Source organism: Trachurus japonicus, chromosome 21 (assembly GCF_045865225.1).
Source record: "Trachurus japonicus isolate A0001 chromosome 21, Traja_1.0".
Taxonomy (NCBI): Eukaryota; Metazoa; Chordata; class Actinopteri; order Carangiformes; family Carangidae; genus Trachurus; species Trachurus japonicus.
This window is the reverse complement of record NC_140927.1, coordinates 15,512,557-16,089,272: the sequence shown is the minus strand read 5'-3', so window position 1 is coordinate 16,089,272 and position 576,716 is coordinate 15,512,557. Positions and strand designations below refer to the sequence as shown.

Sequence of the window (576,716 nt, the reverse complement as noted above, 5' to 3'; positions counted from 1 at the left end):
ATGTTTGAGCTCAACGTCAGTCTGTGCTCATCAATAAAAAGGACATTAGAAACATTGCACATCCCCACACCATCTTGCATCTTTACATCTCACACACACACACATTACTGCGACCAAAGTGTTTCTGGCTCTCTTGGGGCAGTCGTGTGTTTTGAGCTGGACCACAGAGCGCACTGTGGTGTGAGGCCACTGAAGGTCACCATGGTGCACAAATAACACCGAAAAATTAATCACTATCCTTCCCATCATTTAGCACGGTAGTGAGTGAACTGCCATTTCTGGAAGTCACTGTTAGGTATACATGGTTTGAGGTGAAGGGTGTCACCCTGAGGCCCCGCCTCCAGGCACATGTGGTGGGAAACAAACTCTGATATGAGGTGCTCCGCCTTCAAAGACACAAAACAGGAAACTTAATTAGTGAACGACCCTTTCTACTTTGCTTTTACTGGATTTGATGAAGGAAAAATCCTGTTGTCTGATTACAGAGAGTATGAATTCCAAAAATGACGGAGTTGTAAAAGGGGAAAGAAAAACAAAGACAGCAGACAAAGCAAACGGCACACCCAAAGTCAACCTACCAGGGCTGAGTTGGAGGACTTGTGGAACCAGCGGAGCTCAGGCTTGCTGTTGTCGCAGGGTTGCAAACCAAAGCTTTGGCCTTTGGGAGCGACACACAGGTCCTGTTGGCGAACGTGCCTCATCCAGGTGTAATTAAAGTGCTGACTCTGTAAACAGAGAGAAAGAGGGGAGTGACAACGACATAATTACGCTCCATGAAAACTGAAAGATGTTGAAAGATGGCTTAGTAGGGCTGTTTTGAATCCAAGAAGACCGCACTGAGAGAGACTTGGTCTCATCTTGAGCTCCACCCTTGTTTATCGTGGCTTTGGTCCTTTGGTCTTGGGCTCCAACTTCACTTGTCCTGGTCTAAATCTGTTCTTGGATTGTTTTTTCTTTCTGTCATGCCCTCCCATAATTACCAAAAGTGCATAATGTGTGCATCCTATATAAAGGAACTTGTGAAACATTTGCAAGTATTTTGGTGTATTTTGGTTAATAGTAAATATTGGGTATTTGCTGTCAAATGTTGAATCAAATAAAGATGCCTACCTGCTTACTGAGGTCACATATCTCAAAGGACAGAGAGCCTTTCTGCAGGGAGAGGCATTTTCTTACACCACGATTGAAGACCTACAAAGAAACGTAAGATGGTGAAAACAACAGCGCTGAAAACATTTGGTTACTTGTTGCTACCTGAATACTGTCAAGGCTTTAACAGAAAGCTATTCTTTGTTCCAAATGAGCATAATCACTGTCTCTGTTCACTTGACTTTCGTTAAGGGCTTCCCAGCAGGGATAACGATGATTTCATGGAGGGCAAGTATGACAGGCTGTCTTTTTTTCACTGATCATTTAGGGAAATGTAAACAAAGTCTGAAGTGATCACAGAGCATCGTGATTACAAAAGACAACGACACAAAGGAATTCAAGCTGCTGTAGGGAATCTACATACCAGGCCTTCAGCTTTGACTAAAGGAGCTTCTAATTCTGGATACACGTTCTCCAGGTACCACTTGAAGCTCTTGCACTTGAGCCTCTTCCTCAGCTCGATCTGCTCGGTGAGGCTGCCCATGTTAACGGCGTTTTTGTTCAGCAGGTGGTGGTAGCCGTGACCGTAGAAGAGGTCTTTGTACTCGTCCAGCCACACCTCAGCCACCCTCACCAGGTTCCTCTCCACCGTCTTCTGCCTGTCTTTGGGGAACTTGTACGGGTTCTGTCCTCGGAAAATGTGTCCCACTCTGGAGCACGGGATGATCTCGATTTCCCCTCCACACATCCAAATCTGTTCAAATGTAAAACAAGGAGTCATGTGAGAGATGTTCTGTGGAGGTCTCAGGCAACTATATGGCCAGTACTCATAGTACTATACCGGTACCTTGAATGAAATTTCCATGTTCTCCCCACCCCACACATCCAGGCCAGGGTCATAGGAACCAAGCTCATAGAAGTAGTTTTTGTCTATGGAGAAGAGGCCTCCAGCCATAACTGGACACCTGTCAGATGGAAAACATGAATAAAATAAAAAAACGAATCATTAGTTTGAGTCAAGAAACAAAAATGTTGAAAAAAAAGGTAGAAAAAACACAGGCAATAAAACAGCATAGAAGAACCTGAGGTACCTGATTGGATCTGAGATGGTCATGTTGTTCTTCTTTATGTACTCGTCTGATAATGCACTCCAGCCAAACACAAGAGGCCACTTGAAAATACCTCTTTGGAAATTGTCAACCAGCATGTAACTGAAGAGAAAAACCCAGAACAGAAGCTCCAATGTCAGAACAACACTTCCTGATTTGACACAACACAACTCCATATTTGGCTAGTGTTTTACTCTGACATGGTTTCAGTCACCTCATGTCCTTATCACTGATGACTTCAATAACTGGACAGGGCACCTTCTTTCGATCCAGGTACACTCTCTCTAAGAGCGGCTCCAGCCAGCCCATGTTACACTCAACGTGGGAGTCAAGGAAGGTGAGGACCTCACCTACATGAGAGGGAAGCAAACATCCGGCTGCAGTTAAACAAACAGCCATATCTGCATTTAAACAACGAAACCCTACAACACTTGTCAAAGAGTTCTTTGAAAGGCAGGTAAATAATACAGTATGCAAAACGGTTTACACAAGAGAGCAGGTGTTGCTGCTCACTGGTATGTTTCAGTACTATATTATTACATAATCTGCGTTACTTTGTGCACAAATTTAGTTTAGAGTGTAATGAAGAAAATGTAGTCCCACAAAACTACTTTAAACTCTAAAGTCTGTAAATAGGTTGTGAGGTGCATTTACATACGTCTTTATCTCATAAACTAATTTACAAAACAAGGCCTGAGATCTGTACGTCTTGTTGTACCACATTTTTATTCAAATCATAATGACTACTTGTGAGATACATTTGTCCCTGCAGGTAACTACATTCAGTGCTGATATCTTGCACAGCTCACACACCATGATTAAACTTCACTGGATAATACGAGTAAATCACTCACTGGAAAATTTCATTACACATTAGACACATGAGAGAAGAAAACACTTACTTTATGCCTTTATGCCTTTATTTGATATACAGAGGTAAAAAATCATAAAGTGGCATTTTTTGATAGGGTAGCTTGAATCGATAGATATAGTTTATGCAGTGGTAGCAATTTTCGACAAAGCAGCAAAAATCGACAGAACACCGGTAAGTGTAAGTTTTCTCATGTTACGCTTTAAATGCTGTTAAATATGGCTGAAGGCACGAGTGGAAGTGTGCATGTGTTGATTGACATAGCAAAAAAAAAGATGAAGAATCGGCCAAAGTTCAGTCCAAACAAATATTATTTAGCTCCTAAAAATAATTTGGCATTGCTGAGCATCTGTGTCTGCAATAGTGACTGTCTGGCAGAGTTGGCAGTCACAGAGTTGCAGAAGCCTGCACAATGACGTTGCCTTAGCAATGTCCATTACTGAGTCAGAATAAACTAACTACACTGTAAGAGACAAAATGTGTATTATATTTGCTGTGTTAGGCTGCAATGTGTCATTTTGTATCATTTTTGGTTAGTGGTGTGCCGTGGGATTTTTTTAATGAACAAAATGTGCCGTGGCTCAAAAAAGGTTGAAAAACACTGGTGTATATGAACAAGGTATTTTTTCAAAATTTCAAAAATGAGTAATCCTAGCAGTGTTTACCTTTGGCGGCAGCTGCTCCGGCCAGCCTGGCCCTGATCAGACCCTGACGCTCCTTTAGACGAATGATTCGCACTTTGGGAAACTTGGCCATGTATTCATCCAGCGGTGCCTTCAAATGTTCTGTTGGAGCAAAAGTGATACAAGTTGTAACATGTAACATAACATAACACTGACAAAGTAACAAAGGAAACATACACAGCACTTACAAATACTGACATTAACCTAACCCACAACATATTTCAAATAATGGGTACCTGATAATAGGTGAGGACTGTTTTGTGTGTTATGTACAACTAACAACTCCATTTGTGAAAAAACAGGGTCAAAGGCAACTCTTCTCTGATGTAACAATAAAAAGCCTTTATTTGGCGGCTAGTTCATTATAGAACATTAAAAACAACCAACATGTTTTGACCCACAAGGCCTTCGTCAGGGTGTAGTGGCAGAAGAGTTGCCTTGGACCCTGTTTTTTTTAACAGTTTGACTGCAACCCAACCAAAGAGCACCTTCCTGATTACCACTACAGCAACCCACATGAGCGCTCAGACTGATCAAGTGCTAATAAACTCATGATAAAATACCAACTTCGCAAAAATACTGTAGTTTCGGCTTTCTCAAATATGTTAATGATGCCAATTTCCTCAGTTCCATAGAACATGAAAACAAAATTTTGTGCTAAAGCTGTGAATGAGTCTTGTGGTGTATGTATGTTGACCAGTCACAGTAATAATCACTACCTTTGGTGCTGAAATCATCCACCAGAATGATCTCCTTGAGGAGGTGTGGTGGAGATCTGTTGAGCACGCTGTGCACAGAGCGGAGGAGCGTGGACCACACCTCGTCTACGAAACAGAAAATCACACTGGTGGAAGGTAAGTCATCGTGGACCAGATTCTGTGCGCACCTGAAAAACACAACAAAAACAACAATTGAAGCTTTGCAATCACCTGCTGGAACAACTGAGAGGTCCAAAATGTGCAGGAAAAAGACAACTCACGTCTCCGGCCTGGTGTCTGGGACGGCGCGGTCCACTGGGATCTGGTCACTCAGGTAGACGTTGAAATGGCCTTCGTCCCATCTCCTCCTCACCTCGATGTCTTCGTTACTGCCAACAAGTGCTGCCTGTCCAAACTGACCCACAGCGTTGGGATCTCTGGGAGCGAGAGTCGCATCTAGAGAAAGCACTTTGTGGACACCTGGTTTTCTGACAGCGGTGGAGTTATCCTTTACGTCCCCTCCTGCTTGGAGCTTGATTACAGGTTTCAGGGTTTCCTTCGTTGCATTTAGATCACTCTTGTAAATGATCCCGACCTGTTGCTTCTCCTTCTTAGTGTTTATCTCCTTTCCCTTCACATCCTTGTGCAGAGGTTTGGATGTTGTTTTATCAGGGTGCGCCTCCTTGACCTGACGCTTGCTTTCTTTTGTTTCAGTCTTGTCAGGTTTGCCCTTGACTTTTTCTTTTGTCTTTGAGTCTGTCTTGTCCAGAGAGCTTTGTACAGCTTCTCCAGCTTTAACAGGCTCTTTCTTTGAGGTCGGTGCAGGAGGAGCATGTTTGTTTTTCTGAGCATCATGTGACTCCTGCATTACTGTAGGCACTGTCATTTGATTAGAGACATCTATTGTTTCACTTTTCTCTAACTTTGTCCCACTCAAATCCAAAACCACAGCTTTTTTCTTTGCAGAATCACTGTGTTTCGATGTGACATTTTTCAGGGCAGCTCCCTCTTGATGTTCAGACTTCTCTTTGGGAAGATGACCTCCCTGCTGCTGAAATGAGTCCCTCTCCTTGCCCCCCAACATTTGGTCACGCTTCCTGCCTCCCTGTCTGTACACTTGGGATAGTTTGATGTCTGAACTGAGTGGTCCTTGACCCGCACGTGTAACAACAGCCGAGTCCACCCTCTGCACCGGGTGTTTAAACCCCCTGTTGGTCAGCTGTGTGGCCCTGGCCTGCTTCTTGAGGACCTCCCTCTCCTTTATCACCCGCTCCTTCAGCAGCTGACTGTTCACATCGTTTATGGATATGCGGAGCGCAGCCATGTCAAACAGGAGCCAGATGACAGAGGCGACGAACACGAAGGCGAGGACCCTCCCACTCCCCCTCAAGTATCTCCTAACCTTCATCATCATTTTCCAGACTCGTACGAAAAAAAAGGAAAAGAAAAAAGAGGAAGAGGGTGAAATAAAGAAAATGTCACGGTGCTACTACAACAACACAGCGTGGGCCACGTCTGGGTTGAAGGCAAACTTTCCCTGGCTTTGGAGAAGTTAGCTGCCTGCGTGGCATGCTACAGACAGGACACGGAGCAGCAGCAGCAGTCAGTGGTGTCAGTCTGTCAGAGATACAGCAGCCCCTCACCACAACCCATGGTCCTGCGACAATAGTAGCCGACAATGTACGGTTGGTTGTGTGTCCGTACCGTGGTCGCTGCGGTCACGTCCAGCCGCCAGGAGACATTGTGTTTGCTTCGGTAGGAAAAAGGAAAAAAGAAAGAAAGAAAAAAAAAACACACAAAATCTTTCTCTCTCTTGCGATAAGGCACTTGGTTAAAGTTGTTAATGTCGTCGCTCAGGTGTCCACGCCACAACTTTCACTTGACAAGACTTTTGTATGAGGACGTAGCGACCCACTTCCACCCTGTCAGACAACTCTGATTGGACACTTTGACAGGAAAGTGTCGGTTCGCCACTGGCTGATGTCAAGCTGCCGAGAGAGGGACGAGGGCACAGGAAGTGCGTTGACTTACCTTCAAAATAAAACATTTAAAGTGCAGCTTGTATGTAGGCTATATCAATGTATCTCTACAGGTAAATAAAACAGATTATAAGAGCTGAAAAAACAAACAAACAAAAAACACTAAAGTAAACGCTCTTGAAGTAAATGTAAACAGCTGATAAGCGTATTATTTATCACATTTTGGTTGTTTTGCATGCTTTTATTTCACATTGTTTTTTTTTCCACTTTTGACTACTACTCCTTCTGGATTATTTTGCATCATTCTGGTCATTTTGTGACTTTCATTTTACCTCTATGACCAAGACTGAATATAGCTGGACTCTGTCCAGTAGGCCCAATCATGTGATGTTTTTTTTTGTCAGTTGATAATGTTTTCTCGCTTTTTCTATAGGCCACTAGGAGGAAAAAAGAAATTTGAAGCTAATTTCTGTGCAGCAAGTTGTCAGCAAAGAATGTAAATGATTTATACCTAAAGCAACTTTACATTTTAGATTCAGGGTTATGTTGTCAGTACGGTCATGGTGTGTGTTTGTGAATGTTTTGGTTTCCTTATAAACTTCCATATGGGCAGAAAATAGCTGTCTTCAATAGTCCCCAACCAATGGGCAAATTCTTTTCTTAACTGCTTTTTCAAAAGTAAAAAATGAATTTTGATGCTACATTAGGCTACACACAAATGATGACTAAACAATCTTGCAAACTCAGTGAATCTTTCCTTAATTGTATGGATATATGTAATGGACCTTGTTTTCATCTCCCATGATTAAGAATGAACCCCGAACCTCAGCTGGTAAATCAGCACAAATCACTGAATAGGCCAACCCCAAAACATATTTTACTGCAAATATTATGATGATCTTAGTTTGATCCATGAAATGTCTCAAAATATCATTGTATAGGCCTACAGATTAAAAGGTGGGGATGACTGATGTACCAGTCACAGAACCTTGAAAAAGAAGACAAGATGAGTTATTTGTATTATAGGCTATCTACATATATTTATCAGTGATATATTAACTTTTTTGCAATCACGATGTGAAAATCACTCAGTACGACTCTTTTCTCTGGAGTCCTTGTGGTAATGTTTAAAAATGTAGGCCTGGCCTATAGACAACCTGGACTGGTATCTGTAGTTTTAGGAACAACTGGGCAAACTCTAGAAAAAGCAGCCGAGGAGACCATGGTTTCATATTGTTTACTGCTGTGTCCACGTGTCAAAGTAAATGTAATGTTTCCCTTTAATGAGAACTTTATTTTGAAGTTGCTAACCGGAAGCGGGAAACAGTCCAGTAGCCTAGTATTACAGATTCACATCGACTGCTGTTAAAAAAGCTTGAAGTGTTGTCAAAGACAGAGCTGCTGGGCGAGACACCTGTGTCCACCCATCTAAAAATGTTACTTCACCTGAATTCCCCACTGTGGTTGTACTGGTGTAACCTCTACTGCCGTCAAACCTGTTTAACTCAGTGCAGGTGAGTTTCTGTGAACCACATGTTAACACAAACCCTGTTAGCACAATGAAAGTGGCTAAACTGAGGCTGAAGTTGAGCTAAATCTAAAGGCATCTTGTTACTTTTTTCAAATTATTTTTGGTCAATTGATCATTTATGTGGTTTATTTCAAGTATAACATTAGGCCTAATAATTGGAATATTAATAGGCTAATTGAACAAAAAAAAGTTTATTGGTTTCACAGCTGGTTAAATGCTATTCACTGCTGTTTTGTTAAAGGTATTATAAGCAAGGTTTCATCTGACAATTATTTTCATTATTGCTTGCCTAATCAATTGATTGAGAAAAATCAGTTTCCCAGGCCGTAGTGACATGATCAGAGGTGTTGTTTCATCAACAGCCCAAATTCTGAAACATCTTCACTTTAGGCCCTCATGTAGAATAAACTAGAATCATATTGCTTGGAATAAATATATACCCAAAATTAATGTAGGCTAATGATCAGCTAGTATAGTATCCACTCCATTCCTCAGTTCTTTGCTGCAGTATTCAGAGACAATTTAAGCAGTTAAAGAGTTATTGCAGGTTTCATTTGGATCTACATTCAGATTATGGAAAATATATTAATGACATGAAATGGCAAAAACAAAAACATAACAAAAGGCCTGGAAAAGGATGATGACCCTAGAGCAATCCCAAACTGCTGACAATTTATGCAATTGTTATGTAAATTGTAGTTTTTTCCCCAACACCTTTGGTAGCAAAATATGCACACTACTATGAATGGAAACACAATAGATTCCCCCGCGAACATTTTAGTGAGATTACCAATACTCTAAAATACACACACATGTACAGCCACACATGCACAATCACATTTGTAAAACCCGTGTTACTGTGACCATTAGGCAGTGATTAGTGAAGGCGGCGACAGGTTTTCCTCTTCATCAGCAGGCCTCTCCTGGGAGTCCCATTGGCTCCATCCAGCCTATTAACAGTCCCCAACATGAGGAGGGAGGGCAGTGGTACCTCCCATGGTGGCTGCCCTTAGCCCCACTACACACGCTTTCATTAGTGTGTTAGCTAAATGATTGGCCTCGGGATAGCCCCCGAGCTCTGCAATGCATGTGTTAGCTTATATGTTGCATCCATGGGGCAATTTATTAATTTATTCATCCATCTCTGCATTTACATTCAGTGATGCCATCATTTAGTAAATTTGATTTGTGTTTTCCCTAAACTGATGGGCCACAGGGTTAGAGCGAAACATAACAGAGGTGAAAGAGCAGAGAGAGTCAGTCACCAGTGTATACAGTGTCTTCCACAGCGGCAGTATTTATAAGAGAACTGCTCTTAGTTGAACTGAAATGACTTGCTTTAAAAATCAGTCAGCAACGGTTTTCATAATGTGAGCCACTGTTTAAATTTACAAACATTTTATTTTCATTTTTTAGCCTTTAAAACATGAGGATGTGCAGCTGCTTTCTGATCTATATTATTGTATATTCAACATGTTTTAGTCTTGAATTGCTGGTCAGACAAAACAAGCATTTTCAAGCAAGCAAAATATTTTAGACATTTGATTGACCAAATTACTGATTAAGAAAATAATCAGTAGATTATTGATATGAAAATAGCTGCAAGTTGTCGTTGAGCGGTGTATTGAGTTGATATATTGTAGTACCATCCAAATGCCGTCCCTGCCGCCTATTATGGTTCTCTGAGGGGAAACACAAACTGAAAAACAGTTTAGTTCACGACTAAAGATCATTACTGTAAATGTGTCCTATTGAACTATAGGGCATTCCTTCATTCTTTAATTGTAGGCTACCTATTGACCTCAATACAAAAGAGTAAGACGAGTATAAGAACATCTAAAATGCCTCCTTTATCAGAAATATTATTTTGTTATGTTGTGAATGAGATCAATCCAGTATTCAATTCAATTCAAATCACTTTACAACATAAGACATAAGATACATTATTTTAAGGCACTTTACGAGGTAAGGTCAAGACCTCACAATACTATAGAGAAAAACCTAGCATTTCTCATAACGAGTAAGCACTTGACAGTGAGAGGCAGAAGTCCCTTTTGCCAGGAAGAAACCTCCAACAGAACCAGAACCCACAGCCATCAGTTTTGAGAGTGGTGGGACTCACACTGGCAAGAAAGTTAAACACTTTATCCAACAAGCATGACAAAAAATAATAGCCTTTTTGTCACCAATGACATCTGTAACATAAACGAGGCGTTCCTCACCAAAGTGATTACACAGAAGGAAGGCAAATGGAAATCTTGTATTGACACTGGCATGTGTACAATGAGCTAAATGTACTTGTATGATATCTTTAGAACATGTTAATTAGACCCTGAAATTAAAATTACAACAGTTGGTCTGTGTAATTTACATAGAGGTCATGTTGTGCTAATATGGGACTCGTTGAAATAGACAGCCAGCAACAATATGGTTAAGTCTGACCCACTGACATTTCCAGCTCCAAATTATGCACATTGTGTGAATTAAATTAATTAGAGAATTCATTAAGAAATATGGCTTGCGGAAACGAGTATTATATTTAGTTATGTGATGTAATTTTCTTTCATTGTTAAAGCTAATTTGTTTCATAACAGTTCCTGCGGTAGTTTCCCCCCTGTACTAACTATGATATATGTAATTTGTTAGCCATTTAATTAATTATGATTAGAATTAGTGAATGTACAGCTTGTTTTGACAGATGGTTCCCATCAGGGAGACCTTTGCACAATTAACTTATAATCAATTACATCCCATTTTTTTCTGTTTGTTCCATCTTGAAGTTTGTGAGGAAAATATCCACAGCATATGCATCAAATGACTGCTTTACTGTGAATACATCAAATGAGCAATTATCTGTAATTTGCTCAATGGTACAAAGGAGACAAACAACTTTGATTCATTTCATGCTTTGTGAGATACCTGCGAGCTATAACGCGTGGACTGCTCACTCAGTGACCATTTCATCTGTGTTTAATTGTTCTGTCTAGCGACTTATCTCCTTCTGTTTGATGCATTCATGGGTTTCTCAAGTCGTGAATGTTTTTCCCACTGAACAAGAGCACTGTAAAATATTTATTGATTGCTTTATTGCATATTTGGCCTCACTGCAGATTTGACTCTTTTTTTTCAAACACATCCCGTGCAACGACACTCAAAGTGATTAAATGAATGCTTTGTTTTTCTCTGTGGATTTATTATCTGTTCTCACATATCTTATCATTTATCCTAGTGTATCAACACAGGATTTTAGGTTGCCAAACCTGTAAAAGTAAAACCTGGGTCTTGCTGAGCTGTACTCACTTTAGTCCACAAGATGGAGCTTTAGTTCTGCTCATGTCATCCTCCTGTGTGTCTGATGAGATGACGGTCCTCCTGGGTCCCCGGAAGAATCTGCTACAAAGACTCCTGTTGTTTTATTCCCCTTTGCAATTTCTATATATGTATATAAGTTGAAAACATAATAAATCAAGTTTACAAGGTATTGACCTGTACCAATTAAATATTATTTGTTTTTAATGGCCACAGAAAATTTGTGTAAATCTACCATAATCACAAGACATATCATCAATGTAATGACGCAGGTGTAGGCGCTTTCTTTTATATTACGGCACACGGCTCTCATGATTTATCTGATTATTTGGCATAAGCCCTGGTGTTTATAGCAAATTCAAGGCTATTTTCTTCACTAATTTTGTTCATTTCTTGCTTTTCTTCAGGCTTGGAGCAAAGGAAACCATTGACCTTCTGCAGAGTACAGGTAGAAAATCAGTTTTTTGACAATCTGCATTTCGCCAGGAAAAAGCGAGGGGATAGAAACAGCTAAATAAGAGTTTGATTTAGCGCTGATTGCTGTATGTTTTAGTGTTAAATGAATAATTTGAGAATTTTTAAGAAGAATTAAGCATCCAGAAAATAGTTCTGCTCATTTGCAGTTTACAAACTCATAAAACTTCATTGTTATTACTGTAGAAGTCTCTGCATTGTAGATCAGGCTCTGATTGAATCCAGCTTTGTTTTGTAAAGCCAAAATTACGCTCTTACTTAAATAGTCCACAGCCTTTATCATTTTTTTCCCCAGGTGACATGAAGGTGATACTGATTTGGCTCCCACTGGACATGACTTAATGTCTGACATAAAAAATAACTACATAATTTGTCTCAATCCAGAGGGCTGACTTGGCATGGGCAGCAGCAGTCCTAAATGTCACCCTATAATGAGTTCTGGCCAAAGGTACACAGTTAGGACAGTGCCCGCTGGCACCTGGGATGCCCACTGGCTAGCTTTTTACCCCACAGCCATTTGGACAACCCCAGTTTTCTTTGTGAACACTGCCGTACACGATTTGCATCCGAAAAAAAAGTTTTAGTATTGTGAAGTTTCATTTTACCCTGGCAGTGGAAGACAATAGAATATGTTTAGCTTATAGTGCTAAAAGAGTAAGAGCAAAAATAATATGATATCTTGATAAAATACAGTAGAAGTAAATAAATAAAAACCATAGACCACACAGATGTCATCATACCTGCTGGAAAATTTAGAAATCTATAGTGTCACATGCTGTAACTTTCGATGGCTCGCTGGTGCTAAGTGGTAAGTTTTATGTAGAGAATGCATGGAGGACTTGGGCTGAAATTATTGCAGTGATCATATAACGCTGTGAACGATCCAACAACTTGCCACATTCTCAAAATGAATGCAGGAAGACTTTCAGTTTTGAGGAACTTGACTTCTTTTGTTTGACTGGTATGAGACCTATTGGCAACACGCTGGGTTTATTATCTTACAAAGGCACAGGAGATGAGGGAACATTGTATCTAAATTAACTTTTTCTATTTCCCGGTGAATGAAATCAATTCCATCCTTTTATGTTACTTTTCATCTGCCTTTTGTCTTGTTGCGGAATCTTTTCTCTTTCTCTCTCATTCATCTGTTTTGCCCTTTCCTTGATCTGATAGCATTAAACATATAATTAAGTCATAAAGGAGGGGACTGATGAGTGTAGCAGATGGTAATTGCGTCCTACATTTGAATGAAATGATATGCATTGCTACAATTTACAGCCTTCGCCTCATATTTTATTCAGCAACCTTTTATCTCTTTTCCTGCAGAATTATTCTGCAATAAATTTAGACATCTTATCAATAGCTGGAGTGATAGTGGCAGAAACATGGAAAAAATGAGCCTCTGCCGTTTTATGCTGTTTAAAATAATTTTCCATAATAAAGGAGCTATCAGAGCTGCTCTATCACTGTAGAGGGGTGGATGTTCCTATTTCTAGTAAGGCTGCCCCTGGTTTGTGGACAGGCTGTCACTCTCCTGTATAGTCTGAAGACATGTGAAAGGAGAGAGGGAGATGGAATTAACCGAGTTCAGCTGAGGTTTCCGAACCTCACAGAGGCAAATTAGACAAGTGTAGTTAGTCCCAAGTTATTTTACGTTTTGCCTACCTGAAATACTGCTGTTTAATAAGATACTTGGGTGCAAGATATTGTCCAAAAAGGCCATTTTTGTGGTATTTTGTAAGGGAACACACCTACAGACCCCAAAATAAGAGTGTAACTTAGACATTTTGCCTGTTTTGAAGTCGTTATTCACAACTAGGTGTTTCTAATATTTCATCCTCCATGTTCATAATAGCACCATAAACCTCCCAAACTGCCTTAAAGTTAAGTCTAAGCCTCTCGAAAGCCCTCGAAAAACATTACAACTTCCATAATGGTAGGTCTATTGCATTACAGTGTTAGTTTTAGCTAAATGCACCTAATAGTGAGTGTATTTACCAGTATGTAGAGGAGTGAAGAGGAGTGAAGACGACTGTGCCAAGCTGGCTTTCTGCATTTCTCTTAGTCATAGAGACTTATAATTCAGCAGAAAAGCTTGATGCCAAAACAGCCAGTCAAATGGATTACGGTCGTTGCCCTATAATTACTCTACTTCATGCCCAGGTAAATTTTGTCCAGGAAAACAGCACATTAGATGAAGCGTAGATGCACCGCTTTGTCATCCAACACTCAGACGGGTCCCTCCTTCACAAGATCATTCGCACCTACTTCCACATGAAAACTTTGCTCCTGTAATGGCAGCAAGTAGAACAGTTTAGTGGAGACATGCCAGAAGGAGCTTTTTGTTCCACTGACATGCTTTCCTCTCACCAGTCCCCAGTGAAGTGCTGGACTCCGCTGATATTTGAGAACTGGTAGCTGGGGTGATATAGGTTTAATTCTCATGTTACCCCCGACCTGCCAAGTACAGGCGTCTGGTGCCAGCTGGAAGGCTTTCATATGTTGGTGAGCGAGGGTTGTGGGGGTATTAGCAGGGGCAGAAGAGAGGAGGGCAAGTATACAGTACATACACAAGTGTCTCTAGACCTTGAAGGTGCTGCAGAAGAGCTTTCCACATGTAGACACCCCAGGCACTTAGCGTTTAGTCATGATGCAGGTCCATTACCTTTAAGTACAAGTACTTATGTTTGGTCGCCTGTTTTTACAGCCCTTCTAGCTTGAAAGGAATCTACCCGGGGTGACCCAACTCTATTTATTGATGCTTCCTGAGTTTCCACTTGCTGGTAATAGACTGGAAAACACAGATAATGTGTTTGATCGATCAACGAGAACAAATTTCATTTGTTGGGATCAATAACAGTTTACAGTTGACAGAGCCTACATTTATTTGAGCTTTTTGATTGAAGCTGTCTTGGCAAGCCAGCAACGTGAGCCACTCCAGGCCGGGCCTATGTGGCAAGCATGGACTCTTCTGTTCCATTATTGCCAGCAATCTGTATTTAAAACTAATATCAGTGTGTGCTGCATGGCTTGGGGCAAAAGGCACCAAACCAATCTGATATACAGCATGTGTTTCTTTTCGGTTCCTTGTGATGTGAATTAGAATGTGAAAAATAACAATTCCCTAACATTTTTCACTGGTATCCATTTTTTCATTTGAGGGTGTAATGATTAGATTTTTTTTCCAGCAGCATGATTTGTATTATGTTTTCACTGTGTTCAAAACATAATAGAAAAGTGATGTGGAACCAAAGGGAAAAAGAGGAAATTAACTGACGTGCAGAAGAAAGACGTTTCCATGGCTCAACCTTTTGCAGTTTTCTTCATGTTTCTGCTTTTCATGATCATGCTCTGTGGAACGCCCTGAAGACATGAGAGCCCTTGCTCTGTGTCACACAGTTGCAGGCCAGGCCGCTACCTTCTGCACACACAGACAAAACAGCATGAGATGGGAAGTCCACATGGATAAACATTTACTATGGTAGGTGTTGCTTCAGGCAAGTGCTATTCAGGGGGAATTTACTGTGTATACCGGTGTTACGGCAATAATCTTCTTATAGAGGTGTGTTTGCAAAGGTTTTTACCGGTTCGTGTTGGGCTTAGCATGAAAGGCTACATGTGGATATATGTACATTTGTTGTATTTTTACCAAAATTAAAGATAAACCAGCCAACCCCTTTATGTTTGACTTATTCTAAAGAAATCTCAAGAAAAGACCCAACCATGAACTGGTATTTTGAGTCAGTCACGCATGCATTTAGTGTGGTATGAGTGAATCAACAAAGAAGCTGTAAAGTTGAGGGCATCTGCAAAGTTGGCTGATAGTTCTCTGTGGGTTTGTCACTGTAAACAATCGCTTTTCATTATGATCATTATAAAAATATGGAGTGTAGATTTTTCAGTGTTAACAAGCATGAAAAATATTAGATTAATCTGTCATTGTATTGAACGGTTCACATACATAGAATCGTAAGCATTTGCCTTTACTGTGTGACCCTATTCGTGACCCCGGCACTGTAGACTCAAAGTATAAGAAGTGGTGTTAATGTTGCTGGTGGTGAAGATGGCGCCTTTTTGCAGCCTGTCCTTACTGCAGGCTCTGTGTGTGACTGCTGTGTGGCTGTATTCACCGGGAAGGGCATGGACTTGGATTGGAGGACAATGCATCAAGACTGCTGGTCCCTATGCCTTAGATTTGGCACAGGTTAGGCAGAGGCATGAGATGCATATTGTTTGTGTTCATTTGAATAAGGACAAATGTCAGATTTCCATGGCTCCGGGCAGCTTGTATGTTAGATGATCAACTCTTTTGGGCCCCTGGATGTGGGGTCATCAGTAGCGCTTCCAGGTCACTGTCACTGCATGCCGGTTTGGGGCCATAATTGACCTTTTGACAGAGCGCAGGGAGACAGCCTTTCTCTGAGGGCAGGAATAATCACTTTAGATTTACTTGTGTGCTGTGCTCCTGTTGGCTAATTAAAATGTTTGTTCCATTAAAAATTTAATTTGTGATCTAATAAAATTATGTTATAGTTATTTCTTAATAGTTTTGTGGTTTAACAATTATGACTAGCTTTTAAAACAACAGCTTATTAAATATTGATATTAATCAATGACATGCCATTGATCTTTTTCTGCATATGAAAATAAACTTATTGCATAAAATTACATGTTTAATACCACAATGAAAGCTTCCTGTGGCTAAAAACATGTTACATGCGGCACGTCACTCATTTCCAGTGTTTTTCACAACTTAAAGTGAGTCAGTCGTCATTTACTTTCATATGTTTAGTTAACATTTCTGTTCTGTGCGAACAAATGAGTCAGTACTTCTCATGGCATACTGTAAAAGTGCCATCATTCCCTGTTGTTCTTCTGTGTGTGGCTGCAGAGAAAGGTTGAACACAGCCCATATCCCATAAGCCCTTGAGCTCCCTCAGGCTTCTTTCTGGTCCAGGATCTCCAAAGAAGCGTGCGTTTACCCTTCACTGTGCTTGTTATTCCTCACAACATAGCACCCACGGCCATGTCTCTGTCTTCATAGCCCTTAACACTAAGTTTCATTCACACCATGTACTCTGCTTACATAGGGAACATAATTTTTTACCCCCCCCCCCCCCCCATCTTGCTCATTCCTAGGCCTTTTAAATTAATTTTACTCTGCTACTCTTCCCTCTCTAGCTGCTTTGTGTCCTGAGCTCTATATTGCCAAAAAACTCCAGTCCCTGCTACAGAGTCTACAGCTCAAACATTATGTATCAAATCCAGTTGCATGAGTCTGAGTGTGGAAAAATGCTCCCAGCATCTTTGCTGGGATCTTGAGAGTATTTACAAAAAAAGCAGCAAGAATGCCAAGGGCCAAGCCTTTGAGACCAGGGTATTACATTATTAATTAAAATACAAGTCGCCTTGTTGCCCATGGGTATACAATGTAACACACTTGATTGAATCGGGTAGTGGCAACCTAGGCCTTTTGTATTTTGCGCTTGAAGGGACGAGAGAAATTTGAGCTCGGCTGTATTACTCTACACACAAAAACATGTTTTGAGAAACGGTTGTGAGCTGTCATTGAAAGCTATGGCAGATTTTAAATGTGGTTAAATTCCCAGGCAGGAGCTGGACTTGATCCATCAACTAACTTCATCCTTTTATAATGTAAAGAGTTTAAATAGCTGATTTAAAAGTGTTAACAGTGCATTTCTTTAGTTAGCAAATAACCACCCCTGTTCAGTACAACAAGAAACAGTGAAAAATTAAGAGTAAAAATGTCTAAAACAGTATTTTTGGAACATCTTCTCATCTATAGTTGGTTTGGCGGGTTAGTCAAAGATATGATTAGATTACCAACCTAAACTTTTTTTCATCAACCATTTTCCATGAATGTGATATTCTGTCATTAAATAGTTCAATATTTCTGAAAACAGAAACCAAACCAGTTAACATAATCCAAATAATTAAAATTTGATTATCAGGTTAGTTTCAGATTTTTTTCCCTCATTCTTTTTTGGTTATCAGGCTGTCTTGTCATGAAACCTTCTTATCACAGTTACACTTTACAGTTTTCTGTTGCTCTAGCAGCAAACACTGATTATTTTAATGGGCTGGTTCATAATTACAACGATTTTATATACAAACCAAATACACTGGGAATCATAAACTTTAAGAGCCTATTTTTTGCTGCTGCCACAAAGCGATGAGACCAGGGTTAGAAGGTTAACATGCTCATGTCAGTAGAGGAAAAGATGTGACAGAGAAAATAGTGAACATTAGTGTTGCTTTCCACTGGTACAGACAGTTCTTGGTGAGTGAAGGAATAAAACTTTATGCTAATTTTACAATGTTTATGCAAGACTGTTAATTAAGCTCTTAATGCTAATGTTGTTGGCTATGCAGCAATAGCAAAACTTCTCAGTTTTAAATGTTTTTTTTCCTTTTCTAAGGATCTACTCATCTAACGCTGGCTACATCAAGCTCAATATTTAGGGGTGTTAGTGTCCTCTCTGACCACCCCATGGGTCACCATATGCTAGTAGGTTTTGCTGTGGGGTCAATAATTAGATGATACCATCACTCCTCTTTGTGAATGAGCCTGAAGTTAAAATCCATGCATCACCAAAAAGACTTGCCAACCAAGACAAAAAGAGTGTATGAATACCATGCGCAAGCTACTATGTTTAAAATCCAATTTTCTTTGAATTATTTCTGTCCACATTTCTTCTTGAGTAAGGTGTCTATTTAGTTCATCCACACATTATTGGCTGTATTTGTCATGAAGTGAAGACAAACTGTATTGAGTCCCCTCTCATCCTCATTAAGGCTCTGCTCTACAGAAGTGTGAATATGTAATCTTTTAATAAGCGCCCTGACAGAATAAAGTTGGTTCCACTTCTTTTAGTGCTGGGGTGGGAGTGGTAATGGCAGCCAATACTGGACAAAAGGTAACCATAATGAGTGGTGGTGTGTGTGAGCGTGTGTATGTGTTAGATGGAGGAAGAGACAGGAAAAAGATTGTGTGTGTGTATGTGCCTGAGAAAAAGAGACTGAGAGAGAGAGAGAGAGAGAGAGAGAGAGAGAGAGAGAGAGAGAGAGAGAGAGAGACTGTATGTGCTTGGCTATTTCAAGAGTGAGCATCTGGAAAAAACAGGAAGTGGAAATGTTCAACTGTGCTCCTTTTCTAATTTGAATTTCTCCCCTCTTCTCCTATCCTCTCCTCTCCCTTGATTCCTACTGACCTCTAGTCTAGGTCTGTTAGATGTAGTCCAGGTCATAGCAGACAAACGAACAATGGAAATATCAAAGCCAGCCCAAGGCCTTTACATTCGGTTTTGTGCTCCAGGTAATCACAGTGTGTAGATCAGTGCAGAGCACAGCTGAGGCCTTGTCTTCTCCTTAGCCTCAGTCTTTTACTCCTGTGTCGTCTTTCATGCTGAATTCAACGTCTCCATTCCTTCTCACAAGCAAATCACAAGGTTAATTATGTCTTAATACAGTGTGGCTACTAATATCCAAAAGGCCTAATGAGATTTCATTAATTGAAATAGTGTTGTCAGTCTGATGATAATGTATATGAAGTGAATGGAGCGGCTGAGAGCCGTGTGATGATGTCTATCCATTAGACACAGACCTGGATCCACCTTGAAACAAAGTGTCTGTCAGTAAAGCAGCCCAATTGTGTGAGATCGTGGCTGGCTGTTGAGCGTGTGATGTTCTGAAGTGTATCGAGAGGCACAGCTGAGTGAGTCGAATAGTCTGTGGTCTATTGATAACTCGCGCCTGTTTTAAAATCCTGGCACAACAATGCAACTCGGGCCTTGTGTGCTCCACTGAGCAACAATACCTTCGCTCACTGGCAGCTTCAGCGTAACGATGACAAACAACAATAAAGGAGCTTTTTTTTTTTTCCATGGGCCTCTCATTCCTGGCACCTTTTGATAAGAATATTTTTTTTAAGTTTATCCAGAGATATACTTTATGTATTTATTGGAAATAATAATTATTTTTTGAATTGTTTGAGTTGTTATTTAGATAAACAAAGGCACATGGTCAATGGAGATCAATAGACAGCTGTTAAAAGAAAAGAGCACAAAGGCTCACTTTGCAGAGAGACACTATCTTTATTTCTATCTCTTCTTTTCTGCCTTCCCCACTGCTATCTGCCTACCTCCACACACGCATGCGGACACACTCGTGTTCACACACACTGGCTTTCTTCATTTCTCCGGCCTCGTTCCTCTCGCTGTCTGTCTCGGTGTGCGCATAGAGCTGGTTGGCTGGGCTGGTAGCTGGGAGGTATGGTGGAGTGTAAGCAGTGTTGATGTGGATGGCCCCTGGTCAGAGGCCAGGGCCTGGCTGTTAAAACGCAGCCTCTTTTGTGCGTCAGAGCCAGCATTGCCAGTCCTTTTCCACCCCTGTCGCTAGGGGTGGGGAGGCATTTACCCACCGCGTGCATTCATTCCATTGGCATTGCTTGATGCAGGGCTAAATGGCATTGTTACAACGCGTCTCTGAGAAGTGTTGACAGGTCCATATGCTAATTTTAATGAATACAAGGGAGCTGTGGTTTTATTCACCTCAACTCAGCTGCAGAATCCTATCTGCATCTAGTCTGGCAAATATAATTGCAGCAAACTCAAATGAGCTCATTAGGAAATGTATTGAATTTACACATTATTTCCAGTAGTTAAGCTGAGTTATTTTCCCTAAGGACTCAATTACATACTCATTTGTGACTCAGGTAAATGGCTTTCTGTGTGTGACTTTTTCAACTGCAAAATTGTAGTCACTGAATAATTTGTAAGAAAGCTGTTGTACAAGCACATCTATTGACATTCATTTGTGTGAGGATTTCAAAATGGGGGGAGAGGGGGGGAAAACTGCAGACAAGATAACTACTCGCTTTTGTTCCCTTATTCACTTCATTTGATTAACTCATAACGTTTTATTCACTCGTGAATTATTTGAACGTGCGCTCATTTGTCTTCAGTGGGTTTCTGTGTAATGTTTTTGTTCACAACAGCCCTGTTGTCTTTCCGCCACGTGATTTCGTCAGAGAGCTTGTAGCTGAACTTTATCTCATCAAAAGTGTGAGTGCAAGTCCTTTTTTTTCACAATGGGAGAGGGACAGAACGACACAATCTAAAAAAGACCTGGTGAGTCAGGGTTCAGTATCAGGGATTATGCCAGCCTACTGCACTCTGAAATGAAAGTGTACATTCATCGAGTGACTCACTTCTTGAACCATGTCCTCCCTGAGCCACAATGAGGAGATTGTTGGAGGAACGGACATGGCGTGGAAACTATGTGACAAAGAGGAGTGCCCAAAATTCAAATTGCTTGTCGAATTGCTGTTTGTTCTGTGTGAAAATGGCCTGACTCGCTGGAAAACAACAAAGAATTTTGGATGGGTAAGCATAAGCGTTTCCACAGAGCTTTGTATTGGCTTGTGCTGGATGAACTAAAGTGACTGGCTGTTGGCAGAGTTCCCAGGAGCACATTGAAGATGTGTTTCAGGCAGTTGTAGCGGACTTCAGTGATCGAAATGTGCTACTGATGTCTGGTATGCATGATATAATGATCCATAACTTAGCTGTGATCTCTTCATGATTGGAAGAGTGGTGTACTGCAGGGAAACAACTGGACCGTCCATACTAAAGGTCTCTGCTGCTTTATTGGATTGTTCGCTTTGGAGAGTGACAGAGGAAATTGTGGAGAGGATGACCTGTCATAAAGGTCATTCTCCAGATTCATACTCACAAGCACATGGCCTATTCTGCACACCGCTGAGCCAGCAAGCTTTTCCAGGCTATGTTAAATTTCTGTGCACCTCTGTATTGTGATGTTATGGCTGTGCGGCCGTCGCTGTAAGTGCTGGCTGTCTTCGCCCATGGAGTGGCCATGAGGGGAGTGGGACTGGGTCTAGTGCTGCCCCAGCCCCTGGAAGCCTGGGTCCAAACACATCTTCTGCACTCAGCTGTAAATATCACCAACAGCTGGTGGCACACAAGTTAGTCGTGCTTAACAAATTACTGGCCTACATGTGGAGGGGCAGTGGGCCTCCTTGCCAAACAAGTGGCTGCGCAAATACAGTCCGAGACAAACTGGTTTAGGGGGTTAAGTTAAAAGAAAATCATTCAAGCACATAGTGAGATTTTATTAGATAGACATCTATAGAGTTATATCTGGGCACTGTTGTCCCACATGGTAGATAAAGCACACAGCAGTGTTCTCTATTTGAAGACACTTTCCAGTTAAAAACAACAGAAGGTCAAACTTTTTGGAATCACAAACCTGTTTGATCCCGCCTCATCTCAGCTCCCACTCCTCATAGACACGGAGCTCTGTTTAGAGAGATAGGAATTATCAAAGTCACCTTTGAGCTCAGTAGCCCGTCTAGTGCTCGTGGTATCACACATAATGACATTCAGTGTAGCCCAGATCACGTTTATGATAGCATATTTGATACAGCTGTACACCAGCAAAGAATAACGCAGCCTAAAAGAATAAACCCCCTCTTTTTTCAGTTTAAACACAATCCATTTTCCAGTGTAAATCACTTGTCACTCTATTGCAAATGTAACTGCTCTGATCTGAAAGAGAGAGGTGGGGAGAGAGAAAGAGAGAGAGTAAAGATTATCTTTTGGGCCATTTCACTGGCACCGTAGCGTGACAGAGACTGACAGCTCTTTCAGATGACTGACAGGTGTCCTTTGAAATGCCGGTGAAGCAGCTTCTGTTCAGACTGTTGAAATGCATATTTGGAGCTCTTATCATAAAGGCATGGATGGCCCAGATAGGTGCCGTTAACATTGCAAATGGCTCCAGAATTATTCATTGTCAGTGCTGCGGGAAAGAATGGGTGGGTGAGTGGGTGGGTAGGTGGTGGGGGGAGTTTGATTATTCTGCTCACACAATGGCAGGGTGCTTAATGATTCCTCTCCACCTTGGCAGCAGCATGTGCCGACTTCAGGCGCTAGCGGCGGGTGACACAGGTCTGGCCAAGTGTTAGAGCAAGATCATACGTCCGGGCCCCATTTTAATTTCTAATACATTAATCTTTTCCTCACAGATCCTCCATGAATATTCCAGGGCTCCTTGTTTGTCAGGAAGGCTGTCTCGCTTTCATCTATTCAGGTGGTTTTATTCACTGTGAAAGCCAGCTAAATGGACCCGATCAGTCAATGACAACCGGGATACAATAGAGCCCAGTAACATGTCCCTTTTCTCCTTTCAGCCTTCTGATAGACAACCCTGACACCTGCTCCCGGGGGAGACCCTCCGCCAAGTCAGTGCACTGTTCCTTGAGAGACTTCCCTTACTTTATCAGCCCATAAAGGATTGTCACAGGTGACTATATCAGCTGAGGTATGGAGCTGCTCCCTCTGACCTGCCCCAGCGCTGTGCGGTCGAGGCACCGTGCTCCACATCAGAGGCGGATTAAGGTGGCTTAAACGCTGTCATACAAGCAGACTCAGTGCTTCACACTTTCTAAAAATGTTAAGCCTTTGTTCTCTTCCATTAATTAGCATTGTCTTAAGTTCATTAGACCACTGCTCGCGTTGTTACTAATGAGGCAACGTAGACCACCTACATCGGCCGTAGCTTTGTAGAGCCTGACCTGACAATGGCTCCTGTGCTTTCCCTGTCTGTGGTGTAATGATGTACACACAAAGAGGGATGCAGGAACGCTGACACAGCCCAGAGTGAGGCTCGCCCTCATTAATGGTTAAATTTCTAAACCTAAATGATATTAACAACACACTATAAGCTTGCATATATATATGTGTAAGTGCCCCCTGTAGCATAAAGGGGGATGTGTTGAGTTATACAGGGGGCTGGGTTTTTTTTGCTCTGTTGATAGTGGGGGTTGTGAGATTAACAGATTTTTAGTGGCTTCAAGAGTCATGTAAAAGTTTGTTCTCTTCTTTTTCCCAGGGACAGTGAGCTTGTGCTTAATCCAAATGAGCCCATCAGTCAAACCTCCCCTTTTCCACAGCTAAATGAGACTCACAGGGGCCCGTGCTCCAGAGCGGCGCCACACAGCTCTATAACTCAACACAGAGAACACCTTAGCCGTGGAAACTTAAATGTACATTTGGCACATATGGATATTAGAAGTGTCAAGCCGAATGATGTAAATTTGGTGCCATTCATAATTATGATATCTGATTTCGGCTCAAAAGGGTTCTCTACAGAGAAAGCGGGGGGAGAAGACCAATATTTTAATGGAGACGAGACAGCCTTCTCCCTCAAGGAACATCCTCACTGACACTGGCTGCTAGAAAATTGGGATTTATACTTCCTGTTTTCTATTAATATGGAGATGAATACAGGTGTTCCTGTGTCGTAAAATTAGTTTAGCTCTTGCAAATTGCAATTAGAAGCGTTGAGGAGAGAAAAGTGATGTCTATGCATTTTCACAGGGAAGTGAAAATGTTAGAAAATTAGGAAAAATATCTAGATTTAAAATGAACATAATAACATGTAATTCCATCCTCTCCAACCCCATCAGCCCAGTGCAGCAGATGCACCTATTTGTTCTGGTGGTGGGTTAACAGACTAGGACACTTCCCCATGCCGCTCATGCAAGGAAAAAAAATAAAAAAGAGGGGGAAAAAGCGCATCAAATAAGCTGTGAAACGTTTTCCTCTTCAAGTGTGAAGACTTGGGAAGGGCTTCAAACCCCAAGGAAGTCATCCAAAATTCCTCGCTGCCTTCCTAAGGGGCTTGTGGTGGGCATTGTTAAGCAGAGGGCACTGGTGAATGTACCAGCAAGGTGAAGGAGGCTGCACCACAGAAATAACCCTAGCTAGCAGAAGTGATCGGCTTATGGCTGGTGCGCCCTGGCACAGCGCAGCAGCCTGCCAGGACAAGTTACTTTCTTATCCACCGGTGATGATGTAGTAGTGCTCAGTCACACACATGAGCTAATGTTGCTGTCTGTTATGTATGTTTTGTTAGCGGTGAAAGAAAGCTTATTCACTTACTTACTGGGAAATAAAAGAGAAATCAATACTGAACTCATTAGCTTAGCATAGTAAAAACAACAACAACTACAAACAAGGAATAATGGAGGAGTTAGCTTGGCTCTAGTGAGCAAAACATCTAGCACCAATTAGTAGCCACTAATGTCCAGAGATTTTTTGCTGGTTTGTTTATGATTAAATAATATATCATTAGAATTAGATAAAAATATGTTGATTATTGAGTTTTTAATTGTGTAAAGAATTTGTTACTTAGCTGGATATCGTAACCTTTAGACAGAGCCAGGCTCACTGTTTCTTCTCGTTTCTTGTCTTTAACCTTAGCTAATATGAGTGCAGCTGCTGGCAACATATTTACAATATGGCATTCATTCTCTAAATCTCAACTATAAAGCGAGTAAGAGAAAAAAGAAATGGTCAAGAAATAGGATTGATACCCCAATGTAAAATAATTTCCATTTAATTTCCTTAAATTGAAAATCAGTTGCTATCCCTTGTGTTTTGTGCAACTGCTCTTCTTCAGCAGCACAGCGCCTTGGCTTAATCAGTATCAACGTATGTTCAGTGCCACAGTAATGGGAAACAAATGCACCACTGACTTATAACAAGACATGCAAGCAGCAGCATTCACCTGGCATTGGCGCTAACTTCCTCTCCACAGCCAATAGAGAGGCTCTGGTATTGAGGCGAGACATTAATTCATTGTGTCAACCTGTCCCCCTGGAATATTTATGATGCTAAATACATTTAATTAGGCACTGGGAGCTCTGATGGGAGATGGGAGGAAAATGCACTGTCAGTAAAAGAAAGAGGAAGAAGAAGAAGAAAAAAAACAAAAAGATTTTGTTACCTCTAATGCTGATAGGCTGCTAACTCTGCTTCCTCACTCCAAGTGACAGGTGGACCAAATGCACTGCAGAGGGAATTTGAATCAGTCAAAATCATATGTGGCATGTTCATTACAGTGTCATCATAGCACCTGAAGAGGATAACACAGATGCTTATTGAGAGGAGGACAGTTTCCTGAGTGGTATTTGGCAGGGCTCAACGACCAAACCAGAATATAAAACACATTCCCAAGTTAAAGAGACTGACAAGTATAGCAGCAAATGTTGTATGTGATGCTGATGGATGGTTTATTAATTTTAGTGTCTTTCTCCCAGAATAAAAATGGTACTGCCAGTGCTCACTATATCAGATAACCAGCATGCAGTTCCAGATTTAGTATTTAGTATTATGGATTTCCTGAGAAACATAATACCATAATTCATTCTAATAATAATAAAACACAATAATCTAAAATGATTGTATACTTTGTACAGCTGTACTCCAAATGCAACAAAAAAGACAAGTTTTGATGCATTGGCTTGACAGCCGGGTGTTAAGTGAGACATCATGTCTGTCTGTGATAAAAACATGGCTACAGTAAATAATAGCCAGTTTCCATCTTGACATCTGTCATCCGTTTGGAAATGGATGGGGAAATGACCAGCTCTCTATCGGCCGAGCTCTGGCTGTGTCACTGGCTGAATGATGCAAATAGAAGATAATATCAGTGCTATACTGAATGGCATTACTTCAAATCTAATGTCATTAAAAGGGTGGGTATTAGCTTTGCTGTCTGGAGGTGGTGGTGTGGGCTGCTCCGGCTTGACTGACACAACGATTAAGTGCAGTGACAGGGAGCACAATAAAGTCATCAGAGAATGTGACATGTCAGTTAGGAGGGATGAAGGGATGAATTGTCACTCTCTGTCAGAGCCCATCCTCTGCCTTATCCATGATGTCCCATACACCACCGTGGGAAAACAGGACAGCACAGGCGCCTCAGACAAATATTTATTCAGGTAGAGGACAAGTATACCCACTCAAGCTTTTCCTGTTTGCCACAGGTTTGTAAATTCACTCCCAGAAGAAGAGTAGATGATAGATGAAACGCCAAAGTGTGTCCATTTGTTTTCTCAAGCCACATTCTGACAGTGTGATATTTGTTTGTTTGGGAATTTACTGTTGTTGTATCCCGGCTTCAAGCTACTTTAATTCATAGGGTAATATCAAGACTGTGCTGTCTTGAAAGATAAAATTCGATTTAGTTTTACTAGAATATATATGTGATCAGGAATGACTTTATGAAACAGTAAGTAAAAAACAAGCAAACATATGAAGCAGATTTATTTATTGTATTACCACACTAGGTGTAACACCTTCTTTTTCTGCAATAAGAAAAAAATAAAAATGAAATAAAAGAATAAATCCATCACATACCTGCTTCTTAAGCTGCCTCAGGACCTCAGTGTGGTTTTGGAGCTGAAGTATCCCTGGGATTTTTAGAGTATACAGTCTGGCCAAAAGATGGCAATGTTGCAGTGCTGAATTCCAAATGAGTTTTCTACTGGTTACAGCCCCCCCCACCCACAACCACCACCCATCTACCTCCTCTATTCACCCCCACCCCCCCATTGCAGACTGGCCACTGCCTTCCCCTGCAGCACTCTTCTTTCCAAACTAGCCCAGAAATTTGTCATCCTCACAGGATAAATCTGAACTGAAGTGTAGGAATAATGTTAGAGTCGACCACTAAAGTACCACCAGAAAAGTTGATTACATAGAGGACGGATGAAAAGACAAAGTTTGGTGTGATAGGCTGAGGGGAACTGGGCCACGATGCATTGAATGCACTTTTCTCTTGTCATGTAGGATGCACTGCTTAGCATCTAATTGGTGCTTTGTCTCTGGGTCCAGTTTTCACTGGATGTGGATGCTCTTATTTTAGGTGCATGTTTTATCAGAGTTTACGTGTTATTTTTCACTATCATATTTTCTTCACTTTTTTTCTCTCAATTTGCAAGTATTATGTTCTATCACTGAACAGTTCCTGCAACTGTGAAAAAGCAATTATTTTGTCCTTTACAAACTCAGCTTTTAAATAAATTTTGATTTGCTAGGTTAAGTGCAACCTGCGCTCAGAAGATTTTCTTTTTGAGTGTTTCTGAGTAGTTACAGTCAGTAGGAAGGCATTTCAATGCATTTGGTGCATCCGAAGAGACACCCAGCAGGAGAGCAATTGGACACCTATTATAGCACTGAAATACTTGCAATGTGCCTTTGTAAATGTATCAGGAAGTTATGTTCTATATGGAAAGGGTTAATAGAGGAGGTCTGCTGGAGATGAATTGTCAGTTTGTCACTCAACTAAATGACGTAATATAGAAGAAAAAAAAACGGAGAAAAGACACATTATCATTAATTTAAGAAAGAAGATGCCAAAAAAAAAAAAAAGTCATCGGTGTAACATACCTGGCTGGGCTGCAGACTCTTGAGTGACACTTGTTTGCTCTGTTGTTTTGAGAGTAGCAGGAATAGAACTCTCTCCCATGGCCACTTTGCTGGTCTTTATTATTGGCTTATTGCCTTTAAGCTGTCACCACTAAGAGCATTTCTCCTCTCAGGGGATTGTCTTCTGGGACTCGAGAGAGCTCGTCTGGCCGGGACTACTCAGCTCTGTTGCACGCTGCTGCTACTGTGTCATGTTGGATACAGTGTACTCTCATACTGCTTAGTTTCCACTGATTTACACATGAAACGTCCCCTCTAATATCTGTGTGAGAACTGCTGAAGTCAATTTAAAATGTAATGATCAAAATTGGCTTAATAAGCTTTTATTTAAGAGTAATTATTGTAACATAATTATTGTTTCACTGTGCTTTCTGTGATTGTACATGTCAGCTATTCCCCTTTTTAAGACAGCTGTGTTCCTTTAGGACTGTACAATAGGCTGTGGATGTTCCACTGCATAAGGTCAATACATACAAGCAGCACAGGAGCTGGTGCCAGTTGTGGCTCAGTCAGCCTCTTTGCCTTGGGCAACTGTTGTTTATTGGCTATTGCATTAAAGAGAAAGAGTGCCAGGTAGATGCTCAAATAAAAATGCAGAGACACAGAAAACATAAATATTTGTAACTGGTGGAACAAAACAAAAAATGATTCCGTAATATATTTATTCATACACTATTTCAGGAACTATTAACTTAATATTCTATCGGTGGAATAAAATATATTTCCAATTTATATTTTGGAAATGTGACAAACGATGAGGCACCACGGGAAATAGTTGATTTGAAGTGTATAGAAATCCCAAGATTTAACAAGAGGGTGTGATTTTCTGTTCCCGAGCCTAATCCCACCATTCCTCCACCTCTCCTCTCTTATGCCAGTCACATTTTCTAATTAGCTTTCCCTGTGGAGGAAGAAGATGGATTATATTTTAATATCGGGGGCCTAAAATTAGTTTATATTTTAGCAAGTTAGCACTTCTTAGAAGTTGATTTACTCTTGAAGCTGTAAAACCCGTGAGCTTGCAATTAATCATTCTCTTTGGTCTTGTTCTCAGGGAAAAAGAGGCTGCAGTGTCACAGGCTGGATCACAATAGGTAAACACCTAATTTACACTATTTAGAAATCACCTCTCCAGTATTGTACAACACATGACACTCGCTCCCTCAATTGTTCTGTCCTGCTCCAGTTATTAATTAGCAGCACACTTTTAACAAAGCGACATTGTCTATGACTAATCATCGACACAGAATGATTAAAGATGTTCCTGGCTTTTTTGAATTACTTGCCTCTCCTTCGTCTGTGTTCATTCATGAGCTACATGTAGCTGCCCTTTCTCCCCCCCTTCCTGGTCAAGAATTCGGGTTGCTGTTACCGATTACCAGCGTCCTGAGAGGCTTTCACAGGCCCATCCATCAAGACTAAGGGGTTGAGGGAGAGCCTCCACAATGCTGCTGCAGTGATGTAAAGCACTGACGGATTCATGGTTATTAAAAGGTAAGCATGGTTTTATAGAAAAACGTTAGACTTGCCTTGTCATATGACATTCTGTGATACTCTCTTGTGTAACTTCATAAAAAAAGTGGCTCTTTTTTTCCCCATGTGTGACAAAAGTCGCCAGTTTCTGCAAAACTTCACTGGGTTCACATTATGAAAAAGCTTCATTCCTCTGAGATGAAATCTATGAAATCTCAGGTATTATTGAAATACAAAATCTGAATATAAAGCTGCTATAAAATTACACCTGCAGAGTTGTGAAGAAAAGTTGGTGGGGAAAAATAAAGCACAAAATGGACTGAGTGAAATGTGCTCGACAGAAAAGCAGGTGTATGGATGCAATTTTTCACAAAGCATCCCTCCCTCACAGCCACACAGAGAGAGGAGAGCATCTCCTAAGCCTGGATCTGGCACGGCTTTGGAGTACTGTTTGGTGACTGAAGGTACAGCGGTGTCGGGAGGATCATCAGTGGCTCTCTCCCAGGGAGATGAGCAGCATAGGCCAATTTCATATGCGGGGCTCGGCCCCTGGGTCTGAGTGGAGGTGGGCTGGGTCCACCCAGTATCCTGGCTTCATTAATCATCCCGCCAAGGCTTACCGGCAAACCCCCTCTCCGCCCTCTCCTAGACAACCCCTTGGATTACACAGAGCCAGCGAAATGTCAGCCCAAATCTGAGTCTTGATGCAGATAATCATTTCAATAATATTTCTCCATTTGTGCCCCCGATGCCAGGGGAATAAAGCTTTTCCACTGTCAGGTAGCATAAGACTACAGTTGGTGGGAATACTTGACTCTGAGCCAGATGGCTTAGCCATGCTCGCAGCATATGTTCAACAAGCAGTCCTGTGCCAAGCACGCATTAGGTTTTTATTAATTTGAAGCAGGCAGGAATGCATACGTATATATTTACCTGATCCCACCACTCCTCACCACCCCTCAACCCCTGTGCTCCCCGTAGAGAAGTTAACTCGACTCTACTGGTGTCTGCAGCAAGAGAATATATGATCATGGTTTTAAGCCTAACTTAGAATAATAAAATGTATATAGTCACCAATTCTGTTTAAATGCATATACAGTATATATAGCATGTTAAATATTACCCCAAAATGTGTTTTTGCTAATTATTATATTGAAGGAAGTTATATTATAATTAAATTTACAGTCTCCTCTGGTCCTCTTTCATATCCTTACTAATCAAGGGCAATTATAAAGTATATTTATGGCTCTGGCATCTGCCACAGTGGTGTTGGTAGTTAGAGAGCAAATGACCATTTAGATGCATGAATATGCTTGGTTCCAAGACAAAAGAAACAGTGCTGCATGGGAGGGCAAATTTTTTCATTACCACTAAGTTGAACTTCCCTTTTAACAGCCCTGTGCTCTGAAATCCTGGGAGTTCTCCTCCTCTCTCGGTGACTTATGGTTGTGCAGTGGGGGGAGGAGGGGGGTGCAGGAGGGGGGCGCCGAAAATGCCAATAGAAATAGTAAGTGTGAGAGGGAAGGCTTGCCTAATTAGTGCCCATTTAGATTTTATGACGGCTCTGAGATCTGCTCTTCCTGACAGAGAGCACTATAGTTGCATATTGTCCTAGCCTGAGGGAACCATAGGAAAATCCAGATTTATTGTACCTCTCATACCAGCATATTTCATTTGCCATTATGAGATGCCATCTTGCAATGATGCCAGATTATTTATTACAGATTAAATTGTGGGACCTGGGTGGTTGAGGAACATTTCAAAGTACCATTCCTCTTATTAACTTCTTCATTATCTGCCCCACTGTGATCTAAAAGCTCCCTCCTTCCTACCTGTGTTAACAAATACATTACTGATTGGACAATGCCAAACTGTTTTTTTTACTCTCTGCTGTTGTTTCCTAACATTAGCGCAGGTATGCACCACAACTCATCTGTTTCCCTACTTAGTGCAGGCTGTTATTTCATTAAGCCTAAACAGAGGAGTTCTGCTTCTTTTGTTCAGATTTTTAGTGTAAAACCAGCTATACAGACACAATTTTAAATGCAGGCGAATCACATAAGTGTGCTGGGTTTGGGGTTTTATTCACATGGAGAATTATGTTTATGTCATTTTTCCCGACATGCAGTATACTGAGTCTTGCACCTCTCCTCTCATTCATTCCCGTCTAGGGCTGCAGTTTCCCGATGCTCCAGTGGTTTTATATATTTTGTGTATTAGGTAGTGTTTATTTACTGTGTCCCTTAAACCCCAGGATGTTGGCATTTATCCTATTTACACATCAATATTACATCTCCACAAAGGCCTTGAGAGTTGCATTGAAGTCATAGTGCAGGGTGGTATTAAAATGTACTCCATACTGTGAGGGGAGCTCGTCAGGGAATAGCTGGGCCCTGGACTCCCATTACCCAGCATAAAAGTGTCAGCCACTTTAATTACATTCATGCCTTCCCCAGTCCATTTTACTGCAGCCGCTATCAGATTCCATGCACAGATCTCGTACCTCTGTCTCAGCCTTTTGGACATTGTCTGTGGTAAGATGAGGATCAAAAATGATTTTTTTAGACGTTTTCCCGTCTGTCGTCTGAACTCATGATATATGACTCAGAGCAGTGTTTAGACTTAAGAGATTGCAAGGGTTCCCAGCTGGTCATGGATCTTCACTCACAGTCTGAATGCTTTGTCTGTGGCTCGGTCCCTCAATGCGAATTTGAGTATCTGCCCCAGGAATTGTTGATTAAGTTGGCATATCCAGCCACTAAATATCAGTGCACCCCGCTGAGAGTGGAGGAATTGGTTGTACACAGGGCACCCTCACGGAGAAGTGTGACGGCGCAGGGTGGGGGTTGGGGGGTTGGGGGGGGTGGGGTTCAAGTTCCACCGGTCAGACTGTTAGCGAGCGCGGAAGAGGCAGTGTCACTTACTGTTTCACGGGGAAGCTTCCTGACCTTCTAGGAGTGAAAGCGAGATCCTCTCTTGTTTATACTCAGCCATGGATCAGTGCGTGGAATATGTCTACATCCTCTCAGCCAATTTCACACAGAGGAGGCGCAGTGTGGGCGGCTGACACAAGCCGTTTCCCCTGGACGATGAGTCCCATCCCTCACGCGTGTCCCCTGTCTGTGACTGGAGGTGTAGAAAGACAGACACAGACAGAGCACTCTACTGCTCCACTGGGCCACAGAACTGTCCTCTCCCTGGGGACCCTCATGGTGGGACCTGCCTCTGACTCTCTGTGCCTTATTTAAGAGACGAGGTACTTTCTCAGCCAAACACTAGTGACATAATTAAGAGATTTATTGCCTTGCTAGCATCTCCAGGATAATTATTTTTGTCTTTTTATTTTTTGTTTCCTACAACTGGAGTGCATTTGAATGCATGGCGCATTGTGGAGTTGTATCTCCCATTACTTAACGTTGAAATGGTGAAAAACATCTCGCAAAGGCCTGTTTTCAAATGACAAAGGAACAAGTCCTTCTGAAGGTAATTTATGGTGTGAATAAGTGGACATAAAGCACTCAGGTGAATTATCAGAGAAGCCGTTAATTACCTCTAATGATTTGAACGTGACGCGCACATTTGCTATAAAAACTATTTATGATGCACATTAAGGTCAAGTTTTCTTTAAAAATAAGATTCATGCATATGTCGGTAATTGAAAAAAATAAGCTCAAAACAATCCTCCAAACTCTTAATTAGAAAATAAGGGATTCGTACTGTTGTGGCTCAATCCAATTTTGCATTAACAATCAAAAGGTAATCAAACCTCAGTCAGTGATCCCACTTCACAACCACACACTGCTCTTGGATGAAGCCTCTTCACTTCATGCCCAATTGATCTAATTACATAAAGGGAATTCTCTCTCTCTGTCTCTCTGATATAGTGGTTCCTGTTAGATCCGGCTGCTCAGTTAATTAAGTCTTCATTCTTTATCACAGTGGTGGACCTGGGTAGACCATCCAATATTCTGTCTTTCCATAGAGCCTGTCGCTCTGTCTCGTTTTTCTGTACAGCCTGGGGTATGCACAGCTCCAATCGCTGTCCTGTGTTCCTGTATGCTGCTTGTAATCAGCGACCCCTGTTACTCAATTATGGGGTGTGAATTTGGGCTCTTTGGTGACCTTCTCCCAGTGATCCTACTACTGACCCTTCAATAAGAGCGCAGCCTTCTACCACCACTGCTTTGTGCGTTGCATCACATTTTTTTTTCATTTGTGGGATCTTTATGAAGAGGGAAATGAAAGGAAGCGGGTCACTCGTGTTGTGTTCTCACATCTACCCACTTCAGAGGCTCTGAACAGGGGCTCGGTGTTTACTTTGATTCTATGTAGGGTACACCTTAAGTTCAAAGGTTGGAGGGCAGGAAGCATCACTCTCTTGTAGGTAATCATATCTAGCTTTGTGCTCCCTGTACCCTGACACTGAGGGTGGCAGCTTAAAGGCTATCTGGAGCCTTGTACCACCACTGGACCATACTTTTGATATCCATAGCAGCAGCTGGAAACCTGCTTCTCTGGTCTTTGTGATCCTGGAGGATTCAGCTCAGCTCTGTGTACAACTCTTCTGTGTAGCAGACCAGTTTTTTTTTTTTTTTTTTAATGTACCGTACCTCATTTCTTGCGCTCCACAGTTTTAAGATGACATATTAGCCAGCTCCGGGGTGGTTAAAGGTGATGCAAAGATTACAGCTATTTACTGAATTATCTGTCTGTGAGACTACACTCATATCTCTGCATATATTACCTTGAGCTTGAGTTTAAAGAGCGATTGCTCAGAACAAGGAAGTTAAAGAGGCAATTACATAATGAAATGGGCCATCAATTCTGTTCGTGGCCTTTTTCTCTTTGAACAGAGATGGCCTAGATATCCCTGGTTTAGCTGACCCAGTAGAAGTACAACTGTTTGTATTAAATTCTCCTTTATCAAGGGACCAAGAAGCTGCATGAGTCTGTCTGGCTTTCTCTCTCTGTTCCGTAATTCATTTATTAATTACCCTTCCTCTCTGAGCAGCAGCGGCCATTGTATTTACAGTGTTTCCATGGTGACCCTAGCCCATTTATAAGGTTTGTGTCAGTCTTAAGACAAGACCTGTATTCAAATGGCCTCCATCTAAATATAGCAGTGTCTCATAATGTGAGGGTTATTATAGCGAAATTAACACTGCTCCATTGCAGGCTGGATTATATTAAAGACTGGTAATATTCAGCAGTGCTGCAGCTTGCAATGGAAATGTAGAAAAGAAAAGAGGATTTTAGGTTGTATTGCACTGTTTGTATTTAGATATTATTCATGTGTAATATTTATATCCTATATTAAATTCTACTCTGTGAAGAATAAATTATATTGTATGTACAAACACATAAGATACTGCATGGGAGAGCTTGAATTTTAGAGAAGGATAATTACGCAGTATTTACGAAGTAATTACGATAGATCATAGCTAATTAAAATCATGGATGTGTGTCATAAGTTCCGTTATGAATCAGTGTTTAGAAGTTATTCGCTGAGTAAATGAGCCTTTATTGAATAACGTTATATGGCTTGCTAATTATATTTAAAACCAAACATTTGCTTAGACATTATTCTTTAATAGTTCCACAAAAATGATCAATTATAACTGTTAACTGTAAAAAATTATGTATTTGCTTAATCACATGCACTCCACATTCTTTATGTCTAATTATCTCATTTGAGATTTAAAAAAAAATGCAACTATTAATCTATAATTAATTCAGGCAGAAGTAGCTAAAAATAAATACATTTTGGTCTGAGCATCACGTCATAATTACCATTTGAAACATTATTGTTGTAGTCTATGCTTAACCATCATACCTGAGATGTACCTGTACCTTAGCTGCAGTTTTTAAGAACTTCTATCAGTAGATTTGGTATGTGTCCTGCCAGCGGCCTCAGTGTCTCTTCAGTTCTAGTCAGTTTATGGCTTTAGTTTGTCCTTCTGGTGTGGAGAGTCAAAGAGTAAGATAGTCGGCAGCTCTTTTTCGGGCCCAAACAGGACCCACACCTTCTGTCACAGCCTCCAGCCCTGGGCCCGACGGCAACCTGCTGCCAGGCCTATGTGCACTGCCAGTTGTAGTTTTTAATTGGCCATCTGGGGAAAGCTGGATCTAGTGGCTGGATATTAATCAGTAAATTAACCTAGCCATAATACAGCTCCCTCCCAGTGGAAGCCCGGCAGCTGTGGGCAGAGAAAGAGAGAGCGAGAGCGCAAAAGAGAGATGAACCATAGGCTGGAGGAGCTGAAAAGGGAGGCTCCCGAATGGGCTGGCCCGTGATTGAACATTTCCTCCGTGTCCCTTGCCACATTCCCCTGTCTGCAGCGCCGCTGACCCCCAATTTGTCTGACAATCACATGGAGGATTATCTCCAGCATGTCAGTGCAGATGTCACAGGTACTTCCTCTCGCTAAGGACAAAGCTGCAAATTCAGAGTTAAAGCTTGCTTCTCTGGCCAAAACTGACAGCTGTATTGAAAGCTGGAGCGATTGCAGAGAGAGTGTTCTACAAAAGTTCAGGGGGAGGTTACTTCTGCAAGGTCTCTGTGTGGAGAACTGTTGTGTGCATTTGTGTGTGTGTGTGTGTGCATGCAAGCATGCGTGTGTGTATCATTAGTGTATTTCACTGACTGGAATTGCTGGTGCTCCCCAGAGTTAACCAATTAAAAGGCTAATGAATATACAACAGCTAATTATTATAAGTAAGCTAAATTATCATAATAGCCTGTGCTTACAGTTTCCACACTGAGTTTGGACATACTGAGAAACTAGAATTGGAGCGAGTGCGTGCACACACACACACACACACACACACACACACACACACACACACACACACACACACACACACACACACACACACACACACGCACACACACACACACACACACACACACACACACACACACACAAGGTGTTAATGAAATGATGTGTGCCATTTATTGTAAGATTAAAGAACAAGTAATTGTGTTTATAAAAGCATATAAACATAAACAAGGTGTTGCTTCTCTTGCATTGTTGTACGCTCTTAGGTGAGAGGTGTGGATAAGATTTCCTGTCATGATGTATACAGATTTATATCACAACAGCAATACTGTATATAACATGACATATTTTATTTTGTGTAGATTAAATTCAGAAACAACAACAATGGTGTTTGTTTTGGGCTAATCTATTAAATTAACCACTGAAAAAATAAAGGCAATTCATCACACTGATGAAAAAATTCTGTACATCCAGCATTGTCATCAAGTCCTGCTCGCTCATTTGCAACATTGCCCTCCACAGCCTGATGCAGGCAGAGACATTGAAGAGGTAGCTACTTCTGCAGAACCAGAAGAAGACTAATTTGAGGGATTTTTCTTTCAGCGTTTATCAAAAAACAGACACATCTAATAAATGATTTCTGTTATGAAATGGGACCATTATGAGAAGGAAGCATTCGTACTGTTTCTCCTCATGCTGGATTAACATCTCCAACTTCTATCATTCTGAACTGCAGTCGTTCACGTGGCCCGACAGCCTCGGCATTAAAAAAAAAGGGGGGAAAAAGCAGCATAGCAGCGGATGTCACAATACATCACAGGAAAGCAATGTCAACCACTGACCCACTCTACCTCTTATACTGTATATTCATGCATAGCAAACACAAAGGCTCAAACCCGTGTGGCAAATGTCACCTGACCCTGCAGAGGGTTTTTATGATGTGATGTCATCACGCCCCATTGTCATAAATGAACCACCTCACTCCTCCGCCCGCCTGTCAATAAATTTTCAAGGGGCCTCGGTCATATGTCTCTACTCTACTGTGCTCTGGATGGACATGAAATAATTGCCATGCAAAGAGTTGCACGTTTCCCTTTCTAATTTTAAGGGTCAACAGCATTTTAATACCATTTTAAACACACACACAGTGTTTTTTATGATGCATGTACAAGCGGCTTTTGATAGCTTAACCAGCCAAGCATGGTTAAAGAGAGAAACCATTGCAGCTGCTTCCAGGACCCACTTAATTTAGTCTCCTGACCCCGGTTCACCTGAGTCTGCATGGAAATCATAATGCAATTCAAGTGTGAAGTAAAATGATATACTGTGTATTTACCCCAAATATTTATGCAGGGCCTACTAACAGTCATGCTTACTCCTAATAAAGGGAAAGTGATGCCTTGTAACACTGGCAGTGCTGGGTTGCTGCTACATTGCCTGGGGCCATTGTTTCCTCCATTATCATTTTCATTGGATTCTATACAGGGCAATGTTTCTGGTGTTTACAATGCCTGCCTCATATACTGTAGGCCTGAGGTGTTTTACAGAGCCATTTTTGGATATTGAGAGATTTCTTTTAGAATTTTTTTTGTACTTTATTGTCAATAAAAAGTCCACAGTGTTGTATTATTTGTATTATTTAATCCAGGGGACACATGAGGCATATACACTGACCCACATTTACTGTCACCCTATTGGAAATATCTGCTATCCAGCCACAAGAGATGCAATAATGCCCCGTATGGCCCCCTGCTAAGGAAATAGAGATTTACTATGAGTGGATATGATCTTTAGGTGTCTTTTTTTTCCTTTTTCTATCATATTCCTCTGTCCGCTCAAGGTTGCAGTTCACTCAAACTGACAGCTGCTGCCGGGATCCAACAATGTGTCTATTGCTCAACATCCCTGCCACTATCTGCTGCACTGATGATACCATGTGCTACCTGAGGGATGAAAAAATAAAATAGGAAATCCTCTATACAGTAACACCCTTGAATTGGATTGTTATTCTGCAGTCCAGTTCCTTAAGAATGTGTCAATAGCTATTAGCTCCCTAACAAGGGGATCAGGTGAGCTCTGTAACAACGAAGCGAAGCTCCCTGAGGCACAATAATGTTCTATATTTCCAGAGGGGAGGACTGTACTGTACTCTGAGTAGCAATCTTCCAGAGGCCTATTAGACTTCTGTAGCTGTATAAAGAGTCAAGCAGAGAGGGTGTCTCATCAGTGCTGATAACAGGGTATCTGGTCAAGTCATTAGCTCTCCTCTTATTGAATTCCTCCAACCAAATAGACCAAATGAAGCTAAATAAAGCTATAGAGGGTGAGGAGCCCACAGCCCATTAATATGCTGCCACCTCGCTCTAGTCCTCCTGCCCCTCCTCCTCCTCCTCTCCCCCCTGAGCCACTGACACACACACACACACACACTAACTAACTACTGTAGCACACACTACTCCCCCATTTCTCTCTTATTCTCACATTCCCTCGCTTCTCTCCCTTTTTCCATCTCTTCTTCTCCACTCTTTCTCGTGGTCTTCTCTTTCCTGTCCTTTTGAGCTCTCCTCCCTCCTCAACTCTCCTTACCTCACCTCTCCTTCCTTCCCTCCTCTCTCCTCCCTCCCTCTCTCTCTCCCTCCCTCCTCTCCTTGTCTGGGGCCCTAATGGCGAGCATGTACAGCAGCTCTGACACCGTCACATCTGCTGGCAGAGAGGGTCTCTCCCTCACCACACAGCCTGCTAATGAGATCTTCCCCCATTTAATTAATACCATAAGAATTTTAATTCTGACTGAATCAATTTAATGTGATGTGATTTTGTCAGCTCTATTCCCCAAGTAAGGAAAAAAACAGAGCGGGCCCTGATGCTTATTACATACATCATTTCACGGGGCCTGCATTCCCTGCTGACTTAAACAAATTCTAATTAAGACTAATTAAAGCATCATTTATGAAAACGCTTGTGATAGTTATGCAAACATTCTGGGTGGGTATGCTCTGCATGATAATTACCCCCCGGTTTAAATTAAGACCTGTTCCCTGGCAATTATGCTAGCCACACACCAGCACCTCATGGAAAACATTCTTTATTCAGTTCCTACAATTAAATATGAGACCTGGCTGCTGAACTATCCGCTCAGGATGCATTTTATAAGAAGAAAAGGGTGATTATGCACTGTTGTTTTTACCCCCTCTCTCAGGTGGGGTAAATGGAGCCAATCCAGTGTTCTGTATCAGAGCTACATTGGGGTTAAAGTGATGATCATAAAGCAGCCAGTGGTGACTGATATCGGAGCCGACACCCGCTGCCTTTGGATGAGGTGATTAGTCACGTGTTTTCTAGGTGAGTTTTTGTCACATTAATGGTTAGGCAGCTGTGAGCAGATGTGCTGTCTTAGATCTCCACCTCCGATCACCAGTGACTTTCACTGTGTTATTCCAAATACACAACATGTCTACAACAGTACAGTATGTTTTTGTGATGGCTTCTTTCTTATACCAGCATAACAAAAAAATTGACTGTGATCTAAAAAGAGTATTTGAAGTTGACCGAACATTACATTTATCACAAAGACTCAAATTATCTTAGTACAAAGACTGGAAAAAATCACAGAGTCTTCCTAATCAATACACTGTTTCTTGTTTGTTTGTGCACAAAAATTAAAGTCATGATGAACAAATAATTTTATGCCAAGAACTAAATCTTGGCCTGAATCGGTTGCCAGACGGAGACTCCAGGAAGTGACTGGTCCCAGCCAAGAAAGAGTTAGGTACATAACTAACTTCTTTTGTCAATGTGACTGTTTTCGCACAAATTAAACAAATGAGAAACATGTTAATCAGTGAGATTTAGATGTACTGGTAGGCCCATTGTTCTCCTGTTTCCAGTCTTTACACTAAGCTAAGTTAACCAGCTGCTGGCAGTAGGTTCATACACTGTACACACATGACAGTGCTATTGATCCAACTCTTTGCCAAAATGCCAAACTATTCCTTTAAGCTCTTCAGGGAGGTTGCATAGGAGCATTTATCAAATATTGCCATGAACTGTATGGTCAGTCATTGGCCTCCACTGTATGGTAGTGCAGTATAAACACATGGTGGAGAAATGGTGAAAGCCTTTTATGAGAACAAGATTTCCCTCTTCAAATAAAGGTGCTGATCCAGTTGCTTATGTCAGCTGGCTGTTAATAGACATCCTGCACAACGCTGCCTCTTTATCAGGCCTCTAGCAGGAGTTTACAGTATGACGTCATTACACCTATCAGCTCTGTTGATTCGGTGGCACACTCCCAGCATACATTGTTTCACAGTGCTGAGGTCCGGGCTATTCTTACCTTACTGGCGCTATTTAAAGCACGTCAGACATATAAATGAACCCAAAACTTGCAAGTGTTGCAAAAGACTGGTTGTGTTTCTCATTTTATTTTATTGGCTTGACCAGGTACATTTACATTAAGTACATATACAGTATTAAGTGCTGTATAAAAGTACAATTTTAGGTTCTCATACTATATCCATTGTATTTTGTGACAGCTCTTTGTCCTCTACAGTACAACATTATCTGAAGAAGTTGAATTTGAACTTTTTAGATCAAGATTTTACAAAACACATGATCCGCATACAAAATATTATTACAAATTATCCTACACAACAGTAAATGAAAAAGTTCAAATTAGCCTCAGCTATTAACGTACATGCAAAAGCATCAATTAAAATATTATATTAATTTGAAAATACTTCAAATTCTGCAAAAAGTACAGTTTTGAATACAGGACTTTGCACTGCTCATACTTTATATTAGGCTTTTCATGTCATACACTCATTGCTTAACTGGCCAATCAATCACTGACATAAGTCCTTCATGTCCTAAAGCCACAGGATACTTTGTGTAGATTTCCACGTATAGTGATGAGCAGATGTGAGGCTCTACGTGGCGTGGTAATTCATCATACTTTTAAATGCTTTTAATAAAGTTACGGCTTTCCTGCGCTCAGATGGCTCGACACGGTGCTGTTGTTTATATGTTTGCACAACACTTATCACTTCTGTCATGTTTGTTTACTTTTCTCAGTGTGTTCGATTTTGGCAATGCCGCAGCATTATTGCGTTTTACTTCATGAGAGGCAGCTGGTTCAATAAGAAGGAAAAAAAAACAGGCCCTATTCCCAAATCGGTTGCTCATGAGGTTGAGGGAACTGGAGCGGCAGGGAGCAGACCCTGGTTCCACCCACGTCCTGTTTTACGTGCGCTGCCTTTCCCTCTACATGCAGATGGCACAGCGCTCCCAGATTTCATTTGAGGTAATCTAATCCCTCCACTGCTCCCTCTAGAAAGGAGGAGTATTAGCGGCCATATGTCAACCAGATTTGTCAGATTATTCATTACAATTAATTGCTGTTCCACTTAAGGCCTTTAAGGCTGTGAATTGCTCTGAAATCTATTGCAAACACAAAAATTATGAGTAAAAGACTTTGGCCCTGTCATTCAAATTTCAGGCTGACCTTTAGCGGAGCCTGGCTTTTCTGAGGGAGTGCAGGAGAAAGAGCCTTTCTAATTGGTGTTTCTTCAGTCTTTTTTTTTTTTTTTTTTTTTTACTTTCCATCGACAGGTAGAGCGTCTGTCTCTATTGACATGGAATACAGGGAAGACTGTTGTGCCAGTCCAGAGTGATTACACCTGCCGCCCACTGAAGTCCACTGTTCACGTTATGTGGCAGCACTCGCTCCAATAAATATACTTACATACTGGCTATATTCATATCTGCAATTTGTTTTGCTTATATTTGGGATGCAGTAGCACTGTAGTTAGCTTTCTGCACACTCTACACTGTCAACTGAATTTCAATGTGGACCTTTTTCGAAGGTTGGCTGCAAGGCAGCCTAATAGCCACCTGAATTAATGTGCTGTCCAAGGATATGAGCTATAATACTTTGGTGATTAATGTTACACTGGTGCTCTGCTTCCATAGTTAGGGCTCAGACCCCAGAGATAAACTATTCACTACACACTTAGATCACATTCAACCACAGCGTTGCATTCAACCCTAAATTATATTTCTTATTTGTGTAATTTTGATTTTTTAGATTTTTTTTCTTGACTAAAAAATATTGATTTTAAATCCTATTAGTCCAAATCACACCAAGTACTCCTTGAAAAAGGGTCACAGCAAATTACAACATTATGATTGACTGTGATTACGATTGAAATCCAAGGGGCTGATTCATTGCTGATGATGTATTTTGGTTAATTATGGAATTAAAGCACTAGAAGAGTGACTTTAAGCCCGTGTGATTGGCCCACTTAATTGTGCTTTATGAGACAGGGCTTACCAAGCAGGGCTTAGAGACTCAGTGTTAGGACAGAAGTAGGAGGAGAAAATCTCTCCCAGGTCATATTACCCAGTTCGGAGTTAATGAGAAGGTAGAGGTAAGAGGATCCATCACCATATCAATCTGCACCACCTCTCCTTTCACCTGCACACCAACAGTTTTTTATCTTTTCCACATTAATCATAATTAGTGGGATGCGATATTGTCATATTCCTTCCTATGCCTAATAATGAAATCTACAATACATATTTTATGTGCTTTTCTGAATAAACTGAGAAATAAAGAGGGTATTTTTAATGAAAGTAATTACTTTACAGTACACGCAGTTGATCTTAATGTAATTGCCGTTATTGGGTATGATTCAGGAAAAACAGGCAGATGTATTGCTCATCATTAATCACAGACAGGAGGGTCCATATACCTCTGTCTTGTTTCTCATTGCACTCGATAGCTGAGACTGTCTCAAGTGCCTGCGAGCAGCTCGATGAGATCTCATATCCACCTGTACACTGGGAGAAGAGGGCGTTGAAATATTTTAGATTCTCCACTATGCTCACGGTGCCGGTGGATCGATGCTCTAAACGCCGCTTGCCTGGACTCATCTCATCACTGTACTCCCGCCGACTGACACATCCTCATTATATTACAATACGGTTGCCACTAAAGGTCATTCTCCCAGAACATAATCACACACAATCAAAACCACAAACTTCATATATCAAGGAGACAGTAAATAGCCCGAGGGTTTATTTTCTACTGCCACAGAAATGCATTTGGTCTGTTCATAAGCTCAAGCTGTGGTGACTTGAATTAAGATGATGCCACATAAACATGACACATTCAAAAACAACTTTTTAGAGATGAGCAAACTTGTTTTTTTTTTTAACTGGCTCATTCAGAAGTCAAAGCAGATACACTACTCGATGTTGGTGCTTTTGTTATCTATTTGTAGCAACATCTTAAATCCGGTATTTACTTTAATAATCACAGATTTTAGCTGCCATTTATCAGATTATAGTTCTTGAAAAAGGTAGGCGTCGTGTCCAAGATCCTAATCTTTTTCTTCCTCCTCCATCAAGAGTAGGTTGTCATGAAAATAAGTGTCAAAGTAAAAAAAAAAAGAAAAAAAAAAAGAGCGGAAACACACCCCTCTCCTCCATATTACCATAATGAGGAAAACACACTTAGTGGGCCATGACCTGATGTCATCTGATTATACCCATGATTAATGATATCCTTTTACCAAAACATGCCACTACTGTAACTATCTGGGATTAAAAGCAGCAGATGGTAATGTATTCATGCTTTCAGTCTTCTCTTTCCACTGTTAACCAGAGTTGTTTTTTAATACTTGCCAAGAAGAATTGTTTTAATAGTTTTGTTTAGAAGGTCTTTTACTTTTTTTCTTTGGTATATAGTAGGTGTTTTTTTTATTAGCTGGATGTGTAGATGTCATGTCTCAGTGCTTGTTATGGTGCCGTTTTGTGAGCTATAAATGGCACAAACGGCACTAGCACCATCTGTTGTAGCATTAGACCAATTCACTTCTCATATTAAGTCCAACTGTGGATACATGTGTCAGTTGATATAAATGTGTTTTTCCTCTTGCCAATATAGAGAAAAACTGTTTGATGTACAGTCCATAATTGGTCAGTGGAGTACTGTAAAATAACAAACCGGAGTTGACACTTTCTGCTCCTTTTGGTGTGAGGATGATCTTAATAATGGTCAAGAGTGTCCACACAAGAGAGCGGAAAGCTGAAATGCTTGTATGGCTTTAAAGCGTCTTGTTTTGTACTCAGACTCCAGTCTCCAGATACCAATGTCCAGTCGATGACTCAGTTGAAAATATTTTCCTCTGGTTTTTCCTCTGTCCAGACGCCATGTCAACAAAGCCCCCAGTGTTGCGGTGATGTAGGAGCTACAATGTCAGTCTGTCTGCTTAATTGCGAGTGGGATGAATGTTAATTTACTCAGTCAAGAACCCTCTTTGTAGCACTTTTATAGCCCAGAGGTGTAGATTTACATCTTAGGAATACAATGAGTTTTAGCTTGTGCTAAAAGGGGGGGGTGATAGAGGCCCACATTCCTTGACCTCCCACTGTATATTGTTCTATTGTATATGAACACCTCTCTGCCACAGAACAGTCCTGGTGAGGGTAGGTGTAGAGGATGAGGGAAGGGGGGGGGGTCATCCTGCCCTACAGCTGAACTTGGGGGAAAAGGCAACCGTCTATATATTCTTGGTCAGTATGGTCGACATCACTGTGCCGAAGTGATGTAACTGAGCACAACACACCTGTCAACGCAGCACCGCTTGGTTCGTGCATGGTGCATTGTGGCGCGTGCATCGACAGCTCTGTGAGTTTTCTTCTCAATCGCCGAAACGTATCAGCAGTGCTCTACTGTAAATGGACAAATTGAATTCCCCTTTGAACAGTTGAGACGCCGTGTGACTCTCGGGGAGATTTACCTCACTAGTGCAAAGTGTACTGCTGTGTAATTATAAGAGAGGTGGTCCGGGCCTCAGGGGATTGCTGCTAGATTTCACCAGAAAGGTTCCTGTGCACTACATGAATATGCTCCAGAAATCCAGCCTGCATTTGTGTATTGGGCTGTCAAAAAATTAAATGAAAAGTCATTCTAATAGGCGACCCTTGGCCTGGTTCATATTTCCTGTCAATTATGAAAGTATGAAGTCATGCATAGTTATGAGGCATGGGCGGGCCTATTAAAATTCATAAATGATTTGTGTTTATACCAGGTTACTCTAAACCACTTAATTCCACGTGGTCATGTAGAACTAATGCCCCTCCCCACTGTATACCTTAAGAAGAGGCAGGGGCATTGTGTTCCTGGCAAATAGTAATAACTTGATTTGTAATATTACGTTTTTAAAAACAACTTAACAAGTCAGACTGGCTTTGTTCTTGCTTCACTATTGACAGCATGTGATTTAAGCAGCCGCCTTTTCATAATCATCTGTTTGTGTAAAGCCAGAAGCTGCACTGGAAGAACTCTCTTGCCAACTGCCATGACAATGGGCTAATTGTTTTCTGGTAATTATACCTTCTTCACCAGTAAACGTTTTGCGGACCTCTTGGGCTCTTGTGTAACTCAGGTGTGTGTGTAATTACATTTCTTAAGGTCAACCTTTCACCAGGATGAATTAGTGAAATTGCATAGTTGACCACTTCAGGGCACGGATCCAAATGCAATTATCTTTGTTAATAGATCTGCTCTTCAGTGGTAGATGATTCAGAAAGCAACCTGATTGACACAAAACATGTGCCACTTTTAAACTTGACTCACTCATTTCATGTAAAATCATGTTTAATTATTAGTTTTTTTGTTGTTTTTTTCATGTGTACAACATGGCACATGTTCATAATATGAACTGTCCTCTCATTACTACAAATTAATTTTGGTATTTAATCCCGAATGCAAGTGTGCACAGTGGAAATACACAAACACTTGATTTGTTTTCTCTCACCATGTGGGGCCTGGTGCAAGATATTGATCAGTGCATATCCTGGTCAATCAGACTAAATGATTGCCTATAACCCCCCCCGCCCCCCAAGCCTCTCCCGCTGGCTGGAAGGCATGAATGGGGATCCGGAGGAAACCGAATTATAGCAGCCCAGATATGAGCTGCCTGGCCACTGATAGTTCGCAGCAGCCTTGTGGAACTGAGCAATGCAAATGTACAATAAACAGGGTCTAAGCTGGTGGAGGTCTTTCAATCACACAGGGGCAATAGTTCAACCCCCGCTATGCATAATCCCAGCCTTGAAACCCCTGGGACTCCAGCCTCCAACCTGCTCAATGGCACAAAGATATTAGATAGCCATATGTAGATTCACTAGGTAAACAGACTCTCATGATAACACAATACGCTCTCTTTCCTACCAGGAGAATATTTTAAGCTAAGTTCTGCTTTCTTCTGAGAGAAGGCTCAAATTGAAGGCTTAGCTTTGCACCATCAGAATTCGATGCAGCTGTTTGCTTTGTTTAACGTCCTTGATATATCTCTTGCTGAGAAGAAATTGGTATCTCTTCCTTGTGAATTAAGTTGCCCGGGTGTTTGCATTATAGACCGGGTTGGACTGAGGAGTGGCTGATAGGGGGCCTGTTGAGGGCGCCTGAAGTGTGTTTAGATGAATGGTAGAAAAGATTTTCTTTTGCTTTAAAAAAAAAAAAAAAAAAAAGCACAAGAAACTGGTAAAATAAAATGATGCTGGTTGGAGAGTTGGAAACAGAAGACAGGTGGATGTGGGTTTTCAGAATCAAACGGCTTCAATACCACTGAAGTGGTTTTATTCTGAGAAGCTGGTGATTAAATTGACATCTGGTTAAAATTTACCACCAAGTATCTCCCGTGTGATTATCTTTGTGCTGTATTTGACATTTATTGTTGATGTCTTCCCCCGATGTTTCAGCTCATGAGGTTAATCCTTTCCTGGGACATGTTTACTCACTTTGTCATTCACTCACACACCCCCACACACACAGACACACAAAACATTCATACGCAACCACATGAACAGGCCTGTATGAAAACACACACATGCTCCCTCTCTCCCTCTGTTCCTCTATGTCACATACATCCACCGGAGAAGCCAATATGGAGACAAATGACATACGCACACACGTATACACACACATAGAGCCAGAAGAGTCTGTCTATATGTGGGGGAGGGTAAGCACGGGGAGTGGAGGGTGATGGGGGAGGTTGGGGGGCTGTTGACAATGTTCTCCAGGTCTGTGTAACCCCTCCTCCCTCCCTCCCTCCTTCCTCCCTCGCCAGCGGCTCAGCAGTCCCAGCAGGAGCCACTCCAGCCTGGGGAGAGGGTCCTTCCGGGCAGCGGGGGCTCCGGAGGGGAGGGGATGGGAGGTGGTGGTGGTGGGGGTGCCACAGAGAGAGAGAGTGAGAGAGAGAGACAGAGACACGGCCACTTTAGGCTTGCATCACATGATCCATGTGAAAGGAGTTGGCTGATGAGGAGCTGACACCGATCTGCCGTTCCGCCCGTCCATTATGTCAGATAGTGCAAAGTGACAGGAGGACGACGTCTTCAAAATCCTGAGCAGATCAGCCTCTTTTTGTTTGCGACAAATGTAGCAGAAATAGCCACAGGAGTCCCAGACAGGAAATGGCTAAGTTGTTCTGAAATAGCTCTTCTCCAATGTGATTGTCAGTTTCCTCACTTCTAATTGCTTTAAGAGCTGATTCTTTGACTTTCAAACCTATACCATTGATTTGTCCAAAGCAGTGTATTTTCTGCTAATGACGCCTCTGAGGTGCATTTTATTTTGTCATAGATACAGCATTGTAATTAAATGGCTCTCAGTCCTCCTCCTTAGTACCCATAGTGCCACTTGTTTTCACTTCTACTAGATACCTAATTTCATTCAGCTGGTGTTCGAGGTCTAAATCAGCCCCTGATTACATGACAAAAATGAAAACCAGCAGGGCTCTTGCATCTGAGAGGACCAGGAGTGAGAGCGACTGAAACTGGTGGCGCAGTACAAAGCGAAATGCAAATGAGATAATTTAAAAAGTAACGAAGTTTGTCAATTTAAAAAAAAAAAAACTTGTCCGTAGGTACGCTGAGGGCAGAGGAGACAAGCTGGAGGCTGTTTCACTCGGCGCTGAGCACATGTGAGCCTGTTCACAAATGTAAGCACTCGTGAGTAAGAGATGATAATGATGGGATAATAAGAATCTATTAGTCCTTCAGTTTTTGCATGCCTAATAATTAGATTAATTGAATGACACTCATTTAGAGAGAATGAGGGACCCAGTGGTGTTAATTCAACCTGTGTTTCCAGATGCTCATTTCTAAACAGCTAAGTGAACTACCTAATCATAGCCCACCATCTGGGAATTCCCCTCCGAGGCAGCAATAGGAGATGGCACCATAATACGTTTTAAAGACATCGACTTATGGCTGCCTACAACTAAACATATTGAAGCTGCCGTTTAGCCTCTCCAGCTAACAAAAAGGGGGTGAAAGTGAGTGCCTTGATTATTAACTCCCTGTTCATTTAGGGCACCTAATGCTAATTTCTGTCTTTTATATGAAGGTAAATAAGGTCATTATGGTTATGTTAATGATTAGCATATCTCACAGGTGTAATTCTCTGGGAGTATTGCTCTGAGACTCCTTCCCTTCAGTAAAAATCACTCAGTGCCACGCCAACAAAGATGGGAGACTGACTAATTTATCCCCAAATTTGCACTATGTACAAAAAATCATGCAAATGAACTGGGTTCTCAATTGGAAGACACAGCATTTGGGTGACATTAATCAAAGAAAAATATGCAGACAAAGGTGACAGTAATCCCAATACTCATGCATAAGTGGCACAGCTGTGATTTCACTCACTGTATAGTTGTACAGTACCTGCGTGGACTGGAGGGAAAAAAAGGAAATTCTATACGTTACGATGAAGCCACCTCTTCTCATTATTTTTTATTTTAGCTCACAATGATCATGTGGCAATGGCCTTCAAAAAAATCTTTTTTTTTTCACACTAAGGTGCTCACGCTTTCCAATTACAAAAATGCAATCACAAGAATCAGTTGGTTTTTCCATTATCACTTAAAGTTGGCAAGAAGCAAAAAAAAAAAAAAAATCATCTTGTCAAGTGCGAAGAAATTTTGTAACATGAAAAAGAGCACTTGCTTTTGTAGCTTAGATAAGATATAAGGTGGTCGACAAAAGTTCAAGTCAAATAAATGAAAAGCAGCAGACATCTGTCAGGATCAATTGTGCGGTTTCATATATGTTTTTCAGTGTGGTTAATGATGACTGATATAGACATGTGATAATTGTAATTATCTCCCGCTGCCTCTGGCTCTGTACACATGTGCAGCTTCATTAGCTTGGTGAGCCTATAGATATAGTACGGCCACATACAGTTCTGTGGAGTGTGAAATTTCCCAACAGTTGTCTATTCATCTGCTGGGTGCATGACTGTTGTGAGAGCAGTGCACCGCTGCTGAAGCCTGAGCTCACCTAAGCTCTTGACTGAGTTGTAGTGCAGCGCAGCCTAATCCCCCAACAGAGCCGTCAAGCCAGCCTGCAAACAGAGCTCACTGCTGGCTCTCTCTGCATGGAGGGAACAAACCAACATCATAACAAAGGGTGTTTATGGAAAAATAGATGCTGGCGCAGCCAACCAGAAAGGGCTTAGCAGTGATCAGACCCCACTCCCACCTTTATCCTTCACCGTTCACATTGAAATGCAAATATCAAGGCAGGGTTTCCACCCGCGTGCCACTCACAAATTGAAAAGCAGTTTTTATCTATGCAAATGCAAGCATGGTAATTGAAGTTAATCAATCAATGCTAGCTTTCACTAAAACCTTGAACATGATTGAATAAAGTAATTATCATTCAGGAGAAAATGATGAAGTTGTAGACAGCATGAACCTTATTAAAGGAGGATTTTGAGTCACAATGGCTTAATTTAGCCAGCAGCCCCCTCTGTGTCTTCTTCCTCTTCTCCCCTGTTTCTGCATCTCTTTCTCACTCCTCACCTCATCCCTCTTTTCTTCGCTCTGCGGTTCAATCTTGTGTGAAGCAGAATAGCTCACTGTTGCGAATATTTTAAGGCAGTGTGAAATATGCCCAAGTCAGACCACATGTGGCACGTGGCACAAGATAACTCCTGATAGAAGTATTTACAGTGGATTTCAAACTGCATGACTTTTTTCCACCATTATCACACAGAGAAAAAGTCACATTTTGTGCTCTTTTAAAGACACGACAATGTCTGTCAACCTCTGCAACCAGTGTATGAGTCTCATGTTTACCATTATCTTCAAATCACTGTGTGAACCTGACTTCCTCCCACCAAAAAACAAGGCCTTTAAGACTTAAACATGTAGTTGAACACTTGTTTTAAAGGTGTTTCCAGAAACTTTAAAGACTTTTGTGACCATCTGGATAAACAGATATTATATCTGCTGCATGATAGAAAGACTTTTAACTTATTTCCCCAAGTTGTGACTGGACTTTCAAAAACAGGAAGAAGGCATGACATGCCCTTTTAAAAAACACAATTCCATGACCTTGTATACTGTATTTGTATACATTTTTAAAATATCGTAAAGAAACATCAATATATAGCTATATAACTAATGAGATCATTTCAAATTTTGGTACATGATGTATATATATATAATGAGCAGGGACATTATCTTTGATTGGATCAGACAACCTAGCAAGGAATTCAAAATCATTTTCATCGTCTTTGAGAATTCAGTACGTTCATACATATAAAGAACTGGATTCCACTGTCTGGCATCTCTCAGACTAGATAATAAAAACAGAAGCATATATGAAAATAAAACGACAATAGACAAAGTCAAAAGCTGTGCTGACATGGTGAATGTGTGACCCCTGATGAGAAGCTCTGTCCCTTCAGAGCTCATCCCCACTGACCGAACCTGAACCCTATCAACTTCAGACTGGATGTTTCTGTTCTTTGAGGCTAAAATGACACTAATACATAATTGTTGAGGTTGGGAATAATGGTAAAAAAAAAAAGACAGACGTCAGTGTCAACCATTTTCAGACGAAGACTTTACCCCCCCTCCTTAGACACACACACACACACACACACACACACACAGACACACACACAGACACACACACACAGACACACACACACACAGACACACACACACACACTCCCTCTCACCCTCTCCACACCCCCAGCTTCCACCTGTCAGCCAAGATGGTGGTAATTGAGACTTCCAGAGTGCTGTGGCTGGCTACCTTACTGTGGCTCTCCTGGCTGCTCTCCTCATGGCAGGGCTAGTTAAAGGCCTCTTCGGTTTGTCACAGAGTTTAATATGCACCCTACATAATTATGCAGGATTCACAGTGCTATCAAACTGCAATTCAAATTAGTTCAGGATTAAAGGCACAGAACAGTACTGGTTCCTTAATTGCATTGTACTGTGCTGATCACATTCAAATACCCATTACTCATTCCCTCTGCGGAGCAATAAGTCAGAGGGATTAATACTGAGGCAGGTGACAGGGCCAAGCCATTAAAAGGCAGTTATGCAGAAAGCATGGCTGGTTTTATTCACGTTAATGAAATCAGCGAAATGAAACTGTAATAGATTTATCAAAGCTCAGATGGATTTGCAGTAAATCAGTTTGATTCAGGCAATCAAACTGGACAATGGAGATAGTTTTCAGCTACAGCAGTGGATATCAGGCAGCAGCATGTGAGAAGTGCTGATATTCTTCTTGTGAGGATTTGGTGAACACCCGGTGCCTAGGCCCTATTCCCAGAGCTGGGTCTGCTCATTTTTGTCAGCTAAATGGTGCCAGTGACTGATAAAACATACTGCCTTCCAGTTAAACACCATATTCTTCTACCCCCTTCTCTCATCCTACACTCTGTCTCTCCCTCTCTCTCTCTCTCTCTCCTCTTGAATTTATGGACCGTGTGTTGCTGATTCTGGCTTGTTATACAGTGCACAAGCCCATGAATTAGAACCTAAATTCACTTACATCAAACGGATTAGTGCTGAAATCCATCCGTCTGAGCTTGTCTCATGGCACGCGGCTCTAAGTAGTCGTCCAACACAGGATGCTAGCTGGACAGAAGTCTAGAAAGAATAAAAATACATAAATTCAACATAAAATGAACATAGTTTGGTGAGACTTTACTCTGAACCCCTCGATTTATCTATTCTGAGCACATAAACATGAAATAAATACAAAAGACATTTCCAATGTTTGTTTTTGAACAAAATATGCCAACAAATCATCAACAACTCATTGAATATTAATATTGTAACTGTATTTTATAATATTGGTGTTTACTCTCTGCAGCTTCCACTTATTGTTGCCTACAGGAAGCGCAATAGTTCTCAACAAACACTCACACCTCCTTACAACTATATTATACTGTGTTATAAACCATTGTAAGTGTTCCTGCTGCTTATAAAAGCCATAATGGCAACTTACAGTAAGTGTTATCTTATGAAAATGAATCAAATTGTTCTTCTATGTGAAACTGAAGTGAGGGAGGAACACCAGCTGACAAATCAATAAGTGACATTGTGCATTTAGCTGTACACAGTCTGTAAGCGTTCATGCTTAGAGAATTACACCAGCCGATTTTTTTTCTCCCCCAACTCCTGCTTCCTTAGTTTTTCAATGTAAAAATGGTTAAATGACCTGAGCTCAAATGACATTATTTTTTAAATGTGTTCTTAATGAGTCGTCCACTGTACAGTATAAATTCCAATTACATCCAATTAACCCCAATCAGAAGCACCTCATCTCTGGCCTCTTTTTTTATTTAATGGTTCGCTGCGGCTTCAACCATTGATTAGGCTGAATGAGCAGCACTACTAAATGACCGCCTTGAAGGAGACGGGAGCTGTTAGCCTTAATAGAGACAGCGTGGCCATTACACCTCTGTGCACACGGTCTCCCTCTTTTAACAGGCTAGATCAACTTTTATACTGGAGTCTGACGGGCCTCTGTCCAGGTTGATTTTGACTTTAGCCCATTTACTTTGAGAGAAAATGTTAAGTAGAAACCTCCCATCCATGAACACCGGCCCATTATTTTCTAATTATGATGCATTTACGTCCTCTAGCATGCATGATTATACACAGCGCCATTTCAACGTGTACACAACGGGGTTATTTTCAAAGCCAAATGACATTGTGTTATTAGCCTGGTGTCATTATGTGTTTCTACCCAAAATAGATAAAGAGATAGAGGGTGGAAAGTGGGAAACCAATAAACTAATAGTGTCGGTCACTAATAATTTCTTCCAAAGACAGTTGGAGGATAAAAGTGATCACAGCAGCTTACTTCATCTCTCTTTGCTTTGGTCAGGATCAAGACAAGACTCTGCCCAACTGCAAGAGAGAGACAATGAAGATTAGAAATAAAAGCATAAATCCATTCAACATGAAGTATCCTCTTGTGCTGAAACTGGCAGCAGACGCTCGGATAAGCCCTCCCACATACTCAGTCTTGAGAAATTTTCTGTTTGTGTTCTTTTGAGGAGTTCGCATTGCATAATTCCCACGTGGCTAGACACAACAATCTGTAGATTAAGCCCAACAAAACTGTGCATTAGAACTCCCTGGCTTTAACAGTTTCATGATTGCATTCAAAAATACAATTCCCTCATAATTTGAGCTTTGTAAAGACAAAAAGCAGCACTGGTGTCTTAATGAAAGCACCCATAGTCGACATTAGAAATGGATTAACCAGAGGAGAACTAGAGATGCACAATAAGTCTTTGAAAGAGCCTTCATATACAATTGTCACAGCCGAGCCAAACATATGAACGCTTCACTTTGACACTGTGCATAAGAAAATAATTGCTTTATTTATAGATGGTGTGAAATTAAGCACACTTAAAAGCCTAGGACAGTATGGTTTAATCAGCCCCTTTGATTCATGCTAACAATTCACACAGCAACTGAAAGCAGGGCGCATTAAACACATTCCCTTATTACTCTATAAATGCAAGTGGCCAAGCAGACAAAACCCAAGTAATAAATTAATAGTAATAAAAACACCAACTGCACGGACAGATACAGAAATTAAAAGCCAGCATCAAATACAACAAGCCATTCAGCTTAATAAAATGCAAGACAATAACATTTCCTGGAACCAATCACATGCACCTACTGTAGGATATTTAAACACATTTAATGTTGATTTGTATCCCATTCAGCACTGGCTAAATTAAGCTAATAAATACTAAGCATTTAAGGTCCTTTTGGGAAGGATGATGTACAGATTTTGATGCCAGTGAATGAAGAAAGCTATCATTTTGCAATTACACCTTAAAGGGACAACGAGGAGTTTCTATTCGGTTATAAAAAAGTCTCACGTTAATGTGGCTGAATCTACGTTACCCACACTTGTTAATGGGCCCATTTTCGATAAATATATCGTTCTGTCTCTATCGTTATTTTGTTATTATTAGTGGTGGCGGAAATGCTGGTCGAGCCGACCAGCGTTTCCTTAATGAGAATAACGCAGCTGAATGGCCGTTTATGGTCGGAACTACGACGGTAACTGAACGTCTTTGAACCTCTGACTTAAATTATTGATGAATGAAAACATGAGTCCGTCTTGCGCCGGTCAAAGAATTTTACGGTGCGCGCGGAGGCTCATAAATGTAGTGTGAAAACGCTTTGCTTTTCCAAAACTCCTCGTTGTCCCTTTAAAGGACGATTGCATTAAAGGGCCAGTTCACTCAAATAACAAGAAGGATATTACAATTTCTCACTCTGCTCCACGCAGAATTTAGCCATCCAGATGTTGTAGCTTTGTGTTCAGGTTTTGACATATTTGTCTCTGAAACATCTGCTATGACACGGCCCCACCACTGTGATGAGTGATATTTTGATTGTGCTGCCATGAACATGAAAAACTACTTCCTGCCAAAGTTATAATCTCATGTGTGTTGTGGAAAAGTTCCAGGGTTACACAGGAAAACTTGGCTAAACCCTGAAAATGACTGTAACTGTAGATAAACTAAAGCTGTAAATGTTATAAAAGTCACTACAGCCATGCTTCTTATTGATTTTAGACTGTAATTTAGATTCAGTCTGACATCATTGTTCATGCTCACAAATTTCTGCTTACCAATTTCTGTTTGGGATTATTTGACTTTTATCTTGCCCCAACCAATCAGCAGTATCAGTCTGTTGACATCATCTCCAGTTGATGGTTGATATGGAGTCGTAGTAAGAACAATATTTTGCCAACATTTCTTATGATAATCTGAAAGGTTTGTAGATTCAGTTGTGAGTCTGTTGACATGTGCAGCTACGTCACAATTTACATCAGTAATATTAATGAAAATACACCCACCAACTAATGGGAAACAAATGTAACAGTGCCCTGAGGTAATTAATGATTTGCTCACTCATAGGCAAATATAAGAAAACACATTATTGACTATAAAGAATGTATTTATGTTGTGTGTGTGTTTTAACAAAACTGCTCATTTACAGCTGCCAACACTTTAATGTTTGATGTAACTGTATTGATTTGTGATGATTGATCTGTGTGAAGCAGATGATCCACACAAATGATAGGTACCAAGTCCATAAATACAGTTCACCTGCTGGCCTCTGTGTTACACAATAACAAGTGTCATTGTAGGTCAGGGCCAAACAGACTCTTGAAAACGCTTTCATCTTTTCTATTGAAAAAAGAAACATGTTAAAAAAAAGGCTCACACTTTAGCACACACATTGGTCACACACTGAATTAAAGAAATGTTGGTCCCTGTTGTAGGAAAAAAAACAACAACTAAAGTCTACTGTATATTTGTCTGGCTATCTCCTTGTGCAGAACAAGAGTAGGAAAAAGGAGTAGAAAATGAAACTCAGTGATCTGTTGGCCTTGAATGCATCACTTTCACAATGAGGCAAACCTCCTCCACTTCTATCACACGCTCTCCCAATTATACAACATCAGCGTGATACTTTGTAACACTGAGGGACACACAGTAAGTATACAAGGTTCACCGTTTAAGACCAGGAGTTCAAAATCAAAAACTCCCCTAATTAGTTCGATTTCACCAGAATGTGTCATCAAAATGTCAGAAGCCTCCACACTTTAAACATGTCTCGCTATGGCTTTAGACGTCTCATACAAGTAGAATCCGCTTATTACAATGACAGGTTATTGCTGATGAAGCACTGTGCTGAGAAAGTATATAACACAGGGCGTCTTCTCAATATAATTCACCTCTGGAAAGGAGATGAGAAGCTTATAGCATTATATAAAAGTGTGACCATTTGGACAGCGCGTGGAGTGTATTTTTGAGTGTGTGTGTCCATCTCAGGTTTGACAGTGGCTTGAGATTTCCATGACCTCCTGCTTCAGTAGCAAGGGCCTTATCTCTGGAGGGTCAATTACCATTCGCTTTTGCTTGGTCTTGTTTGTTTAACTTGACACAGTGAAGAAAGGGCTGACATTGACCAGAATCTGCTGCATTAATGTGTTTCATGTTCTGCATTCATCATTGTCACCGGGCTGGAGAAGACTGCCAGCGTCACATGAGGACAGGAAAGAGGGTATGATTGTGTGTGTGTGTGTGGGTAGAATGGAGCGAAAGCAGGAAAAAAAGATGTGTGTGTGTGTGTGTGTGGAAGTGAGAAATAATTTGAATAATGATCATAAGGATAATTTGTAATCTTCCCCCATAAAATTGTACCACTTCTTTTTAATGTGCTGTGTTTTTCATCACTCTGAACACTGATGTTGTACTAAAAAATAATAAAAGATAGTTTTTAAGATTAGTCACAACTTTAATCCTGAGGAAAAAGAACAATGCAAAAAAAAAAAAAAAACTCAAAATGTTTCACCAGTGGTTTCACAGTTGTGCAGCTATTTTTACTCCTAACATGTTTTCAACATGAATTACTGCTTCCCAAAAATGCCTAAATAAAATGTGCAAACACTGTTCTAAAATTCAGTGTCTGCCACATTAAGGAAATTATATAACAAACCACATGGTTGTGTTGCACATGTTTAGCCAGGTGTGCAGCACGTGTGTATGTGCCTATAGCTATATGTTGTGCCTATATATAGTGTATTAAAGTAATTACAGTTTTACTGAAATTGTAAATGATTTTTGCAGGTTGGGAATAATAGCACATGTTGTTCAGGGTGTTCAAGCAGTGTACAACCCCGCTGTGCTGGTTTCTTGTACAACCTGTGTGATGCTGGGTGAAAACTTGTAAATGTAATTCTCACAGTGCTTAATATAGGATCTACTGTTCTGGCATGTGGACAGCTAATTCATGGTTAAGTTCACAGTGTGTCACATACCGGCCTCTTTCCTTTACATTAATCTTTATATAATTCCCTCTAGGACACTTCTGATCCAATCTGTCACCACCTTCACTTGAGTCAAGTGAATTTCATGAAATAATTTTTTATTTTACTTGAACACTTGAGCTATTGTATTTATGTGTTTTTATTATTGGCTAAATATGTTAATTGATATTTGAATTGAATAGTTTTCCACTTTTACACACTGTTGTGTTTCTATTGTTCTACGATTAACATGGTGTTGTTAAAAAACAGCATAGATCTCAGTAAAGTTTGACAATATAAAGTCAAACTAATAAAAGCTGGAATTACCGGCTCACGGTTGTCCATCTTCACCATTCTGACTACTTTAATGTTATAGCCATGTTTGTCCAGAAACACATTTTATATAAAATGTTTGCTGAGGTCACCATGACCTTTGACCACCACCATAGTCTAATAAGTTTTTACCTTGTGTTTTGTGAGGTCATCAATAGCTTGACCTTTGACCTTTGACCAAAATCTTCCAAATTTTTAGACGTTCTGTCAAGGCTTTACTGAGACATCCTGTCCACATGAATGGAATGGACAGCAACCTAAAATCAATATGTCTCCTGCTCTAGCTGTCACTTGCACAGAGGCATAAAAACCATAAAGCCTATGTCTGATCTTTTGCAGGAGTATGGGCCTTGTTTGTCTGTAAACCTGCACTAATAGACAGTGAAAACACACTGAAAACACATTGATGACATAAGGCATCTTGTGTTGATATGGCAAAGTTGTTAGCATACAGTTGTGAGAGTGAGCAAAACAACAGAGTTGGAGACAGAAAAAAAACTGTATACAGCCTCCTATAGACAGTAACCTATTGTAATCATCCTGGCCATTTTGAGGCTTCATTTATAACAAGCCAAGGTTTAGTATGAGTATGTAGGAAGTATTTACAGCTGCTACTGACTGTCATTTCACCATAACCCTGAAAACACCTCTCATCTAATGTCGTTTCAAAAGCTCAAATGATCCAAGTCTATAGTTTCAGGCAAAGAAATCATCCCCAGCTGGTTAAATGCAGAATAATATAGGCATTTCATATCAGAAATGATGAAATTTTTTTATGAATATGTCTCTTCAGTATTTGCTGTTACTGAAATGTGTTTAATTTAGAAATTGTGTTGACAGATACTCCCACACAAGCTCCTACAGCAAACTCCTGACTCAATTAGTCGTGCAGCAGGGTTCACTTTGAGAGACCTGTCACCAGCTGAATCTCTGTTTACAGCCAATCCATATGTTTTCTGTCAAACTGAGGTGAAGCGGCCAGGTCTTACAATAGCATACAATAACTGACTGGTTTCCACTTAACTTAGTTAATTTAAAGACACTCTACTACATAACAGTGCAGCACAAAGCAGACCTTTTAAACACATTTCAGGACAGGGTAATTTGAATGAACAGTGTTAATGTCAGCGTTTTATTCCCTTTAGTTGACTTTATTGCACCAGGTCTATGTAAACTTGTAGGTGGAAGAAATGTAACAGTGTTTTTGAAACATTTGTAACTTTTGGATTATGTATTTCAGTGTGTGTTTTATTCTTTCTATAACTTTTTACAGGTTTGGCCAAAGGCCAGTGTTGACCGTGTTCGACAGCTATACAGTATATGTGCACTGATGGTGGAGCTGAGGGATTTGGACCAGGAAAAGACAAAATAAAATGAAGCTATAGATTAAAAAAAAAAAAAGAGAACTATTTTCATGCTGTATAGTTGTATTTATTGAGATAAACGGCAGTGCAAAAGAATAATGAAAAATAACAGGAAGTTTTAGTTCTGCTAGTGTTTTGAAAACATTCACACAGTTTGCAACTGTTTGAAGTTGGAGTATTTGTGTAAACTAATAAAATGTCAGTGACTGCCATAGTAATAATAATGATATATAACGACCTAGCTAAGACAGGTTTGTAAGGATGCAGACTTTTAAAGGTGAGGTGGTGTGAGATTGACAAAGACTGACTGAAGTTTTTGGGCAGGGATGAGTTAATTTATTTAGATGAATTTTAGCATCCAAAAAAACTGCAAAACTCTGAGAAATGTGCAGGAGAAAAGGCCACAGATGATAATCACACACACGGATCTTTCCCTTGTTATAGTCTGTGATCATTCATGGTTGATCAAACCTTTGATTTATTGAAAAGAAAGTGTAGACCCTTTTGTATGTCCCTGTCAGAAGAGTAGAGAACACCTGTACAGCTGCCCTCAGAGACGATTACATGCTAACATGGTGTGTGATGGATGGTAGAGAGAGAGACTGTCAGACACTTATTATTTAACAGCAACTTTGATAGATTGGTATTTTACAAAAAAGTGTGGTTTTGAGACGTGTTTACAAATGGTAAACACTTGTCTCATACAAATAGATCCCGATCTTTAATTATTTATTTTCTTGCACAGGAAAAAAACATGTTTGGTAAGGAAACTTCAATTTGATTACGTATTAGAGCCTCATGTATGATATGAACTGAGAGCGACTTTTTGCACATGAAAAATAAGCTTGTGAGAACCTTCTGGTAAAAGATCTACATCACGTGACTGTTTCCTTGTTCTATTAAACATAGTGCATCGATATGAGTGTATGTGTGACTTACATGAGCCTTGCTGATTAATTGTTGGACTCTTTATATGACTATGACATCTTTATTTATGTCCAATCACGCTGATGTAACTTTGGTTTGATGTAACTTTAAACACCATTAACAGCAGTGTTAGTATTAATTAAGAGGATAAAGGCTGTGACCTGTGCACTCAGTGCATGAAAAGATTACCGTCGTGTGACAACGCTAATGACCTTCAGGACCTGAACACATATTATACAGCTAAAAATAAACAAGATACTTAATGAAGTTTTTCACAATGCATGGGAGCAGAGACCTTAATCTGACTGGTGTTAGTACCACGGCAGACATATAGGATTAATTTATTTAAATAATCTGGTACTTTATTATCTTTTATTTTAAATAAAGTGCTTGTGAAATATAATGGGAAAATCAATGGAATTTAAAAAAAATCTGACTGAAATAAATAAATCTGCAATTAAATAAATCTGTGTGAAAGTCTGATCCTAGAAATACCCAGAGCAGTGCATAGTTTAAAGTCAAAGAAAAGGTGCTGTGAGGAATGCACAGCCATCAGATCCATGTCTGGGCTGCACGTCCACTGACTTATTAAGGAGAGAATGACAGGAAGGGCAAGGTTTCAACTAAGCTCAGCAGAATCAAACTGTATCAAAAGTACTGCTAGTTATAGTGCTAATAATAGACCAATACAAACAAAACTCCCGACAGGAATAGAAAGATCAAAACAATGCCTATTTAGTGCTCATGCAGGCAGTGTGAATGCCTTTTGTGTGGTGCTTATTATTGCAATCTCAGTGTAGCAACGGTACAGAGCAAATCTCAGTAATTAACCTATGGTAATGACAAAAGCCAATTTATGGATCTTAAAGATCAAATGTATCTGGGTTAATGTGAGGTCAATCTAATGCATGTGCGGGAATACCAGAGCTGGAATTGAAGTAGCTGTTTGGGGAGAGGTGTACTGGGATTACTGCCAGTGTGAATGGTGCTGTCAAAAACATCCGCTCTAAATAGACAGTGGATCACAAGCTGGTGTCAGGCTTAATTTGACACAGTAACAGTGCATATTGTGAACACATTTGTACACTAAGTAATTGGTTTTTATAACCCGAGGTGCGCTAAACAGAACACAGACAGATAAAACAGACTCTGCCTGCCTTTTTCCTTTTGTTTCTGTGAGACCTAAGTCGTCTGCTCACTTCATTTTGTATGCCTTCCCATGAGCTCCACAATTCAAGGAAGAACCTCCTCTGCTGCCTGCATGCTCAGGAAGCTCAGCAGTGTCAGCCACAATGGCTGTGCGCAAATGACTGACTCACAACCTGGAGCTTCCCATAATCTGAACCTGTGAGGTTTCACTTCTGGGTTGTGCTCTGCATTTCAATGGTGTTTTACAAACCAAAACATCTTGTACATACAGTAACGGATGCACTTATATATGGACATAATACAGAGGAAGAGGCCCTAATATTTAAAAAAAATGAATTTCTTTCACATTTTACACATAATTTCTTCAAAGCATGTAGTGTCACTATAATAATAAAAAGGTGTATGTCTGTGATGCAATGAGGCCTCTTAAAGCAATATGGCTGTTTTTCTTCCCCACCTGTAGAGAGAGATCAGAATGGATCAGAGAGGTGGGGAGGGGAACCAAACCAGCCCTCCGCTGCCGTGTGTCCTGTGGGACAGGCCGGCTGCTGGGTCCGCCCTTTCCTACTCCATACTAACAAACAAAACTACTTATAAGTGGAAACATCTCATCATTTTAGAAAGTAATTACCTGGATGTTCCTGAGAACAGTAGCAGGTGAGGTGAACTTAAGAGTCAGACTCAACTGCACTGGTAGTTAGAGTTGCTGCTTAATCAATTACTGTACACATGCAAAGTTTAAAATGTCTATGCTTCACCAACCAAAAGTGATCAGGTACAGACATCTATTATGAAAATATATTATCAACATTTTCCTGTGGTGTTACTGTACCTGATTGGTGAATCATTAGCCAGAGTACTGCAGCTATATGTCACCAGTAGCAGTCTAATGTCTTCTGACATGTTCCTCCCTGAGTTTTTGATTGATTTGATTTTGGAGCTGAGTTTTTCTTTTATGACTGAGATTTTTACTCTGCTCATGTCTGCCCTGTATATCTGTTTAAGTTTTTTTTCTTTTTGTAAAGCTTTTTGCAATGTTGGCTCTTGCAAGATCCTGTTTAAATGAACTTACTTGCTCATCCTGATGTTACATGAGCCGTCCTGACCACTTGGTAGGCAGTGCCTCTGTAGGTAGGGACCAGATGTTGGGCCACCTGGACGCAGCGACATACAAAACAGGCATTAGTTATTCAGCCAGACTCCAAACAGAGCCTACTGACGGATCATGGTTCCTGGGGAGTTATGCTGCATTTAAATAGCACCTTTTGATATTAGATCAATACACTGGATTAACAGTCAAGTCACTCATGGGCAGATGCTGTGGGGAGACAGCATGCTTTGACTGTGATACATTATGTGCCAGAACTAAACAAAGAAGTTATTTCAATTCCAATGGTTTTGTTACTTTTTTCACAAAAGGTCAAGCGCTGTCAAAAATATCAGCATATTGACCTTTTTAAACATTCCAGAAACATTGGGATCATAGATTATGCTTTCTTCCCCTCTTTCTTGCTAACAAAGGGTTAAAACTCATTCACACTAAAGTCGCAGGGGGCTGCAACTCTCTGTGCTTGTCATTTGCAGGTCATTGTACAGTTCATTTGAAGTCTAACATGGCATGGACTGTCCTGGTGATATGGGTGTATTGTCAGGAGGACAGAGACACTGTGCAGGATGACAGCAGGCTCTGTTACTACTTCAGTAGATCTGTTCACCTCTCAGCCACCGGTGGCTCATTCATTCACAGTCCAACACCTACATCTAATCATCTATGTTTGCCGTCTACTCTAACTATATCACTTGCCAAATATTTTCACCTTATTGACCGCCCACCCCCAAATCTGTGCACAGACTGTTCCAGGACCCACAGCTGTGCATTTGAAAACACCTTTCTAAACTTAAACTCAATTGTTGTTGTTGTTTGTTTTTTTGGCATCACACTAATCCGACTCAGCGGGAGCTTTTGGTGTAAAAGGACAGGATCCCTCACTGGCTTCCCACACACAATCATTTACAAACATTAGCTGGGTCTGTGGTGGTGATTCACCTTGCACCACACAGGTGCCCCAACACTGACGCACTAAAACAAACTCATGGAAATGTCCAGTGCTGACAGGAGAGCCGAATAAGTGAATGTGTACGTTTTTGATGTGTAAGATTTTTTCTGAATTTACATACTCACTATATCTGCAAACTTCAGAATATATTGCATAAACAAATGCATTTAGTGAGTATGTGTCACTCTGGTCTCCTCGCCTCAGCCAGTTGGACATTTTCAAGGGTTATCAGTGAACATGGTTTCAGATCTCTAGAAATCAAACAGGCAAATGAATTTGACACAAACTCTTTTGTCAGTGTTGGACACAATCAGTGCAGGACTTGAAATGAATCATGGGTAACAGAAAACTTGAAAAGAAACCTTAAAATGTCATTTTCTTAGCCAGAAGTGGCATTTTCTTTTCTTTCTTTGAAATATCACCTGCCATGACACCCCTCATCATGGTCATACTGCAAACCAGATGTATATGCAGTACTTTTTATAATATACTACTATACTTTACTTGTAGGAAATAACTTTTGTGGTAGTTCCTGCTATAGTAGGCGTCTCCAGGACCACACTGTGCCATGAAGACACACAGACACACACATGGTGAGAGCACCACCAGTCCCATGCTGTCATACTTTGGCCCTGCATTAACAAACGATGTCCACTGTCACCAGTGTCATGTAAGGAGTTCCCTGCATATTGACAGAATGTCATTGGAGTTGAGGACAAGAAACACTACAGGGTACGCTGACGTCTCTTCTTCTGTCTCAGACAAAGACAGCACAAACAAGACTGTTGACAAACATGCATATTTGGACAACTAAGACACAAAAATGCTACACTGTGTGTGTCTGTGTGCACACACACACACCCCTGAAGTGAGTTGTGTACCCTGTCTTCTTTACTGCTACAGCAGGAAAATAAACGAGTTCCAGCTGCTGCTTCTCAACAATCTACTTTTTCTTATATTGTGGTGACATATAAGGAATTAAATATTAATATGCTATTGTGTATCGATTGAAAAAATACCTGCCACTGTAATGGGCCGGTTGATATTTCTGAATAAAACAATGACAAACTCGTTATCAAAGGGCATTTTTTAAACATTTATGACAGCTGAGTAGCTGTGGAGCAGAAGGCCTCACATGGGCAATAAAAAGCATGCAGATGAAGACAATACCCATTTATAGTTGTTCAAAATGAAACTTATGCATGATTAACAATGTCTCCTGAGCTGTATTAACCTGGATGATCTGGTACCATGGATTCAACAGACCAATTGATTATTTTAATGGGTGAAAAGGTTCGACTAACACATCTGCTGAATACTCACAAGTCAGTATGTTGTGTAGCTGCTGCTGGATGAAGACAATAAAACACATCTTGTAGGATTTTAATGTAAATTCTAACAGAAACCAAAAGGAGAGGTTGCTTTGAGTGTGAATACTGAAAGACTGGACTGGAAATATTCAGAGAAAAAAAACCTTTTTCATTTTTGAGTTCCAGAGGCAGAGCCAGTGACACTGATGCCTCCTTTGTTCGGCTGACTCATGGAAGGGGAATGGAACTGTTGTGTGGTGTGGAAAGATTTCACCACAAAAACAGAGAAGAGAGTCCACTTCAGGCAGCAGGAGCTGAACAAAGAGAGTCTTTAAATGTGCCAGTCCAGTCAGTCGAGAGCCCAGTAAGTCAAACTGAGTACAGTGGAGTAGAGATCTGCTGCTAGACATGCAGAGGCTCTGGCGTGACTGTGAGAAGCCATGGAGACCCCTCACTCCCTTAAGGGAAGGACTAAGGGAGACACGGGCTGTCCACTATGGAGGCCAGTAGGTCTTCTTAGGTGTCACCTCCACACAATGTGACAAACGCCCCTGGTATGACCCTTCTTCACACTCCCCCAACCCCTTCCTTCCATGTTCTTAGACAAATGAATGAAGACCCTGGACCAGGCACTACCACAGGCAAGGACGGAGACCGCATGGACTCCACCAGTCACAGCTTCTCGCTCCATCACTTCACACTTAAATCCCCCACACTCTCCTCCGTCCCCTTCCTTTATCTTTTTTTTCTCAGGCTCCAGGCTCTCTCTGTTCATTTTGTGACTACAGGACTTTTACCAGGGTCTCGCCCAGACATACGCCACATGTCACCCTGCCGTCCACAGCCACACTGCCTAAAGCTAGATGTAGTCTGAGGCTTGAACTGAAGAACTACTGTGACACATCCCCAACAACCAGTTCTCTGTCATATTCTGTGTCTCTTATATAGATAGAAGAAGTACTCAGATCATTGAGTACGCATCTAAATACAATACAAAAAAAAAAAAAAAACTCCAAGCAAATATCCTCCACTCAGAAATTCTGCATAAGTTCACACATACAATATTGGCTAAATATATTAAAAGAATCAAAAAATAAAGCAGTGCTGTGTTACCATATTACATAAAATATGAAGGAAGCATTTTAGTTGGTTGAGTTGTACCTTGTTTAACTTCCAATATACACAATACATCAAGTCATAGACTGGAAGAAGGACCTCTCCAAAGAATCACAGGATAACTCTGTGTGGTTTGAGGTAATTATTGAGGAAATGAGAAGACAGCAAAGCAATTAGCCTATAATGTCTGCCATGTTCATCTTGGATTAACATGCTATAATGTAATCTAATTCTGTATTTGCTCATAAACAAACATTTTTGCAAGCAAGCAAGGGGAATAGCCAAGGTCTTCCAAAATCATTACACTTCAACCTTAGAAGGACATGAGTGCACCAGATTGTTTCAGCCAAAACCATTAATGGCTAACAAGATGTGAGATCAAAACGTCAAAGGTCAAATTCTTAGGATTCATCCCCTGAGTACCAAGAATTTCTACACAAACTTTAAAAGAGATGCATCCTAGAGATAGTTCAGTCTTCTTTACTTAAGTTTTTATTCCATTTGCCCTTATCTCAAAATGTTGCTTTTATTTGTGAACCATTGCATACCTTCACCACTTGAGCAGTCATTTAAAAGAACCCATCTGAGACATTAAGAGGTCAACTCTCTCTTTGATGGAATGTGTAAATCATTTATATTACATTGTGTCCCAAATAGAGAATATACGCAATAGGGATAATGAGTTAAAAAAAAGGGTTGAGAACCGCTTTGCATATTTTGCAATGTGGAACCTGCGTGTAGCAGTAATGGCTGTTACAGAAACAGCATGCACTTAAGATGTTCTTCGAGTTTGTTCTTAATTGCAGTACTTGTGTAAGTGTACTTAGTTACTCCCCACTGCAGCTATGTTTCCCTCCTGCACACATCAATCTATAACTTGTGATTTCTCCTCCACATGCCCCAGTAGATCCAATTGATTGTATCAGAGATTGTACCACAGTTTTTTCCCTTTCCTTTAGCATATAGAAGGCAGAGCTAATATTGTGGAATGCAAAAAAAAAAAAAAAACCTTGTGGACTAATCTTGTGCTGAGTACAGCCATGATAATGATGATGGATTAGAAATACAGCAGCGTATTGGGATTACAGTGCTATTAACTGGCCAGAGGAGGAGGATGAGGAGGCAGACCAGTATCAAGCTAATCAATCAAATAATCGGGACATGCCCTTGTCTACTAGAAACAATTAGACCACTTCTCCAAAATCAATAGCCCTGCATTCTGTTTAGATACCCACTGGTCACTCATTCAATAAAGCCTCCGTGGGTTTTGATAAGCCTGCCAGTCGACAAGGGCCATTGGAGTCTCCGAGTGGGAACAAAACACATCAAACAGGCTCCAGGAAGGCCTCATAAAAATTGCAAATCGAAAACAATATAATTTAATGTGGCAAAGGTTATTTTTCCACTTGTTCATTATCAAATGTCTCATGTGAAAGCATTGCTATAAAGGGGAAGAAATCTATTTTGTCTTGAGTGTTTGGGGAAAACAGAAGGGACATGTATTATATCTAAAGGAAAACAAAATAACGATGGAAATCAAAGGGGTTCATAAAGTTGCTCTGAGAAATAGTCCTGGTAGTAGAGGTGTCTCCTGTTTCCAGCACAGCACCCATACATAATTAAAGCAGGAATTTGTATCTGTCTGCACTCTGTGGCCTCCTGATGAATTAATATCTGGTGGAAGTCCTACACGGCCATCAGATTAGCTCATTTATTTCTGTCAGCTGCTTGCTCTATCAGCTATTTGTAAATCAGAGAGGGTGGGTAGGTGGATTGGGGGGGTGTTGAGATTGTTGGACATGTATTTATTATCATAAATGGCTGTTATGAATTAGGTCTGATTCAAACATCCAGGCTATAGTGCCGCAAGTGTAAGTGCAGAGTGATGACTCATTTTTTTTTTTTTCTGGGAGAAATGTTATGTTGATGTTGTTGTGCTAGTTACACCTTAGCGTCACAGCTGTTCCTTGCATACTGTGGTATTGACTATAGACACACACAGTCATGTATGGGATAGGATAACGTCATGTCGATCTAAACATTAAAGCTGTACAGAAAATAAAATTGAACTTGAGCCCACTCTGGGTCATAAAATTAGTGTAATAACTCATCTATCAGACGATGTAGGCCAAACTTTGTGCAAAATTCTATTTTTGATTAAATTCGGGATGAAAGTGTGGTATTTTTTTTTCGCATTGGATAATGCAGACGCACGGATTATACGTCAGCCTGCTCACGATTCATCAGCCACTGATATTGGATCCGTCATCCGTCAATCAAACGTCTGAGACAACACACACACAAGGAGCTCGGTCTCGCCCCAAGCTTTGAATATCCTGCCCGCTCGATAACGACCAATCAAATTCGTTTTCCTTACTCTGGTAAACTCATGCGGCAACTCGTGACAACTCGGCGCGACAAACAGGACAAACGGCCATTTCTGTACACCTTTAAGTATTTTGACTGTAGTACAGTTCTGAGATTCTGGAGAACACCTGCAGAACAGTGCAGAGGTCACTTCCAGATAAGTTTGTGTGTGTATCAGTGTGATTATCACCTTCTCTGTCCTGGCTGTGGCAGCTCTGTAGTCATGGACTTGAGTCAGTATAAAGTACATGTCCTCCTCCTCCACAGGGACGGCTCTCGCTCTGTGTGTGGGTGTGTTGGGGCATCCTCTCCCAGGTCAGTGAGAAGATGACGTGACGGGACCGAGGAACTCCAGGAGTGAAGGTGTGTGTGTGTGTGTGTGTGTGTGAATGTGTGTCTGTGTGCGCCTTATGTGCATGCGGCGGGTGCAGGGGTAGGGAGGGGAACAAACAAGAAGACTGCATTAACCTTTGGTCTGCTGGGGAGGGGAGGGCACGAGCGGGCCGGGCTGGTTGAAGGGACACCCCATAATCAGGCTCCTGTCAGCGCTGTTTCCAGGAGATTAATTCAGCTGGTTTCAATTCCAGCCGCTGCTCCCCTAGCCTCAACCCAGGGTGCACATATTGTCCTGTTTAAAACACATGCACGTGGCTCTGACTCAATTTAACACAGGCATAGCTGAGGGGGAAGGCTGGGTCACGGGAGTAGCCTTCCTCCCTTGCAAACACAAATAACATGCATCAACAAGAAAGCAGAAATCCCAGCTCTGGTTGAGGCAGAAGGAGATCCAATCAACTGCAACCTCCACAAGACGAAATGATGTTTGATCAGGCTGGAATACTAAATTACACAGAAGATGTAAATCTTCTATTTCCACTTAACGAAATGATTTCATGACACTCCTCAGCTGTGGTTAAATTTCCACCAAACACCTGCTCTGAGCCAAAGGCACCGCAGAGCTGCCACGCAGAGCCCGGCTTTGGTGACCAGAGGCTGAGGAGTCTCTGCTGCTGCTGCTGGCTAATGAACTGATGAGACGGCAGTGCTAAGGTGCAGGTGATACAGTGACAAAGACGTAGGGGCCCACCGTTAGTTACCTGTAATAGCCCAGGATGACGATGTGCACCCCAGCACTGGGCTGACAGATGTCGGGGTTCTTCTGATCATCCATTTTCCGCGGCGCGTCCGTAAAAGGTCCCGTGGCATTGATAACACATTTGGCTCTGACATCAAATTCCTGCCCTATGAAAGAAAACAGCATCAATCACCAGGGGCTATTCATCTGTGGCTGGTGACAAGCCGGATTATTAATTTATCAGCGAACGCCCCCCTCTCCCTGTAATAGAGTGGCTCGAGTGTGTCCATGGGAGACTTCCCAGGATTGTAATTAATAGGAAACAGACATACCTAATTTCCCTCTTGCTTCTTTGTGTCACAGAGTAGCTCGGTGGCAGTGACTAAGAGAGCCTTTTGAAATCGTGGAAGGGAAATGTTTGTTACTGTGATGCTTGATGTTGACGAGCTAGAGTATATATAATGGAATGCATATCAAAAGATACCAGGAGGATAGCAAATGATTTGTTTTGACAACAGGGTGAATGACGGACTAATTTCTAATTTGACATGCGATTTTGCCACTGATACTGGAGAGGAAAAGGAGCGATGGAATCACAAGGTCCGTGAGAATGAAATTCATGTTTTTTTGCATGGAAGAGGAGAACAATAGAAAAAAAAGACAACGAAAAAAGAAGCGATGTCAAAACTGTTTCTATTATCCTTTCAGTCTAAATCCTCCCTATGTGAGGCCCTCCTCTCACATTATTAAAGGGAGACATCTCCTCCAAGAGCACACTTCCATCTTTTAAAACATCAGGGGGTGGTCATGTGTTGAGATCCTCAAATCTTGGTTATTCATGAAATGTTTCAGAAACCATCTTTTACCCTTAACTGCTTTATTCTTCCAAAGCTGGTCCTATGCATGACATTTAAAAGGTAAGTAAGGCCATTTGGAGTACGCTAATTCCATCTTATGTTCCTTCCTACAAGATCTGAAGCAGCCCTCTACACCATAAAATGCTTATAAAATATTAAAAGCCCCTGCATTAGATGTGCAATGACTATGTGCAAACTGGCACTGAGTAAGAGGTGCTGGGAGGGCCCCTGTTGTGAGGGATAGAGGGAGTGGGAATAGAGAGAGGCAGGCAGGAAGGAAGCGGCTTTTGTTGGATTTACCTGTGATCACATCCCTGCAGTGTGCTCGGCAGACCCTCTCCTTCCCCGTCTGAGGGTCTGCCCTCTTCAGTAGGTGCACCACTTCAGTGTAATTGGCTATGGCAGCCCCATACCTGGCAGCAGTGAGGGCGATGGCGAGGTTCATTCGAGCATCATTGTGTTGTCCTGCAGCGGGGGGACAGGACCAGAGCAGGGGGATGTGAGTCACCCCGAGCCTGTGACTGGTGGTATGGAAGTGTGTCGGAACCGATATGTCACATCTGTCCCTGTCACTTTGCATCAGTGCGATGGCTGCTCCGGCCACACAAGGAGCACACTTAAAGCCACAGTGGCCCTTTGGCCTGAGAGTGGGGGCCCCCCGACCACCTCGCCCCTCCCCTCTCCTGCACTGGGAAGGAGAACTGCTCCTCGGGAAAAGGCAGGGAATGTGGGGATAAGGAGTAAATGCATCAAAGCCTTAAATATACCAGGAGTGCAGGAGGTAGAAGCTGACAAACCGGTTGTTTGTTTTTTTGCCCTTGTGTGATGTGATGCGATTGTGTCTTATTCCTGCCTTAGGAGGATGCTCAGTCACATATTAATCCACATTCACTAATTCTTTCACAAATTTAAATGAGAATAAAATAAAATAAAATAGTGACGCTATATGTTTTAAAAAGCAAACCAAAACAGCGATCACTGAAAACAATCACTTCTTCTCCTGATACTTACATTTTTCAGTCTGTCAATATGACAGTAAACCACTCTTGACAGCAGCTGATCTGCTTTTCCAGCTGAAGATCCCTTGGCAGAATCCTCTTAATGAACACAGAAATCTAGTATCAAGATTTATGGATTAATCCCTCTTCAGCTCTAAAATACCAGAGATCTATATTCAGAGTCACAAGGTCACAAGTTTTGTAATTTAAATGAAAGAGTCTAAAAGGTGACAAATGAACAAAGCCGGGTTTCATTAGGAAGTGATTCTTATGTACATCTTTGAAGATTTATAGCTGGACAATCCCTTGGTTCAAAAGTAAAGAGAGAATAGAGATGATTAATCACTTTTAATGTTGGTGTCTCGGGTGACTTTCTTTCTATTTGTTATTGCCAGGGAAGTTCAAGTCCTCATTGTTGGCCGGGGAAAATGTTGCTACTTTGCAGGAATGAGCGGGGTCCTTTGTGCCCTGATTTATTTTACGTTTGAGCAACTTGAGGCTAGCTAGCTGGTGGGCTCTGCTTAATGCTACGACATGCTCCAAGCCATTCCCCCACTACGGGAAATAAATAAATAAATTGAAAGCAAAAACTAAGAAAAAAAACCCCAAGAAAACAACAGATTTAAAGGCCACATTTTAGAATGAATCACATACAAGAGTATGCACCCTGCCATGATGTATTAGGAAGACCATGGAATCCACTTCTTCATCTCTGTAGGGTGAATGTGACCATTACAGTATATGGTTAGCAAAGTTATGCCACTGGTGGTGTACGTGCACATGAATACACACACATGCAAGCACGCGCATGCAGCTCAGGCTTGATAGGGGCTCGGCACCAGTAGGCAGTGTCTGATCCTCAGTGATTGCTGAGCCTCCTAATGACCTCTGACCCTGTGATTCACAGCTCTCTGTTGTGAGCCTGTCACAGATTGGCACTGGGCAAAGAACAGGAGCATTAATACTACATTAAATGTCAGGAATTCAAGGATTAGTCAGATCGTGGGGACCAGGATTTATGAATGAACAGCATAGCACAGCTATAATAACCTGACACACTGATGAAGATAACAATAATGATGATGATAATTATCATCAGCAATTAAAAGCCAAAATGGCCCAATGACAGACCAGAGCTAAATGAGCATCAAAGCTCCCTGGAGAAACAGGACCCCCCCCCGCCAAACCCCCGCCACCCTCCTCCTCCTCCTCCCTCTCTCCTCTCCTCCCTCCTCTCTCCTCTCCTCCCCTCCCTCCCATCCAGCCCCTACCTCTACTCGGCTCACACCACGACTCGTTCCAGCCTCCTGGAGGTACAAAACTCAGTGGAGTGAGAGGAACTCTGCGGCTGGACAAAATGCTGCAAAATGACAGGGACAATAATGACAATGAATTTCATGTCTCCCAGTCATAGAGCCTGAGATGCTTGGCTGGGCTGACTTGTCCAATTAAATTGTTACAGGTACAGCGGGAGATGGAGTTATTATCCCAGATGCTTTTGTCAATTACTCCTCCAGCACGGAGACGAAGGGCACAGTTGAATTATATAAAGACAAAACAAGAGTAGATATTGCCTTAAAAGTATAAAAGTTGAAGTACAGAGCAGAACTGCAAAACTGATTAAGCTTAGCATTTATAACGTATATATACATACAAGACAACAGAATAAGTGTATCAGGTTGCTTTAAGAGAACATCTGTCTGCATGATTTATATGTATTGAGTCTGACAATCTGTTTGTCATTTCTCACTAAATTATATTTTTGCAAAGACTAGATTTTCTAAGGCTAAAGGATGTCTACACGCTGAAACTATCTGACCATGATGGCTTGAAAAATCCTGAGGAGATGAACCCAAGCAGTCAAAGCCCGATCCCCAGTAAAGAAGGTCAGGACAGAAAATGTCACTGCCATAATGTACCCAGTTGCGTATGGGAAAAGGGGTGGAAAAGACAGCTGGAGGAAATCTTAAATACATGTAAGTGGTCTAATGTTTTTAAATGTTTTTATCCTTTTGTTCTCTCTACACTAATTATGATGGAATTCATAATAAAATTCATAGGTTTTAAAGTCTTTTTTCAGATCAGATTTTGCTGCTTTCTAGAAGTAAAGAACAATAAGAGAAATTGTGCTGGTATAAAACTGAACAAATATAAATAGCTCATAAAAAATACCCCCCTCTCCTACTTACTTCTGCTAAATGAATAAGGTTGACAGATCACTGCTCAGATAGTGGCCGTATTCCCTCAGAAGTATGTTGCCTTTTTGCAGTGCATGGGAATCCACATATCCTCAAATGCTAAATGAAGGCTGACAGATAGCCTAGAGAAACAAAGTTGGGAGTTTGCAGCTACAAGGGAGACCTTGAGTGAACAGGACATGCTATGTACACCCTGGCTAACAATCAACATATGCTTTGTTTTTCTGATGCCAACACGAGGCACATACAGCCCCGAGATAAATGGATCCTGGGACCAGTTGGAACGCGATACCCACTGGCTGTTGTCTGGTTAAAAAAAAAAAGATGTTGTTTCTAATTTATTTACGCTCACATAGACAGCAATTACATGGCTGCGTGAGACACAAGATGCTTTCCTGAGAGAAGAGATATACCGTAACAAATAATGGAATGAAAAACCTGTATTTAATTATACATTTTTCTTATTGGTGCCAAACACACTGTAATCTGTTCTGTGGTGCTCTTTATTTAACACCTCGTGTATTTAAATTCAAAGGTGTGTATGGTCTGTTTGCATTATGAGTGTTAACGGCAACACACAGGCCTTCAAGTGAGCAATTCAGCTCCGTAGATGTGTTACATTTTGCACTGTGGTCTATGTGCGTAGTTCTGAAAGTTGAACCACTACGGATGTACTCTTCACACTTGTTGTTCAGATAAGACAAGAGAAAACAAGTTTTGCAATCACACGGCGCAGATAATAGGACAGATTTAGATTTCTACAATTTGCAGTCAGATTGCTGTTACCAGCATCTCCAGCTGTGATAAGTGCTATAATTTTTAACACAGCACAAAGTGATTCATACAGTATACTTTCATGCTGCATTATAAATGTGCACAGAACACCATATACTGTTAAAAAAAAAGGATTTTATGGCTTGAACATCACAATAAAACGTCAGCTCTCAACAGTTTGTCTTTCATCAGCGTGGTTAAAGTGCGTGAATCACCACCTTGCAATACCACGAAACGGAAAGACATCTGACGGGCTGGTAATATGTTCTGCGGATCATACAGTATGTTACCACAGTCACGCTCCTCTGTGCCTATGATTCTCTCTGCAGCTTCCTTCTCTATGCAAGAGTTTGCAGCTCTAAAAAAAAAGTGCCTATCATTTTATGAGAGGCTTGAACTCTGCTTTGACTGATGATAGTTGGGTCAGATATGGCTTTGTGTGAGTGAGGGAGGGGTTCTGGGATGGTGACAGGCAGCATGATGACTTAAGACGCTGCCACAGCTCAGCAATGAGAGAGAAATCAGAAAATCTCCTATCCCCCCTCTCAGTAATGAGCCACACCTGTACACTGCTTTAAATACCAGAGAGAAGCTTTAAATGTCAGGTGCAATTAAAGCTTATGATTCAAGGCTGCACCAATCAAATCAAGGCCCCTGAGTTCACCCATGTCTGAGAGAGCAAAGGCGAGATGGTGCAGAGATGCCATGGACCACTCTTCCTTTCCCTTACACTTCAATGGGCCTCTCAGCCTAAAGGTGATTGTAAAGTTTACTACCACTCGGCTGAACTTCTCCATCTTCCAAACTCCACGGCTTTATCAAAGGAAAGGTTTACTGCTTTGTCTGCTATATGAGGTGAAAAATGATCAGAAAGAAGGGAAATGAGGGGAAAACATAGGTTTTACTTGTACAACAAACTAGACTCAGGTTCCTTTCACTATACCAGAGAGAGAGAGGAGATGAAATGGATCATTTATCAGGAATAACATACTGTAGGCCTACATTTTAATTGCGGCTGAAATAACAATTATTTTCATTATTGAATAAATCTGTTGACTGTTTAGCCATAAAACCTCAGAAACCATGAAAACCCCAAAAAAGTGAGATCCACTTTTACAAAAATAGAGGAAGAATAAGAAAAAAGATCAATAATTCTAATTTCAGACGTAGGTGCAAGTGAATTTTGGCATTTTTGTCGATTTAATCGGCTAATTGTTTCAGCTTTGATTTTAATTCAGCCTTTATCTCTGTAGTTAGAGTAATAAATTAAAAATAATCTGTGTGCACATTTGAATGACAGCAGTGACCTATTACAGTTTACTTTGTCCCGCTGGTATCAGGACATTTTATTTAATTAGGAAAAAGCCTAAATTTAATTTCCCGATGTTTTATTAGTTATTAGTTGATTTTGAGACCTGGACGAGACTCTATAGGATTTGGGGGGCAAATATTATAGTGACAAGAAGTTTTCAGCCACAAACACTGTTGCTTTAATTTGCCCTCTGTTTCATCCAAGACATGTAGTGCAGCCTACATTTTACTGTCGAGCTGCTGACTAGGCAGTTGCGACTCCTGCAATCACACTAATTGGTCTCCTCTGCTGCTCACCTCCAGGACCCTCGTATGTTCATACAGATAGCAAAATAAGGCTCCTAAAGAAAACACAAGCTGAGAATAATGAGATTTCTCAAATACTGTGAAATGTAACAGAAGAGGGTGACATTTCAGTTTGAACCATGGTGACTCGTCTTAAACAATTCACAGACAAAGGAGGACACGTAGGCGTCATTCTACCTATTACTGCGTGATAATTCTATGAATTAATTCACAATATGATAACAGCAGAGGTCTGCTAAGTTGTAAGATTTCTTTAAAACAACTTCGGGAGAATTCCAGGCAGGCAGTCATTCAAGGCAAACATGTCACTGCTTTCCACGAATGAAAAATGAACATAGGAGGGTAAATAAAGCAATATGACCAGAGGGACCAGGAATTCTGCGGATAAGTGTCAGCTGCGGAGAAAAAATGAAGCATTTACCTGTTTGTAATCCAATTTCATGATGGCTTTCTGTAGATATCGGACTCCTCTGTGAATGAGCTTGGTGCTGCGGCTGCTGGTGCCTGATGAGAAATTGTCTTCCTGCACGGGGGCAGTTTTGAGATCTGACAATAGGAACCAAGGAAACACATCAACATTTGGATACTTATTGTCCCAAATCTTTAGAATGGATCAAGATACTATTCACATATGCACAACCTTCCACTGTAATATTCATGACCAGAACAATATTGTGAGGCCATACATATTCCATTGCTTAAAAACAACAATCATTTCCACTGGCATGACAGCATGAATCTCCAAAAGGACCTGCATGTTTAGAAAACACACTTAAACTAAACCAAACTACAAAAAAAGAAAAGAAAAAAAGATCTAGAAACCATCAGTGACTTGTGCACATTTTTAATAAATATATTTGAGATTAATCATATGACTTTCACAGCTTTTTTAACACTGAAATTGCTCTTTAGTTTGCCTATTAGAAGCTTCTTTGCTGTCCCAGATGGTCTGTAAATCCCAGTTTTGAAAAGAAGAAAGGAAGAATAAGCGAGGATTAGAAGAAAGGGTTTGAAAACCCCCTCTACACCACTATTAGACAACTCCAGTAAATAAAGGGGCGAAACACATTTAAGACGCCTCCAACCAGGCTGCATAGATAATTGATTTGGTATGTAATGGTAACCACTAGAGGATGCTCTCCCTCATTGGAGGAGAATAAAAGAGATATCAGGTTTTTTTTTGTTTGGATGATTGGACTAAAGCCCATAGACTTGTTAAGGAGAGAAATCCTCCCAGTTCAAACATGCTGCTGCTCTAGACTTACAGATCAAGCCCCAGAGAGACGGCTTGGAAGCAGTTCCATCACAATGGCAAGGAGGTTATGCAACATCAGGATGGAGAGTGCACATTTGTTGTTGCGAGCAGGAGCTGAACAAGAGTCTGCCGTGAAAAATCCTCTCAAAAAGCTGTTCATAAAAACCAATGGTGCTTGCGTTACAAAAAAAGCTGTAATTTATTTGTCTGCTCATGAAACCCAGATGTATTTATTTTACATGATGTGACAATCACATTTTTTGTCAGAATTGATAAGAATCAAAAAGAAATTGTGGCTGAAGGAATTAAACCAACCATCATTCTCTGTTTTTTTTTTCTCATCAACACATGACAAGATCAACCATCAGTTGCTGTCTAACTTTCATACCACATCTTTTACACCGAGTCCACTGAGCCCATGGCCATTCATCGCTACTGAGGATGAAAGTCTTTCCAAAGCGGTCACAAATATCGAAACTATTTTAAGTAATTTCAACACCACTCCATTTGTTGGGGGCCATTTTCAGGTGGATTAAGGTTTTTTTTGTCGCTCTAGTGAGTATTTACAGCAGGATGGTTTATATGACCCTACCCTCACCCAATGTCATCTAGCATTGGCCCCAGCTGCCTGAGACCTTGCATGAATGAGTGGTATAGCCAGTGGATTGATGGAATATATAGAGTCAATTAAAAAGAAACTACAGTGCCTATGTTTGAAGGTTTGATCATAATGAAGCATGAGCCTCTGGACACATATTATATATAAAAAAAACCCTATTGTATATGTATGCTACTGTTCATTCACAATCTCTGCAGTCCAAAGTTTGGATCAAAAAGAGACGTTGTTGTGCCTGTTAGTAGTATGAAGTTGTATTTAGCAGGACAGGCCCCAGAAATGACTAAATACCGTTAGAACTACTGCTCGTTTTGCTTTAACCAGTGGTCAAAAACAACTGACTGTGAGTGCATCTACCTATGACCCGACTCAGTGGCTCCTCACCCAACAATGAACCCATCAAACTCCTGTAAGCTTAAGACCACTGCCCCGTCTCGTCTGGATGAGAGCTCATCCAAGCAGACCGCTGTTACCTGTTCAGCTGCTTCCAAACATGCGATACACAGATCTATAGCATCCATGCAAAAGAAAACCAGTCATCCATTTCATTGTCATATGACTCCAGGGGACAGTACATATTAATAAATGTGTTTCATTATTATGCATATGTCTTTATATTCCTCATGATGGATTTAGGAAAAAAGAAGCCATGCATTTTCTGTGACAAAGCTGTCAGACACCATCAAGCAATAAAAAACAATACATCACATGCTTGTTTATATTCCACAACCAATAACATTTCAAAATATTGTCTTTCTAGATTAATCATGAAATCTGCATGTGGCACGCAGACAAACGACGCCCAGACATGTTAACAAGCAGAGTTGACTAATTACAAGCCTTGTAGTTAGTGAAGAAGATGATGGTACAGGATTATCTAAAATAAGCAAAGCAGAAAAAGACAAATGACGCCCATTCTCGAGTTCAGTGTGGTTGTTAGTCATATGCACATTACAGAGGCAACCCCACCATCTAATAGGAAGAAGAGGCAGTAGTAAATAGGATGAAGTACTTTCCTTATTTTCTCCCATTCATGGTTAAGGATCCGTATAATGAAACAAAGTTACAAATATCATCTATATCAATAGGCTTAGTCTAATTTACAAATGCTGATTAGGTAGGATTGAGTTGGATTAATATGGAAAATATTAGCCTGCTTTCAGTATCTTTTTTTTTTTTTTTTTTAATTTTACACACATAATATGAGGCCTCCTAATTATATTAATAAAGCCTTGTTGGATCACTGAGCATTCGTCTGCAACACTTAAGAGCATCGCATCTGATTTCTCTTGTGCTTTGCCAGTTGGGTTTGGCTATAAAGCACTAAATAAAAAGCTTCCTCTGGCATTGACAGCAGTTTCTATTACCTCCTTGTGGAATGCCATGCCTCCCACTGTAATGTGCAGATACAGCTCAGCTGGTGTTCAACAGAAAAAAAGAGGAAAAGCAACAGCAAAGATTTCAGTGTCCATTGCTGAAACAAACTGCACCTTGTGTGGCAAACCATTTGGCGTCAGAATTTATGAATTGTAGTATTCTTTGTTTCACTGAAGTTTGCAGGCCTTCACCAAGAAAGTGAGGTGGTGGAAATAGTAACAATGTTACACATGTACTGTACTTTAGTACAAATTTAAGGCTTTACTGCAGAGCAAGCATTTGATACTTTAAGTACATTTGCATTACAAATTTTAATGGAGGACTTATTTTAACGGACACATGACTAATTCTTATCAAATTCAGTTCATCAATCACCACATCACCATCTCAGTTCTCACTCTCCCACCGGTCTAGGACCAGGTCTACATCCGTACACCACAGCCTAGATGGTGGATCACTTTAAACTGAAGCCACAAAAACTGGAGACAAAAATCCTCCCATCCAGCCGCTTTGAGGAGAAAGCTTTGCAGCTTAGGCAAAGCTTCATCCAATTCCCTCATTATCCAGTCTAGGACACTTTAGCATGGCCGAAATGGATTCGCTGAAAATTCCAGTACAAAAAGAAATCTGCAACAATGTCTCTACTATCAGCAAACAGACTGCAAATCTACTCACACCTAAAACAACTTTGATAACAGACACACTGTATGATACAAATACCAAGCAGCACATTACTTTCTAACTATAACAATTAAATAATCCAAACCCGTTACTTTTTTTTAAAAGTAATCAATACATTTTAGCAGTGAAAGCCCACTAGCCAGTGGCAGTGACAGGGTACAGATGAGTCCTTAAGGTCCATATTCATAACTATTACAAAGAGATTCACTTTACACTATTGAGTCCTCTCAGCCTTTTATAATTCAGATATGTTATTAATCAAAGAGATTGACAAAGAAACTAATGGTTTGTCTGATTTTCACTGAGGCACAATCCAGCCAGCAATTGATTGTGGCACCAAGGACACCTGCAGCTTCAGAATACATTTTCACTTTCAAGAGGAGAGAAAAAAAACAGCACCTCGAGGAAATATTGCCCCACCGCATGAATATGCAGGAACTTGATACCAGCAGTGTCATTGCTAATGTTGCTGCCAATTACAGAGCATGTCATGACACTGTGATTCATGAATATTCATCGTTGACTGATATAGACAGCAGCAGTATGCAGAGGCCTCTATTCCCATTTTACTGTCTCATTGTGAATGGTGAACAGGTACCTCCATCATGCCATGGAGGCGCCTTCCAGCTGCAAGACAAGCTGTTCCATAAGGCATTGCTAGTTAACAGTGTGTTATATAAAGGTGTATAAAAGTGATGAAGTGCTCCCTGGCTCTAAAGAGCAGGCATTAAAGCATATTAAGTAGACATTTAAGCTTGTAAAGAGGGAATCTAGAAATGGAAAGAAGACACTGAGCAAAGGGATGCCTTCAGGGTTGGGCTGTTCAATTCTCAGAAAGTTTGATACCTGCTGGTGCTTAGAAATGAAATGAGGTTTGTGGGAGCATATTTTGCAAACTAGTTGGGCTACAATTTAAGGAGGATGGAACAACTCCCTATAGCTTTTATCCAGTTTCAGAAAAAAATGCCTAAATTAACCTAACAAAACTAATATAAAGCAACGCGTGGACTAATTAAATACAGACTAGGCCTATGTAATTTTTTCTAGGACTAGTGGGGCCTTAATCAGAACAATAACAAAAGATATGTGATGAATTTGGTGGCGTGAAGTTGCCTGGGAGAGGAGCCTTATGAGCCTGCCAGTCTGCTTCTCCCTGTTAGGATCAATTCAGTCGCAACTGTTCAGGAGGTTTTTACTGAGAGCTGAATTGTCCAGAGAGATCCCCTCCTCTCCAAAACTAACGCACCGGTGATAAAATCTGGTAAAACAAACAAACAACAAACAAAAACAAACAAACAACAACACTAAAAAAGAATGTTTAAACATCAGTGGGCTACGAGCCAAGCTGTTGCTAACAAGTGCAAAGCTTATTTCTCTGATAACTTAAAGATCCAGCTGCCCATGGCTAAAGTCCCACATCTGGTTAAAATATATAGTTGAAAATGGTTAGGATCTAAGACCTAGACCAAAGATCTAAAAATGTGTCTCACAGCTGGAGAAAAAGTGACCTTTGACCTCTTCTTGCACACAGTGCTGATGCAAGCACAAAGAGTGTGATGCAAATGCCAAAACAAACCATTACAATCAAGATCTCTTTGGGTTAGACAATTGCTGGAAACATTTTGGATAATATAAGTTTGAACTCAATTGAATATTAAGTCTGATTTACAACTTTAAAAGAAGTGGAGAACCTCTTTGTAAAACACACAACTGGAGTCTGACGTATTGCTGACATAAGCTGAACAGGCACGGTGTTGCAATGACGAAAAAAACAAAACAAAAAACACACATCTGGGTTGCCAAGTTACTCCTGCAGAGATGCTAATAATAACATCTGGATACAAATTAGAAAGTAGATGGTTCATGGGGGACAACCCCATGCTCTTCACCTGAGAACCAGAGGACAGCTGATCCACATACAAACTGACATGATGACGACATGGTGCCTCATGCACTGATGAAGTGCATTTCTCACAGATTCACGGATTGCACCTTAAGAGATATTATTGACAGACTCTCTCTCACACACACACACACACACACAAACACAAAGGCTGTCGGTCGGGCTCGCACACAACGCCAGTGGTAATGTCAGTATTTCCTCAAACAAAGTTAAAAAATATTAGCCGAGGAAATAACTTGTGTTGTGATTAAAACTAACTCCTCACTTTCAAACGACTGTCAATTAATTGTGCATATAAATGGGAAGTTAATTATTCTCCAGTAAAATGGCCAATTAAACTGCTAATTGTGTTTTCATTTTCATTCTAAATGGTAAATGGAGAACGGTAAATACGCGCAGTGTGACCATGCAGCGCCCTGACAGCGCTGTGTGCAGCCCAAATACTTTGCATTTTGTTCTGCCAGACGTGCGTGATACAGGCTGCACTGTGGTCACTGTAGGTTTCAGCACACATGCAAAGCCTACGGTAAAAGATGCAAGTGAAAGGTGCTGTTATAGCAGCAGCCATGGGAGCAGAAGGGGGGTGAAGGTGGGCTGTTCAGGGGGGGCAAATATAAGTTATCAAAAACTTGCACTACAATATCTTGCGTGTTAATATCCATGCACAGCCGCAGTGAATCCAGCCACACAGCCCACCTGGAAACGACTGGGCGGGACCACACAGCCTTAATGGGGGTTAGGTTAATTAAAAAGGTTAATTGTGAGAAACAGGCAATGTTTGATGTATGGCTGGTGAACAATAGTGTCCTCTAGAGGTGAGTGCAACCATGATATACAGTTCTCCCCCCACCACTCCCTCCTTGCACACTCTGTCCTTGTGTGCTCTGAGTGCAGGGCAGTGTGTGTGTGTGTGTGTGTGTGTGTGTGTGTGTGTGTGTGTGTGTGTGAGAGAGAGAGAGAGAGAGAGAGAGAGAGAGAGAGAGAGAGAGAGAGAGAGAGAGAGAGAGAGAGAACACTGCTCTGAGACTGATGGCTGTTCTGTGGTTCGTATAATAAAGCATCAGTCCTTTAGAAATAACACATGGCTCTGCGCGCAGGGAGACTGTGGCTGGCTCTCAGACGCATGTGGGGGCCACATCTCCACATACATGTATGCTGGTATATGCTCTCCTCCTCTTGGCTCTTTGCCCGGGCCAATATGAATTTAGAAAAAAAAATTTAGGCCGACGTGATTGGCTACAAGGTGTTGGTGTAAGATTAACACCGAGATCAGTAATTCCATCGCTGCAGAACAATAAGGCCAGAAGATTATTTTGGCGACTGCGTCAACTTGAGCGTTTTCTGCGTCACTCTCCATTCTGCCCGCTCCTATCACGTTTCCCTCTCTGGGGACTAAATTGGTTCCCCCATGACAACTGGCTACAGGCCCACTAATTATCCCCCCTTCCTCCTCCATCCAGCGGCTCTCACATACACTGTACCGGCTCTATGAATAGTCAGGCCACCCCGCAGACCCCACCCCATCTGAGGTCTAAATTTGGAACACAATTGAAATACAGAAATCCTGTCAGAAGATAACGAAGAATAATATTGACCCCCGTTTCATTAGGCCTATATCAGACAAGTGCAGTGTGTATGGCATATCAGCCTCATTGTGACAAAGCCTGTAACTCTAAGCCTGAGTGTGCCAATGTACACTGGATTTTACAGTAAAATAACCAGCGTCAGGGAATAAAGAAACTGGCACCTGTTATTAAAAAAAATACCTTCACAAATGCACCTGGATGAGAGAAGATTACTACATACAGTACTGACTGATGCAACCCATAGAAGTCACAATATCAGAAATATCTATATGTGCTTATATAGTGGGGGAAACAAAGGTGATGTCATGAGGAGAAATATCCCACAAATGAGCAGATCATCAGCAGCAGCATCATTGACTCTGCAGACATGTGTTAAAAATAAAGAAAACAGTGAAACCACATCACAGAGATTAATGTCAGCTTTAGAACAAGTCTGACTTAAGTCCCTGCAAACACAAAGGTGTCTGAACTGAGTTTAGGTGGGTTTACCCTCCACTACATCTCTGCTAATGTCCATGTGGGAAGCAACACAGAACACATACCACAAGCCAAACACACTCACCAGAAAAATTGGGGCTTGAGAAAGTTCCCACGCGGATTGGTCCGTGTCGGTGTCGACGCCGATGACGTCGCGCTGCGAAACACGTGGGCCACGGTATCCAGAGCTCACATAAACAAAGCCACATTGGCCAGACTGGCTAGTCGAAGCTCGTGTCGCTGTCAGTACGCGGAGTCACACGGTTTGCCTGCCTGGCATTGTTGGGGTACCGACGCTCATGATTTGGAGCTTTTACCGAAATTAATGAAGACCCCCTGCATGCTTATCGCATGGATTGAAAGCAACGACCCTGGTGTGATAGAGGTAAGGTCCACTCATCTTTTCTTTCTTTCCTCTTTTTGCAGAATAATCTTGCATTTGTGGTTCACTTACACGGACTTCTTCGAGGCACTGGACGCCTTTACTTTCCCTCATTCTTCTGCACTTTGATAGAATTTTATACAAAACTGAGTGCGAGTCAAGACTGTGCACATCTGAGTGAGCGACACTTCACCAGAATCTACAGCGTTACGCTTTGCAGATAAATAGTTAGGGATATCCAGTGCGCGAAGTTTGTCTGCTCATCCTGAACAATCCCACACTAACAGAAGAGCAGGATATATGTTATATATCTATATTGTGTATTTTCTCCGTAACAGTTTAACACATTTACATTTTTTTTTCAAACGGGTGTGCGTAATAAGGAAATGGTTACAACTTGTGCGCAATTGTACAGAATGATTCTGGCTTAACTTCGTCTTTTTTTTTAAAAAAAAAAGAAAAAAAAAGAAAAAGATACTTCATTTTATTTTATTTTATCATCCAGTAAATGTCAGAGTTTGTGTTTTATTAGGGGACCATCCAGAGCAGAGACGCCTTTTTGAATCCTGACAACCATACAACTCCTGACATCACCCATTTCAAGTGTCACCGAAAAACTGTCAGAAGACTTGAGGTATGATGATGGAAAATTATTTACAAATCAGTGTTATTTTATTTTTGAAATGACTTACTAATGTGAAGTACTGCTTATAAAGTAAAATGGGATTTAAGATGACTAAAGTGTAAAATTTTCTTGTCAATTTGGAGAAATTCTGATGTGTATCTTTTTCTTTTCTTTTCATTTCTTTTGCCGGTTTGGTTTTCAGCCATGCCCTGCGTTCAGGCTCAGTATGGATCATCACCTCAAGGAGCTAGTCCTGCTTCCCAGAGCTACAGCTACCACACCGCAGGAGAATACAGCTGCGACTTCTTAACACCCGAGTTTGTGAAGTTTAGCATGGACTTGACCAACACTGAGATCACAGCTACTACTTCCCTGCCGAGTTTCAGTACATTCATGGACAACTATAACACCGGTTACGACGTTAAACCGCCCTGTCTGTATCAGATGCCCCACTCTGGAGAACAGTCCTCCATCAAGGTGGAGGACGTCCAGATGCACAACTACCATCAGCAGAGTCACCTGCCACCTCAGTCAGAAGAAATGATGGCTCACTCTGGGCCTATGTACTTCAAACCCTCCTCGCCTCATACCCCGAGTACACCAAACTTCCAAGTTCAGCCTAATCACATGTGGGAGGACCCAGGCTCCCTCCACAGTTTCCACCAGAACTATGTTGCGGCCACGTCTCATATGATAGACCAGCGTAAAAATCCCGTGTCAAGGCTTTCGCTCTTCTCCTTCAAGCAGTCCCCGCCGGGTACTCCCGTTTCCAGCTGTCAGATGCGGTTCGACGGGCCGCTGCACGTCTCCATGAACCATGACAACCCGGGCGCGCACCGCGGCCTGGACGGTCAGAGCTTCGCGGTGCCCAGCGCCATCCGGAAACAGGCTGGTCTGGCCTTCCCCCACTCCCTGCAGCTCGGCCACGGGCACCAGCTGGTGGACAGCCAAGTGCCATCGCCCCCGTCCCGAGGATCTCCGTCAAACGAGGGTCTGTGTGCGGTGTGTGGAGACAACGCAGCCTGCCAGCATTATGGAGTGAGGACCTGCGAGGGCTGCAAAGGATTTTTCAAGGTGGGCTCACTTGGCAGTTCTCATCAATCAGTACTGTTTTTACATGAAACAAACGCTGTGCCCTTATCCTCTGCGCACCTTTTAACCGTTTAACTTCTGTCCAATTTAATATAAATAATAATGAACACACCCTGAATGTAAAAAATCAGGCTGCACGCCAGGCTAAACATCATTCATCTTATTTTACGTGCATGGAATAACTTCAGACGTACACACAGAGATCTCCAAGGAATAAGTAAAATATGAAAGATCACAAACGTTATTTGCGGACACTCTATTCCCTCTTGTTGCTTCATACACCAGAGTCCCAAACAGGAGTTGAAATAGATATATCGTTTTCATCTTTTCTTTTCTTTTTTTTGCACTGCGCAGCAATGCACAGCCTGTGTACTACATGTATGTTCCATAGCTTTTAGAGACAGGCCTGCAGAGTAACATGAACTTTCTTTTTTCCTCCAGCGCACCGTCCAGAAAAATGCAAAGTACGTGTGTTTAGCAAATAAAAACTGTCCTGTTGACAAACGCCGAAGAAATCGTTGCCAGTTCTGCCGTTTCCAGAAGTGCCTTGTCGTCGGAATGGTGAGAGAAGGTATGTTTAGGCCATGCATTAAATTATTTTAGACTAGAAGTTTGTATTTACACACTGATACACAGAGAAAACCATGTGCGTAATAGAGTGTTGGAATGTCACCCTCTCCATCTTTAAGCATTTACGCACGACAGCAGGGTATGTGTTGTTGATATATCGTTGACTAACGTGTGTCATATTTCTCCACACACAGTTGTCCGAACGGATAATCTCAAAGGTCGAAGAGGACGTCTACCATCCAAACCCAAAAGTCCCCAGGAGCCCTCCCCACCCTCGCCGCCGGTCAGCCTCATAAGCGCACTTGTTAGGGCCCATGTGGACTCCAACCCCTCAATGTCTGCTTTGGACTACTCTAGAGTAAGTAAAATACCACATTCCTAGAAATATAACACCCACACACACACGCACACAATACTTGGAAAGAGAAAAAAGGAGACAGCAAACTATTACTTTGGTTGAAAGCAGAAAGAACAACAAGATTGACGAGGTTTTAAATTTACCCTTGCTTATAGGTAACAATTTATTGCTTTAGAAGTTTTTTTAATGCGTCGCTGAATTCTCAACTTTGTCAGGCTTTTAATGTGGCAAAGGTTTTTTTTCCTGAGTAAATTGCAGTGAAATAGAGGACTTAATAAAAAGAAGACATGAATTTAACAGTAAAAATCACCTCTCTCTCTCCCTCTCTCCTGGAAATGCGCATTTGCAATTTCACGGATTATATATTTTAAAGGACCTCATTAAGGCGCTGTTTAAATTAAATTCCAGTTCCAGGCTAACCCTGACTACCAAATGACTGGAGACAACACTCATCACATCCAGCAGTTCTATGATCTCCTGACGGGCTCCATGGAGATCATCCGGGGCTGGGCGGAGAAGATCCCTGGCTTTTCTGATCTACCGAAGCAAGATCAAGATCTCCTCTTTGAATCCGCCTTCCTTGAACTTTTTGTCCTGCGGCTGGCGTACAGGTAAGCCGAGTAATTATTAAACAAAACTATCTGGAGCTTTATCAGCTCCTCCTTCAAGCTTCATCGCTTTGTGTTTTATTAGCTGCCCAATAATTAGATGACTCTTAAAATCCCATTTATTCCCCAAGCGTAATTAATGGCGTTTTCTTATTAATTGCAGGTCCAACCCGGTGGAAGGCAAACTTATTTTTTGTAATGGAGTGGTGTTACACAGGCTACAGTGCGTCCGCGGATTTGGCGAGTGGGTGGACGCAATCGTGGAGTTTTCCTCGAACTTGCAGAGCATGAACATAGACATCTCAGCTTTCTCCTGCATCGCAGCTCTGGCCATGGTAACAGGTGCGTAAAGGCGGCTGCTCTTTTTTTTTTTTTTTTGGAAACTCTCTATAGTTCATAAACGCATGAAAACCGATAAAAGCCCAATTCATTGGAAATAATTCCTCTATCTCTTTTCTTTCTTTTATTTCAGAACGACACGGGCTTAAGGAACCCAAAAGAGTCGAGGACCTCCAAAACAAGATAGTCAACTGCCTCAAAGATCAAGTGACATTCAATGGCGGTGGATTGAATCGTCCCAACTACTTGTCAAAACTCTTGGGAAAGCTCCCTGAACTGCGCACACTATGTACCCAAGGTCTGCAGCGTATCTTTTACCTAAAACTAGAAGATCTAGTCCCTCCACCAGCAATAATTGACAAACTTTTCCTCGACACCCTACCTTTCTGAGTCTGACTCCGCGGTGACACCTCAAAGAACTTCCAAAAAAAGACTGTTTGAGTCAGACCTGACAGATTTTTAAACGTTATGATTTCTGAATATTTGCAAGCTCCGTAGGCTCATAGAACAACAATACCCTATAATGATTCATAAAAAAAGATAAAGAGGATAAGAGACAGAAAGTGTGATTGCTGTGTAGGCCTTTTAATTCTGACTTTTTTTTTTCTTTGAGTGCCAAACAAGTGAATCATTGTTGGGAATTTCTCTCCAGTGGACAAATTGTCAACAGAGTTAATCCAGTCTTGCAATCACTTACTGTTTATTTAACATCGGCTCTACTGATTCAGCATACACAGATGTAATATATCCCATTAATATATATATATATAAATATATATATATATGACCACACACACACGCGCGCACACACACACTGTATATTATGATAGATTATGTGATGCCTCCAATGCATCGGTTTATAACGTGTATATAGTTTGTTATAATGAAAAAACAATTTCATTTTCCTTTTCTTTTCTGACTCGTGCCTATGTGTTTCTGACAGGATCCCAAAAAGTATCCAGAAAAGACAACGCATGTTCTAGTTTACTTTTCTTTTTCTTCTTATTTTTTCCTTTTCCTTTTATTTTATAGGCACTTGCTGAGGTGATGTCTATATATAATATATACCGGACACTATGTAGTCTGCTAGATTTGATACAGATTCGTAGTTATGGCACTCCTTTTATGTATAACGCATATGTGGAAAAATATCTCATCTGTATAGAAAATGAGGGACCCATGGTGTTTGTAAAACTGTCAGACATTCCTTGTTTGTATGTGCTGTAAGTATTGTTGCTGTTGAATATAAACGTTTCTATATATTTATTATTTCTATTGCCAAGAGCTACACTAAGCATGGTGCAATTTAAACGATTTCCAACCATCCAAGTTCATGCTGAGCACGTTGTCTATGTTTTATGTCTTATGAACGTCTAGATAGTTATGATTTTAACACAGTTTGGAAATGGAAAAATAAGCTCCATCTTATATCAAGAGGTTCATGAGTGTGTGATCTAGGCCCACATCTTTGACATCATGATGTACTTAACAACTTCTGTAACGCATTTGGTGCCGAATTCAAAAACTTTAGAGAGAAAGAAATATTTAATGTTTACAAATAAAACTTTTAAATCAATTCTTTGCTAAATAATTTCTCTGAAATGATTTTTACTTCTTAAATTAACCATCTGATTGAAATTAACAGCTTTAGTCCTAGATAATAATAAAAACATTACACACGAGCTCAAACTCGTCAGCGTGCAGGCCTGTGCGCAAAAACAAACATTTTAATAAGAACAGCTACGTCATTTTCTTTCTTTTAACTTACTAAAACTAAGTCTGAAATTACAGAGAGCTGTTAAAGTTCTAATAACTATACCCAAAGCACGTCACTGACTTTAAGGAGTTTAATATGGCGCAAATAGCAGGCAGGCCTATTCATGTTTATTTTTTTAAAGTTTGAATTCTCTTATTTTGTTTAGTGGAAAAGGTTGCTTTCTAAATGCACATTTTTATTATTTCACCATTTTAACTGTTTTATTTAAATCTATACTGGATGGATATTTCAGCCATCAAATGACATTTTTAATACACTGAAGAGCTGAAAGTTTCCACTTGCATGTGTGTGTCTATACTTCGAATATTTCAACACTGTAAAAAAGAAAAAAAGAAAAAAAAAAGTCGCTTTTTATGAGTCCATCCCTGGCTGTTAACACCTCTTCTCATTTTCTAACGTCTATTTGCATTTGACAAATGAAAAGGTTATAACGGATTAAATATAGTAATCTTCATTTTTCGTTTGGATCCCACACAGAGTAGATTTTCTATTATTATTATTATTCTGAGCGATCATTTGAAGGTGAACATCGGCTTTTATATAAATCAGAGTTTTCCACTAGATGTGATGCGAAGAAAAACGTTGTCTTTCTGGATATACAGTTGCTTGTTATTCATACGGATTAAAAAGGATGTAATGTTCATTTTTTTTCATTATTTCAATCTCTACATGCGATCATTGGCTGCTGCGCTCCTTCAAACCGCTTCATTTGCTTTCATTATGTGAACGCACTGTTAACCTAAGCTGCTTTTTACGCAACTCAACTATTGCACACCTCACCTGAAATGAAGAAGGCCGAATAGCTGGAGAAGAATAAGAAGTCGCATTCAGGGGAGCGCTTTCTAGTGAGACGAGAGAGCTGCCTGTGCTCAGCACAGTGTGTGTGTGTGTGTGTGTGTGTGTGTGTGTGTGTATAATATATGAGTGTGTAATGTTGAATTTCAGAGAACAAGAAAGATATGAGGATGGCACATTTTTCTCTTTCTCTACGGTTGCGTTTTTTTTATCCACCACAGCTGAGAAGTCAAAGTAACCTAGTTTGTTTTTATTGTAGTTTAATAGTAAATCTGTTATTACTGCCAGCCTCCCGCCCACGCACCCACACATCCACACACATCTCCCCGGGGGAGTCCAGCTCTGCAGATCTAATTCCCTGCACCTCCTGCTCACCGGGCCACTAAAAAAAATCACACAGGTTACAGTCAGGTAGAGAAAAGACTCCACTCCTGCTGCTGCTGCACGTCCTTTAATCCCGTTCACACTCGTACGTCGCCAAACCCCACTGCACTGCAAGCTGCTTTCGAGATGCTGCTGCGCATCACATCTGCATGTTGCAGTCCGCGTAATTGCAGAGATGAAAAGTCATTTAGAAACGTAAAGGAAGCGGCATGACTGGCCTGCACCAAGTGAAGCAGCGCCGCTGTCACAAAGCCTTTGCTTCTGTCTGTCAGAGGGGAGAAGCGACGCCAGGCTCTGAGGCATGTCTGGGACTTATCCTCACTGATTCCACATTTATCACATGATCAAGATGAAGGGAACAGCTTATTTTGAGAGATATTAGCGGCAGGCAATAAATTGTCTAAATAATTAGATCGTCACTGTAAAGTGCTAATTCCAAGGCAAATTGGGATTACATTCAGAACCAGTTTGCTGACATTTAGCAGATCTGTTGAAAGGGTGCATTACAATGTCACAAGTTCCCTCTATTGACTCAAAGTACAGTTAGCTTTTAAACATGTCTATTCTTGACACAATAAAACATGACACATGTAGCTAAGACTTCTGTCAGTGTTTGTGCATGATTATATATGCTGGAGGACTTTGAGTCTAAATTCATTAAGAGCCTGTGACTTAATTTCCCTCCCCACTCTTGACATCAGCGGAAGGTTAGACGCCAGCATAAGTAGGACTGGGAGAAAAAGAGAGGAAATCATTTTCCAGTTGTTCTGACTCTTCTCTGGCTCCTGCACTGAGAACAAACCGGAGCCTGCAGGTGAGGGTGGCCCTCCTCCAAGAGCAAGGGCCCGAGTGTCTGCTGCTATAAGTGCTCGAATGCACAGCGAGAAAGGCATCAAATTATAAGCCCTTTTGCTTCAGAGAGTGCTCCACCACATCCACAACAGTAGCACTATTAGACGCCCGCCGCATGCAGCGACTGTCGTGGATTGTGTTGCATGCACAGCTGCACATTTCTGCACTCCTGTCTAACTCTGTGATGCAATCTGACGGGTTCATGTGTGAGGCGCTTAGGTGAATTTGAGGTGAAGGGTGGCTGTAGGTGTGGTGACCGTCTGCAGGAGGACGTGTGAACTGGCCCTTAACATCAGCGGTTATGGACAGGAGCCAGTGTGTGTGTGTATATGTGTGCTTTATTTTTGTGAAAAAGATTTTGTTAATTTGATTTAGTCTGGACGTCTGATGCGCGAATGATCATATTGAGGAGATAGGATAGGCCTTTGCTTATTCTGATCCGTGTGGTGGGAGAGCAGTTGACCTTTCACCTTTGTGCTACATGAGAACAGCTGCTCAAACTGAAGTTGCATTTGGAAGTTTTTTTGTTTAACTGCAAAATCAAAGAGCGGAGTGCAGCAAGAAATAACTACAGGAATGGAAAATACACACTACAAACTTTTGTGTTGCTTTGTTCAAACATACGTGTGATGCTGCCTGGCGATGAGAATCAGTACAGTGCATCTGGTGTGTGTGGTGAAGGGTGTGTAGTTTCTGACGTGGATAGAATTAAGCCCAAGGTAAATTACAGTGAAATCTTATCTTGACATTAAATGTTATTTTAAGGTGAAGTGAGAATCTTTTTCAGACGGCTTATCGGCAAGACCTGAAATAGATCCATATGACTAAAACTCCAAACTGTGCTCTCGGTTACCTGGCTTTCATTAAAATGGAAGTGATTGAGAGAACTCATCTGACTCCTGAGTAGTTCTGGCTCTGGTCGTCACGTTGCTTTTCCCGGCACAGAGGTTACACTGCACTCGTCTCTCTTTTTACCTCTTTTCAATAATTCTGCTACTTTTATATTTATCTTGTGCATTTAGACCACACTCTAACATTTAGAGTCGCCTCCTCTCGTGTTACCTTTCCCCGGCAGCTCCGGCTCAGGCTGCTGTGTGAGGTTGCAGTAAAACATGTTGATTACACAACTTATGAATCCCACCGACTATCGCTCTAAACAAAATGAATGAATAATGAGCAGAATAATGGCCCTTTGGATACGACTGTCTATAGTTATATTACTGTGACTATTTGATTTACCATATTGAAATGCTGATGATTGTCCAATAAATAATGCAAAAAGCTGATTTCCGAGTGGCGGGGCAGGAAAAGAAAATCCACCTTGCATATAGATGGAAGTGAGCCGTGTCTGTCCCTCTCAGCCTGTGGCCCAGAGCAGCTTTATCATTCATAGGACTAAACAGACAATCAATTCAGCAGCCATGTATGAAGGATGAAGGGATGCGACAAGCTGTGAATGATGAGGAGCCAAAAATCAAAGGCCTCACTCCTTCTTAGCTCTAATGGCCATTACCAGCCCAGACAGCACCAGTAAAATGAGGTTAATCATTCGCACAGATCCTTTCAAAGAAGACTGACTGAACTTGATGCCCAGTCAGATCACTCATAAATATTTACTTCATATTAAACAGCTGTGTATGCTCTGTTATTGCACATTGATTTCTGACAGATGCCATCAAATTATTGTTTCAAGTGTGGTCAGTAAAAACCATTAATGCAATGCTTGTACCAAGACTCAATTATGCTAACCACAAGAAATTAATAATGCAATGAAATTGACAGGACATTATGCTGGACAGGGGTCTCTTCAGGTTTCTACACAAAAACAGGAATCTATATATTTGGAGAAGAAGCAGGGTGATTTTTTTTTTTAACACGTGATTAGTAAATATGAATAACCTCAGAAAGTACATTCAGTGCCTGACATAGAACTCTGTCCATCCAAATTAAATAGCCGTACAGTTTAAGTTTATGGCCATAGCATGTATCAGTATTGAACACACGGTTCAGTCCTTTGACCTTATTGACAAAATGAAATCGGAAATTTCCCTTATAGAAAGAGTTAATGTTTCCTCGGGCAGACGTGTTTCCGATTCAATTAGTTTTAATGAAGCTGGTGCTCAGTGGTCACTGAAGTAGAAAAAACAGGCATAAATGCCTGATGGTAATAGAGGACATATTAAGGAGGAAGGGATCGGACACACAGTGCGTGTTTCTAAGTGGCGAAAAATGCCTCTATCAGGCTGGTAGGAGTCAGTGGCTTGGGAAGCAATGAATTGTATGAGCCTCAAATGATGCATTAGGTCTCTGGGGCGAGGCTGGAGGAGACTGAGGAGCCAACTGTAAAAACACACGGGAGAGGAGCATAGTTTTGATGACGCACATGGGGGTATCACCAGCTAACAACACTGCTTGTCTAACTGTCTTATCTTGTGCTTGTCTAATTGTCTTTTTTTATCACAGCATACATTTTTTCTTAGAGGGGAATTACTTTGTGAAATGTCTACATTTGGAATTCCTACAATCTAAAAACAAAGCTGTCCGTCACCTGCTTTTTGTTTTCTCCCTCCCCCATTTACACCTCCCACAGTGACAGTGTGACTGAATGCAGGGATGCAAACTATCCCTTCCTCTGATGTCAGTGTGTAAAATGTCAACGTGGTCAGATGCACTGGCTCAGTTCCCACATGAATATGCCCTCATCCTGTGTTACGGTTTGTGGCGCTGCTCAATGTGAAGTGAAACATATAAAACACACCCATGCACATGTAATCTGTTCATGTCTTTAAGTCAAATCATGTGTGTGTGTGCCTGTTCCTCTATAATCTGCAGTCTGGATTTTAAAAAAAAGCAGGTACAGAGGTGCTCTGGCAGCCGAGTGGATTCCCTATACACAATCCTAACGTCCCTGGTTTGATTCCAATTGTGGAACCATGTTGCATGCCATTCACCCATCTCTCTACCTGCTCACCACATGTTTGCCTGATTTGTCTATTTCTAAAAACAGAGCCTGAATGGAACCAAAAAGCACACACATTATTCTCAAGAGAATTAAATTGATATTATTATAAAAGAACTCAGGAATAGCAGAAACTACAGTATATGCTTCATTTTGACAATCAAGAGATAAGCAGCAAAAACATGTCTATTGAAGGATGACTCAAAGTTCAACAATAAGCTCCAAGATCTCTGTAGTATCAGCCCTCCACTGAAGTGGTCGACTTGGAAAAAATGTTGCTTCAGCTCCAAAGTCCTCAGAGTGTTTTTGCCCCGAGCTAAATCTCAGAAGCGGTCGAATCGTCTTGAAAAAACAACAAAGAGATTTGTTCAATGTGACTTTTCAAACAAGTTCAGGCCAAACAACTCAACAACTTAACCACATCTTTTATCTCAATCTTCCGTTCATTGACTAACAAACACACTTTTCCGAGGCCTTTACTCTTGTTTGCATGGACACATGGAGCACAGGCGTGTTGGCCACCAACACAAGATGCATGTGGTGTTGGTTTTACAAATCTGCCACTGCACATATACAAGTACACATGTACAGCAAGAGGCTGCCAGTAGATAGAGTGGTGGCTTCTTGAAGGGTCAAGAGGGGAGCATGATGAGTGTGTGTGTGTGTTGGACAAAAGAGAAGGGGGGAGGGGGTGATGGTGTGTCTGTGTCACAACAGACAGAAGAGATCCAGCCCAGGCTCTCACACAGCTTTGTCATATCACTGGGAGATTAGGAACACACACATGTCAAGCTAGGCAGAGCCTGCTGCAATAATGCACCTGCCAGCTCTCAAGATCCACTCAACCCTTGTTCCTACGCGTTAACACAAAGTCATGCACACACAGACATGGCCATATTTCTAGATATTGATTAGTGGAAAATTAATTTTTCTTTTTTAAAAACTGGATGGACAATAGAAGAGTGAATGCAACACGATGTGAGTGTTGAAGTTTGTTAAAAGGAACATGTACCTAATATATATATATATACATATATATATATATATATATATATATATATAAAATATCAAAGATGTGAAAAGGTTGGGAGCTGAGAAAAGCGGATATTTTACATGAAAAGCCTGATGGGAGAAGGTCGTCGTCTTTCTTCATGACAAGAGTTCCCTGAGAAAAAGGACGGAGGAAGCTCAAAGAGATCCATCTCCACCAGGATTCAAGGTCATCCAACCTAGTCATCCTAGAAGCACTTGAAAAATATGGAGTGAAGACTCGAGATATTCTTCCCCCCCTCTCCAAAAAAAGGAGTGTGGAGGGAAGACTCTGACTGAAGAGAATCACTGACCTTCAAACAAGCTCTCTATCCATATAGAGTAGGGGAAGACATGCACAATCCATCAAAAATGCACATGAACTTTCCCTCTTCAAATAGTTCCCGCTTGAATTGCAGTCAATGGATCAACTATGAATATTGCATGTAGTGAATTGCAGGGGATCAGATTGAATTCACTGTGAAAAAAAAATGAAAATAAAAAAATAAATCAGTGATATAAGAAAATCATATTTCAAGGCTGCAACTCCAAAATTAGGTTTGGAGTGAAAACATTTTTGGTTGCGAAAATGAAGTGAATGACAGTCTGAAACTAAATTTTGTTATTCATCACACAAACCTGGTCCCCTTGGTGTAAACATTTAAATCATCTAAAATGTAGGAGAAGGGAAAAAAAGATACAAAATACAATTAATAAAAGAGTAAAAAAAAGAAAAAAGTCCATACTATGGTCATGAAATAGCCTTTTGCCACAGTCCCTCTTCAGGAATGGAAAGATCAGTATTAATTTTCAGCCAGTCTTTGATTGGATGAACCTGCCTCCCTCTTGCACGACATGGCTAGCACAGGTCAGTGGCTGGTGCAGTGTAGCATGAAACAAACAAATAGAAAAAGGCACCTTGTGTCACTTGACTCTCGCCAGAATGCTGCGACTGATGGCAAGCCTGCCAACGTCACATAATAACGACCAGCGCCTCCTATCCAAAGTATGAGAGAGGGGAAGAGAGAGATGAGAGGAGGGGTGGAGGGCAGAGGGGTGGGGGGCTGGGAAAAAAGCCGGGGAAGATGGATTAAGAGCTGGAGAAGGTTAGGAAAGAAGGTAGCATGTTAGTGCTCTGAAATCTGGGACGAGGTGACAACTGAGCCCACCTGCTGTGAAAAATAGATTTAATATTGAACAGTAAAAGTGTGTAAGAGAACAGAGAGAGGAGAAGTATGAATGATGAATTCCTGGCAGAGAAGACGTTTCCTAAAAATCTGGCATCTGCTAACAGTGTATTATCACTGCTGTGCTGTGGCACTGGCAGTGTGATGGCTTCTCTTTCAGGGCAACTTCACGATGTTGGTTGACTATGACCAGATTGAATAAAATTCAAACCACCGAATCTCACGGTTTTTCCTCTTACTGTGAGGCCACTCAGCCGCTGGATTATATGGTTCACTATGGTTTCATATTTATCAGTAGAAATACAAAGATTAAAACGCAGACACATACTGGGGATTTAAGACATTTAAAGGCAAAACCACTGACTTTACACAACAAGTCTGCGTCAACAAGTTCTCCAACTTAAAGCAGAAGTAAGCGGAATATTTGTGTTAATATAAGTCTTAAATAGTTCTATCTTCCGACGGCAATCACTTATATATAGTGTTTGGTCCGAAACACGGGTCTGTCAGTGACTTTGCTCTGCTGTAAGCCGAGGAGAAAACTTTCCTTGTATCCTACAACCTTTATCCAATGAGGAGATAGAACGGCATAAAGGGGCGGTCCTCTCTGTGTGTGCAGCCAAGGGATGCGCGTGAATGTGGTGACGTAGGGACGAGGGCGGGGACTGCTAACTCCATCGGCTGACAGGAAGTTAGCCAAAACGACCAGATCGCTTACTTCTGCTTTAAGCAAGTAAACATGTCACTTGCTGCTACACTTAGATATGATCCATAGGCCGTACCAGGAGCATGTGTAGTGGACCACTGTCATTGTTTTGACCATTTAACCATGTGACTCAAGTTGCAGATTGCTCACTGATAAAAGAATAATACTAACACTGACTTTGTTGCTCTGTGAACTACTGTACCTGAATTCCTCCTTTGCTATCGCTTTATTACTATGGCCACTAGAGGTCGCCTAACAATGAGGTCACTTAAAGGTTGAGTAGGAGATCCTCAAATTTTGTATTTTGAAAATACACAAGTCAAAAGTGCAAGCCCCTTTCCTCAGACTTCTTTGGCATTGTCTTTTCCATATCGTAAACCGTCGAAGACTCTGAGCACGCCTGAAATTAGTGCACCCAGAGGGGTACGTGGAGGGGGTGGAGGAATTGGGGCGGATGGCAGTTTGAGCCAATGAATTTATTCGTGGGGTTCAAAATGACTGAATGGTGTTTTTGCAGGATTGTCCGTTCCACAGGTGACTGACATTTTTCATTTTTGTGAAAAAGCATTACATTAATTGGTTGCAAGCGGGATGTGAAGACGATTTCAAGCAATACAGTAAAAAACGCTCCAGAAAAAAGATCTTCTCCCTTATCTTTAAGTTGAACGATTACAAATTTGAAACAGGGCAGAAACTGGGGTTGTAGAGTGAGAAAGAAGTGAGCTTTACCAAACCTCTGCAGCACATTCCTCACCTCTGTTTGAGACTATAGTGGCTCAAGTCGTAAAAACCTGCTCCTATCTAAACCTCAAACAGGACCCTCCAAAGTCAAGTTGTATCGTAGATACTGTAATGTAGGTAATACGCATGAGAAAGGAGAAAACACGGAACAAAAGAGGACACTATCTCTGATTCCCGACTGATCAGTTTTGACCATTTTATAGAATGGTCTGATAGTGATGTAGGAACAAAGTGCTAAATCAAAGGATTTAGGAGCTTTTCTGAAAAAAAAAATAATAATAATAATAATTTTGATTTGTTAGGGTTGGCTAACTATCCAAATACAATTGTTTTTCTAGACAGCCTTTTCTAACAATAAGCGAGACAGGAGCAGGTAAAGACAGTGAGATGGAGGAGGTGTGAGTGAGGGGAGGAGGCAGAGGGGAGAGGGGAACAGGAGAGCCAGGCCGATCATCCTGTGATAAGATGAGGAAAATAAGTCTGATTATCACAGAGGCTGGGAGCATTAGACAGACAGTTGGGAGTCATCTCAAAACTCAGGAGGGAAGAGGCAAGACAAGAGGTCACAATTATGCCCCACTAGCTGCACTCCCCTCCTCCTCATGAAGTCCTGTAATATATTCAGTTAGTTCCTGTATGGCGCAGAGGGGAAATTCTAATTAAAGGGTGGGGGGAATTTTGACACATGTGAGGCAGAGATCAATATTTAGTACCATAATCAGCCATTCCTGATGGCTTGACGGTATCACTGTGAGAAGGCTGCGGCTCTCCATTAGAGTGCCTAGGAAGGAACAGACGGGCAGGCGAGCAGGCAGACAGGCAGGCAGCCAGAAAAGCAGGCAGGGCTGCAGAGAAGCGCCAAACTCCCAGCCATCATGAATCAAAGAAAGTGATGCCTCTCGTGCTCCATTTTGCTTTGCTTTTTATCTTCATTCATCCTCTTAAAGGAGAAAAGTGAACTCTGTCAGACTGCTTTGTGATAAGGGTGCAGGGGAAGTGGAATAGAAAGGAAGAAAAATGCCAGACAGGGGATTCGGTAGATCAGGAGGGAGTGCAGCTGTCAGGACTTTGGACTGTAAGATGATTGTAAGGTACACAGATGGTCCCCTCCATTGAACGATTTCTTGTTTCGGTTTGACAAATATTTTATTTTAATTTCAAACAGAAAACACATTTGGATCCTTTACTAACAGTTGCAAAATCACACTAAGAGGTCAATGAAAAGTCCTGCACTAAAAAATAAGGGTGTATTATTATTATTTTTATTATAAAGTACTGTATGAAAAATACAAATGGTCCATGCGAGCGTTAAACTATTATACATGTTACTATTGGATGCATTAGTAGCACTTCACTTTGTCGTTGGTGAAGACGGAGCTAACTGTAATGATTTTTTTTAATACTGTTGTGTAGTTTAACCCACACCTGTGCATCATATCACATAAAAAACTAAGTGTTTTTTGTGTAAAATCTCAATCTGCAAAGCAACTTCCTACTATAACTCTCAAATAAATGTAGTGCAGCAAAAGATTTAAACAGAATGAAGTGAAAATACTCAAGAAGAGATACTGAAATTTGTACGTAAGTAGCCTACAGTACTTGAGTAAATGCACTGCAAACGTGACATTTCACCACTGATTTGATTCCACTGATTCACTCCATTTTTTTTAAAAGCCGTATACAGCTGGAAATCATAGTTAATCATCTAAACCACAATTACTGTTTTAATTTTCCAAACAGATACATAGTCACTCACACATTCACACAAATGCCCACACAACATTTGCGGCATGTGAACAAGGCTGCTCCGCTGACATGGATAGTGACCACCGACTCAGTATGAAGAACATGGTGTTGTTTCCAGAGGGCAAGGAGAGAGTGTGAGGGGTAAAGAGAGAGGGGGGGGGGGGGGGGGGCATGTGAAGGTGTGTCTGCGTGTGTGTGCGAGTGTGCGTGTGTGTAGGTGGGGTGAAGGGGGTGTGGGGGGAGCCCAACCCAGGGTGTCCCCTGTCTCCATGTGTCAGCCCATCTCCTTGTTCTTGCATGTCACTGACACACACGTGGGTACTTACCAACCCAAGTTGCTCCAATTAATGGCTGTCCCACTGCGCTGTCCATTGTGCGCTGTGCTAGCCTGGGTGACAAGATATGGTCTGGGATCTGTCTCTCCAGTGACATAAGGAAGGAATTTTAAGAGGGGAAAGTGATGCAAACCCACACCGCCTCATGCTGTGCACAGATAGGTAGATAACAGACTCTTGTAAATGAGTGGCAGCGAGGAAGGCATTGAGGATTCTCTAATTACTTGCTGCAATCTATCTAAGTCACTGGCCTTCTAATTTGATTTATCAGAATGCATGAAATCCCTTGGAATAATGCCCTTATTAGAAGGACAGAATTGACGGGGGGACAAGAGGTCTGCCGAGAGGAGGAGGGGAGCGGAGATTTAAGCATCAATTACAGTCAAAAGGAGAATTAATAGTTATTAATCCACAAACATAACCATCGTTCTCCCTGCTACCTCTCTGCCACTTGGAGACAATCTCCTTCACACTTGCCCTGCCACACATGCACATGGTGACATACACTTGTACTGCATGTACAGATATAAAAGAACACACAAATACGCAAAAATGCACACAAACACTCATATATGTACAATGCACATATATGTACACACATAGATACATGCACACACACACACACACACACACACACATGCCTACTGCAGAACTGAGTGAAAATGAGCGTTGAAAAAAATGATTCACATAAAAAGACAAAGCACAACCACAGACCACAGTGGAGAAGCCACGATGCAATAAATATCTCTTACTCTGGACGGTCATTTTGCCCACCGGTAGATCAAAGGTCTTTAACTCTTTAACTAAATTCTTGACTGACAAATTCAATTGCTGTCAGTCTTCCAGGACCGGGTCAATGTAATATGTGCATTTTGATTCAATTTGTCCTGCAAATACATACATATACATATTGTTTATCTGGTTATGGGTCCCAAAAAATCAATACTTATATCTGTGCTTTGTCATTCCTAAGTGCATCATGAAATAGCAAGATATCCCTCTAATTGAATCCAGAAAAACCATGTAGATTGTTAATTCTGTGCCATTAAGCTTTTGCAACATTTGCAATGTCTTCTTTTTGCCTGTTGATGACTCTTGTTTGTCCCCTTGTATGGGAAAAGAACATTTTATATATCTAAAAATTGAATTTACAAAGGTCAATCTCTAAACAAATAACAATAAATCAAAGATGAAGCTTGTATCATTTCTAGGGAGAGGAATTCAAAGTATAAAAGAATAGTTTTCAGAAGCTCATATCATTAGAAGGATGTAAAAAAAATCAGCATTTTACTCAGTGGCAGATGATTTTGTAATTACACAAGGTGGAAAAATCCTGATTATTCAAATCATCCTAATTAAGTCATGTTACACCGGCTCTTTTTTTTTTTCTTCTTCTTCTTTTTTTTAACTGACTGGGTCATATCACATGTACGACAATAACAACAAAAGGACAGCTTGTCATGTTAAATAATTTAAAGAGCTGTGAAGGCAGCAATGCTGCATTAGGTGACACTCCAGTCTGAGTTTTATGTTAAATCCTGTGGTTTCTGTTAAAGGGTTGCTGAGTGGCTGAAAGGAGAATGCCAGTGTGCTGTTGCTTTGCTGTCAGTCACACAGAGGCAGTATTTAGACAGGGAGCTGAGAGGTCTGCTCCACTGCCAGCTCCTGCCTTTTAAACAGCCCTTTCCTCAGAGAGACAGCTTAGCACTGAGTGCCAGTCAACATCGGCTGCCCGGCCATGCAGCTGCGCACCCCCCACCCCCGACACCCTCACACACCCTCACACCCCAGCCCACACACACACACGCACACATTTTGATAGCCTTTTTGCTAAAGAACTATTTGGCAGAAGGGGAGAAATGATTGTGCATGGTCAAAACCCAAAGGTACATTGTGATGGGTCTATCCCCCCCTGTATCAACAAAGTGGAGCGTGAGGCGTCTGGACAGCAGATTCATCAGCATTACTTGAATGGAAGAACAAGCTCATACAGCATTACATGGCTGACAGGGAAGATGAATCTAAGCAACTCGCCGCATCGAGGATCCTCACAGACCTTCAGTCATGGCCTGTGGTAAAGACTGAAGGATGGGAGAGAGGTTGTGGAGATAACACATCACACCCTGTCCACGTCCTGTATTATGGTGCTGTCCTGTAGCGTGTCTGGGACAATGCTGTGTTAGCTGCCAGAGTGCCGTTGACATCATTGACAAACCTCTATGGTGTCAGGCAGTCACTCACACTTCTACTGGGTGTCTGTCATCATGCTCAAACAGTCAGGCACTGACACCTTTTCACGTGAATGAAGATTCTCCTGTGACTGACAAAAAATAGTGGATGGCCTTTAAGGAGAGAGAGGGGAAAAAAACACAGCAAGCATCGCACCTCTCTTAGAGAGAGAGACTTATAATTTGCAATAATGGCACACCAATAGCTCTCGGAGAGAAAATTACAGGAAAAAGCCGATCTGAAATTTCCTTTTAACTGGCAGGAACACATCCATTGTAGACAGAAGTCTTGTTTACTTGGTAAAATGGCATCAATTAGGAGCGGATGGCAAAATTAGCATATTCTCTTAATGGACTGGCCTTTCTTGTGCGGCGCTCTCACACTGATTGTATGGAAGGGACATGTTAAGGGAGACTGAGAAAAGGTCAGGTGTCTGCACCATTCAGGTGATCATATTTTTCACCAAACAGTTGTGCATTCTCCATGGCTATTGTCATGTTATACTGCAGCTGAGAGCAACATTCCTGCATAGGTGGGAGATTTTATTCTAAATTATTGTGGAAAACACGTCACTCATTCTGACACTTTCAGAATACTAGATGGGTTGCACGTGCAAATTCTTGCAGTGTTTAAAATATCCTATATGCCTTTATGTTTCCTAATGCCAGGATGCTTTGAAATCTACACCAAAATGAATGTAGATATGTCACGAAACATAACAATTCAAAGGAAAATGCTACTGCGAACCCCTCCTCCTTTATCCCTTATCTCATCAAACGTTAACTACAGTCAGATCTACAGTGCATTTCCATTAGCACACTGCTGGGATTTAATCATAGCCTTTAAAAATGTAGAAAAAATAAATCCAGAAATTAGAGAAATTAACAGACAATTTAAAGAAGTGTTCAATATCCTGTTCCCCACACTGGGCTAATCAATTTGAAATGATTTGCCAGTTTATTTTCATTATTAACAGCCCCCCATCACTTTGGAAGCTAATTAATTCTAAAAATGATATTTCATCATCAGTGCTGCAGTATGTATCTCAAGGAGGGCCCAGCTCCTCCCAGCCAGACCAAAGCCGCAGACTGCAAATTCTCTCCTCTCGTCCTCCACCCCTCCTCCCCTGTGCCTCTGCTCCCACCACCCCAAATTGACTGGTCTTGCACAGTTGCAGCTGAACAAGAAAGGAATTGCTAGTGTCAAGACACAGTTTACAAATATGACATCTCCTCTGGCATGGCTGGAAATATGAAATATTGATTTATGTGCAGTAAAAGGTCTTATAAAAATGATCACATACACATGAGGGATTAATGCGCAGAAGATCAATAGAAATTTCATTCTTGACACTAGACTGTCACCTATGGTGAAATGCTAAAATAAAGAAATCAATATTATCTATGAAATGTCAAATTTATTATAATTATGTGGATGAAAGCTGGCCAAGTGGCTCCCAGGGGGCTGAGAGGGATAGGTTACCACTCTCAAGCATCCCTCATGTCCCTCCTTCTCATGCTGCCAATTTTGAGAGCAATATTGGTGTAAAGGGTTTTCACCCGTTATGTATGGCCTTGTTGTAACAAATTCCTCCTGGAATATTTAACTGTGGGAAGACTGACAATGGACAGAGCTGCAGTTCATAGCCTGCAGGTTGTGTGGTTAACAGCTGTTAGCTTTGGCACATATTGTATGACTCTGCCGTCTCGACTGAAACCTATTTGGCAGCTGCTGCTGACACCGACAAGTCACAGGCCACGAAAAAAAGTCGGACATCTCAGCGTGCGTCCTGGTTCAGAGATGACAGATTCAGTCCGGCTGTATTGATCTTAACATCACTGATCACACTGATTTGTTTGCTTTAAAGATTTCACAAAAAAGAAAAATTTGAATGAAGCGTAAAATGATCATATTAAATCGAAAGAGCAACGCAATTTTTTTTTTTTTTAAAGATTTATGATCAGTCCAACTAGCTTTTCAACATGCTGTGAAGTTTCTTCACACGCTTCACTATTTTTAACTGATATCACGAGACTTAAGATCTTTGTGTGTTACTGTCCTTTCTCACACTCCCCTCAATGTTTTATTTGCTATTGCATTTAAACTAAGAGCTATTTGTGTTCATTCACTTGTTTTCCATGTCTAATTAATATCCTCTGAATGTGTGGGGATCAATTCATTTAATCAATGTTGGGTAGTGCCTCTGGCCTTCTAAAGGTCACTTAGATATGGAATGGGATATCATCAGAGTCAGATCACAAAGGAGCGAACAGGTAATTTGAATGAGGCAGGAAAACTTTGCATGTATGATCACACATTTCTGAAAAACTACAGAAAATGATTTCCTCTTTTGTCTTTCCATTCCAGGCAATGGTCTTTCTTTTTTCCTCCGGAGGCCCACTGTACACACTAGAGTGTGGCAGCTGTGTAATCCCTTTAACAACCGACGGGGCTATTAAATGAACCGGCGGTGCAGCTGCAAATAGCCAATAAAGCCAGCACAATATCATCCCTATTAAACAGTAATCTCGGCAGGCTTAAGAAGTTCTCTGAAAAATGGGAGGAAAACCATAACAAAATGTAATCAAGCAAAACATGGGGATTTTCCTCAACAAAATAAGCCAAACAATTTTCACAGTGGCTTACATGAAAGGTGTTCAGTGAGCAGCACACAAGCCTCAGAGAACTCAGGTGACCACGGTTTGCTGCCTTATCACAAATACAGAAGCACACAACAAAAAAATGAGCCTGTCAATCGAAGCAATTTATCGCCACAGATATTAACAGAGAAATGGAAACAGGAGAAAATAACAAATTGTGCAGTTACATTTTAAAAGTGACCAAATCGAATTCATAAGATCACAGTTTGAGAGATAGAACCCAGTTTATTTTTCCTCCCTTTCAGCGGCTTATGTGCTCTGTCAGATGAAAGCAGAGCAGAGAGCCGCTGTTGATGGAGCCTTTGAGCTTGGAAGAGGAGGCAATGCAGCCTCTTGAAGGGGTGCCGGGGACAGCGATAACCGGGGAGGCCGCAGGAGCTCCCTCCGCTGCCGGGGGAAGGTGTTCCAACTTATCAGAGTCGGCACACGGGGAATGATTACCCCTCTGCCGGGCCGATTACTGCTGGCTCTCCGGGTCAAAAGCAGGCAAGGATGAAAGAGAGAACTGAAGCCTCCTATCCTGCCACCAATCATCCATTAGCGCTCAGAGGCGAGGGGCTTGTCTGTGCGACATAGGCTTGTCAGTCTGGTGCATAAGAAGGAGAGGGATGTAATCACAGGCAGGACTCTCACTCACACTGATGTCATGGAGGACAGTGTGGGGCCTGCGGAGGTAATTTATGGATCTGAGTATAAGCAGCACTTCTTGACATATTATTTATTCATTTGAGTTTGTTTTAGAACATTCATCGTCATCTGCAGGGTGAGGCGAAGTGTTGAGTGGTGTTTACACTATTGATGTATGGTATATATGCTGATCCACTCACATGAATAAAAATGGGGAGCGGGCCAGATAGCACGAAACATCACATCAGACACATCAAACAACAATGACTGACTGCAACACACACCATGCATACACCATTCCCCTTGCTTTTTGTTTGCAGTATTCTAATAACATATAGGATAAGCCATGAGAAATGTGTTTTCAGGATGGTCAGGCTATAATGTTGCTGCTTGTGCAATATCTGTCCTGTGTATTTTTTTAAATACCATTTTCATGCATCTCTCCATTAAAAACAAATGAAACCACTGTATTCTCTAGCTACCAATGACAAACTGTGATGCTAAAGTTGGGGAATATACGTTTAATGCCTCACTCTATGCATTTGCCAGCCATCATCTATGTTATGGATGTGGACAATGGGTTGGCATAGCACAGCTGACCAGACTCACCTCTGCTTATAACAGCACAACCCTTCAGATTAAGGTCAGCGCTCCAGCCTGCTACCTTTCACTCACTCGCTCTTTAATACCAGAAAAGGGACAGGAAAAAAACTCCAAGCCAATTGGTAGTGGCACCTCTGATGAACAGAGTGTAAAAATTCTTCTTCCTCTGCCTCCATGCACGGGTCAGTGTAGGGGTCCGTACAATACAACACGGCAACGCCTTGCTCAGAAACCTCAATCGTGTAATTCCAGTGACCAATCTATTTGGAGATATGGAGAGCTGGGTCTCAGGGGGGGGGGGGGGGGGGGGGGCAGATGAGTGGAAGGAAGCTGTGCAGCATCTCCCACAGGTAAGACAGGGAGAGGCTGCAGGTCAGTCCAAAGAAAGAAAGAGTGGGAGCTGCCATTTACGGGGCTCTAGTCATACGGACAGAGCTGCCACGAGATCTGGGCCACTGCTTTCAATTTAGCAAGCAATTTCAAAGTTTTAGGCTAACATACAAAAACTCTTTGGTGTGCTCAAAAAAAACAAACGGAAATGGGGACTCTTGCATTTCCGCGACAACTAGCAAAACTCCACCTGCTATGGAGGATCATGTGATGCGATCGTAAGCTCCAGAACAGCCACTAATGGAAACTGTATAGAGATTGCTTCTAACCATGTTAGTGGCGCAGCTTTATGGATGCTGTTATCAGTTTGTTGGTCAGTTAGAGCACCACTGTGCTGCACACAGAAATATCTCAACTTATATATATATATTGACATGAGATTTAGTTCAGACATTCGTGGTCCACAGAGGATAAACCTGCATGCTTTTGGTGAGCACCTGACTTCTCATCTGTCACCACAAGGTTGACATTTACACTTTTTTTTTTTTTTAATGAAATGACTCAACAACTATTGGATGGATTGAAGTGATATTTGGTGCAGACATTCATGTCACTCGCGTGATGAATTGTGATAACTTTTGAGATGTTCTGGATTTTTATCAAGCACATTTGATAGACAGACAAACAGACATCTTTCATTCCTAAGTGAAATTCAATTGTCCAACAATTCTATTTAAGTAATACTAATAACAAAAAATAATAGTTCAATAGTCCATATCATGAGCCACTGCCTTTGGCTGAGGTGTTACAGAGCCTGATGGGACTGGGGACAAAGGACATCTTGAACCACTCAGTCCTGCAGACGTTGGCTGTGTCTGCAGCCAGTGATTTGTTCCTGCCAGAATGTTGTGGAGAGGGTGGTTGATATCATCCAAGATGGCCTGCAACTTCAAGTGCAAAGTCTAGACTTCTGCCAAATACAGACCCAGCCTTTCTGACCAGCTTGTTTCCTTGTGTTCATGTCTGACATGTTGCTGCCACAGCAGACTGCAGCGAGAAAACCAAACTGGACATGAAATAAATGTAAAACAAATGACATTTTCATCAGACTCAGCTGTACATTGTGCTTTAATTAGCTAGCCAGTGTTAAGTGTGCCATCATGCTACACTAGGATGGTCATCATAGTAAACACTGTACATACTACATTTCAGCATGTTTGAGACCACTGTGCTGACTCTTACAAAACTGTTAACATGGTTGTGGACTCTTGTTGTCAACAGCTTAAAAAAGTTCAGCTACCAGTTTCTTGCCAAGAATCTCTGTTTGCTAAAGTTTCATTGACTAAGACAATGAATCAAGCATGAAGCATTCAAAAAAATCATCTTGGAGAATCTTAATGATCTAAATCACTTCCCAGAGGATTCAAGAGGCAAAAGGAAAAATTAGGCATCATATGATCAAAATGAGGGCACCGATCTCTTTCAAAAAATAACAATCCCACACGTCTGTTGACCTTTCGTAATAGAAAAACACAAGCAAAAAAGAGGTAATACAAGAAAGTTTGGAAATAGTACGGTTTAACATTTTAAGTCAATCCTTTCCAGAGAAATTGATTTCAAAAAGTTGGAAAAACTCAAACCAGCTCAGTACTTTTGGTGTAATCCTGCTGCCAAATAAACCAAGACGCGAGTGAACACATCAGCCAACAGCTGCATGAGTTATTAAGTCTCACTATAAAGTGATGTGCTGATTCAGATAACCCTATTACACTTATAAATTCAGATCATGATTCTGACTCCAGTTCAGGGAGACCATCTTCATTCTACGATACATATCTTATCAGAAAAAAGTGACATCCTCCAGGCTGACACTGAACCTATTAGCAGCCAGCCATCTGAATAGCAGGCCAATAATGCTTCCTACATGTCAAGGACATGATCCCCATTCTGCATTGAGATACTGAAAAGTGGAAGAGAGAATGTTTCCTATGCTGTAATAGCAATGACATGCCAAAATGATGACCGCAGATCAAGAGGAGTGTTGAGATTAGCTCTGACCTTGCCCCTCTAAAGATGAGGGGAACAAAAAACACTACAGACACTATCACTGAGTGAAATCTTTCTGCTGCCGTTCCTCCTATTTTATCCATTTCCCGTGTTAAATGAAAAATATTGACATTTGTTCTGGTCAAGTATCTTTTCATATTGATCAAATCTGATAATAAAATGCATAAGAACAAGGATGGACATTTATCATTCGGCATTATTCAGATGAGAGTGCAAGTTGACCATGGTAACAAATTCCAATACAAATAAAGAGGGAGATCTCACTGCATGGAAAGGCCTGTGGAAATGCTGTTTTCAATGATCCAAAGCATCTTGTCTTGTCCTTTTCACATGCTTCCAATGAATTATGTATCTGCAGTGATTTATGGTGCGCCATGCTCAACCCCGTCCCTCTCCTTCAATGTGGAATCCTGCATGGATTTTTCACAGGGAGCCAACTGGGAAAACCAAAATTGCTCAATTTAAAGAAGTAATTAAAACTGTCCGCAATCAATATTTATCTTTAGAAGGACCCTGGTGGGGGTTTAGTGACTTACCATCCCCCCATGCTGCCCCATGTCTAGCCCTATGTCCCCGTGCTCCTCTCATTGACAGCTGTTCACCTCCTTTAAACAAACCAGAGACAGGAGCAAGCTGTTCCCACTCAGGACTGAAATGACATGTGTTGAGAATAATCAAATGACCCTAATATGTAGCTCAGCACAGTACATGTTGAGCAAGTTCAGCAGATCAATTGAATAGGTCGTCCATCCAATTGTAATAATTAAGTGGTATACTAAAAAAAAAAGAGCCAACTCAAAATTTTGTCACAAACTAATACATTTGGATATTATGAAACTTCCAAAACGCATGAATAATCAAAAGCTGAGCACTCTCCTCTTTTGATACTCTGCACCCAGATAATTAGTTTGACATTATCCTCTCACCTGTGCACAAGTGGAAGACGCAGAGCAACATGTTCTCCTAGAATGGTATACATATATATATGAAATCTCAAGTTCTCCAGTTATTTGACATTACAGTACAGACACAAAAGATTTTAAGGTTTTCACCTTGGGATTCATTTCTGGGTGGCACCCAAATCTCCCCATTAATAATTTACTATTATTTATAGCACACTATAATATAGTTGTAAGCAGAACAATTTTAGATGTGTACATGCCTCCCTCTTGATTAGTTAATTAATAATTAATATAACTGTGTAACAAATCTCAGAAATAGCAGGTTTCCTAGAATAAAAAAAAAAAAAAGAACATCTTAGGTCAAGGTCTTTTTACTAGATTTTTTCCCCAGAGCTTTCTGTCAGCTCAGCAGAGGAACTTTATTCAGTTGCTCAATAACTAAGGTATTAAAAATAAATAAATAATAAGTATAATAAGTACTGGTATTAAATAAATATGAAATTTCATTTTCATATGATTTGTTTATATAAAAAATTACTACTATGTTCTATTTCAGTCATTTCAGTACATTTACACCCCAGTTACAAATGGCTTCTTCTACAATGTTGATTGAAATTTGTTGAAAGATGAATGAAGTGTTAATTCGCTGCTTTTTGGTGAATTTAAAATTAAGTGTACAATGGTAAACTGTTCAAACTAGAGGCTAAAATCAACAACGGTGCAAAAAAAAATCGCTCACATTACCCTAACTGTGATGAAGGGTCATGAAATGCTGTCAAAATACAGTAACCCTGAGTCCCCAGACTGATACATCACACTTTAATTCAATAGAGAGTATTTACTTGCGATCAATTTGGTAAGGTGAAACAGTCATGTAAAACAGAATAGTGGTGGCATGACAGTTTGGTTAGACTGTCTTCGGAGACCTCTTGCTGCAGGCAGAAATCATGTCTCTGTCATTCTATATCATCAATTTTAATTATCCTCACAAGTGCTCATTCTGCTTCAGGCAGCAGTGAGAAAGGCAGAATCTGGGAGAAATTCCTTTAATTTATTTGGGACGTGAAGTGTGAGGTGAGACCTCTGTCTGTCACAACCTACCCCCACTCCTCCGCCACACCATCTCACCAAAAAACCCACACACACACACACACTTGATGGGCTGCACATATTTGCAGTGGAAGGCTCATGTGCAAGTGTACATTCGTGTACAAAGATGCAGATGTGCTAAGAGAATAAATACATATGTTGATGTGTTTTGTCTTTAGATATATTTAACAAACTTCCTTGCTGTTTCCCCTCTTGAATGCTGTTTCTTGTATTGTTGCAGCACCCCACTAGGAGTCAACTAATAGGTCAATATAGCAAAGGTCATCCACCTCCTTACCAATCTCCTGCTGCAGCTGAACACCACACACATTTAGTGATCATTATGACACTTCCAGTTCCTTCTGTCCCCAATAACTTGGCAGGGGTCTCAATGGTCACTGCCTCCCTGCTGAGTAAGACCACCTTCTATCTACCAGCATACTGAAATCATACAGGCTGTACAGTCACGGTTTGTGTGGCTTTTGCAATTGCATTGCTTTGGGATGGTTATTGGATTTAGGACGATGCAGTGATACTAAGGTTTGGTTGAGGGGTACTGGGGTTCATATTGAAGATTAAGAAATGTTTGGTCCCTAAATCTTTACTTACGTGCCTGATTAACTGATTAGATGTCATTATGACTAATAGAACGATATGCAAGCCCTTATCCAACCATGGCTACACAGTCCTCCCAATTATGAAGGTGATTTAAACAATTTCAATGCAGATTTTAAAACTGAAATTTGGATAAGGGGTTGGATAAGGCAAAAAAAAGAAAAGCAACAAAACACCTAGAGTTAGGAAAGACCAATTATAGACATAATCTCTGTGATACTGGTCTGAGCAGATAAGAGGGCAAAGAGTGAGTCTTAATACCAGAATAACTGTTTTGAGATTTTGATGTTCAAAAGAGAATTACAATATCTTTATTTGACAACATAGCCTGAGAATCTTGCAGCACCAGTCCAACAAAGTTTGTCTTAAGTTTAACGAGCCCTTCTGTCACTTACAGCATCACTTTTATGACATATATTACCCCATTATAGAACAGCTGTGGTATTTCCATCCTTGATGCCTTTATTTTACCATACAATGTCTGACACTCAATCAGACCTTCAGTGATTGGAAATCTCTACCACATAAGTATACAATATGGTTAAATCCAATTGAGGCAAATTGCATGCATTTTTAGGGATCATTAAGTTATTAGCATCACTAGAGGGGGCAGAAAAACACTTGAAAAAATCTCTCTGCTAATTGCAATCAATTTGTTCCTTTCAGAGAAACTTCTGATGCCTCCCGGTATTCTGCTCTTCATGGATTTCACGTAGGGCTTCATGGATCTTATCCAAAAACCAGTGTTGTTGGCCACTAAGAGCAGTGATGTTGAAACATGTCAGAGGATGAATATTGTAGTTTACAGCAAGAGATACTAAAGTACAGCCTCACTTGTAAAAGTACAAGCAGGAAAAGAGTCATAAAAAGGACATGTTTAATAGAAAATTGGGTAGCCTGTGATTGGCAAGTGCTGAAAAGTGAAGCAGACAGAATGAGGAAGTGATAATGAGTTCTGGCTCTGGTGAAAAATTCCTCTTGCTCAAGGGTGAAAAGGAAAAGACCCCACTCTCATCTTCCATAAAAAAAAGGGATTAAAAAAAAAGTTACAGACAATCACTGACCAGCTTTTATGTTTCACTGTCAGCTGAGTGTCAGGGATTTGCTGTCATAAAGATAGTGAAAGCTCAAGAGCTGGTGCTTACCAAGAATTAATCAGTTTAGGTTTTGGTCCTGAACATAAAATGTCAGACATTGCCTCTCAACTCTTATAGGTGATTTCTTTAAGCCAAACAACACAATAATCCCAGTCTCACTTCTATTGAAGGTCAAAGTTGGTCAGTGAGCCAAGAAATACCATATCAGAGCTTCCTTCCTCCTCAATTGCTGCGAGTATAAATTATGGAATTAGTGTATTGATTGCTGACTATGGCTTCAAGCGATCACTTTTACAGTCATGACAAGATTATTTTATCCTACTTTTCCTGTACGACTATATGTTGAGTTTGAGTTATTCTAGCAGCATTGGAAATGACAGCTTGAATTTATTCAATAAAGCGAAGCGGTTAGGAAAGCCAGTGAGGCAAAAAACGGAAGACATGGCATGAGGGAGAGAGACAGCTTTCCTGCCTGCGAGCCTGCCAGCCCAAATAAAGAAAGATATCTGCCCAAATAGAGCGCTGATCAATACATTCATACAAACACAAGCACATCATTTGTTAGGTCTTGGGTGATAACCTCACACTCTTGCACATGGGAAACTGCAGCAGCAAGGAAAAAAAGACGCCATAAATTACAGATAATAGAGTGATTTGTAGTATATGAATGGGGAACTGAGATGTGTTTTATCTTTGTGAAATTAACTCTACATGGTATATTTAGATTGAAAACATGAGTTTGACCAGGAAACAGAGGTCCACAAAGTTCTGCAACTCCTTTTATCTTTGTTTATTACATCTTCCATCACAAAGTATTTAAGATTGGCAACTTGTGGAGTTTTTTACTAGAGGCAAAAAATTATCAAATTTGGGGAGTGGTACTGTATTTTGCTGAAGAAGTAGTAGTGTAGGGACTCGCATGAGCATAGAAATGATGCAACAAATCTTTCTGCTGAGTGCAGATGGTAAGACAACATAAAAAATTGTACAGTAGCCTACATTTAATTTTGGTCAGAGACACATGGCTGTTAACAAAATTCAACCAACAAACAATCATTACAACTAGTCTTTCCCATTGTTCCTATGGGCTTTAAAAACACTTATCTTTCCCTGGCACATCACTAAAATATGGGAAAACGGTGACACAGGAACAGTATAGTAATAAAAAAAACTTTTAAAAAACATGCAATCAGACACTTTATTGAACATGAAACCAAATAATCCCTTATCTCTCACTCAGTTGTGGAAAGTGCAAGACAAACCTGTAAGGACTTCATGGTACAGTTCTGGTAATAATTCTACTACCTTTGTTTCCTTTTTTGCATGTTTTTTTTTTTTAACTCGTGTAATTATTTGACTCTTTTTTTTGTAAATTTTCTATGCACTGCTACAGCTTTTACAGTCAACTTAGTGAGCGGCATTTTCGTGTGCCGCTGAGATAAAAAGATAAGGTGAAACTGAGAAGGGCAGAGAAGGCAACAGACTAAAAAATAATAGCACATATGATGCTGAATCATGCTGCATTACTCAGTCGCAGATATTAGCTGTGTAATCCTGCACTGTTGTGCAGCATGCACTGTATTTTTGCAACAAAAAAAATTTGTTGCACACATAAAAATTGATTCAAATTCAGCCGCAAGTCGAGTGAAAAGAAGCAATATTACATGTGTGCTGTGATTGATGTCCCTTCACATTTATAATCTACTTTGTATTGGCTTTCACTTATTCCCAAAGCACCTCAAAATGATAAAAGGTAAGGTGCATAACAGCTGGTGCAGCAATAAGACATACTGTGTGAACAAAGATAAACTACAGACATGAAAAACAAATGCAATTTTATACCCGCTACATTATATACGTCGTGAATTTCATCACCACAGTTTATACCATATAGTGCTGCTGCTTACATAAGATTGCTTTAGGACTTAAAGATGTGGGCAATTCTCAAAAACAAACACCTTTAAAGAGCTAGATCATAATAAGAGAGAGATTTAGTTTCTTCAAGGAACTCTGAGCAGTTAGACTATCTGCCGTCTTGAGTTAAATTGTTCTAACATCCTACGAGAAATATCTTGGAACTAATGTGTGAAAATAACATGAAAGACTAAGACAATGCCTCTTTGGTCGGCATCGCATCAAAATGACAGGACACAACACGAGTAATCTGACACATCTTGATCACAGCACAGTCCTGATCTTCCTGTCACACTGGGGATTAAAACAGAAACACAGGGCTAACAAGGGTCAGATATGAAATTTCAAGGAAGTGACAGATGACAGGACAAACAATTAAGTGTCAGTATGCTGACCTTGGGGCAACAGTTTTACACCATGACCCTCTGTGCATTAGTCATTCCACCGGCAGCATGGAAGGGGTGAAAAAACAGTGTGCCTCACTGCTCTTGTCCATCTGATGCCACATGCCCAGTGTTGTTCATTGTTTAGTCATTATGATTAAAAGATGTACAGCACTATGGAAATCGGAGAGGTTGTGATTTGTCTTTGTCTGGTCAACCTCCTACAGTATTCTGTGCCAGTTGTAGGAGTACAGCTCAAGGTAGTTGTGGTCTTTAGACAGCACATACACATATATATACACACACACTCACTTATAATTACATTTCAGAGGTTAAGAAATAATGTATAAGGTGTGATACCGTCCTTACTGATTGGGTTCCTGTTGTTCACACATTTTTGGCACGCAAACTAGTTGCTGGAGGAGCCTCTATCAGGGTTAGGGTTACGGTTCTTTCGATTTTTCTTCTGAGGAAACGGTACAACAGCGTGGATGTAATTACTCATGCAAGAGGCACAACATGAGCGTGGAAAAGCCGCGTTCTGCTGAGTATTGCTTTTACAGGAGGAAACCAAACAAGCAATGGTGGTGCTGTAATCAGTCAAAGCTGGACGACCGCTTCTTCAGGTGGTGCTGCACTATTTACCTCACAAGTGTCCCAAATGTCCTTTTCTTACACAAAGTAGAGTAAGAGAGCCTCTCATTCACATCGCTCATCCACCTCCATGACCCAAAAGTTACAAGACAACTTCAGTTATTGCTCCCTCAAATTTATAAATATAAATGTTATGGATTCAGATAATTCTCTATGTAAATGTCACATGTTAAAGAGAATGAAGTGACTCTGCTTCTGTAGAATAACAGTTATGGTGCATGAATGATGTTGAAGAAGTAATGTAAAGTTTATTTTGCTGTTTCGGCTAGTTCTATTTCCACCTGTTGAAAATAACTTTTTTTTTTTTTTTAAATATAACTGAATAATAACTACTGCCCTACATAGGAAAGGATAACAGCTAATTAATCATTAATTTCTGTGTTTTTAATCATCATAGACATTGGCCAGCATGGTCTCATTTCTCTGTGACAGCTGGTGATGCTTTCCTGTGATTCACAGTAATCCACTTTTTATTATGAAGAAAATACTGGTATTTTTTTATACAGTGGGGAATGAATAAATATTATAAGTGGCAGGGACATATGGTCTAAACAGAACAGAACTTACAAGCCACATTTCAGGCAGGAAATTCAACACTTCTTGTGCACTACCACACAAATGATTAAGTTAATACATCCAAAACTGTTTACAAGGATATTCATGGATATAAGAAAATTAAAGACTTTTTAATTATAAGTATCAAGATACTTGTTTCCTAAGAAAGACATTGTTGTATTGAGCTGAGATTCATATTTTTTTTAAGATCAATTCATTAATCATTTGACATCATTAACTTTAAAATATAATGATTTACTTAGATTTGAATGCAACAAATTAACCAAGGTCAACAACCACAGTTAAGTTTCATAGTGTGCAATGTCCCGTGTTAGCTGGCAGAGCAGAAAGGTATTTATACTGGAATTGATTCAAAAAACCCAGAGACATACATTAACTTTTCATGTAATAAGGTAACACAGGCCGATGATTAAGTGTAAGCACTTTGCCTCATACTGTAGTTTACCTGCTTTGATAATGCATACTATTATGTAAATGAACATGACATGACCCAAATCTGCTCCGTGTAAATTAATGTATTTTACCTTTAAGATAAGTGCATATCCACAAAGCTGTTTGTGTAATATGTTAAGAAGAAGGTAGAGCTGAGATTTAGTAGATAAAAAGTGGCATAAATTACAGTAAGATGAAGCTGAGCAATTTTCAGACTAAATGATTTCCATAAAAAAAAACATTCAGATTATTCTATTAGTAATAATAGTATTTTCAAGGTGCAAAACAAATGTCATTACTCATCTGTGGTGCCTATGCTACAATACTGGTGCAGTGTGCTTCACAAACCTGTTCAGTAATTTAGTTCTGGGTCAGTTAGACCTCCGTTAATGCTGCAATAATCTCAGTTCAAGTACAAACACACAGTGTAGCAAAAAGGGCCGTTTATATTTTCTATGGCTTTTTTTTAAATTTTATTTTGACTTATCTGTGGTAAAAATATTTTCTAATGTCATTTGTCTGATTACAGCTTTATGGGATAACATTTAAGAGAAATAGGATCTCAGTTCTTCAAAAATGTCAACTTGACAGAATTGCATAACTTAATGTGACTGAGATGCACGGTGTTAGGAAGAAAATGGCTAGTTCTTCTGCACACATTCACCAGTATAATCTGGAGGGCAAAACTTGCTAAGAGGAGATAAAGGAGGACAATACAGAGAAATCCTGACAAATGTAAACCTGAATGAAAACCATACAATGAAAGAATGCCAAGCTTTGCAAATGAAAACAAGCAAAACAAACACAAACAAACAAACACGCACAAGTTTAAGGAGCAGATAAGTGGGGTTATGACCGCTACAATATGAAGCAGGGAGGTTGACTGGATGGAAACGGGGGCTGGGGACACCTTTTTTTTTTAAACTACCTCTCCTGCAAACAGCATTATCTTGATTAAAGTTTAATTAAGGATCACATTTGGCTGTGCCTTTCATAGTGATCTACATGAGCAGATTTCCTAGGGCTTAACTTTATCGCTGGGAAAATCCTCCTTTATTACTTTCAACCTGTTGTAAAAGCTGTTGGCACGGAGGGACGGCTGCCTCATTCACTGGCCTTGTTTGCTGCTGGAAAAATCCAGAGTCTCAGGAGATCTCCCCACAGTGGTTCAATTTAATATCTGTCCTATCACTACAAGGCTCAGGCTCATTATTAATGATACTATTCATTAATTTCTTGTTGGGCTGATGTTATTTATTAAAATATTAAAGGAACCTCCAGAGACACTCTCACGTAATGAGGGATGTGTCCTCCTTCCACAGCCCCCCACCCCACCATACCCCCTTCTCTCTCCCTCTCCCTAGCCCCCCTCTGCTGGATGGATGGTGGGTGGAATTACCCCACTCGGACGCTGCTAGCCTGCACACCCTCATTAGTCGTTCTCCAGGGCTGAGTGACACCATAAATCCATTCTGCATGTCGACCAACGGCAGCCATATACAAACGCACACCACTCGCCTCGCCCCGTTAATGAGCCATTCCCATGCACAGGGAATTGACTAGTGTCCATCCGCCATAACTGGACAGTATTTTTTGGAAGAGCTAAATTGCAGCCGTGGTATAGATTGAGGTTGTCGACTAACAGCCTCACTTCTCATTAATAAACTATCATGTTATAAACTTGAAATTGAACTGATTGGTCGTGTCTGCAGCGGTAAACAGAGCGGTGCTGATTTTTAAAGTGACATTGCTATAATGCTCAGAGTCATGATAGGAAGACACAGTTTTATTTTTTATTTTTTTTATGGCAGGAAAATGTTTACAAAAAAACCCCCAGAAAATAAGTGATTGGGTTAAATTCACTAAAATGTATTGCAGTTATATAATATGTGTAGTGTAATAGTTGTGCAGTGCTTTAACACATTTAGAGTGTTATACAGATGCAGATGCAAGATAACTAAACAAAAGCACCGTTGCATGCCTCTAATGAAAACGTTGAGGCTCGGACTTAACAGCTTATTTTTGCTTTGGCACCTTAAAATTGTATGTGTTGCCTGCTTCAAACCCCCAGTATTCATGGTTACACATGGAAACCCAGGAATTCATTAATCATAATAATTAATCTGATCCAATTATATTGCAAAGAATATAACAAATTGCAGGGAAAAATAATGATCTATCACTGCCATGTCATAGGGATATGGGACTAAAGCAGTAATTAGACAGAGGGATTTTAAATAGTACCCGCAGTGCGAGCAGCTGATGGCTCTACTGTTTGAATCTGATGATGTAATTAGAGACGAAGTTGAACACAGTGTTTTTGCTGGTTCGACTAATGAAGGTCTAGCTTGAGGTTTAGCCGGCTTTTTAGAAGCAAGATGTAAAAGTAATTAATGTTTTTCTGACAGTAAGTGAAAAAAACAAAGAAACACTTGTGTTGTTTGTTGGGAGAGGTCTGGAACTATAGCACTGTAAGGAGCGGGACTTTTACGTCACTATTACATGATGCCTGCACAGTTAATTCATACACTCTGAAGTTACACTATTGAATACATATTTTTTTTCACACTGGATTTTATGTTTATTTCTGAAACAGTGACATGTGTGTGGTGTGATAGGAAAGCAACAACAAGCTGCAGTCTTGGACAACTTTGATCTCAGTGTTATGACAAGAGAAAAAAAGACATCTGGTGCTTATCACAGCTGCTCAAGAGCGTCTCCCACAACAAGGACTCAGTGATGCTCTGCAACATGTAAAGATGCAATAATTTTTTTCAGAGATTCACAGAGCAGGTAAATCCTCAGTCAGGCATAATAAAACATCTGTAAATCCACCGCTTGTTACTAGATAAAACACCGTATGCAAACCACCATGGCACATACAGCACTGTTCGTACTCTGCTTAACATTATCACTTAATCAGAAGTAAGCTATTTCTAATAGGGAACAATAAAAATTGGATATGAAAATAAACAGATGAGAAAACCATAAAGTAAAGAGACTGAATGTTCATTGCAAAAGCCCTATAGAAATCCTCCTCTGCCTCTTGTTGTGGCTTCTCATGAGCACAGAATTAATCACCTGCCTGCCTCCCTGGTCTCTGTGCTAGGACCTAAGGACGGAGGTAATAAGACAAGCCCTTCAGGGACGCACTGCCGAGTATAAATATCAGCTGCTGTGCATATGTAAATCACTCCCCTAGATTTATTTATTTTTTAATTCCTTCTCAAAGGCTCAAGTGTGCTAATATCAAATAGCAAGCTTTTAGGGAGTGTTTAATGGCTGTTGGTGGGTGGTAGGGAGCGGCGGACTCTGGAGCATGCGCCAGTTCATGAGTAATTAAGGGGTGTTTTGCCGAGCATAAATAATGCTGTTTGTATTGGCCAGATGCAGGAGTGCAGCGCGGAGAGAAGAGAGGAGAGGAGAGGAGGAGGTGGGGGTGGGGGTGGGGGTGGGGGGTGGAGGTGAGGCGGGTGGTGAGGAGGGAGGGTAGGTGGTGGTGGTGGTGGGGTGTTGGATGGACAGAAACAGTAGGGGTAAACCCCTCAGCACACACACACGTAGACCTCTTCACAGCAGTCTGCCCCTCTTAGCGCAACGTATGGGAGCTGGAAGGCTCATTTGTTAGTTCCATACCACTCAGCATTACTTAGAGAAAATTATTGTTCATGAAGATCACTGTGACGTGGGGAGAATTACAGTGTTTCTTTTCACTAACCTCCCTAATAGTGCTTTGATGAAGTAAATGTCATAACTGGGTACGAATACAGCAATAAGAGCTAAAACTGTGTCAATACACTGTTTGTGTTTATCTACAATATAGGAATATGTAATATATCCAATATCAATGGAAGAAAAAGGAAGAAAGTGGGATTGTATGTACAGTATATATCATTATTCCATTTCATTACATTTTGCACATACTGAAGACTTCATGTGAGTTTAATATTTTTACCTTTACATGCTTCTCTCCCTTTCATGTTATTGTTTCCAACAACAGGGACATTTGGAGGGGTGCTCTATGAAGAAGAACAACAAAAAATAATGATCATATTTATTTACATGGTATTTAAGCTTTGCATGTTGTTGTTTTTTAAGTGCATGCACCTGTACCACCATGTTAAACAGCATTTTCATGAAGCTTTTGTAACAAAAAAAAAAATCTTTTTGAACAATGTGTACTCCAAGTCACATCAGAGAAGATGATTTTCACTGGGGTAGGAAATAGAGTTATTTCCTCACACATTAGTAGAGGAGTTGACAGGCCATAGAATGTACTGCACTTGAGCGCACTAATGGTCAGTGAGTAGCCCCCACCCCCCCACCCCATCACCGCCCCCACCCCCTCCAACACCACCACTGCAGACACCAAAGGAGTCGGAGCAATTTATAGTAGACCCTTATTCCTCTTGTCTCCTCTTGCCAACATGTTCACCTGCACTTGAAAATGCTCAGGTAATGTTCAAAACTATCAAAGTCTAAGTGGTGATATTTTATCAAAAGAAAAGGGCATCAAGCCTTGTTATTCAGAATTAAATTAGGGCAAATTTTCTTTATTTTTGTCTTTGTCTTTTTTTTTTTTACTCATAATTACAAGAAAATCTGGGCTTTGTATTCCCCAGCACAAAGCATTCATCATGCACATGAAATTTGTTCCGTGTTCACTTCAATACAATCAACACAGCCAGCGCAGTAGATTTGCCATGAGAGGAAATCAAAGCTCTAGAGGAAATAAGTGACTCTAAACGGTGCTCTACTTTATGAAACCATGATCCAATATTGCCTCTAACAAAGAGGGAATACAGATCCTCCCCTCCTCCGCCTCAAAGTTTTAGGTGCCACAAAGGACCATGCTCTTGAAGAGAAACAGACTCACAATATGCTTACAAGTTCCTCTGGGTACAATTATACCATATCTCTCTTGTAACAAGTGGCTTAGGTAAGGGGGACAAGGGGACAACCTCTTGAGTATAACAATTTAGCTGTCATGACTGTGTGGCAGGACCCAGTCCTGTTTGGGAAGCAGTCTGATCCCCAGAGTCAGAAGATAATCGTGTCCAGCCCAAAGAACCAATAAATCAATCTGGTTTAACAACCACGTTTTACAGACCTCTCTTTAGCTCTATCAACAAAAAAAACTATCAGTATGTGCCTTCAAAACAAGCCTGTGTTATTTCTCACTATGCGATCTAATCGTAATATGTTTTCAACATTTCTCCGTCTTCAAGCCAATTAAAAATGATGAATTTGTCGTTACTGATGATGCCACAGAAGTGTTATTGCTGCTTGATAAAAATGATTAAAGACAGCTAAGAGAATACAAGTTTCCACTATCACCACCATGGTCATGCACACAAAAGACTTGTTTATTCATTAGACTTTTAATAAGCCGAGGTATCAGAGCAGACACATGCTGGGATTGTTTGTGACTCACCGGGAGGTACTGTAAAGCTAACAGGGACTGGCAGCACCTGTGCCCCCACGTTCCAGCTGCCAGCGCTGTGCTGCGGGGCCCAGGAGAGGCACATTAGCAGGGGCTGTGACTGCAGCTCCACTAGCCTGGTCATGCTGGGGAAATGTCAGCCGCGAAACCAGCCAGGTCCACTGAGCCCTGAGCCCGGCTCTGGCGCCCAGCATGACTCTGACATGATCATGGACGGCGGTTGTGACACATGTAAGCAATGACTCCACACAGCTATCTGATCAGCATTATGCCACTGTCAGAAGGCTCTGACTACAGGAGCGTGATGAGAGCTGTGATAGGGCTCCCTTCTCTCATATGGGTCAAAGATGGAGGTGGCCGGTCCACCTCCCCGAAAGAAGTCAGTGCAGCACACACACAAACACACACACACACACTGCCTTGCCTTCTCACTATTGAAAAACACTTGATATGTATGAAAAGACTAATGGGATAAGACAAAGGATTTCTTTTCAGAATTTCATTCATTCATTTATTTCCATTAATCTATTTATTTATTTCTCACTTGATGTATTTATTTTTTCACAAAACACACAAACAGGATTACACCGGGAGCAAAATAAGCATTATTTGTCATAAGCTCGTGTGAGCATCAACCATCAATCATTGCCATCAGAATTGCCACAGTCTGCTGTCAGGGCCTATTACCGCTGAATTCATTTCCCTCAATTAATTCAAAATCTAACCCCTTGGCAGCCACCAATGTATGTTTTTTTATATCCATCCACCCACCTATTTGTCAAAATGGACTCAGTGACAGTACAGTAATGCATTCATTATAAAACTGAGAAACAATAGTCCACACATACCATTAATTAATTCAGCATTTAGAAAAGACAAATACACAGCGACAGCATTTCTGCAAATACTATGGTCCCTAAGCCAATAAACAATAAACTACACATGGAGTCCTTTCATTGTTCAATATTATTTCTAAAGCAGGAGAAATGTGTTTCTGAAAATTACAAATATAGATTTCGGAGAGAAGAGCAGTCGTCTGATACTGAGGGTTTACTGACCCTGCTAGTCTTTGATTTAACATTTTTTTCTTATGGCAATGATCTTACCGTGCCAAAGCCCACACATGAGATCCCATCAGTTCAGGAAGAAAATGACAAAGAAATGTCATCAGTGTGTATTACCGTCTGATCATTTGTCTCATCTAAATCACCCCCCACCACAGATATGAGCATAACCAACTAAATAGAAAGAGTACATAATTAATAAACAGCATAAAGCGCAACTCTCCTTATCGTCGAGGCTACTGTATCCTATTAAACAACAGTTTTGTCTTGCGGAGGACAAGGAGACTTTCATGTCTAAAATCTAGGGTTAAAATTAATTAAGTGTGAACATGATCTAACTTCAGGATATCATTTGAAAGTATAATTGCCCATAGGGATTAAAATGAACTCGGTGGGCTGTGGTGTCACCCCACTGAGCTCCCCATGTTGGGAAATGTCCAGTTTTAAAGATTAATTTGCATCTTTGAGGGGAAAGTCTTAATCTCAATCTTAAGGAACATTAAAAGAGAGAAAGAAGAAGAAGAAAAAAAAAAGGAACTTGTTCGCAATCAGATGCCACTTGACTAAAATGTTCACCATGCAGAATTCACGATTACATTTTTTCCCGTGCATGATTCCAATCGCTTTAGTGGCCGTGCAGGGAGCATTTCACCGTGCATATTAATTACACATGGGCTTTGTTATGTGAGGGTCACAGCAGCCGTGCTAGCTAAGCTGGGTCATTTGAACTGGGAGAGCAGTTTTGTGAGCCTGCTGTGCACATCATGGTCTCAGTCAGAAGGCAAAGGGCTGCAGAGATGGGTTGCTGGTGTGATTGCCAGCTCAGTAATAAATACCAATTTTGCACCGGCACCTGCGGAACTCCTGTGTCTAAGCAGTTCACAATAGGATTAAAATATGCCTATTAGACTGTGTTTATTACAGATTAGAAAGTTAGACAAGCCAATTATTCTAACCACTTATAATATACACCTATCATTTTCTGAATTCAGTGGAAAGAATATAATAGAAAAAGATTTTTGCATCAGTGAGGGAGTGAAAATCTTTGAAAATTATACACTAGGGTCCATTTAGTACCACATGCTTCCACTTTTGTAACTCTGCAACCTGTTCAAAAAAAAAAAGAAATCACTGTGTTGTGAAAACCAATCAGTTTAATTTGTTTCCTGTGCAGTGCCTTTGCCACTAGTGCTGGTTTGACATGAGCTCATGTGACATTTGGGAGGAGGGACGGTCATGAGTCGTGGCTGGTTAGGCATACAGCAGTGACTCAGCTTGCCGATGTGTGGGACATTTCTCACATCTCTCTAGGCAACCCCCCACCCCCACCCCCACCCCCCAACACCACCACCCACACCACTACCACACACACACACACACACACTCACACCAAACAGCCAAATAGTGTTTAACTGCACAGGGCACAAGTTTTAGAACATTAATTTTATGTGATGCATTGTTGCTATGCTGCACTAAAAACAATCTGTTTGTTCGTGTAGCATGGCAACTCTTTCTGTACTGTATGTATAAATGAAATTATTCTGATAATTTAAATGAAAGTAAAAGTGCTCGCTTGTGGTTGATTGGTTTTCTTGTGTGACACACGGGTGATTTTATTATGATTCTAGTGTGAAGACCTAAGTTTATCCGTTGTAATTTCAAACTATAAAGAAAAACAACCGTAGGCTCAAAATATACAGTACAAATGATATGTTCTGTGATATTTCCATCAGAAAGCCACACCTGCAGCAACTCTGTGTCCTTGAAATAATTACACTTGTACTGCCATGGAGGTCATAATTCATCCTCATTGTCCTGAACTTTTGGTGTATGAAAAAAACAAACAAGAACAAAAAACCACAGCATTCTCATGCTAATGTCCATAAAGCATTCATTCCTAGTGGGAAGCATGCATTAGGCCCCTACTCAGTATGTAGAAGTGATATCCAAATCCTGTGATGTGTCCTTTTGAGGCACACCTAACAAGTTTGCCTATTTCTGATTAGCTCAGCAGAAACTGTGATAGTTTACCTTGATAAATTAGAGGAGGCAAGATTTAATGAACGGAACATGGGGGTCACCTTTGTTTCTTGGGGTGATACAATAAGAAAAAAACAAACAGATTTTTCTTACTGCCACATGCCTCTCCTTAATAATCAGATTTCTCATCCTCTTCGTAATAGAGGGTGCACAGAATCTCATTACCTTCTCTAGCTGAGGGGAGAGAGGCAACACTTCTTCTTTGACTTCCTCTGTAAACCGGGGAGGGCAGGGGAGGGGAGGGGAAGGAGAGGACGGGGGTGGCGGCAGAGAAAGCGCGGGACACACGGAGTTCTGCTTATTTGCACATACATCGACATCCCCTTACAGATATGTAAATGACTCAGGCAAAACCCAAATGCTAAAGTCTACACCATTAGTTTTCCACTTCATAATCTCCACATGGGGCCGTTAGAGGGATAATGTACCATACAATACATGGTTTACTTTTAATTAATAGGGAAAATGTATTTTGAAATTAATATCAAATCTAGATTAATGTGGAATACCTCCCAGCTCTTTGTAAATGTACAGGGAAAACAGCAAAAGCAGTGCACTTGAGAAGAAAAATGAAATAATGGGAGATCGCAAGTTTATTTTTTAGCAAAATAAATGGCCAGCACGGCTATCTGCCCACCAGAGAAAAGTAATTAGGTTTGAGGTAATAAGGTTTTACATATCAGTCAGCCTGCAAAGTTGTTGGGCAATACATTTTTTTGACAACTTTGATAATTAAGTGATTGTTTAAATCATTTAGCGGCTTGGTGAGGTTAGTGAGGCTGTAAGCACTGTAATACTTAGAGCTAACATGCTCACAGTAATGATTATTGAAACTGATTGGTGCAGCGCTGAAACAACTCAACCCAACAACAAAATGTTGAACTCGTTTTGTGACGAGCCACTAGCACCCACCACAAGTTGTGTGTTTTGAGTACAAAACATGTTTTAGACTATTGGTTGGGGTAGTTTTTATAGTGTTACCTTGAGATGATAAAGTTACGGCTAAAAAATAAACCACAGATAAATCAGTAATACAAGGATTCATAAACACAAACTAGACAAGACAATCCGTGACTCATAAGCACAACAAACTCTGACTATAATGCAACAACATGCATTAAAATCCCATTGACAACTGCCGTGAAGTCATGTAAGCTGGCTAACAGCCATCTTCTAAGGTTTTAAGTAAGATGTGTTTGATCTCCTTTGATCACCCTTCCATCTAACAGACCACAAAGTTAAAGCAAAAAAAAGGACGGCTCCTCCACCACCTAGAGTGCCACAGGACAGTATAACCCTCTGTGTGCTCTGCTCTCTCCAAATGCCAGCCTTTATTGCCAGGTTGAGCCCTGGTTAGACCAATCATCTGTACTTCTTGTATCTCCTGTCCCTATATCCTTTCTTAAAAATCCAGCATCCCAACATCACAAACTTCCTTGATCAATACGCTCCTCGGTTTCTCCTTTAACTCACAGGCATACATGGTCAGGGAAGCTTTACAGTTGAAGGGATATTTGTTTATGTATCTGTCACTGATGCTGCTTAAAAGTGGCTCTTTATTCCTGAACACGTGGGGTGTTCCCACACCCCTAAGCAGGAGGTGACAAAGCATTTAGCAGTTCCTCTACTGTAAGTGACACATTTGGCTTCAGTTTGCATTAAGCACAACAATTAATGCATGTTAATTCTTAATTATGCTAATTTCATTTGAAATGGGCTGTGAGGTTCTAACAGGGTGGCTGGGTGAGAGAGGATCCTTTGGCGACGTGGGGTTGTTGTTTTCTCTGGTAATGCTGCTAGCACGTTCACATGTCCTCTGGTGTTAGGGACCCTTAATGAGGATGGAAGTTCAAACATGACATGCTCTTGGCTCATAAAAATAATTGGGCTGCTTTTTTATCTGTCAAAAAAAAAAAAATCCAGAAAACAGTGCAATTCATTTGCATGCGTTCCCAACAAAATTTATAAAAGCATTTCATAACATTATATTATCAACATGATCAAGGCATTGGGAATATAAACAGTAAACTGCTAAGTGTAGCTCTAAGTGTGGAATAAAAATACAATATAACTGAATAACTTTTTATATTCTTTTGGACATAGGATGCAGTGGCTATTTTAACGACTCAATCACTGACACAGGGACAATAACACTACTATAGAACACTCTGCCCTTAGGATTTCAGTTTTTGATCCATCTTTCTACGTCTATTTTTAATGCCCTGCACCGTGTTCAAACTTAAGTCTCGTGTTAAACAAAGAGCAGATAAACTCTTCTCCGTCTCACACTGTATCACAATTCCACAGAGCTACATAACAAAACCAGCTGGCTGATGGGTAATGTACTGTACATATCTGCTAATGTAACACGATACAATTAAATCCAAGCAAACTGTGGAGGCAATTCAGTGTATCTAATTTTCTAATCTTTTTTGTTCTATGCAATTTTAAATAAAACTTTATAATATCAAGTGTGTGTCTGGAGCTACTCCTCTCCACAAGCCTGAAGAACATGCACTCTTGATTTCACAGTTCCATAAAATGCCTCTAATTCTCTTTATTCTCTTGTGTTTCAGGTATTCAAGGAAAATGAACAAGACATGTTTCGCACTGTTAAAGACTGTGGCAGTCGGAATATTTCACCTGACTTGAGCTGTGCAAGTCGCATGGCACAACCAGCCACAACTGGGCCATTAAATATATGTAAATGAAGAGAAACACAAGAGAGCCGGGTATAATGGCACGCACAAGGGAGAAATGGATCCTGGGTAGTGATTAATTTATTTGATGATGCCTCTAGTGAGGAATTTTAGGTCACAAATGAAGTGACAGGATGACAAATTACCATTTTAAGGAATTTACTGGGAATCATTAATGAACAATTGTCAGGTAGTTTACAGCAGGCAGAGGAGATGGAATAAATGTAGATCTCTCTCCTTTATCTGAGGTAAATGATTTTATTCTTTTTGAGCACATACTTTCAGAAGGGTCTTTGTATATAAACAGCAGCAAGCAATTCTAGAAAGAGACACAATTAAATATCAGTTAAGTGAAGCAGTCATCATAAGCTTGCTAATCTGGATAAACACTGTAGCTTCTTATCTATGGTGGCACTTTAGAACTGTGCTCTTGTCTACATGAAACATTCTCATTTGAGTTTCAGTCTTGCTAAGAATTTTTTTTAAAAATAAAATTATGTAATAAATGTCTATTAACAGCTCTGTCACAGTTTCACTGAATGCAGATATCAAGTAGCGTGGAATGAAGACAGTGATTTAGGATGTCCTGTGTATCATATTATATCTAACTACACTGTTACTTAATGCACCGTAGATCAGCACCTTTGTAATCTCAAAGCACACGTCTAATTAAGACAAGGATTATCCAGATTATCCTGGCATGTTCCTTACAGAGAGAAATATATAGATTGCTTCTGGCATCTTTTAAACAATTTGGCTTTGTCACTGACAAAATAAATCAATTCACTAATTAAAATTAAGCTCATATGTAAGAGACGGTATCATAGTTTATTTAAGTGTTAAAGGAGACAGATGCTCTTTCAAGAGTCGCTGTCAAGCTTGTCTGTCCCGTTCAGTTTGCTGCCTTTAAATGACTTTTAAAAGCCAGTGGTAAAAGAGAGCGGAGATGACAGGGGGAATCTTCACTGCATGTATTAATTCGACAGATTCCTTGATTCCCCTCCTGGGGCCCTCCAGAGGACCCAGTGCTTCAGCGTCTAGATGGTGCATTACAGTAGGTGTGACAAATATCTTTGGTTTGGAAGTGCTAGTGTATATGTTGGTTCACAGATGACATGTCACTGGGATGTCTGAAAACACTCATAATTGCACTTTCCAAAAGGGAAACAGTGTCCCAGTTTGGACCCTGCTGCAATGATGTGTCCCTAAGAGGAGGCTACTCTGTGTCTGATATTGTTATACTTGTGATATGAGAGGCATCACACCACTAGAACAGATTTGACAGACTGCGATGAAAGAAATTCAAATAGAGTGTTACTTTTGAAGCTATGCTGAAAATGTTGGATGTTGCCATTAAAGGCAATTTGGCCACAACCATTACATTTAGTGTGAGAAGCTCATTTATAAATAACATCAGACTGAAATGATCTATTACATAAATACACATACTCATGCACAGACTCGTGCAATCATTTCAATATAGGGGGCAGTGCATGAGAGATAACCAATGACTCAGCAGGTGTAGAAATAACATGTAGAAGTTAAAGTACTGTAACATCTAGTTAGGGAAAATCAGTGTTTCTTCCACTTTTCGAGTCCCACACAAACTTAAGTGTTTGAACTTTTGGTCTACAGGATATGACACTACATGACAAAAAAGGTGTCTGCTAACTGCTGCCATTACAAACACACAACCAGGGGCCTGACGCTCAGATGCTGTTTCAACAAATATGTTATCCTCATTAAAAATTTGATGCAATAATGTACAGATAAAACAATTAATCGACCAGTCAATCAACGGCACTTTTTCCAGAATCGGATAAAGCCCTCACACGACACCAGAACAGGCATCCTAGTTAATGTAACAGCCTATTGGCAAACAATGCAGAAATAGTGTTCAATAAATGTTCACTTCTGTTTAGCAATTTTGTGTCCTCATTTTTGTTATTAAATTATTGTGTGCATGAGATTAAAAGACAAAAAAATAACAGCTTTGCGCATATTGGCATCAGTCACTGGAAAAAAAAAAAATTAGCTGATTATTAATTATCATTACAGTTAATGATTTCAGACACAAATGTGAGGAAAATTCTAATTTCAGTTTGTTTAATGCAAGCCTCGTTAGCCAATAAACTGTGTCTTTAAATTCACTGACCACTGGAGACCACAGAGGGTTTAAATCGTCTATATGTCACAACGATCATCAATAGGACAATATCAGTAGCTCCAACTGCCAGTCAGCTCTCTTGTGCACAACATTTCCTTGAGGCACTACTCTTGATTTATGTGTAGCATAAAGAAGCAGCGTACCCATATCCCCCTCTCTGTCCCAGAATGCATTAAATCAAATATCACAGAGAAGCAACTTGGTGTTTCAACGATACATCTGGGTTATTTTGCTCTCTAGTTTCTTCTACATTAATTACATGAATGATTACCTTGTTCAGAACAGCAACACTCTCTCTGAACATAAGTCTGGCAGTAACACAACAGCCAATCGCAACTCACTGGTGCAGACACAGCCTATTTTTGCTCACTATGCAAGTATTGCATTAGAGAGTAACATGGAAATTTGATGGTGAAACAGAAGAGCTTTGAAGAGCTAGCTCTGCAGAAGAACGAGTCATTTCTCTTGTTCCCTTTCAGCAGTCCAAGTCCAATAACTGATTTATTGATTATTTAATAGGGTGGTCAATCACTTAAGAACTTAACTCTGAGGAAAACAATGCAAATTTCTCTTCAGTGTTTTGCTTAGTTTTGTTCAAGTCAGTTTTCAGTTGACAGGCAAGGCAAGGCATCTTCATTAGCGCATTTCATACCATGGCAACTCAATGTGCTTTACATGAAGACAAAACATTTAAAAAGAACAGCAGAAAACAGCAGAAAAACAAAAACACAGAGTTAAAAGCAGGAGCAAAGAAGAATAAAAAAGCAGAATAAAAGAAAATAGATAACATTTAAAAAGTTCTTAAGAAGAGCTCAGCTATAAGCACATGAAAAGAGAAATGTTTTTAACCTGGATTTAAAAGTGCTTACAGTTGTTGACAGGCGTTTAAAAATATCATTTCTTTTCAATTGCAGTGCAGCTACTCTGTTCATTTGCCCAATCGATACACATATATTTTACATAGTCCACACAGAGAATGATAACAGCATCTAGAGCCCTAACGCAAAGTCTTGCTTTTTCTTTATTTTTTATCTTTTTTTATTATTATTATTTTCGTTTTGTTTCTTTACCAAGACATGGGTACTCTACCTCTACATAACCTCTGACCAAACCTCTTTGGTGTCACGACTGAATGCATGAGTGACCAAGCTAATGTTCACACTTTGCATTGGATACACATTGCATGTACCATGAAAGTGACTATGAGCTTCTTTCCAGATTGTGCCCAATTTCATGGTGCTATACACACACAGCATCAGTTGATCACACTGATTTAGTAGATACCGAGTGTTTTCTGTTTTTCAAAGGACTGTCTATAGCGTTCCTTTACAATGGATAGCAATGCCAGCATGTTTTAAGCTAAACAGTGAGTTATAGGAGCAACCCTTCATTTTATGTACAGTCTTTAAAAGCAATATGAGACCTGAACCTGAGGAGCTTGTGAGTGAGATCCTCTCCATACAGAAAAAAGCACATATTCCCTCCCTTCACCCGTCTCTTGCTCTTGGCCTTTGTGGTGAGAATAATAAGCTGAATGCAAGTGATGTGTGTAGTTCTGGTTTGATTAACCTCTGCTCCAAGCTGTTGCACCACACAATATCATTGCCTATTGACCCGCAGGTACTCTGAGGTAGGGCCGGTGCAAAGGTCTGGAGATGTGGGACTAGCAGTGGTAACAGGCCCCGGCCTAATTGTCTGTTCTTTGTAAGCTGAAGTTATTGGCAGCTGCCACTGTCTCAACCACTCTGTCCTAGCTCTGGCAAAACGAAGCAGGGCCTGCTAATTGCAATGGCCTTTTCATCATCTCAAATCAAATGCTTTCATACAAGCAAGGAGAGGCAGCATCTTCTCAGACCATTAGTGAAGTACTGTAAGTACAACACAAAGCCCAGAGATGCACGGACGCATCACCACCACCATCACCAAAAGCTGATGGCAGGATGTTACGCACTCTCCCTCACTAGCTCACTGGAGCATCCTCTCCTTACCTGAATGCTATAACCCGATTTTACCAGTCATTTAAGAGGGTGGTTGGCAGGAGAGTGGATAGCAGCTCTGATGGCGGGTGTAAGTGGGGGTGTGATGGCGGGGCGGTTGGAAAGTTCAGCGGTGCTGGATTGTAAGGGAGGGCAACTGGTCCTCCTGACAAGAGATCAATACCGTCCTCAGAGTGGCTGGAGTCAAGCTGCTGGGTCTGACAGGGGGCCGTGTGGCGTAATTGGATCAGGGGGCGCAGCAAGTCGCCTGCCCACCCCCCCTTCAGTACTGTCACAGCTGTCACATGTCATCCCCCTGCACTGCTGTCACCCCAGGAGGCTAGCCGTTCTCTCCCTCTCCCCTTCCCCTCGCACCCATGCAAATGTCCACTTAGCAGATGAATGCCGCCGATATTAGGCACATTCTTCATGCTTTTATGCAAAAGTAAAATCTATGTCATTTGAGAATTTCATGGAAATAAAGTCACCATTTATTCAGAGCCGAAAGAGTGAAACCGCCTGTAAAAAGTGAAAATGGTTTGGTTCAGCTTATTAAAAATGGAAAGAAAATAAGGCTTTGGAAAAACAAACAATGAGGGAGTCGAGGATTAGAGAAAATAAAACGAAAAGCGAAAGAAAAAAAAACTTTATAGACAACATACAGTAATGAAAAGTCTCTCACCTCTATATTACCTCATATAACTCACCAATAACAGTTAATCCAAAACTATTGATTGACTGATGTGTAAGCTTGCAGAATATCCGTAAATTGAACTGTGCGCGGAGAGGTGTTGGTTGTTTTCCAATAAATATTGTAGCACCAATAGTCACACACGACTCAAGTCGATAGACCCTCAAGCAGAAATGGGCAAAAAAAGGATGTCCAGTATCTTAATTAACTTTATTTTACAATAAACTACATGATCATTTTAATCTGTCATTTTTCAGCACAGCACAAGGGACATGGCGATTGATTTCAATAGGGAAGAGTGCTGTAAAGAGACAATAATGGAGATAATGATTGTCTGCTGTTAATCTAGCCAGTGCGGATTCCAGCTGAAAGCCCTTTTAAAAGCAGGGCTCTATTCAATTCCTGGAGGAAACTGAGAATGTTTTGTCCACCATGACTAAAGCGTTTCCTAAAGCTAACTGTTAGAAAAGCCCCAGTAATTGTAAACCATCTCATCAAAAGCAAGCCCAAGTGTATTTTGGAATAATCACACATCATGTGACAGATGCGGATATTTCTGACCGCAGACATCACAGAGCTGGGTGGATTAAAGACTGGTTAAACATTAAACAGGAATCCATATGTAAATTTACAGCACCAATTAGGAGATGCTGTCTGTGATGTTATCCTCCAAGAGACTCTCTGCCCTCAATTTTCACGCACTTAATCAAATTAAAAGCTTAGGAGCAGCATGATTATCAGATTATCGCTGATACATGTACAATTCCTTTTAGTTTGGGCAAATAATGGGTGGATTCTGGTACAATCAATCCAGTGGCTAAACTCACTGTTGTTTGTTTTGAAAGTCTATGGCTTGGGGGAGAGAATCGCTTTTCTTGTGTCACATCAAATTATCCCAGTTTACATTCCATTTCTTAGAAACAAATCTGTCTCTCATATTTTACACACAACAGCTTGATTTTTTGTCTTTATCTTTATCTTTTTTTCCCCTTCTTGTCTCTAGTCATGATTTTATTTGATGCAGACATCCGATCATGCACAGTTCAGCACAGGAGAAGCAAGACCGTGTTTCATACATGTACAGGCACACACACGCACACACACGCACACACACGCACACACACAGACACACTGCAGAGGGTTTAATATACTAAAGGAAACCTGCACAAGTGAACTCACACAAACACACGGGTGAAGCTGAATCACTGTTTCACTGATCTATGACAGCACAGCCTCCTTCTGGGACCGCATGTTCACCTTGGCAGTCTCAACGGTTCAGCGGCCCCAAGGATGTGGTTAACAAATGGGGAGAGAGCTCGCCAACTTCAGGGCGGTCACAGGCTTGTGCTAAGTGATCTGTATTCCCTGTGAATCTGCTGTTCCTTAACCCTGTGAAATTAAGAACACTTCCTGAAACTCGGCCTCCCTGACCTCTAACATAATACAAAATTCAAAAAGGCACCATGCATCAGTGTGCTTGTGTAATGTAAGAAGGACAAACCGGCCAGGACAGAGCCAGGTTTTTCTTACTCAAACAACCAAGGAAAATTCTTATGACTATCTACATTATATAACACAGTACATCCCTCTTACTGGGTTAGCTGATGGCGAATAAGATGGATGTTTAATTTAGCTTCTTTTTTTCCCTCCCTTACAGTACGTCTCTCAATTTTGGAGGCTTTTCTCCACAGTAGGAATTCCACGAGGCTATGCTCAAGTTTTGTCGAAGTGTTTTGTGGACATAATTTACCAGATACCACCTGCTGTAAGACAGTTAACAGTATAAAGAAAAAGGCTTTCTGAGTATCGAGGAAAGTAAAGATTGGCAGGTGAAAGTGATGCTTACAGGCTGACCTACACACAAGACCTCTTCATCCGTGACTCATAATCACTACTCTGGGGGAGTCACATGGTCTGCTAAAAGGCAGCCAAAGCCATTATGGGGGTGCTTAAAACTCCACTTAAAGATCACTTTATAGCCTATTACTTTAACTATGGTTAGGTATTTACATGACACCTCCAGCAGCTTTTTGGTTTAATAATACATTTGCTTGTGGGTAGAGCTGTGACAAAAGTAGCCAACATCCATGCAATCACTATATAAAGGTGCAGTGTATTTCTGTTCACTTGCTGATGATCCTGATGCCATCATTTCAAAAGGATAAAATGATAAAGGGCCAAATATTCCCAAATACGTAGGGCGAGTATATTTAAAATATAATTTCATATTATAAATAAAGAACATCACCTTTTATATAGAGCACAAGCGCACAGCCTGAAATGCTACAGATTTATTAATTTCTTGGAGGACATCCTTATGGTGGCATGGAAAGCTGCTGCTGTTACATTGCAGTATTACATGACCGAGACCTGGTCCCCCAGCAGGCTAAGCTTGGATCAGTGGAGACAGCCCTTACCCTGGGGTCAGCCGCGACCGCGCAACCACACCATTCTGACGTGACGTGGAGCCGGGGCGATGGTGTGTAAATAAAGGGGGAGAATTGTGAATCCTGTCATGGCTGCGGCGAGCGGAGCAGCTCAAGCAAAGATGGTTGCCCGCAAACCTGACTGGGAGGTTGTTGGTGGCTCCGTGTGGAGGTGGCTGGGCTGGCCGGCCGGGGAGGAGAATGACTAGCATCACTACGTCCCTCTCTCTCGCGCAAGCCTCCCCCTGGCCTAACAGCCCAGGAGCAAATTCACCAAGCTGCTCACTGCTGACATGTGACTTAATCAACCACATGTGCTGTAATAAATGGCCATATGAAAACAATTATGGCTTTCAGAGTAGCTATGGCAGGTGTTCTGCCGTTAACAATTCAAGGCTTTTCCCAGCATGTCTGAGAAAGTATGACTACATATACAGTAGCTGACTCTGGCCATTGACAACTTCCACTTACAACATTCATTTCCCCTGCCACTTTAAATGTATGGTAGATAATCACGCTAAATAAAAGGCCATTATCAGGCGTTTTCTGACAATTAAGCCACAGATGGATCAAAATTATTATTTTACTTCAATATTTCAATATCCTGCTCTGTGTGAACCCCGTGCATTGTGCAAATGTCTCCTCAACAAAGGATTACAATCAATTAAACATTTATGGAAATGGCATCGTTTCCTCTAACACTGGGCCATTTCCCCTGACATTTTGCACCTATTATATTTTCAGACATTTGATGATGTTCCCGACTCATACTTGGACATTTTGATAAACACTGACATGGACAAGACTGAGACAAGGTAACCGAGTGACTGTCTCTACACGAGACACCTTGTATTTCCCCAGAGTTGAAGGCTTACAAATGAGACAATTATGAGTGAAACATATAATTAACCAATAAACTCTGAATCAATCACAGAGTGATTACAACCATTACGTCTTTACTCTTTACGCACCGTTAATGACTTTGGGTTCAACTTTTTTCAAGCCACAGGAACTTGTGGTGTACCAAAAGTTGGCTGAGTCCCCCCCCCCCCCCCCTCGAGATGAACAATTTATTCTCAATGAAGCTTGTAAAAAGCACATATGGAAGCAAAGGGAATTATTTTGAAGGCTACATTTTGCTATGAAATGATTAAGTGAGATTATTTGTTTTTCTATTCACACTGAATCATTGAGCATTTCTTTCAACCCAGCGTATGAAATATGCAAACACAGTAAACAAGAGATGTGAATTTATGTGGAAGTGCCTATATGGGTGGAACTGGCAGACACCTTTACCACTGATTCATATTCTCTGTTTATCATCCCTATCTGTGTTTATGCATAATACAATTTCACATCATATGACTCAGTTTAATCAACAGGACTTAAATGAGGCAGACTTCTCTGACACAGTTGGTCTAATATGAGTGAAGCCATGGGGAGAGGTTGTCAGTGTTTGCCGGTGGGTTTGCTGATGGATGAAACTGTGATGAACATTTCAATTCTCCATATGCATAAAAAGCAACACATGCCAGTCATGATTTGGAAATTTCACAACACTTTGACTTCTTTTATTTTGGCAAAGCTTTCAAAAATTTAAAATGTGACTATCATATTATAAATTGTTTATTATGTGGTGAGGGGTGGCAAACATTATTTTATATATTGATTCTACATCTGCCTTCAATAATGCATAATATCAAGAATAAAGTCTTGCTTGCCTTTATGCATTTGTACATTGACAAAAGGTCTATAATTCATGCTGTTATTCTGCAGGAAGAAGAGTTTAAATAAACAGCATGGTTCATTCCACTGTAATTCTTTATTCAACTGGCATATCATGGAAATTTCAACAGTCATAGCAGATTAACCTTGTGTGTGCTTTCTATGGGCCTCTCTTTGATACACTTACATGCATCCTGATCAGAACTCTGTTTGCCGAATTATTGCATTCCCATCTTTCTCTCACCATCTTGACCTTCTTGCAAAAATAATCACGACTGTTATGTTGGAATATTTAGTCATAGTAATTATATAAATAATGAATCCCTTAAGGGTGGGAGTATTCTCAGTGGTCCATGTTCAAGGAGCATGCCTGCCACCTGTCTAGTATAGTACAGGCTTCATATCCGCAGTGCTAGAGTGGTCATATTAGAGCACTAAATAAGAGGAATGGGTATTTTCAGCTTGAAATTGCTCCCACTGTGATGGGACGTGACAGGTTTGTTGCAGGGTTGTGGTGTGAAAATGTCATAACTTAAGTTGGTGAAACTCTTTTCACCAACAATTCAACAGTCTTCTCAACACATAGTGAATGTGTATTGTATAGACTTGCAACAATAATGTGATAATTACAATAACAAACTATTTTTTTTAAGTTAGAATGCACTCTATTGTAAATTATGTGTAATTGTACAGCTTTTCAGCGGATAGAGAAATGTAACGGTTGTGGAATTTCAACAGTCATTTATAAATATTCAAAAAATAGTGTTTCCTTCAGTGAGTAATGATGGCATCATATCTGGCATGTATGATTAACTGTGGGATCATAAACCATTGGAAAAATTCTAGTTGAAGCCATACTACCTGAGGTGGTGTCTTTTAACACTGCTTCACCTGTCTCCAACATTATTTTGACTTATTAATATTCACAATCAATGATGATCATCTTTTTCTTGTAACAAGATGTTTACACACCATTATAATACTTTATCCATACTTCCTGTCTCAATCAAAATAAATAAATAAATGGCATTAGCTGTTTTCCACGAGACTGCATCATGGGCAGCAGCAACAGGGTCTCTGAGAAGTGGATTTTGAAAAAGCTGTTTTATAAATATCAAAGCAATAACTGTGCTTCATGGTGGTCTCTCTTTCTCTAAAGTTTTCCTATTATTAAGAGAAAACTTGATGTACTGCTTACGTCAGAACTTTTTTTTTTTCTGGAGTGCAGCATGTAAACAGGAAACTCTAAAGGTTTCCACAGTAGAGTACTATTTTGATGATCGAATAATTGGTTTGGGTAGTTTAAGAAAAAAAGTCAAAATTCTCTGATTTCAGCTTCTTAAATGTGAATATTTCTGGTTTCTTTGTTCCTTTATGACAATAAACTGAGTATATCATCTTGTGATTTGGGAAACATTGATTTTTCAACTTTTTAAAAACATTTTATTGACCAAACAACTAATTGATTAGTCATTTAAATAATCGACTGGTCGCTTAAATAATCAACTAATCGATTAATCGCTTAAATAATTGACTAATCGATTAATCAATAATGGAAATAATCATTAGTTGCACCCCTATTCCACAGTAATCATCAAATATATGAATTTATATGGAGAGACGCTGACAAAATCAAAGACTTTCACAGGAATGTCAATACATTTTTTTGAACTATATGATTCACATTGACATTTAATTTAGACCTGAATGTGATGTCTCAAACAAATGCTTTATCTACAGTACTGTACACAAGGATAAATAGTCAATACACTAACTCCACATCACAATGTGTGATAGTATTATTATGGTGCTGATCAGCTAAAAGGTATTCATATACTGATCTCCAAAACAAGAAGCTTTGCCTTTAGACGGAACCAATGCTTGCTGTTTCTATTAAGTTTTTATGCTAAGCTAATTTGCTGTAGTTTTGTGTACAGCCTTGAAATAATTGTCAGTTTCCTCAAACTCACAGTAAGAAAAGGCCCAAATGTTACACTTTCTAAATGTTTGCCCTTCATCTTAAACAGAATTTGGAAGGAGAAAAAAAAGCTATACTACCATTGGTGCTAGGATACCTTTTAATATCCCACTGCACACACGCAGAAGTGTACAGCTATGACAAATTGCTTTTTCCTTGTATGGATGTCCACTTGAGACTTGACTTTGTGACAAACAATAAAAGCAACAACATAAGTAAACAAACCTGCAATCAGAATCCATTTTCAGTATCTTTTTTTTTTTGACCTGAGCCCTCACCAATTTTCTCTATGGAGTTGTGTTCATCCTATGATGCAACTGCTCAATCAGCTTTGAATACCAATGTTTGAAGACCAATTGAAGAGCACAGATGGATCCCCGACAGCAACATGTAGGACCTCTTCCTGTTACATGGTTTGTCCTCTAAAGCAAAGTTGCTGACATTGTTGAGGGATGAGTGAACACATAACCGACCAGTGCTTGTGATTTGCTTCACATCGGCCTCTATTCACACTACTTTAAAGCAATTAGTAATGGTATCCCCAGGTACAGCACACAATATACAACTGTGTGATTACAATATCCATATGCACTGTGGGACCCAAGGTATGTAGAGGAAGATAGGAATCCTTCATACAAATATGAAAATCAACAGTGTCCTCCTATTCCATATATAATCAGACAGCCCACTGCGGGAAGAGATATCAGCCAGGCTTTCCATTTGCTGATAGTGGCATGCGGCGGCATTAAGAAATCACCCTGAATGTGCCGTGGTAGATAACTGAACATGTTGGGTGTCTACAGGAGATATATTTACACAAAACAGGGAACAGACAGAGTAGATCTAATTGACTAGGTAGCAGTTTGCAGAGGTTGGTACGGCAGGTCTCAGAGTCGAGTGGATGAGGGGCTTACAGAGGGGCCGTCAGAGAGCAAAAGATTAGTGCTGACGTCTCTGCCACATCAATTACAACCCGCTGCTTGGCTGGGGAGAAATCCCCTCCACTGTCTCTTCAAGGCCACCAAGCACAAACTGGGTGTGTCAGAGGTCATCCAGGAGAGGAAGCGCAAGGCCCTGGCCCTCCCAGTGGGAGCCTCTCCTGTGGGCTGGTGGTTCAGAGTCCCCCGTGGAGGGAGGTGCCACAGAGAGTTTCAGAGCAAACACCAGACTTGTCATTCACCAGAGCCACATGGTCCTGCACAGTTGGGGGGTGGAGGGGAGTGGTAAGGATGGAGAGTATATATCAGGCTATTTTTCATTCCCTGTTTTCATGTTATTCAATAAATGTTCTGATATTATTATCGCAACAAAGTTCTGATGTTATAGCCATTTTTTTTATTACAAATCTAACAGTTCCAAGCACTATATTTTCTCAGGACACATAGTGTATGGTTGATAAAATATTTGTTATATGACAATTAGTTTAATAAGAAGAACATTGTCAAATTTGTGTTGCAGCTTATTTATTCTGCAGAAGTCTGATGTGAGACTTTTTAAGCACCCAACCTTGCAAAATGTAGTCATTGTTAATCCGTCTGTCATTGCCAAGCAGTATGACTTCAGGAGTACTCTGCTGTTAAACCTGCTGTATAACAGTCTCTTATTCTAAACACTACTGACTCCAAAACATATCCAAGTCCCGGTTAACACGAACGCAATGTCTTGGTGTGCTGGCCACTGGGCCAGAACGGCATGAAGCCATCACACAGAGTTAGCCTGCCCACTCTGCCTGCCTGTTGTTGTTGGACCAGTCAGAACCCCCCACCCCAATAGATACAGATCTGCATCTTTGTCAGTGGGGGGCTGACACCAGGCATTAGCCAGTGGGGCCTCTGATAGCCCCAACACACTTCACCTTCGGCCTGAAGTCCTATGATAAACATCCGTTGCCAGGATGAGCAGCACTGTGACTCATAGTCAAAATGCTAAATGCCGTTTTTATATATCAGCATTTTCAAATTGTGGTATTTGAAAATGATTTCTACCAAATACTTTGTTTTTTACTTACTTTATAAAATGTTTAGGACTTTGCTGACTTTATTGGTATTCTTTCTACTCTATTCAAACAGCTATAGAGCTAAGTGTATTATCTAATTCTAATAATATACACATTATTATCATTCAGCCAGTCAAGTCAAGCACAGAGATAAAACAGAGGAAAGATGCACTACAGAAGACAACCCCCTCAATTGTCTAAACAACTCTAAACTGGGACTTCAGAGACTCGGAGAATGGCATCATAATCCCATTAACTTTAATTAGATTTATGTAATGCTCACCTTTCTTCTGTGACAACAAATTAATGATAAGCCAAAGAGAATTAAAACAGTGGTAAGTGAAACCCTTTTCTTCCCCCCAAGGCTCTCCACTGGGTCTCAGTCTCACCTAAAAGCTCATGAGAATTTAGATCAAACCCCTCCTGCGTAGAGCTGAGTGAGACCAGCCATAAATTGCTAATAGACTAAATGAAACGAGGTAGGAGGCTCCTGCTCTGCAGCAATTACCCCTTAGATGTAGTCATTCATATCCCTGCATGTCTCGTTTCATCAGGGCAGCACTGGCACTTTGTCAGGCTGTCTTTGTTGCACAGCGCTGGGCTGGGGAGAGGACTGACCATGGTACTGATATGCAGGGGAGCATTTGAAACAACAAAGTGCCGTTTGAATGGCTGGCCGTTCACAAGAATGGCAGCTCTTCCTGCCTTTCATGTGGCCTGGGTTTATATAATCAATTATTAATCAAAGTCGCGTTTTGAAACTCAAACTCAAAGACACGCCTGCCACACTTAAGTATCTCCCTGTGTTTTTTATTTGCTTGGTCGCCTTTTCATGGCTTTATTTATGATGCTCTTATGTGTTTCTGATGAGTTGCTATTAGGCTACATATTCATGGAGTGGTGGGTTCATTTTTTGGGGGTAGTGATTTATACCAGACAAAGGACACACATTATGACCATGAATTACTGCTGCTTAAATTAATCTGTAGAGGGCGTCCAATCAGATTGTCGGACTAACAATAAAAGGTTCTTCTGGTTATTAATAAAATAAAGCTAATGTCTGCTGCTTACATTAAAGAAAATATGCTACATTTAGGAGGCAATATGGCAAATTAAAGTAAGACATACTTAAACTTCTATTTTGACTTTGTACCATCAGCCTGGTGACAGCAACATTACAAAGGCGTGGGAGAAGTTCTGGATTTCATACAACTTAGTCAAACTTTGCAACAATTGGGATCATCCGTAATTGATCATATCAGTAATTGAGCATACTTGTGAGACAATAAAAACAGAAAACAAACCTAGGCAAGGCCTGGAATATCTGATACAATCTATACATGTAACATTTTTCTGATACTGCCATAAGTGTAAAGATCCTCACTGAGCATATACTGTATGGCACATCCGAGGTGCAAATCGTAATTTATTAATTACCTTAGCTGAAATCTAAGGTAAAAGCTGATATAAACTCTATACTTGTTATACTGTTCACTTTTCAAAAGGAACACCTCTGAGTAAAGCACCTATGAATAAATATTGCGCCACTTGCAACTCAATTCAACCACTTGATAAAAAATGTATCCATTGTTTGGGAAACTCCAAATCTTCTGTCCACCTTTTATTATTAGACAAATTGAAGTGTGCACTGGGAGGCAGGCCAGCGGTAAACACAGAGAATCTATTTAGCCATCCCATTCCAGGGCCGAGAGAAGAGCTGGGCCCTTCAAAGGCAGAGGCAACAATGTGAGTGACATCAGGTCATCCTGCCTTCTCACAGCCACCAGGCTGATAGAATTGTTCTGGGGGAGATAGGAGGGACCTGTGAAGCACAGCTTTTTTGTCATTGCAACATCTTATGATTGATGGCTCCATGGCCGCAGTGAATCTGCCCTTTTTAAATAATTTATGTTGCCCACCGCTATGGACAAGTAGCTTATAACCAGGTTGTTATTTTTCCATTGACTGGAGAGATCAATACTTTAAAGACATGACATAGCCACTAATGAACTACTTAAATGGGTCTCTGGAGTGCAAAACAATTGCTGTGTTTACTCAAAGCAACGAGTGAAAACAGTTTTATTGCACTTCTGCTGCTGCTACTACTTCAATGGACACACAATAAACAAAAAAAGACACAAAAGGTGCAGAGTTGGGGTCTTTCAGTTCCCTTTGAGTTCAACAATGTCAGTAGAAAATGTCATTTTAACATAAATCATTGTGATAAAATATTTCTTGCATTAAATTCATCACGACAAGTGACCTGAATGCAATTCTGGTCGAAACTGTTGGGACGGGGGGGGTTGAATTAATTACAGGGCAGGCTGCTCTTGTGGACTCAAACAGCTTGTGTATAAACTTATAGTTATAACTAAATGTATCATCCAAGTCCTTTTAAATAAACTTCACAAATTCCCTAAAATGGTCCAGTAGAGTTATGTGTTATAGGCTCTTGTTCATTCTCCCTCCAACAAAGTGACAAATTAGCCGAACAATAGAGTTTGAATTCTTATTAAAGTTGATTAATTCATACCATTAGTTGATCACACAACAGCTCATAAAATATACTAAATTAATTTCTTTACTGTGATTAATACATGAAACACTTGAATTAACATCAATAAATCAATTTGTGAATCAATTACATTATCATGTTTAAATACAGAGCTAATAGTGTACATTAACTAGCGGTGTAGAAGTGGTCATATATCATTTGCCCTGCAAAGAGGAGCATCCTTAAATGATCAGCGATGAAAGAAATCCAACTCTGACCTTAATAGGTCCCAATACATTTTGCATGGCATTGTTAGTCTGAAACGAGGATAACTTATCTAGCACAGGGATTAAATGTAAACTAAGCTTCCTTTAATCTCAGATTTATTATATAACACTGATTATACTGTTCCGATCAAATTAGTTACAATTAGCTGCTGAAACGTGGTATAATATGATGATAGACAAAGCCTGGGCAAATAAGTCATGTCAAATGCAAACAATGTTTAAAAAAACAACAACAACAGGATTCAGGTCAAATAATTTTTGGAGCTACCGGAATTTGAATCGTAAACACAGATTAAAGCCCATCTTCAAGAAAATGCACACAGTTTTCCTGTATATTACAAGGTGAACTTTTTTTTTCTTACAGTACATACAGTATACATTAAACATACTGTCGGTGAAGTGGAGACACTTCAGACAAGACGTTTCATCCAATTTACCACTTGGAAATTGCCATGTATAAGTGACTGCCGGCTCCAATATGAACAAGCCAGCTATGAAAAGCATGTCAAGGCTTCTTTCTGGTTTCACTGCAGAGAGCTACAGACATCGCTGCTCCCTTACAGGGCTGCTGCACAGAGGTGTGAGAGGTCCTCTCAACCAGCTGTTGTGTGGATCAGTCAACAGAGTTAACGTGACACACTTTGTAGAGAATTACACCTCTACCACGATGAGCTTTGGGCCTATATGGTCTCGCTAATAAACCTGGACCTTGTAATGGCTGTCTGATCACTCAAACGTAGGAGCAGCAGCAACGGGAGGACAAGGAAATGTCATCCAACATGGATAGAAAATGTACCTCCACCTTTGTTTAAGGTTCGTGTGGGCTGAAGTTGATTGGTTTCTGTGTTTGTGCCAGGGTCTGGCTTGTTAGATGTTCTATGGGCACAAGACTTGACTGTTTTTTTTTTCAAAACCACTCAGCATACTGTAGGAAGCTGGCTCTCCAGTGTAGACTGAGATCATGAATGAAGCGATATAGTGCTGTACCTTGTGCTACTGCACCAGTAGCACATCAAGTTGCACAGAAATACTTATAACTACTCAAAAACAATGGAATATAAAAAAAAGACAGGAATGGATCAATAAAATAAGGCAGACTATGTATCTTGTCATCTGTCAATAAATATTGACCAAAATCAACAGTGCAGTCCGTCTTTCAGTTTTTCTTTCTAACCCTAAACCTACACTATCTGTGACACTGGGGCACATTACCTGCTATGGAAAAATACTATAACAATTTAAAAAAAAAAACTCCTGGTTGCTTTTGAGCATTATTACACAGACCCATAAACACAGCCACTGGCTATATCAGGCTTTACGTGTTGTTAGTAAGATCAATACATTGTTGTTTGTGGCTTTAAGAATTTGATTAATATAGCAAAAGTAATCAATATCATCAGACTTCCAACATGTCTTCATGTCCTCTTTTGCATAATGTTAAGTGCATGACACTGAGACACACTGCACTAGATTAAGTAAGTAATGTGCTGATTAATTTCATTTTCAGCCATTAGTGTGTTCCTTTTTGTTGAGAGGAGTTAAAAGTCTTAAAATCTCCAATGCCCTTAAACACAACAGCTGTCTGTGCTACAGAAAGCTGCTCCTATCAACTTAACTCATGTTTTGTGACATTGCTTAAAAACGCATTGTTGAATCAAAATGCTTACCAACTTGAAACAATCCATTATCATAGAGGGAGGTGAATTCATTCCTTTACTTGCACCCAATTGCTTGATGCCTCAGAAGATAATCTGCCATGTAATCCTTTTCACCTACAAAAATACACCGACATACAGCTTTTTTTTTTCTTTTTTAACCCTGGTAACGAACGTTAATACATCAAGAGTAAATAAAATGTTTAGTTGGGAAGGGACATTAATTATCACATTCATCTGCTTGCTGTTTCCAAACTGGGCTATAATGAAATGTGCTGTAATAGAGATTGCTCTTGGGGAGGCAAGCCGTTTATGAATTGCTAGAGGTGCAGCAGCTGCCTTCCCCCTTGAGAGATAGAAATTTATGCCGTATATCCCGCTGATTGTTGAGAAGGTAAAGAACCAATAGCAGCATGTTCAGAGGTTTAATTTAAAGTGTGTTTCTCACTAGGCTGCTCACAACACTTAATTAAACTCTGCTGTTTTGGCAATGACAAATGCTGTGGTGCAGGAGGAAGCTGGGCTGCTGTGACTGAGAGGCTTTTGTAATTTCTTTCATGTGCAGCGATGGCCAGATCCAGGTCAGAAACTGTAGAATTAAAGAACTAAACAAGATTTAGACATGGGGAATGGTGGGGCAAGGGGGTGTGGGCGGTTACAGTCATTTCTTTCACAGGAATACATCTATTTTTCTCTCTTTCTTTATGTCCTCCTTTCTCGTTTTTGGAAAGTTTTGTCATAGATTTATGAGGGTTGAGCTCCTGTGGCTGGTTTTCTGCGCTTATTGCCTTTCACACTGTCATTTCCTAAGGCAAGTGTCTGCCTGATAGAGACAGCGTTTTACTGAAAGGTATGATGAATAAAATGAATAGTAGGTTCCTGCACAGCATATTGTTCCTATTATTTTATAACGGCCTGATCTTTCTATGAAGTCTCTTAGCATGACTCTTGATTTGCCAAACATGTTTTCACCAAAGGGAGCATTAAGTTTAAAATATGCAACTAAGTGTGAAATTTAACTTCAGAGGGTCTAGCATACAACGTCAAACTCAGAGCAGTCAACAAACTGACAGGGAGTGACTAATAGCTTTTTTTCCTGGGTAGAAATCCAATTCATGCCAAACAAAAATCTTATTTTGTTTCTGTAATGGTATGACTGTATTACTGTGCATTTCATGAGATCCATTTAAAAGGTGGAGCCACTCTAGCACATAGTCACTGCAGATCCCTGCCTGCTGCTGTGTTATGAAGTCGCACAACTCTGGCTATACTACCAGGAAATAACCACAAAGATGCCTGCGAGGCACAAACAGGAGCTGGAGCATTTCATTCAATAATGTAATCCATACTTTTAAGTAAAAGACCTCAATTCTTATGTCCTTTTTTATTACTCGAGTGAATGGTACCACACATTTATTTTTCCGTCACATGCCAATCTTTTTTTTTTTTCTTTTTTTTTTGCACTGAGCTTTATCACAACTGTATAACTAAGCAGTGAATTTACTGGCGGTGTAACAACAACAACAACAAAAACACAGCTCAGTTTGCAAAGGCGCTTCCCACGACACAATTACTGCCACCCTTTAAACCTATTTTAAGGGTTGCGTTTGATGTAAGGGTTCAATTTGATCTAACCTTTTATCACACTTAAATATTTTCTCTTGTCATAAACACACCTTCTATATTAAACCGCATATCAACAAATCTGTATCTCATTAATAAATCTACATCCTGTCAGAGGATTGTGGATTTATTTATACCTCAATTACAGGGGGCACAGATGGCCATTTATATTGTACTCAGCCAAACAGTGAACACCAAGCAGTGAAATACATAGGTACATATTGAAAGGCTGCCTTCATTACCATGTAAAGAAATAATTACTGATATAATTTTTTTTAATAATATATATATATATATATATATATATAATATAATATAATATAATTATAAAAACAGGAGCATGTGCATGTAGAAATATAACATAGTATTTATCCTGGTTTATATAGGGGATGCAAACAGCTCCATATGTATTTTGGTGTTCTGTAAATGCCAGGGAAACACAGCAGCATCCATTGGAGTTAACGGTGCAGCACTTTTGTGTTCAGTAGCACAAATCATTAATCATGAGGCCGGCCATATTCTTGTAGTGCCTGTGCTTTCATTACTGGGCCTAATTAAACAGTTCTGTGAACTGGAATCTCAGATTCCTCTGTTACAGATTATCATTAATTATGGTGAAAGTGCTCAGAGATGTTGGACTCAATTATATTCTGCTCAACCCTGGCAGCGGGGTGATTCATTGTTCTGAGCACTCCACAGCCGTACTGTCTCTGCTTATCACCAACCTCCACTTTTGTAAATTGGGCTCTGCCAGCCAACAAACTAAGAATTATGTGCTGCTTTTTTCATTACAAACATGTTGGAGGAGCACAGACCAATTAAGGGTGGGATATTTTGTGTGGAGTGATGAGGCAGGCATTGGTGCAGGGAGATGGGGGGTTGGATGGGGGGGTACTACAGGAATGAGCTCACCATGCTGAAGTTGTGGCTTTCTTTTGCCACGTGTGGTGTAGCCCTCCACCAGGTCTGTTGACTGATTATGTTCAGCATATTTCCTCAATATTGTAAAGCTCTCAGTATTGTAATGGCAAAATTTGAATTTTGACTGGGTATTACATTTTCATCTCTGTGCCAGTACAGATTCCCATTGTCCTGGAGGAGGGTTTAAATGAAGATTTCTATTACACTGGGAGCTGTGAGGGTGTATGGCATTGGGTGTGGGTCCGTTAACTTTTCATAATGTTTGTGTATGACAACTTTTTATGCGGCTGAACAATGTCAATATTACTTCTATGGTCTTATGTAGGGTACTGGGGGTCTGTGATGGAAACAGTGTGTGAATGAGATTACTGGCCACCTTTTTTTAGGGTCAGAGAATCGAGAGGAAAATCTGAATCAAAGAGAAGCGGAAGTTTGAATGGTAAGCTTAGGCCTTAGCGGTTTGCACAATTTCATATGCCACAGTAGGTAGTGATTTTAATATATATGAAAATCAGCCAGAGCTGTGCGCAAGTGTCTCTTATAATATCACCAGTGGGAGATTTTCACTGCCTTACAAAGGAGGACTGTTTTCGTTTCCCCCTCACTACAGTGTTGTCTCAGTACGACTCAAAATAAAATATCTGTCTCGAGTCTCTCTCTCTCTCTCTACTGCTTGAAAGAATTAAAGCCTTGCAGTAAAATTGATACATACATCAGAGAGAAAAACAAAGGAAATCTGAGATGTCAAAATTTTACTTTACAATATATTTGTTCTCTCATAGTTCCTTAAACTACGGTTGGTCTAATCCCATAATTCCCTTGGCAAAGGAGCAAGAAATGGGATTTTTCCTTCTAGTGACATAGCACCAGCTCATTGAAAATGTAATACACTACTTCCAAGTCACAGGTCAGCTGGCAATCTGAATTTTAAAAGGACTGTGAATAATATTCTGTTTTATTTTGAAAATGAACTTTGTGGCCCCCATCATGAATCCAATATATGTCTTAATCTTCTGGGCTCTTGAAGCCCACAGCTCTGGAAGAAGGCCTTTGACTCCTGAACCTAATAAGGAAATCACTTGTTTTCTCATCCGTCTTCCTATTTTTATAGGGCTTGACGCAAAACAGTTCTTTATTTGAAAAGTAATTGATGAAGCATAAAATATGTGTTATATAATATTGAGGCTTTTCCTCATGAAATGATTGTATTACAGGAGGTCTGAATCGCTAATACAAGAGGATAAGTCTGATGAATATTATTGAATTATTATAATTATTATATAATGTATTTATTTACATAATGGTCCATAGTGCTTCCTAAAGTTGAAAAGATGAACATCTGAGCATCTATTGTTACTCTGAACTGAACATGGCTGACAGTGGCAGTGAATATAAGCGTTAATTACGTACTAACCTTTTCAGAATGGATATTCAGACGAGCTATGTCCTGCAACTCTGCATGTTCAGGAAATGAAAACATCCAACGACCAATCAGTATCTCCTCACATTAGCATAGTCTTTTAAAGCCCCAATGCCCCAAAACATGCCACGGAAATTCTCCCCTATAAATCTTAAAATAGCCACTTAACTTTGACTGACACTAATTCTTACTACATGAAACTGTAGAACCCCTTTCATTTCCCCCTTCTGTCTCTGTCAGAAAATTACAAAAGACAGAGTTTGTGATGTCCCCAGTGTGCAAATCCCTTTATTCTGTCAGATTACAGCATTTGATATGACGTAGTGCGGCATTCTGGCCTCACATGCCTGCCAGAGAGAAGGGACCTGTCAGCAGCAGAGGGGAGCAGTGCAGATCATCACTCTGACTGATCCACAGGCCCAGAGACTGTCATCTCCTCTGACTGTACAAGTCAACACAAATAAAAGTGAGGGAGCAAAAGCCATAATGGCTGGGAGAGATCCAGGCTCATTGTGGCCATTACTTTTATTCAAACCTTACAGATGACATGATGTGAAAAATGAGCCTGTGTCTAGTCGGCTGCCCATTAGTGAGTGAGCACATTATCTCCCCTTTTTCACATTGAATCTCCTCCCTGCATGCAGTGGCAGATGCTCCTGAGGAGTCACTCACTTTTATGGGCTTTTGACTGCTGTACTCTTTTAAATACAGGGGCCTGCACCAGGCAGAGATGACGTATGGCTGTCAGTGCTCTTTACCTCACTGACAGATGCCTTCAGTGGATCCCTCCTTAAACCTTCTCTCTAAAACTAAGGGGGACAGCTAACCTCTTCTCACAGAGCAGTCAAGCATGCATCAAACTGATTATTACAGCGAAGGGGGTGATTTCTAAAATTCTTTATTACCAGACAATTACAGTGCAATTTACTCAAGTATAGACTAAAGGCAATCATGAAATACAATTCCCCAAAACCCTTAAGAGTGATACTGCGTATGGGAAACTAAAAATTACAAAACACTTAATCTTATGAGAATTATTAGGGGAAGATAATTTCAAATTTGGTCAGTCACCAATGATTCACAAACCACAGTATATGTATTGTTTGGGGGTTTTTTTGCGTGTTGCTTTGATACAGAATCTGCAGCTCTTTCTAACGCCCCCAATAGGCTTTAAAACACCTTCCCCAGCTGATGAAGGAAAATCAATTACTTTGTCAAATCACTGTGTTCCTGTCACATTGTTGTGGCTGGAATTGACATGATGACTAAGTGCTTCCTCTGTGCCTTGTGAATAAATACATTGGATTTTTAGTCTTTCTGTGTTTTCATTGGTTGTTTGGAGTATTGGTTCAAAATTATCCAACAGATTGATCAGAAATGTGTGAGATAAGAAAATGTGGGAAAGTGGTGGCCAGTGATGCATCAGTGCACAGTGTGGTCTGGTGAAGCCTCTTCAAGGCTGCTCAAGTAAGACTGAGCCTATTTGAAAGTACAAAAATATACTCTATAATAAAAAATACATTTGGATGCTGTGCTACAGAGTAAAGCTCAGAGGTTGTGGTTACTGACAGGGAGTCTTGGCTTCTCTCAGGCATGAGAGTGAACCAAAGCCGCTTGGTTCAATCTAATCTCTGACAAGAAACAACAAGCCTTTGGGACACCCCTGCGGTCCACCTCTACACAGCACAACATCATAAGCAGCTGAACTCAGGGGGTTAAATCTACTGTAGCTGTCAGGAGAGAAATAGGTTTCCATTTTACAAACTCAGTGGCAGAGAAGACCATACAAACGCTCCTCTATTTCCCTCACTATTGCTCACTCGTTTGAATCTCTCTCCTCTCTCTTCTGCTCCTGTCAGTTTTCCCTCAGTACACACACACACACACACACACACACACACACACTCAAGGGGTTCCCTGGTGACTGCGTCCCATTACTACCCTGAGACGGCTGCACAACAGAGCTCAATGTCCCCAGTGATACCACTCAGTTCCCAACATTCCCCAGTCAAGTAGAGCGCAGGACAAACAGGGTATGGTGTTTGAAGTGCCAGCAGAGTTTCAACTACCTCTTCACTTAAAACTCCATCTAATTCAACCAATAAAAGAGCAACATAAGAGCATGACTACCTAATTGGCCTGAATGACTTTGAAATCTGGATGACAATTTAAGTGATAATTCAGTATAAAGCTACTGATTGGATGAGAAACCTTATAAAACTTGACTCAATCATGCAGATTAACATCCTCAGTTTTGTGAGAAAAGTCATCATGTTAGTCAACTTTCATTTTCAGCAGCAATTCTACAATATTCTCGCAGAGAAAAAGCTTACTGAAATACCAAGTGTGTTTATTTTTTCTCAATGTATTTAAGTTTCATACTTCAACAATTAGCAAAGCACTTGATCAGAGAAGCTTTTATTATTCCCTGGTTCATTAAACTTCAAAGTGGGGCCAATACTGATATGAGGATCACTATGCAGTATTACAATGTACAAATGCCAAAGCTTATGTCTGATGTACATCAGAGTCTCAGTTTGAGCACCAAATTTTAATATAAGCAACCATATACTTTTTGGCTGCACAAAAGTCATACTCAGTACACATCTTAATAATATGTGTGAAGAGGAAAAATAATTGACTATTGGAGTATATAAATTATCAATGCAACTTTGTAAACTGAAACAGTGGGGCTATTACGTGAACAAAAAACATCAAAGACCTATATTATAACTGGAAGTGGTGAGCCAGGTAAAGAATTAAATAGTCACAACAGATTACAGTCCTTAATCCATTTTATTTATATATGGCCACTGACTGGATATCGCACTACCCTGTAAAATTAATGATATCAGGGGAAAGCTTTGTCATGCACCACAGAGTAATAGTTCTATAACACTTGTTTGGTGTGTTTAAAGAGATACTGCAGTTCGTTCATATGCTTTCAGCTCTTGCCACAGTCTGTTTTGCTGTCAGTCTTTATCCAAATATACCAAGTTCCCATGATTCCACGAGGATCTTATGCATGATTGTGCTAATCACCTGACACACCTGATTTCCCGATTCATTTTCTCCATTCATCTTGTGCAAATGTAGCGACAGCTTGCAATCTGTTTGTTTTGAGTTGTCAAAAAGGAACCAAAGGCATGTATCAACATGGAATAAATGCTACTGCAAGATGTCACCAGCTGCACATGATATGATGAATTACAATCATATGTTAATCAGCCGGAGTTGCAGTAATGGGTTGTTTACACGGCGTTCCATCACAAACCTTCTTGGACTGTTTTCTCATATACAGATACAGATTCTTAAGCAGACAGGAGTTACACCACTGTTGAGAATGCTAATGAACAGATTCAACTTTTTCTTTTTGTTCTTTTTTATTATTTTGTTTGTTTTCCAGAAGCTAGGGACAACTAAAAATACATTCAGTGGACAAAATGAAATGAAATGAAATGTGTCACTACTGAAAAATTAGATGAGTTTATTCATGCGATTCTAATTACTTTGTTTAAATCTGCCTGCATGTTATTGTTGTTGTTATACAGTTTATGTAAGACTACTGCTGCTGCTGCTACTTCTGACAATATTGAAAACAAAGTGTTTTTCATCATTACTTCCTCTATTTCTCTCTGGCTATGATGCGTTTTGCATCACAGCCATGCAAAAATACAATGTACATGCACATGAATATGTGGGTGTGTGCGTCTGCGCTTGTGTGTTGCAGAAGGCTGGCCACAGAGCAAACAGCAGTAGGTCCAGCAACAAGGTCAATACTAGCGCAAGTACCTTTTTTATTTCCCCAGCCACCCACAGTGTTGGATCCTGCAGTTTGTCCAGCAAACTTACTAATGACAGGAATAGCCCTACTGCTTTGCTATTGTTTTCCTTACCCATAGGTGGGTGAAGGTGGAGGATCTGGGAGGTATTTAAAATAATTAATGGACACATACAGTATGTGATCAGTAGCCTGTTATCTAGATAAGAAAATCAATCAGATCTGTGTACCTTCCCTATGGTAGTCCTGATCTTTTGTTAAACAAAATATAACATTAATGGTTTGTATTCTAGAAAGCTACACACTTGCTTCAAAATATCAATACATTTAGTGAAGTGGATTTGCAAACGTAACCTAAAATTAATTTTTAGAGGCATTCATAGAATTAAAAAAGAACAATTTTGCATGTTCATATTCAAACTGGTATTCAATGCTATAATATTGCTCTATTATTATACATTGTGTCGCACACACCTCAAATGTGTAAACTGAACACATCAGCACACAAGTTTTTTGTTTGTTTGTTTTTTCAGCTGCAGTTTTCTTGGAATTAAATCAGAACCACAATATGATCATGTCAGTATTGCATGATTCAAGTGAATGGCAGTTATCTACAAGATGATTTTTTGCCTTGCATCTGATGCAAATATATATATATATATATCCTTGCATAAAAGCATATATTCATATCTTAGTTTGCAGTACATCTGCAGTACGCCGCTATCGCACCTGCATCTTGTCTGACTGGTACATCACAACCTTCCTCAGTCGTCTCAAACATACAGTATATTGAACATTCAGTACATTCATAAAGGCACATAAAGTTTTCAAGTCTCAGCTGACTTCACGACTTTTAAGGCTTAATATATTCCACTCAATGAAAACAGCCATATCCTCAGAGGGATTTATTAAATAAGTGAAACTGCAAATACGGTAATATCTTTTTATGAAATTAGAAATATGACAGTATAACTAAAGTAATTATTACAGTATGAGAATGATTTGAAAGGGAGGCTACTGATGCTAAATAAATGAGAATCAAGACACAGAAACATCACAAGCACAGACACACTTATAAACTATGCTACATCTAAATTGCTTCCTCACTCCATGGGCTCAATATGCGATTTAAAAGAGCCTGGCGGTGGCAATATTCCTCTGATATGGTGTTTAGTTTTAATAGGAACCCTCAGCTCAAATATGAGCTGACAAACACAGCAAGACAAACACAGTCTCTCTCCGGCAATGAAATATACACTATCAAATAGACCTGTACCTTTTTGAATCCGCTGTGTGGGTGAAACTAAAGCACAGAACAAACAGCATTCTGATATGGCTTTGAGGGTGATAACAGCGTCTGACAGGGTGGAGGGAGCAGGCTTTGGGCTCCGTGCGAAAACACAACCCGTGATTGACATGATTCCCTGGCCTTAGAGAAGTTTACCTTTTAATAAGAGCTCAGAGAGGCCCTCTCAACAACCTGGCCCAGACTCTTACCGACAGTAGGCAATGGCTGGGGAGGTGTATGTGTGTGTACTTAGGTGTTTTAGGGTTATTTGTGTGTATGTGTGTGTGTGTGTGTGTGTGTGTGTGTGTGTGTGTGTGTGTGTGTGTGTGTGTGCATGCATGTCCTTCGATGCACACGTGCGGATGCGCATGTGTGTCTGTGGCCACTTGTAGCAGATTTCAATCAAGGATTTCAGCCATGCCCAAATACCCCTTCTCTTTTGGGCAGAGCTGTTTGAAGAAAATGAGTGGATTCAGGATCAAGAGCCTTTCTGGAGGAATTTAAGTCTGTTTGAGGATTATGACTTCTTCATCCTGTACAAAGCCCGCAGAGAGAGCTATATGCTAGCCCTTGGAGGCCAGGCTTACCAATGCATTCCAGACGGCGATATAGAAGTGATAAAAACCCAGGAAAGACATCATAGGCACAGATCTTCAAAATAAATAAGGAAGTTGAAAACTTTCCAGTTTCACTCTAGAAGAATAGTTCTTTTATGGTGTAAGAAAAATGCATGCTGCATGTCATAAAAGGAGACATAAGAAGATGAAGAAAATATCTCCACTTAACCTCTGAAAAATAAGCCAATGAAAATAATTGCAAGCCTGCTTACTGCCACTGTGAAATTCTACAAATATTCCTCTGTACTTCTGACTCATGGTTTTCTGTTGCTGCCAGGGCTTATTTCTCTGAACTCAACAAACTCTGCAAGAGCCACACCTCCTTTTCATCTGACTTATGAATTACAATTAGCACACCAACACATCCCCTGCCAGTTTAGATCAGCATCTTCAGGTTTCAACCATACTTCCTGTAGCATCGACAACATGCCTGATCTGTTTCTGAGAGATGTCACTTCGGACCTACACGTAGCCTCCGCCGAAAAAGCCGAAATGACTGCGACGGCCACTCTACAGACCCTTCATTAGTCACACAGCTGATGAGTGAACTATGTCAGCAACACAGCCGTCTATGTGTGGACAACCTCTGATGCTCAGATCTGTCATAATTTACCCTGTTTACAGCATAACCTGGAAGCAAAACAAGAAATCAATACAGAATGGGGACAAATTACTGTAAGTGCCAATATTTAAGACAGCTGAGATAAAGGGCTCTTAGCCCGTAGATTCTTCCCATTCACCTTAAGCTTATTGAGCAGCGGGGTCGTCAATTGCTGATAAGACCATTAGTTAGCTGCTGATAAAACAATTTACTTTCATTATAACCCTAAACAAAACAAATGGTGGATGTTAACAGATAAGATCAACATCCAGCAATTACATCAATACTATTTTTTTTACAGTGTGTTCTCTGAATAGCTTTTAAGTCCTTTAATTTGACAACAACTTGAACTTTAAGCCAACCATCATTAAGATTTAGGCAAGGCAAGGCAATTTTGTTTGTATAGCCCATTTTTACAAACAGTTTGTCTCAAAGGGCTTTACATCGCATCAGAACAACATCCTCTGCCCTGAGACCCTCACATCGACTGAGGAAAAACTTTAAGCTTGTAAAGTGTATTTTTATGCAGCAAAAGCTACCCTGTAAATCCTGCAGCAACCCTCTGTATTGTAAATGGATCTGTAAACCTATCATGCATGAAAAATGTGTGTTCAGACACTAAGACCCCTGGCATAACAGAACATGAGCATTTAAACTTTCCTTAACTAATCTGAAATCTCCTATAACCAGTAATTTTATTCTACTGTTGAGCCCATTAAAGTATCATACAAATCAAACAAAAGATTAATTTGGAGGCTAAGGGTTGTAATGCAACATCCATGATACACAACACTTTTCAAAAGATGCAGACACCCTGATCTCGGCAACCTCTCAACACTGCACGAGCCTCGAGAGTGCCAGCTTTGTTGAGAAGGTTACGGGACTTTGTTTGACCCTGGAGCAGCGCGACTCTTGGAACTGTGGCTCTGCTGTACTTCACACTTCTATCCTTTGTTCTTGATCAAGTGCACCCGTCCCCATACAAAATGCAGCCGCAAGACCGAGCAAGGCGATCCATCCCGAGCAAACGAAGCCACGAATGAGCAGGAAAGAGGAAGTAGCATCTCCTACAGACAGTCACAGCAGGGGACAGACTAACTATAGCCACATCAATGACTAACTCTCACAGCAAGCACACCTCCCTTCACTTTGAAAAGAAAATAAATTAAACAACAAAGGGGGGACACTGACATTCACTGCCTTTCTTTATTGCACCAAATAACTGCTTGTCATACGTCCAAGCACAGGATCATTGAGTTCAGTTGGCCAGTAAGGCACAGTGAAATGAAGAAACATTTCAAGAACAAACTTCCCTTCCCAGCAGGAATGATGATTGTTATATGGATTCGTAGATGAGGCAGAAAAAGTTCCCTCATCCACTGGCCCTAATATGGTCATTCCGACACAGGAGGAGACACGTCTTTGTACTTCTTCATGCATTACACACACAATCAATAATGGAAAAATATACACTGCAAAAGGCCTTAGTTGCACTGCCTACAAGCGGCATTGATAAATGATTTTGTGCCAGTTATGACAGCAAGGTGCATGCAGTGAAGAGAGTGGAAGGCCTTTTTAATAGTGCAAGGAGAGAATTAAATCAAACCCAGGAGGGCCTCCACTGGAAAGGAGAGATGCTGCATCTCTCTGCTCTAAATCACAGCTCTACTTAAGCCCGGCCCTCTCTTTCCCCATTTTTCTACATTATCAGAGGAAACCTGTCACTGCTGTCTATGGGAAAGTTTACAAATCATGATTTATCAGAGAGAGGATCTCTAAACACCTGTGTGAGAAAATAAGCATCCCCTGCATTATTATTTATAGGCAAAAACTTTTTTATCTTCCTTCAAGTTAAGAAAGAATATAAAACATATACTTGTTTTTTGACAATAAATGGCCTATATTCTATAAATATAGAAATTTGCTGATCATATGCACAGCAAAATTACCATTTTCACTATGACCTCTATGTGCCTATGTAATTCATGTGCAAACAATGTGCCAATTTTCAGTCCTCAGTGAAAAACCCTGTAGAACACAGCCCATTATTATCGCAGGGTAGGAAAAATAAAAAAAAGGGGGCTTAAGAAGGAGTGAAAAGTTTCCAAAGGTCAAAAATTAATCAAACTCATTACCTGTGGAAGACAAGGATCCAGGTTGCTGCTAACTCGTTTAGCAGATTTTTAACCTCTATTTTCTTTTCAAAGGGCTGGAGATTCCCAAAGGAGCAAAAGTCCATGACTCCTCATTTACAACTGGATAAGTAAGTCATAATGATCCTCCTAGGTCTGTTGGAGACACAAACATCACAGTGTTAAAATAAGAAACAAAAAACTGCACACAGCAAACTCAGATGTGTTGACAAATATCACTGTATCACACAGAATACAGCTGAATACTGTATTATATTATATTTAAAGACCAGAGATTTTGTGTGCCTCAAGAACCCGCAACCACAACCAAATTTCAGGCCACTTTGTGCAGCACAAACAGACAAAGCCACACCAGCTGGGGAGAGAAAATCCTTCTTACTGGCCACCAAGGCCAGTTGCTACCACTTTATCCAGCAAATACTGCAGAAGAAAGCGACAGAGCAAAAGCCGTACAAGGGGAAGAAGTGATAGGCTCTCACTGCACTGTCTCGTCTCTGTTCCTAATGCTGAACTTTCTCCAGACAGGAACCACTCATTGAGGAGACACACTGATGACAGACAGACAGAGTTGGATACATAGGCCTAAATAGGTAAAGTGTATATTTTATGCATTGGGAATATATTGGGTAATCACCTCTGACACAGTATCTTGAAAATATTTAGCTGTCAATGAGGACAAGTGTGTAAATACATGTTGGTGAGTGCAGAATAATAAGTATGTAATTAAAATTACAAATATACTTAACTGTGAAAATATGATTTGACAAAAACAGTGATTAAACTGCTAAAATACACACAGACAGTTAAATGATCTGTTCACTGTACACTTACATGTCTTAAAATGTTAACATAATGTGCAGTTATTATTAATATTGTTCCCTTAACATTTCAGTTTCCTATTTTCCATTTCTTTCCAGTACCGATCTGAAATAGGAAGCTGAAAATAATTTATTCTAAAATCAGGATCAGTGTAAATCATTTTTACACAGAGAAAGAGATACAAGGCAGTATTTAGGGTAATTTCTCATGCATAAATAGCTGTGAGCCTAATTTGAGATGATTTGGGTTGTTAGGTTTATGGCCTAAACATGCCGAATGTTTGATAGTAAAATTTTGACTGTGCACAGAAATGTAAAGAGGCCACTACAATTGGTCTAAGTCTTCACAAAGTAAACTGCTCTTTGAATCTGATAAATTAGAAAAAACCTACAAAAAACAATTAACACCTCTCTCCAATTTCAGTTAAAAAGTGGTGTAATAATCTGAGTGTTTTAATTTTACAATTAAAACCATTGCAAAATTTTCATTAGAGGAAAACATTTAACACTTTTAATACTAACCTGCATTTTAACATCACATAAAAGAATGATTACATTACTTGAATAATCATTAAAAATGTTAACTTCAATTATATTTTCCCCACATGAAAAAAGAAAAAAAAAATCACAAAAAACAAGAAAAGCGTTAACGCTCTAAGGGAAGTCCAGGCTGTAAATGTGCACAATATTCCACATTATATACATGTCATTTCAGAGTGCACTGCAAGTGACGCAGTGTCAAATCTGTGTGACAGATTTAGGTGAACGCTGGCGAAGGGAGCCCTGCGTGGGGAGAGCGGCTTAGGGCTGACTCAAGCAGCCAGTACAAGATCTCCAGCAGGCAGAAAGGAGCCCTGCTCACCGCCGAGCTGCTGCCTGTCCAGCCCACCAACACTGACAGCCAAGCAATAACCTGACACCATTGCCATCTCCTGACTGGATTCACACACGGCTCTTTGTGTCAGCTTTTGGGGACCCATAGGAAGTTACAAGGCATTACATTTGCTGAGAGATTGACAAGAACATGAAGTCAGGGTACAACTTCAGAATGCTGCAAGAGCCAGTGACAAGTGAACTATGCAGAAACAAAGAGGATGTAAACATTTGAATATATCCAATAATCTGGAGACTGGGTTCATAAACTTAGTGGCATATAGAGTTTTAAATTATGTGAATTAAGACATTCTATGAGAGACATATGCAGAGGCTTCCTATTGAGAAAAAAATGTTGTCTTCATTTTTAATGTAATGTCTCCCTCTTTTGGTGGATGTTGGAGAATGAAAGCTTGAAACACCAATCCCTAAGGACAAGTAAGCTCTGGATCAGAAGTCCAACACAGTAAAAAATTTTTATCATAGCAGACCTTTATTTGTATGATGATTTAGAAACTGTTACTGTAACTCTCAAGAATGAGTTTTTACATATTATTTCACTAAATCACTAAAAACTGAATTCAAGTATTTCATTGGGACATGGGGCATTTTAATTCAACAAATGATGAACTGTCACCATTTTCTCAAGTTTGCTTATTCTGATAAAAAAAAAGAAAGTTGAGGGATTTTACTGAGAGCTGCTGCAGGTAAATTCAGCTTGAAAGCTGGGAGCTCCCTGACATCTAGTGGACAAAGTCTATATTGCTGCTTGAGAACCACTGGTGTGCTGCAATCCATCTGTAAACCTTTAAACATGGCATAGAAATGTAGCATTTTCAGCACATACACCACTCACAAAAAGTTAGGGATATTCGACCTTCGGATGAAATTTCAGAATGCACCTAAAAGTGCACTATAACCTTTACAGGTGAACTTAATGTGACCTTCTCTAAACCTTTGAGTGCACATGCCCATGTTGTCAGAGGGAAGTCTCCACTGATCTTAGAGAGTCACAGAGTGTCATCAGCAGGTTGAACAGAGACACAGAGAGACCGAAAGAGTCACAGAAAGGCAGAGAAGTGGATGTCCTTTGGCCGCACGACAAGTTATTGAGCCATATTTAGTTGCGGTATACCCACCACTGTTGTTAGCTTTTGTTTCAATAAACTGTTTGAGATGAAGAAATTACCATTCCACAATTCTACTTAAATGCCCTACTTTCATATAATATCACTGTGCCATTACCTTTTTACATTTTCCATACATTTCACCTGAAAGTCGAATATCCCTAACTTTTTGTGAGTAGTATAAAAATAGATTGAATATTCCTATAAACCATTGGCATTGTATAACTTGAACTTATATCTCATATCCTGTATTGTAAATTATGGATTTATTCTAGATAGGTATTCAGAGACGGACTTAATAACAAAAAGTACCATATACGTATATATTGTCGTATACCTTCTGCAACTACTATGACACACAGCTTCCCAAGAAGTGATCAAGTGTTGAAATCAAACAGCAATTTGGGCAAAGGCGCAGTGTCTCCCTCACAATTGTATCAATACTGACCTAAAAACCTATAAGTAAAACTAAGAATGAAGCTGAAATACCTACAGATTATTTATTGCATGAATTCTGCTTTCCTTTGCCTATCTGAAGCTAGCATCTACAATTTAAGAGAACATAAATTACTTTACCACAGTGTCAGAACACTCTTCCAATCTGTCCAGCAATATAGTCAGAGATGTTATAAAGGACTATGCTATAGTCATCGCTATTGGACTCAGCACTACATCTATTGTAGGTACGAATGAAAGCTTTGTCAGAAAAATCTATATTTAAATCAATGTTAGAGCAGACACAGTTTTAGAGGATAAAAAATTGTTAAAGTAATTGAGGCCAAGAAGTTGCTAAGTGGAGGTTAGTTTATACAGTATGGGGCCAATAATTGTTAATTACTGAGCCATCCAGGTTATAGGCTTAATAAACTTAGTTTTCACAGCCCTTTGAAAATGACCTGAGAGAAGAGAGCAGAACTGCTGGCTGCCAAGCAGATAAAAACATTGGTTTAGAAAAGCTCAGAGGCCCTGTACCAGAGTGAAAGCCCTGGGTATAGTAACAGTGGAATCAAAGTCTGTCATGTTACCTAACTAATTCAGATGATCATTTCTACCTTAAATTGTTTAAAAGAAAAAAAAAATACTATGCACCTTTACTGCATGCATTAAGATGTTCTGGACAGGTAAAGCGCCAGGATGTGAACCTGTGTGAAGCAACTCACTCAACGTTTAGTACAGTAGCTAGCCAATATTGCCTGGTAACGTTATTTCGTTTGGAGAGCGCTGCGTTCACTGACGGGTCAAATCGAATAGTGCTCAAAGCAGGTCGTTTGCAACACTTACCGCTGTTTTCAGAAGTATTTCCAGACCACTCAAGGAGGACGAATGTCAAATGTTGAAAAGAAATTCCTGTTTTGCCTTGGAGGAACATATAGGCTAGCTAAATCTAGTCCTTGTACTGTGCGCATTCGGTGGTTTGGACCTCTTGTGACCCTAACTTTCAAACATGACCCGGAAGTAGCGCATCCTCCCTATACTTGTAAAATGCAACAACAAAAAAACGTGTAAAATGCGTCACTAAACATATTCGTTTGTTTTACCATATAAATGTGGGACTGTTTTTTAAGGTTTGGAAGGGGGCAATTTAACTTGAACCTTTATTTGTATTCAACTTTCTTGATCTATCTTTTTCTGATAGTTTGACTTAACTAGTAATTCAGTAGGCTATACCCTCCATTCCCATACAGCCTGGTTAAACATGATGCCTTCAGGTGGCTGAATTTAAACTAAATAGAAAATAAATGTCTCTAACTGCTTTCCCATCAGTTGACCCCTCAACTTTTTTTCTTAAAATAAATTCAGTTATACACGAAAGGGGAATTAAAAGTCAATTTATTATGGGTCCTTTTGATCAAGAAAATGTATGTTCTTTGAAATATTGAATGTTGTTTTTTGTTCCTCAAATATTAAGTTGCTATATACTGTTTGAGTTCACCAGACAACAGCAAAGAGCAAACCTAAGTGTATGTGTGGACCTAACCCAATAATGGTCTTAAGCTAAATTATACAGTTAATGTTACTACTGTCAGGATAAAAACAGGAAAACTGACATTGCGTGTTCATTTATTCCAAGAGAGGACAAACAACGACGTTCCGGTTAACTATTTATTAAATTGGATCATCAAAGGAATCAGATACAAGACACTCTCCTGTTCAGGAAATCGCAGTCTGCAAGCAGTTAGCTGCAACCACCATCCCAAGAGAGCGAGAATTCTCTGTCTTCTGCAATTTGCATCTGGTCAAGACAAAGGCGTTACATTGGTTTTTAATATTTCGCACTATGTGTGTGTAATTAACTCTTATTGGTCAAAAACAGGTGGGGAGTGGCTGTGGTTTAGACTTAGCCCCCCCTTCGTTGGTGCCCTCTGGCTGGCACAGGTTGGTTCCATCTTCCCAGCACATGAACCTCTGGGCCTGAAACACAACAAACCCTCCCTACACTGACATAACTCTCCACCCCAGGTGTCTGAGGGGTCAGGGCAGATAATACAGACCATTAAAACTCTTCCTCACAATGCTTCATTCAGCGGGCCACAGGCCTCTCATCCTCTCCTCCCTTCGGCCTTGGAGATGTTTTGCTTTCACTGTGGCTCTGTGTGCTCTCAACTTTGCCTCTGAATGATCAAACAGGTTACTGGTATTCATTGCATTATGAATTAAGCTGAACACAAATCTATATGGTTTGCTTTAAACTCAGGGGGTTAGTCAAAAATATAAGACACGATAGGTTAGTTAGAACATGAGACTAAACTTTACTACTACTTAAAGTGAACGCATAAACAGGTACATAAAGGCAAATGTTTCACACCACGCAGGATTAACTTGTTTAATTGGGTAAAATGAGTAAGTGCTCAATCTAATAAAACAATCATCAGTGAGATATATTCAGTGTTGATCAGTAAGGTCAAAGTGGAGAATATGCTCAGTGTTAGTTCTGATGTGTGCAGCTTTGCAGTCTCCAGTGTAGAGACACAGGTTCAGCTTTATCTCATCAGTCAGTAAAACATTGGTGTTCTGTTTTATTTATTAATCAGTAAGGCACAATATCAACTTCAGTTAGTAAAAGGCAAACACTCAGTGTTAAGACAGTTTTCACCCTAACACTACCCAACCCCCTGAATACAAAGTAACATCAGATCAAATCCATTGATTGCTAAGTTTCTTTCTTTGCAGAGTCTGCACCACCTCTTCCTAGGTACTAAGAAGCTCAGAGTTGTGAATGTGAGTTGATTGTTTGTCTCCATATGCCAGCCATATTGGTCACTAGTCCAGGATGTGCTCTGCCCGCAACTCATCAGTGTTTAGCCTAAATCTCTCCCATGCTTCTTTAAAGCAGAAGTAAGTGGATAAGTCTTAAATAGTTATATCTTCCGACAGCAATCACTTATATAGAGTGTTTGGTCCGAAACATGGGTCTGTCAGTCACTCTGCTCTGCTGTAAGCCAAGGAGAAAACTTTCCTTGTATCCTACAACCTTTATCCAATGAGGAGAGAGAACGGCATAAAGGGGCGGTCCTCTCTGTGTGTGCAGCCCATAGACTGTAAAAAGAATGGACGTAGCGTCCGTGACGTCACCCATTGGTTTTGGGGAGTCGTTTTTGTGACTCAAATATGGCGGCCTGAACAGCGCCATGTTGGATTGGCCGGCCGAGAACCCGCCCACTGGCCTCGAAGCAGCTGTCCACGGAGCTGCTCGGACCTGTCACTCAACGTTTCCGCGCCCTAATTGGCCAGGGTTTTAACCTAATAACAGTAAAACGGTAGAGTTAAAAAAAAATTCACCCCCCTCAGAGTGTGTGCGGGGGTAGAAACTATCGATTGAGACGAAAAAACGTTCTGACACCAGGCTTTTAACATGTTTACTGAGGATGTAAAGTCGGCGATTTTAACATGGGGGTCTATGGGGAATGCTCCCTTCTGACACCAGCCCCCAGAGGAATCCGAGGGGATTGCAGTTTTTTGAACGCGGAAGTGAGCTTCACTTCTCAGACCGACAACTGCCCCCTTGGTGCAGCCAAGGGATGCGCGTGAATGTGGTCACTTAGGGACGAGGGCGGGGACTGCTAACTCCATCTGCTGACAGGAAGTTAGCCAAAACGACCGGATCGCTTACTTCTGCTTTAATTGGATAAAATGTAAAATCTTCTTCCTTTTATTATGAATTCAATATTTATTTGAACACAATACCCCTTTTTTCTGTAAACCATCTACTGTAAGACCCAGTGGATTTAGTTTATTTCTAAAGAATATAGCTATTTCTTTGACAATTTATAATATTTTCCCTTTTTTGTTGTTTCCCCATTCTTTTGTTTCGTTTATTTGTTCCATTTCTTTCTTTTTCTTTTTGCTAAAAAAATATCTTTAAAATATCTATTAGGCTACTGTATGTCATAGGCCTATCATTTAGAGCTCTGAAGGGAAGGGGAATTTACAGGAGGATGTGCAGATTACAATCTGAGTTCTTTGTTTTGGTATCAGGTGGCACGGTGGCATGCGCATGTGCGTGAGCAATACTTTTTTTTTTTTGCCTTTTTATTTGATAGTGATGACAGTATAGATAGACAGGAAATGGGGAGGCAGAGAGAGGGGGAATGACATGCAGGAAAGGGCTGCCCGACGCGGGATTCGAACCGGGGCCGCCTGCGGTGAGGACTGTAGCCTCTACATGGGGCGGCCGCTCTACCCACTGCGCCACGCACCGCCCCGTGCGTGAGCAATACATCCCAGATGGCACAGTGCGGTAGACAGTGCTCAGGTGGAGGCGCCTCAAAGACCGCCTCTGACCAAGAAATAGACCCAACCTCAATGAACCATGGGAACTACTGGCCATGGGAACTTTCTGACTCCTACTATTCAAAAGTTGTGTGGTTGATGGAGCGCCTCAGGTGTGCCCACTCTGTTGACTGGCCACTACTGCTATACCACTGCTGTACTGTCTGAGCCCAGCCTTGGTGCCACCTCTTCTTTAATTTAAAAAGGTTCCTAAATGAGTGAAATGACTCAGATGTATCTCAGTGGCCATGGCAAGAGCTGGTTGGATTAAGTAAATAACAGCTCCCTATCTAATCCCCTTTAAAATATGAAAAATTGGACTGTTGTTCATGAGGAAAATACAGCCTTGCTGCAGCAACCTTTCCGATGATATGATTTAGTTTTCCCATGGCAGATTCACATGAATGTACAAGTAACAAAACGCCTCTTTTATACTGGAAATCCTTGTACTGTAATATTGGCTGATATCTCCAAACTGTAAATATAGATTTCTTCTCTTTGAAATCCTGGATCCACCTTGAAGAGTAAGTATTTCAGCATCATCATTATCATCATCACCACCATCATAACAATCAATACATACCGGTTTCAAAACCCTGATCACTGCACCAGCAAATGTATTTCTTTACTTTATGTCTGTGAATGCTAACATAAAGTCAAAACTCTATAAAGCCTGTGTATGTCTGTACAATTCATTCTGGACCCTATTTAGTTTCTTATGAACATAAATTATTCTTTGAAGGGCTCACCTCTTCAATATGTATATTCCTTTCATGATATCCTTTGTCCATATGTCTTGTTTGTTGTAAGAAAGAAGCATTTATCACCCATGTGTTGTTTGGGTTGGATTCTCAGTGCAGCAGTGTTGTGTTTTTCATTGAGGTCAAGAACAAGTGAGGAAAGGAGATAATTTTGACTTTTCAGCTCCAGCCCCAGTCTCCTACAGTACATAGGTTCACATACAGTACATGTGCACCTTTTTACCAAAGTAGCCTATATTGAGAGCTTGCCAGTTGTTCTGTTGTTATTCTCTCTTCATGTATTTACATGCTGACTTACATGATGTTGTGTTTGGGACTCCATGACAATCTAGGCTGAGCCTTGTTTCGCAGTAACGGTCAAAAGGTCATCAGACATTGTACAATTAAACCTATAAGAACCGTGGTTTTCACAGCAAATATATTTAAAATTTGGTTTTCACGTTATCTTATGAAGAACCACATGGTGGCAGCAGAGAAAAAAAAATCAAAACCATCTAGCTCAAGTATTGGATCAGGCATTACAAAGGTGATGCAGCAGTGATGAAGGAAAGAAAAAAAAACAAAACAAATGAAGGTATAGTTTGTGAGCCTTGTCCCCAAATCAGGACAGGTGCCATGCAAACAGATGAGGTGGAGCTGTGAACACACGAAATATCAGTTGATTGAATGAAGTTGATGTTTTTTTGTTGTTGTTTTTAGATACATAGACTCTAAAAAACAAAGGAAAAAAAAGATAAGGGCAGACCTACAGGTTAATGTGTGCTGTTTTAAAATTTAGCAAACTAACATAGAGTTCAGTACATGAAGTAGCCTAAGTGTTTTGAATAATAAACTGCACAGCAATACAAATCAGAGGTATAATTATTGTCGTCTGTCTCTGTAATCTGCACTTAGCCAAATAATTTTGTAAAAACAGCTGATGCAAATGTGACCCGTGCCATTTCTGAAGACACTTAAAGTCTGCTTCTGCTTTAAAAGAAGAAAGTGAATAACAACAGCGGATTGGGGAGGTCCTGTGCTGGTTTAAAGTAGAGAGACATGACAACCTTGTCATCTTTGCGCTGACAGGAGAGTGCTGCCAGTCATACTGCTGCCCATCTGGATTGAAGAAGTGACAAATAATGAACAGTGACATATGGTCTGAAGCTAATACAAACTGCACTCAGCAGACTTCATCGCTCTGAAAGCAGATGGAGAGAGTGACATTTTTGAAGTTGGACTGCAGAGACTATAGAAGACAGACAAAGGGGCTATAGACAGTGCGTGTTGGTGGCCATAATGTTCCTATCATTTCTGCCTCCTAAAGGAAACTGGAGAGATTAATAATTCCCTTTAGTGCCTTAGCTTTAACTGTGAAAATATGTTGACAATTATTCTTCTGTGCATTAGATGGCACTATTGTTCCTAAAATGTAGTGGGGGGACGGGACCCACAGTCAAGTCTGAATGTTTTCATTTAGCATCACTGAGTCAAACACTCTAAGCTCTACACATAAATGTTACCAACAAGTTGGTGATGGTTTCTATTTTCATCTAAAACATGTTGCTGATCATCTGTTGTCAAATATAGTTTGAGTGCTGCTGTGATGAATGCAGCTTTCAGTAGCAGTGGATGATGTGCTCATATTATGACATGAGTGATACAGTAATGCTTCTTAACAGCATCAAAAACCATTGAATGCATTAGCAAGGAACATGGAAGACGCTACTACTGCAAGTGAGCATCTGACTCACTAAAATTAAAACCACCTGTTATTTGGAAAGGAGCATAAATTAATTTAAATTCTTACAGTATACACTCAGCTGCACATCAAGTCGCTTCTGGATTTACTGCATAATTGTTGGTGATGTATGGAATTTGTCATGTCTTGGATAGTCCCTTCTCTTCTGATATCCCTGACTCTGTAAAGGTTGGTTGGTTTGCTTCATGAACCTGCAGTTAATATTGCACAAGCCCAGTGTTGTCATTTTAAATGAAGATGCATGGTGCTAACAGGCTTACATCCCGGAGCCTCTTTGCCTTCATGTGTTCTTGGTGTACTGAAGGATTACCTTGCATTCCCGTCCTTATTACACATGCTATAGGTTCCCAGTTTTATGAATAGTAGCAGCAATTGTAAACACATAGAACGTCTTGATTGTGCTCATGGATTATATGTTATTATTTAATCTTAGAGGAATAGACTGCAAAGACAGATGGTGGTAATCCTATTTGGGTGGAAATATCTGTGAAGGTAAATGAAAGTGTCAACGCTGCCTCGTAATAAATGATTCAGAAAGCAAGGGAAAAAAACTATTTTTGTACAAACTGTCACATGAATACAGTGCACAAAGCATAAAAATATATATCATAGAAAAAGCCTAGAAATACATAAATCTCTCTAGTCGTCAATCTGAAAGCATTACGTGAAGGCAGCTGGTCAGATGTATATTCCAGTAGTCCCAAGATTTTCAATTATTAAAAACACATCGACTAGAGACACACTGACTTCATTCATCACTTCTCATCTTTTGCTCGGTTTCTCTTTAACCTATATTTAGGTTTGAACAATGATAATTATTCTTTGCCCCCCCACCCAAAAAAAAAAAGTAGTGTCTGTAATGAGGATTTGAAATCAAGGCACCATGAAATCTACACTAAATGCACCACATTAACTGTAAACAGAATGTCCAATACAACATAAACACTTGTTTTTAATGCATTAGCCTAATGTGGTAAATCTGAAAATCCATCAGTATTGATACAACTTTGATTTCATCTTCTTGTCTTAATGATTTTCTCACAGATCTGGCATCAGTTCCAGGTGTACGGTGTGAACAGCATGGGGTATTATGGAGGAAAGAGCAAAGCGCACTTTCTCATAACCCTTACAAAGCAAGATGGCCTGCGCTCCGCATCAAAAATAGAAAATTCTGCACCTGACAGAGTTCGTCTGACAGGAGAGCTGTGTCTCATTATAGGTGACTCATTATCGACTCCCTCCTGGTATCTGTGTGCGTGTGTGTGTGTTTTCGCCTATATGCATTAGCATGTGTGTACACACATTAGTGTGATATGACATTTTCTCTTTGAGCCTACATGACATTTATGGAAGGCATCATGTTTTCTATCCATACACACTGTGACCATCAAAGGAGAGACAAGTTTTATAAATTGCCCGCAAAACGACGACAGGGAGAGTGGAGGTCAGCGTTTTTACTAAACGGGACAATTCTCTGACCTTTTCTGCCTGTCCACCATTGTAACTCACATACATCCTCACATTTTCTCTCAAACTGTGGCGACCTCTGTCTTTCTCACAGCCTGAACTTTCCCCGTCCATATGCTCACTGGTGTATAACCCTCTCAGCTTTTTGCTGTGGCTCTGCCTCACTGTAGAAACCTGTTCTCAGCCCCTCACTTTTCTGATTTAAATAGGTGGCGTGGATATTTGAGCAAAATACCATGTTTTTCATTGAAGTGGCTGTAAGGATGATATTAATTAGCATAATTGCAATGACCATGTGGACTGAGATTATTGTGTGGCTGCTAGGCTGTCTGTTCTATTGTAGCTCCTCTCAGAGCCTGTGGATTGCTCATTGACTCACCCAGCAGTAGCGTTTCCTAGCAACGCCTCTTGAATGTACTGTACAGTACTTCCCCATCGCATGGGCGCCTTTAATAATCTGCTTTGCTATTTCTATGTAAGCTTTGTTTAAGATTTATGGCGCATTTGAAACTGCTTTTCTTGCAGCTGTTCCTTCACAAACGGGGGGTAAACATTGTAGATTCAAAGTACGGTTTACGGCAGTGCTCTCCCATGCATGTCTCCTTGGGAAAGAGATTTAACACGATGCGGGCGTGTAAGGACTCCGGTTCATACAATGAAAGGAAAATACTGATCAGCGTTCTTTCCCTCTGAATGAAATAACCTCAGAATGATGGCAGTGTTCTGGCTTTGACCTGGACGATTTCATTAACTGAGCCTCGCTCCTGATAGACAGTTTTAATAAGTGAGGATAATTTCACCGAGGGACCTCACTGTCATGACGAAGCTGTCCGAATGCATACATCATGCTGTTACATAATGCCACTCCTCTTCAGCCTCAATCAGGTATATTCTGGTCGAGAAGTGCCACTAATAACCAAATACGATAGTCTACAGGTTCGTAAGAGCACATAGTCTATAAAAAGGGAGTGCAATAGAAAGCTATGAGCTGAGGGCAGTGGGAATTGAGAGAGGTTATCTGTTTGCAGGTGATGAATCTTGGCATTACATGTATTGTTGTTGCCCGAGTCTGGGTGTGAAATTTATGGCCCATATAAAGGCACCTCATCATGTGGCTGACAGACAGTATATATTCTCCAGGACAGGAGATCATGACTCCTGCTGCCTTGCGAAACCACGACTGAGATCTCTCTGAATCACCATGCAGGCAATCTGTCTGCATGTGGGTTGGTATGCAGACCTCAAAGCTTTGGTCTTGGCATAGAATTGTGTTTTTATATTTCTGTTTTTCCAACCCCCTCACCTCCATCACCTCACCGTTATCATGGGTGATATATTTGGAGTCCTACCACAGTTATTGCCCTGACCCATCCCTCCGTGCACAAATATATTCGTCAGTCGTATCAGCTGCCACATTATACAACACATACAACTACACGCAGCTAACTCAACATGTATAAATATTAAGGGCTACAGCCTCTCAGCATGCAGCGGGGGGCACTCAGGAGCACAACATGTTTGTGTTCACCTTGCTGCTTGTGCACCTCTTCACATTGTTTTGTTTTATTCATGTCTCATATTAAACTAAATCTGTCATCATAACAGGCTTCCCTTAGACCTGCGATTGCAGCTTACCTCATCCAGCATCTTTGTGTCGGACCCAGAGCTAGCCCCTCTAATTCTGCTTCAGTTCTTTTTCCTCCTGTTTTTTTTCCTGTTTATTCTCTCTCTTCACCTGTTTCCGTCCACTGCCTTTCCCTGAGGTGAAGAAGATGTTGTCTCCCATCTGGCTGACTTCACAGCAGACTGACAGTCTGTTGCAGTCCTCTTGTGACTCCCTGCTGCACAGTGTTCAGCCCACTGCCCCAAGCCCCACTGAATTAATCCAGGCATATTTCTTTTTAATGTAACCACAGCCAGACACCTTGTAAAATCTGGAAAATTCTACTTTGATGTATTAGAGAAAACGATCATTTTCTATCCCAGTCAGGGCAACACACAGCACATTACTTGCTGTCTGTATCTGAATAGGCCATTTTATGAAGTGTCTTGGATAATAAAAGATTTTAACTGAGTGTGCAATGCAGCCTTTCTTTTTCTTTTTTTTTGCCCACGAATCGACAGTCATCTTGCATGCTTAATCGCTCTTTAGCGTCAGTGACTGCAGGGAAGAAATATGACACTGATATTACCCCACTGCGATAAGATTCTCTTCAAATTTGTGCCCATATTTAATTTGTTTGCCCCCACTCCCACCCTTACCCCCTGGCTAAGCAAATTGTCAGCAGTATTAGTAAATGTTTTCCATCAACTACTCGCAAAATGCATTTTCTCTTAATGCATGCTCATAATGCAACAACTGGATATTGTTTGTGTCAAATTAGGGCTCTTATAATACGTTATACTTTTATTTGATTGGGTGTCATAGGTGTAATACATAAACAAATCCAGGTTACAGTTTTGCAGTGGATGTGCTGTGCAGCATACTTTGCAAGGCAATCCTACACTGTGTCTTAATTAAGCTATTAGGAGACACATTTCCTGGACCTGGTGTTAATGAGCCACCTCAGCTGTCCACTGTGGTTACTTTCAAGGCCACGCGGTTGTGTTTGGGCGAGGATAAAATGAAATGAGGAAGCATGAGTCAGCAGTGAGAATTTGCAGCGAGGTGATTAAAGGTAGTAGTGAAGACCCTTTCTGGGAGCAAAAGATTAAGATGATGCTACTCTCTCATCTTCCTCAAAGCCAGAGCCATTTGATGTGGCCCCTACAGGCTGCTCGTCCAGAGCCAACATTTCGGCTCGGCAGCAGATCGCAAATGAAATTACACATTCAAATATGTTTTGATGAGAGTTGCTATCATTAGACGATTGAAAGATTGGCTTGGCACATCACAGAGTGCATTTGAAATTCCTCCTGCTGAGGATTTGGCCACAGAGGAGATTTTATGTGTCCAGAGCCAAACCTTTGCAGAAATATAAAATACTGTAGTTCTTTTTGACATTGATCAGACATATCATACATTAAAGCTCCATAATACATTCATTTAGAGTTTATTGTTTTTATAACAGAGAGAGCGTTATAGGAAGGCATATAGGACCTGAAGCACATACTAGTCAAAAATGAACTGGTAAATCAATAGAGAATCAACAAGCATCCATTTTTATTATTAATAATTTAAGTTATCAGCAGCAATGCAAAATATCATACGCTATGTAGAGGTCTTTGTATTGCAATATGATGTTTAATTGAAATATTTTTTCCATAACAGTTGGCCTAGATCATGTGTTGCACAACTAACATGGTGGGATTCCCGTGGATCCCAACTTATTCTGAAAACAGCAAAACGCATCCTGGTATTTCTGGCTGAGGATGGCTGACTGTTAGAAGCTAGGGTATAGACATAGTCTATATATAGTACATACTGACAGATGGCAAGAGAAGAAATGGATGTTATGGTCCATTGCAGGAACTAGACTGAGCCCACTGTGCCTATAAACAGTGTGGTTGTTTATCATATCTTCCAACGTGATTTGCTCTCATAACATCTTTTGACTTTGTTCTGTTGTCTGGATTACTTTTTTTTTTTCTTTTGTTTTTACTCTTTATAAATTAAGTAATTTATTGATTGATTCATAGATTTGATGTTTGATGTCTCAGTCCTGTACTGTATATAATTGAGCAGATGAAGCTAAATCTGACCCCACTAAATTGGTTTAAGCTCCACCCCCTGATGATACTAGTTTATCTTACTGTAAATATGCACAGTTGTTGGGCTGGCAGGCCTGAAGGACTTAAAATTTCCAATCCTTTAGTTGAAAGCCTTTTCCCTATAGGCTGATCATACAGTATGTGCCTTTTCAGAGCAGAAACCTACACAATCAGCTTCTTGAGACAGCTTGTTTGTGAGATTCTGCGCGATGTTTGATTTGCAATACTGAATGTAAACATGGACTTTGTGCGTACAGTACAGCAAATGTGTGGGCGTACGTGTTGATGTGAATATTTTATATTGTGTGATTGTATATACGAGCAAATGTGCCAGCCCCATTTCATATTCCACTTCCATATGTCCTTCATATATTACTCAGGGGCATAATCATGTTAGAGTGAGTCACACTTGACCTGCCTCGCAGAGGATTTAAATAGATCATAAATACTGCTGCAGTGTGGTCAAATTACTGATGTGCTGCTGACATGTCACATGGATGTTTGATAACGCGCCATTTGGAAAGCAAAGTGGCGAAATTGTAATGGCCTTTAATTTATGTAATATAGTTTAGAAGCACGATTGTTCATGGTCATTGTCAATTTTAGAAGCGATGGAGCAAATGATTCAGATTAAAGGTTGTTTTGAAGGCATTCATACAGCCAAGGTCTCCCTACTTCATTGCTTTTGCTGATTTCCTGATGTGGAGATGGCCATTGTGCTGTACGTAGATGATGCCATTAGCACAGATACATTAAACATGAGCCATGAGCCGGGCACTGGAATAAAGGGAACAGATGGTAAGCATATTTTGAGCTGAGCTAGAATGAATAATTCCCCCAGCTGATGACGCAGCAACGCCAGCAACAGCTTTGAAAACTTCCAACTTGTGAGTGAAGTTTTAGTTTGTAAACCCCAATTTTTTTTTTTTATTGTTTATAATTTACTAGATGTCACAAAACCTTTGAATAACACATTTTTTAGGAGCTGTATTTCACAAATTTAAAATGCAAAAACATGTAAAAGTGTGAAAATTATAAAAAGAAAACGCTGTAAAAGCCAAACACCCACAATCCCGTTTTTGAGATTTAATCCCTTTAGTCTGCACTCTCTTAACTGTGAGAATCTTTGGTTTTACCTTTGTAGACAAGCTGATGCCGTGTGTGACATTCTGCTTTTACAGCAGCTTAGCTTTCCAGGTTCAGATGCTGGATGTTTGTCCTTGAGGGGACAGTTGCCCCCAGACCTACCTGTCAGTTTAAATAAGAGGTGGCAGCGCTTTTTTCCTGGAAGTGCTCGGGCTATAACCTGTTTCAAATATGCCTTAATAGATTTTCCTTTAGTGAGGTGAATGTTTTCATCCACTTTTTTATGTGAGGCCTTTATGCATTTATTAACTACTGATGAATGATTCCTTCGTAGTGTCAACAGAGAAGCAGTGACTTGGTTAACCATGTGTAGCTGATTACATGTTGAACCAGATTCTTTCCACATCAGCTCCCATGTTCCAGTAAGACCCCAGTTTTTGTCAGTCCACTGGTCGCTGACAAATCAGGGTGTGACGTTGTACTTGACTACGTACTGTTTTAAAAAGCCCATCACTGCCTATAAATTACAGTTTTGTTCATGGCAATTACAGGTAAAACACCAACTCCCATCTATTAAGCTTGGAGTCTTATTATTGTTTGGGCAACATAATGTTCTTAGTGGTGATGGGTTTTGACATTTAGCGGTTCAGAAACCCCACCAAACCACCAAGATCATTAGTTCTCCGGCGGGGAAATATTTTCTCACGGTAAAGTTTTGTTTGACTGCATTATGCAGTACAGTTGCTGAATGATTTATTCCGTCTGACAAGTAGCCTATAATTGAATGTAGCCTTCGAATGCAACACTGTGAAAGCTAACCCACACACACCCCCACATTCAACTTCATTGCCTCCAGGAAGCTTACCCCCCCTTCTACTCCAATTAAGATTGTTTCGCCACTATATTACCCTCAGTATGAAATACAGGGGGAGATGGGGAAAGGAAAAGAGGGGTCAAATGTTAGTTTGTGCAAACCAATTAGGTGGTGTTTATATACAGCAACACGTCTCTTGAGAGTTTTTTTTTAGAAGATGATGCCAGCCTGTCATTCATTACATTATTGTCTAGACGTAAACAGATGAAGCGCTCCCATCCACTTCCACGAGCACGGAGCTCTTCAATTCTACTCACTCTGACTCTACAACAATTAGCCTCTTTAATATGGGAACTATTGATGGGTTTAAGTGATAAAACAGTGTTAAAGTGAAATGAAAACACAATGATGAATTATCCAAGGTAAGTTCCCTTTGATCCACCTCATACAGGATCCCTGTGTCAAACGCGACCTCACTTTCCCTCCGCTTATCTTTATCTTCATTGTCCTTTCCCCTGTCACCTATTGATCTCAGCAGTCTTTCAAATTAACGGCATGGGGGAAGAAAATTAAGCTCTTTTGTGCTTACCTGACCCCGGCTAAAAAGGAAAAGGGAGAAAAAAAAAAGAAGACAGAGAGGCAAAGAAAACAGTGCTTCATTCTGCAACATTTAGTCCAATCAGCTCCCTGAGGCTGAACGCCGATAGGAGGTTTGGCTCCTGTGGTGAAGGAAAGTGGAGGCTGCGAGCTTGCTCTATTTTTCTATAGCATCAAAAATGCATGTGGGTGAAGTGCTTTATGAATTACATGCAGGAATCCGTCTAACAAACCCATATAGCCTGTAGCACATGGCTGTTCAGCATCACGGCTTACTGTGACTGACTGGCATCTTTATCACGAAGCACCCACCATGGGTTATTAATGGTTTGTTTTGAAATTCAACCGAGGAGACATAAAAATCTGACTTTTATTGTTATATACATCCTTGGTTTGCAATTTATGCACTCGCAGCACAAATTTTTCACTAGTGATTTTGCATTTTTGTTTGGGATTCCCTGTGTGAGTAATATATTTAACATGCTGATTATTAACAACATGAACGCTAATGGCATATTTCACAATGTAATGACACAGTAGGTGAAAGAATTGGGTAGCGATGCCAGAAGTCTTTTGTAATTGCATATACTGTAAGCTCAGAGTCGAGTGTTTGTGTGCAGTAAACTGTTTTTTGGCAGCATGTAAACACCTGACTACCTGGGGAAGAGCCCAACACTGTTTACAACCAAGGTAACAAATGGAACACAGTGTAGACTCCTGAAATATTTATCCCACTGCCACAGCAGACACTGAAATGGCAGCGAAAAGACAATGATAAAGTGAATGACCAACAGCAGGACGGAGACTTTGCCCAACCATGTGAAACCAGCCTTAAATCTCCTGTGGATTTTACTCCCGCTGCTTAAAATATAGAGAGAAACCATGGATCAAAGCCCCCCCCCCCCCCCCCCCCCCTGTAGAAAACATACAGTACAAAATAAATCTACATTTAAATTAAAACATGTTAAGTCCTGGCTGCATGCGGATGCAATGTGTTCTGGTTGCAGTTGCTAGGTAACTAGTGCTTCAGGGAAAACCCTTATTATGAAGTATTTAAAACACGTCATTAATTGTTAATTTGCCTATAGAAGTATTTGACTAGTCAAGTACATATAAGTGACTGCTTCCGTCACGTTTAACATCATTTAGATACTCTTTTTTTTTTATTCTGGTGATTCAAGCATCGCACACCCATGGCTCAATGAATATTAAATCATTTATTCACCAAAGATGTGTACAAACTGTTATATGGGACAATGCTGCATTGTGTGCCAGATCAAAAGCCGTCATGTACTGTATGTCACGCTCGCAAAAAGGAACAGAGATGCACGGTTATGCCTCAGCCGAGAATCCGCCACCCTCATCTGAACAGGCTTATTCTTAGCAGGCATGGATTGTGAGAGAGCACTTGTTTTATTTCAGCCCTACTGGCTCTGCCTGAAGCACCACAATTATTTGGTGCCCTTCGAGTATGGAGAGTCATTTTCCTCGAGCATACATCTACCACATGGATGAACAAAAGGTGGTAGGATTTATGAAGGTTCACTGCAGCTCACAGAAACATTCCTCGTGGCCATGGATAAGCCCCGTTTTTGCTTATTCTGTAAATCACCAGAGTGAGGTAATGATAGGGTAATTCGTCCAGACTGCAACAGAAGTTTTTTGTAAATTTACACACATTTTTTTAAAAATGTTTTCTTGTCTGATGACACAAAGAAACAAAAGATACAAAATCAGGACACACCATGCACACGAGAAATTAAATTAAACCGTCTATCATTCTTCAGCGCCAATTACTAATGAGTTTCAGATCATTTTCTGCCAAGGCTCACATAAAGTGGATGTCATGCAGATGCTTCCCATGGCTGCAAAATAAAATAGATCCTGCACTGCCCATGCTCTCAAAGCAAAGCAGTTATTTTATTTATGTATATTTTGGCAAAGGCAGACAACAGTTGCTGACTGATCTTAAAACAAACATGAAATGGACAGGAGCAGATAAAGCAAGCATCAGGCGAACGTATTCAACAGAGAGAGGGAGCTCGGTGTGATGTGTCCTCCTCAGCTGCTTTATCCCCTGCACTGCTGGCAACTAAAGCAGGGATGGATTTTGACTCAGGTGCAAACTGAGCTGTTTTGCAGACGCCCACACCAGCCCGTCATCTTACAAATACAATACACCAGAGACAAGGCATCTGTTGTGGCTGTGTGCGTGTGCGTGTATTTGTGGGGTGGGGGTGTGAGGATGTAAAAGTATGCAGGGATGTGTGTGTGGATGTTTATCCAAAGACAAACAGATGATGGATTTTTAGCATCATTTGTCCTCTCCATCTCTCGGTTTCCATATAAAATGCAAACTTCTAAATAAACTATAACCTGTAGAGAAAATATATATAAATGGGAGAGCGGGGGTGAGGGCCGATGCCTGTGATAACATAACAGTGCAAAACACGCCAGTGTGCTGTCTCGATAGCCGTAGTATTAGGCTGTGGCAGCTGTTTCCACACTGAATTATCAAACCTATTTGTATTGCCAGGATGGGAGCTAAGGGATAAAGAGGGAAAGTGTAAATGTAAAACAAGTCATGACAGGATCTGACAAGAGACAGAAATATCCTCTCTCCCCCTCTGGTGTTCTCTTTTACACTCTCTCAACCATTTTAATCTCCCCCTTAATACCATCCCTTCCAGACTCAACTTTGATCACTGTCATTTTGCAAAGTTACAGGATTGGAAGGATTGAGACAAATGCATTATTCATTCCACACACCAATTTGGGTCTCCTCTGCTGCCTGTAATGCACTTCTCTCATGTCCCTGTCAGTTTTGTCTTTTGTTCAGTTTGCTCTGTCGTAGGACGGCACTGATCTTTGGGGATCTGAAATGGACGGCGAAAACTTAAAAGGAAATGTCACAAATTGACAGAAATTTACGTCATGAGGAATGTAAATAAATAATACCACCATTATTTGATGTAAAATTAAATTGATATGGTAAATTCTTAATTTAGCATATATATTAATGCACACCAACCATTTCCACAAGCAGAGGCCTTCTCCAGCAGTTTGGGTTAAGTTTATATACAGTGTCAAAAGTCATGTTGAACAACAAACAATAACACCACCCTCATATTTGTTTCAAGGAGCAGATAGCACCATCATGACTGCCTCGAGGTGGAGTGAGCACTGAGCTCCCTGCAGCCTGCACCTCGGTAAATCACACCCAGAGCTCATGAGTCAGGAGCCACAGCAGTAAAATCGAATAGGAAATCACTACAGAGGCCTTGAACGTTGATTTACTCTCCAGTCAGATGGACTTAAGACTAATCTGAAGATTTGAAGGAGAATACCATGTAAAAACACGAGACACTTGAGTTGGTGGCAGCGGTGATGCAAACTGACTGTCAATCCAGCAGCGTTTATATCTGGATGCTATGACAGGGCTTGCACTGATAAACCACTGGCTGATGTAAATCTGCTGTATTCTCATATGTGATAAAACATAAAGGGTAATAACTAGATGCCTCTGAAGCCCCCGTCAGCAGTGGTGAAAAATAGCAAAGCACCTCAAGTATTGCACTCGTGTACAGTTTTGAGGTAGTACTTCAGAGAGAGGGGATGTACTTTCTACTCCACTATATTTATTTGACAGCTTTAGTTTTCTAGTAACTTTTAAGATGACACTTTCACACAACGGTCAATGTAACTAGGTTTTGAAAAATACAACACACTGTTAAAAGATTAAACCAATGGTTTCCAACCTTTCTGGCTTCTGACATCTTATATAAAACAGTGCAGTAGAGATAAACTAAGCGGGGTTTGGATTTATTCTCTCTCTAGGTCTCTTGCCCTTGCTACCTCGGTCACTCTTTATGTCTAAAACCAAGAGGAATAGCTTGCATCGCTTCTAGGAGAGACCGTCTGAATGTGGGCACTGTTACCTCCACATTTAAACAATTATTGCACTTCGGCTCTATCTCTGAGGGCCTGCTCTTCACCCCGCTCCCGACTGGGGCTGCTTAGAACAGTTGGAAACACTTTGTCTTCCTGGCAGGTTTTGTTTGGATGACAGGTTGTACTGTAGCTACATACTAGTTTATATTTCAGATGTAACTCGCTGCATATCAAAGGCAAAAATTCAGTATATCCACCATGATGATCCATGTGCTATAGAAGGAAACAAGAAAATAGTATTTGTTCTTGTAATGTGTAAAGCTATGGTTTCAGACAACAGTATAGTAAGTGAAGATGTAAGCTCAACCCTTGTTTCCTGTTAAGGCTGCACAAGACATTCAGACTATATATTGTATTTATGATTTATTGTTCAAACTGGCTTTTTATTCATAACCATCCACTTCAGAGCCAGGAATTGTAGAGAACTGTATTGAGCTGTATCTCCAGCACCCTCCCCATGGAAGACGACACATTATTTCCTTTCTAAAAATCACATTACGAGACATGTTCATAGCATCTGAAATGGCAGACACTCAAAGGTTAACACAGCAAATCATTGTAACAGTGTGAGAACATTTGTCTTGTTTCTCTGCGTGTCACCCAGTGCGAAGCCACCAAGAGTTTGGTCTTATGTCGCCCCATTCTTCATATGTGAGGCATCATGCATCATCCCATCCTGACACTGACACATGGTGATGTGGCGTGAAGAGTGAAAAAAGTGTTTAAACAGCTCGACAGTGCGCCATATTTAGCTCTGAATATTCAGTGAAGTTCCCCCTCTCAGTGTCATCTTGCCATTGCACTTGCAAATTTCTTCCAGGGAAACTGCATTTTAGGAAATAAAAGAAGTTGGTTTGGTGGGGGGAATTGTTTGGGTTCAAAGAGAAAACGCTGCCATTTCTGGGGCTAAAATTGTGTTTCATTTGTACCGTAATAAGCAAGCAGCTGTTTCCACTGCTGCGGGCTAAGTTTGCATCATATATTTGTCAAGAAACCTGATAATTGAAATGATCAAAACATCTCCCAAAGATTTTTTTTTTTGTGGAATGCTAACAAGATTTTAAACTCTGAATAACCCTTCTATTGCCTCCTACTACAAACCTCCCACATCTTCCAAACACACTTGAGTCGATTATTTTAGCATTGAAATGCTATTTCTGTGATGAGACATTAATGGCTTCTGCTGGAGAGAGCGCACTCCTTTTGGGAAAAAAAAGATAAATAAATAAAAATATGACATCTGGAGCAGAGATGTTGTTTTCTGGTTTTCTGGAAAATGATGTTATAAGGTGGCCTGAAGATATAGCACCCCGCCTCAAAGGAGTCACAGGATAATGCCATCAGCAGTTTTGATATTCTGATCCATCCCATGTTTGTTTATTCGAGAGATTCAGAATTAACCCAGCTGCCTTTGACACCTACAGTCATGGCACCGACTTAATCTCCACAAGTCCTTTAAGGTATCTCTTGAACTACAGTTATTATTTACACAGGGTATTTGACAGCAAAAGAGAGTGTACTGTGAAATATGAACAGCAGCAATGATTACACAGGGTATGATCAAAACAATGAAAGCGCCAGAAGAAAAGACTTCTTGCCATGACACGGGCTCTGTGTCTAAGTGGGATCCTTTATCTGGCACGGTTTTGGTCCAGATTTAGAAATAGATCACATCAATTTGTGGCCCTGCATGTGTTGTCAATAAGGCAAGATAAATGTACAAAAATAGCACGAGCAAATCTGTAGTGAGTGTTGTGTCTTTTGTGTTGTTGAGAAAGGTCTGCAGACCGTACCACTGACTCTTAAAAGATACAATCGTCTGCGTCTTTGCTCTGGAGACTTTTGACAGGGTTTTGGTCTAGTTATCTGCTAGAGCACATGTTCGGTATCTTTCGGCCTTGAAATTTGGAGTGATCACCCCCAGCACCTCATGTTAGCTGCAGCTTTCTGTCTGTGCTTTTTTTTAAGTGCACACAGTAGGGAATGAATTGTCGGTTATGTGGAGGCATTGTTGCTTTTACACCTTTTGCATTTCAAGGAATAGTTTGACATTTAACTCACTTTCTTGCAGGGTCAGATGAGATGACTGATACCACTGTCACATTATGTGGCTGCAGAAAGCACCTGGTTAGCTAAGCTTAGCATAAAGACTGGAAATGTGGGACACATGTAGGTAAGCTCTGTCCAAACACAATATTTCTACCTAAATCTCACTGTTGAGCATTTTATATCACTTTTAACTGAGGACAGAATGTATAAAGACTAAACTATAGTGGCACTTTACAGAGTGGGTTTTATGCAGCTGTACTTTGTTGTCTTCACACTTCTGTGTGTATAGATTAAAACAAACAAATTAAACAAGTAATAGCTCAGCTCTGTTCACACTTTAAGGCTGCCGACTCCAGCCTCATATTTAATGTACAGATGTGAGAGTGGTATCGATCTTTTCTTCTAACTCGTGGCAAGAAAACAAATAATTGCATTCCCTGCGGTGTCACTATTCCTCTCAGGTGAATGGTGAAAACTGTTCTATCCACAGTGACTTGACTGTGTCTTATCTCTGGGTGACTATCAGTCTCAATGTGGCGGTGGTGGATGCAGCCGCACTGGCCGGCAGCTCTTTACAGTGAGGTAAGAGTGTTGTTGGTCTTCCATCATTTTGACCACCCCCTGTAATAAGCTCATTTATAACAATTTATTGATTTTGAACTGGAAAAACATGCATTACATCCGGTCAAAATAGCAAGATGCTAAACAGTTATGTCAGATCTTTATTCCTGAAGAGATTGGGTATCATACAGTGTCTTTGATGCATTTAGAGAAAACCAGATTTTATGGCATGGATTCAGTAAACAGAATGAATATTGGGCTGTGGTAGACCCTGTGGCTATATAAAGATTATAGTCATTATAATATTATTGCTTTCATCACAGAGGAGAGAGAATATGGGCCCTCGAGACAAAGGTTATGATTCCTCTCGGGCCCAACTCTAAATCTAACCAGTAACACCTAAGTTGAAATTCTAATGGAGTGTCTCCTATGACCACACAGGCCTACTGTGGATTAAACTGATTTTGTAATGTAACAAAGTGATTGCACAGTACTGAACTACTGCCCTAAGCAGTTAATTTAAGACGAAATGCCCATAAATGCTTTCTAATATCATAGGGTATTATATAATGATTGCTTTGTGCTTATCAACAACTATCAACTCTTTCAACTTAAGTGTTACTTTAATAAGCAAGTGAAATTGTGTGGCATTGTGCCCAGCTCAGACTGGTTCTATGATGCCGATAATGCACTTTCAAATGTAAAACGCATCATCTAGCAACATATTCGGTATTTGATCAACTAATAGTCATAAAATCGCACATGGTAAAATAGTCTATATATGAAATACCAAAAATACAGCTGTGAACAAACATGAAGATGGAAACAAGGTAATATAGTTAAGGCTAAACATCTTTGTCTATTACCTTTGTATAGCTAAGTCAATAAGAGGAGCATGCAATCAACATAACATTGCCACAACTTTACATTAAACAACAAAAGCAATCAACTCAAAAACAAATGTATGTGCCTTTCGCCACCACAAATTAGAACTATGTAATGTAAGTTTTCCACACTGTAAATCATATGGCTTTGTGCAATTTTTCACTGTCAGTAAATTCACTAATGAAATTGTTTTTTTGTAAAATAAGATATCAATAAATGTCATGCCAGAAAGTTTTGAGATTCTGTTCTACATGCGCTGTTTCTTACATGCCAGATTGTGCTAATTGTACATCATCCTAAAAAAAAGTCAGAGGTCTTTCGTCATAGCATGTACACCTACATCCAGGGACAAATGTGCTCAATTCCATCACCCTACTTTATATAAGGTGTTTGTGCACATATTCTACATTTCTTTTTAATATAAGAATATTGTCCATTAATAAATTAGGAATAGTACAAGGACTTCAGGTAGGGAAATAAAGGTGGATGGCATAAGATAAAATATGTTGCCTGCCTTATGTAAAGCGATCTGAATTCATCTTTCTGAGTTTGGGTGGCAGGTGTCCGTCCATCCTGCCCCCTCCTCCCCCGGCCAGTCGCTGCAGCTTGGGAGGTAAGTCCGCCACCGACTTACTCATGGGCTCTGTGCTAATCTTGGAGGCCTTACCACCCTGCTTATCATCGGAGACGCCGGGAACAGAGCTGATTCGCTGCAGCTTCATGGGCAGATCTCCAAAGCTGTAAGTCATCTCTGAGGTGGTGGAGCTCATCCTTAGTAGCTTCTTGGGCAGGCCTTCCCGCCCTGTGATCTTCTGGAGCTTGGTGGGCAGCTTGGTGGTGCTGTCATTGTCCTCCAGGGTCTCCAGGCAGTCCAGGGAGCTGTTCTTCTCCCCGCTGTTGCACAAAGACGGAGCCATCAGGGGCGACGAGAGCAGCAGAGCCTCCTCCTGCTCCTTCACGCTATATGGAGGGGTGGGCACCTCGAATGTGGCATGGAACTGAGAGTAGTCCACCTTAAAGAAGCCCTCCTCCAAGGAGATAACCGGGAAGAATCGGTGTCCCCACAGAACCTCGTCCTCGGTGTAAGATGTCCTCGCTTGGCAGGTCATCCCTATCAAGAGGGAAAGAAAAAGACACAAAGAACAACAACAGTGAGGCTTCCCAAATGATGACAAATTATGTGTCACTGTCTTGTCGCAGCCCAACACAGTGAAGCCAATTACATATTTCATGAGTCTAATGTTAAACTACAGAACCCTGACTTAATTATATGCTTGGCACTGTTCCATAAGAATCAACAATATGTTATTCACCAGGATTTTTTGCCACAGCCTCATTGAGTCAGTACTTACTGTATTACAGAACCAGCTGCCTGAATAAAAGACTTAATTGATTTTCAGTTTCCAAACATGATGAGCAATTTACCATGTTTAAAACTGACAACAATTCATATTTAGATGAGTTTTTCTCTTTGTTTTTTGTTTGTTTTGTTTGTTTTTTCAGACTGAAATTACTGTAGGAGCCTCTGCCATAACTGCCAGAGCACTTGTCATGTATCTACAGATTAAATTCAATTATCAACTTCATTTGGTTGGTTTACCTGATGTTCTGAATGAAGGCATGGTTAAGGCACATAACACATACTGTACACCTGTAGATAACAGCCCATACAATTCTACGAATTTAATATAAGGAATAGTATTATTATGCTACTTAACATTTCAGTCCACACCTTAAGCTTGGCTAGTAGCTACAACAGATAAAGAATTAAGATAATCAGAGAGGCCAACCCAGACAGAGAACGGCTGCAGGCAAAGACTTCAGGAGGTCTAGCTCACACCAACATCTATTTTTATTTCAGGAGCCCACAAGGATTCCTATTCAATCCAAAATACAAAGGGTTACATAAAGTATCAGTTTCATAAGATTATTCAGGTTGAGAAGAGCCAAAACAAGTGTGACAACTGGCTTACAAGCGATAAATGCTGTCATAGGGAAATCACAAATTAAAACAACATCCTAATGAAAAAATCCTATTTAGCATGTACTGTGTTTGTATGTGTACCACGCTCTGCACATTTGGCACCAGATACAGTGGCAGATTATGATACACTTGGGATACATTTTCCTAACTGGGGACTCTGAATTAAATACCTGCTTAAAAACACCCTGCACGTCTTCACAAACAAATTAATACAATTATCTAAATTATGAGGGTGTTGTTTTTTTTTCATGCAAAGTTATTGGATTATCATTAGTGATTACTCATCACCGTTATTCAGCAGTTGCTCATCATATCTATGCATCATATCCTACTGAACCGCTTACAGTGAAGCCTTGTCCTTTTCCGACAGTTAATATTCAGATATTCTGAAAACAACTTTAATTTCTTACCAAAAGTGAGCATGAAAAATCTGTAATTAGGTTTACATGTAAGACAAAACACTAAATTGGTTATATCAGCCCCAAAAAGCCCCTTTTAGCATGGAGGAATGGCTGGGGGTACTTATGTTAAGGCTTGTTGAAATCCATTAGGAAATCAGCGACTGCAGTAGGTTATTATCACATGTTTTAATTACCAGCTTAATATTGTTCTGGCAGCGACAGTTGGGTCCAAAGCGCTCATTCACAGTGAGACAGCGCTGCTGATTGCGAGGATGTCATCGTCAAAAACTAGAGGCATCTGTGATTCCGCCCGATTCCCAAGGTCATAAAATAATTCACTGATAACAGCTCTGAACACAAACGCAGATGTGCTAGAGACTGAACATCAAGTGCGTTTGGGGTATTCAAAGCATTACTTCTGCGCTATTGCTTCAGAGGCCCGGAGCCTTTAGGCACATGGAAGTGTGCAGTGCAGCAGTGAATAAAGTGGGCAAAACTAATGAGAACTTTAGGGCCAAAGCGATTGAGAGTTAAGTGTGAATGGAAATCTTATCGTATTGTGAGCCTGTTAACTGCCTCCAGCTGAAGTGCAGTCACCATTTGATCAGGAACAGGCTTACGTACACTGATTCTGAGAACACTATGGTGTAAAATGCTCTGTGTTTAGGTTGTGTAACAGCTACTTAATCACTACCAGCAGTCAGTAGCACCTGCTTTATTGAATGGTACAGTCAATTCTGCATTGCTAACTAGACATCCATGGTGTGTGTATATAGGGCTAAAACATCAATAGCAACTTTACTGGTGCGTGATATGGAGAAAAAGGTTTGAACAAGTGAAGTGAAATTGTGCCTGAGGTAAAGGGTTGATACAGTAAAACACAAATGGCTTCATCTTACATCTATTAATAATGCTCTATTGTTCGTGCAGATGGTGTAGGAGTTACTGTAAGACCTCTGTCTCTAGAAACCCATGAACCCTGCAGGCCTGGGGCTGAATCCTCCCTCAACCTGTTCCCCTTCCTCTAGCTTCCTCCACTCAGCCCACACCCCTAAAAAAGAAATCTCTCTGTGCATGGTTTAATCAGCGATACCTTTCCTCAAAAAACGATTGATTTCACATACATTATTCAAGGATTGGTGCCGGAGCCATTGCATAATTATAGACCTGGTTGCATCATATAGATACAATTGTGTTGCTAAAGACCAGCTGTTCTGCAACACCCACATTCATATGGCTCACAGTATAACAGAGACAGCAATGCTAATGAACTGTGCGCCTCGAATTTCAGTTAGACCACAACACGGTTGGTTTTGTGACGGCGTGTTAGAGGGATATGGTCGACAAAGATCACATAACAGAGTAAACAGCCAGAAATAGCACCAGTATAAAAAAAAAGGAAAAGAAACTCTGATTTTGACATTTTCTGCAGTTGCCGTGTATCATTCCTTAAAATAGGATTCCAGTCAAACATGAATACTCATATCTGAGTGTATTTCGTATCACTGGTAAAGCCTTATGTAACTCTAAAATACACGCCTGCCCGGGACTCAGTGTTTCTATGGAAACAAAACTGTAGGAATGTGCGCATGCAACAGCCATAAACCTTTTCTCTGCTGAGTTTGGGCAAAAGTAGCAGTGACAACACAGAACAAAAGTCCCTCCTAGATCACGACAAGGGGAGGGGGGGTAATAAAGAAAATGCATACAAACTGCTCAAAATGGATTTTCCATTGACGGAAGGGTCAAATCATCCATCCACAAAAAACCTTCATGTCAAAGTGCCTTTGTTTTCTGGAGTGGCTAAATCATATATTTTTGGTGACTTTTCATCAGTGAAGGCCGGCGCTCATATTACAAATGTCATCTTTAATAAAGCACAGAGCCACTCTCTCTCCCTCTGTCATCTATCACTCTTACAGTATATTGCTGTTTTCATATGTGATGTCCTGGTGCCATATCAGTATTGCATCATAAACACACACCCTCTATTTTGCTGCTGGGAACAAGCAACTGTAGATCATTGCAGCAGTGAGAAAAAAGAAACACCTCAGACGAGGGGTGTGCTGTGTTGTCACAGCCGGTTAGAGGTGCTTGTAACATCAGTTAACATGTGGCAAAGTGAAACCATGAGAACTCACTCACACTTTAAGACCATTTTTGTACACTCTTTATACTTTATGCTAGGTACACCTGAGTATATCTCTTCACAAAAGTTTTTAATGGTGTTTTTACCTTTATTTGATAGAGAAACAAAGAGTGAAGTGTTACAAAGTGTGCAGAATGAACACTGATCTGCAGCAGTGACTCAACCATGAGGATAAACCTGGCTATAGCGCGTCTAAAACAATCCAATAAAACAGCCCATTACCGCAGGAATACAGTGCATGTGGATGGCTTGAGAACTGGAAATGCCAACAATAAAAGAACTAAGAAAGCATTGTCTGCCTATTTCCCAGGTTCTTTTATAACAAAGTATTTGTGATTTCAATCCAATTGTTGTACTGGCATTCAACAAAGGCAAATATGTATCTCCATTTAGAGGCACTCTTTTAAAAACTCACCAAGCAGAATCAGCAAATTTGGAGATTTTGGCTTTTAAATGCATCCCATGAGCTCAGAAAGGGTAGTATACGAATACATTACATACTTTAAAATGACAGAGGACATTTAATCTGTTAGTCAAGAGTTACTCCCCCCCCAGCCTCTTGAGTATTATGGTTTGACAACATCACAAATAACTGAGAAAGTAACTGAAATCATCAAAATCAAAGCAGATTTGTCCATCCTTTCACCCATGAACAATAATTTAAAAAAAACAAAACAAACATCAGCCCTGTTAGGGGATAGAGGGGGCAAAGGAAACCGAGGAAGGGGGCATCACTGAAGTCAGTGAAGAGACAATTCCTCATTCAGCCCATTAGGAGAGACATTTGCAACTCTGAGGATCCATTACACTTCTAATTTCAGTAAATGGTTATCTCTTCCCCTCTGTGACTCAGTACAAGCCAATACCAATACATCTCAAATCCACAATGGAATGCCCCTTCACAATAAAGTGCTGTTCAGTAAAAGATTTTGTAACAGCAATGTTAGAAAGTCGGCATGTTTCATGGACAAATAAATGCAACACTGTGCAATACTGTATGTCAACTTCTTCATCATGTAAACCTCACCAGATTCACAAGATAGAACATCTTTGGGATTATCAAATGTTTATTATTAACATGTTATCAGTGTAAATCAGTGTAAATATCACAGGTAAAGTGGGTACTGGTATAACACTACTTCCCCAGCTGATAAACCAAACATACACTATTTGCTAATCACCAACCACCAAAGAAACAAAGTGCAGCATTTGGCAGCCTAAATATCTAAAAAAGCTACAAGGGGGGTGAATAGTGGAGTTCCATTTGCCAGGTGGCCAGAAACACAACTATGAATAAATGCTAATGTTGCTCTGTGGCTGCTGGTGTTATAATTAGCCAACTGTTTGCTAATATGGTCACCATATCAAAATTATGAGGTGATATGTAATGTTGTGTTTACAGCTTGCTCCTCTGCTCCCCAAAATCCATTAGTAGCCTACAGTTTTAAGTAACAAAAACAAGGACAAAACTGCTAAATGATGCATGGCTATCACACAGGTTAAGCTGTGATTGATTCATGAATTATGACAATACATTTTACTCTTCAAAAACCCCACAATTTTGAGGATTTTAATGGTTTCATAGCTCAAACAAAGGGTTTTTTCATTTCACCACAACATACCGTACAGTACATAGTCAACATGTAAAATTTATTCATGAAGTATTTTACAAAAAGAGATAAGAAATTAAATAAAAATTGTAGTAAACATCTTGTATGCCACCAAAAAAATGTAACTAAGATAAATGTCACATGTATTGTTGTGCTATGTTTCATGCAACGATGTGTACACTGTACAGGAAAGTGTGATGTTTTCTGACTGGCCAATGTACAGTGCATCTTAATCCTGCAAAAGTGTGAAATCCTCTCTGAAGTCCCTCATCGCTGAAGTTCACCCAGCAGTTTACTGCTCCCATACAGTATGCGAAATATCTACAGTGTGCGACAGCAGGAGCGGCATTAGAATAATCCTCTGCTGAATCCACAAATTCCAAAGAGATGTAAAAAAAAAAAAAAAAAGCATATCATTAAAGGTACATTTCAAAGGGGAAAGAATAGAGCAAAAAGATATTTCCTGTCTCAACATATGTTCTTGTGTTATACACTGAGATTTTTGCGTTATCTGTGCTAACCATGTTTTTTAACGTGAAATCTCCAGGAATGATCCACATTTTTTTCTTTGACTCAGGAACTGGCTGTATGACACAGAGCATTACGGTGCTCTATCTCCACTGTACAGTATATGCAATATTTCACAGACTAACAACTGATTCCATTATAGACTGGGATAGAAGCAAAAAAAAAGAGAGGAGAGTGGGAGAAAGAAGAAAAGGCAGGAAGTTGTGTCAAGAATAAACTTTGAGATTTAGATACCCAAAAGCCATCTCAGCTTGAGACTCTAAATAAATGCACTTTTCCTTGATAACACAGAGCTGCCTGCCTCTCTGGTCTCACAAAGTGAAGCAGCCGCAGAGTCAGCGGAGTGACAGCAAAGATAAAATGGGTTCTTTGGTGGCTGGAATAGAAAAGCACTGTAAACTCGAAGGCAGTCTGCCAGTGTTTCTTGATAGTAGTTGAAAAAAAATCTAAGTGGTATTCACAGACTCAGTCTAAAAGAAGCACATCCAGGTTGTAGAAGCCAGAGGATCATATCCGTTTGGCGCGGGGCTCAGTCATATTCTCAGCTGCAGATCATCACTTGACACACTGAGGACAGAGTAAAGTCAAGGGGCAGACCTGAAAGCAGAGATCTATTTATTGCAGCTCTGTCAAATCAACTAGGCAGAGTCTCAATCTAGATTTTTTTGAATAAAATAAATCACTGCTATTATATGATTCAACAACCCACAGGCACCAAGCGAATGACACTCAAAATTGACGGCTATGTGAAAATGAAGGTTTATTCAAATGACTTCTCTAGATGAACTCTTCACAATGCGAGTCTCTGAAAAAGGAAGGTGGGCGTCAAAGAGTTCTTCGCAACCCCCTATTTAGTGACAAAATCACAAATAACCTTCCTATCCCGCTCTCTCCTTCCCTCTCTCTCTCTCTTTCTCTGTGTGTCTGTCTGGCTTTCCCTTTCACTCAGTCACTCGAATGGTCTCTCTCTCTCTCTCTCTCTCTCTCTCTCTCTCTCTCTCTCTCTCTCTCTCTCTCTCTCTCTCTCTCTCTCTCTCCCTCTCTCTCCCTCTCTCTCTCACACACGCACAGTCACAAACACACAAACTCAGTCACCAGTGCAGTGCTGTCGGCAAAATCCCATGACAGTCTATCACGGCTGTGGAAACAGCTCAAGTGTTATGTATGAGAAAAATGAGAGCAAAAACAAGCATGAGAATCTGGACGTTGCACACACAGAGCGCCACCACACAACACCGGCCAAGATTCACCCTTTTATCCAGCCACTTGCTCCCATTGTTGGAGCACTGGCTGTGGCCAAGGCGGTCCACGAAATGTCTCAGCTGGACTGTGAGGAGCAGCGATTAATTTGACAGCTATCCTGCCTTTCTTTCTTTCTTTCTTTCTTTCTTTCTTTCTTTCTTTCTTTCTTTCTTTCTTTCTTTCTTTCTTTCTTTCTTTCTTTCATTTCTGCTAAACAGGCAGGCTGAATTCCTCTTGGTCTTCTCTAAGAATCTGTGTTACAACATTTAAAGTTGCTGTGCTGACTCTGAGTAAGCAAATGGAAAGCTAAGAAAGGAGAGGAGAGAATTTAAGGATGTTGAGCTGTGTGTCCGAGCTCAGTGAAGAGAGGAAAGTTCAGTTCACAAGTCTGAATAATATAGTTGTGAGTAGTTTGGCTTTTCGCAGCTGACTTGTTATTCTGTTCAATAACACGTTACAAAGGATAAAACAAACTGTTCCTATAATTGAATTGAAAAAAAATCTCATTTTGATACGGATACTGCTGTTGTGGCCACAAGTCCTGTCTGATTATCTGTTTCTATGGTGACCACCATCAAGTGGTAGAAAAATCCAGAAGCATTCAGTGACCTGTTTTTCACAGTCTGACTTTTCAAAGATGAAAATAAGTCCCCTCCCTCAGTTAAATGCTGTTTTGGTGTGTGATCCATTAGTGAAGGGGGCTTCTAGTTGTTTGCAGCTCCGAGGTTTTAGTCCACCCATCACAGCGGCAGCAGCAACGGCAGCAGTAGCGGCCGAGCAGTGAGAACAAGGAGGAAGCTGATGGAGGGAAAAAGGCAGGCAGGGTAAGTGCATTGCTGTGGGGGAGGGGAGAGCCTGGATGCTGAGGCAATTGCTTGAGTGTGGAGGCTGCTGGAAAGGAAAGGGAAAGGGAAGGGAATAGGAGCAGGGGCTGCCAACCATCTCCACACAAGGTGGGGAGTCAGGCAGGCTAGAGGAACACATGGCTATAGGCCATTAACACAGCCAGGAGAGACACACATTACCAAGTGAAGGCAATGCTGAATACTGCTGTAAAGGGAGCCAGTTAAGCAAAACGCCAATCAATGGATTTCCTTTAGGCCAAACAACCGCTATTGGTCAAATAGAGGGGGGGGGGGGAGGCACAGAGCAGGAGATGTGCTCACATAAGCTGGGGTTGTGTATGATTTTCTCTTCATTATGTATTGAGAGCAGAAATTATGAAATTATCTTTCAATAAAACAGACTGGATGAGTGTAAGGTACAATCTCATATTGATTTCGGGTGTTGAATCATGAAGAGCATCAAGAGGAGTTCCAGCCGAAGGAGTACATCTCTCTTATGACAAAGTCTCAATTGTTGCTTCAACTTGAGCTAGTGAGCAGATTATTCCAGTAAACTCAAGCATGTCCGATTGATAAAAATAGAAGGAGGCATCCCCGGAGGAGGGCCTTGCTTAAAGACGAACCTTTAAGAACAACATGTTCATGTGGCTGTGTGTGTTTAGGCTGCATGATTGATTCCCCCACACCTTGGGGATGCTCGCAACTCCGCCAATCAATGCTGCCACTGACCAACGCTACAAATGCAACAAAAACCCTCCACTCATCACCTTGAACACACGCAACCACAATATTGTCTCCATTATGACCATGTAACACTTTGCTCCATCCTCCATCTGGACAGAGGTTAATGTCGAGGTCTCCGGTTTGTGTTGTTAATCACTAAATAAAAAGTGTCCTGACAACAACACAGCACGCACATCTCCTGAGACAACAACAACCCAGGCCTAGTCAGTTATTTCTTACTCTTTGTAGCTCGACACAGAGATGGAGGAATTGTTGCCGAATGCACTTCTGCTTGCTTTCGTCACAGAGCAAGTTCATCTGAGGTCTGCCACCATACCTCATATACTAGTGATTTATTGCCATCCAACAGGGACTTGACAAATCCCTAAAGACACAATTACCGTGCTCCCCCTTGGGAGCCCAGCACAGTTCATCTAAAAAGGGATAATGAATCCAGGATGTCATAGCTGCTTCACTGCAATGCCCATTATGCGGAGTCCATCCCCGGTGCAATTATTGTATGTACAGAAGACATAGGAGGTAAATCTCTCACACGTTCATGGAACACTTGTTTGTTTATGTAAAATTAGTATAGCTAATCTCTGTGTTATTTGATGCAACATGCCAGCTAAACCAGCTTGCTTTGTGCAGGGCATAATGATGTCATTATACAGTAGTTTCCAATATAGAGAGGATGGACAAACTATACTGAACACCTTTAATCTACTTTAATTAAATCTAACAGCCACAAATCTTTGAAGTTTATGAGTTTCACTTAATTTTTATACTATATTGGGCGTTGACTCGTCTCTATAGTGGTTCTGCAGCTGTAACTTTTCTTATTGTTGTAATGCAATTAATTATATTGTCACTATAACCCCTATGTACAGAATACAATCTGCTGTGATGTGGTACACCATAACATAGCCTCATAAGAGCCAACACTCTGAGAGCCCGTTTTAGAATAGAACACCATGAGTCACAAAGTTGGTATTTATTACCGGGCGATTGCTATACCGTCAACTCCACTGGGTTACATGGATTTTTCTACAGGCCTGTGGAATTATTTCAAATCCAATCCATTAATTCTCCTTTTAATTTGATATTGTAGTGTAATAATAAGAATGAAAAAAATATAATAATAGTAATTTTTTATATATATATATATATATATTTGTATATATTGTTCAATAATACATAGATGTGAAAAAACACTATTGCAGAAGAATTATCAACAAATGCACTAAATACTGGGGTTAACTTGAAGCTAATCTAACATATTTGTTTACCGTTGAGTAATTTCTTCAATTACAATGCGTTATTTTATCATCATCATGCTGTTTGTATGTAAAATCTTAATCTACAAAGTAACAACTAACTATAGCGGTCACACTACTGTAGTTAAATAAAAAGCTGCTGAAAGTAAAAAGTACAGCTCTCTTAAATTTTAGACTTGTCTTAGACTTTTGAGGAACATGATAGACGACTACCAGAGAAGTAAATTATAACCTTATTGTATTCAGAGTCAGACATAATGTGTGACTACACCTTTTCGTGACAGTGCAAGCACTCCCAGCGTTTGGTGTGCTGAAATATTCAGAGCAAGTAGCCGGAAAATGTATTGTTAATAAAGACAAGTGAACCAAAAGCGTGAAATACATTTTAACAAGAGAGCTATAAGGTATCCAACACGTGGCTTATCACCTCGGCTGCACAGGTGGAGCTCAGCAGGGGGAGACGCTTCTCTCCTGAGTTCTCACCCTGAGCACATTAGATTTAATTGGAAACTCCTGCTCACACCTGAACTGCAGTGTTAACTTCCCCACTGAACCCACTTTAACCCTTTGACCTGCGGGGCTGTGCCAGGGAGCACGACACCGAGAAGAAGAGACGACTCGCTCTTGGTGTAATGACTCAGAATGAATTATAGTCAGTTCCTCCCGAGGACAGCGAGGTCCGTCACACCAAGGCTCGTATCGCTTGTGTCGGTGTTTACCTAAGCTCTCGAGGCTCCTGACGTCATGCGACCCCAGACCTTCGGGGCTACGGCCTCTTACTCATATGATTGAAACTATTAGGCCTCAGGCGCAACAGAAAGCTCTCCATTTTCATTTCAATTACTAGGGCTGATGATAAAACACAGATCGGGCCATGACATTGGCTGCTCTGCTAATCAGTGGCAATAGATGTTTCCAATTAATTATGCTGGCTGGCTTTACTACCAGACAGAGTCTGCATCAAAGCAGATATTACTCAATTTAATTTTCTAAATATACACTTTATATGTATTTGTTGCACAACAATAACTTAATTGAAGCTCGGATGATTATATGAGTATTATACTGTATAGCTAACAAAATTATTTTTCCACCACACAGGACAGATAATCAAAAACATCAAAAGAAGAAGCCCGGCAGACATCACTGGAAACCATCACAATCAATGTACAACTTTATCAAACAGAGGAGGAAATGTTTTTGGATTGTTTTTTTTCTCTCCATCATTTGCCTCGCAATTAAATCAATAATGACACAGGGTTTCATGTCAAACACAATTCACTGTAGGCATCATTTACAAATATAGAGATTGTTAGTTAGTTCACTAAGCGGAGTGTTTTCCTGCAGTTCAAATAGTCTGAATTACCTGAAGAGTGAAATGCAGAAACTCAGAAACAAGCATCTAAATTAATGCTAATCCATCCATGCTTATCATGGAGTAAACTTTCTGCCTATGAATCCTTAAAACCTTGGTAACATTGCCCAAAAAAGCAACAATTTATAAGTATATTCGCAGCATTTTTTGAGTTCATCTGGGATAACGATCACATTCATTTGCATGAAAGTCATGTCAATCTGTAAAGAAAAAAAGGTTTATGCCGATGGTACAGTTTACCCTCATGAATCACTGCTTTTCATAGCTGATGAGTGAATTTAAAAACACTTTGCAAAGGCTTGTAGAGATCTTAACACTGTGTTTTGCCACCATATTAGACATAAAGCATTATACAAAATTTCAGGGTTGACTAATGTGCCAACAGACTTCTTTCTCTTCTGTAATGAAAATGAGTTCCCTGTGAAATAAATCATCAGCTTGTTTATCTTTGTTAGTTATTATGTCTCCGATCTGAAAACTGCACAGTCTTAAACTCCTTGAATGCAGCATTCACACAAGAGAGCTGTGGTGTGGCTTCATCCTGTGCAGATTCAACACTGAAAATCATGGAATAATTTTAGTTGCAATACGCTGATTAGCTCCGTGGCTGGAGGAACCTAAACGTCTGTTACCAGCAGCTACAGTTTATTTTGGGTTCTCAGGAATCAGCACCACTAATGAACAGATTGCCTCTGGCTTGGGATTTAAGCCTTTGTAGTGTTGAACAGCATTACTGGTGTTAATGGGACACTTATCTAAACTCCTGATGTATTTTAAGACTGTATGTAGTATCTCTGAACCAGCTGATGAGTCAAAGTCAGGTCATCAGCATCATCAGCTCTGTAGTGGAAAGGCCAAAAATGACCCTGCGGCAACATTAATATGTTATTATATCATTACATCATTTGTTTTCCTATTAGTATTCACACATGCAAACTGGACATTGAAATGAATGAAAATCTGCGACATAATAAATTACAGGCCACACTCACGCTAGCTGTTTTCAATCACTCCAACTGAGTGGAAATTACATGATGACAAAACTGTTTGGACCAATTATAACGATAACAGGCTTAAGATGCCCCGCCCCTCATTGATGGTTATGTGCATGTTCAGGCAGCACTATGTTTGAGGTTAAGGGAACGCTGTGATCTTGGTTTATGAAAGAAAAAGTCTGCAGTGACTCCAGACATCATATGCTTATTAAACATTTAACTGAAACCCACAATCTTCCCTTGTTTTTACCCAAAATGCTTTCATTGCCAAAAACCTAACCACTGTTGGGACAGGATGTGAAGCTCAGTCCCTGGAGTCAGGGTTCTGGGGTTTGAACACTCATCATCCAACCTGACCACCTTCCCACAATTCATCTAAATGTAGAGATCCATTGCGCGTTTGTCACTCACCACACATAACTGGAGAACCAGTGGATGGTGGATAAATGCAGCACAGCGCTCCAACACCAGGGTTCACTTCCTGTGTCCTGTGTGTGGCTGGTCTATCAGCAACAGAAGCACTTTGATAACAGTTAGGAAATGATTGTAGTTATTTAAATAAACATATAATCTCTTGTGCCTCGGGCGACAATCCGTCTCTGACCTTACGACCAAGTGCTTTTGAGGCATTACAATGAAAGAGTTCAGCTCCAACTGAAAGCTGAGTTTTACTAAACACAACCTTGACAAAGTTTTATCAGGCTTTAGCTGCAGGAGCAGATGCCGCAGAGTAAAGATACGATACGAAACATTTTGTCAGTGAACATTCTGGTGTCAACATTTTTGAATTAATCGACTTTTCCTCAATATACTAATCGTGTCATATATAATATTATACCAAATATGTTTCATAAACCTCCATTAATTCCTCCTCCACTGATTTTTGCATCCTGAATATCTTTGGCTTCAGTTAAGCAAAACAGGCGATCTGAGGACATGATCTTAGGCTCTGAGAAACTGTGGTGGGCATTTTACATTTTTTTTTATCTGTACAACTTTTATGCCATTTTGTACTAGACATTTGTATTGCATTATTGAATTGAGAATATAATCAGCACATAATCAATAATTAATATAGCCCATAGTTATACCCCTACTATATAAACAGAGCCTCCAGGAGATGGGCTGCTCCCAAGTTGTTCCAGAGATTCATATAATATGCATATAATAATTCAAAGTCACAATATTGCGATTTTAGAGCACTAAGTGTGATTAATTTGTCAGTAGACTCACAACTTGAGTAGATGTTGCTGCACTGTGGAGTCTGTCAGAATTAATAAGCTTATTGTGAACTGTAATATCTAATGGGTACACATTGTTTTGCACATCCCAATGATGAAAACATCTGAACTTAATGGATAACTTGTGTGTATTATTTATTAGAATCAGCATTATTTACACACAACCGGTGTTGACTGTAGCAGTATTAAGTTCCTCTTTTGTTGTCCAAGCACCTGTCATACACCACACAAATAATGCAGAAGTAAATCAGCTTGGAGGATGAGGTACTCTCTCACACACACAGTCTTATGCATGCATATTTGTTCTGTAGGCACAGACATATCAGTCACTGTAAAACTACATGTTGTTGAGTGTTGTTCATATTGATTGTTATTGTGTCAGACATCACCCCTGTTAGTGCTGCTAACTCATCCAAAACTTACTACAGGGATTCATGTGTGTGCTTTATTTTCTCCGCCACACATGCGTACACAACCACACACACACACACACACACACACACACAGCATGCCAGGGCAAGCAGTCAGACATACAGTGCATTAATTGCAACATGATGTAAAGCCAATTCATCGTCAGCAGCTCAACATCTTTCTGCCGCCGTGTTAGAAAACCAACTCAATACCACAAAGCCACAACTGGCATCGCTCCAGAAGAAAATATGCTGCTAGCAGACATCCTACATGTCTCATTGGAAGGTGCATCATGCTGAGGGTGCTGATCAAAAACACCTTTGCCTCCAATTCAAAAGGAATGAGGAATAGCTCACAGCTTTTTTATACAATGTAGAGGTTGTCAGAGGTTACAGCAAAATGGAACAATCCTGTGCTCCTACGTCCTGCGATTTTTCTCTTGTGTTGTAAAGAGAACCAAAACAGTCCAAAATATTTTTGTGTTATTTAGGGGAACAAAAAGTTACTATGTCAAAAAGGGTATATTGTTTAGTCTGTTCTTATCTGGTAAGGAGAGAAAAGAAGCAGGGATTGTGAGACTTTAATCTGCAGTGAAGAGTATTTTAACTCATGTTCCAGACAGGGTTTTTTTCACACATAACAAAAAAAGACAGATCTTCGGAGTTGGGCAGCTTCTTCTCTAGTAAACACAGAGCCTCATAAATATTTCATCTTATTCTTTTCTCTGCTGTATCACCTGTTCTGGCGAGCACTTCATGGTACAGTAACGCCTCTGTGGGCTTTTCATATTTGAGAGGATATCCTCCTCAGTACCAGGTGATATTATCAACACAGCAATCTCATTTCATGTTCGGCAAACGCATGTTTGCCCAGTTTATTAGGCCTACTGAAATTGTGTTATGATTCCTATACCATAGGAATAGAAAAAAAAAAAACCCTAAGTTTAGGTGCAGTGCTGCAATCCTGAATACTCAAGGAGAGGTTGCCATGGAAACAGAGTTACATTGGCCAGAAATGAAAGCGTCTGAGGATTTAGACTTTCACTGTACATCAATTTTTAACCATAGATTGTTTCTTCATCAGCCTTCCCACCAACTTCACATAACCACCCCTGCTCCTTAATGCAGAAATGTATGTGAAGTGCCAGCATAACAATCCCACAGACTGAGGCCAAATCCCTTTAATTAAGACTGGGATGGCAACTATTACAGTAGGCCTATAAATGAGGACAATATGATGACACATGCTCCTTTTGACTGTCACTGTTATACTATAAATATCTGCCAATATATCTATGATAATTAAATCGCATCACTGCACTGAATATATTCATAATTTAAAAACAAAGCAACCAGTACACAGCACCAGGCAAGTTCAGGTTAATTAACTGCACATTGCAATTACTCTTGTCTTCTTGTAAAGAATAATATGTCAGATACATCTCAAACTGCAAAGAGACTTTAATAAAACCGCAAAAATATGACTATCAAAACTATCTGCTCGGAGCTGAATATCTTTGCTAATTGCCGTCTGCAGTGTCAGCCTGTGAGCCTCGCTGTCACATCTCCATATGCTGTTTTCTCTGAACTGTCATATTACAACTGCTCCTCTGTTCACTCTGTAACACTGAAGGAGCTCTCTCCCCCACACCGCTATATCAGCTGTGTCAAATAAATGGTCGAATTCAAAATGACCACAGTGGAGAATTTTACTCAGGGCGTTACTCATCTGGTGGAAATGGAATTCCCTTATTCCCGAGGGACCTTAGAAAGCAAATTATTATCCCCTCTGAGAAACAGCAGCCGTGAGGTAAGTGCTGTTCGGGGCCACAAAGACTGAAGAAAGGAATTTGTCTCAAACGAGAAAAAGAAAATGTGTGTAGCCTAGCACTGAACTGATGGAGTTTGAAGGTGCTTGTAAGTGAAGCTTGGCTCTGCTTCCCCAAACCCAGAAAGCGTTTTTTAATGCATGGATAAAAAATAATTTTACTTACAGTAATACCTGCAGCAGCAAATCAATAATCTATGATTTACAAAGGCAAACCACTCCTATTGTTAGTAACTGCAGTCGCCACAGAAATAAAAATCAATGACATGCAATCGAGAGGTCAATAGTGAGTCCATTAGGATGTCAGCTATTAACACCTATGAAAGCTCACTATAAGATTTGTTGCAGAATAGACCAACACCTCAGAAGACAACACAACATCTTCAGCATCAACATGCAGTCAAAAAGGCTGTAGACTTTTTTTTTTTTTTTTGACCAAAGCAGGCCTATAAAAATATACTTCAGCGTGTACTCACCTGTGGTCTCTACTATTCCTTCTAGTATCACCACAATTTCAAACTGCTCTGTTTGCATGGACCTCTGGGAGAGGTCGTAGAAGGGGCTTTTGGTGTCAATCACATGGCAGATCGTGAGTGGTGAGACGAGAAAGAGCTGGTCTGCCCCGGTGCTGAAACCCACGTCCAACTCCAACTGATCCAGCGGAAGAAACTCGCCTTCGGGTGTCTGGCGAGACTACGGAAGCGTACAGAAACAGACAGAGACAGAGATGTTTTTTTGGAAGGGGGGAAAGGAAGGGGTAAAGACAGACTCATCTAAGGCTTTCTAAAGGCCTTTGTGTGAGCGCTCGCACATTTTCGGTGCAGTTAGAGCAACCAATCATCAGTCTATCAGAAAAATAACTATAATTTTCTTACATTATGCCTAAAGAGGCATCTTCACAGGAAGAATACCCGTCTCAGCATGTGACCTGATGTGCCACTGAGTCTTAAAATGTTTCCTGCTTGAGACAACTGACTCAAAATCAGCTGGTTCAAATTACTTGGTACTATTGGTTTCATCTGCCTCATACTCACCTGCTGTGTCAATACAATGAAAGTAGAAACAGGTAGAAAGATTATTTATCTCTCTAGCAGTTGTATTAAGTCACTAAGGTGGGTGTGGTTGCTCTAAGCCTTTGTTCAAACATACTGAGATTACACTTACCTTAAACTTTAATGGAAGCTATCATCTAATCTCCTATGATATCACTGTGTCCCTGTGTATTATCATGATGACTGGTGGATATCCTTTTGCATGGGGAGCATTGCTAAGAAAAGGTTGGTATAGATTTACTATTGACTTTTGTGAAGCCTGGAGGAGGAGAGCAGGGAAAATCCATAGATGTTCTCCTGATGAGGGACAGCAGCACATTTAAAGCCAAGTTTTACCACTCTACCCCTATCATTCAATACTCCAAGCAATCCAAGTAATTTTAGATCCAAGGAGATAAAATGTTCTTATCAAGATAATTTTTGATGTGTATGTGGTGCAATAACTGTTATTTTGGAATATTTTGGAAATGAGGTTGTAGTTTGGTCTGTTGCCTCAAACTGTAGCTTTGTGCACTCTGGAGTAGGCTGAAACGTCAGTGTGTAGGCCTTAGTGTATTATTCTCCTAAATAAAAACCATTACAGTAAGTTGGCCTTGATAGAACAAAAAAGGACAGGATGCATCCCGACTAAAAGTAACATCACTTACTTTCAGCAATTTGCAGCGGATCTGTGCAGAGACCATATGGCTGTTACGCAGGTTGCCCACCCTGAACATGAGAGTTAGTTTCCCATCTCGCATAGAAATCGCCGCATGTTCACTGAACATCAAAGTCTCGGCCCTTTTCTTGGGCTGAGACATCTTGATAAACATGCAGCCGATCAAAAAGGCATCGACGATCGATCCGAGGATCGACTGGAAAAGAAAGAGAATGATCCCCTCGGGACATTTGTCTGTGATGTATCTGTAGCCATATCCTATAGTGGCCTCGGTCTCTATGAAGAAGAGAAAGGCTGAGGGAAAGTTATAGACATTGGCCACACATGGTGTGTACTTGTCATTGTGAGCTTTGTTGAGGTCTCCTCTGATGTACGCGATGAACCACCACATAGAGGCCATGAAGAGCCAAGCGACTGTGTAGGTGAGGATGAAAATAAATAGATTCCAGCGCCATTTCAAATCTACTAGTGTCGTGAATAAGTCTGAGAGGTATCTGCTGGTTTCACCACCCAGGTTCCCATGCTGGACGTTACATCGCCCGTTCTTGTCCACGAACCGCTGCCTCTTCCTCTTTTTCTCTGGGGGAGGCTGATTGAATCCAGACCCGCTAGATGAGGTGGTCACTACCTGATAATCGTCCCCAAATTTCTTTCGAAGTGCAGACATACTACGATGACAGCAGCGAAAGAAATAACAAAGGATTCAATGAAATGAAAAGAAAAAAAAGTCTGGGTTGTGTAGTTGCTGCAGTCGTTTAATGCCCGTGCGCAATGTCTCCCTGTTTGGAAATAAAGGCGATAAAAGTGCGCTGTCTTCGCCTCCAGTTAGTCTTGCATCGTCCTCTTTCTCCACACACTACTGCTGCTACACTCTACAGCCATGAAATATCAACAATGTGCAAGTAGTTTACCACAGAAGCCATATGAAGCCGTAGAAGCGACGCACAGGTCAAGGTATCCAAACGCGCCAGTCGCAGTCCCAGGTTTTTACAGGTTTATCAGTCGCTACGTCGTGGATTATTCATCGCCCGTGAAGGTTGGGGCTATTATCGACCTGTTCCAAAGTGTACTCACAGAGTAAGTTTGCATGCGAAAGTTGAAAATCCCTCAGTGCGCCATTCAACACCAATATCTCTGCGTAATTATTCGCTGGAAACGGTTTCCAGGGTGAAACGTCTCTGTGCGCACTTGCGGCTGTGTTGGAGATGAGTCGCTTTCCAGTCCTTCCTTTGTGGTCTGTACACATAGGAGATGAATTGCATCCAAGCATATGACTGTAAGAGAAAATGACGTGCTGGAGGAAGAAAATCACTGTCCCACTGTCGTCATTTTTGGCTGCGCGCATCCACGCTGATTGCCAGGCTCTTTTCGGGCACCTTCCCTCCTCTCTTAGAAAAATGTCGACTGGATTGTCATGGTTCAGCGGCAGAGAATCACAAAATGCTTTTTTGGGCTGCTCGGATCCTTCTTTCCCTTCGGTTTCCCTGCGCGGCTCCTGCCCACTTCCACGTTTCCAGTGATGCACTCACTGTTGCCTAGTGGTACTACAAAGACAGACAATTTGAAGAAGGAGGAGGAAGAGGAGGAGGGAGGAGGATTCGCCTGGTTTGACAGTTTTTTTAATTTATTTTTTCAAGTGATCAAATATATGAAACTGCAGCCAAGATACTATGATGACTATGAACGCCACATTTTAGCCTCTTACAATATCTGAACAGCACTGTGCACTGCCAAAATGGTCAGTATTATTGGAAAATTTGTAGCTATGATAAAAATAGTAACAAGAAACAACAGTATTTCTCATTTTTATCTTTATGCTGCACACACACTGCTGACAAACACACTATGTTGTTATGGTGCACCTGATTTCCTCTACAAAAATTTTTATCTGCAGTTTACAGTAACTGAAAGCCACCCCCAACCCCCCATGTGAAGTGAACATTTACAAATGTACCTTGTTTACTGGTTGTTCTCCAGGTTGGCCCTCTGCTAACAGCCACTGATGACCCCACCTCATGGGTGGCTGCACCAGCTTTACCCAATGAATGCTGTATACAGCTGGAGATCTTAAGAGAGAGAGGGGGGGTGGGGGACAAGTTATGCATGGAGAGCTGCTGACACTCACAGCAAACTGTAAGATCTCATGGGGACAAAGAGCTGCAACCAGGATGCACTACTCAGAATTCACTCATCATATCACAGCCACAGAGGAATACACCCACACCATAGTTACCCAGGCTCGTATGGTGTCTCTCAAACACACACGAGGCAGGATGAACATACCATCATCTCTTTTATTCATGCTCTCTGTCTCCCTCTCCCCCTCTCTCCTCCTTCACTCTATATTGTGATGCTGCTAATTATACCAAATCAGTGTTGTTCGGGCAATATTTATCCCAGCTAAAAGCACAATTATTGCTTAATCAAGAAATTGCTGATGGCTGCAGCTTAGACATTTACAAAAAAAAAGGCCAGTTGTAGCTGGAGACGTGGCGCAACAGCCACAAAGCAGTTTGAGGATCAATTCAATTAGATGACTTTCACATCAGAAAGAGTAAATTCCAGCAGGCATGTAAATGAAGAAGACCTCCAACTGAACCACCTGACTCACAGGGCACAATATCATGTGGATATAAAACATGATTCTTTTTTTCTTCTTTTTTTTTTTTACACTGTGCTACCAAAGAAGCTTAAGGATATTGCAAAAATCCAGCCTGTTGATGTTATTTTTCAGTCATTTTTGGTTTTTGTTTATCTGAGCTCACAGCGATCAATATGCTGTTGAGTCGGTCTGGTTCCACTTGAAATCCAGCTCTCCTGTAACCCTGTAGCTCCCTGCGGTTTACCGCATGATATTCTATGTCCAGTCTGAGCCCAGCGTGCCCTACTGTACAAACGGCAGCTTCTAAAAACAGCACTAAGGCCTGACATAACTGTTTCCAAATGAACGATTGCATGGCAGCACAGTGCAACGTTGACGTGCCTCCAAGTGTTGTCGGAGAAGCTCTGTGATTCAGTCCTCCTGTGTGTGTGTGTGTGTGTGTGTGTGTGTGTATGGGAGGGAGGGAGGGGGGCAGACAGACAGGAAAAGATTTCTCCCATCAGTCACCAGGCCATCATAATTGCCAGGTGAACATTAGCAACAGCCTCTGCAGGACTCTGTGCTTTTATAATGAGTGCATGGGGACACGGGTCATCCACCATGCATTCTGGTCCTCATTAGGAGGAAAAGGCTATTCACATATTTGCAGAGCAAAAATAAGGCTATTAGTTTGGACTGGCCATCCGCCAACCAGCCCAGCAACACCAACTAGAATTTTTTAATTGCTCTATTTTACTGATATACTCATTGAAACAAAAGTTTTTCCACTGCTCTTGTCAAAGTGTCTGTACTGTAGGGAAAAGCAGTGAACACACTTTACTGTCCAGCAGGCTAGATATCAAAGTATTTTTCTGTAGCATGAAATATTCATGAACGTGCAACAGTCAAAATAGAAAACAACACAAACAAACAATCATATCTTTATTGTAATTGTGAGAATTAACAGTCAATTAATCACCATCAAGATTTCATGGGTATGGTTTGATCAGGTTTGTTTAAAGTGACCAAACAATAGTCGTCAAATTCTGACTCAAACATTGCTAAATCCTGATTGGTGCATGGACATCACACTTTTGCTACGTATTTGAAGCCAGAGAGAAAACACACACATAAATCTAGCATGTGAAAGAACTGAAACTGTCCTAGCTTTGGCAGAAATGAGTGTCTTCATGTTGGATCCCATCAGTCATGGTTAGAGGCGATTGAGAAAATATGTTTACAGGGCCTTGGTGCAGCTGTAGACTGCATTAACAGACCTGGTTACAGAAAAGGATTATTGTCACATTCGCTTTAGCTCCCTTTTCAATGTGAGGTATTTTCATGTGTTACAGATTCTTAAGCTCCCACTGCCGCATGGATACATTTTAAGATCGCTCATAATCACATGGTGTGATGAAAGTGCCATTTATGGCTGCCTTTGAATGATCGGCCATAAGGGAGTCTAGAGGCTCTCATTCCTACCATCATTCAAACATTCCCAACCTCAGAGAAACACTTTAATTCTGCCCAACACAGAGGCTTTGTCAGTGACAGCTACTGTATATACATGAAAGAGGTTAAAGCTTGAGCTTGTTCTTGTCACACATCAGGAGGCAGCTGGTGTGTAACACTGTGCATTAAATTGGAATATGCAGATTAGTTCTTCCCTAATAATGGCTGAATCTGGAAAAACTGCACTTTTCACCCCCATCAAGTAAAACTGCAGAAAAACGACTGCTTTATAACACACTATCTTCCATCACCATCATGGACCGGCAGAGTGAATCTATGTGGCTGGCAAACTCAATGGTCAGAAATACTTTGATGATCTTTTTCTGTAACCCATTTCATAAAAATAGCCCAGGCAAAACCTGATGGGCGGGAGGGGATTCGATTGATTTATTAATCTAATCAGACCAATGTAGGACACATGATGCATTTGTCCTCCTCTCCGAATCAGCCAGGATAGCACTTGAGGTCATTCTCTGAGAAGATCAGCCAATCACTTTAGACAATCTTCTCTAATTTTCCATCTTCCTTTATAATCTCTACAATCAGAGGCAGAGCAGGGATAGCCGCCTCTGCTTTGATGTTGGATTTGATGGATTTGTTCGTCTACCCCCCCTTTACAAATTTGCGTCTTCCGCACTAAAATATTCCCTGTAATCGTATATTGCTGCTGCAATATTGATTTTTGAATTTTAAAACAAACAACCCTCTTCTGGTGAAAGACATGAGCTATGATATTTCTTCCTGCACATATAAGGTCTGAACATGATCTGAAGCATGCTCAATGGATGCTGGCCCCAGGGTCTCCTCCGATGCTTGGCATGTAATGTGAGACCAGTGATTCCATGGGGGTCCTGCAATTGGGTCAAAATATGAAGCTTTCAAGGGTCTGATGACATTGTCTGCATCTTGTGGTATTTGAAGGACATTATAGATGTTTGGAGGTGACCGTGAAAAAGGCGACAACGTTTAAAAAAAACTGAACCCTCGGTGGAGCGAGAATATCATTGATAGCAATGAGAATGATAGCTTATCACCACACAGTCATAGATGAAGCATTAGACTTAATTGGAGCACTTAAGTAGCAAATGAAAATATTTTTCTGGTTTAGTTTGTCGGGGTATTTTTCCCCCAGCTGAAGCGAGACCCTATTAGTTGTCACTGTGGTCAAAAATAGCATCCAAACAGGAGTGTTTTGTGGAACAGCTCCTGGAGATTGATGATTGATTACTACACAATTACTGCTGAAAGCAGCGGGGCCCCTCCTCCTAATCACTGCTTTCCTCACTAAAAGGAGATTATCACATAGGAGAAGCTTGTTAGAGCCACTTCCTCCCTGCAAATCAATAAAAATTACTCAAGAGATTGCAAGCATACATCAGAAATGTCTCAGTTAAATCCCAAGGCTGGGACGGCACATTTAAAGACAGGTACTGTACATAATTCTGTGTGTTTGTGTGGGGGTTTGCGCCTCCCATGGCAATGGATCTGACCCCAACTGAGATACTGGCCTTAAACCATGTCTAATTAAAGCTGCTTTTCAGTGCAGGCGCTCTGGAACTTGAGGTCCCCTCAACAATTAAGCGCAGGATTTCTTCTGTGGTCTCAGAGGAAAAGAAAAGGCACATCCAAAGGGTTGATTATCCCCTCCCTCTCTCCCCCACTCTGCCTGTGCCCATTATTGGATTCACTTAGTTGATGGAACCCCATATATTGAACAGGGAGAGACAGGCAGACGGGCATACAATCAAACACACGGGAGACACTTGGAGAAATAGGACATAGAAAATGTATAGCATGGTATTTGAAGTCAAGGCACGGAAGCGTTGAGAGCTTCTTGTCACAATGGTCTAATGGAAACGGGTTAGAGAGACAATCACATAACCAGGAGGTAAGAGGTTCAATTCCTGCTGTGGCGTCCTTGAAGCTGCCCTGGATAAGAGCATCAGATAGATGCATGAATGAAGTGTTTTTGTTGTGATAAAAAAATAAACTTTCACAGTTTTCACATAGCATGGGTTTACCCTTTGAATATACACCTGCGCTCCTAAACCCTCCATAGCTTATACATACTTATGCAACACGGGTTACAACAAATGAAATTAATATACTATTGCTCGTATGATATTAACACTGAATCCCCTAAAATAACATACGTCTGGGTTTTTTTTGTTTTCCATTCATTTATCATTGCCAAAAAATGCATTTTCACAGAGTGAACACAGTGCCATGTTCAATGTTTTTGTGTAGTACACATGTATCCAGTTACACATAGGTTATTTCAATTACTGCCAAATGACTATTTACAAATTACTCATCCCAAATTACAGTCAGTGTCTAACAGTCATTGTAACACAGCTGTGTGCTCTGCCCACAATTGTTCAGGAACCTTGAGCAATCACTGTTGTTCTGATGACCCAGATTTGCTTCGTAATAATCACTCAACCATAAGGGTTTACTGTATGTACATTTTCAGTATCACCAAAGAGCTACTCAAATACTATTTTGGCTATATTAACTTGACTTGCTTTTTTGTTATTGTCAAATCTCTTCTCTACAGTTCAAAAAATAATTAATTTCTTTATCTGACAAGTGTGATTTCTAAAAGAACACATGGAAAGTTTATAATGTACAATAAAAAAGCTCTTATAAAAAGAAGTCTTCACTTGGGGCCCTTGATCAAAGACTTAATATTCAAGATTGGAAAAGTCTCATCATTTGTAAGTGCAACTTGTAGCTGTCTATGGGCCTGAGCTATTAGGGTTTCCACTAAATTAAGATTTTCTTCAGACTCTTTAAGGTGCAAAGAGTTAGAATTATGTAAATAATTCACAAAAGTAGTGCTTATGAAAAGAAATATTGACATTTTTTTATTACAGATATTGCATTTGTGTTTTTGTTGGGTCTTGTACCAAACAGGCATAGTCCCTTATACCTGGAGAATAGCCTATGCTTTGTGGGCTGGGGCGTCTCACGAGCACCACAGTGTTTCATTAAGGTATGTTGTGATACAGGACTGTATACTACCATAGATTCCATTAATCTTAGCAGGGTGTTAAACCTTATAAACTCAGTTATATAACTTTTAAGTTAAGTTTGGCCTAGCAATAATTATATATGAGGTCAAACAGGAAAATGTTATTACTTAGTATTCCATGCACTGTAAAAGAAGGGCCTATGAACATTTTAAGGCTAAAATACCAGAAAATTGAAAACAAATAGGTTCAAGACTAGGGGGGGCTTAACTGAAGGAAATGGGTGGATTAGACAGGATGTAATATGGTGCCAGGCCTCTAGACAGAGCCAGAGTTTTATATTTCCTCAGATTAAATGAGCCCATTCTTTATGTAGCTGAGAACTGTGCAGCATCCATGGTGAGAAGCTCTGATCTTTCTACCTTTGAGAGCCACAGCAAGCCTCAGATAGCTACAGATAAAGCTTCCATTAGGGCTAATATTTTAAAGCATCTCACCCCTTAATGGATCCCCTGGCCAGGCCACAGACCCACTATCTTATCCTCACAGGCCCAGTTAACCAGCCTGGGTTTGGTTTCCTACAGGTGTGAGGCTGTCTGAAACTGCATTAAGTCCCCATAGGGGCCCCGCTGTTAATGTGGTGAGGTACTTATGTGTTGTCTGCTCTGCAAAAGCAGCTATTAATACCTCTGCAGTGGCTACCATAGATAGGCTTACTAATATTTATTTATTTAAAAAGTGTGTGAACAAAATTAAAAAAATTGGACTTGGAGAGGGAGTTGTTAAAAAGGGATATTATAGGCTAGCTACTGTGTCCTGCTGAATGCAAACAACATTCATTAATAAACAAATTCCTCAGCAACTTTGTCAAGAATTAGAAGTCTAAATAACTTAATATTATTCAAGTGTTGAAACAATGTGGGCCGCGGCCCACGGGTTGGGATTGACTGGTTTAGAAGGATTAAAAGTCTAAATAACTTAATCATATTCAAGTGTTGAAACAATTTCATTAAAATGTAAACATTTTCTGAAAATTTGATAATTAGCCAGGAGTTAAAGAAGCTTAACCACCCTCAGAAAAGTCCGCTAAGCTAGCAGTGGGCTACGCGTAGCATAAAGACAACATGAGATAAAGGAAAGATACAAATCAATTGGCTCTGTCCACAGAAACATAACCACAACACCAACATTAGCCTACTATAGCTTGCCATTAAAATTAACCATGCTAACCTTAGGTACTGTAGTATCCTGTTTCCAGCCTTTGTGCTAAAAGCTAAATGGTTCATGGTTGAGTGGGCCATGAGAGTGGTATTGAGTTCTTCATCTTACTCGTGGAAACTATTGATCAACAGTTTTGATATCCAATGGTTAGTTTAAGTAATTTTGAAAGCTGAAATGCTAAATACTGTCCTTTATGGATGCTAGTCAGAGCTTTTTTTCCTCTTTTTGACAAAACAAGATAAACAAGTTACATGGGGCTTTGGGAAAAGGCAATGGCATTTCTTAGACTCATAATTCATCAGTTGCCACTTCAAAACTAGATATTGATCAGTAATGGAAGTAATCATTGGAAAATAGGTGTATATTCCCAATGCTGAGTGTCAGTTCGATGTTCTCCATCTCTATTGCCCTCCATTGACCCTCTAGACTTTCTTTTTTTCTGTGGCCCATTCAGGGAGAGTAATTTTGCCTCTCAGATTTTAACAAAGCCAGAGTCACCTGAGAGGTCAAGCCCTCCTTGCTGAAATGTCCACAGAATAATGAGCTGTGGCAGAAGTACCTTCTTCAGGTGAGATGCCGTTACACGTAGGCCTACTGGGACAAAAGAGAAAGGTAAAATCCATTGCTGTGTAGCCTATAGTTCTTATGTTATCTTACTAGTATGCATGTTGTCTCTTAATAGTCACCATGGAAGACAGACTGCAATCTACCACCTTCTAAAAGCCCACATATTTAATGGAGGCCAGTAATGAGATGTATTGGGATTTTAAAAGCTTCAGGAGTAACGGTGATTAAACAACTGAGTGTGATGCGTGTTCACATTTTCATTAGTTGTTATTAACTAACTAATTAATAATAATTAATGCAACTTCAGTTCAGTCAATGTGTGTGTGTTTTTTTATTAATTTATTTTTTCTACAAAAGAAGGCAAAATGTACAAACAGGTAACACTATCATATTGCAACTAATACATTGAAACATTACATTCCTATTTTAACACCATGCACTTTAAGATAATGAAAAACAATAAACGTGTGTGCGTAATACGAAAGAGGTGATTGAATTTTAGTCTGAATGCCAAGCAGGCACTTGGCAAGGATTCAGTATTCAAGCAGCATTGATAGTATTTCACCATTAGTTGCTCCCTTGTGTATGCTCGCCTAAGGTCCTTTAGGTAGTGTGAGAATTGGTTTCATGGGGCCAATGATGATTTCCAAAACACACCGCAATTTCAAAACCCAAGGTAAGCACTGGTTTTTATTACCTTGATTCTAAATAACACACTGCAATACCTCATGATCTTTTTACCATTCAATGTCCTTTTTCTCTGAGGAGAGTTCAAGTTTTACAGCATCTTAGAAAAATAATTGGTTCTGTATATACAACAACAATGGTGATAGAAACATGTTAACATCATTACAGTATGTACAAGACCGTCTGCTGCCTGATCCCAGACAACAATGTAGTGAAAATACCTGTCACATTTGTTTGGGTGATGGGTGAATATTATCATACTGAACTTTGACCTGCTTAACTATTAATGGATAACTAAATGTTTGATCAAGCATTAACATGAATGTGATTAGCTCATGACGGATGACAATTATTAACACCAATATGCTGTATACCTTTCCTCAAATGAAAACAGACTTAACGTTCTTCTTCTTTCAATAACAAAATAATTCAATAACCTAAAAACCAATAAACCAAATAAAAAAACAACTTTCTAAAGGCACACGGAACTATTCGGCTCCAAGACATCATGATTTCTCAAGATATTAAAAAGAAGAGGGCATCGTCTTAGTACAAGAGATGGAAAGCTTGCAGAAACTGATAATGGTGATGTGTGTTTTTATTAATGATGCTCTCAGACAGCTGTGGTGACAGCGCAGTTAGAGTACTTCAGTAATACAGACGTTGTCATTTAGGGAAAACTCCTACATTCATTCAAAAATTAATCACTTGATCTACTCAGAACGGAGTCTTTATTATTACTTGCTACTTCCTTTCCCCCAGCCACTTATTTCTTCAAACAGCTGGTTATAAATAAACATACAGTAGGCCTACAGTAATCTGTCCATCCAGAGATTTGTACCATAGGCTACTGTAATTTGCGCTTCACCATTATGGAACATTATGGAGCTACTCAAGTAGCTACTGTAGTTGTTCTAGAAGATGATTTTATAGCTGCACTCCTGTCTTGTCTTCATTTTCTATAGACGATGGTTAGAAACCTTCATTATTATTCATTATTTATTTTAAGAAATCCTCCTTAATAACTTGAGCTTTACCAGTAATCCAGTCAATATCAGGGTGCAGTACAGAAATGCCAACATACATTTGCTGTGATTTAGAAATCATTTCTTCATTAAGTAGTTTTCCACAGTAGTGTGGACAATTCTGTAAGCAGCAAATTTAAAGGATCTTATCCTTAGTAAATCTACATTCATATACAGTAATATTGTTTTGTTATGTTACTGAAATAATAATTCAGTTTTTTTAAGAAATCTTAATAAATCATCCATCACTGATGTTTACTGTGGCTTTTTACCTATGTATTTAAATCACCAGAAAGAAGAAGAAATTTAAGTTTTATTTTGTGTGATCATCACTACAATTTGTCATCCGGGCAAAATGTTATTGGTGCTGTATCTGTGTGAGTCAACCAGCAGGAGGACCCACATTTGTACCCATTAATCTTCCTCACTGTGATGTGAGCACACATGACATTATTCCATAGTTTAGTCTGAGTGGTGGTTTGTGAGTTTTGACACTGTACTGTAGTCATTTTCTGTCACCATGACTGGACCCTAGAAGCAAAGACAGCTAATGCAGCTATTCCTCCTTCTTTTAAATATGGGATAGGTAGGCGATTGAGTGTGTGAGGCTGATTATAATAACTAAAGGCTAACATGAATGTATCAGTCAGGAATCTGTGCAAACATTAGCAATACAACATTGTTTCCTTCCAAATGTTGAATGGTGTCATTGTCTTAAATTGCAATCAATTGCAAGTAATTGCTACAGTAAATGGGACTATACGGGGCTATGATGTTCTCCACTCTGTAACACACCACTGAAGTTGACAGTGTGTCTCCTAGCAACACAGTCACTCCTCCGTTGCCATGGGAAACGGCCACACAGCAGATTTTTAGTTAATCCTCTTTTAATACATAAATGAGAAAGAACATGCACAACAGCTCCAGCAACATTATAATTTAAGGTTAATTTGGACTTTAGTTCATCTTTGAAAATTAATCTAAGATATGGTTGTCAAGATTTTTTTTAATGTAAAAAAAATAAAAAAAATAAAAATAAAAATCAGAATGATACCAAAGTTGTTGGATTGAATATTGGTATCAGCCTGACAAATGCAGAAATGGCCAGACTATATGAACAACATCACTTTCCCATTTCTTCAGTCTAACTCAGACACTGATATGGAAAAAGGATGAGCAGCAGTCGTGACAACAGTTTTATGATTGTACCTACAATAGACACCGATGCACTGCATGTACACTGCACAAGGAAGGTCATTTACAGTGCACACACCATCACAGAGACGTGCCTTGCAATATTCTCTTAATTGATGCTCTTCTGTTTAATTGTTTGTCCGGCAGCCAAGCAGCAGTCTGAGCAGCCGCAGCAGATGTATTCGTAGCGACTGTCCAACACAGTGTGAGCGCGTTGATATGTTGTCCATGCACAGACCTGACCCGTCGCTCAAGGTTCCCCAAAGCTTCAGCTCGATATGTTTCCTGAACGGCAGGGGAGGCTTCTCTCAAGCACCGTGGTGGTGAGCGGTCAGAGAAGATGCTTCCATTAATGGAGCCACTGCAGCCTGGATATTTGGTGATGGCTGGCCAGGCTGTTACGGGAGTCGGGGCGGGGGGGGCATATGATGTGCGAGGTAAGAGCCACCTGGTGAGGGTGCAGTGAGCCAGGAGTGGGCAGCATGAGGACAAGAGTGGTGGAGGGAGAGGGGGGAGAGGTGAAGGGATCAAACGCTCAGGGTCATGTTTCGCAGCAGCCACTGCTGAGAGCGGCTGCCGTTGCAGTCTCTCAAGGTGGGGACCATCTTGTCCTCCTCAGACGGCATGTCCAAACACTGGTTGCTGTTCACATGCAGCAGGGTGAGTCGCTGGGAGACAGAAAGACAGAGACAAAGGAAATTACACAGATGTAATGCAGCACAAATGGCAGAAATACAGTTTTTAATTATAATTCTTCACCAAATCAGCCAAAACATATTTATGAGGTTCATTTACTGTAGTGTTTTCAGTTGTGGAATTTCCCTCCACCTGTGTTACTGACTGACTCAGCTCTCGTCTAGACGAAGCTGGATCCACCACGGTTGCTGACTAAGATGAACCTTCACAGACACACTTCAGCTACTGATTTCCCATATTTCAGCCTTTGACCCATTAAATAGCCTGAGCTTGTTACACTCACTAACTCCAGCTGGGGCAGACAAAAAAACAACAATAGGTACATCATGAGAGCAGGATGTTCCAGTGGAGCAAGAGACAAGAGTCCTGCCCCTTATATAACACAGCATACAGAGAGGCAGCCTGGGAGAGGTGGGGCTCCTGATGGTGGTGAGATTGGTTGTCATTGCCACTTAAAATTATTTCTTTGGGAATTTACTCTTGAGCATTAGAAGCATAAAAATGTAAAAACTACTACTTTCTCTGATCAGTGGAACTGAAGCCAAGACCTAATGTTCAGGTGCCAGTTCCACTAAAAACCACCACCCATGTCTGCACCTCTTTGTAGCTTTCACTAACTTTCAGCTCAATGCTTTGGCCTGCAAACCCATTTTATGCTACCTGCCCTGCATGAAATGGTCAAGAGACAAAGTGAACGAGTGGTTAATGAAGCCAGAACAAATGAACAGTTTCTCAGGAGTTGGCAGGCTGAACAGGGGGTAGAAATGCCACGGAGGTACAGTCAGGTGGCGGGATGGAAGCCCACAACGGGAAAGTACCTTTTTGATTCTGTTTATGTCAAATCTCCAAGTAGGTTAATGTTTGCTTTGAGAACTTAGACCTCTGCACAGATACTCAGAGTTGAACCGGGATGAAGATGACTTAGCACAAACTATGGGGGGATACTCTTGTTTTTCAAATTACATAATTCTCATGCAACAAAATTAAAGTTTAAAAGAAGACAACAGTCCCAGTTTATCAACTTATGATATAAATTAATAGCTTTTTTGCTTTTCTTTTTTTTTCTCGTATCAGCATCCATAGAAACACATCATGCATCATGAGCACATCATCAACATACATGGACACATACATGGCTAAAAGCAACTGGATCTGGAGAAGGTTTTTTGTTGTATTTGACGAAACTACTTTTGAGTAGAAAAGAGCAGAGACACTATAAGACAAATCGTAGGCCACACATGGTGACTACGTTGATCATAACATGACACGTGCAAGGATCTGTCTCATTCAGCGGAGGTGACCATGACTCACGAATAAGTAGGCCTTCTTATTGGGAGACATTTTGACATGTCACAGCAGGAAAAACACCAGTGTAAAGGATGAAATGAGTGATGGCAGGGACCTGATATTGTGCACAGTGGGTCAGTGTCACACTGTCTTGGAGTACAGGGACACTTGTTCCTGTTCTGCCATCATCATTATTATTGGTTATGTCGAGACTTTGACCACAACAAGTCAAAATGTCGGCTGAGAGAAAGAATCAGTTTGGACTTTTTGACTCAGGGATGATGAATAGTCTGATTCATTTTCAGTTGATTGACACATCAACTCATCCATTCATTCTTTTTGTTATATAATCAATAATTAATAGTTAGGAGCTCAGCTATGTCACATCATGGGAGTAGTTTTTAAGGTTTAAGAGCATATTTATATTTAAACAGCTCTCACATCAAACATCATGTTATTTTTGGAGTTTACTCTGCAGACACAAACCATGTCCTCACCACAACATGAGCTCAAATGTATCTCTTGCTCCTCACACTGTCCCCTCTCTCTCCCCCCTGTCAGTCCTGTCTGTGCACCGTTCTAACACATAAACCAGAGAAGCCGGAAGACCGCACAAGTGCTTTTAAAATGTCCAGCCTGGAAAAATCACACCTGTTGTGATGAGCTGGACTCAAGCACCACATGAGGATGTAGCACAGAAATCTGTGGCTATCTGCCACAAGGACTCCACAGATAATACTCCCCCCCCCCCACTAACAACTCCAGAAGAGCTCTCAATGGCCTTGATTAACCGTTTATGTTCAGTCTCACACGAGTTAACATGCTTCCGCAATTTCAGCCCTCACTTTGGTTGCTTTTCTCGTCCTAATGATGACATGCAGTCGTAGAGGACTTGGAGTGGGATGATGAGGAGGAGCAGTGCTTCAGCAGGGGAAGACAGTGAGAGGAACTGGGAGAATTACATTGGGTGTTACTGTAACAAAGGGTGTAATAATGTATGTAAATGTAGTTTCTGAAATGAGAAAGTTTTCACCCTGTTATCTGGGAGTCACTGTCAAACTAAACAACAGAGCCAACATGAAAGAAAACACAAGAGAACAACTACAAACCACAGTCAGCATGTGGCAAATGAGACGTGTGCATCGGCATGATTACTTTATCCTGTAGCTGAGGTATAATTCTTCATTAAACCAAGATTGTGCCTTGACTGTTGACAGAGGATATTCAGACTAATGAGCAAACAGAGACGCTGAGGCCATGTTTGACCTTAAGCTATAAAACACAAGGGTCTGACATTCCCTGCCTGGATACAGACAAGTGCACGTGCATACATGCACACACGCACACACGTACACACACCTTCCCTGAAGTACACATTACAGACTGCCCTGCAGGCCACATTTGTTCAAACAGACCAAGAACAAAGAGAGCAGGTGGCATTCGTCCTTACACACCTGCCAAAAAGCTAAAGAAAAGAACAATAAAGTTGCTCAACTCTGGAGACATTTTTCTTTTCTTGCTTTATTTAAAAATATATTTCTAAAAGACAGCTACAACTTACACTCTGCTGGAGTTCAGCCTACACATTTAACAGGTAAGTGAAGACAATTAGTAATGTTCTCCTAATCCAGACTGTTAAAAAAAAATCCCCTTTTGCAGATGACAAGTTGTGAAACCAACAAATGCATTACTGTACAGGCTTGTTCATACACAGAGCTTGACCAAGCTGCGGGTAGAGCTAATCTATAAATCATAAGAACCTGCTGGCTTCGGCAATAATGAGAATAGTATTTATTTTTTTCATTCAAAGATCCGAACCTACTCTGCTGGCAGAGATGAAAGAAGAGGGGAGGAACATTTCTAGTATGAAAATACTAGAAATGTGGAGGTCCTGTCCTTTGCTCATAATTATTTCATGCCTCCTTTGGGGCAGAGAAAACTCCCATCTCAGCCTCCAAGCAAACCAACCAGTGTCTCCGGAGCAAGGCGCTGAGTGTGTGCACAGCTGAGACGGGCTAATTAAATGAGGATGGTTCCTAACCATAAGTTGCGGTTGAGGAACATTATCCTTTTTGTCACCAGTCAGCACATTGGACCCGCTTAAAGGCACAAGAGTTCCTGTTTGACATGATCTCGCACTGACTGTGGAGGAAAATCTCAAAGGTTGAGCTGATTCTTGTGAGGAATACAAAAACAACAAAGTCCCTTTGTCTTCAGGCAGAGTTGGGCAACAATCTCATTTACTCTAACGCTGCCAGTGCACGAGGACCTCTGAGCGTGAACAGTGAATCAGGCCATCTAACAGCAGGTCACTCTTCTGCCGCAACTCTGACACACACCAATAGCCCCAGGAGCTCCTTACGCAATTTACCCCGCTTGGACACAAAAACTGTGGCATGCTACAGTGAAATTGCACTTTTTGGTTTTAGATAGATACAACAGTACAGGAGTCTGAGGTGCAAATTCCAGATAATACGGCAGAATGGACATGACGGCGGAGAAAACGACAGAAATGCTGGGGCCAAAAAAATATTCCTCACAAAAGTATGTAAATAAGCAGGCCGGGCAGTGAATAGCACTGATAATTGGGATTCATTGGTTTTACAATATGTACATGGCACACAGTGTACACAGCTGCATCAAGCCAATAGGAGAGTGGCCTGAGAGGCCAGGGCCATGAAAGGTGGGTTCACAATGAAGGATCACTTCAAAAGAACTTGTAAACAATGGCCAGCCCATTTCATTCAGCCCTGCATGTAGATAATCAGCTAAAAATAAACACGTCCTCCTCCATCTCCGGCATCATTCACCACTGAGCGCTAGCAGTCCAAGGGAAAGCCAGTGAATTTTCCCATCAAAATAAAATATTTATGCTGGAAAATAAATGTCAAATGAGATCTAATTTAGCATGAAGACCGGCTAAAGGTCTCACAGACAGCATCTTATACACAGAGCCATCTTGATGGGACATCTGTCATTGCTTGATGTGCCTCTGCCCTTGTCTTCATGCCTTCTCCCTGAAAGGTCACCGGTAAAAGCTACTTAGTGCTTCCTAAAACAATCTGCATGCACATTCTGACAGATCAACAGATCAACAACGAGCTCTGCATTCATCTGTTCACACACAAATCAGAAAATATACCATACTTCACCTACAGAGCACAAAGAAGTCAAACTAATCTACTTCCACTTCTAACAGCTAAACTACATCACTACAGAGCTGCTGAAATGACCACCAGCCTATAATGTACTGACCTGCTCACCTTAGCACCTACAGAGGGGACAGCAGCTTAGAGAAAAAAATCAGTAGGGCTGAAGTAGAGGCGTCTAGCAACCTCCAGACGAGTGTAGTTGTGGAGAATCCAGGCCTGAACGGGACTATTGTTACAGTACTCCACCGTGGGGCCGTAGGTGCCGTCCTCCAGACGGCTGATGGTTAGACATGATTGGGTGATGATGTGGAGGAAGGTGTGTTTCTGCGGCAAGTCGGGAGTGAGAGGGACACATGGTAGTTAAGGTAAATCTGACAGTCATAAATTAAGTCGGAGCCAACCTCTCCAGTTTTTTTTAGAGTAGATCTTTGAGTGACAGTTCACACAAAAAGTGTGTTGTTTATCTAAAGTATTCAAAACCTGCACCTAACAGCTCAGCTTCAGATACAATTGGACATCTCTGCTGTGAGATACTTCAAATGGCTTGTGAAAGAAAAATTGAATTCCTTTATTGGTTTATTAGACACAACGTTTTGATCATGGACCCTCGCTGGGTATTGAATTCACTGTGTGAAAGAACAAGCATCTTTAAAGCTAAAGCCACAGGATGTAACAAGCAAAAATCAAACGGGGTATCAGATCTCAACAGGAGACAATTACCACATCAGCTGTTGATAAAAACATCCTTCAAATGAGCCAAAACATAATCCAATATCTGTGCAGCAGAAATGAAAAACAGTAAAAGAGTATGTTTTTTGGCTTGGGTGGAAAATGCAAAGCAATTGTTATCACTTACAATTGATTATTGTCTGATCTACCTCCTTTCTGAACATTTTTCTTGTTGACATCACCACCTTATCTTTTAGAGAATCAATATTGTCATCGTTTTCTGCTTTTATATATTTGTATCATTTTGATCAAATCAGACTGATGCTGAAATTGGCTCTGGCTTTTGACATTTGGCTAAGGATTTGATTTTCCTTTTTGACTGATCGATGCATTGTTGCAATAACAAGAGTTTGTGTAATTAAGAGTTTCCGACCTTCTGCTTTTTTCGAAAGGTCCAACATGTTAGACGGTGCTCAAGCTGAAATGTCTGAAATACGGATGCTTCATATCAGCCTAAAATCATTGTTCAGTGTAATTTTAATCCTCTGGGATCAAAACTTAGAGGGGGAAAACACTTTCCTCCAATTTTTTCCATCTGTAACATCCTTCTTATAGAGATGCTACAGTATGTCTCTTTGTAGGAGTGTAATTCAACCTTTTCTTTCAGATGACTCTAAATAATCTTACTTACTGAACTACAATTTCTGCTACACTAACACAAAACTCTCCATGTAATCCCAGTGACAGGTTCAGCTGGATAACAAGAATAATGTCTGAAAGTGTGGTATATTGAAAGGGGAGGGTTGGAAACTGTTTCTTTTGGGCTGAAACAGCAGTGCAGGTGGGAAAAAAGGAGATCAGTCAGTTACAGTTGGGATTCAATACATAGGCTATTTAAATATATGGAAAAGTGCTCCTGTGAAAATGAAACTGATGACCAGATGAAATGGTGATGGTACTGTAGTAACCCCGGATGCAGCCCCCGACTGTCACACCTGAGCTAAAAATAACGTCGACCACTGACAGCGGTGAAACCCCAACGCTGTTTACAACAGAGACTGGTCCTCTTAGTTGATGAATTATTCATTTTTCCATATTAAGAATGCACCCGGAGAACAAAGTGTAATAAAAGTGTTTCTCCAAGGGTTTGTTCAGGGTTTGATGGAAAGGCCTGTGGGCTTCCTCACTGTGTCATAACCACATGTCAGTGATAGGACGTCTCAATCACTGAGGAACAACACTATACTGAGTGCAGTCTTTTCTAACCCTCTCCCTGTGGTTGAAAGAAATACATAAATTGTTAACATACAAGATGCTTTTTGAGCTGTAAAATCCATAATCTACTTTTAGTTCTGAGTCAGCACAACTTGAGGAAAGTATTTTGAGTTTCTCTTCGGGATTCAAAATGTCTCTCTGCTCTCCGTTTAGGAGCTTTATTCTCCATTTGATTAAATATTGAAATGATAGGACTGATACAGATTGCATAAGCAGGACTATTAAGTAAAATGAAACTCTGGTGTATGCAGTTTTTTGGCATTGTCGTTCATCTAATTTCAGTTTCCGTTCTTGTGCAACAACACAAGTGAATTAACTGTGGCTCACAGATTGTATATGTGTCGGTTATTAATGGACAACATGAAAATACTTTTTAAGGTATTATGTTAACCTTACTTTACCCTTGACACTAGGTTTCATTTTATAGACTAGCCATCAAGCTCAATATTTGTTCTGTTGCGTGTGTAAATATTCTGTCCACTTCTTACTTGTCTGTGAAGTGAAAGATGCTGTAGACTGAAGTATATAAGATATAAAATTAATACAAATATTTTGTTATTTAGGATCAAAAATTCCACTTGACATTCATCTTCACGTCTAGTTCACATCAGGGTCTAAATGATCTACTTTAATGACAACTGACATTCCACAGTCCACACACACACACACACACACACACACACACACACACACACACACACACACAGGTACAGGATCTCATGATGTACTGGAAGCACAGGCACAAACTACAGGTCAGTATTTAGGAGCGGTGACTCGAACAGCTTACCTCAAAATCATACTCCCACTTGCCAACATACTATGTGAAAGAAGACAACATGTGAGAGACACAGCTGCTGGGTGGAAAAAAACAACTCCTCTTCTGAGGAAAACAACAACAAAAGAACTGGCATACAGCACCATCTGGTGGCTGAAAACAGGTAAAACTCTATTATAAAACTACTTATCACTTATGCACTACCCAAATCCGCAATGTGCACTACTGCAAATGCAATATCATCAGACACAGACAGACACGATCTATCAGCATTTCATCAACATCATTTTCAGTACATCAGCCATCAGGAGGCAGAGATGGCTGCCTGCAATAACAGCCTCCCGTTACGGATTATTTGCCTACTCAAGGGAACATAGATCCTACCTCGGCATCGTACTCGAACATCTGATTGCCCTTCATGTGGTGACACTTGAGCATGACGACGGGTCCGTTGAGGCGGGAGACGTCCAGACAGAGGTCGTCTGTCCTAATTTCTTTGTCCGCCGTGTATGAGAACACCTGGAAATGAGACGTCTCACTCAGAAGATGAAAAGCACCAGCAGCAACAACATTACCCAGCACCAAAAAATAATGAGGAGTAAACACCAGATTGGATGTATTAATTCTTCATTAAAATGTGAATTAAATTAGATTTCCTCATGATTTTTGTGCTGCCAAACCTGTCTACAGATACAGTATTCAAACTCCACTTTTATGTGTTTTTGTAGAACGATACGATTGCTCCCTCCAACAGACGGAACAAGGATTTGACCAATACAATTGTTGGCACAGACTTTAGAATGCCAAAGATGTCACAGTGACCCACAACAAGGAGCTAAATCAACAATAGACTTCTCGAAACCAGAGAGAAAAACTTGGCACAAGCTCAACATGAATTGTGTTGAGAGTCTGTGGATTGATTTAAGAGTTGGCAGTTCACACACACACACACACACACACACACACACTTTGCATCCAAACTGAATGAGTGTGAGTTTTCTAGCAAAGACGAAATCCCACAGCCCATGTGTCCAAGATGAAGAAGTATCAAAGGCTCGCTGGTTGAAAGACAGTTTAAGAGATGTATATATTCTATATTCCATTCACACCACTTCTGAAAGATGTACAAATAGGTGTTTGAACAAATACAAAAAGGATAATGATTGAGCTGGATTAAACCTGAATGAACTATATACAGTATATGTGTTGTGTATGTTTATATACTGCATATGGTATTTAAGAATAAATTGTATAATTGTGTTATGGTTAGAAGTGTTTTCCTCACCTGGTTTCCGCCCATGCCATGACAGTTGAAAAAGCCAACTTTCTCATTCTCCTTTCGTCCCATGTTATCCACGCACTGGTTGGTCTCAACGTTTCTGATCTACCAACAGGAAGAGAGTGTTACAGGATTATCTGTGCTCAAATTTCAAATTAACTTCACACGTTTTCAGTCTGTCATTCTGCTCAATATTTCTCATAAAAAATCTATTGTCTTTTCTGCAAGATTTTTCATGTCAGCTCATGTTTTTGACTGCTCTCTTCTTTAAAGCAATGGGTTTCCATTAAAACAATTAATTTGGGAATGGGCTAGTTTATCCACAGACATTTAGTTTGAACCTATTTAGGTAATCAGTTAATAAAGTTTTTTTCCATGTGAATATTTTCTTTATCCTGTGTGCAGTCAGTGCATAGAAAATGGGTTCTGGTAAATTATAATGACACTATTTTCTGCCCTTTTGTAGACAACATGATTTTTTAACTAAGCAACTGAGAGTTTCATCAATAATGAAAATTATCAGTAGTTGCAGTCCTTGTTTTACACATGTTTTACCTGGTCTACTGACTTCACTTTATCCAACCCAGTGACAACACCTTAGTGCTAAGTTCACAACATCTGTGTGTTTTCCCCTATGACTAAGTGAACTGCACTACAGTATGTGCAGTTTTGTCACCATGTCTTTCTGACTCCCTTAATTCCTTCAGAATTTAAAGGCTTTAGCTAAAACCATACTGTATGACAGATTTCTCTGTCACCACCTTACTACATATTAATCTTCTACAGTATTTCTCGCCTGCTTCATTTTTCATGCTGAAACAGATAAGTGATTGCCAACATAGTCAAATCAGCTGTCTCATGAGCTCACACATCCGCAGAGCTAAAGCTGACCAGGCTCTATATGTTGCCTAAGCAACTAATTACTGTATGCCTCTCATGCAGAAACAGAACAGCGCTCATAATTAAGTGATCTAAAAACCTAATGGTTCCAGCTGTTAAAGAGAGGCCAACTGTGCTGTGGAGGATGAGAATCGCTCAGAGGAAGTGTGGTGGAGCTGAGGTGCTGCAATGGCCAAACAGAGAGCTCTGCTGCATCACAGCCGAGCAGCGCAGATGAAAATATCCACTCGTCCTCGGCAGTATGAATGCTGAAGGATTACAAGCTCATTCACCATTAGTTCTTCAACTGACATTGCTTATAAATGGCCTCCATCTATTGTACAGACAGCGCACTGGATGTCAGCTCTGACTTTACCCCGTGCTGCACTGCTGTCAGCTCGGAGCCACGGGCGTCAAGAGGCAAAGTCAGGGCGCTCTACAAAAAATATTCCTCTTCCTCTGTGAGCGGGAACTCAGTAATATTAAGGAACTTAAACTTCTGGTATCTTGAAGACAATTAACTATGAATTGTCATGCCATAGCTGCAAGTTATCAAACAGCTCCCATAATGCCTCTAAAGGCTCTACTTTGTAGTTCCATCTCTGCTCTAATCATCTTATGAAATATTTAAATAATATCATGGAAAATTCGTTTTAGCTCAGCATAAACCGCACCGTGAGACTGTGTAGAATGTATACAGTACACATGCCTAATCTCACCTCCCCACCATGCACACCTCACCTGTGTAAACATGTGATTGGGATCAATACCAACATAATGAACATCCCCTTGTTTTTCTTTATCACATGTGTTCAATGCGAAACAGCTGCGGATGTTTGTTTTTATCTCATTTTATTCAGCCGTTTGCTAGTTTCTGAGATTTTCAGCTTTATCTCACAGCAATATTGTCTGTTCTGAAAACACGGCCCAGAAGCTACAAGGACATATCTGACTGAATGCAGATGGAGCAGCTCACAGTGTATCTGCTGCATTACGGGAGATCAGAAATACATGAAAGCTCATACTTCACCAAGTGAGTAGTATCTTCTCGGGATCTGGGAGTCTGGGTAAATGTTCTCGAGATACCAGGAAAATGGTTTGCACTTCAAGGCCTCGCGGAGGGCTTTACGGGAGGAGACGTCTCCGTAGTCCACCCGCATCACACCTGCAGACAAAACCCAGAGACTAGGATTTAGACTCTTGTATCACTGCGCACCATCTAGCAGTATTCACCTTTGTGTTTACATTACTATGTCCCAGTTTCCTGCACCACCAAAAATAAACACCAGAGGGACCCTTTCTATAGAGCTACCTTACATCCTCACCTGAAAACATGGGTTGTGTATGTGTTGAAAGACTGTCCATACAAAGTCATACAGTATGTGCTATTCATAAAAATCATATATACTGTAGGTGCAATATCAGTGGTATATATTTGTGCTACTTTACTGTAAATAAATGAAGAGTGCAAGATGCATGAGCCCTAGTGACACTGAACACTGTGGAAGGACAAGGCGGCGACTGGGCACAGACACTTATAAACACATTAGGCAGATGGTTTCTCCCCAGAGTGCCTCTCGAGGACTCAAAGCTTGCATGTACATTGATAGAGGGGGGTAATTTATCATGAAAGAACATGCTTGCAATAAGGAAACATAGTGCAGGGTACAATTTTCAAAGACCAGGCAACATATGTAAGACCCGGAAGTACAGCGCTGTGTATTTATCCATCAAACACAGTGTAGTGAATGCAAACAGCACCTTCTATAAAACCAACAGCGTCTTACGCTTTAATCTGGGAAATAGAAATTTCAAGTTGGCAGATAAAAGCAAAGAGCTGAAGGCCATTCTTCCTCCCCTGGCTCTCCATTTCCCCTTTTCTCTCCCTGCAGGGTCTGAGCATCACATGTTGCAGATGATGAATAGCCTCTTTGATCTTGAAATCACCAGTGCAGAGGAGAGATGAGGAGGGAGATGCACTTTTAATAGGATCACTCGGTGCCACTCCCAAACTCCAGCGCGAGCACCATACTGTGTTCTTCTGTGCCAATAAGTGAGGTCTGGCAGCAGCGTGGCCCGGATCATTCTCCCTAATGTCCTGGAGGAACAGACAGTCTTTGCAGGGCCCCGGCAACGCGGTTCAACTCATCCATCACAAACCCGGCTCTGTCTGTACGCTCGCCCCGTGGAGAATCCCGCCTGACTGAGCGGAGGAGAAGGTCGCAATTTGTGCCATAACATCGGCAGATTACAGATGATCCCTTATAGGTTGGCTGGCATCTAAAACACTTAACCAGAGATTTCCGGAGCACTGCCGTCTGCTAAAGGGTAATCACATTACCACGTTGACAGATGGAGGGCTACTCATCCCTCTGTCTGCTTGGTCGTATTGTTCGAGTTAGTCCGTGTGTTTGAGCTCTGCTGGAGAGAGGGCCCGGTTCAGGAAAACACTAAAATGTGTCTGAAATGAGGACCTAATTAATTCCACTTTGCGAATGACAAAAGTGGCATTAAATTCCAATGTAAGACAAAGTTCTTAAATAAGCAAGAGACAGTACATGAAAGACTTGAACAGAATAAAAGAGAGCTGGCGAAGTCTTTCCTTTTCACACTTTGCTAAATGTAATATCAGACTGCACAGAAGTAGCACAGAGGAGTTTCGTAATGAGGATTGTTCATATCTGCTTTTGAGCAGCTGTGCACAATGAATAAAACATCTATTAAATTCCCGGCTCAACTCTACTGTATATGCCCTGAAACTTTTAAAAACATGAAGAATTTATGCCATTTTAGCACCGTCCTCACTGTGCGACTCGGCTGCTCCAATGGCAGAGACAGTGCAGCTATAGGTCGCTCTGTACCTGGTGAAATGATATAGAAGAAATCTTTGAAGTCATCCATCCACACTTCGGCCAGACGCCTGTTGTTCTTGTTGATGACTTGGCCCGTTCCTCCAGGGAAGCTGTATGGGGTGGCCTTCCGGAAAACATGGCCCACGTGGGAGCATGTTACGATTTCCAAAGAGCCGCCACACTGCCAGATCTGCAGTTACATAAAGATAAATTACCTTTATATAGTTTGTGGTAAGATAGCACGAACAAATTAAATAGTCTCTAATACAAACTTACAAAACATCAGTACATTCCAGTTCATCACTTGTTGATGCTCAAGTGATTCAATCAAGGACATTTTTGCTCATATAAGTTTGAGGACAGTGCAGCTTCCAGGAGGAGCGAGGAAACAAGAGACCGTCATGTGATAGACTGACGCTGCAGCAGCAGCAGCAGCAGCAGCAGCAGCAGCAGCAGCAGCAGCAGCAGCAGCAGCAGCAGCAGCAGCAGCAGCAGCAGCTTAGAAACAGCATCACAGTAAAACCACATAGTCTGGACAGAGTAAAAGCGAAAACTCGAACCAACCGGGTGAAATATTCAGCTTTTAGATTTCACAGTGCTTTGTCAATTATCCACCCCATTTTTGTTTGTTAGATTAGAACCTGCAATTAAAATTGATTTTTCTGAAGGTGAAGGTGCCAATTGTTTTTTTTTTTATTGTAACAAAAACAATAATTAAGAGAAAAAACTGAAATCCTAAGTGTGCCCAAAGTCAGTACTTGGTGTACATCTCTATTAGCCTAGCACGTCTTGCTACTATGGAATTTGTCCATCCCATTCAAGGCAAAGCATCCCCAGGTCCTTCAAGTGCACTGGGATGAGTTGCACTCTACTAATTCAGGCCACAGATGGATTAATAATTGCTTGGTGTGGAGGGGCTCAGAGTGTGCCAAGAAAACACTCCCCACATCAGGCAGGTTCATGGATTCATGTCGTTGATTACAAATTCTGACTCAACCACCCGCTAACTGCAGAAATCCAGATGCAAACAACAATGGTGTCAAGGTTTTTCCAGACTTTATTTGCTCAGAGGTGGAACCTGACATCATCTTCTGCCACATCTGTAGCTCTATCACCTTAAAGGTACATTGTGTAAGAATTACTCCCATCTAGCGTTGCAGTTGTAGATCGCAAGCAACTCGTATTTTTCATGCTGCATTCACGTGAAATCGGTTAGATGGCAGACGGACGACAGCCGCTGCAGGTAACGGCTTAAACAAGCCTTTATGTAAACAAGTGGCCCGTCAGCACGAGGCAAAACAATACATGTGACAATATGTTGTCATGGCGATGTCGTATTGTTTACCTGACCCACGTTTTACCGGCTTTCTCTCCACTTCTGTGACTAAAATGACACCTGGTTTGTTACCGACGGCCGTTTTTCCGACTGCACCTGAATGCAGCATTCACGTGCAGTCCTCACAGTCCTCACTGCACCGCGGTGACTTTTCAGAGACGCCACCTCGACCTGAGCCGACAGCTCCAGTGTCTCCGGTGAGTTTCCGTGGTTTCCTACCGTCACAGTGCCACTGAACGTAAAAACATGGCGACACAACATGTCAGCCACCACCGAGCTTGCCCGCTCGATGTATATATGAATGATATGAACGGCAAATTCAGAGCTTACCGGAACACTTCAGTTTGTTGATGGGTCAAGTCTTAAATAGTTATATCTTCCGACAGCAATCACTTACATAGAGTGTTTGGTCCGAAACACGGGTCTGTCAGTCACTCTGCTCTGCTGTAAGCCGAGGAGAAAACTTTCCTTGTATCCTACAACCTTTATCCAATGAGGAGGGAGAACGGCATAAAGGGGCGGTCCTCTCTGTGTGTGCAGCCAAGGGATGCGCGTGAATGTGGTGACGTAGGGACGAGGGCGGGGACTGCTAACTCCATCGGCTGACAGGAAGTTAGCCAAAACGACTGGATCGCTTACTTGTGCTTTAAGGTAGAACCTGTTGTACAGAGTGATTACCATAGTCTTCCTGTCAGCTTCAACCAGTCTGTCCATTCTCCTTTGACCTCTTTCACGTTTCTCCCTGAGGAACTGCTGCTCACTTATGCTTTTCTCTGTTGTTCTTAGCTCAAATCTCTCATGTGTGGAAATCCAAGGAGATCAGCAGGTTCACAAACACTCAGGCATGATTGTTATGCATTGCATTGTTGCCAGATGATCAGCTGATTGGATGATTACATGCATAAGCAGGTACTGTACAAGTGCTTAAGTGTTCAGTCAGTGTCTGAGCAGTGATGACAGTCAGAAGCTGTGGTTTGAGTCATCTGTATATAAACAGAGCTTTGTTGCGCTCATGTGGATACTTGTCAAGTAGCACAGAGGAAAGAGGGATGGATTCACAGATATAAATAGGGGATTGATAAGTCACTTACCCTGAAAGACATCTCCAGGTTCTCTCCACCCCAGATATCCATCCCTGGATCGTAGCTTCCTATTTCTTCAAAGTAGGTTTTGTCTATGGAGAACAATCCTCCTGCCATGGTGGGAGTCCTGGAAGAGACAAATTAAGACAAAAGCCATTAAAATTCTTTTTGTAATATTACCTCTCCTCCTGCTGCATTTATTAGCATCTTAGTGTAACTCTGAGGAACATTCAGAATATAATAAAAGACCAATTTGTTTTGACAATTCCACACCAAGCCTTAGAGGGGTAATTACTTTTATCTTTTAATTAATTCTATTTTGAAGTCTAAATTAAGGATAATGTTTGTTGCTGGGATTTGCATACAGGCGACAAATAGTATCCAGTTTTGTGAATCCAAAAAGTGCACATGTGAGCAGAGTTTGTCTATTTTGAGCTTGCGCACACTTACAGTGGCTATGTATATGCTACTTATGCAGTTGTTTGCATCAGCGGGATACACAAAGGAAAAAGATCTATTTCTATCTGCAGATAAAAATGGCAATTTTCATATGAGGAAGAAATTTAAATAACCATGTTTTCTCTGTAGCCTGCTGCCACGACAGATAAATCCATTCTCAGCTCAGATGGAAAAAAAAACTAGGAACTAGTATCTGTTTGAAGCTACAAAAGTTTCTATTCTCTTCGTGTGTAATCTTTTCTGTTAATTCTTAATCAAAAGCATAACTTAAGTGGAAAAGCCAGATGCCAGACGCCAGCCAGAGGGAGAGACATTCTCTTTGTGTACCTGACAGGAAGTGTTCTGTCGCCTTTGCGTCGATCCATCTCACGCTGGGGAACAGGGTACCAGCGGAAATTCAGCTTCCAGTTAAATCCGCCATAGGTCATATCCGAGCCTGCCATGTACTCGAACGTCTCATCGCTGATGACATCAATGATGGGGCAAACCACTGCTGTCCTGAAAGACACAAGTAATAGAGTGTAAGATTCGGTGTTCGGATGTGACATTCGTGAAGCCATGTTATGATTTCACAAATGAAGCACAGAATGCGGGACGGAGAGGTGGAAAACTGCGTTTTTAACATCAAAAGCTAAATAATCAACCACATGCCTGTGAGTGTTTCTTCCTCGAGTAACAAATTAACTGCCCAGTGAAACCTCACTAGGCCTCCAACTTGCTACTCTTGTCATTATTGATCATTATGTGTATTTTTAAAATGAATCATTAAAAGTTGCAATCTGCTCTGTCTTCATTTTTTAATTAATCAGTTATGATTTAGTCTAAAAAAATAATGAAGTCAGAATCCACAGATGCCAGGTGTTGCTGCTTTCACCAACCAACTGTTCAAGATGCAAAGATATTCAGTTTGTTATGCAAGCAGTAAATCAACACATGTAAGAATCTGAATACAGCCAACATTTGGTATTAATGGTTGATTTAAATGACTCAAGGAATTCAGCATTTATCAAAATGATGGAAAGAATCAGAATTTGAGGCGGGGGGGCATCATCATCAAGGCACTTGTTGAATACGCAGCACAGTGTCTATCATGAACAAAGGTATCGTTTGCAAGAAAAATACATCTACGTTCTCATGGGGTGACCACGGGCAAAACAGTATCTTCGTCAAAAAGAATAAGGCAGGATATTGAATTCCCAGATTCCTTAAATTAAAAATAGACTGAAGAAATTGCTCTTCATAAACTATATAATCAATGCAAGGCTCAAGCGGCTGTAATAAACACTGTTTCTTGTCTTCATATTAGAGCTGGGAATTATTCAATACGATTGCTTACTGGATTTCAGTGACATTTGTGACAACAATACAATACCATCTTGCTGTTGCATGCAGTGCTGTTGTACAAATCAATTATTTGAAGCATGTTGTAATTAAAACTAACAACATGTGGATTTGAGGCATGAAGAGAGACAGTTTCTCCTGCAGTGGAACACACTTTATCACACTCAGCACTAGATTAGATACCAAATAGAAATATGAAGAACACACACATGTATCATATATACCATACAACTATAAGTATATGGGATAAAATGTTAATATCACAAATCTGATTTCAGTCATATCTGTCAGTCCTTCATTTAGTTTACCAAAGATACCTGTATCATCACTCATGTGAATTTGGAGGGAACATGTGGTGTACTCTCTGCACCATCTCATCAGTTTGTGCACAGAATTATGGACATCAATACATGTGCAGCAGCATTCAGTAAAAGTGTAATGGCTCCTTAATATAATATTCTGAGTCATATGATATCAATTTCTTCCTGAGGGAAAATAAATGTGCCTGACCTCACATAAGAGTTGCATCGCAGGAGAATCATTAGAAATCCATCTATTTGCTCATGTCACTCACACACACATATGCACACAGCAGATAACAGCTTCATGTCCTTAATGTTCACCTGGTCCCTTTGAATCAACACCTTTAGCTTAATAAACACTCCCAAGCTGAAAAAAACATATCACATGGCTCAGTCAGTGATCTTTCTTTCATGTGTTATTTGTCCCTAAACGTGTATCTGCTGGAGCAAAAACGTGTCCTTGTCCACTTTCATTTTGACTCTTCTTGCACCTGCAAGCATCATTTGTAGCAGCAGTTAACACAGAGACATCTACAGTAAGTGGAAGGTTTTCCTGTGAGGCAGCAGCAGAAGCAGACGATGCAAAAATGATTATCGTCTCCTATCAGCAGAGTCAGGCTCAAACTGTGCATTCATAACCCATGGTTTGCTGTTCCATCAATGTTCAGACAGAGCCTTAGTTCAAGCAGCCACTGATGCAACTTAAGTGAAATGTGATAATACCAGTGTTAATAAAGCAAGTTTCAAACCTGAATAGGCAAAAAAAAGACTGCAGCACTGTTTCCTTCAGCTGAGAATGTGTGTTAAACAAGCTCCTTAAGTATTAGCATCAACTACCTGTCCTCTTTGATGCGGGCCAGCAGGGGCTCCAGCCAGCCAACGGTACACTCACAGTGTGCGTCCAGGAAGGTGATGACCTGACCTTTGGTGGCAGCCGCCCCCCTCAACCTGGCTCTGATCAGACCCGAACGCTGCTCCATCCTCAGGATCCTCACCGGCACCTCCAGAGTCCGCACATAGTTCTCCAGCTTCTTCTTCAGGAAGTCTGAAACAGAGCAGCAGATGCTGCAGTGAGTGCTGAAAACAACTGGTCAGACAAAAAACAGACATCAAAATACATTGGCTTCGGCTCCCAGGAATTCTGATTAGCATTTTTTCTATTATGATTATTTTTAGTATTTCAGATGAAACAATAAACTGATCCCGACTAACTTTGAAAGCTGTTAATGAATTAATGAGGAAATAACCTACAGATTAAAACCCAGTTACATAACACTTGTGAGTTGCAGCCATACATGCAGGTTCTGCTCAAAGGAATCAATACTGGTTTTGCTGAGGTAAAGATCTACACGAGTCAATCGGCTCTACTGCTCATCTACGCAGGGCCATGGGGGGCTGGAACCACTGAGCTGACAGCTTCTAGTATTGCGACTTATCCTTGAGAAGAAGTAAACCTGTGTGTATAATACCGACCTCGCTCACTGGCATCGTCCACCAGCACGATCTCCATGAGCAAGTGTCTGGGTGAGCGGTTGATGACGCTGTGAACGGTCCGCAGCAAGGTGCTCCATGCCTCGTTGTGGAACACAATGACGATGCTGGTGTTGGGCAGATCGTCTGAGTACACCTTGGTCTTACATCTGAAGGGCGACAGGGTGGGGGGGTAGGGGTGAGAGGGTGGGATTGAAGGAATTTAGTATTCTTCATGCTTTTTTTCATATCCTCATTACGTTGTGCTGCAGCGGTTCCAAACTAAGTGAAGCAGAAGTTTAAATGACGAGAAATTGTGGAATAGAATGAGTTACAGGTGATGAGAAGTGTTTGACACGTTGACTTTAATGACATTATAAAGGTGTGACTATATGTCACCTGAAAAATGAGTGAGATAAATGAGATGAAACCTTTTCATTTATTATCTATCATGTAATTATTTGCCTCCTACCCCTTTACAGTAACATTAATCTCAGGATCCTTTGTTTTTTAGATTACACCACTAACATGTTGGTACAAATCAAAATGAACTAATCAATTATATTCTGGTACTTAATTCATCCTTGAATTCAGCAGAATCCCAAACATTGTACTTATTAAGCCCTCACACAGGTTTTATACAACTGTAATCTAAACACAGATTTTTTTTTTTCTAACAACCACCATTGGCCATTACTTTTGTCATTTTATCAACAAAATGGGGAAATGATTCTTGGTCAAATAAATTGACAATAAAAAATAACCATTGGCAGCAGCAAAAATAAACTCATTCCCATTCAATCTGATACCTGGACCCAACAATTTGTATTCTTACTTCTAAGTTACCCAGGCTGGTGTAAGAGTGTACTGTAGAGTGCTGGTTTCCGGCTGCAGCTCATTATCTTGTATGAAAAGTGTCTGAGAGCAGAATCTATGCAAGTGTATCCGACTGCTATCCAATGCTGCCACCACTGCAAAAACATTGTCATAAGAGATTTACTGACAAATATCTCCAAAGAAAGTAGAAAGAGCAAAACCAGCGTTGACAGCTATGTCAGCATGCCCTTGGCTTGATGGGACGTCTGTGAGAGCCAAAGAGTGACAATGTGGCAAAATTGGGACGGCACTGTTGTGGATGATGTTGAATAAAGAATGAGCTGCAGCTACAGAGGAAGAGGAGGGGAGGGGGGGTGGAGGTGGAGGAAGAAGAGGAGGAGGAGGTGGAGGAGGTGGATGGTCGGAGCAGCCAGTGTGGCGGGGGGTAGTAGTGGGAGGCGACGCAGGGTGAGAGCAGCCATCGCAGTCGACGGCATCACAAGTTCAGTCCTGTGTATTCAAAGTGACAGCACTGGCTTGCACAACTAGGCCAGGAGGTTGCCTTCAAGACAAAATGTTATCACCCTTCAGAGGCAACGACTAGCAAATTCTGCACGGCTCTGGATAATTTTCACCACACGGCTGGTGAAGTTTTGCAAGGCTAAGCTGTCTTCTGTAATAAAGCTGCTGTAATATTTATACTGAGAAGAGGATGGAGCCATAATGGACAAAACTGGAGGAGTTGCAATCAGCTGAATATTCACTTTTTCTTAGTAATATAGGTCTTCTTTTGCACTATGCAGGCAAAAAAAAAGATCTGTATATTTGCATCTCTACACTGCAGAACATCTTGAGTTGGCATTTTCTTGATATAGGCATCCAATGTGAATGTGGAAAAAAACATTCTTGTGGCCTATTTTGCATGTGACTGGCAGAGCCTTTGGTTTCCACTTAATGAAAGTGCTGTGGAGAACTTGGAATATTTAAGCATGAATCACTTGGATAATGTCTCCAGGAGAGGCGGATGTCGGTGCAGAACAGCAGCACAAGATGAATGCGGTCATGTTTTACACAAATAGCTCCTTGGATTTTCATTAAGTGCTCAAGTGGATCTTGAATGACAGTAAACAAAACCCTGCTTCCATTCAAATGTCAGGCCTAATGTACACACTTAAGGGATCTGATGAATTGGATGTTGAAACAGTGCCCATAATTAGAGCTGTTATTAATACCGACGATATCAGATGGACTCAGTTTAGATTTTATTTTAATCATCTGAATAACTTTGATAGTTTAGAGCATTTCATCTGCATAAGCAGCACCTTGTATCACGATCACTGTCACCCATCCCAGACTCCTTTGATAAGATGAAGACACCCTGCTGCCTTGCTCAGCCATCGAATACATTTGTCTGAGCACTGGAACAGTTTCTACTGAACCTGGCTAACGTGTCTTCATGCATTAAAGGGGATATATTATAGAAATAACACTTTTTGAAGGCCTGTTTAACATATTTGGGTGTGTGGCTTGCCTTCTGGCTCCCAAAATGTGAGAATTGACAAAAAAAAAAAATCTGTACTTTGCAGGCTCCCTAGGTTGAAATCCATGTGGTTTTACGAGCTGTTCCCTCAGTTGCCATCCAATGATGTCATTAGTTTACAAATTTGCATAATACCACCCCTACCAGTGAGTACCAGTGGTAGAGGGAGTGGTAGAGGGGGCGGGGAGGGGCAGGGCGGCGCGAGAGCGGACCTGTTGTGAGATGAGCAGCAGACAGTGGCGGTGACGGTTGTGCCATCGTCGTAAGGACCGAAAACCCAGAAGAAACCATGCTTAATCATAACGTGTATCAAAGATATCACTCACAGACTACAGTCACATGCACTGCAATACTCTGATAGCAACCTCAGTAAAATCATATTACATATAGGACATACTAATCATAAAAAGACATGTGGAGTAATCTGATCTTGGTCACATTATGGGACATGTATACATCTTAAAGGAATAGTTCACCAAAAATGAAATTCAGTCATTATTGACTCACCCTCATGCTGATGAATAAGTAGGTTTTTATTCCTCAAAGTGCATCTGGAGTTAGTAAGGAGTAAGGAGGAATATTACATGGTTATTGTGTAGTTTTATGGACCTTTTTGTGTCGGGCGCTATTGACTGGATTTTGTTGGACTACGAACCCCCCTCCCGGGTCTCCAGATGCACTTTGAGGAATAAAAAACTATAGTATTCATCAGCATGAGGGTGAGTCAATAATGAATTTCATTTTTGGTGAACTATTCCTTTTTCAAGATATATTACTGTTTCTTTTGTTTGTTTTGCTTTGCTATTTGTGCAATTGCTTTTATAGGTGAGGTTTATATATAAGCCCGTAATGGGTTTCTACCTCACCCACACATGTATTTCTTTTCAATTTACTGTAATTGTTTGCTTTTATTGTTGCTTTTATAATCGTGCAAATAAACATAAATAAATAAATGGCAGTAAATACTGCTTCAGCAGTTGCCATTGCCGCTCGTATAAACTAGACTGGCTAGTCTGAGCTAGTCTAGCAAGTGTAAACTAACAGAAACATCATCAAATAAGATGTGTAATTGCTACATGAGGGAGAATCATTAGTTATGTTTAAAGCTATGATCTGAAAGAGGATGAGACACACACACCCCTCCCCTCCGAGCTCGTATGGCCCTCCCCTCGGAGCTTCCTCACGACACGCCCCCCTTCAGCACAGCAGAGCAACAAGCCTGCCAGCAGAAACCAAACACGGCACCAGCTTTGAATGTGGAGTAAAATGTCGGATTCACAGTCACAACTTCCACAATAAAACCAAAGATTACCTGTTCAACATAAACTCCGCTGTATCATCACCGCCGCTACAGCCTGCACACAGCCACACCGCGGCTCCGCGCTGTGCTCCAGCCCCCATGTCTCCCTGTGCTGGGCTGCGCGGCGAGCAGTCTCCCTCCAGCTCTGGAGCTTTGTTCAGCGCCGCAAATGGTGGCGGCACCAGTACCTGCGGCCCCGTTGCCGCCGCTGTGCACCAGCTGCCGGTAATGACGGCGGTGCCAGTTGCCGTCGCCGCCGTAATTACCGGAAGCGTAACTGGTGGCGGCAACGGGACCGCAGCGACCGCAGAGCTGGAGGGAGACTGCTCGCCGTGCGGCCCAGCACAGGGCACTGTGTGTCGGGTAGAGGAGCAGGAAGACCAGGGTCTGTAGCTCAGCGGAGCCGTGGTATGGCTGTGCAGTGTGCAGAGCGACCCCGCTGGAAGCGGCTGTGTGTCGGGGAGAGGATCAGGGAGACTCGACGCGGCACCGGTACCGGTAATAACAACGGCAACACATTCTTCCGTGACAAATGGATAATATTGGTCAATTTCTATGCAGGCCTACGGCTGATAGACTGAATGGATTTTTTTGGTACTTTTTGCTATTCATATTGTGTAGATCGGACTACAGGACCATAATCGCCGTATAAACGATGTCAATAATAATTAGCCTACCAATCTTCCAAGTGGTAGACCATAGCTTTAATGTTTTGAGTAAAATGAGAAAGCAATATTTCAGAAAAGTGTTTAGATGGGAATAAAGTACACACCTACGTCATGATACATCATGATGCTGCTACAACTGGTGGACATTGCTGGTTTAATTTAAGAATATGCTTATCAACTTGTAAACAAGAATATTCTCTTAACCGCTGCAGATGTAAACACGTTATTTGGAATACTGCCTGAACCAGAATAAGGACCTTACTCTATGTGTGTGTAAATATACTCAGTGTTTACAGGCAGGGTGAGGATTGAGTGTTGTGTTTAGTCTGTTGGAAAGCAGGTCTGAGTGTGTTGGATGTTAAGGGGTCAATAGAGTGAATCACAGCATGCATCTGGAAAACACCCAAGCTTACGCACCCATCCAACCTCACATCTGGCAGACTCCTGTTGAGTGCAATCATGTCACTAGCCATCAGATTGAACTGGTTGATTTTAAAGAGCTCCTTCATCTTCTCCTGGTCGTCCTTGGGGATGTTCACTGCCTTGCCCATCTCCCCTGGACCCTCGTGACTCCGAGATATCACCGCTGCAACAGAAGGGAGGCAAAACACAAGGACATCTGATAAGACAAAGCCATTTTTTTCTTCTTATTCCTCACTAATCGTTGAACTGTATTGTAGAATAAATCACTTACAGACCATTTCTTGCGGGAAAACAATGTGAGAGGGAGTGCTGCGTTATAAAAGCGAAATAAATTACAAATTAAATCTCGTCTCTAAATGGAAGTGTGAGTAATGAGGACTTACTGACCCTGCTGACCTCAGTCTGTTGGCTGTTCGCCCTGTTCTTACCAGTGGAGAAGAAAAACGAGTTGTAGTGGTTTTTCAAGAACTCAAAGGCAGAAAAGGGCACAAGTCTAATCAATATATTATAAACATCGTGCTGGATTGACTATAAATAAGTCTTCAGCACAGGAGTGTGAGATGCATAATATAAATGTGAGAAATTTATGTCTTTGATAATTTATAGCAGTATACAATCTTCTCCTCTGAGTGGGAAAGGCAGTCTTTTCTAATCTAAATTAGTCCATGACAAAGGAAACAGCTAGTGATCCCTTTTGTGCTAAAACCATTGAGTCTTGGTTACATGCACAAATACATAGATGTAGGGATTATTAACTTTCTCTTCAGGCTGCAGAGAGTGCAGCAAAGCATGCTAGTTCTATTTCTGCAAAGTGTAATTCTCTCTAATTGTGAAAAGCACACGGCGCAAAACATCATTTTCCAGATCAGTGTGCATGTGCCAAACAGGCATTATAGGGTTTTCCTGGCATTTTATGTGCTAGTGGCTTCTATATGGGATGTGGACATATGAAGAGCATGGTATAATTTCCTTCATAACATTTAATAATATAAAAAATATGGAAAATATCATGGCTATCTTAGTTGCAAAATAGAAAGGCAACTTCACACATCAGAGAATGTGAAAAACAGCACAAGACATTGAATACAGACAGTGCAGTGCAGGGGCTCTACTTAAGCTCTCTCCTGGTTGCTGTGGCTTGAGCTGACTGCGTATTAAGCGCTGTACAGTGTGGCAGCTATATTTAATTTTAATTTAATCTATTAGGGGCTTTTGAATTCAGAGATTTAGGAGAATGTATTAATAGATGAAAAGGTGTATGAAAGCCAAAAATCCTTGCTGCGGTTGCTACGGCCTCTGTTGCTACATGTTCCTACAGTCAAATGCCTGCAAAACATTGGTGCTGTTGCTGCTGCTGCTGCTGCTGCTGCTGCTGCTGTTGTTGTTGTTGTTGCTGCACAGAGCCAGCTCCTTTCACCAAAGGTAAATAATGTCCAATGGATTTATGACTGTGCTCTCTCTCTCTAATAATCTCTCAGAGCAGAGGCAGTGATTTTCATGAAAAGGGGGGCGCACAGTCCCTATCTGCTGCACAGCCCCGAGTTAAGAGGATTCCCTGCGACCCCTCTCAGACTGGTGCCGGCTGGACTGGGAACCTCCTGCTTTTTTCTTTTTTTTTTTGTTCTCTAATGCTTACTGCTGACACTCTCTATTTGGACGCTGGCCTAAAATCTGATGGACACAGTTCGAGAGCTGAGTTGCATGATTGAACAAAGTATCAAACACATGCTCAGCCGGTCCAACCAATCACTCACTCTGTACAGAAAACCCAAGGTCATGAATTTACAGGAAACATCTTGTCTCAGTCACCTTCAATTTAAAAATTCTAGATTATATCTATTCTAATCTGACAGTAAAACAAAGGATTACTACTGAATAAGATGTGGAACAGCGCTGTCAGATGAGAACAATCACAGAGAGCAAAACACTTTGTGAACGTTGTAGGAGACAGTCCTCAGGCATTGAAATAACAAGGCGAACCACAGCACAATATTTCTGGTCTCTTTGTTACGACTTGAAGTTTCTTAACTATCTGACAAATTCATACTTTTCAGGCATGGATGAACCCCATGTGATGGACTACACGCAACAGCCGAATGTAGCTGTCAGTGCTGGGTTGGAATAATACCTCTCACATAACATAGTAGCTATAAATGTTGTTTGAAATTAACATGATGTCTTCCGCTTCTGCTCAAGTGAATCTCAGACTACTTGAGTTTTCTTTAAGTATTCACCTAACCCTCCTGACTGAAACACATGGACTGCCATTAATTGTTAAACACTCCTGGTGCCCAGATGACAAATCCCAATGACTGTGGTTATTCTAACTTTTACCTTAGTGTCACCATGAGGTTTAAATTAGTACTTTTAAAGGGATCTTTAGGATCTTTTGACATGAAGCTGTATGACATTCCTATTAGCAGTGTCGTGTATCAACAGTGACTTTCCCTCTACTGCATCCTGTTAGCAGAGTTCTGGCCTGGTTTTGGTGTTGACGAATGTAGTTGGCTGGGGTCACAAAAGTAAGGGATTTTTTAAATAAAAGAGAGTTAACGTGAAAGCTAATGCGGTAAATATCCTATTATTAACCAAGAAAATATAAAACATGGACATTGCTATTAGGCAACTGGCTTCTTGCCATAGGCTTTAATGAAACAATTAAAATGCTCTATTAAACGTCTGTAACAGATGTGCCGATCCGTCTATCAGCGATTGAGAGGGCAATTTTTTTTCTTGCCGTTATAAAACACATAGGCTACACACCAGCCACATACTGTGCTCTGGCTCCGCTGATCGGTGCTCAGATGGCGGTTAGATCTTCACATGTTGAACTCTTTTTATTCAAACAAAGTGCAGCCAAACATCAGGCTGAAGAGAGAGGCTCCTCTGACAGCTGCAGGCGAGCCGCAGGTGAACCGGCTGGAGAGCGCAGCGCCTTCCTTTCTTTTCCTTTTTCTTCTTCTTTTTCTTGAGCAGCATCGTCCTTGCAGGTGAGGCATACACAAATGTCTGTGTACGTTTGTCGGTCTGATCTTCCATCACCCTGATCACTCAGTCACCCTGTCTCTTACAGCTACAGCTGTGGGTCCAACTTCAGCTTGGACCACTTCTCTGTCCCTCCTCTGTCTCTCTGCCCGTTCTAACTCAATCTCTGAAGTTCGGCGTCTGTAGCTTTTCAGGTTCATAAAGGTATCCCTTCGGCTCTGTGCTGAAAGGGATGTCTTCATCACTTGTGTCATAGTCAGACATGTTTACATTAACTATCCGAGCATGTAAACACCGTGAAACAGGTGATGGAAACGTTCACAGCTGTCAAGTCAAGTCAAGTCAAGTCAAGTCAAGTCAAGCTTTATTTATATAGCACCTTTAGCCAAGGTGCTTTACAGTTACAACAAGAAAATAGCACCTAGCAATTGTGAGGTCTGACTTTTTCGTGGACAACGGTTTTGTAATGCAAATGTATTACTCTTTTGAATGCATATTGTTTTGAGAAGCGAAACGCTTTATTTTTGTGACCTCAGCCAACTAGCCGAACTACATTCATCAACACCAAAACCAGGCCAGAATTCTGCTCACAGGACGCAGTAGGAGGAAAGTCACTGTTGATGCATGACACTGCTAATAAGGATGTCATACAGCTTCATGTCAAAAGATCCTAAATATCCCTTTAAGTGGAAGTAGTTTTGAATAACGACTCTTGGAATGAGAATGGTGGTATGGTATGGTATGAAATTTGGTATGACTGTTCATGCCCCAAGATGATTTATGATCCGACTTTTTCTCTTAGCACTTGGCACAGGTCAAAAATAGCATTTCTTTTCTCCAATACCATGTTTTTTGACTAAATATCCATACAACACTCAGAAACTAAACGATGATGCAGAATATAAAAACTACAGCTGCTAAACCTCAACATTTTAGCAAACTGACAGAGCCATGAGAACCATGAAGCTATGTTTCAGATGTTTGGCAAGTATTTTATGTCACAGTTTTCCAACACGTTGACTATTTTTCACCATATTGTGCTGCTCTGGCCAGATGGATTAGCACAGCTCAGATTAGCAACTGCTTCTTCATAATGGAAGATTAAACATAAAGGCTGGAGACATTCATATAAATCTGATTTTGTCTGGCAACACAGAGATCAGACAAGCTATAAGACACAAATTCTCTATGGTGTTTTCCAGTCTACTACACAATCTCCTTCTGACACAGACGATTCATTATAAAAGATGACTGCAATCATCTGGGAAGAAAACAGCGACTCTCTCCGTCCTCAGGTCAAATCAATTGAATTCAGTGTCTCTGCCTGCAGCTACAGTACAAGCTGTGCAATTACAGTGAAAAGCCCTAACAATTGAATAATAAGCCTTTAGAGACACAATCACCCAGATTTCATGTCTCTTTGTCCAATATGTAACATGTAAGATCATGATTCTGAAAACGCTATAAAAACACATGGTAAACTCAGGCCTAAGCTCTATGTTATGTCACTACTGAAACTTATTTTGGTTTGATCCATGTTTGCATGATTCAAGCCTCCTCTTGTCAATTTGTGTACAAACTGCTCTTTGAGTTCTTCATCTCTTGGCTACAAACATCCTTCACCTGTTTTCATATGACATTACACAAAAAGCTTTGCTATGACACCTTAAATACACACAATTGATTTTTTGTAAAGGAATTTTTACTTTAGGTTGCCTTTACAGTAAGTGTTGAGGATGTATTAAAGGGATAGTTCAACATTTTGGCAAATTGGCCCATTGCCATAATCGCTATAGTCATAGCAGTAGGTTCATTACCTTTAATTGTAGGTGTAAGCTATTTTCAGTACGGCGGAGCGCAGCAGCTGGCTGCTCAGAGCTATGCTATGGAGGCTAACGGAATTTCTTGGTTTCCCTCATTAAACTCATCAAATTCAACATCCCAAAACTCCACAGCGCTTTTGTAGACAAGTTGTGACCTGCACAACCACCACGCTATGAGATAATGACGGAACGATACGAAACGGAGCCGTTTTCGAGGTAAATACAGGGTAAATACGGAGACTGCTTGCTGAAAAACTGTCCCTGAACGCAACGCGCATCAGCGGTTTTGTATGAATTTACCTCGAAAACGGCTCCGTTTCGTATCGTTCCGTCATTATCTCATAGCGTGGTGGTTGTGCAGGTCACAACTTGTCTACAAAAGCGCTGTGGAGTTTTGGGATGTTGAATTTGATGAGTTTAATGAGGGAAACCAAGAAATTCCGTTAGCCTCCATAGCGTAGCTCTGAGCAGCCAGCTGCTGCGCTCCGCCGGTACTGAAAATAGCTTACACCTACAATTAAAGGTAATGAACCTACTGCTATGACTATAGCGATTATGGCAATGGGCCAATTTGCCAAAATGTTGAACTATCCCTTTAAGCAGTGTTTCCACAGGTCACTTCAAAGTAATAAAACGACTGCTTAAAAGAAAAACTCCATTGTCCGTCTCAAAGATAGCAGTGAAGACACTGATAGAATCAAGCTGCTCACGTCCCTGATGGCAGCTGTCATAACAACCAAGGTCGTAAAGATATGATGGACCAAGCCTGCGGCCGACGGAGGAGTCCTAAAACTGGGGCCCTTCTGGGTGATGTGACACACCGGTCTTCCCTAGAGGAGGACAGAGGTATTACAAGAAATGTGCAACTTGACTTGGGTTATTTTTAGTTTAGTTTATTTATTTTTTTCCCCATTCCTTTTCAAGGATTTGTTGCCAAGTAGTATTAGTATAATACGTTTTGTATGGGGTTAAATCAATTGATAAACTGGATGTTTTGTTACATTTATATCTCAAAATGCAAAGACAACTCTAAACATACTGAGCACACACATCTTTCACCAAACATCACACGTGGCCTTGATAAACTTGAAGAATTGAGTTTAACAGCAGAGAGTTCTTTGTGATCTTTTTCTCCCTACAGCTGACATAACAGTAGATTAACAGTAGCTGTAGCTGTCTGATAATAAATCTCCACAAATCAAAATGTAACAAGAATATTTCTAACAAAAGGATGAGTTGTAATTCCTTCCACAGGCTGGAAATCGATACCTACAGACTTTAAGAAGCATTAATCAGAAAATCTAGCAAGTGGTTTTTCTCAAGGTGTGTTTATATTAAAATGATGTCACAGAATGGTCAGGTCACTCACCATGAGTGCTACTCAGTGTGTCGTATTTCATCTTAAGTGGCTCTTAAGAGAGCCAGATGATGTCATCTGGGTTATATCAGGTTGAGATTGAGAAGAAACTGAACAGAGAGCTTTTTATATAAACTGTCTGTCTGTGGAGCTTGAAACCCATTTAATGAAAACACACTACTGAGCAATGGGAAGTGCAGTGTTTTGAGGACTTGGCCTATACTGTGGATTAAAGTAAGGATATCTCGGACTGCAGGCTCCTGTTTTTTTGAAGTACATTTTTTGGGAATTTTTGCCTTTAAAGCAGAAGTAAGCAATCCGGTCGTTTTGGCTAACTTCTTGTCAGCCGATGGAGTTAGCAGTCCCCGCCCTCGTCATGGATCTATTGGTCCTCGTCCCTACGTCACCACATTCACGCGCATCCCTTGGCTGCACACACAGAGAGAACCGCCCCTTTATGCCGTTCTCTCTCCTCATTGGATAAAGGTTGTAGGATACAAGGAAAGTTTTCTCCTCGGCTTACAGCACAGCAGAGTGACTGACAGACCCGTGTTTCAGACCAAACGCTCTATGTAAGTGATTGCCGTCGGAAGATATAACTATTTAAGACTTATATTAACACAAAAATTCCGCTTACTTCTGCTGTAATTGATAGGTGAGTGGAGAGAGACAGGAAATGGGGAGGCAGAGAGAGGGGGATTGACATGCAGCAAAGGGCCGCCTGAGTTGGGATTCGATATGGGGCCGGCTGCGGCGAGGACTATAGCCTCTGTATATGGGGCACCTGCTCTCCAACTGAGCTATTAAGCGACCCCCCTTTTTTTAACCCCATTCCCAAATCTACCAATTTTACAGGGGTGCAATACTAATCTTATGGAGTAGCACTCTAATACAAAACTTCTCTTACAGCTCTGTCCAAAAACTAAATGAATCAGATTGTGATGCAAGAAAGAGAAACAGAGGATGTCTCTGCCTACATAACACAACGGACAGCAGTGACTGGCCATAAAGTTGAGCGAAAGCCTCTGACATCAGTCAAGTACCTGCTCTTATCAGGAATTTATGACAAACATTCTTTAAAGAGCCATTATCGACCTGGTAATGACCAACATGGGATCAGTTACCTCTTGTACAACACACACAAAACACTGGAGAAACTGACCGAAAACTATCAAATCTAATGCAAATTTGGGCTACTAAGCCAAAGTGATTTTGAATTGATTCAAAACGCATCAATCAAAATTATTTACATTAACATTTAATCCAGTTTCAGTTAGACAGCTTCATTTAATCTAATTGCAGAGTTTAACCAACGTTACCATTATACAGCTTTTTAGCTTCTTTAGCTAGTTGTTAATATAAACAGCCCCATATTAGCTCAGTAAGAGTATCCCTAAAAATACCAGTATATGCAGCCATTTCCATTAAAAAAAAGCTCTCCTGAATGATCTAAATGCTTACAGACCCAGCACCAAACAGCAAAGCAGACAAAGGCTCCATGTGGAGTTTTAGCATCTTTCCACTTGCTGTTTTAATTCAGTCTCACCACTCACATCAGCAATGGTTCAAAGGACACACAGGCAGCTGTGTCATCTTTTTTTTTTTAAAAGCTCCATTAACACATTATGAACTCTCTTCGCCAGCACCAAACAACATATTGATAGAGTTATGAACTTGCCTGGGAACACAGTGGAGCATTTTGTAGCTAAAGTGTCAGACATTTCTCTCATGAGGCCCAAATACAGAGCTCAATGTAAAGTGAACATCAAAATTACATCAAGTGAACAGAAATGCAACTCCAAAAGAATGCTAATGAATCTGTTGGATGTGTAAATTGGCAATTATTTACTCTACCCTCTTAATTAACTTAATAAGGCAATGCTATGACAATGTTGTGTTTGTTATGTTTACCACTGGTTTCCGCAGCCTGCAAGGGGCCACAGTCAGATGGCTAGTAACACGACTGCAAATCAATGCTCATGCTAATATGTAAATAGTAAAAGTTTTAATGGGTGTGTGTGTGTGTGTGTGTGTTTCCTTACAAAATGCTTCAGAATAATCAAACTGAGTCAATCGATTCCAATCAAAAAATTTGCCTTTTAGCTAACTCGTGTACATTTACATTTGTTTTACAATGTTTTATTAATGTACACTGTCCCTTTTCAAATAAACCAATAAATAAGAGGATTGTGTATAGTTTGTTTTGCTGTTGATGTGGTGAAGGGATTAGAGCGTCAAGTTAATGGCTTCATTAATTAGGAACATACAAATAAGATTACACCTGACAAGGTAGAAACACCTGCAGTGTCCTGTGGCAAACCCAGGAAAATAAAGAGAGAATTCCCAACACTCAGATCATACATTGAGCAAATCATCTACTTTGTAAGCAGTGTAACGTTAGACTTTTCATGGTAATCAGTCTCAGTAGCTGGCAGCTCTGCCTCATTCTAACCTTAAAAGCAGCTTAGCAAGCCTCTTAGAAACCAGCTTACTTGAGGGCATGTGAGGAAATGAACTCTGCTAAAGCAGTATTGTGGTTCAGGTTGATCTCAGCTACACACACACACACGCACACATAGAGACATCATTTGTTTAAACTTATAGAGTTTCAGAGGTAAATGAATCACTCTTAATGAAATCAAATTAGAGACAGGGGTTCATTACACCAAGAAATTTCATGACTCATAAAAGTGCTTTGCAATGAAGATTGAAGATTGTCTTTTGCATTAGTCATCATCATTGCATTAACAGTTATGGAGACACATGATGAACTTTATAAGACTACAGCTTATATTCACATGCATGTGAGTGAACATTAATAACAAGGGTCGAGCCTACAAGATCAAAACTAGAGATCAAAACTAACTACAAATGGTAACTGTAGGGTTATCACATTCAGTAATCCTGCAATGTGGGAAATCACAAAGGTCTTCTCTCTTTAATCTACAAAATAGGTTGGTACATGCAGTTTGCTGTCAGAAGAAAAAACACTACTGCACGTTCTCGTATTTGATAAAATGGCAAAACTCTGTTCTTTTGTAAATTCAAGGGCACAAAAGGCTAAATCAAGACTTCAATGCCTCTTAGATCTAATACTGTATACAGTCTGTAAAGTTGTATGAGGAGATACATCTTACGTCACCCACTGCAAAACCCACACCACACTGATTCCTTGGCAATTACACAATGATCCTGTATATACTTAGATAAGGTTGTCGTTATGTCATGAGAGTAATTAGAACTTAAAAGCTAAACATGCCCGGCCCACTTACAGTATGCCCACGAGCAATGGCCACTGTGCCTCCTCACTTCCAGGACAATATTACAATCTCTTTGCCTAGTCTGTATTTGTTTTTGTCAGAATTACTTTTTCATCATGTGCTTCAAATCACAATGCTCTTACAGCTGCATACCACAACGTAATATTGTTACCTTGGCAGGAAAATATATAGACATGTCGCAAAAACAGTACTATAGCAGGAGTTTAAGAGGATGTGCAGGGATTCTCTGGGCAGCATTCGCAGAAACATTGAGTGGTTTATATTGCCATTACCAGAAACATGCAAAACCTTGTAATGGTCCTTGAGCATAATTTCAGGTCCTCAATGTCTCTCTGTAGTGCACACATGCAAAATGTGTTTAATTAAGATGTTATTTTAATTTGAGAAATTTAATTTAAAAAGTTTTTATGGTTTCAACTAAAATATCTCAAGGTGCTTTTGGACTAACTCCCTTTAATATATCAGAAATGGGGGAAAAAAATCAAATCATCATCAACCAAATCATTTCCTTTGATTCACTGCTAACTCCCTTGAAATCCAAATATGAACATTTAAACTCCCTCTGAGGAAATCTTAAAATCCTCTCACTCTAAATGTCTGCAACACAGTCTCAGTTTCTAAGAGAAGATCAAGTGGAAAATGTCACAGTGACCATTAGAGCTTAAAGACACGGGGAACGGAGAAGGTGGAGGAGATGAAACAGCCCAGTCTCACACTTGCTCTGTGAATGAAAGGTGTCGCAGCGCTGATCAGGACTCACCTCTGAGGGCAGGGAGCAGCGAGCGGTCTTTCCTATCATCACATTTGTTACACTCGCTGAAGTAGAGCAGCAGGAACACGTCCACCAGCACCCACACTAAAGAGGTGGTCAACACCACCTTGCAGTACACGAACCGTCGCATCACCTCCCCAGGAAGTTGGCCAGGCAGCCAAACAGGGAGGGTCACAGTGAGTGCTCTGCCGTCTGCTGACAAGGTGTGCGAACTGTGGAGATGGGGTGAGAAACCGAGCAGGTTTGACTAAGAGGCGTCATCCTACAGGGGAGACAGAGAGAGAGAGAGAGAGAGAAAAGAACAAACATAAATCTAACAACAACAGAAAGTATGATTTATATTTTAGCCACCATTGTGAAGCTATGATGAGAAACAATCAATTTGTAAAGAAGCGTCATCTCAGCAAAATGTGTGATGAACCTTTAGATTTCCCTTCATGCATTTCACAAATCAGATCAACCAGAGATTACTTTGTATATTTCCATCTATTTATTTTACTTTTCATTTCTGCAATGTGACATCACACAAAATCTATAATATCCTAAACAGCCACAGAGTTGGCAGACAAACAACACATCCAAACAGATCCTGTGATACAGAATAAATCACAGGATATGAGCTGGATTTGGCACAGATGCACAGTTGCATATGTTAACGGGGACAATTGTGTAGTCAGTGTATTTGTATACATATGAGGAGTGGGAAGAAAAAAGGGAAACAGAAAGAGGCAGAGATGCATAAGACAAACATTGTAGCCTAATATATTGGCTCTTTGAGGTAGATAACAATATGTATATTTCAGATCTATGACTCATGGGTTAAGGCACCAACCGTGAACCACAACATCCCCTCTTTGAGTCTGGCCAGAACCCTCTGTTGCATTTCTTCCTTCCTCATTTCATCATTCTCTCTACTGTCTATAATAAAGGCATCAAAGTTTTTTTCCCAGAGATGTGATCAGGGATGCACTGATCGTATCACTATCTGGGCTGGTAGTGACCATATTTAGCAGATCTGATGTCAGCCAGATGCGACAGAGCTACATTATAAACAGTTTGGCCTTGTCAGTGTCATCATCATAACATTTTTCCAGCCTCCGCTATCAATTACAGTCATTAAGTTCTGGTGGGTAACAAACTCAGTTTGTAGTGCCACAGCAATCCCTGGCATCATGTTCATTCTCATAAAAATGACCTCAGTGAGCTCCAGCACAGATTAGCAAACAGCTCTCAGATCTGGTATCTGATCAAAAATCAATATCGGCAGATACCCTGAGTCCACAATATCACTATCATATCAGGAGGAGAAACAGATGGATTGATGTGTGTCGTGACAATATCTACTAAGTGCAACAGATTAAAAATAAACTTGTTACCGTTTTCTCCTCATCACACACACATAACATTATGATGGTGTATTGGAGGTCACACCCAGCTTCCCACTCTGGCCTGACCCCAGACCATTTTCCGTTTGAAAAGATGAGTGACTGCTCATTTCCCCCCTCTCTAGACTTCTCCCACTTCATCAGCAGTGCTGTTAAAACCATCTGGGAAGCTTTCATACCAGAGGCAATTTGTGGAGGTTAGATATCTCATTGGCGTGAGATGTATGGCTCACAATATTTCAGATTTTTTTTTTTTAACGCACACACGCAACATGATTTTCTGTCTAACAGTATTTCTACTTGACTGAAATTATAGGTTTTTTGTTGACTGGAAGGCTTATGAAAGTATAATGAGACTAGAATGGGAATGATGAGTGTGTGTGTGTGTGTGTGTGTGTGTGTGTGTGTGTGTGTGTGTGTGTGTGTGTGTGTGTGTGTGTGTGTGTGTGTGTGTGTGTTGCATTGAGGCAAGGAGAATCAAATACACAAATAGCCAGTAGCCTTTTAGACACCCATAACATAAAAGAAAAAAACAGTCTAAACTCAGTCTAAATTCACAGCTTGGCACGTGACATGAGTGAAAGTCAGTGCTCACACACATGCTATGAATGTTACATACAGTAGATTATATTAAAAAAAAACTGGAAATGCATATGTGAATAATAACCAACCTCATTGCCTTTACAGCTAATGGAGAAAGCCTGCAGCATTTCCTGTTGGGAATCTCACAGATTTCCTTATCTTTCCCACACAGCATGGTAATGGTTTTGCTCTCTACACTCTCTCTCTCTCTCTCTCTCTCTCTCACGCACACACGCACACACACACACACACACAGACACACACGTACGTACACTGTCCTCTCAGCTCGCTGTCTAAATGTCCATCACAGGCTATGACACTGCTGCCCTGGGCTAACTCTTATCTCATTCACTAGCGAGGCAGCCTTTGTCCAGCTGCATCCACATGCTTCAGAGTCACATCACAGCGCCAGAGATGATTTCAGTGGATCCACACTCCATTCACAGTCCGAGCCAAGTCTATGGATGCAGTGCAGGCCCCCAGATAATGAGTGCGATCAACAAAAATGGTCTCTGTGAAATAGGCTGAAATCAAAGTCCGTGTGCAGCATATCACCTCCACTCACATCGCAGACAGATCAATGGTGAGTCTGTCTTATGATGTCTGTTTGCATCTCTAACCATCTGCTTTTTGTGTGTCAGTAGCTGAGAAATGTTTGGGTTTAGTGCCACCGGCAGCTTGCTAGGAGTCCCGGCCCCAAGAAGTCTGAGTCAATTAGTCCAACCATCTGCACAGATGAATATTTCCTATCTGCTGTGCACTACTCCATAAACAGGTCTCTCCATCCCTCACAATGAAATGTTTTAGCAGCACTTTAGAGATAAGTATAAACCACCAGGTGTTATTAACTGCTTATTGAAGTGACAATTAGTTGTGTTGTTAACAACACAACTGTTTGTCGTGAAATGTCTGGTGCAGGGCGCTGAGCTGAACAACACCTTTCTCAGCCATTTAACAGCAGTGTTTCTACTGTATGCGTTTCGCAGACAGTTAAGTAATTGTTTTTGCAGTAGCCTAACTGGACATGACTTGGATTTACACTTGACACTAAGAGTGTGGCAGTAATAGGAAGAAAACATGAAGCAAAGCCGAAAGAAAAGTGACCAGAAGATGTGCACACTCATAAACTTTCTCTGAGGCTGCCCAGGTAAAGCTGTCATCTTCTGCTGCTCAACACTGATGGACTGACTGCCATGCAAGTGACCTGCATGTGGGTGCATCAAGGCCTCACCCTCAGACCAGTCCAGCTAGGGATTCAAACCAGCAGCCTTTCAGTCACACACAACCTGAGTCTCCACTGTAACAAGCCCCAAGCAGAGCCCTGCATCAAACATCAATACTTCCTGACCGTCAAAGCAGATTGTGTCTGAGGCACCAGGTGATGAAACCTGACAAGAATTAAAAAATAGTATTCAGCGACTAATGTGAGCACGTATTGCACGACTACAGACTGTGAGGTCTGGCATATTTTATGACATGAAAACCTCACAGAGGAAAATATGATCTAAAAATACTGAAAACACTATGACTTTGGTAGCGGTGTTAAAATTTTTAGATAACAAATTAGCAAAAGTATTGAAAAATGCCAATGTATACCCAACCCTACCAGGAACAGCAGGTGATTATAGAGCTTATCCCAATAAGCCCATTAGGCCAATGACTGAGGCTTCTTTTATAAACAAAAACAACACAAAATATGGAGGTGTGCTGTGTAATGGCTTGTGAAACACTGACATTCACAAATCTCACTGTGGTGAATTAAACGTGTAATATACACACAGACACACACACGCACACGCAGAGACTCTATCCATATCTCATTCACGTGCAAATATATTATATGATGATTCATATATTATCGGCTTTGGCTGGAATAAACACTGCAGTTGACCAGTGAACACTCATTCTTACCTCTATGCAAATACAACACTTGGTAACCTTGATTAAACGTGATGTCAAATAAAAACACCAGCCCACCATCACTATGGTCACCATTACATTGATGTGTACAGCATTTAAAAAAAGGAAAAAGAAAAAAACAGACCATGGTATGATTTCTCTAATGGAAGGTGTGGTGCGCGTCGGGAAAAAGAGGATACTCTTAGCTTACCTAAATTATGGATGGAGTGAACCAGTGACCTGATCCAGCCTCGCTCTCGGGCAACGTGTTGAACGCAGACAACATGACTCGATATGTGCAGTACAGTGCAGTAGCCTACAATTAGCGGCTGGTTCCAACTGGGTAGATTTTCTCCTGCAACACGCTCAACGCCTCAAAACGACACTTAAATGACAGTGCATGTCAGTATGGAGTAGTCCACAGTCCGGTGTGATACTGTCCGTCCAGCGGTACCTGTGTGGACTCACTGATATGATTCGTCCTCAGTGGAGCCGCAGAAAACCGGCGGACACGGACGCTCGCCATGAATTGTCCTCCTTTTTTTTCTCCTTTAAACGCAGATGCGGTCACAGTAGCCCACTTCTTAGCGCGCACCTGTTCTCCGGTTGAATATTATAACGATGAGAGGACAGGCGAGATAATATTCAGCACAATCTAACCTCAGCTGAGACCGACCTGGAAATGTCTCAATCCGTGTCTCTGATTGGTTGACAGCGACGTCAGTCTAGAGACGCTTTTTGAAGTGGAGCGTCACCGGCGTCTGGTAAATGTAGGCGCGTGAGTACTGTAGCTATCTGCACAGCCGCAGGTAAAACACTGTGTTGTGTGTCCACTTTGGTCATTTTACATTAAAATAAAAAATAAAAAATATTATTATCGATAATTTTTAGTTTTAGGCACATTTTTAGGCACAGTTTTAGTTTTAGGCACATTTTAACTTGATATTTACACAAACTCCGAGACAGAGGCTTACATGTAAATTTTGATTGGATAGACAAGTGTAATCAGTGTAATTGTTTGGAAGAGGTTTTGTCATGGTTGCTGCAAGCACTCGCCTCTGAAATTGAATTTGTAGCTTTCATAAATGTTTCCTTTTGTTTTCGTTTTCATTTTTTATTTGTTCTGGATGAAATTAACTCATTAAATTAAATTGATCTTAATAGTCGAATTGGAATGTGTACATTTTTACTTTAATTGAGCTCAAGCCAATTAGACTATAGAGTTAAGCCCCTGTGCTTGTTCTCTCTATGTTGACTAATATAAATCATAATATTATATTATGAATAGACTGTGTATCTGCAGATTTGTGAATGAAACTATCCTACTATTTTAGGCTTTATGATTATCTATAAAGAAAGGCTTCACACTGATAAATTCACATTATGAACATGACAGATGAAGTCGATTGAGTTAAGTAATTAACACCCAGTCAGTGTTTAATTAATCACCAAGATAAATGTGAATTACCTTAGTGTACATGCATATATGTATACAGCCCAATTACTGTAACTCGAATACACAGATGGACAGTGTTAGAGTATGTAGCAGGCAGCGCAGGCTTTAGGTGAATCATGTTGAACAATGCTGCCATCTGCTGTCCCATGATGAGAGTCCTCCAGTGATGCACCAGTCTCTGGGCAATGTAGTAGATCCAATCTGATCCATGCATTTAATTAACATTCAGCAGATCATGAAGCCAGAGTGTTCTTTCAATCAGTCAGAGCCCCCTTTTTTTTAGCTTTTATTGCTGTTTCACTGAATCCAACCGTGATGCCACCTGCACTGTGAGGTGAATTATTGCATTATTACATATCCTGTCCACTCAGCAGCTCACAAACAAACAAACAAACAAACAGATGTCTTCATCAGATTCAAATAGTCCTTTGTTCTAAAAACTTTTTAAACCTTTTCATGTCATGGCTATAAAATAAAGTGAACTTCCACAGTTTTTGTGTATGTTATTATGAAATAATGACTTGATTGGATTGAACACATGGCTGCATAGTGTAATTTTATTATCATGGGGCTGGATAGATAGATAGATAGATAGATAGATAGATAGATAGATAGATAGATAGATAGATAGATAGATAGATAGATAGATAGATAGATAGATAGATTGATTGATTGATTGATTGATTGATTGATTGATTGATTGATTGATTGATTGATTGATTGATTGATTGATTGATTGATTGATTGATTGCAGTGTTGTTTCTGTTGCATCAGAGGACATACACACAAACACAAATTACCTACACACATACAGTACTTCATGGTACATGATGTACTGAGTATGCAGGGTGCAGTCTGGTCGTATGGTGGCGCTCTTGCCGTATTGTCCTGTCAGTTGAGCGGTGTAACGCAGGCAGGTACACTCTGGCTATTTAACCGCGGGTTGGTGGATTCATTCTGCTTTGAAACTGGCTACAGAGCACATGAAATCCCCAGTAATGCGATACCAAATCGGCCTGTTCGAGTCCACAAGAGCGCTGCTTGATTTGACGGAACTTCTCCAACTCGCCGCCCCCTCATCTTTACTTTCCACTTGATGATAGATTTGTCCGGGATTGTGCCAGGCGCGTCTTTTTCCTCCCTCTGCCTTCCGCACCGCTCGCACTGAAAGTTTCATTGAAAGAAAAAGAGAGCAAAAACTGGAGATGAATAACACCGGGTTCAACCAAACGGAGGGCGGACTGTTGAACAAGACCGAGGAGTTTTTGTGCTGCAACTTTTCGTCCGTGGTGACTGACAATGGCTTTGTGGCCGCCGCTCCGGATGAGAGGAGCCTCTTCATCATGAGGGTGGTCCAGATAGCCGTCATGTGCGTCCTGTCCCTCACGGTGGTCTTTGGCATATTTTTCTTGGGTTGCAACCTTCTCATAAAGTCAGAAGGAATGATAAACTTCTTGGTAACGGACAGGAGACCGTCCAAAGAAACGGAAGCAGTGATTGTTGGAGCCTACTAACTGACGAGGACCCTTTTTACAGTATGGCACCTCTGATCCTGATAGAGACAGATGGGAGACAATGCGATGTCCAACTGCCTAAACCAGCCCCTCTTTTTCATATTGGTATTTAGATAAAACCTCTGAGGAGCAGTCACCATGTAAAGAGGTAACTGAACCCTGCTGGACTGGAGCTCACAGGTGTTCACCTTATTTCATAACAAAGACTTTTCATTCATCTCCAGGGGTATAGTGCGTTTTCAGCCTTTTCAGTCAAGCACTGTTGTTATTTCAGTAGATGGAGCACCAATTGTCAAGCAGCATCCTTTTGTCATGTTAATGGCAAAATCCTCGTATTTGCTGCTCAATTTTACCCTCTCATATTGCTAATGCAATGGAGAAATATTCTTTAGGATGTTCTGTATGTTGTATGTGTTTTTGCATACAATATGCAATATGTTAATCAGTGTAATTCTCTGAATTTCTTGGTGATAACTGTGTGAGTGTCTGAGTGGGTGCTGGAGAAAAGCCCTACATGCCATGTATCTTGTTAATTGGAATAAATTCATTATGTAATTAAAGTTTTCCTCATAATTAAGGTCTATTTTTCTACCATGGTATTCCACTCACCACCCCCCTCTGCCAGTCCTTTAGTGACTAAAATTACACCCTTTCAAATGGCTATTTTAACCACTAATTTCTATAGTTTATTGTGGTAATTATAGAAAATCATTTTAATGAGGAATTCATCCTATATTCAGATGGAAAATAGACATATGATGAGCATTTATTTACACTGATATGAAGATCCGTGTTTTCTCTGGCTGAGATGAGATGACGCCACACAGAGGTTTTCTTCCCATTTCCCTCATTCTGCCTTTAAAGAGTCATAATCTATCAATGTTGATTCAATTAAATGAAGTAATATGTTTCTTTAACTTACTCAAAAAGATTCTCCATGAATATTACATGCAGATTTTCAAATTAAAAAGTGATATATTTTTCATTATCTGAAAGTATTTCCAGTCGGTCACATCTTCATCCGTGCATCCTTTTACATCTCTCCTCCTTCTTCCGTCATTGCATCTGTTGTGCTCTGCTCTTTGGCCAGCCTGGATGTCAGCTCCCCAGGGTGAAGCCCACAGCTTCAGAAATGACTTGCCTTGTCAACCCGGGGAGGATGAAGCCACCGGGCAATATGCTGCTGTCTGATTGCCCACCTGTGCTCCACATACACAGCTGAATAGTTTGAATCGACTTACTTGTCTCTAAAACGTCCTTCAACTCAGTTTGCTTGACATGGCCTTATTCTGTCTGGGGATGCACGGCTGCAGACACAGTGGCCGCTGTCTTAGGCCTCACACCTGCCCTGCTCATGTTGGGTTTAAAGAAATTTCATGCATTGATAAAATGCTTTGTAAATGCCAACATAATGATTATGTTTCCCTAAATTGTGTTTATGTGTCCTAATCTAGCGATTAATAAAGTAATTATTATCTCATCTTATCTTAATTTGCTGTGATGTACTAGCAGCTGGTAAAATTGAATGTGGCATCGATCACTAGCAAATAATTAAAAACTAAAAGCTAAAAACTATATTTCTTATGGGTGAGCAAGATCAGTTAAATAACTACTGGACAATTTGATCCAATAAAGGGACAAAGGAATTAAATCATTGTTGTGGAGCTTTGCATTTCTTAGTTTCTTGTATGTTGTGGTTACTGGATTGCATTACATTAATAAAGATGTTTCACCCTTTATTTTTATAGGGGGAAATGTGAAGTAGGTTGCATCTTGCTTCACAGATTAGGCCAACAAAAAGTGGCAGTTTCAGAAACTGCTGCATCCATCCTCAACCAAAACTCAGTGTTACAGTGTACAACTACAGTAAACACATCACTGTCTTTTCTTGTACTTCTAAAAGTCTGCAATGCTGTACAGAATGTTTCATTATGCAGGTGTTGTTAGGGCAGATTAAAAATGGTAAGTGGCATTCATTCTTTATAATTAAAAAAAAAATCTTACTCTATACGCTTGCACTCACACAAGATTTTGCCCCCACGTAATGATAAGGATGCAGTTAGTTACAGTCTCATTTTCACCTCAGGCTCAGGCTATCTAAAACTAGAATGCCTAGAATGGATTAGATTCAAGGAAATTCAAATCTAATGCTCAAAAATGTTAATGTAACAAGACATGGTGCAGTGAGTACTGAAAAAACGAACAATTTTAAGATGTTGCACTAGGTACAATTACTTTGTATATGATACATTGAGTGTTTCTCTCTGTCTTGTGGGTTTCCTTTCATTAGGGAGCGCTGGGAATAGCTCCCAGGAAACTGTTGTGCTAGTTTAATATCCAGCAGTGAACAATCTCCTGGCTGCAGCTGAACCATTATTAGTTCATCCCACAGTTCATCCCACACTTGTCTTCTTCTTCTACGCAACACATTCTGACTCTGATGCTGATCGATTTTGTAGAAATTGAGGACTGAGGCTGAGGCTTTGTAAAAAGCATTTCTGCAAGACTTTGCTGCATGGACTGTTTTGTGAAGATAGTTTCTCTTGATTGACACCACAACCTCAACGATTTCCACACCTGTCACACAGACAATGCTCAGTGAGACTTTGGAGATAGCAAGAGCAAGAGCATCTGCCCCCAGAACCACTGCTGTCAACAAACTGATAGCCTTCTGTGGGGCTTATGGGCAAGTCCTCTCCAGATATTTGGGGATGTGCTGGGGTATCACAGCTGCAACTGTACAACTCAGACGTTGAGATTGGGGGTAGGGATTTTAATACAAGGGGGGAGGTCAGTGCTCAGAAGTGAGTCAGGTCAGGGGAACAAATTCAACGGGTGAGTTGAAACTGGTCATACACGCCCCTGAATGCTGGATGGCTTGCTTCAGGGAACAAATATGAACTGTCACAGAAGACAGGGAGCATGCAGACAAGAACAAGAGGAATGGTTACAGACAACAAAATAAAACAGAAACAGATAAGCAAAAGTGAAGACAATAAAACAAAACCTAAGTTTTCTAGACAGTACAAGACACTGGCAGTAATATGTCAAAGGCACTGATCCAGCGCATCAAAAAACATACTGGTTTTACAGTATCTCGCATTTCTTGCCAAAGGCTCAGGCTGTTATCTGTCAGACAAAAAAAAAGCAAAAAAAAAGAAGGCTTCACATTTTTTTCATGTACCTGCAGGCTGGTTATAGAAATCTATATCACCAGAAGTTATAGCGCAGGTAAAAATAGCATCTGCTTATTTTATCCGATGTCTACAGTATGTGAGCTGTGTCCCACAGTCACAGCATCTGCAGGGTGTTGATTGCAAGCTAAAAGAGGCTTCAGGTCCTGACTGGCTCTCCTGTGATTGGCTGGCGAGCCGAGGACCAGTCGATGAACTGGATAGTGACTAAAAGCTCCAAATAGCAGAAAGGCAGTCACAGTCATCTCCCCTATTTACTCCTATTGCCCCACAGCTCCTCCATTCATCCCTCCCCCTGTTCTTATGCCACATCTGCTTCATTCATACACACATGCTGTATTTACCAATGTGGTTTATTGCCTATACAGTATCCTGAAAAATGTGGTTGATCAATATCAACCTTTCCTCCACTATGTCTCTGTAGATGAAAAAAGTTAGGTCTTTGCAGAAACTACACTGTTGAAGGAGAATCGTGTATCTCTCAAAACTTGAAAGCCAGTCTGTGAAATGCAAACATTTCCAACGGCAGCATCGCCTGCTCAGGCTGAACCAAGCTGTTGCCAACGTCACGCGGCGTCTGGATTCTACGACAACAGCAGTAATTGTGGAAGTCAAGCTGTGATAAATCCATGCAGACGGATTCTGAACAATGATTCCATTACTCGGCATCTCTGATTCCACTTACAGGATGAGTCATGGCTGTGTTGTACTGCTGATTGTTTCACACCCAAACATCACAGGGATTTAACATCTGAACAATCCTGCCACTTACACTTTACTTAATCCATCGTACATGTGTGAGTGTGAGTGTGTGTGTATGTCTCCACAATGTAAACCATTACATTCCAAAGTTAAGGCTTGGGTTTTGTTGTAGATTAGAGTTGTGATGTTTCTTTTAATACTTTGTGGTCAGAGAGAAGTAGTGCTTAGTTAGGGGTGTAAATCACATCAAGTTTCATCACAATATGATATTATATCAATTCAATGGACAACGATTTAATGTCTGCTGATATCACAAAGTCTGTCACGATACAATTTTGAATCAATTCAATTGAGGGTCCAGTGATCGATATGAGACAATATCATCTGCTGATGTAACACAATCACTTAAATTCATATCAGAATGCAACTCAAATAAGATTTGACATTTTTATTTCTGAGATCAACTTGATATTTAATTGGTGAAAATAGGTCTCCTGTGCCTCATTCTGAGTTATTCAGCTTTACAATTTTTACATTCTGTGATGACATGTATTGATGTTTTCATTTTGGATGCTATTGTTGATCATTGAATTGATCGATCAATCAATCAAACTTTATTTCTAGAGCACTTTTCATACAAAAAAGCAGCCCAAAGTGCTTTACATGATAAAATAAAAAATAGAACAAGGAAATTTACTTTTCAAGTAAGATAAAACATTGAGGAATCAAAAAACATTGAGGAACCGCTATCTTACACTCAACAATTTGCAATTTGCAGTGGGGAAAACAGTGATGTATCAATGTAGCTCAATATATCGTTACATCCCTTGTGAGGAAACCACTGTGAATCATTGCCTAACTTTGCTTTAAGGTGTTTAGCATCTTTCAGGTGATAGTATTTTTGTTTCCTGAGAGATTTCTGATCCTGGACCTACTCTACCACCTGCCCTGCAAACTTTTAAGATGAATTCAGACCAGCTGAACTATGCAGCCTTTTTATTCATTTAAACAGAAAAAGTCCATCAGCCTCGGGCAAGCTGAACTTGCTTCAGCTTTTTCATCATCATCACATCACCACATCATCATCTGGCAAGGCCTAGCAGTGGCCTATCACACCTTCCTGGTAGGTAGGTTTGTGATCATCACAATGAAAGATAAATTATTCACCACAGTTAAGGGTCATAAACAATAAAATCCTGTTTTTGAAAGTCTGTTTTTGGCATAAGCCTTACAGTCGACATGGGCTTACTGGATAAGATTCAATTGTCTCACTGGTGCCTTAGAAAACCCACCTCATCAGTCCAGCCCCCTGTAACGCACGCCTGATTTTGGGCTGAGTCCCTGCTTAGAGATGAGCTGGTGAACAAACTGAAGCATTTTGCAACTTTAAGATTTCCAATCCAGTTCAACCTAACCATGCTGTTATAACATGAGCATTAGAGGATTAAAGATGATTTGGTCACTAGTTCCTGTGTAGGTATTAGTGCCGACTACATATTTACACCCACTGATCCATTCAGAGTGAAAAGTAAGAGAGTAATATGGATTTATCATCTGTATGTCTGAGCATGGTGGCACAGTGGTGCAGTCAGTGGTTAGTGCTGTCGCCTCACAGTTTGAAACTAGTAGTATAATAGTGTAGGACAGTATTTTCTAAGAACCTGGGGAAGGACTGTACCTATGACTTGCTGTCCAATCCAGATGTATCCCTCAGGAGCTGGTGGAGGCAAAAACGGTGTTAAAAAGAAATTAGAATATTAGACTCATGTTTGTAAAAATGATTACTGGTGCCCCACATTGTGATTTCTTTCTAAAATTACCAAATATACAGTTTCAGGTTTAGCTAGATATGCAATGTTACCTGTGCATCTGTTTGTGTCTGAGTTCAAAATCAACTCTCCGTTGTCGGAGGCGGTGTCCCTGTGTGTCAGACAAAGAGACTAATTTCCTCTTGTGATCAGGTGGCATAGCAGGTTTTTCCACACCAAATCTATTTCTGTTTATAATATTCCTTTACACAAGTGACACAAGGCAGGATCGTTATGGATGACCAGCAGGAACTCATTATTCACCGGAGTCATGCAAATGTGTAATGAGTGTTCATTGCTTTAAAAATAATAACTATGATGATGCGTTATTGACCCTGAAATCCATTTTCATTCTTGCGTGAGTGTGTTTCAGACTTTATTGACCTTCTAATCATGTAGCTCTCTGGCAGCTACACCAGCTCCAGCGCAGACTTGTCTCTGAAAGTGAACTATTACTCTGCTTTCAGAGGAAGGTTTCTCTTTCCACAAAGGTAATATTCTTTTCAAGACAGCGCTCTAAGCACAGATGGAGTTTCAAGTGTTTGTTTCCACAATAGCATAAACTTTAAAGAGAGTTTGCAAAGTCACTGCTGATGAAAGGGAGGGTTGCTGTCTCTTGTTGGTGGTATGAATACCACTGGACTGAGAAAGGAGACACACTGTTTCACATGGAGTCAGTATCTCGGTAAAATCATAATCATCCTAAGTATTCCTCAGGCGCCATGTTTTAAAGAGCTTAATCTGACCTGCAGTACATTCTGTACAGTACACTCTACAAGTATACTCACTGACACTTTCCAGCTTAACTCCCCTGAGCCTGAGTAAAGACACCATTAGCAGTCATTTTCCAAAGCCTCTTCTACTTTGTAAATCACATATTTTTTTTCCAATGCATAGCAGTCTGTCAGCTTTGGAAATAGCCATCAATAATGCAGGTGTGTGTAGGCAGGTGTGAGTAATCAAACAGCACGGTGTTTAATAGAAATATGCATTATTTAGCCAACTGTTTGTCTTGGCACACATAAGCTGTGTCTGTCTGCTGTTTATACCCTGGCTCATGCATGTTTGATTACAGATGTTCCAACTTTTCTAGCATTTATACAACAAAGTTCAGCTCATCCAAGTCTCTTGCTGTGGTTATAGGCCTACATAAGATCCTATAGAAGGGCTGAACTGCACAAATACTCATGTACTGAACCGTCACAACACGATTATATAAACCCTCACATCACCTGATTTCTACGTGTATAGAATAACCTTTGGACATTTTCTCCTGCTATAGTATTTTTATCATAATGATGACTTCAAGAAAAACCACAGACCCACCGGCAGTCTTCTTTTATGCACCACATTTCCCCCCCCGACCTGTCACTGTCACTCAGTTGCATTTGAACATGTATTTTTCATCAAACTGTTGAAAAGGTCTTTCATTTTGAGACGATTGTGCTCAGAGCGCTTTGTGCTCAGCTCTTGACAGGCAGTTTCATTGGCCACGAAGAGACCTCAAGACCCTAGCCCTGCACCCCAGCATCACAGATATCTGGACTCAACCTCAGGCCTTATGCTATCATCATCCTCACCACCACCATTACTTGCTCCTATGAGACCTGATTGACACAGAGAAGCTGTTAATGACTCACGTGTTTCACTGCACATAGAGAAAGATGGCACTGTGTCTAAAGCAGAACAGGCAAGAGAAGAGAATATGATCGAGCTTCAGTGGTGATGATGCAAAGAAATCTTTACAATCTTTTACACCACAAAACAAATAAAAAATATATTGTGAGGCCATGTATAATGATGTTTACTACATTTCAAAAGCACACAGTCTCTTTGAGTGTTTATGCAAAGAGCGGATGTCTTGGCTGAGCAAAGATACACTGATAAGAAGCGTTCTCTTCAGACCTGACTCTAGAAATCAGCTGTGACAGTTTGGACCTGCCTGCCAAGTAGCAGTGTCCTGTCTGCCTATGTGGCGCACTCCCATGCCCTAGCTGTCAGCTACACTCAGTCACTGTACCAGTAATGAACCACCTTTGGCTACTGCATCCTTTACAACTACATACGTACATGTATGTCCTCCCCTGTTCCGCCCCTAATGTATGCTACATTGATGCTGCTGGATTTATGTATAAGGGACAGTTTTATCCCACAATACAGCAAGATTTTATGGTGGAAATCATCAGTTATAGTTTCTCATCAAACCTGAATGCAGGAACACAGAGTTCACAATCTATACTCTCTACATACTGTACAGTACGGGTGGTAGATATAATCTGATTTGCCAGCTGAGCAAAGTGTCCCATGTTTCAGATCTGATGCTATACCTTGGGAATTCATGCCTAATGGTGCACCTCCTGGTTCTGTCACAGCACATGAGAGTAACCCCGAGTGCTGTACGATAAAAGCTCTGCAGGGTCATGACTTATTGAGCTTCCTGAAATTGTTTCTCACGGTGCTGCAAGCTCTTCCTCCCTGAGGCCTGGCTCCATTATCACCTGGCTCTGTCTGCAGGTGCTTTACAGTCCCATCAGTGACTTCCTCTGTTTAGGCTGTGTTGCAGCTTAGCTCCAGAGAAAACAATACCGCATTGGTCCTCATCTCTTATCAGGAAAATCATAAAATCCATAGAATTAGAGACAATGATAACTGATAACACTTCTAAATGTACATTACAAACTATAGTTACACTTTCTTATAGATAGTTCTGCCTTTGAAAGAGGATAGTTTCTTATGTTTGACTTTTTGAACAAAAGTATCATATTTTACAAATGACACATTCCTTAAAGGCGAGACTTGGTGAGCAAAGATAAGCTGCTGCACTGACAGAACAGATCTATCATAAAGCAGAAGAGATACAGAGAGACAGGAAGTAAAGATAATAGATTATGGAGAATGAAGTTAAAGCAAATGAGTCAGAAAAGGAGATTACTTATAAAATGTTATTTCAGTGCAAATGATGCTATCTGGGTGCAGAAAAAGAGCATCAATCACCCAGTATCAAAATCATCCACTTCACTTCACAAGCCGTGTCTGACTTCACAGCCGCTGAACAGGATGACATTCAAAAATGTCACTAATGCAACACGGCTGGTCCCACGTAGAGTAGAGTACTGGCAGCAGCTGAGGAACCAAACTTCACATTTACAGTTATTTACAGTAGTATATTCTAAATCTGTCGCTCTGTTATCACAGCTCTATGTGCCAAAAATAAAAGTGAAGAATTTGTGAAATGAGATTGGTTAACAACTGCAGTCACCTGATAATATCTTTCCTTGAGGCTTCTTTTGTTCAATTTGAGCTGCAATTCGATTCTAGTAGCTCTCCCTCTCTTTTTCACAATGTTATCTCTACCCTGTGTGGTGTGTGTCTGTGTGTGTGACACTTTTCTCTCCTGTGCTAATACACAATAAGGGTCAGCATCACAGGTGCAGCTGTGACCACCGAGTGGTGTGTGTGTGTGTGTGTGTGTGTGTGTGTGTGTGTGTGTGTGTGTGTGTGTGTGTGTGTGTGTGTGTGTGTGTGTGTGTGTGTGTGTGTGTGTGTGTGTGTTTGTGTGTTAGTGTGTGTGAAAATGACAACCCAGCCTAGCAGAGCCACACCTTACAACACAACAGCTGTCACAAAGGATCAGCATCCAGGTCACCACACTCCAGGAGCTGCTTTCTAAAGGACCTCTGCTGTTCTGTTTTCCTCACTGCTTACTCTTACAAATGAAAGGTCAGCTGCATCACGTGACCGATAAACTCCCGCCTGTCTGCATCAGCTCAGGATGGCCCATCAAGCTCATTTTTAAAGGGTTATTTAAGGTTTAATTCTCAGTAAAAATGGTTCTCAACGCCCTTAGTTTCACACCTGAAAGTATAACTACCTCTTGAACATCTGAAATCTAACATAACATTTTAACCAGTAATCACAAAGCAGACAATTAAACCTTAAAGTAGCTCTTACTCAATGTCATAAATAAGCTACAAACCAGAGCACCAGTCAGCCAATCGAACATGTCAGTTATGAGTAGTCTATTCCTGAATATCCTATGTAGCTTCTGTCCATTTACTCCAAAACTGAGCTGTGGAGCCACCCATTTGAAAAACAAAAGCCTGCCTATAATGTTGTGAATTACGCAGCTGCTCGAGTCGCCACATAAAAGGTTTCATCTCAGAGCTTTGCACCTGGCTAGTGTCAGAGAGGCTTTGATCTGTTTCTCTACTTTGTAACCATTAAACAGCTCTCTGGTCCCTTTGAGAGGAAATTTATTAGTGATTTAAAAGAGGAAAGAGCGGGGGAGAAGCATCTTTGTGTCAGACTCCTAGTTGTGTGGGTGGCTGTTAGCAGTGCAGGGAGTAGCTGGTGGATGTAACATGTGGTGGTCGATGTTAACATCTGAAAATGCTTGTGAAGGTTGTTTTTCAGGTTGTCTCAATATGATCTGAAATGCTTGAACTGATCTCTTCATCTCCTATTTGAGTTCACTTTTTTCAGGACAGTCCTCATACAGCAGATGCTACACTTTCACCGGGTGCATGATTACTAGTCCCTGTGTTGCAGGGACGTCAATCAAATCTCTAGTTCAGGCTAATCACATAAATGGACTGTTATTTTCTCTGTTGTAGTCAATTGCGCTAGAAGCAGTTTCACAGTCAGGAGGAACAATATCTCAACTCATATAGGCTACCTCAACATGTGTTCAGTCAGACAGTGAGGCAACCACAGAGGCAACGCAGATTTTCCCCTGAGCCACACACACACATACATCGTCAATGTGTGCATGGTTATCTAGTTTACGGTACAGCTGTTTTGAACAAATAAACACAAACTGCACAAACAGCCCAGCTTGTCAAACTTGTGCAAATAAAGTTAAACATTTGCTTCCCTTAATGTCTAAGCACACCTTTATTCATACCACAGAAATAGAAAGTTACATATTTATACATAGCCTACAATACATTTCCAGAATGTGAACAGAAAGTTCTAAGTTATAACCTGACAGCAACATTACATGGCCCCTGGCTGTGTCTGGGCAAGCATATGTCTTTTTTTCTATCTTTTTTCCCCCCCAAAAGCTTTGTTTTCCAGTTAAATCCAAGGCAGATGTGAACAGTTTTTTTGAAAAGCTCTGGCTGTGCAGCTTGGGTGAGAAAAGAGGCAGCACAATGTGGATGGAGGACCAAAATGCCCCCCCCAAATGTAAATGTTTCAGTTCTGGCATGAATGTGCATGAAATCTGCAGTGGGAGTTACAATGAAGTGTTGAAATAAAGGTGTTTAGAGTGCTAACAGCCTGCTACGCCAATGCTGCTGAGAGAGGTGTGACAGCGTCAGAGCTGTCATTAATCTCAGCCCCGCTGTCACAGCTGATCACAGTAGCTGCAGCTGGTGTGCACCATTTTAGTCTGACTCCGTGACTCCAACTCTGACCTGCTCCCCTCCTCTCCTTGCAGAACTGATCACATCACCTCAGGGCTTCACCTGACTGATGGTGCCTTTCACTCCACCTCTCATCACCCATTCACCTGTCAATGGGACTTAATCTGGTGTCGACACAAAACATCTGTCCTGTCTGTGTCCTTTTCAAACTTGTCAAAGTCATAGTGTTAAAGTTGAATTAGCATGTTCAACATCTTAATTGATGAAAAAATGACATTAAAAAATATTCCATAATTGTTATTGTTCCATGTTGTTTAATCAAATTCCTGCTTGAGTCTGAGACGCAAGTGAAAAGAGGGATGATTACCTGTAGCTACCAAGCCTATGGTAATTAATGAATCTATGATCAAGATACAGTTGGCTAATAATAGTCAAGGTGAAACAATTCACCCACTCAGCACCTTTAATGGAAGGTACAGAATAAAGGGCAGCTGACTGAATTGGCAAAGCCTATAAAAATATACCTATTCACTAAATGAAATAGTGTTTGTTTAGCCTACTACAACTATTGACTGTGTGCAGTCAGTGATAGCAATAACAGTTTTTTATTCACCAGACTTGGCAGGAATTTTACAGTCCATGAGGTTATAATTTGGTCTTCAAGCCAGCTGCATTTCTTTGTTTAAATCAGGCTGTGTATGCACCTCAGTATAAACTGCTAACTTTATAGTGCTAAAGCATGCTAATTTGAGTAGCACAGAGGTGATACAGACAGAAAACAAAAAATCACATTGATGCTGTTTCCAAAGGAGACAGATCTTGCTGAGTAAAAGAATGAAGTTTGATGCTAAACTTAAAACAAATAATTTGCCTGTTGAGTAAACTGTCATAGCAATATAGCTACATGTAGCAATAGCAATAGCTTTAAATCCTAAAACAGAAAAGATATCAGCAGGGCTGCATGCTACAGACCAAATCCTACACTATTTAAATTTTCATTTCTCTTTTACAAAATTGCGCACTGGATTGAAATTGTATTTAATGCATCCAACAAATCACAAAGTTTAAAACTGCCTGTTGTGACTGCTGGTCTCTGGATTCAACCTTCACTTCACACACATCCATGTCCCCTTGCCACAGCCATCCCTCACGTTCATTTATGAGACAGAACTAAAATCAATGTGTATGAATCCATGGGATTTTCCACTGCTGTGAATAGCAACCTACGTCCACCCACCCCCAGCCAGTCACGTGTTGTCTCCACAGAGAGCAGAGTGAGACACCACTGCTTCAGGAACATAGCACAACACAACAACACAAAAGAGTCCTCCTTTTACACTGGCAAAATATATGTATTTATATCAGTACCTGGTACAATAAGCTTTCCAGGTTAGACCAGTTCAACATAGAGTCCCTTTACTGACAGCCAGTAAAGGCTGCAGGTCCCTGTTGGAGTGACCCCAGGGCAGAGATGCGCTCTGCCGCCCCTCGCTTTCATCACGCAATGCACATCAGAGCGTCCCGAGCCAGGCAGCCTCAGAAGGGGGCCCTCTTTGTAATATGTCAGACAGGGGCATTATTTTGTCTGGGTATTTAAAAGATTATTGAAGAGGCAAATTGGTTTCCAAAGGTTTTTTCTAATAATAGCTCAGTCAGTGTGGTGCCATGCCACACTGGGTTATTTTTACACAGCAGATGTGATGCACAGGGAGCAATAGCACAAAATGGATGGAACTGACATGAAATGGGTGGATAATATTGCCAGCTCCTTTAATCTTTCCTAACCCAAGATGATACGGGTGCACAACTGTGGCTGAGATGGAAGGACTAGAAAGAAATGCACTTTTCTACTCAGGCGTGCATGACATCGTATAGCCTATACATTTTTTTTTAGCATTAATGCTCTGTGATAGCTAAGTGACAGCAGTCACCCCAAAAGCCCTGAAGCCCTGGGCATACAGCAGGGGTTAGTGAACTCCAACCACTCTCAATACAAGCAGCAACACATACAATATTTAAGTATATGCACATACACACATACACAAATAAACTGTCTGGGGAAGTGATGGCTCTGACAAGGACTCCAGGGAGTGTATGACAAGCCATCTCCGTAACATAGTCCATTTCTGCTGGTCAGCTACTTATGGCTGAAAGCCCTGAAAATTACAGGTGACATTTAGAAAATTGTTCATTTCATGATGAAAAAAGTATTAACAGGATGTCATCAGCTGCTGGATTTCTGAGGTAGACAGGGGCCAAATTGAACTTGTTCAACTAGTAGAACAGGAGAACTTCATGGTGAGTTGTCTTTGTCTGCACCCTTCTTTGTCTATTTGTCCTCAATGGTCTTCAATCCTCTCCTCTCTAACTTTTTTCCATCTCCAGGGTCAGCAGTGCACCTCTGCCTGCTTTGAGCCTGCATTTTGGTGACAGCGATGTCAAAACACATGAGCTGTATTCAGGGCAGAGCAGGTTTCAGTGCCACCGGGCTCTACCACCTGGCTGCATTCAAATGAAAAATCTCTCACAGGGGCTACAGCATCCTCCCAACCTTTCCCCAAAACCAAGACATTAAAGCTGCCCCCATATACCTAACAAAATAAATGCATTGTTTTTGTAATCAGTGCCTGACAGACTGCTCTAGGCTGAGAGGAACATAAATTGAACTCTAATAATACCCATAAATGTGATAATGTGTTTACTGAAGAATGATGGGACTCTAGATAGCAGTGTACATAGCAACAAGACCTGTGGAGACAATAACAGGGAGAGATGGAAAAGGTGGTGGAAGTGCCATCATAAAAAGGTAGAGTGACTAACTTTACCATTAAAAAGCAGCACATATTTCTAGTGAACTGAGTCATTTATTGTGTCTCAACAGAAAACAATAATGGCTCTTTTCATTTTTAGTTTTTACAAACTTTGGCAGTCAACACTGTCAGAAGGCTGTCATTCTCATTTTGTGTGAAAAGAAATACTCAGCTGAGGACTCTCATTGGAAATGAGACAAGTGCAAACTGGTGTTGAGTGTTTCAGTACTGGTTAGGCTCATAATCCCCACTTGATTTTGCAGCATCCAATTTCAAAGGCTGTCTTGAAATACTCCTTCATGAGAACAGCCCTGTGTGAAAAAGAAGACAACTGCAGTTTTGAAACACGCAAATAATATCACAAGGGTTAATATAGGAAGAACCTGTTGCATGTTGTTCTATAAAAAGCACAAGACTATAACTGCAGTAATCCGTAGGCTATGTTTATTTTAATAACAGAGTAAATCACAGTGTGACACAACAGGGTAGTGATTAACCCACAGGTATTTCTCACCTGACTCTGGAGTTTCGATCAGGTCCAGTGTGTGTAACTTTATCACTCTGGTTCAGTCATTGCTCTCCTTGATGATATCTAGAAATACAGCACTCTGCTGTTTTTTTTAGCAAAAAAAATAAAGAAAAAATAAAGCTGAAATACTCCCATTCTAAACTACTACAGCACCAGACAACGGACAGGCCCAGTTATCGAGGAGCTAGTATTGATGCTGAGGAGCCAGATGTTTCCTCAGGAGGTGGAGACCAAATCAGTGCTGAAATGTGGGGGAACATTGGATTTGGCAAGACACATCACCTCAAATAAAAAAGATGTGTGGCTCTGTGTTGGCTGTTCATGATGAAACAATGACAGGGGTAGCATTTCATCAGTTGTGTTAATTTGTTGTTCTGCTGCCCCATTGTGGCCAAATAACAATGGCTGTCAGATATTGAGAGACATTAAAATGCTGAAATGGAAATAAAAGCTGTCTGACTGAATAAAAGCCAGAGCAAGTTGCCTTGCAAGATGCTTTTCTGTTGCATTACAATAATATATTTAAAAAAAAAAAAAAAACTACTATAAAATAACTATACTAAATAATATAATTTCTAATGCCAATGGACAATGAACAGAAAACATACCAAAAGAAAATCACAGGGAAAAAATGGATCAGTCTTAGATTAAAAAAAACAAACTAAACAAATCAGGAATTACTCAACAAATTCTATGATAGCTGTAGCTGTATATCTCTTGTACATTTTATATATCATCATAAAAACATTGTGTATATGGACACGCTCCAGTTTCTAGAGAGATGCCATAAATAGCCATGAGCAGTACACTGTAGTTTCCTAGAAGGAAGTGGTTAGTGACATGCTGCATGGGTTTGACAACTGTCATATTCTATTAGCCTTTGAATGGCGGCTCTGATTACAGGCAGGTTGGACAGATTTGACAGAAGACACCAGACACTTTGGGATTCATGATTGAGTAGCCAGGACAGTGGAAGGGAATCTGAGAGCTGGTTGATAAATATTCAGCTGTGTTTCTCCAGTGAAGGCCTCACATGTGGAGACAATAAATCGCTGCTCAGGGGAGTTTTCTTTCCTTTTCAGTCCTTTATAACTGAATTACTGTGCCCAGCCCCTGACCTTTACTTCCATGTTCAGGTCTAGCAATAATAGGCACAACATCCTTCAAAGATTCTTGTTATAGAAATGAGCATGTTAGCAGACTTGGCTTGCAGATTTAAAAGTGACCCTAGAAACAGCTGCTCAACCAATAATGCATCACAATCACAGGTCGCACATGAAATTTTAATCAATACCTTACCAGACTCACTTTCAACAGCAGCATTGGACACAATCACATTTCATTTAATGATGAGTAAGTTTGGATGATTGCATTGAAAACATCCAGCAAACAAATGTGTACTGTTACTTTATGTGATGTGTGTGCATTTAGATTATACCGTTGTTTCGTCACCAGCATTCAAAACCTACATAATTTTTGCCACAGAGGCTGCTCGGCTACCTTACATTACATTTTTTAATTTAGGAAAGACATAATTTGTAAAGAGACACATCCTTGGTCCCATCTGAACAAGCTTTTGATTGCATGGTCTGAATCTGAATTTGAAGTTCAGCACTCAAGCTTGCACTTTGATGTCCTTTATCCATCTCCAAAATGATGCTTTTTTACAATATGTTTTAATGCTCATATTTTGAGTTACATTATGTGCCGATTGCTAACACTGTTGTTTCTACATTGTTTTTATGCTTTCTGTGCAAAGAAATAGGACATAAGGTTTCATTTAGTCATATACACATTCAAGGAGAGTGCAATTCTTCCTCAGATGACTGCACATGCCAATATGACCAGACTGTACCAACAAGAACACCCAGGTGACATCAACATATAGGGAGGGACGTAAGAGGAACATTACAGTGTATAAACCCCTCATTTCAAAGATGAATGGACATTTACGAGTTCATTGGTGCACAAAGTATAAGCACCAGTTATACAGGTCTGTAAAAGTGAAATATATACTGTACTGTATGGTCAGATGAGTCACCCCTCGCTATTTTTAGCAAGTGGCCAAATGCATGTATCACATTGGTGTACACTGGAGAGTAACATAAGGCTAATGCTTGACCTTGATATCAATATCTGAAATATACTTTTGACCAGTGTGATTCCCTAAGTTCAAATGCATTATTAACTGAGGAAAGGAATACCAAAGGGACGACTCTACTGGGTGCTCTTGAGGGGGGAAAGAAGTAATTTACCTACAGAACTGTTGCAAGTTCAGCATCAAACTTTATTCCTGTATTCACCAAGAGCTGCCTCCAATACAAACTTTGAATTGAAACACTTTTTTCCCTAATTCCAGGAGGCATGTGAGCTCTGGGTCAGGACCTTCAAGGTTGTGCAGAAGGTATATTTAAGAACATAAAGTACCTGGTGATTCCGAGAATTGATGTATGGTCTTGGTACACAAACAAAAAAGACCCTGATCAAATCCCTCTGTGGTGCACTGTAGGTAACTGTAGAAATGTATGTCAGAATTTCTGAGTGCAAAACGAGTTAACCATCACATTAGACACTTTAATTTGGGTACATCAAAATGAGCTCCCTGTTGTAATTGCTAATCATGTTCGAGCAAGACACCAATCACAGACATGGAGTCACAGAGGCAGTCTTTATTTTCTCACTCATTATGCAGCTGTTGCTAGTCACACCTACTGTACCTGTTTCACTCATGTGGAGATTTCTCCAGCTCCCCCTATAATAGTTTGTCCATACACACTGAAGGCATCTGATGTTTTTTTAATCTGGTTTTATCTCAGGGATGTGTGACAGCTGGGTTTGGCTCTGTAGCACAAGGGAATTAACTGCACAACTGCTTAGATCGACAGGGAAGCACCCAAAGGAGCAGAACCTATACCACACAGTGAAGTCTATAATCATGTATGCTGGGCTTGTTTCATATCCCTTCTGACTGCTGCTGACCCGTGCACAGCTGTATGGTTCTGCAGCTGTACAGAATACAATAAGACAGACATAAGGTAAGGGACAATCATGACACTGACAGTTACATAATAAATAATAGCCAATTCTTCATAAGGTCTGAAGCCTCTGTGACTCAAGTTCAGTGCAACAAAGACAGGTCTCTTTATCGTATGTTACATAAGTCCTGGGTATAATGACAGCTATGGTAGATACGCTTTTCTATGATTTGATTCGTGTTGTATAGGTTACTGTAGACTTTTGCTTGTGTGAATATAGAATCACTGTATTTATGTTTCCATATGTGTTTTATCTGTATAAGTCTGTAGTATTATTTATGTAGTGTTTTGTTATTTTAAAAAAGAAATTGATTTTGCTTTATTTACAGTTTTAGGCTTGCTGTGATCACCAAAGTCATTCAAGTTCATGGCAATCCTTTCAATTGTTGTGACTGACATTCAGTGGTTAAAAATGTATTAAATAAGATATTGAATATGAATACCTTTTGGCTGAAATGTACTATGGGCATGGGTAATATCAGCAGTGAGATACCATATAGTTATTTTGAGCCCACCTGTTTCCAGACTGTATATATTTGTGATGGAGCTGAATAGCTGGTCTGTCTGTCCCTGGCCTTCTCTCCCTTGTGACAGTTACTGATGAAGTCCAGGCTGAGACAGTGTTTGTCTGGAAGGAAGCAGTTGGACAGACACAAACAACCAGTGTAGCGGAAAATAGAGAAGGAAGAAAAAGTGAAATACATGTCAAATTGAACTTTTATCATGCTATGACAAGAGCAAATTTTGCTCTTGTCATAGCATGATATAGCAGCACCAGCATTTCAAGCGTAAATATATACAGTATGTATACACAACCATTAATGTTGAATATCATATCTTGCAAATCTTCTAACACTCAAACAGTCTGTTTTTTTCCTACAAGAAAAAATGCCTCTAACAATTTGTGCAATTTTACAATTCCTCAGGGCTGCATTTCAGTCAGTTCTGAATGTGCTTGCATCTGGCATTTCCTGATTATTAATTAGATACCATGTTAAACTGTCATTCTCTGTTTGCCTGACTTATTTAATTTGCTCCATCCCAAATGCGCTGTTCCCCCTTATCTCCAGGAAACAGTTGGGCTGAAGCCATCTCTCTGCTGGCTCTCACTTAGGCTGGTGCAATCCTGTTGACTTCACACATGGAGCGGTCCTTTTGTGCTGTTTCTCAGAGGCTCCCATATCACAAGTCTGTCCTGTCAGACTTGAGACAGGCATGTAATTAAAAGAGCATTGCTGAATTGTTTTGTGTTTCAGTGTCTTGCTTTGAGCCATGTCACTCTTCACTGGGTCGAGAGGTATTTACAGCACTAATGTTTGGCATTTCATCTTTTTAAATAGGATTCCTGTTTGATAGAAACTGATATCTTTTCGCTCCTTTTGAATGGACTCCAAATCAAATCTTGCTTATGTGATGGCTGACGTATTGGGCAGCATAGATTTCAATGAATATCAACAGTATTAAATATTGTCCTCCATCTTCTGTTGTCTGTTATACAGTTGTGATGTTTATCAGCGTGAAAATGCTTAATTGTTTGGATAACAAATCCCCAATTGCCTCTGTAATGACACTCCTCTAATCACTGAGCACAGATAATAGCTCTCACCTCGCTCTGAAGTCACTTGTAATTACTGATGTGAAACGCAACTCTTCTGAAATACGCAGCTTCAGGGGAAATTTCAGTGGTTTGCTGCAATAAAGTGAATGAATTGAGGTTGCTAAGAAAAACACTGACGCAGATTTCCATCTGATAGAACTGAATAAATAGCCAGTTTCCCAATAACAATAAAAATGCCTCCTGTGGTAGCATTTTCTGCACAGCAGGCAAAATGGATTTGGAAATTGAGTTACTAGGAAATTCTAGTTGCTTTCCATCTGCTATTCTTTTTGCCACATTTATATTGCATTACAAATAAAAGCTGTCTTTGGAGCATTGGCCAAGAAATTCAAGAGTTAAACAAGAAAATATATAATTAGTCTATGTCCCATATTGACAGTTTGACACAAAAGAAATAGATGTTTTTGGTTTGTAAATTGAAAGTGTGAAATGTCTTGTGGGGCAATAACAACTGCCTAAACTGAGACTCTAAAGAAAACCACCAGTGTCAGACGATTGCTCCATTACTGGGACAATTTTGTGACTGAAGAAGATACTGACAGCCATCTCAAAGTTCTGAGAAAATTAAGTTACAAGGGACATTATGATCAAAACAGATATCTCCTACCTTCATCCGAGACGAATTTGCACTGAGTCATCTGAGAAAGTAGTTTCCAGAGAGTCATGACTCCATAGCACCTCTATTTCATCATGAATATAGTATAACATGCATCATGGACATGGTGCATGCCAGATTAACCTTCTAGCAGACCCTGGAGCAAAGATTTGCTTGTTGGGTCCCTGATGACCAGTTTTATCATTTCCTCTGCCAGTGCTCTAGAGATGAATTGATTATCTGATATTTAACCCATTTTAAGCAAATGAAATAAAGCAATCTAAATAAGTTAACATGGGCTTCAGGGATTAATGATGGGCAAAATGTTTGATGTGATGTGTTCTATGCTGACTAATAAATAGATGATAAAACACTTCAAAACACTTGGTAATCTTGTATCAATAGGAGGGCTGTTGAACAACATTATCTGTCTTGTAATGTCCAGGAGCACATTTAAAAAGTTGTTCAAATTATAGTTTCAACAAAATACTAGTGAAAATTATGCATATAGCTACAATTAAAATACTTAAACAGCACTGAAACACAGTAGTTAATGCAGTTCCCAAGTACAAAAAACATTTTAAATTGAAAATACCTACAAGGTTTTTTTTCTGGTACTATTTTAGTGCTAACTAAGCACGCTACAATAACATCCATCTGAGGTTAAGTGCTGTTAGTACAATGTGTGAAAATTTAAATTCCTGTTGGGCTAACTGTTAAGGTGAATGTTGTATATTCATGTATACCAGTATTTATAATTTAATGTATGTATTTAACTATGTATAATACTCAATGTCTTCCTGGCATGAGGGATGTTACTCTCGGCACAAACAACAACATCAAAAGCTTCATACACACATTATCTTCTTAATGTTTAAGTACATTCAATTAATTCATTGTGGCGTTCATTATATATGTGCTGCCAAGACAAGAACAACCTCTTAGTGCAGTCTTGTAATGTGCAGCTGGTACACAGTATAACTCAACAAATCATGGTCTGTGCTGGGATTGTAATGTGATTTTTGAATTATGACAGCTCTGATTATTCACTGATAAATTGTGATTGTAAAATAAAAATGACCTTTCATTGGTGGTGAGAAATTGCACTGCAGGTTGGAATAATAGTGACAACAAACCTTGGCAGAGGGAGTGCTGCAGAAAACAACATCAGATTGGTTCATCACATTCCTGTGGCAGCTTAAGGCGTCAATTAAATGAAATATCAAATGTGCCAGCAAGTTTTAGTGTGTGTGTGTGTGTGTGTGTGTGTGTGTGTGTGTGTGTGTGTGTGTGTGTGTGTGTGTGTGTGTGTGTGTGTGTGTGTGTGTGTGTGTATTTGTGTATGAGGGTGTGAGGGGGGGAGGTTAGATGGAGCCAGTCCACCTGTGCCTCAGACATGAGGCTGTGATTTTTTGCCTGGGCACATGGTTTTCTCAGGTTTTTGCCATTTGGTTTTTGTGCAGCAAACTATGCATATTCATTACAGATGGGGAGCAGGTGCTTTCAGCAAACTGAATATCATAATGCTGTGTCAGTCACCACATCTGGGAGGACAATGGTTCTGTCTAGCTCTTTGAGAGTCTCCTGGGCCCCAGGGAGGCTTTGAAACTGGGAATTCAATGCAAGTCAGAAAAAGGAGCAGAAAAAAACTCCTTAAAAATACGTTTGAAAAGCATAATTGAACAGAAACCATAAATAAAATTTGATTTCACTATTCACAAGTGAAACGTAATGTGGGAAGTTAATTTCCCCTCCACTGATGGCAAAAGCCAGCAACACATACAGTAACATTTCAATTTAAATTTCCATTGTTGACTGTCCATTTTAATGATGCAGCCAAAGATGGTCACTGTGTTTCCAAATATGTGGAATTATATGTAGTGTAGGGAACTTCTCGGAGTAAAACTTCAAAACAAAATGTTCTGTCCTCTTGTGGCACGAGTGTTTAGTCTTGCACGTCTAATTGGTATTGCCAGATGTTTAGAGGCATTCTAGTGTGTTACAGAATTAGTCCTCTTGCATAACAGACGTCAAATGCTTCCTCTGTATGAGACTGTTTTTGGTATATTTATCACCACTTTGTCAAGTACTGTGGGATTAAACAAGGTGTGATGAACCTGCCATGGCTGCCCCATTTTACAGTACACTTTCCACAGTGGCACCCTCTGGGATCTGTATCTCATTCCACACCTGATGTTGGTTCCCCACCTGATCTCAGCAGTCTTTCAAAACAGCCACGCTCAGTTTCACAAACAGATGCCACATCGTTCCTACAAATCGTGAATCTTTTTCTCCTAATTATTTGCACTGTGCTGAGACGACTCACATGCATTTAGATTCACAAAGTTTAGCGAGCATCATTATCTCTCTTGGAGTCACCATGTGCCTGATTGACAAGCAGGGTATTACATACAGACAAATGAGCACTGTAATAGCTAATTGACCACTCATTCATGTCCTGAACACAATGTTCTGTGAAGAGGGGAGGGACTATATAACAGCAATTACATTCTGTGATAGAAGTCAATGTGTTTATCGATTCTGGGTATTTTTCTCCTCTTTTGAGAAAGAAAGTCCTATACTGTTCCTTGGAGATAGGAGGACTAATATCAGATGAGTTTAAATTGGCTACTCTTTTGAAAGCAGTCTACATTTCAAAGTAATCTTGCCGGAACAGTGTGGTAAGGGTGGTTAAAAGCCAGAGCTGATCCAGAGATTATACCGTAACTCACTTGCTCTTTGCTGAGATAAGCTGGAAAAATCCTGAGGCTAAATTATTCATCCTGTGCTTGAACATAGGTTCTTAGTGTATGTGATGCTGCACTAGCTTGGTGGAGAAAACATGTTTTAATTTTGGTTGTGGTGTTTAGTGCAAAGCTCCATGTGGCTGTCTAATGCTCACATTAAGTAAAGTGGCTCCCCTATGACATATAGAGCTGATAATCTAAAGCAACGAGAGTGAGCTTTTTACTGTCATGTTGATGATGTGACATCACACCATTAGACAAGATATTGCTATATATCATCTATCTCTAATAACATTTCCTGCAGCTAAAGTCTTTGATTGCATAGCTCACAAGTTTAAAATCTTCACAAGATAAAAAATAATTTGCTTTTTTCTAGTTCCAAGAGCTCTAATTTTGATTTTTTTTTCTTTCTTTCTTTTTTTTCTTTTTGAAAACCTCGACATAAAAATGACATTTAAAAAAACGAGGTGCTCAGAACAGGTGGATATTTAGAAAAATAATTTGTGTGTGTGTGTGTGTGTGTGTGTGTGTGTGTGTGTGTGTGTGTGTGTGTGTGTGTGTGTGTGTGTGCGTGTGGGTGTGCATGTGTGTAACCTGAGGAGTTTCATTTTTTTTTAAAAACCCTGCATCAAATGCTCTTGAAACTTTTTTTTAAAAATACCTGCTGTTGCTGCCATATTCGATTTATGTACACTACTTGTTTAATATAAGCTGATAAATCCTCCACCAGCACAATCATGAAAACACACTGCAGTGACAGGATATTCTTTCGGAAATTTGAAACCAAGGACCAAGAAGGCATAAAGGCCCATTTCGAGGACTGCTATCACACATAAATCCCCTATCTTCTTTGTGCTCCCACTGTTTCCTCCTTTTTCTTCAGCCATTTCCTCTCATTATAGGCCACAGACACAGCGACCAGTGAGTGCCCACAGCTGGACATCAGTCCTCATAAAAACCACTCACCACCATCATTCCTACCAAAGGTGCATCAAACGGTGAACTATATTTTTATCCTGTGATGCTAAACTGTACTGGCTAGAAAAATTGTACAAATTGAATGAATGAAGAGAGACTGCAGGTGTGCATGAAATGTTCATTATTAAGACATTACATGCCTGATGCCAGTCAAATGGATCAAAATGCTAATGCTGAGATAGTTGAATGTTAGTCTCACTGCTGGTCTAGAAAGTAATGTAACTAAAAACTTAATTTTTTGAGCAAATTAAACAGAAGATATAATACATTCATATGAGCTCTATGGGTGTGATTAGTGTGTCTATAGCTTTGGGCTAACTTTATAATTAAAGTAGCTACAGACATAAGAGTTATCATTCTAACTCTTGGCCATAAAAGAATTCAACAAATCTTGTCAGACCTTAGATTCAAATTCATTTAATCTTTAAATTTGGGTAGAGCACATCTACTCCTCTAACTCTCAAGGAAATAAATATATTTCAATAAATATTTAATTATAGCTTCCATTAGTGAGGATTAAAGGTACAGGTAGGCAGAAAATTTTATATGCATCTTCTGGCATTATCTTCATGTTTAGCAAGTCAAGAGAGTGTATTTACAATGGCATGAATGTTAGCAATCTAAAACATGATGAATTTGCTAATACGGATAACAATTTCTTCAAGACTACTCTGTATGTTTTTGATTAAAGCCCCACCATGCCCATGTCAGAGCCATTTTGATGACAGATTAATTTGACTTGAGATATTCATTAAGTATTTCTTAAAGTGAGGAATTGGTTGATTATTTATCAGCACTACAAAGCATATTTCGGAGTCATTTACGTCACTTCAGCCATCATCAAGTGTGTGTGTGACACTGCATCCATCTTTGTACACACATACACATGCAGCCTCTGTCCCGTTCTAAGTGACAGCCTGTCAGCAGAAGCCTGACCAATTCATTTTCTGACAGTTGACAATGCGTTGAACGGTCCTCTCAAATGCCCCACACACAGTCCTCGATCAGCAGAAGATCACAAGTGTTTAGCATGATGTAAGAGTATTTCTTATCCAAAACAGGAAATCTTCCTAAATTGCCATGTTGCTAAGGCGACAAATAATTTCAACAGAGATTTTGAAGTGTAAAAGTGAGTAAGAAAGGCAGAAAATAAGCGTCTGACATTTACTGTGACATTCAGGAGCCATATCTTATTCATCCTTTTTTATTTCTGCTGCGCCTTGACATCATGGTCATAGGTGTGCTGTCATCTCTGTCAGAAAAAGTTGAAAAGAAAATAGCATGTGTGTGTCTGTGTGCGTGTGTGTGGTATCGCATAGGACAAGTACAGTAGACCCTTTGACCTACGTGATTGATATCCATGAAATCAGCATCTCTTTCAGAAGAAGGGACTGTGAATAGCTGGTACTCAGCAATCAACAGCCTTGTGTGTTCATGTGAGATAATTGCAACCCCGAGAGAAATCTTACCAAAAATAGTTTCTCAACCCCTGTGATAAATTTGCTTTGCAGCCTTAATTTGGGTAAGGTTCACATTTGTGATCCCAGGTTTTCATAGAAGCTGTGTGATCTAAACTTACAAATAGCCCTGGTTGAACGTAGCATGTAGTAAATGTCATAACCTTTGATTTTTTTTGGGGGGGGGGGCGGAGGTCATGCTTGCACTGATCATGTGGCACAGCCAATATCGATAATCACCCGGAGGATAAAAACGCTTTTAGACAAAACATGTTGCCTTCAAGCAACGAAAAAGAAAGAAAGTTAGAGGCGCAGTTATGCAGTCATTCCTGGTCTTTCAAAGGGATGTTATTTATCCAGTATAATGTCTGCAAAAATTATTTACTGAGGGCAGATTATTGTGCAATGGGCATCATTTTGAAGATACGGCATACAGTGCTGTCATTTATATTTAATGTCATCTGTCTGTGATCACAGTAACCATCTGAGTCTGGTTCAAGACAAAATAATCTACATCAAGTAAGTCATGTGAGCAGATGAAATCTTCACTACATCAAAGATATTTTATTGAATGTTGCATAATCTATTTTGCTACAGTTTTTCATATGAACATTTGTTAAAAGTTGTCTTACAGAAAAGAAAAAAAATACAAAACAAACTGATGTAACCTAATTCAGAGCTTTTGCAGCTCCATTATTTTCACGTAGGAAATTGAAAAGCAGGCTCCAAATGTAATACTGTGCTTTGTTGATAGTTAATGTGAGCATGGTTGACAGGAAGCCAATTGTTAGATGAGAGAGGAGTGCCTGTAAGGCAGGTCAGCAGTGTGCTCCAGTCAAAGCTTACTGGGTAAAATGGCTGGAGGCGAACATTGATGACCTCATATATTGTGAATCAATCAGACACCCACACACACACAACGATGCACTGGCAAACCCAGTTAGAATATATAAATAGAACAGTATGTATATAAACGTACTGTACTTAAATCTGAAGTGTCTGGAATCTGTTGAGAAATGTCCATCATCACTCAGCAAATACATACGTTAAATAAAAGATGATGGTGCAATCAATAAAAAGAGTCAATCCAGAGACTTAAGCCAGAGTGGTATCTGTATCTGATTTCTGTAAGACATCTTTTATTGATGTCTGTCCAGAAAATCTTTTTCACTTGTGTTCTGCAGGAAGGTCTGGACTTGTTGTCAGTTGCAGATGAGCCCCCCCTGCAGCTGACAACTTTCTCAAGATCTCTACACAGCACCACAGCAAGTTGTTTTACCATATGAATTGTCCCTAACAATACCCATTTACTAACTTTCCTATTTGTGAGATTCTTTATTATTAATTATTTAGTTCCTGTGATTTATCAAAGACCAAGATTCTGATCTTTTGTAAAAACTGAATTCGACATAAAATTAAAAATGAAAGGCTAAAACAATTTGAGTTTTTTTTTTAATGTCTTTAAAATCATTCAGTCCAAAACATCTGCAGTAGTGTTGATTCATGGCAGGTTTTATGTTTGTTTCTTTGTTTGTTTCCCTGAAGACAAGTGATGCACTGTGGTTGACTGACTCCCATCATTAGGTTGAACCTCAATCCGTCACTGTCCCTCACTGTCGCCGTGTTGTCTTTTCATCTTGTTAAGAGAATGGATAGGGAATTCTCCTGCACTTGTCAGTAAATGCATCAGAGTTTATTGCAGTCTTCCTTGAGTGTGGGCTCATCTGTTTCCCAACCCTGTGTTGCATGCTTCACACTCCAATAATCTACTCTAAATCCCAGGGACAACCATACAGTAAACAGAAACACTGAAAGCAGCATACTGATAAACTGTAATATCTGTTCCATAATCCATCCATACCATGATCATTCAAAAATGTTTAACACAGGTTACATCACATCTCCACAGAACAGAAATAAATGAAAATCAATGTGTTCATTAGGCCGTCAAACTAATTTTCTGTGTGAATAGCCCTCATAATGGGTGATCAACTGCTTGACCTTGTTTTGTGTGAGAAATATATGACCAGAATGCCAGAGCAAGAGGAAAAGGAAAAGAGCAAGGGCCATGCCCACGTGAATGGCACTTAAAGAGGTAAAAAAGTGTGTAGACTGAGCACTTTCTAATTTCCCATCATTGCTGGGAGTCATTCCAGCCACATACAGCCAAGAGAGCTGTGTCACAGAAGCCAATAATTGGAAAATCACCGCCAGTTCTCCAAATGATTCCCAATACACCAAGGTAATTTTGCTGTGTCTGAACACCAGCTAATCCAACTTCTGAAATGGGCACCTGTTATACCGTCTAAGATAGCAGGGGAGAAAACCACTTGTAACAATGTAACAAATAACTTTTTTGGCATAGAATTGCAGGGTGAGGATTGTCAATAAGTGGATCATCTGACATATTTAATGTAATTATCACAATGGAAATAGGATAGCTACTCAGCAACCTATCCTTGTTTTGAAGCAATGCTTGCCTTTCAGTGATGTAAAGTAAAAGGATTTGATAGGAAGGTAGCCTAATGCAAATTGCTTATAGGTATAGGCCTACTGGATATTTGATCCAGTGATAGGCCTATGTGCCACAATGAGCAGTAATTGACCAGATCAGTCCTGTACATTTGATTGTCCAGCTACTGTTACTGTGGTCAAATCCTGTTTGTAAACCTACTTGTCTGTAAAATGTACCTAGCTGTATAATGTTTTTGTCATACACCTATTTGTCAGTGTGAAGATTGATCTTCTTTCTTCTTTTTTTGCCTGTGTGTCTGTGTTTGTGTTTTTCTGATCTTGGAACTTGGAATATAATTAGGCTTTTTGAATGTACCTCTAGGTACATATTACATTATAACAGTTATATATATATATATATTTTTTTTTTACTAGGCCTATATGTATTTCCTGATTTATTTTCACATGCATATTAGCCTACTAATCACTAATTTCATGCCAGTATTTTTGTGCAACAGTTTGTTATGTTATCTTCCTTTTTTCTGATCCACAGCAGATGTAGTTAGGTCTCTTTTTTGTGAAGAAGGCTCACTGTTTCATTTCGTATTTTTCTGAAACTCAATCAGTTTTTAAAAAAAAATGACAATACCACCCCATATGTTGTTAATTGCGCAGTTCTGCGCACTACTGGCGCAAAGCGACGCTACAGAATCTTTACCTTTGACCTCTATGCGTCAGCAGGAAGTTGAACCAATCATATCGCTCGTTGTTGAGAGGCTCTCAAGTTTCTTGGAGGCTCTTACCCTCTCGTCAACATGGTGAGTGCAGTCATTCAAAACTAGTTTATTTACAATAAAAATATAAGTCAAACCGCCAGAAGTATGCATGTGAATAATCTCCATTTGGTTAATTACCGGCTCTTTGCCTCCACGATGCCACAGTTAGCTGCTGGTCGCGCAACATCACCGGTTAGCATGTGGTTTTAGCGCTAAGCTAAGTTAGCGGTACGTTACCTACATATCGGTGCCGACTATGTCCTGGAACTCATGCTTGCTATAAAATTAAAGTTTAGCTATACAGGTTATTTGTAAATACACGTAAATGTCTTCTTAAACGTGACATCCGTGAATGTTAAACGGCATACTTGGTTAACCCACTAGATGAGTAACTAAGCATTCGCGTTAGCTTTTATACCTTTGTTCTTCCAGAGTTTAGACAGAGTCTCCAGTCATTCAGACACAACACTTAATGTGTACCTCGCGAGCCAGCGTTGTTCTAATGGAAATGTATGGTTTTGAAGCATGTCTGTAAGTTATTTGTTAGAAATAACATCGGGTAAGGTGGACATGGACAAAGCTACTTCTGTTGTTTTGCATTAACACTATGCTAACTCGTGTTTTCCTGACGAAGTTAATGTACTCGCGCCATCGTTGTCGTAAAGTCACAGTAAATTCAGTTCAGTTCAATTAAAAAAAACTTTATGTAGGGAGCAATTTAAGGCACACATATGCATCAGCATCAATTATCAAGGAAAAGTGTACAAAGTAAAAGTCTTAGGTGGCATAAGCTCAACATTTGAAATATTTCTATGGGGTTGGTCATAACTGAATGAGTTAGGCTCGCCAGATCCACACACAAACGACTATTGGGGATAATCTAGATCTTGTTTAAAACAACAACCACAACACGAGAAACAATGAAAATATTTGTACAAAAGGGATGAAATATGGGGACCGATTTTGTTGCACGGTAAAAAAATAAATAAAAAGTTTTGTCATTTGAATGGTTATTGTGAATATCTCAACTGTTTATGTTTCATGCAAGTCCTATATTTTGTCCACCCGCATTTATATGAATGTGGAACAATACAAACTGTAAATTTTTATGCATGTACTCCTTTGATTGTGTTTCATTGTAAATATGAAATGCGTCATTTAGGTTATTGTCTTCATTCTAAGACATAATAGTAATGATATTAGGATCAAAATCTTATTATAACATCTAAAACGTATTTTATCCAAACAACAGCATTGCTAAATTATATTTTAGAGAAGCTATTTTATAAGCTGTTTTGAATTATTTACACCACTGGCTGTTGTGAGTTCACTAACTCTGTGTGGTGTCTCTTACTCATGACAGTCTTCATCGGAAGCTAATAATGGCCCGAGTCAAGCGCCACCTTATCCAGGTGTACCGCCCTCAGGGATACCTCCCCCGTTTGTAAGTCAGTGACAGAGATGTTTATAGCCATCAGCTCCGCCTCTCACTTGCAGTTGTCACATAGGGCTAAAATAGAGCGTGGAAATCTGATTGAAGGTTGTCCCGCTTAATCTGATGCATCTTTTTTCCTTCTCTTACCCAATCCTTCCTCTAGATGGGACCACCAGGAATACCACCTCATTTCCCTCCTATGGGGATGCCCCCTATGGGACAGCGACCCCCCAGTATGACTCCAATGCCTCCTGGCATAATTCCTCCTGGTATAATGCCACCAATGGGGGCACCACCAATGGGGCAGGTGAGCATTGTGGGAAGCTCATAAGTTAGTCTTTATGTTTTGGCAGTTTGTTGGTCCATGTTTCTGCTACTCTTATCATGTTAATCTCAGAATTGACTGACATCCCAAGGTTAAAAACGTGTTGGCATTATTTTACTAAAGAAAGAGTCTTTGTGCTGCTCCAGAGCTTTTCCCAGGGTTTAGAGCTCATGTGAAATACAAAGATGAAATAAGTTTTTGTATGTACTTGCTTGGCCCCTGGCAGGTAGCTAATCACTCTACTGCTGATCAGTTTTAGTACAGTTACAGCCATCAAAGGTGAAATGAGTCAACAGGGCTCCACACTTAACTTTTTGCATTGGTTGCACTGGTGCGCCTAACTTTCTTTTTTAGGTGCACTCTGGAGCCCTGGTCAAAAAGATATTTGATAGTTTAAGAAAAACTCTGTTTCATTACACTTTGGGTTTCATCTGAGTTGCTATAATCACTGAGACACTGGGAAGTGGCAGCATCACAAAAAAGTGGACAGGTTATGACACATTTATGGTCAGATGAAATCATCTCCATGCTTACAGACAGAAATTGTAGTCTTTGCGATCAATGATTGGATCTTACAGGTATGTTCCCTTTTGGTTTTATCTGGTGCAGCTAATTGAGCCAACTACTTACTTTGGGGGCCACAATGTTTTCATAACTGATAAACCCAATGACCAGACCTATGATAGTAAATCCAAGTTGTAATGAATGGTTTCCGTTCTTTGCCGTTTAATCATACATCTGTGATTCTAAGGAACTGAGACCTGACATTCGACCCAAATCAGACCTTGGGTACGGCCTTGAAATATTGGCACTGATTAATGTGTCCAATACTTACGTGTATCTAAATTTTAGGAAGTGTCAGATGTGTTGTCACATCACACTCACTGCAACTGTTTGGATAGGAAAGGTAGACACCACAGTTCTCATTCTCTTTGTTGTATTTTATTAATTTAATTCATTTTTCACATTTCTGAGTTTTCATTATTGTCTAGTTTTAGCTTATGTGGGTAACCTTTTTTTTTTTTTTTTTTTAATTTTCAGTCACCTAGCATGTTTAGATTTCAGGCACTCTACACTCAGACAGACACCACTGAAGTGTCAGTTTGTGACAGTGTGTAAATTGGTAGAGTTGAGTGAAAACAGATGCTTTTCATCCCAACACAACAAACAGTGATCATCGTATTGAACTCATGTCACATGTCATGCAAACAGACTGAAACATGGAGATATACCATATCTTATATGGATGCAGTGCATCTTGCAGCACTGCTCTGAGGGAACTGAACTTGTTTTAGGAAGACAAGTCGCCCACAAGATTTATGCTGTTAAATGACAGCGTGCAGGAATTAGATTTATAGATATTAAATAGGTTGGAAAATTTTTCTTTTTTGCATCTATCCACTATTTTCCACTGCAGCTGCTTGCTAATTGATTTAATTAATTGATAGCACATCATGCTGTGCCAGTGTTTGTACTCTCTCTTTGTTGAGGTCTGTGCAGGTCAACCACATTTTGGATTGAGTCAAATCATCCCGAGGTCTATTTTTAGTCAGGTCTGGCTGCACTCGGGTTACCTTCAGATCGGGTGTCTCGTTTTTAAAAATGAATTTATACAAGATCTCTTGCTCATAGTGCACCACAGAGATGCCACTTAACAGGTTGCTTGTTCATTAAACCCCTGCCAGTGACTGACAGAAAACTGCTGAGATTGTCACACTATTAAATATATTTTTCTTTTATTTAAAGCCAAACTGGGTTACATTTAGCGAGCACGTGTGATCCTGTGATCAAAGTTCCAGTAGCATAAGTTTGGAAAGGTGGCGTTGGGATGGGGTTTGTTGTGTTGCTACTTCACAGATCGAAAAGCTGTGGCATCGCACCATAAATAAGCACAGCAGACTCCATTTCACTCTCACCTTCTTCTCCCAGTTGCAAGCAGCTTTCCACTTAGACAACCACAGCCTTTATCACACTGCGTCTTGACACATGTGGCTGCACTAGGTGGTATGGAAATTCCAGATGAATATTTCATGATGCCTCTTTTATTAGATGCCAGGCATGATGCCACCTATGATGCCAGGGATGATGATGCCCCCTCGCATACCAGCTGCAGCTGTACAACCGACAGGACCGGTAACTCTCCTCACTACTTTTTTTCACCACTGCTCCGTTTCACACGTCTTAAAATACACTGCAATCTGTGAAATGTTAAATGAAGCATTCGCACACCAAGTAACACTTCTGTTGGATATGAATTGATGTCAGTCCATTTTTTTCCCCAAAAAACTTCACAACATTCTTCACAAGAGACTGAAATGAAACGACTGAGAATCATAATTAAAGTGTGTCTAATTTAAAATGAAAATGAGCACCTGCGTACAATATGTCCCTTATTGTTGCTTTTCTTGTTTTGACGTGGGTACAGCTGTGAGTAAATATAATTAAGCATATGAGCCCTTCACTGTTGATGTTCTGTTAATTTTTCTTTGTACCAAGCGGCAAAGCAGTTATGCAAATGAGCAGTCTGATATATTTACTGTAAGCACACCCGGGCAGCTTGATAGATCAGAAGACAGACACTTAATCAACTCAAGTATGTTTTTGCATCTTTAGGGTGTGAAGTTTTGTACTAATGAGGAAAGCTTTGTCAGTTACTGTGTGTTATTAATGAGTGTGTATTAACAGATATGCTGATGTGGTACTGGGGTGCTGATTTGTACATTTATTAGTGTTTCTTTTGCAAATAATCATCTAATGAAACTGTCTTTTCCACAGCCTGGTGTGGACTCCACAGGTAAGATGCTCATTTGAAATGTTTTTATATGTTATATCCCATTCTTGCATAGTTTATGCTCATTAAAAGTGCAGGTTCAGACTGATCTGTGTTTTTATCCTCACAGCTGCTGCACCTGGAACAGCTGTAAGTATAATTTGATTTTTCTTAACATCAGAAATTGAAAGGGTTTGAGCTCTCTTCATCAGCTCCAGTGTTTTTCCTTCTGTCGTCCTAATGACTGCAGTCTAAAAACCTTTCATTTGTGCTCTTGTCTCAGCAGAGTACCACAAATGGCTCTCCACAGGAAGAACAGCCAAAGAAGGTTTGTACAGACTTTAAATGGAAAGATTGATGTGAAAGACCTGGCAATATTGAGTGGGAACTGTAAAAGCATTTAAAATTGAACCAGGGTGAAATGGTTTCTTGGCGCTGTTTCTTTTCTTAAAAAAAAAAAAGAAAAAAACTTAAACAGCTGATTCCGCTGTTTTATTCCTCCTCAGAAGTCCCTGTGGACAGAGCACAAATCACTGGATGGGAAGACCTATTATTACAACACAGAGACCAAGCAATCCACATGGGAGAAACCAGATGATCTCAAATCTCCTGCAGAGGTATAAACTGTTATCACTTATATAACTTGTTTCAAATCTTCTTAAGTGCCTGCAACCAGCCATTTACTTATTCACTTACTAAGTTCTTACATAAAATGAACTTATCTTTTGCCTGTCTAATTTTCTTGTCTCTATCAGGGGTAGTGCCCATGAATAAAAAATAATTCAATTATAATTTTACCAGATTCAGCCCAGGTTGTCTCATCTACAGTCCTTTTTTAAAAATATTATGAGACCCTGCCTAGATTTATTAAAACATCTCAGTGAAATAAATTGCATGCATCATCTCTGTGAATTGCATCCCATTGTTTCCCTTCTGTTTTCACCCTAATAGCAAATGCTGTCTAAATGCCCTTGGAAGGAGTACAAGTCAGACACAGGGAAGCCGTATTATTACAACTCCCAGACAAAGGAGTCCAGATGGACCAAACCCAAAGAGCTGGAGGATCTGGAAGGTGAGGGGGCTGCTCGCTGATGACGTAATACCCGTTGTGACAAAAAAAAGTGATGTTTTATCTGAGATCTATAGGTGAGCCTTTAACAGCATGATGAGTGGCAGGGCGCTGGCTTGTTCAGTGAATGAAGCCTTGCATTTCAGGGGTTTGGGCATCACTGATGCACAGGAGGTACAAATACAGGAGCACACGGTGGCTCCTCTAATACATTTATCTCTGTGCCGGTCTCTTATCTGTAGTGAGCTTTGAAATGAAAACGAGTAGCCTAACAGCTATCTCCCTTTGTCTGTTCCAGCCATGATCAAAGCAGAGGAGAATGGGTAAGAGCTTCTTGTTTACCTTTAGTAACTCTTCACAGCAACACCGTTGTGTTAGGAAAGAACAATAAATACAATAGTAATTAAAGTGATCAAAATCCTGTTTATTGTATTATTAATAACACAAGGTTATTTTAATTAAATTCCGCAGCCTTCTGTCCTCATGTTCTTATGTGATATAGCTTCACCAACATGCTCTGATTGCAGCTCGACAGAGGCAGCGGCTCCTGGCACCAACGCAGCTCCCGCCGTGCAAGCAGATAACAATATGGCCACTATGGTGACCGTAATGGAGGCGGAAACTGCAGCATCTATCCCAGAGGAACATCTGTCCCAGGCGGCCGTGCATCACACACCTGAGGTCAAGACCGCCGATGCACCTGTGACGTCCTCGGAGAGCTCGGCTGCCACGGAGGCCATAGCCAGGTAAACAATGACGTCTCATACAGAGACAGGTACTGTCTTCAAGTTTACACACACAATGCACAGCAAACCATTTGGTCATACTGACCGATGGTCACAGTGACAGTGGATTATGTTTCATCTTAGTTTTTGTGAATGAATCTACTGAATGTCTATTTGTGTTTCATTTGCCACTGCCTTGAATACACAGCTAAGTTAATCAAATATCATTGTTTACCTTCAGTGTCGAGGTCATCAAGGAAGAACGGCCTGAACTTCAGAAGAAAACCTACAAGTGGAACACGAAAGAGGAGGCCAAGCAGGCGTTCAAAGAGCTGCTGAAGGAGAAGGTGAGGCAGATGTCAAGTGGGGTCAACCTGCTGATAACCTACACTGGAGGCTGTGCTGCCTCTGTGGAGAAGTAGTAAATGTCTGTGTTCAATGACATTTACACAAAAACTCCTGTCTGTTTATTTCAATGCGCGGCCCTGGTAACACTTTAGTATGTATAAAAATGATTGTATTCATGTCTTGGTTGTTGAAAAAATCTCCACAAAAATTCAAGACTTCCTTTTGCATTTGCCATTTCGGCTAATGAGACTGATGGGCAGCCAAATATACAAAGTATTACAAGATTCAATCCCTAAAAATTATGATTGATGTGACTGCAGCACAGAATATAAACTTCAAAATGTTCTGTTTAGTACAGCATGAATTAAATCTCCTTCATCTGGCTGCTTCGTTGATTAACACTGTGCACTGGGCCAGAGCTAAAGGAGCTGATAAAGGTTCATCATACAGAAAAGTTTACTCGTGCAAACAAAACTCATAGTTAAGAAATCAGCTTCATACTGTCATCAAAGAAACTCTAACAAGTGCTGTGGCACAGTTGACAGAAGGCCTGTTTTTAAGATTAATTTTCATCTCCCTCTCTTAATGCCTGGTGTATTTACCAGCACATGCTCATCCATTGTGATCTGGGTCTAATCCCAGCCCCGCCTCATGAGCCCCTGGAAGGTTTTAGCATGATTGTAAAGGTTCACCTGCTGTTGCTCCGAATGTGTTGTGTGTTAGCTCGCAAGGTGGCCTAACACCACCCACGTTGAATGCTGCTATATTTAGGCTCTTTTTAATTTTGTGCACAGAGCTCTCCTCTGAGATTGCTTGCCATTTCCTGCAAGATCTTAATGGCTCTGTCTTTATGATTAGCTTTATTGGATCAAAGGCACGGGGCTGGTTAGGATTAAGACAGTGAGAGAAAGTGGCATGCCTCAGTGAGTTAGAATAACTGTGACAGCTGACAAGACAGAGGCACGCCGTGGAATCAGTTCATAATGGATGAGGGAGTCGCTCCCTGGGAGGCGAGCGGCAGAAGGGGCACTTCTTTGAATTATTGCCACTTCACACCTCTTAACCCAGCATCTATTAGTAATTAACTAAATGTGTTGAGTTCTAAAAGCCAAAGCAGCACGGCTCATTGTTCCTCCTTCTGTTTCATGTGCTCATTCTAACAAAGTACAACGAGACAATCTATTTTAGTTAGTTCGAATATGTTTGAAATTTCAAGTAAATTTAACAGTTTACTGGAGGTCACGAGCCATAACGAATTTGTTTGTGTTTCAGGGTGTGTCCTCAAACTCCTCTTGGGAACAGGCTATGAAAATGATTATTAATGATCCTCGCTACAGGTACACAATTTTACATGTTCAATTTATTATACAATAGGAGGTGAGAACAATCTCTAACCATTTTTTTACTTTCTTCTTTTCAATAAAGCGCACTTCCCAAACTGAGTGAGAAGAAGCAGGCGTTTAATGCTTACAAAGTCCAGACGGAGAAGGAAGAAAAGGAGGAGGCCAGAATTAAATACAAGGAATCCAAAGAGACCTTTCAGAGGTTCTTGGAGAACCACGACAAGATGACATCCACCACCAGATACAAGTGAGTGCTGCAGTGATCCCACAATAAATGTGTTTTTATTTTCCCCCTCATTGATTTGTGGTTCCCCCGAATTGTCAATATGATTATGCAGATGAGATGACTGAAAGGTAATCTATGGCTTATGCACGCCATCATGACGTTACAGCACTGTTCACTTCCACTTAAACTACTGTGACCTCTTAGTGTTTATCACACTGTTGCTGAATCGTGTCAGTTGCAAGATTACACTTTAGTGGGAGAACAGACTCTAACGGCGAGGCGAAGGTGCATCTGACATTTTGGGGTTGAATCTAATCAACCACCTTCTGCTTTATCCAATTTCTCACAGTTTTTGATGAGTTTCACACACAGAGGTACCAGCCACAAAGAGAACGATGCTCTTTATTCTGTTGGTTCAAGTAAAAAAAAAATCATGAACGTGTAAGCACATGTGCATTCAAACATTCAGGTCCATGTCTCTGAAACGCAGCAGCAGTTTTGATTATTGATCTTGTGAATGACATCCAGTTCACTGGCACTTTTTGGTTTGGCACTGAGGTGAAAGTCTTTGTGACGGGCAGAGGGACATGGACGGATTGACTGGTGACCTTGACAACGAGCCAGTTTCAGAGTTGAGCTGGCACTGGGGCTGCAATCTGGGATGGCACACAACAGGCAGTTGGAGAGTGATAGCAGGGCTGTGTGTGTGTGTCCATGTGTGTGTCCTTGCATTGAAAAGCTTATGTCGCTGCGGTCAACCACAGCCACCGTCTCCTGAGCAACATGTCTGGAGCAGCAGTCAAGGAAATTAAATATTCAGTCGGTGCATATCATGAAAGACGGAGGCTTCCTAAAAAATCCAATTCTCACTTTAAGTTTTTGTGCAGACTTAGATTTTGTAACAACTTTACAGAGCGGTTCATCTAATGGCTCGTACTAAGTGTTAATAACCTTTCTATATATTATAAAGGAAGATTTGGCCTGTGAAATGCTGCCCTCATGTGGGTTGTGTGAAAACATCCTAAACTTGTGTGTGTGTCTGTATTTGTAATTCAGGAAAGCAGAACAGATGTTTAGTGAGCTGGAGGTGTGGAGCTGCGTTCCAGAGAGAGACAGGCTGGAGATCTATGAAGATGTGTTGTTCTACCTCGCCAAGAAAGAGAAGGTAAGACGAGTCATTTAGTCAACATGTTTGTCATAGTGATGTAAAATCATTCGTCTCACTGATGATGTTACCCAAGGACGAGAGCTTTGACAAAATTGGTAAACCCAACATGGTGGTTTCCTCCTGTCTTCCAGGAACAAGCTAAGCAGCTGAGAAAGAGGAACTGGGAAGCTCTGAAGAACATTCTGGACAACATGGCCAACGTCACCTACCGCACCACCTGGTCTGAGGCCCAGCAGTACCTGCTAGACAACCCCACCTTCGCAGAGGACGAGGAGCTGCAGAGTACGAGCGAATGGTTTATCTATATTATAAAACCCTGACTGTATCTGGTCTGTCTATCTTCTTAACGGTGGTGTTGTTGTCTGCTGACAGATATGGACAAGGAGGACGCCCTGATTTGTTTTGAGGAACACATCCGCGCTCTGGAGAAAGAGGAGGAGGAAGAGAAACAGAAGACTCTTCTCAGGGAGAGGAGGAGACAACGCAAGAACAGAGAGGCTTTCCAGGTGAGAGGGCAAAGACACAAATCTGAAGTAACTATGTCATATAAAGAAAAATTGGCCTGATTTTTCATTGTGGACTCAGAAAAAGGGCAAATTTTCATTAATTCAAACGTGAGATATCTGCTGTCAGTTATTGTCCTGACACCTGCTTTGCTGTTTTTTGTTTTCTCAGAAATTTCTAGATGAGCTCCACGACCACGGCCAGCTTCACTCCATGTCTGCCTGGATGGAGATGTACCCGACCCTGAGCTCAGACATCCGCTTTGCCAACATGCTGGGCCAGCCGGGTACGACAGCGACAGCAGGCCACAGCACACGTGGCTTCACGCGTCCGCATGAGCCGAGCGCTCTGAAGCACGTGGCTGTGACATTCAGACAACAGCACATGACATAAACACAGAAATAAAAGATACACGACTCAGGATGTAAATACTGTATGAAACACAGCAGTGCATTGTTGATCAAGTTTTACTTCTTATCCCTCTCACATACATTTCTTTTGTTTATTCATGAAATCCCTCAGTCACATCTTTTTTTTTTTTTTTTTTTTCCATTCTGTGTTAGCTTCATTGATTTTGCATATTTGTTCGATTGTAGTTTTCTGCTGCATAAAACAGTATGTACTTGAATGTTTTTTAACTTTCTCATGTCCACTGCTCAGGCTCCACTCCCCTGGATTTGTTTAAATTCTACGTGGAAGACCTGAAGGCTCGATACCACGATGAAAAACGGATCATCAAAGATATCCTTAAAGTGAGATTATTATGCCTTTCTTTAATCTCTGCCACATTGTCATAGGAGCAACTGTGCATCTGAACATATTGAAGCCTCCTGAGAGAGGATTGTTTTTTTTATTTTCCTCCCTTCTCTCCCTCACCAGGACAAAGGCTTCTTGGTTGAAGTCAACACCAGCTTTGATGACTTTGGATCAGTCATCAGCTCAGACAAGAGAGCTACCACACTGGATGCAGGAAACATAAAGCTGGCCTTCAACAGCGTAAGACTCATGTTACCTCCCAAGCTTTTCACACCACATCCTTCAAATACGTTGACCACCTGATCAGATTATTCAAATTTACAGCATCATAAACTTAACATCAAGTCAGAAATGTGCCATGCAACCTCAGTAAAGCATTGTTGTCAAAGTGGTGTTACATTGAACTATAATTATATTTCCTTAAATGAAAGGTTGCACATTTTCACCCATCACATAAATGATGAAAGCAGGAAACATGTGTAAATATAACACAGTGTAGTATATCAGTACCACCATGACGTCAGTGTGAAAACATGGTTTAATCAACACCCCAGTGACAGTGTCAAAAAACAACAAAAGAAGAATTAAATATGAACATAACAGCTTGCGTTAAATTAGATGATGTCATGATGCTGGGGAACAATGTCTGGTAACGGCAGGAGACTCCGGTCAATGAGTTTAAGGTTAAGTTTGAGAAGGTGTGAGAAGTTTATTGTGTAATATTGTAGGAAACTGTTACAAACAGACCTTGATGTGATGCTATTGTTTGTGTTCATTAGTTTAACCCACTTTCCGACCTCTTTTGTGTAGCTACTAGAGAAGGCCGAAGCCAGAGAGAGGGAGCGAGAAAAGGAGGAGGCCAGGAAGATGAAAAGGAAAGAAGCAGCGTTCAAGAACATGCTGAAACAGGCCACACCACCGCTGGAACCAGAGGCTACATGGGAGGGAGTACGTGTTTATATTCCCTTCTTCAGTATTTAGCTGTAGTAATTTCCAAATTCTGAATGAAACAGTATCATATTATTGTACCTGATATTGAGTGATGACTGTTAAACTACATTTCAGGTGAGGGAGAGATTCTTAAAAGAATCTGCGTTTGAAGATGTGACTCTGGAGTCTGAGAGGAAGAGGATATTCAAAGACTTTATGCATGTCTTAGAGGTGAGGATGACATCACTGTGGGAAATGTATCATTCATGATGATGTTGATGTTTAACATGGTTTTCATTCTTTCAACAGCATGAATGCCAACATCACCACTCGAAGGCGAAGAAGCACTCGAAGAAGTCCAAGAAACACCACAGGAAGCGTTCCCGCTCTCGATCAGTCAGTACCTCACCACTGTGCTCAGACCGGATGATGAACTGTGGCCAAACAATTCAGGAATTAATAATCCAACCCCTTATATAATGTCTTTGACAGGGCTCAGAGTCTGAGGAAGAGGAATATCACAAGAAGAAGAAGAGGTCACAGTCCAAATCCCCCTCTGAACGCTCCTCTAGTGGAGAATCTGGTGAGTGGGTTTCACAGTTTAGTGACTCTGCTTATCATCTCCTTGAAGAAACGCAGTGTAATAAACATTCACTGACACTTTCCTCCTTGAAACCAGAGCGAAGTTATAAGAAATCCAAGAAGCACAAGAAGAAGGGAAAGAAGAGACGCCACAAGTCTGTAAGTACACAGGAAGACCCCAAGATCAGCTTATTGTGTAAGTAGTCTGAATGCGTTTGTTATGTACTCTGACTGTGACTGTGATAAACAGGCTTCACCAGATTCTGACAACGAGAAGAAAGGAAGAGAGCGCGACGGGAAGCGCGAGAAAGACCTGGACAAAGATAAAGAGAACGACAAGTCTCGGGGAAAATCTCGCTCTGACTCTAAACAGAAGTCTCCTAAAAGAAAAGCGGCTAAAGAAGAGGTGAATTTTCTTTAGTTTGATTCTCAGTAAATCTCTGTTGAACCGGCTGTTTAAGCTCAAAGTTAAAACCAAGTTATTTATTTATTGGTTTCTCACGGTGTGTTGCAATGTCTGTGTCTTTCCTGTGTTGCGTTCAGGGCGGCTGGGATACATCAGGCAGTGAGCTGAGTGAAGGAGAGTTGGAGAAAAGGAGAAGAACTTTACTGGAACAGCTGGATGCGCCTTGATGATCACACCTCTGCTGCCATTAAGTTGTATTTGTACACTTCTACAGACATGCATTCCCCCTTCAAGCTCATCTGACTGGACTGGTCACACCATCCTGGACTGACTCTGAGATAAGAGAGAGAATTTCCTTCCATCTTAAGTGGGAATAGGCTACACTGTACTTAACACACTTACCTGGTAAATATTTTGACATCAGCAACAGCTGATCGATCATTAATGTCAGGCTGTCCTTTGGTTGCTTTTCTTAGCTTCAACATTTGTTTGTTTTAGTTGACTGTAGTTGTACATGTTTTCCATTGCTGATCATTTTTATATTCAATTAAAAGCATATCTTAATGTCCGACTGACTATTTCTCACCTCGAATTGTAGCAGGAAAACAGGCACTTCTCCCACAAGCTCAGAAAATACACAAAACATTTCAGATTTAATCAAACTGAACTGCAGCTGTGTGTGCGTCAATGAATGAGTCAAAAAGATTTAAATTGGAGCATTTTGTTAAAATCAATATACTGTAGTCAATGTAATAAAATACTGTTTCAATGGATGACGTCTGCAACTGGATACTTATGATGATCAGCACAGTCAAAGCTTATTGTGTAACGCTTTTTTTTTTTTACACCTTTATTTTACAGTATAGTTGAGACAGACAGGAAATGTGGAGGCAGAGAGAGGGGGAATGACATGCAGTAAAGGCCACCCAATGAGGGATTCGATATAGGGCCGACTACAGCTTCTGCATGTGGGGCGCCTGCTAAGCCCACTGCGCCACATGGTGTCCTATTGTATAACTTCTTTGTGATGTTTAATTAACCTAATGTGACCTTAAAATAAAGCCAAATCACCATCAGATCCTGCTGTTCTACCAGATGTGAAAATGAAACATCTGACACTAACAATATGGAAATTCAATTTGCAACCATTACCAGTTTGAAGACAACGATGAGACAGTTCTATAATCAATGTAAATAGTTTATTTCATCATATTTGTTGAAAATCTCATATCACCTAATAAAAAAAAAGTGTTATTTAGTAATAAGCACAAACTGCCTAAAATACATTTCTGGTGAAAGTAAAAAACGAACAAAAAAAACATGCCAGTATTATCCAGTTAGAGAAATGACTATTACAGAGAGTGAAGTTGAGATAAAAGCAGATGTACGGCAGCACATGCTTCAGTGGAACTGATTATAGTTAAGTTAGCAGGGGGCATCTCTGAGCCGCAGAACCAGCTCATCACAGGTTAACACACAGAATAGTGTAATAATCACAATGAAGTCATAAAGTTGTGTACAATGTATGAACACAATCACAACATTTTGCTTTTTTTGTTTTTGGGCTCTGCACCTGTGACCCACATACGAGCAAACTCAGTGATGCTCCCGCACAACAATGAGATGTGATTTAACACACTACTGTAGGTTTCTGGCTGCATTTGGTTTAATTAAATATACAAACATGGAAACCAAAATAAAAACTATAAGTTAAAATAACATTCAAGTTGTATAGCACAAGGCAATGAAAAAAAACTTTTGTTTAAACAATATGTACAATATTAACCATCTGGTAATGTGAATAAGTAAAAACAAACAAAACATGGGTTGTAGCAAAATATCTGTACATTTAGGAAACTTTTTGTGTGGTGTAACTTTTGTTTCGTCGTGTTCTAATGACTGGAAACACATTAGATGGAAACATGAGCTTAAAGGAATTTTCTCAGTGGTTAAATACTATACATCAAAATTACAATAAAAGTAAGTAGACGCAGTAGCCTGGAATATGATTAACCTGTGAAAAAGAAAGTCTACAGAGATAAAATGCTAAGTTATATCCAGTTTTGACAATAAGATCATCCAGTAGGCTTTATTTTTTTGTGCAGTTTCTATGCTTGGTAGAAAATCTTTTTTTTTTTCTTTTTTTATGTTTCTTCTTAATTTGTTCCCAGAAACCATTCAAATTGCTGCAGAAATGGACGGCAGAGTTTAAAATAAGCAGTCAGCCTCTTGTATTGGTTGAGAGCTGCAGAGTCAGCCTCGACTCAACAACTGTGGTGAAGAGAAGTCAGTATGGAGAGGTCTGATGTGTACAGTTCACATTACATGAAAAGAATGACTCTTTTTCATTCATTTTTTTTAGTACAAATATATAATTTGTATTATTTTATGTTCACTTTTTACCTGCCTGATCATCAGCCCTTATAGTTAGAAGATTAGATGCATGGTTGTAGCTTACAAGGAATGGAAAAGCACCGAGAAGTACCGAGTGTCAAGATGTGATATCTGTAACGGCTACGAGGGAACACGTCCCATACATTCTACATAACGTTTCCAAGGAAGCATCTGTTCGTGTGTGGCTCTTGAAGCCGACGCCGAGTCCAGTTTTCTTTTTCTTTTTTACACATCCTCAAATTAAAGCCAGGTCAAATCGTATTGCTCCAAGTGGGGATATCAAAAAGTCATCAGACACAGACGAGAGGACAATGTGACATCAGACCACAACAAAAAATAAGTTCAGGCACTTGGCTTGTCTAAGGTTTTCTGAACCAACCTTTCAGACACTTTTCTTTAAATTCAGTCCTGCACATGTCTCAGTCCTTCATAGTGAAAAGCTGCTACGATACCACAGACATGGAATAACGTGTATTCTTATGTAATATATATATATATACATACTCATCTCTATGGTTGCTACATCACTTGTCGTCTTTCGCTTATCGTCCTTCGCTCTGTCGCTCCCTCTCTTCACGTCTTCACATCCTCACCACCACCACCTCTGACCCCCATCCCCCCACTTCTCTGCACGTGCACCGTTCCCTTGTCACATGACCACCTCGCCGTTGTTCACCGTCCGCAGGTTCTGATCATCAAAGCGCCTCCTGACACTCCTTCGCACAGCGTCGGCTCGCCTGTAAGGCTGATTCCTCAAATCTGAGGGGGTGAGGGGATGGGGGGATTGGGGTGGGGGGGGGGTGGATAAAAGAGCTGTCAGTCATCTTGTCAGGGTGATTTGATGAGCCCACATGCTCATAGTGCTGGTAGCCTGTCTTTCAAAGCAGCATGAGGTCTACACTGGGAAAAAAAAAAGGCCCTCAGGTGAGCTGTCTCTGAGTATTACCACTGAGACCAGCAGCAGGGTTTGAGCTGGGTTTGAGCTCTGCCAGAAATATAGAAAATCTGAAATGACTAATAAAAAGGTGAGGCAACTACTGCAGTGTAACCTTTTTTTTTTTGTTGCATAAGGCACCTAAATATACTGTTATTAAGCAGATATAATGAGGAGAAAACAAAGGGACAGGTAGGTGAATGCTGAGTGAACCCTAAGTGAAAAGACAGTAAAAACAGGAAGGGAGGTAATAAAGAGATGCTTGCCAGGTTTGGGACACATCCACCACTACAGAGGAGCTACTGGAGGAGTTCCTTACCCTCGAGTAGACATTGGGAAATTTAGTAATATTATTCTTCTTTAGGGCTAGATAAAGAGAAGACAACATGAAGGTTAAAATGGAGGAGGAGGAGACTGACCAGAGCCAGAGTCAGCCCAACATTTTCACACTGGCTTTGCACAGAGAGAGAGAGACAGCGCTGCGAGAGCAAAGCAGAATGGCAGCAGGCTGCACGGAGGGACTGGGCCAGAGTGGGGAGAGAAGGGGGAGAGAGCTGGAGGATGTTAACTGGTTCAACTGGCAGGAAGGAGGATAGACTGGGGTGGGAAAGGATCAAAGCTTATATTGGATTTTTTTTTCTGTTGCTAAACTCAGACTGCTTTGCAGAGTGGCTACCAGCAGGAAAGACAACAAGCCTGTTTCAAACTTCCAGTACAGAGCGAATGTGAACTGAGAAAGAAATAAACACAGTTCCAGGACACAGCAGCATTATGGTCAACAGGCTCTTCACCAAAACAAAACAAAACAAAAAAAAACTAACAAAGCGTGCATGCATGCGGTCACATGCAGTCAGCTGAATACGGATGAATTAGCATCAAAACAAGTGGTTAGTTAGTAACGCAAAGACTGCAAGTGTAGAGACAGACTGCTGTAATGCGAAAGGTTATTTATGTGCAGGCATCATGCAGTGGGTTAGAGAGCCTGCCAGGCAGCACAGGGTCGTGTGACAGGGAGGTGGACTGTCGGCAGATGGCAGGATCACGCATGTGGGCGAAGTGGGGGAGAGCAGGGGGGGTGCATTGTGTTGGGGGGGGGGGGGGGGGGGGGTGAAGCGATCGCCGTGCAAGAAGCTGGATCAACAGCAGCAATGAGAAGTGATAATGAACACATTCATTTCTGATGAAAACATTGAGTGAAACACACAGAAACAGCAACGTATAATGCCACAGGTACTCAAACATCAAAACATCAGCCAACACCTGCCATGGCGACGGTGATACGCTTGTATATACACTTGTGTACATTTACAAGACGGCACTGCAGAATGTTTGGTGCTACTGATCAAATTGGATCGTTAAATTTGAATCAAATCAGAGATGAACTCCACTCACAAGTTTGTAAATACATTTTCAGTACACCACCACTAGATGGCAGCACCCAGTTGAACATTTCTGTTCCCGGACACGACAGAAAGTAGCTCCGCCACTTAAAGTCTGACAGTGCAGGTGGGTTTTGACCTTGGAGGCAGTTTTACTCTGTGACATTATGGTTTGCCATGGTTGATAAAACAATAACGATGAATGAGGATTGTCACACTTTTCATGCAATTGTGCAGAGAAAACCGTTACCCCGACACCTTGTCATGCTCAGGGAGGGAGAGGACATGTGAACACACACACACACACACACACACACACAAACAACACATGCACTCAGGACATGTGTTCCTGTCTCCAAAACCATGAGAGATCCCGGCTCGGTGCACATGCACAGGTCTGGAGTGTGAGAGTGTGAGAGTGTCACGGTTAAAAGAGGAGGAGTGTGAAGAGGCATGCATAAGGGGGGAGGAGAGAAAAGACATAAAGAAGAGAACATTTTGTTCCAGCAACCTTTGAGAAGAGAGAGAGTAGTTCTATAAGCTTAGTAATGGTACTCCTCATTGAGGGCGGGCTCGCAGAAGAACCGAGAGCCGCGCTTGGCTGTGCGGGCGGTAAAGGGCACTGTCTTCAGCACTGCATTGAGAACAACAGGGACAACAGCCAGGACAAGACAAGACAAACACAATATAAGAAAAGCAGATTCCTACAGGGGGTTAAGCACTGGTTAGCACTAAGCAAATACCGGACAACAGCATCAGGAGGGGCCGGGTGAACAACGTCTTCAACGGTGTTTGACAGAGGAATCAAGAGGCCCAACAGGCAGCTGGTGAACTGAAATGACTCTTAGCGTTATTTATGTTGCCATAAATGTCGTCTGGCTTTCTTTGTAAAAAAAAAAAAAAAAAAAAAATCTAACAAAGTTTTACTGCTGCAAAGATTTGGATCAATCTGAATTTCAGCTGCCAGGGGGCGTTAACTAAACTTATTCCCATGGTTAGTGGTGGAAGAAGCACTGAGAGACATCAGTGAAAAGTAGCAACATCACACTGAACAAAAATATTCCCTCACAAGTTAAAGTATAGTATCAAAAATGTAGAACTATTACATAACAGACTAATTATGAATAAAAGATTCTTGCGAGTGTTTTACTATTATATATGGCTAAAGCAACACGCGAATAGCAATTTACTGTTGTAGATGGAGCTGAGTGTACCTACTTTGAAAACAATTTACTAGAACAATACCTTTTATTAGCACACCATGTGCTTTGAATGTAAAATCATATTTTAGTAAGTAAATTGTATGTATTGTATATATGAGTCAGTATCACTATCTGTGGATACACCTGCTGAAATTCTTTTTTTTTATGTTAAAATGTCCCACGTAGTGTATATCCCTCCTTAGAATTACAAACATCTGAATATATATATTAGGAAAATACACATTTATTAGCTTTATTTACTCAAATATCAAATGCAAATATCAGCCTAAGGATCAGTCAGTTAATATTGACTCTGGATGTCAGATATTTATACATTTTCATGAAATGATTGAAATATAATATATAATATTGACGGGTACCTCTTCAATTACAGCACCTCGATAAATGTACTCGGCTACTTTCCACCACTGCCCATGGGTTTTCATTTCTCATTCGTTAATGTTCTAGCAGCTAGTCACAACCCGGCCCAGTCTATGTACAGATGGTGTTACAAAGCAATGACAGAGCAGATACAGATCTGGATTAGCGGGACTGTCAGTGCATGTTTGTACTCATTAGGCAATACCTTCAGTTCTCAAACATCTGACAGCTGAATTTTAAAAGAGCCACAGTCATTGTGTTAGTTGCTTTAAAGTCCCTTTGTTAAAGACTGAATGTACAGCGCAGAAGAGAACCTTCATGCAGAGCACCCTGTATGTGTATGTGTATGTGTATGTGTCTGTAAGTGTGTGTGTTTGTGTGTGTGTGTGTGTGTGTGTGTGCGTGGTCACACACAGGCAGGCCCAGGTGACGTTACCTGTGATGATGTCCTCAATTGCTCCGTCTTTGCCTTCGTAGACGTGGCGGCTGTCCTTCACCTGTTTCCTCCTGAGCTCTTGGATCAGCTCCTGCTGCTGCCGTTTGTTCTTATGGGATGGAGACTGAGGAAGACAGACAGACACACACACACAGGGGAAGACACCATTCAACATCTGTTAACATCTGTTAGCAAGTCTCTGAGTATATGATTCTCCCACCCATTATATTCTTTTCTTTGGCTCCACTTCATGCCAGCATTTGTGCACGTCTGAGTTAACTGAACCATTTGAAGAATTAGAGTCACTGATCCTGAGTTAATGTGATGTCACTCAGCAGGTGTCGAGACAGTAGAACCAGATACAGATATACTCGACGGGCAGTAGGTGCTGAACTAATCCTGTGATCAGAAGTCTGGAGGAAGAGAGGATGAAGCGGGAAGGGGAGGAAGTGGAGCCGGCTTACCTTCTGGTCGGTGTGATCCACTGTGGCCTCCTGCCCTAGAAAGGTGTGTAGGGAGGGAGGGGGGGTAAGAAGTGTGTGTGTGTGGGGGGGGGGACTCACCTTCTGGTCTTCCTCCATCATGGCCTCTTGTTCTAGAAGTTTCTCCATCATAATCTGCTCCTGTCTCTTTCTTTGCTCGTTGTCCTCTTCTGCTTGCTGCAGAGATACATATTCATGTCATGTACACAGACACCAATAGCTTAAATATACAACCACTGTGTTGTCCCATATGCATATGCACCATACAGTATGTACATTTATTAAATTCCTACATGTAAAATATGTTTTTATTCAATATAAATAGACAACATGTCAAAGTTATAGAGTTTTATAGTTGAGTTATATAGTTTTTTTCTACTATATATAAATATATACAGTATATACACACCCACAGTACTCCATGTATGTTAGAAACAAATATCATCAAGTGACATATGGCATCCCTCTTGATATGTGGACATGTATCATCTATTACATTTCTGAGTGGGGTTGTCACTATAGCAGAAACCTCTCTACAGTTTGGACTGGATTCAGCAGTCAGCTTGAATATTCTGTGCAAACTGAGGCGGTACTCCAGTGCTACGAGCAGTTTGGAGCGGTAAAGAAGACAAAGTGGTTCACTAAACAGAGCTGACACACAGCTGTCGTGGAAGGACCACAGCTGAAAACAGTCAAACACTTCCAGACAGTGTTGAACTGAATCCAAGGTCATGTAAATGTGTTGATCAATCTGCTGATTTGAGTGAAATATGAAGTTATTTATTTACAAAGAGGCAATAATCATCATCCAAACACCAGTGCAACATGGTTCAGAAATGTAATGTGTGATTGCATTTCATCTGAAAATTTTGTGACATAACTTCACAGATGGACGGTGGGCGCTGACAGAAAAGCATTTCAAAAACTGTTTTACATCTCCACACTGACGTCTAGTGCTAAAGAGCTGGAAAGGTGTGTGCGCGTGTGTGTGTGGGAGGGGTCTTCTACTGGTTTTGTGTGGCTGTGTGAGAGACTGGTATAGAACTCACCCTGTAAGCTTTAACAAACCGCACAAACACAGGGAAGAAGACGGAGGGCGGTGTGGTTTTGGAGTTCTCCCCGAAGAATTTCACGGCTTCGTCGAAGGCGTCCTTTCAAAACCAGACAGAGGATTAACATTCAGACGACTGTTTAACAGACAAGAGGGAGAAAGAAAACAACTGAAGGAAGGCAGGGGTGCCGTGGCAAAGTAGAGGCGCGCTCATCATGTTACCTGCGCGATCTTGGCATCGTCCTGCAGCTTCTTCAGTTTGCTCTCGTTGTGTGCGATGAAGTCTTTGAGCATGGTGTTGTGGCCGTGCATGCTGTACTCCCTTCTGGTCAACTCCATGCCCCGCTGCAGCTCCTTAACGTCCAGCAGCACATTCTCCAGTGAGACTGTGAGCACATGGAGACGTATGAGCACAGAGGAAACCCCACACACACTACTGCACTGAATCAAACACTGGTACTGAATAATATCAACATGTGATAGACAAATTAACAAAAACAGCTTAAAGGTGTACAGAAAAGAAAACTGAATTTGAGCCCACTCTGGATCATAAAATTAATGTGATAACTCATCTTTCAGACGATGTAGGCCAAACTTTGTGCAAAATTCTATTTTTGAGTAAATCCGGGATGAAAGTGTGTATTTTTTTTTCGCATTGGATAATGCAGGCGCATGGATTATACGTCAGCCTGTACACGATTCACCAGCCACTGATATTGGATCCGTCATCCGTCATTCAAACGTCTGAGACACACACACACGGAGCTCGGTCTTGCCCCAAGCTTTGAATATCCCGCCCGCTCCATAACGACCAATCAAATTCGTTTTCCTTACCCGGGTAAACTCGTGTTGCAGCTCGTGACAACTCGGCGCGACAAACAGGACAAACGGCCATTTCTGTACAGCTTTAAACTGAATCTCCAAAAGATGCACAAGGATTTGTCTACGAGTCATTAATGGGTTGAATCTAACATGTACCAGAATCAGAATCTAGTTCACTGCCAAGTAGGATTTCAACATAAATGATAATAAAAAGATACAATATTTATAGTAAAAATGTGAAGAAATATTACTGAAAAAAAATAAAAATAAAAAAAATAAAAAAAGGTATACATGTATGAACCGATACCCCTTCACTGTGTGACTCACCCGCTGCAGCTTTCTCAACATAATGCAGCTCATTGTAGAAAAGAGCAACCTGCGTGTATTTATCCTTCACCACATTGGCTATGTAGTGTAACAATGTTATCTTGCGGTCCGTCGACTTGGTGTCAAGCAGCTGCAAGTAAAGAAAGAAGAGAAATCAGAAGTGCAGAAAGCACGTACAGAGGGGGGCGGGTGGGTGGGTGGTGGATGATTTTAAAGGCAGCAGGAAACAATTTCAACCTACCAGGTCTAAACTCTGCAGCTTGAATCCGTACACTGCTCCTCTTTTGCTGCTGTTCATGTAGTTTCCAAGCGCTAAGATAATCTGCAGAACAGCAACGAGCACGGATGTGAAAAAGGAAACCACACATGGGTTCGACATTACGTTCGGTCCGAATGTGACCGGTTTAAATACCTCCAGAATTTTCTTTAGCTTCTGTGACGACTTGATGGACACCGATGCTGCGATGACTGCATGAAGTTGCTGTGGGGAAACAGAGCAAGTCCAATTCAGTGGTTATAAAACCAGAAACCAGCATTAATAACAATACTAAGAATCTTTAACAGCCTTTCTTGTTTTGCAATTTAATGCCAATTGTCCAAAACTCACTGGTGTGAGCATCTGAATGCTCTCGTAGAAGTTGCCGATGAAGGCCATGATGGTCATCTTCTGCATGAGCCGCTCGATCTTGCTGAACTGCATCATGAAGCGGTCCTCGTCCGTCAGGCTTTCCAGTGGCTTGCGCTCCTTCTCGAACTGACGCAGGATTTTAATCTCGTTCTCTGTGGGCTGGAAGCGCATCAGACACTCCACAAAGTCCACCGGCAGCGTCCGCAGGTCGAACCTGGACAACAGTAAAACAGAGGAGGGTGGAGGCACGTACAGTATGTCAGACAACCGAAAGTCAAAGTTAAACACACATGATACAACAACGTATGGTTCAGGTCTTGAACAAAAGTTTTTTTTAAATGACCATTGATCATCTCATTTATTTGAACTATTAAATGCCCCATTATTCCAAAATATAATCTGTAATTCATGGCTAGTGTATTGTAGACCAACATTTAACAGATGCCAGTGTATAGGACACTCAAAACAAGTGTCTCATTAGGCAAAAAGACTTGTAAGAAATCATGGTAGAACACCAGGGGGATTGCTGATGATGCTTTTATTTTGAAGGGGCTTACATCTGAATGGCCTTGCAGATCTCTTCAGGCGTCTTGCCGACTTTCCTCAGTGTGATGGCCAGGTTCTTTGACCTGTTGGAGTCCAGCAGCGACACCTTGTTGGGCCCCTTCTGGATGACCTTCTGCTTGCTCACGGTGAGGTCCATGGGCGCGCCCTGGGCTTTCGTCTTGAACATCTCCTCGAACTCGTCCACGTTCAAGTCCTGAAAGACGGCCGCAAATAAATCAGTTTGTGTCCCGTTTCCATGGGAACGAGGCCAGGCGGGCGCGTTACTCGGCCGAACTCACCTCGAGTATCCTCTCGTCGTCGATCTCGTTGAAGACGGTGCCGTTGATCTGGTTTGGTTTCAGGGCCACCCAGTTGAAGACGGGCATACGGAACTTGGTCTTGATGGGTTTCTTGATCTTAACAGCTACACGGGACACAGTCGAGTTAGCACAGCGATTCCTTTCATCAAATATCAGGAAACGCACATTCACATAACGCGTGCAGGTCAGAGGGTGGATGGGTATCTGGGATGTGTGACAGACATGGATATGACTCCCCATCTCCCTGTCTGACCCCTAAAAACACACAATCACACTTTGCTTTGATATTTTTTCCTCTAAGCAGAGTGAAGCCTCCATGTGGGACAGGAGTATGACGCCAAATGATATATCCTGACGGTAAATGGTGCATGAGGTGGAGGATTTCCTGCCTGGCCAAGTAACAGACTATTTATCAGAGAGATTAAAACTATTTGTGGCCACTTGGCCTGATTTGTTGAAGCTGAATACTGAGACGGCGCCCGGCTTCACCACACAGACAAGGTGTCAGCAGGGACAGAGAGATAACGCTGCCTTCAGAAAGATAAACAGCATTCCAGCTTCGCCTATCACTTTCTGTCATCAGCAGCAGGTTAGTGTGTCTCAGCCTGCAACAAACTCTTTGAGATGCGGTGATACCTCACACACACACACACACACACACAGAGACACACACACAACCACAACACTACAGCAAGAGCAAGGCGTGAAGGTAAAATCATGCAAAAAGTGTGAAATCTGGTATTTTTTTCTTTTTGTCGTGTAAAATGTTTTACAGGAGGTCGCTCTAAGAAACTGTTGTTCTGGTGTTTTCAGCTGGGATTCGAAGACTTAAAATACCGTTTTCAACACTTGTGGGGGAGAAGGGGAACACTGGGGGGCGGGGTGGGGAGGGGGGAGGGAGGGAGGAAACAACAAACATAACAGGCAGAACCTACAGAAAAGTTTGATGGGTCCCTCTGGTTGGCAGAGAAAAAAAGAATCAAGTAAAAGTCATTAAGAAACCAGCAGTTAGTGAGAAAACACACACACGCACACACAACGCAGTAAAAAAAATAAAAAGACTATGCTTTCAAAATAAAATAAAAAATAAAGTAAAGCATTGAGAGGAGTAACTGATATCACTGGGTTGCGTTCCTGTGTTTTCTGATTTAAATGTTTGAAGCTTCTCAGTGAGGATGTTATCTTTTCGACACATTCATTCACGCTTACACACAGGTATGTAGAAATGTACACCCCTTTGTATATTAGGCATAAACTTCAGGTTCATCTGGTTACAGAAGGGTCTAATCTGATTTAGTTACTAACCAGTTGTCATCATCTGAGCAGAAAATATCTGACATTTTTACCATCATTTTCAGATAAATAAAATATAGATACTGGTCTATAAGAAGGCTTTTATTGTGAAGCAGCTGCAGAAAGTGCTCATTTGCACTGGAGAAGAGTAGTTACAATACAGCTGAATTTCCTCACAGCTCTAGCAAAGCAAAAAAAAAAAAAAAAGCTGCTGCGGGAGTTACTGTCATTTTGATGTCTGTTGATGTCTGTTGTTCCAAAGAAGCTGCTATGCCCATTATAGTTCACATAACTCACTACTACTATATTGCACATTCACCTACTCACACGTGATGACCTTACCTGCCAACCCAGAGTTCATGATGACGGTGGGTGTTCCACAGCCGGGCAGTGGGGGGGCCATGGGGGGAGGTGGAGGAGGCAGAGGGACGGAGATTTCTGAGGCTGGGCCGGGCGGTGGAGGGGGAGGTGGTGGAGGCGGCGGAGGAGGTGGGGGGGCTGCGGCTGCCGCTGGAACGGCTGACGACGGTCCATTTGGCACTGGGAGAGAGGAGAGGTGAGGTGGTTAGCTCCATATCCTGAGCTGCATGTCAGTCATGTTTCAGTTTGACAGAGTTTTAATTAACTACATTTACCGTTCAGCTCAGTTCTTAGCAACTAGTTTCATCTTACAGACAAAATCTGTATAATCCATTCTATCTCCTTTTTGTATTTCATGATCAACTGTTTCATATGCTAATATACTGTACAAATATTAAAACCTACATGTACTGTTAGCCGGCAGTGGAGGGGGTGGAGGAGGCGGTGGAGGTGGAGCAGGCACACCCGCTACAGTTCCTACATGGTTTGGACCGACAGCTCCACCATTTCCTGCCGTCACGGCACCCGGCAAACCCTCTATGGCGGCGGGCGGCGAGGCCAGGATGGAGATGTCACCGTCTTTCTTCTTGTGGATCTTGATGGTGCCCTGCTTCTCCAGCTCGTGGATCTTCTTCTCCAGGTTACTTTGTCGTTGGATGGCCTCATCCTTCTCCTTCAACATCTGCCGCAGTGAGTGGACCTGGGAGCTGGTGTCTTTGTAGACTTCCTGTGTGGGGAAGAGACACACACAAGGAAGGCGGGATTGTTGACACATTAGAGGAACCAGGACATCAAACTGTTCTAATACATACAGTACAGAATAAAGCTCATATTTGTCATTATCATTAAACATGTGTAGACTTGATACTGACCCTGATGGAGTCAAGCTCCTTGTTCCTTTGCATCAGCTGCTTCTCCAGCTCCACGATCTTGGACATGGCCTCGTTCTCCATGTCCTGTAGCTTCTCTGTCATCTATAGGAACAACAGCCGAGAGGAAGAGGTCACACGGTGACATGAACTCATTGTGATGACAGCTTCCATAACTCAATATGTGCAAATGATCCAGCACAGCAGAATGCAAGGCATTTAATATGTAGATTTCAAAAACACTTAAAAGTTATGAATGTTAGAAAAGCGTGTTCACATATAATGTGTCCTGTGCCACCTGACTGTTAAGTACAAGTAATAGATCATCGTAAATCCCATGCTGAGGGGTCACCACATGATAACAAGCTGGTGTGACAGGAGCCTCACACAGACTGCTGCGCACCCTGTCAATTTACTGTGCCATCAGCATCCTGACATGCTGGATTCCTTTTGTGAGAGAAGACGAATGGGACTAAGGGGTCGGTTTTATGGATTTTTGAGTGGAATCAATAGTCGAGGTTCTCTCACATGTGACATGTTCTCCTCCAGCTCCTCCACCCGCTCCAGGGCAGCGTTTTTGGTCTCGGCATCCTCCAGGAGGGCTCCCACATCGAAGACGTTATCCAAGTATGCCTGGATTTGAACCTGCAGCTTATCGCTTTCTGTGTGCTTTAATTTCTGGAAAACACACACAAAAAAAAAGAGAGGTGGTGTGACAATCAGAGCGTGGCAGTCAGGGAGCGGGGAAGATATCCATTTTTTCAGCTGACTGCATGAGGCCGACATCTCAGACTCTGAGGCCGCCATCAATCTCACCCTCTGCAGCGAGTCAAGACATGAGGATTTACAGAACTCACTGATTTTTTTTTCTGAAGTAATGGAAAAGCCATTATTGACTACTTTTCTGCGGCTGCTGTCTCAGGACTGTCATAATGACAACCTACTGTATACTGATTATTACGAGCACATTGTTCTGTCCACTTTTCCTGCTGTGCTCCGTCTCAACTCACGTCTAAGTAGTCGTCCAGACACAGCTTGGTAAAGTCGTACTGTAGATGAACCCTGAAGTTCATGTCCTCCACTGAGTGCACCACAATGTTGATGAACTGCATACAGGCCACCTGTAAATGAATGGAAAAAGAAATGTTGATGAAAGAGGATACACAGTATATTACATAGGCTTTTCTTAACATTCTCGGAAAACCTTTTGTGCACATCATCAGATGTAAATCAAAAAAATGAATAAAAAAATGTTTTATGGCCCTGAGATCTCAACAAACTGCTGAAAAAAGCAAGGTAAGACTTGTTAATGAACAAATTAATGGCAGGCTGAGGTTTTTCTGCAACAGCCTGGGACTTGTTTGAAATATTTTTATGTTCATTATCACATCTGTTGGCTTTTAATATCTCATCCCCTGAAACCTGGTGTAAATCCGCATGATTGTGCTTAGGTAGCTGGCAGAGAAGCTTATCTGGCAGATTAAAATGATCCAAGAAAACAAATGAACAAAATCAGCCAGTTCAACTGCATTGACTGCAAAAACAGATCAAGGGGGAACACACAAATGCACACACTTCTCCTGACACTGACAAAGGCTTAATGAACTCCCTGTAAGAAGCTCAGTTGTGTCGTGCGACATGGCGGCTTTGACAAAGTCTGTTTGCTTTCGTGCTGGTGTCAGACGACGACTTGTCACAGAGGTCCCACTCAAAGTCCTATTGAAGATTTGTTTGAACACAGCATCTGTTGGTTTAAGCTCAAACAAACACACACATGCACACAGTGTGTCCCCCCTATCAATTAGATCACTTAAATGGATGCACACACTGGATAAAAATCATATGGAAGTTGGCTCTTTTCTCCACAGTGTCAATAAATCCTTATCTGGCTGATTAGCATTACTCAGCCTTGAAGCAGCGGACTTGACTCAGCTTCCTCACTTAAAGGCCACTCCAGTTTGATGTACAGCACTACATCTGTAGCTCTTTACTGTAATGGGAACAACTTGAGTGACACCCAGAGTCCTGCAAATGTGCATCATAAAACTGGAAGCAATGTCTGTGTTTCTAACCACCTAGAAACTCCTCATTCATGTTTTTATTTCCTCAGGGTTGAAGTATTGCAGGTCTCTGTGCATAAACCTGTAGATTACAGCTGCTGTGACACTACAGGGCTCTCAGCACTTGACAGTGATGAAAAATTAACAGCAAACACCTTCACTATTCTTGAGACCGAAAAGGCTCAAAAGCCGTCCGCAGTTTGCCGAAGTGTGATGTGGGCTTTTCGAGGGAGTAAAGCACACATCACACAATCAATAGTTGTTCGGAGTGTGTGTGTGTGTGTGTGTGTGTGTGTGTGTGTGTGTGTGTGTGTGTGTGTGTGTGTGTGTGTTTGTTTGAGTGCGTACATACCATGAAGTCAATGTTATTATCCTCGTTCTTGAAATACTCCATCAGCCTCTCAAACCGCTGTTCCTCCACACAAACCTGCAAAACAAACCACACGACACCGGATTAGAAAGAAGTCGAGGTAGAGAGAGGAAGACACAGTGATTATTCAAGTCAGTTAATTACCGATTTGGCACCCACACCACCAACCTGTTGTTATTTTTCTATTGATTGAATTATAATTGCGAGTTAAGCTTTATTTCTGTGCTTCCTGACTGTGAACAGTTGAAACAAGCATGAGCTTCAGAAGCAAAGTCAAGGGTTGTGTGTTGGATGCATGAAGTGCTGACAAAACGCAGAGCAGCTCTGTATCCGTGTGACCCTTTAATCTTCAAACTTTATTAGCATTGCTCTGTCACAAACACTTCACATTATCACCAGTAGAGGAAAATAAAAAGTTAGGGACATGAGCCACTAATACGTTTCAGTTTTCTGCGTGATAATTACTATGATCTAGTTATTCATTCATGACCTGCTGCTGAATCCTTCTTTTATTTAATAAACAGCTCACACAGTGCATCTGTGTCCAATATTAGCTGTGGATGCGACTTTCCCTGCCAGTAAAACCCTACTTGAACTAGAATTTGGGAGACACAGAAGAACAGAGGCAGAGATAAAAGACAGGGAGAGGAGATGTTCTGCTGCTCAGACAGTTCATGCGGAGGGCAATGAGGGATATGGAGCATGATAAAGAATTGAGAAGGAGAAAGTGGAGGGGTGTGCTACCCAAAAAAAAAAGAAAAGAAAAACCTCTGAATAACGCCCAGAGCCTCAGCCTGCAGCCCCCTCATGTAATTTCTGCTACAGGAAATCAAAGTCATTTGGCAAACTCAGTCTAATAACATTACATCTTCAAGTGTCACTTTGCATCCTTGCATTGTTCCAGCAGCCTTCACTATCACAACCATTTCTCAGCCCTCATCTCATTAGACCAGCTACGTTCTCCCTAAGACTTATTCTCCCCCTAATGCCAATGCCGCTGAGAGCAACACTCAATATTTCATTCAGGGGTGTAAATATTGCATTAACTGCAGTCGGCCCATGTTTGCGGGCCGTATGCTACAAAGTGGGGCTGCTGTTAGCGCCCACTCCATCATAAACCTCCCACTCTTTTCTCCGGCAGCCAGGATACCTCATCCAGACAGGCGAGGGTCAGGCGAGGCTGTCTGTTACATTTGTCTCTCTACCGTCCTGAGCTTTGATGTGTCGGCCAAATCCAGTTAACACGCGCACGCATAACTATTTTCTCTGGAGGTTCTACTGTGTTAGGAGGCTAAAACTGGCCCCTGTGATCTGTTGACAAAGAGCTCATTCCTTGATGCTGTTGCTCTGCAGCAGTTGAGCAGTGAGATCTGCTGGTCTCACATCTGCCGGAGGAGCATTCCTCCAGGGCTGAGTCACTGTTTTGAAACACAGTCGAAATGTAATGGTACATCAGACCCCCGATTCCTCTCTCTCCGTGTAGCTCCTACCTCCTTAAAGTTGTCGAATGCAGAGAGAATAATTTCGTGGCCTCCTCTCACGAGACAAACTGCCGCCAGGAGCTCCAAGACCAGAGCTTTAGTTCTGTAAAACAGGGGGAAAATAAGAAGCAAGAGCAGTTGGTAAATGACAAGTGTCAGTGCAGCAGCAAACACGTACTTAAACGAGGAGCAAACAATGTGGAAAACAGTGAAATTTCCGACCAATGCTGAAACATACAATATTTATTACAATCGCTGCCCTTTCAATATTTTGAATATTGAATTACACAGTCAGACTGATGTTATGCGGTCTGAGAAAAGTTTTGTAAAATGAAAAAATAAGCTCCACATTTTCATCTTTTAATCCACTGGATTAAAAAACTGGTATAAAATACTAATACTTCAGGTCTAATCCGTGTGTGTGTGTGTGTGTGTGTGTGTGAGAGTTGGAGCACAAAGAACAGAGACATCCTGTGCATCCTGGTTCATCCATGCAGGATTTCTCTGTCTGGATGAGACAATATGTGACAGGTGATGTGAAGTGGTTTCACCTCCACTTTTGAAGAAATCTTTTGGCCTCGAGCAATGAAGTAGACACACACCCAAATGCACACACACACACACACACACACACGCACACGGTGAGCAACTGGAGTGGCCTGACGTATGTCAGGATGAATGTGCCCCTGAGCGACGAGGACACTCAGTCTGGATCAGACTGTGCAGGTTCACTGATACCAATGTCCCACTCTGAATGTACCATTTTGAATTTGGCTCTGTGTTGGTACAACATTTGGATTTGTTAAGCTCTAAATCAAACACATATTTTTACTGATTCTTTGGACACCTGGCTGTGTCAGAGTCATTTCCTTAGGTGTTTTTATTCTCACAGTTATTCTTGACTTGAGGTTTGAACTTACCTGGGGTTTTTATTGTTGAGACTTAGTGCAATTTCATTCACAGCATGTGGGTGTGACATGACCATGTTGAAGCCATACTGGAAGATGAAAAACAAATGAGAGGGAGAGAGATGGAGACACGTAAGATAATTACCAGAGAACAAGAGCCACTGAATGAACAAGAGGTGCATTTTCCCCATAATAAATGATATATGAAGAACAAGCAGTAGAGCAAATTGAACTGAGGTCACAGTTAGATGAGTGTGCTTCAGTCCAGAGGGACATGGAGTCTGTGTGGACGCCTCGAGGAGAGTGCAGGGGACTGACCTGGTAGTTCATGATGGCACGCAGGCACATGATGCAGACGTGGACGTCGTCTTTCTTACAGACCAGTCTGGAGTTTTTCAGTGTCCGCCGGCTGGGCAGAGTGTTACAACTGCAACATTACACAAAAACAATTGAGTGAAAAGAGGAAAGAGGCGGCTGTTTCACTCCAGAAAGTGCCAGGGTCTACGAGCATCTAAACACCAACAGGAAAACAAATGCCATTAGTGAATAGCGTCGTCACACACCATCTCCTTTTCATGAGGAGGCTATTAAACCGCCACGCCACCTTACATCAACACGCACAAAGGCCATATAATCTACAGCCTCGCCAGGGGCAGCAGGATGCCCTCTTTTCAATTGTTTTAATTTAACAGCCTTCTCAAAGATATTAAACTTACACCTAGCACAATAGAAGCCGGTCATTTGCATGCAGCACGGTGATTGTGCAGCTTTATGTGAACAAAAACAAGGCCTTTCTTCCTGGTGCAGCTCCCACAATGAGAGAAATGCTGGAGCAGCACTATTACCGAATAATATGCGGAGCCGGTCAGAGCAAAACAGTTTATTTTCAGACTGTTGTCACGAGGTTCAATTACCAGCCCGAGTTCTGGGGGAAAATGTGCCTTCAGGCTACTGATAGACACGCTGATTCGTGTCAGCTCCCATGCCTGAAGGCGTGACTTCTCTGAGTCACAACACAGTGAGTGTGTCTGTGTGGAAAAAGGCAAGGGCAAGGAAGAGGCAGCAGTTTTAGGACAAAGACGTTAAGTTAATCTTTAATTACAAAAGTTCACGCTATATAGTTTAACTTCCTGCCTTGAAAATGTTGTGTTTGTGCTCAAACCAGTGTACGTCTACAATCTATACAAATCTATCTTTGTATTTGTGCGTATTTTACATGTGTTCCGCAGGTTGTGGCGTCGACCAGCAAAACAAGTTCCCTGACACAGTCGATTGGCGAGACTCTTTCTGACAGAACGCAGCAGAGGAAAACAATCTGAAAGGATTTTCTGTCGCAGGCTCGATACTTTTCCTCTCCTGACCAATTAACATCCAGACTGAGGTGTGGCACAATCTGGAGGAAATGATTTAGACAAGTTCCTCCTTATCACGCACCAAATCAATGATAAATGATTACATCACACAGGCAACATGTGATACCCCGCTTCGACTTGTCTGACATTGCACAATTGAACTTTTAATTGACACATTAAAAAAAAGTCATACATTAAAAGTATGAGAAGTTCAACAAACATTACAAAAAGACAATAAGCTAGGCAGAGTTTAAAGTTGAACCTTGAGAGCCAAAATGGTGGGTTGAAGAGATTCCAAAATATTCAAGTGGATAGAAATGACAGTAGGCGCGACTTTCCTAAGGTAAAAGAGACAATTGTCAAATTGTATTATCAAACTGAATGTGTCCATTGAGACAATATATATCAAATGCACTATGGACTGAGTAAAAATAACAGCAGATTAGTTTTAATCAATGGTAACACCACACAATATCAAACACTAAGACTACAACTACACACTATGAAATACAGACAAACACAGCTATGGACTTCTAGCCAACTCCATGTAACTCCACAGGCATACCGTCTTATATGAGAGCACTTTGGACAGGTCACTGTGCTTGGTGTCCTTCAAGAGGGCAGTTCAAAGAAGAAACATACAAGTCTTAATTTGAAATCCATTTGTCAGGGTTCACATTATTCTAACTCAAGGTAAATCTACGGAGTGATAAAGATTCTGTATGATGGACAATTGGATATTTAAGAATTATTAAACCAGATTACCAGAACAGAACAAAATGCCTCATAATTTATGTGACATCTCTTATTAAGTAGGGAAACATGATGATGTATCCAAAATACAGAAGATTTTTCAAGTATATCTAATCTATCTGCACTGCTTGTAGCCTAGAGTTGAGCTTTTACAGGGCTTTTGCAGAAACTAGGCTAGGCTTCTCCTCCGAATGGCATTTAGGGAGCCACGCAAGCAGCACACAGGCACAGAGGCAAGAACAATGAATGCAGAAAAATCCATTTGCTCCAAGGAAAGGAGAACTCAGTCTCAAGCGAGGGAGGGGAGGCTGACAGTACAAATAATTCACATCCCCGACACAGACAGCGGGACAAATAAACTGGGCAGCACTAGCAGGGAGGTATAAAGTACAATGGAGGGGAAGGAGGGGGGGGGGGGTTGTGTACGTGTGTGCATGTGTGTGTCTTGACTATAGCAGTATGTGTCTGGACGGGGCTGAAGGGGGAGCGGGGGTGGTTGAGGCTGCAGAAAGCTGACTGTGAGCCAGGAGAGCGAAGCTGAGACCTGCCTGCTGTCGAAGATTGGCAGACAGAAGAGCAGATGACTACGGGCGAACACCAGGACAGAACAGAAGAAACAGTCAGCCTCAATGAAGACACTCTGACCTGTTACACATGCTGCACATGCTCCAGAGGTGACACGAGGGAAACATCTGGAGGCAGCACACGCTTACATGCAATGTGAATTACCAGTGAATGATCATTTTACAGTTTTCATATGGGCAAATATAGCTGTTTGACAGGACTAAGGCTATCAGTTAAAGCTCTGCCAACAAACAAGAGATAAATAGAGTAAAAGTAACAATTAAATAAACATATTGTTCAGTTGTCTTGGGTATTACATAATTTACTGTACAGATTATAACTATTATAAACTCTATTGGTGTAATTCAGTAATTTCAACATTTTTGATGCACTGCACTTAATGGATAAGCTTGAAATACAAAGGACATCAGTTATGGTCTGATTGTGTCGTGACAATTGAAGTAACTGAAATATGGGGGAACAGTAGAGTGAAAACATGTTTTTTTCCTGTGGTGCATCTACTCATGTATTATGTATAACATGTATTTTGAGAAAAGAAAACAACTTAAAACAATGAATACAGAATTATCAGACTATCATAAGCCAAGGATCTCATATTAAGAAGACATGTGCCATATTGAATCAATAGTGCTCTTTGTGTACAATGTCTTCATGTTAACCTCTTCAAACAAACGGATTGGAGGTCACTAAAGTCAGCGCTGAAACATCAATGGAATGACAGGGAGGATTAGACAAATAATGCACGACTGAATGGGATTTGTGCTGCAGAGCATATATTAGAGCACATATTAGCATGGGCTTATGAATTAACTGCTGTGAAATACTGTGTGAACAGGATTTGGAGTTCAAATGCTCTGTTTGGTTTTCATAAAAACATCACAGAAAAAAAAAAAGATTTATTCCATAAAAGGAGATCTTTCCTTCTTCCTGCCATCATCTGTCACAGACAAAATAACTGTCTGTCATGTGTCATAATCATGTGCAAAACTGGCCTGAATCTGACAATCTGAAAACTCCAGACTAATGGTATTTGCATGCTGCTGCAGAAATGTGTCTTAAGCCAGTCTTACAGACCTCATGACCACACAAAGGGTCTCCTGTGGCATCATATGAAATGTGTGACTTCTCAAAATAATCACAGTACAATCACATTGCTCCTTAAAAATCAGACAAATACATGTGGTTAAGATGGGATCTTTTTAACCATCACTGGTAGTTGTGTGTGGCTATCGTACCGTAACGTGGAATGTCGGCCGGCACGTGTGATGCCGTTCCCAGTGATGGGGGACGGCAGGGTGCTTCCTCCATGCAGGTCTTCTATGGAGCGGCTCCAGGCCTTAGACTTATCCATCACAGCCTCAGGGTTATTCTCCAAAGCGTCTCCATCAAACCTGTCGTAGAAGCAACACATTAACTTCATCTGCTTTGCTGAACACAGACTCCTACATGTCAGAACATACAGGTGAAAATAAACTTTATTTGAAACATTGCATAAGTAAAACAGTCTCTGGCACACATGCTACCTAGCTAAACTCTCCTTGCCAGTCATCAAAGCACCTTCACCATCAACCAGTGACCAAGCTAACCAGCCTGGCTAAGCTAATGTGGCTAAACTTAGCTCACCAGCTGTCATCACTTATTCTACATCCACCAATAAACTAAGCATGCTAGCAAGCCATAAAAAACTATAGCATAGTGTTAGCTAGATGTTTATTTATGACACCTAACACCATAAAATATAAAGCGTAAAAATACATGTCTAGATAGATATTATGAGCCAACTCAATATACCATACTGTATGTTAGAATATTATATACAGCATGAAATTTCAGCTTCTCTGTAAATATGGTTGGTAAGCAAGAGGGTTCGTGTTTTGTTGTAGTTGGCGGAGAGTTGGGAAAGAGCTGCCAGTTACAGCATACCTGTTATGATCTATTTCAGTTTTTAGACTGGTGGTTTCCATGACTTCTATGCTGGTGCTGCCGCAGTGGTAATGGGTAAACACAGTTACGACTAACCATTCATAATGTGAACGGACCATAATAACATATGGTGAAAAGGGGGTGGGGGGTGGAGGATTAAAAATTTAACTGCGTGGCTCTTTGGCCCTGTACAGGGACTTTGTGACTGACTAATAATCACACTGTCAGTCCATGAATAGAAGCCTATGATTGGTATAATGCACAGTGCCAATGTGTCAGCAACGGGCCCTGAGTGACTCAGTGTTTCTGACGACCAGGCAACAGCAGCGGCAGCGGTGGTGGTGGTGGTGGTGGTGCTAGTACTGGTGGTGCTTGCGCTGTGTGGTGATGCATCAGCGGCCGTGCAGAATGGCAGCATTGTGTTGGTTGTCAGCTCTGCATATAGACTGAAGTGGTAAAGAGAGAAAAGAGCTGGTAGTGACTTACGTGACGGCATACTGTGCAAATGAAAGATACTCCACCAGCACGTCCAGGCCTTTGTTCTCTTCATTCAGGAACTCTCTCACCCACCTGAGGAGAGACGGAAACATGGTCAACTCAATAAAGTTTGAGTAGATAAACTTTCATTAAAAAATAACTTTAAGAGCAGAAAAAACTCCCCTCGCTAGCTCTGGAAAAAAGCTGAGGTGTTGACAGTGCAGCTTCAAAAAATGATCAATGAAACATTCACATTTCACAACAATAACAATATTTAAATACACACATAAAAAAGGAGTCATGAGCCTGATGTTATGATAACATAAGGATTTCTTTTGAAATGTTTCTGTGTATAGTATGTGACGTGTCATTTCTTTTGCAGGTTGACCATATCTGACCTTGGTCTAAAAAATGTTCCCAGATTATTCTCCTTCGAATTTCTCCCTCTTTGCCAAGAAGAATTGTAATGACCCGTTTGTCAGACTTCAAAGGTTCCGGGCTCAGAGCAGCAAACATCACATCACACATGCATGCTCAGGCATCCACACACACACATAAACACAATCTCATTACTGAGTCTGCCTCTTTTCTATCTGCCTTTTTCTACCACACACACACACACACACACACACACACAGTATAGTTACTAACTCTGATAAAGACAAGCCTCCTGAATGATCAAAAGCCCATTCTCACCTTCCTTATGGGCACTGAAGTGGGCCACCCATTCAGTCCTCCGTGTGCATTCATTTTGTATTCTGCACAGAAAAGCCATGCTTTTCACAGGAAAACTCCTGCTACCTTTGGCATGTTTCTGTTCTCACTCCATATTCATGAGCAGTGTGTGAACTGAGGACATTTTTATTTAATTGCATCCTAGGGAAGGTGCCATGTCTGTTTTATTGAAGCCCCCACTCCTTCGATAGGCCTGATCGCTTGGGGATTAGAGAAATTAGCAGGCCGTAAACATAATGACACAGGTAGGTTTTTGAGTGGCACTGCACTGATGGAGACGCAGGTTTTAACTGCTTTAAAAATATACTAGCTGCTTCTTTGTTAGCTCCCCTGTGGTGCAACTGCATGGGAGCAAGCAAGACTAACGAGAGCGTCCAGTAAGGCGCTGCCTAGTGGGGCCCCTGTGTTTTAAAAAAAGGGCTTGGAGGTGTGGCCTTGTCAGACCACATGGTAATCATTACCCCAGGACACTAACTAACAATCCTCCCATTCACCACATGTTGTTGGCCACTGAGTAACATGTGAGGATCAGGCAGGGAGCTGGGGTTAGCATCATCACTGCGCCAACAGGGACAATCTGCCCATTATACACAGTTTACATGACAGATCCATTTCTCTTGTTTCACCACTGAAAAGAAGCAGTAATCATTCACTGTCTGAGCGGGTGCCATCTTGCTCCCTCACCTCTCCTCCCCCCCGCCCTCTCCCTATCCCTCTGCCATTATGGTAATGCCTCATTGTCTAATCTAGATTAGGTCGATCATTAATGTAATCTAGTTTACCGAGATAAGGTCACTAAAAAAAGAGTTAATCCTAACTTAACAGTGCCCCCGCCGCTCAGGCAGATGGATGCCGTCTCTGGCTGTGGTTGGAGTTTATTTTGGTTTGAGGAGCAGCATCTGATCAGCGTGTAAACAGTGAGTGGGCGTGTGTGAGACCGAGTTGTCAGGAACATGAGATGATTTAAGAATTTCTGTGAGAGTTAGGTAAAGTAATGTGTGAGTGGGAGGGATCGAGAAAGAGAAAAACAGGGGAGTCTGAGGGACACATCAGATAACAAGTGTGTATGGCTGCATTTCAGATCTTGTGATGCTTGTGTAACTAGTGTGTGTTTTTGCATCTGCTGCCTGTCACAACAGTTTGCCGCCAGCGGATGCTCTCATCATCTCTGCTGCTTCCTGTCCTTGACAGCGTCTCTATCTACTCACGGTCTCCTGTGATTGCCCACCTATGACCCCCTGCCCCTCCAGCCACACTCATGAACACACACAATCCAATTCAAATCCAATCATTTGAAAATAAAATCTATTCCTCACAGACTTCCTCTGGAGTAAATTATAAAGAAGCACTTTTTTCACATATGAAGTGGTACGACCCAAGAAACGGTAGAAAGACTGTAACGAGTCATCGATTACAAACTCTTAGGTTAGATTTATTTTAATGGATTTAACTAAGATGAGAATATTTTACGCAACTGTATTCTAAACCAATTAGAAATACTATCTTTTTTGTAAAATGTATATGAATCATAAATTAAATACATTTTTTAATAATTTAGGAATTGCCTTGATAAATGAGACCACTAAGGCCACATAATCATGCTAAACCAATCCATTGTAGTCTTTAGCTATCAGGGTCTCTAATCACCCAAACAGGCCTTGTGATCTCGGCCGAGACAAAACAAGACACATCTCTGTATGACTCTCATTGAGATATTGATCTTTCATTGAAGCTGACTAAACAGCACAGGATCAATATCAGCGGCAGCAGGTTCAGGCTTGTTATATGCTAGAATGGAATACCTTGCATGACAGAAGAATACAGAAGCGATTTTATCTGTGGCGATATCATGATGTCTTTAGTAACATCTACAATAATACCTCTCCAGAGTGGCAGACTGAAACACTCGTGTATCAAGTGGTGCAGCTGAGCCACTACAAGAAAAATGTGTTTTTCTTCTTCCAGGGGCCGTTCATGTGTCAGCCGCGCAGAACAATCAATCGATTCAACTTTCCTCCATCGCCACATGGCTTTCTGTGTAATATTAGGCCAGAGCGTGGAGATGAATGGGGGATGGTGGTGGTTAGTGTCAGCGTCTGCGTCTCCGGGTGTCTGGAATGCCAGACTTTTCCCCCTGAATCTAATATAACCAGGTCCAGGACATTCAACACTACACAAGCTTCACACAATCCTGCAGTGACTCACCCTATATGATTGGTCCGTAACGAAATTTCCAGTTCTCTCAGGACTTGGGTGGACTCCTGAACCCTCCGTCTGAATTTCTGAGGAAGGAAAGAAGGGGCGAGTTAATATTTCATCCCAACACTGGAACTGTAAATCGTCAAGTGGTAGCACAGAGATGTTTTTGGCTGGAGAAAACTTTTTTTCTGACAAAGAGGTCGGATAAACAGGCAAAGACGCAACCACAGTGACATTTAAATGCGAAATTAGGAAAGTCCTGCTCTGATTAAAAACTAAGAAACTCAAAGCTGGGATCGGGTTGTTCTCGTATGATTTTTTAATGGACCTTTTACTTGCCAAAAACAATTCAACAGGCTGGGAGTGAAGGCGAGCTGACTCACTGGAAACTGTCAATATGGAGTAGCTTCTGTTATCTTGTTTTCTCATGTTTACTCTACGTGTAGCAGAAATCCCTCCTGGGCACAGCGCGATAAAATCAAATAACCTAATTGATCACCTCTCAAGCCCTCTCAGGACACCAGGCAAACACACAAGTACACATATACACATTCTTGGTCGTGTTACTGTGGCTACAGTCACGAGAAAAGAGATGCTGGAGCAACGTGCATGAAGGTGTGACTGATACTAAACATTAGAATAAAGAACAAAAGCAGGCTCCTCTTTGATTTCGTCGTATGACAAGAGATGATCAGCAAAATCAAAGACAAAAACAAAATGGCCCTTCAGGCTGGAGCTAAATCTAACTTATCTTTTAAAATACTGTTGTTTGATAGTGATACAAAGGCTAGTTGCTAGTATTTTAACATTGGTTTCAACACCTTCAAATGTGCCTGTGGCTAACCAAACAAACTCACCACTAGAATGGCAGACAATTAGCAAAAGGCACTTTGATATTCAATTGATAATTTGTTAAGCAGAAACAGCAGAAATTCTCAAGTTCAAGCTTCTCAAACGAGAACATTTGTTGCTTTCAACAACAATTTAATGTCTCTGTTTTGGACTGTCAGGAAACATTTTCCCTCCTGACATGTAATAAACCAAACATCCCATTGATTAGGTTGGATAACAATTAATTGTGGAAAATTTAGTTTTCTGCGGTTTTATTAAGAGTTGTTGAAGAGAAGAGAAGAGAAGAGAAGAGAAGAGAAGAGAAGAGAAGAGAAGAGAAGAGAAGAGAAGAGAAGAGAAGAGAAGAGAAGAGAAGAGAAGAGAAGAGAAGAGAAGAGAAGAGAAGAGAAGAGGTCCGAGTATCCACCCAGGGTTGGAGGGCCGGGTCACTTTCCATGATGTGTTTGTATCAGGGAGGAAACAGAGCTCAGCCCTGTGTTAACCTATTATTAACATTCACAGAGAAGAGAGCTGTTCCCAGAGCAAGGGTCTCGCTCTCTCTCCCTCTCTCTCTGCAGCCTGTGTCTTTGGGCTTGGGCGGTGTGTGTTTGGCACATGAGAAGATGAGAAACAGAGTGTTTTTATTAGGGAGGAGCCCTTTGTGTGTTTGTGTGGAAAGCAGAGCATATTTAGGGATACTGCGCAGGCTCCCAGAGGCTAACCCCCTCCTCTCCTCCTCCTACTTCTTCTTCTTCTTCCTCTTCTTCTTCTTCTCCCACCAAATGCCCTACACTCCACACTTTAAGTACTACCAGCTGCATCACCGAGAGCAGGGAAAGAGAGGAGAGAGAGAGGAGCCGACAGTGGGGAGAAAGGGTGAGGACATGTGGGGAAAGGAGAAAAAGAGGAGGAGACAGGGGACGGAGCAGTGAAAGGGGAAAGTAAGAGCAGGGAGACAGACAGGACTGAGAGTGTGGAGGAGGGAAGAGAAAAGTGAGATTTTGGGGAGTGTGAGCTCAGGAGGGGTCATCCTGGAAACAAATCAATGGCTGATACATTCTTGGGGACTAGTTGGACTGGAGCTCTTCCTCCTTGGCTGCCTATTGGCTGGGAGCTGCCCAGAGGAATGCACCGGAGCCTGCCTATGGAAAGCAGAGGCAATGACCTCCAGCTCTCACAGTGGCACAATTGTTTGAGTTTGAAGAAAAGGGGGATGGAGCAGGAATGTAGGAAGAAGCCCATAACTCTCTTTTCCTCCGTGCTTCTTTTTTTGTCTCCCCCCTGTTCTCTGTCCATATCTATCTGCCCCTCTACCCTCTTTCTGTCATCCAGCCTTTCCCTCCCTTCCCCTTGCCCCTCTCACTCTCTACTCTCTCAACGCCTGTATCCTCGTCTGCTTCCAGCTTCTGATCAAGGATCAGGCAGAGGCAGCGACTGACTTTCTAAAATCCCTATGTCTCAGCCCATGAGACTAGACATTAAAAAACAAGATGATAAAATGAACAAAGAGAGGTTCGGGCAAGTCTCAAAGGTCGTCTCATCCAGAATTATTCAGTATAAATCCAACATGTTGTAACTTACATTACATCTAAAAGACAGAAAACAAACATCAGTGTCTGTCAGATCTAGATGATGACCTTCAGCCATGACTGTGTTGAGGGTTGACACACAGAAAGGTGGGTGGGTTAACACCTTCATGTTAGAAAAAAGCTTCTTCACTTTCTTGCCAAGATTTAAGAGAGAAGATCACTACCACTCTCATTTAAATATGAAGCTAGCTATGTTGTTATCTTATCTTATCTTATCTTAGCACAAAGACTGGAAACAAGGATAAACAGTTAGCTGGGGTTATGTACAAGGGCGAATAGATACTGTACCACCTTCTAGCACCTCTAAAGTTCATACAACCTAATATAACACATAGTGGTATGAATCTTTCAATTGTTAAAAAAAACAATGTGTATTTCCACATTGCCACACTACTCCTTTAATATGCAAAACTCTCACCCACATAAAAACATACACCTGTCAGGTATAACATTATGACCACCTGCCTATTACTGTGTTGGTCCCTTTTTGCTGCCATATAGACAACAAACTGCAATGCACTGTGTATTCTGACAACTTTCTATCAGTACCAGCGTTGACTTCTTCAGCTATTTGAGCATTAATGACCCATGACCCTGTCGACGGTTCACCACTGTTCCTTCCTTGGACCACTTATACTGATCACACCCCACAACAGCTGCTAACACAGTCGTCTAGCCATCACAATTTGGACTTTGTCAAACTGGCTCAAATCATTGCACTTGACCTTGACCTGACACATCAACTTTGAGGACAAAATGTGTCTTGCTGCCTAATCCACTAACAGGTGCCATGATGAAGTGTTATTCAGTGTTATTCACTTCACCTGTCAGTGGTCATAATGTTATGCCTGATCAGTTTATCTTACTTATATCTCTTAAAACTGTGTTACTGAGAAAGAAAACATGTTGCACACACGAGTGGCCCCTCGACGAGGTCTCCAACACGAAGACGCTGATCTACATTTAACAACCTGTTTCGAGATTCACTGTGTCTGCCTGCATGTCTAACCTTGAGGCTGCCCTGGTACAAACTGTCACACTTCAACCTGTAAATTGTTATGTCGCTCTCCTTTAACCTGCGTCACTCCCGTGTTTAATCAGTTGTGTGTAATATCAGATGTTTCATTGGGATTCAGAAGCCACAGGAGTGTAACAGTATCCCTGACCTGTGGCTCCCAAACAGTTTTGCCCAATACCCCAAACAAGCCAATTTGATAATCTCTTGCTGAGCATTTCATAAACACTTCCTACCACACATGATTCATATGGAATCTTTTCTTTTTTTTTACTTTCTTCTATGATATGTTCACAAAACCTAGCAGCCAGTGTTTATTTATTACTTTTAGCTACCTAATTCAGTCATTTATCCATTACAATACCTTAACTATTTCACTCATTCACCGGCTCTTGCAGCTGGTCATTAAAATAATTTATTATTATTTTTAGATAACCATTTCACTCATTTAAACATTACTTTTAGGTAAATACCTTCTTGTTTTAAACCAGTTATTTTACTGTTGACTTGTTTAAACCATGTATCCAATTCTTTACCCGACATGAACAGTAACTGTTTAGGTTATTTGACTTTAGATAACTTAGCACTTCAAGTTTGCCTCTACTTCAAATATTTCCTCATACCGTTTGGAATCACGATTAACATCAATAATTCAGGTCTGAATTATATCAAACACAAGATGTGTTGTACAACACATTTTTGCACTTTTTATGAAATCAAACCAAGCACTGTAATTCAACAAGTGTGTGAGTGCTGTAATTTGTGTCTAGATGCCTCTTTTTGTAGAGTCATCTCTCTTCATGCTGTTTTAGCAAAAGTTTAACACCAGTCAGTGCAAATTCAATTATTCAGTGATTTGTTATTCTGGCAGAGTCCATTGGTTAATTTGTTTATCACAGAGTCTGGTCTCCCAGCACTCTTCACACAGCTCTCTCACCCAAGCCAAAAAGACTTAATTTTGGCAAAGGCTGTGAGCTGGCTGATACTTTGCTTCATGGAGCCCCTCTGCTTGGTCCCTTCTGCAGGCAGCCAGGGAAACAGCCAGAAGAGGCTGCTGACTTGACATAAGACCATTTTCTTGCCATGTGGCTCAGACTAATATATATTGTGGTACTTCCTACCAGGCTGCAAGGCAACGTCAATACAGCATTTACCCTGACGATCTGCCCCCTCCCTTCAAGCAACTATCATGCTTTTATTTGTTGATTTTTTGTTCCCTTTTCCTGACAGAGATGTCGGAGCACACTGTCAGCCACAGAGCAGCACCACTAGGGATTAGTGTGTGCTGCCTAATGACTTTTCAGTTGGGAAAAGGTTTCACAGACCTTGGCGTTCCAGATAAACAACATATCTCCATTCTCACTAAACCACACTATTGCCTGTTTTGTAACTAAAGTTCCCAAGCTGTCGCCTCCAGAAACTCTGTGTGCAATCTTTCCTCTGCTGTAGTAGGGATATCCTGGACAAGATATAGAGGGTCAGGGGGGGGAAGGAAAAGCTGCAGCTGTGGAACAGCCTGGCTAGTGGAAAAGAACAGCATGTTAGCGAGAGGGCACTCACCTTTCTTGTGACTGCTGGGTCTAGATAACTCCTCAGCTTTTGGAGGTACGTGTGAGGCGGGTTTTTCACTTGGAACCGCTCCTGTCAAAAAAGAGGAAAACAAAAGATTGAAATGAGACGATGGAAAAAAGAATGGGAAAGACTCGGAGAGCAGAATTTATACATTTGAAAACATCTGTCGGAAAAGGATAGATGTTATGAAATCACAGCGGTACAACCTTGAACAGTAATATTACGAATCAATCTTAATTTGAGATGGCTATACAGCTTTGTATGATATACACATAATATAATAAGAAAAAAAATTCACACATCAACACATCTTGAGAAAACTGTTGTTGACACTAAGGCCATCAGATTAAAACTGAATAGGCTTTGAGTAAATAACATCATCATGAGCCATCCCTCAAGTGATGGGAACCTCAGATTATGCTCTACTTTAAGAAGCTGAATGGAAGTAACAACAACGATTATGACACTAAGAACCTGCTTCAGTTCAGGCTGACAAGAGGTCATGTGTACTTGGACTTCAGGTGTAATAAAAGACCTTCTGTGGACCAATTTTTCTTGATGATTTCAATGTTACTTCTCAGACCATTCACAATTATAATGTGTTATATTTGAACAACTGTAGCCTACTGTACCGCAATTGAATGTTTTGCTTGTTAGTAGGGAAGGTTTAAACACATGACGTGATTTTTTTAAATTCTATTTTCCACTTTCTATCTGCATAATATTCAAATCTTATCTACATCACTAGTTGTGTTTAGCTGGCAAACAGGTGGATTGGTGCCAGACAGTGATGAACTCTGCTGATCCCCGGTCACAGTTTGATAACACTGAGCAAGGAGACTCAAGGACGTCTAGTCTGCAGGAGATCATAAATGATCTTCCTGGTAATTATCGTCATTAGCTTTAATGTGCTAAAAATCATAAACTGCCTTGGGGATTGCCATCAAACCTGTGTGGTTGTGTGTGTGTGTGTGTGTGTACATGTCCTGAGCTCTGCCAGGAACAGGTTTTAGGTCAAATCCCTCATTATTGTGCTCTAAATATAAATAAATAAACAGATTAGCGGTGGATTTGGATCATTGTGTTGAGCGGGGAAACTGTATCACAGCAGTGTGCATGGTTCTGGTGGGTGATTTACCCCACTGCACTATAGGGCAGAAGGGGGATGTCATTGGAGGAAAATTACTCTTCATACAATATGGGCCAAAACAGTGAGGGCGTGGTTTTACTTTGTTGACTTCCTAGGACAGCTGACTGACTTCTGAGTCCTCGCTTTGACAGAATCTGATTTTCAGTGCATACCAGAGTGTGCACGGATGTCAGAGAAAGATCTATGAGAATTAGCCTCTGTGTGGTTGTTATTTGATTTTGCTCCTCACGCAAAACACGTGCTCTGAAGCCAGTATGGTAGGAAGTCGCACATGCCTTAATCAGCTCATTGAAGGTTGTACATCTGCATACCATGAAGTAGCACCAGAGGTTTTTTGGGTAAATGTAACACCTGACTCCCCCGCAGTATTTAATAGTGAAGGTGGGCCACCTAGGTCAAAATTAAAAACACCTTTGGTTATTGTTTACATAGATACAGATACACAGTCAGGCACGTCAGACACACCACCACAACTGGGGTTTGAGGATCTCTGCAGTGATGCATTATGCCTCACTTATTTCCCTCACTTTACTTTGGTGCACTCTAACCATATCTCTTAACCCACTCTTGTCATATTCTACATGAGTTTGAGATTTTCCTACACTTCCCACAGTGCCCTGTCGGAATGTGCTTTCCCCCACAATGAGATAAAGTATACTAATCTATAAAGGCATTGCTATATTTAGTCTAATGGTTTGCTGCTATATTTATGTTCGTACAAACAGCGTGGCCACAGTTACAGATATGCTTTGAATTAGTATTAAAGTCGAAACTAAGAACATAAGAATGACCACAGGGCTGATTCGACTCCACTTGGAACAGTTTAAACAAAATTCAATTATCAGCTTCATCAGTGTAGCCTTTATTGTAGTGCTACTACAAAGAAGGTGTTTGCTCTCTCTGTGTACAAATACTGGACCTAATGCTCCAGACTTTGCTGTGTTTATCAGCACAGTGTGACCAGCTCACAAAAACAGGAAAGACGACAGTGGCGTCAGGAAAGAGAGCTGGCTGTCATGGACACAGCTGACACCAACAGGCATGTAGACACAACGGTCCTGTTTGAGTTTCATTGCAGAGTAAATTGAGATAAACATCTGGCTGCCTGCAGCGTGGCAAATGAGTCGACACATGCTGAATATACCCTGTTGCATGCAAAGAAATGTGAGGTATGGAAATGGGCTGTAAATACATGAAGCAAGACTGTATATTATAGAGGTCACATGTTTTAAGGAGCTCATATAAACTTGGTTCCAACCATAGGCTGGTTCCAACATGCTGTCTGTGGGATTGCTTAACAAGAAAACAGGCAAAGCAGTTTGTTACATTCAGACATGTTTTGGGTGCATTCAAGTTCACATAAAGAACGATATGAAGCATTCCACACTCTGCATGTAACAACATTGTCTTCATCATCAAGGGTACCCTCCATCTTTTATAAAGTCTTGTAATTGCCCCGAAAAATGTTTAATAATTAACCTTTGGCAGCATTTGCGCTGTCTGTTTTTCAAAAGGGGATGTACCTGTCATTTCTGCCTCTCTGCCTCCCTCCATCACTGTTGCTATGGTTACATAAAGAGATTCACTGTAGCTATGACACAGAAAAGACTTTACTCCCGGAGCTGCCTGCGCTGTCATGGGTATAGGCTTGGTGGGGAAACAAGAGAGAGATAAAGATGTTGGAGGACTAGCTTAGTAGTATTACTTCTGTCAGTTGGAAACAATATGATGTCTTTGTACCACAAACACAAACCTTGTGGCGCTTTATGTAGAATTTATGGGTGATAGTTTAAAAACTAAACATGCAAAGTAAATACCTTTAATTCTAAACATGGATGACACCGACGTGATGACACAGATGTATTTTGTTCTCTCATCAGCCAGAGGGTTTGTCAGTAAGTTTACTGGCAATGGTTTTGTCTAGTTTATTCATAATAAAAGTGAAACCAACTATTTTCACTTAAGGTATGACGGAGGAACACTCTGAACTGAAAGAGGATCTGTGTCTGCTGGACAGGAGCCCCGTGGGTTCCCTCTGGCACGGTTCCCTTCAGGGTCAGTGGATATCAATACAGTTTGAGTGGGTGGTGGTCTTGATCTCGTCTCCGTTTTTCTCTCCTGCTCAGGGATGCAGAAAAACTCCATGGCACGGAGGACGCGGCCTGAGTAGAGCACTCAGACCGCAGCTCATTGCGCAACGTGCACCCTCTTGTTTCACTACGCGCAGGACCGATGCCAATAACGGGTTTTTTTTAACTGCCTAACTGATGTGTGCCCCCTGCTGTGCCACTTAACCCACTTGACCGGGGCAGTCAGAGCGGTGTTTAAAGACCAGGAGAGGCTTACAGGATAAAGGCAGGGCAATGGAGCATGGGTGCTGTGGTCACGACACGCGCTGGGGCAGACCTTTTCCTGGATTAGATCTTCAGTAGAGAGCTGAGACAATGATGTATGCAGCAGCATCACTTTGTTTTTAGTCTGCTAAACTGTAAAAGAAGCTGAAATGTAAATTTAAGCTTAACTGCGCTCAAGACTTTTACCATATATTTTTGAGTCTGGTCATTATGCAGCCACAGTGCATTAAGTGTGTCTTGTGCAGCGCCTACATCACATCATATCATATCATATCATATCATATATCAGACAGATAAGTGACTGATGCCGACCTGATCGCAGATGAGTTCCCACTTCTTCTCATTGTCGTACTGCCGCAACAGCCGCGCTTTGTCTGGAGGAAGATTCATCGAGTTCTGAAAGAGAGAAAAAGGTCAGAGTTAATTGGATGCAGATAATGAAATATCAACAGTCACATGAGCCCGGTAAAAACTGAAAACACACACCAAGGCAAATAATGAGGCTCCTTCGCAGGAGGGGAAGCAAAGGAAGCAAGAAAAATGACTGTCTTTACTGGAAGATTCACATTTATTTAAATCTTGTTACAGAGAGAAAAGACGGTTATTATTCACCATATTATCATCCAGTTTTACACACCGAGTTTGCGTCTAGGTTGCAGAGCTACAGTTGGGTTTAATAATCCCTCCACATTCATGCAACCTTCAACCTCTAAGGCTAAAAACTGAAGCCATTGAGAAGAACTGAAAACTGGACCTTTGTGAATGTCTGGCTCCAAAAGTCAGTCAATCCTGATAGACTCCTGTGATAAATAACCAGCTTTACAGCAGAAATAAACATGTTAACAGCCTGGTATAACAATAGTTTTGGTTTGTACAAGCCAATTTCCTCCATCATGACAACTATAATGGGCTGACTTTTTAAATTTTAATTCCCTTGTTTAAATTCTATTAAAGCTTAATATTCTGTATATATCTCAGAAAATATTTGAGTGACAGGTGGGCGAACAGGAAGTCCACCCAACGCTTCAAAACCTCTGTCTTCAGGAACCTGAGGATTCACAGAGACCTGTCCACCTTTATTTACAGTGTCAGCGGTGTGTTGACATTTCAGGGAAGAAGAAGCCTCCCTTTTGGATTGGCAATCTACGTTTTATGCTTGACTGGAAATTAATTTTCAAGTTTTCATGCCAGTCATCAATATCCTTACCCCTAAAGCAGAAGTAAGCGGAATGTGCGTGTTAATATAAGTCTTAAATAGTTCTATCTTCTGACAGCAATCACTTATATAGAGTGTTTGGTCTGAAACACGGGTCTGTCAGTCACTCTGCTCTGCTGTAAGCCGAGGAGAAAACTTTCCTTGTATCCTACAACCTTTATCCATATCTTTAGAGAGCGGCATAAAGGGGCGGTCCTCTCTGTGTGTGCAGCCAAGGGATGCACGTGCATGTGGTGACGTAGGGACGAGGGCGGGGACTGCTAACTCCATCAGCTGACAGGAAGTTAGCCAAAACGACTGGATCGCTTACTTCTGCTTTAACTGAGGTCATAAAGAAACAGGACTAATCCGAGCCTTTTCTTAGACCTTTTGGGGTTTTTTCGTGATAGTGGACAGATGGACAGATGGAGGAGCTATAAAGAGACACCAAAGGCCATGAAACAAAAGCCTCTGGTCGGCATCAAAGAAACAGCGACAGGCAGTGACTTGGTTTAAGAGAAAATAAGTCCCTGATTAAAAACTGTGAAACTATAAACAAGCAGTAAGCTTTTATTGTGTTCACTGAGCACTTACAATGTTGTATACTGCAAAGCCTGTTCTGTGGAAATGCATGTGTGGATATTCATTGCACAGAAACCTGTTATTACATGATAAAGACAGACTGTCAACCAATTATTTTAAGGCTATTTCAGCACTGACCGACACTCTGCCAAGTTAAACTGCAGCCATCTACCACACTCTCCCAGCGGCTCCACTGCGGACACTGGAAACGTATACGTTTCTTGCTCAGAGGCACCGTGGAAACTGTCGTTAAGGAGAGCCCAAAACAAAACTTTGTTCACTTTCCCTGACAAGACTGTTTTTCTGTCAGTCGAAGGTTTTTACATCTTGCCTAAATCTTATGGCAGGCGAAGAAGTGACTCATGAGAAATATCTCAAAATATCTGCCATGAGAAATGCTGCAGCAGAGTCAGCTGGGAAAACATTCATCCTGCACAACAATGGAAATAGAAAAGGAGAAATATCTCATCTCTGTTGTCTGAGTTAATATTAGTTATTCTCTGAATATGACCTTCATCGAACACATCCAACACCAACTATACATTTAATTATGTCCTTTTTAATTCTCTTGCTCCTGGTTGTGTTACATTAAGATGATCGCCTTTTGAGAAAATGTGTCTTGTTCAGGACAAATCTAATGTGACCCATGTGTTGGTTAACACTCCATGTCTAAGACTAAAAGCCCCGATCATCCAAAAACTGTTACACAACTCCTTTTCTTAAAGCAGAAGTAAGCGATATTTTTGTGTTAATATAAGTCTTAAATTGTTACATCTTCCGACAGCAATCACTTACATAGAGTGTTTGGACCGAAACACGGGTCTGTCAGTCACTCTGCTCTGCTCTGAGTCGAGGAGAAAACTTTTCTTGTATCCTACAATTTTTATCCAATGAGGAGAGAGAACGGCATGAAGGGCTGTGTGTGCAGCCAATGGATGCGCGTGAATGTGGTGACGTAGGGACGAGGACCAATAGATCCATGACGAGGGCGGGGGCTGCTAACTCCGTCGGCTGACAAGAAGTTATGGTGCGTTCAGGGCAGCCCGTAATTCGTGTTTTTCCGACCTGTGAAGTCGTACCAGTTCGATCTGGTGCGAGTTCATGGGTCGGAAGTTACGAGTGGCCGTTATAGTGCACTTTCACAGGCAACAGGTTGGAGAAACGCGAGTTGCGGGTTGCCTGGAACGCTACAAAGTCGTAAGTTGTGACTTGAAGCTGTAACTTACGGTTTCAAAAGCCTGCCTGGAAAGCAGCATTAGCCAAAACGACCGGATCGCTTACTTCTGCTTTAATGCTGCTTTCCTTTATCAACATCTGCTTCATGTTCAAACACCTCTGCAGTTGTGTGTAGTAAAGATTTGGCTCTTTCCAATACACATATGATTCACCCCGCCCTCATGGGAATTAGGAAAGCTTGAGACAATTAAGCACAACTTAATCGTATACCACCTACAGTATGCAGAACACATGGGCAAATTAGTCAGCAAAAAAAAGAAAAAAGAAAAAGATTAATAAACTACCATGTGTGACCCAGCTGGAGATTGGTTAGACCCCAGGCCCAGAGGCATATAAAAATGTATGAAATAAAATCACACACACATCCTGTGATGGCAAATAAAGAATCTAAAAATATTAAAAAGTGTTTTATCTGCATCCTTCCTCTGTAGCTTTCTGGTAACAACTGGTTTTGTGAGGATGTTTTTCACTGGTAAGGGGAAAAAATGTGGCTATTATGCACCGCTCAGCTTGGGGTTCTTTTTCCCCTCCTCATTGGACGGGCTGGATCATCTATCAGTGTGTGTTCGGCACTCAGCCTCCACTGGATTTTCCAGCGGGGGGGGTTGGGTGAGAGGAAGATGAATGAGCAATATCCCTGGATGGGGCCTGTTTCCATGGGGTCAGACACTGATAGAGTAGTCAGATCCCCAACTTGCTTTGGAGTTTTATTTTGCTGTTGTTGTTCTGGAGTTGCTGTAGCATAATGCTTTATTTTTCCATATTCATTCATTGTATGGCACAGCTATTGATCTAAAGTACACGACCATGAATTTTAATATAGACAGAGTGTATTTGTAAGGGAAAAATCGATGAGAAGACAGAGAGAGAGCTGCTCAGGAGGCGCAGGGAAGAGCTGAGCTTCTACACGTCTCTGTATCTTCTTAATAGCTACCGAGGGCAACACAAACAAGGGCAGGCTTGAACAAATGAGGTTAACACTGGTAACGACAACGCTGCACAATCATGAGGATGAGAAGTTAACCAGTTTACATCCTCACTTTCATTGTGTCCAAAGTTGTGTCCCTCCCATGGTAAAACCTGGTTGCTTTTCGATGACGTTCAACTATTTTCCTCCACAGTGGTGCCACGATGAATTGAAATCCTAATACGAGACTACAGTTTGCTTTCAGGTTGCATGGAAATCTATTTCAAGCACAACAGTTATGTTTTATTTATTTGCTGTAAACATAGGTCGTAGCTCGTCCAGCCTCCTCAACATGAGCGACAGGGAAATTACATTAGTATTCAGCAGACGCTGCGGCCCGGCTGATTGCTGCGATGCTGACTGCAGGGAACTCGGAATCAGGAGGGCTTTATTGACTCAGTTCAGCTTCTAACCTGGTGATCGGAGTTAGTGACCACTTGCCTTCACTAAAAACATTAAAAATAGAATTCAACCGGCGCCTTCACAGCTTTCAAATAAGCTTTGACATTCTGTGTTGGGTCAAAATAAAGGAGGGTAAGTCGTTAAGTGGTTTCTAGACGTCTGGCTTTGTTTTGTTTGGGTGATGTATGTTGCTTGATGTAGGTGCTGCTCTGCGCTCCTGCAGAGTGGTCCGGTGGACTAGGTGGTTTGCCGAGTCGCTGCGGGTGCACTGAGCTGTGGGCTTCCTGCTTGGTGAGGCTCCAACTAAAGCAAAAGCGCCACTTCTACCAGCCTTCGTTTCATCCCAATGCTAATGAGCTGTGACAGGCACTCAGCTCGCTGGGGTCAGGTTACCTCATGTCTACAACCACACGGTTTGTTAATGTGTGCATCTGTTTTATTAATGGGGCGCTGTTGAGGAGGGTGGGGCGGCTTTTCACCAACACCTGACGGCAGACCACCCTCATGGATACACACACACGCCTAAATTCGGCTCATTAGTAAATCCTACAGTAATTAAAGCATCAGTGTGAAGGAGTGAGGAGGATCGTGACAGGTCTGAGCCATTTGAAAAGACGACATCCAAAAATATCACATGGATCAACGTCAGTAAATGCTCCGATTCCATACATGGGAATTTAATACATGTACGGCCTCATGTCAGGAGTCTGCAGTTGTGATGAAAACAAAAACGTGCAGAGATGTCACACAAGAAAATTGAACTAAGCTGTACAAGCAACAAACATCAAGGAGACAATTGTGCAAGGGAGAATCAAAGCAAGATAAGTCACCCCCCAAGACAACAACAAAATGAAGATGACAAGAAATGTGAAATGTGGGGTTTCTACACTTCCCCATCCCCAGCCTCGCTTCATGCTGCTAAACTCACATTTCATCTCCAAAGCAGCTGTTCCACATCTGTACTGAAAGTTGGTGAGTTCCTGTAAAATTGATGGGGGGAAAAAAGCTAAAGCTGAGAGTTGGAGCTCAAACATTAGTCGTCCAGTTCGCCACTTTAAGGCTGAATGTTCACTACTTTTGAATAGATCAGTATAGGCTCAATTTTGTTGTGTTGGTTCCATGCTGACATGTTGTTCCTGCTTTTGTGTTAAAAGCCACACATGAAAAAGGTATTCTGAAAAAAATGTACTAAGCCTTTCATCCAGAATGATTTTGGCACACTGTATAATAAGGTCAGACACAATCTATTATCCTAGAAAACACCAGGCATTTTTCTATGCTGTTGTAAACGGTTGTAAACAACTGGTGGTGCACATAGTGGGAATGTTTTTCCCGTGACACGACAGCTAGTTGAAGGGTGCCGCTCATCTTTATGACACGTTGGAGGACTGCAGTGAGCATCGGCCTCCTGCAGGACTTCACCCAACTACTATCCTTTTCTATTACATTTTGCCATAATTCTCTCTTTAAAATGGATTAAAAGCAGCAATTTATCTGTGCAAGTTAATTATACATTTATTTTCAGATTTTAACCTTTTTAAATTTTACTAAACCATATTGACACCAAACAATTAGAGTCACATCACTGACCCACTTACAACTGATACGATAAACAAGATGTTTTGAAAAATCCTTAACAAGGTGGTGAAAACAAAATCTTTAATAACTAAGGAGCTGCAAAAGTACAATCACACATGTTGAGACCAATCGCACAACTTGGACAAAAGGTGTGATCTGTTCAGCTCAGGGCCAGGGGTGGTCATGTTTCACCAAACCATGGCGCAGCTAAGGTATGCCATATTAGACCAGGCCTTCAGTAGCTATGACAACCAGTAGCTCAACTTAAAGCACTGCTACTAATATCAGTGCATCTCTGTCTTTATGAACCTCAAGAGCTCTTGTGAGCTAGACACTGACAGCACCTATTATGCCGGTGTATCCTCTCATTAGGCAGCTTGAGTCATAAAAAGGAGTGAAAATGGACAGCTGGCCCCAAACCCACCAACCACCCACCCACCACCTTCCAGGAGGTCCGGGGAGACACGGCCTTCACATCACAGCTGGACAGAAAAGCAATCACACAGCTCACGTCACGGACCTGTTGTAGTTGCTAGTGCTGTAAAAAGATGTGAGTGTGTTGACACAAACAAGAAGATATCCATTTGACTGGGGCTGAGTTAAGGCCAGAAGTGGGTTTGGACGACTAGTGGAATGGAAACAATTAGTATACTGAAACTCAAAAATAATACTACTGCTACTGAATGTGCTTTTACTAGTTTTTTTTTATAAGATATGTTACAAAGTACATGTACAAAAGCGGAAACAGATGATTTCACATGTTGAAAGAACTTTGCCAGGTCTCTTCTGTAATATGATTGACACCCCAAGTCATTTGTATTATACCATTGAAATGCATGGCCTATAATTCAAGATACAAGTGGAAGCAGAGCACATGAAACTGAAGCAGTACCATGGGCATAAACTAGACTGTTTTGTACAATACCTGTGTGTCATTGAAAATCCACATCTTGACTAATAGGGAAAAAAAATAGTGGGGCAAAGTGTGATGCACTGTGAAGAAAACATGACGCAAAGTTAAAAAAAAAATGGAGTCATTCGCCAAAGTTTAAAAGCTCACACCCCTGCTAAATCATAACAAGAAAAAAACTTTCTTTACAGCAGATGAGATCCACCTCCTCTGATGTGCTTATACGCAACAACAACAAGAGGCAGAAACTGACTCTCAGCCACACACTGCCTCCGGTCAGATATCTTTCAGAGCAGGGATTGATTTGTCCTTGGAGACTTGGGCTGCAATGAGTTTGAGACACACCCACGTTCTCCACTTGTGTCTTGTTCCCTGCTAATGCATCCCCATCAGAAAGAGCTCCAGTGTTCCTGGCCGAGCCAGCAGATGCAGCATTACTTGATCCAAATCATCAAAACTGTTTGTTTTTTTCAGCTCTTACAAGCAACGTAACATAAGGCAGAAATCTAACCAAGGACCTCCATAGATCACATAACATGTTCCAACCCCTGATTTATTCGTTTATGCTTATTATAAACGTCTCTCTGCCTCCACATTACATGCCACAACAAGATAAAACCTCTGACTGTATCGCATATTGACGACTAGTCATAACAAATTTTTGCGAATTGCTCAATACTGCGGAAATGACTAGATGCTGTTCTCTCTCTCCTTCTCCATACTTGCCTCATCAGTCACTGTGGGGCTTTATGTTTACAGGGCATTACCACAGATATGAGGTTAGCGCTGCAGGCTACTCTCTCAACGGTAAACCACCTCCAAAAAGGTGTACAAAATACGTGACAGATTGCACAACTGCATATAAATGTCACGTTCCATTTACTCCTCTCTTCTGGTTTATCCAGCAGGGAAGTGGGGGAGCCCTGCAGCTCAGACCTAGAAGAGTCAAAACTTACAGTGGAGGTAGTGACTGATACGGAAGAAAGGAGGAAAGACAGCCCTGAGGTATGTGCAATGCAAACTTGTGCTGTCCTCCCTTCATTAGCGCAGCGTGGATCCGTAATCCTCGGCATTCTCTGGGGGCACAGGTGTCCCCTGTCTGTCCTCAGATTATCTTTGTAATCCCCAGGACCCCCTACCCCTGCTCAGCAGCCTGCTCCATCAAGACAGTAGTGTTTATGTTTGCGGAGCTGTTCGCTGGAATGCCTCTCCACCAAATGCTGGGTTCAGATGTTGGAGCCCCGGCCTTTTTTGTTTCTTACCCCCCTCACAGGCGCTTTTCCTGTGAAATTCTTTTCATTTAACTCTTTGGCGATGGCCCTGTAATCTTAGATTGGCCATCTGCGCGGCTTTAAGGAGCCTAACATCCACTGCTACAAGCTCATCAGTCTGTACCAGCTATTCTTGTATCCCTACTGTCATCAAGCTACTTTCTGAAACGGCCTGAAAGTAATGCCATACACCACACTGTGTATGTGATTAATGACACCGTTAAATCGACTGCAATACACAGAATACAGCAGCTGCAAGTGGGAGGAATCACATTCAACTTCCTCTCTGCGCACAAGCTTGAAATTGAGTGAAGAGCCAAGCTTCTCCGTCTCATATCTGTAGTTCAATAAACCTCAGGAGAGGACATTTAAAAATCTATAACACTTCCTCGGATGTGTTGTGGGTAAAATATACAGCACATTGAAAAATAATAAAAATAAAAGTCTAGTGCAATGTTTTTTCTGAGGTGGGTAAAATCACTTTGGCTTGACACAGAATGCCTCTCATGCTGGACGTTATCCAAATACCGGAAACATTATGGACATAGTTTGGAGTAATAGGAAGTTGTCCAAATAAAATAAGTGATACATGAACACGAAGGAGCTCTTGCCAGGCCAGATGTTGCGAGGTTGTGAAAGTGTCTGGACGGAGGTGGGGTCCCGATCCAGCTCCAGCTCCAGCTCCACGACACAAAGAATATGAGTCAGAAGGGTTGTTTATCCGAAGCACAAACAATGGCTCTGGGAATTGTAAATGCAGCGGGTTATAGGATGAAACTATTGGTTTACTTGACCTTTCGTTATATAATGTTTGAGGACAACACCTACAGAAAAAGTTTCGACATGAGTTTCAGTGGGAGGTAGTGGGATGAGCGGGAAATCTTAGAGCTCCCAGAGAAGGAGGCTGACTAATTTAATACCGCTGTTAAGTATAATCCTGCAGTGCTTTTAATCTATCGGCTCTGACTACAGACCAACACACTCATCTGCAAAGTTATTACCCAATAGTTTATATACGCAAGTTGTGTTTACAAGGTCTCCTTTTAACGATTTTGTCACCTTTTGGAAATGTGACAAATTAATCCTTCTTTGCCTTTTTTTGAGGAGTACAACACTGTGTCCTTGAGAATATAATCAGATCTATTCTAGCCTCATCACACTGGAATTGCTGCTGTGATGCAACATATCTCCTTTTTCTGCTCTGACACCACAACCAAACAACTGCCTCTTCAATATGTTAAAAGAAGAGGAAAAACAAACTGAAACCTTTCCGCCCTAAAGTTTCTGAACAGGAGAATGTGGGTGGAAAAAGAAATTCATGAATCTTAAAGCTATGGTGCATAACTTTGCCATGTCTGTTTAATGTCCGTTGCATCCAAGCCATTGCTAGATGAGATAACACAACACTGATTGAGCCGATCAGCTCCGCAAATTTCTTGCAGTATTTTTCAGTTGTTTTGAGTTTAACGTCGTCGCCGGCAACATCCGGACAGGATGGGACGGGGAGCAGGAGCTGTGAGTCTGCTGGCAAGGTAGAAACAAGCGCCCGAGACAAGGTTCAGAAGTGGAAAAAAGCCTGGTCGTTCAGCAGAAGGAAAACAACCAAAGAAAGAAAGTGATCGATGTATTAGACGTTTACATTGGTGTTTTCCTGGGTGGAGAGCCCAGAAAGCAGAAATCAGACTGAGGGCACGCACGGATGATGCTTTACTGCTGCTATGAGTAGGATGTGTTGCTATTACTTGTGTGTAAAGTAACATTGAACGTTGTGGCGCGACCAATGTTTGCGGCGTCTTCTCTCAGCGAAAAGTCAGTGCGTTTTCGTGAGTTAGTGGAACGACTAGATGGAAAGTGTGTGAATGCGCCACTGACAGATACTGTTAGATTTTTGTAGCAAAGCTTCGTGTTATGACAAAGACCGGCAAAGTGTGCTGGGCAAGCTCAGGTTTCTACACCGTGAAGAATCAGGAAAGACCGCCGCTGCACCTGGAGCACCACCGCTGAGGCGTTACCGCAGGCGCTGCAACAGATCAAACGATTCTTGTGATTACGTAGAATTCCTCCAGGCATCAACAGAAGTTACGCACTATAGCTTTAAGGATGCAAATGCTCACAAACAGGCATTACAATAAAAAAAATCCAATGCAGCATGACATAATGAATGACTTATTAAAGTGATAAAGAGATTTTTCCTGGCTTATTATCAAACATGTGCACTAGTAACAGGCACACACACTGAAATCTGTATGCTTTCTGTTTGTTTTTGCTGATACGACAAACGGCGAGCTTTACTGCTGTTTGGAGATATCAAGCTCTTGCATGTTGTGGCGAGCAGCTTTTAACACTTTACTGACTCTGACAGGCTTCGCTTCTTCTTTGCTTTATCTGAGCTCCTGGGAAAGTTTTGGCATCTCTGTCACCATCTCTGACAGAATGACAATTACCACTGTAACACAGACCCATAAATTTGCTGTTTCTGGATCACCCAGTGAAGAGAGGCTCGCTGGCAACTTAATAACTCATAAAGCAAGCAAAACTCACGCACAACTTTTACAACAAATGGATAGGTGCATAGGAGAAGACCAACGGCCGACAAACTGAAACAGAAAATACTCCTGCACACTGTCTACACTTTCGGTCTTCAGACCTTCATCAGGTCGTCTCACCTGATGAAGGTACAAGCTGTGTTCTTAAGAAAACGTTGTGTGTTCTTTATAAATTCATCACCTTTTGCAAGTGCAGACAGTGTGCGGGAGTATTCTCTGTTTCAGCTTGATAACACATGAAATCACTCAGGATCACTCATCACATCACTGCGTTTATGGCAACAAATAAAAAGACAGAAAGCAGATCGCCGGACAGCTCGTGAAGTGTCAACCATCTGACGAGTCTCAATCAAATATGTCAGAAATAAAAACATACGCTTACAGTCTATTCACTCACTGACTAATTGGTCTATTCATTTTTTTTTGGTGTTGTGACTGATGAGCTTGTTTTTCTAGAGGATATAGTTTTGAGTTTTACTTAAATACTCAATCTAAACCTATAGACAATGGACTATGGCTGGTCCACTCATCTGATTCATGTGGAAGGCCCTGAGCGAGAAGCACATCTTCAGTCCAATAAAACCTGATACAACAGCCTGCTGTCCCGTCTGCAGCTGTGATGGGTTTGATATCAAACTCTGAGAGCACATTCAAATGCAACAGGACCTCGCTGTTCTGCTCTGTAGATATCAACTCTGCAAGTATCTACCCAACAAAACCTGCCTTTTTGACTCTGGCAACTACTGCATGGCATAACAACTCAGAAAGAAAAGCTTTGAGATTATGTTAAAGTTTTCTGCAGAGTTTCTCAACAGTCAAAGTATGAAAATGCACATTATGAAGAAGAGTATTGAAAAGGTTGTAAAGAGTTCAAACATGGTCAACTCCAAACCATCAGTCACCTTTAGAGACGTCACATTATGCAGTTCCAAAAACACTGCATAATTAACTTGAGGGTTTATTGTTTTATGTCTCTTTGTGTTTTTGACTTTTACTTTATGCCTTAATATCCTTTGTACAGCCCTTTCATCAGCTTGAGCTATGTTAAAATGCACTTCAGATACAATCTTTAAGCAACCATGATGATGATGACTCTGCAATTCGGCCTAAAATCAAACTGTAAACACAGCTCAAAGCTCAAGGCTCATAAAAAAAGGGAATGACAACAACATCAATGTCACGAGATAAAGCCGACCCTGAAGCCACAACAAAACCAATTTGTCAAAATGACACAGACATTTGAAGGATCTTATGAACTTCCATGAGCGTTCACTAATTTCTAACGGCTTACAACAAAGAGCACCCACTCCTCGTGCAGCGCTTTAGCCAGACTCACTTTAAAGCGCAGCTGCCACTTTGGAGCCTGGACAGACTGTGACCATAATGTACTTCCCCACGGAGCTGTAACACCCCCGTTCTCTTGTGCAGACCTTGGACCGGTTCTGTTGGACAACACTGGCAACTGACTGTGTTGACATGAAAGGACCGGGCTGGCCTTTTCCAGACTACACTATCATGCACCTGCTCCCTACACAGGAAGACCTACAGCAAAGAGATTCATGGCCAAGGACAAACTTGCCAACATCCGAACAATGTTAAAAACTGGCAAGTTTGTCAATCCTTAAGATCATCAAATGGTTGGCATTCAACACAACGTTTTAGTATTGTTAAGCAAGAGGTGTTTATGCCAAACTCCTGTGACGCTGTTAATCCTGATCAAACATCAGGAACTGTTATAATCAGGTGTGACTGTGTTCAAAACCCACATTGTAGTGGTAAAGTTTGGCCAGAAATCTAAGCAGCCTCTGCCACCCACACAGCACTGAAAAATCAAACCACCCCAAAGTGTGCGGATGTCAAAACTGAACAGAGAACAACAATAGTGACTGAAGCCCCAGTGGTTTCGACTCAGCAGCGCCTGCAATCACCCAAAAGACCTGCTCCTACATAATCTGCTGACCCTCCCGTCAGCCAGGCAAGATGCCTCCAGGCTCCGCTTCGGGGTTTTGAGCAGAACGTCGTCATGACTTAACACTGCAGCACCCCTCCGAGAGCCTGCGAAGGCCAGCACACTGCTCCACGCTCCACCAGCATTTCATGCTCAGCTCTGTTACGGCTAATTGGTTGGTGACCGTCCTGGGCACAGCAGGAAAACACACGTGCACATATGCAAGCATGTACACACACACACACACACATATTTGAGTATGTGTGGTGGTCTTTTGCAGCCTACCGGGTCTGGGTCCAGTGCCAGGCTCCGTCTCGGGCTCTCCACAGAATAAAGAGCGGATCTGTTCCCCAGGCCTGCTGCACGGGATTCAGCCACTGTTCACCCTCTGCTGCTCAGACAATACCTATTGTTCTACTTTTTAATGAAGAAGAGTCAACATGGAGAAAAAAAAACTAGCAGGGCAAGATTAGTCACATCCTGGGTGTAGGAGTGTGAGCGGTTAACAGGTCACTGTATTCACACAAGTAGATGGCATGTACACACAGCAGGTACATGTACAGTCTTTGCCCGTTGACATATAGATGTGTGTCTTTGCAAAGTGCTCAAACGTCCATAGATATGAACATTAGCACAGACTCTTAATGTCTCCGTACTCTGCAGGATGAAACCTTTTCTATTGTAATTAGTATGGGTGTATAAATGTTGAATTACAGCTGCTGGAAACAAGATTGATCAGAGTGGTAAGACTGAAACGAAACAGCTTAAGTTGCAGGTCATGAAATCAAAACAAGTAGCTTTGATCGAATTCAGAGGAACTGCAGACTTATTTACTGGGTTCATCACTATGGTAATAATTTCCTATTGAGCATATCACACCCGTGATAAGTGCAGCTTTAAATACAACTTTGATCATGTTAAAAAGTCTGATCAGTTTGTTTAAGTCTTCTGGGAAAGGATTCAGGTTGAACCAGCGTGCAGGTAAAACAACCTGGACCTGTGTCTGACAAATTAGACTTCAGCTGAACGTGAAGGCCGCTCATGTGATTAATCTGGGGAGTAGATTTCAGATTGCAGTGCCTCACAGCACAAATAACAGCAGCTAGTGGCACTTCGGCAGCCTCTAAACAAAGCAGCTTAGATGTAATCTGGCCAGACTATTGAGAAGAGCAGCTACAACAACAGCTTAACCTATAGCCTCCATATGGCATTTCAGCAAGTAATGGCTGTTAACTTCTCTGCCCCCATGTCAGCAGTGATGATGTCCAACAAATCCACGGCCCTGAAACTGAAGTGGATGGTATATCCTGGATGGGTGTGCGTTTTAATTTGTTGTCAAGTCTGTGGTTAGCCGAGGCAGAGGAGCCGGAATGAGGCCTGAGCTGCATTCCTGTTGGACACAGTCAATTTCCTGTGGTTCAGTGTGAAGCATATAGACCGACTCACGCTCTACATGTGACTCACAGAGATTGATTGCAGTCATTTCGCATGCTTTCAGCCAGTGTGCCCTTATAGACCAAGAGACGAAAATGCCACATTGAAGCTTTACTTATACCCTCTAATGGTTGGAGAAATGGTACAAGGTTGGATTGATTAGGCAATAAGTGCAGAGTAAATTGATCTAACGGGATGTTGATATGACCGGCCATTAAGTAGACTCACTGGAGTATCAGCACTGAGCTGTGCAGAGTAAACATCAGGAGGGTTGTCCTAATACGAACTCATCTTCATGTGCAACCCATCTTCTGCTTGTGGACTTGTGTCAGTAAAACTATGGCAACCACAGAGGAGAGGTGCAGACTTGCAAAAATGCCTCCAAGAGTGACTGCTGAGCCAAAACTACAACCAGCAACATTCACAAGAAAACAATCAAAGCAATGAGAAATCCTTTAACACACACGGCAAAGTGCTTATGGAAAAAGAGTGAATGAATTCCTGTTTACGCCCGTTAAGAAATCTACACCACCCCCCAGCCCACTTCAGTGCTTTAAACAATGAATATTTGGGTTTAATCTCCACCTCACTTCTCAGCCAAGGTCACATGTGAATTAGCCTCTCTTATCATGGCAGAGGCCTTGCATTACAATTAGTCTATTTCCAAGATCAGTCCCTGGCTCCAGGGATTCATGAGACAGAGACTTCAATGGGAGCTTTTCTTTTAGCAGAAAACGCAGACTAAGCCAGCAGTAAACCCTGATATTTTTTTTTTTCCAGAGAGTGGTTCTACAGTCATACAGAGCCAGATCCCTGTGTGTGTTGTTGTTACTAGTTTAAAAGCCAAACCAACTGAAACACTGATATGCAAAGTAAGCAACTGCTGTTATGACGCCAGACACACAGTTACAACCTCGTTGAAGGGGTTGAAGCTATAAAATTAAGTGAAGAGTCAGGTTTAACTAAAGCAAAATCTTCATTATGTACCAAATACCAAGATAAATCAACCAACCCTAACCCTTCACTGAATATGACATGACTGTGCAGAGTACAAAACCACTATTTAAAAGTGAGTATCAAAACCACAAACATCCAACACTGGATAATATTATTTGGAGGTCTACGAGTCAAAAGACCTAGCACCCGCAGCGATAAGGTAAGGGCAGTCCGTCTGTAAGTTTTGCACTATTTCCAAAATATAGAGAATTTTACAAAAAAATCTGTTCATTAATATTCAATATGATTTATTAAAAAGAGGGCAGATTAAAGCAGATTGGGTGCATTCATTTGACAGAGGAAAGTTTATCATTCAGAGATATATTGGAGTATGTGAAAGCAGCTGTTGATCAGAGGTACATTTTTAATCTTGATCCATCTTTCCTGATAATGATGATACTGATATGTTGGGATGCAAAGCTGACAGAGAGGTATCACCCTCATTATGTGCCATTCAAACTGAAGTGAGGTAATCAGAGTCACACAGTGCCACTCACTCAGGCAATCAATGGAGCCAACTGCCATCAGGCACGACTGAGACACATTAGGGTTTAAATGGCAGTAAATAACACTAAATGCTGTGATTATAGCACTAAATTCTTCTAATGCTGGAGGGCTTCCATCCCACCAAGAGCTGAGGCATCATGCTGGCAACAGGGAGGTTCAAGGGAGGGAGCGGGGGAGTACCTGACAAGCTACAGGGATCGGCTTTTCTAACAGCCAGCCCACAAAATCCTCCAGTTGGACAGGTAGACTTTTTCAAATTTGTGAAAGCATAATGAGGATTAGTTTTGTAAACCAAACTTATGGATCCTAATTACTTTCTGATCCCTGACATTTAGAGTTCCTGAAGAGGGAGAATAGTCTTTTGTGCTTTGGAAGTTGCAGGAAGTATGTGATACGAACAGCAGACGTGATTAAGAAGAGGGCCCAAATCCTTCAGCGGGGTGACGTCAAACCTCCAAACAACGCCAAAGTCTGCTGCCTCCAGCACCAAATGAGATTCATCAGTGTCTGACAAGCAACAATCACTCCCAACACAACTCTGTAACACCCAATGATTTCAATCCCACTTAACCTTAATCCATTTTTTCCTAAAAGATCAGTGATGCAAACATTAACATAAAAAGTACATCTTGCTCAATGACAATATAGAAGATTTAACAACTTTCTTGTGCTGTCGAGACAAGTTTACAATCACGCAGCTGAAAGAACCAGTCAAATTCCTTCTCCTGAGCAGATAACATTTATGAGAGCAGCAGGCCGGGCGACAATCACGTTTGACCCACATTTTGCCAGCTCTCAAATTTCACCCTAACTTCACTGTTCTTCTATGCAGTCCTTTTGGGGAGCTGTGTCCTGGAAATCCTCCCGATCAGCAAAAAAGTGGGGTTTTTTTGTCATTCATAACAATGACCTACATAGTAATACTTTATGGGGCAATTGCACATGATAAATAACGCTTTAGGACTCAAGTCTTGTACAAACATATCAGCTACCCACATACCAGATGACATGGCTTTGATACAAGTGTCTAACATGTGACAAGTCAAATGAGTTATTCATCATAACATGATCTTAACATGTACGCTTGTTTCAACACTATTAATCAACCTGATACTTTACTTTAAAGACTGGAGGATCCCTCATCACCACTGGCCATGCTCAGACTGTGTAGCTACACTCCCAGGTATTATGAATTGTTGACACTGACTTTATGGTGTGACAGGGTGTTAAAAGGACATGGCCACTCTGAGCTTCAGTAGTAGGATAGTAGCTGGATACAAGAGTTGAAACAGGCTATAAAAGCAATAAACTGCCATTTCATGACCTAAGGTGTCTGATTAGACTGTGCATGGAAATTTACATGAGCACTGACTGAGGCGGCTAAATGAGAGGACTACTACATCTTTTCTGTTAAAGGATCACAAAAGGTAATATTTAATGTATTTAAACTGGATGGAAAGTAAGTATAGGTATCATTAGTTAGATTTTTAGGATCATCACCATGATGGCAGATGACTGATGCAGATCTCATGTAGCCTACCTACACAAACTTTTTTGTGTTTGAGGGGGTCGAGATACTCCTTTTTTCCCCCTGAACAACAAAGAGGGGGATCAGGCGTGCTGGACAAACAGAGGAGCAACCTACACACAGCTGTCTCGTCCCAGGACACTCAAGCATGGAGGGAACAAAGGGAAGACACGACTCTTTTTTTTCTTTCCACTCTCTATCTCTTACCAGTACGATTGCAAATCTTTCCTCCAGTTCCCCTGATTCCGGCATGGGCAGTTTCAGAGGCATGTTGTGTCCTCTCAGATCAGTGTGCTGGTCCATGCTCCCTGCGTTCCCCATGTTTGCTTCTTCTTGGACCACCAACTAGGCTACAACTTTTTTTTTTCCTTCTTCTTTTACCTCCACCAACCACGACCACTCGAGAGAAAATCCCCCGCACGTCCACAAAAAAATGAAAATAAAAAAAATATCCGCACGTTTTTTTTTTTTTAGTTTAGCTCAGACAGGTTTGATCCCTGGTCACTTCTTTCAAAATAAAGCACATGTGAGGCAGGCAGCGTAGTGCGACGGGTCCGAGCAGCAGCGGCAGCGGCAGCAGCGGTGGTGGTGGTGGTGGCGGCAGCGGCAGCAGTGGAGCCCCTGGTGAGGCATTTTCAAGGCAGGGGAGAGGGGGAAAAAAGGGGGAGACCTGGAAACTTAAAGTGGATCCGCACGGACCTCTCCTCGCTGTTATCCGTATCTTGCACAATTTCGGCTCCACTCCCAGTTGGTAGTAATGACGACGAGCATGATTCACGCTTGTTTCTTCAACTCTTGCCCTCCTCCTCCGCCGCCGCCGCCTGTTAACGGTGAGTGAGCGGAGCTGGCTTTCCTAATCCTTCCACTGCTGCTGACCAGCCAGTTAAGGAGGAGGGGGTCCTCTCTCTCTCCCTCTCTCTCTCTCTCTCTCTCACTCACTCACTCACTCAGTCACGCACACACACACACGCACACACTGTGACACCGCACACACCGCGGCTGCACACACTCTCATCCCTCCCTGCTGCCTACAATGAGCTCTTTCAGGGACAAGCCCTCCACTTCTTCTCGGGGCGTAGCTCCCAAAGCCGTAACCAGGGGAGAAATTTTCTGTGTTGCATTGTGGTACTTTGAGTCCATTGTAACACACAACAAACTTCAGTCAATGGAGACCCTCCCTCCCTCCCACCCACCCCCTTAGGGGCCCCGAGCGGGAGACCCCTCAGCATGAGACCCCGGGCTCAGATCCCTCGTAACTAAAAGCATCGTGGTGTTTGTTTGCCCAATGGGTTCATTTCTTGTATTATGTATTGATTTATTGATTATAGGGCCACTCCAGTGTCACCAGATGTTTATACTACCCAAGTTTAACCAACTATGGTAATATTTTTCATAGCTACCTGAAAAGGGGCAAAACGACAACTCACAGCTAATTAGTCATGATAATTGTTATGAGTTACACCTGTGTTTGATTAGTCAATATGTCTGCTGTGACTCAGCATCTTCAACCTTGTCAACTTACAGGATGGTAAGGGTTTGGTGATCCAGTGAACATGACGAAGGACTTGACATTTGAGGTTAGCCAGACTACTCGTCTTATTAAAGAGCTTGTGGATGTGCAAGCTGTGATGTGGTCATGATTAAATTAGCTCACTGTTTAATTGCTAAAAACTACCCCATCCTGTTCTGCTTTACTTTTTTTCCTCAGATGACATTTTGACCTCGCATGACAGGAAAAGCACATGTGTAACTAATAATATTACTTAATGTGTCCTTTCTGCGTAAGTACCCAGTAAGCCATCACATTTAGATAGCACACACAACACCAAGACCCTGAAAGTAACACAGCTGAATAAAATGGAGACATATAAAAGTTATTTGAAATGTATTTGAATCACAGAGTGGTTGCTTGTCTTTCTGGGGTCAACACAACAAATAAGACAGTTATTAAGGTCTTGGGTATTTTATTTAATTGGATCTATATTTGAAAAAAACAAACAAGTTTTGCTGTGCTGTTTCTGTCTAGTTTTTGTATCCAACATTTCTCCACAGACAGATATCCTTCGGCCCAAACTTTAAGCAAGTACAGATTTTTGCCTCCAGGCTATCTGAAGGTGTTTGATTTAAAACATTGTGGAGACCTCCAGACTGAGAACTATCTCTCGAAATGACCCCAGATCCCCCAGCACTCAACAATAAAACTACAATTTGATGATAAAAACAGTCACAGTCAGACAATATGTATTCCCTCTGAAGATCTTCGACTTGCATTAGTATGAAATCTGATCTGCTGACAGGGTGGAGACCACATTACGCACGAGAGGCTGACGTCAGCATGCAGAGCTCCGGAGACCATCCAGAGGTTCTCCAGATGCACAGTGGTTTCATTCATGATGTTCACGATACTGGACTGATTCAATAGGGGAGGGTGTCACATCTGAGGTTAGCTGGCAGGACACATTGAGGATGCTAAGCACTGCTGACTGACCTCATACAATCATTACGTGTCCCAAGTTAACTAGATTTGTTCTGTCTGAAGACCCCTCCCCATTGTGTTGTTGACATTACAAGTTTTACCACTTAGTGGATTTTATTTGCTTAGTTTCAAGATCAGATTTCAACAAATCCCAACAAAAAGACAAATACATTTAGTATCAAAGATGCTTTTCACACAAGTTAAGTAAGAAATAGGTTCTAACAGTGTCACAGTCCAAAAACCCAACGTTAACACAAGGGCTATCTTCAAGACAAGGTCTGGTAATAAAGCAGGATTATCTCATCAGTCTGAGTTGTGTTGATTTTTCTGGTGAGCTATTGCTAAAAACCAACAGTCTCATAGTGAAACTGGGACTTTCTGGGCCTCTGAGAATCTGGGGTCTGTTGAAAATCTAGCACTGTAAAGGCCAAGTTTCATTCACCAAGAAATTTTAAATTATCACGCAATAATGTTTACTATACACAGGGCAGTGTAGCCAATGTGAGCTACAATAAACACATACAAGTGACTGTGTAGTTGGATTCAACCCATCTATTATCTTGTCACAATAAACAAATTGTACTTAACTGTTCACTGACAATAGAGCAATGTGACATGTGACATAAGCTACACAATGACTAACAATAAAACAAAGTGTGTTTCTATTAACTGCAGTGAAAAAACAACTGGCACAGCTGATTGTAACAGCAACAGTAGAAATGGGAATGAGGGACGTTGCTGATCTGAGTTTGTGTTGTATAGAAGGAATAAAGTGTTTTCTCTTCCAGTGGTTTCACTGGTATCTTCTTTTGAGTAAAGGCCTTAAACTCAGTCACTCTTAACATAATTTTAGGAAAAAATCCTCAGTGTGATATCAAATCCTGTTAACTTTTCCTTCAATCATTTACGTTTTCAAAGCTGGACCCAACACCACATGTATTTTTCTAAGGGGTTGTGCATTAGAAACCAGTTTAAATATACGGGTGGAGACGGCACCTTGCAGCTGCATCTCTAAGAGGTCCGGGGAAATACGAGTGGCTTCAGAGATCTCCATAAGGAAATATAAAATGCAAAGGAGAGACCAAAAATAAAGGCAGCACAATTGGACCACTGTGTGAGGAACCTCACAGGAAGTTCGTTTGGCAGCTCAGTGTAGTAACATCTGTGAAATGAAGTTATTTTAAATGAGGAGGCTCATGAAGTTATAGCCTTCACAGAGCTGGAGTGGAGCAACAAATGTGGCTTTGTATTGTGCTCTAAGGGTCTCGAGAATTCAGTGGTTCAATCACACAGACGTGAAGGGAAACACTGCCATCTAATGTGTGTAAAGCGCACTGCCCACTGAAGATGGCATTTCTATGGTTGAAACAGAAGACTAATTATTTGTTGTTTACAGTTTAACTCCACCAACAGGGAGGCTTCAGAAATTATTTAATTATACTCGCCAGAGTATTTATTTGCATTTCTGGTTGCACAAATCAAACCACAACTCTGGTTAGGAAAAACTCAACATGCAGCCTGCAGTTCTCCCTCTATTCACTGGCTGTATGTTTATTTACACCAAACATTTGAATATTCTAAAACATTTCCCCTTCATTGTGCAGTGTGGCATAGTAAAAAATATTTTACAGCATATCATGCAAATAGAAACCAATATATACTTCAAGAGGCTGAGTATCAAACTATATTTATTGTATACAGTATAGGGACAACAAATAATGTACAAATAAAAAGTGAAATATCTGCCAAAGTCACCCTGCAAATCTAGCAAATGTTAACTTTTAAAAAGATCGTGGACATTCTCACAAGATTTCTACCAACACACAAGTCCAACAAACTACTCTTGATAACATGGATAGATTTTAGACAAATGTACTCAAATTGGCAACAAAGCATTGACTCAATAGTTATCATGAAATATATAATTTTAGATCCTGAAAAAGTGGGCCACTGTTACAGAGTCACTAATCGTTTACATCTAGATCTTATGTTAACCAAACCATTTTATAAAAGAACACTATGCATTTAGAATTTTTGGTCCAGAGTCATTACTGTACTTTATTTACCATTCAGTTATATCTGCGTTGAGTGTGACAGTATTGAGGTAAACCATCCATACGGATCTTTCCCAGCACAAATACTTTTCTTAGCAACTGTATAAGGTGAAATGGGCATGGATATGTGAAATTATCTTTAATGTTTAAAAAAGTTACTAAAAGTTTGTTACATGAGAATTTTTTACAACACCTCTATGATCTATGGAGCAATTAAACAATGGCTTCCATGCAGCAGTTCTCATCAAGTACATTAAAATGAGCCCATCCTGAATTTGAATGCTTACAACAATGTGGAAAATTTAAAACAAAAGAAAAGAAAGAAAAAAAAGGAAACAATTTTGGCATGTACATTAGCTTACAATTTGAGACGTGCAGGCTGCCATCTCAACATCAGGAGAACACAATAGATTTTTTTAATGACAAGCCATATCTGATTTGAGATGTGTCCCTTCCTGGGACAAGGTCTAATCACCCGTTTATGTGAATTAAAAAAAAAAAAAAAACATGTTACCCTGCATCTCAAAGTCACGATATGACTTACAATTTAAAAAACAAAGACAAACAATCCTCATTTTACGTTGTGAACAACCTGATATTTAGCAGAGCACAGTGGAAAAAAGTAAAAACAGAAATAAAACAAATACAACATGGAAAAAAAAGGTGTGGATGTTCTTCCATGACTGCAGTCCACTTAAGAAGAGACGCCTCCTGTCTGTTGTTGAAATACATCAATAGTGTCTTCATCCTCCATCTCCAGCTGTGAAAACCAAAAGTAAATCACACATTAGGCACTGCAGGACAATATTTATTATATTCATCTTATTGAATTAGTGCCGTGTAAAAATTAGTTCATAACAGAAGCTTTAACAAATGTAGATTAGTCAAGTTATCTTTGAAGCTCATCTATTATTCAGTTTGTTTAATTAGATCATATTTTATTATTTTATTTAAAATGGGCAAATTAATATAGGCCAATTTCTGTAGCAATTCCTTGTGTTTTGACAGCATATAAAACTTTCTGCTAAATTAAAAGAGGATTTGTAAAATATTTTTTTATTTAAAGTTGTAAGTAAGAAAAAAAAGTATTGTAATATATGCACACCGCAAACTTTGTTTATATAAAAAGGTTGTATATCAAAAACTGGTTAAACAATACTGGATTTTTCTATTAAACCTTTTCTAACGTAATGGTTAAACAATGAGGTCAGGACCACTGGACACTGGTCAGCAGAAGAAAAAAAGTTCATAGAAAGATTTCAGGTGGTCAATCATATACCGTGGCCTCATTAAGTAAACAGACTCCTTCACTTTTTCCATGCATTTTGCCAGTTAATCTACATTCAATAGTCCTGATGTTTAGCAAACAAGGCTGTCACATGTCTTTTATTTAAATGCCTTATGATGCAATGATATGACCCGATACATGATTGATACTGCCGTCCTTCAGGCAGGTTCTATCATCTCTGCAGATGATTTGTGAAGCTCAGTTAGTGACTATTAGGGATACAGATATTTCCAAGGACTTTGTAGTTTTGTTTAATCCTGACGGTGTGAATGGAAGGACATTCAATTCACTAATGTGTGTCTTTCTAAACTATGTCTGATTAATTCAATTTGCCACAGGTGGACTAATCTCAAGTTCTAGACACAGAGGATAACTAAGCCAAGAAGCACGTGGCACCAAGGCATTTAATTTTTTTTTTTTTCAATTTTTTTCAAATTTCATTGTGTCTTGGATTATTGAGTATAGACTGATGGGCCAAAAAAATGTTATAGATTAAATTACATCACACCCAAGTGTGCAAAAAAGAGTACCAAGTACTTTCCAAAGCCACTGGATATACACACAAAAAACCAAACTTGACTGCACAAGTACCGTATTCACTTCCTAAGATCTACTGAATCATCAAGGTGTGACCGCTAGTTTTTTCTAGGTCATCAGTTGTACCTCCAACACACGAATATCTAGTTGGTCAATCTCCTGCCAAAATTCAACTAAGTGGACAAAGTAGTATTCTCACCCCATCTGAGACAAAAGGTACTAACAAAATCACTTAGGGAAGCATACAAGAAAAAACGAAGAAGAAAAAAAAGACACTAAAGATGAGCGGGAGGCCGACTGACATTCAGTGTCAACAAGGTTCCATGATTTGAGACAAGCTACACTTTAAGCATATCTAAGAAAAAACAGCTTTTAACGAATGTGGCAAGAGACAAACTCTGAAACAAGGTGAAATGCAGGTTCTGTTTTTTGATAAGACAAAATCATCACAACACACACACACACAAATTAAGTGTGGTTCAAAATAACACACTTCAGTGTCCAGGGGTGAAAAGTTGGTAGTGACTCATCTACATACAGCAGCTCAAGACTTGTTGAAAATCACCACCGTGTGTGCCGACACAAACAGTGATATGGTCACATAGCACTGCAAAATACTTAGTAAACATTTAAACTGCAATTTTGCAGGTGCAAAACTGAAGGCATGGGTTGTGAAGAGGACTGGTTTAAAACTTGCAAATGTCTTAAGCAGAGGAGGCATATTGGCCTTTTAATTCTACTGGTGTGCTTCATGCATTATACTGTGTGATGAGGTTTTAGTAGTGAACTAGGGATTAACTTTTTTTTTTTACTTTTCTGGGGATAGGTAACTGGGTGTATTCAGATTACATGTAAACAAACAGGTTGATACCAATAAATATATTACATTTAAACTGAATGCCAACACTTTTTAGCATCTAAAATGTAAATGTGACACAAATTTACTTACTGCTGTGTATCTTGAAAACCCTACAACACAAATATCTACATGACAAGGCTGCAAATGGTTTAGGTTCACCAACCTGTGCAGGTGTGTCTGTTTCATTGATTGGCTGTCCATCAAACCTAAACCTTATCTGACGAATTGACAATCCCTGCAAAAGACAGAGCACACGAAGGAACATGTTAATGAGATTAGGAATCCAGTTAACTATTAAGAGAACAATGTCAACAAAGACAACAACTAGACACAAGGCTGCAGTTTGTGTGTTAAACAGGTAATAAAAGTTCCCGTTTCCCAGGATAATATTACCTGTCTTTCGCAGTACGCCTTCATTAGTTTGCTGAGCGGAGTGTGCCTCTTGATTTTGAACTGTACCACCGACCCGTCCTGACCAGCTACCTTCAGGTTGATGTGGTCATTCTCCGTCTTCACTCCTTCCTGTGGCAGAAAAAAAGCGGCGACCGGTAAATCAGCGTTAATCTCAGCACAACAACATCTAAACTCGTGTAGCCGGCTAATTTAACGCAGCCATATTCACAAGACTGGCTTGGTCCGAGCGGCAGGTTTCACCGCACACGCAGCGTTTAAACCCTCCTGCCGGTGGTTAACGTTAGCATGGGAAGCTAGTCCGTGCGCAAACTGGCGCAGAGAGCCACAATGGCGCAAATGAAAAGGATAACACAAATCATTCAATTTCAGTGGCAATCTCTAGCACCGACCTTAGAAAGCACAGCCTGATTAAACGCAAACGCCAATGAGTGATCGCAGGGGGTTGTATTATTGGAGGAACCCTGGCAAAAAACCGAAACCGTGCGCCTATATCCAAAATATCCGCAAATTGGTGGACCTTTGTTTTCTCCATCTGCCCGCTCAAATGCGCTATCTGTCGCCTGGGAGCAGGCTAGCTTAGCAATGTGCTAACGGTAACTTGCGGCTGGCATCGTAAACACGAAACGGCAGACACAAACACGGTGCTCCTTTCGAGGAAACACGGCACTGACCTTTGGCTTTTCTTCGGACATTCTGCTGTTTCCCAAGGTTTCGTTACCGACGAGGACACAGGCGGTTCGCGGCGAAGCGGGTTATCTGCTCCTCCGGCTCTTTCGTTTGGACATGGGAGCGCGCGCCGAAATTTAAAATGTGATTCGACCAAAGGAGTCACGTGCTTCGCTTTCCAGCGGGGACGCGGATACGTGAACGCGCAAGACAATTTTGCGCACTCCCGCGAGTGGGCCCTTCTGCAAAGCAACCCTTTGTGGTCCAGGCCAGGGTCATTCAAAGGCAGAAACACAACAAACCAACCAACTAGAGATATGATGGCAATGTTGATAATATTTGCTAGTCTACAGTGAACCGAAGGAGACTTTGTATAGGGTTTGTATTCCACTGTTTAAAAAAAGAGAAGTGGTGTCATATACTTTCTTTTGGGTTTGAATAACTTCTCTTTCTTTGGTTGAAAGTTTAGTTCTAGTTCCCTGTGTTTGAGTGTGGAAAATATGATATATATTTTTTCACCATAACTATATATAAAAAAAAAACTTCCCAGGCATAAAAACATTTTTTTATTCATTTAATTTTGTGGTAACCATTTGTTTTTCAACAAAAACAAGAGTCAAATGTTTCCTGTATATTTCAAGAACACACATTCTTTTACCCAGTAAAGTTCAGAATCTTATTCTGACTCTGATGTTTATCAACAGTTAAAATTGCAAAACAGAGTAAAATGTATTACATGTTGCAGATGAACTTTTATATAAAAATAAATGGTGACCTTTAGACAGAACAATCAGTAAAGGAGTGTACAAATGCAGAAAGTGAAATTGCTAATTACAAAAAAAAGCACTGATGAGCTCTGGAGTTGTGGACCTTTTGTAACACTGCATTTATGCAAATTAATACAATCATGTTTTTGATCATGGTGGACAATATGTTTTCACAGGTTAGCCCTTACATCTAGTTAACTGTGTGGACAGAAAAACAAGTTTAACAGGTTTTTAACATTCACATCAAAATGAAGGCAGAGGAAATATTAATACAATGTGTCTAAAAATCACACATTAGGTAAATGGAGCATGTTTGGAATAGTGCACAAAGTCAAAATGATTTCAGGTCATTTTGGTGACATTTTTTGCCATCATTAAAACACTGAAATCAATCCGTATAATCACAGTTTATCATATGCTACTTGTACATGGCTATCTCAATGTTACTGGCATCAATCAGATCATTTTCAAGGATATTTTTCTTAATGGTCGTCCATACGGGCGTATGGATTATCCTTTGCGATACCTTAAAAAGAAAAGAAAACCTATTAGTCAATTATACAGCAACAAACAGATGAGTTGCATATATTTGATATTATGCAATTGTTTGAATTTCCAATTTTACAAAAATCATTGTCATACATTTGGGAATTTAATTCATGGCTATCAGTTACGTACAGCACAGTCTTTCTCCAGTAGATGGCACTACTAGATTATTATTGTGTATTGTTTGTTTATTATCATCATCATTATTATCAGCATCATGTTTAGTTCTTCTTTTGATTCATAACAGATCCTAGCTTCCTCTACTTGTATTTCTTAATATCAATTTTATTGTATCAATCTGTTTCCCCTAATCTCTGTTTATTCATTTTACAACTCTTTTGTCACTGTGCATGTACAGTAGACTAACCATTGGGCAAAACAAGTCCCTTTGATATTCCAAATTTACATGTTTCAAACCACACAGAAAAAAATGTGTCTCACCATATTTCTGCCTGATTTCATCATGCCTCAACTGCATTTCTGTTCTCCTGTAAGGAAAAGAAACAAAGACAAATAGTTAGACAATAGAGAACACTGGATGCTCTCACACCTACACTGTCTGAATCCTGGATTAAGTGTCAACAATAGCTACTGTCCTGCTATAACACACTGACAGGACAGTATATAGTAAAACCCAGGTTCGTATTTTAAAATTACTTAAGTAATGTTTCAAACAACTTTAAATTCATAATGTAGGATGAAAGTCCTGTAGGGGTGTATGCTTGCAATGAGCCAACCACTTAAAAACACTTGACAATAGAAGAAACAATCCTTTTGTGTCTGCACAATTTCTGACGTAGTGACAAAAATTTTTCATAATGAATAACATTTGTTACTATGCTAATAAGTTTGGATCCACACAGCGTAGTGTCAAAGTGACTCACTCTTATTATCATTCATGGTTATTAGTTATTGTCAGACTGCTACATATTTACTTTGCTTTTTGACGGGCCTTCCTTGCACGGGTTTGTCGCTCCACCTTTGCATCTTCTTTCTTGTTCCTGTTATAAAAGATTATGCATCATCATATCAATGTTTGTGTACAGATGTACTTTAACTGTCAATATGATGAGGAATTTGCTGTAAAATGGACGTCGACTCTCAGTGAAGCAGTGTAGCAATGTAAAAGACAATTTTGAGAATTTTACTCTCTGCTTTGACTTTGAAACCTGTTTTTGGAAGAGATTTAAGTACATATTGAAGGTTATTTTCAGAGTTAAACTGCTGTCACAAATTCTGGCAGCCTTTTGGAGACAGCGGTATCAGCCTTGCCTTGCAGAAGAACAACCCATTGTGTTCCCTGTCCTCCTCCTCCTCCTCCTCCTTTCATGGTGAACCAGATTTCACACTTCATGTGACTTAATACTTACCCAATTCTTTCACACTTGCAACAGCAGAAGCAGCAAATGAGAATGGCAATGATGATGGTGCCAGCCAGCACTGACACGGTGATGATCAGAACCTGGAAGTTGACTGTATCAAAGGTAGACACACAGGGAGAGGGTTAAAATCTGACCTCATCATGAGCCTGGAAAGCTCAAATCCAACAGATACAAAGAACAAGGCTTTCCTCTGTTAGACTAGAGTTAACAACTTTGTAGAGCATGAAATTTTAATCAGTTTGAAGATGGTTATGTTTTTTCTGTGAAGAGCAAATACCATAATAAGTGAATCCTTTAGTTTAGTATTGATTAGTGACTTGGCAGCATCTCATAACAAGATTGGGGGGCAAGAAAATACAATACTTGGACTGTAACTAAAAAACGTTTTCATGATTGATTCATATGTCTTTTTGTTTTTATTGATCAATTCAGTGTTTGACTTGATTGAAAAGTCCCATCATAAATTCCTCCATCTCTTGTCAATATGATCAAATTGTTTGATTGTCCGAACCAGATCCTAACGACTTTTGCTTTACTATCGAGTAGTAACAAAGAGAAAAGTGGAAAATCCTCACAAGCCAGAAGCTGTAACTACAATACTGTTTTGGACAATGAAATATTCATCATAACATTTCAGACTCAGTTTTTAACACACACAAAAAAACCTTAAATAAATATCAAATACTCTCAGAGACATTTCTGGCTGGTTATGGGTAGAACTGGCTTGTAATTGGTTTAACTTGGGTTAAGCAGCATTCAGTCTGAGGTTTGTAAAGTCTTACCCCAACAGACCCCCCATCGAGCATCAGTCAAAGGACAAACACTGTTGGGGGGCAGGATGTTCCTCACTGGGTACTCAATGCATTGTCCGGTTGGTATGCACCATAAACACTGCAAAGAAAAACAGCAACAAGCAGTGTTATAACCGTCTTATCTTTGGTATTTATGGCAACAAACCACAGCTAGACAGCTAGTTTCTGTATCAGGCTGAACTTTAGGAGACTTACGGTGACGTTCTTCAGGCATTCATCACAACTAGTGTTGGATCTCAAGGCACAAGGGACTGAAACAGACATAAATCACAACGTGTTAATAGTTTTTAGGGCTAAGTCATGGTCCTATCTCCAGTTGTAGGTTCACATAGGTTTCTAAATATGCTCACAAGAAAGAAATAAAACACGAAAATCTTTACTATAGGTTGAATCTTCGACATATCTTTAGTAGCCTATTAGCCTACACGCGACAACACCGTTAAGCGGTTCACTTCGGACTGACTCGGTTTGTAAAAGGAAAAACTAAGGTAAAAGTTTATTTAACTTTAATTAATTTAATTCATCAAATGTTCACAAGCAAAAGAGTCATTAGAATCCTACTGATCTTTACTTGTGTGGTTGTTGGAGTATTTCGCCACGGTCATGTGACAACCTCCTGACCTGAGCCGCTGTGGCTGAACAAAACAAAAGCACATCTGCCCCAGCTCAAGACAAAAAAAGAAAAGAAAAGGAAAAAACTTACCCGAGGCTGGAGCTGGAGTCGGTGACTGCGCTTCTGTGCTCACGCTCACACCGAGGAGAATGAAGGCGACGGCGGCGACTGAAGCTCCGAGAGCTCCGGACATCGTGAGACGAGTGGAAACTACTGACGGCGTGGACATAACTCTCCACAGCGAGAGGTTTCTCAAGTCGCAGCAGCAGCAGCAGCAACAGCAGCAGCAGCAGCAGCAGCAACAGGGCTGGGCCGAGAGTTTACAAGAGGGGGAAGGGGAGGAGGGGTGACGTCATGAGCTCCTGCTCCTGACGCTGGTGTCATCAAACAGCTGCAAACAGCTGCAAACATCTAAAAATGCTTCTTTTTTTGTTACAGTTTTAGTAATAGCCTACTACAAAAATGAATTGTAATTAATTTTATTTCGTGTTGTAATTATGATTTTTTTGTTTGTTTACAAACGGGTTATTAACCACTCATAGCCTAATAATGCTATATCAAATATCAGAGATACTTTTTTTTTTTTTTTTTTTTTACAATAAGTAAGGTAACAAATAATTATAATAATTTTTTTTTTTTAAATATATAAAATAATTAATATCCGATGTCTTATTACAGCACCTTTTTTTCACAGGAACCATTGTGGCTAACTTACAGAACAATGTGGTGAGGAAGTTTCAATTACCTTTTTATTTATTTTTTAAGTTTCAGAACAGACAATCAAATAAATAAGGGGGAGGGGGGTAGTGCAAAACAAACAACAAAAAAATACAGCAAATTAAATCGAATCAGTTCATGGTCACAGTTCACAGTTCATCCTTTGTAAATGTTATGTAAGCATGCCAAACCCTATTATGATGTGGTTGTCAGTGTCAGACATGTCATCCTGGTTCAACTTCCTCACCACCAAACATCTAACAAAACACTCCCAAATAATAAACCAGGCCATTAAAATAACTGAAATATCTCAACACCCTCTGTGTGAACTGCAGGCGCTCAGAGATGAAGAAAGCCACATTACTGAGGACAACTCCCACCCTCTGCACCACTCCTTCATGCTGCTGCCATCAGGCCAGACACTACAGAACCCCACTGGCCCTGAAAAACATTAAACATGAGAAATCTTTCATCCCCTCTGCAATAACTGCTCTAAATGATATATAATAGACTGCAATGTGTTTTTATCTTTTGTGGTGTGTGTTTTTGAATGTGTTTTAAGAGGGTTTGTAAATGCCTGGGTGTGGATTTTAACTTTTCTAAAAAGTTTTTAATGCCTTGTGGAGTTGTTTTAAAAGACCAATTCCTGTTTTTATTGGGAACAGACAATTAAAGTTTCTATTTTACTCTATTCTTATAAATGTGCACAGTTTGTCATGACTCACCCTCTTCTTCTTAAATTCTGTGGAAAGCCCTGTGTAACTGACCAAATCATTACTGCATTGTAGGTTGTAAGGTATTTCAACTGTTACTATTTACTGCCTAATCATTGTTTGTTGTAATGTGTTCATGTTTGGTCTGATGCAGAGTAGATTAAAATTCACAGTTGCTCACATTCACATTTAAATTTTACATTGTCCAACATAAGACAAGACAAAATATGAGAAAGCTGGGACAAAGACAAGACCGGTTTTGAAATACAATAATTTATTAAAGGATCTTTAAATTCTGATATAAAACATTTTCTGATTTTTTTTCTTCTTCAAAACAATCAGAAATCTCAGAAATACAGTCATCGTCAATGGCAAGATCAGTCTCTGGTGTGGCCGCCGGCAGCTGACCAGAACGCCTAAGTGAGTACGATCAGAAAGCAATGGAAGACAGTGATGCAATGTGAGGTAAATACTAAGCTCATTAGGTTTGGATCATATTATTCTTATCATGAAATATACTGTAGGTTGATTGGTATAAGCATGAATCCTTGTTCATTTACAGCGGACTTGGAGAGACAGCCTCCTCTGGGTTAGCAAGACGGTAAAAGGAATTGAGCGTGTCAGGTGCTAAGGGCAACACACTTAGGTTAGGCCATGTTAGCAAAAGGTCAGATAACTTTCAAAAAAAGAAAAGAAAAGGGGGAAATCAATAGTAAATTATAAACAACTTGTTTGTTTCAGATTTTTTTTGTGTCCCTGAAGACACATGTAACAGAAAAACAAAATACTCGCAAAACTGCATCATTACATTTCCAGCACACAGTTCACTTCTCTGAGCTTATTCTCCCAATTCATTGACACATCAATAAATAAATACCCTACCCTCACATGGCCTTTGACATCACTGAGAAGAAAAGAGACACACTCCCTATAGATACAGACACACTGAACAGGCGATACCATGCTTGCTTCTTCAAACACATCCTTGAACGTCAGTTTCAGATACAAAACAAACACATAGCCGCAGCTCGGTAGGCTACATACGGACTCAATGCAGAGTACTTGTAGGGGCCAAAATAATTCAATGGATTTTAGCACTGGTGTTTCTTGAGAAAATACTTTTTACTGCAGTGGTTACAGACATTGCATCTCCACTGATGCAGTGGTTATTCACACTGAAATTCTTTATTTGCTTAGCTGACGTAAAGGAGGCAAATTTACTTTTCTTTTTTTTTGTTTTGTTTAAGTTAGGGATGTGCTTTTGTTGCACATGCGTCCGTGGAAGCATGAACTATCACTCATCCCCAAATTTTTACTCCAAGGCCACGTTTACACTATTAATCCCGATTAAATAGTTACAATAAAAACTTAAATAAGGCAAGATGAGGGAGATATTCTCCCTGGGATGATGACAGTTATAATACACATTAACCTGAGGGCATCTCCATTCAGGAGAACATTCATTACAATGGGCCGCACTATCCCCCCCCCAAAAAAAACACCTAAAACAAAAGGTGAAAACTCAGTCTGTGTACATTTACCACTGCAACACATTCTTTTACACGGTTTGGGATGTAGGCTTGAAAGAACTTCACCATTGAAAATTAAGTCTAAATTAAGATGTGTGAATTTGTGTGTGGAGGTTTTTAAAATGTTTGGTGGAAAAAGAGCCTGTGAGCTCTGTCCAGTTTTCTGTGGATAAAAATAATGATAAAAAAAAAATAAATCCACTAAACAATACTGAATTCAATTTCAAATAGCATGAGAAAAATGACCAGTGTAACTAATGAGAGTAACAGGGATGAGACTGCATGGAGGGAAGCAACACTAGGGACGACCGTAAAGCTTAACACGGTGCAGATGCGTCAGTGTTCCCACACTTGCCACAATCAGTAGAGACATCACCAAAAAATTTTCTGTGTCGATTTAGAGAAGGAATCTTTCTGTAGTGTTTCTGCACAAGCCAGTCCAAAGCTCTGAGACACCATTTCTGTCAAAGTGATTTGTTCCTCTTCTCATTTCTACATCTTGCTCGTTCTAGTTCAGGTGTACGGTGGCTCAGACCACGTTGTGTCCTGTACAGTCAATCACCTGATCCAGTTGGTTCCATAACTGGAGACGGACTTCACACTGCAGCGCTTCTTCACAATCATGTTTATGTAGGCTTTCATGATCTTTGTGATTTCACCAACCTAGAAATATACAGATGAAACAGAAAAAAAGAAATGTAAATAATCCCAATGTTTCCACAAAACAAATTCTGATCATGAGTTCACTGCTGTTATGGACAATACACATCCAAAGACAAATGATGTACCTGTGGTGTTTCAAAGAACATTTCTCGTTCGTCCACAGTGATCTTGTAGGTGCAGGGCTGCGGAGCACCAAAGAAGATGATGTGCTCATATGGGAATGTCTCCAGAGGTTTGGGCTCCCCTCTCTTGTAGACGGACACATTCTCAGCACTCACACTCAACCAAAGGTCGTGAGGGAAGCCTCCTTCTTTGCACTGTAAAGACATGAAAAAAACAAGATCAATGTCATTCTAAAATCTAGAGCTTTTGATTTAATTTAAAGCCATTTAGTCATCATGAGTGACCAGCTGAGTTTTTAGAGCCACAGCAATCATGTTACCTAATAATATAAAAATGAAGTTAGATACAGTAAGGTATAGAGACAAAGAGGAACTGTACTGAGAGAGAATCATATCAGCAAATGCCTGGTGGTGTCTAAGTCCTCATTAAAGTGCCAGTAAACGTACCTCGACATCAAACAGTGTGGATCCATATCCAGGCCACTCTTTGATGATGGTCATGTATTTGAGCATGGCTTGGTGCTGATCCAGACCCTTGAGGCGAGACCACTTCTCTACGATGCTGGCTCTGGTGGCAGACATCTCCTCCTTTATCCACATCTCCAACATCTGCTCCTCCTCCATGCGTTGCTTCTTCATCGAGCCCGTCTTCAAACCGCGACGCAGGGTCCCGTCCAGGAAGCTGGTCCTCCGACGCTCCAGAGTCTGGCCCGACCCCGAGGCTCCGCCCACCTTGGTGAACTGCAGGATGCGAGTGCGCAGGCGGCCCACGGGGTAGACGTTCTCCAGGCTCCAGGTGGGCCGCGGCTTGCCTCCGTGTAGAAACTGCAGGCGCAGAGCGGCCAGGTGCTGCAGGGTCTCCTCACGGGCCGGGAAATGGCCTCTGGTCAGACTCTCGTGGGCCTGAAGGAGCAGAGCTCGACATTAGCACCGTCGACAACGAGGGCTTAAAGGAACTCTCAATAACCTGCAACATGACATGATGTAGAACACACCTGCTCAAACATGAACGCAAACTCCACTCCTTCTTTAGGCATACTCTCCACATCCAGGAAGCAGTAGAGTTTGAAATAGAGTTTCCACTGGCCTTCATCCTCAGCTTCCTCACTGCCAGCCAGTCTGGTGGGAAAGTCACAATCATCTCAAATACACATTGTACTCATGATGTCCTGAAAACACGTGTATCTCCAACCAAAATCACACATACATTATGAAACGCAGGTGTAACATACCTTTCAAATTTAGCCAAAACATCGGCCACAAGAACTCTGCTTTCCACAGCTCTGTCAATAGTGTTGTTGTGTTCAAAGAGAGCAAACATGTTCCTGCTGTCCTCCATCGCCAGACCTCTGATTAGCTTCTCGACCACCTGTACAAATTAAGGTGATGATGTCAATGATCACATCGTCGTTGTTTGTGTGAATAAGAGAGCATTACTTAAAATGGGCACATGTTAAAAGTCAGAATGCCTCACTGACCTCTCCAGCGGTGGTGTGCGAGTTAATGGAGATCTTGCAGGAGCCTCCTCCGTGGCAGTAGACTGTGGTTGTCATTTCCTGGCGGGTGAGCAGTGCTATGATTTCCTCCTGGGAGGGAACAAACTCTCTGGTCTTGGTTTTCTTCAGAGACTCACCAATGAAATGGGCAAACCCTTCGATCTCTGTACCAGGGAACAGCTCTTTAATCCTGAAAACACCCACAGAGAGGAACACAGTGAAGCAAAGGTTTCAGATGCACCTGGACTGTTATGAATGAAAACATGTGTGCTTAAGTGTCCACGCACCTTTTGAGGTGAAACTTGAGGTAGCGTAAGATGCCTCGGCTGGGCAGAAAGGTGCAGCTCATGCAGGTCAGGAGATGCCAGTGGGCGCGATTGGAAAGACTGTTGGGGTGCGGGACGTGATTGGTTTGTTTGATCAGCTGACAATAAACCTCATCTCTTAATGACCTCAAGTCTTGACAGGTCTGCAGGATTCCCTGGATGATTGGAACAGGGTCGGAAACTGCCTCCATCTCCTGCAGAGAGTTGAAAATTTTCACGGCCTCATCCTGCAGGCTGGTGTAACCCTTTTCCTTTTGCACTGGAGGAGAGAGACAGAAAGTGTTGCATTTTATTTCAAACTGTTACTTAGATGTCTTACAGATGTAATAACTAGTTAAACTACATTTGATCACGTTAAAATGTCAGTTATACCAACTGAAAAATGTTATAAAAGGTACATGTTGTAAGAAAGAGTATTAAATGTAGTATCCCCCAAACAAGTAAAAAATATCAGAGTCAACAGAGAGCAATAGCAAGAGATTGCAGACCGCAGCACTTACAGTGGACGCTGACATCTCCATAGGGAAGAGGTAGAAGAGGGGAGTGCAAAGGATGCTGGGTATATCTCAGGATGGGGTTCCTCCAGTAAGTCTGCTCCACAGCCTCCACATTCAAACTGCTCTCCTTTAAAGACAAAGAAACAAACTGGATGAACGGTCTTATAATCAACTCTTCAGGAGTGGTCTCTACAGCAAACTAGAGAACTCTTAAAGTGATGAAGTTCTGAATTTCAGTCAGATTAGAAAACATATCAATGGTTAATATTATTATTATTGCAGTTAAGTTGGTAAACAGCTAGGAAGAAAAGAAGTTGTTGAACCAGGCCGAGTGAAGATTTAAAGAGGATCACAGCACACGTAGTGAGTACAAGTACCTCACTTTACTACAGTGTGTGTCCCTGCCAAAGGTTTGCATGACTGAGGAGAAATTAAGTTACAATTAAGTAACAATAACATTAATTCCCACATGTTCATGCGGTGTTACACAGAATTATTTGTTGTTTCTTGTATTATTATTGATTGTTGTTATTGTTTTATTGAGAATTGTGCAGCAGATAGGGAGGAACAGTCAAGTGAATGTTTTAATACCTTGATGTCCCTTATGAGCTGCTGTGTTGGCGTTTCAATGGGGACTTTGCTGTCTATTGCTCCTTGAATGGCATTCGCCCACCTCATGGCTTCATTCAGCATTTTGGTGTAAAGACGGTAGGAGTGCTTTCGCCCATGCACGATTATGTTCCAGTAACCTGGGTGAAAAACACAGGGTCAAGGGAACTCAAAGGAAAACCTGAAATGTTGTAAAATGCAAATAAATGATACAGATCTCAAGTAGAAAAAGATAACTTAGATCATGAACTGACCAGTGTCCTTGAAGACCTTCTCATCAGGCTGCACCACCGAGCAGAGACTGTTGAGGACCAGAGTTCCCAGTTTGGAGGCACTGCGCTCTGATGACTTGTAATAGTCCAGAGAGTTAGTGGTAAGAACAAACCAGCGCTTCTTCAGCTTCAGAGATGTGCTTTTGGCCCCTGACTTCATCTCTTTATGCAGCCAGCCTGGGAGGATAAATAAATCATTTACTCAGCAAGTCCTAATAATAAAGAGTGTTCTTCTTTAAAACTTCATTTCCCTTGTCATACTGTTGTATATCTTTTTCCCACACTGTTTGATACCACTATATGTCATTTTGTTGGAAAAACAGCAAAATGCCCCTTTTTGTCATGTGTTGTTTCTCCTATTCCCCTCTTATTTCCTTCTTCAACAAATTCAATTCAAAATCAGCTATTTATTAACCTGGGCAGATGTGTCAGATGTATCCTAACGCATATAGATAGAAGTATGTCTGTGTCTCTGTCTGTGTGTGTGCTTGTGTGTCTGCTGACTGACCTCTGACTAAGAACTCCTGTCCGTCAACCCTGGAGTCTCCCTTAGATTTCTGCAGCAGGCCAATCCAGTGATGCATCTCCTCAGGCGTGTCTGTGTTGCAGTGGATCACCCGGTTAGCGGTGATGATCACAAACGAGTTTGGTCTGCAAACACAACACAATGTATGAAGAGAGAGAGAGAGAGAGAGAGAGAGAGAGAGAGAGAGAGAGAGAGAGAAATGTTGTTACAGCCCATACAGCACATATTGTTGTACCACAGACACTTTGAGAAGAGGCACCAGTTAGGTTTCCTCACCTGTCGGGGTTGTCTGATGCACACACAGAGTCAATCAAGCCCACATCCAGTGTGCCCTGGAGAAAGAGGTGGAAATAAATGTCATTAGTGTTTTGCCTATTTGCAAATACTTGCAGTCACAGCAAATATGTGGAAAGTTACATTACATTTTCATTTAAAACTAAGCAGTGATGAATGTGATTTACTTGATAATACCATTCAATATCAAAGCAAGGCAGAGACAGGCTTTTTGTTGTGTTAGATCCTTAGGGGTGTGGGGAATAAGAGGTTAAGTGTTTCTACTAGTGTACTGTGTAATACTTTAATATTACTATGGTTGTCTTCATATAAAGGGACTTGAATCTTTGTCAACCCTTCATTTGGGTTTTCCAGCTTGTTTAATTTCCACATCTGCAAATGCCATTAACCACATTGTAATCATAAAGAACAGCAATGACACATCAGTATGTGTGTTCTGCTTCTTCAGCTTAAACTACTGCATGGCTCAAATCTGAATGATCATACTTCCACTGACTGGGTTTCATGCTTCATTATTACTGGTGAAAAATGGAGCTGAGGCTGGGGCCCGGGAAGCAGAGAGGTAAAACAGCACTAACCACTGCATTCTTCGGGTTGGCCTGTTCGTGGTGCATCTCCATGAGCTGCTCGGGGCTGGCGCTGTGGACCCGACTCAGCACACTGAACCAACCACTGGATGGGGGTCAAAGGGAGTTTGAGAAGTAAAAGTTTAGCAAACATGTCATTGAAAATTATAATGTGAACTTCCGCTGGCAACCACAAGGGGGACCTTTGTTTCCACACATTACTTCTACAGAGAGGACAGCAAGGCAAACACTGCTGATTAAAACAAACCTCTGTACAACATGTCGCCACTCTTTACCTGGCATCTTCTGGGGACTCTGCATAGATGTGGTACGTTCTCTCCTCAGTCACAATATTCAGTGCATTTTCCTTCTCATGATTGTCCACTATCTCCCTGTAGAGAGACACAGAGTTAACCAAAACTATAATTACTCTGTGTCTTCAGAAATTAGAGACAAAAGAAGAGGGTATTTATTTAACCCCCAGTGACTGAGAGCAGGGTCTTACTTGGCTGTGCGGACATCGATGGTTCCTTTCAGCCTCTCTTCGCTGTCGTTCTCAAAGTACATGAGCTTCGACTCGCGCAGAACGAACCAGCGCATCTTCCAGTTGCGCCGAGACAAGGTGGACATCCCACCGCCTTTCTTGTAGAGCCAGCCGGATTTGAGGGAGTCCTGCTTGGCCCGAAACCACATAAAGGTTTCGTCCTTGAGCACACACCAGCGCCGCCGCCAGGGAATCATCAGACCACCTTTGAGTGGGAGAGAGAGGCCGGTGACTTATGTTGTTTCATGTGAAGCCTCGGTGAGGTATGAGTGGTAAAATGAGGCAAAAACAGCTGTAACACCTTACATAGACACATATACATACACAAAACATAAACTATTTCTCACTATAAAAATGTACACAATACAAACAATAGAACAACAGTGAAGAAAAGCCTGTGAAGCATTTCTACAACTGACAGAGCGAGCAGCCACACAAGCAGAGCTCAGCTGTGGATACATCATGTGCTTGCCTGCTGGCCAGTGATTTGGTAAAACCACTTACTCTTCATGTAGAGGTAGCCGTGGAAGTACGGAGGCCCGCTGCCATTCAACAGATTCGCTCTCCCATTGGAAACCTCTTCATCTGTGTCCACGTAGCCATCATTGTCCTCATCACTGTCAATGAACTGAAACCCAGACAACAGCATTTATGATCAGCATTACGCTTGTCTACTTTTACAGTAACTGTTCTTGTATGTGATTTTGTGAGTATTTTATATGAGAAATTACTATAAAATATTTTAATATTGACACTTGCTTGTTCATTTATACATTCTCTCAAGGCTAAAGGAAGTGAGACTCTTTGTTTTGCAAATCAAGCGCTTAAATCAGTGTCCAAAGTTTGTCTGGCCTGGTTGTCACTGTTTGTTAATCAACGTAGCCACAAACTGGTATATACACAGCCATACACACTTTCACATGCAAACTCACTCTCACACACACACACACACACACACACCCTCCCTCCTTGTTCCCTTTTGACATTTTGCTGATCTGACAGCGTTGGGTCTGAGCTCTCTGCTTGACTTGCACTATCTGGGAACAGATTCACGTGTTCGTCAGCGGAGCCAAAACAAATAACTTGCAACAGTGTTTCACTGTTATTCTAACATGAGCTGAGTCTTTTGATATGTTTAGGGAAGATTCAGGCTTGCACACAAGCAGACTGAACATTCAGTTCAGCACCATCTGTGTCGAGGCAACGTGTGGGACGCACAAACGGAGAGGAAGTCTAGGGGTGTGTGTGTGTGTGTTTCAGAGTGTGAATATGAGTTACAGCTAAAGTTAGATCTGACTTGGAAATGGGAAATTCAGTGGCTGGCTCAAATTTGAGGCCAAAAATGTAAAGTTTACTTTTGTGTAAACATAACATCCGGTTTCTCCAGTAGGGATTCTCTGTTCTGGCTGATTTTCCACAAAACTACCTCCACTGGATCTCTGGTGCTGCTCCCAAATGATTAACCAGTTGAACTTGATCATTAACAGGTGCAACTCTGCACATTTCCAGCTGTAACGACTCAGCAAAATTCAACATAAAAGGCTCTCAGCATATTCGCTCTCACCGAGTCTGAGCTGCCTCTAAAAGAGTCCAGGCTGTTCTGGGTGCAGGAGGATTTCCGCAGCAGCTCCTCGTCTGTGATATGGTCGTCGTTGGTGCTGGCACCCGAGCTCCTGTGAGCCTCCTCAAACTCCTCCTGGTCATAGTCTGACTCTGTGTCTGGCAGGTTCGAGTGGGATGCCTCCTCGGCAGCGTGCTGCTCAAACACCGACCCCCTGCTGGTGCTCTGGCATGACTGCCTCTCTCCATTAGTGACCACAGGGGGTGGAGGAGGGGGAGGAGCAGGAGCAGGAGCAGGAGCAGGAGCAGGAGGAAGGCTGGGGGTTTGGGAGTCTGTGAAAATGATGGTATGACTCAGTCCGTTGGGAGTGACTGGGGAGAGTTTTCCCAGTGCATGAGAGGAGGAGGAGACCGCTAGTCCTTCTGCAAAGGCAGGCGGAGGAGGAGGGACACTCTGGAATACTTCCTTGTCCAGAGGAACTGCAACTGGAGCAGGGAAGTCAGGCAGAGGAACACACTCATCCTCGGCGTGAAAACCCTCATCCACCTCCTCCTCTGCCAGAGGAGCGGTGGATTCAGTTGGGTCGTGGAGGTTCTCCTCGCTCGAGAGGGACGGCTCCAAACCGCCAAAGTCCAGCAGCTCCAGGAACTCGGTAGCCACTCGAGAAGCTTCCTTCTCCAGTCTGTAGATCTCAGCGTCCCTCATTTGGCGCAGCTCTTCGTGTGAGACGTCTCCGAGGAGGGACACGCCGTCTTCCTGCTGCTTCTGCAGACGCTCGATCTCCCTCTCCAGCCTCAGGATCTCCTCCATCTGACGGCTCTCTTCCTCAGAGGTGTGACTGTAGGACAGAGTCTGGGACAGTTCCTTCTGGATACGGGACAAGACAACAGAAAGAGCAAAATTAACCCTCTGTGCTGCCACATTAATGTCTCATAATGTGTTTTGTACATTTAATGCTACTGTGCAAAAACCTCCTTACCTTCTGACAAGCACCATTAAGCAGTGAGTTCCTAAAGACAAAATAATAACAATGCATTAGTGATGATGACATAATATACATTAAGAGATGAGGGAAGTCATCCGATCACAACATCTACCTTTTCTTTTCTGCTTTAGCTGCCATGTTCTCCTCTTCCTCCTTCTCCTTCAGCCTCAGCTCCTCCCTCCTCACCGACTCCTCCTCCTCCTCTCTCCTCCTCATCTCCTCGTCCATCAGCCTCTGTCTCTCTTCCTCCTCCTCCCTCTGTCTCCTTTCCTCCTCCATCTTCCTCTTCCTCTCCTCTACTCGCCTTCTCTCCTCCTCTTCTTCTCTCCTCCTCCTCTCCTCCTCCTCTCGCTTCTGCTTCTCCTCCTTGAGCTGGCGATGGAGGGATCGGGCCAGCTGGCCTCTGTGATGCTTCTGCAGGACGATGGTGGCCACGCGCAGGCGCAGGAAGACGCGTCTCCAAAAGTGAGCGCGGTAGTTCTTCTGGATGGTGACGACGCTGGACAAAACCTTCCTGTATTGTTTCCTGGTGAGTAAAATCGCACACATTTGTCATCAGCTTAAAGCCCAGTCACACGTTTATTCCAACATCATCCGAGAGCATTGTGTGTCACCACGAACATATTTGTGACGTTGCAAGACGACCCACATGGTCTCCTCCTATCGGCCGTCTCTGTTTAAATAAACACACTGTACATTGTGGACTGTGCAATGTTTAGAGCCTGATGAGCCTGTGCTGTTCCATTGTGGCCATGTGGGCTGTTGTGTTTGGTCCTGTGACTAAACCCCATCACCCACACACTGCACATGCATTGAAAACACACACATATAAACACTCACGCACACAAACACACGTGCCTTTTAAAGGGACCACACACAATGCTCTGACTCTCTGACCCTTCGCAAAACCTAGTCTCCACAATAATGACTCGGTGGCCTCTGACTGGTCTCAGGACAGCCTCACGGCACAGATAATGTTACATATAATAATACAAAGGCTTTACTTGTGTCTTTAGGGAACTTCCCGAGTCTTTGTCTTTAGTATGAGCAGCTCTGAGGGGAAGGGAACCCACAACCTGAACGCTGTCATCAGTCCCATTATACTCTCCCAGCGGACCCTTTCACAGGACTGTATGTGACCTTATATATGGCTGCATGCAGGTGGAGCACAGCTACATTACAATACATACCTTAGGGGTGTCTGCATGAGCACATTTTTAAACCACCACAGTGATGGACATCCTGTCCTGAAACTTTATGCTCCGCCTGAGAGGACGGCATCAACTTTACTCTTCATAAGTGTTCCGATAATTCATGATAATCAAGACACTGTCTTTCCAACGGTCCAACTAGCATCATGACCAGACATCATTTTTTGTCTTTTCAAGATATACTAGTTAAGTAAAATGAGATAGTTCTCCTGAAGTAGCTTTAAGGTTGTTAAATCATATTATTACTCACTGTGGGCAATAAAACAAACATACCCCATATCAATGCCCAAAACTTCAATGTTTCTCGTGGCTGCACTGCTGCATCATAAGGAGATCTTCTAGATGTCTCCAAAGTGAAAGAGCAACTGCACACTGTCAATCACTTGCACTCACTTCAAAAGTGTTTATACCAGCCTGAGAAATTTCACCTTATGAGGGTCTGTGGGTCTGGAACATTAATAATACAGTAAGTATTTGACACTGTGTGCAAAGATCTCCACTAGAATTAAAAAAAAAATTGTTGATTTGAACCGCACAGCACGAGTTTAAAATGACTGACCCACTGACGAGTCAGCAGGATTTAACAGGTCTATCTGTCAGACTTATTTCACCTATGAGATGAAATAACTATAAAATTTAACACCTGTAATCTCCTGGAGAATTTGCAAAGCAATGTCTGCTCTGGCTCTGTATATAAACCCACATCACACACAGAGAGCTAAACACGTGTGCAAAGGCACGCACATTCACACATAATCCCCCCACCCCCCAAAACATATACACAAGCTGTACACCTCTATTACAAAACAAACACTGACAACTGTCGCTGCCACTCAGCCCTCCACCTCCCCTCCTCCACACTTCCACCACTCACCTTGCCACATAGCTGAGGATGTGGGCGCGGATCACCATGCCAGCCCTGCGCCGCACCTCTTCCCTCTCCTTCTCCAGCCTTTGCTCCAGGGCCTCCTTCAAGAACACCTGCGGGACGAGCAGCGCCACGGCCCGACAAGGAGTGACAGAGACAGAGAGAGAGAGACACACAGAGAGGGGAGGTTGGGAGGGGAGGAGGTGGTGGTGGTGGTGGTGGAAGGAAACAGGATGGGTTAGTTCCTCTTCTTGGTAAAGGTATAAAAGAGGGCCCACAGAGATGTGAAGGCCCCCTGTTGTCTGTTGGCAGCACCCTGTGCCCACTGCAGAGGAAGCTGTGGTGCAGCTGAGGCTAGCAGGCTAACTGTTCTCCTGGACTGCAGAGCAGAGCAGAGCAGAGGGGAGAACTGGCACGGGGACTGCAGTGGTGCTGCTAATGCCGCTGCTGCAAAGCCTCATTGTGTTCGGGCGTCCTTCCTGAGCGTTTCCCTACTGCTGCTGCTGCTGCTGCGTTGGTAGCTGAACTGACGTGCACAGGCAGACAGGCACAGAGAGGGAGAGGAGGGGAGGGGAGGGGAGAGGTAGGGAGAGGAGGGATGGAGGGATGAGGGGGAGGGATGATGGCTGGTGTCCAGATAGCAAGCCACACCCCTCCTTGCTCTTATGAAGGAAGGAGGAAGAGTTTAGTTAACCCTTCCCTCGCTCCTGGAGACTTTCTTTCAAAGTTGGTACAGTCTCTGTGGAACATTTGGCAGCCTGCGACGCTAACAATCAAAACACTCACAAGAAATGAACATGCAGTAGTAACATGACATTATAAAAACTTAATCAGATTACATCTGTCTGGCCATGTTAGCAGGCTGGGGAAACCAACCAGCTGTGTATCTGGGATTTTTGTGATAATGCAATATCTGTTCCTGGCCTGTAGGATCATCTACTTCTATGAGAGGCAGGGGTGGGGATGGGAAGCAAAGTAGGTGCTGTGTGTGTGTGTGTGTGTGTGTGTGTGTGTGTGTGTGTGTGTGTGTGTGTGTGTGTGTGTGTGTGTGTGTGTGTGTGTGTGTGTGTGTGTGTGTGTGTGTGTGTGTGTGTTTGTGTCCCAGATGTTCCACTAATCAAAGGATCCCACAGCTGCAGCCCTGCCTGCCTCTGTAAAGTCTGTGAGAGGAGGAAGCTTCCTCTTCATCCACATCCTTCCCTCGTCTGTAAAACAAATGGCTGACACGTACACACGTACACACACACATACACGTGCGCACACGCATGCATGCACGCACACACACACACACACCCCATCCGTGCAACGTGACCCAAGCCCCTAATTCTGGGCACACACTTCCTCTGCACACAATCAGCACATATATAATTACGCACAGATTGTTTCTCCAAAGGAAATGTAGACCCCTTCTGTCTCTCAGCCCCCTTCACACAACCCACACTACATTTCCCTCAACCCAAAAATACTGCGCTGCCATCAAAAACACAGCCATGTGCACAGAATGAAACCTACAAGGCGTCTCTGTGATTTTTTTTTTTTTTTTTTTTGTCTTTCTCTGGAAAACTAGTCTCTTTCTCTTTGCTTGGAAGTAGAGCAGTCACCAGCAGACAGTCAGCCAAAGGTCAAAGCGCTGACCCTGGAAACATAATGAAGTTTAACCCACACGGAGGAAAAAAACGATTCCTACCTCAACTGAAGTCAGAAACACGCTGTGACTCGAGAGATTTACACTGAGTCCGTGTGTGACAACTTTAATACACACAGGCATGTTCATATGAGCTTTTATGCACCAGTTACAGTGCATATTCATTAAGAAACAACATGTGGTTCACATCAGAGCTTTTCGGCCTTGACGCATGTTTCACTCTGCCATGTGTGCAGCTGACACTATTCATAGAGCGCCAACCCAATGAGGTATTACGTACAAAAAAACGTCCAAATGGGAAACAACAAATTTGAAATGTCTCTGTGATTTTACAGCCTCACAGGGACCACAACTTAGAGGAGGAAGTAGCAGTGGGACCAATGTGGATTTAGCTGATTTCAAGAAAGCTGGTTAAAAAAACAACAACGGTTATTTATATCCTCTCTCTGCCTCTTAGAGACCATTTGAGCTACATCTGAAATTAAGCAAAGAGGTTTTGCTGTCCAGATCAAAAACGTCATTAAAGGTTAATCATTCAGTGAGTGTGCAGAGAGAGAGAGAGAGAGAGAGAGAGAGAGAGGGGTGGGGTTTCCATGGAGGAGGTGATAATTGAGAGCTGAGAGCTGCACTGAAACAGATGGAGATCATAATGCTTCACTATAATAACTTTTTATAAGGTGGATGCATGAAACGTGACTTTCCTCTGAACATTTGAACCTCGGCTGCAACGTCTCATCACTGCAGGGCCGCCTCCACATCACTTTCTGGGAGTTGAGTTTATTAAATCAACAGCTCGGCGAGTGTCAAGAGGCTAATACTCTTCCAGCTACACAAAGGCTGCCTCAGGATTACTGTAAGCCCCCGCACACTGGGTTACAGTTACAGTAACAGTTGTTGGTGTCAGGGTTTTTAGGAGTAGCCGTGTAACTCTGCGGTCGCCAACAGGAGAGCAGTAGATTGACCACAACCGGCCAGAAACATCTCTGGGACATGAGTCACAGTGGGGGCCGTCCAAGCTGCGGCGTACATTAACAGCTTGGGAATGACAGCAGCTTGATTCTTGAGAAAGAACCCTCCCAAGCGACGCAAAATGAAACCAGTCTCAAGATTGTATCCTTATGAGACTGTGTGTATGTTATATGTATTTTAAACAAATTTGAAGATCATATAGGTGACTACTAACTAATGCTCTGCAGAGTCCATCTTACAGGAAAAACTTAACTTTTCACATCTGTGTTCTTGTCTGCTCAGAGCATGCAACTCTTTTCTTTTTTTGAATGTGTGTGTGTGTGTGTGTCACACTGCGGGGACAAACATCTGTTCACAAAGTTGCATTATGGGGACTTACCTCCCATTCTGGAGACTAAGTCAAACATTACATTTTAAGGTTAAGAGTTTACGGGTGGGGCTGGGTTGGGGTGGTGGTTATGGTTACTGTGAGTATCCAAAGCATGAATGTAAGTCAATGCAAAGTCATTCTAAGTGACAAAAACATGTTTGGGCATGTGTTTGTGTTTGTGTGTGTTTATGTTCTCCACCTTTGTCTTCCCCAGTTGCCACTCTTTCTTCACTTTGTCGTGGAGTGTAAGAAGCTCTGAGCAGCTCTGCCTCTCATCGTCGAAGCGTTTATTGCTCTTCGGGATCATCTTGTACCTACCAAAACAAAACACATACATGCACACGCATTAAAAACACATGCAGCACACAAACCTTTTCATGTTATCCATTAAACACATGTCAAACTATTTTTCTATTTTTGACGTGGACTTTTAAACCAGCACTAAGTAACTTTTCAACCTTCATAAAATATTTTCATAACTTTTGTGATGATACATCGACTTACAACAAGTTGAGTGACACCTCTGTCATGGCCTGAGGGGGTCTGTATCTCTTTCTCTGGCACTAAGCAGCTTTGAGGAGCATGGTAGGAACCCTGCTCTCACTTAAGTTTCACTTTCACTTTTGCGAGTCACAACAAGGAGGGAACAGGCAAAATGGCACTTTAGCAATGGATTATGTTTGTGTTTTCACTTTGAAATGATCCACTGGAAACAGAAACTTAGTTTTGATGTCTTCTGTTAATTTTAATGCAGGATATTTACAGGGCTTCACGCTAGTGTTCATGGGAAATGGAGTCTTCCTTCAGGCAAAAACACTACCGCTTTGGTCCACAGGCGCCGCCAAACTCAACCAAAACTGAAAGTTCTTTAGTACTGCTTTAACGTAATTTTCTATGTTTGTCCACATTTTGCTCACCTGCTGTAGAAGTCCTGAAAGGTTCTGCGAACAGGGAACCCGGCCCTGCGGATCTTCACGGTTTCCAGCATCCCAGAGTATCTCAGCTGGTTCAGCACGACGTCTGGATCAAACTGGTTAGCCTTCTGTAGATGAAAGACAACATGACAGCTTGACACTTTAAACACTAAAACATAAAAAGGCTTGCTCTTCTAAATGGAGAACAATACCAGAAACCTATGTTCACTAGGTCATTGGTTGTGCTCTGCCATAGCTATACACTGAAGGTTAAACGATGTTTTGGTGTTACCTAAATACAATCAACCTTACCCTACTATCTGCAGGTGAATATAATACTACAGTGTTGAGCCCACACACCTATTCAGATGATCTTACTGCTGAGTCAAGTTAAACTTGAACTAAAAAGGTAAATTACCATGGTGAGCACTATCATTTTACATTAACAATCAGGTTACTACCATGAAAACACACGCCAACACAGAGAAACCCGAACAGTGTTGAGCAAGACCTTGCCAACCAGGAAGGCCTTTCTTTCTGGAATAATCAGCTGCATTGTTCACAGCTTTGTGTTACCAATGATCCTGGAGCCTGCTTATTATAGAGGATCTGTGATGTCTGCTGCCTTACACCTCTACACAGGCTGCCTGATGGCTCAGGACGGCCGCACCGAGGCCATTGTCACCCAGAGGGCACGCAGCGCTGGTTAAGCCCCGCACAGAACCTCAGCGTTCCCCAATGTGCCAATCTAATAATGGGTAATGCTACTATGCATGGAAACAGACATACTTAGGCTAGGCGCTGATGTGCATGTGCTCATGTTCATAATCAAACACACATTCACACATACACATGCTGCGCCCCCCTGAGCTCTGAACTCTGCTCTTCAGCAGAGGATTTAGGCATCTGAAAGAGGTACGGCATGTTGACTTGTTTGAGTGAAAACAAGCTGACCCTTCCCTTAGTGACATTTATTCCAAGGAGGGCGGGCATGTGTAAATAACACTAATACATTGTGTGTGTGAGAGAGAGAGAGAGAGAGAGATTGCATGCATGCAATCATGTCAAGAACTGAGCATGCAATCCTGTCATTCTGCAGGATTAACGGAGGCACGGCTTGTTCCGTCTTGACCAGATGAAGACAGGTGAGTGAATGTGAGGCAGAGCCTATCAGAGCAGGGGATGGACACACGGGTGGAAAAAAGGAGGAGAAAAGGAGACGAGTGCAGAGAAAGAAACCGAGCAGACAGCAGCAGAGCAGCTTCCATGCTAATAAGTAAGTGAGAAAGTGTGGAATGACGCAGAGGGAGTGGGCGGTAAGGAGCAGAGACAAGAGGACAATCATCACAGTGTGTACATTAATAAGTAACAGTGAGAGATTTCAGCCGGTTCACTCTCTCACACAGGAAATAAAGAGACAGAATATAAATATACTGAAAATGATCCAATATCAAGCATTAGTGGTGATTTTGAAAGGATTTGTTGTAATGTGGTTAGGAGCAGCAGAGGAATAGAGGCCTAGTAAATAAATGTCCCACTGTGGTCTTATCTTGGCATTCCACTGATGCAGCCAGATCAGCAGTGCATCAGCCAAGCCGCTGCAGCTGGAGCGGTCAACAGTGACCTCTGACCTTTGGTAAAGGGGCTTAAGTGGTAGGAATGTGCTGGTACCCAGCCCTTTTATTTCAGGAAGTACAATGACAGTCTTTGCACCAAAGCATGAGAGCAATATCAGTTTATTAGTAAAGAAAATTTGCACTGTGGGAAAAAAAAGCTGCTACTGATCAAGTGGGACATTTATATGGCATTGTAGTCACACTGTACAATTACTTTCTTTTCAGCAGGAGTAATAAAAACACGAAAACAGCAAGACTAAATATTAGCTCTGAGCAATGGGAGCTATGAATAGCACCAAGGAGGTTTAACTTTGCAGGCACTGACCTTGACAAGACCTGGCAGGGTTTCTGACTTTTTTTAGTGTGTGTGTGTGTGTATGTGTGTGTGTGTGTGTGTGTGTGTGTGTGTGTGTGTGTGTGTGCGCACGTACGTACGTGTGTGTGTGTGTGTGTGCAATGAAATTTGCATGACCTACCTTGTCCATGTTTGGTTTGATGCAACGTACGAAAAAAGGGTTGGAGGCACTTAGTGTGGCCATCAGGGAATGGAGAGAGTCCTGAAACACATTAGCAAAAAAAAAGATACAGATAAAGTCTCTTCAGTCCAAACATATCCCTTCATGTCTGTTTAATTATGCAAACAGATGGTTTATTTTGAAAAGGAGGGACATGAAATTTTCATACTGTGAACAACAATAAATAAGTCAAGTGTGGTCCTCATTTCAGAGGAAGCTGCTTAAATAAAAGCACCAATAAAATAATAAAATAAAATAAAAAACACCCAATGGCAAGTCCAGTCATTTAAATGTTACAAAAATTAAAGGTGTGCATTATTAGAAATATATTAATTTAAAATGATGGCTTTAAATAAATGTACTTGTAACTGCACATCTCTTTCTCTTTGGAATTAGTCAGCCCATATTTAGCTCAAAAGACACACGTGTACAAATACACACTACGAGGACCCTTGAACCTCGCGGGCTATGTCAGCCTCGCTCCTCTCGCTGCCTCAGACAGTCTGTCTCCAGCGAGGCCTGGCCTGGCAGAGCTAAGCGTGATTGGCCCCTGGTTGGCCCCTCTCTGCCCAGCCATCAACCCTAATCCCCCTGGCTTTAGGAACTGTAGGCCAGGGCAGTCTGCCAAATCCTCCCCTTCTCCTCTCCTCTCTGCACTGCACTTAGGACATGCTAGGCTAATTCCCTCCCCCACCACCACCACCAGCCCCCTTGAGCCTGGCTCACAACCACATATTTCATACATCCCATCAGCCCATAACAGACAGCATTCTCCTTCCCGCTCTGCCTCACCATGATTTCTACACTCCTTTTTTTTTCTTCCTTGGAGCCCCCACGCTCACATTCATCATGCCAAGCCTAGTGTTAGGGGTTAAGCGATCGTCATATTCAGCAGCACATGGGAGACAATTAACTCGTTGTCTGCGTGATGACACAATCATGAGCAATGGAGCTGAGAGTGAGAGTATTCAGGCCACGGGAGCCTCGGTCTCACCCTGAACTGAGAGCTGACGGTGGGCTTGCGTCTGGCCGTGCCCATCTTCAGGGTCTCGTCTCCGTTCCTGCTCCCGACTCGCTCAAAGAGGTCGTAGATGAAGTCGAGCCTGCAGGCGCACACACACACACACACACACACACAGTGCAGAGCAGGGCGTGTGATTGTACAGACACACGCATATGAACTGAATCATGCAGGTACGTGCTCAGAGTGTGAAATACCCACCTGCTGTCCTTGAGAATAAACAAGATGTCATCTCTGAAGGTGTCTCTGTTCTTCTCCAGGATCCCTCGCACGTCGTAAAGCACCTACACAGGTGGAAACAGTAAGAACAGACAAGTAAAAAGTTTTGTTTATAATTTTTATGGCTCTTATTTTGAAGGATTAGTGATTGTTTTATATGTTTACCTACAAGTCCACATAGTAGGTGATATATAGAGGAACTAAGGAGCAATTTAAGGTGAGTCTGCTCTTGAAGATCTCAATACATTATTGCAATTGAATTTGATATTTAAGCCTTAACATAATTTATGTGGTTTCCAAAAATTCTCCATTATTACCCTATGAGTTTTAATTTTCATCATAACTTTGTTTTACAGATTTAAATCTTTAAAATAAAATATTTGATGACAGATGACTGGTTTGTAAATAAAGCTCATTTACCCACATGTATACACAATACACATCTCTCCTGTGAAGGATCGTTATCCAGACTGGGTAATTTTGGGTAAATTTTTTTATTTGAGAACATTGACACACGTGTGGTCTGCGACATGAAAGGCGACAGTAAATGTGTGTTTAAGGCTTGAGCAAAGGTGAGAAGGTGGTGGTGGTGGGGGGGGGGGGCTCTTTCAGTGGAGCAGAGCGACTGTGTGTGAATGCAGTCACCTGTTGAGTTCTGTTCAGCCTTCGTCTTAGCAACAGGGAAATTCCTCTGCTCGCCTCGACTCACAGTAATGCACTGTGAGTTTGCGTTAAGCGTGTTCAACAGTGTGCACTCATGCGTGTATATACATCCGTGTCATTAAAGGTAAAGTGGGTATGCTGTACATTTTTCTATGTAAGAACTGCTGAGCAATAAAGAAAAGGCAAAAAATAATGATAATGAAGCGTACGGCAGTCTGCGTCTGTAAGCAAACACAGATCCATTTTTGGACGTGTGCACACATGATCATGTATTCACAGCTGTGTGTGTATACCATAATCCAATAACAACCCGTATCACCAAGCCTCGAGGCGCACGGTGTGCCATGAGAACTTAACATGACGACATATGTATTTATAAATCACAGACACACTAATTACACTCTGCATTCCTCTCTCATTGGAGAAGGGTTGTACAAAAAGCTGTGTGTGTGTGTGTGTGTGTGGGTGTGGGTGGTAGTTCCAGGTTTGTTAACTAGGATGGCCTCGTGATGCCACGGAGAAAAGAGCTTGTCAAGGACAATTAAACACAGTTTGAAGGCTTCCTCTGTGAAACATACATTTCATTAGTTAGTCATGAGTTAACGAGGTGAGTTTTTTTGTGTGTTTTGTTTGCAAACTCATGTCTGACAGCGACCAACTTAATTCAACCTTAACTGAATTTCTCTGGCACCGCACGGATAATCAAATCTATGGGAGAATGCTACAACTCCCCCACTACACTCACGGCACCGTTTCAGATAACAGTGGGAGCTTTCAGAGAGGCGGCTAAACTCTTCAGAGAGGCACACTGGACACACACACACACACACACACACACACCGAGGGAGAGAGAGAGAGAGAGAGAGAGAGAGAGAACAACTGGCTGTCCTGCCTGTCCTCTCTGGACCAAGTCATTACCATAGACAGCCATGCCAGGCTTGTGACTGAGCTACCACACTCGCACTGAGGAGACCTTGTCTAAGGCAGGCTTCATAAGGCCATTCTTTATCAAAGCAAATCTTTCTACCCCCCCTCCTCCCTGCTGCATCCCTCCCACTCTATCCACTCTCCATGTTTGCGCTTTCTCCTGATCTCTCTTGCCTTTCTGTGCGCACTTCCCTCGTCTAAGTAAAGGAAGGAGAGAGATGAGAGAAGCAGTTTCTCCTGACTCAGGAAAAAAGACAGTGGAGGAGGGGTGTGGCATCGACATCCTGTGGCAGATTTTGGCAAAGAAGACCCTACAAGCCATCCAACAACTACCTCACTTCCCCAATTTACTCAGTCAGGGAGCACAAGTAACCAGGTTTTGCTGTGTGTGTGTGTGTGTGTGTGTGTGTGTGTGTGTGTGTGTGTGTGTGTGTGTGTGTGTGTGTGTGTGTGTGTGTGTGTGTGTGTGTGGTTATAATGACCTCTCCAGCATAGTGCTTGATGCCAAACTGATGGTCGGTCACCCGGGGCTTCACGTAGTAAAGGTTTGTCTGAGGAGAGAGAACAAAGACACCACTGACATTAGGAAATGCTGTTCATGTCTATTTCATTAGTTATAATCAGCCTTTCCTGATGACCAACAATCCCGTATAAAAAATATTATAGTTTATCAAATAATGATATAATTTCTCAGTTTGATTTAAAAAACATAATATTAATATAATAACTATAATATTATTACATTAGAAAACATTACAATCCTGAGTCTGTTTCTGTTGATTTTACTTTCTATCAAAACTTCAGAATAAAAATCACAGATGAGACATGTGAGAGCAGTTTTGGTTGATAAATGACTTAAATCATTTAATCCGTGAGAGTCGTTTATCAAATTTGGTTTGTCGATGTTGAATCTACTAATTTTTCTCCACTAAAAATACCACTGGCATAAACCGAGCCCAAGTCTCTCTCAGTCGTTCTACCATGTGGATCAGCAGTGAAGACAAAACACCTCAGGAGGAGCGCAGGCAGTTTTTTGGGCCTCACTCAAACTCTGTAACTGTCTCCAACTGATCTTTCCGTCTGACATAGAAATACCTGTTGGGTTTTCTGAGGACACTCCTTTTTTCCTGTACACAATGTCGATCATGGCTGATCGCATTTCAGCATTGTTGTGTTTGCATGTGAGCGCGCTTAGTTTGGGGAGGGGGGGTGGTGGTGGTGGTGGTGGTGGTGGTGGGTGTGTACAAATGCTGTATAGATGTTCACTGCTGCACCAAAGGCAACAGAAGACTCATCAAAGAAAGGTTTAACTCTTTGAGACTGTCTGAGCCGGTGGGTGGTGGAGGCATTTCCCCAAGTGGTGTGTGGGGGGGATAGGGAACATTTTAATGACTTTGCTAGTGTCTGCCTGGGAGGGAGAGAAAGGGTGTGTGAGCGTGTTTTCAAGCGCGAGGTGTGGACTTACTGCGTGTCGGCTGTGCAGTTTCTCCAGAAGGGTATAGTCTGTGCCTTTGGGGAAGCGACTCTCCTCATTGATAAGAGCCAACATGCCCAGTTTCTAAAGGGGAAATAGACAGAGGAAAAAGCACAGGGTGAAACACACCGTAGTCATGATGGAACTAGTTATAATCCCATTGGGACACATCTGGCAGCTTTTAGAGTAACAATGCATTCAGGAAACAGCATAGTAATCCATTCAGTTTTCTCTTTTATACAAAAAGACTGGGTTCAAGGAGCAGGCATGTCATTTGGCAGCAACAGTCTACTTTACATTCCTACATGTACGTAGAGTCACAGTAATTAACAGCAATCTCCTAATAGAGGGCCACTGGGCAAAATCACAAGTCTATCAGCAATAAAGCGGTTTCAGCATCGTCTTTCTGCTTCTCCTAAACTTTCCAAGCTTATGATTTTGATCCAGAGAGCCCACCCCTGCACAGGCTCAAATTGGCTTCATGCTTCATCTCAGACATACCTCTAACCACCAACTGGTGTGCATTACTTTGCACACAACATGCAAAATGAGACTATGTAATGATAGACTGGGAGATGGGGGTCAGTGTGAGAGTCACAGTGTGGCGTCTGGGTCAGCAGCGCTCTGGCTGGCTGGCGGTTGGCGGTCGGGTCTTGGTGGTGACTTTGCTCTGTCAGGATCTGACTGGTCTGTTACCTTCTCTATGAGATCCAGACACTCTGCGTTATCCATCCAGTCTATGGCCTCCCACTGGATCCCCTCCCTGTGAGGGAGGACACACACACACACACACACACACACCGTGTATATATATAAATATAAACAACTAGGAAGACACAATGGCTGCATTGTGCAGAATGAACATGTGATGAAATGAGCCATGTCCAGGCTGTTGGCCCATTATACAAGAAAACAACTGTCTGGGGGAGAATCTGAGCTGAATCCAAACCTCTGGCAGTTTGCCTGTATCGCCCTGAGCAGACCCAGTCCCCACCCCCACCCCTATCTGTCCGTGGGACAGTCACTAAAACAAGCAAATTCCCGTTTTACTTTCTATGTACCCCGCAGCATACACGCCTCATGTACAGAAGTGGATGCCCCTGACCGTTTGAGACATATCAGACATCTGTACCTGTTGTACTCCAGCTGCTCCAGTGAGAAGATGTGTTTGTTGAAATACTCCTGGAGTTTCTCGTTGGCATAGTTGATATTAAACTGTTCAAACCGGTTCACCTACAGGACAAGAAAATAACTTGGTTTTGTAACCATCAGCTCTGTAACCAACAGAAAGCATAGACAAGATAAACACATGTATAACCCTTTAAATATAATTCAATAAAAATGACTTGACCTTAAATGCGAGACTCAGCTGGAAAAATTGATTGATCACTGAGTTTATCTATTGGTCCAGCTTATATTCACCGTCCATTATGACCCCTACATTTATACAGCGGCTTTTACATGGTTCCAGTGAACCAAGGTCCTCATAAGCAGCATTGCAGGCACCACTGCATCTAAATACTTGAGTAAAAAAAAATAAAACCAAACCTGAAGGCTATCCAAGCTTTTATGTCCCACATCTTTCTGTTTAAAAGGCAAGTAAATCTGAATGTCATCTGCATAACAGTGGTACAAGATGCTGTGTTTCCTAAAAGCAGACCCTAAAAGGAATAGTACGAATAGAATAGAGAGGTAATATGGGAAGGGCCTGTGATTAGAGCCTTGAGGATGCTCCAGGGAAGAGATGAGGATACTGTTCTCTACTGTGTTTAATGCAGAGTGCAGAAATTGGTTTAAAACTACAGATTGCAGACTGAGGTGTCCAGATTTTATTTTATTTTTTTTTTTACATCAAAAGCAGTATTACTGAATCCTAAAACATTTTTTGGTGCAGCACGTGAGACAAGACAGCTGGTCTGAAAAATCAGTTAAAAAAGGCCAAGGTAGTTGTTGACAAGCTTTTATATGACCAACAATTTCCTTTAGAAGAGAAAGAGACACAGGCTTTAACTGGTTAAAAACAGCAGAGAAAGTGACAGTGATGGATCCTTTAAAATGTCAAGACACCTGTAACTTGTCTTTTTGTCTCGTCTTGCATTTGGCTCTCCTGCATTCTCGTCTGATAGCACGAGTAGCGTCATGTACAGGCAGTCTGCCTTTCTACACGTAGCCAGAAACACTCCTGAAATCATAATCTGAATGGATCTGGAAGTGATTGATAGATTTCTGGAAATATCTCGCACCTTCAGCTGTGGTTTTTTAATGCAGGTCTCTGAACAGTCTCATGCTCTGCGGCGCCTGACAGTGTAACATCAACGAACTGATTTTAATAATGACTGGGCTATTTTTCACTGAATACATTTTGCTCTCTCTTTCACCTCAAAATTCTCAAAGCCGAAGATGTCCAGGATGCCGATGGACTTGAAGTTGTCTTTCCCTTTAATCTTCTGGTTGATCCTCATTATGATCCAGGAGAAACACTGAGAGTAAAGCGCCATGGCAACCGAGTCCCGTGAGTCCACTGCCTGAAAATGATGACATAGGGAGATGAGGGTTACCATGGATACCAAGTCAGGCAAAAATATTAAGAGAGGGGAAAACTTTGCAGACTCAACAGAGCAGAGTTTATTACCATATACATGTCATCATTTCTTTTAATCAGAGGGTGTGTGTGTGCGCATGTGTGTACTGTAGGTGAACGTGTGTGACGCCACACCATCTGTTAAAAAAAATAGAGGTTTGGAGACAAAGGTGTGTTGTGTCAGTGTCTGTCTACAGGTAAGACACTGTGTGTTTTCACAACAGACAGCGTCCTTTATCACCTACATATCCGCAGAGTGACGCACTGCAGGCAGTACTTGTCATATTAGAAAATCCAGTGAAAACAAAGTTTTGTAGGTTATTTTTTCCTAATATCCTGCACAAGAAATTGACACCCACTCAGTTAAACCTGAGGTCAAACAACCCACCAGTGCAGACAGCGGCAGTGGTTTGAGGGACATTTTCAAAAAAATTTACTTTAGAGTTTTAATTTTATGCAACTTCTGCATTGCAGCATTGCACATATACATACACCCATCCATCCATTAACATTACAGCTCCTCTGAGGGTCACAGGGGGTCTGGAGCTAATCCCAGCTGACAATGGGCAAGAGCGAGGGTGAGGGTGGGTTGCACCCTGGACAGGTTGCAATGACAGACAAAGAGAAACAACCATTCTTACTCACACCTCTGAAGCAACTTAGCAGCCCAGCGATCTGTATTTTTTCAAGTATGGGAAATAAATTAACATTTGTATCTCCACAAGTCTTCATTCAAGTGCTACCAAAATTGACACAGACATTCTCTATTATAGTAGGTAGGTATCAAGTATTTCTGACAGAGTTAAGATTGAAAAAGCAATACAGTAATATTCAATATCTTGCTCTAATTTGTGCTGTATGGACAACAATACTCCAGTTTTGCACATGTGATATCATTGCCTCAACCTATGTGAAGGAATATGAAGCGCAGGGTTACACAGTGGCACAACCAGTATGTCATCTTCTCTAAGGATACCAACCCCAAGTCAGGTTTCAGCAGAAAGTCAATAGCAATGAATACAGTATATACAGTAGGCTATATAGCTTGTGAGCTGTCTGGACTTATCTGTTATTTATTTCATTGTTACTTGCAGCTACTTTTTATTCTATTATTATACAAATGTTTTGCCCCACTGTATTTTAGCTTGATGCTGAGGTTGGAGTTTTTTAAATCCAGAACTAATTGTCAGACAATGAACTAAGCCAGAATGGATGCAAAGTCCAAAAGGTGCTTAAAGCAAAATTGAAGTTTGAACATTTACAGATGTGTTACAAGTAAACTCAATCCGCTAAGGAATATCATGAGATAAGATCGAGAACAAGAAAATAAGACACCCGAGAGTTGTGATCATTTTGACAGACATCGTAATGCAAGACCTTGCATCTCTGGATGAAGAGGTAGTAAATCCACAACTTTATTACTCCAAAACAAATAAAGAAAATCTATTTCTAATCACTGTTTGACCCGGCTATGATTTTCTCCAGCTGCCACGGAGTCAGCCTCTCAGCCAGACACCATCTGTGTACGTACATAAAAAGCTTGAGCTTGCCAGCTACACTTCCTCCACAGGCATTGTGCATGAATTGAAAACAAAACAAGAGTGTGGCAGCGTGTACTGTATTTGGGGCAACAATGCTCCTGGGCTTTTGAGTAATCCATCATACCCAGTCACCTCTTGCAACTAGCGGGTGTGAACAGAGTGCTGGTGGCTCCAGGATCTCCGTCACAGGGGTGAGAAGAATGGCTGTTTGTCCAGGATTTAGTGGAAGGGGGAGGGGAGGGGGGGAGGCTACTGCAAGCAGTCGTGGGGTGGGTGACCCCTGGCCACTGTGAGAAGAAGCCATTCTTACTGACTCCAGCACTGGAATAATGAACTCTATTAAGAGACAAGCTGCTTCAAAGGCCAGGCAGAACAAGCAGCAGCAGGGTGACAGCACAAGGTCTTTGTCCGGTGATGAAAAGCTTTCTTGTGACTTTCGTGTCCCTGTGATAATAGTAAAGGTCCATTCTGCATATTCGCTGACATTTCTGCATATACGAGTGGGCCGAGAGCTCGAGCTGAGCCAAAAAAAGGATTGTGTCATGCGTCAGAATGTTCTTGTGGCATATGGCAAAACGGCTAACACATGCGATGAAGACTTGTGAAATATTCACATTAATTACAGACGGCAGCCTGAAGGTTTAAAGCAGAGAGAGAGAGAGACACACACGAGTGAGTTATTGGGCCAGCGTCTTTGGGTCGTCTGGCTGCGCTGCCTCCAGAGGAGAAGACTCTCGCTTCAGCCCCAGTCATTGGGCTCTATTGTGCTTTTGACTCAGATCACTATCATGATGGCTTTATTGTGCCAGGAATCTGGCAGACAAAAAGCAGGAAATGGCTGGGAGTCACGCAAGGGATCTGGAGAGGCATGTGGGGGAGAGCACTGGAGAAAAGGCTGTGTGTGTCACCAGGACAGGGGGAGGGAGAGAGAGAGGAGTGAGGACGGGGGGTTGACAAACAGACAACTACTGTATGTTTTCGACCTCTGCACGATCGGATCGCTTGCACCTAAGATACTACAAATCTGAGTAATAAGAGAGTGAAAGCAGTGTTGTGCGTTAGTTGATTCCTTCCTGAGCAGCAGAGGAGGAGGAGGAGGCTCTGGATGTGTTGTTACCTGCTCTACAGTGAGCGGGGAGCAGATCTCCTCTCCTCTCAGGATCATGGAGCGTTGAGTTAAGACCTCTGACAGCTGGAAGGAGTCCAGGCCAAGCAGGTCACTGACATTACTGACCACTGTAACACACACAGAAACAGATATACACTTACACCATGTATGAGAAACACAGAGCGCAGACAGTTCAGGTGACTCCTATTGATGTCAAACAACAGACGTGACACGCACACTGCGATCCTATACAGTCTATACGAAACTTCATTCTGTCGGCCTCCGCAGTCACTGTAGTTCAGAGGTTCTTTGGAAAAGAGGTCAGACGCAGCGAACAAAGGAGCCTTGAGCTCATGTTACAGCCTGTTCAGTGCTCTGTCTGCTAGTACAATGTCAATCAAACTCGGGGGCGATGAGGAAAACTGCAGAATGGTCCAACATCAGTGGTGAATTTATGATGTGCTTTAAAAAACAGAGATTTCCTATAACAAATTCCAACAGAAACAACTGGTCATTTTAACTGAGTTTAACCTCTTGAAGCTGCGTGTTCCAAGTTTTCACCTTTAACAACATCAAGCGTTTTATTTTCCCCCCATGGTTTGATAAACATCACATAAATCTGGGATCTGCCTGGTCTAGCACTTTATGCCGTCATATGAAACACACACTCACACGGACCTTTCCCGAAACAAAAAAGTGTTTAAAAATATTTAAGAACATTATCCTAAAAGGAAAAATCTAAAGTAAAGTTGTCTGGATTTGAAGGTAGTCAGGATGGTCTCACTAAAGAGCTTATGGTGTTGAAAGGTTGGCTGCTTCTGCGTCTTCATGCCAAAGGAGAACTTGTTTGGTAAACACTATGCTCTCATCATTATGATGATAATTATTTCCCAAGGTTTTTCTAATTTACCCCAAATGAAAACAGGAACTTCTTGTTTCATTTAAACCCAAGTGTATTTCATTCATTATTCTTTTTTTTTGGAAACATCCAAATATAGATGCATTTTGTTTTCCTATGTCCATCTGACCTGCTGTGTACCGACTAAAAGATGTGTAAAAACCGAGTGCACTCTCTCTTTGACCTCTATACTTAGTACCAAATTACATAGTTGTTTCTAGAAAATCTTCGAGGAAACGATGACAGCATTACTCAGAACTCTCAGACATGAAACATTCCCAGAAGTTCATATATGTGAGTTTAACACTGTGCTTACAGACCGAGGATGTGAGTAACACTTTTGTCAAGGTCATCACAACATACTCTGTGTGGTAGATGTATTATGCATTGTGTATATATACTGTATATGCAGTGCAAACATATAGTACATATCTCCTACCCCCTTTTGAAGTGATCTGAGCTCCACCAGCGGTCATAAACTCAATGTTGCCCATCTGGAGGACAGCAGACAGTAACTTGAACACATCTCTAATCTCCTCCTCAGTGAATTCCATCACTTTCAAAGCCTCCTGCAACACATCACAGAAACAGTGAGATGAGTCTCATGTCATGTAATGATAGTATGAGCACATTAAACTGGTTTAAGATGTGAGAATAGGTCAACTTTTGCTTTGAACTGTAAAACAACAGCATTTATAAAGAGCCTGTAAAGCAAACACGATTCCCCCAGTTCAATTTTGTTGAGGATAAATCTCTGTCTTGCTTGCGGGATACTCTCATGATAAAGGATTATGGCGCCCCCTGGTGGTCCAAAAAACCGTCTTACCATGACAAAGTCAAAGAGCTGCTTGTCGTCCAGACTGCTGTCCTGCACACAGCCTGCCTGGCTCAGGTAGTGATATGACTCAGGACCTTCAGACAGTAAGTACATGTCTGTAACACAAAGAAAAAGAAATAAAAGAAATAAAAACAATGACAATGAATGGGGGGGGGAAAGTAACAACCACAAAAAGTAATGTTAGCTCCTATTTGCAGATTGTTATTGGGTAGATTTTCATTACTTTTGTGTATATTTGACCAACTATACTGTACTGCCAAACCTGTCTTTCTACCATTTATCAAACTTAATCCTCTGACTCTGGTAACTGTCATTGGTCAAAAACTTAGAGCACCCCTTTAAACTCTATAAAACCTAACCTCTGTGGTCTTTGTCAGCTCCTGCTAACAGAGCGTAGAAGATGTGGTAGTTTCTCTCTCCGGGATTCTGTCGAACCACGCGATTCTAGGAACGAAAGGAAGGTTATAGGAAATGATATTTCAATATTCAATGTATCTTGAATATGTGGTATGAATCTGGTATCACATATCACATGTGAATAATTGAGTGTTTAAAATTAGCACAAACTTACTTTTTCTAGCAAATCTGAAAAGTGGTAAGTCAAGGAGAACAATGGTAACAGTAACTGTGTCCTATAGATTTTAGGTCTTTACAGAATATCTTGATGAATTTGAAGGATACAGTCAATAATGCAGCCTCCTTGAATGTTCCCATTTTGGGAAAAGTGGAGCTGGATGAACTTCCCAAAGCGACTGGAGTTATTGTTGTAAACAGTCTTAGCATTTCCAAATGCTTCCATGATGGGGCTGGAGAGAGAGTAAGAGAGAGAGAGAGAGAGAATTAAATAACCACCTGTTTTCTCCTCTGCTAAGGAACCTTTCAGTGATTGTTTCTATTTTGATGTAGATGTGTATCCAGATGCAGATTATATTTCATCAGCACACACCCTCATGCTGTTTTTCTAGCTCGTGTCTAAAACATGTTGCATTATGCAAATGACGGATTTCTCTCTGATCAATCCGGTGAGCTAACACACAGAGACACTTTTTGTTCAGTTCTTAAATTCTATTGTTTTTAGATGGGAATATTTTCAACCAACGATGGTCTAAATTGTGTTTAAGAGGTTTTCCCATCCTGCCGATAATGTGATTTTGGTGTAGCCTGTATCAGTCACTGGAAAACAAATCAATTCCATTATTATGAGGATGACATCAAAGAGGAACAAGATACTGATTCTGAGTTAATCTTATTGACTTTGCTCAAATGTGGTTAGGAACCTGGTGAGATCATGGTGCAGGACAGATTCGACATACTGATTAAGTCATATTGACATAAATTAAAAACAGTGAGTGTAAAAGCTAAACACAAAATATACCTGACAGGGACAATGATTTATGATTCCTAGCATATGCAAAATACCTGCTCTGGACGAGGGCCTGCTCCACCCTGGTGGTCCTCTCCGACGGAGGAGCAGCTGCTGAGTTTTGACTCATCACGGAGAGAAACTTCAGCAGCAGCTTGGTGCTCTCCGTCTTCCCTGCACCACTCTCCCCACTGAGGATGGACAGACAGAGAGAAGTGAATATATAGATGATGTCATGATACATCCCATTGGAGGAAAATGCCAAATTACACTGAACAAAAATATAAATGCAACATTTTTGTTTTTACTCTCATTTTTTATGAGCTGAACTCAAAGATCTAAAACTTTTTCTATGTACACAAAATAACTATTTCTCTCAAATATTGTTCACAAATCTGTCTAAATCTGTTAGTGAGCACTTCTCCTTTACAGGTGTGGCATATCAAGATGCTGATTAGACAGCATGATTATTGCACAGGTGTGTATTAGGCTGGCCACAATAAAGGCCACTCTTTCATGTGCAGTTTTATCACAGCACAATGCCACAGATGTCGCAAGTTTTGAGGGAGTGTGCACTTGGCATGCTGACTGCAGGAATGTCCACCAGAGCTCCACCAGATGGTAGACAGCGTGTATGGCGTTGTGTGGTCGAGCGGTTTGCTGATGTCACCATTGTGGGTCGAGAAGCCCATGGTGGCGGTGGGGTCAGGGCCGTTGTATAGGGGAGAAAGGTGATGACAATTCTAGGGGCCCAGCGCCCAGTAGGGCCCACAAAAAACCCCAGTAGTCTAATCTTTGTATGACTGATTTATTCTGCGTAAGACCCTGACTAATACTCATAGTACACTGTAAAAACTCAACATCTTTCCAAGAATATTTGTCTTATTTCTTGTCAAAATGTCTCATTTCTAGTCAAAGCTAATCTCTTTCCACTTAAAATAAGACTCATCACCTAAAAATTAACTTGTTTTTAGATCATTTTCACTTGTTTCAAACAAATTTTCACTTGAAATAAGTAGAAAAATCTGCCAGTGAAAGCATGTTTTTTGTGTTTGTAATAAAAACTTGTTCCACTATCAAATTTTTTCTACTTATTCCAAGTGAAAATCTGCTTGAAAGGAGTAAAAAAAAGTGTCTAAAAACAAGCTACTTTTAATATGATGTGTCTTACTTTAAGTATAATGAGATTTGTTTTGACTAGAAATTACATTTTGACTAGAAATAAGACAAATATTCTTGGTAAGATACTTGAGTTTTTGCAGTGTAATGCTGCATTAGCATCAAAACAAAGTAGGCTAAATAAAAAATGATAATACATACGTAGTCTAAGAAAAAAAAACTGGAAAAGTTAGGGGGAGGGGCCCACTTTAGTATTCTTTAAGGGGGCCCAGAATTCCTAGCAACGGCCCTGGGTGGGGTTATGGTATGAGCAGGCGTATGTTATGGATAATGAACACGGGTGCATTTTATTTATTGCATTTTGAATGAGATACCGAGATATCCTGAGGCTCTTTGTTGTGCCATTCATCCACGACATGATAATGCACGGCCCCATGTTGCAAGGATCCGTAAACGATTCCTGGAAGCTGAAAACCTCCCAGTTTTGCATGGCCAGCAGCATACTCACCGGACATATCACCCATTGAGCATCTTTGGGATGTTCTGGATCGGCGTAAACGACAACATGTTCCAGTTCCTGCCAATATCCAGCAACTTCGCACAGCCATTGAAGAGGAGTGGACCAACACTCCACAGGCCAGCAATCAACAACCTTACTGTAACTCTATGCGAAGGAGAGTTGGACCTCCCAATACAGTAAAACTGCACATTTTAGACTGGCCTTTTATTGTGGCCAGCCTAATGCACACCTGTGCAATAATCATGCGGTCTAATCAGCATCTTGATATGCCACACCTGTGAGGTGGATAGTGCTCACTAACACAGATTTAGACAGATTTGTGAACAAGAGAAATTGAGAAATTTTGTGTACATAGAAATAGTTTTAGATCTTTGAGTTCAGCTCATGAAAAATGGGAGCAAAAACAAAAGTGTTGCGTTTATATTTTTGTTCAGTGTAAATTCACTATACAGGGGAACTATTCTGCAATCAAAGTTTGCTCTCATAACTTTATTGATAAGGTACAGCTTATTATTTTCACCTGATGAGGACACACTGGCTGTCATGCCTCTTCCACAGGCAGCGGTAACACTCATTGGCCACGGCGAAGATGTGAGGAGGCAGCTCCCCCATCTGGTGTTTGCTGTACAAGTCGACTGCAGTGCCATCGTACAGCCCTGCTATCTGTTTGTATGGATTTACTGCTGCCAGGATCGAACCTATGTTAGTCTGGAGGAAATGTAAAAAAAAAACAGGCACAAGTGTGAGGGGAGGAAAAGGGAAAGTAGGATAAAGAAAGAAAGGAAAAGGGAGACAAAGAAGATTATCACAAAGAGAAAATGCTTTTAATCCATTTTAGACAAGGATTTGCAAATCTATCGGCTTACCGAGCACAGAATAAATATTTAACTTTTCACCCAGTTTCCTGTCTCCTTCCTCTGACACGGTACCTGTAGTCAGTAATACTCTTAAACTGGCCTAGTTTGCACTGAGGGTGGTAGTATTTTAGGCTCCATTTCTCCAGTGTGGGTAATGCGCTTTGGGGAAAAGTGCCTCACAAAAGTGTGTTTGTGGGTCATCGTACTGTTCTGCGACACTGTGTGGACAGACTGGGTGCAACCTCTGGGATGAGATTAGGAGATAGGATTTCATAAACATAGTTACCGTGCGTCTGTGGCAGTGATTATCTTTAATAAAGCCCAGATCGAGTTTCAAGGGAACCTCTGTGGACTTGGACCGTGAAAATAATCCTGGTTATGAGACCAGGTCAAACTAACATATCTGACATCTTGCATTCTTGAAGTAAAAACAGAGCTCTTAATTTGAAACGTTTTTCTTTCACCATTGTCTGAGGTTCACTATAATCTGGGAGTCACCTGCATCACTTCTGTTAAAGTCTGGTTCTTGAATGAAACTGCAAACTTGAGTGATGTGAAGTGCTGCTACATCGCACTTGCCTGAAAAAAATAAACTTTCCCGCTGATGTTTGTTGGATGGTTGGAGATTTGTTTTTACATTGAAATCTCACTCGAGCCCTGCTACACATCCCACTTCCACAACACACCGCATCTCACCCACAGAAGAGTGGGGTTCATCACGGTGGTGTTGGTGCAGGGTGCATGTGCATGTGCTCACAGACTGAGACGGTATGGTGCCTTACGTAGATGTTGTCTTTCTTGTAGCGCAGAAACAGGTTGTGCATGATGGCAGCTTCATGCAGCTCTGCCAGTGTGGACATGTCCTCGACTCCATGGACACTGGTGGGGTGCATCGGGTACACCGTCTCTCTGTTCAGCTCTGCTCTCTGTAGGTAAAACACCTGCAACAACACACACACACAGTTCCCAGTTTAATTCATTGAAATTTCAATTAACTGATAAGTAACATTTCAGAACCACAACACACTGCTGCCAAGGTTAAGTGCACAGTAATTGCAACAACCTCATGAACACTTCCAGTATCTGCCATCACTGCAATGAACAAGGTTGCCGCCGACAACCACAGGCTCCAGGGTTTGAGCAGCGGCGGTGAAGGAGGACAAGTTTACACACACATGCGGCTCAGACTGCTGGCACAACATCCGTCTCTCTCTCTCTGACCATAGCACATGAATGCACGGATAACAGGAAGATTGAAGAGAAGATACACGAATGACCCAGGTTAAAATGACAGACTTAGCGAGTGCCTGCCCGTGCCTGCCGTTGGCATACCTGCACAGCAGCAAGGGAACACCTGTCTGACACATGCCCAGACCTCTACCGATAGATTTGTTCTTTTCAGTGTCTGCACAATAAATCTATCACTTGTCACATTTCTGCAACAAAGCCAATTAGGCGGAGAGGTAAAGTAAATGTGATGACTGGGAATGTCTCGACTTTCAAGGCCCAGTTTTAGTTGTGGAGTAGATGAGAGAGGGAGAGAGAGAGAGAGAGTGAGAGAGATTTACTGGAATCTCTCCAATGACGTAAAGCTGAAAAACAGTTTCACAAACCAACAGAGACAGAGAGCCTCTGGGTATCAGATCTCTAATGGATGAGACGTGAGATAAGAGAACAGACCGACCACCACTGTGGCGGTTGGTTGGTCACTTGATGGGAAGTGTGTAGATCAATACTGATGGACAAGGGGCTGGAGGTTGTGGCGTCCCAGTCCATTAACTAGCTGGTTCTTCTGGCATATTCATATTGTGTTCCAGTTGGGAGCAGATCTGCCGAGTCAGCACAGAGGGGCTGCTGTGGGAGCCGCCGACTGAGAGCAGACGAAGGTTTGAAAGGTTTTAATTGATCCTAGGAAGGTGCAACTAATGAATTGGAGGTCTTTTTGTAATGTTTTGAAGTGGAGGCCGTAATGCAGCAGAGGTGAAGCAAGGTGAAAGATGCTGTTAACCTCTGTAGAGCTGAGGGGAACTGATCATTCTCACTACGAAGCAACATCTTTACATGCCGTCATTTGACCCATCATTATTATGGAAATATTGATTAATGCAGCTTTAACCAAGTCAGTGGCTTCACAGAAAAGCATTAAGACCTTCCATTACCGCCTTTGTTGTCAAATGAAATAAGCTGTAGCACCAAAGCTGTTCTGTATTACGCAATCCTCCTCCTCTTCTTGTACATTTATCCACAAAAACTGGCCTTTTATAGGATACACATACACTACACATAAATAAATAGGATATTGGTCAGCTGCATGAAGATGCGACTGAAAAAAAAAACATAATTTATGTTACAATGTATCTGCATGCGTCTCATCCTACACATGATGGATGTGGAAAACTGATGAGGGTTGAACTGCTGGAAAGCCAACTCTCAGTTATGCAGCCTCCTTCTCACTCTACTGTGAGTTGATGAGCTGACTGATCTGGCAGCCGCGTCCATTTCAGGTCTAAGATGTCAACTGAAGAGTGTGGGTGTATCCTGAGACAATAGCACAATAACAATGCAGTCATCAGTGAGTTGGTGCATGGTTTTGTGTTATTAACAGTTTATGAAAGCCTGAAGACTTAAGGGAGAGAAGCAGCAGCAGCAGCACGTGCAGTGATGTCATCCACAGAGCAGAGGCTTGCAGATTTACAGCCAGATGTCCCCAAACATTTGGTTTTAACCCCACCCTCTCCTCTCAGGCTAATTGGCCTGGATTCACAAAGGCATGGACAAACTGACTAATAAATCACAAAGGCTTTTTCACTTGTTTTTCCATCCTTAATCAGCATCATCATTCATTGATTCATTGTTCAATTACATCAGCCGCTTAATGTGATTGATCATTGATCATTATCAACACCTGAGCACTGCCACTGATTTACACAGGAAAAAATAAACCGATTGTCATACATATGGATAAAAACATGATTACAAGTGCGTTCAATTATCTCACGTAACAAAACTGTGCCGCAATCGACTTCACCTTCTGCTGACACTGATGGAGAGACGCTGTGTCCGACACCCAATCAAATAAACCCACAGTTATCTGGGATACGTCCTCTGCGCCTCACAGCATTCCTCACATTCCCAAAGCTCAAGTTCGAAGTTGCATCGAGGTGACTGAAGGCAAAGATAATACGGGATAACAAACAACTGGGAGAGGCTGCGGGAAAAGATTAAATTCTCAGCTTCACCTCAAGTTTCACAGCTGCTTTTAGCAAAACACGCGATGAGCCGTGTGCAGTACTGTATATGTGTGTGTGCAGATTCCCCATGTGCTTGTCTCTCTGTCTGCTGCATATTGTTTGACCTTTGTTTTTGATCTTTTCACAGATAACTTGCTGTTCGGATTTCACAGAAGAAGCCTCGGGGGCTTTTTCGGAGATGCTCAGGAGAAAAACATCACTGGAGTTTCCAGCATCAAAAGAGGTCTCACATTCCTCTGTTTTGCCCAACTCTGTCCTTTTATTGCTTTAGTTTCATTGTTGGTTTCATTCCTGTGAGACAACTCACTGAGCTGTGTCTTTGTAGGCAAAGCAATTTCCTCATAAGCATGAATCCAAATACTCGATTCCACTACACAACATCCTGTTTGTGCAACTAAAAGGAATCTAAGATGAAACATGAGAGCAGATTAGTCTGGACATATACATCTTATCGTTCCCTTTCAATGTCTACTACGAGGTGCAATAATGTTTTAGTGTCCATTATGACTAGCAGACATACTGGAACATTTTCCCATTGGGAGCTGTGGAGTAGTCGGTAGTACTCTACTCCATGTGATGCTACCGAAAACGCTCCAACAAAAGCTAAGCTGACTAATACAATCCAGTGATGAAACCCTGCGTATCCACCGTTGTTAGTTTTCAACTTCCAAAAAGACAGATCAGATCAAAGATAGAATTTTTGAATTCGCTCCGGGGGCGAGATCAAAACCCATTGAGCAAATCTAATTTACTTTGAGCACAAATTGGTTTTAATTAAAGTGTTTCCTTCCTGAGGGGGCTTTCACTCGGTGCACGTCGGACAATAATCACGATGGCCGTTTCACATGGGACACACACGGCATCATCAGTATGAGTGATGTAATCGTGGCTGGAGGTGCAGCAGCATGCAACAACATGTGATTTGTAATTGATTGTTGAAAATGTTGACCGTGAAAAGAAAAATCAATCCTCTCCAAATGGATCCTGGTGTTGACACTATAGTTTCACTATACGGGTCACAAGGCTGGACACAAATCAGACAAAAAACACCAGATGTATCAAACTATTGCTGTTTGAATCTTGAGCAAAAATCCACAAAATTTTGAACAGCTGTCTGATCCACTCCAAAAGATGTTTAATCTAAATAGCAGATGGAGGGTGCGTCCTAGATAACCATTATCTTTTTTTTTTAATTTTCTACTCCACAACACATGCATGAGATATGTAATTTGTAAAAAAAAAAATAAATAAATAATAATAATAATAATAATAATAATAATAATAATAATAATAATAATAATAATAATAATAATAATAATAAATAGAAATCTCAATGATAGACTAGAAAATTAATAGAAAATTAAACTAGAAAATTATTCAATGTTAGAAAATATCCCCACTACTCTGAAGAAGAGAGATAATTCGTATAGTTGATTAATTTATGTCAATCAATGGAAAAATCTATCTATTTATTATTTTCTAGTACAAATATCAGCCATGCTGCGTCTCTCATATGTGAAATTTTGCAGCTTTTCCTTCTTGTGTGACAGTAAATCACTGTAATATGTTTACAGACTAAAATAGCGGGATCAGTTTTTGTAATGATGATGTAATGGTATCCATCTGAATTTCAAAACTTTCTTGCAGCTGTAGAGCTCCGTCCTTTTGTTTCCACCTCAGTGAAACCACACCCTGCTGCTGCTTTGTTCCCCCAGCTCTGCTTAATATTCACATATAGGCGGGGTCAGGCCTGCTGACTCAGGGGTCTTTGCGCTATACTGGGGGGTTATTTATTCAGGCCTTTAGAAACAGCACATGGGCCGACAAAAAAATCCACAGGCTTGTAGATGCACAGACACAGTCTTGTTTGTCACTGTCTGTTTGTGCCTCTGTCTCTTTTTCTTCCATCTGACTCTCTCTCTGTCTTACAGTGTCTCCGTCTGCTGAAGGGGGGAACCCACCCAGACCTGGGGGGATATGAGGGGGAGCAGAGGGGAGTTAGGCTTATTAATGTGTAAAAAAAAAAAAAAAAAAAAAAAAACTATGAGAGAATTTTACATGATAACAAGCTTTTAAAAAAATCAGACAAAGTCTTTCTTATTTATAATGCCTAATTTGGCAAAGAGCAAACGAAATGCTACAAATATTTGTTTACCACACACTCGGACACAGACGCTCAAGATAATGTTTGTGTGAGCACTTTACTTGCCATGCTAATGAATGCACATCACTGGTTTTAAGGCTCACATAATGGCTCCATTGACTAATAATCCAGAGAAGACTGAGGGGCCATCAATGACCTATTTTAAGCCCCACAGACTGTAAAGCTACAGGCCATGGACGACTTACCAAGACTGAAGTCTCAGCTCTTTATTTAACTGAATTTATCCAGAGCAAAGCATACTGTATACCGTACCTGAAGAGAGAACAAAAGGCTTATGGTATGAGCTATATGTATTTGAGCAGTAAATAAACAAGTCATGCGTAACAATGGTATTTGGGCTTTGTGGATAAACACAGTCTGAGATTGTTTTTGTTCTGTAGGATGAAGATGACATCACCAGCGGCAGCCATTTAGTTCAGGTGACAGAGGCTTCCTGCTTTTCTTTACATGTGCACCCGTCTGGGGATAACTCACACACTGTTAATCCAGCTGGTGCCATCTGGCGACATAAGAACACACACACACACACACACACACACGGATGCACTCAAACACACATTGACGTAAGATATTCGCCTCTCAGCCTCAGTTTGTCTGCTGCATCTTCAGGCCCACTCAGGTCTGTGTGTGTTATACTGTAGCAGGGAGGAGACAGTGATGAATGTTGATATGATGGTTGATGTGACAGCAGCCGGGTCGGCCTGTTAAAAGCCCACACAGCGCAGGTAAGGACGCCCTATGGAGTCTGCAAGATGAGCACTCAGACAGGGAGCAGCACCTCAGTGTAAGCAATGAAGCAATGAATAATGGTATATCTCACTCACTCCCTGGGGGGTGGTGGGGGGAGGCAGTTGCCTGGATACATTTACCAAACCACCACCTGCAATGGCTTACGGGTGTAAAAACACCAGGACACAGACAAAGGTAGACTGACAGAGCTCGTATGAATGAATACCATCAGTTTGCTGGAGGAGCTGGATTAGGTGAAGGATCGAGACTAGATCAGTAAAATGCCAATAAACCTCAGCAGAGATGTAATCCAGGAACAGGGATCACGTAAGGTCAGCCAGGGACCGTGAAGGTGGAGACGGTGGTCCATTCCTGTCTCACATTCCTGTCATTCTGGCTGCATAGTCTTAGGACTTGGACACAGGAGGCAGGATCCATATGTCTGGCCTGAAGGGCAGGCTGACACATATGAGCACACACGGTCAGGCTTCAGGGTCAGCTGCATCGCCGTTGCCCAAATCAGTGCTGAAAAAATGTGATGCCACGTAAACCTGGTGTTGTTCTTTTCAAATCCTGCTGAAGGTGGTGAAATGTTTTCAGACTGAGAGCAACGTTTTATAGTATCCAGTCATATTTAGACAATAAATAAGAAGTAGGGGCTCTCATTCCTTTAGTCAACCTCTGACCTGGTGCTGTGATAGATGGTGTTTCCGTTGGTGAGTCGCCCCCCTGCCCCACTGACAACACATGTTTGACCTCTCACACCTCACACTCATGCCCAACACTCATCACAGGAACATCGTACAACTATGCTCAAGTGGGGAGCACATGAATGAGCCCGTGTTACCTCTAAAATCTTTTTATAAAGCCTCACACTTGATACGATATACGATACAATACAATATGACACGTTTTTCTTTGCTGTATCTGGTGATGCTGTGGTAAAAAAAAACAAACATGTCTATTTTCTTTTGCTTGTCATTTTGTGTAAGAGAACCAGCATATCATAATCATATTTGTGATGTTATTAGTTTAACATGTTAATGAGGACTGGCCTTTTTTTCTTTGTTTTTCTTTTTTTCATCTTCTCTATTCAGTTTTAATAATTATATCTTCTCCCTTTTTCTTTTTGAATGGATTCATATGATGTGAACTTTGCCCTGGAGACTGGCCCAATTCAGTCCCTATCAGGATTTTTTGCAACTCTCCATCACATTTCTGTATGTTTGTTAAACTCTATTACTTGTATACGTGAAAACCAAGATAGTAAATAATGTATAAAACACATATTCAGACATCCAGAAGCCACAGAGCAATATTATCATTTATTTAAAGTTGTATATATAGATAATGCTAAAAAAAAAGAAGAAGCTCCAAAGCACCAATGAGATGCAGGGTTGCATCATAATTCCCTGTGTGTGAGACCACCACATGTCTCCCTTATCCAAATCAGGAGTGAAGGAATAACACAGGAAGTCATCTTGTGGTTGGGATGACAGATGTGTGGCAGAGGTTGGACATGGAAATGAAGCTATATGTCTTGTTCCTGTAGACAGAAATGTGCAAGGGGTCACACCTTGTTCTTTCCCAAGGCCATGATCGGATCAAAGGCCTGCGGCTGTGTTCAAGTTTGGAGCTAACGGATAACTGTATGCTCTGTTCAACGGGGTCTCCAGTACAAAAGCATTCTGCAAAACCAGAGTGGTAGTGGAAGTTTTTGATCAACACTTTCTCACAGATGACATTGAGTTAAAGGCTATTTTCTAAACAGCCATTGCCACGAGTCTCTCTCTCTCTCTCTCTCTCTCTCTCTCTCTCTCTCTCTCTCTCTCTCTCTCTGTCGGTCTCTCTGACAGGATTTCCTCCAGACACAAAGACCACCATCCACTGCCAAACAGATAAGCTCGGGCCAATGACTTGTCACAAGAAGCCCATTCCTGTCATTCTTACTTTATTACAAAAGGTGTTGATCCCACAGCTGAGTGCTGAGATGAAACATGTGTGCAAACAATTAACTCTCTTATACACACACTGGGCTACACCCTTCACATACTGTAGGTAACCCTTTAAATTTTTAACAGAAACTGCGGGGGAGGTTTTATATGTACATTCTGTTAGTCATGGCCTATGGGATATCTGGTGTTCATTTAAGTGTGCTGAGAAGATTTTTTGCACAGGCTTTGGCTTCAAAAAAACGTTTCCTTGCCTCTAGGGTGGCCATGCAAACATAGTGTGAAATCCTAATGCTTCATGGTACAGATACAGCACACAGATGCAGGTTTAAAGTGAATCCCTGGCAGCATTAATGGTTCAGTGGGGGAGAGAAGGGCTTTTCTTACCTTCCCATAGTCAGTGGTGAGGACCAGGGATGCATCATCACAAGAGCTGACGGTGGAGGGGAGGAGCTGCTCTTTGTGTCTCAGCCAGACACGGGCCCCCTGCAACACAAAAGCCAGCGAAACACCATTAGCATCTGGACACAGGGCTCATATTGGAGTCATTCGTTTCATAAGAGAGTACTGGACATTTGCATTACAAACACATTTTAGAGGTTTAGATGATGCCATTGACACATAGGCAGCCCATTATTAGAAATAGAAACCGTCGAGGGCAAAGGTCAAACCAAAAATATATTAAAGAAATATTCCTGGCAATGTTTAGGTTTATTTTGGAAGTGCCAGCTGAGTAATACTCTAACTGTTCGGTTTGAACAGTCAGCAGAGATTATGCTGCAAAACGCCCTCTGGTTTTCTTCTCCCACTGTCTTTTTCCATTTTCCCTTTTTCTCAGCTTTGCCACATAGCTACTCACTCACCACACCAGACTGGCACAGTTATCCTCTTATTAAACTGTCATTGACTTTTAGCAGAGAAGGCCTGCATGCTGAGGGCGTGCCGGAGACCAAAACTACCACTCAGAGACAGACTCAGAAAAACTGTCAAAAGGGCTTTCAATGTGAGTTTAATCTACTACATGACAGAGAAGAATATGGCCCTAAATTAATGTCTGGCCACTTACAAATCAGTCAATCAATTCAAATGTTTCTCTGCCTGTCCATACTTTAATCTTTTCTATATTTCACTGAGGGAAAAAAAAACACAGCACACACTTGTTCCAGGTGGAGATTAACACCAGCGCTGCAGCTGATCTGGGTGGCCTGGTCTCCCATGTTTGTGTATCCATGTGAAGTCACTGACCTTCCCAGACATGTTTGTTAGCAGCTCAGTAACCAGGAGCAATAACAGGAATCTGAGGCTGATTGCTCAGACGGACAGTCGTTTCCTTACAGTGGTGGGAGATACATTTATAGATGAGAACCCGCGTGCAGTCTTGTAAGTCTCTAATGGTGGTTAAATCAACAATTGTCGGAGTCAAAGATGAAAAATGTAAATGCAAATGTAAGCAAGTAATGTGCTTATATTTCACTTGATGTGAAGATCATGCAACTTTAATGTCTGTGTTGAGTTTAAGGTGTCAGCTGTTTTGGTTAGCTTTGCTAAGCATAGAGAAGACAGGGTGAAACAGATACAGTAGCCTGACTGTGCTCCACTTCAACTTTATGTGACAAAATCTGTCATCTAAACCTGCTTAAATGTAAAAAAAAAAAAAAAAAAAAAAAAAAAAAAGCAGCACTGCTCATCTCACCTATTAAAAAATGAAGAAACTATTTCCCTGAAATTTAAAGCTTTTCTGTTTGTATCTTTCGATTCCAAAAGACAGTAATAATAACTAGCTAATACTGACAACATAAAGAGACTTAAAGACGTCACCCTCTCCTGCATGTTTCTGACCAAGTAAATCATTAATCATAAAAAGTGCCACTAATAGGCTGGGGGAAAACACAGAGCAAAAGTGAATTGTGTGTCCAACAGAGCATAAAAGTGGAGAAATCAATATGCATGGATTCCTCTAGGAAACCTTATACAAGGTCACCACTTCCAGACATCAATCCTCATTAAGTATTAACAACAGGCTGCCACGTGTGCGCACACACTCAGGCACAAATGTGTGCTACCAGGGTCAGGACATAGATCAAGATGCTTTCGTTTAACACACAAGATGTTTACATGAAATCCGTTCTGCTGAGTCACAGACAAAGAGGCACATGCAACTTAAAAAATTAATCTGAATCCATTTAATGAACCTATTAACCGCTCAGAGACGACTGGCCTCTGCTCCTTTCTTTATTTTGTGATTAAGGCTTCGCTCTTGGACAAAGGGTCACTCAGTCCAAACCAGCCGGTCTGAAAACCTACTTCCATCATCAAGGATTTTTTTTTCTCTCTCTCTCTTTCAGTCGACCAATGGAGCGCAGCTAAATAATGTGGCTCTCTCGAACCACAGGGGACAGCGGTGAGTGGGGTAAAGGGGTCTTGTAAATTAGGAGGAGGCTGAGGGTGGGGTGAGGTGGGGGTGGGGTGGTGGTTGGGGAGGGGAAAGAGGAAGTGTGCAGACTTGATAATGTCCTGCCTCCCATTGTCTGGGAAAAGAAGCAGAAAAACATCAGGACACAAATATAACAGAGGTGTTCGCCATCCAACACACAGAGACGACGGCTGACGACCACACCAGTGACCAACTGTGTCTGCCTGGTACCAGTGTAGCACGTGTGGACCGTTCAGTGAAAAGCTGCTTCACATGAGTTCACTGAAGTCCAGTGAGGAGATTAATGGTGCTTACTCTATAGATTTTAAGAAGATCAGTTGTTGTTATGTAACTGGAAATTACAGGGGCTTGAATTCAGCGGAATATTGCTGGTACTGGGTTTTTTTTTTCTTGAACGTGTTTGTGACTGGAACAGTGGAGCTGACAGGCTGGCGAAACATGCAGGGAGTAGGCTGCAATAACAGCTAATTACGCGATTAGTTTAACAGGAAAATAAAGCAGGCAAGCCATGACATGGAAAGCTGTGGGACGGTCCATAATACAGTGTGTTTGTACATCATACCATTGTTGGTGCTATAGTTAAGGACATTTTTTTCCAAGAACTGGGTTCAGCTGCTGAATCAGAGTCTTGGAGGTTTTCCAATCATATCAACAGGGACTTTCTCAAAAGGATGCCTAGTCACCACCTAAAAGATAAAGAGAGATAAAACTCTCTAGACTCCATGCTTTCCAGTAATTCACATAATAGTTGGTTCACTGAATGAGTGAAACAGTAGGCGTTATGGTAAACCTAAACGTCAGCATCTAACTGACCCATAAGAACTTTAATGCGGGCTTGGTCTGCTGCACCAGCGTCTGTGCAGTGACTTGCTCTTTGGAGAAGTGCCCACCAGCCACTATAATTAGCATTGGGCAAAAACAGCTACATCAGTACCACATCATTTCATTTTTTACCTCGCATTTGTGATGTTTGGCACTGAGATTTTTATTCATCTGAGCATTTTAACATTTAAAATACAGACTAGTATTTTTTTTTCTTGTTATTCTTAAAATAAAGAGTAACATCTGGGAGTAACTTTATAAACACCAAAACAGTCAACTAAGACAGCATAATCTTCCAGTACCTCATCCTACAAGATGCATCCTTAATGTATGTATGGCATTTTCTTACGCTCACATTTTAACTCTTCAAAATATACACAGCACACACAAATGTCACAATGAGGAAACAACATCCCCCTGGATATAGGGGTGTGCTAAGTGGTGTGGTGTATATTCTGTCAATATTATTTGCATACGGTGTGTAGAAGATGTTAGGGGGATGGTGTGCTTATGTCCTGCAATTGTTGCAACCCTGGCTGTGCAAAAAAGAGACTAATCATTTATTCTGACAGTTAGGCATAAGTAAACAATGTTTTGTTTAGGTAATAATTGGCGGAAACATTGAAGGTGGTAGAAGAGTTGGGGTTGTCCAGCGACTAGACGGCTCAAGAAAGCCAACACCCGATTTGTTTGTCCGTTTGTTTGTGTCTTTGAACGCACATGTGTGTGTCTAAAGACTGAAGCCGGAGGGTATAAAGTCAGGAGGATGAATTGTCTCAGCAACAGATGGTCTCTCTAAAACTCCTCCTCTTTGTCCCCTTCATCTTCGGGAGCTCTGTCGCTAAGTCAGAACAAAGGCAGCCACCGCTGACTGAGAGCTGAGAAGTTAACCAGGCAGACATAATATCCCAAACAAAGTCCAGCTGGGACGTTAAGGGGACATCGGTGACACACTTGAATCATCTGCTGCACCGCAACTGACAACTCTGACTAAAAACCACAGAAACACTGTTTGTGCTACTTGCATAATAATAATAATCATTGAAAAGAACTGTGCTCACAGTCTTCATAGGGTTTAATTATCAGGTGTCAGTTGGCTCCTCTCTCGTGCTTCTGGTAACCAGATGTTTTAATAGCCCCATTAAAAACACAGCTAAACTGCTACCATGGCATTTCCAGCTCGGGCTAATTTCTAATTCTTAATGCTGCATGTCACTGAGCACGTGTAGCACCGCTGAGGCTGAACCGACTGACAATGGTGATCTGATCCACTGACATGGGCCACATGGCGACGTCCCATCATGCTCTCTGACACAGAAACCACTCCGCTTGAATGATGTGATCTTGGAGCTGCGAGCTAGAGTTTCTGCCGCTTGTATAATGACATCCCGCTCAGAGATTTGCTAATGAACGCGCCTTAAATATTTAAGGGCATACACAGTGCAAGGTGCCAAGGCTCTTTCTCTGCCGTCTGGTGTGGCAGGAGCACAGTCGGTATCAGGTGATCGTATCAAGCCAGAAACAAAAGAAAGCTAATTAACTCAGCCGGACTTGGACACGGTCGAACAGTTAGCTATGATAGGCTAATTTCTTGTATCGTCGTGTGGTTTCGGGGCAAGGTGAGTGAATGCCAACCTCCGGCAGTGCACGGCAGCGAGCGGCTGCTGCTGTTGCTGCAGTTGGCCAGGACTGATGCTTGGCTAATGGATGAGTACACCCAGCTGGACACCTGACCAACATCTCATCTCTTGCGGAGGATAAACAAAATACACAGATGTATCCACCAGGGGTGCCCACGAATGCCATCCGAAAGAAACTCTATCCGGCTCTGCTTTCACTGTAGTCAAATTTCCCCAATTTCCACCTGTTCATTAATGTTGTTTCCGTAAAATTTGGTTCACATCATGTTTATCAGCATAAACTTTGAATCCCATTTAGATTTTTTTTTAAATCGCATTCCCGCTCCTTCTACACCCTAAATACCAAGACGTAACCAGCATTATCACAAGAATAGAGGGGCGTCAGGCCACGTCACTATAACCCTTTGCGACCCCACTCAGTGCGCCTGGGCAGATGTGCAGTCCTGGACAATGAGTGGCCTGGTGACCTGCACTTAAAAAGGTCAAACAACATATTGGCGCTCGCCTTCGTGCTTCATAAGAAATGAGTCAGTTGTTGGTACAAATTGTTACACTTGGGTGAGGGATGGCATACGTTTGCATGAAATAACAAAGTCACACAGGAGCTATTTTAACTCCAGGTAACAATGGAGAGAAATGTATTTGCTTTATTCATTAAAAAGCAACCTAAGCCAAATTCAGGGACTGTAACCAAATCTCCTGAATGCTGAGTGAGTGGAATGAGGAGGAATCGGCCAAGTGGCTGGTGAGATTAAACAAGTAGGCCGAGCGCAGCTGGGAGGGGAATCTGGGCAAAGGTCCCTCTGGGTCTTTGGCCACAAGATTTCCAGTGAGGCAAAAGCTGTACATCGCACAAAAAGCAAAACCTCAGCAGAAAGTTACTGGATATTATTTCACATCACAACCTTGGGAGGGGGCGACAGCTCAGCCTATTTATTATCTTATTAGCACAACATTTTTACTTGGTCAGAATTGTTTAAAATATGGAATTGAAAACACTGAATTTAAATGTTTCCATATGTTTTGTGCATGTATGTGTGAAATTAATGACGTCTTCTTCCACTGTTCTATTGTGCAGCTCCGCACTGAGCCGCTCAGGGGTTAAGTGCTACTCTCCAAGGCTCTTCAGCAGTGGTTACTGAGGGAAAAGGAAAGCGTCTCATCCACTCTCTTGCACTGATTTTCCAGGGATTCAGTCCCACAGCTCTCAGCTAACATACTTAGCATGAGGTCACTGTCATCAGGCTCATCACATAGCATATAATTACTGAACATTTTACAGGAACAATTTTAGATTAATGCGCCTCTGCATGCTTCTTGCACATGTTGTTTTCTTTGTTTCCTGGCTGCCACTGTGCAGTGAGTACCCATAGCCAGCATGGGGTGAGGGTGGGGATTGGGAGGGGCAGGGTTGGTGACCGAGGGCAGAAATCAGATGATTAAAAGCAACCTCCAGCATCTGTGCTGGAAGACGCATGAATAAATGATGGAGGGAGCAGCTGATCAGAAATTAGCTAATGGAGGAGGAGGAGTCCCATGGGGAGCTGGGTTTCCCCCTGTTGTTGTGGAAGGGAGGGGTGACAGGGGTAAAAAAAAAAAAAAAAAAAAAAAGGGTGGAGGGTGGAGGGTGCAGTTCATCAATTGTTCTTGACTCCATGAAGCTCCCCCAGCCCCCTGCAGAGGAAGCTAAAAACAGACTTAGAGCGGGATGGCCTGAAGGCAGCGGCCTCATCAGTTAACACTGTTAGGCGACCAGACATGTGGCTCGGTGATGATGTCATGCACCATTTTCATCATCAAAGGCTGTTTTTGTAAAAAGCAGAAGGTCTGCGGATGATTAAGATGAATGCAACTGTGTCAGTAGGTTGATATAAATGTGTAACATCATCACTGTCCTTAAAGTTGTTTTCCTTAACAGCTTAAACAGAACAACATGATCATAAAAGCAAATGTGTGCCAGTGCTAATGTGTGTCTGCTTTGTTTTGTAGTGTGTACAGTGCGTCTGGTGTCTGTCTGTCAGGAAAGGTGGGGGTGTGTGTGTGTGTGTGTGTTGGGGGGGGTGTAATCTGTCATTTTGCTAATGAGTATATTGAAATGAATTTGCATAACAAATCATGTCTTCAGGAGCACGAGAGAAATAAGAGGAGCGCTTGACACTCCTGGCACAGTGTCCTGCTTTACGTCCTTATCCTGCCTGAACATATTTTCATTCCACCACCCTGTGTATTTGAGATCAAAGTATTAGTATGATCCTGTTTTCTGAGAAGGGGTTTGACACAACAGAAATGTTAATTAAAGGGATTAGAGCACATCTGATTTGATTTTCAACAAAGTGCTACACATATATAACCTTCACTGTCGTATATGTGGACTGGGTCACACAACAGGGATCCCAGAGATATTCCAGGAATGCTGCAAAGTCAGGACTGTCAGAGACTTGAGGAGTGTGTGTGTGTGTGTGTGTGTGTGTGTGTGTGTGTGTGTGTGTGTGTGTGTGTGTGTGTGTGTGTGTGTGTGTGTGTGTGTGTGTGTGTGTGTGTGTGTGTGTACCCAGGCTGTTGTTACACTGCCTTTCACCTTCACTCGTATTTCATGTAGTACCCAGAATGACTGCTATGATGCTGTTTAATCAAACAACTTGTATTGGAATCTGTTATTGATTGATCAAGTAAAAATAACACTTGAAAATTGTGATTTAAAATTCTTAAAGTCTTGAATGTTTTTTCTGTGCACACATGGACAAACATCACATTTAAAGCTCACAATTTGTATGGGAAGTAGTACTGTTGATCATGATGATGTAACTGCAACCAAAAAGCATTGCAAACATTGCATTTATGTACCAGTTTTGCAGCTTTTTTTAAAAAGTATTTTATCTGAGGATGAGGGAGTGAAGGAAGGCTAACAAGTTGAGTCTTGAAAACATGGTACGCTCCTCCTCATGTGAGTCTCATTATGTCAGTGTATCATGGCTAAAAAAGCCTCAGGCCTGACCACACACACACTCATGTTTAATAAAACAGACGGGGAATGGATGGGAACACTAACAGGTTATGACTGTGGACTGTGCCATGCTGTGTTATTTGCTTCTGTCAAGCACCAAGGTGCTAGTTAGACTCTTCAGGCCATGGCAGTCAAGGATCACCTAGTGTGAGATGTAGCCTATACATAAACCCAGCAGGATGTTTGTGTCATCACGAGGGAGACAAACAATGTTACACTTTTTATATATTTTTTTTGTCCTAAGGCCATATTCCCTCCCTCCCTTCCCTTCCTTGTTGTTTGAATGTGTTGAACCTACGCTCACACGATGGTTTAAGTTAGAGAGAGACGCACACTCTGTTCTGTAATAGGCCGCCTCCATACAATAATCATAGGGGACTAAAAAAGGAAAGTCAACATCTGGGCTGGGAGCAGTAATCACAGGTTGGCTGTTATTAAGCTGCCAGACGAGACCTCCGAACTGAGAGGATTTAAGCTACACTCATTACCAGCTCACAGTGTCTATCAGGTATAGGGCAGCCAAGGTGAAGGCCGTCAGATATTATCGTGTGAGCGGGGGTAGGCGGTGATCAACAGGAACTTTCATTTTCTCTGGTTCAAGTATCCTGGACAAATTCGGCGCACATAAATCTGGTAGGATTGATTGAAATGTGAACGGGCACCACTGAAATTTTTTTTCTGAGATGTGAAGACGAGACATGACGACATACCTGACCTGGTAACATGAGCAGACCACAGAGGCACCTAGTCAGACTTCAGTACGAGCAACTTATCATTCAAACCTCTCTGGTGATCCAGAGACAACATCAAGTCACCATGTCCAGATGTTAAAGGAATAATTAGCCACTTTTAGAAACATGCATTTGCTTTTCTGGCCAAGTGGTGATGAGAGTACGTATTATGATGTATTGTTATGTTTGTATATATGAAGCTACAGCCAGTAGACATTTAGGTAAGCAAATACAAAACACAAACCAAACCACTCTAAGACACTGGTTTACAGTCTTTTTATGTCCATTAAAAATGCCTGTATGAAAGTTTATTTTTGCTGCCAAATGTAGTTTCTGTGGTGGTGATGGTTGTTTGCCAAGAGCGTCTCCAAACACAGCACATGACTGGAGTAATCTGGTTAACACGCCACTTCAGTAGAAGAAAAGTAGTGATATAAATGTTGGTAACTGCATGGTGACAGTTGTTAATGCTAATAGGCTACTAGGCAGCAACAGCAAAACTTATATGAAGCTCTTTCTAACAGATAACAACATATCAAATCAGCGGGTTTAAGAGTTGGTAGTGTAGGTAGAAGTTGTTAGAACAGATTCAGCTGTGTCCCTGCTATGCTAAGCTAATGATCTCCTGGCTCCAGCTACATGTATTAACCTTACAAACATTGCTGTTTTTTTTTTACTCTCTTGGACTAATAGCTTGTAACTTTCTGTGTCTCTGTTGTTCTCACACTGAAGACAGCGACTACATGAGCTGTCGTTCGTACAAGTCCGGACTTAACTCTCCGTGACTGCACTGTGATTTCCTCATTTCACTTTAAATTCACAGTGGTTCGGGATGTTCTCTGTCATCACAGCCTTGTTGACATGACAAATTAGTGAATCGCCCGAGTGAGGTGATTTATATTTCATAGAATGACACACCCAAGACTGCCCTGATAGGGATTCACACACACGCGCACACACACTGACAGATGCATGGAGGACAGGAAGGATGGGCGTTCGGAGCAGACTGAGCGTCATAACTTTTATGAGCACTGTCTTGTGAACACGCTGCCTACAACAACCAGAGCAGGTATTAGAAGGAATAGTACGGCATTGTAGGATATTTGCAATATCAGGGGTTAGCATAATGGCTGGAAAGAGATCCAGAGAATCCAGGAGAATCCTCCTGCCAGCACTGTTGATTGTTTTACAAAATCCAATCAAAAGCATTCAGATTTCTGCCCAACTGAAATAGAGAATAACTATAGGTAACCAGTGAACGCTGCGCTATACCCCTGTGTCCGTTTTTGATTCCAGTTCATCATGCTAAACCGCGCTAACCAGCTGATGGATTTAGGTGGGTTTACTGGGCAGATTAGAGTTTGTAATCAGTCTTCTCATCCAAGTGTTGGCAAAAAATCAAATGAGCAACTTTCCCAAAATGTCGATCCACCATGAAACAAGCACGAGAGACCACCAGAGTCTAACCAACACCAAGGTGTTCCCTCTGCTCTAATCACTGCAAACATGGACGGCTTTGTCTGAAGACCCCGGTAATGTAGCAGGTTAAAAGCTTAAATCAACAGCATGGTGTCAGCAGGAGGTTATCACAGCACTGACCTCCCCATGTGTCAGCTCACTGATAGACGGAGATCGGGTTACTGATAGAGGGACAAGAAATGCAAACACATGCCAGAAAGGTGAAAAGTTGATTCATTTCAAAGCAAAGACGGCCTGACTACAAGTGTAGAAAAATGTCAAAATCCAACAAATACCACATTTGTTACCATGTATGGTGACATCCAAACCCAACCCCCCCCCCTTTAACACCGGCACTGTGTCATTATGAGAAATAACCATGTTATTTGGTGTGTGGTGAGACAATGGCTGTTGGCAATTAGTCCCAGTGCTCTTGTGACAGATTAAACCACCTCCAGACTGTAGCCTACCAAAGCTGTAGGAGCTCTGCTGACGCACACATAAACCACTGCCTTAATAATACCTCGCTCTGTTTGTTCATAAACAACCGGCACTGTTAATTCACCGCCACTCAGAGACTTTAAAAATCCCCTAATTTGACGCGATAACGCACACAATAACCACTTCAAGATCATTACAAGTTAAGACGGCTGCTTAGAAATGATTCACAGGAATGCAGGACCCATTAACCACATTTTTTGTAGCTCTCCTTCCTTCCTTCCTTACATCCTAACTTCACTTCCTGACATCCTTCCTCACTCCTTTAGCCGTCCTCATGGCTGGAGGTGAAGAGCAACCATCTCAGATTCTCTGCTCTCTCTCTAAAGGTGGCAGCTGGAGGAAGTGACAACTGGGTAGAAAAGACCCTGACGTCGCAGCACAAAAAATAGTCCACCATCAGGAGCATCATAGGCTGGCCTTTCTCACGTTACCCGTTTCACTACAGAATGCTTACGGGGCATGCAGAGCCACGGCACCAGGCTTCAAAGAGCCAGACATAAACAGCACATAGAGCTGTGAGGGATGTCTCAGGGTAGGGAGTGTGTCTGTCAGTGTGTGTGGGGTGGGAGTGGAGGTGGGGGGTGCTGGTATGAAACCTAAAGCTTTGCCCACCAGGACTCTACAGTGCATGGATGACATGCGGCCATGACCGGGGGGGATTTCAGGGGTCGGGGTTGGGAATTTGGGATTCCCTCTGTGAGAGTGACTTTGAGAGGCTGGAATCTGGTGTGTAATGCAAGGAAGGAGTTAACGGGCGTGGAGACTGGAGAGAGGTCCTCATGTGGCTTTACAGTGTGAAGCAGCTGCTGCTAAAAAGGAACTGATTACCAAGTTTAGTAACGCATGTAGCTTCGTCAACAGGATGTCTCACAAAGACATGAAAAATCTAATTGGCCCTGTTGTGCGTGTGAATGGTTGAATGTGTGTTTGATCTCCCGGGTTTTTTCATCTGTGAGGAGATGAAAGAGAGGAAGAGAGATAAATGTATCTTAAACACACAGACACACACACACACAAAGCCTATCTGTGGGACCTAGGAGCGTAATAATCATATTCCTTGAATATTTACATACATATGGAGGTCTAGGATGACCACATTCAACAACTTGACAAGATCGCTGGTTCACTCCAGTACAACAGAGTCAGAGGATGGACTGAGGGTGGAGTAATGACAGCAACACTGTCGGGTTTATGACGTTGAGTGAGCTCCTGAGAGGAAAAGGCGGCGCCGATTGGACAGGATTGGCTTTTAGGATAGACCTCACCCTTGTACCTGCCACTCCTATTCACTCCACCACTATCTCTGACCCGGTCACCTTAATCAGTGCTAACAGTGGCATGCCAGGGGAAAGCTGTCCTAGATTTGCAATAGGCAAACTGCGGTGCTTGATAAATGCGGTCAGTGTTAATTTCATCAAATCTGATCCGCGAAGAAATCCTTTTAGTGGGGAGATTTTGAACTACGCTTATTCAAATATATATGAGTTTAAAAGTTCACACATCACATTGTAAATGGACCGTCCATAGGTGTGAAGGAAAGATTGATTAACAGTAATTAATCATGCAATATATGCCCGTCTGCGCTTGATTTCAGGAAGTTGAGTTTAATCCTCGTCGTCTTTTACTTCACTTCCAGAGTTCCCATTTAATTAAATCCCAACTGGTAGCGCTATGGTGTTAAACTCGCTGGCTTCACTCCATGACCCAATAGTCATTGAAAAACCAGGTCAGTTTGCTGATTTATTTTAACACAATCCCACGACGCACGAAGCGACACACCCAGCACAGATACACCTGTATTGACATTTCTCCCCGCATGCTACAAAGGCTGAGTTGTTTTTTTTGTTTTTTTTTATGCATGAGTAACATGAATTGTCTTAGTATATTTATTTCCAGACAATACAAAATAATTCTGTCCGATCTAAAAAGACCTACAAACAGCAACCCCAAAAGTGACGACCCTGTTGAAACTGTTCACAAAGGTAGTAGGCTATTCAATGCTGGACTATAGTAAAATGAATTCATTGTAGTGCAAACACTATAAATCATTATATTCTGACCAAGTTAGATGTAGAAACTTCTTCATAGATAAATTCCGCTGGTCAAGATATTGGAGGGCACAGTTTGCTATATCTCAGGATGAAAAGCAATTCACTACATGACCACATTAGATAAAAGAAAATGGGGCCTGAATGAAGTCACCAGGGAAATCTCAAACAGTTGGTCCAGGACAAAAGATACACACCAAATTACAACAATGATCTCTGCTGAGCCGAGCTAAAATAATAACCTTCCTCTGTACAGAATATCACTCTAATAAAACCAGATTACGACCCAAAATCCAGCTCTCCCCAATCTGTTCACTACATGGCTGCTTTATACAACAGAGGACTGAAACCTACAGCTCAGAGATGACAGGCCTTACATTTTTGTAAACATTGCTTGATCCTGGCCAAAACTGATATTAAGTCAGCAAGTGTCATCCTTGTAACCCAGTTAACCAATCATTTAATAATTGAACTAATTCAATAAGTAAATGGAAAATAGTACTTTTTCACTGTGTTGCACATACAGTAGCCTATAGGATTCTCAAGTTGCCCAGTCATAGTCTCACTCCTTGTTAAGGATAACACACAGAAAAAACTATTTAACTCATTGATGAATGCACGAGTTCCAACTCCTGACAACACTGCGAAGGAGAGAGTGGAGTGTGGAGCAGCCACCTCCCTGTATCATTAGCATACTGAGTCACAGCACAGCACTGAGGGGCAGACAAGGTTGATGCTGGCGACAGCGGCACAAGAGGTGAATGGAAGGACCATTAGAGGAGGAGACTGACATCACATCAGGGTGTGTGTGTGTGCCCTCGTCTGAGTCAGAGGGGAATGACAAACCAGTTTCTATACCCTCTGTGTGTATGAGTGCATCAGTGTCTAGGCTGATTTTGAAGATGACACATCCAGACCTGCACGGGCACAGTTTGAAACTACGGAGGACTTTAGAAAAATATAAATAAATCAGTGGCACAGAGAATAGACATGATATCACACCAGTGTTTAAAGTCCTGTTTAACAATGATTCAACTATGTGAGCACTGAGCTTACAGGAGTATGTCTTAAGTCAAGCACATAAGTAAAGTACTCTTAATTCTAAAAGGCTTGCTGGGATACCGAAGTTCCTACTACAGCTGCATCCTGTAGACCAGCCCAGTGTACACACACACACACACACACACACACCACCACCACATGTCTGAGTTACAGTGGATGAGTAAGCATCTCAAACACCTCAGCCACAGAGGGTTAATAAGGAACAAGTGGAGCTTCTTTTCTTTGAACATAAAGCAGAGATTCTGTGGTTTTCAAGGGTAAACCAAAATGATGAACTGATGTGAAACCAGCCATGCTCAGAAAGACACAACACAACATGGAAAAACAAAACAAAGAGCGGCGGCGCGTGCCAAAATAATTTTGGAAGTCACGTTGAGAGAGAGAGAGGGAGAGGGAGATGCGAATAGAAAAAGCATGTGATGTGTGAAGAAAGTCAAATTAAGTCACCTCTGCAAAGAAAGTATCCATTTTAAGGCCGACCTCTCGTCCCTTTGTAGTCTGAGTTCAGGGTACCACAGCTGAAGAGGAGGAGGAGGAGGAGGAGGAGAGGAAGCTGCACTCCGGAATGATTTCCATCCGCTTCGTTAAAATTAATTTCGTAAAAAAAAAAAAAAAAAAAGTTCTTATTTCCGGATATAGTCGTTCATTGACTCTGTTATTCAGAAGCGAGACATTTTTACGGTCCTGTTTCCGGACACTTCAGTGGTGGCTGTTGTGTTGTGCGCGTGTAGAGTGTCCCGGGGAAGCCGCTGTGGTGCTGCGCTGTGTTTCTGCTGTCTACTTATTTCAATGAACCCGGCACATTATGCAGAGGGGGAGGAGCCTGCGGGGTCACAGCCCTCCCCTCAGCATACGCCCTCTTTGTGTCCATGTCTAGGCTACAAAAAAAGGGCTCTAGTCATTTTAAAGGATGTGCATATTTCCCTTGTTTTTTAACCCAGGTTTTACTGTAGGCTACAAATTCAGGGATGTGTAAGACAGGAATGATTGTACAAAGGGAGGAATTGTTTTAGGTCAATGGCTTTAGCATGTAGGATATACTCCCAGTTATTCAAGTGTATCTAGTATATGTGACAGATGGAGGATCATTATCTTGACTTCCTCCTTAGGGAAAAATAAACCAAGAAGTGAAGAGGAAGAGACTGATTCAGCCGGCTTTATTTTAGTCAGAGATTGTTTACCTAGTAATGTGGGTCTGAGGACATGTGCAGACTGATTTTTTTCTTTATGTTTTTTTTTTTTTTGGTCTAACAGATCAAACAGTGGCTGGTGTACACTAATTAAAAACGTCTCTTGCACTCCAGTAGTGCAGTAATTAAGCACTGAGAAGTGCTGAGAAAGACCTTGTATCTAATTATTTGATTAAATATCCTTATTAGCTATATCCCCAGGATAGCTTATTTTACATTAGGTTAGTTTAAAATTAATTTTAATGGCTGATTAGACCAGGCTGACCAATATGAGTGTTGATTTATTTTCCAACAAGATACTTGATACATAGAGACAAGTAGGCCTAATCATTCCCTGTGATTCGCACCACACAGTTTTTGCTAATAGAGAAAGTACTGCCTCGTCTGTGCTCCATGTTGATTTCATTATAACCTGAAAATAAATCTGACAAAGTTGCAATTTTCAAACCCAGAAAGAAATAAGCTAGCTAGGTTTCTGTCATTAGCTCTTTACTTTCTGTTTGTTTGTTTGTTTGTTTTTATTTTTACATTATGCTACATTACATTTACACATTTATTTTTTACATACATTGTATTGCTGAGTTTGCTGGCTCTAAACAACCCTTAATAAAACCATGCAGTGTTTATTCACTTGGACAATCCATGTGTAACACTGTGGCAGGAAGCCTAACAGGAGTGGCCGGTGTGTGAACAGCATGGAACAGATCCATGGTGTACAGTGGCTGTTAGCACTAGCATCTCTTTAAGCTGAGATGCTGAGAATCAACAGTGAGCAAAGCAGAGTTTAGTATTGTTGTTATGTTATGTTGTGGTGCATGTTTATTCAGTGTACTTTTTAAATGCAATTTTTATTCTTAGGCAATATACCCACTGTAAAGATGATAGGATATGTAGGCTTTATCAACTGTATGGTGACTGTGTGTAATTGGAGCTGACATTATCATATCAGAACTCACAAGGCTCTCTGGGTTTCAGTCCAGTCTGCTCTGTTTTGTCTCTGTGTGTTTCTTGTTTCTTGTTGTGAAATCATACAGTTCTTCTTCTTTTTTCTTTTTTTTAACCACTCAAGTTGAATTTGCCTCCATAGGAAACCAGTCCAGTTGTCTTTACATTGATTTAATAAGCTATGTAGTCCCATCACTTCTGAAATTCACCTCATGCCCAGACTTTCTGCCTGGTGGTCAAAACTCAGTCCACACTGCTTTGAGAAAGAAACATATAACAGACATCTTATTATGTTTTTACGTTAGCTTTATAGCCACCACAATTGTCTCCTAATATACAGTTCATTCCTGTGTCTTGTCTGTTAAGAACATTTGCAATAACCAACATGCTTTTCTTTTAAGGAAACAAAACTGAACTGTGTTATGTACTGTATATTTGCTTTTGCTATATTATTCCCAATTCATATAGCTAGATTCTTGCTGCAACTGTAGGAAGATGTGTCAATAGATTCTGTATATTTTCATGTACTCATATTCTTCTAAATTCAAATTTCCCTCTTTGGAGAAAATAATTACAATCACTACTGCTACTAGATTAGAGCCCAGAAGCTGCCTTGGGAAGGCAGTTGTTTTTCATTTCCAGTGAACAAGAGGAATCACACAGGCCTTTTAATCTGTGACCTATGCCAGTAAGATCAGCCACCCAGCCATGACCTGTGGATAGACTAATTCAAGTTAATCTATATGCAGTAGTCATGCAAGTGATCCAGTCTGGAGAATTGCGTTGTGTGTGTTATGTAATCAGTGTTGAATGTACACCAGCTAATAGAGTAAAGCCTAAGGTTGACATGCAGACAACAAATCAGCAGATTTTGTTGATATTGCCTCTTTAATGGCAATAAGAGGGGTATGTTTTTTATTCAATATTATCATTTGTTCAATTCCCCATGAAAAGCATAACAGGCAACAAACAACAACCATAGTAGACCAAAAAGGGTTTGACTTTTGGTCTAAATCTTGCAAATGCTCTTGAATTTATCCTTGAGCTACTGATGTGAAGGTCAACTCATAGGATTGGACGAGCTTGTTGTGGTGAGTTAGTAATTCCTGATTATAAAGACGGGAGCAGCTTTTTGCAGGACTACTCATTGTTTATTGTTCCTGTAAGGACTTATACAGAGTAATACTCAAAAAATCCCTGTGCCAGTGCCACAGCTAGAATATCGCTCAGAGACCTTTTGACCGGAAAGATTGTCCTCAGAATCCCCCTGATTCCTCCGTCCAAAACCGCTGCTCGGATTCTCTGCAGTGTCCCGCAGATTAATCAGTACTGCGCTTAAATGCAATCTTCTGCCACTCACTGCACGTTTTACTTATATTTGTACAAATTGTGTTTTATTAAAAATCAAGAAATGCTGTCCTCTGATCTACATATAATCACACATATCAATAATGCATCACAGGCATCGACAGCGTACAGAATTAGTGTAGATGGTTCAAATTAGCTGTTTATGTATGTTTATTTATTGCAGTAACAGTGTCTATTGATTTTAAGTCATTTTTATAATCAGACTTTAAGAACCATAACACAGTTAATTGTGTTTACAGTATTTTACTGTGTGTTTGGAAGAGGCTTTACTTTTATTGAATGGTACTGGGAAGCAGACAGGAGTGTGTATTTCATTTCAGAGTAATCTTGAAGGGGCCGGTTCACACCATGTCCCAGGTGATTGACCTTAATCTTAAAATCAGAGATGAATGCCAGCTGCAAGTAGACAAGCTGGTGGGGATATTGAGCATTACACTGACTAAGCATTACCCATTACACATTTGCCAAAAACTAAACAATAGTGAAAGAACTGCTCTTTGAGTGAGCTGGGGCAGAAAGTAAAGTGTGTGTAAGACCTTTCTTTCTCTCTACCTGGGAGGACAATGAGAACAAGAACAAAACATCCATTTGGTCACTTTGGTCAAGATCCCCAGAGGCACCGGGGGAAGGGATGAGGATGGCAGACCTGCTGTTTTTGACTCCCCTCTTCCCTGCAGGTCTGCTTTATGCTGCTTTGGCCCTTGAGCAAAAAACAGTTGTACAGGTGTAGTATGAGCAATTCTCTGGACGTCTTTTCTTGTGATGTGGGTTTCATTTTGAAAAACACCATCATGGCAGGAAAACAGCACCCAGTCTTAAAGAGGAGGACTTCCCTATGTACTCATAATAATAATAATAATAAAAATAGCACAATACAATTATTATATCTATAAACAAAAAATAATAACTAACTCAATTTCAATCAACAACCTAAATTCACTTTTTAAAAAATCATTCTACACCTTACTTTTCTTCAAATCTATAGACTTTTAACACTTACTGTCTGCACGAGGGAGTGCATGTATCACATTATGTTTGCATTAAAAGTTTTCAGTGCCTGCTGAAACAAATAACAGACACGTGAACCCTCCACATACCAGTGTGACCTCACTGGTAGACGCCAGACATACCACATACTGATAGAAAAGATCAGCAGAGTCAGGTCTGCTGGGCTGATAATTTTGCTCAGTGTGAAAGAGAAAACTATAAGCACATGTGTTTTCATTATGGAGGACAGTTATCATGCCTTCATGCCCAGCAGGACAGACTAAGGCAACCAGCAGGGCCTCTTTTTTTAATTTTACCAGTGAACTTACTAGAAACAAAAAGAAGAACCAAGGAGAAAGGGAGTGGTATAGTACAACATATGACGTGTAAACATAAATGTTTAAAAAAGCTTTCTAATGTCGTTGTATACAAGCTGTAGAATGAAGAGTGTTGAGGCAGCACATATACTGATCTAACGGACCATCTCTGCCACCACTTCCTGCTCTCACAACATGCGGTGCATTTGTGGTAAGATCTGTGGGTCCGGAAATGGTCTCTACAGCCACACAGACAGAGCATGTCTTAGTCATGATGTAGCTACAAGGTTTACCTCAAGCAAACCCTCCAAACATTCACCAAAGAGACGAGGCCATGTGACCAACTCGTATGAATCTTCTGTCTCGATCATATAAATGTCCGATTAAGCGTGAAAACACAACATGGCATGTGAGGAATTGTGTTTGGGGGGCTGATGGAGGCAGACAGACTGTAATGACCCTCCACCCCTTGGCAATGACAGACCTCAGGCAAAGTCATTCAGGTCAGTTAAAGGACCCCTTTGGTTTTTGTCTGGAGGTCCCATTGACTGAGTGTGATGGTTTGATTAGTATTTGTGCTGCTATGAGCCGTTAGTCACAGTCAGACCATGAAAATCACTTAACTGAAGGTGGTTTGATTATGTAAACAGGAGCCATCCATGTGTAACTGCCTGAGACCTGAGTGCACAAAACACAAAACATCGACCCCCCCTCGGTGATATCATTACTGCACAATCTGCTTTTTAATGATTTATCCACAATGTCACAGACAACACTGCCAAACTCATATAAGTTCAAATCCTGACAGTGCACACACAGTTTATTCATGTGGAAATACTAAAGTCCAAGTGTTAGCGGTGCAGATACTGTATGTAAAGTGGTGTTCCCTAAAATCTGTAAGGATTCTCATGTTGAATTATACTAAACTAATCTGTCCATTTCTTATTCGTCTTTCAGGGTGGGGTCTGCAGGGTATTATTGGACATACCCAGGGAACAAAGAGAACAGGGAGGGAGCGAGGCAGGCGTAAAATTGATTGAACGTGATGCAGTTTTGCTAAGATAGATGGGAAAAGGAGAGAAGAAAACACTCAGATAAAAACAGAACATCTAACATTGTAACAAAGGCGATTCAATCTATATTGGATCTATCTCGCTGGCAGCGTGGCTTTAATGTGTAAATATGGTCGATGACAAATCCTGGTGCCACATTTATTAAATTATGTGGCTGATCCTGAGACAGAGCACAGCCAACAGGTCTCCCACTGAAAGCATTACTGACACCTACATCAGCACTATTTCTACTGTTTTTATGTTAGGGGCTGCAAGACAAAAATATTCTATAACGATTCACTGGATTGAATATTCAATTGTTTTGTTCCAGCTTTCTACTGTGTGTTTACCTCTAAGAAGATTCTTATGAAACAATCTTTTTCCATTTATGTAATCTAAATCTAATACACATTTGATCTAATCTAATCTAACCTAATCTAATATGACCTAAAATGACATTTTTTTTTAATCTATGTTTGAGAAATGTACTGCATAATACAACAAGGTCACAGACCTGCAATGTACTGTATGCATTCAACCCAGTATGGATGGAAAAAAAGCCAACTAACAGCCAAAATTATAACATGACAAAAACCAAATCCACAGCTAAACTCACTGTACATATCAATGACAATGCTTAAGTTAATTATTTGCACATACTGTTTATCATGTTCACCATCTTCAACCTGCTTAGGCCTTTAGACAGCTAATTCTTGTTAATTAGAATTAAATACAATTAACAGCTGAGCCTGGTGAGAATTACATTCATTTTGAATGTGACACTTTTATTCTGATGGTCCTACGGAAGCCCTAAAGGGCCAAGTCCGTATAAATTTTTTTATTATCGTTTTCTCGTGATAACGACTTATTATTTCGTTATCTCGAGATAACAAAGTCTGTTTTCTCGTGATAACGAATTAATTTATTTCGTTATCTCGAGATAACAAAGACCGTTTTCTCGTGATAATGAAATAATCATAGAATGTGTGGTTGACATGGTTGCCTAGCAACATGTTTCCCCGGTGCAATCGCAACCGGGGAATCGTAGCCTACTTCGGCTACAACACACACAACATAACGTTACCCGCTTCACAGACCCCGGTGCTTGGCCGCCACTAGAGCAGCGGCGGCGGCGGCCAAGCACCGGGGTCTGTGAAGCGGGTTCATGAAGCCTGGTTGTCCCGACATGATTCACTCACAACACTGCGGCTGTAACGTTATGTTGTGTGTGTTGTAGCCGAAGTAGGCTACGATTCCCCGGTTGCGATTGCACCGGGGAAACATGTTGCTAGGCAACCATGTCAACCACACATTCTATGATTATTTCATTATCACGAGAAAACGGTCTTTGTTATCTCGAGATAACGAAATAAATTAATTCGTTATCACGAGAAAACAGACTTTGTTATCTCGAGATAACGAAATAATAAGTCGTTATCACGAGAAAACGATAATAAAAAAATTTATACGGACTTGGCCCTTTAGGGCTTCCGTATGGTCCTGCATGAAAAGTTAAGGAATAACTATAAAGCAGCAGAAAACATCTTCTGGAAAGTATAGATATCTGTTTTGAACTGCATTTAATTCCTGTTTATGTGAAGATAGGTGTGACTGGTTAACTGAATCATCCTTTGGGGATCATGGATGCATCCATACAAACTTTCATGGCAACCTCTCCATAGTTGCAGACATGTTTCAATCCAGACCAAAGCATTGGACTGATAAACCAACATCACATTCAGCTTTAGTGTGACTAGAAAATAAACACTACTTGTGAATTGACAGTCAGCATATTAGTGGAAGAGGAAAGGGGGGGAATGGAAGAATGAGATTAATCACTGAGATTACTGTCACATATTAGGCCCCTTCATCAGCTATGATGGTTTGAGTCCCAGCAGCAGGATTTCACAACATATCCCACCACAAGCATTCCTCCTCAGACTTACAAGGACCCCAACACATACCATACCTTCCTTAAGGCTGAAGAATGAGGACCAGCTCACGAACTTCCCATGCTCCCCCGCACTGTCAACTTCCTGTTTGTTTATACAGCTTCATATTTCAATGCTCCCACAGTAAGATAACGTTCAATCTGAGGCCTGCTATAGTGAACTGAAAAATTATGCCAAGGATGTGAAAACTGCTGAGTTAAGTCAGCCATTCAATGCAAACAGGCCAGTGGACTTTTGTCAGGTTAATGGTATGTTTTTGTTTATTGTTTAGGCTCTCAAAAACAATTTTCCCCCAGACTCCAGAGTATTAGCCTGACTGAGTCCATCAGTGACTCACTGGTCATTCAGAGCCTGAGAAAACACACAGGGTACATTCCTCATTGTACCCTGAGCTCAGGGCTGATATGGAGACCTGTGGGGAACTCTGCAGCTCTGCCTCATATCATATGATTCATGTGCTTGAATCACAGAGAGCTCAGAAGCATTTAGCTTTCCCTGAACTATTACACCACTAATCAATGAGCTTTGCCTTATATGTCCACATTGGGCAAATACATTCACCGGTTTATACAGCAGGTATAAGGAAAATCAAACTGAAAAACCAAGATCTATCAACCGTTTCAGTTGTGCACAAGGTATTGTGAGTGTTTGATTAAAGGTAAGATATGTTTTTCCTGTTGTTAAATATTTTGTTTTAAGTTGTGTCTTACATGCAGCATAAGGGCTGGGCAGTATTTGAACCTCTGCCACTGTTAGCTGCCTGGTAGAGCCTGACCTCTACCAGGTTTTTATTCACTTTTAAGGCCACATTGTCAGGGGACACGCTTTAGATCTTGGTCGTTTTGGAAATGATTTTTATTCCATGTCCTTGCCTGTGAAACACCAATTTCTGATGAAACAGACAGTGGCACAGGAGGTAGAGTGGGCCGTCCAATAACCGGAGGGTTGGTGGTTTGAATCCCGCTCCATCCCTGTTGCTGTCACTGTGTCCTTGGGCAAGACACTTTGCCCACCTTGCCTCATCTGACTGTATGAATGTTTGGTGGTAGGAGAGGCCGTTTGGTGCACATTGGCAGCCGCTCTTCTGTCAGTCTAGCCCCAGGGCAGCTGTGGCTACAGACGTAGCTCATCACCACCGGTGTGAACGTGGTATGAATGAAAAATGAAAAGTTTGAGTGAAGCACTTTAGGTGCCACGAAAAGCGCCATTATTATTATCATCATCCTTCACTGATTTTCCCAGTATAAATTATTGCGTCAGTTCATTTTTAAGAGGACACTTAGTTTGACTCTCAGGTTATCAGAACAGAAATTGGAGTAAATGTCAGCAGCAGCTCAGCTCACAGCTCCTCCAGGTTGATTTAACGTGAAAGTGCCTCATTCAGGATTCTCACTGGTTTCAATCACCTGGTTTTCTATGAACAATCTGGCTCTTTTAAAAATCCTCCTGAAATACTAACACTGAAGAAATCCAAACCCGGAGTAGCAGGCTGCAGGACAACAACTCCCATGATCTCGTGACATCACCACAGGGCATTTTTTGTTTTTGCTTTGAATGAGAGACCCCTTTGTGCAAAGAAGTAGCAACACCTTAATGTAAAAAGAGCTGTTGTTTCAGCTGGATGAGATGTATTTCTTGTTTTGTATGGTCCTGTAAAATTAGATCAATTAATTAATTACAGCCATTGCATATATTTCCCCTGTCCTGTAACAGTTTTCATCCACTGGGTTGAATCAGGCATGAGCAGCTTGATCATCTCTGCCACCTGTGTGTGAAGGAGAGGTCCACTTCAATATAGAAACACAAATGCTTAACAGCACGCCTCATGACAATTACAGTGGTCTTTTTAATGTAAATATGTGTAAATTGGCGTAGTGTCCCTTTAACATCAGCTGTCCCAAGTGAATTGCACTGTATTTCCGGAAGGTGGGGAGGCGGCATGTGGGGGTAGGGGGTCTCTCAATACACCTGCTTCCACCAGAGACGACAAAGAGGGCTTATTTTGGGGGGTGTGGGGGGACAGACGGGTTGGTTCAATCTAATTACAGACTCTGGGGAGATGATTTCACTGAGGTAACGCCTGACCCTAGGGTGAATGTCTTTCTGCGTCTCCTATCACATCAGGGGGAAGCTCTCTCTCCAATTACAGTAGGCAGGGCTGGTCTGTACCTTTACTCATTAATTAAAAAGGTTGACTACAGTGATTTGCAAGTCAAATTAAGAGCTTTAAAACCATGCGCAGTGTAGTGAACACAACCTGAACCCATCCGGCAGTGTCTGTGACTGCACTTGAGCAGAGAGTTAAGGTGTTTATGTTTGTCTAAGTCACTTCCTTCAGACTTCCACTCTTGCTGTAGTGCCTTAGTAAGTGGTCTTGTACATTAGTCACTGGGATTTTTTGTGGTTTGAACATCAATTTTCCACAAGCTCCAAGGCTCCAAAGACGGGATACTGACACACTCTATTCAGGCACCATCATGCTCATAACCAAATTATAAACCATGTACGTCGTTCCCCCTCTCGTTCCCAGGACAATTAACTGTCTGACAGTGGGCTAATGAGCCACAGAACCCAAGCATTTGTCTTATCTGCAGTTGAAATCAGTTGCCATTAGCAATTGAGAGCCCCCCACTCCCCAACACCCACATCACTTCCAGTCCTCTTAAAATGGAGATGGATGGAGAAGGAGATAGGAAATGAAATTACTGTATATACAGTCATTATTACACAGGAAAAAACTGTATCTGTAAAAGTGTGTGTGTGTCACAAGATGAACACAATGACAGACCAGCAGGCAGTATTAACCCAAATTGCCAGGATTAACTGCCTTGTGTTTACCCGACAGACTAAAACAAGTTAACCAGGCCCATAACAGCCCATTCTTCATTCAACAATAAAAAGAATATAGACGTAAGTAAAGAACTGTACCCTCCCAGACCTGCTGAATAAATATTGAAACAGTTTGCGGATTTAAGGATTATTGTAATTTATTTCTGAATATTATGGAGGTAATTTGCCCTTGTTTAGTTTAAAAAATCAAGCTTCTTTGTTGTATAATTTGTGATTTCCTGAATCTCCAAATGACAGTCTGACAATGAATTCCTTTTACAGTTTGGTTCTCTTAGTATTGAAGTGCCATCTAGTGTCCTTTATAAGCACGTACTGTAGTATTCCCATTAAATTCATATCAGAGGACTGACTGTGAATATATCATGGTCATTATTTCATAACAATATCCCATAACAACAACAAGGACTTTTATTGTTAAATGTTGACAAGTAATAATCATTCAAGTAACATGAAAAGACACACAGAGACAGGGCTGTGCCCTGCAGCTGTAATACAGTATAAAGCAAATCATTCCTGAACTGGCTGCTTTGTTATCAGGCCATGCCAAACACAATGGGAATTGTTCTCAGCCTACATAATACATGGTATGACAGCCTGGTGGGAAAGCATTATATATGTTTGTCCTTTCTTTTCCCACCTAATATACTTGCTCCTATACCACTTTGTTTTGAGGTGCTCTCTCTGCCTGGAAATATAAAGACACATCTGCTTCAAGCTGTTTGTGCACCCTGGTGGAGATTTGGTAGAGTTTAGATGCTGCTCATTTTAGTCATATTCTTATCAAGATGAAAGATTTAACAGTGACATCTTGTGGTCGAACGATAGACACATTGAAAAGTGTGACTCGTTTGTTTTGTTTGTTTTTTTAAAAAAAATATATATTAATTTACATTACTGCAGGTAGCCTATTTCTTTATTCAAGCTCTTCTAACTTTAAATGTTCCCATTTTTTTAATACTTAATCTGTATTTTTTTTTTTAAAGAAAGAAAGAAAGAAAAAGTAAAATCAGAAACAACAAGGGGCTGAATTTGCTTTTGAACATGAGTTTTAAAAAAATTACACCACCCAAACCTTCAGGGATGAGTGGAGTTGAATGCGGCGAGCTTTAGGACCCTGCAGACCATCAATGAGAATCACATGATGGCGCTTTAGAGCCCAGCAGTGTTTCCTTGCTTCAGCAGTCAGCAGACATGCACGGAGGGAGAGATCAGAAACGGTAGCAACAGGCATGAAGTTGTATAGAGTAATAGCCTAGTAAGTGTAGAAGTGATGAATTAGTTGGAGGTGGAGTCGTTACAAGGCGGCGGACATGGCTGCTGCTGCTGTCTTCCTCTTCGTTACAGTTGCCTGTTTGTCTGTCAGTGGAAATCTGGTAAGACAGAACCCAAAAGTTGTCTCATTTAATATTATAGAAGTCGATCACTCAGAGGGCTGTAGTTCCTGGGGGGTTTCTACCAATTTATAGACTGGGGAATCTATTTTATCTGGATTTTAGGCTATAGTAGGCTATTAAAATAATTCTGCAATAAGTGAAGAAGGTAGCAAACTATATTTAAATCTAGGCTACTGACAAGAGACAAGGTGCCAAATTGATGCCAAGTAGGCCTACTCCTGCTGTATGCATATCTACTCAAGAAAGCCCATGTAGACATTTGGAAATCTGTTTCTCTTAACAGGTCTCTGGAAAAAGATCTTTCTCCATAGACTACAAAAACAACTGTTTCCTCAAAGATGGGAAGCACTTTCAGTACATCTCAGGCAGCATCCACTACTCCAGGATCCCACGGTTCTACTGGGAGGACCGGCTGGCCAAGATGTACATGAGTGGTCTCAATGCCATCCAAGTGTAAGCTGAACACATACAGTATGTTTTTTTTCTTTACCTCTCTGTGATGGTTTGACTACATTCACTCTGCCTCCACACAGATATGTACCCTGGAACTTCCACGAGACGGTCCAGGGGGTCCAGGACTTCACAGGGGACAGAGACCTGGAGCATTTCTTAGGTCTGGCCAATCAGACAGGTCTCCTGGTCATCCTGCGTCCAGGACCATACATCTGTGCAGAATGGGAAATGGTGCTAAAACTGAACTTTGCTTTGTTTACGTTAATACATGAAGTCTGATTATTTTGATAACTGAGACAAATTGCAATTAAAACATTCTCCAGCCAATGACTCCATTAGGATAAATATATATATTTTTTTAATAGAGATTTACACTAAAATAAAGATACGAGTCCTGGTTAAACTGGCTAAATAGTCCTCTTAAAAATAAAGAAAACGGATATGTTATATACTTAATGCGGTTAAATGTGAAGGAGACAGTTACTGATGAAATGATAATGTCACCTTATGATGAAATCACAAACATGATCTCTACATGCTTCCTGTCAGTGTTTTTCCACTGCGTGTTTGTTAATATGAACCACTCCCAGTAAATGTATTTTTGTTTCCTTCTTAAACACATAATTTGTTCACTCTTCCCAGGGTGGATTACCAGCATGGCTCCTTCAGAAGCCAAACATCATACTTCGATCTGCAGACCCAGGTACATACGCTTGTGTGTCTTTGTATTTTCTTTTTTTTAAATGTAATATGCCACGTTGATTTGTTTTCTATTGTTCCAGATTACCTGCAGGCAGTCAGTAACTGGCTGGCTGTTCTCCTCCCTAAAGTGAGGCCTTGGCTCTTTGTCAATGGGGGTAACATCATTAGTGTCCAGGTAGAGCACTGAGTGGCTTCCTAGAAAGTCTTTGTAATAGTTTGTATGTTAATCTTGGTTTGAGGTAACTGTCAACCTTGCTACTGCAGGTGGAGAATGAATATGGAAGCTACTTCGCTTGTGACTTCAACTATATGCGTCACTTGCGGACTCTGTTCCGCTACTTCCTTGGTGAAGACACGGTCCTGTTCACCACTGATGGGAACACGGACAAGGAAATGGCATGTGGGAGTCTGGAGGGGTTATATGCCACAGTGGACTTTGGCACAGGTGTGTTAAGTAGATAGCAGCACCTACTTCTCTAATGTTATTTATACAGAATTAGCAGTTTCTTCCCTTTCTTCCCTCTTTCAGACACTAACATAACTGAAGCCTTCAATCGCCAGAGACGGTTTGAACCTCAAGGCCCCCTGGTTAGTTTAATGTGAATTCTTACCATCATTAACTTGCAGTAACTTTACGACTCATACAACTAAATTATGTTTTTTTTGATGCCCTTACAGGTGAATTCAGAGTTCTACCCCGGCTGGTTGGACCACTGGGGAGATAAGCATGCCATGGTCGATGCTCAGAAGGTCAGCAGAGTGCTAGGAGAAATGCTAACCATGGGGGCCAACGTCAACATGTATGTCTCCCCAAACATAATCCTACCAAGGTTTCCTCTGCTCTGTACTGATGTGGTTAAACACGACAGCTGCCATTGTCCTGTATTTTTCTCATTGTCAGCAGATCCTATGAAAGGACGAGAAGTCCATTGTTCCTTCTGAAGACATGAATCTGAAATTTTTTAGCAAACTTAACTTAAAGGAGGACATTGTGGAGTGAAATCAATGTAATGCTGGTTGTGGTCTCTTAGAGGAGTTTGTTGAAAATTAGAAAAATATCACCAGCCTCATCTTGTAAGATGTTTAAGTGGCCAATTTGAGCTCCCAAGCCGAGTGTCACCTACTTGATGAACAACAGGTTTCCCTGAGGTAATCCCCTCTCTCCCTCTCTGTCTTCTCAGATACATGTTTGAAGGAGGCACCAACTTTGGTTACTGGAATGGTAAAACCCTTTTGTTTTTCATTTCAATCATTATCTCTGTGGTGGAGATGAACACTCAGCATGTGGCGCAGTCCTGTCTTTGTAATTCTCCTCACCTCTCTCAAAGGTGCCGATCATGACACCAGGTTCCGCTCGGTGGTGACTAGTTATGATTACGACGCGCCGCTGTCTGAGGCAGGAGACCCCACAGAGAAGCTGTTGGCCATCAGAGACGTCATTAAGCAGGTACCACTGATTGAGCTACCCCCCGGCCAGGCTGTTGTGTCTTTATTATGCTCATAGTTACAGTACTGCATGTCTGGGATATGATTAATTGCTGTTTGTCAACAGTTTAGAGATATTCCTTCTGGACCAATGCCACCAGCAACTCCCAAGTTTGCCTATGGCTTTGTGACCCTACGAAAGGTACTGTATTATTTCAGGAAACGTTATTTTAAACATAAAAGAACACAAGCGGTTGTGTTTGATGATAGTATGTGAAATATCTCTCACAGGTTGACAACATCAGCGGTCTCTTGAACACGCTTTCGCCCACGGGGCCGGTCAAATCTCAGTATCCGCTGACATTTGAAGAGATGAAACAGGTATGGTGTCTCTGAAGTCAACAACAGGGGAGGGACTGGTGTTGTAGTGGCAGTAAACCTCTTGAAACATGGAGAACTTCTAGACCGTTGTGTCTGCAACCTGTCATGTCTATTGTGTGCAGTACTATGGATACATGCTGTATCGGACCACGCTGCCCCGGGACCTCTCAGGGCCCACGCCACTTATCTCTCCACTGAATGGGGTTCATGACCGTGCATATGTGTCCGTCAATGGGGTAAGCCTTTACAATGAACTTTTGTTGTCTGTCCAATCAGATTTTTAGGTTATATATACAGTGTATATAAGGGAAAACATCACAGGTTATATACCATGTTGTGATTTTTTTCTAATTCTTACTCAAGTTATTTTGTTTTGTATTTTTGTTATCTGCATACTCCTGATAAAGCATGTGTCTATATGAACAGGTTTTCCAGGGCCTGTTAGAGAGGGACACAAAACTGGTGATGAACGTCACTGGACAGCAGGGGGACACCCTGGACATCCTCATTGAGAACATGGGCCGAGTTAACTTTGGCAGCAAGATTAATGACTACAAGGCAAGTCCAACCCCTGCAGGGTCATGGGGACACACAATTGCTTCTATTCATGATCATGATCTGTACAAGAATTTCTCCAATAGGCTCTCCATATCTAGGTAAACAGAAAATAAGGACTGATAAAGCCATACATTGACTCACTATTTATGCTATGCAAAGGCCTTTGAGACAAACTGTTTGTAAAAATGGGCTATACAAAGAGAACTGCCTTGCCTATTCAATATTTGTTGGCTGCTGTGGGTGAACCACCCAAAGCATAACCATAATGGTATGTTTACTGCAGGGCCTCCTGAGCAATCTGATCCTGGGTAAAGATGTCCTGACTGACTGGCAGATCTACTCCTTGGACATTGATGGAGCCATCACTCGAGGATGGCCTCACTCAGACAACCACAAGTCCTTCCCTGCCCCTAAAAAGGAGCCCACAGCTGGACCAACCTTCTACATGGGGACACTGCAGCCCAATGGCTTGGCATGGGATTCTTTTCTCAAACTCAGTGATTGGACAAAGGTAATGTGGATTTCCTTTTTTCACCTCAATATTCCTGGGATATAATAACTGCATCCTTTCTAATGTTAAATTCCTCCTATTTTTTTTATATATATCAGGGTCAGGTTTGGATTAATGGTGTGAATCTGGGGAGATATTGGCCAGCCAGGGGCCCTCAGCAGACCCTTTATATCCCAGGACCCTTGCTCAGCACCACCTTGCCCAACAACATCACAGTGCTGGAGCTGGAGGGGGCCCCAGCACACCTGCGAGTTCTCTTCATGGACCGGCCTCAGCTCAATGCCACTGCTGAGAACTCTTAACCGAGTCTTGTAGCACATTTTCTCAACATTGAGCTGGAGAACTGCTATGATGCCAAATGCTGTTTAAGCCATGCTGTACATGAAATCATTAGAAGTTAGAGTATTCCTCTCAGCTGACATGTGAAGAAACTACTCAGGAGAACCATGCTCTCTTTTGCATTATTTTTATGGGTTATTCATCTCTTTAACTGCTTTAGATTTCAGTGTTTCACGTGTAGCAAATCAGTCACAATCCATAGTGCTTCAACCTTTGACAGAAGAGCTTCACAGTCAAACAGTGATCCAATGATGACTTTTTATATTCATAGAGCCTGTGGAAAAATGTTGGTGATTTTTTTTTTTTACTTTTTTAACTACAGATGCTGTACATACATGATAAATTATTTTAATTATGTTTTGATACAATGTATGCATCCAGTTCAAGGATCAACTGCCATAATAAAGTCATATATGAAGTGTGAGTTGAAGATGAAACCTCTTTGCAAGACACAGCGCTGGCAGAGTCTTAAAAAGGCTTCACAAATGTACTTTTCATGAGGTAGTGTCCTTTAAACTAAAAATGTCCGCACAAGTGTTATGTCTTTCCGGGAAGAGCATTTGCTTTTCGATGTGCTTGGACACAGCGAGGGCTGCAGAACAAATAGTCCAGGTACTGAAATGGGATCTTCCCGAGCAGTGACTCCCCGCACAACCAGCACCTCCTGGTGACAAAGACACAGTTTTGAGTGACAAACTATTACCGGTATATTACATTGCGATAAGGCTCAGAGAGAGGATGGCTCTTACTTGACGTTAGTGAGGCTGATTCCTGTCGCAGCTGCCTGCTCCGCTAACCTTTTCTCTGCTGCCAGAGCTCTCTAAAACCAACAAGCAAACAATGAACATTTCCAAATTGAAAAGCAAAACAAAACATTGCATATCAATGATAAATGCACATTAACTCACCTTCTCACGATCAGTCAGAGAAGCAAACCTCTTCTTTTCCTCGACTTCCAACTCTTGTTTCCTCTTCTCCTCCTTCTGCTCTTTTTCTCGTTGTTTCTTTAAAGCCTTTTGAGCCTTTTTCTTCTCTGTCTTTTTGGATTCAATCTCTGCCGTCAATGGCCCAGGCACCTTAAGTTGGACGAGTGTAAACCATGAATTCTCTGCTCGACTTTAATGAGGCCCAGGTGAGAGGTTAGACCATCAGCTCTTACCTGTGCCTTGAGGTAGTCGTATTTGTCAGGATTCTCCCCCATGTATTTACGAAAGACATTCCTTGTGTCTTTGTCAGGGGCAACAATGTACGGAGTCTGCCCTTTGTTGTCCCTGTAAAGAAAACGATTACATGTGAATTTTTATTATTATAACACTGAGGTTATACTTTCATTTAAGTTATTTATAGTATTTTTTCATACCTGCAGGCTGGATCTGCTCCAACATCAAGGAGCAGCTTGACCACTGCCTTTTGTGCAGCTGCTGATGCAACATGCAGCAAAGTGAACGCTGTTGAGTCAATGGGCTTATTAAGGAGAGTCAGGGGACTTGTTGCATCAGAGGGGTTGCTCTCCGACTGCTCTGGACTCTCTGCCGTCTCTCCAGGTAACTCCAGGAGCCTTTGCAGAGTTTCCACATCTCCAACCTTACAGGCAGTAAAGAGCGCATCCCTCACGCCGTAGTCCCATGACTCACCGGCAGTTTCTGTGACGACACAACAAGGTTAACGTGGAGCTTTGCGAGTGAGAACCAGGTGCAAAATGATGGGCAATAACAAGGAAAAAGCTTGTACTCACCTTCCAGTTGCTTCTTTGTCTGTGCCTTCTTCTTTTTCTTATTCTTTGACTGCGTCACTTGAGGTGCGTCTTCTGTTGTCGCAGCCTCTTGTACGTCCTCTTCTTGATCATCAGCCTCTGTGTTACTCAGTTCTACCAAAGATGGATATAAAATGTCATAAACATTACAGAACTTTTGTGCACAAAACTCCTACAATGTAGCTATACGTAGCTATAGCCACCTGTATAATGGCACACTGGGCTGGACCTACCCTCATTTTGCATTTTGGGTTCATCCTTCTTTCTCCTCCTCCTTCTCCTCTGCCTGGATGGGTATATTTCAGACTCCCTGAGGTCCAAGGTTGTTAATGTCATATCCACCATCTCCAGTTGTATCTCTCCACCATCTTCTTTATCTGAGCTATCGTGGCTTTCTTCTGCTGACACTAAAAGTAAAAGGAAGCATAATGTAATACTAAATTTCACAGAACATTTACTTTGTGTTCAAACAGGATTTTTATTCTACCTTCCTCTAGTTAAATTCAATTACTAAATCTACAGTTTCCATATAAACTTACCTTGAACTTGATCAGTGCTTTTTGATGCTACTGGTTTTACAGTTTTTTTCCACGCCTTCTTAGACAGACTGAAGACTGCAGACACGTCTGTCTCTCTCCCTGCATTAAGACATTTTTGATTACACCCTGGCTGTATTAGCAGAGAATATGTTATTAGTTCAAGTATGTTATTAAGCTTACCATAAACATGAATGGTTGAAAGCATCTCGTGCACCCTCTGTACCTCTCTAAACGTTGCCCTGCGTGTGGCGAAGGGAAGTGTACGGATCCTGGGATCTTTTTTGTCGAGGGGTGCTGCCCGACCACCGTAAAAGATGGTCTTGTTATAGCTAGGGGCTCGTACAAATATTGCAGAGGCCTCCTTCAAGTGCTCGGCCCAGATTACTAAAAGATCCTGAATGTCCTGCAAAAGGTTAAAGAACTGTTGTGTGTTTTGAAGAAACTGCACATGAAAAACTTACTGCATAACCCTATCACTGAGGTGCATCAACAAGAAAAGACTGCAAGTATTTACTTGTGCTTCAAGGACCAAATATATTAAAACATTTTAAATAAATTGCTAGGTGTATTTAGAATTGTCTTTACGCAAATAAATAGTTTAGGATGACAGCGTGTTTAAAATCACAACAATTGAAATTATTATTTTTTCAGTTGCGTTTTGGCAATAATGTGCAACTCTACTTTTCCTTTTGGAATAAGCAACTCTTACACACAGAGTCCAAATGTTTTTTGTGATGAAGCAGGCCCTGGGCTCTGTGAGTGCACCGGCACACTCAATTAAAAATAATAAAGCCACTAATGCAGTTCGGCACAAGGCCCTTACCAGGGTTGTGTGGAACTTCCCTACCTACGTTTAATGAACATCAGCCTTCAAGAAATGTCAGCTTATTTTGTCGGCTCTCCATGAATAAAACACAACCACTGAATGGACAGTGCAGTGAAATGGTCTGTATCTTGCCTTGACCAGCGCCGCCTCGTTGTATCGCCTCAGAGCAGCTCCTGCAGACTTGGGCGCGTGACTGCGGTTCTGAGAGTCTCTGAGTCCTTGAGCGGTGCCGCGCTTCGCCCGCACGGTGTATCGGTGGAAAGTCTTGTGCTGAAGGACTTCTTTCCTGTCACACAACACAAATACAGTGCGTTGGCCAGTTGCTTACGAACTACCAAACTGGCTCACCTACTCTTCTCACATTTTTAGCCATAACATGTTATTGTAAGTGCTGATAACAAACGAGCAAATAAAAGGCAAACATGAAAACTATCCACTGACCCTTGGAACACGGCACCAGCGAAGTGGCCTCCGCCGGTCATGAGTACGACCCAAACTGTCTTCTTGTTTAACGCCATTAGTGAAGATACTGAATCCAGCTCCTGATCTGACTGAAATATTACAGAAACATGAAATTAGCAACAAAAAAACAAACAAAAAAGGTATGTTAACACACACGTTACACACTGTACATGTTCTGTACCTGTTGAGCCTCACCTTCCCCTGAAGAATACAGCGGTAGACGGACAGATACTGTCCTGCTGAGTTCTGCAGCACCACCTTGCTGGACAGTCGGCCGCCTATAAAACTGGTTTCAGTGGAGCTCTCATTATCTGTGCCGGTGATGTTGCTGCTTGTTCCCCCTCTGTCGCTATCTGAGCTGTCTTCCTCCGAGTCAGACTCTGAGCCTGAGATACTCGACATTTCCCCTGTAAAAAAAAAAAAAATGATAACTGAAAATCAGTTTGCTGTTACGCTTCTTTTTTTTTTTGTTGCCCATTAAGAAGCTGGTTTCCTCACCAGCTCCGGTCTTCCTTTCAAACTCCTCCATTGTGACTGAGGGCAATCCTGACAGTTTTTGTCTCAAGTTGAAGCGATGCCAGTCAAGCTTGTAGTGCTCCATCTGTAAAAAGGAAAAAAATCGTGAGGCAGCCTTCATTACATCAACAGATCTTTTCTGAGGGGAAACAAGGCAGAGTGTGATGATCACCTGGTCCTCACGGGTAATGAAGGGACATCTGCAGGCTGAGCACACCATCTTGTCTGACACCTCTCTGGCGAGGCTGCACTCCCACAGCTTGTCATCCTCTGGACATTCATCCCCCAGCCCGCCGCCGGTGTCAGGAGCTGTGTATCACACAGACAGAATGAAATGAGGGGCACTGCCTAAAATTACAGACATGAGCCCACACCTGCACTTCATACACACCGTGTGGGGCAGGCTCGGTGCTGCCAGGCTGATTCAGGACATGGCTCACTTCTCTCAGTCCCAGTAGAGCTTCATCATTTTGGGACAGGTCATAGATGCAGCGCTTGTCGCCACAGGTCGTCATTGACAACTGTGTTTTTCTTCCACCTAATGAGCCGTTTTGGGGGTCACGTGACAGATAGAAAATCATGCTGTAACTTTGGTGTAATCCAAAATAACAGGCTACATTTCGCTCGGAAATATCCACAATAATTAACACCACTAGTCTGTTGTTAACAATTCAAACCCAACATGACATTACAACACACAGATCAATCTAAAGGCTGTTATAAAAGCTAATGTTATGTTCGCTGATATAAATCTGCCCGTCCGTGAGTGACACGTGGAGTAACGACTACCAGTGACTGTATGCTTTAGTTGGAGGTTCGTCTGTTTCTCTCTTCTCTAACAGGTCGTGAAGTATATTATAGATAAAATGTGCTACCATTAACTCACTTATAAAGGTAACTTACCATAAAAAGTGTCCCAGACCCGACGTAAACGTTGTTGCCTTCTGCTTCCGCCTGACGTACTACGGAAGCCCCGAACAGTCAAGAATGACTCAACGTGGAGTTCACAGACCAAGCCCCTGTAAATTGTTAAAAAAGAAACAGTGCGCGTTTTCTCTCTCACATCAATCAGCTGATCCTAACCTTTTTACAGTCTATGATCCTAATATAGAAATGTAATTTATCTCACACTTTAAATCGCAGCTGTCCCACATGAATATTGCATTTGATGTTTTACATGTTATATACAATGGATAGTACAATGGAAGTGCAAGTCCTACAGTTATATAGGCGTATGTCAACATATCAAATGGTAAAACTATACTGGAATTGATGGGACATTTTCAAATACATCACTCATCAATTATTAACCTACCTGAAATATAAACAAGGCTACTTCTGGGACAGTATCAAGACAAAACTTTATTAGGTTCAACAAAATCCATTAAAAGTATGAAATACAAAAAATATATTTATAATCAATTATAATTTCAATTCAACACAACATTTAAACATGTTACAAATAGAATTTTATATAGGCCTATCTGTTTCATTTGGCTTTGCTTTTATTTTGCCTTGGCCTCCTTATTTGTGCATGGGTTGTAGCCTTCGCTGTTGGAAAAAAAGACAAACATGTTACAAACTTGATCAAAAACAGGTTTATTAGGATGTAGACGTCCTCCATACTCCCCTACCAGCCATATGAGCCTTGGCTTCTGTTAGACATCTCGTCGCCTCCACTATTTCAGCAGCCAGGCTTCTCTTCCTGCCTTTCAAAGACTCCAGTCTGTCCTGCTCACTCCTAAGGTTCCTGAAACATAATGGATTTTCACTGCAAGTTTGGACATTTCTTCTTTCTCTGTGCACACCGCTACCGTGCCATACATACATGTCTTCAGAAGCTTGACCAGTGAGTTTTTCAGAAAGACACTTTTCCTCTTGCAGCATTTGACCCAGCTGCTGTAAATCATCAACGACTCTGCTGTTTTCCAACACCAGCTCCATCCTGCGTTCAGTTTCCCTGGTGCTGCAGGTAGAAGATATAGATAGTAGCTATATGATAGGTATAGGTAATGTGTACGACGAAACTGACACATTGGAGCTAAACATCAGTACGACAACATCATGCAAAACATCAGTATGCTTCAATGTCACAACGCTACAAATGTGCATATTTTTTTAAATTAGCCTACATTTTTAGTGCGAGCTGCCAGAGTTTCAAGCGTGCTATTTTGCAGGCACATTATCGGCGCGGGTTCGAGCCTAGCTCGTGGCTGCTTGCACATTATGTTACGTCTGTCTAAATAAGGGCAAACGCTCGAAAAATAACTTTCCTGAGAGCTCTTTCTGACTCTGACTGGTTGAACTGGCAAACATAGCCAACAGATAAAACGTAAGCTAAGTGGAAAATGTTGACAACAAAACTGACAAAGGCGAAGTATGAATGAAACCTTAGTGATATTTAAACCTGAAATTACATCACAATGACCACTGGCAGCATTTGCAGAAACACAACTTGAAACAAAATGTAACTCAAGTTGTCTAAACTAAGTTAAATTGTTACCACTTGATTGTTTCCTTCTCAACACGCAGCCTTTGTTGTTTGACTTGCTCCAGTTCGAGTCTTTTTTGGCGGATAGCATGCTGCAGCACCGCCATCTGCACCTGCAAGGTAAGGAGAGGGATTATACTGTTCACAACATTATCAAACATTATTTAGCCTACTGTTAAAGTGTTTACAGTGCAGCTAGTTATAGTCATCCAACTTTAACGTCAAATTACCGTAAACTCGTCATCAAATGAAGGGGCAGGAAAACCGTTCGTCATGTTTTGGTATTTTTTAAACGGCTTTTGCAGGATTAGCTCAGTTTCCTGATCAAAAGCCAGTTTTAAACTGAAATTTGGCTCCGGTTTCCGGCTTTATAAAGGACACTTCCGGCGCACAGTGTCAGAGCCCGGATAGCTCAGTCGGTAGAGCATCAGACTTTTAATCTGAGGGTCCAGGGTTCAAGTCCCTGTTCGGGCGAAGATTTTTTTTTTTTTTTGTTTCTTTATTTTCACACCAACAGTAAAAGCAAGATGTACATAACGTCTGAAATGCGTAGTTTAATTACGGTATGTAGGGTTAACAGTTTGAAAGAATAAATCGTAGCTGTTCCAAAACAGCTCTCCTGGTGGCGTACATGTAGCCTATAGCTAATACATCCAAAGCCTAAAATAACCAGAAATGTGCCAAAACATTTAATTTAAAGCTAGGCATTGAAGTGGAGCTGTTATTACACACAGTGAGACCTCACATTATCTTACTGTCATAGTTCTTGTTTATGAAATAATCAAACTAATTTGGGCATTAAACTCACTAACAAACAAATAACAGAGACCCTGTAATTTACCTGGGATAATCATGGGTATTATCCCAGGACAGTGACTGGGAACACCTATAAAGGTAGGTGTTAGTGCAGGTAAAATGTCAACACTGAAGACTGTTCCGAACAGCAGAGATGGACCGGATTATCCTCTTGTGCGTGGTTTTCACCTGTCTCCCAGCTGTACATTCACAGGTAAATATACTACATAGGACTGGAGAGGGACTTGCTTTAACAATTTGAATTATGCAAAAGAATCACGAACACCTTTGCCTTTCTATTATTACAGAAATTTTTCTTCAGCCCAAAATGGGGACCCATTGGCTATAAAGGTAAAATTGGATCAAATGTTAATCTAAGTGTGACTCTAGTAAGAAGCACACACTAACTAATAACTCTCCTTTTTTAAGAGCGTGAAGAGCATGGTGATAGGACAGCAATGGATGAAATCATTAAAGCTAATGAGGTCCAAGGTAAGTTGCAAACAATTTACACTTGATACTGTAACTAATGAGCTGCTGCTGTTCAGTCAGTTGTTGTTGTTGTTCAGTTGCTCAGAATGATTTAATTACAGATGTTTTCTAACTCAGCCACCCGAATCATCGACGGCACTACCAGTCTCAGAGAGGGAGACATTGCTGTTTCAGCTGGAAGACGCTCCAAAGTCTGCTTTGCACGGAGCTGCACCTGGTCTAAGTCAGTGGATGGACATGTCTACATTGCATACAGGCTCTCACCTGAATACTGTATGTTTTTAACTGTATACATTTAAGTAATTGCAACAAGTCTAATGATTTCCATGATTCAACAACATAATTTTCAGTGATTTATAAATAGTTTCTGCCCTCTGCATTATGTCTAAACCAATGAACAGCTGAAGTGGAGACAAAGCTGATAAAGAAAGGGATGGACAACATAGAGAAAGGCACCTGTGTGAGGTTTGTTCCCCGGACTCACCAGCGAGACTACATCGACATTCAGCAAAAGTCTGGGTGAGAACCATTGCCTAAAAAATTTGATTTCAGAATGTGGTAGTCTTTGTTTTAAAAGCATTACTTATGTTTCTGTGTGAAAGATTATGACATTCAGAGTGTAGCAGTTAGTTACCCAAGCAAGTGTTTATCTTTGAGTTTTTCTAGTTGCACTATGGGTTTAAATGTCTTTGTCCAGATGTTGGTCCTACCTTGGTTCGCGTGGGGGAAGGCAGACTGTATCTCTCCAGAGCCCCGACTGCCTCCAAGTTGGAGTGGTTTCCCATGAATTCATGCATGCCCTGGGCTTTGTGCACGAGCAGTCTCGCTTTGACCGGGACAACTATGTCACCATCATGTGGCCAAACATTTGGAGGGGTAATTTCATAGGGGCAGGAAGGGGAGGGGGGCATTGGGTAAAATGGTAAATTAAAGAATGATCAATAATTATATATTATATATAATTCACTGTATTTCTATACCACTATTCAAAACAACGTGTTTCATTGAATAACAGAACAATCTGTACGAATGCCCAGTTATTAAGTATATAAATACACATTTCTGTTAACAAACTATTCCAGATCGTTTGAGGAATTTTGAGAAATTCAAGACGGACAGTCTGGATCTTCCATATGACTATAGCTCAATCATGCACTTTGGGATGTAAGTAATGTATAACCTAAGTTTAATTTTGACCACTGAATAATGATGAGGTATAGTTGCTGTACTGTTTCATAATATATATTTATATATGTTTAGGTATGCCTACTCTCAGGACGGGGAGCCAACCATCATTCCTAAGAGCAGCAGCAACATAAAGCTGGGCCAGACATCAACTCTCAGCCACATTGACAGGGTGAAAATCAACAAACTCTATCAATGCGGTTGGTACCAAACATCCTGACTGTTAGTAACTGCAACACAGAATGGGCAAATAATACCAAAGATGTCCCCCACTGGCAAATGTTAAATTTTCCTTTCTGTCTCTCTCCATAGGTGACATAGATGATAACTAACCAAGCTGAGCTGAGCTGAGCTGAGCTGAAACAGTCCTGCACTGGAGGCTGATGTAATGAACTGATATTAAATCATGGAAATAAAGATTGATTCAAGCTTTCTATCAGCAATTCCACTGTGTGCATGCAATTGTGTGAGTTTAAAGATGATGTGTGGTTTATGTTTAGAAGGCTGACAAAGTTAGCAGTTACATCATTAAAATGGAGTGGGAGAACAAAAGAAGAAAATGTATTTAACAGTACAGTAAAATAAAGCATATGAAAAATTAAAACGTGTGTCTTGTGATTGCATTTAAGAAAATAAAAGGAGATGCAACTTTTTATTGTTGCATTATTATTTTTTTAAGGAACACTAAATAAAACCCCTTATCTCGATTAATAAATAACATGTTTTCGGGGTGAAAGCACATGTAAGGATCCATAATTAAAAACCACGCATGCTTCACTCAGATACAGAATTTCGATATTATTTTTTTTCCTGCATAAACCAAAAGGGCAAGATGTAATAATATGCCACCACATTAAATTCTTCCCTTAATCAGTGCCTTAAAATTACCCCTTCATAAAAATAGAAACAACACTGGGAGAAAGAGGTTTTGTTTTTATATATTTACCTTTATGACAAAATGATTGCTGTCAAGACAGTTGTCAACTGAGTTTATCGCCAAATCACTGGTTACCAGTTAAGTCACACACAAATTGCTGGTCTGTTGGGCTGGGTGGACAGTTATTCTGGTAGCAACTGCTGAGTTGTAGCAGCAAAACACGTCAAGGTGTTTCATTTCTGAAAGTGCTGAATCTTCACGTATGGTTAAGTACAGGGCACAAGTGAAGGTCAGCAAAGGGACCACCTGTTACGGCTCAGCAGTGGACTTGAGTAAATTATATAGACATGGATGATGAGGGGTCTTAATCATGCTTCATCACAGATCATGTGCCCAATCAGTACAGAGCACATGAGGGAGAAGTGGGTATATAGATTGACTGGAGGAGAGGAGTTCATTTAGCTCTTGCACTGGAAGACCGCAGACTGTCCAGTCTGAAACACAACGATGCATTCGACGACCATCCTCCTCAGTATCTTCATGGGCTTGTTGACTCAAGCGTACACTCTACCTGTTAAGGTCAGTACCAAGTAAAAAATATTTTGGATGAGACCCCCTTTTCGTCTTAGTGTGTGTTGCAGCCAAGTTATATTAACATGCACCTTTTGTTATAGAATTCTACAGGAGTACATGAGGGGAAAGTGAGGTTAAAAAGGAAATACTCAGGTGGGGCATGGCATAAAAGAAATGATCATGAACATCGTGAATAATACTTAACATTTATGATCCTTCTGAAAGCAGGGGAAGACTATTAATAGTTTTTACTTTTTGTGTGTAGACGAACTGCCAGACCGTAATGAAATGAACATAATGGATCAAATCCTGGAGGTCAACAGCAGTAAGTAGGCTGTAAGTTATATGCAACAGTACTGATGTATGTTTTTCAGTATATCATGGACTCACCACATAGTTTTTTCTTTTCCATAAGAATTGCGAGCCCCTCGAGGAGTGACCTTGAGAGATGGGGATATTGCCAGTTCATATGTGCGGAGTGCGATCTCCTGCCCTGGCAACGCCTGTCTGTGGCCTAAATCAATCGACGGATTTGTTTATGTCCCATACATCGTCTCCCCACTATATGGTATAGCTCTGTATATTTAAAGAGGTGACACAAAAGTGTTTACAGTTTGAATATTTATGCAAATTTTATTGTAATTTTTCATTTCAATGGCAGATGACATGGACAGAATCACCATAGAAACTGGGATGCAAGACATTGCCTCCGGAAGCTGCATTAAATTTGTGCCACGCACTCATGAAGCCAGTTTCATTGATATTCAACCAAGATATGGGTGAGTACGACTGCGAGCAAGGACTTGAACATGTGATACCTGTCTTGATATATTACATATAATGATTGTGTGGTGGTTTTGCCTTGTACTCACTTGTGATCTTCTTCTATACCCAAAGCTGCTGGTCATATCTGGGGCAGGTCGGAGGAAGCCAAACCTTGTCGTTGCAGAGTCCTGGGTGCATGTGGTCAGGAGTGGCTGCCCACGAGTTCATGCATGCTCTTGGATTTGTGCACGAGCAGTCACGCTCAGACCGAGACCACTATGTTACAATTGTATGGAAAAACATCATGCCAGGTTGAGATGAGTTATCGCCCCCCAACATCGTGTTACTGTATTCATAAAGTCTTTTGTTAACCCTGTTTCCCCTATTTTCACAGACCACATTCATAACTTCAGGAAACAGGCAACAAACAATCTCAACAGCCCATACGACTACACTTCTGTCATGCATTATGGAAGGTGAGGCAAGATAATTGTATGTTCTGCCATGTTTTTTTGGGGGGCATTATTACCATATGTATCTTTGATGCAGATACGCCTTCTCTGAGGATGGTGGACCAACAATAATCCCCAAACCAGACCCTTACATTCCCATTGGCCAGCGGGATGGACCCAGTGCTCTAGATCTCCATAAGATAAATGTCCTTTATAACTGTGGTAGGTGAACTTGTACATTTACTGGTTTGCTGAAAATATAGTTTCCATTAAAAATAATTGATTGCTTTTCTTTTTCTCTGCAACCCTTTTATAGGTGCCAGTGAATAACTGGATCAAGAGCTTTTCATTCTGTTATTCTGTCATATTCAGTTAAATACTCTTGGGTCATGTCAGATGGTTAATTATTAGTGCTGGTCTTCTGCAGATTATGTGGGGGGAAATAAATGATTATTAGTTATTTCAGTTTGCCATATTAATATTTTGAATTATTATCACATATTCTACTCCAGGGCCATTTACTTATCTGCAATAAAATTGTCATAAGATGAAATAAAGGGACCAGTGAAAGCTGCTTTTCTCTAATAAATTGAAAATAAGCACTGGGATAATGCCAGACTAGAAGTGACCTGTTTTTTCATGCCTGCTAAATCAATGTATCAATGTATCAACCTCTGAGTGAGATTGTTCCATTGCTTACTTCTCTGCTTCTGCTCACTTTGAATAAAGAAAATGCACCAGTAAAAATCAGAGTCTGTTTTGTGTTGCAGAGACGGCTTAAAAGTGAGGACCTGAATTGTGGCCCATATAAAACATCAGTATTACTGATCATTTCTCTCTGAGCAGATTTTTTTTCACTCCTGAAAAAGACAGCTCCTTTCACCTACATATATATTTAAAAATATATATTACAAATATATATTGTAATTATATATATAAGTCTATATTTCAAAAACCTTCTTTTTCATTGCATAGATAAAACTGTATAGTAAATGAGGCATGAAAGGCAGAGAAACAGTAAATAGGTGAGGAATAAACAGCAGGCCCAGACATCTGTGATGTGGTGTTTACAGTAACCTATGCATTTCTGCAGTTGACATGTAAAAAACTAATAAAATAGCATCTTATCTGTTATGAAACCACAAAAAATATGAAACAATGACCAATAAAAGGTAAGCATATTCGAAGAAATAATTATTTGTTGTTGTTATTATGTCATGATTTATTATTATAATTTATAAATGTTGTGTGGTGCCAAAATGACGTGTTTCTTCTTGGTGATGGTGATGAGTGGCTTTGACAACATTGGTGTTGTAGATAAAAATCAAATGTATTAAATTAATAAATGACTAAATATATTTTTTTGGGTTGCTTCATAGGCTATGCAGTTAATTTTTTTGCATGTAAGATAAACCTGAATTAAACTGTAGCTCGATTGTTTAGCCTAGATGATGAAACACCTTTAACTTGGTTAATGTCCAGTACATTGCAATAATTAATCAAATTTCTAACCAAACCAACAACATCTTCAAATAGCCTATCAACAAAAATGCTGGACGACAGGCAGCACATGTTTTCAAGTTTTCCCACTGTAACTGTGTTTTGTTGTCTCCTATATTAGGCTACTAACCAACAGTCACTTGAATATCAAGTCCTATTATCAGGTTGATGTCTACACAGGCTATGGTTTTGTAACAAGCTTCCTGAAGGAAACTGAGAGGCAACACGGAGGAAGTGAGTCTAATCGTGGTCACCTGCTTCCAGCGCGGGGGAGGAGCTCAGTGCACGACTCTGTCCTGTTCACGGCTGTTGTTGCCGCTGCAGCTCGGACACACACACAACACACTCTCTCTCTCACACTCTTACACACACATACACACACATACACACACACACATTGAGGATTGTAGTTTCTGTCTCTTTGCATAATTTCTGTATAACTAAAAATGGGCGATAACGACAACGGACGGGTACGTATGGGCTTCATTAAAGCTTCTTTTGAAACATTTTGTACTTCTGAGTGAAAACGGAAACGCGACGTGCTCACGTTGTTTAGGCTAAAGCTGTTAGCTAACGGTAGCTAGCTAGCTCGAGCCTACTGTCCAAAACATTTACTTTTGATTAACCTATTTATATTTATGTTTTTATTGGTTTGCTTTTTGCCCTTATATGTCCGTACAAAACGTGCTGAAACGCACTGGTATGCGCAGTAAACATTGGCCTGTGCTAATAATTGCTAGCTGGCTAGCTAATGGTAACGTTAGCCCGTTAGTGCTAGCTAGACCTGAAGGCCTGACTGGCGATCGGTCCGTAAAAGATCAGCCTGTAGACAGTTTGAATGAATAGTTAGCAATGTGTTTATCGTTAATCTTGATTATTAATGAATTCATTTTAAATGATAACGTTTTTAAAACAGTCAAGTCACCTTTAACACGATGAAAATTGGTTAGCTAACGAAAACTGTCTGCAGAAATCGTGGGGGTACTCGTTTCCATGTCGCCATTTATTCGCTAATCCATGGTAATAAACTGTATTTTTACATTATACATAGACCCCCAAGTCAGTACTGTGTATTTTTGTTTATGCCAATATTAATATTAATACTAATACTTGTATGTTGTTGTTTTGTTTTTTATCATTGTGGGTGCGGCAACTTGTGTGAATCAAGCGATCAGAGATGTGGCGCTAAACGTATTAACAATGTCAGACAAAACCAAACGGCCTCAAGATAAATAGTCTCATTCATTTGCATTAACTCACATACTCTGTTGTTGCAGTAGATCGTTTCGATAGCGATATAATACTGCAGTTAACAGATCAGAGTCAAAGTTTGAGTTCAATGAAAGAAATGTTACCATTTATTTCTGTAAATTTCTACTACTATTTCTATATCTGGGGCCATTGGCTCAAGTTAGTAATGTAGATGGGCCAGAGGAGTGGTAGCCTATATAACAACTTATCTCTGTATTGATCTGATGCTAGTGGTCATTGTGATGTGACATCAAAACATTTCTTTTAACAGGTCAGTTCTTAATTCACAGTAGCAGTGCTCCTAGATGTTAGGTTTTGTTTTGTGGTTATTTAGAAAAATCAATGGACCCAATCAATTTCCCAAATGGACAGTGGATATGCGTTTTGTGATTGCTCGCTGGCATAACAAACTATTTTGTCAGCTTGTGTGCTGACAATTTACTCCAACGGTTTCAGGCTGTTTTTAACCAAGTCAATACAAATGAGTGGCGGCAACATCTTGAGGTCGTTTGGACTGACTTAAGATGAGATTTATTTGAGAGAGGCACTGTTGAGCAAACATTCACATTCAGTGGTTTGAAATGCCCAATGATGCCTTAAAGGCCACTTGAATGAAATTGTGTCATCAGGATTAATTTGAAGCAGAAAACAGTGTAGTTGTAGAAGAGATTGATTTAAAAAATCAAAGATAATAATGTAATTATAGTTGATGCAGTTTTGTAATCTGGTGATGGACAACTTTGTAATGTCTGTTTTCTTGATGTGCAGACATGGTACCAAATTGTCAAAACACAGCCAGAATGGAGAAATGAGATGTGTGTTCACATGCTCAACTTGTTTTGGCAGCAGTTTACAATAATAATGCCTTCCTTTCCTGATGTTTGCATCTATAATGCTTTTAAAGCTATAAGAGCTTTTAAACTATAAGTGGCTGAATGTAGAACCACTGAAAGTGAAATATCTTTAACACTAACATTTATATTAACATTTGTATCATGTGGCCTGAAATATTCCCATGCATGTCATAAGGTCATAATAACACATTAAAAGTTGAATGAGGGTGCAGTTTTAATTGTAGTCATATATTCTTCATCCTTTTCTTTTCCATAAAGGTTAAGGTTGGACCAAGAAAATGCGGAAGAAGTCCACTTTATTTTCAATAAAATGAAGCTCAGATGTGTGAAGCTGAATTATTGAATGCATGCTAAAACATGAGGAGGGAAGAAGTATGGGCATTGTGTGAGATGGGGGAAGTATGAAGAAATAAGACAATTGAAGAAAGAAGAATAATGTGAAGTAATGAAGTTACAGAAATGAAGTTCAGGAAGTAATCTGGATAAGGTCACTGCGCTAAGTAATTTTCTGGTCTGTTTGTCAATTGCGTGCATGTTCTTTTTTCATTGAATTCAACACACATTAATTGAAATAATAGCAATTTTTTTACACACATGATAAATTTGTTTTTTCAACATGTTGATAATTTAAGTTTACTGATAATGTAATCATATTGATATCAAACTATCCATGTCTACACAAAATAGCATTAACCTGCATTCCTAATTCACAATCCTAAATTCTTTTCTGTACTCTTCACAGGATAGTGTTAATTCTTAAGTACATAGAAATATTGAGGTTAAAAAAAATTAACTCTTGTCCTCTCATTGGTGCTGACAAGACATGTGTTGGTGTGTGTGTGGTTCATTCAGGAGTCTAGCTCTGCATCCAGGAGTGCAAGTCCACGGGGTTCAGGGAAGTCGGCAAGCCGCTCCCCGGCTCATTCACCAGCCGGTTCGAAAGAAGGCTCCCACCACTCCCGCTCTAAATCTCGGTCCCGGTCCCGGTCGAAATCTCGGTGAGTGAATATGTCTCGTGGGATAACTGCAGCATGAAACTCTTCCTTGGCAGTTGTCAGACAGGATATGATGGTGCCAGAGAGTCTTTTGAAAAAACAGTAGACGAATTCGGTGTGAATGTAAAGTGCATTGTAAATAAAATGTATTATTATTAATTGGCACCAATGTATCTCCTCTTGTCTCTGCAGGTCCCACTCTCATCGTGGGTCACGCAGGCACTACAGCCGCTCTCGTTCTCGCTCAAGGTCCTACCACCGCCAGTCGCGTAGCAGGTCCTACAGTGGAGAACGTCGACGCAGGAGCCATAGCCGCTCACCCATGTCCAATCGTCGCCGGCACATCGGCAACCGTGTAAGTGCTCTATGGCTGAATTAGCATCGGCTGTGTTCTTATTGCATGATATCTGAAAGTGTCCGTCGTAGTTCCCAGACATTCCTGTGTACTTGTTCAGGATTTTGTGTGATTGTTTTTGTCTGAGTAGTGATTGACTCTTTCAATGGATGATTGCATGAAAAAAAGTGAACCATACAAATCTTGTCTTTGAAATTGCAGACAAACCCAGACCCGAACGCCTGCCTGGGAGTGTTTGGCTTGAGCCTGTACACTACAGAGAGGGATCTGAGGGCGGTCTTCTCCAAGTATGGCCCCCTGGCCGATGTCTGCATTGTGTATGACCAGCAGTCGAGGCGTTCAAGGGGCTTTGCCTTTGTTTACTTTGAGAACACAGCTGATTCTAAAGAGGTAAGGAATTACGATTTGGCAAAGGCCTCTGCCAAACCTGTTTCTGAAATATTTTGTCGGTCTTAAGTGGTAGTTTACGTTTGTTTGCCTCCAGGCAAAGGAACGAGCCAATGGCATGGAGCTGGATGGTCGTAGGATCAGGGTAGACTTCTCCATCACAAAAAGACCTCACACCCCGACTCCTGGAATCTACATGGGCCGACCCACATAGTAAGACATCTGGACCATGAAAACTGACTGGTTCATTCATGTCACCACTTTTCATGTGGTGTTTAATTTTAGTTCCTCTGTTTAACAGATATGCTCTGATGTGGTGTACTATTTTCGTAGATCTATTGTAGATCTAATCCATCAAAGAGAATAATTAGTGCTTATAATTTCAGCGTGAGAAATATTTGTATAATTTATTTGTAAAACAATTTTTGACAAAGTTATGGACATTAACATCAAAATCATCCATCTATCCAAGGGAGAGGGGTTAACTTAAGTTCATGAACGCAGAAATGCACTGTATACAGAATTATTAACACTGAGGTACAGTGTAGTATTGGCTAGCTGAGTCCTTTGGGGCTATCAATCAGAGGCAACTTTTCTGGTTACTTCAGTTTCATTAGAGGTATAAATATATTGGTTGTGTAATTGTAGAGGTGTCATCTGTTTTGGGTAATAATTTCCGCAAGATTTGTATGTTTGCAATTATAAAGGGAAATAAACACAGAGCAGAGCCCTTACCACTTCCAGATGTATTGTTAGTTGTTGAATGTCTATTTGTACAAAATTATTACCGGGTTGATAGTAAAACTTGTTGTTGCTTCCTGATAAAACTATAGCATTGTCTCAGACCACCAAGGTTTGTTTTCATAAAAACGGAAAAGTCACAAATTAGTTTATAAACATTTTAAACGTATTTTTTCCAAAATAAATTTAGAAAGTAATTATACATTGACATATGTACGTACATACGTGGCCTGGCTATATGTATGATAATGCCATTTTCATGCTTGAACAGTTTGCCACATGTAGAGTATCATGTCTTCCTATTTATATTCAGCTGCTGAGTAAGAGTGTTAACAGCAGACCTGAAAGAGAAAGACCAACATACAAGTGAAGTCCTGCTTCTCTTCTAGTCTCAGTAACATGAATGGGAAACTTGAAATTAAAAAATAAAAATCTGAGAAACCTGAGATAAAGAAAGTAAAATAAAACTTACAACTAATTATTTTCTTTGTCCTCATAGTGGTGGTGGTGGTGGCGGCGGTGGTGGCGGTGGAGGAGGTGGCTCCAGTGGAGGTAGCTCCAGCGGTCCTCGACGTTATTCTCGTGACTACGACCGTGGGTATGACCGCGGATACGACAGAGGTGGCTACGATCGCTATGACGACAGGGAGTACTACAGATCGTACAGGTGATAATCTCAATTTTATCAAGTAAACCTGACTCTCAGCTCATCTTACATTGGTCTCCTCTGCAGTGTTTTTTTAAGATACCTTCTGGAGTTCACAGAAATATTAATTTTGTCTCCTTTCAGAAGGCGATCTCCGTCACCATACTACAGAGGAGCTTACAGGTCCAGGTCCAGGTCACGGTCCTACTCTCCCCGTGAGTCTTTCCCACACACCAGATCAACTTTTTAATGGATTATGATTCAACAGGTTGCGTGGGAATTTGTCTGATTCCTGTTTTGTTTCACAGGTCGCTATGAACGTTGCTGACAGGGAAAACCTCTGCTCTACCCAAGCACAGTCAGGAAATGTTTGAGTGGTATTAAGGTGATCCTCACACCTCTGTTTGCTGATGTACATGACCGGTAAATGTAACGTTACCCACATGGTTTTTAATTTTGAATGTGTAGGAGGCCCCTGCCATACCTGTTATATTAATGTTTTGATTTTTTTGGATACAGTTTGAGTGGAAAATTGATCTTTGAACAGATTAAAACCAGATTGCATTTTTTCACTTTGACTTTTGCCCCTCTTTGCTGCACTCCTACATTGTCTTAAAGTATTTCCCGTTAGAAAACTGTTACAATAAAGACAAGAATATATCGAGGCTTTGATCTGACCACATCACTTTGTACCAATTTCAGCAGAATTTTACCCACTTAGCCTCAACAATAGCAACTGCTGTCCATGTGGATGCCATGTTTTTTTTTTTGTGTCATTTAACTGGTTTTTCTGGGGAGCCACTATTAAACTGTCCAATCAACAAATGAATGATGGCAATGGGCACAACATGAGCTCACATAACAAGCCCCAAGTGTTTTCCTCTTTGAGATGATAAAAACAGACAAAATATATCAGTTAAGCTTGTGTAAATTCATAGTTGGGATGTATTTTGTAAATATTCATAAGTGACAATTTGATTATGTCAAACAATTGTATTCTCTTGAGTCAAAACACAGGTGTTTTACCATTCATCTGTCCACTGGGATAGAGGCAAGACAAACTGGACAAGATGAGTTTTCTTGATATTTTCTTGAGACTGTTGAGACCTTGCATAACGGTATAAAGTATTTCTTTGATAGATTAACTAGAAATAGCCCATTACTTAAAGTGTACTAGAGTTTTAACATGATTTATCTAACTGATATAACAAAAATGGCGAGGCAGCAGTGGAATAGATTTGGCTAAGTGCTTTAGTAAAATGTCGGCTTATCTAATAACCCCAAGGGAAAATATTACAGACACATATTCCCTGAGCGAGCCTTGTTCCAGACCTATGAATAACTGCCCACATCTATGACTTTCTTTAAGCAGTTCAAATAATAATGATGTGAAACGAAATGGCAGTAGAGTCTGATTGTCTGGCTAATATTCCTTGACTAGGAGCTATAAATGTGTGATTTAAATGCCACTGCTCATCAGGCTCAGAAATAAGTGAAAAGAAAAACATAAATGTAAACGGTGGAAGTGGTCTCAGAGTTTTGGACCCAACTGTATATATTTTATGATTTGTTGGCACTTTTTATAGTCTTTTAAAAACCTATGAAGTTTATGTATCCACGAGTAAACTCGGCCGAACAAATCAAGTTATTTTCACCAAAGCCAACGTTCAGTGTTTCACTGCTCTCTCCACATGTGGTGTAGCAGGACCTATCAAGCAGCATCTGGCTGTGAGGAGCTGAAGTCCAACATCTACCCCTACTGGGCACAGAGGAATCCAAACTTGTTCCATCATCCATGACGTACAGTACTGTACAGTACAGTATATGACAAAGTGCATGACTTAGCTGTTTGTAGTTTTCCATTTTAGTTTGTAGTGGGGGATATAACTCACATCCTGGAGTTCAAAAACAGTAAAAAAAAAAAAAAAAAAAGAGAAAAGAAAAAGAGGCTGCTTCTTTATTTAAATGATTGCTTCACCCAAATTATTAAAGAAAGAAAGAAAAACTCACTTATCTCAAGTGGGATCAAGCCATGCAGATTATTTTTGTTTTATTTGTCCATGGTTTGCAATATCCGTTCTGAGATTCCTCCCTTCACCCCAGCACAAAGGAGGTGACTGGATTTCTTTTGCTTCGTTCATTTGTTTTGTTAAACCATTTACTACTAGTACTATGGTATTAACAGTAAGACATTTTCGCCTGTAGGAATGACAACTTTTCTATGTATTGCTCTTTTGCGTTGAAATCAATTACACCAACTTATGCCTGCAAAAAAAGAAAATGTTATTAAGTCAATATTGGTATTTATTGATGTAAGAACTCAGATTTTCTAGAGGCAGTAACAAAATCATTTAAGATCGCAAGTTCCACTAAATCATTGACATACATGGTTAATTTACATGTTTATATTTTATTGGACAACATGACAGAAGAATTAACCTTTAAGAGTCAAGACATTAAAGGGATGTGTAAATTTTACACCTCAGGGGAGTATTTACATCATTTTTTCCCCTCAAGTTTATCTTAATGCTCTTTGAATGATTCTTTCACCTGATCTCCCCACAACCCCCCTTTGACAGTTTCTAACAGCTGTCCCCACCTTGGAAACTCCATCAACCAATTATTTCCCTCTTCCATCACAAGTCCACGTGTTCGTATGTGTGCGTTGTTTGTTCTGGTCAGCAGTTCTCCCTGTGTTCCGCAAATGTCACATCCCTCCCAGTCCCAGTGCATTTTCCTTTCTGAGTGGAAATCATTTTTTTGGGGGTTGGCTGCATGATTTGACAGCACACTGACCTAAATGGGACAACATGTAACAGGAAAGCATGTAAAATGTTGAATTAAAGTGCTATTTAAGTGGAATCTCGCAGGCAAAATTGTTAAAAGTTAAAGGCAGTAATTGTATATATAGTGTTATTAGATTTATACTGTAAAATGAGTATGGTAATGATTTAGTGCCGTAAATGAGTATTTGAAATGAATGGGTAATCCTTTTGACCTCAGGTCTGAGTGAGTCTGAGCTGGCAGCAGCAGAAAATCCTGCAATAACTGTGTTAGCATGTCATCGGGAAAGTAACTAAAGAGCTGTTTTGTAAATAGAACGCAGCTTTGACATTCCTCTGTTCTTACACTGACGTAAACAAGGAGAGGAACGGTCACTCCTGCTGCTGGCACTCTCTCCACTACAGTGGGGTGGCAGTAATGTTCCAAGGCACAGGCCAGTCACATGTAGAAACACTCAAGTACTGCAAGGCAAAGGCTCCTCCCCTTGGTAACTAGTGTAGGTACAAGACTACACATCCATGCATGAGCACTGCAGCCTGTGCCCCCCCACCCCCCTCCACGTCCACCTCCAACACCACCCCCCTTCGTCATGCAGCCGCAGCCTTTGCCTTACATTTCAGCTTTTGTTTAGAAATCCACTTAATACACCTAGGCTGCTTTGTTTCACTTCCCTCCCAAACACACCCACATGCACACACCTACACTGACACACACACACACAAAAGAAAAAAGAAAAAAAAAAGACAGATGTAATACCATGCCTGTAGCCTGGAGTATGAGCTCAGACTGGCTGAGTGACACTGCATAGAGGGCACCTCCTCCCCTGTCCAGGGCCAGGAATCCCCTCTCTTCTCCTTATCAGCCTCTAAAAATAAATGTTTGCTCAGTTTTACATTTTAGAGTTGGATCTACCAGCTCTTTCCACAGGTTGATAGTATGTAAACTGTGTTTTCATCAAGTTTGTATATTATGTAAAGTGAATGGGGCGTAAGTCCTATATGCTGCAGGTGTGGGCCCCTGGTCTAGGGTGTGTGTGTGGGGCGGGGGCCCAACAGCAGCAATGTGCAGGATGGGTGTAGACTCTGTAGTTTCTGCAAAGGGATAGGATTTACAAGAACGGCTGTTTCACGGTTTCACTTTCTGTATTGGTGAAACACCCCCTCCCACCCCCCTTTACTCTTTAATAACTGTCACCAAACACTGCATGATCATGAATATTACCTCTCGTGTTTTTATTATAGTATTTTAAATACCTCACACAGGCGTCCTTAGCGAGGTTTGGAGCCCCCTGCATTCACCTCTCCATATTTCTATGATGTTCATAAATAAGTAAAAAGGCAAAGTGTAGGGGGGTGGGGGGGATCAGTGACACTGTTTGGGTCGACAAGTCCAGTGACAGCGACTTGATTTTCCACACAGTAGCCTCTCTTTTTTTTTCTTTTTTTTTCACTCCCCCAGCCTGGAGGGACCCACGGCACGGCCCTTATTATGATTTGATGAAATAACCCCACAGCCTCCTTTAAGCCCATCCCTTTGCTGAATGTACCCAGTGCTCATCATGCCACTTCCATACCCTAATGCACTTTCTACGCTGGGAACGCAGGAGTGATCCCTCCATGCACCTCCAAACATTTTTTCTTGTGATTTTAAGGGAGATTTTATTTAGAGGCGGTGCTTGTTGGCTCCGAGTAGCGTCGTAACGACACTTTTTTCCCCAGTCCTTGTTAAAAGAGTTTGACCAGGGCCAGAGTTGGTGCTGGGGGGTCGCCTATAGCGTAGTAATTTCCTGGGGGGTGATTGCTGCATTTTTTTTTATATTAGAAAAAACAAAACAAGGACAAAACAAGATCCCAGCTGATTTTTTCTATTTTATTTTTATTTTCTCTTTATTTTTTCTTTATTTTTTTCTACTTCTCTGAATATCGCCACTCTCTCACTCTAAGATCTGATACCCCTTCGAGATTTTTTCCTTTCAGATCATGAACAAACTATATGTTGGGAATTTAAGTCCTTCGGTCACTGTCGAGGACTTGAAGCAGCTCTTTGGGGAGAGGAAGCTGCCAGTGGCCGACCAGGTCCTACTGAAATCCGGCTATGCTTTTGTGGACTTCCCCGATCAGAACTCGGCCATAAAGGCTATAGAGACTCTTTCTGGTAAGTGTGGATTTGATAAGTGATGCTGCTGGTGACAGAGGGAGAAAAAATCCACAGCGAGTCGAAATGCAAGATCAGATTAAAAAAAACACACGCACACACATACACACACACAACAACAACACAATAGCTCAGCTTGTCCGAAATGTGCAATATTAATCATTGCTTGTGTTATTTTCTTTTTTCTTTTTTGCTCGGGACAGTGTGTGAGAGTGTGTATGTGTGTGTTTTCTCTTTTTTTTGCGATCACATCCGTGTGCCATCAGAGTTTAGATGAACGCTCAGTCATGCACGCTCCAGCAAAAATTGGATAAATTATCGATCGCAGGACAGTCAGGGCTTCGGTGCCCGTTTGCCTAAAGAAAACACGAGCCGTCGTAACGCAATTAACGCGCACAATAACCTATATTTTGGAGATTCCGATAGTGCGGGGCGCTACTTTGCAATCACCCGCTGGAATGTATTGGATGGTCTGATGGTTCGGGTAGGCATAATTATTTTTCACTTATTTTTTATCTTGATTTTATTAAAGAGAGCACGGCGAAGCGACAGCGGAAAACTTGTCAGATCCGTGTTCCTCTGATGTCTGGGTATGTTTTTACGAGGTGTCTTGGAGGTGGGTCACGGGGGTCCGGAGGAAAGAGCTAATAAACAGGTAGCTGAGTGGGGGACGAGGTGAGACGCTAATTCCGTGCTGCGCCAGGCAGGCCACTCATAATAGTAACGAAAACCCGTGTTCAGGGCTTCGCCGAGGAGCGCTTCGGTCTTCAATAAAAACCTTCCCCCTTCGACTTTGGGTCAACACGGAGAATTAAGAAAACACCTACCTACAATAGAAAGAGTACAAGACAATGTCCTTTTCAAAACCATCTCCTCTTTGATGTTGCATTCTTTACAGAGAGCAGGAAAAAAAAAAACACCCCTCATTGCACTGTGAGGGTTGTGGGAGTGGAAAGCATGGCTGCCCATTTCCCCCAATACTATATAAGCTTATCATGCTTCATTTTGGCGCCGATTTCCCCTCTCAGTGAGCCGCTAAATGTCACATTTGTGCTTGTTTTAATGTAAACATACAGTTTTATCCGCCGCCGCCGCCCGTGCGCGCGACGCGCCCGCGTACAGTACTTTCTTTTAGGGGTTGGCTGTTTGAATGGGGACGCACCTACTTGGTGAAGTGATTCAAAGTGTTGCTGTGTAGGCCTACCAAGCTTGCATTGTTACTTTCCTGACACGCAGCATATGTCACACTATCAATTTTCGTCCTTACAGGTAAAGTTGAATTACACGGAAAGGTGATAGAGGTAGACTACTCTGTTCCCAAAAAACTAAGGTAGGCCTACAATCTGACACACACACACACACACACACACACACACACACACACACACACACACACACACACACACACACACACACACACACACACACACACACACACACACACACGCTGACATTGTGTCATACGCCTATACTGTGCCCCATGCCAGACTTGTGTGTGTGACCTGTAGGCTTCCGCTGTGAAATATAGCACGCTAGATTTACCCCTCCTTAAAAAAAAAATCGGCTTCTTGTGTGTGATTCATACCAGGTTGTTGTTTGTTTGTTGTTGTTGATGTTGTTTTATTTGCTGGCGATGGGAATGGTAATTGCATGGCGATTAAAACAAAAGAAAGAAAGCAACAAAGAAACAGTTTAGTCCCAAACATGCGCAGAACACACAGTGACTGCTGCCATATCGCGTGATCTGCTGCAAGGCCTAGGCTATATCCCCACTGTGAAACATGGACACACGTACACACACGCGTACACACACACACACACACACACACACACACACACACACACACACACACACACACACACACACACACACACACACACTGTGCATACATGCAATAAATTCATCATAACTGAACCTCACACACGCTCATTACACTCTGCTGTGGTCAATTGTTTCCCCACGTGGCTTATTTTTCCCTATGTAGGCGTTAAAGTTTCCTTATTGACTGGAACACTGCATTGTACGATGAGATGCATACCAATCAGCTGAGCCTCTCCTCTGGTGATTATATGTAGGCTATGTGTGTGTATGTATGTGCGCGCGCGAGGAAAGCGAGAGTTAGTGTGCGAGATAATGTATGTAACTCTAACCACAGCACGGTTTTGCTTTGTGCTTGTCAACTTTATTTTTTTTTTTTTAAGAAAGTGTGAATAAAATAAAATAAAATATCCACTATGTTTTTTTTTTCTTCTAATGGCTCGGAATTAGTGATTTAAAGAGGCTGTGTTGTTCCGTGCGTAATGCGTAGGACGGATTGTGGAGCCGTATAGACGCTGCACATTTCTCAACAATGCCTTTGGCTGTAGGGGAAGTCTACATTGCGTGACAAAAAGGTAAATATTCAAGCCCCTTGCGGAGGAACACGTGACCCACACTTTATGCGTTTCCAGCCTGGTCCTCCCCCTCCAGTGCAGGCTACCTCCCTGCATTACAGCTCTCGCTTTTATAGCAGTGCAACGCTGTGGAGGGGGGATTTATATATATATAGTGTAAAAAAAAATAAAAAAAATCGAGCGAGCTGCTGCTGCTGCTGCTGCTGTGTTTGCCCAACTCCTTGTTCTGTGGCTCGATTTGCAAGCGTTTTTTGTAAAAGCGTGCAAGGCGCAACATGGTGTTAAAAAAGCCTGCGCCACTCCCCACAGTTAATGTGCACGTAGGCCATGGCAATGTTGGGAGAGCCTCATAATGGCTGCCATGATGGCCCTGCTCCCTGCACGGCTATAGGCGGACTGAGATGGAGCAAGTGTCCATACATGTGCCTGCATGTGTCCAGGAGGCATGTGTGTAGCCGCTGCATGTTTCTCTACGGGCCTACAGAGCCGAGTCTCCGCCATATCACTGAGGTCGACACGAGAGCAGCGTATATGACACGTCCAGGTGTTCATTTGTCCCCCGTAAAGCACTGTCACTGTAAAGTGGGCGAAATGGCACGTGGAGGTGTAATTTAACGTCATTTGATCATATCGTTTAAAAAAATAAATGGTAATTCTTTTACACGGTGATCAATGCTTTTAACGCCCCCCTCCCCCTCTCTGTTCTGCGCTTTTGTCAATTATTGCAGAAATATTTACATTGTTTTAAGATTTATAGCTAAAGATGCGTAATTTCGACCAACTGTAATTATTGTAATTATCTCTTTTTTTTATTTTACAGATTTGCAGTAATGCAAATGTTTGAATAGGCCTATAGATTAAAAAAAATATTCTTATGCAGTCTCCTACATATTAATAAATATAGTTTACATTTAATAATAATAATTATAAAAGTTTAGAATAAGCACAGTATATCCACTTTATGCTATTTATGAATGTAGTATTTAAATAATAATACATATATAGCAATCAGTGATTTTAAACACTATGGTTGCTGTGGTGAGGCCATAGTTAAACAGGGCAGGGCAGTGAACCAATGATCAGTTTTTGTTCTGTCATTTAGGAAGTTGTGTGTGAACCTTCAGGCCTACTGGCTTTTTTGAGGCTGCTGTAGTTTCAGCTCCAGTTTGCTGTGTCTGTTTGTATATATTTCAGTCGTGTTTTGTTGTGTAATGTCTAAAAGGCACAGTGGGATTAACAGTCAAATTAGGTCTATTTTTAATGATAAGAAATTATGACTGATCACAATTGGTTGCAATAACATTTAGTTTGCTAATGAGCTTTTTCCCTAAAGGACTGGGCCTTGTTAAATGTAATCTTGAATAGTCCAGAATAGACAAAAGTATGAATTGTTGTGGTCTTGCTGTTCTATTTATTATTTGAATGTTATTTCACCCACATATATTTTATTTTTTGATATTTCAAATGGGTTTGACACACAAGTTTGTGTCAAATTTTACTCAGAGCAATTTTAAAGCAAGAGAGGTAGATTTATGATTTTATGTGTAACAGTTTAAGAGCTACTTATCATGAAAAATACAGAATAATTAGATGCACATTATGAGTCATATTTCAAACAGAGTTTTTTAGAAATTGATTGTGATTCCTATTAAAACTGATTGATTTAATCACTTTAACTCTGCTCTAATAATGTAGGTTACTTTATATGGATTTCAGTATTAAGACAGCTGATTGAAAATATAATGAATATTTTTATGTTGCTGAGTAAAAACATAAAATCAAATTTCTGGGATATGCATTTGGATTGTTATGAACACATACACTTGATATATAAGTTGAAAATATACACTGGAGATGAAATTATCAATACAACAATACACATTAAACATCATAGAAAATAAATATATTCATGTGGAATTATTGTAATAATTTGTTTATTATTCTTTATTACCTTTACTTACATAAACTTACATAATATTAAATATTGCCCATGATTTGATTGAAAGAAGGGAAGAGAGTTTGAAAAGAAAATTATGTTTGTTTCCTGAAACCTCAATATCATTTGTGCTCAGGTGTTTGTTTGTTTTTTTCTTTTCTTTTCGGTGGCTTATTTAAGGTCCTTCTTATTAAGTTTCCTTGTTAAGCAAATCATGTGGCTGAGTGTCTGCTCACGCGACACACAAGGAGTGTGGCTTGGTGTTAATTGATATTGGTGTGTCATGAACGATATGCAGTGTTGCTTGACTGTGAAATAGGCGGTGAGGGTGTGAACACAGCGCCTAACGTGAGCTCTCCCTTCAAACATGATCAATATTCAGTTATCAGTACTAAGCATGTGAAGACAGTGTAGTTGTTGTGTTGTTGTGGGATAAACACTATTAAAGCTGCCTGCCTGCATTGTATTGGCCAGACTTTTGTTTACCTTTTATATTTAACAGTTGAGACTGATAGAACCAGATTCCTGTCCTGGTAATTATCCCTCCACACCTTTGCCTGAACCTGGAGTGAAAAGAGGCTCAAACAGACAGCGATGCACTTGCTTTATCCCACTCAATTAGCCTGTAACACAATAAACACAAGTTGAACTGTTTGCATTTTGCAGCTTAATGTTGTTTGATGAAGCTACATTGATTACAAGACTTTTTTTTTTCTTACAAAATGATACAAACCAAGACATGGGTGTAAACATCTGCATTGCACCACAGTGGTGCACTTGCAGATGTGTGTGTTGGGTTGTCAGTGCACACTGAGTCAAAACAGCGAAATATGATAGCCATCAGTTGATCCACTCCGAATCCATTAATACTCCCCAGTTGATCCTGGGTGAAGGGGAAGCTCTCCAATTCAGGCTCTGGTTTTGTCCAGAGTGATAGCAGGAGTCACTGCACTGCTGCCCTCTGAAGCCACATCCGCTGCACCTTCCTCCTGACTCCTCACGGCCCCCCTCACCTGCCTGTGAGCAGCCACTCAGGCATCTGGCTTGTGGAGGAGAGCCTTAAGTGTCTCACAGCCATGTTCCTTATCAGACTTAAAGAACATCATTATTGTCTTTTTAACTTCGGCTCGTCTTATGTTTTGATTCAAAAGAATTAATGCCTCATGTTTTAGATCTGTTTATCTTTGGCTCAGCCTTAGGTGTTAAACGAGACTAGCAAGGTATGAAAAACAATGGCAAACGAGACAGTTCTTTATTAGCACTTCAAAATATAATGACTATTTACCTGTCACATATTAACTAATGGCTTTTATTTTGAGTGCGTCGCTGCATTTGAAATCTACAATGCTGCTGAATTTGTACGGTATTTATTCACTTTTGCATGAAAGCAGAGTAGTGTATTTCCATCCTTAAGTGATAACTGACTTGCTGGTGCAACAGAGTACATAGCTTAGGGGGAGCAGGGAGATTAGATGTGAGAGAATTGTAGATTCACTGTGTGTCTTATCAGACCTGTGGGATCGCTGTTAAAGCTCACAGAGAGCTGGAAACACCTTTTTTTTTCTTTACAGACACCGGTGTGTACGTCTTAGCAGAAAGTTCTTGGTAAGCTGTCATTCACATTCCACTCCAACCTGTTGCATGACTAATACGGCAGAGCAACATTGCACTCATTACAACCAGGAGTTGGGTAAACAGCCAGATGACTCGCGAGAGCAGCAGCGAGGAGGTGTGGCGAGGTGTGGTCAGGATGAGGAGGATAGCTCTGACTGGACGTCCCAAGTCTCACATTTTTCTCCTAATACTAAGTTCCTGAAGCACACTGGAGTTAAGAAGGAGAAACACAGGAGCGTTGACTACAGGGAGATTGTCTCAGGTGTTTAGATCAGTGACAGGTAGCTCCCTCAATCTGATACAAGATGAAGAGGACGTATCTTCTCTGTGTGCTTTTATTTGTGACCTCAACATTGTGCATTATCAAGTTCTTTCCTACTGAATGGTGAGAGTAATGGAAAGACAGCCTGCGGTAGAAGGAAATTGAACCTTCATTGATTAGAGACAATAGCCATAAAGCCTCCTTGAACTGAGCCATTAGAGTCACTTGTCTCCATCCACGGGAGGATTTGTCATTGACAATACATACTTCGCCATCTGCTTCTGTTTGTTGAAAACAAAAGAAAAGAAGTTTTAGTCCCACACTCCTGTCAGTGCTTGGATTTATGCCTTTCACTCAATGCTGCAGGAAGTATTTTTGATAAAGTCCCTGCATGCAAACAGTGTGGGGGAATTTAACTTTTTCTTCTGCATCATTTTATCCTCTGCGCACCTGTCGAGCAGGTGTGCATTCAGTATCAGTCAACAGCTAACTTGCTGTTTGTACAAGAGGAAAGTGTGACCACCACTGTCGCTGCCTTTTAGAGGAAGACCCAGCATTGTTTTGAGCAGATGTTTCCCTTAGTAGGGTTTGATGGATTGCTGGAGTCTTAAACGTGATGCATATGAATATTGAATGAATTATAAATCATTATTGTGTGTGGCGTTGTGTGTACCCAGGTTCTTTTTTAGGGGGGGGAGTGATTTCAAGATGTAACAGCTGTTTTGTCTCTCCTTCCATTTCTCTGTCTGCTGTGTCTGCTCCTCTGATGCGAGCGTGCAGTATGTGGGTGTGGGGTTTTACGCACATGCAGATATGTTCACACAGCTTGAGGATGACGCTAGAGAGAGAGAGAGAGAGAGAAAAGCTGTGGTGACTCCCGGCTGAAAGATACGCACCGGATGTAAAGTTTAATGTTTCTCGGCCCTCGGTGCGCTGGTGCTCCCGGTGGGGCATCCAAGGGTGTGGTCAGGGAGGAAGGGGAAGGGTGGGCAGCTGAGGCGCACAGCAGGTGGCATTGCTCACACAAGCAGACCCCCCGTCCTTGTCCCATATCAACACCATATAACCCTACTACCCTTGTGCAACTTTAGAGCTCTGATGGGTCTTGAACAGGTGAAATGAATACGGCGGAAACTTCCCAGGAGCCAATCAGAGCCCGACACGGAGAGAGCCGGGTGCCGTAATACTTAGACACAGCCAATCCCACTCGAGCGGGTTGAGTGTTAGGGATCGAGGCCCTTGAAGAGGCTCGGTGACATTGGCATAGAGCCTCGAGCTGGGAATGCTGTTGGCCTGAAGCTGTACCCAGGTCAGATGGTCTCCTTAATCTCTTCGGTCAGACCTTTTTCCTCTCGGAGCATTGCCCAGTGTCCTACCTTGATTTTAAAAAAAGGGGCAGGGGTGCAGTCAGAGGAGCAAGGACCCCTGCTCCAGTCCGATTGGCTCCCTTGGTGAACCGACCACCAGAGTCGGTGGTACTTGGATGGATTATTGGACGAGCCCGCTGAGTGGAGGTCCATTACGTCCTGGACCCCACCTCTGTATGAAGTGACTATTAATATTCCTTGTTGGGAGCTCATCAAATTATTACAAAGAGTAACAAAATGACCACAAAGAGATGGAAAAGAACTACAAGAGAAACAAAAGGAGGGCAAATGTATCTAATGTAGCAGGGGTGAGGGCACTTTTACATCCATCCGTATATCCTAACCTGTTAGTACCTGTAGGAAATTTGTGATTAAAAGAAGAAGCTTTTGCTCATATTTTTCACATTTGAATAATATAGTTGTTTTCATTAATTTAATACTCAGAATAAACAGAATAGCCAATGCTTACCAGGGCTTTACACTATAGTTTAACCAAGTTATTCTGATTTTTATACGTTCACCCCTTGTTTAAAACTGTCCTCAGTCTGGCCCCAGCTCAGAGGTTTTTAAACCTTTCCTTGTTTTCTGGATCATCATGGCCTGACTTACACGGACTATTTTCATTCACCATTTCTCACATGCAGTGGCAGGAATGTTTTTTTGACATATATGTGTAATGTCATCTCTCTGTGAAGTAGCAAATGTCAAAAGATATAGCGTTGTTGTGACATTTACAGCATCCTGTTGCGGTAGCAGGACTAATGCCATTGTGCTGGCGAACACACGTGCGTGTGTGTCCGTCGTGTGTCCGTGTGTGTTTACAGGTCACTCTGTATTCAATTCCGACTGTTCCAGGTTAGGTTCTCCAGGTTGCCATGGGAACCATTTTTGAGTGTTTTGCTTAGTTATAGGAACAGAGCTCAGACGATAAATGCTTTCAGTGAATGAACCCAGAGTCCTCCAGTGTACAGAACATCATGTGAGCAGCAAACAAGTGAAAAACAAAAGTTGAGTTTTGCTGCATGCGTCACCCCGAGATTCACCCCACAAGTGATCATTATAAATATCTTTTGATATCAATGTCAGAATCCTATGATTACAGCTTAAGTTTGTTATGAACTGCTGTCAGCTAGGGGGGGACTCTGTAATTTCCGCCCATTCCCAGGAGAGTCGGAGACTGCCTACCGGTTGCAGCTGCAAGCCCCACGCTGCAGCTCGGCCGTGTGCTGGTGGCTCACGCTATGGGCGGTGCAGTGGTCAGAGTGCTGATTTTATATGACAGTGAGTACATAACCCAGTAAGGTGCCTCAGTAAAAAAAAAAAAAAAAAAAAAAAAGTCAGTGTAAAGATATCGCTTCATTGACGTGTTCAAGTGCTCATTTTCTTTCCACAAGTGCAGCAGGGAAAAACTGCTGAGTGGGCTGTCCATCTATGTCACAGTGGCAGCCCCTTATGTGACCTTTTCTTATTCATAAACCTACTCGGGAGCCACCATTTCCATCCTTTTCCATATGTATGCAACGGAAGCTGGAAACCCCCTCCACCTCCCCATCAGAACAAGTCATCTACAGTAAGGTCCTCGCACAGCTGAGCCTCCGACACAAACCTGAAGCACAGTCCCGCCATTGTGTTTCCTCTGTTTCACACTGTCTCTGATGGAGGGTGTGGGGTGTGTAAGGGGGGGGGGGGGTTGGACAAGGAGAGGACTTCCGAGTCAAACGCACGTGCATGTCCCATGCGTGCTCATGGTTTCCTCTGTGTGTGCGCGCGTGCCCCCGTGTCTGGGCTCCTGTGTGTGTTGGGAGGAATGAGCACCGCTGATAGAGGGCAGCATTTCCTCCCCCTCTTGTCGAGGCTGGCTCAGCAGGATGAGAGAAGCTGCTGGTGGCTTCAAGTGCTTGAGCCCCTCTCTCTGCAGGCTGTGGCGGCTTTACTCACACACGGGATTTCTGGTCGCAGGTGTAAGACCAGCAGGAACAGAAATCATATCAACCCTTTCTGTTATCTTCTTTTGACACATCGGCTTTTATGTCCTTGCCAAGTATGTTAAATCAAACATTTTCAACATTGATAAAACTTTGTAAAGAAGTAAGCCTGCCCCTTGTGTAGTGGAATAATGCCATGCAGTCAAGAGATTCCTGGAAAAACAACCTGGTCAGCATTACCATGCAGCGGCCCTGAGAGCTCAGAAAACACATGCAACTACACATATGTCTTGCAAATGCAGAAAACATCAATCAACTTGACAACACCTGCAGTGAAAACAATACAACACATGCAAATATTCAAACAAATATGGTGCTTTAGAGCACAATGGAGGTGTTTCAACATGGAGCATGAGTGTGGAGGTACCTGGGAGGTGTAATCCTAACCACAGTGGCCCAGGTTAATTTGATTTGATTTTGATTTTGATTTTATTAATTCATGCTTGCAGTGGAGGCAAGGCTCCACTGAAAAACTGCAGAACTTTACAAAACAAACATACACAAACATTTGAAAGGAAGCTACATAGCTACATACAAACAAACAAACAAACAATTTCAGGATTTAAAAAAAGTCCAACCTGTGGCCCTTTCAACACATCATCCTCTCTCTCTTTTCCACTCCCGCTCACTGTCAGAATTCAGGCAAAAAAAAATGAAAAAATGAAAAAGCAGGATCTGCAGGGACACACCTGTCACTCACTGCCTTTTACCTTTAAACATCACATTTGGGCACCGAACAACAACAAGTCCCAGCCAAGGTTCATCATTTTTTAGCGTCCCACCTGGAAACATTTCCATTATTGTGCGACTGAATTAGCCCCACATTTGTTTATTTGTGTGTTTCGTGATTCTTTTTTTTTTGTTGAAGCACATGTGTTGTCAAATTGATAAAGATGTTTTCTGAATTTTGCGGCATCTATGTGATTTGCATGTGTTTTTTATTTCACCGGAGTGTGTCGAGCTCTCAGGGCCAACATCATTTCCTACAGCTCTAAAAAAAAGACAAAACCATTGCTCAAGTCTTCATGTGAGTGTTTATGCGTTTTATCTGTTTCTGAAAAGTTAAGTAATACTTAATTGTGAAAGACTGAGAACAAATATTAAAAAAAGAAAAGAAATAAAAAGATATCTTGTAAGAATGTAACAATAAATTGTATCTATGCAGGGGTCTCATTAAATGGTCTTGTGGACTAATCTGGCCCTGATCTAAAGCATGTGCATGAAAAGTTACTTATTTATTTGCTATCTTGCCAAAAGTTAGACGAGAAGATCAATACAACTGTCATATCTCTGTTAATATGAATAAATATATTATTTAGTAATTGGATGCTTATCTATTAGTCTACAAGATTATTTTATACTCTCCACCACTGGCAGCTCCTCTTGTGCTTTACATAGCTGAGCTGTGGCGGTGTTTGCAGGCTTCCAGCAGAAATAGTGTTTAGTATTTGGCCACAGTGATATGCCATAAAGCCTGTTTTACACAGCTGTGCCTGATCCTGACTATGATTTGCTGAGCCCAGAGATGAGTCGGGTAATGTGGGCCAGGCAGGTGCTAGAGAGTAGGACGGCTCCATCTGCCTCTCTGCCAAGTGACCAAGCACATGCCAATACCCAGTCAGTCGCAGTGTGAGAGATGGGCAGAGCATGTATGTGAAAGAGAGAGAGAGAGAGTGTGTGTGTGTGTGTGTGTGTGTGTGTGTGTGTGTGTGTGTGTGTGTGAGAAAGAGCAGAGGAAAGAAAGAGAAAGACCAGAAAGGAAAGAAAGTTGCATTGTGTGTGTGTGCAGCCCATGGGAGTTCCTTTTGATTGTATCACACCCAGCGTCAGGTTGTGTGCGAGAGCTTCAGAGTGTGTTCCTAGAGCTGCACACATAGCCACGAGCAAGAATGTGAAAACAACTGTAAATAGCTGTTGTCTCACTGACCCTTGGTTAATATTTCCCCAGAGGGAGCAGAATATTTTATAGTAAAGTGTTCAATCTGTGCACGTTCCACTAAACAGTCTATACTTTGGGTTTCCCCATGGGCGCAGTGGAGCTGCTGCGGAAGCGCTGTGCACTGTGCATGAGGATACTACGTCAGTCCTGAGATTTTTAAACTCTTAGTCTCCTTCTTGTAAAAATGTATTCAATTTATGCATGAACTAGCGCAAATATATGTACCAATTGATTGATTGACTGACTGGGCTGTTTGGTATGGACATCTTTGCATTCGGATTCGCTGTCGCTGTCTAACATCAGCGGTTGCTAACGGGCCGTTTGCTTGGGCCAGCTATGCAGCAACCTCTGTCTCATGCATGCAAACGACGCTATGACACTGACTGATGAACTGCCTGCTCCTGTCAGGTTAAATGAAGAACATGCTGACACGGCCACTCAAATTAAAATCGAGGCGTGCGTCCATAGGCGGATAGATAGCATGATCTTGTTTAAAGAAAGAAAGAAAGAAAGACAGAAAGGCCGACACAGGGAACACAGTCATCTTTAGCTCACACGGTTGGTAAATATTTGATGCTGAGGCAGCCATGCATGCGTTCTTATTGGAGGGTTGCAAAAGTTAATGGGGCCGTAGCCCGTTACACAAAGTAAGAACAAAACTTTTTTTTTTTTTTCCTTCACCATTTATAGACTTACTCTGTATACGTTCAGGTGATTTCTGTTCTTAGTAAAGGTGAATTCCACAAGATGCAGCTGCAGTTCACCTCCTCACTGTCTTTCCACTGCAGCATTTGCTGCTCATCTCCCTCCCTCCCCACCCCCCACCCCCAGCCTCCTCCTCCTCCTCCTCCTCCTCCTCCTCCTCTCACGTGCATGCCTAGTGTCATACGTACCACCTAGATTGCGTGCATTGTCTCTCGCCGCCTCCCCGCCGCTCATAATGTCACCGCTCCCCTGGCACAGCGTGGCAGTGCAGAATGAAGCCGGGCTATGTGTTAGCGTGAGCGGGTGTAAATGGCGTGCAGCTGTATGTTGTGTACTGTAAGCTGAATGTGAGCCACCCTATCAGATAGTGTAACAGAGACAGGCGTTTTATTCTTAGTAGAGTTGTGGTTACTGCTATTGGAATTCTTCAACAACAGTGGACCTCTGTGTGCGCATGTGTCCATGTCATTACGTGTGTGTGTGTCTGTATGTGTGTGTTTGTGTGTGTGTACAGTGCTTCTGTGTTCCTACCATTCCCCAAGCGGGAGGCAACAGTTCATTTCAGAGATGGTTGCTAAGATGGTTTTGTTTTAAGTGGTGTGAGGAGTGACTCCAGCGCAGCCCCGGTTTCCGGTGGCTTGACGTTTGCGGAAGAATAAATTACAGAGATATAGAATGACAGGCTTCAAAGGCCGGTCTGATGACAAAGAGACAGCGGTGGAGATGTGGAGCCTCAGTCTATAGGATGAAACACTGAATATGTTGCAACTTGAAACGGACGTGTAGCTCTAACAGAATGTGTTGTTGGTCCAGTGTAATTGTCGCGTCCCTTTAATGGATGCAAGTTGCCCCTCAGGCGTTTGTAGAGCGTTTTGCAGCCTCTTCCTCCATCACCACATATCATCAGAGCTGGCAAATCACAGCACATGATTCACTACCACACACACACACACACAGATGGGCTCTGACTTGATCAAACGTCAGCGCAAATAACAGAAATGCCACCAGACAAAACACAGCTCTGATTTGCTTTTCCTAACACTGGCATTTTTTTTTTTTTTTTAGCTCTGCCTTCACTAAACACTGCCCACCGCTACAGATGTTTAACCTTCTCCGCCAACAGGTCTGATTACGATGAGTTGAATATTGTTGCTAGTTTTTGTGCGTGCCACATGTTCAAGTCTGCCATCACACTGACTCGGTGCTTCTCGGAGGAGCAGTTGTTGTGGCTGTCTTAAAGAATGAGGGTTAGGTTTCTAGATCAGCCCTCATTCCTAATAACCCCTTCAACTTAGACAGGGTGTTTGTTAAAGAGGGGAACCAACCTCGTGTGTTTTCTGCCAGGAGTAATGAAAGCAGTCGGCCTGTAAATGCTTGCAGATTTGTTTTGGTGTTTCTGCGTGGAGGGGAGTCGCACGGCTGAAATAGTTGTTACTGCACCCTTGAATATGCTGTCTCCCAAAACAGAGACTTTGATTGATATTAATGTTTTGATATCGAGCCTCAGGTGGTTTTGAGGAAAAGTGTGCATTCAAAAAAAAAGGTTGTGTTTCAACTTTAAAGGTAAAATAGATGTGGGAGAAGTTTGGTTCCTATGTTTTTAGGTGGTGATAAGGATCTGAGATTTCCACCCCGACTGTTACATTCTCATGCTGTAGCATTTTGTCAGAAAACCAAATGTGGAGGACAAACAATAAACAAACACAAACTGTTACAGGAGAATTCAGCTTTTTTTTTTTTGCGAGTTGAGGGATCGCTGCAGCTTGGCAGACGTTGGGGCTCCACTCGGTGCCTTCTAGTCACATATATAAGAGGCACCAACAACAAACCTTTCCCTCAGGCTTTTCCACAATCACCAATAATTCTCTCTCGCCTTCTCTGTCTCACTTTAAATGCTGCCCACACAACAGGCTTTTCCACCCGCTCGCCTTGGCTGGTGGAGCTCCGGCTCCCTAAACTTGAGATATCGACGTCAACTCAGAATATTTACTCGAGTATTTATCGCCTATTGATCAGGCCTGACACTCCTGTGACCATCTCCGATAATTGAATTAGTCTGCATGTTATGTTACATTCTCACATGCTCAAAAACTCCAGCTACCTCCCTTCTAACCCTCGACAACGGCTTTCCCCATTCTCGGCGCCCTCCTCCTATTGAACTGCAACACACACTCACACATGCACACGTAGCTCCAGCACACACACACACACACACACACACACACACACACACACATACACACATGCAGCACCGAACTCCTAACCATCTCCAGTCCACTTCCTCTCTAGCCCCCTGCCTCATTTCACAGAGTAGGTCAGGATGTGGAGCCATTTTAGCCACAGGATTAAAGTCTGACAGGGATAATGCCACTTCAGCCACTTGTCGGTCATGTGACACGAGATGATCTAAGGTTTTGGGAGGAGCACTATAATGTAATTAATGTATTGGAGGCTCTTATCCATTTGACTCCACCCATTGTAGAGCTGTACCATTAAACCATTAAAAACTGCTTTTTACAGGCGACAGTAAAGGAAACAGTGGTGGCGATGAGTTGTTTACCACCAACTATTTAATTTTTTTTGACCTCTCTATGCTTCATCCTCAGTGGGGACAGTGTAGAAAAACCCGCTGTCCGTCTCAGAACTGCCTATTGATGTAAATTTAACCTTAAACCCGTTTGTGCTGTCACCCCCAACCCGCACATGGGTGTCCTATATAGATAATCCCACCGCCTTGTTAATCTCTTGATGGCTTATCAGGGTTACCGCACTTTATTTAATTTACTGGACTTCGCTCACTTGTGCAAAATTGCTGTTCGTCTGCAATTCATTTAAGCTCTTTATCTGTTCTTATCTCACACTGACTCTTTGTTTTTCCTTCACTTGTTCAATCTTTGTTTTGAAAAGACGTTGATTCATTTGTGGCAAATGTAAAGTGCCAAATGCAACCAGAATGATATAAATAAATAGATCATTTATAGAAAATTTGCTTTGTGTTTTTTACATTCATTATTGTTAAATGTCAGGACTTTATATTATTTAAAAGTGCTGAGGCACTTAGATTAATATTTCCTAGCTGCTTACAGTTATTTTCATCATTAATTTGTCTGCTGATTTAAACACAGGAAAAAACAACTGTATAAAATGTTAGAAAACAGCATCAGAAAAATACAGATTTTAAGTTCCACGCTCCAGGGCAAAGTCTTCAGATAATTCATTTTGTATGACTCACAGTAAAATCCACAAAACTTTAAATTTACAATGACATTGTGCAGCAATAAGCAAATTTGGGAACCAAGAAAAAGAATTGTTTTATATGAAAAGTGAATTTATGATCAGTATTGCAAATTTCATATAATTTATTTAATCTCTACAATAGTTAATAATCATAATAATTATTAAATGATAATTAATTATACCTGTGTCCTTTAAATAGATATTTAAATAAGCAAATGTTTCTTTGTTTATTCAAAAAGAGAAGAACTTGTTTCAAAAATAAATGTATTGAATCAGGCCAAGACAACTGTCACACAACAACAAATGAACACAGACAAAATCCAGTGAAGGTTTTATTAACAGGCAGCGTTTCTCAAAAGCCTCAAAGTTACTGTAAAGTAAAAACAATTCATTTAAAGGCAGACACATTAACCTGAACTGCATTTTTTTAGACCCTTTAAAACTCTCCAGCAGCCATTTTAAGAGGCAGCATAATTAAAGTCAAACACACACAACTTTAATTAAACTTATTGGAAAGCACTTGCATGTGTCAGGCGGAGTCTCCCCCGGCCTGGCACCGGTGCTCGACCCTGTGTTTGAGAAACGTGGTGCGCGTTTCACTGTTTCCAAAAAAGCTTTGTTCCGCCGCTGTTTGCAGAGCGACGGCTCCTCAGTGACAGCAGCTGTGAGTGGCAGGGCTGTTTTGAAATATGCTGCTTATTGGCCGTGTATCCCCCCCGCCCTCCCTCCCTTATCTCTCTCTCTCTCTCTCTCTCTCTCTCACTTTCTCTTTCTCTGTCTTTCTCTGAGGATGAATCTTCACTCACCTCCTGCTAGTTTCTGTGCGTGTTTTCACTAGCTGGTAGGAACTTCCCTGCAGACAGGGGGAGGGGAAAGAGAAGGAGTGGTGGTGGTGGTGGGGGTGGGGGAGTGTTCATGTGTGTGTGAGCAAGTAACGCTCGCTCTCCAGAGGGAGCTGGAGGGAGAAGTGAGACGGGCAGAGAGAGGGACGATGAGAGATAGACAGTAGAGGAGACAGAGCAGGCAGGCAAACAGTCTGAGGGCTTGCGTAATGTTGAGTGATGTGCGTGCGGTATTGATCCAGGTTAACCCTGCCGGGACCTCCACCTATGGCAGGTGGGCTCAGCCTTTCCAGCCACAGTATAATACCTTATGGTTGGCAGATTAAAGGATGAGACCTAAGGAACAAGCTGCACAACTCAACATAAAGCAAGAGAAGCAGCCATGAGGAGCAGCTGACAGCGTCGACCCGCACTGCACCGCCGCAGCAGGAGCTGGTATCCACCTGTCAGTAGCTTTTAGCGCTGAGGTGTGTGAGAGTGAGGAAGACACAGAAAGTACATCAGTGTGATCGTGTGGAGAGGAGGAGCAGGCAGACCAGTGGGCTATACATTAGCATGTCCGTGGATCTGTGTGTGGCTGTGTGTGTGTGTGTGTGCAATATTGCGTGTCAGTTGTGTCCCTTGTGTGGGTTCGCTGTGTGCCTGTCAGTGACAGTGCTGACTATGTGCTTTGTGGTGGGGACTCGGAGGAGTCCTCACTTGGTGAAGTAGCAGCAGCAGGCGTTTGATGTGTGCAGGATAGGACAGAGGAGTCCAACACATGACTCCGCAAGTCCTCCTCAATCTTTCCTCTGTTTAGCATTATCTTTTTTTTTTTTTGCACCTGGCTTAATGTTTGCAGCACATTTTCATGATGGTCAGAAATGACTTTGCTCAGAATCGTACACAATGTTTTATTCTCAGCATATCCAGTCTACATAGGTTATTTATTTAGTTTGAGCTGTTGGCTAAACACCACTTCTGTTTGAGGCTGATTGGTGTGTATGTATATATTTTTATCCAAATCCACTCAAAATTATGTTTTGCTTATTTTCACTTTGCTGCATGCCTGTGCAGAATGATGTACGTGCTGTTTGAACCTTCTCCCATTCATCTGGTGAAGGGGAAGGTAAAGCTCCTCAGTCTAACACCTGTAACTATGAGCGTGATTTGTGACGATAGACCTGGTTCAGGAGCCACTGTGGGATCTTTAAATGTTAAATGTGGATTGAAATATTGTCTGTTTATATAAATATGTGGTTTGGTGCCAGTGTTGCTCTTATCTTCAATAGGTCTCCATCTCAGATGTTTTGCTGATGTTCTAGTGACATTTGTAATCTTGAAAAGATTTTCATCCGTCATGCGTCATTGTTGTGGTAGTATGCTATCAGATTATCATACTTTCTCCTTCCTTTACAGTTCTGACTTAGAGAGCTCCTCCACTGCAGTGTAATCCACTGCTTCCTGTCTCTGTGGTCACCTAGGATACCGGGCCGGAAGGAGGTTTTCACGAATGCGTGTTTAGATAGACGTGGGACACGAGTGCATTTCTTGCACCAAGTGTAAATATACTGTAAGTGGATTAGTTTCGAAATGTGTGATTTGGCGTTCTGCTGAGTTGCCATGTTATCACTGCGTTAGAAATGCATTATACCACAGTGAGATGGGGAAAATGGAACATTTATAAATGCTCATTTCATTGGTTTAGTGGGCATGACGGGAGAAAATGTGTTTTGTGTCGGCTGGGCACCCTGTGGCATTTTAGCTCTGGCAGAAAATTTGCGATGATTACACCCGAGAACTGAAAATCATTTTGTATCCACAACAGCATGCAAATAGCTCTGGATGTTCCAGGGGTGCTGTTTGTGTGTATCTTACCTAATTGTTTATAGTTATAGCGTAATTGTGTTATTTCTTGGTGGTGTTAATATCCTTATCAACACCCTTTATCAATGTCTCTGTAGATGCAGTTGATTATGATGAATAATGTGAGCTGTGCCTCAAAAACTAATGACTAGTTTGGCCTGAATCACTGAAATCTATTGAATCATTTGTATTTAGGCCTATTATGTAATAATGAATCATTCCATGATACAAGATACTAATCTGCGGTAAATTTCCCTGTGTACCAACAGACCTCCTCTGTGAACTTTGCAGTACAGTACATGTAATGGATGAAGAAACAACGCGCGGTGTTTCCTTATTTACATCTTTCTATTAACCAGCTGAGTGAGCGTTGACAGCGAGGAGCAGACAAACGTCAACAGGAAGGTTGTGGCTTCCATTAGAGCTGCGTGCGTCTACCTGCCCGCCTCTCGGCCCGTGTCTCCCTGCTCTGCTGAAAATGAATGTGTGAAGAGAAACAGGCAGACAGGTAAAGCCTGCTGCATTCTGATGAGCTCCTCGCCCCGCCGAGGGCTGGGAGGGAAAACTGAAGCAGGCACCTGAGCCCTTACACACCGAGATGAGATGGTTAGCAGCTCCAGCAGGAGCTTTGTTCACTCTGCAGTGTCAGTGTGAGAAATATGTGGTGGTGAGGGAGAGAAACACAGCAGATGCGACGCCTGTTTTCTGGGGATAGATTTCTGATCAAATGAGGAATAAGAAGATTTAATGACACTGAAAGTGAAATGAACCATTACTAGTTGTAACAGTTTGTATGTATATATAATTTAGGAGAAGAAATTTTCATTTCAAATTGTCTGTGAAGGATCTCAATTATGATACTGTGTTTAGATTGTGATGCCCAACAGTGCAGATTAATTCATTAAGTTAAATCTGCTTTATTATTTTTTTTTTTTACATTGACAGTTGAACACATTTTGTGTGTGACAGGGGTCTCTCAGAAACAAGACCTCAGAGAATTATCAGCCCTCTTCCCTCAGCTATTTTAACTCTGTTCACCTCATTGGTTTGGCTTTGTAGCTCACAGCTTCTCTGTTTGGGAGCATTTAGCAGCTTAAGAGCCTGATGTTTCCTTCAGGAGTTGGTAGAGACAAAAAAGAAAAACACTCACCACATGGCAAAAAACCCCATAACTCCATATGAATGATCATGTTGCTCCATGTCTGCTGGGTGTGTAAATACTAATAGGTGTTGTGTTCACAGCTGTTCTCTGTTGTCCACAAATAGCCAAAAGATCTGTCAGTGTAGGTTTAATTTAATTGTATATAAACTGATTAATTGGGAGGATATAATCATTAGTTGGATTTGCTGCAGGATACATTAATCAACTTTAAAGTCTTTTGTCCAGCATCAGAACTTTTCATCTTGAAACAGCAGCTTTGATGTAGTATTTCAATTTTCAATACATTTAAAACAAAATTTTAACTAAATATCTCAGTCAAAACTTTTACAGGCTGTGAACTGTTAAAATGCCCTATGTTTGGTAAAAAGGATAGACTGAAAGTGATCAGAAAATGATGAGATTGTTTCGTTACCTGTTGTTCTCCAGGTCCAGGTTTTCTATGAGAACACATTTGAAACATATTTAATTAACCCCCCTATGTCCATCCAGTGGGGTTTGGCAACATTTGAAATTATCTTGATATGGTCCTGCAAAATATTTTAATTATATGGCATTAGAAATGTTACTTTTTTTTTTTTAGATATTGTGAAAAATATTGCATATTGAAGGAAATATTGTAATATCTGTAACAATTCAAACACTTTATTTTAGGGGTCTTCAACATTGAAATAATTTCCTAATAAGTTCCAAGGTAATTTGTTAAATTAGAAGAAAGAAAAAGCTCCATTTAAACCAAAGTAAATTATTTGAATGATTTGAGATTTTATCCCACATACTAAATTGTTAGTTTGCCTGGAGACACATTTCACATTCTGAATGCAGACCTGCTGTGACTGAAGTGGCTTAAAAACAATATAAATTAGACTAGCAATTAATCAGAATTAATTAATCAGTAGTGTATAAATTGAACACAGTCTCTTTCCCGCTCTAATTAGTTCAAATTTACATACGACATTGCAGGAAACTTTGTGTGGAAATTATTAGGAAATTAGTTATTAGGAAAATAAATAATTATCATAACCAGCATTATCATAATGATACTCAATGGATAAATGATACATTTGAGCTCTTAGATGTGTTTTGACAGTGCTTATAGACCGGTGCATAATCGCACGTCTCCGCATGTCACTGAAAAATGTCATTTCAAGGCTAAGGCAGTGTTGCGGGTTGTAGTGTCTGCTACATACATGACGCACCTTTGCATACAGGCTGCGGTAGCACGTGAGCTGAGGACCTACTCCAGGGTTTGTTTGTCCTTCTGCAGCACAAACAGCGACAAACCTTTGCTACCGAAGGACAATAACTTAGTGCACAGGCACATGTGTCATACAAATCCTGTTATCTCTGCTCCACAACACTTAGATGAGACGTTTCTAGGAGTCGGAGCGCTACACAGAAACGGTCTGAGCTCCGTCCTAATCCAGCAACAGAGAGCGGGACACAGTGGGAGCGTCGCCGCGGTTTGAAAAGAGGAACAGGGGGACGTTTTCCACACACTGGGGTCTGCTGAATATTGTTGACTTGTTGCTTCCTCGCTGAGATTCCAGGGTGTTTAGGCGCTTAAGAGCTTAAGGGTCCAAGCTAGAAAATGGGTTAATTCAGATTAGACAAGTCTGCCGTTGATGTATAAGGACCACCAGACGATTTGACCAACCCGCCCAAACTGACCCATATAATGAAGTGGTGTTTCACTTCTAGACTGAGAGAGTTTGTCTTTGTTGGTTTCAGCTGGTGCACAGAAATAAAAACCAGTGTGCTGCTCCAGAGCCGTGCAGTCCACACTGATGATGCAAGAACTGCCGGACTTCACATACGTACACATGTAGCCGTAAATGTGGATGATTGTCAGATGATCACATTACAGTGCACTCAGCACTGCAGCGTCAGACTACTACAAAAAAGAATCAGAGGCATTAGTGTGGCCTAGACAGTCCATATCACTGGATTTGTAACATGATCACGTAATAGATGCGTAATCACACACCTCCAGTGTGATTTATGGCCGCAGCGGTTTTCATTTCCTATTTCATCTGCATGGTATGGCTGGGTCGAAGGTCCGATCATCCCTCATTTTGAAAAATCATCAGTTATCTTCTGTGTGATGAAGTCCTTGGTTGCTCCGGACCGATGCGGACTGTACTCCTACTGTGTCTGTTGTGTCATAAGAGCGCGGCCTTCAGCGGAAACAAAGCGCTTTGTCAGGCAGATATGGAGACGAGGAAAGGGAGGAGGGCTGAGAAATAAAGATTTCAGTTCTTCTTCTGACATTGGACTGCTCCAGTGACACAGCTCACACCATAGCACAAGGAGTGAATCAGTTCTTCGAGCATTTGTGTGTAAACATGTGTGTGTGGGGCACAAAAGCGAGATGGTAATAATCAAAGAGTAATGCAGGGAGGATGAGTGTTGACGTCTACATCCACACAGACGAGCGGAAAATTATGGTCAAGCAGAGAAGAGAAAGTTAATCAGTCTTCTGAATTTTGCAAACAATTACATGTGAGATTTGTAGTAGAGAGATGTGTGTGTGTGTGTGTGTGTGTGTGTGTGTGTGTGTGTGTGTGGTTGGGGTTGGGAGGAGTGTTTGGGAGTGGGGGAGTTTGTAAGGACAGGCCCGGTGGACTGAAGGGCTGTTTGGGATGTCTTTTTATTAGTCCAGAGAGAGCCTCCCCGCTGGGCGCTGCTCACAGCCTGGTGAGCCGTCTCTGACAGGACGGGCATCCGCACAGAGCAGAGAGAGAGAGAGAGAGAGAGAGAGGGGTAAACAAGGCTTTAAAGGCCTCATTAGACAGAATCCTTGAGTGGAGAAGGAAACGTTTAATCATTCACTCCTGTGAGCTTCTGTTAAAAAAAAAAAAAGTAAGTGTTTTAACTCAGAGAAGTCGAGAAGGTGCCTGAATAAAAAAAAAGACTTTTCACCGTTACTGTGTGTGACTTTGATTTTTGCGTGGGTGTGTTAAGGACAAAGTACAAGAGAGTTTATGGTAAATTGAATAACACTGTGCTCTGTCTATAGAATAAACCATGTGACCTGCCTTTAAAGGTTGAATCATTAATCTGCATTGCTCATAGCGGCCAATAATTCACTGTTGATCAATTCATAGATTAAACTGAAGTAGCTGCAGCTCCACTTATATAACTATAAAGACACAAAGGTGCTAAAATGTAGATCAAAAAATAAAAGCGAAAGGAAAGGTCATGAGGGATGAAAACACATCAGAAACAAAGGGGGTTTTTTTGTAAAAAAAAAAAAAAAAAAAAAAGGTTTCATAGGTTCTTCTTTAGAAACACTACAAACCTCTGGCGAGGGGTGAATACCCTCTTTCTCACCCCTCTGCCCTCTCAGAGGTTTAAATTCCTTCGACTGCCCGGCGTGCATGTGCGTATTAGTATGCACGCGTGTGCACAGTCACGGTTTCTTACCTCGTGCAGGTGGGTGCAGTAAATATTAGCTTTTCAAATTAACATGGCCACCCTCAGATATTTAAAGGCCGAAATTGAGAGGCTTTCTTTTTTCTCTTGGCCGGCCGCTCCAAACCAACAGCAGACAGCATGGTTACATTCAACAAACATTAAGTAACCATTGACTTCAGTCTGTATCTTCTACTGTAATCCAGTTTGGACTTTGGGAAAGGAGGAGCCGAGAAAGGGCGCCGAGTTCACCTTGAATGCAAACAAACAGGAGATATTAGCAGATGCCTGCCGCCGTGTATAATCCCACCGGGTTATTCCCTGATTGTAGTGCAACACGTAGAACCATGAGCGTGTGCAACTGATGCAGCTACAGATCTGAGCCCTGCAGACGCACTCACTGTAGTAATATGTTGCAGGGTGGCATGTGTTGTGGGCCTCTCCCTGCCCTGGAGACAGACAGACAGACAGAGAGCAGTGATCTTATGGTCAGCCAGCGGCCACAGGCATGCTGAAAATGAGACCTTGAGAACTGTCGGGAGGCAGTGTCATTTTTTCCGGGAGATGTCCACTCGGGAAGCTTCCTCCACGTGTTTCAGAGTGACAGACAAGCAAGTGTCCGTTAAAACGTAGAAAAAACAGGGCAGCCCAGCAGAGGCCTGTAGCTTCAATACATAACGACTGAATGCACGAGCCGTGTTATTGAGGCGACGATTGCCTCACTTGACAGTGGACCTGCTAATTTACTTATTAACAGGAAAGCGTACAGAGGATGGCAGTACGCCGCCGCACTATACTGTCTAACATTACACCAAGGTTACAGGCACTCATAACAGAAACACAATACAACCAGACTGTCAGAATTCACAGGCTTTAGACAACGATGAAATGAATGAAATGAGCTTTTAGTTTCTGCAGCATTTAGATGCCAGGGTTTGGATCTGCTCTGAGGTTTTGTGTCTCAGCTATTGGCTGCTATTGAGTTGCGGGAGGTTTGTGCTGTGTTGAAAAAGGGCGACGTGTTTTAGTGGCACAGATGCATTTTTTGATCGGTTTACCCTTGTTTGGATACCAGTTGCCAAGAGATGTCTTTCATTGAGCCACTCGCTTTAAACCACCATCAGTGACAGAAATCTTGCAGGTGTGGTCGTACACACTGGGAATTGTCAATTTGTTATTTTACGCCAGGACTCGCTTGGTAGTAGAAGAAACAAAAAAATTTCCTGTTATTTTTTGTAAATGAAAGCATCATTTGAACTGATGTTAAATCACTAATATAGATTCACAGAAGCAGAATAAATTGTTTGTTCCTCGCTGGAGTTTTATAAATGTTTACCTGATATCAATATTAACCGTCAGTTCATTTATTCCTTTCACCAATACTGACGACTGTACAGATATTTTTTTTATTTATTTCCTTGAGCGGCACAATCAGGAGGCATTCATTCATGTCCAGCTGCCAGCTCACTCCTCTCGTTCTCTTCTTGCCACTGACAGGATTTTTTTGATTTTTTAACCAGATGTGTTCGGAGAGAAAGAGGCAGAATTGGATTTAGAAATGTGTGTCATTGTGCGAGTACGTCACGCAAACCTAGGAAAATAACTACGTGCGTGTCTGTTTGTGTTTCCTGCGGAGAGTCCTCCTGAACTTAGAGCCACCTCTCACTATTTCTGATTACCCTTCCTCCTCCTCCTCCTCCTCCTCTTCATCCCTCCATGTATCAGTCTCTCTTGCTCTCCCTCCTCAGATGCCTCCTAATTGTGCACTGAAATGATTTTTTTTTTTTTTTTTTTTTTTGGGATACGGTGGCTCAGCGATGTGGCTTTTTGCTCTGCCAACCTCTGCTTTTTAAATCAGCAGCTCTCATTGCGGAACTGGACTATCTCACGTTAATGTAGTTGTTAACAGCTTGTGGTCAGCGGGCGGTTTGTGTGGCTTTGCTGTTTGAGCTGACACGCTCAGTGGAGGCAGAGGGAAGCTGTGTGGAAGCTCTGGATCCCAAAGCGTCCGGGCACAGAGGGACACTGTCTGTCTCTGTGTGACCGACATGTTTTGATCAAAAAGTAAAAAGCTTGTTCAAATCTTTACGATCCTGTAGTCTGCGGACGTTTTTTTGTTCTTTAAACCAAATTTGAGGTGCAAAGAAGCAAAAAAAAAGAAAAGAAAAGGACAATATTATGAATTGAAAACAAGACTGATAAAATGTCAAGGAATAAATGAATACATTTTCTGGTAATAAAAAAAATGTTTTGTTCTCTTATTCAAGATTTAGTAAAAAAGAAAAAAAAAAGGCACCATCACGCTTGGATTACTCCACTCCGGATGAAGGAAGCCCATCTTCCTGGTCAGAGAGATGTCTCTGCTTCTCTCACATTGTTTCATCTCTCCGCTACAGTCGTGGTTTTTTCAAACCTGGGTTTTCGTATCATTTGTGTCACTTTCCCTCCTCTCGTAGTGAGAGTGATAGTGAGAGTAAGAATAACACACGTAGGAGGGTGTTACTGAGAGTCACCAGCTGCTGTCTAATAAGCCTCCTCACCTACACACCTAGATCTGCTGCCACACTTCTCTTACGGTCCTTTGATTGCCTTGATGCTGTTTAATGAAATGTGGGTGTTACAAAAAATAGATGACACTATATTAGACTTTTAAATTACACACAGTAGGACACATTTCTATTATTCTTCCCTCGTCGTAGAAACATATCCGCTGATTGCTGCTGATATGGCAGATGTCTATGTGTATGAGTGAAGTTTGGCTTTGCTTTGTTTGTATGTGTGTATCAGTTTGTTTTACTGTAGCCTGCTACTTGCAGGGGCTAAAATGCTTGACACCACGTTTAAATGGTTGCTTGAGGGTAAAGACCTGGTTTTAGGGATTAGGGTCAGAGTTAGGGTAAGGGGCAAAGGAAGGCATCATGTTAATGACGGGTCCCTATGATGATTATAGTAACACAAGGATGTGTGTCTGTGTGTGTGTGAGTTTATGGTTCAGGTCTGTTAAATCCACTCCGTCTGTGTGTCTCGTCTCTGCAGGAGTCGGAAGATCCAGATCCGGAACATTCCCCCTCATCTACAGTGGGAGGTCAGTTGTTTTTGTCTGTGTGTGTGTGTGTGTGTGTGTGTGTGTGTGTGTGTGTGTGTGTGTGTGTGTGTGACGGTGATGCCCAGTTGAACACCACCAGGTAGCACATAAACCAGTTTCCTGACAATGAGTCACCAGCCTTTATACTGTATTTCCCTCTGGACCACTGTGTGTGTGTGTGTGTGTGTGTGTGTGTGTGTGTGTGTGTGTGTGTGTGTGTGTGTGTGTGTGTGTGTGTGCGTGTGCTTATATCCACGTGTTGTCATCATGTTTACTTCTGTGCTGGGGTCCAAGCTGTGTTTCTCTCTCAAGCCCTTCTGGTTTGCGACTCCTCTAAACTGTCCTTGCTTCTTGTTTCCCTCATAAAACTCACAAACTTCAGAGACGCTTAAATTAATTAGAAATATCAACAGGACTAAATAAATAATTTCCCCGAGGTTCATACCAAATCATTTCATATTTCATTTGCTGTACTCATGGTAGTCACTTTACAGTTGTCACCTGACCATTTTTTCCCCAATTATTTACAATTGATATTTGTTAACATCTACGGGATCATTGTATATTGTACTAAAATGCTGTTTAGAGTTGAAAAGTTGAAAAGACCTGTTGATAGTCATCTAGAAATCGTAGTAGCAACATTACATTCAATTTAAACTTTCCACTGACTGAGTCTGAGTAGGATAGAGACATTGAAAAATATATAAATATATCTTTTAGCCATTTCAGCAGCTGAAAGTGGAAAGTTTGAGTTTGTTTTTCTATCAAAAATGAAGCAGTTAATTAATGATGAATAGGAAATCCAACTTTACAGTGACCTGCAAACTCTCTCAGCAGTTCAGTGACATCAGCAGCCATGCATACACATACACATACACATACACATACACATACACATACACATACACATACACATACACATACACATACACATACACATATAGGCCTACATACATACGCATACACATGTGCACAGGCCTAATTTCATTTATTCTTAATGGATTGATAGATGCATCCTTCAGTCTTTGTATTTCGATCTCAAAAAGTTTCACATTATAGCCTACATGTTCCTTATTATAGCACAAGTACAGTTACTAAATGTACAGTTAATATGAAAAAAAAAAAAGTTTTTCAAATAACAAGAGAAACTTGCTGTGCTCAGGAACATTACTGGTGTAAACAGCCCTTTAGCACCATTAGAAAACAATCATAATCTTAGTACGGATCTGTGTAGGCTATTATTTATTGTCCCTGTATTAAATTACTCACAATTCTGTGGTTAGATTAGTTAAGTTTCAGTGTTTTGCTTTGGATTCGGCCTTTTAAAATCCTTTTAAAAGTTCTTGCTCCTGATATTCTGAGAGCATGTGAACTCCTTAACAAGATTTGAGTCTTTCAGTCTTTAAACCAGTGATTTACGGCATCAGGTTGCACCTTTCACTTGCTGAACATTTCAGTTGGTAGAATTCTAAATGTGGGTTGCTAGGAAACCTCAAGTAATCAACAGTGTAAACAGGAAGTGACTGCAACATGAAACAAGCCATACATGACATAACATTTGGAGGCTGACCGATATCTTGCCCAACAGTTGTTTGCTGATAGAGGTAATATTTTATTTTATTTTATGTATCTATGGAGGAAATGTTTATGTTTTAGAATCAGCAGTTTATACTGTGTGAGAGGGCTGTGCTATCAGAAGAGGTTTGGGGTCACTGGTAGGTGTAAAGTTAGGCCTATTTTTTTTCTTACTTTAGTCAGAGCTAATCCAGCTTTTTCCACCTGCATCCCGTCTTTAAGATAAACTACGATAAACATTTCCAAAATCTAGTCTCACATCTAACACACAGACTTGAGAAACAAGTAGGCTAAATACAGTGTATAATGTAAAAATGCTAGACCATCCCCATAAAGTGTGAAGAAACATAAAGACAGCAACCAGATAGTTGTCCAAATGATATGATAATAACATTAAAAATACATAAATAGGTAACTTCAGAGCGGATGATCGCAGCAATCTTTCTAAACTTTTGATATAACGTTAGGGCTATCAGAATGTGGTGTGTCTTCGCCATGGTAACTCATTATTTGATATTTGCATATGGCAATTTGCACATTTTCTTTCATATGCCAATTTCCTCCAAGTGTAAAACCTTTTCTGTCTTTTTGTTTTTGTTTTAATTTTCCATTTCCACTGTCTTTTTAATGCCCATATTAAAAATGTGCATTAAAACAGGTGGATGGAAACACACCTATTTGCATCTTTTTTGTTGAGCTGGTGATGTGTTTACCTGAGAGGTCTAGGTCTTATTGGAAATGCTCTTTTGTAAATTAAAGCTGATATAGAGATAATAAATGGGCAAATATATCATATATTTAAAAATAAATAAACAAAAAAAACAACACACACATTCTCTAATTTGTTTTAAAGGTCAATGGGATTTTGAATAAAGTTCTGAGGTTCTGGTTTCATTCTTGCTCTCAATTATAAGCTACCACTTGCTACATTTTGAATTGAATCACTGGCCCATATAAAAGCACTAGAAGTATCAAACCTGTGTGTGTGTGTGTGTGTGTGTGTGTGTGTGTGTGTGTGTGTGTGTGTGTGTGTGTGTGTGTGTGTGTCTGTGTGTGTCTGTGGGTATGCCATTGTGCTTGTGTGTTTTTGCATCAGGGCTTGGGTCTCTAACTCACCGTCTTGTTTCTCCCTCAGGTTTTGGACGGCCTTCTAGCTCAGTATGGTACTGTAGAAAACGTGGAACAAGGTACAGAACTGTTCTCCTCTGTGTGTTTCTTGCTCATCTCATCATCACCACCCTCATCATCATCATCATCATCATCATCATCATCTGGCTCCAACTGTTCAATGTACACGTGCCTAGTTAGCAACACACACACACACACACACACACACACACACGGACCTCCCAGTGAGTCAAGTCTCCCTGTGTGACTTGACTTCCTTGTTACCATCATCCCACACACCCATTATCTAAACATAACCCATCTCTGCATATAAATCTGCCTTTATCATCTTGTCTGTGTGTGTGTGTGTGTGTGTGTGTGTGTGTACACATGTGTGTCTTATAAGTCTGACCCAGAGAGAGGAGCTTTTGAATTACACCCAGCCTCTATAATAAGCACTGTGTACTGCCACAGGGCCTCAGTGTATGGATTGAAGTGGGCAGACATGGCAGACGTCCATTAGTAATGTGTCTGTGTGTGTGTGTGTGTTTATGCCTGCACGTGTATGTGTATGTGTGTGTGCGTATGTTTTGGGGAGATGCATCGTGGTAATGGGTGAGGACACTGCAGGCGCCTGTGGTAAAACTTTTGCACTGTCTGAAGTTTGTGTGTGTGTGTGTGTGTGTGTGGAGCAGTCAGCACTAGCACTATCCCTAAGAAGTTTTGGCTGTTTACACACACATGCACGAATAGTACCCGTGCAAGGGGAGAAACAAACAGCCATATATACACAAATACACACACACACACACGCACAGAGTTTCTCTCCCTCTGCGTCAAATCAGCCAAGACCAACTACCACCCAGTGCAGTCATGACAGGTGCTAAAAGAAAAACCCAGCAGAGGAATTACTCCACTCAGAGTTTCCCAGACGCTGCTGCTGTTAAACAGGATACTTCATGTGCACGGTCCCACACACACACACACACACACACACACACACACACCGACGCAGCCTCAGCTCCTCTTCTTTCCTCCTTTATCTCCCATCGCCGTACAATCAAAACCTTCAGAGAGCCGTCGTACGGTATCTGTCCCCGTCTTTAGTCGCGGCATCGCACTACACTCCTGCGCTGTCACTTTTTCACTCGCCTTGTGTCCGTTGCTCTCTGGTGACCGGTGGGTGAGGTTTTGTTGGAGGAGTCCCATGTTCTTGTGTGGCATGGTGAAGGCTGCCGGCGGTGGGGCAGAGGGAGAGGCGGGCCGGGGCCGGGGCAGAGCTGCTGGCTGTGAGCGTCCGGGGGCTGGGCACCATGCCAGGCTCTGCCCACTCGCCCTCTCTAGGCCAGCTGGGTGCTCTCACTCGTTTTAACCCTTCCAAACCTGCTGACCGCCACGCACCAGCAGGTTTGGAAGTTTTTTTGTCCCTCTATGACAGAAAAAAGGACATGCTCCGATGCGTCCTAGAAAAAAAGAAGAGAAGGAGGAGAAGAAACAATTTCTCACTCTTTATACACTGGTAATGCACCTTGTCCTTGTGGGGAACTTGCCAAAAAAACTGCACTGGAGTTTATTAGCACATTCTTTAAGCCGTCTTAAGTATTTAGAAAAATGTTATTTTTTCTGCAGCCTTTGGCATCGGCCCCAACAATCAAACACCAGTGGCTTCTGTGTCGACATTTTGACATAGTTACGCAAACTTTCTTCGCTGACAAAACAGGTATTCCATTATCTGTTCTGACAGAGGCCAGAAGGTGTATCATCAGTGAGACATGCTGTGTTTCTTTTTTTTTTCTTCCTACTATCACTTTTACTATTGCACCGTTGCGCTGCAGGTACCCCGAGCTACATTTTACACAAAACGGAAAAAATGTTACTGAAATGCAGCAAAGTGCAAGCTGAAGTAGAATAAGATGAAGGGGGAAAAAATATTTACTGCACAAATAAACGAAGAAAATACAAAACTGGAAGGACACTCACCTCCGCCAAGGCCAGTAGCAAGTAACTCACACCAGACATCAGAGTAAAAATCTTCAAACCTATAGTAAATGATCTGGATCGGGAAACTTAATGGATTCTATCCTGACCTGTGCCCCCGTCTCTACACCGAGTTCTGCTGAAATTGGTTCAGTACTGCTCCTCCTGACAAGCCCACAGAGACGAGTGAAAACATAACCTCCATGGTGGAAGGTAACAGTATTTGAAAACCCGTTAGATATGACAGACAGGTGATATCATTTTTCCTCTTTCTCACTGTCAAGAGTAGGAAAGAAAAGTTTTTTACCGCTCAGCTTCAGTAGTTGAAGTTTTGTATTTAATCTCAGTCAGTCAGGGAGAAACCCTGTGAATTTTAGGGACAGATCCAGTGAAACTTTTTGTTGAATCACTTTCTCAGAGATTGTTTTCCAGACAATAATGTATGGATCTTGATGTAAAAGATCAGACATATTATTAGAATTTCTATCTATATCTACATCCATATCGATGCGTTTATACAGTTAGGGGCAGATTCTGAGATCAATCTGGATCTGGCTGACGTGTATTGTTTGTCTAAAGCCTGCCACACACATAAAGATAATCAGGTTGATTTTGCCCCGATTTTCCCCCTTCCGACCACGGACAGACACCGCCCGATTATCTTAAGGTCTTAAGATTATCTTATAAGATTCTCTTGTAGTGTGTGGTGTGTTTAGAGTCAAAATTCCCCCGACAATCGGCTCGGAAAATGTTCGGCGCCGATAATCGTAAGTATTAAACATGTTCAATATTTACGATTATCGGGGCCGACTTCGGTGGCCGTTTCAATCAAAAGTCATCTTGTGTGTGGAGAGCCGGTGTTGTGCGGAGAAGCGCCTGCTTGCCGAGCTCTGCTTGCTGAGCTCTGCATGCTGCTGCTCGCGGCAACAAGCCACTTCTCCACACAGCACCGGCAACCTCACAGAGAGCCACGGTGCAGCCCTGGCGTTACATGAGGTTCACACAGACATTCACGCATACACAGGAGGTTTCCTGATAGCCGATAGCAAAGACAGTAGCGCTCGTAGCCGGCAACAGCCAGCAATACAGCAGCCATGTTTAAACGATCATGTGACCGCCGCTCACAGCCCGTCATGTGACAGCGCACGGCTCCCTATTGGACAGCCGCTTGACTGCTCGGCGTCCGGAGCCACAGACACACACAGATGGGATCGTTGTAAAGGCTGAAGTGTCCCGCTTTCATTAAAAAAAAAATTAAGTCGCTCTCATTGTCCATTCCGGAAATAGACCCGAAAGAGTAGCTACAACGACACCGCTGGTATCGCTGCTGATGCCGGATTGTTTTCTGACCAGAGGGTCAAGATTCTGAAAAATCTTAATGTGTGTGGTGTGTTGTGTTTGGAATATCGCAGCACACCACACACAATACGATTAAAACTGTTCAATCACAGATTTTTTATCTTCATGTGTGGGGTCTCTCACAGATAATAAATCGGTTGAGATTTATAAAATCTTTATGTGTGTGGCAGGCTTTAGGTGGAGGTACGTATGTGCTCTATTGAGCTTTATTCTAAAGGGCATTCCTCCGCCAAGGCCAAACAAACTCCTTCATCTGAACACCTTGAATATGTTTGATTTTTTACACCAAGGTCCAATACATGATTTGCTGAAAATACTTTAAAAAACATTAACAATTTGACAATAATTAAAAATAAACAAAAACCTCTTAATGGGATCCACACCAAAATGCAATGGGGCCTTCCCTGTCCCATGTCTCCACATTTGTTTTGTTTTTTATTTGTTTTTTTATGTACAATACCAGTGACAAACATTAAGCAAAGACACAGCAACACAGCAAGCAAGGATTTAGATAAATTGTGATAAGGAGCAAAACAAGAAGGAGAAAGAAAAAGAAAAAAAGAAATTAGAAATTAGAATTAGAAATAAATTAGAGATAAACATCATCAGCCAATCGGTCACTCAATCCCCCCCCCTCCAAAATCAGTTCAGTGACCCTGCTGGCTGCTCGCTGGTTTCTCACTTAAGACATTCAATTTACATTATTACTGGAGATAAAAGCAGCAGATTCTCATAAAAGAGCAGCTAAAACTAGAAAATGTTGTAAATGACATTATCAAAACAGTTTCCACACCTGAATCAAAGTCACCTTACAGTTCAGTGGCAAAAAGTATGTGTGGAATCAAACCGCTTTTTCTTTCCCTTCCTGCAATATAGAGAGTAGCACAAATCTTCCCAAGGTGTGTCTCTGTTGTGCATTTCATTTCACTCTTGCACCGATTGCTCGCTTTGTTTAGACCGTCATATGAAACTTAAGTCCGTTATTGTGCAAGAGGCAGCGAGTCTGTCGTGTTAAGCAGCTCCTGTCTGTAGAGGCAGCAGCGAGGTCTGGAGGGCAGCCAGTGTGGTGATGGCTGTAATGGATTCACACAGACAAGTGGCTCTCAGGATCACCACGGGAACCTGGGCGCGTGTCCGACTCACCCACGGCAACAACAAAGACCTGCTACGTACATGTATGACGGTGGCCCCTGTCTCACGTTTTTGCTTTTTTCCTCCCTCCCTCTCTCTCTCTTGTTTCACAGTGATCACTGATACAGAAACAGCAGTGGTGAATGTTACGTACGCAACCAAGGAGGAAGCTAAAGTGTAAGCAGCAGAAACACTGACTGATGCAGCCAGGTTGCAGAGAGCAACGCTGGAGATACACTTGCTTTTTCTTTACAAATGGCATTATAAGGGGCATGGCCACATCCAGCACCTGTCTGTCGAAGACGATGGCAGAAAAAAAAAAGCAGCAGTATTAGTTAAACTACGTATATGCATATGAAGGTCACTAAATTTGAAAATATGTCATTTTCTTTCTTTGGCAGCCCATCTATACACACTTCGCCAGTGCTCTTCTTTTATCCGGACCTTGGGCTTTTTATAAATGGTTCCAAATGGGCATTTTTCAGGGAGAACTGAGCTTTTAGACAGTGATATTGTACATGTGCTCGTTCCCTTTGGGCAGGTGTGCAGCTGTAGAGTTGGCTCTATCAGAAATATAATGAAATATAATTTTCTTTGGATGCACACAGCCAATTCTAGGAAGAAAGACTGCCCGTCTTAAAAAGACAGCCCAACAGTTTCTTGACGAACGTTTAAATCACTGCAACTTGCAGATTCTCATTCAGAGCCTTACATAAATCCTCTGTACTTACATGTCTCTGTCCTCCCCTCCTCCTCCTCCAGAGCTATTGAGAAGTTGACAGGTCACCAGTTCGACGACTGCTCCTTTAAGGTGTCGTATATCATGGACATGGATGCTGCTCCGCCCGTCCAGGCTCCCCGCACGCGTCGCGGGGGCCGATCGTCCCGGGACCAGGGTGCCCCTCAGCCCGGGCCCTCAGGAGGCTTCGGCGCTCCTCGCCCCAGACAGCACGACTTCCCCCTGCGCATGCTCGTGCCTACTCAGTTTGTTGGAGCCATCATCGGCAAGGAGGGCCTCACCATCAAGAACGTCACCAAGCAGACACAGTCAAAGTAAGACAAAGATGATGTGTTCAGTGGTACAGTAAAGTCAGATTATTGGAAGAGATTAGCCCTAATAACGGAGGAGGCATGTTTACCCTTTCCTTTTTTTGATTAATTTAATCCTTTTTTTTTTTTTATCTTTTAATATTCCTTTCAGTATTTCTTTTGTTTATTCTATTTCTTTTCTCTTGTAGGGCACTTGACCAACTTCATTTTCGAATAATGGATTTTATTTTCTCCCTCTGTCTCTCTCTCCCTCAGGGTGGACATCCATCGGAAAGAAAATGCAGGTGCAGCAGAAAAGCCCATCACCATCCACTCAACACCCGAGGGCTGCTCCTCCGCCTGTCGTATGATCCTAGACATCATGCAGAAGGAGGCCAACGAGACCAAGACGTGAGTCTGCACTTGAAACAAACACAAACATTCCTAAACGCGCGGAAAACACACTTGGATGTGCTTATACATAGGCATGTATACACTCCCGCTGGGAGATTAGCCATAATGTCTGCAGGGCTGTAATCCTATCCTTTAACCTGCCTGCGCACCTTTTAATCTCACTGTGCATTCTCTCGCTTGGACCATTAACACAGTAAACACAGTGCGCACGACACGCTGGCGTACACTAACACGTGATCGCAGATTAGCGTTTAGGAAACGAGGCCAAGGTGTCTAATAAGGTTTGACACTTTTAACAAGACGCTGCACCTTTTAAACTCCTGGAACTTCTGCTCGATCGGAGGATCAACACTCACACTGAACACATCGCACAAGTGTTTGTCTCTTTTCATTTTACCATGTCATTCAGAAAAACGTCCCCACGGCACAAGATGATACGTCCTAGTAAACACCAGCCTCACACACACGCTGTGCTATGTATTCTGTTGTTTGCTACGATGAGGCTTAAGATGGGTGTGACACTGTTAAAGGTGCTGAAAACCAGAAAATGGCTTAAGAAAGACGAACCAACAATAAACGAGTGGATTGATATAGTTTATAATTTATACATGATGGAGAGAATTACATTCCAACTAAGGAACCAAACTGATATTCTTTAAGAAAACTGGTTAAAATGGCTCACCTACTGTATGTGTCAACTGTAACACCTGATTAACGACAATAGTAAGGTCAAACCCTTCAATGGAAAATTATTTTCCCTATTTCTAACAGCAGAATCGTTATGTTTTTATGTATGATGTACTTATTGACTCATCTGTCTTACCTAATGTCCAAATCCTCCCCATGTCATGTTTAGGTTATGTAATAATGTGTGTCTTGTGCCCAATTGTCGCATGTGTTACTAAAAGAAAAATGAATAAAGAGTGAATAAAAAAGATAAATGAAAAAATCTCACCCATATTTTCCTTTAAAATAGAAACACAATAGAAGCACAAATGAAAACTGCGCTGAGAGCTGCTCTTTGACGACATCTACATACCGACTGAGATTAAATGCAATTTCTTTTGTCCACCAAATGTAAGCAATGTTTTTAACAACAAGAAATCATTCGATTGGTCTAATCCACCTCAGTCTGTTCAGTCATTATTCCCACTCTCAAGACTCACAATAACTTCAACACCTCGGATTCAGCCCGAATATCACACCTGCAGAAACGAAGCCGTCGCCTCAGACGACCTCCAGCCTGTCGACGGAGTTTGAGCACCGAGCCAAAACATGAACCACTTAACTCCGCACTTGCCCCACAGCTCACCCAGACTAATTTTACCCTGTGTAGAGCAGCCGTGCTCTACACATGCGTGCCCCGACCTGCTTCCCCATCCCTTGCACACACCCACCCACCGTCAAGTCTGTGACCCAGCCCAAAGGAAACCCCCCAGCAGCTGGTTTCCCCTCCACCACACCCCGTCACAAACACTCACACCCCACAATTGTCCCGCAACACAGAAATACAGATTAGACAGAAATTACACTGCTCCTCCTATTTAACAACCTACCATCCCATCTACACGTGTTCATACACACACCTGGACCTTGTTGTTTTTGGTTTGTATTTTATTTTTTTTAACAGTTACAGTTTTTTTTTTAAATGAGTCTATTCTTTTCCAATAATTTCATAGAAATTTCCTGAAAAAAACAAACTGTATTTTTATTTTTTAGGCTGAATAAATGCATATAACTTGTGTCTATTTATAATCTGCAACAAATTCCATAAACTACTGTAGACTGTAGTAGATATTAGTTGTTAGTAGTTTCCAGGAAATTGGGACAAAGTAAAAACATCAAATCAAACAAGCTTTCCATCTCTGCGCCAGAATTCATCAGGGTTTTGTGAAGCCATTTCATGGGGGAAAAAAATTAATTCACCTAAATCACTGTAATTTGTACTAAGTACCACAGTGGAAACAAATGAGCTTCAGCTTTTAGCAATCTGCTTTCTTCAACGGCCAGAGAAGAGAGACAGTTCTCAGCTAAAGGTCTGTGGCCACCAGATAGAAATTATGCATTTGCACATATGTCTTTAATTTATACATTAATATTAGAAACATTATTCTCTATTTATGTCATTAATGCTAATTAAGCAATAGAATTCATAAGAATACACAGAAACATTTTAGGAAAGCACCAAAAAAATTATGAGGAATTAGATTTTTTTAACCTGAAAAACATATGAAAACTTTATTCAAAAACAGAGTGATGCAAAAATCCAGGAGAAATCTATAGTTTGGCACTTTTTGCTTTTTAGAGGCACTGACCCAAAACAAAAAAACAAAAACAAAGGGTTAACTGTATGTTGTGGTTGGGCTCGTGTCTTAACACGGTCGCCCTGTGCTTACAGCAGCACTTCCAGCTGGGCAGCTGTCCACATTCCTGCTCATCCCCACCACAGCATCACATTCCTCACACCACATCAGTGACACTCAGCAGAACTTATCCTCTATCATCTCGCCTAATCGCCAAACCTGTGTGTCTGTGTGTGTGTGTGCGTGTGTGTGTGTGTTTAGGACGGAGGACATCCCTCTGAAAATCCTCGCCCACAACAGCCTGGTTGGTCGGCTGATTGGGAAAGAGGGCCGCAACCTGAAGAAAATCGAAGAGGAGACAGGGACCAAGATAACCATCTCCTCGTAAGTCGCCTTCCTCTGTCACACGCGCCCACAGTGAGCGCTCCGCCGCCGTGCTGCTAGCACCTCCGGGAAAACAAACACACACACACACACACACTCTGGAGTGTTTGAACACTTTGATGCGAGCGCTTGTTGGAACAGCAGCGACTGATGCTCCGAGTGAATTCATCTCCTCGGTGCCACGCCTCCCTCCCTCCCTGCTCATTAGCCTTTTAGCACGTGGTTTCGCTTAACTGAGCTGTTACGGGACAAACGTGAAGAGTTGATTATGGCTCCCTCAGTCCAGAACACGATATTAAAGAAGTGGCGATTACACCTCATTTAACGGACTGTGCTCATCAACCTTCATGTTCGTTTATGGCTAATGAATTGCTGCGTCTCCATGAGCTCTGAAGGCGTAATGAGCCCTGAGACGGAGATAGAGATGAGGGCAGAGAGGAGCGGAGGAGAGGCTCCTTTTGAGGAGCAGAGTATTCAGTATTGATGGGTCTCTGAGATCCTTTCAGCGCGTCCTCCATGTCTTCAAACACAGAGGACAGAATTGATTGTTTTTTGTTTCAAAGGCCAAGAGCGGCTATCATTTGAGTATTGTCCAAGATAACTGCTTTGCGGAGCCATCGCTTATTTGATTCATGAAACAGACTTTTTCTCTGTTTCAGAGCTTTTAAAAAAGAAGTTTTGTGCTGTGCTATTTCCTCAGTAAAGCTGTCGCTAAGATTTTGTCACCAGGTCCAAATTCAGATATTTGAGGGGGTGAAAGATTTGGAGATTTTCACCCAAACACTGAGCTGTGACTTCGCTTCTGCACAACATCAGAATATCAGACCAAATGCCCTGCTGCTGTGTTCTTACACATTTATTCCTGTGTTCAGTTTTCTATTAGCAAGGATTGATGGGTCAATTGAAACTGTCCCTGTGTTAATATTAATGTTCCAACCTTGTGAGAGACAAAGTTGTTGCTTTTTAAAGGGACACTCCAGTTGTACTTATACTGTTTTTGAGGAGCACTCAGGCTGTGAAAAGAGCTGTGTGACGTCTGTCGTGTCTCTGGTGCCACTTTGAAAAGAAAATGTCCCTGAACATATCGTCTCGCTTATCTTAGTTTGGGCTACAAATTTATAATTCAAATTAGTTTAAAAACAGGCAACGTGATATTTGAACAAGGAGGGGTCTGTTTTGTCGACTGTCCCTAATACAGCATAACGCACATGGAGCTCAATAATGAGCAGGTGCCTCAAAAAAACAACCAAATATGGAAGCTGTGTGTCTGTTGTTCAATGTTGTGTAATTAAACCAACTGGGGATGCTCGGTGGTTCAGTGGGGTTAGAGAGCACATCCATGTTGGCATATTCTGTATCCCTGAAGTACTGACCGCTGGTTTGACTCCTGACAATCCTTATTGTCCGCAAGTCATTCCTTCAGTCTCTCTACATTTATTGTCCTATAAAATAAGGGACCCCCCCCCCACCACAAGAAAACATCAACAACAAAAAACCTTTAGTCACGGTACTGTAATGCGCCCCTCAGCCCTGCAGTCATCTTGAGTTTATAAAACGCAAAGGTCATTAACATGATTATCGTTTCACAATTCAACCATCCTCCCCGTATGACATGAATGCATTGAGGTGCATGATGGGAATTGTAGTATGTATCCAGTGTTTTGGGAGTTTCGCCCAAACTGGGACACGAGGGAACCTAAAATTGAAGTTCCTGCTCTGTCCGTGATGTATAATGACAGCTGCTTTTTTCTTTTTTCTTTTTGTTTGTTTCTCCTGAAATCTTCCTTTCATGAGTCCTCTGACAATTAAACGGCTTGTTTCGCTAAGCAAGAAATTTTGATGCCGGTTGTGATGTTGATGATGCAGCCTTGAGTTAACGCTTACGTTAGGTAAACACAAGAGACAGGAAATCCAATTAAAAACAGCTCAGTCGCCTCCACCTTCTGAGAAAACATGTGAGCAGAATATGAGTGCACCCAGTCTCTTTGTTTTTCAATTTACATATGCATGCGCTCATTTATGTGTGTGTGTGTGTGTGTGTGTGTGTGTGTGTGTGTGTGTGTGTGATCTCCCTTGCAGGTTACAAGACTTAACCATTTACAACCCTGAGAGGACTATCACAGTGAAGGGCAGCTTGGACGCGTGTTGTAAAGCGGAGGGGGAGATCATGAAGAAGCTGAGGGAAGCCTACGAGAATGACATTGCTGCTATAAACGTGAGCGATCTCCACTGTGTGAGTGTGTGTTTGTCTTTTTGTCCGTCACTGTGATCTCAGGTTGACTCACACACAGACCTGACAGGTGAACAACAACAAGAGAGGAGTGGTGACATACAAAGGATAATAATACTTCCCCATTCAGCACATGTTACCAGCAGGATTAGCAATACCTGTTGTTGTACGCTTGGTGAGTGGGTGACAGTAAATGATTGCTGAATAGCTCAGCGTTGACTGAGTGTGTGTGTGTGTGTGTGTGTGTGTGTGTGTGTGTGTGTATACATATTCCGCGGAGCCTCTGACTCACTCTCTCTTCCCCGCTGCGCGTGTCTGTGTTCCCTGCCGTAACACACTGCGTTTCCCAGCATCCATCTGATATCTGTAGGCCCGCTCTCTCACCCAGCTCTCCTTTCACGCCGCCCCGATGACATCACTAGCGCCGCAGCCAGGGAGGTCAACCACAGAGGAAAAGAGATAGTGATGCTATTACACACTGAACACACAAGCGCAGAGATGAATGTGGACAGTGTGTGAGTGTGTGAGCAGTGAGGAGGAGGAGGAGGAGGAGGAGGAACTTGTTGGAGAGAGAATCAGCATCAAAGTGTCTCCTGTTTCTTTTGCTGCTTTTACACGAGTTGCCAGTTTCCTCCTTCATTTTCATTGTCCAAATATTGGCTCCGGAATAATCATCAAGAAGTAACACGCAGCATGCGGTTAAATTGTTCTGGCCGGCGTGAGCACTCTCTGGCACCTGTCAGGGCTCAGCGTCTACAGTAAGCGGTGAGGGCCATCTAGCGTGACACTGCGGATATTACACAAAGCTCTCTGGGAACAAGGAAGTGAAAGGAGACCGCGTGTCTTGTCTCGGGCATGAAACCAGAATAGCTGACTTGACTTTTAGAGTGAAATATTTTGCAACAGCAAACTGTCCTGTGAGAAACATGTATCTCCAAAGTGTCGACTGTTCACCAGGAAGGGCAAACACTTCAGATACTTTCAGATAGTCCAGGTTTTTAATTATCAGAAGAAGTTGGAAAACATTTTCCTCAACCCATATAAAACAGCTTTAACTGAAATGCTGAAATTCTGCAAATTCACAAAATAAAGTTGCAGATTTCTGTGGGAGTAAAGGAACAGTTCGCACAACAATGGCTGCAACTGGAATTTTCCTTATCAGTTAATCTGCTGAGTAATCTCTCACTAAATTGACTATACCTTGGCAAATAATAGAGCAAGAAATGCACGATAACATTTCCAGCACACAACATTTAACATCAGATTATTGTTCCAAAGCCAAAATATATTAGTCTAACAAAAAAACCATGGGAAACAGCAAATACTGCAGGATACAATTTTTAAACAACTCCGTTTGTCAGGTCATGTTTAACTCTGCTACCTTGAGGGCTTAAAAACAATTTTCGGAATTTTTTTCTATTAAAAAGTATGTTGTAAAAATACTTACTTAGAATGAATCAGTCATATGTGTTTTTTTCCTCATGTCTCTTCCCTTATAAGATGCTGGTTTTCAAAGTTGTGTCTTTTTTCACTGTAATCTGCAGTGGTCTGTGTCCTCTTGCAGCAGGAAACGTAACAACGTTTGATATTAGGGGACATAAAATCCATGTTAAATTGATCTGCTCCTCTATAGAAATTTGTAAAAAAAGAAAAGAAAAGAAAAAGTCTTGATTAAATCCTAGTGCATCGTCTTCTTCTAAAATGTGTCTGTGCCTCTCTTCTTATTCTGCACAGCAACAGGCCAACCTGATCCCAGGCTTGAACCTTAACGCTCTGGGCATCTTCTCCTCTGGTCTCCCGGTGCTGCCCCCTGCTGCTGGACCACGCGGTGCAGTGCCCCCTGTGGCACCAGCAGGATACAACCCTTTCTTAGTGAGTGTGCTCTTCTTTTCTGCCCTCAACCATAAAAGGTGAAGGAAAAAAGAAATGAAAAATCCATCTTTTTAGAATGACTTTGCCACCTTTGGGTTTTTTCTTTTTCCCCCCCACACCCAGCAAAACAACACACTGCTCCTGTGGGGATACGTTCTGACTTGTTGTAGCAAATAGTTTTCATGGTAAAAACCAGGTTCCCCTTGAAGTGCTTTTAGAAAAAACAGTACCGTGTTGACTCAGGTCTTCCTGCCTGATGTTGTACACAGTCTGAAACAACCAGAATTCCCCCATCTTCTCCAGAGATGAGTCAGTTTGTCTGTAAAACAAAGTCTCCACTCACTGCCTGGCGAGGACGAGCCAAAGTGGTGTGAGACAGAGTGTGAGAATGTATGTGCGTGCTTCATAGTCAAGAAAGTCAGTGTGTGATTCACAGTGAGTTTATGCCCTGAAATTTCCCCCCGGTGAGAGCCCGACTTGTGTGTCTTTCAGAGTGTGTGTGCCTGTGAGTGTTTATGCGTCATCTGATCGTCCTGCTTGTCACTTCACTTTCAGAGTCACTCTTCACATCTCAGTGGCCTGTACGGGGTTCCTCCAGCAAGTGCCATCACCCACCAGCACTCAGTATGTTGCCTAAAATCTGCACTACAGTCAGTGTTGCCTTGGTGATCAGAGACTTTCCGGCTCATTTCTTGTCTTTCTGTGCTACTAGATAATTATTGTACTAGTCGATGGCATTGTAAAACCACCACACACAGAAGAAGCTTTGGCAAAGCCTCACACTTGGGATGTAGCAGTATAAAAATCCACCCACTTCCTTGAAACCTGCCACAAGAAACGATAAATAAGGGAAGACATAGGACCAATTGGGACGTACTGTAAATGACAGACTGTTGCAACCTCTCAGTCAGCGTCTGTGTCGGACAGCGGGTCTGGCATTCCTGCATCCCATCGCCCAGTCACCAGAACACCACAAATATTTCTGGAAGGGGACTTTTCAGCCCCAGAGTTGTGGCTCGTAAAAATTCACTTTATAAACCTCGACTACATGAGTGTTACCATGCTAAGAAAAACAAAAACATAGAGCAACCATCTGCCCTAATAGGAAATATTCCATTCAGACTCGGCCAGAGCGGGATGTTTACCCAGAGAGAGAAAACCCTCACAGAGAGCTCAGTTTAGCTTTTCCTTGCATGTGGTGTCATCGTTTTTTCGGCTGCTCTTCAAGTATCTGACAAGTCAAATCAGAATGTCTGTAGCTATTTAGAGTACTTTTAAATGTTTTTCTCCGCCGCCATCAGCAGGAGAGTTTAGTTGAAGTGTAGTAAAATATTGTTTTTCCCTGCGGTCTCTCTTTCATTCTCCAGCAACAGGCTCCAGAACAGGAGGTCGTCTACCTCTTTATTCCAACTCAGGCAGTCGGGGCCCTGATCGGCAAGAAGGGCCAGCACATCAAACAACTCGCCCACTTCGCTGGAGCTTCAATCAAGGTGAGTTTTTTCAGTGTCAGTGAGGAGGAGGAGGAGGAGGAAGAGGAGGAGTGGGTGGGTGGGCGTTTTCCGCCGTCGAGAGGCGAGACCACAAACACAAGTTACACGTGCTTCGCATTCTTCAGAGTTTCGCGTCGAGCCTTGAGGTCATTAACTTGGTGAGCGCCGGCTGAGTCAGCAGCGCCACAGCTGAGGATGTTGGTTATTTATGGTCAAAAACAAAGGAGAAAAAGGAGATGACTAGTGAAGTTAGCAATTCAGAAAGCCCCCGAAGCTCCGTCTGGAGAGGCGGAACAGCTGCTCAATGCGTCCTACTAACGTAATCACAGGCAATACATGCTTTTCTTGGGAACTTTAAGGCTTCTCAGATGATTCATTGGTTGGCATTGAAGTGCCACGGAACGAGAGCAACAACTTTTATCCAGATTTACTCCTCTATTGTCTCCATAACCCATCTCTATGTCGTGTATGTCAGATCGCCCCAGCCGAGAACCCAGAGGTCACTGAGAGGATGGTTATCATTACTGGAACTCCAGAGGCTCAGTTTAAGGTAACAACACTATGAATGTGTGCAGGAAGATGGCATGGTCTCATTCTGACAATCTGGAAGACAATGCTGTGTTAAAAATTCACAAATATGAATCTAAAATCATTTATTTGCCCTGTACAGTATTCTAGTAAACAGCAGTGGATCACTGTGTGTCCCCATTTTCCCCAGTCTCTCCTTGCCTCATACCCTCCTCTGTATTCCAGGCCCAAGGTCGGATATTTGGCAAGCTGAAAGAGGAGAACTTCTTCTCAGCGAAGGAGGAGGTCAAACTGGAGACGCACATCAAGGTTCCCTCAACTGCAGCTGGCAGGGTCATCGGTAAAGGAGGCAAGACGGTTAGTAGACATTGTAATTGAACTAAATGAGGGTCAGGGTTTGAAACAACAGTTGCATTTCCGACTTACTACCTGTGGAAATTAATGAAATTGCACTTGGACTTTTTAATGGTTATGTCCATTATTATTTATGTGCTTTTTTTTTTTGCTTTTTTTTTACATATAGGCCACAGACTTCAAAATCTTTGACTGTTAGTCAGCAGAGAGGAGCAGTTGTTCTTTGTTCAGCTTTTTATTTTTTCATGGTCATTGAGGATACTGTAGTTTGAACTGTGGTCATGAAAAAAAAAGTAACTCAGCAACCTTATTTATATTCAGAAAAGACTGAATGTATTAAATAAATGAACAGTAATCGTGCTCCTACTTCACATGACGAAGCACCTCCTTTGTCTGGTTTCATCAGACACAGTCGACCATCATTTGATACCTCGTCTCTCAGTCAGTGACGTCACGGTGTTTTGTGATTGAGGCTGCAGGTGACATTCAGGGAAGAAGACGACAACCTCTGATGTCTGCGTCTGTGTTTCAGGTAAACGAGCTTCAGAACCTTACGAGTGCAGAGGTCATCGTACCGCGGGACCAAACTCCAGATGAGAACGACGAGGTCTTTGTGAAAATCAGTGGGCATTTCTTTGCCAGCCAGGTACGAACGAGAAATGAACAACTGCGCTCGTTATTATGTGGGCAAACAGATGCATAGCACGCATCTGTTAATAAAACCTGGGGAAAGGTCTGTGCAGCAAGAATCAGCTGAAATAGAAATAAAGATGTAGTTCAACAGGAATGATGTATAATGTACGTATATTGTTTTATAACATGTGATTGTTTGGGGTCGGGCTAGTAGTAAAGGCACAGACACAAATATTATTTTCACAACTCAAGAACTCACTCACTCACTTATTTCTGCTTTTACACACATCACATGGTCTTAATCAGCAGGTGCAGTTTGCTCTGTTGTCATGGAGAGGGATGCAGGGAAATCACAATAGCTCTTTAGTTTTCAGATCTGTCTCCATGGCAACTGGACATCTTTTATCTGCTGACGAAGACTGTATTATTACATGGTTAAAAGTTACACAAAGTGTGGCCTCGTTTTGTCCGGTGACTGTTGATGCCTATGTTTGTCATATTACTTGTTAGTGAAAACCCCCTCCCCAAATTATTAGATTAATTTTTTTTGTGTCCAGTTTACATATAGAGGTTTCCATTTTGTACTGCTGTCCAAATGTATATTGAGAATTATAATACTATAATAGTAATGTACTACCTGTGCAGTTCATATAAACTGGACAGTCATCTATGTATCAGTGTCTATAGTTTGTTTTCAGATATATTTACATGTAGAAAATAGATGTTCACATTGAACATTTAATTGAAATATTGTTTTGTTTGTCTAGCATTGTGGTGGTTCTTTACTGTCTCCTCTTTTCCTGTGACACCTTGTGTGTCTTGTGTCACCACTCGGCTAACAGCCCATCCTACGTGTGTGTGTCTTTGCAACAGACTGCACAGAGGAAGATCCGGGAGATCATACAGCAGGTCAAACAGCAGGAACAGAAACACCAGCAGGGCGCCGCCGTGTCACCGCACCACTCCAAGTGACCAGCAAGGGCGGCTTCAGTGGGCGCCAGCCAATGAATGTAGCCCTCCCAAAACGGACAGAGACCTACCCAGACAAAGGTGAAGGCCAAGGGGGACATGCAGGGCAGACCAGCAGCACCGGGATCAAAACCAAAGAACTTTACTAGGGGGGAGACAAGTGAGAGCCAAAGGCTGAGGGCATTGTGTGCACTGCCAGCCCTGTGAGAGCAGATAGAGTGGGAGAAACCATACTGATACAATACGACAAAAAGAAAAGACCAAAAAAAAAAAAAAAAAAAAATCAACAAGAAAGATGGAAATGGCAGAGAATTGGGAACTGTTGACTTGACAGTCAAACAAAGGTTAACAAGAAATAGTATGTCGCCCTGCATAACGTTATCTCTTTAGTTGGACTAACATAGGCCTAACAAATGGATAAAGCAACTGTATTAACATGAGCATATAAAGACATTGTGATTGATATTTTGGTTAGAATGAGAGCGAGTGACAATGGACCTTCTCTTACAAGAGTTTGAGATATTCAGATTGCAAGATTAAATATCCTTAGCAGTATTAATACAGAGTAGAAAAGTATATAGATAAACACTGAGAGTATGCACTGTTATTTTCTATCAAAATGGCAGTACGACTTGGTGCATTTTTTAAATATTTTGCTTGTTCCTGACATTGATTGGGCTATGGCAGCCACACAAAGGAGTTTCCCCTGTTTGTTCACACTTTAGATCACTGAAATCAAAAAAAAAGAAAGAAAAGAAAACCCCTATAAGTAAATATGGTGAATGGTTCTGAGTCTTTGTAACAAGCCTGTGTGTGTGCCAACGCAAAAGATAACGTCCCTTTGAAATGTCTCTCACCATTCATACCTGATGCTACACTTACTTCTTTTTATTTCTTTCTTTTCTGCTAATCTCTTCTTCACTTTCTCATCACTCTCTCTCATCTGGCATCGTGTTTCCTTTTTTCTTTTTTTTTTATAGGGTTAAAATATTTGTTGTCAAGAAACACTTTTGTTTCTGTAGCCTTTTGATAACATTGAACTGACTGCCACTTTCGCTCAACAGAGGTTAAAAGCCACCGAGGGATTTTTCTTTTTTTTTTGGACCAGTCAGCTGGTATCACTCTCCCATGCTGTACGACTATATCTACATTCATCCTTGTCCTGATGTATTAAAAATAAATCAAAATGATGCCTCTAAAGGCGTTCGACTTGACGATCAGAGCTAAAATTGACGTCTTTTTAAAAAAAAAAAAAAAAAAGATGAAGAAAATAGACTAAAGAGGTGCACCTTTGCTTGTTAACAGGCAACCGGTTGTTTTTGAATGTGCACTGCCACACATTCGGCCTTATGAGGACGTCACAAGGGCCAGCACAAAATGTGAGCTGAGGGCCCAGAAAAGGGGTCGTGGGTGGGGCGGGTGGGCCGGGGTGGATGGTGGTTATGGGGAGAAAATAGTGGGTGATGGTGGGGTAGGGGGGGGGTTAGGGGTGCAGACCTGTGGTGTGTGGAGTGGCAGTGAGGAAAAATTTTAGGGGTGGGTGAGTGGGTGGGAAGGGGAGGGGGGGGGGGGGCATATAGGGAGGCACTGTATGACCTGTGGTACACACACAACCGCAAACGTGACCGCAGCCGCGTTTGGCTTTAACCCTCTCTTGTCAGGGAGCTTTCTAAAAAACGGCATGACAGCTGTGAATGTACAATATGCAGCCTTTTTTAGAAAATATCGCCCCTGCCGTGTCCAGCAGGGCCAGGCCAGAGGCACAGACACACAGATTGTCATTCTCACTCGCGCTCTTTTCTTTTCATCCTCACTTGAGTTTCTTTTTCTTTCTTGCTTTTCTTTTTTTTTTTTGCTCTTTTATTTTGGCGAGCTGGCCTACCTGCTCTACGCGAGCATGCTGGACACGCAGGTCCTGGTGTCCCCTTTGTGCTTTACTTTGGAGACCATTGAAGCTTGTTGCCTTATTTTGTCACCTTTCAGACATCACCCATCGGCTTCATCTTCCAGACGCAAGGTTATTGCCAATACGCACAGCTTCCTCCGTGTGTGTGTATGTGTGTGTGCGTGTGCGCATGTGTGTGTCTGTATATATATATAAAAAGAGAGAGTAATATTTATGAATCTATTTTTTTCCTATTTTGTGATGAGAGCTATTGATAAGAAACAAAAAGAAAACAAAGTCCTTTTCTTTTTTTCCTCAGTGGGACACTGCCATATTATTTTGAAGGGAAGTGTTTATTTTCTTGAAAAACTAGACTATGAATAATAATATAAATAAAAACCTGAAAAAATAGGAGAACAGTAAAGTGAACGACCTTGCTAACATTGGTCATGATGTGAACAGTGCGCATGTCAGTATTGTGATCTACCTCAGGCTTCAGGGTACCTCAGTCCAATCTTTCATTTCCCCTTTTTCCACATTTTGTATGCCTTGTTAACCTTGTTGATCATTTTGAGCGTTTTTAATTTTTTTTTTTATGAAAAAAAAAAAAAAAACTAGATCAAGAGAAAAAGATCTACAGTAATCTCTAAGCTCTTCAGGTCCAGCTGACTAGTGAAACTTTGTAAACCGTAGTCAACTCTGTTGGACTGTCTTTGCCTGGACGCCAAACAACCTCTTAATGATACATGTCAAAGGATTTCCAAGTCGATTTTTTTTTTCTGCTAGTAAGGAATGAAGAGCAGGATCTAAGGGGTACATACCTGTCCGAAGTGGTTCTGAATGTGGATGTTGTGTACTGATTTCACCATCAACGAAAGACATAAAAAAAAGGAAAAAGAAATTATTACAAATCGGTTGATAGAAACAGAAACTAACCAACTGTACCTCCTGTTTTTCCCAACTGTACCTCCAGGTTTTTTGAGACTTAAAAAAAGAAAAACAACAAAAAAAACAAAAACAAAACAAACACACAAAAAAACAATGAAGTTTATTCACTTGTGAAAAAAAAAAGCATTTTATAACAACCCAACTCAATCTTACCAGCTCTATTTGATAACAGCATACTCTGGGGTTGATTTGAAGAAAACACAAAGCTGCAAAAATACACTGACAGGACTTTTTGAACATGGTGTAAAACCCTAGTCTTCTGTGTAGAGAATGTAGAACAACTCTAGTCGTTGAAATGTCACTGTGTACGACAAGATAACTGTATATCTGTAAAACATGTACAATAGAGTCACTTAAATGCATCGTCTCTCTATAACACTTACCAGTCTGCACCTGCATTGTGCGAAATGGTGAGAGAAGCTTAGAGCGTCACAGCTTCCCTCAAAAATGACCTCTAAACGCTTTTCTCATCAGTCTACCAATATTATTATTATTTTTTTGATTTTTTTTTTTGTGCTGTACATTTCAGAATTACCTCTCAGAATCCAAGGCTGACTTTTAGTTACTAAAACCAATGTAGGGCAAAAGTATTAAATAAATGAATGACATAGTGAAAGTTAGTGTTTTGTCTTTGGGGTTCTTTTGACTGTTGAGAGCTGATTTTTACTTTTGGAGCGCAGACTCTTGTCATCAGATAAGGTGGATCATTTTTGTCCCAGCGAACACAAACTAGCAGTGCGTAAAAAATAATAAAATAAAATAAAACAAAGATAATAATAAATCATAAAGGTCTATGAAACTCACACAATGCCTGAGGCTGATTCAGCGAGCCTCTCCACAGCCGGTACAGTACCTCATACTAATTACAATAGCTCACCAGACCTGATTAAAATACCCTGACCTTACCCACATGAATGCAGTACGGTGCTTCTACTTCTACCCCGAAGGCGTGACTCCTGTGGTGGTCTGCTTCACTGTAGTAGGGCATGTCAAGGAGGAGGAAGAGGAGGAGGAGGAGGAGGAGGAGGAGGAGGAAACGGCTTTTCACAGTAGCACTGGAAAATTGTAGTTTGTCTGTCATGGTTTGCTTGATTGTCAGGAGTAGTAGTTTGTTTGTTTTTTAAGAGCAGTTTTGAAGTTGGGGCTCTTTTCTTTGCAATACGGAGGAACTCTCCAGACCTCTGTCTCTCTTGTGTTTTTGGCTCTTTATCACAGCGCAGGTTTCCCTCTGGCTGGTTCGATTTTGGCTGTGGTGTTAAATGGTTGCGGAGACACCTTGTGAGAGGCGACCGCAATCTGAGGTGAACTTGTCAAGAGGGTAGTAACCTTTTTTTTTTTTTTTTTTTTAACTTCCAAGGATAGTTGTTTCTAGGTTTTGTGGGGTGTTGCTAGACATTAATATTCATTACCAGAAAACCACAGCTACACACATCACTGAGGACAGTGTACAGTGTTGTTAGTCATATCACACGGTGGTTGGATAGTTTAGGCTTTTACCTTGTTTTCTGTTGATCTGGTTTTCTCGTCAGTTACACTGATTTTAATAATGCAGTATGTCTGGAGCAGTATTTGGGATTCTTTGCTTTAATATTCATTCCTGTTAGATCACTACCAATAATACTAGCTGTTAAAATGTGGTTAAAAAATATTCTAGCTAGGGTTTTCAACATATTTGGATATCAGAAGGGCAAAAGGAAAAAAAAATGCAAGTAGATGTGACTGTTTGATAAGCAGGAGGGACAGAGTATCCAGGTCTGATGATTTAAGAAAAATTGATTACAATTATTCTGACTTTGGGAATGAACAGCAAAGTGGGCATTTAACAACCATCCAAAAAACAGATTAGCTGAGGAAGAATTTAGTTAAGTCTGGTCAGATGTATGCAGAACCACAGCAGTGTTTTTTTTTTTTTTTGTCCCATCTTCTTGTTCAATGAGAAAACACAAAGCATCGCATGAGACTGTTGTAGGTGATCCAGTATGTATTACACTTTATATAGCACTAGACTTTCAGTAGTGGTTTTACATGGATCCATTTCTTAACTGCATTTCACCATTTGGGAAATTCCTTTTGTTTCCTCAGTAGGTCAAAATCCTCAAGTCCTACATTACCCACGGGCCAAAAGGTCCCAAACACCTCAAGGTAATTAGTGACTGTGCGCTGGACAAGACATATGATCCATTTTAACACATCTTGTGGATCCATGCCTTTCTGGTAACAGCCATGCTGTTGTTTTGAGTTGTGAGTGAACTGTATTGCTGAGCAACCTGGATCTGAGCAATAAAGAATATTTGAAAGAAAATTTTGGTTTTCACATGTTTTCTGTTTTATTGATTCAAAGTTGTTTTTTTTCTCCACGTCTGAAATAAAGCATTGCATCATTTGTGATTTGACACATTGTAAATGTCACAGACAAACTGAATTATATTTTTAAAGAATTAACATATCAAACAGATTTTCAGAGACAACATTTTACATCTTCATCTGAGGAAATACTAAGGCTTGGGTTAACCGAGGCCTCACATTGTCTGATTTAACTGCACGTTCACTTTCACATAAGAAACCAGCTCATTATCAAGTCACACTTTGATGATCTGGTCCTTCGAATACTGGTCTCTAAATTACACTATACAAACTGGAAAAACTTGGTTCAGAGTTGAAAAATAGTTGGAAAAAAATCCCCACATACTTAAAATTAATGCTGAAATTGTAAAATGTGATTGTCAAATACAACCTCAAATTGTACAATATATGCTGTAAATGGCATTTCAGTTACAAATAACATTGTTTACACAAAGTCAACAACGATAATCACCTGAACCATCCAGCCAGCACAAACACAGGCAGGCTTTTCATAGCTTTAAATATTTATACCTGTCCCCATGTCCACACTGGAGGTAGAAGTTCAAGTTGATATCTGCATGACAGGCACTTTGGACACTCGCACTGTGTAAAAGTTTAAAAGTAAATTTTCCTTAAAATCCCTCTCTGTACATTCATATATACAGATGCAGTTGTGATACAGAAACACCAACATCTGGCATCACAGTTTCAAATGTTGCTGTGACAGTCTCGTGTTTTTTTAAAGTCCCTTTTCCATGTCCAGGTGGCCCCAGAGAAATAAAGCACTCCAGATAAAAGACACACACACACACACACACACACGTACGCACAAAGATTGTTCTGCGTCTCCACTTCATGTACATTCACTTATGAAGGCAGTGCACATCGAAACACAACACAACAACGTCATGTCCAGAACAAATCAAAGGCTCTTCTTATCTGTGATCACTCCGTTCTGTGACGGGACGTCCAGTTTGAGCCGCCTCTGACTGTAGCGGCGGATGAGGGCGCTGGGCAGCAGAGCCACGCAGGCGATGGCCAGCAGCTGCAGCAGCCGCTCCCACGAGAACAGGTCATCCAGCGACGACACTTCGGACAGCATGACGCCCGTCTGGACACAGATGAAGTTGTACGGCAGGAGACCTGTGAAAGCAAACCGAAAACAAACTGCGGTGAGTCTTTGTGAAAGCACGGAGACAAACACTTTGGTGTTGTGGTGTGAATTTGATGCACTGAAACTGGAAAAATGATCAATTGATTTAATGTGACAAAAAGCTAGAATTTCTGTCTCATATGTCACACAATGACAGCACAGCAGACTAGTGGGTCCACGTCAGAATCTGAAAAGGACATGACAAATATTAAAGGGATGCCAACTTTTTTTTGTGTGTCTTGCCTCACTCCCGAGTCCATGACAAGCAGATAGACACCATCCTTTCGACTGTGCGTGCAGTAACGAGGGAGAGCCCGTATCGCCCGTAATTAGCTTAGCTCAAACGCTGGAAGTGTATAGGTAGTGTTAGCCTGCCTCCACCTAAAGTCATCAAAGACACTCTTCAGCAACTCTAAACGGACCGATCTTCATCTCAGAGCTGACAAAACTCTCCGGTAAGGCATCTTGAGCGGTCAAATGCCGGTAACGGGACTAGATCGGTCAAAACGGAGGGCTCAAGCAAAGACGGTTTATTTTGGTTCAAGCTAGCTACATCGAGGGTAGGTTAGCTTCCTATTTCAAAGTAAAAGCACAAATTCTATCGTCATGGTTTTCTGTATGTTAAGGGCAACGGGTGTTTTATTTTGTGAAAGTAACCGGAAGTGCGTTGGTCACAGCGGCTAGCTTGAGTAGCGCAGAATTCGTCCAAACAAAATTGTAAACAGCTGGTATTTAGACAAATTAACGACACACTGCTGATCTAAACGGCTACTTTCTCGCCTAAAAATGTTTGAAATGTTGATAAAGTGATATATTTACAGAGTTTAGAGCTAAAATGAAATCAGCTTCTGACTGCTGATTTCGGCTCAGGTAGCAGGCAGGCTAACCCTTCCTATACACTTCCAGCGTTTGAGCTAAGCTAATTACGGGCGATACGGCTCTATCTTCCTTGTTACTGTACGCAGTCGAAAGGATGGTGTCTATCTGCTTGTCATGGACTCGGGAGTGAGGCAAGACATGAAAAAAAAATGTTGGCGTATCACTTTAAGTAATCACTAATTGGTACAGTGACGGCTGGTATCAATGGGCTAGTGGGGCTAAGCCCTCCCTGCATTACACAACAAAAGATGAGGAAAAAATATTATATATAGCCTATATTATATTCTCTAAATAACATACAAAAGATTGTTCTAAGTCTTAGTAAAATCGGAACTGGCAACAATATTAAATAGTTTCAAGAAAAACACAGGATATCTCTAAATGGGCTAATTTTAATCAGCCCGAGCTCACCGAGTCTGCTCTCATTCATTTTCCGACTGTGGATGATTGACAGGTGCCATGTCCCGCCCTCGCCATTCACCGACTGTTGGGGCTAATTTCATTCAGCCCACAGGCCGAGCGGTTCTGACCAATCAGCAGGGGGCTGACGCAGGGTCAGTGATTGACAGGCGTCATGTCCCGCCCCCTTGGTTTACTTGTCATTGGGGCTAATTTCATTTAGCCCAACACCGCTGTTTTCAGACCAATGACAGGAACCGGAGGAAAAGTTGTGTTGTTGTGGGAGGGAGAAGACAGGAAACAGCGGCGCTAGGCGCTAGCATCACAGGTAGCATTAGCATACTTTACTGCTCTAAACTGTCTTTGCTAACATGAACGAAGTGGAGAATCTAGTTTCTAAACTCACCGGGAGCACCAGACTTAAATGACATGGCGATAACAGACCAGAAAGGCCGTCGATATGAGCTGCATATATCGTCTTTTTTATTTATTTATTTATTTTTTAATTGAGCAATATCGTCGGGTGTGTGCGTGCGTGCGTGCGTGCGTGCGTGTGTGTAAGTGTGTGTGTGTGTGTGTGTGTGTGCGTGCGTCTGTGTGTGTGTGCGTGCGTGCGTGAGAGAGGGAGAGAGAGAGAGATAGACTGTGTGTGTATGTGTGAGATAACCAGGTGAAGTTTTTTTTGTTTGTTTTGGACTAGACCCTTACTTAATGCAGTGTGTAGGCCTAGTTAGTTGCTATACTTTTGTGAGATGGGATAACCCTAACTTTTAGCTGTGTTAACCATTTAATGGGTATAATTTATTTATTAGCCCACCCAACTAATTTGACCACCAGCCGCCACTGAATTGGTATGAAACCTATTATAAAATAAGTTATTTTAAGTTATTTTGATTCTTCAGATCTGAGGTACCAAGTATAAAGCGTGAATGGCAGTAAGTCTTCTTTTATTCCGTCAGTGCATATGTACAGTGTGAGGAGTGTGGAGAGGGAGTCTCACCACATCGTCTGCTGACAGCTCTGACAGGCCGTCAGCTAGGTGATCCACGCATGCTTACCAATGAACACCGAGCAGAAGAAGAAGGTGATGGGGATGTTTACAATCGGGGCTGACATGTTCAGAAACCAGTTGGGTGTCATGGGAAAGAATCTCAGGAAAAGCAGAAAGAAGAACAGACAGTCCTGGTTCTCCTCGACCTGGGAGAGACAAGAGATGTTAAACAAGAATTCATGAAGGGGAGTTTATGTGTCTCTTTTGATATTTCTCTCTTGGCTGTCAATTTGATGTCACACCGTTTCACAAACAAAATCCAACGTGCGATGACAGTAAACGCTATAACGAGCTGTGTGGTTTATTAACAGAACTGTGAAAAGAAACATGATTTTGTTTTGTCATAGTGAGAAAAACTGTACAACACCTGTGGTTTCACTTTGCTGATAAATAATATTACCTCCATTTACAGTCAGTACAAAACAAAGTGTAACACGGATGTTATTATTACTATGAAATCATGAGGTTTTTATTATTACGACCTTAGGGAGGTGATAAACCTGTGAAGGCTCAAACCAATATTCAAATGTAATAGGAGGTTTTAAAAACAGTCACAACTGTTTTCATTAGGAACATCAGGATTAAGAGTTGGAAAATCCAATCCCTAGCCAATAGTTAGAGGATTTTGTTTAGATGTATTGCCTCTAGGTCCTGTTGTAATAAGATGTATTTAACATGAATAGTGTATTTTGTTGCTAGTGAGGCAGAGCTGAGATCAGAGTGGTTTACATCTCACCGTGCTCATCTCAGATCACATTTGTCTTTTTACTCTTTACTTTACTTTACTTGAACAAATTAGCATTAACATGCAGGCCTGTAGTGCAGTGTATTAATACTGTATGCACCATCAGCAATATGCAGATCTTTTCTCTCTCTATGCAGAACACCTCCACACCTGGCAGAACAGTTTCATCTTGAGATTTATTAAACTCTTGTGTGTCAGTGCCTCATGAGTTTAGAAATACAATTCTGTACTAGTTGCCTTGAATTGGTTGTTCACATCATAGTGTCATAAACGCACCTTCCTCTGTAGCATGGAGACTTTATCGGGGAAGAGGTTCACGATGTAGCGTTTCCCGAAGGCCTGGGACAGGAGGTAGCACATGGTGGAGCCCACGGTGGTGAGCACGCAGGCGAGCAGCAGTCCTTCATATGGTCCAAATATAGCTCCTGCAAGAATGTTCTGGACAAAAAACAAAGACCCGTGTCAATACACATCGTCGATATGTGTGTAATGATCAGCTCTGGCACACATCCTGTTCAGACATTTGCACTTCTCATAGTGTTTCCCATATGTATATTTGCGGTGTCACTATCAACACTGTCACATAATGATCTTCCTTTTTGTTAATTGACTATTTCAAAAGGCTTAAACCTTATTAAACCGTGGCAGAGCCGTGTGCCACACAATGATTTGCCCAATGACAACACACCCATCTGGCGTCTGTCATAATCAGACGGGCTAAAAACAACACATTTAGTCTTTGCAAACAGAAATGAGGAACGCGTTTAATTGCATCTAGAGCGGGAAAGTAAGATCTGATGATCACAAGTGGGCTCTACAGACACACGTGGAGATATGGTTTCATGCCAGGTGTGAACTCATGTACTTAGAAAGCATTACACTGACTGGCTGTCACACAAAAGCAAATCTGACGTTCCTTTGTTGTTTGCAGAAGAAGAATATTTTTATCCTCTGCTCTGCAGTGTGTCCTCTTTAAAGAAGAAAACCTCCCACATGCAAACCAAGTCTCTTCTGTTTTCCTTTATGTGCGTCTCTCATCCAAACCTAAATTAATTTACACCTTCCAAGCATGACAGTTTTTAAAGCAAATTTTAATCCATTTTCAAATGTTTTATTCAACATCATTGTCATCCAACATAAACAGAAAAACATCTGAGATTTTTTTTTTCTTACCAGGAACGAGGATCCAGGAATGGCAAAGGACTGCTTGTACAGATATGCGCTGCAGAAGAGAAGCAGGACGTACGCAGTGTGCTCCGTCTTGTAAAACTGTAGCAGCTCAGCCAGTTCCCTCAGTTCCTCCAAGTCTGACGGGAATTTCAACCTGCAGGATTCACCAAGTAACAAACACCAGATCATGTATTACTGTGAACAGTCAGCACTGTTAGTTAATTAAAGCATGCTGATACTGGGAGCTCCAAAGTACTCAAGTCATTTTATTTAGATGTAATTGTTTATTAGAGAGGAGAATGTTTAGTTGAATTAAAAAGACGATCAATATTTGCTTGACAACTAATGATTTAAATATTTAATATATAGAAAAAAACTAATAATTTTCTATTTCCTTGTCACTATAAGCTGGGCTAAATTAAATTTTTTCCCCCACATTTTTCTTTTGTTTATTGACTCAAAGATTCTTTAATCACTTAAGTGAGGGATTTATGTAAGCTCAAACCACAATGTAATTAGATTGTGTTTTATCTATTCAGAGCAACATATCCATCAGCAATAAGAGATTGATGGTAGCATGGTTATGTTTGCTTTCTCAATTTAATCATCATCATTGTTGTTGTTGTATATTTGCAGAAGACTAACAAAACTGAAGATATCACACAAAAAATCTCTGTTTGTGATGTGTTAACAAGTCACTCCTTGGTACAGTATGTTCCTGGTACACAGCAGCAGCACTATCACTGTAACTGGTGTTTCTGGTTTTGTAGTGTTGTGTTGTGTGAGGACACTAATCATCTTAACATACTAACGTTACAGAGCAGCGTGCAACATAAACACTGTAGCTAGAGACCCTATAGGCTACGTATCAAATACAGAGCATTTGTATCTTGTGCCGCTAACACCGGGGCGGTCACCTGCTGCTTTCCTCCGCGCTGTCCTCGTGCCCTCCTTCCTCTCCGGCAGCAGCGCGCGGACGTCGCGGCGGGGCGGCGGGCAGGTGGAGGGACAGAGAGTACAGGTACAAGGTGGCGACCACCACCACGGCGGCCAGGCCGACGAGCGAGCGCATGGTTCCTCTTCCTCTCTGAGCTCGCAGCCTCGCACACCTCCGCCTACCTCGGCTCCCGGTTGTTGTTGTTGTTGTCAGCCAGAACAACGGAAAGAAACAACGGGCCGGTCCACCGCTGCAGCGACGTCACTTCCGCCTGTCGACAGACTTTATTTTTATTTTTATTTTAAGAAATATTGCTATAATGCTTCAGTTTTCTATTCGTTACCTTAAAAAAAACTTAATGCCTGGCTAGAACTCAATTCCCCATTGAAATCAATCGATATGTTAAACAACCATAAGTGTAAATAAGATTTTTTAGAAAATTATGTAGGCTAAATCCTTTCTCTGATAGTCATTATTTGTATGTTTATTGATGTACCCATGCATTTATGTATTTTTTTATTTGTTTTCTTTGCATTGAATTTATTATCATGTATTATTTACATTTACATTCAATTGTCTATTTCACAAATGTGTTACATTTTCGTTTGTTTTGTTCACTTTAACAAATAAAGCACAGCACTGATTGGCAACTATAAGTATTTTTTAAAAATATATATTTATATTTATCATGTTTGTTGGGGTTAGTTTTTTGGAAGACGTTGTTCCGCTCCAGGCCAGGAGGGGGCGATGATGACCTGAGCGGCGGCATCCACAACTCGTTTCTTCTTCAGAGCAGAAGAAGTGAGAGTGAGAAAGTGTGGTAAAGGTGATGTGCTGGTCCTGCCAGCAGGCGTGAAGTTACAAAGTTCAGGTTCAGCCTGTGCACACCAAAGAGAAGTGCGACAACTTTACACTTTTGCATCGACACCATGGCTCAATACGCTCGTGTTTCAGGCTCCGTGGGACTGATTACTCTGCAGAACCCGCCTGTCAACGCGCTCAGGTGAGTCACAGACAAGGCTACAGAGCTTTAAAAAACAAACAAACGTAAACACAGTGTTTGTCTTGGGGGCGAGAAGGGGGGGGGGGGTGTATATCACTGACACTTCATATGTCGGGAGGAAGAGACTTTATACAACAGCTACATTTGTGCATAAAAAGGTGCACGCGAGATAACTGTGTGCAAAAAAGTGTATTTGAATTGAAGCCAAGACAAACAAATAGTTTGCCAGGAGATGGCGTCAGTTTGTGTTTTACATGATGAATTGCATTTTATGGTATTAGCTACTGTAACAGTGCTGTCTTATTGAAATGTGGTGCATTGTTATGAAAAGGTAATCTGCCACTTGCTTACAAAGAAATATAGGGGAGACCGGGGATAAAGGGATGGTTGTAAGCGCAAATCACTTTCACCAATAAGGGATAACATTAGAGTTATGTGATCAATATCATGTGTACCCACTCCCTGACATTGCATGTGAATTTGCATGGCTGTGTCAATAAGTGATAGGTTTTACAGCCAAAAAACACTTTTTTAGGTCAGAAACTAATATTTTGGACCAAGCCTAAATTTTGACTAGTATCGATACTGTTTAAGTTTGAATTAGGTAACTTGTATAAGATGAAAGAGCAGATTCTTAGGTAAAATATGAGTCATTTCATCAATGTTTATTTTAAACCACCATGGTGGTACAGCTAGTCAAACAATGGCTGACAGGGGTGGGGATGGTTGTTACCTTTGTTGTTGTGTATTACTGTAAGTGTCATTAAGTGTCACCATCTTCCCTGGAATTGTATGATCTGTTTCTGACCTCCTGTTGAAGGTGTTCAGCATTCACTGGTATTATCAGATAATACCAGTGAATGCTGAACATGTATGAATGGAAACCTTCAACTGGAGGTCAGAGCTTTCTAATGTTAGGATCCACACCACTGTCACTGTTCTTCATTTAACCATCAGTGATGAGTTCTTGTTGTTCATACTGAACCATAGGAAGATGCTTTAGTGTTGGAACATGCACAATAAAGAGGTAGAGGACAAATGAGGGTACTCTATGTCAAAATGTCATAAGTAAAAGAATGCTATATCAAAATGTAAAAAAGAAAAAACAAACGAAAATATTATGATATGATCTGCATACTACCTATTGCTGTAACATGTTATGTCAAATGTCATAAGTAAAAGAATGTTATATCAAAATGTAAAAAAGCAAAAACAAAAGAAAAAGATTATGATATGATCTGATCTGATTATGAAAAAGATTTTATTCTGTGGGTAATGGGGGCGGGACTAGATAAGCTTTTGCTTCTCCCGCTTTCCCTTTCGGCCATGTGTATTGTATTATTTGAACTAAGATGAAGTGTGATGATGATTATTTAAAATGACATGCCCGAAATAAACAAATTGATTGATTGATTGATTGAAAATTTGAGAGCCCTACCATGAACACTCTGCAAGTTATGGGACTTGAGACAAAAAGTGTTACAACCATCCCCGGTCCCCCCTAATAAGTGTTGTAATACAGTGGTACTGAGGGGACTGTTGAGTTGAACTGTTTTCTATTTCTGATTGGACTACTACTACTGTTATTTTAACAGACTTTAATCCAATGTGCTGTTGTTGTGGTTTTTCAGATTCTGTTCTTAAAGCAGATAACAGCGGCACGGCCGTTTCGGCTAATGCTGTGTTCAAGGCAGGCTTTTGAAACCGTAAGTTACAGCTTCAAGTCACAACTACGACTTGGTAGCGTTCCAGGTAACCCGTAGCTCGTGTTTTTACCGTCCTGTTGTCTGTGAAAGTTCCCTATAACGGCCACTCGTAACTTCCGACCCGTGAACTCGTACCAGATCGAACTGGTATGACTTCACAGGAAGGAAAAACACAAAGTACGAGTTTCCTTGAACGCACCATGAGTTAGCAGCCCCCGCCCTTGTCAGGCATCAATTGGTCCTCGTGCTACGTCACCACATTCACGCGCATCCCTTGGCTGCACACACAGCCCTTCATGCCGTTCTCTCCCCTCATTGGATAACACTTGTATCCCACAAGGAAAATTTTCTCCTCGGGTTACAGCAGAGCAGAGTGACGGAGAGACTCGTGTTTAGGCTGAAATACTTCATGTAAGTGATTGCTGACGGAAAATAGGACTATTTAGGACTTATATTAACAAAAACATTCCACTGATATCTGCTTTAAGTGTAGGCTAATTAGTGCTGTTTTGTTTTGTTTGGTGCGCTGGAAGAAATTTTCCAACCCAGGTGGACAATAAAGATTTATTCTATTCTATTCTATTCTATTCTTTCACTTGAGTAAAGAATCTGAATCCTGCCTCCTTCTCTGACCTAAAATCAGCTTTATCCTATGAACAGTGGGGCTTTTGAGGACATCTCACACTCAGCTCCTCAGGCTCAGCTTTATTTGTCAGCTCAAACCTTTAAAACCTTGCTCAAGGGCTCCTCAGCTGTGGTAATAAAAGACGGGCACTTTTCTGTCTCACTTTTATCCTGTCCACTTTTCTTTTTAGGCCACTGCTGATCCATTTTATATAAACATAGTACATAATCTATGTAATGTTTCTAAATAATGCATATCTAAGGGATTTAACAGATTTCATGATACACTATGTCATGGCTTTTATTTGCCATTTACAACAACTGTTCATGGTGGCATTCAAGTGTGGAACCTTAGAAAATATAAGCAAAGGGAAAGAAAAATCACTGCAGCACAAAGGTCTGTCCCTTTACAATTTAAACAGCAACAAATTAAAAAGTCAAAATTCAGTATGAAGAAGATTGCCAATGTAGTGAGTGTAAAACTAAACCTATGAATACTGTAAACCCACCACCATGTAAAAATGTGTTATATTTTGTACAGTGCTGCAGTGAGGCAAGGCATCGTTGACACAGTGAAGAGGGCACTCGGTGATCCAAAGGTGATGTCAGTGGTCATCTGTGGACAGAACGGGGTATTCTGTGGAGGTAAGGATGATTTTCTCTTACTTCCTGTTACATCACAATGCAGAAACAAGTCCAAATCTGCCATTTTTTGTTGATCAACACAGCCTCTGCTGACTGCCATAATCTTTTGATCTAGAGTCCATTACATTCTGGTTGATGAGTTTCATTACGTAGAACAGTCTCTCTGGTCTTCAACAAGATTTAATCAATAACCTTCATAAGCAATAAAATCATTTCAGTGCTATAACAGGTAAAAACTAACGTGATTGTACACACTTTTTAGTGCCAAAAGTTGTGTTTTAATGCACTGCTTTCAATTAATAATCACCAAACTGTAATTGAAATGTTTAAATGTTTTAGACATTTTCTTTTGTCTTTGCTCCACGGTGACACATTGAGAATAAAAGCAGTTTTAATGGATTTTAAAGGGACAACGAGGAGTTTTGGAAAAGCGAAGCGTTTTCACACTACACTTATGAGCCTCCGCGCGCACCGTGAAATTCTTTGACCAGCGCAAGACGGACTCATGTTTTCATTCATCAATAATTACAGTTAGAGGTTCAAAGACGATCACATACCGTCGTAGTTCCGACCATAAACGGTGATTCGGCGGCGTTATTCTCATGACTCGCCACGGAACCGAAAGTAAAGAAAGCTGGTCGGCTCGACCAGCATCTCTGCCACCACTAATAATAACAAAATAACGATAGAGACAAAACGATATATTTATCGAAAATGGGCCCATTAACAAGTGTCGGTAGCGTAGATTCATCCACATTAACGTGAGACTTTTTTTTATAACCAAATAGAAACTCCTCGTTGTCCCTTTAATATTATACTTTATCATGTTATGATTTGTTGTATGCTAAAATGCAGAAAACTATCATGGAGAGAGGAAACAGAAATGAACAAGAGGGGATGTTAAAACAACTGTTAAAAGAGAATAGAGCTGGAGTTCATTAAAAACACGTCAGATTCACAGTGCCAAGTAAATAATTGCACAAAAACGCTCAGATTAATATCCCTCAATTGGTCATGTTTATTAAATAAGTACAAATTCAATTCTGTGTTATTAAATAAACATGAAGTGTTGAAAATTATAAAAGTGAATCTGCACACACTTTTTGTCTTAACTCACATTCATTCATGGAAAAGATTCATGCACATCGTATGTATGCACACATATAGACCTGCTGTGACAAGATCCTGAGGCCCATTGTCGTGTCACTCATCTCGTCATGTTGCAGCACAAAGTACAGTAGTACACATCTCCTTAAACATCCCAGTTCTGTGGTGGCTTGTTAAGTCACCAGGCATTTCATCCACATGAACATGTTTGGGATGCTCTGGGTCTGTGTGTATGACAGCATGTTCCAAATCCTGCTCATATCCACCAAATGCACAGCCACTGAAGAGGAGTGCTCCAAAATCCCATGAGCCACAATCAACAACCTGAACAACTGTGTGCAGGAGATTTTGAAAAATCTTTGAAAAAGTCTTGAATTACAGCTCATGAAAAATGGGAGCAAAAACAAAATTGTTGCATTTATATTTTTGCTAAGTGTGTTTATAAAGTGTCTGCTACAGTTGCATGAAGCTCAAGGTGACATCTTCCAATGTCCCGTTTGGTCTTACATTTTTAAAACTAAACTGCGTCATCATATGAGACACATGAAATCAAAGAATATCTAGTATTTTTGATCAACTGATTTGGTTAAGTTATTATCAAGATAGTCAGCTCTAAAAGCAGCATTCTTTTTACACTAAAACTGTGTAATCTCCCATTCAGAGGGATGTGGAAGCAGATGCACCTCGCAGCATCACTGATAACATCACCAGTTTAATTTGTATAACAGGGGCCGACATCAGAGAGTTTGGGACGAGCATGTCCGGGCCTCCGCTGGTACCGATGATCCACGCCATCGAGGCTGCAAACAAACCGGTGGTGGCAGCCATAGAGGGAAGCGCTTTAGGCGGAGGCCTCGAGCTGGCACTTGGCTGTCATTATCGAGTCGCACACTCCAAAGTAAGTTCACACTTCAGACCGCCGCGTCTCTCCCTGTCAGTGTCTCTCTACTGTCTGTGTCAAGCTGCATCAGTGTCTGTTCAATGTTACAGAGTCACTGGAAACGTGAATTGCCGTATTTCATTATTCATTAATTCAGTCAATCTATATTAAGGACATGTCTCATGATTGGTCCATAGCAGGGGAAAAAATCCACAATAATTAGACATTGATATAATTTATTTCTTAAAGTGAGACCGGTGCATTTTTGTTTTAACATTAAAGAAAAAAAGACATTAACCAACACCTTTCCAGAGGTAGAAAAGACAGTGGTGGCTAATTCTGTCAGGTTCAAGAATATATTTTCCCACCCTTTTTAGCCATGAAATAATAGGTGTAATGTACTTAGACACACTGTTCGGTCAGTGCGCTCCATTCATCCCACTTTCTGCCTTCCAGGCCAGACTGGGGCTTCCAGAGGTGAGTCTGGGTCTGCTGCCAGCTGCAGGGGGAAGCCAGCGTCTGCCAAGGCTCATCGGGGTCCCAGCTGCTTTAGACCTCATCACCACAGGTAGCAATGACGGGTTAACCTTGTCTACTTTTAGAGACTGATTGTTGCCAGTTTAGGCTGTTTTTAGAGCAAAACAGCAGGAACAGGTCGAGAGTAAATCTTAAACAATCATGAAAAACAATAGTTTGCTTTCTCTTCATTTTATATACAAAACAAAGAGTTTTGGGACAAATGTGATTTACACTGTATGCACACAAGGGTGCAGCCATTGGTAGTTTAGTGTGATGGCCAGCAGGTGTCAGCATGTGTTTATGTTTCCCATCTTCACTGCCAGTGAAACCTCTTCAGTAGGTCTATGAAATTTTCTTCAATCACTACAAGAAAAGTTTTCTTAAATCACTTAATCACCATATTTCAGCATTTTCCCTTATTTGATGAAGTTAACTAGGGAAATGTTTGTGTCAAAGTCATGAGACCACTCTTATGTTAATGCTTATCTAGTCATTTGAAATGTCACATGTCACTCACATGGACCCTCATTATCTCTCCTCCTCGTCTGCCACAGGCCGCCATGTCACTGCTGCCGAGGCGCTGCAGCTCGGAGTAGTGGATCAAGTTACTGAGCGCAGCTCTGTGGATGCAGCTGTAAAGCTCGCCCTGAGTGTTGCAGGTGAGGCACAAAAAATAAAAGAAAAAACACATAAGAGCACAATGCACCCTCTGGTATAAAACTTGCTCTTCACTGCTTTAAAAAAACTGAAGAAAAAGAAAACCCTCACTCAGTAGAAAGAACAGAAATCCCTCCTCGAGCAGTTATTTTAGGCGAGTCCGACCTCAAGAAGTGTCGACATGTAGGTTGTAGAAGTCAAAGGAAGCAGAAAACACGGCAGGCAGATCCTCCACCACAGACGTCATAAATGTTTCATGGCTCTGTCAGATGTGCTCTGATGTCTTCACTGCTTTTGCTGTATTATTCAGAAGGGCGAAAAGGGACAAACTTTCCTAGAATATTAATAATGGGCCCTCGCCACACATTGAGGGGGATGAGGATTGCCCTGCACTCGTAAATCAAACTCATTTACCCACTGAATGGAGCGTTAAAGTGTGCCACGTCCCTGCAGTTTACGACAAATGATTTCTCAGTCTGTGAAAAGCATCACTCCGTTCAGATTCGCTACACTGTGATAACACTACGGACCACACTAGTAGGCTCAGCCTGAAATATAAATGGGAAACCAAACCCATTTGAAGACTGATTTTATTGTTAAACACTCCTTTTGATATGCGTTTGGTTTTCCCACTGCTTCATCCTATTTTTTTCTTCAAAATTATTTAGCAGCAGCCCTATTTAGATGCATTTTTTGCAGTTATTTTTTCCACTATTTTTTTTCCCACTGCGTCTTTTGGAAACATGCATATTCGCTCGTCTTGAGTTAAAGATGAAAAGGATGACGTCATTTTCATATCTGCTTTCCCGTTTTTCCTGTCTTTGTGCTAAGCTAAGCTAATCCTGGTGCCCCGGCGTCGGGTTCATATTTAATATACAGATGTGAGAGTGATTTGCTCAGCAAGAAAGAGAATGAGTGCATTTCCCAAAATGTCAAACTAATCCTTTAAGCATTTAAGAACGTTGTTGTGAACCGGTGCACAAACCACCCACTCTGATGTGGTTTTGTGTTAACATTGTCCGTGAGGTGCATGAGGGGAGGGTGTGTTTTGTTCAGCAGAGCCTCAGCAGAGCCTTTGATTCTCCTGCATGAAATGAAGATGATACGATGTTTGTGTGACTTCAGGTAGCGAGCTCCTGGCTCTGGAGATGTTTGCGGTCGGTTTTACTCTGCAATGAAGGTTCCTTTCCAGGGCAGTAAAATTAACCTGTTATTTTGTGCATAATAATATTGTGCCTTTCACAACGAGTGCAAAAATGTCAACACCAAGTCTCAAGGATTGCAGGTAAAAAAAAAAAAAACAACAACCCAAAAAACATTTGGCAATCAAAAGATGATTACAGTCTTTCGCTTTTTAGAAATGCTTTTTTTTTTTACACACTCACAACACTGCCAAAATGACTTTGAGTGGGTGAGAAAGTGAGTGTTGTTAGTAAGGCTAAGGCTTAGTGTGCGTCAGACAGAAAAGCCAGCAGTACACAAGATGGGAGATTTGAGGAGATCGAATCAAAATCTGTGAAGATTTTTTTTACAGATACGCCAATCTCCAGTTGATTAGCGGAGGGGAGGGGGGGAAATTAGCAGCGGGGGCAGAAAATGTTTCTGAATTTACAAATTAAATGTATACGATGCGTGGAGATGCACAGCTGATGAGTCAGTGAGCACAGAAAAGATTTGGCCTGTCACATCCATGGATGCAAACATGAGACACTACAGCTCTAATACAGTATCACCTGGCAAATGGAAATATTTTTTAAATAAAAAAAGCAGTCTGTGCACTGAAATTGATGCACGTGTGGGCTCAAACACGCACACATATTCCACACAAGCACAGATTCAAGTGTCTCGTTGGTGACAAGATTAACTTTTTTTACCCCAGTAGTCGCAACATCTGCCCGCTACATCTGTCAGGACAACCAGGCTTCCCACTCGCCGCACAGCAAATCCACAGCTCAACCATTTACAGATTAACTGCTGCAATAATGCCCTCCTAAAGTACATTGGATTCACATTGCACTGCCACACAGCATCTGACTGACATTTCACCCTGGACAGTGTCCATTTAACCGGCCTGAGGTGACCGCCACCTTTCGCTCCTCCTCTCTCGTATATGGATCGGGACAATTGTCTTCGATTGTAGTAGTTTATTATTTGATGAAGTGGGTGTCATGAATCAGATGTGGCTGTTGTCTCTTTAAGCTTCACCATGGTGACCCACTTTCTGGCCCAGACCCATGGCTGAGTGTAACTCAGTGGAGCTGTGAAGGATTCTGACTACTGTCTCATGTAATCATTTCAGAGGCGACAGGAATGGGAATTAAGATGCTTTTAACAGGGTTTTAGTAGAGTGGCCTTCCTCTTCCCTCATTGTTCCTGAGCTGAAATGGTCACAGACGGGAAGTCTTTTGCTGTAAAGTTATTTTGGTGGCCCTAATATTAAATCTTCTCATGTAGTTTCACCTGGAAAATTGCTCCAGTATTGTACCACTGCTCACGGGCTCACAGAGAATCACAAGAAATTCAATTTCCCTCGCTTTATGCTCTCCAGAGTTGGAAATTTACCAACTTTGTCCCCCAGAACCAAATAGTTGTTTTTCATTTTGTTTGAGATTGGTCTTATTTAAGGTGAACGGTAATGGTGCAGTGTCAGGGTCCTCGCGATTAGTTTGGAAATTGTCTGTCAAATCACCCTGCTCTTAGAAGCTACTGGGGTATCTAGCGAATTGGTAATTATACCGAGACCGAACAGGCTGACCAGAAAGTGGAAAGAAGAGGTGTCATTGAAAACCCAGGGGATATTTCACCGTTTAAAAAAGTGAAATTATGTAGGTATACAGTCTGATTTGCTGTATAATTTTAACCCAGGACCAAAAGTGACGGAGCTTCAAGTTTTTAAAAAAGTTTTTCCCCTGGAGTATCTTTACTTCTATGTTTCTATTTCAGGAAAACCCCTGGATACCCGTCGAATAAGCACCTTCCCATGTCCGCACACCCCTGATATGGATGCTCTGTTTGAGGGGGCGATGCAGAAGGTGCAGCAAAGTGCCCGTGGAGCCATAGCACCGGTGGCTTGTGTCCAGGCGGTCCGAGCAGCTGCCACCCTGCCCTACGATGAGGGCATGGAGCGGGAGAAAGAGCTGATGGCCACTCTCTTCACCTCAGGCCAAGCCCGCGCCCTGCAGTACTGCTTCTTTGCTCAGAGAGCTGTCAGCAAGTGGAGCATGCCCAACGGAGCCCGCTGGGACTCGAGCAAGCCCAGGCCCGTGCATAAAGCAGCTGTCATCGGTAAGAGCTCTGGGCTTTTAATTTCTAGTTGTCTGAGCTTTCAATAAGCACATGCACGTTGACTCATCAAGCTATCTGTACGGCATCTTCACATTCACGTTGCCTATGGAAACTAAGCCCTCATGTACAGTTCAGCTGAGTTTAAATGGCTGAACTCTCTCTTCCCTGCAGGGAGGATTGGATGTATGACAATCTGGATATGTGAAGCTCAGCAGCTTGTCTATTAAAATTGCAAGCTTTGGAAAAACTTCATGCTGCCAGGCCAAGACTGCTTATAGCGTAGCATTGTTAATTTTGTCTGTAGTCACCATGTGATTTTTTTTTTTGCCACCTAAGGTCTCGGCACCATGGGGAGAGGCATAACGGTGTCCCTGGCTCAGTCGGGGTTGTCCGTGGTTGCCGTGGAGACCCAGGAGAAGCAGCTCGTGGAGGCACAGCGGGCCGTGTTGGGGATGTTGGAGCGAGGGGCGAAGCGACGTGGCACGGCCGCCGCCGGACTCGGTAAAATCACCTACAGCGGCAACATTCAGGCCGCGGCAGATGTTGACCTGGTCATCGAGGCCGTGTTCGAGGACATGGCGCTGAAGGAGAAGGTCTTCCAGCAGCTGGCCGCCGTTTGCAAACCGGGCACTTTCCTGTGCACCAACACCTCGGCGCTGGACATCGACCACCTGGCCTCTCAAACACCCAACCCAGAGCTGGTGGTGGGGATGCACTTCTTTGCCCCGGCCCACGTGATGAAGCTGTTGGAGGTGGTGTACGGACCGCGGTCCTCCCCTCAGGCCGTGGCCACCGCCATGCAGCTGGGAAAGAAGATGGGCAAAGTCAGTGTAGCTGTAGGGAACTGCCAGGGCTTCGTGGGGAACCGCATGCTGAAGCCGTACGTGGAGCAGGCCTTCTTCCTGTTGGAGGAGGGGGCCACGCCTGAGCTGGTGGACCGAGCGCTGGAGGAGTTTGGGTTTCCCATGGGCGTGTTCAGGATGTCAGACCTCTCTGGGCTCGATGTGGGATGGAGGGTCAGGAAGGGGTACGGGCTAGTGGAGTCTGGTGCAGCGTTGGGGCAGCAGTCTAGAGTCCGACAAGGCCGCCGTTACAGCCCGCTGGGCGACTTGCTCTGCGAGAAAGGTCGGTTTGGTCAGAAAACCGGCAAGGGCTGGTACCAGTACGACAAACCCGGCGGTCGAGTAGCCAAGTCCGATCCTTGGCTCCACAGCTTCCTGGAGGAGTACCGAGCCCGGCACGGCCTGGCGGCACGCCGCATCGACCCCCAGGAGGTGCTCGAGCGCTGCCTCTACGTTCTGATCAACGAGGGCTTCCGCATCCTGGAGGATGGAATAGCTGCAGGACCCGAAGACATCGACATCATCTACGTGTTTGGCTACGGCTGGCCCAGACACCGCGGGGGCCCCATGTTCCACGCCGGCATGGTGGGGCTGCCGAGGGTCCTGGAGCGGCTGGAGCACTACCACCAGGCCCACCCGGACGTGCCCCACCTGCAGCCCTGCAGCCTGCTCCGGAGGCTGGTGGCCAGCGGCAGCCCGCCCGTCCACAGGTGGAGGGAAGTCATCAAGAAGCTCCACAGCCAGCTTTAAATGCTACACATTTCAGCTTTGATATCTTAAAGGGATAGTTCAACGTTTTGGAAAATTGGCCCGTTGCCATAATCCCTATAGTTTTAGGAGTAGGTTTGTTACCTTTAATTGTTGGTGCAAGCTATTTTTAGAACGGCGGAGCAGAGCCGCTAGCTGCTCAGAGCTACGCTACGGAAGCTCATGGGATTTCTTGGTTTCCCTCATCAAATTTCGTCTCGTAACGTTCCGTTATTATCTCATAGCGTGGTGAATGTGCCGGTCACAACTTGTCCACGAGAGCGTTTTGGAGTTGTTGGATTGTGTATTTGATGAGTTTGATGAGGAAACCAAGAAATCCCATAAGCCTCCGTAGGATAGCTCTGAGCAGCTCGCGGCTCTGCTCCACCATTCTAATAATAGCTTGCACCGACAATTAAAGGTACCTACTCCTAAAACTATAGGGATTATGGCAATGGGCCAATTTGCCAAAATGTTGAACTATCCCTTTAACACACTGTGACGAACACAATGAAGTACACCTGCACTGTGTTTTTTACTCAAATCCTGGTGGTGTTATAAGAGTTGCTTTTGCTTCCTGTGATTAATAATCTTAATATCTATGAGCTCACACTGACTCAACAGTTTCAGGTTCAGTGAGTTTTTGTTGACATGGTAACAAATATGTTGTTTCAACTTACAATGCCGTACACTGATTGTATCCTCGTCTCTGATATTTTTGGCTGCCTCATGTATGTGAACGAGGGTGGACAAAATACTAGAAACGTTTTCTTTATACTTCAACTACTACCAAAGTTATAATAACCCTTGAATAGCCTGTGAAAGAAATGAATATGGGAGATACAGTGATGTGAATATCTTACTGAAGTCTGATCTGTAACAGATGTCTCTTAAGATCTCAATCAGCAGGTAATCAAGTTGTTTTTCCTCCTAACTAAAGAATCATTCCAGATTTTGCTTATACACGGGGTGATTTTTTTTTACTGATTTTCCTACATTAGGGTTGTTTTCTTAATGATTAATTTATCATATTTTTTATTTTCTTTCCTGCATGTACCATGTAACATGTAATGATATGTCTGTCTAAATCTATCATCACTGCCTTAACAAATAAATGTCACTTGAGTGTAAAGCAACTGCACTGATGAATGAATAGTAGCTGCTGTTTGCTGTGTTATTCTTTTTTTTTTTTTTAATTATTTCAAAGTCCAGTCCACCGCTGCGTTTCACTTGATTGGTTTGATGAGTGAGGGATTGATTTCTGGAAGAGCAAAGGGGAAATGTTGTTCCAGTGTGTGTGTGTGTGTGTGTGTGTGTGTGTGTGTGTGTGTGTGAGAGAGAGAGGTTTCTGTTTTCTGCTGACTCAGATGCAGCAGTGACAGAGGAGCCGCTGACACACACAGGATCCAACCGCTTTTTATATAAATCAATGGCTCATTCCCGAGGAAATCTCTCGCCCTGCAACGAGCAGATGTTCGAGTCGCCCCCTGGCGGCTGAATTAAGCTCCACACCGAGCAGCTGGATCACACTGTATGTACTCAAACACCCAGCGCTTCTGTTTTCCTTCTCATTTGAAATGTTTCATCACTTCAATGAAATTTCAGTTCCTGATTATTAATATTATGTGGAGGTCTATGTATGTAATATAAATAGATAATTACATAGATGATACATTTGGATATAATGAGAAAATAAAGCTGATAATTAAATATGCTCGTGTTGGTAGGTTGGATGTGTTAATTTTCCGAACCGGACCGCTGTGTTTTGAAGTTTTTCCAGGCGCTGATGAAAGCCTGGGTGTGTGTTTGAAGTGCACAGGGCAGCTGTCTTTGTGTTTGTGGACTCCTCCCGCTGTGTGATGAAGTTCAGATGCGCGCCGTTGTTCCGTACGCGCGTCACCAGCGCGCAGAGGAGCTTTTTGCCGACGCGAGGGGAGGATGGATGTGTGGATCACGACCACGGGAGGCTGTGAATCTGACACTACACCTCGCCTCCTCGTATGAGCACTAACTAACCCAGCTGCTGCTGCTGCTGCTCCCGTGGACGGACACACACTCTTCCAGCACCGTCCGTCTTCCAGCGGCTGAAAAACGCTTCCTGTGGGTTTACGTGGACCGTAACGAACCTCGGCTCAGTCCTCCACGGTTATGCTGTAGTTTTACACCTACGGGGCTGTGTGCGTTTTGTGCGTTTTTCTTTGTTTTTAAATAATCCAGGAAATGTTGGCATGGCCGCCTCGGGAGCACAGAAGTGTCCGAAGAGTGAGAAGTTGGACGAGGCGCAGGCTTTGGCCAAAAGCTGCGCGGGGAGACCAGACTTCCTGCCTTGTGATGGACTCTCCATCTGCGCTACGCACAGCCACGGGAAGTGCTTCAAGCTGCACTGGTGCTGCCACTTGGGCTGGTGTCACTGTAAGTTTGTTTTACGTGTTTTTTAATGGCTCCCTGCTGTACCAGAAATCTGTCTCACTGTCACTATAAAGGCAAAAAATACTCTGAACATTTGGAGATCAGGGGCACGGTGTGAATGCAGTAACATCAGCTCACTGTGAGACCACATATCGACTGAAGGGAGAGGAGAGTAGTACATTTGGACAAAGCCATTATAGAAGATATAATACGAGTCGTTATGAGAGGTTATGTAAAGGTTGACTGACTCCTCAGACACGATCAGAGGAATCCTTTTTATTTAATTTTCACATAAACTTCAAATACACATTTCAACAGCCTTTCTTGTAGATTCACTGCAACAATATCTGTCAAACTTCATCAGTTATATTTAGCCCAGCCTATTCTTAACCGCAGGCAAACCTTCAAAGACCCCCTCATATGAATAGATTATATGGTCTAAACAATGGAGGTTGAAAAGCTGAACAGGGTTATGTTCCAGCTCATGGTTCCTGTCTGTATCTGCTCTTGTTTTTAATGGCTGTACATGAAGTGTGTGGCTATTATATATATTATATATATTTTAATATTTAAATCAATACCTTCACTGTGCATATTGTAGGCTACATCTTAATGAAAGTCAATGTCAAGAGTGAAAAACACAAATCATTGTATGGGGTGAGATAAATTTTAGTAAATTCATTTATTTAAATGATAAGTAATGAAGCTTTGGATACTAACACCACTACTACTACTAACTATATTGATTTTTGAAAGCTATTTTTGAGTCCTTTAGTTCACTTTATTTTGGACTCCAATGCTTCATGCACTGCTGGTTATTGTCTGTCTTTCATATCTTTTTAAGACCACGTCCTTCAAAAGAGTCTGCACGTCGTGCCTGACTGTGAGAGCACAGGTGTTTATTTTCCAGAACATCAAAAAAGTGCACACCCACACGCACGCTCCCGAGAAAAGAAAAAAAAAACCTGTCAGCCTTCCTTTACTTCACCATTACTCAGAATACTTCATGACGTGCATGTTGACCAAACACGCTTGAATCATCACTTTCATTTCTGCTTTTGAAGTCTCATGATGCTGCTGGGTATTTTTCTAATTGTCCACTAACAAGTTAAGTACTGTCCAAGGCCTCGAGACCCAAGGGTCTCTTGTTCCCCTCTGTCAAGGACTTTCACTGTTGTAAGGAAAGGAAACCATAAAGAACACATCAGTCCTTTCTTTGTAATGATTACCATGGACAACTCTAGTTCATTCAAGCCCACAGGCTTCCTCTGTAAATACAGCTACAATACCAAATGTGTATTAATGCACAGCTGAAAATAGATCCCATTTTTTATTCCTCTATTGGCAACATTTTTGATGAAAATGAAAGATCCCAAAATGAATGGGCTCTGGAGCAAAGAGATGAACTTACGCTATACATACAGTATTTTTTGTTTTGGTCTTTTCGTGGCAGGAAGGAAAATGTGACATAATGCCAGTGTAGACCTTTTAAAGTACTTTTAGCCACAATCATTTCACATACTTAGACGATGTCAAGTAGTCAGACAAAATCAGTTGCCATTGTTTGGTCACAGGTCGAACCTAAAGTGATTTTAACTGAACTCTAGAGTCCTAATAGCATTTATATTGACTATTGAATTGCCTTTTCTGGTAAAGCACAGGGCTGCGGCTCCACTTGCGCTATTTCCATTGCTCTTTGAGAAGTGTCAGTGGCAATTTCAACACCCCTGTACCTCGGACATTTTCTCTCCACTTGAACCTCTCACGACCTGACACTTTGACACCGCCGCGGAATCCCAATAGCTGTGCTTGAACCTGACGGGATGTCCGTTTCTTCCTGCTGCCCTACGTCACCCCTCATCACTAGCTCTGGCCCTGAAAATCCTCAGATCAGTGTGAAAACACAATCACTATCCACTCTGCATCAGTCAGTTGGGGCTTATAGTGTGCAACTGCGAGAGTCACATTGTAATCTTTGCCATGTAATCATTGGATTTAGATGCCTGCCTCCGTTCAGAACGAGCCAAGTGATTTGAAACATCTAATGTGGCAGAAAAATGATGAATTCTGTCCAGTGTTTATTACGAGCCACATCCGGGATTTGTGAATCTCGGCAAAGTCTGCTCAGTGTTACATCATTTGTAAACATTTAGCCTTGCTCCTCCTCTCTCCTTTGAATAATTCATGGCTCTGACAGAAAAGGTGCTGTGCAACAAACATGGAGACCTTTGTACACATTATATAATTCAAGCTCGTTTTGCTATAGAAGAAAGAGCCAGCCACGTCACAACGGAGGTTCTCGCCCTCATATCTCTTTCCACTGTAATTCATAGATCTCTGCATGCACCACAGTGGGAGTAAACCAGCTCAGACTGCTGAATCAGGCCCAACCAGGAAACCCACTGAGAAAAGTATACCGGTGTGCTTCTGCATGCGATGCCGACCTGCTCCGCTGCTCGGCTCACTCCCTTCTTTTCCGACAGATGCATAATAACGCTGGACTCAAAACAGTGACATGTTGTTTTGCCCTTATCTCGTCCCGTTTTTCATTTCTGAATATGCCTATGACTGTCGCCTGGAGAATGAACTTGTTCTGAAGCTGATCATTGTGCATTCACCGCAGGAAGCCGTGCTAGACTGCCTTTTTAATTACATTTTTTAATAGGTTTCCAGGGAGACAAATGCAAAAGGTCATTGGGCTCAGCATTTAAATAGTCCAAAACAATTTATTTCTATTTTTCTACCTGTATGGGATAATTACCTTGACTTAAATGCCTGGCTCCTCCAGTTTCCCACATGCTGTTGCAAACTGTATAGTGTCATAATGTCACTTTCTGTGCTCTAGAGTTCACTAAATCATCTTTAGAGACAAAAAAACCCCAAAAACAAACAAAAAAAACACGATGTTGTTGCTTTTCCTTCCAGCAATTACTACTTAGTTGTAGCTTTGTTGGGAAGTTTGGCAGAGAAAATGGGAAAAACTGGTATTGAATGTAGGAGGAGGCAATGTTCCCAGCTGGTGACAACATCAGTCCAAGCCTCTCATTAGTGGTAATTGGCTGTGTTTAGTGTCACTGCCAATATGTCATGTCTGATGAGAGTTTTTGCTCACAGCAGCACTGGAACCACCTGGTCTGAGAGTGTTTTTCTCTCTCCTTCTTTATCCCCCACTAACTGATTACAATTACCAGACAGCAGTGAATTACTCATTAAGAAAATCTAACAAAGTCTAATGACTCCTGAGCAGTCTTGTCAGTCTGTTCGTATTCTGTCAGCTCTCACTTTGTACGTTACAACTTGTACTTGTGTTGTAGATACAAGAAAGTGGGATCTGTCTGTCTGTCAGACTTCCTCTGCAGCCTCATCTGTCACACCATGCAGCTGGAGTTTGCAAATCTTTCCAAAGGGGAAATATCAGAGGTTTATTGGATTGAAAGCTCTGACCTTTATTGATCGATTTGGGGACCAGCTGAAAATTTACTGCAGCGGTGAATCATGAAAAGATTCACCTATTATTAAAGGATCAATATATAGTCAGCACAGGCCTGAGGGAATGTTTTTTGATCGATTGTTCGTGTTTGTGAACCACAGTGTTTCGACCAATTTAACTGCTGGGTGTCAGTGATGGAAGCAGAGCAGAGCAGCGCCAAAACAAACGTTCAACAAGTTTGCTGCTATATTTTACAGGATAAGTCTGGATTTTTTTTTTCAAGTCTCTACAATGCAGCACCATATTTCCTGTGTGCTCGCAGCTGAGCAAGGAAGTAGTCCCAGAAACAGAGAATGAGGAATTAGGTTGTAAAAAAAAAAAAGAAAAAAAGAGAAAGACAGACTTTAACTTTGTAATAAACTCATTTGATTCTGCTAACTCAGGTGCTGTAGCCTCATATTAACTCTGAGCTGAACTTTATTTGCACAGAACAAGGTCAATGGATGAGAACTATCATTCAATTAGTTCAAATGAAACCCGCGTTGCCTAATTGTTGTTGTATTTGCTCATGAAAAGCCGGCTGTGGACTTTGTTGCCTAGGTAATTCACTTTCAAAAGGTAGTGAACAGAGTCGCCTTTTATCCACTGTTCCTACACAGATGCTACATCTGTGATGGTTTGCTGTCATAATTATACATGGAGCAGCTCGCTAGCTTCCTCCGTTACTCATTAACAAAAAGACTGACAATTTTCTCTGATGACATTTTGACATGTCACAGGAGGAAAAGCACATGTGTTAAAGATAAAAATAGTGATGGCTGAATTCTTTTCAGCTTCTTCCATGTCAAGGTGTTACTTGTAACGTGTTTTCCCTATGACAAATCAAAAATTGGCATTATCTGTTTATCATAATGAATAGTGACGTTTGAATTTGGTATGATATTACAGAATTGACTTAACAGGTTATTTTCTACTGGATGTGTCCTTACATCCAGTATTGGCAGAAGAATGATTACAGTGACCATCAACTCTTGAAAAATACATATATAGTCATATTAGTAGTGTGTAAAGATAGATTTTCTTTCCTCTAAAGTTGGCATACTATATGTTTTTTTATTTATTTTTTTTACAACTTTAGCATTTAACCTTAAAAGCAAAAAAATGGAAAAGAAAAAACAATCTGACATTTAGTACCTTTGAGGCCTTTACAGGGGTTGAAGCTAAATGTTAACAATGGAGAAACAGACCAGAGCGCTGCATTTTTTCATTATGGTGACAGACTAAATGCTGGTTTTTCACATGGGCTGTAGGTTAGGAACAGCCTCTGCCTCTGGAGGCATCAAACAGGAAACAGGAAAAGGAGTTTCTCCTGACGCTGGGTCAGACCATCCCCTCTGCTGAAACCTGAAACTTATGTTGTTGCCTCAGCTCCAGCCCCTTTGTTGGACAGATTTAAACACAAAGAGCAGCGGATGTGTGAGCAGACAGTTTCCACCGGCCAAATGGGTAGAGCAGCTGCTATGAAGAATGATAACAATCTGCTAAGATCATTTATTTTGTTCACTCAGCTTTGCCAACATGCTGCTTTGAGCTGATTTACTGCGTTTAGACTATCAGACTGCACATAAAGACTGCTGGTTCTGGCTCAAACATATAAAAAAAAAAATCAAACCGAGGGGGCTGTTAATGACTCAGTCCCCACTGAGGCTTTGATATAAGCCGATATTAAAATGCCATAATCTGTGAGAGACAGTCATGCTCATTCATCTTGACTACGTGTTGAGTTTGTCAACAAGAAACCTCAGTTTCTCAGTATTTTCTTTCCAGCTGCAGTCTGAAAGATGAGGGCAGAGCTGAGATTTGGACAGAGTGATGTTGAAGAGAGTGAGAGACGGTAGATGGGCTACATGCTGCATTATTCAGATCTATCAGACTATCTCCAGTATAAAACCAGAGTGTGCAGTTGTCGGCCAGCCACGGGCCCAGGAGAGAGCAGAGGAGGCTGTGGGAGATGGAGGGGGTTGGTTGCAGAGGAGTTGGAGCTCCTCACTCCTCCTCCACTGTACTCGTCCTCTAGAGAGCAATCTGTAACTTCATAGGGATGAGCTGCCTGTTTTCTTTCTTTCTCATTAACCTCCTGCACTGTTGTTTTTCACCATAAATGTGTTAAAAACATATTTTGGCTGTCCTCTATCTCCCTATTCAAACTGTTTAATTATTCTTACACTGAAATAATTATTCCCCAGTTTCTCTAATATCTCTATCTGATATATTTTTTTATTAAATCTTCCCCTCTCGCGATACGTGATACCTCTTCATTTCCACATTCAAAGTTTGTTCCCTAATTCTAAAGTATGGGAGAGAGGGGTCACCTCCACGGCTTTTAACTGCAGAAGTCATGCATTCATAATTAGGTCTTTGCCGTGAAGAGCTGTTATTTCTTTTTTGATGTGTCCAGTGGATTAATTTACATTGCCTGTAGTTAGTGATCTCTCACATCCCTCAGTGAACCCATGGCTTTTAGTGGCATTTCATGTTAACGCAGTTAAAGGAGGGAAGTAAGGAAAAAGGTGGGAGTCTTTCGCCTGACTCAAAGTGCAACATGTCCTGTGGCTGCGTATTATTCTGCTCTATCGAGGCTGCAGTCAGAGGAAAACATGTTGTATGTGATCCCTCTTGATTCGTCTCAGTATGTTTGTGGATGTAATGTGGTGGGTCTGCAGAAGAGCTCTTGATGTTTAATTCTGTGGCACTGACTCAAAACCCTGACATTTACTGTGGATGCTTCAGGTGGCTGATTTTGTTTTTTCGTTAATGTCAATCATCAATGTAACATGGCTTGAAATCTCTTGTGACATCATGTTGTCTTTGATTATCTCAAGGAAAAAGAAATGCATTGCAGAAGAACAAAAAGACGTTTGGCACATCACCAGTTAGCTGCCTTTTTCTTCTTGTTTTTTAGTCCTCACAATTAGGGGATAATCTAGTGATGTTCTTTCTTTCTTTTTTTCTCATTGGCATCAAATCCCATCAAAAACTGTTTTGTCTGTGTTGACAAAACCAGATATGGATTAATATCCCCATACCCATTTTGTATGGTCTGAGTGGAAGGTGTGTGTGTGTGTAATAATCACCAGAGTAACAATCCACAGCTGGAAACACTCCCCCACTAAAACACAGTACTACTTATCCTGTGTGAGTAGCATTGCGTGCAAGTGCTCAGCTGTTGTAGTTACTTGTGTAGCCTTTTATTTTCCTCTGGGAGTGGGAGGAGTAATGGGCTTGGGGCTTCATTGCAACCAGACATTACTTGGACTATAGTCTACTACAGTATATAGGGGATATATCCATAAAAAGGAAATACATAATGGCTACCCTAATACCCAAAACTAGCAATGTGGGAAATTCTGCTTTTTTTTTTAGGACATCTTGTCAGTATGGAAACACATACACACACTCACACACAGGGCAAAGTCAAAGGCCGCCTTACAACTGACATTGTCATGCGACAGCTTCAGCACTGGGCAACACAGGGCCAGAGTACAACTGAATATCAATAAAGCTGCACAGACAGTGTCCACTGGCTGTCAGTTACTGTTAGTGAACAGTCAGGACAGTGTATAGCTACATGGTAGTCACACTTCTGCATTAGCTTGTTTGTCCTGCTTCTTCTGAGATTTTCGTCTCAGGCCTTTCATGTTGTACGTTGCTGTTCTTGTTGATACATAAGCAGGATTGGACATTTGCAGCAACCAAAGTTTTGCCACAGGAATTTCAAATTAAAGGTCCCATGGAGAGCTACTTGTAAAAAATAAAATAGTCATGAGTTCAGTGATATTCACCCAAATGCCTTACCCTGGAGGTCTGATGTCTAAACATATCTGATGTATTTCCTGTGTTATAGAACATTGCAAGGACAGTTTTAATGTATTTTAAATCCTGCATCATTTACATCCATGTTTTCCCTTCTTCCCGTCTTCTTCTTTGCCTTTGTCGGCACACTGCTGCAGTTCTTTGTGTGTTATAGCCCCCAGCTGTTGATCAGAGGAGTAGTGTAAAACTGCTGGCAAGTATGTAAATCATATCACCCACATGCTTGTGCATCAGCACAATACAAAACAAAACAGGGACGTGGTTGTAAAATATGTAAAAATGCAATAAAGATAGTATTTCTACAGGAGAGTTTGAAGACTCAGAGGATCTTAGCAGATGCAGACCAAGTCATGAAAAAACAGAAAGTTGTGTTCGGCTTTATATTCTGCTCTCTTGGTATTTGAATAGACTAAGTGAGATTAATCTCCCACATAACACTGTGACCTCTGGGGGCCCAGAGATACAGTGATATTTCTAAATAAGATTAATTCTGAATTCTGCAGACGCCTTAAAAAATCCACAGACAGCCTGCGCTCCATCTGCAGGAGCTGTTGAGGACACCCAGCGTTAGCTCCATATGCCTGTCTGGTTTGTTGTTTGCCTATGCGTCCGTCTCTCCCTTAGAATTGCTCTTGGTATTTTAAACTCCAGATGGATGAATGCAATTAGATATAATATGCTAAAAACGAAATGTCAACACATTGCCCTCTACAGCTTTAGCACTCATTTGTTGCCACTATCTTGTCCGCCTGAATGGGCTCGTCTCTGTCTGAGCATGGACCATTGAGTTTCTCTCATTAAACAGAGGACGGTTCCTCGTCCCTCTTTTGTCTGTATCAACGTTTATGCCTGTATTTTGTGTTGTTTAGAAAGTAGACGGACGTCGAGCTTCCGTTACAGCTCCCTTTAATCTCCTCATGTTGGTGGATAGTACATACAGCTTCGGTGACGATATGGACGCATGAATTTTTCTGTCACTTATTTGGTTGAAATAAACGTTTATTTTATGCTGGAGAGAAAAAGAAATGTTTCATCAGCATTACAAACTCCCTTTGTCCTTTCAGCAATGCAAAACAGAGCCACTTCTCTGTGAAGTAGTTTGATGTTTTCACTGTAACCTGGGAAAAGGGTTTGATTGAATGGGTCCCCCAGCTGCTGAAACAAAAGACAAGGACACGGAGTGAGAGGAAGTGATGCGTAGGCCTGTCATCTTCTGTAGTTTCTCTCTCTCCGGGGAGCCAGCTAAACACACATCTGAGCTGCACTTTTGAGGAGCAGCACGGCTCAAAGTCGGAGGCAGTGGGCTGCAAACAATGAGTAACATTTGGGAGCAGTAGTTTTTTGCACACACACACCGGTGCACAAGTCTCCAAAATGGGAGACACAATCATGAAAGGCGTTGTTAATTTTTTGTGAATATGGGCTTTCTATTCATGTGACACTGTACAGTACAGTACTAATCCATTATGTGACTAATCCAGATGTAAATCGGCCCCACGTCCTGATTCCTGAGCGGTGAACGTGGTTGTGTGGCCTTAATTCTAGGTGCAGTTTCATCATTTCTCATTTGGGTCTTGCATCAGGTTTGAAGGGTTAGAAGTGACTGCTGTCCTCAAAATTAAACTAGGCTTCACTCTGGCAGCAGCAGCTCAGCTCTTCCTCAGATGGTGAGAAAGGTATTTTTTTGCCTTTGGCAGCATAAAACACTGTGATGTGGAAAATGGAGAAATAATTTATTATAGACACACTATATGCTCACAGTCAGCTGCTTGGCCTCTTCCAAAATGTCTCCTTGGCTGAGAGTGACTTGAATATTGTCATGATAATTATTATTATCATTATACAGCTCTGGTATGCTGCTGCTATGTTGCTCTGCCAATTACTACTACGTAAGCGTGGCTATATGATGGGTTCACATTTGAAATATACTGTGAATGTTTACACAAAGACAAAGGAGAAGAAATATAATATATACTAATATTACTTGTATGTTCTTCTATTCTTTCTTATAGGTTATAGTAAATGTAGGATACAATTAATTTATGTACATACAGTTAATCGATTAAAATTAAAAAAAAGGCAATTTTACATATAACACATCATACTTGTTAATTAATCGCATGCCTTAACGCGTTAGCTTTGACAGCCCTAGTGTTTCTATTTAAATGAATCACAGTTTTCAGAGTGCATACGTACTATGCTGCTGCTCAAATTCTTGCTAAATCTTTCCATTCGTTGCCATATTTACTATTTTTATTAATTTATTCATTTTGTATGAAGTGCAAAATCGCATCCTTGAATTGTAATGGATTAACTGTAGGTACATAAATTGCATCCATACTATAATAAGAGAGGAAAATAAAGGTAATATGAGTCTATATAATTTTTAGTATTTAGCCCTATTTTTTTCTTTTAGCAGATACAACCTGTAAACGTGATACTTAATGTTTTATCACCTTTAATTAATATGGGAAACATGCTAGAAAGCAGTTGCATAATAAACACCTCAGTAGACAAAGCAGAATTAGCCTTCATTGCAAATCCAGCCAATATTCTCCTTAACCCTGTGTTGGTCTCCACCGGCTCTTAGCTGCTAAATGCTGCACTATGTTCACAAGCTGGTCTCTATCTTTGTCTGTCAGCTGTCAGCTGTCCGCTGCTGAGCAGGTGGTGTACAGTGGATTTGAATGGATCAATAGTGGATCGATACGCTGAGAGATGCTCAAATGCTCTTTAGTGCTGCCACTGCAGCTATGTGTCTTTTTGTGCTTTAGTCACTGTAAGCAACAACTTCCGCTGTTTAATCCACTTTCAGTATAACAGTACTGATTATAGCAGCTTTAATATAAAGAATCTGTGATTTTCTGCAGCCTGGACCTTAGTAGAAGTAACATCTAAACATGATTTCCTGTGCTTTTTTCTCCCTTCCTCCTTTAGGTAAATATGTTTACCAACCCATGACCAATGTGTGCCTGTTGCCGAGCACAACCGTGCCGCCTGTAGGCTCAGAGTACAGCAACACCATCGACCTGTCCGTGTCTCTGGCTGAGCGCTTCCTGAAGCTGGCGCCCTGCTTCCGCTCCCCGCCTCACCTGGAGTCGCCTAAATACTGCGTCATCGCGGACCTGTTTGTGGACGACTACATCGTCAAGCGCATCAGCGGGAAGATGTGCTACGTGCAGCGCCCCCTGCCGCCCTTGCCGGAACCGCCTCGACCTTCCACCCCTTCCCCACCGCCCACTCCGGCTACACCACAGTTGCCCCAGAATCCTGCTGCTCAGCCCCGGCAAGCGGTCAAGCCCTCGTTGCCGCCGGCCCAGCACAAACCCTCACCTGCTCCTGCACAGCCGGCCCAGCAGGTGTACAGTGAACACAAACACCCTTCCCCGGTGGATAAGGTAAAAGGCCCCAAAATGGACCACTGCTCCTCTCCGTCGAGCTCCGAGGACTCCGGCATCAACGCGCTGGGTCTGCACTACCTGGAGTCCTGCGAGGAGGAGAGCGAGGAAGAGGAGGACGACGAGTTGAGCACAGATGGAAACTCCAGCCCCGGCAGCCTCTGGGATCAAGACGAGTGCTCTGTGCTTTCTCCCTCCAAGTCCATGATAGAGATCATAGAAAAGATCGAAACAACTGTGTAACTGTCGTGACGTGGACGTGGACGTGGACACCAGCTGAGAGGGAGAGTCACATTAATTACAGTAGAGTCCACAGTCGAGGATTTATTACACTTGGACCAGTAGAAGACAAACCCTCCTCCTTAATGCCTCAGCAGAGCTTTACCGGGTTTGTCTGGAGTTAAATTGTGTTTTCCTGCAGGCAGGCAGAGGACTGTTACATCTGCACCTGCACACAGCCTCTCCTCTGTCCACATCCCCTGCATGGAGTGAATTTCTAGAACTTACTTACTACAATAAAAGGAGAAAAAGGAAGCACAAGAATATCAAGCACATGCACATTGGACCAAATAGACCCCTTGTACATGGCGATTATACCGTTAGAAACCTGAAAATACAAAAGAACATAAAGTGGGTGCACTTCCCTGTGAGGGGAAAGTAGAGAAAAGTGAGGCATTTTTCTGAAACATCTCTGGAAATTACTGAAGTTAAAGGTGGTATATGTAGTTTTCATGATGATAATAATAAGCAGTTAGGTAATTGTTAGTGTTCTGGCAGTCAGACTTTATTCTGATTCAACATTCAAGTGGCAGATAAGTGTGCCATTTCTTCTTCTCTGGTCAGTGGTGCCACCCACACGTTAGTGATTCTGTCACTTCAGTATAATAACCACAAGGCCAGCTACCTCTTAAGGGCCTAAATCACATCAGCCTTTTAACCCATTAATTACAAAGCTCCGAGCCGCTGGCTGGGACAACCCTGCTTTTATCAAGTTGTGGATAAAATTCAAAAAAAAAGAAAGAAAAAAAAACATCAGCTCACAGTTTGTCTGCACTTTACTGGCACCGACACAAGCAGTAGTTAGGTAGGTGAGTATTTGACAATCAAAGATCACACAGTAGAAGCACATTCCCTGCCAGTGAGGACCACAGATCCTCGTGTACCTTCTAAAACCATTTAGCAGACATTAACGCGTCACTCTGACCGGCTTTTTCTGCTCAAGCTGAACTGAGCTGCAGTGCCGTTCAAGGTTAAATGGGGCGTTAAGCAAAACATGACTTATATTGACCTCTCCAGCGGCCAAGAAATTAAATAGCATTGACGCATCTCTGGCACAGCTACAGTGACATCAGCAGGAGTCACGCTGTCACAGCAGAGAGACACCAGTAGTGACGAGGGAATATATCTACTACATTTAAACTTATGAATTAATAAAACTGCATCGTTATTTGCTTTCGGGGCTTGAGAGTGAAGTGTGCTGTGATGCCGACTAAAAAAAAGGAGGAGTCTGAGTTTGACTTCATGTCACAGCTGCTTTGTGCTACAGGGCAGGAAAACTCACTTGATGCACCTTTAAAAGAAGATAACAGTAGGTATGGAGTAGGATGGTGAATAGGTGTTTTGATGTTGTGATGGACATAATATTATAGGAAATACACTCAGATATGAAATTAGTGCGACAGCCCATTATTAGTCAGTTAGTAAAATGAAACTGGGCTGTTCTTTTTGTTTGTTTTTTGTTTTCAATGTTTAAAGAATTATATATTTCCTGGAGAGTCAGCAAAACATCACTCAAGTGTTCACAGATATGTATTGCTACAATGCTACAAGCACTAGAATAAAAAAAAACATTTTTTGCATGATTGCATTGATTTGAGTCCTCCCCCGTCAAAAATCATTTTAACAAATTTATGTTGCAATGTGTTCAAAGAGCACAAATCCTGTATCTGTTCTAATTTGAATAGTGTTTTTTTTATTTTTTATTCAGGGACAGCCCTTAGCATTACACTGAACACAGTCCCCGTTAATGCAGTTTAAAACCTGTTTTGTTCTTATTATTGTTATATTATTTTCATATGAATAAATCTCAATGAAACTCACTCTTGTTTTCTGCCTCGGTTTGAAATGCGTGTACATTTTCCTGCACGAAGAGAGTTGAAATCTTGCATTCAGACTTCCTCCTCCTGACACAGATGACTAATACTCTCCTGAGTTTGAGTGGAAAGGTAAGGCAGAGTGAGAAATACACCAAAAATTGAGTCATTACTTTAGCTGTGGTTGTTTGTCTCCCCTGAAACAACGTGCTTTGTTTTTCATTTTTCCTGTCTCTCGCTCCCTCCTTTGTAACCTCTACTCACTTGTGCTGCACTGGCATAGAGAAATGACGTCAAAGTGAGCAGCTATAGGGCTGGAGAGTATTAAAATATTACCTGTGTCAATACTCAAGAAAGACTTTACATAAGAAAATATACTGTAAGTTAGAGCCAGACCTCTCCACCTTCGACCCTTGTGTTTCCTCTTATTGATCCACACCATCAGCTGAGGCAGAGTCCTTGTGTCCTCTGGGTCTCTGTCCCAGACAGTCTTCTCCACAGATTGTCTCGCAGCTGACTCTATAAGAGACCATGCAAGTGCCTTTCTCACCTTGACTTCAAACCTAAATTGATTTCTCCACGCTTCCCTTTTCCCCGCATTGTGTATATCGATTCTTTGTATTCAGCTAGTGCGAAGAGAAAACCAAGGCCGGGATAAAATGCTAATCAGTTTATATAAATGTACATCACCTATTCTGCTTGGTGATGAGGAGGAGGAGGAGGAGTGAGCAGCTGAGTGCTCGAAGAGAAGAGAAGAGAAGAGAAGAGAAGAGAAGAGAAGAGAAGAGAAGAGAAGAGAAGAGAAGAGAAGAGAAGAGAAGAGAAGAGAAGAGAAGAGAAAGTGTGTGAGTGCTACGACAGGCGCAGGAGAGGAAGCGCAATTAAAAGGACGATGATGCAAGCACATGTAAAGTCCTTAGATGGACGGTGTGTGAGCAGGAGTGTGTGAGTGTGGTCAGACACACACATGGTTGCATGTGCTCCAATATTTTTTCTTTTTTTTAAAGCCAGCGACAGATATCACTAAGAGATAGATCACCATTACTCCTAATCCCTGGCAGCAAAGTCATTCAAGTGGCAGGCACACTGGGTAGTGCAGAGCTCACAAACACACATTCACACAAGAAAGGTACACACCAAATCAAAAAGCGCCCTTGCTGAAGGACTGCTTCACAAGCAGGGCTGGCACTGTGCAGTTACACAAACTGCAGAGGGATGTTGTCAGAGCGACTTTTTTTTTTCTTCTGATGTGTGTACACACATGTTGCCCCTCTGTGGTGGTTTCCTTTTAATTCCATACAAGTGCGTTTAGTTTTTTTCTCTCCAGGGGCCGCTTGTAAGATGTACAACAGCCAAACACTCAGAGGAGACTTTAGGAGACAAAATGAAAACATTTGAAGCAGACTCTCACCTGAGTGAGGGGGAGAAGCACTAACAGGGGCGGGGATTAGTGTCATTCACAAAACTTCCCAAAATACTCACACTTCACTGTAACTATGGGTCTTTTCAGACCATATTGCAACTTTTCTGGTCTTTTCTTGTCTATTTTAATAAACAAACAATCCTACAATCTATGCTTAGAAATAATTGAATTTAACTTTTTTATTTAGTCATGTTGACTTTGGCCCTGCAAGACACACAGACAACAAATTTGGAAAAGAAACGTCATTAATTTGACAATGTGTGCGCTGCCAAAAATTCACAACACAGCTGAAATGTTTGCAGAAAAAAGTGACGGACTGTGAGGCTCATTCGATGCTTTTAGTTATGAAGACATCTACCTGTTAGTGGTGTTTAGATATAAGGTGAATTTATTTATTTATCATCATCATATGATTCAGATATCATTGCAAATAATGTACTGTTAGCTTAGTCTCGGCCTTCAGCTGGGTCCTTCACTTTTTTGTGTCCCAGGAAATACCCTGATGTGTTGTGAGTTTTTGTGGAGCGTGTATTTGCAGATGATGTGAGTTTTTGCAGTGTATGCGTTTTTTGAATTTTAGGCCAATTTGTCTCTGCATGCCTTTCTTTGGCTGCAGTGTGTTTCGCTCTCAAGGCCACCATAGTTTTCTCATAAAAGCATTAGGGCTTGGTATGGTATGGTACCATATACGTTGTATAGAGCGTAATAATATATTAGCCCAAAGTTATTTCTAAGTTTTAACATAAACTTGTGTATCTGTAAGTGCCAAAAACATCAATGGAAAAGGTATTGCAGTTGCAAATGACTGCAGTCTGGTCTGTGCAGATCCCGCTGTGTAGAAATGTGTGCACTTGAGCCATAAAAAATATGGAGTTTGAGCAATATGTGACACTTTTAGGGAAATTGGAATATATACGTATGTATATATTTTATTGAAGCTACTTGTAGGAACATCTACGGAGAAAACCTGAGGTTTGAGAATTTAATATAATTTCTAACTTAACATTAAGCAGAAATCCATATCAGCTCCCTCCAGGGATCTTGCACCATATTGCAGGCGTACAGCTTCCTCATGTGGCCTGTCTCTAATCTGAAACATTCAGAGCCCAACCTCAACAGTGGCACTCCATTTCCAAAGAGGCATTTAAATGTCCAATTGACAGAATAATGTGCCTGTGATTGGCCTGATGCAGGCGGTGCTCCGGTAACAGGGGAACCCACCGGCAGGCTGCTAATAAACAATCAGACACATGGCTTTCCCTCGGCCGTCCTCGATCTCGATGGTTTCTGATAAGCTCTATAAATGAGAGAGTGTCACCTGGAGTGCAGCCCTGCACTCCCTGCCTGTAAAATATTCATTACTTTTTTCCATCACTGTCTGCTGTCGTCTTTGAAATGGATTTAGAACACATTTTCCTTTTAGACACAGTGCGTGACTTTCCCCCTGCACTCTCCAGACAACAGCTTCAAGCTTCAGTGTCGACAGTCTGGGCTGTGTTTGAAAGTATTCCCCTTTTGTTGCTTAAAGCTACTTGGTGATTCATCCTTTGACTACTTCTGGTGAAAAGCCTGGGAGGGCTTCTTTTCTGCAATAACAGAATGACTCACAGTGGTATATCTTAATGTGATTAGTTGGCCTTGTTGCTTTGGATTAGTCTGTATTAGCTGATCATTTGTAGTTGAGGAAAGTATCCTCTGATGATAATCCAGGGGTTTTCTAATATGATGCAAGACGTAAGAGTAAAGTAAGACATCAGTAACATGATTGAGTGTGACCTTGTAGAAAACAGAGTCAGATACTGTAGATTCATAAAAAATGTGAGACCTTGTCGGTAAAGTAAGCAAAAGTTTGCATCAGACACTCTCAGTTACAACATAACGACTAACCCTAATTCTAACCCTTCTAACCTCAACCCTAATCTCAATCCTAACCCTAACCTTTAAATGAAGCAAAGACGTTGGTCTCAACAAAAATACCTTTTCCAAGATGGATACTAGCCTCATAAACCAGCCTCTCGCGGAAGTGCATTTCATTTCATTCCGAGGGAGAGTCTGGCCTCATCCCCCCTGTAAGCGTTTGGGGTGGGCGGGAGCTGGGCGGGAGTAGTAGCAAAGACGGTTTAATATCTTTGGTAGTAGCGTTGACAGACAATCCCATTCAGCCAATCAGCAAGTTGGTGTAGTGACGGGGCTTTGCACCAGTCGGTCCCTGATTGGCCAACGTGTTGTGTCAATCACAGCGGGCAACGCTGATTGGCTCGGCCTTCTGAGGGTTTCAGTCCAAACGCTTAGAATGGGGATGAGGCCAGACTCTCCCGAGAAATGAAATGAAATGCATTTCCGCGAGAGGCTGGTTTACGAGGCTAGATGGATATGGGTTGAAGTGAATCCATATTAGTTTTTTATTGTTTCAGTTTTCCTCCAGGAAACAACGTTTTTGGGGGACGAAAACTGTAACTTTTGGAAACAGGTCCCAGCGTTTTCATGCAGACACCCAAAACAGACCTTGACCCTGTGAAACGTTGATGTCATACCCCCCACCACTCTAGCCTATAACCTGAGCCACACCACTAGACCTATACAGCACATAATGTAACAACAACAACAACAACAACAACAACAACAACAACTGCTGACTACTAAATCGTGCCCATTAAATCATCACTGATCGTTACATTAGCACTGACCCGACTTCCAGGCAACATTTAGTCGAATCATAATGTTTCGAGTTTGAATAGAGTGGGGAAGCTTTCCGTCCTCCTCTCCGTGTTTGGTGCGTATGTGTGGCAGGGTTACAGCACCACACAAGCTCCTCACAGGCCTGGCATATGTACTACAGCATTTTGAGTCGTTTTCAGTGGATCCATGTGTACGCAGATTTTTCTTCAAAACAATGCTGTGTTTTTGGAAATCTTTTTCAAAACGAACAAGAAAAAGATCCTTTTGGGGGAAACCCTGTGTGGACAAAGCCTTAGCCTGGGTCTGACTGAGGCTCAAACCTCGGCATGTCTCTAACGTTCCCTCCAACATTAGCCATCTTGACGCCCTCTGTTCTTTATCCAGTCAGCCCTGTGTTAGCAGCAGTGGTGGGAGGGGCCAGAGGCTTGATCCAGAAGTTTTCAGAATCACTTTACCTCACACCTCTTTCCAGTCTTCAGAGTCTGGAGAGAAACCTTAAAATATTGGATTTTCCATTTCTCACTGATGGAGGGTTTCTGATGTCAAAGAGGGTGCTCATTGTGATCCTGGATTTAATCAGGTAGGCCAACACTTTCACAAGGCTTCTCAGTTGAAACAATCCTTGTGTCTTTTTTTACTCGTCTGCCATTTCCAAGGTTTTGATGGATGCCATTAGCAGAACAACTGTGTGTGCTCAGTGCACTGAGTGAAAGTCTGAATCCATCTTAATCACATCAAAGAGCCAGAGGATGACGGCGATGCCCATGCCTTTCAACTTTGAAAGCCAGTGAAAGTCATTATGGCCGCCTTCTCCAGTGTCTGCTTTTCTGTTTGTTAAATCTCCTCTCCTTTGAATGAATCAATTCAATTTTCTCTTTTGATTTTAGAAACAGCACAAATGGACTATTAACTATACTGTCATTAGGAGTGGGTGGATTAATCTACAGTACTTTTTTAAGGTTCGTGTGAAAGTCAAGATAAATGTTGTTGTTCTTTCTTATCTCTGAATCTTCTTTTGGAAGATGTGATTAGTTTTGAAAGGAGCGAGTTGCGCAAATTAAGTTTGATATCAAAGCTCTTTTGTTGTGTTGTCTGTTTAGATACTGAACATTTTATTGCGATATTGATGATAAAAAAGGGAGTAATTTTCATTCTCTTCATCCATATGTTCTTGAAAAAATCACAAAGCATCAGTCGAGAGGCCACGTCCTCAATTCAAAGGTCTGTACAGATAAAACCTCTTCAGGAATTAATCAAAATCTGGCAACCAGAATGTCCAGAGGGGGGTTTACAATCACTCGAAGAACCCTGATGACATAGACTGCAGTTTTAAATCATGCCAGTTCAAGTACCCAAACCCTCATTATGGACAATAAGGAAATTACAGAGAAATTAAAGCTGTGACATTGAGAGACTGCAACATCGTTTCTGCCTGAACCAGTTGGGGGCTGATTAGTATCACAGTCTACATTCACATGATTCATGTCGCTTCAGTCCTCTCTCACTACACTTTGGACAGATGTGTCTGTCATCTGCGAGAGCATTTCATAACGCTGCCATTCAAAAATTGCATTGTTCTCCACTGTTTAATACTTTCTAAAGGGCTGCTTAAAATAGAGGGACAGAACTAGGCCAGCACTGGACCCAGATTGCTTCTAGCAGATATGACTGAAAAAATATGGGACGTAAGCTCTTTCAATCTAAATGCCTGCTGCCTGTCAGACATAAAAAAATAAAAAATAAAATAAAAAACATTGGCTTTGGGGGAATTATTGCATTATGAGATCTTAGCCATTATGTCGCCCCAGGACGAGCTTTGTGAGTCCACTAATAGCTGTGGAGATCTTGAAGAAAAATATTGTCCTCAAAAACACTTGATAAAAAAAGAATACAGACTCTTTGCACTTTCTTATACAAAGTTTCTGAAATGTCACAGTGTTTAGCGTTCCACCTAACTGCACACAATAATTGGTTGTTACACAGGTGATTGGAGTTGTTATTTCAATCATGGCTCAATGAGGCTATTCTTGGACTTTTCCTTTTTTCTCTCTCTCTCTCTGGATGGCTAAAGCAACACCCACACCAACCTTTGAATTGCATCTAAACAGAGGACATTACACCTACACCACACAGTGTGAGTGTGGAAATAAATGTCGCTTTCCAGTCTTTTCTCCGTAACACAACATGTTAACAAGTACATTATGATCTGCCTGCAAAATACAATACAATAACACATACTGTATAAACTAGAGCTGCAGCTCAACCACTAATGCTAACAATGAAAACACGTGACCCAAACCTACGGACAACAAGGTAGCCTATGTAATGGTGACCAAAACAGAGTGCACAACAGCACCAGCTGAGCTGCTGGAAATCAGAAAGTATCATTTGTGTTCGAAAAGAGACTGGGCAATATGTGTCTGTGCATTTATTTTTTTTTTGTGTGTGTGTGTGCGTGAGTGTGTGTCTGTGTGTATAGAGGCATAGAGGAGTAGGAGGAGCATCCAGCACGTCTAATTAAACTGTGTGTAAATGGATGTGCTGGCTGGACCAGATGAGGACCAGCAGATGGTTTGGTGGTTTTTCCACACCACAGGGTTGTATGTGCTCTGCTCTGCTGTGTCGTGCCATGCCCCCCTCCCTAAAAAAAAAAAAAAACCCTCTTCAACCAACAAATCAGCATGGCCCCTGGCCCCCCATTCTCACCACTCGCCTCCACTAACACTATTAGCATGTAAATGACAGCTGAGCCCCTTTGCCTGTGGGTGCCGATAGGCTGCAGCAGACCTCCAGCTCCTCGGTGCGTTGATAGAATTTTCTTCATTGTTGTGGGATTATGTGGGGGGTGGTTGGTTGTGGAGGGGTCAGGTTGGCTTGAGTCACAGTATGAATATCAACGGTCCTTATGTCGTGGAGATTCACACCACTTCTGATGGATAGAGGGGGCACTGGTGAAGGAGGAGCTGCTGCCTCCATAAACACACATTCATGTGGAAATATAACACTTTGCTCGATTGTTTCATTTTTTCACACTTAGTCAATGTCAACTGGGAGCTTGTACAATTATGCGCTGGATCTAAATAAACAACACAGTGAACTGAGGGGCACGTTAATCAAGATGCATGACTGTGCTGCAGCTGGGTCCATTTGCTTTTTGATACAATCAGCAAAGGGAGCTCTGATTTTAACAAATTGCATTTTGTTTCAGGTAAACAGCCTTATACAGGAAGCATGTAGAAGCAGGTTTATGCTGTTAACACATCACACATGACAACATCAGTCTCCAGTTCTGCATCCTCACCTGCAAACGACAGCATCACATTGTTCTGCAGGCAGCTATATACTTTATTTCCCTCTTGCTTAATGCTGTTCAGATGTAATTTTTAGCCTAAATCTCAGGGTGACTGAGGCCTCAGCAAATGCATTAGCAGACTGAGCAGACAGAAAAAAAACTGGACTGGAGAGTAGCTAAAATGATGCATCAACCTCTTTTTTATATAAAACTCCAAAATGTGTCATTACTTCGTTATTATTCTTCTCATCTGCTCACATCTTGCTGCAGCTTCTTTGATCAACCTCCTCTTTTCACTCTCATCCTGACAACTGCAGGAGAAGTCGATGCACCCTGACTGCGTCCACCCGGCTGCCTTCACTCAGATCGTCTGCATGCGTAACACTCACAGTGTTTAGTCATCAGGGTTGTACATGTCAGACGATAAACACATCTTGAATTCTGCCAGTTTACATTGAGCAAAATGTTAAAAATAGAGGAGCTCTGATTGATTGGATTTGTTGTGTACACCAAGTAAATGTCAGTCAGTGTATTCACGTGTTGGCTTTGAGATCATAATGTTTTTACAGTCGTGACACGAAGCACAGATATGAAAGAGAGAACCATCACCGTACTTGTTATGAGGTCTTCAACTTTCAAAGCCCCTCTGAGAATCAATACCTTGACATGGTGGGGGGTTTGTGTTTCCCTGTGACCCTGGGGGCTGTGTGGTTAGTGCAATAACCCCTGCTAGGGTCTTCCAAGGTAAACTGGTCCCTGGGGAGGGGGCCAGCCAGAGAGCAATTCATAAAACCCTAAATGAAGAGGCCATTTGAGCGCTTCACACTGACGGCCTTGACCCATGGGGCCCTGCTAGGTGCAGCCTGAACAATCAGTATGGAGCCACTGCTGCGTAGACCCCCATAGATGAATCAAGGACCCCCATTGGAGTTCAGGGAAGTTGAGGGTTGTCTCGAGTTCCTGGTAAAGGGAGGGGGGTAGGAACTATATAGGAACCGTCCTCTCACTTGGCTCTCTCAGCTGTGTCTCCACTGCAGAGCAGGGCTCGCTGGACTATTGAGGAGACGTGCAGCAGACAGTTTTGATTATTGCACAATCATTATACGGTACTTTTTTCTTTATTGCTCTTGTGGTTTTTTTCCGGCAATATAGACACTTTCTAATAATGCTGGGATTTAAAAATGCCGTTTCAATCATCGCATGATCACGTTATCACGTAGTTCTCTGTCCACTTATCATACATCTTTTACTACTACTACTATCATACGTCTTTTACTGACTTATTCTCTTTTTTTCCAGCTGTGTAGATGCTTTTTTAAATAATCCTGGGTTTAAAAAATGCCACTTATTTTGAGGCTTTTGTCACATCCTGACCAATCAGCACAGTAGTAAACATCAAGCCCCACCATTTTTCGGGGCCATTCTGTGTAGGCTACATGCCCCAAGGCAGGGATTCGTTTGGTTCCCGTAAAGGTTCTGGGCAATGGTCCGTCAGGCGCGGTTCCTGGCTTACGGTCACAGATGGGAAGGCTCTGAATGGGTCCTTCCTGGTGACTCTATACAGTAGTTCTTCTGGGGGAACTCAACACCTACAGTATATCGGCGACAGCTGACGAACCTTGGGGGGGGGGGGGGGGGGGTGATTGGGAGGAAGAGCCTCCCGGATCTCAACCAGAGTCCTAGTTTGGCCATGATGAACACCATGTCCAAACACCGGCTGGCGGTCAGTTAGTCCAGATGTTAAAGAACGCTGCTGGACAGACCTGGTAAAAAAAAAAAAGATGAACTGGGAACATCTGAAGGCAGCTTCAGCGTCCATGGGGTCCTCAACTCGTACCTCCAGAAGACATTTTCAGACATTTGTGGTCCTCCTAGGATCCTCGAGGAGAGAGAAGTCTTAAGGGATGTCTAGGACTTCCTGCTTATCCTGTGCCATTGTGACCCCCAACCCACAAAGGAAGATGGATGCATGGAAGTTTCAAAGTAGTTTCTTCAGTACTACACACACACACACACACACGCACACACACACACACACACACACACACACACACACACTTCTCTTCATTGCAATATCTGCAGAGAACACTGGGGAGAGACAGAAGGTCAGTGGGTTTAGATAGCTGCTAGATACTGTACTATAATTTTTGCTCTGTAAGTGCCTCTGGCCTTCACTCCTGCAAGCTCTCTGTGGCTGCACTAAATTATTTAAGAGACGGCAGTTATCTCAGAGGAAACCCAGCAGTCTCTCCTCTGTGTCCCATGAGTCCAAAAAGAAGCAGAAAGGGAGCTGGGGCACCGCTGCCGGAAATAACATGGCAGAGAAATTTGGCTGTAGTGGCTGTGGTATCTGGTTCAAAGAGCTCTGCAGCAAATGGAGCTGGTCAGAGCAGAAAACTACAGTCAAGTTTTCCAAGCAGATGTGTCAATGCCAAGCAGGAACAAAGGGCTCCTCTCTCAGATGGTGCAGGATCAGGGCGAAGAGGACGGCTGTGTCTAAAGAGCATTTCAGAGCGGTGGACATGGCTGGGTCCAAACAAAAGAGCCTCAGTCCTCGTCTCAACCTCTGCTGCCTTTTGGGTTTCTGCCAGTGCCCCTTCTTCCCCACACATGCCTCTCTTCTGTGGCAAGTGACAGTTCATCTTTTTTTTTTCCTCCTCCTCAGGCATGACCAATCAACCCTGAGAGGAGTGATGGATGATCACTGAGTCCCCTCACTCCCGCTCCCGGAAGCTCACCACTTCAGTCTTCTTGTTTTCCACCTCTCACCCTGTGAATCCATGTGTACTGAACTTTAGAGTCTGTTTTCTTTCTGCCCGAGGAAAATACCACAACCCATATATTTGCACTTAAACTTGCCCTCCTCCCACACACACACTCATTCACAAACAGGCAAATAGCAGAAATGTTGCTTCTGAATGGCGATCAATAGATTCAGAGTAATGCTCAAATTACATTTCAGCTTGGTTTCTGTTTGCACTCTAGCTCTTAAACTACATATTCTAACTCAAGGGCAAAAAGGTCTAGACAGGAAGCTCTTATCTTTGCTTCCCTTTAGCCTCCAGATAAAACCCATACCAGGTACAAAGACTGCTTGGTGCTGTGTCAGGCTTACAAAACTTCTGCTTTCAGAGGTGTGTATGTCCTTGCGTGTTCATCTACATCAGACACAATGGCAGTGAAATGCACATGAAATCTGCTGCAATTTGACTTTTAATGCAAAAGGATGATTTCTCACCACCTCACCCCCACCTATATGCAAAGTCGTCATCCAATAGTATCTGTTCTTTAAACTAAATGCCAAGTCTGGTGATGGTCTGAGGCCTGCTGTCATTCCTCTCACTCCAGATAACATCACCAAATATCTCCCTCCTGGTCCAGATCTGTCTTGTCACACTTTCCTCCTGTGAATGTGAATGAGTGTCGCGGGGGTCGCTGCACAGCACTAATGTTAAGCAGCAAATTGACTGAACTGCCTCTCGCTAAAAAAAATAAATAAAAATGACACACTTAATGAAGACTAAACTGTTTCAGTCTATGTTTCTCAGATGTCAGAGGCAGAGAGTGTTTCCTCATCCCCCTCTGCTTCCTCACTTTGCCCACGAGACAGCTGCACTGGGAAGGAAACCCGTCAGACAAGAAAAGACACCTTCCTCCTGTTTCCCTGTCTCTTTAATTTGTCTCCTTTAATTAAAACCACAGCAAATTATTCTGAACATGCTGGTGTATTATGTAATTTCTTGAACAGGGCCTAGAGATCTGCTCCAAGTGATGTATTTTTACTCTCCTGAATAGGGACAGCAGTGAGGCTATTTTTTTCTACTGAGATGTCAGGCTCATTGTGTTGTATGGGTGACATCATGCATTGCCCATGTTCCCATTGTGGAGAACAGACACACGGGACTATTGTTAGTGGCTGGCTCAATTTGTCTCTGAAATCAGTAAAGGCAGGCCAGAGCTGCAAATGTAAAACTAAATAAAATCAGCATAGAGAAGTGTTAAATGTATGAATCCTAGGAGTCTTCTCACGTACGTATAGTTGAAACAGGCGCTGAATACCTCCTATTGCTGGTGTGAAAATATATTGTTTTTTAAAAGAGAGAAAACACAACTTTAACTTTTCTTGACAATTTATTTCCAATGCTGTGAACGAAAGAAAATAACTAAAATATCTGCAAGTTGAAACCAGACAAATTAAATCCTTAACTCGACACTGTTCCTTTGTAATCGAGAGACAGAGAGGAACATTTCAGCCTCACAGCGGGCTGCTGTTCGTGTTTCCGCCTGCATGGTGAAATTTGATGCAAGCTTTTCCCTGGTTTATTCCCACAACCCATTACACGATTTAATTTCCCATTTTTGTAAGTCGGATTTCGCTTTGATTTTTTTTATCCATTGTCCATCATTGCAGATATTGTAATACTACTCCTAGCACATCTCTGGCTTTCACTTACTTTCTCGGGGAAAGAATGTGTTTTTATGTCGAGATGCTGATAGTTTGGGCAACATCAGGCATGTTACTTAAAAAAAAAACTGATTAGTCTCCAGCTGTTTTCCTTCTCTTCTTAGTCTGCCTTAGAAAAACAGTCAGAAAAATCAGTAAATGAGGTACAATTTTCAAAGAAATGAGTGTCTGGGCCACCGTACATTACAATAAAGCTTGTCTAATCACATGTATGTAATATGTGTGTGTGTGTCTTCATGGCTATACATTAGGTTTATAGGTTTATCTGTGTGCTGCACTGTCATGACCATGATAATGCTTCGTTTTATGAGATTAAAGGGCAGTTCCTTAAATTGCTTTTATGAGTGACAACAGTGAATGTGCAAATGTTACCACATGAACACAGCAAGATTTAATGCAGAAAAAAAAACATGACCAGTCACAATCAGACAACCTCTAAACAAGTCAACACTTTAGTCAGATTATCAGATTATCAGATTATCTAAACCACTGTATTTGGAAGTAAAACCGAAAGTGACCAGACCCGTAACGTTGGTAATAATCCCTCATTGCACAGAGAAACTGTGTCACTGCACAGCTACGGTATAAGTACAGTAGGTCAAGATGAGCCAGGAGGTCAATCTTCATAACATGTGATGGATGTTCATAGACAGTTTGGCTTTGTTTCCTCTTCAAGCATCTCTGTCTCCTCAAAATGATGTTCATATAAAACTAATACCCGTTTGAAGAAACGCAAAATGAATGAACTTTGGTGAACATTTTGCAGATGTTATCATTTCCTAATTCAATTACATACTGATCTTATTTTTTCCACTGATATCTTTATAAAGCAAAACGTTATCCACCTATAGCATCAACATGATGTTTAACATTTATATAGTTATGTTCACTCAATAAAAGCTCTTGATTAATACCAGGACAGGATTGTGGGATGTGTTCACTGTATTAATATTTAACTAAAACCACAATCTTTCCACATCTTCTCTGTCAGTCTTGAGCTACAAAAACAACTCTTCAATAGAAAACAATTGCACAAAATGTAGATGTCATTTACATTATCCTCTAAAACTTGGTAAGACAAATGTATAGTATACATGTATCTCCTGTTTAGGAGATACATGTGCTTCTAAACATTTTTCTCTATCCCAAGGGCAGGGTATATATGACCATACATGTATATCTCAGCTTTTCAACAATGTTGACATGTTCCCAATTCAAATAGCTGATTTTGACAAACAGTATGTTATCATTACCTACAGAATCAATCTTTGTTATTATCCTTCGATACTACCAAGTATGAACAAAATTCTTCAACAGATACACACTTAACATCGAGGTTCAGGCAAGTTCACCATCTTTTCTTGGTCTTTGGGAGTTTATGTTGTGAACAACCACAAGTTAATCATGGTCTAGGATCTGAAAGATGTAACAGTAAATTACTTTATCAGCGCTGCTTGAACTCCATGTAGATAACGTCAGCATGTATAACCTGTAAAGACGCTGAATGAGTCGCTGAATCCGGAGGGCAAATACTAAAGTTTTGGTACAAGTAACTTTAAAAAAAAATGTCTGATCCACCCATATTCCTGGTTTAAAGATGCTGAGCCCTTTCACAGCTACAGTTTGCATGCTGTAACCTTCCTAATTCCTCTCTTGGGGAGTTGTAAATTGGCATGTCATTACAGCTTAGGTGTCAGGACAGTAGTTCTTCAATCTTGCTATAGGGGATTCAGGTATAAAGAAGCCACATACAAAGGCAAACTTAGCTGTCCTTGGGCGGAGGAATGACACATTTTTTTTATTGCCGAAGCTCTGCGCCCTGTTTCCTTCAAAGTTGCAGGTGACTAATCTTCACATGTCAGACAGACAGCCTGTCTTCTTCTTGTTCTTTTTTTCTTCTTCAGAAGTGACACTTTGAAGGTCTTGGCTCATTTCTATGACTTTTATTCCTGCAGAGCTCAGATGATGCTGATTTATCCTGTCCCCTGTAGAGAAAATAACTATAGTATGACACTTGTACTTGCAAAGCAGGGCTCTGCATTAAGAAGCCAGAGTCTCTGAGTCATGACTTAGTAGAAGTCTTGGAGGGATATCATTACCTGCTGTTATAAATGCAGTGCCAATGAAAATGAAAACTGACATTATAAGAAAAAACGGGGGGAAACAGTTGCACTCGTATCATGTCTGTGCTGGAAACGGAGTAAACACGAATTAGTGTATATTGATGTTAACTAATGAAGCTTTAGCTGCGACTCATGTACTTACAGTACAAAGGTCGTGCACTTGGAGTTTCCCCCACTAACCTCCTCACCCTCACACCTTTTCTTTCATTAAATTACCAAGCAGTGCAAACACAAGGCTGACACTTAAGGGTGAAAGAGGAAGGAGTGCAGAGAAGAACTGAAGAATGCAGATGAATTGGCAACAGAACTGAAGGCACAGAGGAACAGCAGGTCCCACACGCCCCAGCCCCCTTCAGCTGGCTTTGTTCCTGCATCTTCTTTGCAACAATTCAAAAGCAGCTTGCACAAATTAGACCCATGGGGAGAGAGAACAGACCAACGTGCAGCAAACTACTGTCACTCACAGCGCCTTCTGCTGTAGAGAGGGAGGACGGGGACACTGGATACGCAAGGTGCTCAAGTAGACGAATTGGCCTCGAGGGACCAGATGTTCCTCTACTGTGCAGCCTCTTCCCGCTAATAAATGCTCTTGGCATTGCACTGCAACAGAAACCTACATTATCTTGTCTTTTCTTGCATCTGGATACAGCGGATATGATATAGTCGAATTGTTATTCTGTTATTTGCGCACACAAGGTAGAATCAAGTTGCTCTCAGTGTCACACCTTGGTGCAGAGGGTGACGACGAGAAGTGACAAAACAAACAAAAAAAACGAAGAAAGAGAAGACAGAGAGAGAAACACGTCTCACCAGGGGAAGAACTTGGCAGCCTTCTCAACTTTGTAGATCGCAGGTGTTGTGTTCACGATTGTGATCGAGTTAGGGATGCCACACATCAGTGCAGGCTGGCAGGATGTTGTTGGCAGGTGTTGTCTACGGGGAGATGCACTGGCAAGCATGAGGTGTCATGTGTGGAGTGGATTGGAGAAACAGAACAAACCCTGATTCTGTCAAAGCCTGGCTTGTAATATTCATCGTGGTTAGATCTACAGCACTGAACTGAAAATCTAAAGAAAAAGCAGCACAGAGCACCAGAGCACTGTGTGTTTGTGTGTGTGTGTACTTTACTATGTATCTGTGCAGCGTAGCATGTCACTGCTTAAACTGGATTCTCCACACTTATTAGTTACACATTGTATTTATCCAATAGAGGGAATTAAACACACTTAATACTCAAAGAGTAATGCTCAACATTATGAAGAAAGTACATGAATCATCTACATAAATAAAGAGCACATGAAGGTTTTTGAACCATTCAGTCAGCAACATCATTTTACTGAACAATTAAGCGCAAATGAAAACCCGCTCCAGCAGACAAGCGTAATTAGACACTGACAGACACGTTTCATTTGAACAACACACTGAAGGCTCTACCAAAATAGAAACAAACATAGTTCTCATTTAAACAACAATGGACTTGATTTCAAAAGATGCTAGTGGGAACATGTTTTTCTTTCTTTCCATCACCATTGTCACGGATGGGGTACAGTTTGTAATGGCAGCCAATTACGGAGGCTTTTCATCCGGGAGGCAGCATCAAACGGTTGGACTGTCAGCTTTGGTTGCTGGAGGCAGACAGGCAGACCGGCCTGGGGAGAGACTGATGCACACAGCAGCATTTTCCTTCTTCTCTCAGCGCCCAACTCTCTGTGATAAACGGCCATCAGGATAATAACAGCCTCTTTCAGGTGAAAGAGGTGAGGGCTCTGTGCCGAATGGGAGTCGGAGGTTATTTTTCAACGTGGCAAGCCAGCTTCATCATCATAAGAGGAAGTATATATAAAACACATGCAGCAATGAATCTAGTTAGGTACAGTATGTGTGTTTGTTGATTCGAGAGATCCTTACTTAACCTTAGCTTTTCTTTTTTTTGTCCGTCTGTTCATCCTGTTGCTACCTGAGGGACTTTCCTGAGCACCGTAGCTGACCTTCCCCTGGGATTTGACAGATATAACAGATGCAGCATCTAAGCAACAAAAAGGCCCTGAGTGCGTGCACACATACACACACACACATGCAAACACAGACACACACTTATACAATGTATGCATAGACACACAAAGACAGAGTGCAGACATAAAGGCAGTGAGGGACAAACGGTTCCTGCCTGGGAGGGGGTATATTTAGAGTCTTGCGTAATGTGCTTTTAACACAACACAGAGTGGATGAATTTTTAATGCCAGAAGAGAGAGGGTTGGAGAGAGAGAGCGAGAGAGAGAGAGAGAGAGAGAGAGAGAGAGAAATGAACAAAGTTAAGTATTTAATCTGTGCTGTTGCTCAGGGGAGAGACAGAGATCTGAAAACAGCCTATGAGCATCAGGCATGGCGCACAGGATAGCCACCGATGTGCCAACCATGGATGAGCGGGTCTGCGAGAGAAAGGGATGGAAAGATGGAGAGAGAGAGAGAGAGGGAGCGAGACAGTGATGGAGGCAGGAACGAGGAATATTGGGAGATATGAAAGGCAAGAGAGTGAGGAGGAGTTTGCATGAATGAGTGAGCAGGAATAACTACGAGCCATGTCAACACTGCGCTGAGGAGCCCAGGGGAAACAAAGAGGAGCACACTCTCTCTGGCAAAAGCCCTCACACTCCGAGGTGAATGTTCACAATGCAAAGACATGTACAGACACGTCTACTACTCTGCGTAGTCGGCTGGGGGTTATTGTGAGTCAGCACGTACAAATATGAGGAAAAATAGCAGATAAAACTAGACCTCCTCCTCGTCTCCCTCCTTTTATGACATATTCATCAAGCTGTTTTGATTGTAGGCAAAGATTTGGGGAAAATGAGGAGAAATCTGCATGAGACATTTGTGCATCAGAAATGGCGACAGATAGCGGTGGCAATCACTTTTTCCATTACTACAAAAGGCATCAGCACAAGATACTGGAGGTGACATTTTTGTGACTGTCATGGTAAAGGGCAGCGATAAGGTGGTGTGCTGCGCCGTTCACACCTCCTCCAGCAGTTCTCACATACTGTGCTCAAAATAATGAAAAGTTTATTGATTTATTGCTTTTGTTCGTACCGTTTTCACTCCTCAGAGAGTTCATAAGCTATAGCTAGATACAGTCAAAGCACACAGGCATAAATCAAGGGCATACAACTATTATTATCTGCAAAGGCTTTGCTGAATATGTTTGTTTGTTGTGATGTCGGCAAGAGAGTGAATTTTCTCCACCAAGCGTTTCTTTCATAAGGATTTCTAAAAGTAAAGGCTGGATTTATTCTGTGTTCTTATTGTCAACAAATCCCATGAGAGCACCAAAACCAGCAATGTATTTTAATTATTCAGTGTTGCTCTCTGACTCTGTTTCTGGCCCATTCATTCCTGCTGAGAATATGAAATTTTAAACATGGCTCATTAAACAAACAGAAAAAGGGCTCAGTATTTTCCCCAAACAGCTGGGTACTATAGTTTATCGTAAAATAAATTATAGATTAATACACATTTGGTGCAATGAATGTTTTCCAACAGCAGGACGTGGCCAGTGTTTTGTTGAACGCTTAATTGTTGATTTTGGTGCTTTTATGGGATTTGTTTACTAGATTAATCTTTTTAAAGCTGAATCATGTCAGCGTTTTCTCTCAATAGTCAAAATTAGTTGGTGCTGAATGCCAACAAAATAATTTGTCCTTTTGTTAAAATGTCATTGTTGAAAGTTTTACTGTCCAAATTCCAATAAACACATTCACCCCAAAATTCAATGAAATAAATTGTTTTGTTTTTTTTCTTTAATGGACAGTTGTTGTTTTGCCAAAATCATCAGTGCTACATCACTGAATTCGATTTTAATACCTTCGTCCTGCCTCATCTCCTTAAAGGGATAGTTCACCCTAGAATGATATTTCGCTCATTATCTACTCACCCTCATGTTGACTAAGGGCTGGAAGAAGTTTCAGAGTCCTCCGTCCCTTCTCTGAGTTACAGGGGGTCTTAGCGTAGCAGTGCATTTCAAGGCAACGGTTGTAAAGGGACACCAGAGCTCTTCGTAAAAAAACACACACAAAAAAACATCCAAATACCTCCATGATGCTCGTATGTAATGTCCGTCTTGTGCTGAAGCCCCAAATTGCGTAATTGTCCCGAAAAAAATTAAATAAGTCCACATTCCAAGCATGTTTGTAGCATTAGCTCTGTGTCTGTTGTCCGGTCTTCCGCTGCCAGCGCGCATGCGCAAGGTTCGCACTGAGACCGACTCGAGTCTCAGTCTGGTTGCGCATGCGCGCTGGCAGCGGAAGACCGGACAACAGACACAGAGCTAATGCTACAAACATGCTTGGAATGTGGACTTATTTAATTTTTTTCGGGACAATTACACAATTTGGGGCTTCAGCACAAGACGGACATTACATACGAGCATCATGGAGGTATTTGGATGTTTTTTTGTGTGTGTTTTTTTACGAAGAGCTCTGGTGTCCCTTTACAACCGTTGCCTTGAAATGCACTGCTACGCTAAGACCCCCTGTAACTCAGAGAAGGGACGGAGGACTCTGAGACTTCTTCCAGCCCTTAGTCAACATGAGGGTGAGTAGATAATGAGCGAAATATCATTCTAGGGTGAACTATCCCTTTAACTGCTCTTCACCTGCAATTTTAAGGCTTTACAAAAAAGATTTTCCAAATTACTTCTCCAGGCACAGAGTGTGCAATCACATGATTTATGTGCCAGTAAAAGCGTAGGCAACAAGGCTTCATCAGGGTTAGACTGCATGATTGACATACTGACTCACTGACATACAATACAGTATTTCATACGCTGGAACTTGTGCCAAGACCAAAAATAGACCAATGTGTGAATTAGCAACACGTTTCTCCGCTCTTGGCTTCAAAACAAAAACGAAAAAGAATATAAAGCACACATAAAACATCTTGAGCTGTCTTAGAAACACCTGCCTGTAAAATCCAGCTGGCAGGGTGAATTCCTCTGGGAGCTTCATCGCCTACTGTATGACTCACTACATGGTTTTCCTCTCAGCCACACTGCTTTCTTCACCAGAGTGATACTCGTGAGGGAACAAGATGACAGAAAACACGGGCTATACCGCAAAGACTGTTTGGCCTTAGTGTTTGCCCCAAAACATTATGACACTCAGCTTCACTGAAATTCCTGTGGTATATCCTATATTCTAACTTAGCCAACACGGACATGACAGATGGGCAATCAGGCGCTGGCTATCTGTCTTCTGACATGGCTTTACTGTACGAGGATATCTTTAAGGGCAGAGGATTTGAAAATGATCGGGATCGTTGATCAGCAGATGTTGTAGGCTGACTGGCACTAATCCTTCCCGTATGCTCAAATCTCCCAAAAGGGGGACAACAGTGACAATGACAGTGAGTGATAGGCATGTGGGTGAGGAGGAAATGACCTCAGCACAGGCAGCAGCAAGGAAAACGGAGAGGTCAAATGAGGTGCTGCACATTCAATAGTAGTCACTAATGACTCTGAGAGCATTTTATTAACCCTGATTTCACCTCTTTTCCACAGCGGTTTTTCAGTGTGCAATTCATTTTCTCTCATGTTTACCTGCAACTCTGCAGCTAAAAAACCTCCTTTTAAAGGTGCGATATATAGGTTTTTGCTCCTGCTAACATTAGCATGATCAGGTGTCTTCAAGTTCAAGTTCAAAGTGTTTATTGTCATTTGCACAGTGGAAAGGTGAGTTTCCCTGACAATGAAATTCTTACTTTGCTGTCCTCGTCATAAAAGCCAGCAATTCATAAAAAGAGCAATTACAAAACAACAATAGTACAACACAACAACAACAATGAGCAGCAATAATAATATAATAAAAGAAATAAAAGAAGAGAGAAGGAGGTATGATGTGTGTGTGTAATATGCACTATGTATAATAATAAATAAATAATAAATAAATAGTGTGCAAATTGTGCATGTGCAAATGTGGTGCTACTGTGTGAATAATGAGTTACCGACTCCTATTGTTTAGGAGTCTGATGGCAGAGGGAAAAAAGGAGTTTTTCAGCCTAGAAGTCCTGCTTTTCACACTTCTGTACCTCCGGCCTGAGGGCAGAAGTGTGAACAAGTTGTGCTGGGGGTGGGTGTGGTCATTGAGGATGGAGGCAGCTCTCCTGTGGACTCTGCGTTGGTGGATGCTCTGCAGAGAGGGCAGTGGGATCCTGATGATTTTTTCGGCCGTCTTCACCACTCTCTGCAGGCGTTTGCGGTCCATCACTGTGGTGTTACCGTACCAGACGGTGATGCAGCTGGTCAAGATGCTTTCTACCACACAGCTGTAGAAGTTGCTGAGGATGTTCGTTGACCTCAGCCTCCTGAGGAAGTACAGACGTTGTTGGGCCTTCTTGACCAGCTGTGTGGTGTTGAGTGCCCAGGTGAAATCCTCGCTGATGTGGACACCCAGGTACCTGAAGTTGCTCACCCTCTCCACCTCCAGCTCTCGGATGTATAGTGGCTGATGAGGTCCCCTCTCCTTTCTCATGTCCACTATCATCTATCGTCTTGTACTGTATATTATGTAATAATAATGTAAATGTATTATGCATTATGCATTACACTAAATGGAAAGGTGGCTTAAAATATTTGTACCCTATTTTCCTGCGTTGTTTGTATTTATTTCATTTTTTAAAATTCATCCTTTTTTTTGTTATCTTTTTCTGTTCCGCTGAAGAGTGGCAGCAGTATCCCAGAGAATCAAATATGTTTGTATACACACACACACACACACTCAGGGAGCACCTCTTCATGCTGACTTTGCTGGTAGCAGAAATACATTCAGAGGCCCATCAGTCAGAGAGGTAGGAGTGATCTTTCTTCCTCCGCAGTTTCACACTGAGACTATAAACTGATCTCTGCCATATGAGGAACAAAGCAGACAGTACACATGCAGCTGCAGCTTACAGGAGCAGAATTATTGCCACACTGGGGCTTTCTTTTCTGGATATTAATACTGTCTGTACTTCAAGTTGAAGCACCCAATGTGCTGGTGTGACTTCCTGTTGGGTTTTTGAATTTGATGCTCCATGTGGTGGAGAAAGGGAAAAGGAAAGGGGATCGCTACATTCATGTGAGAAGCATCATCATCTAATGTGTGAGAGGAAATCAAATCTTTCACACACACACACACACCACATACAACATAGTGTTGAAATTTTCCATGACATGCTTAGATTGGCAAAGTCATCCGAACACCGGCAGCTCCTCAACTTTCTCTTTTCTTATAGATAAGTTGTGACTGATGGAGCCCAGAGGTGTGTGAGCTGCCATACAGGGCTCATCTGGCCCATAACGGCCCCGAGGCGGTGGCTGTCACCAGCGGAGCAGACCTCCTGCTCCCGGCTGTGGTTTCCGTTGGGCCGAGACCGGCTAATGAGGACATTATCAGATCAGTGTCTTCAGCCTGACACAAACCTAGCCGCCAGCGCATCTGATTTGACCTTTTTCCACCTGCTCTCAAGATGAACGACCTGGAGCTTCACACAATATAGTCACAGGAGAAAGGCCATGGATATTGTATATTATTTCCAAAAAGTGAATAACATCAGAGGTGAATAAGGGAAGGGATTGTGATTTATGAGACAAGATTCAATTTCTAAAGTATGTGGGTTATACTCTCAACTTTAGTCGGCTTATTGTTGAATTCTGTATGACCAAGATCACTGATTCATTGTTATATCATTATTTTCATATTACGTGTATATTTAGCTTTTTTCCAAAGTAATTCACAATTGGATATTTTGTGATATTCACTTTCTGAACTAAAGATTTGACCTGATAACGGCACTACAGGAAGAGTTAGTTTCATCAGGGTGGTTGCAATTCATCCTGAGGGATATATGAATGTGTTCAGCAGTTTCCTTACGCACTGGCCTCAGCACGCCTCCTTGGCCACAGGTAATTGGTGTATTTATATGTGCGTGGCCCATCACACCGCTGTCATATAGGCAAAGACATGCCCCAGCCACAGACACAATGGCATCTAGCTATCACGCTGTCATACACTTATCTTCACACGACACCAAAAAAGTGTGGCGATGCCTTTAGACGTCTACAACAGGGTACAAACCGAGTGTGAAAACCAAGTGTGACTTGCCGCGCATGCACTGCTGAACATTCGCTTGACAGGGCGACGTAACAGCAGATGAGGACGGAGCAACAGCAGAAAGCCATCTGTTTCAGCTTCAGTCCTGAGACAACAGTAAACATCTCAATGCCATTCATCCTGATTCACACTGCGAGGAACGGAGCGGCGGTATTTTTTCAGCTGTTTCTAAAATGTAAACATCCATCGCTGGCTCTGCAGTGAAAGAAGCATCATCTTCCCACACTGGAGGCCCATGAGTAAATTAGCTTTGTTTACGGTTTTGTACCGATATATCAACATTATTATCACCACTATGATGGAAGAGAGGTGTCTATAAGCTGAAACCAATTTTAACTTTCAATTGTCATCTCTAAAACAGAACCATTCTATCACCCTGAAAGCTTTATGTGAGTCATTAGTATGCACAATGAGGTGCACTTCATCTTTGCACACGGGGAGCAAATTAACTTCAAGCACTGCCACTGTAGTGGTGTTGTGTAATGGTGGATGCTGAGGGTAGGTGCTGTTTTTCCATAGTTGGTTGCACACTCAGCTGGGGACAGTAGGGCTGTAAACATCACATGACATTTGTGTATTTATCCCTCTTAGCCGTTGGTTGTTTGGGTTGAGAGGTACAACATCCGTGCCTTATACAGCCAGTTCTAAAATGCCATCGTGAGCATCCACATCCACAGAGCGTCTATATGCTGGGAACACATTTGAGAGGAACCTCAGAAGATGACAGCTTAATGTCCTTGGTGACAGTTAATTTGGCTGCGTGGGAGTGAGAGGGAGCTGCCAGAGTGTTTATTTCCCTCAGAAAAAAATCAACATATCTGATCTCGGGTGGGAGGGAGAGTCATTTTCCAGAGTGATTTTTCTTCCTCCCTGCGAATAACGGCTGTTACAGGCAGCACAAGATCACTGCCTCCTCTTTTCACAGGATGAATCTCTAAAGTGAGATTAGTCACAGAGGTTGTGCTGTTACCTAATGTATGCACTTGACAGCTTTTTGGTGAACCTTAATCAACCTTGCAGGCTAAAATCAATATTTGTGCAATAAAAACAGACAAAAGAAATAAACAGAAGAAAATACAATAGGTCCAATAACATTAAACTTGGGAAGCTCAACAATGTATTTTATCCATTATTTTTTGTTCAAATACTACTTCCATTTGTATACCAAGTGCACCAGATATTCTACTTTCCAGGGAAGTTGTTTGAAACGTGAAATTTATTAGCAATCCAGCCTTAGGTTTGAATGAGCTTTTTGTTACATTTATGGCGATCAGTCTAAGGAAGTAATGCTATAGACAGCAGTGTGCCAGGGCTGACGTCAAAACCTGGAAGTTTAGCATTGCGCTGGTTTGTAGTCTTTTATTGAGCAACTTTTTTACAACATGTAAAAGTATTTTTTAGTAGTATTTACTGATGTGTTTTATGTCGTAGAACAAAACCTGAAACTCACTTTCATTAACCACAGACCTAATTTGAGGTAACCTACCAAAATCCCATTGAAAAAACGTATTGACTTTTAGACGACGGAACCGGACATGCTAAAAGCGCTAAGGATGGTTGAACACTACAGTAGTAAGTAAATAGCTGTTAATTCTAACACTGAGTATGGATCGATAGCAAAATTTGTTGTAAAATTACTTCATTGTGCTTTAGTAGCAAATAACAAAAACCATATATCATCCTAGTTTTGCCTCTTTGTGTTTAACATTTTCACAAGACAAGCTTCTCTTTTATTCAGTCCAGTTATTCAGTGTGTATGAATTGTGTTATGGTTTATTTCCCTTGATTTGAAAAAATATTCGAGCTTGCTGTACAGTTTCTTCTATTACTGAATCCTTTTGTGCTGGTTAATGTAAGGCTGTGATATTGGTTCCAGTCAGGGCTGTGGATTGTTTTCTTTCATTTCAAGTGCAGCATTGGCAATAAGAGAAATGAAAAGCTTATTATGTACAAACAGTAGGTATAGCACAACACTTTCAATGATACTGACGCCCAAGAGCTGAAGACACATTTGAAAACTCACCTTCAATCATGCACATTGAATCTCTTCTGCGAATGAGATGAAAGATACTTAACAGATTTCAAATTCATTATGATCGAATATTATAGATGTAATAATGCCGCTGTAGCCTTCATCACGAACCCATCCCTGTACCCAAAGGTAATAAATACATGAACTGCCACATTATTGTACTTGTTTGAGTCACACCGTGTCCCCAGACAGTTTGAGTGGCTGTAACATTTATCAACACTTCACACAAAGCCCAGAGTCGCTGTTGCCTCAGGTGGGAGTAACCGGCCATATGAAAAACAGGAACTGTCTCAGGGTTGAAAGATGAAAGAAGCAACATGACGATGGCCAACAGAGCTGAGAAAATACTTTTTTCCCTTGTGTGTTCTGTGAAATATGTACTGTATCAGTGAAGTGACTAAAGCCAAGACTAAGATGAATCCATTCTTTACATAGTAGGTGTAGGATGGCATGGATTTGACACTGAATACATTTAAATCTGCACAATTTTTCTTAATTGAGTGAAAGGATATGAAATGCATTTCAAAAGGTTTCTGTTTTCACCTAGTTATTATCTGATGAACATACAGTGGAGATTTTATCAGCTGCAGGAAAGATATTTCCTCCAGGAATTTGTGGAGAGAACTGAAAGTTGGGTCAATATGGGACCCCAAATGAATGCTAATGCACCATGCCAGCTGAATGTGTAAATAGGACACTAGTTGCTAACATGTTTGCCACATCAACCTTTTATGACAGCACTATGTCAGTGTTGCGTTTGCAGCTTGTTGTGTCATTCCAACGTTGCCAAGAAAAACCCATTAAAACAGATTTTAAGAAGGAGAGGCCCTAATGAAAATAGTGTCTTCAGACATCATTGCACTCGAAAAGAAACGGTTCTCAACCTGTCTTTCACAGCGCCTTCAATTTAACAATCATTGAACAAAAATGATGAAAGGCAATGGTAATCATGTCTGCAGCAGCTCTGACTGTCATGGTTGTCACGCCACAGGTTCAAACCTCATCACCTCCAGGAAGAGGCTAAGGACAGTGTGAAGGTGAGGAGAGGAGAGCGTGTGCTTCACACTGCAGCCTTTCCCTCTGTCTCTGTGAGCAGATGGTGGGTTGGATCAGTGCCTCTAGATTGGCTGCTATCTCCTCATCTGCAGCCTGTCTCAGGCAGTGAACGTATTGATTACAGGTGGCACTGAGCTCTAAACAGGTAACCTCAGGCATCTGGGGCTCAGTGGGAAGGTGCAAAAAAACAACAACAACAAGGTGAAACCCATTGTTAGTCTTTCAAGTGGAGGAGTAGAACAATAGTGATTTATCACACATAAGTGGATGTTTAACTGCTCTGGGGAAGTTAATGACATTAAAACCTTCTGCTTCTGCCTTTACTGTCGCTGTAGGCGTGAATCTGATGTCAGTCAGTACGTTAACATGATAATGGAAAAAAACAAATTATGGCCTTAATCCGTAACTGGACAACTAAAGCACATGTAAATTCGGTAGTCTGGGGGCGGTGCGTGGCGCAGTGGTTAAGGCGGCCGCCCCATGTAGAGGCTGCCGTCCTCAACGCAGGCGTCCCCGGTTCGGTTCCCGCATCGGGCGGACCTTTCCTACATGTCGTTCCCCCTCTCTCTGCCTCCCCCCTTCCTGTCTATCTCACTGTGTGCTGTCAAATAAAGGCAAAAACACACAAAAAAAATATACTTTAAAATTCGGTAGTCTGACTAATACCGGACTTCTCCAGATCCGACTAAAACACCCAGATAATGTGATTGGAAACCGATTTTCTTTTGCATGTATACACTTTAATCTGACTGAAACTGGACAATGCATGTGTGCATGCTTCACAACAGTAGAGACAGCATAAAGGGTAGCATAGAAGCCAGACCGATGCGTCAGCGCCGATTCAGTGCATTTCACAATAAACAACACACAAAGCAACCAACAAGGTGTCTTATAAAAAAAGGAAGCCCGAGGCCCGGCCCCGACCCGAGTCAGCTACGACCATGGCTCAACTTAGTTGTGCATGTAAATGCACTGAGTGTTTCAAGGCTTGCTATATACTGACTGGAGGTTTAATTAATGTCAGTATGCGTGTCAGAAACACATAAACACATGGCCCCTCACTCACACACACAAAAACACACACACACACACACACCACAAGTAGTGTCAGTTTTGCTCCTTGATGGATAAATAATGTAGAGTCACAGTGGTTCTCTCTACAGTGACTGAATCCACTGGTGCCTAGTTTCTAGTTGTCCTGAGGTGTGTAGGTCACAATCTTTTGTTAACCTTTATTATAATGCTCGGGTGGCCTCATTATGACCAATCTTTAATATTCTGATGAATTATTAATATTGGTGTAGATCAGACCCTCTGGATCAACTTTACATCCAGAAATAGACATGGCTGCCAAAAAGATTTATAGAACATTTACACATTAAGTGTGTGTGAAAAAACATATACATAAGTATATTACAGACATAACAGCGATATAAAATATCCTTTCAAAAATATTCGAGGGGTCCCCTGTTCAGACTTCTAAATAAATGACTGATAAATAGTGTCTATTAAGTCGCTAGATGAGTGTAACTTTTGGCATATATAGGATACAGAAATGTAAGAAAATGCAGGAAAACGCTGTGCTCACAGTGTTTGGTCTTCAGCACAAATGGGGAAATTGTTTTAATTTGTTTTCTTGCCCAGAGTTTGATAACAACTGTAATACTACTTTAATGTGGGCTAATACTAGGCTACTGCTAAATATAATCAGCTAGAATACAGTTACTTTAGCTGATCATTAATACTGGTTCAAAAGTCCAAAATCTGCCCATTAGCACTTATCACTAAGTATCAAATTATATCTTGTTTATTTAAGGGTAGAAGCTTACGGTGAGGTTGTATGTTGGGATATTTCTTGTCTGGGTACAATGACTTTTCTTGGGGTCTACACTGGTTGCCTGGCAACAAGACCTGAGGCACTCACCAATACCGCCCAAATAATACAATAGCCCCTATAAAATGGGCTTTGAAACTGCAAATTACTGCAGGATTTGGATAATATTCCTGAATAACAACACCTACACTTGAGCTATGTGGGCTCAAAATGTTTAATTTCTGTGATTATAATTGTATGTTAATGATGAAAAACAGGATCAGAGTACATGGACGACACAGTGAGTCTACATTTTGTATAGTTACTATGTCAGTACAATGTGAGGTTCACTGAGTGCAAAACAGCATTGAAACATGCTGAACCATGGAGCTAAAGAGGACAAAGCCCATAAGACTGAATGCAAAACGCAGCTGCTCCTAATAAGAATGACTTTTAGGTTTCAAAATGTCACAGCGTACACCAAGGTAACATTTATCCAGACCCCCCGCTAAAATAGGCTTTCCTACACCCGGGCCCATAGAGGAGTGCTTAAGAACATCTGAAGGTATTTCTCCAAGGCTGCAGTAATAAGGTTAGGGACTTGTGGAGCACTTTTTAATTACTTAGTCATGGCCAGAGTCCTGCGAGAAGCGTTTTACCTCGCTCTAAAACTTCCCAGCAGAGGCAGCAAGGTCAAATACTGCAAGAAATGAACAGACTTAAAACACCAAAAATCAAATAGTCCCTACAGGTATTTCTCTTAATTAGCAAACTTTTAGCTTCCACTTTGAAACAGTTATGGAGGATGCAGAGCCAGAGTAAATATGAATATCTAAATAATAATGGCTCTGTAATCCTCTGCAGCACCTTAAACTCATTTAAACAGCGTGTAACAGCATCCTCATGAGCCTGATATTGTTGCTAAATGTCATAGTAACAACCTTGCTGAGCAGGGAGCAGTCTCCCTCTGACACAGCCTCCTTCCTGACTTTCATCATTAAACTGCACACATGGGCAAGAGGCTTTGAAAAGGCTGCCACTATTGAGCGCTCTTGAAAGGAAGGCTCTTTTCATTTAGTGATCTACTGAACATGATTTGCATTCAGGGGTTTTACTTGTGCTGTGTGATGTTCAACAGGCTAAGCTGCTCCAGAGCGCTCGCTCTCCTCATCTGCATTGGTGATTGATGGCGGCTGATTTTCCCTTGAACTTTCAGGGCTGTAGAGTTCAGAGTGCTGGGGGTGATGGGATGGTAAGGTGGCGTGGTGGGGAGCCAGGAGAGGAGGAGAGGGGTGGCGGGGTGTCCAGGAAACACGGTGAACTCAAGTTCAAGTTTATTTGTCATATACATTAAAAAAGTACGATGTACAGTCAATGCATTGAAATGTAGTCTGCCCTGGCTCACTCTCAACTCAAGGAGGACAAGCTCTCTGGTCAGTCCATATTCATAGATAATCAGACAATCAGCCCCAGACGTCCTTTGGAAAGCGCTTGATTGTCGCCCTCTGTGATAGTGGTCATCCAGCAGCATTACGCAACGACTTAAAGGTAGAGTCTGCAGGTTTGTAAACACGGCCGTCACGGCAACAGGAGCCTCAGGGACTATCCTGGGACAAGTAGGAGGGCAGCCATGATGGGCACGGAAGCTTAGGGGACGGGCCCGAGTAGAGACACCGCCGCCGCCGCCCATGGCCACACCCTATAGGCTTTCTTTCTCGCCACAGCGGCCCTCGTAAAGTATAGACACAGACGGCAAGCAAGGAAACGTCACTTCCGGTTAGGGCTGTGGGGGAAAACAAACCGTTTTCCCCATACACACTCATGCAAAAAGGCGGCATTTTAAACCTTTGTCAAACGCTTGTTCGCCGTCCTGTCTTAGTTTTAATCACATGTATGTGCTGACAAAGAGCTATATATTAGAAAACTCATCACGATCTGGGTCGATTGCTGTCCGTACATCTTAAAATATAAAGTTTTCACAGCCATAGCCTACACCGAGTCAGCAGGGTCGGCAACCTTCACTTCCGGTCAGAGCGTTACACGTTTGGAGAAGATGAGCGAAGTTCCGATATAAAAGTTCAGGTTGTGGTTTTTGAATTTATTTGCGGTGCAAAATAATACACAATAACTCAGGCAGTGTCTACGAGTGTCTAGAGCCGGCCGGCGGCGACTAAGAGAGCGTCAGAGCCGTGGGGGAAGACAAATATGACTGACTGTGAAATACCTAATATTTTTAAATGTACGGACAACAATCGACCCAGATCGTGATGAGTTTCTAAAAATATAGCTCTCTGTCAGCATATACATGTGATTAAAACTAAGACAGGACGGCGAAAAAGCCTTTGACAAAGGTTTAAAATGCCGCGTTTTTGCATGAGTGTGTATGGGGGACACGGTTTGTTTTCCCCCACAGCGCTAACCGGAAGTGACGTTTCCTTGCTTGCCGTCTGTGTCTATACTAAGTGTGTGTACCTGCCATTTTTTCCCGGATTGACAGTGTCTAGTTGCTACATTTTATGCGACGGCTTACGCACACCCAACTTCACCTGCGCTCTGTCATTGGCTGGGGAAGGCACATCGACTCCCCCCCCCCCCCCAGAAACATCCTGACTACACCAAAACATCAAAATACAGGCAGGGAGGGGGGGTGGGTGGATCAGACACAGTCACCACAACATGTGAGTAGAAGCCCAACGATGATGATTAAACAGGATGAGTCTATATTTTGTTTTTTAGGAAGATCCTACAAACTCTACCTGTCACTGCATAAACACAAAACAGATGAATTATCATTACATTCACAGTCAAGTAGCACTTTGAGAGCATCATGTACAATTCGATATGTCTCATGTTAAAATTATGTGTCATAACACAAAGTCTTATTTGCAGAAAAATTGTACGGGGAACAATTTTACAAGTGTGGCAAACCTAATGCCATCCAGATTATGTTTTCTACAAACATAATAAGGAATCATGGTCATAGCAAAGTGCACATCGAGACAAACAGCTACACTGCACTGCAATACCTATTTTCAGCAATGTTCTCATTTAAACAGCTGATGCACAGTTGTTGCTGGCACTGTAATGTCTTACGAAATGAAGCACCAACCTGGCAAATACAAGGAAGAAGGAAAGTGCTGTACAAATATTATGAATTCAAATGTACACCGAATTAAACAGGACACTTTTGGTATTTGAACTGAATATATCTAGAAAATATTCCCTGATTGACTACTAAATTTGTTGTCTTACATTATCCTCTCTTGGAATACAATATTAACTCATGGTATTAAGGCTGTTTGCTTGGTTTAAGCTGTGGTGAAGCTGAGGGAAAAGTGCACTTTTAATACAGAAAAGGTCAGACTTGAAACACACAATTGTTTTCACTACATGTATGTCATTCTCTCTCTTCCCTGACACTCCTCTCTAGTTGTTAAAATATAAAAATGAATAAATCTTACTGATCAACATTTAGTTGACAGGTCATGCCATTACTTTTATAGTAATTACATAGCTATATGGTACTGTGAAGAACTTGCCAAAAAATAAAAGTCCTGTAAAGTGTAACAGTATATTTCAAATTTGTCGTGGTATAATTACTTTGTAACGGTAGAGTAACATTGAGGCAGAGTTGGTTGTTAATTATATGGGAACTGTGATATTAATAGTAATGACGTTTATTTATAAGACCCAAACCCTCCATTTATTTTAAACTGTACTTACTGTCACCATGATAACCACATGTTCTGTTTATGATGTGAGAAATCTCTGAACAAGAGCCAAACCGGCTCATTGATGAGAAGGAGGTGAAGATATTCTTACTGGATGAGAAAAACTCTGCCTTGATCATGGAGAAAGAAGAGTTGACTTATTGTTGATTGATTGATTGCCTGCATCAGGGAAGAAGGAGAAGGATGTTTTACAGCTCGAGGAAACTCTCAAAGGCTGAAGCATGCTCAGACAGACTGAGGGAACCTCTACAGTAAAAACCGCACTGGCCCAGGCTGAAAATGACCTGGAAAAGTTACATTGCCATTGGGAGGAGGAGCGATGGACAAAGAAAGACTCGAGTGGCAAATGGAACGATCCTGCCTCCTGGAGTCCAAACACCAAGCAGCTCTGGACAACAAGAAGGAGGAGAGAGGGAACTTAGAGTGAAACTGTTGGAGAAGTTTGTGCTGACAGCTGGCTGAGGGAGGCTCCTAAAAAGCCAAAGAGGAAATCCAGCTCTGTTGAACAACTGGTGGATCTGGATAACACACTGACTCCTCAAGGTGACTCCTAACCCAAGTCCTAACCCCTATGTCCTCTTTCTTCTCCTTCCTATCCTCTTACCCTACAAACCCTCAGAGCACTCCAGTTTCAGTTCTTATTGATTATTTGTAGTTGTGTATAAAAGTGGAAAAAACACGACATTCATTTTCTGCAGTAACATTAAGGAGGGTTACACAGTCTAACAACTTGGGATAAATCTTCTGCATCTTAGACCAGTACACCATCCAAATCTCTGTTTTAACTCCATTTTGTGTGTTTGCTAACAGCTCTTGTGAGCCTACTGTCTTGTTGAACAATTCAATGACTTGTAGAATGAATGAGCTCTGTATTATCATGTATTATCTTGTATTATGTATTATGACTATTGGAGAGAGCACTGATAAATAAAACATGCAAACACTTCAACTATCTTTTCTAATGAGCATCGTTATGTATACAGTTTTTATACTCACTCAAGTGCAAAATTACAGAAACTCTGGTGCAGTACAACAGACATAACTCTAATCAGTGTTTGTGTTACAACAATGTATGAAATGACTGTATGTAATGTAAAGGATTTAATTCATTCTCATCAGCCTAATTTCCAACCACAGCAGGTAACTTAAATCAACAAAAGGCTCTGATAAATCTGATGCACAGCACCTGCCCTGCATTTAAACAGCAGATAGACAAACAAGTAGGTGAAGAAAGTAGAACATTACTGTAGAAGCTGATGAGCCAGATATATTTTTCAGCTGGACACCCAACTCTAAACACTACTTTATGTCTACTGAATATGTAAATTGAAATCTACTTTCCATCCAAATGTATCCCAGTAAAAACTTAAATAACTTGACATCTTTTTATTATGTAAATTGCATGTAAATATCAGTGGTTACTGGCAAAGATTATTCACTGTCTGTCTGTTGTGTTTTTATCTCTTTATGAGCACAATGTGAAACAACATGCAGAGGGATCCTGGCAGGCACTCAATACATTTTGTATTGAAGATTAGCAGCACCTGTCAGGTAGCTTGTTTACCTAAAGCATGAATGGCTTTGGAGCAGCATCTAGCTGTAGGACTGGCTTCAGACAGAATGTGCAGTTAGATATTGTCAGACAGAGGGAATCCCTAAAAAAAACAAACCTGAAATGAAGTTTGTGTCTGTGTGAATTTCACACTATTGCATTGTAAATAAACCATTATTGTTGGCTGATTAAATTCTACAAATATCTTAAACAAAATAACAGCCTCCTTGCCTCTATAATTTCTATGTACACTACAGGCAATCATTTTGTTCTTTCCAACAGTCATGCCCCGAGGGAAACTAATTCACCGTAATTCTGTAAATCAACGATGTTGTAAAACCTCATACTGAAAGCTTCTCACTTCAGTTACAGCATGTTTAAAAACTGGACTGAGCAATTTGAGATTTCAAATTTGTGTGCTTTCTTTAATGTGCTTTGAACATCTTTTTCTGACTTCCCTAAAACTACTTAAGATGGATGTGTTACCACCGGCCTCATGATGGTTGTGTTCACAAGGGTGGGGGGCTGGGGGCCTAACCAACCCCACTAAAGATGAGTATTTATAGAGCCCTGTGTTTTTAATGTTACGTCACTGACGAGGAGCTGTTTGTTTGCAGCCAGGTAGCAGCAGTAATCATAGAGCAATGGGGGATCTTAAATGCATTCAGCCATATTTTATCCACCAAGCCAGCTCTTCCACTTAAAGGTGTCAACATTTAAACGATCATGCATTGTGGGAGCAGCACGGTGAAGAGGAGGATAGATACCTTTCAGTGCTAAAGCAAAGAAGATTAGCTCAGCCTACAAATGCTTGGTCTGCTCTAAACACTATTTGAAGATAAATGAACACCTGGCAGGATGAAAGTGAATGTGACAATCACTTCTGATCCACTCTATAGACAAGGCTGATTCAATTAACCTTCATCTTCTGCATATACATTATAAATAGTAGCTGACATCTACTGCTGAGACAGAGAATAGATTGTCTCTGTTGTAAACTGAAAACAAAGCAGACATTGCTATTCGTATACGATATGGAATAATTTCCTTGCAAAGAAACTCTTAAAGCATTTTGAAGTTGTTGATATCCTTTTGCAGGTGAGTTGGGATTTAGTTGGACCAACAAGGAGTGACATATTTTTGTAAGCCAAACCCACGAGTTAGTATGAATCACCTTAGTGCCCTCGACAAAAAGGGCATTTTGGTTTTTACATTGACTTTTGGATGTTTGCAGAACATAAGTTCTGACAAAAGTTTATTATACTTGTGCATAATGTTTTGTTCAGCAAAATAATCGTAACAAATGAAGCCTTAACACAATTGATAGGAGTAAAAAGGTAAAGTTAGGGCTGCAAACCATCAACATGACTTGCATGACTTTGTCGGCCCCATGCCCCTCCAACAGCCTCTGTAATCTCATTTATGTTCCTCTCAGGAACCACTTTAAGGCTTAAACAAGACAGCAGAAGTATGAGCTGACTTATTGAGTAAAATTTGAAAATATCTTGACCTTATTTCATTTGTATAGCCAAGAACCAATTGAAAAGGCCCATCAGATTCGCAACTTTGCCACAAAAATGCAAAAACCACCAGGTTTTAGGACTCACTCATGCAGCCTTTTATTACCAACGTCTTAAAAAAAAGAAGAACCTTGCCTTTGCTGATTGGGGAGGGCATCTTAGCAATATCGAAGGAAACATCTGACAACGAGAGCTTGTCGTGCGAGTCCACCCTCCAGTGTGAGCCGGGCACATCATCTTTACTGCATTGAGTCCTTGAATAATGCATGTCAGCTAGCATCAGCAGTGGATGCATAAGCCTCTGTGGCATCTCTTCTCCTCACAGCCAGACTGCAGGCACCCCATCTGCACCCACCGAGAGTAAGAAAAAAGAAAAGAAAAAAAAAGTCAGCCATGAGAACAGTATCCCCAAAAAAAAAAAGTTGAGCCTCAATAGTCCACTTGAAGAAAGTGAACACTACCTTCAACACCGTTCTTTTTTTGGAGGATTTTGTCAGCAGTGGGTGTCATGACAGTATAAGCTATACACTACTCCCTCAGTGTTACAGCGTGAGCAGCCAGCAGAGATCTACAGATATGAGAGATGAAAGACCGAGGCAGAGCTGGTAGTCGGGCATCTTAACTCTCTCCCTGCATTCAGACGCAGAGATGACAAAGATCACAGCTTCACACTTCATTTTCACAGCTAATTTTGTGCCATCCACACATGAGATGCTGTTCACCATGAGGTTACATGACCTCAGAGAAATCCTTGTCTTGCGTGTCTTCCCCTGCATGCTGGCAGTCATTATCAAAAGGATCAGGGAGCTATGATTTGACAAGATGTAAGACGCAGGCACACAACCTCTCAATGTCTCATCAGATGCCTGTTTATTAGTTTGTTCTCCGACTACGAATTGTTGCAGCTCTGTGTGAGATTTTAGGATTATGATTTTTGAACTTGAGATGGAAGCATTTCTCATCTTTTCATTTATTTGCACAGTAAACTGACTGCTGCCAGGCAAAATCTGCATGTCAAAACCATAAATAAAATAAGGACACTCTGTTTCCTGAATGAATGCTCACAGTTCCAAACTCTACAGCTGCATGAAGACATGTCTTTCACTACTCATCCGTTTTCAACAATGCTTTGTCATCGACCTTCCACAAAACCCCACAAAATAAATTGGAGGTATCACAGTGTTGACTCAGACAGATTGCTTTTGTCATGTGTGTATTGGAGAACCCTGCTGTGTAATAAGAAATGCTGAGGCATATGATACTACTAATGAAATCTTAACATCACAATAAAACATATTATTACCACTAGATTGAGTTCTATTCTCACTAGACTTGTGGGCAAAGGCAAATGAAAGCAGTAGAAAACGGACAGGGGAATTGCATCCAAGAAAACTGCAAGCTTCAATGGAAGCAGTCTATTATCTATAATCATTTGGGAGGCTCTATGAAACAAGACCTTTTAAACCACAACCAACCCTCTGAAGACTGTCTATCCACTAATAAAATGTCTTTTCAATTAGCACCTATCTGACGTTACAACGATAACACAAAACCAATTACACGCTGTGTTGCAGATAACTCGTAATCCACTTAATTGGTCTGATTTGACTTCTTTCTTTTTTTCTTCTCCTCTTCCACCACTCGTACCCGGAGGCATTTCTTTCTCCAACCAGTACAAGGTATCACTTTGAATTATCAGTATCGAAGGTGCATCTGCGATAGCAGGCCAGCCAATCTCCCGGAGGTCCTGATAGTGTGTTTTTATGTCTGTGTAGTTAATGACAGCTTTGGAGGTGTGATGATGAGCAAAGCAAAGGTTTGATCTCTGGCTTTAGGTTCTAACACAGGAATTCACAACATCACACCTTCAATGTCATGTATGTGCTCTGGGTTTTGCTTAGATAATGCTGTTAATTAGCTTTAACCTTAACTACAAGTCTACACAAACGACATTCAGCCTTTAACTTACTGCGGGGGAAATGCCAATCAAAAGTTTTAAAATATCAAGACGAGTAGTACTATTTGTTTGCACCTACGACTTTCTACTTGTCTGAGGTTATGTAACCAGTGTTCCAACTGTGACGGGTTTACAAACATTTGTCACTATGTTACAACTTAATTATTTACAAAACTGCCATAGATGATTATTTCCCTATTGTCCCAATACCTTATTATCAGTCAGTGGACAATTATGTGACAGACTACAAGCCAAAAGTAAAGCTGAATCTGTCTTTGACTTAACACATTCAAAGTTGTTACTGAAAAATTGACAATAAATCATTGTAAAACTTGTATTAAACAGTGATGGCAGCAATCCTGAGAAGTGTATTACAATTTAATATGAATGTTAAAGTTTGACAAAATCCTATAATCTTTAAATCCAATTTAGATTTGGGATGAGACCTATAATACACTGTCAGTCATGGAGTTCACCAATTAACTTATTTCTGCTGGTAACTCACCATAATTTTGGTTTTATAACATGACACGCCTGGCTGATAAAAGCAACTTTTAAAACTTGACATTTACATGTAAGTCTATACAGTACTTCCAGAGTAGGTTTTTATAGAAGATATACAAGATATGAATGTATTTGCATTTCCGTGACCTGTATTGACAGTTCAGATAGAATATGGCCCACTGTTTAATAAGGAATAGCCAAAGAGGTCCAAAACATAAAAATGACACAATAACAAATTCAAGTGTATGGACTTATCATTGCAAAGAAACTTATTCTGCTGATTTGGGAAGAGAAAGAAGTCCCAATATTGAAACTGTGGCTCACGGGACTAGTGAAAACTGTTCAACTTGAAAAGTTTTATTATTCAGGAAAAAGTTGCAGATTTTGAGAAAATCTGGCAACACTTGATTTAAACTTTTGGCAGGTACAGCCTGTTCATGCAGTCCTGGGCGGGGTGGAGAGGTTAAGGGTTTGGATGACTCTTGCACTTTTGCACCTTTAATTATGTACCTCAGATATATTTACCTTTTTTTCACATCCTGTTGATTTAAATAATGTTTTTTTCAAATCTAGGTGTTTTCGGTCTCCTATGTGTTTGGAGTTATTGACCTGTTATGGATAAGAAGCGATGAATCACTGTAATCTGTAAACTGATGCTTTACACTGTAATAAGCTTCATAGGCTTTTATGCTGTATTACTTCATGATTTGGATTTAATAACTCTTAAGCTACTAAATAATTATCAGAATATCTATTAAAAGTGACATATAAAAAATGTTTGGTAGACAGAGACTGTTTTTATTTTTGCTCTTCAGTGTGTGCTAGTGAAGGAGAGCAAGTGAGCTGCTGATCGGCAAAATGAGGCTTTCTGGAAGCAGCAGAGCTGAATAAGTAGACTGAGCGAGTGCAGCTATTAACCTGGAGCTGTTTCAGCTTTGACAGATGACAGAAACCTCTTCTAATGATGCCACAGAGTCACACCAAGAATCTAGCACCTCGACTGAGAGAAGAAAGAAAAGAACATTGCCTACTTTGCTTAAATGAGACCAATATTCAAACTACAATGAGGGGCAATCAGCTACAACTTGGCATCACAAATTTGAGTAATCACACATTTTTTCAAATTTCAATCATAGCAGGTCTATACGACCCCAAGTGTTTTCTTTCACTGTACACCTGATGTGAGGCAAGTCATCTCATGAATCATACACTGCCCAAATCAATCATACTTTGCATCAAAATGATATTTCAATGGAATCTCTTCTCTCACATCTCACTGCATGTTCTCCCTGTTTAGGAAAGCAAACAAAAGCCAACCTTTTTTTTCTCCTTCAGGCTGATTTGTACAAATGGGTTGAAAAAAAAAGAGATGGTAGATGCATTTATCAAATATGGCAATTTGCTTAATGGACTCTGACAAAGCCATTGGCGGTCTTTATTTAGATGCAGATGACTTCCTCCGTACTGGCTTCCTCCGTCACTCTTACCGCCGCCTGTCAGGGAAGCTCCCTCCTCCCTGCTCCCTCCTGTTTCTACAGACTGACAATCATTACCACTATCTGTTTGTATATTAGACTGACTGACTGACTTACTGACTGACTTACTGACTGCCTGTCTATCTACTCCATCTCAACCCCCCCTGACTCTCACAATCTCCCCTTCACTCAGTATAAATTCTCTATTAATGCAGCAAAAAGAGAACAAACTGTCTCTCAGCTGGAGTGCTCCATGCGTATGAAGGCACATGGTCATGGTTGTCATGATGTCAAAGAATAATAGAGAAAGTTGGCTGAGAGAAATACTGACAGGTCTAAAAATGTCTCTTTGTTTCATTTTCGTCTCGCGGCACGTCACGCGAAAGCATAGCTGCCACTCCTAAACACAGCCTGGTGAAACAGTGAGATGAAATAGTGTTTGTATTCGGCATTATACACCATGAATTTTAACAAATATACCAGCAAAAAATTAAGCTATTCTGTATTCAATTGTGGTATTGCTTACGGGATAGGTTTTAGGCCTGGAAGAGCTGATAAGCATTCAACCGGCATACTGAGAGCACAGGGCTTTCCTGCCATTAAAAAAACTCACAGAGCAGTTTGTGTAAGAGAGTGTGTGTGTGTGTGTGTGTGTGTGTGTGTGTGTGTGTGTGTGGATGATTTAATGTTGA

General features: G+C 41.4%; 21 protein-coding genes and 1 non-coding gene across 42 annotated transcripts in view; 11 read left to right on the top strand and 11 right to left on the bottom strand.

Annotated features, from left to right (window-relative positions):
- galnt5 (polypeptide N-acetylgalactosaminyltransferase 5) overlaps window positions 1–6,347 on the bottom strand; it is a 6,916-nt gene extending 569 nt beyond the window's left edge. Inside the window, exons 1-10 of the mRNA XM_085764518.1 lie at window positions 4,732–6,347; window positions 4,472–4,638; window positions 3,735–3,854; window positions 2,413–2,548; window positions 2,181–2,300; window positions 1,937–2,054; window positions 1,514–1,843; window positions 1,111–1,191; window positions 579–725; window positions 1–386 (exon numbers count right to left, since the gene is read on the bottom strand). The exon at window positions 1–386 is cut by the window's left edge and continues 569 nt beyond it. Of these exons, the coding sequence (XP_085620644.1) occupies window positions 246–386; window positions 579–725; window positions 1,111–1,191; window positions 1,514–1,843; window positions 1,937–2,054; window positions 2,181–2,300; window positions 2,413–2,548; window positions 3,735–3,854; window positions 4,472–4,638; window positions 4,732–5,864 (2,493 nt within the window). The 5' untranslated portion in view covers window positions 5,865–6,347 and the 3' untranslated portion in view covers window positions 1–245. The remainder of the gene's footprint in view (window positions 387–578; window positions 726–1,110; window positions 1,192–1,513; window positions 1,844–1,936; window positions 2,055–2,180; window positions 2,301–2,412; window positions 2,549–3,734; window positions 3,855–4,471; window positions 4,639–4,731) is intronic.
- A 62,943-nt stretch (window positions 6,348–69,290) lies between these two features.
- LOC146964942 (uncharacterized) lies at window positions 69,291–161,418 on the bottom strand. 2 transcript variants are annotated; one of them, XM_085764748.1, is made up of 6 exons: window positions 161,330–161,418; window positions 157,213–157,365; window positions 76,049–76,173; window positions 70,341–70,505; window positions 69,516–69,575; window positions 69,291–69,350 (listed from the first exon to the last, which is right to left on the bottom strand). In XM_085764748.1, exons 2-5 carry the CDS (start codon window positions 157,314–157,316, stop codon window positions 69,541–69,543), a joined length of 429 nt encoding a protein of 142 aa, XP_085620874.1. In that variant the 5' UTR covers window positions 157,317–157,365; window positions 161,330–161,418; the 3' UTR covers window positions 69,291–69,350; window positions 69,516–69,540. The 2 variants fall into 2 exon arrangements, 1 of the variants encoding a protein (XP_085620874.1); XR_015034590.1 differs by lacking the exons at window positions 69,291–69,350; window positions 69,516–69,575; window positions 70,341–70,505; window positions 157,213–157,365; window positions 161,330–161,418 and adding an exon at window positions 72,316–72,398 and having other exon boundaries at window positions 76,049–76,176.
- On the top strand, window positions 83,727–89,067 carry LOC146964943 (nuclear receptor subfamily 4 group A member 2). Its single transcript, XM_085764375.1, has 8 exons — window positions 83,727–83,907; window positions 84,437–84,538; window positions 84,732–85,603; window positions 86,063–86,192; window positions 86,386–86,549; window positions 86,958–87,160; window positions 87,321–87,499; window positions 87,630–89,067. The coding sequence occupies exons 3-8, from the start codon at window positions 84,734–84,736 to the stop codon at window positions 87,884–87,886; spliced, it is 1,803 nt and encodes a 600-aa protein (XP_085620501.1). The 5' UTR covers window positions 83,727–83,907; window positions 84,437–84,538; window positions 84,732–84,733; the 3' UTR covers window positions 87,887–89,067.
- A 20,286-nt stretch (window positions 161,419–181,704) lies between the features above and the next one.
- Window positions 181,705–202,307, bottom strand: kcnj3a (potassium inwardly rectifying channel subfamily J member 3a). The gene is made up of 3 exons (XM_085764501.1): window positions 200,749–202,307; window positions 199,526–199,742; window positions 181,705–183,552 (listed from the first exon to the last, which is right to left on the bottom strand). Exons 1-3 carry the CDS (start codon window positions 201,424–201,426, stop codon window positions 182,957–182,959), a joined length of 1,491 nt encoding a protein of 496 aa, XP_085620627.1. The 5' UTR covers window positions 201,427–202,307; the 3' UTR covers window positions 181,705–182,956.
- Window positions 202,308–209,940: 7,633 nt separating this feature from the next.
- galnt13 (polypeptide N-acetylgalactosaminyltransferase 13) lies at window positions 209,941–250,891 on the bottom strand. 3 transcript variants are annotated; one of them, XM_085764712.1, is made up of 14 exons: window positions 250,415–250,891; window positions 246,326–246,599; window positions 236,114–236,282; window positions 231,376–231,542; window positions 230,740–230,947; window positions 228,587–228,757; window positions 227,810–227,927; window positions 225,392–225,572; window positions 223,556–223,695; window positions 221,658–221,756; window positions 220,757–220,891; window positions 220,385–220,414; window positions 217,757–217,977; window positions 209,941–213,186 (listed from the first exon to the last, which is right to left on the bottom strand). In XM_085764712.1, the coding sequence occupies exons 2-13, from the start codon at window positions 246,465–246,467 to the stop codon at window positions 217,792–217,794; spliced, it is 1,746 nt and encodes a 581-aa protein (XP_085620838.1). In that variant the 5' UTR covers window positions 246,468–246,599; window positions 250,415–250,891; the 3' UTR covers window positions 209,941–213,186; window positions 217,757–217,791. The 3 variants fall into 3 exon arrangements, with proteins under 3 accessions (XP_085620838.1, XP_085620839.1, XP_085620840.1); XM_085764713.1 differs by lacking the exon at window positions 220,385–220,414; XM_085764714.1 differs by lacking the exons at window positions 217,757–217,977; window positions 220,385–220,414 and having other exon boundaries at window positions 211,500–213,186; window positions 250,415–250,889.
- A 1,650-nt stretch (window positions 250,892–252,541) lies between these two features.
- Window positions 252,542–253,746, top strand: rprma (reprimo, TP53 dependent G2 arrest mediator candidate a). Its single transcript, XM_085765677.1, has one exon. It carries the CDS (start codon window positions 252,865–252,867, stop codon window positions 253,171–253,173), a length of 309 nt encoding a protein of 102 aa, XP_085621803.1. The 5' UTR covers window positions 252,542–252,864; the 3' UTR covers window positions 253,174–253,746.
- Window positions 253,747–281,234: 27,488 nt separating this feature from the next.
- prpf40a (PRP40 pre-mRNA processing factor 40 homolog A) lies at window positions 281,235–294,397 on the top strand. 4 transcript variants are annotated; one of them, XM_085764736.1, is made up of 27 exons: window positions 281,235–281,284; window positions 282,606–282,686; window positions 282,841–282,984; window positions 285,052–285,135; window positions 285,778–285,796; window positions 285,903–285,922; window positions 286,059–286,100; window positions 286,279–286,389; window positions 286,724–286,844; window positions 287,140–287,164; window positions 287,369–287,587; window positions 287,808–287,913; window positions 289,187–289,251; window positions 289,340–289,504; window positions 290,540–290,648; window positions 290,783–290,933; window positions 291,024–291,157; window positions 291,327–291,441; window positions 291,816–291,907; window positions 292,035–292,151; window positions 292,722–292,859; window positions 292,977–293,072; window positions 293,151–293,237; window positions 293,334–293,424; window positions 293,521–293,582; window positions 293,674–293,829; window positions 293,967–294,397. In XM_085764736.1, exons 1-27 carry the CDS (start codon window positions 281,282–281,284, stop codon window positions 294,054–294,056), a joined length of 2,643 nt encoding a protein of 880 aa, XP_085620862.1. In that variant the 5' UTR covers window positions 281,235–281,281; the 3' UTR covers window positions 294,057–294,397. The 4 variants fall into 4 exon arrangements, with proteins under 4 accessions (XP_085620862.1, XP_085620861.1, XP_085620865.1 ...); XM_085764735.1 differs by having other exon boundaries at window positions 286,056–286,100; XM_085764739.1 differs by lacking the exon at window positions 282,606–282,686.
- Window positions 294,398–295,009: 612 nt separating this feature from the next.
- On the bottom strand, window positions 295,010–346,776 carry fmnl2a (formin-like 2a). Of its 12 annotated transcripts, none has more exons than XM_085764731.1 (29): window positions 345,915–346,730; window positions 328,920–329,003; window positions 325,092–325,172; window positions 320,103–320,179; window positions 317,172–317,255; window positions 315,998–316,153; window positions 312,391–312,499; window positions 312,085–312,161; window positions 311,174–311,267; window positions 309,666–309,740; window positions 308,264–308,374; window positions 307,782–307,931; window positions 307,257–307,358; window positions 306,790–307,111; window positions 306,367–306,564; window positions 305,667–305,687; window positions 304,711–304,835; window positions 304,423–304,625; window positions 303,845–304,079; window positions 303,650–303,718; window positions 303,479–303,559; window positions 303,238–303,367; window positions 302,311–302,474; window positions 302,087–302,188; window positions 301,119–301,214; window positions 300,556–300,679; window positions 300,325–300,348; window positions 297,477–297,523; window positions 295,010–296,982 (listed from the first exon to the last, which is right to left on the bottom strand). In XM_085764731.1, exons 1-29 carry the CDS (start codon window positions 346,026–346,028, stop codon window positions 296,977–296,979), a joined length of 3,261 nt encoding a protein of 1,086 aa, XP_085620857.1. In that variant the 5' UTR covers window positions 346,029–346,730; the 3' UTR covers window positions 295,010–296,976. The 12 variants fall into 12 exon arrangements, 11 of the variants coding, with proteins under 11 accessions (XP_085620857.1, XP_085620853.1, XP_085620852.1 ...); XR_015034589.1 differs by lacking the exon at window positions 300,325–300,348 and adding an exon at window positions 299,048–299,170 and having other exon boundaries at window positions 296,349–296,982; window positions 297,424–297,523; XM_085764723.1 differs by having other exon boundaries at window positions 296,727–296,982; window positions 297,424–297,523.
- A 3,078-nt stretch (window positions 346,777–349,854) lies between these two features.
- On the bottom strand, window positions 349,855–354,120 carry sumo3b (small ubiquitin like modifier 3b). The gene is made up of 4 exons (XM_085764740.1): window positions 354,007–354,120; window positions 353,315–353,443; window positions 353,085–353,156; window positions 349,855–350,997 (listed from the first exon to the last, which is right to left on the bottom strand). Exons 1-4 carry the CDS (start codon window positions 354,025–354,027, stop codon window positions 350,932–350,934), a joined length of 288 nt encoding a protein of 95 aa, XP_085620866.1. The 5' UTR covers window positions 354,028–354,120; the 3' UTR covers window positions 349,855–350,931.
- A 1,120-nt stretch (window positions 354,121–355,240) lies between these two features.
- pttg1ipb (PTTG1 interacting protein b) lies at window positions 355,241–358,380 on the bottom strand. The gene is made up of 7 exons (XM_085765381.1): window positions 358,212–358,380; window positions 357,704–357,759; window positions 357,479–357,587; window positions 356,685–356,787; window positions 356,250–356,315; window positions 355,756–355,802; window positions 355,241–355,294 (listed from the first exon to the last, which is right to left on the bottom strand). Exons 1-7 carry the CDS (start codon window positions 358,348–358,350, stop codon window positions 355,251–355,253), a joined length of 564 nt encoding a protein of 187 aa, XP_085621507.1. The 5' UTR covers window positions 358,351–358,380; the 3' UTR covers window positions 355,241–355,250.
- Window positions 358,381–359,808: 1,428 nt separating this feature from the next.
- myo10l3 (myosin X, like 3) lies at window positions 359,809–415,273 on the bottom strand. Its single transcript, XM_085766140.1, has 41 exons — window positions 415,022–415,273; window positions 401,262–401,360; window positions 393,561–393,719; window positions 392,442–392,629; window positions 390,339–390,473; window positions 389,601–389,725; window positions 389,491–389,504; window positions 389,279–389,363; window positions 388,908–389,014; window positions 388,521–388,650; window positions 387,193–387,311; window positions 384,332–384,478; window positions 383,086–383,186; window positions 382,650–382,716; window positions 381,945–382,037; window positions 380,962–381,030; window positions 378,872–378,954; window positions 378,644–378,752; window positions 377,611–377,691; window positions 375,522–375,646; window positions 374,804–374,918; window positions 371,627–371,733; window positions 369,654–370,067; window positions 369,536–369,566; window positions 368,560–369,423; window positions 367,500–367,623; window positions 366,957–367,200; window positions 366,748–366,843; window positions 366,464–366,557; window positions 365,868–365,923; window positions 365,574–365,716; window positions 365,048–365,242; window positions 364,776–364,933; window positions 364,188–364,311; window positions 363,649–363,946; window positions 363,344–363,551; window positions 363,098–363,234; window positions 362,861–362,984; window positions 362,313–362,768; window positions 361,869–362,060; window positions 359,809–361,743 (listed from the first exon to the last, which is right to left on the bottom strand). The coding sequence occupies exons 1-41, from the start codon at window positions 415,040–415,042 to the stop codon at window positions 361,639–361,641; spliced, it is 6,342 nt and encodes a 2,113-aa protein (XP_085622266.1). The 5' UTR covers window positions 415,043–415,273; the 3' UTR covers window positions 359,809–361,638.
- An 11,142-nt stretch (window positions 415,274–426,415) lies between these two features.
- Window positions 426,416–431,371, top strand: glb1l (galactosidase, beta 1-like). The gene is made up of 16 exons (XM_085766390.1): window positions 426,416–426,608; window positions 426,913–427,082; window positions 427,163–427,313; window positions 427,725–427,785; window positions 427,865–427,959; window positions 428,049–428,229; window positions 428,314–428,372; window positions 428,463–428,584; window positions 428,966–429,006; window positions 429,113–429,231; window positions 429,337–429,411; window positions 429,501–429,590; window positions 429,713–429,826; window positions 430,017–430,148; window positions 430,432–430,659; window positions 430,758–431,371. The coding sequence occupies exons 1-16, from the start codon at window positions 426,546–426,548 to the stop codon at window positions 430,959–430,961; spliced, it is 1,905 nt and encodes a 634-aa protein (XP_085622516.1). The 5' UTR covers window positions 426,416–426,545; the 3' UTR covers window positions 430,962–431,371.
- On the bottom strand, window positions 431,331–436,071 carry ankzf1 (ankyrin repeat and zinc finger peptidyl tRNA hydrolase 1). 2 transcript variants are annotated; one of them, XM_085766389.1, is made up of 16 exons: window positions 435,998–436,071; window positions 435,486–435,632; window positions 435,267–435,403; window positions 435,077–435,179; window positions 434,774–434,985; window positions 434,558–434,667; window positions 434,249–434,402; window positions 433,471–433,693; window positions 433,291–433,389; window positions 432,985–433,149; window positions 432,734–432,865; window positions 432,359–432,641; window positions 432,158–432,269; window positions 431,907–432,074; window positions 431,748–431,818; window positions 431,331–431,662 (listed from the first exon to the last, which is right to left on the bottom strand). In XM_085766389.1, exons 2-16 carry the CDS (start codon window positions 435,607–435,609, stop codon window positions 431,536–431,538), a joined length of 2,220 nt encoding a protein of 739 aa, XP_085622515.1. In that variant the 5' UTR covers window positions 435,610–435,632; window positions 435,998–436,071; the 3' UTR covers window positions 431,331–431,535. The 2 variants fall into 2 exon arrangements, with proteins under 2 accessions (XP_085622515.1, XP_085622514.1); XM_085766388.1 differs by having other exon boundaries at window positions 432,985–433,158; window positions 435,998–436,066.
- A 504-nt stretch (window positions 436,072–436,575) lies between these two features.
- On the bottom strand, window positions 436,576–437,714 carry LOC146964931 (uncharacterized). Its single transcript, XM_085766394.1, has 4 exons — window positions 437,598–437,714; window positions 436,923–437,060; window positions 436,721–436,844; window positions 436,576–436,640 (listed from the first exon to the last, which is right to left on the bottom strand). The coding sequence occupies exons 1-4, from the start codon at window positions 437,690–437,692 to the stop codon at window positions 436,584–436,586; spliced, it is 414 nt and encodes a 137-aa protein (XP_085622520.1). The 5' UTR covers window positions 437,693–437,714; the 3' UTR covers window positions 436,576–436,583.
- A 272-nt stretch (window positions 437,715–437,986) lies between these two features.
- On the top strand, window positions 437,987–438,059 carry trnak-uuu (transfer RNA lysine (anticodon UUU)). The gene has a single exon. It is a non-coding gene; the product is annotated as a tRNA-Lys (tRNA).
- Window positions 438,060–438,273: 214 nt separating this feature from the next.
- Window positions 438,274–440,661, top strand: hce2l2 (high choriolytic enzyme 2-like 2). Its single transcript, XM_085766393.1, has 9 exons — window positions 438,274–438,594; window positions 438,689–438,731; window positions 438,810–438,872; window positions 438,990–439,145; window positions 439,274–439,391; window positions 439,570–439,748; window positions 439,955–440,036; window positions 440,133–440,257; window positions 440,370–440,661. Exons 1-9 carry the CDS (start codon window positions 438,535–438,537, stop codon window positions 440,387–440,389), a joined length of 846 nt encoding a protein of 281 aa, XP_085622519.1. The 5' UTR covers window positions 438,274–438,534; the 3' UTR covers window positions 440,390–440,661.
- A 384-nt stretch (window positions 440,662–441,045) lies between these two features.
- hce2l1 (high choriolytic enzyme 2-like 1) lies at window positions 441,046–443,379 on the top strand. The gene is made up of 9 exons (XM_085766392.1): window positions 441,046–441,513; window positions 441,609–441,660; window positions 441,773–441,832; window positions 441,923–442,075; window positions 442,169–442,286; window positions 442,405–442,583; window positions 442,667–442,748; window positions 442,822–442,946; window positions 443,041–443,379. Exons 1-9 carry the CDS (start codon window positions 441,442–441,444, stop codon window positions 443,052–443,054), a joined length of 855 nt encoding a protein of 284 aa, XP_085622518.1. The 5' UTR covers window positions 441,046–441,441; the 3' UTR covers window positions 443,055–443,379.
- A 1,143-nt stretch (window positions 443,380–444,522) lies between these two features.
- On the top strand, window positions 444,523–450,031 carry tra2b (transformer 2 beta homolog). The gene is made up of 8 exons (XM_085765360.1): window positions 444,523–444,694; window positions 447,182–447,327; window positions 447,517–447,679; window positions 447,881–448,069; window positions 448,164–448,279; window positions 449,307–449,474; window positions 449,598–449,668; window positions 449,762–450,031. The coding sequence occupies exons 1-8, from the start codon at window positions 444,671–444,673 to the stop codon at window positions 449,779–449,781; spliced, it is 897 nt and encodes a 298-aa protein (XP_085621486.1). The 5' UTR covers window positions 444,523–444,670; the 3' UTR covers window positions 449,782–450,031.
- Window positions 450,032–453,785: 3,754 nt separating this feature from the next.
- On the top strand, window positions 453,786–501,246 carry igf2bp2a (insulin-like growth factor 2 mRNA binding protein 2a). 3 transcript variants are annotated; one of them, XM_085765356.1, is made up of 16 exons: window positions 453,786–454,391; window positions 455,661–455,721; window positions 480,127–480,175; window positions 482,886–482,937; window positions 487,438–487,501; window positions 488,087–488,377; window positions 488,630–488,764; window positions 491,332–491,454; window positions 493,534–493,669; window positions 495,419–495,556; window positions 496,112–496,180; window positions 496,924–497,046; window positions 497,522–497,596; window positions 497,800–497,931; window positions 498,461–498,574; window positions 499,435–500,322. In XM_085765356.1, the coding sequence occupies exons 1-16, from the start codon at window positions 454,217–454,219 to the stop codon at window positions 499,531–499,533; spliced, it is 1,836 nt and encodes a 611-aa protein (XP_085621482.1). In that variant the 5' UTR covers window positions 453,786–454,216; the 3' UTR covers window positions 499,534–500,322. The 3 variants fall into 3 exon arrangements, with proteins under 3 accessions (XP_085621482.1, XP_085621483.1, XP_085621484.1); XM_085765357.1 differs by having other exon boundaries at window positions 453,809–454,391; window positions 495,425–495,556; XM_085765358.1 differs by lacking the exon at window positions 453,786–454,391 and adding an exon at window positions 454,482–454,875 and having other exon boundaries at window positions 499,435–501,246.
- A 3,423-nt stretch (window positions 501,247–504,669) lies between these two features.
- On the bottom strand, window positions 504,670–511,291 carry tmem41aa (transmembrane protein 41aa). Its single transcript, XM_085765359.1, has 5 exons — window positions 511,021–511,291; window positions 510,107–510,257; window positions 509,210–509,371; window positions 508,196–508,334; window positions 504,670–505,849 (listed from the first exon to the last, which is right to left on the bottom strand). The coding sequence occupies exons 1-5, from the start codon at window positions 511,173–511,175 to the stop codon at window positions 505,629–505,631; spliced, it is 828 nt and encodes a 275-aa protein (XP_085621485.1). The 5' UTR covers window positions 511,176–511,291; the 3' UTR covers window positions 504,670–505,628.
- A 557-nt stretch (window positions 511,292–511,848) lies between these two features.
- Window positions 511,849–523,178, top strand: ehhadh (enoyl-CoA, hydratase/3-hydroxyacyl CoA dehydrogenase). Its single transcript, XM_085765002.1, has 7 exons — window positions 511,849–512,043; window positions 514,915–515,018; window positions 516,854–517,023; window positions 517,462–517,573; window positions 518,079–518,183; window positions 521,125–521,466; window positions 521,803–523,178. The coding sequence occupies exons 1-7, from the start codon at window positions 511,970–511,972 to the stop codon at window positions 523,056–523,058; spliced, it is 2,163 nt and encodes a 720-aa protein (XP_085621128.1). The 5' UTR covers window positions 511,849–511,969; the 3' UTR covers window positions 523,059–523,178.
- Window positions 523,179–524,913: 1,735 nt separating this feature from the next.
- Window positions 524,914–538,264, top strand: LOC146964923 (UPF0524 protein C3orf70 homolog B-like). The gene is made up of 2 exons (XM_085764998.1): window positions 524,914–525,467; window positions 535,705–538,264. Exons 1-2 carry the CDS (start codon window positions 525,284–525,286, stop codon window positions 536,406–536,408), a joined length of 888 nt encoding a protein of 295 aa, XP_085621124.1. The 5' UTR covers window positions 524,914–525,283; the 3' UTR covers window positions 536,409–538,264.
- The last annotated feature ends 38,452 nt before the right edge of the window (window positions 538,265–576,716 follow it).

Excerpts from the sequence above, each read along its gene's own strand:
- LOC146964943 (XM_085764375.1), top strand. The coding sequence starts at position 84,734 with ATGCCCTGCGTTCAGGCTCAGTATGGATCATCACCTCAAGGAGCTAGT. Across the intron at positions 85,604-86,062 it reads GCTGCAAAGGATTTTTCAAG|CGCACCGTCCAGAAAAATGC; the intron begins GTGGGCTCACTT and ends TTTTTCCTCCAG. Across the intron at positions 86,550-86,957 it reads CTGCTTTGGACTACTCTAGA|TTCCAGGCTAACCCTGACTA; the intron begins GTAAGTAAAATA and ends ATTAAATTCCAG.
- LOC146964942 (XM_085764748.1), bottom strand. The coding sequence starts at position 157,316 with ATGGACTTTTGCTCCTTTGGGAATCTCCAGCCCTTTGAAAAGAAAATA. Across the intron at positions 76,174-157,212 it reads TGGATCCTTGTCTTCCACAG|ATCTCAAAACTGCCCCCGTG; the intron begins GTAATGAGTTTG and ends TCCTATTGTCAG. Across the intron at positions 70,506-76,048 it reads TGAAATTGGATTACAAACAG|GACAACACAATGATGCTCGA; the intron begins GTAAATGCTTCA and ends CCCCCGCTGCAG.
- kcnj3a (XM_085764501.1), bottom strand. The coding sequence starts at position 201,426 with ATGTCTGCACTTCGAAAGAAATTTGGGGACGATTATCAGGTAGTGACC. Across the intron at positions 199,743-200,748 it reads TCCGCTGCAAATTGCTGAAA|TCTCGCCAGACACCCGAAGG; the intron begins GTAAGTGATGTT and ends ACGCTTCCGTAG. Across the intron at positions 183,553-199,525 it reads AGGAATAGTAGAGACCACAG|GGATGACCTGCCAAGCGAGG; the intron begins GTGAGTACACGC and ends CCCTCTTGATAG.
- galnt13 (XM_085764712.1), bottom strand. The coding sequence starts at position 246,467 with ATGCGACGGTTCGTGTACTGCAAGGTGGTGTTGACCACCTCTTTAGTG. Across the intron at positions 231,543-236,113 it reads CCAGATGTGAGGTTGGATGG|ATGTAAGACCAAGGTGTACT; the intron begins GTGCGTAAGCTT and ends GTCGCCCTTCAG. Across the intron at positions 225,573-227,809 it reads ACCTGGAGATGTCTTTCAGG|ATCTGGCAGTGTGGCGGCTC; the intron begins GTAAGTGACTTA and ends ATGTAACTGCAG.
- rprma (XM_085765677.1), top strand. The coding sequence starts at position 252,865 with ATGAATAACACCGGGTTCAACCAAACGGAGGGCGGACTGTTGAACAAG.
- prpf40a (XM_085764735.1), top strand. Across the intron at positions 287,588-287,807 it reads GCCACGGAGGCCATAGCCAG|TGTCGAGGTCATCAAGGAAG; the intron begins GTAAACAATGAC and ends GTTTACCTTCAG. Across the intron at positions 293,425-293,520 it reads CTCCTCTAGTGGAGAATCTG|AGCGAAGTTATAAGAAATCC; the intron begins GTGAGTGGGTTT and ends CCTTGAAACCAG.
- fmnl2a (XM_085764723.1), bottom strand. The coding sequence starts at position 346,028 with ATGGGGAACGCAGGGAGCATGGACCAGCACACTGATCTGAGAGGACAC. Across the intron at positions 307,359-307,781 it reads TGGAGGAGAACATGTCACAT|ATGACAGAGAAGCTACAGGA; the intron begins GTGAGAGAACCT and ends TTGTTCCTATAG. Across the intron at positions 307,112-307,256 it reads AGGAGCTTGACTCCATCAGG|GAAGTCTACAAAGACACCAG; the intron begins GTCAGTATCAAG and ends TTCCCCACACAG.
- sumo3b (XM_085764740.1), bottom strand. The coding sequence starts at position 354,027 with ATGTCCGAAGAAAAGCCAAAG. Across the intron at positions 353,157-353,314 it reads AGGCGTACTGCGAAAGACAG|GGATTGTCAATTCGTCAGAT; the intron begins GTAATATTATCC and ends TGTCTTTTGCAG. Across the intron at positions 350,998-353,084 it reads AAACAGACACACCTGCACAG|CTGGAGATGGAGGATGAAGA; the intron begins GTTGGTGAACCT and ends TGGTTTTCACAG.
- pttg1ipb (XM_085765381.1), bottom strand. The coding sequence starts at position 358,350 with ATGTCCACGCCGTCAGTAGTTTCCACTCGTCTCACGATGTCCGGAGCT. Across the intron at positions 355,803-356,249 it reads AAGGCCCGTCAAAAAGCAAA|GAGAACAGAAATGCAGTTGA; the intron begins GTAAATATGTAG and ends TTTTCCTTACAG. Across the intron at positions 355,295-355,755 it reads TGAAATCAGGCAGAAATATG|GTATCGCAAAGGATAATCCA; the intron begins GTGAGACACATT and ends TTTCTTTTTAAG.
- myo10l3 (XM_085766140.1), bottom strand. The coding sequence starts at position 415,042 with ATGGATACTTTCTTTGCAGAG. Across the intron at positions 390,474-392,441 it reads AGCCAGTGTGTCCTCATCAG|TGGGGAGAGTGGTGCAGGGA; the intron begins GTGAAAATAATA and ends GTCCATCCTCAG. Across the intron at positions 367,201-367,499 it reads CGGCTACCTCTACATGAAGA|GTGGTCTGATGATTCCCTGG; the intron begins GTAAGTGGTTTT and ends TCCCACTCAAAG.
- glb1l (XM_085766390.1), top strand. The coding sequence starts at position 426,546 with ATGGCTGCTGCTGCTGTCTTCCTCTTCGTTACAGTTGCCTGTTTGTCT. Across the intron at positions 426,609-426,912 it reads TGTCTGTCAGTGGAAATCTG|GTCTCTGGAAAAAGATCTTT; the intron begins GTAAGACAGAAC and ends TTCTCTTAACAG. Across the intron at positions 430,149-430,431 it reads GCAAGATTAATGACTACAAG|GGCCTCCTGAGCAATCTGAT; the intron begins GCAAGTCCAACC and ends TGTTTACTGCAG.
- ankzf1 (XM_085766388.1), bottom strand. The coding sequence starts at position 435,609 with ATGACGACCTGTGGCGACAAGCGCTGCATCTATGACCTGTCCCAAAAT. Across the intron at positions 432,642-432,733 it reads GACAAAGAAGCAACTGGAAG|AAACTGCCGGTGAGTCATGG; the intron begins GTGAGTACAAGC and ends GTGTCGTCACAG. Across the intron at positions 432,270-432,358 it reads GGAGCAGATCCAGCCTGCAG|GGACAACAAAGGGCAGACTC; the intron begins GTATGAAAAAAT and ends TTTTCTTTACAG.
- LOC146964931 (XM_085766394.1), bottom strand. The coding sequence starts at position 437,692 with ATGGCGGTGCTGCAGCATGCTATCCGCCAAAAAAGACTCGAACTGGAG. Across the intron at positions 437,061-437,597 it reads GAGAAGGAAACAATCAAGTG|CACCAGGGAAACTGAACGCA; the intron begins GTAACAATTTAA and ends TTCTACCTGCAG. Across the intron at positions 436,845-436,922 it reads GGTCAAGCTTCTGAAGACAT|GAACCTTAGGAGTGAGCAGG; the intron begins GTATGTATGGCA and ends ATTATGTTTCAG.
- hce2l2 (XM_085766393.1), top strand. The coding sequence starts at position 438,535 with ATGGACCGGATTATCCTCTTGTGCGTGGTTTTCACCTGTCTCCCAGCT. Across the intron at positions 439,146-439,273 it reads CAGGCTCTCACCTGAATACT|CTGAAGTGGAGACAAAGCTG; the intron begins GTATGTTTTTAA and ends ACCAATGAACAG. Across the intron at positions 440,258-440,369 it reads CAACAAACTCTATCAATGCG|GTGACATAGATGATAACTAA; the intron begins GTTGGTACCAAA and ends CTCTCTCCATAG.
- hce2l1 (XM_085766392.1), top strand. The coding sequence starts at position 441,442 with ATGCATTCGACGACCATCCTCCTCAGTATCTTCATGGGCTTGTTGACT. Across the intron at positions 441,514-441,608 it reads CGTACACTCTACCTGTTAAG|AATTCTACAGGAGTACATGA; the intron begins GTCAGTACCAAG and ends CTTTTGTTATAG. Across the intron at positions 442,287-442,404 it reads GATATTCAACCAAGATATGG|CTGCTGGTCATATCTGGGGC; the intron begins GTGAGTACGACT and ends CTATACCCAAAG.
- tra2b (XM_085765360.1), top strand. The coding sequence starts at position 444,671 with ATGGGCGATAACGACAACGGACGG. Across the intron at positions 448,280-449,306 it reads TACATGGGCCGACCCACATA|TGGTGGTGGTGGTGGCGGCG; the intron begins GTAAGACATCTG and ends TTGTCCTCATAG. Across the intron at positions 449,475-449,597 it reads GAGTACTACAGATCGTACAG|AAGGCGATCTCCGTCACCAT; the intron begins GTGATAATCTCA and ends GTCTCCTTTCAG.
- igf2bp2a (XM_085765356.1), top strand. The coding sequence starts at position 454,217 with ATGAACAAACTATATGTTGGGAATTTAAGTCCTTCGGTCACTGTCGAG. Across the intron at positions 488,765-491,331 it reads GAGGCCAACGAGACCAAGAC|GACGGAGGACATCCCTCTGA; the intron begins GTGAGTCTGCAC and ends GTGTGTGTTTAG. Across the intron at positions 495,557-496,111 it reads CAGGATACAACCCTTTCTTA|AGTCACTCTTCACATCTCAG; the intron begins GTGAGTGTGCTC and ends CTTCACTTTCAG.
- tmem41aa (XM_085765359.1), bottom strand. The coding sequence starts at position 511,175 with ATGCGCTCGCTCGTCGGCCTGGCCGCCGTGGTGGTGGTCGCCACCTTG. Across the intron at positions 509,372-510,106 it reads TTCCTGGATCCTCGTTCCTG|AACATTCTTGCAGGAGCTAT; the intron begins GTAAGAAAAAAA and ends TTTTTTGTCCAG. Across the intron at positions 505,850-508,195 it reads CTTCTGCTCGGTGTTCATTG|GTCTCCTGCCGTACAACTTC; the intron begins GTAAGCATGCGT and ends TTGCTTTCACAG.
- ehhadh (XM_085765002.1), top strand. The coding sequence starts at position 511,970 with ATGGCTCAATACGCTCGTGTTTCAGGCTCCGTGGGACTGATTACTCTG. Across the intron at positions 517,024-517,461 it reads ATCGAGTCGCACACTCCAAA|GCCAGACTGGGGCTTCCAGA; the intron begins GTAAGTTCACAC and ends TCTGCCTTCCAG. Across the intron at positions 518,184-521,124 it reads GCTCGCCCTGAGTGTTGCAG|GAAAACCCCTGGATACCCGT; the intron begins GTGAGGCACAAA and ends TTTCTATTTCAG.
- LOC146964923 (XM_085764998.1), top strand. The coding sequence starts at position 525,284 with ATGGCCGCCTCGGGAGCACAGAAGTGTCCGAAGAGTGAGAAGTTGGAC. Across the intron at positions 525,468-535,704 it reads CCACTTGGGCTGGTGTCACT|GTAAATATGTTTACCAACCC; the intron begins GTAAGTTTGTTT and ends TTCCTCCTTTAG.